At 41.9% G+C, this 492,353-nt stretch overlaps 4 protein-coding genes across 10 annotated transcripts; 2 read left to right on the top strand and 2 right to left on the bottom strand.

Moving 5' to 3' along the window:
• The first annotated feature begins 66,847 nt into the window (after positions 1 to 66,847).
• On the top strand, positions 66,848 to 113,461 carry smyd2 (SET and MYND domain containing 2). 2 transcript variants are annotated; one of them, XM_033025346.1, is made up of 12 exons: positions 66,848 to 67,275; positions 88,320 to 88,383; positions 89,054 to 89,164; positions 91,639 to 91,699; positions 94,410 to 94,534; positions 95,454 to 95,521; positions 99,689 to 99,791; positions 100,641 to 100,751; positions 102,836 to 102,956; positions 105,467 to 105,641; positions 108,748 to 108,856; positions 111,508 to 113,461. In XM_033025346.1, the coding sequence occupies exons 1-12, from the start codon at positions 67,115 to 67,117 to the stop codon at positions 111,586 to 111,588; spliced, it is 1,290 nt and encodes a 429-aa protein (XP_032881237.1). In that variant the 5' UTR covers positions 66,848 to 67,114; the 3' UTR covers positions 111,589 to 113,461. The 2 variants fall into 2 exon arrangements, with proteins under 2 accessions (XP_032881237.1, XP_032881236.1); XM_033025345.1 differs by having other exon boundaries at positions 67,042 to 67,275; positions 108,745 to 108,856.
• A 3,355-nt stretch (positions 113,462 to 116,816) lies between these two features.
• Positions 116,817 to 308,056, bottom strand: ptpn14 (protein tyrosine phosphatase non-receptor type 14). Of its 4 annotated transcripts, XM_033025348.1 has the most exons (21): positions 307,492 to 308,056; positions 298,375 to 298,503; positions 250,081 to 250,174; positions 233,176 to 233,486; positions 215,280 to 215,449; positions 173,505 to 173,602; positions 164,377 to 164,444; positions 158,002 to 158,072; positions 156,936 to 157,023; positions 154,894 to 154,982; positions 154,353 to 154,440; positions 153,446 to 153,528; positions 150,663 to 150,726; positions 147,405 to 147,483; positions 142,309 to 143,774; positions 141,498 to 141,647; positions 133,128 to 133,346; positions 131,429 to 131,557; positions 125,281 to 125,515; positions 124,451 to 124,614; positions 116,817 to 117,253 (listed from the first exon to the last, which is right to left on the bottom strand). In XM_033025348.1, the coding sequence occupies exons 4-21, from the start codon at positions 233,347 to 233,349 to the stop codon at positions 117,125 to 117,127; spliced, it is 3,564 nt and encodes a 1,187-aa protein (XP_032881239.1). In that variant the 5' UTR covers positions 233,350 to 233,486; positions 250,081 to 250,174; positions 298,375 to 298,503; positions 307,492 to 308,056; the 3' UTR covers positions 116,817 to 117,124. The 4 variants fall into 4 exon arrangements, with proteins under 4 accessions (XP_032881239.1, XP_032881241.1, XP_032881238.1 ...); XM_033025350.1 differs by lacking the exon at positions 298,375 to 298,503; XM_033025347.1 differs by lacking the exon at positions 250,081 to 250,174.
• Positions 308,057 to 319,311: 11,255 nt separating this feature from the next.
• On the top strand, positions 319,312 to 383,563 carry cenpf (centromere protein F). Of its 3 annotated transcripts, none has more exons than XM_033025354.1 (21): positions 319,312 to 319,410; positions 322,374 to 322,568; positions 329,906 to 330,102; positions 333,578 to 333,690; positions 335,022 to 335,122; positions 336,574 to 336,856; positions 339,124 to 339,326; positions 354,114 to 354,239; positions 354,772 to 354,900; positions 355,282 to 355,404; positions 357,440 to 357,575; positions 361,178 to 364,206; positions 364,270 to 365,574; positions 369,308 to 371,551; positions 372,036 to 372,185; positions 373,517 to 373,690; positions 374,263 to 374,400; positions 377,185 to 377,362; positions 378,292 to 378,855; positions 380,620 to 380,720; positions 382,252 to 383,563. In XM_033025354.1, exons 2-21 carry the CDS (start codon positions 322,407 to 322,409, stop codon positions 382,471 to 382,473), a joined length of 9,678 nt encoding a protein of 3,225 aa, XP_032881245.1. In that variant the 5' UTR covers positions 319,312 to 319,410; positions 322,374 to 322,406; the 3' UTR covers positions 382,474 to 383,563. The 3 variants fall into 3 exon arrangements, with proteins under 3 accessions (XP_032881245.1, XP_032881243.1, XP_032881242.1); XM_033025352.1 differs by having other exon boundaries at positions 361,178 to 364,098; positions 364,162 to 365,574; XM_033025351.1 differs by having other exon boundaries at positions 361,178 to 365,574.
• A 2,716-nt stretch (positions 383,564 to 386,279) lies between these two features.
• LOC116975938 (spermatogenesis-associated protein 7 homolog) lies at positions 386,280 to 461,866 on the bottom strand. Its single transcript, XM_033025355.1, has 11 exons — positions 461,791 to 461,866; positions 450,381 to 450,455; positions 441,627 to 441,719; positions 436,380 to 436,427; positions 424,029 to 424,150; positions 420,933 to 421,402; positions 419,648 to 419,672; positions 417,667 to 417,734; positions 416,384 to 416,461; positions 414,492 to 414,549; positions 386,280 to 387,099 (listed from the first exon to the last, which is right to left on the bottom strand). The coding sequence occupies exons 1-11, from the start codon at positions 461,846 to 461,848 to the stop codon at positions 387,007 to 387,009; spliced, it is 1,188 nt and encodes a 395-aa protein (XP_032881246.1). The 5' UTR covers positions 461,849 to 461,866; the 3' UTR covers positions 386,280 to 387,006.
• Between the last annotated feature and the right edge of the window lie 30,487 nt (positions 461,867 to 492,353).

Raw genomic sequence — 492,353 nt, forward strand, 5'->3', positions numbered from 1 at the left:
TGTTCACGGCACCGAATGATGTTGGGGGAACTCTACTTCGTTTCACTACAGTAGGAGGGAGAATTGTCAATGTAATCAAAAACAGCACTTAAAAAAAAAAATGAATGAATTGTTATTATGCCATGCTGAAGAAGTGATAATGACAAACTTCAAAGAAAGAAACTTAAATATCCAAAATAATTTCCTCTCAGATATGTACACAAAGATTGTTAGGCATTTGAGCGAAATATAATTAAACATTTTTGAAAATACAATTTTGAAGTATTGGCACATTTAAATGCACATTCAAGATTGACCATGGCACTAAAAAGTTATTGCATAGTTTACATACTGGTACAAACGTATAGTAATTTGAAGAGAACGAGCAAAGGGAGTTGCCATCTTAATGACTTTATGTGGATTTGTGAAGGACAACTTAATCAAGTCAAGTTTATTCGTCACATACACATACGAGATGTGCAGTGAAATGAAAAGTGGCAATGCTCGCGGACTGTGTGCAACAAACAAACAAACAACAAACTACAAACAGAATGGAACAGAATCACATATTCTTTTACATATTACATATTGTGGGAGGAAGGAAAAAGGAAAAAAACAGCAATTTAAAAAAACAAAAAAAACAGTAGAATGGTACAGTAAAGTTAGTCCCTGGTGAGGTAGGAGTTTACAGTCCTAATGGCCTCTGGGAAGAAACTCGTTCTCAACCTCTCCGTTCTCACAGTATGGCAACGGAGGCGTTTGCCTGACCGTAGCAGCTGGAACAGTCCATTGCAGGGGTGGAAGGGGTCTCCCATGATCTTATTGGCTCTGGAGTTACACCTTCTGATGTATAGATCCTGCAGGGGGGCGAGTGTAGTTCCCATAGTGCGTTCGGCCGAACACACTACTCTCTGCAGAGCCTTCTTGTCCTGGGCAGAGCAGTTCCCAAACCAAATTGTGATATTTCCGGACAAGATGCTTTCCACAGCCGCTGAGTAGAAGCACTGGAGGATCCTCAGAGACACTCTGAATTTCCTCAATTGCCTGAGGTGGTAAAGGCGCTGCCTTGCCTTACTCACGAGTGCTGCGGTGTGTGATGTCCATGTCATATCCTCAGAGATGTGGACTCCCAGGAATTTCCAATCCCCTATCACAGAAATAAATATACTAGTACAATTTAGTTCCGAGGGCTACATTGATTATTTTCACTTTGTTTTTTTTTAGAAAGGCTTGTGGTACAACATTAAAGGGCCTGTCCCACGAGCATGCGACCTACATGTGGCAAGCGCGACCAAACCGGAAGCGGGGGCCTCGCGGGGGTCGAGTGATCCCCGTACAGGGCCGGTCCCACGAGCATGCGCCTGCATGCGGCGAGCGCGACCAAACCGGAAGCGGGGGCCGCGCGGAGGTCGAGTGAGTGACGTGAAGTTCGAGTGAAGTCTGCTGGAAGTTCGCGCGTGACGTACGGTGTCGAGATGCTGCGCACGCCCGAGGCGGTGCATACAGCGTCGAGGTGGCTGCGGGCCGGCAGGCCGTTGCTGCGCGGAATTTTTGAACACGGTCAGTTTTTCAGAGCCCCGCGCGATGTCGGCACCAGCTCCGCACAACTCCATACGACTCCCGCGATCTAAGTGGGACCGGCCCCGCGAGGCCGTACGGCTCAAGCGACGTTAGGTCGCGCTTGCCGCATGGAGTCGCATGCTCGTGGGACAGGCCCTTAAGCATTTAAAATATAATTTCTTTATTTTGAATAATAACAGAATTTTATATTACATATTGTGGGAGGAAGGAAAAAGGAAAAAAACAGCAATTAAAAAAAACAAAAAAAACAGTAGAATGGTACAGTAAAGTTAGTCCCTGGTGAGGTAGGAGTTTACAGTCCTAATGGCCTCTGGGAAGAAACTCGTTCTCAACCTCTCCGTTCTCACAGTATGGCAACGGAGGCGTTTGCCTGACCGTAGCAGCTGGAACAGTCCATTGCAGGGGTGGAAGGGGTCTCTCATGATCTTATTGGCTCTGGAGTTACACCTTCTGATGTATAGATCCTGCAGGGGGGCAAGTGTAGTTCCCATAGTGCGTTCGGCCGAACGCACAACTCTCTGCAGAGCCTTCTTGTCCTGGGCAGAGCAGTTCCCAAACCAAATTGTGATATTTCCAGATAAGATGCTTTCCACAGCTGCTGAGTAGAAGCACTGGAGGATCCTCAGAGACACTCTGAATTTCCTCAATTGCCTGAGGTGGTAAAGGCGCTGCCTTGCCTTACTCACGAGTGCTGCGGTGTGTGATGTCCATGTCATATCCTCAGAGATGTGGACTCCCAGGAATTTAAAACAGCTCACCCTATCCACAGTATCCCCATTTATCCTCAATGACCTCATCTCAGCGACTACAGAAAATGCTGGTGGACTGAAGGTCAATCAGTATCTAAAGGAAGAGCTTCCAACCAAACTCATCAGTGTGATCCTGGTATCTGGGGTATTTTATTGAAACAGATATCTTCTTTTAGATGATGACTCCTGGGTGTCAGGCTTCCTCCTGGCAAGTAACCCAGCATATGTGTGATCCTGATGATCAATCATCACTACAAAGAGAAACATTGTGTTAATTAATAAATAACTCCCTCCAAGGTGTGCTCAGTTTAAATTGATATTTTCTTTCTACATGTACCAGTTTTCAAATTATTGTAGTAAGTTCCTTCAAGAGAAGAAAATATGTTCTTAATCAAAATAAATTCTGTTATTATTCAAAATAAAGAAATTATATTTTAAATACTTAAGGGCCTGTCCCACGAGCATGCGACTCCATGCGGCAAGCGCGACCTAACGTCGCTTGAGCCGTACGGCCTCGCGGGGCCGGTCCCACTTAGAACGCGGGAGTCGTATGGAGTTGTGCGGAGCTGGTGCCGACATCGCGCGGGGCTCCGAAAAACTGACCGTGTTAAAAAATTCAGTGCAGCAACGGCCTGCCGGCCCGCAGCCGCCTCGACGCTGTACGCACCGCCTCGGGCGTGCGCAGCATCTCGATGCCGTACGCAGCGTCTTGACGCCGTACGTCACGCGCGAACTTCCAGCAGAATTCGCTCGAACTTCATGTCACTCACTCGACCTCCGCGCGGCCCCCGCTTCCGGTTTGGTCGCGCTCGCCGCATGCAGGCGCATGCTCGTGGGACCGGCCCTGTACGGGGATCACTCGACCCCCGCGAGGCCCCCGCTTCCGGTTTGGTCGCGCTTGCCACATGTAGGTCGCATGCTCGTGGGACAGGCCCTTTAATGTTGTACCACAAGCCTTTCTAAAAAAAAACAAAGTGAAAATAATCAATGTAGCCCTCGGAACTAAATTGTACTAGTATATTTATTTCTGTGATAGGGGATTGGAAATGTACTTGCCAAAGAGCAAAAAGGTGATAATAACTATTTCCAGGCTATTTTGCATCTCTTAGGAAGTTTGACCTGGGTACAACATGGGTACAACATGGCAGAAATCACAATCAAGCAGCAGATGTGATTTCTGCTTCATCAGCACATCAAATTATGCAATTCCAAGTATGAAGATCTGTTTGAAGCATTGGGAGGGAAAGTGGACCATGTTGCCATGGGAGTAACCATGTTTTCATAGCACAACACCAAATGGGGATTACACTAAGTCCCATATTTGCATTTTATCTTTCAAACGCATACCTCACAGTATTCATGGAGAACAAACTGCTGACGAAACTGAACAGGCAAGGCAGCGTTTATGGAGGAAGATAGACACAAATTGCTGGAGTAACTCAGCGGGGCAGGCAGCAACTTTGGAGAGAAGGTACGAGTGACGTTTCAGGTTGAGACTCTTCTTCATGGAGGAAAATGAGCGGACAACGTTTTGGGTCAGCACTCTTTGTCAAACTGATGATCCCTTCAGTGTTGTCCAACCGGAAACATCATCTATCCATTTTCTTCCACAGATGCTGCCTGAACTTCTGAGTTCCTCCAGCAGTTTGTTGATTTTTTTCATCTTGGGGTTTTTTATCTGGGGTTAGGAGAGAGAGATGGATCAGCCATGATTGAATGGCGGAGTAGACTTGATGGGACAAGTGGCCTAATTCTACTCCTATCACTTATGATCTTATGACGTACCTGTTATTCCGATCAATATTGTCTCCACTAACAGCCTGATCATGCCCTTTAAGCCAATAATATTTTCCCAAACTACAACATGATCCCAGGACCATCTTGGAACCCAAGCCAATCCCAATCCACCAATCTCCTTACCCAACACACTGATTCCCATCAAAGACAATCAATTGAGGTCACTTACCTGAACTCTGACCTTACATCAGACCCTGGTCACTGACTCAATCCCACTACACTGAACACTTACTTACGCAGACCCTGATTGAATACCCAAACTCCAATTTCCCCTCATGCCTTCTGACACTGATCCATGCCCAGATTCCATGCACAAACTTGACTAATCCCCTCCCAGCCCAGGCCACATGATCGATTGCTAACCCAAACCCAACATATCACTGAGCCGTTACTAATTCCCACCGCCATCCTGGCCCCGACTCTGGCCACTCACCTGATCACTTACCTGGCCACTTACCTGATTTCCAATCTGACCAACACAGGTACAACAGGCTGCGCACCAATGGAATTGAAACTAATGATAGACGCAAAAAGCTGGAGTAATTCAGCAAGTTCTGGAGAAAATGGATAGGTGACGTTTTTAGGTCGGGTCCCTTTTTCAAACCGATTGTAAGTGGGGGGTCGAAGGGGAGAGACTGGAAGCAAGAAAAAGATCTGGACAACTTGGTGCCGGCAACAGATGAAGTCCAGTAGGGAGGTTCCCTGATAGGCTGATTGTTGGCTAGGGCCAGCGTGATCCCAAGAAGGATACATCATTACGAACTGAGGAATTGGTTAACCAACTTTTAGTGGAAGCAGGGGGGAAAGAAGGAGGGAAAGGGGAGGGGAGTGTTTGTGGACGTTACCTAAAATTAGAGAATTCAACATTCATACTGCTGGATTACCGAAAATGAGAGAATTCAATGTAATTCAACGATTCTGTAATCCAGCATTTTGTGTCTACCTTTGGTATAAACCAGCATCTGCATTTCCTTTTTTTTTAATTACAATTAAAGCTAAAATCAGAATGGTATGCATGATGTAAACTGAATTAAATGACATACAGACTGAAAACAGTCGGACAGGAATTGAGCAGAGATTTACCCAGCCCAGACTCATCTTCAGATTCAACGTCACCCATTCCTTCTCTCCAGAGATGCTGCCTGTTCTGCTGAGTTACTCCAGCATTTTGTGTCTAACTTCAGTGTTAACCAGTATCTGCAGTTCCTTCCTACACATATCCCTACCCAGCCCATCTTAGAAGAGCAACAGTAAAACTTGAGTTTGGTATTTTAAAAACCTGTACAAAACTATTGCAAATGTTGCCACTACATAGTCAAAATTCAATTTTACATGCACTCTAGCAGCATTATTTATTTGGCATGGTGACAGCTTGGAAACAATTTTGATCAATTCCCAGCCAGAGTCTACGACAAGAAAATATCGACATGACCGCATTCAGGGTTCCATCCGAAGAAATCCAAGAAACAGCATCTTTCATAAATTATTTTCATTAACAACAGTTTTTATTCTTTTAGGGGGCAGAATGTGTTAGATTGCAATTTAGAATGTGTTTAATCACTTTTCTCAACTTTCTTGCGAATAAGGAATAAAATGTTCTTTTTGACCTGCTGGGTATTGCAGAGTTGTCCAGTTTAAATTTCAAATGCAAATCACATAAAACAAATGGTGATCAGATACCAAATATGTTAAAATGGCAGTGACTTTCAGCAGCAATGTGAAAAAGTATGATTCACTGTATAATCTTTTTACATAGTCATGCGATGATTTTGCTACAATTCAGTAACATGCCAGTTATTTCATGTAGTGCAGTCATATGACACTGTTCTTTGTGTTTCATTTGCCCATCGATGTTGCATTAGTTACATAAAGCAGATTAAATAAACGGGGGCATGTATTAATTATTGTATTGAAGCTCACAATTATATAAGGTAGTATGATATGCTAATTTAGAGATGTTGAAGTTGAAGAAAAAGGGAAATTAATTTCTTAATATAATGAGATCAGTTTAAAACTCACTTCAATTAAATCTTTAATCTACTGTGTAATAACCTCAGTGCAATTAAGGTAAAATCTGAATCGAGTCCAGTTCTGCTATTCAAGGATTATGAGTTACCAGTGTTCCCGGGAGAAGACCAACATCCCATTGCTATCTAACTAATAAAATATATATATGTATTTATATATATGTGTGTATGTATATATATATATATATGTATGAATGCACATTGTGATAATATATGATTAAAATCTGAAGAAAAGCAATTCAGTTTTTTTCCATCAACCTGCTACCATCTCTATTACCAGCCGTACATTCCACTCCAAACTCAAATTTAAATCTAAATTGGAAAAGATCCTTGTAAACAGGGCTATTGGGTGAATTTAGTGTCACTGTCAGACACAACAGCCAGAAGCAGACAGTTTGAAACGACACCACCACTGGAACCACCTGCTTTCTAAATTTCCCTGAAATCTTTTCCACCACCACTCTCCGCAGCGCCTCATGTATGGCTGAAGAGGCATCTTTGTATTATACGAACAGTCTGCTCCATAATCAAATACCATCTGTCGCTACATCTGAACCTAGTTTTAACATCTGTGCTTTCTGGTTTTAACAAAGCTTTAAAAACCAATTCACAAGTTTCACAGTCCACTGCCCAGATACAAAATTACAAACTCAAATGTGTGTTTTCAAATATTTGACAATGTATTCTTACACTAGAGTTTGCAAATCGTTGAGATGTTCCCTCTCTGAGGTATTTGTGAGATTAAATACTATTCACCTCAGCTTGGGCAGCCAAGTGTAAAGGAACAACACTTGTTCCTGGGAGCTGCAGCAACCTTTGCCTGTGCCAACAGAATCTGCACATGCCAATTGAGAAACAGCAAATTGATCAGCACGGCAACCTTTTTACTCCAAATGAGTATAGATAGAGTGATGGTAGAGGCAGGGGGAGGGAGTGTATGGGCCGGCAGTAGAAACTGCGGTGTAACTATTGCATCTGACTGTATAAGTGAAAAAACAGCCACATAAAACCTACAGCAACTTAAAAGCCAGAGTGACTGGTAGCTGAAATATCTTTTCCTTGATCCCTATCACATGTACTATTGCAACGCTTAGCAGGTACGATGGCAACATTTAAGAAACATTTGGACAGGTACATGGATAGGACAGGTTTAGAGGGATATGGGCCAAATGAGGGTAGGTGGGATTAATGTAGATAGGACATGTTAGTTGGTATGGGCAAGTTGGGCCGAAGGGCCTGTTTCCACAAGGTATAACTAACTCTATGACTATGATTCTGATACCTGTTCAGGCAGATAGATGCTACACACGTTAACTCCCCCTCCTTCTATCCAGAGATGCTGCCTGTCCCGCTGAGTTACTCCAGCATGTTGTCGATCTTCGATTTAAACCAGCATCTGCAGTTCTTTCCTACAATAGATCAATAAACCTCTGATTGTCAGCTGGCCAGCAGGAGACAGGCAAGACGAAAATAGAAAATGATTTTAAAAGAACACAATATTTAGCGGCCCGCCCTGAGATTAAAAATCAACGGCCATTGGATGTGAGATGAGGGCAAGTTCATCTGCCTCTCTGAGTCACAGCTGAGGAGAACTTTAGTCATCAGTTTTACCCAGCCTCCTGTTAGTTATTTCCATCGGTCATACATTCTGAAACCTGCCCTTGATTTCAGGTCACATTGATTAAGTAGAAGCAGAAGGATTTCTAATTTGATTAAATAAAACCTATACATGGATTAAACAGCCATATGCTAATATTAAGGACAGACATTGTTAAAATGTGGAGGTCATATGTAAATTAAATGTGTAACTAAATTTAAGTTTCTCTTTGTCAATGAGGGTTAAGATCATTATTTAACTTAACACCATTACATTTAATTCCTAATTTCATTCTTTTTTTTGTTATGATTGGACAAAAACTTGTCTAACTGTTCCGGCTCTATTCCATTCAAGTGGCAGAATCCGAGTTCATTTACTCAGGCTACACGTTGACAATATGGATTGAAATGGTGACACTCTTTTATCCATTCATGTGCAGACTTTCGTGTTATCAATGCCACCATATTTTATATCCTGGTGTTTAGTTGAATCCAGCCTCTTTGAGCTCAATCTCATTTATTAAATAATCCATTCAAATCACTAATCCTCCCCTGTGTGTGTGTGTAAGAAAAATACTTCCTAACATCTGTCTTAAATTTCTTTCATCCATCCTACAGAAATTTCTCAGTTCACCAAAAAGACTCTTACTAAGAAATCCAGTTTTGAGCCTGAAGATTCACTTTATTTCTCCAAGCGGATCCCTTTCAACTAACTTCAATTATCTGGGCAATAAGTGGTTTAATTTATGATGATCAGAGTTGATCAGAGTAATCCGGGCATAGCTGTAGGTTGACTTGAAGAGATTTGAACACGATGCATTTGGCAACATAATCCATCATCTTGTTAGCTGTATTGAGTACTTTTGCAGACAAATCAATTAGCACCCCTTTCTTAAGCTAGTTCTGTCCTACCATACAGCACTCTATTTTAAATTCCAAAGTGGAGCACATTCTATTTCCCAATACTGAATATAGTTTCCCACTGATCATCCCAGGATGCCGACGTTACAAATGGTATTTAGTGAGAAAGGGGGAAAAAAAATCACCCAGTGATTCTTCTCCTTCCCAGCTATGCGATAATCATGATGCTACTGGAAAAAACTTCCAGGTAGACATCACTAGAGTGGAATATTGGAAGCTACCCTTAAGCTGAGCATGGGCAGTCTTTAGCAAGGCACACGCAGTACATTGCTATCAAACTCTGTCCTTATGTGTTGGAAGGAACTGCAGATGCTGGTTTAAACCGAAGACAGACACAAAATGCTGGAGTAACTCAGCGCAATAGATGTCATTTCGGGTCCAGACCCTTCTTCAAACTGAAACGTCACCCACTCTATCTCTCCAGGGAGGCTGTCTGTCCAGCTGAGTTACTCCAGCATTTTGTGTCTAAACTCTGTCCTTATCTCTTACGGTGGTCAAATGTGCACTTTTAAATAAAGGTCACTGGATGATGATCAGATGTAAGAGTGTTGCTGATTTATTCCCGGTCCAGCAATGGAGATTATTTATTGCACAACCCAGGCAGGTGCGTGCGGCACCTCAGATCTACTAATTTGGCAACGGCTGGCACCATCTGATCTGCGGGACATTGATCAATGTCTGGCTGATACAGGCATTCAGTATTTAGATGTTCAAACGAGAAGTTGCCAGTTCATTCTTCATGGTCCTCGTTACTCAGGAATGTACGCCCTGACAAAGGATCAATGAATTAAAGAAAATTGGTGAAGCAAAAGGAGGAAAAAAGATTTGCATTGGACCTGAGAATCATACTGCAACAATTAAACATAGAGGGGCACATAATATACAGTTACTTGTGCACTGTCATAAGTAGCAAGTGATCATAAGTTCTAAAGTGAGCGTTGCATCTATCTGCTTGTAATTTTTCAATATCAGCAGCATCGGCAAATCAATTTTCATTCATTCCAGTTATCATAATTATGATGTAATGGGCAAGCAATTCTGGAAGTGAAATTGTACTTAATATCCAAACTTAGTTTTGGTTTCAATTATTATGCAATATTCTGCATCACTAGAAAGGAGACCAATTTGTTGCAAGAACTGATATAATACAGTAAATAACAAGCCTCCCTATATAAATCCGTGGCATTCTCTGTGGTGGAGGCCAATTCACTGGATGTTTTCAAGAGAGAGTTAGATATAGCACTTGGGGCTAACGGAATCAAGGGATATGGGGAGAAAGCAGGAATGGAGCACTGATTTTGGATGATCAGCCATGATCATATTGAATGACGTGCTGGCTCGAAGGGCCGAATAACCTACTCCTGCAACTATTTTCTATGTTTCTAAACGGCTACAATATTGTAAATAGTTTGATATATACAGAGACGTGAGGAAATAACGTGAGGAAATAAATATTAAAAAACATATTAAATGTGTGTTGTCCGAGCTTTCGTTTAGTGGCACATAAGATGCAACAGCTGCTTTGGAATTGAGTCAGCCTTGTGGATGTCCATTGAGTGAATGAGACTGTGGAAGGCGAGAGAAAATTAATGTACAAGGACCTTTCCTAAAAGAAACATACTTCAACACTGACAGCTGGCAGTCTGTTCGGAAAAAGGTGATTGAGAAGGAAAGAAAAACAAAGAGCTGTAGGACACTAAAAGAAAAGATTTGCTAAAGCTCGGAAGTCATTAGATTAAAACTGATGTAGATGTTGGCTGCAATTAAAGTGCAGGAAACAAATAACTAGACTGAAATAAATGTTGTTAAAATATTTATTCTCTGATATCACTGAGGCTGGTCTAATTACACCAAAGCAAGCAACATCAGCAAATTGATTTGCATTAGTTCCAGTTATCATAATTAGTTTTATATTGAAAAATCACTGGCAGATGAATGCAACACCCATTTTAGAACTTAAGCTCACTTGCTACGTTTAATAGAGCACATGAGACTGTATATAATGTGTCCCTTAAGGACTTCAGCAGTTTAATTTATATCTACAAGTGCAAATCTTAATTGTCTTGATAATCCTTTATTTACCTTCCTTGACTCTGGAGTGTTTAAGGTCTCATTTTAATCTAAGCAAAATATTTGCAAGCTACTCTGATATATTTTTGTCTCCACTGGGGAGGCGTGACCTGGGAATGAAAGAGTAGTATTTTATGTGCAATGATCCTTGAAGCTGTCCTTGATTTCTGTTTACAGTACAAGTATCATTTTCCTTGTTTTCTTGAAAGGATACCGTAAGCCTATCAATTATGGCAGAGTGGAATCTGAGATTGTGTCCATAACTGTGGTGATTTAAAATGCTCTGCAACCTCTATTTTCAATACGAACAAAATACATGCATATAACAAAACTTTATCTTAAATAAGCTGGGGCCTCCATTAATGTAGTGCAAACACAAATGCCATATCAATGTATTCCAAGTCTGTATATATCTCAAATTAACTAATATCATAAATCATCATGAGACAGATTATGGTTTTCCTTTTGTCATTGATCCACAAATAGTGTGTGTTTAAAGGTATTTAATAGTATATGGATATTGTTAGCATTGCAATGACTGCAGAATTATTTCTCCATTCTTATTTTCAATTAATTAAAATAAATGGTGAAAATTAGGTCTGATTTTAATCAATTCAAACTCTCCAATTTTAAACCTGGAACCAAAATGTGAAATGACAATCTCTTCTGACCTAGCTATGCATTCTGAAATAAATTACTTTATTTGTCTAGTGTGAATAAGCAAATCAAATTAATCAAATTTGAAATAAAATTATTTTTTGTTTGGCGGTTTTAATAGATCAAAATGTGGATCTGAAACAAAATTATCAAGTCTGCAAAAGCAAAAGAATAAAAATGAGCAACATGGTCCTTAATTTATAAAATTGTTTAATCTTCTCAAATGTAGAATGATCACCAGGAAATTAAATGGGAAATAACAAAAAGTTAATGGTAATCTGGGGTATTCTAAAATAAGAAACTACCTTTTAGGTCTTCTCTTCAATATGAGTTACAGTAAACACTGAAATTAGAAAAAGGATGTAACAGACACGACAACATATCGCAGCATCTATTGTTCAGATGTGGAAAGATTTCACAGATTATATCAGCCAGTTTCACAATGAGTTATGCAACATGACTAACTCTACCATCAAGAGGAAAGATTGTATTATATAAAAAGTGCTAATCATGAACCTTGTGGTGATGATAATGTTTTTCAGATTCCTGCCTTTACTTCCAATGCATTATTGAAGGCACAATAAAATCCAAGTGCTGTGTTACGTGGAGAACAACCTTTTTTGTTTTTATAGGTCAGGAAACATAGAAAGCTCTACGTCTTGCATGAACTGCAATTAGAAACAGATGTTGCCTGCTTAAAGGTATATAGGTGACAATGTGACAGTACTGGTACAGTGAACATGCTATTTGTCAGACAACAGATGTTTTGCAGTTTCTGCACCAGAATCATAGACCTGACTTTGTCACAACCTTATGTGTGGATTAAAGGCTACTGCTAAAATTCAGCCTGTTTTTACTTCATGCAAATTTAAAGGGAGAAAGCAATTGCTGAGTTCCCCTTAATTTATTTGGAACTCATGGTCAAATATATATTTATTCTTGCTGTAATGTGAGAAAGACTTTTGTAATAACAGAATAGCTCAAAGTGCTGTGGCAGACTTTTCCTGCAAATTAAATGGTGATTGAAATGTAGGCAGGCATGAGTTTACCTTACAATGCTGACTTACAAGTGATTACTCAGTGGATATAGCTAAACATCATTTGTTTAATGCTTTCCCCCCATTGCAGCAATGATTTAGTTTTTATTGAAAATGTCCATGAGTCACTTTGGGATAGCCTAAAGTAATGAAATTCTTAATATTTCAGATTTCCTGCATTGTCAGTATTTTGCTTTATTTTGAGTACAAAAAAAATGAAGTCATTTCAGAGAACCAGCTTGTTCTAAAATGGTCCAAGAACAGAAAATGAGGAAACCATTCAGCAGGTCAGGCAACATCTACGAAAAGAAAATCAGATGCTAACATTTCAGACCGATGAACCTTCTTTAAAAGTGGATAAAACTAGTTCCAATTAAGTGTCTCTGATCTGAAATGTTAACTCTGCTTCTATTTTCCAGGATGCTGCCTGACCAGCTGAGAGTCTCCAACATGTTCTGCTTTCATTTAAGATGTTCTGCACCTGTAGGTTTTTGATTTTTTGCTGTTTTACATGGAATCTACTCCAATAATGTAAACTACAACTTAAAATAAGATTTTTTAATTGTGAAACCTAGGGACAAAGTACTACAAATATCAAACAACAGACTGAATAAATATTATTTAGATACTGATAATAAATATTCAAATTGAGGAAATCAGAAGTGCCACTTATATAAACCCACCATATGAACTGAAGGACAATTAGCAGTTAAATAACTATACCAAGCCTTGGCTTGGTTCTTATCTAGGTTTATGAACAAATAGAACTGCACAATTTCCCCAGGTTTCAGCTTGCCACAACATTTGTTGAAACACGTGAAGTTGAGAGATAAAGAGATGGCGAAAAGCTTGAACACATCCAGATACGAAGGTTTTATCCAGACTCCACTCAAATTTCCCATATCTGTCTCCAATTCCTTGCACCAAATGCATCTCAACGTATTAAAATAACTCCATCACAGGACCAATGAAGCATGCATGTAAATTTCCTGTAACTATGCAGGGTCTAAATAGATATAAAATTACCCACAATTTTAGGCATAGCTAGAAACAAAATGACTACTAATGTTTTACTGTGTATTTTTAAACATTTTGAAAACCGTACTCAATCAGAATTGCACTGTGATTTCTACTTCTCTGAATAGCCTTAGTGCAAGCTATGTTACATAATAGACACAAAATGCTGGAGTAATTCAGTGGGTCAGACATCATCCTGGAGAAAGGAATAGGTGATGTTTAGGGTCGAGACCAGAGTCAAGAGATGCTGTCTGACCCGTTGAGTTACTCCAGCTTTTAGTGTCTATCTTCAGTTTAAACAACCATCTTCATTTCCTTCCACACACCTTACATATTATACACATCTCTGATTGAATCTTCGCTCTGCCTGATGAAGAAAAGTGCCTGATATTTTCCACACTAAATGCAAGGATTTTCATGTGAGTCCCGTACTTCCTTTAGCTTTGATTGTTTGCAATGATTAAAGTTAGTTTTCAGTCAATTTTACATTCTGAAGTTGCTAGTGAGTTAGGAAAGAGATTTAGGAATCGATGAGCCTCCGTGTCTGATTTTGGCTGGAACTTCTCAGTTTACTGTCCCAAAAGTAACTCTGTCAAGAGAGATTCGACTTCACAGTAAAGACGTGCAATAATGAATAGAAAACCTCACACGCCAATGGGATCTTCTAGGGATTTGTTTATAACAACAGTTATATTTTGCATTACCACACCATAAATCCTAGAGGAGATAGTGATGGATATAAGCGGGTGTTCATTGTATTTCAGGATATTGTGGGGCGGCAGGATGCTGGTTCACAGTGATATTCCCCAGACATTGCATTCCTGATCTCAGCTGTGCTGTCAGGGAACACACCTCCCCACAGGGAGGAGAATGAATCTCTCGGGGAGATGAGCTCTCCCAGCTGCTGCCTCGAAACCAGCATCAATGGAGGCCTGGGAAACATCACCTGTCCAGCAGCTCAAACTAAAGATGGGGGGGCGTCTGGGCAGGAGAATTAGCAAAACTTCTGCTAAAAATTAGGAGAACTCTCTCACTGGTCTAAAATTTGGTGACATTTTTCACTGCGCAAAATGTTCAACTTGCCAACTGGGAGTCTCGTGTAGAGCCATGCACTCATTGTAGGGCCTTACATTGCTCGGCACAAACTACATGGCTTAGCTTTGAAACCTCTTCAAAATCAAAGAAACCGCAAAGGGACAGAACCTCCCCTTGGAAAGATCATGGGGGAAATGAAGCATGAAACATCATCCCTATTAATATGCTGAATATTTCTAAATATTTCCATTTATCTGTTTGTTCCTGAAGCAATCTTAGTGCATTTACTAGTTTTAATTGTTCCTTTTAAGTAATCACCATAAAGCCTCCTGTCATGGTGACAATGTTCAGCTGAGAGGATCATAATCCGTTATCCCTCTCAACACTAAAAGAGGCAGAGCACACTCCTAACTTTTTGCTGCCATCATGTGGTTTGTTGGGGAATTGGGATGATCTTACCAAGCAGTATCTCAACTGTTATTGTGCATCTCGTTTTTTCATCTTCGAAGGTTTATTGTTTTTCTCGCGATCTGTGTGCTAATCTTCGTTTACGCTGACAATAGTTTGGATTGCAACAAACCTTACTGAGCAATTTCTGCACAGCTTCGCATCTGCCTGTCCACTCATTGTTCATGGTGCAGATAGAATCCTGTCAATTGTCCCAGGCAAGAACGGTAGTAGTAAAGAAGATGATCCTTTTTGGATTAGACCGTTCTATCTTCCAGTATAATATACACACCGGGTGACGTGGTAATCAAAAGAATTATCCGTAACTTCTCAAGAGTGTCTGAGAAATCAAATGACAAGATCTTTTAAAGAAGAAACCACCCTGAAGACATGGATGAAGTGACCTGTAACTCCATATAGTTGGCCACCTTTTACGGATTACGGAAAAAGGATTTGCCTATAAAAGAGCGTTTGAAGCAAGAAATTACTTTCAAATTTAATCTTCCATGGTTCCAAAATTACAGGAATAGACTAAGGAACATTTTGTATGATTGCATTTTTGGTAATCATTTGGTAAACGCTCTTAGGTCGCTCGTGGTATTGCTCATGATGAGTTAGAAGTCAAACTAATTCATTATTATAACATTTAACTCTCAGAAATAATCATCCCCATTCAATGTTCTTGAGGCAAAAAAGGCACAATTTCATGCAGCTGTGTGTGTGTGTGTGTGTGTGTGTGTGTGTGTGTGTGTGTGTGTGTGTGTGTGTGTGTGGTGTGTGTGTATGTGGTGTGTGTATGTGGTGTGTGTGGTGTGTATGTGGTGTGTGTATGTGGTGTGTGTGTGGTGTGTGTGTGGTGTGTATGTGGTGTGTGTGTGTGTGTATGTGGTGTGTGTGTGTGTGTGTGTGTGTGTGTGTGTGTGTGTGTGTGTGTGTGTGTGTGTGTGTGTGTGTGTGTATGTGGTGTGTGTGTGTGTGTGTGTGTGTGTGTGTGTGTGTGTGTGTGTGTGTGTGTGTGTGTGTGTATGTCTATGTGTGAGTGCCCTCTGTGGGTCTGTTTGTGTTTGTGTTTGTGTGTACACATGTGTGTATGCATGTGTGATGCCACTCAGTATTTACCTCCTCTACTGCTGTGTCTGTGGAATTATCTGCCACAGAAGGCAGTGGAGGCCAATTCACTGGATGTTTTCAAGAGAGAGATTTAGCTCTTAGGGCTAACAGAATCAAGGGATATGGGGAAAAAGCAGGAACGGTGTACTGATTTTAGATGATCAGCCATGATCATATTAAAAGGCGGTGCTGGCTCGAAGGGCCGAATGGCCTGCTCCTGCACCTATTTTGTTATTTTTCTCTGTTTCTCACCTTCAGTAGAAGTTGTGATCACTGTCGTACACTGTGACCATTGTAAGGACTGATGATAAAGCACACACACCAAAATCCTATACTTCCAGCGGCGGAAGTCCACAGGAACTGGAGGACAGGGATGTGTGGTGCGTCCGTCACCGTTCCCGTTGGAAACCAGCGCCACTGCGTCGCTAATGTTTTCAACGATGATGAATGAATGAATTACCTTTTCCTTGGCCTGATGAAGGGCTGCCTTTCAATACATTGCTTTTGACTCAGAAATAGTTGATTCACGTCTGTTCCACTGGTTCCTGCTGCTCTTCTACCTGCCATTAGTCCTTGAGCCTTTCCCCATCATATGGACAACATATTAGTGCCATTAGATAATAGTCTGCTAAATTCAAATGTATCAGTGAAGCTCTGGCTTCTCCTTCACAGAGACGTTAATGGTTCCAGCTGCCTTCGAAGTGTTGATATCCTTCAGTGAAGAAATTCTTGTGGCACCTTCTGCTAACATGCTCAGCACCCAAATAACCCCTATCCTCCAGAGCAAGCAGGCAATATGCAATGGAGGTGCATTGCAGACTGTTTGGAAAGCACGTCGGCACAGTTGGTGCTGAGCATAAATTGCTGCTGCTCAAGAGTTTGCAAGCTGTTGGTGGCATTTTGCTCCTTTCTAACAGTTCCTCCTTCTGCTCTCAAGCTGCTGCCCCCCTCGGTTGGCATATTGGGATCTATGTTTTCATTTTGGGGAGTCAATAGAGAAAATAACAATCTCCTGATCAAATTTTAATGTAATGTCAGGATTAAGATACAATCAAATCTTTTTGGTGGCACTAAAAGCAGTCAGGGCGGAGCAGTAAAAATCTCCACAAAAGCAAACGCTCTAATATGTGGCACGGATGTTCAGGAAAAAACTTGGCAGAAATCGTGGGTAAGCATTGCACCAGGGTTTAAAGATTAATGAGTACAAATAACTTAAGGATCACATTTGTCGGCTGCGTGAGGGTTTACGAGAAGCGAGCGGTGATCTGGCTGGCTTCTGCAGCTAAGCTGGTACAGTGGGTGCTCTTTGCATGAGGAGTTTAGATAACATGAATCCTGTGGCCATATTAAAATGTCACCATTTCATTCTCCATATCTTTGCACATCAGGAAATTTGCTGCTGTGAGAATCATGTTTAAAACCAATGTGAACAGAAAATTCATAAACAATGCGCATTGTAACTCGGTAGGCAATTTAAACCTTTCCCCAGTGGAAACTGAATGCAGGTGTTAAAATTGTCCCTTTAAAAGTGTATTGTGGGGCCAAGTGAAATGGGAGCACGTCTCTGATCTGAGACCCTGGCAACGTTGGCCCCTCTGCCCCTCCTCCAATCCCTCATGCCGCAGCCTTGCCCACTTCCTGATTCCAAGATCCCTATAAGATTCCCATGAGGAAGCCTTGGCAACCAATCCATGCTGGCAGCCATGAGAGGCTTGATGTGCACCACAGAGAGAAGCAATAAAAGCTCATGATAAATTTCACACTGATATCACTTTGAAGGAAGGGAAATAAAGGCCACGGTTTGGTCGCATTCAGTATTTCAATTATTTCTTTAAATGATACAGGTGTTAGCTATGTGGCTGCAGAGATAACAACATCATTTCAAAACCCTATCAAATGGTGGTAATTAAATATAGCTAAATATTTAACTGATCACTCAGTATTTTAATAATAGGAAGCACCAATAATGTCAGTGTGAAACATATACGGCAGAAATGAGCCTGAGATTGCTCATGAGATGTTGTTCTGGACCATGTCAGTAATTATTCTGGCAAGACCCAAACCTGAGGTTTTGGAGCCTGCAGCAGAATGCTACAAAACCCACACAACGTATCTTTGTAAAATTCCTCAATAATAATTTATTTTCAATTCAGAGAAAGAATTACATATACACAGCATTTTGAGAATGTTAAAGCCACTATGTAAGTGGAAGTATTATTAAATATGTTCATCATTATTAAAAGCTCTCCGTTTGAAATCTGTTGAAACAACTGGTTAGTGTATCATATTTAGAATTCCATGAACAATTGAAGGGTCTTCAAATGTGTTTTACACCGTTATCCTAACGAACAATAGAACCCTTAAACAGTTTTGTATTAAAGATGGCATCATAAGTAATCTTTTTAAACTATGAATCATTTTCACACCTTCTCAAAGAAAATGCTGGAAATACTTATGTCAGGCAGCATATGTGATGACAGAATATTTGCGTAAATATTGCAGTTTAATGATCTTTTTCTAACTCCAGTTCATCATGAGATTGACGCTGCCTTTAAAATGTCCATGAGAAAGGTTCAGATGTTACTAGGGTCTAAAGAAGGGTCCCAACCTGAAACGTCATCTGTTTATTTTCTCCAGAGATGCTGCCTGACCCGTTGAGTTGCTCCAGCACTTTGTGTCTATCTTCAGAATCAGATGGTTACTATTTCTCTAACTGTTTCTCCCTCCTGCCCAATGATTATTCTACCCTATAAGAGCCACAGAGTGAAAAGCCATTGTGGGACATAGTGCAGATTCTTCCACTACAATATTGCATTGTGTCACTAGAGATAAAAAGCTAGAGTTTCTGCTGGATGGTGCAAAGAGAAGAAACATTCAAGGTGACTGAGAGTCATATAACGGAACATGGAATTTCCTCTCAAACAAGTTTATTGTCCGGGAATTGTTAAAACGATCGTGGATAAAAATGTAAGTATAGTCCATTATATATTTTGAAAGGGATATTACAAGTTAGTACAATGTTGTTTTTCAAGTTTAGCTGTCTATTTACAGAGCTGCCAACTGCAACTAAACATTTTTGAGAAGTCAAAGATAGACACAAAATGCTGCAGAGACTCCGTGTCAGGCTGCATCCCTGGAGAACATGGATCAGCAATGTTTCAGGTTGAAACCCTTCTTCAGTGTGATGAAGGGTTCCGTCCCAAAACGTTGCCTATCCATGTTCTCCCGGGATGCTGCCTGGCCCGGTAAGTTTGTCCAGCATTTTGTGTCTATCTTTGGTAGAAACCAGCATCTGCCATTTCTTGTTATTACATTTTGGAGAAATCACTTGGGATCGCACTGAATTCTGACCTTAAGACAAGCTACAGTTCTGCTGCAGAAGACTCAGATAAGGATTGTCATGGACACCTAACAGACGAAGGCTGGTGATTAGGCACAATGAAATGTCTGGTGCAGGCATATCAAAAAAAACCTGCACGCAATGTCAACAATGTACTGTAGCTGCTTGAAAATTGGTAAATTACAGAAGAAATCCTGAAGCAGCTGATTTAGCCACTAAATAATGCCAATCTGGTCTTCAACTTGTTTGTGTAAGATATTAACTGGAATATTGAGTAATTTAGTAGCACTGGCCCACACTCTGACTTCCATGGACTTTAGCAATGTAAGCACTGACGTCTTCACCATTAAAGCAGCTCGGACAACTCAATCTACAAGGACAGGTTTCAATGGGTATTGTGGAACAACTTCAGAAAAAATGATCAGTATCTGGGACCAATCTTAGTACTAAATCTAATCATAAACAGTTTAACATTAATATTATATCTATTTAATAACTGTTTTATTTTTTCTTTTGAAGTAAGTATTTTATTGTTCCGCTTCAGGACATATGACAATAAAACACTTTTGACGATTACAATTGAACATCAATGGGAAATGAAATCATAAGAAATAAGAAATAAGACTTTGGAGTTAATACTACATGTTGTGAACCAAGGGACACGTGGATCTGGTTTGTTTCAGGGAATAGAGACGGCTTGAGTCAAACACAACTCAGCGGGTCTGCGGAGGGAATGGACGGGTGACGTTTCAGGTCGGGACTCGTCTTCAGACTGATTGGAGTAGAGGGGAGAAAAATGGAAAACATGGAGGTGGAATAAAGCCTAGCAAGCGATAGGAGGATAGAGGTGAGAGGGGTTTGATTGGTAGATGGGTGAGTGGTAGGACTCACAGAAGGGGAGATGAGAAAGAGAGGATGTCACAGATCTCCCATCGGAGAAGGGGGAACCTTTCATGAGGAGATTTCACAGTGGAACAGTAATATGGGGACATAAGCAACGACAGATGCTGGAATCGTGAGTAATATACAAAGTGTTGGAGGAACTCAGTGGGCCAGGCAACATCTCTGGGGAGAATGTGTAGGGTTAGGAGTTATTGTGTGGTTGGCAGTTTATTGTCTAGTGGTATTGTTTTATAATAATCAGAACAATGCACTTTCAAAAGGAGAATGCACTTTATGTCCTATTGGGTAACAGTGTGAATGGGATCCAAGATATGTACATTAGAATAGAGCCGAAGATCAAGACATAGGAGCTGAATTAGGCAATTCACCCCATCGAATATGCTCTGCTATTTGATCATGACTGATCTATTTTTCCCTCTTTACCACATTCTCCTGCCTTTTCCCGTAACCTTTGATGCCTTCACTAATCAAGAACCTATCAATCTCTGCCTGCAAGATACCCAATGACGGCCTCCACAGCCATCTGTGGAAATGAATTCCACAGATTCACCACCCTCTGGCTAAAGAAATTTCGTCCTCATCTCCATTCTCCATAATAAAATCAATTGACTACTCTAATTGCTCCAAGAGCTAAATTGATTATGAATCAATTCCGTAGCTTCCCAGCTACATGCTCCCCTCTCCAGTGCAGACTGGAACCCTTCACAAGCCTGACAAAAGGAGCCTTTCAGAGTGAAACCCCAACAAGCCTGAACACTGCAACAGAACAAATAATCAGACATGAAATCTGTGCCCAGTCTAGAAGAATCAGTTCAGTCGCTGCGCGAATAAAGAAAATGGCTGCAAGTTGTGAAGAAGGATAAAATAATGTGTTAAAAGGGTAGGCGAAGAAAAATTACTTTGAAAACGTGGGCTCTGGCAGCATAATATCAATTTCAAAGAATACAGCTCCATCTAAAATAGTCTGACCCGAAAACATCACTAGAGCACACTCTAATCACAGGAGATGTACTCTGTTAATCCCACCCCTCATCAGCTGTGCTGGCCCATTGTAATGAATATGAAAATTAAATCCTTTTTAGCTTTGAGACCAAGAATATTTTCATCTTTGCCCTGAAGGGAAAGCTTCATACAGTCGTAGGATTACAAGGTGAACCCGCAGGTCACGAGGAGACCTTTCCTTTTCTCATCAAAGAATTCAATTTCAGAGCCCAAGTCTTTTAAAATAATACATTCTTGCAACTCATGAACAGTTTGTATTCATATCTGGTATGGGAAAAAAAATAAGCTTGCAGAAGACGAAAAGAGGATCAGAGGTGGGGATGGAATATTATTATAATCTGCCACACTCACACGTCAGTCTTTTACTGAGCAATCACTGATAAATTGAGGATTTACATATTTAAGAGGGGAAGAGAACCTCTGTATGAAAATTTTAATTCAAAGATCAGTTTCCAGGACTTTAACTCTTGCTATCCTGTGCATCTCAAATTATTTATCGTTAACCTGGCAAAGGGTATCTTCCTTTTCGTTGCACAATGAAATATAACTTCAATTGTTTTTTACAGAAAAGTTACATTTTTATTGTGTATTTTTCTTAATCGCTTTGACTTTTGAGAGATAAAGTGTGGAAACAGGCCCTTCGTCCCATCGAGCAGCGATCACCCCCTACACTTATGCCCCTGTCCCACTTTGGAAACCTGAACGGAAACCTCTGGAGATTTGCGCCCCACCCAAGTTTCCGTGCGGTTCCCGGATGTTGCAGGTGGTTGCCGGAGGTTGCAGGTAGTGGAAGCAGGTAGGGAGACTGACAAAAACCTCCGGGAACTGCACGGAAACCTTGGGTGGGGCGCAAAGTCTCCAGACGTTTCCGTTCAGGTTTCCTAAGTGGGACAGGGGCATAACACTAACTATCCTGCACACTAGGGACAATTTACAATTTTACCAAAGCCAATTAACCTACAAACCTGTACGTCTTTGAAGCGTGGGAGGAAACCGGAGCATCCTGACAAAACCCAAGGACACAGGGAGAATGTACAGCAACACCCGTAGTCAGAATCGAACCTGTGTGTCTGGTGCTGTAAGACCAGCACTCTACCGCTGTGCCACTGTGCAATTAACTTAGCGTTTCTACAATGATTGCCGGTTTGTCATAGAAGATATCCTAAATATTCAAATCAGCGTGCCGGATTCAGGTCAATCGATTTCGAATCAAAAGATCAGTAGCCTCTGTTCCTTTACATGTTGTGGGTGAACAACAGCATGTGGGCTGCTGCTGTGAAAGATACAGAGAGGAAAACAGAAGCAATGAGATAAATGTGATGTTAATGCAACAGTTGATTTAAGGAACAGAACATCATCAAAGGTGAACTGTAAAATCATGATACATTGGTACCAGAGACATCAAATGCTGGAGCAACTCAGCGGGACAGGCGACATCTCTGGAGAGAATGAATGGGTGAAGAAGCGTCATCCATTCCTTCTCCCCAGAGATGTTGCCTGTCCCGCTGCATCACTCCAGTATTTTGTGTCTATTCAAACCAGCATCTGCAGCTCTTTCCTTTACATTGGTAAAAGATTGCAACAATAGTACAAAGTAAGCGTGACCTTAATGACATCCTTAGCCTTATGTTGGTGATGTGGTTTTTTTATTGCATGCATTTTTATTTCTCTACTCCCATCAAACAATGTTTACATTGGTTCATACGGCAATCCTGGGAATGGCAACATTCGTATATATATATTCCTTGAAAACTTCATAATCTGTCGGGACTCAGTAAGCACAGATCATAAGTAATCTTGCGTCTTAAGGTTCCTCTTGCTATTGTTATGAAAATTAAAGTCAGAATACATTAATCCCTGATTTATGCATCGTAACTACAGCATGTTTCATAAAATGGAATTCTGTAAGCTTTACCTTTCTTAACACTACAATGTTACTGTTATCGTTAAAGATAAATTCAAACTTTATAGTAAATAGTGTGCTGGTCTGGTAAAGATAATTTATCACTGTGAAGTCTGGGAGCGGTGACTTTAGATCCTGCCCTTTATATAAAATATAGACCTACATTTACTGCGGTGAACTCTTGGAATAGCAGGTGGTTCATTCGCAGATGCTTTTACAAATGTTTTATTACAAATGTATTTCCAGCAGTGGTTTTGGTCACATCGTTGCTCCCTCCTATTTATTGCCCCACAAAACAGAGTGCAAGGCTGAAGGAGGCAGAAACATGGGGAGACCCAAAGTTTAATTGAAGGGTAGAAATTCTTCCTCAGTCTCCATATAATAGCCCCTTTCCATTAATTTCCTCTGCAAAATTCAGTTCTATGGACCTCCATTACAAAAAGGGATTACAATCTGCTGTTGTTAATTTGTTGCGCATTGAAGGTCCATGCGTGGCCCAAACTTGTTCTTCCACTGCAACTTCAACATTTTCCTCTAAGTGTGATAATGGAGGCAGTTTGGACCTGCTGAAATCTGATCGACAAACTGCACCCCCTCCACACACACCTGGATCTCCTGCCATCAGGCAAGAGATACCGTAGCATCAAAGCCCGGACTACCAGACTGCTAAACAGCTTCCTGCCACAGGCTGTGAGGCTGCTAAACAGTCACTCCACCTGATTCTGCTGCTTTGCACTGACAATTTAATAGCTCTGGTACTGGCCACTCAAATCAGCTGCCCTGGACATTTTAATTACTGTTTTTACTGTATTTTAATGTTGCTGTTTTACCTGCTTTTAATTATTTATACTGTTTCATCAGGGACTGGATTGTTTTTACTGTTATTATGTGTGAAATGTTTAAGTTTTATGTGCGATGCTCCGGTATTCCCTGGGAAATGTCTTCTCGTTTTGCACTGTACAATTGTTGCTTTGCAAGATGACAATAAAGGTTGATTGATTGATTGATTGATTGATTGATTGATTGATTGATTGATTGATTGATTGATTGATTGATTGGTTGATTGATTGATTGATTGATTGATTGATTGATTGATTGATTGATTGATTGATTGATTGATTGATTGATTGGTTGGTATCTTTGTAGCATCAAAAAATGATGCCATCATATTAGGTAAGCAGTATTTTGGTGATACTGTGCTGTGGAAGAAAAAAAATGAAGCTTGTGTTTTCCTGATTATAGGAAGGTTATCAGTACGTGGTGTCCCCATAGCAGAAGCGTCCACGTCGTGGGGCTGGAAACTGGGAGTATCCTGTGCTAAATCTGCCACCACCATCATCTATTGCAACAAGTGATGTCTCCCACTGATTGTCGCCGGAAGCTTGCATCCTTTTCAGGACAGCCCGGTCAACATTTGCTACATGGAAGATGGACAGGAAAGAAGAAGTACATGGTGCACGTATTCTGCATCAACTTTCTCTGCCATGTTCCTCCCTCATACTCTCTCCCTCCCCATACCTTTTTCACCTCACTGGGACGTTTCCATATGTATCAGGGACATTTCAGAAGCTGACCAATGTCCCAGTATTCATGAGGGAACTGCAGATGCTGGTTTATACCGAAGAGAGATACAAAATGCTGGAGTAACTCAGCGGGTCCGGCAGCATCTTTGGAGAAAAGGAATAGGTGACGTTTTGGGTCAGAACCCGGCCAACAATGGGCCATTATGGACTCCACCCTTCCTGAGGTCATCTGCTGCTCACCCAGTTTTGTTCTGATCTTTTCTCACCTCCAGTCCCCCACTCTATCTTTCAGTCTGAGGAAGAGTTCCACCCTTGCACCACTGTGCTGCCTTGTGCCACTGTGCCACCCTCAAAATATCTTGGTGCGTTTTGTTTTATCTACCTTTGGTTGGTAGCCACTACAACAGATTCAGCATTCTCATTCAGCATTAGTTTTCATTAGTCTCTCACCCTCAGCCCCCCCCCAGCCCCCCCCCCTCCCCCCCCCCCCCCCCCCCCCCTTCCCACATTGACAGACATGAGATGCTTAACCAGTGGGCCCCGCAGGTTTAGTCATAGAGCCATACAGCACAGAAATAGTCCCTTCGGCCCAACTCATCCATGCTGGCAAAAAAAAATAGACAGGCATAAAATGGAATAATCATGTGACCTACTGCTGTTTAATTTGGAAGCAGAAATTCCTGCTGATAAATCTGCAAACTCAAGGAATGAAAAACAGTAATGATGCATTGTAAATCCCATTGCGTTTTTAGGGGGAAAACGACACTGAGCATTAAAAATGTAAATATTCACCTTGTTTTCCTCAGCCTCCAAGTGGGGCAGTATTAATAGGAAGCTTCGAAAGCAACATAAATTACATGCATGACACGCAAATGAAAGCTTGCATCTGACCACACAGCATGAATTTTACATAAAGCCTGAACCGCTATGCAAAGGCTTTATTAGTATTGGGTTTCAGTGCAGAAAGATGAGCTCCAAAAGGAAATACATTTGGAGAGCATTATTGAGAACAAATTTTCTCTTGATGGAATATATACAACCCCCATAGTTAAAGGGCATTAGTTCATTTTCATTAGAATTACCAGATCTGCTCAGGAATCCTTCATTATGATATTAAACAAGATTTAATAAGTGAAAGTGACTTGTAGTGGTGATCATGAGAATTAGTCAAGCGAGCTTCTGTCACTCCCAGTGCAATATGTTCACTGGCTTCCTATAAACCTCTTTCATGTTCCGATTTCTTGAAGTGAATTCTTTTGCTGACAGTTTTCACCAAAGGATAGATATCCTATTTGAAACTTAGTTGATACATTTTCACTCGATTTCAGGCATTTTTAAATAATTCTTTTCCTGATTATGGTGTGGTCTTTTTCATATGCTGGGATCTAAATTCCACATTTGCCACACTTGTTTCACAGCCAAGAAGTAGGGAAGCTAATGAGAAATCTAGTAATGTTTTAGCCTGGAGTTAATTAGTACTCTTTCCAAGGCCAAAGCTAAGTAACTTGTCCTCTGATGGTTATTTTAGGTGGCCCTGATCTCTGCCTGAGGGGAATGCAGCATTAATTTAAATATTCATGTGATGATTACTGCTGAATAAGGGCTGTTGGCTACATTTAGGCGTCTGGCTTGTCCCATTGTCTGCTACAATGTCACATTTACCATGAATAGTCGCCTTTTGCCTGAGGATCTTCTAACATGGCAGCATTGGAACTTTCACCCTTGATCCTTTGCAAGAAAATGGCTGGCAGAAATAGACCACCGGTTCATCTTCAATGTAAAGCCCCTTTAAATTTATTGATGTGCTTGTCTGCACCCCACAACTGTGTATCTCTCAATGAGGCTGATTATTTCCTGGTTTGAGTTTATTGGAAGAGGTTGCTTTGAGGACCAAACTCAAGTCAAGTCTGAAGAAGGGTCCTGACCTGAAACCTCACCTGAGTCTGAAGAAGGGTCTCGATCCGAAATGTTACCCAGTCATTTTCGCCAGAGATGCTGCTTGATCCCCAAGTTCTCCAGCACTTTGTATCTATCTAAGGCAACCCTTATTAAGGGTGTTAATTTTAGTTTTGTTGTTTGGGGGATTTGGCCTTTGCTTGCAAGGCCAGCATTTATTCCCTTGTGGAAGTGGTAGTGAACGGCCATCTTCAACTGTTATGCTTTTTCCGGTGAAGGTACTCCCACGGAGCTCGTGGAGAGGGAGATCCTTGTGTTAGACCTCGTACCAATGAAGGCTTACAATTTGGATGGAAGACTGCAGGTGGTGGTTTTTGCCTGCACCCATTGCCCTTGCGTTCTTGGTGATAGAGGTTGTGTATTTGGGATGTGCTACTGGAATAGCTCAGGCAAATAACTGCAGTGCACTTTGGATACACTGTAATCACTATGTACCAATGATGGAAAGAATTAACACATTGGCCTATGGACAAGTTTTCAATCAAGTGGGCTGTTTTTCAATTAGTGTTGAGCTTCTTGAGCGATTTATTTTTTTTACAGCAATATGCATCCAAGCATGTGAAAGATATTTTATCACCCTCTAAATTCGTAGATAAAGGAAGGGCTTTGGGATAGCAGAAGTTGAGTCGTTGTCACTGATACCCAACCTTTAGACTTTGAACTTTGGATCTACAGTGCAGAAACAGGTCCTTCGACCCACCGTGTCTATTTCGACCAGTGATCACCCCGTACACTAGCACTATCCTGCATACCTCATACAATTTACAATTTTTACCGAAGCCAATTAACCTAAATTAAATTAAATTAAATTTCTTTATTTATATAGCACATTTTTAGTCAGCTTGCATTGACCCCAAAGTGCTTCACATAATTATATCCACACACACAGGCAAAGGTGGGTGAAGTGTCTTGCCCAAGGACACAACGACAGTATGCACTCCAAGCGGGATTCGAACCAGCTACCTTCCGGTTGCCAGCCGAACACTTAGCCCATTGTGCCATCTGTCGTCCCTACAACCTACAAAACCTATACGTCTTTGGGATGCGGGAGGAAACCGGAGCACCAGGAGAAAACCCACGCAGTCACAGGGAGAACATACAAACTCCTTATGTACCTGTCCCACTTAGGAAACCTGAATGGAAACTGCTGGAGACTTTGCGCCCCACCCAAGGTTTCCGTGCGGTTCCCGGAGGTTTTTGTCAGTCTCCCTACCTGCTTCCACTACCTGCAACCTCCGGCAACCACCTGCAACATCCGGGAACCACACGGAAACTTGGGTGGGGCGCAAATCTCCAGAGGTTTCCGTTCAGGTTTCCTAAGTGGGACAGGGCATTACAGGCAACGCCCGTCAGGATCAAACTCGGGTCTCTGGCGCTATACGACAGCAACCCTACCGCTGCACCATTGTGCCGCTCTAATCTCTGACCTGCTCCTGTAATGTAGCACTGATGTGGATGGTCCAGTTAAATTACTGATCATGATGACACTGGGGAAGTCAATGGTGTGGAATGAGCAACGGTAATGCTACAGAATGTCAAGGTAGGTGGCTAGACTCTTTCTTGGAGGGGATCATAACCTGGCTGTTTTACAGCATGAATGTTACTTGCCACTTACCAACCCCTGAGTGTTGTCTTGATATTGTTACATGCAGGCACTAATTGGTCCATTTGCTTCAGAGCAGTGAACCGTACATGGTGCAATTACCAGAGAATATCCCCACTTCTGATCTTATGTTGGATGTGGCCCTTGTGGCTAAGGGGATCAGAGGGCATGGAGAGAAGGCAGGTACGGGATACTGAGTTGGATGATCAGCCATGATCATATTGAATGGCGGTGCAGGCTCGAAGGGCCAAATGGCCTACTCCTGCACCTAATTTCTATGTTTCTATGTTTCTATGAAGGGATATTTCTGAAAATATCTACAGCATGGTTATTACTTTGATAGATCTGGAATTAATGAAGCCTAACCCTGTGTTCGTCCACAATTGCATGCTCCAGTGCTTCGCTTATTCTTTGGTGCACATCTATGAACTAACTTAGTACAGGTATCTGCCTAGCATGACACATGACTCTTTATCACCAGTTTGATTTCTCATGGTTGAGGGGAAGGGGAAGAATGCTGGACATCACCATTTAATGTCAACCAACATCTACAGTAATGCGAGGAAAGAACTGCAGATGCTGGTTTACACCTTAGACAGGCACAAATGCTGGAGTATCTCAGCGGGTCAGGCAGTATCTCTGGAAAGAAGGAATGGGTGATGTTTCAGGTCGAGACGCTTCTTTAGATTAGGGTCTTGACTCAAAATGTAACCCATTCCTTCTATCCAGAGATGCTGCCTGACCCGCTGAGTTGCTCCAGCATTTTGTGTCTATCTACAGTGATGGACCTGGATCAGGGATGCGTGTCTTCCAATAACACAACGATCGTTCGTTGTGGAATCCCACCTCTCCTCATGTATCCACAGGAAACATTATAACTGCTTCTCACTACTTACTATTCGCTTATTTACTTTCCAGCCTAGACAGACCTGGCAAACTATTAATTAAATGATGAATTAAACTTTTTTTATATTTCTTCAAAGGTCCTGAGAATCTTTGCACTCTTAGATGGCCAATAATTTGAAGTCCCCTCATGCCTTTAAAATGTATTTAATGCAAATTTTCATCCAGATGACTCCCGGCACAAGACAAAAGCTAGACAACATCAAAAGAATATATATGGGAATTTACACAAAGAAAATCGGTGGTACCATTGGACTATTATTTGGATTAATTAGATAGTCAAACCTACATTTGGTCTATTCTGAAAATTCTGATGTTGTTTCATTACTTGGGACAATAATAATGTGACAGGGTGATTAACTAAATGTTTGGAATCTTCATTTTATCACATGCAAAATATAATTTCATAACAGCATTTGGTGATGAATGTGATCTAATGAAATTAGATTTCCTCTGTATTTGTAATACAACTATACTGGTTGTATATTATTATATTTGATGCTTGTGATATTGAAATTATCTAATTTTAATTTCTTCACATAATTTTACATTTAATATTATATATGTGCATGATAGTATTAAAATGGGTCAATCAATCCTGTGACAGATGCAAGACATGTTGGCTTTCACAGCCTTACCATTGGCAACTAGCCTAGATGTTGTATTTAATTTAATGAAGTTTCCAAATGTCAAGAGTCAAGAGTGTTTATTTATCATATGCACAGGATATGAACCGGGACAATAACATTCTTACTTGCTGCAGCTTTTCAGGCACAACAACTAGAATAAATATACAAAAAATTGTGTTTTTTTCTGTTCTGTTATCAAAAATTACAGCAGAATCTTGATCAACTGGGCAAGTAGGTTGAGGAATGGGTAATGGAGTTTAATACTGATAAGTGCAAGGTTCAGTCAAACTAGAGGGGGACCTTCACAATGAATGGCAGGGCCCTGGGAGTGTTGTGGAGCAGAGTGATCTAGGAGTGCAGGTACATAGTTTCCTGATAGTGGCGTCACAGATAGATAGAGTGGTCAATAAGTTTTTTGGTATATTTAGGTGGCACAGGAGCACAGCAGAGGTTGCTGCCTTGCAGCACCAGAGACCCGGGTTCGTACGTAACTCTGGGTGCTGTCTGAATGGTGTTTATTCATTTTCCCTGTGACTGTGTGGGTTTTCTCCAGATGCTCCAGTTTCCTCCCACACTCCAAAGTCTAAAGTTCATCAGTCAGGGTATTAACTATAGAGGTTGGTATGTTACAGTTGGTCAACACGTTGGTGAGGCCGCATTTGATACATTGTGTCCATTTTAGTTACTCTGTTATAGGAAGGATGGTGTTAAGCTGAAAAGAGTACAGAAAGATTTATGGTGATGTTGCCAGGACTCAAGTGCCTGAGGTATATGGGCCTGTCCCACTTACCGCCACTTTTTCGGCAACTGCCGGCACCCGTCAAAGGTCTTTGGAGGTTGCTGAAAATGTTCAACATGTTGAAAATCCAGCTGCATCCAGAAAGATGCGACGACTCTTTGGGCGACTGAGGAGACTACTCACGACCTTACAGGTGACACCCTGGCAACAAGTCGTGGGGTGAAGCCTGTATTGGCGTGAGTAGTCACCCAAAGAGTCGTACCTTGTTCTGGTTGCTGTTGGATTTTCAACATGTTGAAAATTTTCGGCGACCTGCAATGACCTATGACGGGTGCCGGCAGTTGCCGAAAAAGTCGCGTAAGTGGGACAGGCCCATTAGGCAAAGGTTGATGTATATTGTAAATAGCTGCGGTCTCAGCACCGAGCCTTATGGTACCCCTTTAGTCACTGCCTGCCATTCTGAAAGGACCCGTTAATCCCTACTCTTTGATTCCTGCCTGCCAACCACTTCTCTATCCATGTCAGCACTCTACCCCCAATACCATGTGCCCTAATATTGCCCACTAATCTCCTATGTGGGACCTTATCAAATGCTTTCTGAAAGTCCAGGTACACTACATCCACTGGCTCTCCCTTGTCCATTTTCCTGGTTACATCTTCAAAAAATTCCAGAAGATTAGTCAAGCATGATTTCCCCTTCGTAAATCCATGCAGACTCAGACCGATCCTGTTACTGCTATCCAAATGTTCGGCTATCTCATCTTTTATAATTGACTTCAGCATCTTCCCCACCACCGATGTCAGGCTAACTGGTCTATAATAGTACGATTAAACGAGAACTTACCAGTTCGAAGTTTGATCGTTATTTTATGAGGAGTACGTTGAGGGAATACGTGAAGAACCCCGCCAGGACGCATGCGTGTCATTCTTCAAAGCAGCGGTGTGAAATCACAGATAACTGTAATGACTTAAACATAGTAAGATTAGAGAAGAAATACCAGTTGAGTATATGATCATGGGTGGGAGCGGAGGGCACGTATTCCCTCAACGTACTCCTCATAAAATAACGATCAAACTTCAAACTGGTAAGTTCTCGTTTAATCTTACTATTTTACTTCGGAGTCACGTGAGTGACTACGTGAAGATTTCAAAGCTCTGTGATTTCATGCCGTGGAAACGAGTCCATGCATCACATCTGCCTTAATGACTGTAGGAGGAATTGTGTCAACATAATTTAGACATGAATCCGACATTGAAATCCATGAAATTTATTAACACAAAATTATAGCCCCTAATTAAGTAAGTTCTTTTGAAACACGTTTAATTCGGGGTTACCTTCCGATATTCCAAAAATGATCCATTCTGCTTTTGGTACAAGTTTTTTTTTAAATAATTTTGTGAAGATTTCAAATATTTCGTTCCAAAATGTTTGGATTTTTATACAAAAAACAAAAGAGTGCGCTATGGTAGCTTCTTGTGACTGACATTTATCACAAATGGGTGAGACATTGCGGAAAAGTTTATTTATTTTAGTTTTTGAATAATATAGTCTATGTAATGTTTTATATTGAATTAGAGTATGTCATACGTTGATCGAGCATTTATGCACATATAGTAAGTGTTTATCCCAGCTCTCTTTTGAAATTTTTATAGCTAGTTCTTGTTCCCAGTCTCTTCTAATACCATCGGTTGTAGGTATTTCTATATTTAAAATAATGTTGTATAAGTATGATATTAGATTTGCTGATTCAGCCTTTGTCTTCATGGCTTCATCCAATAAGTCTGGGGACATGTTATGATAGTCTTTTGTGTATTTTTTCAGATAGTCACGGATCTGAAGATATTTAAAATATAAAACGGGCTAATAATGGGGAAAAAAGCTTATACTCAAATTTTGGAAGAATGCTCCAATACCAACAATAAAAATGTGGATTTCAAACATGTTCAAAACACTACACTTGGAAGAGATGAGACTCCTCCTATCAGGCAAAGCAGACCACTTCCAAAAGACGTGGTCTGCATTTATGGAACTATTACAAGCATAAGGTGCAATAGTAATTTAAAATATAAATGGTACCAGGATCTGGTAACGGGGGGTATAAAATAATTTTTTTTTTTTAAACACGGTTGGTATATCCTTTTTTGCGAGTTTTGTGTTACAATAGAGCGATTGTTTTTCCTTTTTTTTTCTTTTCTTTCTAGGGTCTTATTTCCTTTCTTTACTTCCTTCTCTAACTTCTTCCCTAAGGGGCTTTCTTCTCCCAACACTTTCCTGCACCTTCACGATTCTTGCTCACTTTCCTTACTTCTTTTATTTCTATCTTTTTTAAAGCTCGAAAAACGAAGTGGTACAACAAATGTAATAAGATATATCTGATGTGTATTATTGTAATTTACTGTACTTCTAATTTTAAAAAAAAATGTCTTTTAATTATAGCCCCTATTTATGGGGTAAATTAAATTACAGAACTTAAAATTGTTTCTGCAAACGTTCCAGGTTTAATGACTGGTTATGATAAAATAGTTGGAATGTTTTTTCCCCTGACCATCCTGCTGCCTTGAGGATTTGGTCCATTGGTACATCCAACTGCATAGCTGCCGATGTAGCTGCAGCCCTGGTGGAATGAGATTTAAAAATATTAGTATCCACCCCAGCCTGTATTAGAACCTGTTTCAGCCATCTTGAGATGGTCTGGGCCGTCACTCTTTTGTGTGGTTGCTTATGGCTGACTAAAAGTGCCTTCTCATTGCCTCTGATGATTTTCGTGTTCTCCATGTATAACGACAAATGTCTTACTATACAGAGACGATCATCTGTTGGGTAAGACCTAAATTCTATATTGAGGCCTGCTGATCCCTGTTTGTTCTGCTTTACTAATTCATAAATATGAAACGTAATATTTTCAGATGAAGAAGTCATGTTGTCCAGTCTTAATTTATGTAATGACTGTACCCTTTGTGCAATGACCAATGCCATTAGCATGACTGTTTTTAATGTCAGTCTATGTAGGGACAGAGCTGTTGCTGGAGACCAATTCCTGAGCATCTTCAGGACAATACTCACATCCCATATTTGAGAGTACCTGGTTCTTGGGGGATTGGTATTAAAGATTCCCCTCATAAGTTTAGTTACCAGTGGGTGAGTCCCAACAGAGTGACGCTCTGTTCCTTGCCATAGATAAGTTGATAGGGCACTTCTGGCGCAGTTGATGGCACTATAACTGAGCCCCTCATCATAATGGAGGCCTGCCAGGTATTCCAGAACAGACGGGATGTTCATATCTCTGCAGGTGATGCTGTGTTTGTGACAATACATCTCCCACTTCCTGATATAGACCAGATACTGTTTTTTGGTGGACTGTCTGTGGGCCGCCGAAATCGTGTTCACTGTTCGGTCCGTCAGTCCCAGCTGTAGAAGTGATATTTTTAAACTCTACAAATTAATAAATTCAAATAGTTATGGCATGGGTGGCTATCCCTAGTTACAGGATGAACCAATAAGTCTGGTCTATTCGGGATGGTGATACATGGTTCTAATACCATGTTCAGTATCACTGGGAACCATGGTTGAGTAGGCCAATCGGGTACTACCAAAATACCAGACGCAGAGTCTTGCTGTATTTTCCTTAATACCCGACTGATGAGGCAGAAAGGAGGGAATGCATAAATAAACAATTTCCCCCCAATGCAGCGAAAATGCATCTGTCGCCGCTGCCCCCAGGGTCTGGTTCCCACGAAACATAGTTTGATAACTGGTGATTAAGCCTGGATGCGAATAGATCGATATCTGGTGTTCCATATCGTGCTGTAATATCAGCAAATACTTTTTTATTCAACATCCATTCGGTGTTTTCATTAAATTTGCGTGACCTGGTGTCTGCCACTAAATTTAGTTTACCTGGTAGGTAAGTAGCTGATATCCAAATATCTCTCTGGATACACCACTGCCAAATTGTATTAGCCAGATTGTCACATGATGTCGATTTGTTTCCACCCATGTGGTTGATATATGCTACCACGGTGGTATTGTCAATCTGTAGTCTAAGATGCTGGTGATATGACCCAGTACAATATGACTTTAGGCCATAGAATGCACCCAACATTTCCAGGCAGTTTATGCCCAGTATTAGTAATAATGATGCCTCCTGAGCAGTCCATCTACCTCCACAGCTGGAGATGGAATTGGTGGCACCCCAACCAAGTGCACTGGCATCAGTTTGTAGCACCATAGAAGGGTTGCTGATAATGATTGGATTGAAACAAAGCCAAATGTTATCTATCCACCATTTTAGTTCCATTATAGCTTTGATTGGTAGCTTCATTGGTCTGTCAAAATGACCAACATTGATTTTGAGTGCTTGTATTTTTGCTCTCTGTAAATTTTGGTAATGTAAAGGTCCAAATTGTGTGGCTGGAAAAGCAGCCACCATTTTGCCAATTACTTTTGCTACCAATCTGATGGACGGTTTACTGATGTCAATAAGGTTATTGCAAGACTCTATTAAGTCTATAGCCTTTCCCTTTGGCAAAGTCACCGACATGTGAACTGAGTCAATGGTGAACCCCAAATAGTCCATAGTAGTGGAAGGCGTTAATTTAGATTTAACTGGATGGATAATAAACCCCAGTTTTTCAAATAACTGTTTTGTGGCTGTTACAGTTTGTTTGGCCAATTCCAAAATTTTGCCCACCAATAGTATGTCATCTAGATATGCCATGACCATGTGTTTTCGTTTCCGTAGAAACGCTAGGGCTGGTTTCAAAATTTCAGTGAACAGCCTGGGGGCTGATGTTAACACATTTGGCAGCGCTCTATACTGCCACAGCTGTCCCATCCAGTTGAATTTTAAGTAACATCTGTGGTCACCTCGTATAGGCACTGAATAGTAAGCATCTTTTAAATCGATGCTAGCCATGAAGTAACCTTTGGAAATCAATTGTTTAGCAGTAACAAAGGTTTCCATTTTTAAATGAATATATTGTACAAATGTATTCAATTTGGTCAGATCTATGATGATGCGCCAACCACCATCTTTTTTGTTTTTGGTAAAGATATTGGACACGAATTCTAGCGGTTCGTGTTGGGATTTTTCAATTACCCCTTTTGCGTAAAGCCGCTCCAGTTCAGCATGCGCTTCTGATTTTTCTTTACCGGAAAGTACGAACATTCGGTTCGGTATATGTTGAACTGGAGGGCTGTACTTGTGTATAAATTCTATTGTATATCCCTGGATACTGCTTAAAATATAAGTATCGGTAGTTAACATACTCCATGCATCCAGAAAGGAGTGTAATCTCCCCCCAACCTCCATGCTCCTGCAATTTGTAGGGAACCAGACCCACCTACCTCCATAGTTACCAGTGGCAGGTTTACTTCTTTTTGTAAATCCTTCGTTGATGTTGAGGCGTCGGTGTCTGGGTTTGTGGTTTGGTTGATGTTGGAGGTTTGCGTATCTTCCAAGAAGGCCGGTCTGGGCCATGGCCTAAAAAAGACTCATGTTCGGTGTACCGGACCTTCGAGCTTTCACCAGTCGGTCTTGTTCTACTGGTGGGTGCGTAAGGGTGCTGTCTATGGCCATAGTGGGTTTTTGATGAAGTCCCTTTTATGAGTCCCAGGGTTTTTGCTTCCTCATCGAGCTCCTTGACTTGCTTTGATAGGTTACCTCCAAATAGTAGTATTGGTGGTTTTATGTTTCCAGGTTTGCACAGACCCGCGAATTTCGGGTTTAAAGTAGGTCGGATGGCACTCTTCCTGATGCTGTTTATCTCATATTGAGTGTTGCAAAGCAGTGCCAGTGCATCCTGTTGGTCCTGGGACATGTCCTTCTCATCCACTGTGCGGGTGAAAGCTGTTATCCCCGCTGTTAGGAGTTTTAATACCTTTTGATATCCATGCCTCTAACTCCTATTCCAATATGTTTCCATATACAAGTATTTACTACAGGAACATTCAGGGATATACAGTTACCCAGTGCCAGGTGCCTTGACGTGGTGTCCAATACAGCCTGTTCTTGTAGCTGGTTAAAGGACATATAATCTATACTGGCAGCTAGCTTTTGCTCCAGGTTTTGGCCAGTCTGGTCTGGCTGTATGAAGTTGGACACCATGTCCAGTAGATTTTCACGTTCCTGCACCCCCTGCACACTTGATTTCTCTTCTGCAAACCCCTCTTCAGGATCAGCCCAGTACTGACCCCCAGTGCTCCCCTCTGATGAGGGAGAAGCACTGTGCAGCCCTACAAGAGGTGCTGCTGTGGGTTTTACATAGAGCCCACAGTGACTCGACTCCATCTCCCGGAGCCTGTCACGTTGGAGCAAATGCTCCACACACCGCTCCATCCGGCTCCAGCGCTCACAGTCGCTGGCCGCCCGCGGCTGCTCAAAGTCGGACTCATCTGAGTCCACGACTTTATTAGTTTTTTGTCTTGCCTTACCGCCTGGCCGCGGAGTGGATCTGGCCGGTGCGGAGGCGACATCGGGCACAGCTGATCCCATTATAGGTGATTCAAGTGCCGCTGGCCGCTGCTGGCTGCCCGCTACTCCGCGGTCCTCCCCCACCAACTTTGTCGCAGCCCTCGTTGCTTTCTTCGACTTGTCCATGCTCCCCACCTGTAAATCGGTATGGGAAACACAAAAAGACCGCAGAGTAACTCTTACCTGCAGGTTCCGGCTTTTAAACTGCCGCTGCGGGAGAACGTCGTTCCACCCCGCCTGACTGTTTCGCAATGCGTGTAGCGATATGACACGCATGCGTCCTGGCGGGGTTCTTCACGTAGTCACTCACGTGACTCCGAAGTAAAATTCCCTGTTTTCTCTCTACCGCCTTTCTGAAAAAGTGGGATAACATTAGCTACCCTCCAATCCACAGGAACTGATCCTGAGCCTTCAGTCCCATCAGTCTACACAACACCATTTCCTGCCTAATGTGGATTTCCTTCAGATCCTCCGTCACCCCAGATCTTCTGGCCACTACTATATCAGGAAGATTGTTTGTGTCCTCCTTTGTGAAGACGGATCCAAAGTACCTGTTCAACTCATCTGCCATTTCCTTGTCCCCCATAATAAATTCACCTTTTTCGGTCATCAAGGGCCCAACTTTGGTCTTAACTAATTTTTTCCTCCTCACATACCTAAAGAAGCTTTTACTATCCTGCTTTATATTCTTGGCTAGCTTACCTTCGTACCTCATCTTTTCTCCCCGTATTGTATTTTTGGTTATCTTCTGTTGTTCTTTAAACATCAGCGAATCCTCTTGCTTCCCGCTCATCTTTGCTATGTTGTACTTCTTCGCTTTAATCTTTATACTCTCCCTGACATCCCTTGTCAGCCATGGTCGTCCCTTTCTCCCCTTGGAATCTTTCTTCCTCCTAGGAATGAACTGATCCTGCACCTTCTGTATTATTCCTAGAAACACCTGCCATTTTTGTCCCACTGTCATCCCTGCTAGTGTATCTTTCCAGTCAACTTTGGCCAGCTCCTCCCTCATGGCCCCATAGTCCCCTTTATTCAACTGCATCACTGACACCTCCGATCTACCCTTCTCCCTCTCAAATGGCTCATTAACCTCGAGATGTGGTGTGGGGGGAAGTATTAATAGGAATCTGAGGGGCACCTTTTTCACACTGAGGATGGAGGGTATATGGAATGAGCTGGCAGATTAGGTAGTTGAGGCAGGTATAACATTAAAAGACATTTGGATAGTTACATGGATAGGAACGATTTAGAGGAATATGGGCCAACTGTGGACATATACGACTGGCGTAGATGTGACATCTTGGACAAGTTGGGCACAAGGGCCTGTTTCCATGTCGTATCACTCCATGAAGTGTTTCACTTAGCAGAGGTGTTCAAAAGCGGCGAGCATTGAATTAGAGGAATTGGGAGAAGGAGTACAGAGTGCTTTAGGAAATTCAGATTCATCCATTGGTGGCTGGGATCTGACCTTATCTGCTTGAAGAGGTGACAGAATCGGTAAGATTGATCATATTTTAGAAAATGACTGGGTACTTGAAGAGCCACATACAGTGCTGGAAGATGGAATCAGGCTGGATTCTCCTTTCACCCAGCATAGCCACAATGGACAAAGTGGCCACCTTCTGTGCTGTAGATTTCTCTGCCTCTATAGGTTGTTCTGGTATGACACTCGGCCAGGCAGGGCAGTTTCTTTTGCAATGATTGACTAGTTCCATGGCATCCCGTCATGAGATGAGCTTTCATTTCCATCCCAGCTGACATGGTGAATTTGATTCTTATCAATAGTTTGGACCTCTTACTGTTCGTCCAGTAACGCATTCACTCTGCTTTTATGTCCCTCCTGAGTCCCACCTCGTCTCTTTATTTAGCCTGCCTGCTGCCCATTGTTCAATTCCAAGCATTCACATACGTGAAGCGACTGTTGTCTTCTTTCTACCGCTTCACAGAAGACAACAGATACTTAAACCTATATCACCTGGTTGTTGATTCTCCTACTCTGTCCATTCGCCGCATCTAATCCCCTCATGACCTTATACACCTCTATAAGATCACCCCTCATTTTCCTGTTCCAAGTCCTAGCCTGCCCAACCTCTCCCGATAGCTCAGGCCCCCAAATACTTGCAACATCCTCGTAAATCCTCGCCACCAGTCTGTCCCTTCCTTTTTCGTTGCTTTTTTAAAATATGTGTTAAATGTATGTTTTTAGTGTAAAACCCCTGTCTCACGGTGCGAGTTGACCCACGATGTACCCCGAGTTTAAAACAAATTTAACTCGTGGTAACTACGTATAATTAACGTAGCGGGAACGTCGGAACTTGTGGACGCAACTTAGCGACTCGTGGCGCTAACGGCAGGTACCCGTGAAACTTGCTAACTCTTGAAAAAATTCAAACATGTTTAAACTTTTTCATGAGTAAAATGTACTGCTGAAGTTAAAAATTGAAACATTTAAACTTGTTTTAAGAACGTAGCGGCCCATGCGTTTACCTTAGTGTCTCGTGAGTCTACCGTGGGAACTCTTTAACACAGCGGGCAGGCAGCATTAGCGTTCATAGAGCGGGATGTTTTGAAGAATATCTGGGTGCGAGGATTGACCGAATCGGAAGATTTAGCGAGAGCCCAGTGCAATTAGCCATCTGGTTCGACAAGACCAGGCTTTAACCTAATGAGAAAGCTAAGCTTGCTAAAGAGTTCGTGATATATCTATTTTATCCTTTAATTTTGGACGAGGTTTGGCAAAACACGTCGCCAAGTTTGGATGACGTTTCCAGAAAGTTTGTCAAAGATATATTACATCTTCCAATTAGTGTTGGTGATGGTCTTTTGTCCGGCAGGGTTCGTAATTGGGCCTTGATATCCCTAAATTGTTCATCGTTACGATTATTAGAAAGTACTCCAGCACTCATAGTGTGGCTTCCCTGTTTCACGCTTGCAATACAAAGCCGTTTAAAGTTGCGATCGGAATCAGAGGTAAAATGTAATAAAAACTTCCTGCTCTTAGTCTAAAGTTCAAATTGAACCAAATGTTTCTCCCTCATGCGTTAGGGTGAGTTTGACTTGAGTATTATCCGTTACAATGTAATTCTTCAACCCAATTTACAGCCTTTATTTGTGTACGACGATTCCCTGTGGGTAAGTTGAAACTTTGTTTTTGTTTATTAATCTGCAGAGTACCAAGTCGCAGATAGACAACATAAGATGGAGTAACTCAGCGGGCCGGACCAGGCAGCAGCTCCGGAGAGAAGGAATAGGTGATGTTTTGGGTCGAGACCCTTCTTGTCCTTTTCTCCAGAGATGCTGTCTGTCCCGCTGAGTTACTCCGGCTTTTTCTCTCTCCTCGTGGGTTTAAACCAGCATCTGCAGTTCCTTCCCACACGCTTCAACACTACAGGAGAGCCCGGTGTGGGGACTCGACCCAGTCGAGGGAAGGCCGCTTCTTGCTCAGGCTTCAGGAAGCCGGTACAATGGAGAGGTACAAGGCTGCCATGGTCCTGGGAGCACTCGGGAATGCCATGGGCTATTATAACGTTACGGGTCACGGGTGCAACAAAGCTGGATTCAAGCTGACCGAGTCTGATTTATCAGCAGAGATAGATATAATGTTTTTAAAACATTTCAGTGGAGGGCTCCATTCGATACGCTCATGCATATGGTGACCACCGAAGCTTTGGTTTGTGGTGAGTTTTTTATCCTCGAGTCCTATTCTTTATTGTTTATGTATGACTCCAGTTTGTCCCATGGTATTGTTATCCATCTTGCTTACCTTACACACTGCCCGCCCACCAACACGCTTCATTCACACAAATACATGACACACATAAATCCTCGCGTGTTGTGAACTATGCTGGCACTAAAGTAGAAATAAACGCTTCGGGTATCAATGCTCCAGTGCTGCCCACCTCTTGCTTCGGGCGACTCTCTAACAACTTGCAGTTTTTAACATGCGACTTTATCCATCGCATTTTCCGTTTAGTTTCACAAGCTCTCGGGAACGCTCAACATTCATGAAAGCGCCATTACTAAAATGCGCAAGCTTCCCGTTTAAAACCTTGCGGTTGTTATTAAATCGAATTTCGCAACGAATTTGCCGCCCCCTCGGTCCAACTTGTTCATGCCAAGCTAGGACCTTCCTGAAGGGCTTGGGTTGCAAGAAGAAGGTGGATAGGGTTGAGGTTTTTTTTTCTTTGCAATGCAGGAGGCTGAGGGATGACCTCGTCTCACATTTGGCCTCTATCCCTCTAAACCTCTCATACCCACCAGGTTTCTGCAGAGTCTACAGTACAGCAAGGCTTGTGTTCCATTCAATATTTCCGCCACCATCTCCCACTACCGTGGTGGTTACTCAAGAGTAACTCGGGAGAGGAACTTAGTAACTCGGGAGACGAACTTGGAACATCGCAGAAAACGGCAAACTTGTCATACCCGTGGGAACTCGGTTAAACTCTTGATCATACATTTGGGATCTCGTACACAACCACGAGTCTTTCACTCGGGGTACCTCGTGGGTCAGCTCGCACCATGAGTCAGGGCTTTTAGCTTGTTTTATATGGGGGTGGGGGAAACTACTTCTAATCTCTTACCTCGACGGAGATGCGATTTATTTCCGTATCGTTTCTCTGTCCGCACTGCGGCCTACGATCGAGGAGCTGGCTGCCTCTGCTGGAGAACGGCTTTGGGAGCTCCACCGTGGGAGCCTGCAGGACTTACCATCGCGGAGCTTGCAATCCCTTTGCCAGGGATCGACCTCTGAGTTCCAACCGCGTGAGCCTGTGGACTTTAACATCGTGGAGCTCGCCGTCTCTGGTCAGAGACCGACTTCGGGAACTCCAAGTTGCGGGAGCTTCGACCGCCCCAACGCGAGAACTTCAACCTCCGGCTGCGGGAGCTTTGATCGTCACGACAGATGGTTCGACTGCCCTGGCCGCAGGAGTATGGCTGTATGGTAACTCACATATCACTGTACCTTAATCATAAAAGACCTTTGAAACCTTTGAAACCTTAAATCTACTCTGCATTCTTTCCAGATTCCCATCCTTCCTCTATCAAAACTGCATACTATACTCCAAATGCGGCCTCACCAACATCTTGTACAACTGTACCATCCCAACTTCAATACTCAATACCTTGACTAGTGAAGGCCAATGTACCAAACCACTTCTTGACCACCCTATCTACCTGTGACACCACTTTCAAGGATCTATCCACCTGCATACCTAAGTTGCTCTATTCTTTGACACTCTCCAGGGTCCTCACTGTGAAGATCCTGCCCTGGTTTGACTTCACAAAAAAAACCACCTCAAACTTATCTGCAAGAAATTCCATTAACCATTCATCAGCCCACTTGCCAGGTCAAGATCCTGCTGACATTTTGATAACCATATTCACTATCTGCAATACCACCCACTTTAGTTTCATCTGCAAACTTACTCATCATGCCTTCTACATTCTCATCCAACTCGTTGATTATAAAGAGCATATAGTGATGGGTCCATCACTACCAATCCCTGATTCACACCAATAAGTACAGGCCCGCAGTCTGACAAACACCTTCGCCCTCACCGTCTGTTTCCTGCTGTGAAGCCACTTTTCTATCCAGTCAGCTAGCTCCCTGTATCCCATGTATTCTAACCTTCCAGAGCAGCCTACCATGTGGAACTTTATCAAATGCATTGCTGAAGCCCATAAAGACAATGTCTACTGCTTTGGTCTCATCAACCTTTTCGGTTGTTTCTTCAAAAACTTGTTCAAATTCATAAGACACAATCTCCCGATGGTAGCAATAGTCACCTGTGGCGTCCCAGCTGCTTCCAACACCCTCCAGGGCTGCTGCAATGCCAATGTATGGGAAGGCAGTGTTAAGGTGGGCGACAGCTCCAGTCTCCTCACAAGCACTTCCTGAAGTGTGACCTCCACTACTGCTCCACCTCCAGAGACAGGCTTCAGTGTCAGACTGCACTGTCGCTTGCCTACAAATCATGCCTGTGCACTGGGCTTCTCATATACCTCCATAAGTTACAGGAGCAGAATTAGGCCATTTGGCCCATCAAGCCTACTTTGCCATTCAATCATGACTGTTCTATCTTTTCCTCTCAACCGGAGGCAGGCTCTCCCCATAACCCCTGACACCTGCACTAATCAAGAATCTAACTACCTCTGCCGTAACAATATCCATTAACTTGGCTCCTCAGCCTTCTATGGCAATCAATTCCACAGATTCACCACAATCTGACTAAAAAAAATCCTCCTTTTCTAAAGGTACATCCTTTTATTCTGAGGCTATGGCCTCTGGTCCTAGACTCTCCCACTAGTGGAAACATCCTGTCCGCACCCACTCTATCCAGGCCTTTCACTATTCTTCCTTCATTTCTGCCTTTCATTTCTCCCCCCGTCAGTCTCGGCTAAAGCTGCCAGTTTGTCGAGATACCTTTTGCGCCTTTCCAAAGGCTGTAGAAATTTACATCCCTCTGTTCTATAATTTCCTTTAATTATCTATATCCCTTTAAAACGCAGCTGCTCGCAATTGTCTGCCCTTGCAACAACTGTGCTCCTTCATCCATCCAAATCTGTACATGGAGCTGTGCATAATTTTGCATCTGTATTGACCCATGCAAATTGGGTTCTTCTAGCACATTCTGCCAAGATTTGTGCCAGCCCTTAACTACAGCAGATAAAAATCAGCCTCATTATGTTCCACCGAGATTTCACCATCTTTTAGTCTACTTATCTGCAAAACGCTCTCTGAGAGAGAGGAATTAATTTACAACATAAGCTGTTTTTAGCGGAGGTCTTTTCCACTCTCTCACTATTTTGTGATTAGTATGAAAAGTAAGCTGCCTTCTCGTTTTCACAGTGAGAAGTAGCGTCAAGTGCAGCACATTCAAAACAATTACCATTCATGTTGATAAGAAACCATAAGGCCTGTGACCAGAATGACATTGGAGCAGCTGTGTGACACCACAGACTCTAGAGCCATGCTAGCGTAAAATAGGCAGCTGGAAAGACCTTCTCTGCCAGTTTGATTCCAGAGGAAATACTCCAGCAATACTTCAATACTTCAATACTTCTAGCTCTGCCTTTAGACCTTTGACTTTTGAGATACAGCATGGAAACAGGCCCTTTGGCCCTCCGAGCCCGTGCCGACCAGGGATCACCCTGTACACTAGCACTATCCTACACACCAGGGACAATATACAATTTACAATTTACACCAGCTGATTAACTTACAAACCTGTACGTCTTGGAGAATGCGAGGAAACCAGTGCACCCGGAGAAAACTGACGCCGTCACATGGCGAACATGCAAACTCCGCCCAGACAGCACCCATAGTCAGGATTGAACGTTGGTCTTTGACGCTGCAAGGCAGCAACTCAACCGCTGCTCCACTGTACCGACCCTGGAATGAATGCATCTAATATTCCAAGATCTGCGCTTACACAGTAATGCCCCCGTCTCACTTAGGAAACCTGAATGGAAACCTCTGGAGACTTTGCGCCCCACCCAAGGTTTCCGTGCAGTTCCCGGAGGTTGCAGGTGGTTGCCGGAGGTTGCAGGTAGTGGAAGCAGGTAGGGAGACTGACAAAAACCTCCGGGAACCTCCGCTAACCGCACAGAAACCTTGGGTGGGGCGCAAAGTCTCCAGAGGTTTCCGTTCAGGTTTCCTAAGTGCGACAGGGGCATAACACAGCAATATTCTGGGAGTACAGATGTGTTGGCTGCGTTAACCAATGGATCAGACATTTGATTGAAAGATACAGCCTGAAAACAGGGTCTTTGGTCCACCGAGTCCACGCCGACCATCGATCATCCGTGCACACTAGTTGTGCTGTCCCATTTTCACATCCACTCCTTGCGCACTAGAGACAAATTGTGGAGGCCAATTAACCCTACAATTCCGCACATCTTTGGAATGTGGGAGGAAAGGGAAGCACTTGGAGGAATCCCACATGGACATCGAGAGAACATGCAAACTCCACAAAGACAGCATCCGAGGTCAGGATTGAATCTGGGTCTCTGGTCTGGGAGGCAGCAGCTCTACCATGATAATATGTGGTATGTTTTTTCATATGATAACAGCATACACAGGTTGTTATCCTGTAACATTGATACATTTATATTGGATTTAATGAAAGAAGATTGATCCAGTACGAGACTGGGCTAACAAGAGTATACATTTATATCATGCTACTTTATGAAGAAATATCTCAATGATTTCCACCAGTCCCTCTAAAGGGAAAGTACAAATGGTGCTAGGACTTTATGCTCATTAGAAGAGGACAGAGATGTCAGTGAAGTCGCAGTGGGGTCATGGCAGCCTTTGTAACCTTGCAACCACGGGCTTCAATTGAAATGGGGTTTATTATCAACAGTCAAACATCACAAGGGGAATTTGTGTTGTCTGATGTTCCATCTAGAACATAGAACATAGAACCGTACAGCACAGGAACAGGCCCTTTGGCCCACAATGCATGTGCTGCGCATCTGTCAAAAAACACCTCAATCAAAACCTTGTTCTTCTTGAAGGAGATAACTAATTCCAATGCACTAATCCACGTTGTTACTTTTCAACTCAACTGAAATTTATCACACGGAACGTAAGGCATTTCCCAGTCTACAGTATTTCTGGGGAAGGGCAGCGCTGTGGTGCAGCTGTAGAGTTGCTGCTTCACAGCGCCAGAGATCCGGTTTCAATCCTGACTACGGATGCTGCCCGTACAGAGTTTATACTTTCTCCCTATGACCGCATAGGTTTTCTCTGGGTGGTCTGGTTTCCTCCCTCATTCGAAAGACGTACAGGTTCATAGGATAATTGGCTTCTGTAAATCGTCCTTAGTTTAGAAAAGGCTGAACTAGTGATAGTTCATATTGATATTAATAGTTGATAGCAATAGAACTAGTGTATGGGTGATCTCAGACACGGTGGGCCGAAGAGATTGTTTCCATGCAGTGTTTCTAAACTAAACTAAACTAAACTAAACTAAACTAACCCAAACAGGATTCCCATGCAAACACAGAAGCACCAAATCTCTGCTAAATCTCTGTTGAAGTTTTGCTTTATACATTCAACTTTTGTACTCTTCTTGGACACCAATGCTGGAAAGCAGATTCTCCTAATTTCTACAGGATGACGTGTCTGATATTGCCTATCGATATGCTGCTAAATATTGAGCAGATAATAAAGATTGTATTGGTGGCATTTGAAAATAAATACAGGCATAGAATTTCTAGGCACAAGTGCCACCCACAAAAATGTCAAAAAAAGGTTCAACTGAAAGTCCTGGATAGAGTGGATGTGGAGAGAATGTTTCCACTAGTGGGAGAGTCTAGAACCAGAGGGAATAGCCTCACAATAACAGGACATATGTTTAGAAGGGAGATGAAGAGGAATTTATTTAGTCAGAGGGAGGTGAATCTGTGGAATTCATTGCCACAGACGGCTGTGGGGGCCAAATCATTGGGTAATTTTAAGACGGAGATTGACATTCTTGATTATTAAGGGTGTCAAGGGTTATGGGGAGAAGGCAGGAGAATGTGGTCGAGAGGGAAAGATAGATCAGCCATGATTGAATGATTGAGTATATCCGATGGGCTGAATGGACTAATTCTACTCCTATCACATGAACTTATGAACAGCCTACAAAATCAGGTTCCTGGCTTAGTCACTGTCAATTCCAGAAAATAAATATAAATGTTTATGAACACCTCAAACTATTGGAAATTATTCAAATTAATGAATAAAATGTGAAAAATAGATCAATCATGTTTGAATGCGGAGCAGAGTCGATGGTCAAGGCCATGTTTTGCTCCTATATCTGATTACCTTATGGATTAAAATATAAAAATCATTATTTCTTTAAAATGAAAGTAAACCAATAACATTTGAAACACACAAATAATGTAAAATATTTTTGATTATTCCTTTTAAGTGAACACAAATAATTAAAAGATAGTTAATTATGTAGCATTTGCCTTTCTAAGGGGAGTAAAATTTGCAATACCCCAGGTAAGTACCTTGTGAGAGATTTGGGCATTCTCTGTTTGCAGGTGATTCCTGTTCTTCAAAACACATGGAAGGGAAGTTCCCAGTTGTTCCATGTGGAAAATTCAGGCCTTTGAAATGTTTGCGGGTCCAGTGCCATTCTGCTGATTACCAGTAGATGGCAGTGTCAGAACACAAATCACACAACTGATTGAAACACAGTTTACTGACAAATGCAAGATAGATACAAAAAGCTGGAGTAACTCAACGGGACAGGCAGCATCTCTGGAGAAAAATAATTTGTGAAGTTTTGGGTTGAAGGAGACAAAACGTCGCCTATTGCTTTTCTCCACAGATGCTGTCTGACCCGCTGAGTCACTCCAGCTTTTTGTGTCTATCTTTGGTTTAAAACAGCCTCTGTAGTTCCTTCCTACACTTACTGACCAATGCAATCAGCCAGCAATTACAACTGTTTATAACATTAGATCTTTGGCATGAGAAGAATATTAAATTATATGGAACTTATCCCATTAACAAAGTGTGGGTGACGTTTGAGTCTAATGCACTGTGATGCTACAATATTGCTCTCTGCTCTATTCACTTGCAGAGTTTCTCGCAGCAGATACCCACAGTTCACCTCCGACAACATGCTTAGAACATTGCAATCAATCATATTGTCCAGTCATGGACCACTTTTTTTGTAAGTCTGCCTCCTATCTGGACCTTGCAGTATTGAACAATGTTAGGAAAATAAAATTCCAAGCAGGACAGATGAATAACTCTCCTTCCCCCCGACTTCTTCTCCCACCTCCCTTTTCTTTTTCTCAATTGTTAGTAATCACGTTCAATTTAACAGGTAATTTCTTTCAGCGATCTACAAGACAACAACACACCTGTTAACAACTAAACCAGAGGACAAACAGGTAATGAGTGCTACTGAAAATTATACCAACAATGATGGTTTCTTCATTGGTTTGTTAGCTTTCTTTTATATGCGCCATTTATAATACTCGCCATTACGTTTTAACTTGAAATAAAGTAGCCACCTGGAGTCAATCACGATCAATACAATTTGCTACATTTCAGAAGGAAATCCACCTTAGGGAAAAGCTTCAATGCTTTTATCACTAAGCACCTGCATCTCGACTAATGGGAGCTGAAGACTCGATGGGAAATTAAAGGGCCTGTCCCACTTACGCGATTTTTTCGGCAACTGCCGGCACCCGTCACTAATTACCGTCCACAGGGCCCACGGCTGAAGCCTCCGAAGCCTCACGTGTGTGTGTGAGTGTGCGCATGAAATTGTGTCCCCCGGTCCCCCCCGTCCCCCCCCATGTTTTGATAGCGATTTCCGTGCCTGGAACTCAGAGTATTGAGTATAGAGGTTGGGATGTTATGTTACACTTATACAAGACATTGGTGAGGCCACATTGGAGTATTGTGTTCAGTTTTAGTCAACCTGAATTTGGAAAACCGTTGTTAAACTGGAAAGAGTGCAGTGAAAATTTAGGAGGATGTTGTCAGGGCCTAAGCTAATGGTTGAGCAGGCGAAGGCTTTATACCTTGGAGTGCAAGAGGATGATGGGTGATCTTATAGAGATGTATAAGATAATAATGGGAATAGACAGAGAAGATGCACAGAGTCTTTTAGCAGGGGAATCAAGAACCAGAGGACATAGGTTTAAGGCGAGAGGGAAAAATATTAATAGGAACCTGAGGGTGCATTATAGCTTTACAGTTCCAGTGAAAAAGTCCAATATCTGCAATGAGGTAGGTTGGAAGTCAGGACAACATCCAAGCTTATGGGAGATCCATTCAATAGTCTGATCACAGTGAGGAAACCGCAGGTCCTGGCTCTTGGGGTACATGCTTTCAATACCTTCTGCCCGATAGGAGAGGGGAGAAGAGGGAATGACCGGGGTGAAAAAGATCCTTGGTTCTGTGGTTGCTTTCCCGAGGTAGAATGAAAGGTAGATAGAATCGATGATGGGGAGTCTGGTTGTGCGATGGATTGGGATACATTCACAACTCTGCCAATTCTTGCGGTCTTGGGTAGAGCAGACCCACATCCAAGCTTTGATGCAGCCCAATACTGCGCTCTCTGTGCTACACCTGCCAAAGGTGGTAAGAGTGGAAATGCAAAGAGTTGCAGATGCTGGCTTTCAAAATAAAGGCACAAAGTGCTAGAGTAGCTCAGCATGTCTGGAGAACTTGGATTGGTGACGTTTCTGGTCGGGTCAGTCTGACGCAGGGTCCTGACCTGAAGCGTCGCCTATTTATATTCTCCAGAGATGCTGCCTGACCCGCTGACTTACTCCAGCACCTTGTGTCTTTTTTTAGTTGGTAAGAATCATTGGAGACATTCCAAACTTCCTTAGTCTACTGACGTAGTAGAGATGCGGGTGTGCTTTTTTGGACGTAGATTCGATGTCATTGCTCCAGAACAGTCTCAATCATTTCCACTTTGGTACCATTGATGCTGATTGAGGCATGTACTGCACCATGCTTCCTGAAGTCAATAACTAGTTCATCATCTTGCTGACACTGAGGGAGAGGTCGTTGTCTTGACACCATGTTGCAAAGCTCTCTATCTCCTTCCTGTGCTCCATCTTATTATTGCTCGATATCTGGCCCGCCAAGGTGGTGCACTCTGCAAACCTATAAATGGAATTAGAGCAGAATTTGGAAACATAGTTGAGAGGGACTGAGAACATATCCTTGCAGGGCACTGGTGTTGAGAATCATTGTGGAGATATATCGTCATCAGTCCTCACTGATGGTGATCTGGGGGTCAGAAAATGAACGATCCAGTGGCAGAGGGGGAGCTGAATCCTCATTCCAGGCCTTTGGAGATTAGTTTTGATGGGATTATGGTGTTGATGGTGGATCTATAGACAATAAATAGGAGATAGACACAAAAAGCTGGAGTAGCTCAGCGGGACAGGCAGCATCTCTGGAGAGATGGAATGGATGACATTTCGGGTCGGGACCCTTCTTCAGACTGAAAGTCATGGGAGAGGGAAACGAGAGATATAGACGATGATGAGGAAGAGGATTTCTTGGAATGTATGCGGGATAGTTATCTAAATCAACATGTAGAGGAACCAACGAGAGAGCAGGCTATTTTAGACTGGGTATTGAGTAATGAGGAAGGGTTAGTTAGCAGTCTTGTTGTAAGTGCCCCGTTGGGCAAGAGTGACCATAATATGGTTGAGTTCTTCATTAGGATGGAGAGTGACATTGTTAATTCAGAAACAATGGTTCTGAACTTAAAGAAAGGTAACTTTGAGGGTATGAGACGTGAATTGGCCAAGATTGACTGGCAATTAATTCTAAAAGGGTTGACGGTGGATATGCAATGGAAGACATTTAAAGACTGCATGGATGAACTACAAAAATTGTTCATCCCTGTTTGGCAAAAGAATAAATCAGGGAAGGTAGTGCATCTGTGGACAACAAGGGAAATCCGGGATAGTATCAAAGCGAAGGATGATGCGCACAAATTAGCCAGAAAAAGCAGCATACCAGAGGACTGGGAGAAATTCAGAGACCAGCAGAGGAGGACAAAGGGCTTAATTAGGAAAGGAAAAATAGATTATGAAAGAAAACTGGCAGGGAACATAAAAACTGACTGCAAAAGTTTTTATAGATATGTGAAAAGAAAGAGATTAGTTAAAACAAATGTAGGTCCCTTGCAGTCAGAAACAGGTGAGTTGATCATGGGGAACAAGGATATGGCGGACCAATTGAATAACTACTTTGGTTCCGTCTTCACTAAGGAAGACATAAATAATCTGCTGGAAATAGCAGGGGACCGCGGGTCAAAGGAGTTGGAGGAATTGAGTGAAATCCAGGTTAGTCGGAAAGTGGTGTTGCGTAAATTGAATGGATTAAAGGCCGATAAATCCCCAGGGCCAGATAGGCTGCATCCCAGAGTACTTAAGGAAGTAGCTCCAGAAATAGTGGATGCATAAGTAATAATCTTTCAAAACTCTTTAGATTCGGGAATAGTTCCTGAGGATTGGCGGGAGGGAGGGAGAGAGAAAACGGGGAATTACAGACCAGTTAGTCTAACATCGGTAGTGGGAAAACTGCTAGAGTCAGTTATTAAAGATGGGATAGCAGCACATTTGGAAAGTGGTGAAATCATTGGACAAAGTCAGCATGGATTTACGAAAGGTAAATCATGTCTGACGAATCTTATAGAATTTTTCGAGGATGTAACTAGTAGCGTGGATAGGGGAGAACCAGTGGATGTGGTGTATCTGGACTTCCAGAAGGCTTTCGACAAGGTCCCACATAAGAGATTAGTATACAAACTTAAAGCACACGGTATTGGGGGTTCAGTATTGATGTGGATAGAGGACTGGCTGGCAAACAGGAAGCAGAGTAGGAGTAAACGGGTCCTTTTCACAATGGCGGGCAGTGACTAGTGGGGTACTGCAAGGCTCAGTGCTGGGACCCCAGCTATTTACAATATATATTAATGATCTGGATGAGGGAATTGAAGGCAATATCTCCAAGTTTGCGGTTGACACTAAGCTGGGGGGGCAGTGTTAGCTGTGAGGAGGATGCTAGGAGACTGCAAGGTGACTTGGATAGGCTGGGTGAGTGGGCAAATGTTTGGCAGATGCAGTATAATGTGGATAAATGTGAGGTTATCCATTTTGGTGGCAAAAACAGGAAAGCAGACTATTATCTAAATGGTGGCCGATCAGGAAAAGGGGAGATGCAGCGAGACCTGGGTGTCATGGTACACCAGTCATTGAAAGTAGGCATGCAGGTGCAGCAGGCAGTGAAGAAAGCGAATGGTATGTTAGCTTTCATAGCAAAAGGATTTGAGTATAGGAGCAGGGAGGTTCTACTGCAGTTGTACATGGTCTTGGTGAGTCCACACCTGGAGTATTGCATACAGTTTTGGTCTCCAAATCTGAGGAAGGACATTATTGCCATAGAGGGAGTGCAGAGAAGGTTCACCAGACTGATTCCTGGGATGTCAGGACTGTCTTATGAAGAAAGACTGGATAGACTTGGTTTATACTCTCTAGAATTTAGGAGATTGAGAGGGGATCTTATAGAAACTTACAAAATTCTTAAGGGGTTGGACAGGCTAGATGCAGGAAGATTGTTCCCGAAGTTGGGGAAGTCCAGGACAAGGGGTCACAGCTTAAGGATAAGGGGGAAATCCTTTAAAACCGAGATGAGAAAAACTTTTTTCACACAGAGAGTGGTGAATCTCTGGAACTCTCTGCCACAGAGGGTAGTTGAGGCCAGTTCATTGGCTATATTTAAGAGGGAGTTAGATGTGGCCCTTGTGGCTAAGGGGATCAGGGGGTATGGAGAGAAGGCAGGTACGGGATACTGAGTTGGATGATCAGCCATGATCATATTGAATGGCGGTGCAGGCTCGAAGGGCCGAATGGCCTACTCCTGCACCTAATTTCTATGTTTCTATGTAGAGAGATATGGAGCAATGAATGAAAGATATGCAAAAAAGTAACGATGATAAACTAAACAGGCTGTTTGTAGAGTGAAAACGAGAAGCTGGTGTGACTTGGGTGAGGGGAGGGATGGAAACAGAGTGAATGCCGGGGACATTAGAGAAATCAATATTCATACCACTGGGCTGTAAGCGGCCGAAGCAAAATATGGGATGCTGTTCCTCCAATTTGCGTTTAGCCTCACTCTGACAATGGAGGAGACCAAGGGCTTCACCCGATCAATAAATAGGACCCAGGCACAGGGGACCTGTTGTCTAGATGTTCCAGAGATGAGTGTAGGCCCAGGGAGATGACTGGCAAACTGCTGTTGATCAAGGCTCGTTGGGAGGCTGGAGTTAATGTTCACTATGACCAGTCTCTCAAAGCACTTCATGATGGGGGGATGTCAGAGTCACTGGACGGCAGTCATGAAGGCGCACAATCGTGCTTTTTGATGGCACCAGAAAGATTGTAGTCTTCTTAAAGCAGGTGGGAACCTCATAATGGAGTGGTGAGAGGTTAAAAATGTCTGTGAATACTCCTGCCAGTCGGTCCGTGCAGGTCTGAGGGTCTGTCCGAAGATTCCATCTGGACTAGGGGTGAGTAACATTGTTCCACCAGCCTTCTGTTCAAAGTGAGTATAGAATGCATGGAAGAGAGACACAAAAAGCAGGAGTAACTCAGCAGGACTGGCATCATCTCTGGAGAGAAGGAATGGATGACATTTTGGGTCGAGACCCTTCTTCAGATGGTCTCGACCCAAAACGTCACCCATTCCTTCTCTCCAGAGATGCTGCCTCTTCCGCTGAGTTACTCCAGCTTTTTGTGTCTATCTTCGGTTTAAACCAGCATCTGCAGTTCCTACCTACACATAGAATACATTGAGCGTGTTGGGGACTGGCATGTTGTTAACAGCGATGCTGCCCAACCACATCGTAGCCCATCATAGCACCGTTGTCAAGTGTTTGTTTTTACCCTGAGACTCTAGCTTGCTCCAGAATTCCCTCCTGGCATGCATGCTTGGTGGCTCAGCGAAGTTGGTAAATAGATTCCCTCTACCACTTGGAATATTTTTGACCTGACCACTGCAACTTTGGACTTCACCTTCACCCCATTACCTTCATAGCGTGCATTTCACTACACACTTACTGATGAAATCTGTGATTCTCAAGCAGGTTGGCCGAAGAATCCTTGAATATGGACCAGTCACGAAGGATCTAATTTGTTTGCTGAGAGCAGCACTACACGACCTGCTGTACCGGATTTCACTGTATCAGTTTTTGCTGGTAAGTATATTCTGTTGTAAGTATGTTCTGATGTAAGCATGTTCTGCTTGTAAGCATGGACCAGCCAGCTGGTCAGATTTTCCAAAATGGATTGGGGATGGAGCAATATGCATCTTTAGTTTAAATCTTTTTATTTGAATTTTGAATTTAACAGCAATTTGCATACATACAATGATAACAGACAGTGATAATCAGGACATAATTGTACAACAGTATGTAAACGACCCTCAAAACCCTTACCCTTACCCACCCTCGCCACCCGGATACAAACAACACTCACATACGTACACATCCACACAAATACGATTAAAAAAATAAAAATAAAAAAGAATAAAATAAAAAAATTTAAATAAATTTGTTAAAATTTTTATTTTTATTATTTTTTTTAATTAAAAAAATTGTGGGGAGGGAGGGGTTGAGGGGATAGCAGCTGCAATAAGACAGAGTTGTGATAGAGGGCACTCAGTCCTCTTCCGAGACGGGAAACAAGTTAAGAGAGTTAACAAGTTCCAGGAAAGGGTTCCATGTATCTAGGAATGTCTTGGTAGAGCCTTTGAGAGAGAACCTAAGTTTTTCAAGCTTTAAGTTGTAGAGCACCTCCTTGATCCAGCGGGCGTGTGTCGGGGGACAGGTAAGTCTCCAGTTAAGCAAAATCAGTCTCCGGGCTAACAGGGTTGTAAAAGCCAGGACCCGCTTCAACGCAACAGAGAGGTTGGTGTTGGGGGGGAATACCAGAAATAGCTGACAGTGGGTTTGGAGGAATAGTCTGGCCATAGGCTCTGCTTAGCACGTCGAAAGCACTCCTCCAAAAGGTTGCTAGCTTAGGGCGACCAAAACATATGACTATGGTTGGCAGGGGATTGATTGCATCTGTTGCAGGTGTCTTTAACAGCGGGGTATATTCTAGATAATCTTGCGTTTGTGTAGTGGACTTTGTGAAGGACTTTGCATTGGATTAGGCCATGACGGGCACATATGGAGGAAGAATGGATCAAATCCAAGGCAGAGTCCCATTGCTGGTCTGTTAGTTTCGTATTCAGCTCGCCCTCCCACGCAGCTTTTAATGAGGTATAAGGTTTCAATATAACCGACCCTAACAAGTTGTACAAAAAAGAGATGCATTTCTTCCGGTTGGGATCTAGAGCTAGGATGGAATCGGTCAGGGTTTCAGGGGGACGATTTGGGAAATGGGGGAATATCTTCTTCACAAAATTCCTAATCTGGAAAAAACGAAAAAGGTGGGAGTTTGGGAGGCTATAGTTGTACGAAAGCTCCGCAAAAGACGAAAAAATGCCATCCTTGTATAGGTTTTTGATACTACTGATGCCATTACTATGCCAGGTTTTGAATGCGGAGTCTGTACTTGAAGGTTTAAAGATGTGATTTTTAAGCAGTGGGGTCAAGATGGAAGGGCCTTGTAAACCGAAGTTTTTCCTAAATTGACTCCATATCTTGAGCGAGAGGGACGCAATTGGGCCTGCACCCGCAGATGTTATAGAAAGGGGGAGTTGAGAGCATAGGACAGACCGCAATGGGAGATGTGAACTCGCCTTTTCCATGTGTACCCAGGTCGGTAGGTGGTCGCAATCATCATTCATCCAGTACAGGATTTTTTGCAAGTTAGCAGCCCAGTAGTATCGACTAAAGTCAGGAAGTGCCAAACCGCCGTCACTCTTAGGAGACTGTAGTAGCGTCTTTCGAATTCCGGCCAGAGCAATATGCATCTTTGATGGTTGTGTAGCACTGAATGAGGATTTGTGGGCCTTTGATTAGACAGGAATTGTGCTGATAGTGTTTGGTAGCACACTTTTGAGGTTGGCCTGGTTATTAGAGTCATAGAATCGTACAGCGTGTAAACAGGTACTTCAGCCCAACTTGCCCATGCCGACCAACATACCCTATCTACAATAGTCCCACCTGCCAGCATTTGACCCATAGCCCTCTAAACCCATCCTGTCCAAATGTTTTTTAAACATTGTGATAGTACCTGCCTCAACTACCTCCTCTGGCAGCTTGTTCCATGATGCTATTATGAATAAAATCTGAGGATACTTTGTTTCAAGGCTTGTGACTTGTATAGTTCTTCAATTGCAAGCTTAGCATCAGCTTGGTGGATAGGATGCTGACTGCTGTCAGGATAGCCAATGTGAATTCCCGTGGCAGGGAGCAGGGACGACACTTCACTATCAGATATTCCAGGTACTTCCAAGAGCTCGCTGGGCCCAGTACATTCAAACACCACAAGGAGTTTATTAGGATGTTATTAGATCCCTCTGCCCCTGACCTTAGCTCAGGATACTGTACAGTCCATCCAGTGAAGTGAGAAGCCCTTCAATTTTACTTCGGAGTCACGTGAGTGATTACGTGAAGAAGGCCGTCCAGGCGCACGCGCGTCATCTCGTCAGACGCATTGCGCTGCGACCGCGGTAGGAGGTGTGGAACCTCCAAGCGGTGAGTAAAAGAAAACCTGAACGTAAGTATTTTTACTTTCATTTCAGGCTGCTTTTCTCTGGAGAGACTGCGTGCAGAGACACAGGCAAGTCTTATGTATGGAGAAAGGTGGGAGGAAGAATAGTAAGTGCACCGCAGTAAGGACTCAATAAGACAAAGTGTCTGAGAGTAGCGGGCGCCCGACTAAAAAGTCGATTGTAAAGAAATAACTATTTTACACGGGGGAAAAGGTCCCGTTGAAACTCCCACAGGGAGCAAGGCCATAAAGAAATAATAGGCCTGGAAGACTCGGAGGAGTCTGAACTATAAAATTTATAAACTGGAATTCCTCATGGGTAAAACAAACTCCAGAAGGAGTATAAAAAATGTGGGCTTAAAGAGCAACCGCATGGAACACCCAGAAGAGGTTCTGGGAAATGTTGGCCCAGATTTGAGCCAGCGACTGAAATGCCTGATGATAAAGATGAATATATGGGCTGACCTGACACGGAGGCAGCACCAGAAATGTCTGAAAGACAATACAGGCGTTGGTCTACAGGAGACCCAGAATATGGAGCAGCACCCAAAAGTGGGCTGCCAATATACAGCTCAATGGAAGAGCTTGATGCACCTCAAAGAGGGACAAAAAAGCGTAGGCCTATCATAGAGCCATCGCATGTAATACCTGATATGAAAATCCAGGTGAAACTCATTATGAGGAGGAATATCCAGAATACTCTGATAACGAATCAGTTGACGACCAGAGCCCAATGCAAAAAAGAAAAGTGCCAGGGCTGGCCCAAAAGTTCTCTAGTCCCACAAACAAGGGACAACCTCTACCAGAGGAGATAGCAGAGAGTATAAATTACCTGCTTTCCCATCATTTGGAAGACCAACGATGGATGAAATTGAGAACAAATATAAAATCCCGCAGAACTGTGCTCGGTTAGGAGTTCCAGCTGTTAACAAAGAAGTGTGGAATTATATGGGCACTGCAGTAAGAGCTCAAGAAATGAGGTTACAGCGGGTATTAAAATGAATGGGGTCAAGCATTTCCAGAGATCTGGAAGAAGGAAATGTGACAATGTCACAACAGGATGTGATGGGAATGATGTGTAATGCACATTTTGGAGTAAATCTGTGATAAGACCTAACATACATCCTAAGTTTGCAGGGTTTTGTAAACCATCTAATATATAATTGCCACACTTACTCTTTGGAGTGGTGCTTGCCTAAAAACTGAAGAATCAATAACCATCGGGATGATGAAGCCACTGATGTTTGGCAGCACAGCTAAGGCAATATCCATACCGAAGGGGAATTGGTGAAGGAACAAGGCGCTCGTACTCGCATACAAGATATGGGCATACAACCCCAGGACGTGGAGGACATGGTATTTCCACAAAGGGCTAGGTACGGAAAGTGACACCAGTAAACCCTGAGGTAGGTGGTTCTGGTTCTGAAAGAAACATATCAGATGTGTCCTACTTACAAATTGGGGGTAGGTTACAATTCTTTTTAAAAGAATGGAAGCTAATAACATCTGATGCATATATACTGTGCAGTATAATGGGGTTTAGAATTGAATTTTACCAAAATGAAAATCCCCCTACTCAACATACTCCAAAAAGAATACATTATTTCTCTAAAGAAGAGATTAGAATAATTCAAATAGAAATTGAGATTTTGAGTAAAAAAGGGGTAATAGGGAAAACAACATCAAAACCATCAGTTTATATCTAGTATTTTCTCTAGACCAAAAAAGGATGGGGGTAGTAGGATCATTTTGGACCTCACGTCTTAACCCTTTTGTACAGAATAAACATTTCAAAATGGAGACTTTTACTAATGCTTTGCAATTAATTTCAACAGACTGCTATATGACAAGCATAGATCTCCAAGATACACATTACTCTGTGGCCGTGCATGTTAAACATCGCAGATATTTGAAATTTGTCTGGATGAGTCAATTGTGGCAATTCAAAGCATTGCCTAATGGTTTAACTTCAGCTCCCAGATTGTTTACAAAACTGCTGAAACCAATCTTAGCATTGTTAAGAGCTCAAGGCCATTTGATAATGGCTTATTTGGATGACATTTTAATTGTGGGAGATACTGAAGCCATGGCAACAGCCTCAGTTTTAAAAGTAAAACTTACATTTCAAAAAATGGGATTTGTGATTCACCCAGAGAAATTCAGATTGACACCTAACAAAATAATTGATTACTTGGGGTTCACTATTAACTCGGGGCACATGATAGTGAGTTTACCCAAGGACAATAAGCTTCAATTGATTGAGGGTTGTAAGGAGCTAATTGCAGGCAAACAACCATCAATCAGTCAAGGAGCAAGTCTACTGGACAAGTTAATTGCTTCATTTCCAGCTGTTCATCTTGGACCACTGCATTATCAACAGCTGCAGAGAGCAAAGATTGCAGCATTGAAAAGACATGCTGGACATTTCGATAGACCTATGCAACTACCTAACACAGCAATTGAGGATATAAAATTGTGGATTAAAAATGTGGATTGCTCTTACAGGAAAATTCTGATTGAATCACCAGCTACCATTTTACAAACAGATGCAAGTGCACTGGGATGGGGAGCTGCGGATGCCATCTCAAGCTGTGGAGGTAGATGGAATGCAGAGGAAGAATCTTGGCTCGAGACACATGGCATTAATTATCTGGAATTACTAAGTGTATTGCATAGGTTGAAAACCATAATAGTAGTGGCGGCGCGGCTCTGGCTGCAGCGGCTCTCCGGCAGTCCTGTTTGTTTTGTGTTTTTTGGGTTGTTTATTTTCGTTTTGGTTAGTCTAGTTTTGGTTTTTAGTTTGTGTTTTGGGGGGGGGGGGGTTGAAACGGGGCTTGCTGTCTCTCCCTGCGGGGGAATGCGACTTTTTTGTCGTATTCCCCTTCTCTGCCTCCGTCTGCGCTGAGGCCTAGTGGCGGAGCTGGCGACCTCGAGGCTCAGGAGGCAGAGCCTGCCAGGACTCGCACTGAGCTCGCTCCCGTGAGGACGGCCCGGCTCGGGGCTGGAACAGGGCTTTCGTGAGGGGCTGTGACGCTACCGTGAGGACGGCCGGCCCGAGGAAGGAACGGTGCTCCCGTTGGAGTAGCCGAGCTCGGGGAGGTACGGCGTTCCCAGCCTGAGGGAGGAGCGGCGCCCGGTCGGGGCGGCCCAGCCTGAGGGAGAAGCGGTGCCCGGTCGGGGCGGCCCAGCCTGAGGGAGGAGCGGCGCCCGGTCGGGGCGGCCCAGCCTGAGGGAGAAGCGGTGCCCGGTCGGGGCGGCCCAGCCTGAGGGAGGAGCGGCGCCCAGTCGGGGCGGCCCAGCCTGAGGGAGGAGCGGCGCCCGGTCGGGGCGGCCTGGCGCGAGGGAGGAGCGGCGGCCTGGCGCGAGGCTGAGACGGTGGCAGTACTCACGTGAGGGCGATCCGGCTCGGGGCTGGAACGATGCTCCGGGGGCTGGGACGGCAGTTCTGGTGGCGGTGGCCTGAGACCGGGGGTTCGGCCGCGGGCCAGCGGCTGCGTCAGCAGGTCTGGTGAGCGGCAGCTTCGACTACCCCGGGCCGCGGTGTTTGAGCCGCGAGGACAGGTTTTAACATCGCCCGGGGGGTATCGCCTCAGCGCAGAAGGAGAAGAGGAGGGAAGAGACTGCAGCCCTAAGACTTTTGCCTCCATCACAGTGAGGAGATGTTGGGTGGACTCACTGTGGTGGATGTTAATATGTGTTTATTGTTGTTTTTTATTGTATTGTATTATATGTATGACTGCTTAAATTTCGTTCAGACTTCGGTCTGGATGACAAATAAAAGGAATTCAATTCAATTCAATTCAATTCATTTGCCGAAAGGTACAAAATTTGCATGTACAGGTTCAGATTGACAACACTACGGCAGTGGCATATGTCAATCACATGGGTGGAATCAAGTCAGAAGCACGTGACAGATTGACAAACATGATTTGGCACTGGTGCATTGAGAAAGATATTTGGTTTTCTGCAATTTACTTACCAGGTAAATTCAACATAATTGCAGATACTAGATCAAGAAATTTTAATGACAATAAAGAATGGATGTTAAATCGTGACATTTTTCCACAAAATTGTGAAAAAATTTGAGAAACACCAGGGGGTAGATGAGTTTACGTTAAATTGGGGTGGAATGTTTTGTATGGATTTCCTCCCTTTTGTCTCATCAATATGTGTCTACAGAAGATCAAACAAGATTATGCTTCAGGATTGTTGGTGGTTCCAGATGGGCCCACACAAACATGGTATCCATTAGGGTTAAAAATGGTGACTGAACCCATTATGGATGTCTTTAGACAAGAAAACCTACTTGTGCACCCTGTAACTGGTGAATTTCATCCTTTACATGATCGTATTGATTTGCAGATTCTTAAAAAGTACCTAGAAGCAGTACATTTCTTACATTAAGAAATGGGAACAGTTTCTTCAACACAAAATATTTCTTACCACACTGCAGACGCTTCAGATGTTGTAGAAATTTGTCAAAATTACATTTTGATGATAATTTAAGCTATAGTGCGATCAACACAGCAAGGAATGCTTTGTCGGCATACTTATCGAGACCATCGGAACATCAAGTTCTAGGATCACACCCTTTGACTTGTAGATACATGAAGGGCATCTTTAATGCTAAACCTCCCAGACCGAGATATACGGAAATCTGGAATATGAGGGATGTACTATCACTACTTAGGGATTGGGATCCCATCTCAAATTTGTCGTTAGACAAAATTACGATGAAAGTAGTCATGTTAATGGCTTTAGTATCAACTTAAAGAGTACAAACATTACACGTTAAGGATAGACAGAATGGGAATGAAAACAAAGGAAATTACATTCTATGTCCATGACCTGCTAAAACAGAGCAGACCAGGAGTCTCGGGGTGTAAATTGATTTTCAGCATATCCTGCAGATCAAAGACTTTGTGTAGTTACATATTTAAAATACTACATTGAGACTACCAAACATCTTAGAGGTGTAGAATCTGGATTATTCATCAGCCATAAAAGCCACACAAAAAAGTGACAACACAAACAATTTCAAGATGGCTGAAGAAGGTGCTATTGGATGCAGGAATTGATACTGATAAATTTAAACCTCATTCCACCAGGGCGGCGGCAACATTGGCGGCCAAGGATTTGGACGTTCCAATAGACCATATCCTTGCGGCCGCAGGTTGGGAAAATGAAAGGATGTTGCACAAGTATTATCACAAAGAAATTGCAGACCCTGGTGTATTTGGTGGTACTATTTTGAATTCAGTATTAAATGTCTCTAGAGATTAAAATGGGACACATAATGTTTTACCATAAAATAAACCATTAATTAATTAAACAAGTATGATGGTTTGCATGTTATTGACTGTTTTTCACTCATAGAGTCAAGCAAAATGCAGTGATACGCCGGAACCCAATCTACGGCCTGAAATCACAGAAGCTTTAAAATCTTCACTTAGTCACTCAAGTGACTCCGAAGTAAAATAGTAAGATTAAACGAGAACTTACCAGTTTGAAGTTTGATCATTATTTTATGAGGAGTTACGTCGAGGGACTACGTGCCCTCCGCTCCCACCCAAATAAGATCAAAGGTAAGTTAAGTTTGTATCACGTAGCTTACTATTATGCTTCGGAGTATATCATCTGTGATTTCACACCGCTGCTTTGAAGTTTGACGCGCATGCGCCTGGACGGCCTTCTTCACGTAGTCCCTTGACGTAACTCCTCATAAAATAAAGATCAAACTTCAAACTGGTAAGTTCTCGTTTAATCTTACTATTATACAGCACAGTCAGGTAAGGCAGGGTTAGAAACATAGAAACATAGAAAATAGGTGCAGGAGTAGGCCATTCGGCCCTTCGAGCCTGCACCGCCATTCAATATGATCATGGCTGATCATCCAACTCAGTATCCTGTACCTGCCTTCTCTCCATACCCCCTGATCCCTTTAGACACAAGGGCCACATCTAACTCCCTCTTAAATATAACCAATGAACTGGCCTCAACTACCTTCTGTGGCAGAGAATTCCAGAGATTCACCACTCTCTGTGTGAAAATTTTTTTCCTCATCTGGGTCCTAAAAGATTTCCCCCTTATCCTTAAACTGTGACCCCTTGTTCTGGACTTCCCCAACATCGGGAACAATCTTCCTGCATCTAGCCTGTCCAACCCCTTAAGAATTTCGGGCAGATATCTGTAAAACAAAGCACACAGAAGTCTCGAAGTTTCCTAAAGTAGGTGAACTTCAAACTTCAAAGCAGCGGTGTGAAATCACAGATGATATACTCCGAAGCATAATAGTAAGCTACGTGATACAAACTTAACTTACCTTTGATCTTATTAGGGTGGGAGCGGAGGGCACGTAGTCCCTCGACGTAACTCCTCATAAAATAATGATCAAACTTCAAACTGGTGAGTTCTCGTTTAATCTTACTATTTTACTTCGGAGTCACTTGAGTGACTAACTGAAGATTTTAAAGCTTCTGTGATTTCAGGCCGTAGATTGGGTTCCGGCGTATCACTGCATTTTGCTTGACTCTATGAGTGAAAAACAGTCAATAACATGCAAACCATCATACTTGTTTAATTAATTAATTTCAGTTCATCCAGCTTGTTTTCAGTAGCGTGGATGTTTGCCAACGATATATAACCACATAACCATATAACAATTACAGCACGGAAACAGGCCATCTCGGCCCTTCAAGTCCGTGCCGAACACTTATTTTCCCCTAGCCCCATCTACCTGCACTCAGACCATAACCCTCCATTCCTTTCCCGTCCATATACCTATCCAATTTATATTTAAATGATAAAATCGAACCTGCCTCCACCACTTCCACTGGAAGCTCATTCCACACAGCTGCTCTCTGAGTAAAGAAGTTCCCCCTCATGTTACCCCTAAACTTCTGTCCCTTAATTCTCAAGTCATGTCCTCTTGTTTGAATCTTCCCTACTCTCAATGGGAAAAGCTTATCCACGTCAACTCTGTCTATCTAGGGAGATATGCAAGGGAGGAGATACTTGACACAACATTGTTTCAGTCTCACCTGCAGTCCAGCGCGCTGCCCATGTTTTCAGACTAGGTGGCTGCTCCTGGCTGGGCTCGGGAGTTGAGGTGAGAATTTGGCACTGCCATAATGTAGGTGGGTGCCATCCAGGAACCAGGTTGAGGCATTGATGCTCTGGTAGTTTAGGCTCTTGGCCTGGTCGGTCAGGGCCTGACGTCGGGTCTCTGTGTCGGGCACTCCGAGAGTTCGAGGACCTCTATCGATCAGGCTCAGTTGTCCGATTATGGGGTTGGCAACTTTGCGAGATCAGGGCCCACGTTTGGTCAGCCCTGTGATCAGGTCACAGAGTCGCAGCTCCTTAAGATGGGAGTCCACTTTTGGTTAGTCCAGGTGGTCCAGTCGTGGGACCAGCAGCTCCGGGAAAAGGCTAGGTTCATCAGCTGAGGGCATCAGAAGACTGGTAGGTACAGGCCTCGCTGGTTGCAGTAGGCCATGTTGGTCAGGCCTGAATAGTCCAGCTGTAGTCCAGTAAGAACTTTGATAGAGGAGCTCGCAAGATTGCCAGTCCTGAAAGAAGATTCCAATAGAGGCACAAAAAAAAAATATATATATATATTTCCAGCTATAATAATCCCTACGAGAGAATGATTAGCTTTTTAAAAACAAGAACAGATTTGATGAATGTGCTTTCTTTGGAAAAACCTGAGTCAACTCCTGATAATTCCACATATGTTGCAGCTGTTTGCAAGTGACTTCATTCCTGTGACTGTTACGTGTGTTACTAGGATAATAGTGCATTTCGTAGTTGTCTTTCTTACAGTTTGGCTTTCTTCCCAACCAATTGTTCAAGCGCTTTTGATTGCAACATGCACCTTAATTTAGTTCAACAAAGAAACTGACAAGTTACTAAAGAACTTTAGATTAAAGAACAATGAGATTACCTTGAAATCATCTGCAAATTTAGTAAAAAATTTTCGAACAAGTTAAAGCAGCAGAGAGTGGATAATTGCTTATACACACATCTCGCTCTGTGTAGTTACTAGGATAATCTTAAAATACAAGGATCTGATTGTAAAAATAAGCTTCAATTATTTATCTCTTCCATTTTATCCACATAACGTTAAGATTGCTACATCGCAAGAAATTTAAATATATGCATGTATAAAGTCAAAAATGGAAACCAAGGAAGAAATACACTCCATGCCATTTTACTTTTGGGAACTCCACAAGGAATACTGTGAATTCCTAAGCTGATAACAATAAAAGCTTATTATTTTCTTACAAATATGAGGTCCAAATATGTTCTCTAATGATTCACCACTCTCCTTGTCCTGCATTAAGTGTCCATAGGCTCAGAAAGTCTTATTTCCCAAATGGAAGAAGAAACCTATGCAGAATTCCTACTTTGGTCATGGCTCTTAATGCTTCCTGCAGTGTGGATTAGTGAATTGGAATGCACATTCCTGGATGACAGCATGATATATCTTTCCTTCAGCATCATCAATGGAAAGGAACACAAACAGAATGCTGGAAGAACTCAGCAGATCAAACAGCACCTCTGCTTCTTGACCCACTGAGTTTTTGCAATGTTCATTCGTAGCTTCCAGCTATCATCAGTGGAAATGAAACCTATATGTCCAAAGGAGCAGAATTAGGCCATTCAGCTCATCGACTCTGCTCTGCCATTCTTTGCTTCTTTTGTTTAGAGATACAGCACGAAACAGGTCCTTCAGCCCGCCGGGTCCACACCGATCAGCGATCCCCGCACACTAACACTATCCTACGCACACTAGGGACTATTTACACTTATACCAAGCCAATTTACCTATATATCTGTATGACTTTGGAGTGTGGGAGGAAACCGAAGATCTCGGAGAAAACCCACGCGGTCACGGGGAGAACGTGGCTGAACTCTATTTCCCTCTCAACCCCATTTTCTTGCCTTCTCCTCGTAACCTTTGACAACTTTACTAATTAAACCTTACCTATGAATCTCCATTTTTAAAATACCCAAAGGACTTGGACTCCACTGCAGTCTGTGGCAATGAATTACACCGATTCACCACCATCTGGCTAAAGAAATTCCTCCTCATCTCCATTCTAATGATATGTCATTTTATTCTGAGGCTGTGCCCTTTGGTGTAATGCACACACATATATACACAAACAGACATATGTGTGTGCGTGCGTGCGTGTGCGTGTGTGCGTGTGTGTGTGTGTATATGACGTGCAATGACAATAAAATAAAAGATATATTATTATTATTATTATTATATTATTATACAGTGCCCTCCATAATGTTTGGGACAAAGACCCATCATTTATTTATTTGCCTCTGTACTCCACAATTTTAGATTTGTAATAGAAAAAATCACATGACATTAGTGCACATTGTCAGGTTTTATTAAAGGCCATTTTTATGCTTAAGCTGTGGGGTGTGGGTGTTTGGCTTGGAGAAGTTCAAAGTATGCGTGATTGTATGAATGGTAGGAATGACTGATAGAATTTGTGAGTGAGTAAAACTGGGGCTGCAGTCCCTGGAAGCTGTTGGTGGTGTTGATAGACTGTGACCTTCAAAGTTGCCTTCATTGACCTCAACCCCAGAGATGAGTTCATCGGCATTTTGCAGCACTATATCCTGGTTGTGATCCTGCCACTGACAACAGGTGCCATCCTTTGTGCCTTCTGGGCCTTGGTGGGGGATCAATGACAATTCACACCCTCTTCAAGGCCTCAATTAGTGAACCTCACTTCACTAATGTCATTTTCAATGCTTCCCAAGTTCTGGAATGCACCCTTTTTAAAGAATGCAGGCTGGCCTTAAATAATGCAGATAGACACAAAATGCTGGAGTAACTCAGCGGGACAGGCAGCATCTCTCCAGAGAAGGAATGAGTGACGTTTCTAGTCGAGACCCTGTTTCAGACCTAACCTCTCTGAACCCCCACCATCCCCCCATCATAATACATCTGTCGTTCCTTCCTGCTCATTTTTAACTTCAAGATTGATTTAATTGTAGAAATCAAATGCAGGTTGGGTAACCACCATACGTGGAGCACCTGCATTTAGTCCATGGGACCACCCTGAACTTCTCGTTGCCTGTCACTGTAATTCTCAATCCTACTCCGACTTATTGGTCCTCTATAACTCTGTAAAGATAGGGAATACATAATAATTTTGTATAGGAAGGAACTGCAGATGCGGGTTTAAACCAAAGATAAGGCAAAAAATGCTGGAGTAACTGAGCGGAACAGGCAGCATCTCTGAAGAGAAGCAATGGGTGACGTTTTCCCAAATTTCTTAAAAAATAAAAGTTTAGTGGCAGGTCCACGAAACGTTTCACATTGAGAACGATTTTTGTTTTTGTTTCGGACACATACGATTTCATTTATTTATAGATATTGTTTATGACACTTTATAAATATTCTTGTTTTGTTTTTTTGTATGCTGTTTCACACTCGCTTTTTATTCTTATATTCTGTTCGAAATAAATAATAAAAATTAAAATAAAAAAATAAGTTGTCAGTGAGACTTGAGGGGCTTCTTGGGAGGTTGGAGGTAGGCGGCGGGCGGGCGCTAGGACCCGGGTGAGCACAGGGCTGGTCGCGGGAGCGAGCGCGGCGGGTCGGCTCCCATTGAAGCGGATGGTGGTGCGCGGGCACGGGGGAGACGCAGCACTGGGACTGGGTCGGACGGGCGGCTGCGGGGTCCACTCGCTCGCTCGCTCGCTCACTCGCCGGAGAACAAAGTGAAGGCGGACCGGGCAGTGGCAGCGGCAGCGGCAGCTTCGCGCAGCGCAGCAACAGAACGCAGCCCAGATCAGCCCAGCCCAGCGCCTTGCGGCCGAGCCTGTCTTCCGGGGGAGGGTAAGGGGGGCTGCAGAGGCGGAAGATCTGGGCTGTGAAACATGCCAGCGGCCGCCGAGAGGTTCCTGAGCGAGGGCAAGGGGAGAGGGCTGCAGACTCGCAAGGACCTGCAGATAGGCGAGCTGCTCTTCACATGCCCAGCCTACACACACGTCCTCACCGTCAACGAGCGGGGCAACCACTGCGAGCACTGCTTCACCCGGTACGTGAGACCAACGTCTTCGCTGCAAACTTGCTCACTAACGTTGTTTTGCAGGATGACGAGATCCCATGATGATGGGTCCTTGTGTGGGTAGGAGCCGGCTCAATGGTTGCAAGGTGCCAGCGCTCAGTATCTCGGTGGTTTTCATGTTCCTAAGGGCAAGCTGCACACGGAAGGTCCAAAACACTTTATTTGAATAGCTTAATTATTTCGATAATATAATTTGTATTGGTGTGCTGGTGTCCGTTGAAAGCCAAGTTGACCACGCTTGATCCTTTCACCCTGGAAGTATTTACGGAGCGCTGTTCTTGTATGGAGTTGGAATTCCACTCATTGGAGAATTCAGTGTCATTTATAGAATGATCTATTTTAAAGAGTATAGAACAGTGCCTCACAGGAACAGGCCCCTAGGCCCGTGATATCAGTGCCTGCTTGTCACGATGCCAAACCAAGCTAATCCCAAGCGCCAGCACATGGTCTATATCCCTTCATTCCCTGTCTGTTCATATGCCTGTCAGAATGCGTCTTAAATGCTGTATCTACTTACATGACCTCCCCTGGTTTGTGTTCCAGGCGCCTAGTACTCCGTGAAAAATTAAGACCTGCCTTGCAAATCTTCTTTAAACTTTCCCCCTTTCACCTTAAACCTACGCTGTCTAGAATTTTATATTTTCACCCTGGCGAAAAAGACTTGGGCCATCTATCCTGTCAATACAATACAATACAATACCTTTTATTTGTATTGTATTGTATTGACAGGATAGATGGCCCAAGTCTTTTTCGCCAGGGTGAAAATATAAAATTCTAGACAGCGTAGGTTTAAGGTGAAAGGGGGAAAGTTTAAAGAAGATTTGCAAGGCAGGTCTATGCCTCACATAATTTTACATACTTCTATCAGCACACACCTCAGACTCCGATGTATCCAGGGAAAGCAATCTAAGTCTGTCCAACCTTTCATAGTTAATATTCTCTAATCCTGAATATCCCACCTCTTTACCCTCTCCACAGTCTCCTCCTTCCTGTAATGTGAGAACCAGAACGATGGATGGCTTACTATACAGCTGCAGCATGACTTGCCAACTTTTATACTTCATGTCCTGACTGATGCAGGCATGACATATATCTTCTTGACCACCCTATCTACTTTTGTTGTCATTTTTGGGGTGCTATGGATTTGCACTCCGATCCCTTTGTACATCAATGATCCACAAACTTCACAGTTGACATTTGACCTCCCAAAGTGCACCATTTTACACTTGTCCAGATTAAACTCCATCTGCCGTTTCTAACTGATTTACATCCTGCTGTAAACTTTGACAACCCGCACTATCCACAACTCTGCCAATTTTAGTGTGGTCTGTAGATTTGTGTTTGTGCACGCACTTGCTTGTCCGTCTGTCCCAGCATTGCTCACAGTCAGAATAACTCCCCTCCACAATTATCCTCTCCTATGACCAAGCCAATATTTCAAAAGTGCAAAGATGAGAGAGAGTCATGCCCCACTGAAGTTTGCGATCTTTAGATTTCCTTTTCTGATTTTTTAAAAACTCTTCTCTTGATTATAAACAACCTGAAGACAGTGCATAAGAACTCCCCCCCCCCCCCCCTCCTCCTCACAGCGGCCTCTCACGCCGGATCCTCCATGGTTCATTGTTCCCACCCCCCACAATCCGGGTCCTCCTTTATTCCTTCCCTGATGTGAGTGGCCCTTGATTATGTTGGCTGCTTTCCTGAGGCAACATGAAGTATAAATGTAGTTGATTGGAGGGGCTGGTTTGCCTTCATAACCTTCTGCTTAATTTCTTGTGGTCTTGGGCAGAGCAGTTGGCATACTAAGCTACAATGCATCTGGATAGGATGTTTTCTACAGTACATCTTTAGTAATCTGTAAAAGAGCGGAACAGTGGTGCAATGGTAGAGTTGCTGCCAGGGACGTGGGTTCGACCCTGACCACAGGTGTAGTCTGTATGGAGTTTGTACATTCTTCCTGTGACCGTGTGGTTTTCTCCCAAGTGTTTTGGTTTCCTCCCACACTACAAAGGTGTACAGGTTTGTAGATTAATTGGCTTCGGTAAATTGTAAAATTGTCCCTAGTCTATGTAGGATCATGTACGAGGTGATCACTTTTCAGCATGGACGCAAAGAGCCTTTCTCAATGCTGTATGTCTAAAGTCTAATTTGGTGGGAGTTATTGGACATATGCTTAATTTCCCTAACCTTTTGAGAAGTAAAGGGGTTGGTATGCCTCTTGGTCATACAGGCAATGTGTTTTTTTGCATCAGTCTTCACAGTAGAAGACACCTACAGTGTGCCTGCAATCCTAGAGAGTCAGGGGATGGAAGTTAGAGGAGTGGCGTTTACCAAGGAGAAAGTAATAGGAAAACTGAAATGTCTGAGGGTGGATAAGTCACCTGGACTGCACCCCAGGCTTCTGAAGGAGGTGACCTCAGAGATTGTGGAGGCATTCGTTGTAATATTTCAAGAGTCACTAGAGTTAGGAGTAGTTCCTGAAGATTGGAAACTTGTGAATATCACCCTGCTGTACAAGAAGGGAGCAAAGCAGAAGAATGGAAACTCTAGGCTGGTTAGCCTGACCAGTGGTTTTGTGAAGGGAAGATCTTGCCTGACGAATCTGCTGGAGTTCTTTGAGGAAGTTAATAGCAGGATGGACAGAGGCTGTAGCTCTTGTTTACCTAGATTTTCAGAAGGCCTTCGATAAGGTGCTGCACGTCAGGCTGCTACGAAAGATACCAGCATGGATAGCGAGTTGGCTGGATGGCAGAAGGCAGGGAGTTGTGATAAAAGGCGCTTTTTCAGGTTGGCTGCCAATGACTAATGGAGTTCAGCAAGGGTCAGTCCTGGGACTGCTTCTCTTCATGTTGGCTTTGTGACTTGGACAGGGTAGGAGAGTAGACAGATGAACTTCAGTACAGCAAAGTGTGGAGCCCTGCATTTTGGTAATAAGAATAAAGGCGTAGATTCTTTTCTAAATGGAGAGAGAATCCCAAAATTGGAGGCGCAGAGGGACTTGTGAGTGCTGGTGCAGGACTCCCAAAATGTTAATTTGCAAGTCGAATCAGTAAGGAAAGCAAATTCAATGCTAGCATTTATATCGTGGACTGGATTACAAAAACAGAGATGTAATGTTGAGGCACTATAAGGCGCTGGTCAGGCCACATTTGGAGTACAGCGAGTAAATTTGGGCCCCATATCTGAGGGTGGATATGCTGGCTCTGGAGAGGGTCCAGAAGAGTTTTACAAGAATGATTCCAGGAATAAGTGGGTTAGCATATGAAAAGCGTTTGACAGCCATGAGCCTCTACTCACTGGAGTTTAGAAGGTTGAGGGGGGACCTCATTGAAACTTACAGAATAATGAAAGGCATAGATAGAGTGGATGTGGAAAGGATGTTTCCGCTGGTGGGAGAGTCTAGGACCAGAGGTCATAGCCTCAGAATTAAAGGGCGCTCTTTTAAAATGTAGGTGAGGGGGAACTTCTTTAGTCAGAGGGTAGTTAATTTGTGGAACTTGTTGCCACAGAGGGCTGTGGAGACCAAGTCAGTGGATATTTTTAAGGCAGAGATAGACAAGTTCTTGATTAGAACGGGTGTCAAGGGTTATGGGGAGAAGGCAGGAAAATGGGATTAGGAGGCAGAGATCAGCCATGATTGAATGGCAGAGTAGACTTGATGGGCCGAATGGCCAAATTCTACTCCTATAACTTGTGAACACTTGCTTGTCATTAAACCTGTAGATAAGGCTGCTGCTTTGTTGGCTGGTGGACTGCCCTCTGCCTTCCACAGGCACGAAGGCAACTCTCAAACAAGACCTCGTGCATAACTCTGGACCGATCCCACCAAAGTACGTCACTCTTATGCAAACCACCACAGATCTCATTTATAGACAACATCCAATGACATGCCTTTTGCTTTCTACCTCAAATCAAGTTAGTCAGAGGGGACTGCCCCTACATAATGCTGTGCCAACTATTTGTGATGAGCCTTAGCCTTTGCAAATGTACACAAATCTTGCCCCTTAAGGTTTTCGCCAATAATTTCCTTATTATTGATGTGGGCCTCGTCAGTTTGCAATTGCCCTGTTTATCATTGCTTTCTATTCCGAACTAAAACATCAGCTATCCCTCATCACCTGCCTAATATCATTTCCTAAAATACAGTCAATCACTGCCCCATCTCTAGTTAGACTCTTTACATATTATATCGAAAAAAAATCCATGTATGCACTGAACAAATTCCATGCCATCTAATCCCATTGAACTAAGACAATCCGAGTGAATATTGGAACAGTTAAATCCCCAACTACTATAACCATTTTGCTCCTGCATCTTTCTGCGATTTTTCACTGCTTTATTTCCTCAATTCTTACTGCCCTGGTTCCTTAACCACTTACTTTTATACTTGCCATATACTTTATCATGCCAAACGTATTGTGAATTGAAATGCATTTAAATCTTCCTTTAATTTCTGTCCTCAAGTCATTCTCGCTAACTAAAGGTTCACATCCTTGGCACGATTCTTCTAAATCTCCCTTGTACTCTTTCCAACTCCTTGATATCATTTCTACCAACATGTCTGATGTAACTTGTCTATTTTTGTACATAAACTTTTCAACTTGTCCTGATACCTTGACAGATTGATGTCCACACATTCCCAAGCCGCTCCTTCCTCTATTCTATTTAACATAATAGTTCATTGTTCATAGACACAAAAAGCTGAGTAACTCAGCAGGTCAGACAACATGTTTAAGAAGGAACTGCAGATGCTGGAAAATCGAAGGTACACAAAAATGCTGGAGAAACTTAGCGGGTGCAGCAGCATCTATGGAGCGAAGGAAATAGGCAACGTTTCGGACCGAAACCCGTCTGACCTGCTGAGTTACTCCAGCCTTTTGTCTATCTTCGGTTTAAACCAGCATCTGCAGTTCCTCCTACACAATTCACTGTTCTTGTTCCCTCTGCCAAAATGGATCACCTCAAACCTACCTGCATTAAATTGTCTACTATTTACATTGTAATGTAATCAACAACGACAAGCCCTGGTTTACTGCAGAACTCAGACAGCTCCGACAGTCTAAAGAGGAAGTCTACAGGAGTGGGGATGCAGACCTCCACAGGCAGGCAAAGTACAAGCTGAGAAGAGGAATCTGAGCTGCCAAGGAAAGGTACTCTGAGAAGTTAAGCAGCAAGTTCTCAGCTAATGACTCTTCTTCAGTTTTGAAGGGCTTGCAAGAAATCACCAGCTATAAGAGGGAAGCCCCCCGCTCTTTGGACAATCGTTAGCTGACCAACGACCTGAATGAGTTCTACTGCAAGTTTGACAAGGGGAAACGTAACCCTGGTTCCCCCTTCCCCAACAAACACAGCCAGACCCCTTCTACACTCAGTCCTCCCCAATCACCACCACTTCACACTTACTTAAAGTAAGACTCCAGTCTGAAAAGACTGGACCCTTTCCCACCCCAACCAACACGTCACACCCACTCACAGCCTGACCTCCGTCTGCAAAGATTGGACCTTTCTACACCCACTCCTCCCCAATCACTACTTCACACCTACTTAAAGCAAGACTCCAGTCTGAAAAGACTGCACCCTTTCCCACCCACCCCTCTCCAATCACCCAAGTACCCATCCCCTCCGTGCTGCACAACATCACTTCTCCATCATCAACAAGAAGAATAAAGGAGGTGGAGAGGCTGTTCAGAAGACAGAAACGCCGGAAATCTCCCCCTCTACTCTCAAGCTCTGTGCCGAACAACTGGCACCGGTCTACACAGACATTTTCAACCAGTCCCTGCAAATCTGTACTGTCCCTGCCTGCTTCAAAGTCTCCATTATTGTCCCTGTACCCAAAATGGCAAGGATTACTGGTCTTAATGACTGTAGGCCTGTCGCACTGATCTCTGTAGTCATGAAGACCCTTGAAAGGCTTGTGCTGGCCAAGCTGAAAAATATCACAAATCCCCCCTTGCTGGACCCTCTGCAGTTTGCATATCGGGCCAATAGATCTGTGGATGACGCAGTCAACCTTGGCCTGCACTTCATCCTCCAGCACCTAGACCGCCAGGGGACATATGCGAGGATTTTGTTTGTTGATTTTAGCTCTGCATTCAACACCATTGTGCCAGAGCTACTACACTCCAAACTTTCCGAGTTGACTGTGCCTGAACCCCTCTGTCGGTGGATCACCAGCTTTCTGACAGACAGGAAGCAGCATGTGAGGCTGGGAAAGCACATCTCGGACCCGCACACTCTCAGCAAAGGCTACGTACTCTCCCCTCTACTCTCTCTACACCAATGACTGTACCTCCACTGACTCCTCTGTCAAACTTCGCAAGTTTGCGGACGACACAACCCTGATTGGACTGATCTAGGATGGGGAAGAATCTGCCTACAGACAGGAAGTGACATAGCTGGCGTCCTGGTGCCATCGCAACAACCTAGAGCCCAATCCTCAAAGGACAGTGGAATTGATAGTAGACTTTAGGAGAGTTCCCCCTCCCCTCACCCCACTCACAATCAACAATACCACTGTCACATCTGTGGAGCCTTTTAAGTTCCTGGGAACCATCATCTCCAAAGACCTGAAATGGGGGGCCACCATCGACTCCACAGTCAAAAAGGCACAACAGAAGATGTACTTCCTGCGGCAGCTAAGGAAGCACAATCTGCCACAGGCAATGATGGTCCAATTCTATACGGCCATCGTGGAGTCTGTCCTCACCTTCTCCATCATGGTCTGGTTTGGCTCAGCCACAAAGCACGACATCCGGAGGCTGCAGAGAATCGTCCGATCAGCTGAGATGGTTATTGGCTGCAACCTTCTCTCCATTGATGAACTGTACACTGCAAGGGCCAGGAAGCGAGCGGGTAAGATCATCTCTGACCCCTGTCACCCTGGCCACAAACTCTTTGAATCACTTCCCTCTGGAAGGCGACTCCAGACTTGCCACAGCCAGACATAAAAACAGCTTTTTTCCATGAGTAGAAGCTCTACTCTATAACCAAAAATCTGTAGCCTCCATTTGCTCTGGTATTTTATTTAATTCACATGTTTAATGAATAATGTTTTATTATTAATGTTTAATGCTTTATGTGTAATTCCTAACTGTCACTGTATGTTGTTGTCACTTGCGGGCGGAGCACCAAGGCAAATTCCTGTATGTGAATACTTGGCCAATAAACTTCATTCATTCATTCATCCTTGCTGCCATTGCCCTTTCAATTCCAAGAGCTTCATTTTGATAACAAATCTACCAAATATCTTTTAGAAAGTCTATATTATACCTCAACCTCAGCCTTCAAATACTTCATGGAAGTTATGTGGAGGGAGGGGGAAGGGAGTGGTTGTTAGTGAACAAATGCACTTGCAACTCTGTTATTAACATATGCACATATTCCATGACCTTGCCTTATAGAAAATTGCAATGTGTCTCAACTTCTTCCCCCTTTATAATACCTGTTATAATTGAATAATTCTAAAAAATAAGAAGCAAATGGTGTGATACCAGAGTTGGGAGTTTTGGTATCTTTTTTTTAACTTATTTGCGTTGAGTTAACCCAACAACTACAGATCATTTCTGAACAGGTAATTGCAGTTTCCATTGTGAAATTTTGGAACCATTCCACATCCGAGGAGAACTAGAAAATTGTGACCAGATGGTAGTTCCTTTCTGTGTTACACAATGTCGGATGGATCCCGTCAGGACCAGAGGCTTCCCTACTTTGAGATGAGCCAACGTTTTGTGTATCTCTATTAAATTCTGGTACCACTAGTTTAGTGCGTACTGAGGTACAGTGAAAAGCTTTTGTTGCATTTTTTTTAAAGCTTTCTTTTACTGTGACATTGACAGCACTGTCATCTTTATAGAAGAGAGATGCATGGCACATTTAATATCACATCTTCCATGTATTTTGGTGCCTAATTGGCCTAGTCCTTCTTCCCCATTGAGCTGTTTTTTTTCTGATAAAGATATGTGAGTATTCTTGTGTTGCCCACTCTGCAAAATGTCCAGAAATAATCTTGAGGTGCCTTAACAAAATAGACACAAAATGCTGGAGTAACTCGGGCAGCATCTCTGGAGAGAAGAAATGGGTGACGTTTTGGGTCGAGTCCCTTCTTCTGACTGATCAGATTTAATGTGGAAAATAACAGGTCATAATGTAGTAGCTAACATATTGGTGTGGGTTGAAGATTGACAGGGAACTCTCTAAGTAGACACAAATGGAACGGTTTTTCTTGGCAAGATGATGTACTATAGGAATTAATGCTGGGAGTTGCAACGTTTTTGTATGAATGCCTTGAATCCAGGTGCACAAAGCACGGCTACTAACTTTGCTGATAACTCGAAAGTAGGAAGGTAATTGCGAAGAGGATGTAAAGAGATTCAAAGAGCTAAGTTAAGTTAGTGGACAAGTGGTAAATGTGAAATTATCCTTTTTTTACGGTCCATATCATCTAAATGGTGAGATATTGCAGGGGTGGATCTAGGGTCTTTGTGTATGATTTCCAAAAAACAACAGAATGTTAGCATTTATTTCTAGGGAAATTAAATACAAAAGTAGGAAGGTTATATGGGGCACTGATGAGGTCATGTCTCAAGAACTGAGTATAGTGATGCTCTCCAAATTTAAGATTGATTATTAATGCATTGGAAGGATTTTATAGAAGATTTACTAAATTAAGTAGACACGAGGAACTGCAGATGCTGGAATCTTGAGCAAAAAAAAAATATGCTGAAGTATCTCAGCAGGTCAGGCGGCATCTCTGGAGAACATGGATAGGTGAAGATTTTGACCTGAAGAAGGGTCCCGACATGAAATGCTGTTTATCCATGTTCTCCAGAGATTGTGCCTTACCTGCTGAGTTTCTCCAGCACTTTGCCTTTAGTAAACTAATATCTGAATAGGGCAGTTTGTCATATGGGATAGAGTGTATGATTTTAAGATTATCTGATGGAGTTTAGAAGATTGAGAGACGATTTTATTGAAGTATAAGAATATGACTTGATGGGGAGAGAATGCTTCCTGTTGTGGGAGAACCTTTTCTCACTTCAAAAATACAAGGTTACAAAATTAAGGTGCTTTTTGGATCTGTTCTATAAATGGCAGTGGAAGCAGAGTCTCTTGTAGGCAGAGCTAGATAAATACTTGGTACACAAAAATGCTGGAGAAACTCAGCGGGTGCAGCAGCATCTAAGGAGCGAAGGAAATAGGTGACGTTTCGGGCCGAAACCCTTCTTCAGACTGATAAATACTTAATGAGCAAGACGGTAAAACAATGCCGTGGACATAGAGAAACCATAATCTTATAGACTGCAGAACAGGCTTGAAGGGCCGCTTTATAACAGAAGACTGTTGCCAGTCTAACTCTGGCGCCCAACTTGTATGTTCATTATTCTCCTCAGTACTTTCTGCATTCAGTTTGATTTTTTACAGCAGGGGTCGGCAACCTACGGCCCCCGGGCCGAATGCGGCCCGTGACCCGAAATCATCCGGCCCGCAGGCAAATTTTTCCCCCCATAATCATACGGCCCGCCGAGCGCCCCAAGCAGCGGCCGGGCTTCACGAGCAGTGCTCCCAGTAGCGGCCGGGTGCCCCCAGCAGCGGCGGGGCGCCCCGAGCTCTGGCTGTGCCACATCCTGTGCAATGCCGTCAGCACGGCCGCTCACCTTCTGTGAACACGTTTAAGAAAGAACTGCGGATGCTGGAAAAATCGAAGGTAGACTAAAATGCCGGAGAAACTTAGCGGGTGAGACATGCAAGGATTGCATGATGCTGCCTCACCTGCTGAGTTTCTCCAGCATTTTTGTCTACCTTCTGTGAACACGTGATTTGATGACTACCATCCGGCTCGGGATCCATGTGTACACGTGATAGATGTGGCCCACCATCCACTCACAGACATGCGTCCCGGCCCCTATGCAGAACAAGGTTGCCCACCCCTGCTTTACGGCATTATGAGCCCAACATTTACCATAAAGATTTTCCCAATGCTCATGAAAATTTACCTGGTATGCTTCCTGCTATTTTCTCTTCCCAATAATCAAAAAAAAAATTTCTTGCCAACCTTTGATTCCAGTCAACCCATTCTGGTTTGTCTGAACTTTAACTTTCTTCTAATTGTGTGTTTGCAGCTGCCTCTTTTCTATTTTAACCTAATATAGAATCAGCTAGGCATGTTGTGCTTTGTTATTAGTGATGACTGTATCAGTGCACCTGCAGTGAGTGGGAAATTGGGTCATGCTACAGAGGGTGGGAATGGATAACAATTGCAATGCTGGTTTTCTAAATTGTTCCCTTCCCTTATTTTTTTTCAACTTTGTTTTCTTTTGACAACTGCAAGGGTAATAGTATCAATTTGATGATTAACACGTAATTACATTGTATCAAGTATTGTCTCATAAAGGAAACCTGACCAACAAAGACCCTGTGTTAAAGCAAAAACTGAAAGCATGTATTTAATATAAATGCAACAATGTATTGATAGTATGTTTCTTGTTAAATGCTTCTCGATAGATGGTCAATCATCATATGCATTTGTACTGTACCTAAATGTACACTCTTTTTTAAAAGGCTTGTACCTGCCATGCAAACCCAATCGCAAACAAAGTGTAGCAGTAACTCAGCGAGTCGGGCAGTATCTTTGGAGGGCAGGAAGCAGCGATGTTTCAGCTTGGAACATTTCGTCAGACTGATTGGAGTAGGGGCGAGAAAGCAGGAAAAGAATTGGACAGGGCAAAGCCTTCCAAGTGATAGGTGGATACAGATAATGTGAGTTTGAGTGGCAAATGTGTGGACAAAGGAAGATGTAAATGACTCTATTCCTTGGAGTACAGGAGGATGAGGGGTCTTGCCCAGAGTAGGTGAATCGGGGACCAGAGGATAGAGATTTAAGGTGAAGATTTAATATCAATCTGAGGGGTGATTTTTTCACACAAAGGGTGGTGGGTGTATCAACTTCAACTTCAAAGCACTTTATTCGTCCCCGAGGGGCAATTTAAAAGGGCGCATTACAGTAGCTTTTTTTATGGAACAAGTTGCAAGAGGAGGTAGTTGTGGAATGGACTATTCCAACATTTAATTAACAATTAGACAGGTACATGGATAGAACTGGTTTGGAGGAATGTGGAACAAATGTGGGCAGGTGGGACTAGTGTAGCTGGGACATGTTGGCCGATGTGGGTGTTGGGCCAAAGGGCCTGTTTTTCCACTGTATCACTCTATGACACAAAAGGTTGTTGGATAAGAAGAGAAGTGAAATGTAAAGCCAGGTGGAAGAGGCTGGGAGTAGGGTAAAGGTAGGTGGGTGGGGGGGGGGGGGGGGGGGGGGGCTGGTGAGGGAAATGGGTGTGTACCAGGGTTTGGAGCTTAGGAAAGAGGGGGAAGGGTGAGGGGGGGGGGGGGGGAGTACTTAAAATTGGAGTATTCAATGGTCATATCATTTGGGTTGTAAGCTACCCCAGTTGAATACAAGGTGCTGGTCCTCTGGTTTGTATATGGCCTCGCTCTTATAATGGAGGAGGCCCAGAACAGAAGGGTTCATATGGGATGTGCAGTTAAAAAGATTAGCAACTGGGAGATCCAGCAGGCCTGGGCGGACTGAGTGCAAAACCAGGTGTGGATTAGGTGATTCACTGAACACTTGGAAGATGCAATAGTACAGCACAAGAACAGTATATAAAATTACCAGAGGCATGGATGCGATAGTCAGAACCTTTTCCCCCAAGATGGAAAAAATCAAATACTGGAAGGCATAGCTTTAAGGTGAGAGGAGCACATTTTAAGAGATGTGTGGGACCAGTTTCTTTTCACAGAGGGTAGTGAGTGCCTGAAACCCATTGCCGATGGTAGTGGTTGAGGCAGATACAATAGTGGCATTTAAGAGACCTCTGAATATGCACATGCATATGGAGGGATATGCATTATGTGCAGGCAGATAAGATTTGTTTTGGGCAGCATGTTTTGGCACTGACATATAGGGCCGAAGGACCTGTTCTTGTACTGTACTGTTACGTGCTCCTCGGGTTTAGATTTTATGGGTGCAGGAGACGGAGGTGTGACTGTCAACAGGAACATAACATTCTCCTGCTATATAGTGTAATGGGCCTGTCCCACGTGGGCGACCTAATCCGCGAGTCCAGAAGAGTGTCTTGGACCTTCAAGCTCGAGGGCATTCGCCTGGAAAGCCTCGAGCTGGATCAACCGGCCGTGTTGAAACCAGGAGCTGGATTGACCGAACCGCAAGCTGCATCTAGCGACCACACACACACTCACTCACTCACTCACTCACTCACTCACTCACTCACTCACTCACTCACTCACTCACTCTCTCTCTCTCTGAAGGGGAGAGAAGGAGTGGAGACACTTTTAATACGTATAATAAAGTTTAGCGGGCATTTTACTACCGGTCAGTCTTCCTAGGCGACCCCAGTCCACTGCACTACGAGTGAAAATGACCCATGCCGACCAAATTTTACTTGCGGAAACATTTTCAATATACTGAAACATTTTCCGCGACCTACCTGAGGCCGCGAGTAGGCGGGAACTTCCCTCGAACATGCAGGAGAGTTCCAGCGGCCTCATAGGACCTCCTAGGACGAGTTTGAGTCCAGGGCAAACTCGTCTAAACTTGCAGATTAGGTCGCCCAAGTGGGACAGCCCCTTAATGAGTTACCAATTATACACTTTGTGGAGTTTGATCGTCCATCGCCATTTAAGAATGTTTATATTTCAACTGTCACAGATGCCCAAAACTAATTGGCAAAAGCTGTGAGTTATCCAGTTGCAAAATATGATCAATCTAGACTCTTATGATGTTCATGTTGTAGAATAGGCCAAATCAATTGTAGTAGAAGCTTGCAGGTGTAACCCGTAAACTTTTTTGCTCTTGTTTTAATATAGTCTATGATTTTTGACCAGCAGCATTGAAGTAAAGCAAGCATGATTGCGTGATAGACTCAGTGCTGGAGTAACTCAACGGGTCTCTGATTGTCCTCATAGTTCCACTGTTCACATCCTTGAATCCCTTTGTTATCACTTCTTCCCCAGCCAACAACGAGCCATTATGGGTTCCACCCTTCCTTGATCAAGGGATCACAGTTTAAGGATAAGGGGGAAGTCTTTTAGGACCGAGATGAGAAAAACATTTTTCACACAGAGAGTGGTGAATCTGTGGAATTCTCTGCCACAGAAGGTAGTTGAGGCCAGTTCATTGGCTATATTTAAGAGGGAGTTAGATGTGGCCCTTGTGGCTAGAGGGATCAGGGGGTATGGAGAGAAGGCAGGTACAGGATACTGAGTTGGATGATCAGCCACGATCATATTGAATGGCGGTGCAGGCTCGAAGGGCTGAATGGCCTACTCCTGCACCTATTTTCTATGTTTCTGTCACCTGGTGCTGGCTCTGCTGAGAGTTGAGATGTAAGAGGAAGCACAGTGGCATCTCTTCGCTCAAGTCTGTAGTCCATATCTGGAAGGTTCTGGCCTTTTCTTACCTCCAGTTCCCTCCCCTCTACTTTCAGTCTGAAAAAGCCTGATCCCGACGTCACCCGTCCTATTTCTCCAAAGATGCTGCCCGACCCGCTGAGTTACTCCAGCACTTTGTGCCTATCTTTAGCATATACCACCATCTACAGTTTCTTTCTACACAGGGTTGCTTGACATATAGCTTTTTTTAAAGCATCCTTTTGATATTTTGCTTTCTGCATAGCCTATTCTAAATAATACTGGTTTTACAGATTATACTTAATGCCTTTTTTTCCATGTATTTTTCCAATATGATGTTTCTTACTTTTGTCCTAAAACATGAACCATCAAATGGCTGAAATTGCAATATTCTTGCCTCATGAAAGTTGTACCTTTGGGTGTTTCTCTAGGGATTTGAGAAGAAATCCAGACTGATGCTGGAGATCCAGGCTGATATATCTGAGTGTAGGTCAGTGCTGGAGATTTATTTTTCAGATAGAGACCCTTTCCCTAGCAGATCTCATTTTGCTGATTTGGAAATCATCGGAGTTCTCCCATTGACGTGGCTAATGTGTATCCAGAAACAAATATTATTTGTAACTGCAGGCCCAGGGAACTGCGGATACTGGGTTACAAAAAAGGACAGCGCTGGAGTAATTCAGTGGGTTGGGCAGCATCCCTGGAGTACATAGATAGGTGACATTTCGAGTTGGGACACTTCTTCAGACCCTGAAGAAGGCTCCCAATCTGAAACATCAACTATCTATGTCCTCCCAAGATGCTGCCTGACCCACTGAGTTACTCTAGCTCTTTGACTATTTGTTATCAGCTATAACTGTTCTGGTTATTTATCATATTTAAAAGTTCCCTATTGGCTGTTGAGTGTTTTGGGGTGTCGTGATTTTTGGACCATTTACAAGTGGAATTTTATTCGTGAAATTTAACGGGATATTAATGGCAGAAACATGCCCTTCAGCCCAACATGTCCATGCTGAGAGCACTGTCCCACGGTACGAGTTCATTCCAGGAGCTCTCCCGAGTTTAAAAAAAATCAAACTCGCAGTAAGCACGGAGAATTAACGTTGCGGGTACGTCGGAGCTCGGGGACATCTCTTAGCGGCTCTAACCACAAACGGCAGGTACTCGGGAAGACTCGCTAACGGCAGGTAAGCATGGGAAGACTCATGAAGATTTTTCAAAATATTGACAAATGTCAACGAGAGCCCCGAGTACCGACGAGTGGCCATTACCGTAAAACTCCGAGTTCGAATCGGGGCAAACTCGGGAGAGCTCTTGGAATGAACTCATACCGTGGGACAGGGCTTTGAGCAAGTTGCCTACCTAAGCTCGTTCAATTTGCCTGCATTTGGCCCCTACCCCCTCTATACCTTTCCTACCTATGACCTGTCCAGAAGACTTTTAAATCATTGTTATTATACCAACCTCAACTTCTTCCTCTGGTAGCTCATTCCATATATGTACCACCCTCTATGAAAAAAGTAACTTCTTAGGTTCCGATTAAATCTTTCCCCTCTCACCTTGTCCTCTAGTTTTAGTCTTATCTATAGGAATAATACTGTGGTTATTCCCCTTGACCATACTCATTACGTTTTTTATAGCTCTTTAAGTAGCCCAACAGCTTTCACCACATCAGGAAGAAAAGCTCCACCCTATTGTGGGCCCCAGTCTACTATACAGTTCTTGTTTCCCAGCCATTGGAAGATCATTCAATTGGAAAAGATGCAGAAAATATTCACCAGGTGTCACATGGAGCTGTGGGCTTGAGTTATGAGGAGAAGCTGGATTGGCTGGGATTTCTTCTTCAGAGCCGAGGAGGCTGAGGGGTGACATAGAAACATAGAAACATAGAAAATAGGTGCAGGAGTAGACCATTCGGCCCTTCGAGCCTGCACCACCATTCAATATGATCATGGCTGATCATCCAACTCAGTATCCCGTACCTGCCTTCTCTCCATACCCCCTGATCCCTTTAGCCACAAGGGCCACATCTAACTCCCTCTTAAATATAGCCAATGAACTGGCCTCAACTACCTTCTGTGGCAGTTCCAGAGGTTCACCACTCTCTGTGTGAAAAATGTTTTTCTCATCTCGGTCCTAAAGGATTTCCCCTTTATCCTTAAACTGTGACCCCTTGTCTTGGACTCCCCCAACATCGGGAACAATCTTCCTGCATCTAGCCTGTCCAACCCCTTAAGAATTTTGTAAGTTTCTATAAGATCCCCCCTCAATCTCCTAAATTCCAGCGAGTACAAGCCGAGTCTATCCAGTCTTTCTTCATATGAAAGTCCTGACATCCCAGGAATCAGTCTGGTGAATCTTCTCTGTACTCCCTCTATGGCAAGAATGTCTTTCCTCAGATTTGGAGACCAAAACTGTACGCAATACTCCAGGTGTGGTCTCACCAAGACCCTGTACAACTGCAGTAGAACCTCCCTGCTCCTATACTCAAATCCTTTTGCTATGAATGCTAACATACCATTCACTTTCTTCACTGCCTGCTGCACCTGCATGCCTACTTTCAATGACTGGTGTACCATGACACCCAGGTCTCGTTGCATCTCCCCTTTTCCTAATCAGCCACCATTTAGATAATAGTCTACTTTCCTGTTTTTGCCACGAAAGTGGATAACCTCACATTTATCCACATTATACTGCATCTGCCATGCATTTGCCCACTCACCCAGCCTATCCAAGTCACCTTGCAGTCTCCTAGCATCCTCCTCACAGCTAACACTGCCCCCCAGCTTCATGTCATCCGCAAACTTGGAGATGTTGCATTCAATTCCCTCTTCCAAATCATTAATATATATTGTGAATAGCTGGGGTCCCAGCACTGAGCCTTGCGGTACGCCACTAGTCACTGCCTGCCATTGTGAAAAGGACCCGTTTACTCCTATTCTCTCTTTCCTGTTTGCCAGCCAGTTCTCTATCCACATCAATACTGAACCCCCAATACCGTCTGCTTTAAGTTTGTATACTAATCTCTTATGTGGGACCTTGTCGAAAGCCTTCTGAAAGTCTAGATATAACACATCCACTGGTTCTCCCCTATCCACTCTACTAGTTACATCCTCGAAAAATTCTATAAGATTCGTCAGACATGTTTTACCTTTCGTAAATCCATGCTGACTTTGTCCAATGATTTCACCACTTTCCAAATGTGCTGCTATCAGGGCCAGATTTACATATAAGCTGGACAAGCTTAAGCTTAGGGCCCCGCCAAGGCAGGACACCTACCGTTCAACTCTGGGCGGGCCCCCCTCTCTATTTCTCTCTCCATCTCCCCCCGCTATCCGTGTCCGGGCCGCCGGGCTCCGCTCGCTCCTCATCCGCCGGCACGGCAGGCCGCCTTGCACATGCGCATTGCTGTGGCCTGCACATGCGCACAACCACGGCCAGCACATCATCGGCCGCCCTGCGCATGCGCACTGCAACGGCAACTGGTCGGCGCTGGGCACTTTCTCCCTCGCTTTGAATTGTGGGAGATTTGGCCGCCATGGCTGTCCGGTTGCTGCCTCGCCGCCAGCGCTGAAAACCAACGCGGAGGGGCCTCACAAGTGGAACAGCTTAGGGCCTCTCTTCATCTAAATCCGGCCCTGGCTGCTATCTCATCTTTAATAACTGACTTTAGTAGTTTCCCCACTACCGATGTTAGACTAACTGGTCTGTAATTCCCCGTTTTCTATCTCCCTCCCTTTTTAAAAAGTGGGGTTACATTAGCTACCCTCCAATCCTCAGGAACTACTCCAGAATCTAAAGAGTTTTGAAAAATTATCACTAATGCATCCACTATTTCTTGGGCCACTTCCTTAAGTACTCTGCGATGCAGCCTATCTGGCCCTGGGGATTTATCGGCCTTTAATCCATTCAATTTACCTAACACCACTTCCCGGCTAACCTGGATTTCACTCAGTTCCTCCATCTCATTTGACCCGCGGTCCCCGGCTATTTCCGGCAGATTTTTTATGTCTTCCTTAGTGAAGACGGAATCAAAGTAGTTATTCAATTGGTCTGCCATGTCCTTGTTCCCCATGATCAATTCACCTGTTTCTGACTGCAAAGGACCTACATTTGTTTTAACTAATCCCTTTCTCTTCATATATCTATAAAAACTTTTGCAGTCAGTTTTTATGTTCCCTGCCAGTTTTCTTTCATAATCTATTTTCCCTTTCCTAATTAAGCCCTTAGTCCTCCTCTGCTGGACTCTGAATTTCTCCCTGTCCTCTGGTAGGCTGTTTTTTCTGGCCAATTTGTACGCTTCATCTTTTGTTTTGATACTATCCCTGATTTCCCTTGTTATCCACGGATGCACTACCTTCCCTGATTTATTCTTTTGCCAAACTGGGATGAACAATTGTTGTAGTTCATCCATGCAGTCTTTAAATGCCTTCCATTGCATATCCACCGTCAACCCTTTAAGAATCAATTGCCAGTCAATATTGGCCAATTCATGTCTCATACCCTCAAAGTTACCTTTCTTTAAGTTCAGAACCCTTGTTTCTGAATTAACAATGTCACTCTCCATCCTAATGAAGAACTCAACCATATTATGGTCACTCTTGCCCAAGGGGCCACGCACAACAAGACTGCTAACTAACCCTTCCTCATTACTCAATACCCAGTCCAGAATAGCCTGCTCTCTCGTTGGTTCCTCTACATGTTGGTTTAGAAAACTATCCCACATACATTCCAGGAAATCCTCTTCCTCAGCGCCCCAGCCAATTTGATTTACCCAATCTATATGTAGATTGAAGTCACCCATTATAACTCTTTTACCTTTGTTGCACGCATTTCTAATTTCCTGTTTGATGCCATCCCCAACTCCACTACTACTGTTAGGTGGCCTGTACACAACACTCACTAGCGTTTTCTGCCCCTTAGTGTTTCGCAGCTCTACCCATATCGATTCCACATCCTCCAAGCTAATGTCCTACCTTTCCATTGCGTTAATCTCCTCTCTAACGAGCAACGCTACCCCACCTCCTTTTCCTTTCTGTCTATCCCTCCTGAATATTGAATATCCCGGAATGTTCAGCTCCCAGCCTTTTTACAATGCTCTTACCCCTTACACAATTATGTTGAAAAGTGGCCCTTTTTGATTTTTGCCCTGGATTTGTCTGCCTGCCACTTTTACTTTTCACCTTGCTACCTATTGCTTCTACCCTCATTTTACACCCCTCTGTCTCTCTGCTCACATATTTAAGAACCCCACCACTTCTTATTCGCTGTTTATTATTATTTGTTTTCTTCTTTCCCCCTACATGTTGGGTCTGAGTGCTTCCCTCCTCTGCCTCCTGTCTCACACACTGTCTACTAGCTTTCTCTATTTGAGTCCCTCCCCCCAACCGTTCTAGTTTAAAGTCTCCGCAGTAGCCTTTGCAAATCTCCCCGCCAGGATATTGGTCCCCCTCGGGTTCAAGTGCAACCCATCCATTTTGTACAGGTCACACCTTCCACAAAAGAGGTCCCAATGATCCAGAAACTTGAATCCCTGCCCTCTGCACCAGTCCTTCAGCCATGCAATTATCCTCCACCTCGCTCCATTCCTACTCTCACTGTCGCGTGGCACAGGCAGTAATCCCGAGATTGTTACCTTTGCGGTCCTTCTCCTTAACTCTCCTCCTAACTCCCTAAATTCTCCTTTGCTGAAGTATACAAAATCTAACTCCCTAAATGACCTTGCTGAAGTATACAAAATCATGACAACATCGATAAAGTGAATGTACTTTTTTTTTCCTTCCAGAGTAAATGATTCTAAAAGTAGAGGCCATAGGCTTAAACTGAGAGTTGTGAGATTTAAGAGAGAGAGAGAGAGAGAGAGAGAGCATCTGTCTTGGTATTTGTGTTGTATTTTGAGGGCATCCGAGATCTTATGATGAGTTTCTTGTCATTTCCGGGTTGACAACTGTTTACCTTCATCTTGCTACTGGAAACATGTGGAGGTGGCTCCATCTTGCACCTCTTTATTGTTTTGAAATAATCCAGTCAAGTATTATATTTCTAAATGGCTATCATTTGATGCTTTCAACCCTAGTCCACAACGTGTTCATCATTATTGTACCTCTTGCTTTCTCCGTTCAATTAATTGCCCTCCTTTATTTGAAGATCTGCATGTAAATCCTCCTACCCACAGTCATGGTTAGTGCTTCAAATTTACTGTTTCAAATGACATTTCCACCACGTTTGTAACAATTGCCAAAGTGAAGATCTCTGATTGTGATCGCCATTCTCCATTTCTCTCCATCCAAGTTCTACCTCTACACTCTTATGAGTACATCTCCAAACAGAAGCTTCAACAAATCCTTTATCAGGGAAATTGCAAATTTCCGTCTATCTGATTCATGGACAATTATTTGTTCATCATAACATTTCTGAAGTGTCAGATGAGAAGTGATGATTGACAATAACTGTAATGCCTGTGCCCCCATTCAAGACATTTGTCTTGCCCTAGTCAATGTCCCACGGCTTTGATTCCAAAAAAGGTTGGTTTGAACACCTGTTGAAGTCAACTTGATTTGGTGTGACCATTTCATGGTTATATCTACATTGAGTTGGAGCTGGCATGGAATGCTTTACTAGGTTCACATTAAACAAAGTCAATCTACATTTAAAAAAATATTATTGAAATGTTATAAGGAATTTAGCAATTTTGCTTAAAACAGGGTAATTTCTCTAGAAAAAAGGAGGCAAGCAAAACATTAGGACTTTCCATACCGGATACTCACTCTTCAGTTTATTTTAAGCTGGAAGTAGAAGTAGAGTAGAAGTAGAGCCTGGTTGTCAGATTTTCCAAAGAGCAGTTGGGAATGGATCGCCAAGCATCTTTGTTCGTGTAACAGTGGTTGAGGGTGCAACTCTTCGGTAAATACAACGTTTTTAAAATATTGTTGCAGCAGGTATGTTTTTGATAACAGAGTGAGAAAGATTACTGGTGTAGGTGGGAATATGGAGTGGTGGAACAAGCTTAAGGAGCTGAATAGCCTCCTACATCATATGCCCTCCTACTTTCTTTCAAATTGTACCATGAAATATTTAAAGTCCACTTGAGAGAATATCTGTTGAATGTCCCTTTTTAACTGGATGGAAGCATTAGTAGATTGTGATCTAGTCTCTGGAGAACAACACTTCTGACCTCATTGGCGATTCCACTGAATCATGATTCTAGTTTTTTGGGGGAGAAGAAAGGGAAAAAACGTTGACTTTGGCAGTTGAACCTTTGCATGTCGCTATGTGTAGGACTTGAGGCATAAGCCTTTTCATTTACTTTTGGACTGATGTCGTTTCTAAACATACTTGACGAAGATGGGGCGGCTCTGCTTAAATTGGTCAGATGTCGGTAGCTAATTATTTTGGCAATTTTTTTTCCGAAGGTAGTGCAATTGAATTATTTGTCCAAATCGTACCGCGCCTGGTAAATCATGCCTGGTAAACCAGGAAATGGGTGCACTGAGCTGTGAAATTGATTATTAAGCTGCTCTTGGTGATTGTGCCTAGTGGATGACTTTGTTACCCATTAATATCTTCCCTTTTTGTTTTTGCAGGAAAGAGGCTTTGGCAAAGTGTGGACGATGTAAATTAGCATTTTACTGCAATGCGACCTGTCAGGTAAGGTCCAAGTCTGTGATCTGCAGAGTTGCCAAAAAGATAAATGTCACTTTTTGCAGTTGTGGGAAGTATGCTTGTCATCCACCAACAGAAGTCGGTCTATCAGCATCTCTGGAGAACATAGATAAGTGACTTTTTGGATCAAGACCCTTCTTCATCATGGCATGAAACATCACCTAACCATGTTCTCTTGAGATGCTGCCTGACTTGCTGAGTTACTCCAGCACTTTGTGCCCTATAAATACTTACAACAGATTTGTTTTAAAGAAATGTCTGAGAGGAGTCAGCATTTGCAGATGGTTTTGTTAGATTGCGATGATTCTGTTGTATTTTGTCAAATTGCAAGGTTAGTATTCAACTTAATCCTGAACACTGTGTAGGAAAGAACTACAGATGCTGGTTTAAACCGAAGATAGACACAAGATAGATGCTAAGCGGGATAGGCAGCATCTCTGGAGAGAAGGAATCGGTGACGTTTGGGGTTGAGAAGGGTCTGAAGAAGGGTTTTGACTCAAAACGTCACCCATTCCTTCTCTCCAAAGATGCTGCCTGTACTGCTGAGTTACTCCAACATTTTGTGTTAATCCTGAACACACTGTAGTAATAATTTTAATTGTACTAATGTGGTGAGTGTATAATTAATGAGGTTTTGCATCATGTTGTCTTGCAGAAAGCTGACTGGCCAATGCACAAACTGGAATGCTCTTCATTGAGTAAATGTGGACAGAACTGGAACCCCTCTGAGACGGTCAGGCTGGTGGCAAGAATCCTGGTTAAACAGGTGAGGTGAATTGATGAACCAACAAAATGTGTTATTGATTATAGTTGGGCAGGTGCTGCAGTGGGATACTAATAGTAATACTTTAAAATCAGCTCACGGGAAGATAAGGAGGAAAGTACAAGAGTTAGAAAGTGTAATGAAAACCAAATGCTGGATATTGCCAGCAGGATCAGGCAGCATGGGCAGAGAGAAGCATTTGATGTTCAAAGTCAGGCTTCCAGAACCATGCTAAATGCTGCACTTGTGATATGGTTACTCATAAGCTGACTCTTACAAAGGGTTCAATGGACAAGCTGGAGTGAATGGCCTTTTGATTTCCTTGTGCGATGAGGGTCCATGATACTTTACAAATGAAATTAAAAGCTGAATTAATCTGTACCTGTCCTATTGACTGCTAATTCTGTCCCTGAACGAGTTTCTCAAACTATTTTGAGGTGACACAGAAAGTTCTATAGTTATTGGGCTTATCTCTAAACTCTTTAGTTTGAATAAGGTGTAACATCTGCAATTGTCCAATCCATTGAGCCATCCTTGCATCGACAGATACTTGTGTTCAAAAGGGAACTGCAGATGCTGGAATATCGAAGGTACACAAAATTGCTGGGGAAACTCAGCGGGTGCAGCAGCATCTATGGAGCGAAGGAAATAGGCGACGTTTCGGGCCGAAACCCTTCTTCCCTGAAGAAGGGTTTCGGCCCGAAACGTCGCCTATTTCCTTCGCTCCATAGATGCTGCTGCACCCGCTGAGTTTCCCCAGCAATTTTGTGTACCTTCGACAGATACTTAGCAGGTTAGAGGCTGGGCCACTGCAACTTTTACTTTTTCTTAGCAGCCAAGAGAGGTTTTTTTTGCTCAAGATTCCAGCATGTGCAGTCTCTTGTTTCTGTAGGATTGTCTTACAGTTTCTACGTGCTGCAGAATTTCACACGTCTGAGGTGCTCCACCATGCATCTTTTTAATTGACAACCAAGAGAGAATACTATTTTATTTGCTCTGGAGGAACTTTTATATTTCTTGGTTCTTTTGTTTACATGCTTGTTTGAATTTGCTAGAGCTTCAGTTTCCCACGCACACATCTGCCAATATGTGGTGACTTTCTAATGCAAGGAATCTGGAATATTGCAATGTAGCAATATCTTCCCTTTAGCTCTAGGCACGGACTTTCTCTTCTATAAGATGTTTGATGTTCGGCAGCTGTGGCAGGGCTAGCACGCCATGACTTCCCAGAAGGCAAATCCAGGTGGCAGCCAAAGCGAAGCATCAATGCACTCTACACATACTTCAAAATGAAGAATACTGTCTTCTCGAGCTCCCATAGCACCCTACGGCATTGCAATCCCAGTCTCTGCGCATCCCTTTGCAACTGGATCCTCGACTTTCTCATCAACCAACCACAATCGATACAAATTGGCACTGACACTTCCTCCTCGATAACCATCAGCACAGGGAGACACCTGAAGGCTGTGTGCTCAGGCCCCCTACTCTATTTGCTCTGTACCCATGACTGTGTAGCCGGACATGGTTCCAACTCCATCTTCAAATTCACAGATGATGCCACTGTTGTTGGACAAATTACAAATAATGCTGAGAGATTTTAGGAGGGAGGACAATCATCTGATTGGTGCCAAAACACCAACTTTGATTTCAATGTCGATAAAACCCAGGATCTGATTGTTGACTTTAGAAGAGGAAGGCCAAGAATCTAAAAACCTGTCTTCATCAGCAGGTTTGTGGTGGAGAGAGTTAACAATTCAAGTTCCTGATCGTGTATACCTCTGAAGATCTGTCTTGTGCCCAGGACTTTGATACAATCATAAACCAAGCCTATCAATGCATCCACTGGAAGATTTTCGTATGTTGATCAATGCCCTTTGAACGTTCATAGGTGTATGGTAGAGAGCATATTGGGTTGGTTTGGCAACTTGTGATGCCCAGGGACAAAGGAGATTACAATAAGTGGTAGACACTGCTTGGTCCATTATGGTCACTGATCTCCCCACCATCGAAGGGATTTATGGGAGGCACAGCCTCAAAAATACAGCCAACATCATCAAAGACCCACAGCTGCCTGGTCATGTTCTCTTGCCATTTGGAAGAAGGTATAGGAATCTGAAAACTGGTCAGGAACAGCTTTTTCCCCAACACCCAGCAGGAACTTGGGCACAACAAATACTAAGCTACGAACTGTCTTGGTTGAACAGAGGCTGCGAACTTTTGCTTTGCACTAATAATTTTTTTATTGTTTGTTTTCTATGTGTGTACTGTGTTTATAGATCTGTTACACTGTTGCAAATAAGAACTCCATTGTTCCATTTTCGGTACATATGACAATTAAACATTCTTGACTCAATTCAATTTGGAAGTTATTCATGATAGCAACTTGATATTTTGTTGCTTGGCACTTGTCGCTGTATTGAATTCATGTTAGTAACAGCCAAAGTTCTAATTTATTTTGCATTTCCTTGTAATTATAGAAAATGCACCCAGAGAAAACTCCTTCGGAAGAATTATTATCTGTTGATGAGTTTGAATCGCGTAAGTATTTATGCATCTGTTGGGTCTAAGTCAGTTGATGTACTATATTCTGCAACATCTATATTCTGCAGCATTTTAGTTTAAATGATATTCCATTCATTGTGATATAATTAATTAATTGATTGATTGATCAATTAATTAATTACTACTAGCACTTAGACTCTGCATATGTCAAAGTAATTGATTGTTTCCTGTGCACATCTTGTCTGAAACCTGAATCTGATCTTAATGATGAGATAAACATTTGCAGTTGTAGAATCTTAACTTCATCTATGATTTTTCTCTGCATCGCTAGACCATTTGAGTTGGTTTATGGAGTCTGTTAAATCAAATCTGTTCCAATAAATCTTTTCTAAAATTACTGCTCAAACATCTCCTTTTATGCCTGCTGGGACGCCAAATGGCTGCACTGGACTGTAATTTTTTTCCCCACCTTCAGTTCCAACAATTGGTGGCTCCAGGGGGGTATTGAAGAGGGCACTTTGAGACCTACTGAACATAATTGTTAAAAGAGTTTAAGAAGGAACTGCAGATGCTGGAAAATCGAAGGTAGACAAAAATGCTGGGGAAACTCAGCGGGTGAGGCAGCATCTATGGAGCGAAGGAAATGGGCAACGTTTTGGGCTGAAAGCCTTCTTCAGACTGATGTAGGGGGGGGGAGAAGAAGAGGTGGAGCTAGTGGGCTGAGGGAGAGCTGAGAAGGGGAGGAGAAAGTAAGGACTACCTGAAATTAGTGAAGTCAATGTTCATACCACTGGGGTGTAAACTGCCCAAGCAAAATATGAGGTGCTGCTCCTCCAATTTACGGTGGTCCTCACTCTGGCCATGGAGGTGGCCGAGGACAGAAAGGCCGGATTCAGAATGGGAGGGGGAGTTGAAGTGCTGAGCCACCGGGAGATCAGGTTGGTTATTGCGAACTGAGCGGAGGTGTTGGGCGAAGCGATTGCCAAGGCTACGCTTGGTCTCACCGATGTAGAGCAGCTGACACCTAGAGCAGCGGATACAATAGATGAGGTTGGAGGAGGTGCAGTTGAGCCTCTGCCGCACCTGGAAAGACTGCTTGGGTCCTTGAATGGAGTGAAGAGGGGAGGTAAAGCAACAAGTGTAGCATTTCTTGCGGTTGCAAGGGAAAATGCCAGGAGAGGGGGTAGTATGGGTGGGAAGGGAAGAATTGACCAGGGAGTTACGGAGGGAGCGGTCTCTGCAGAAAGCAGTCAGGGGAGGAGATGGGAAGATGTGGCGAGTGGTGGGGTCACGTTGGAGGTGGCGAAAATGACGGAGGGTTATTTGTTGTACGTGACGGCTAGTGGGGTGAAAGGTGAGGACAAGGGGGACTCTGCCCTTGTTATAAGTGGGGGGATGGGGAGTGAGAGTAGAGTCACAGGGTATAGAAGAGACCCTGGTGATAGCCTCATCTATGGTAGAGATGGGGAACTCCCGTTCCCTGAAGGTGGAACATTAGTGTTACTTTGCTTACAGCTCCCTCTCGCGTCCATGCAATAGTGATTTCTGCTAGGTGATTTATGGGGTGGTGCAGTGGCACAGCGGTAGAGTTGCTGGCTTACAGCACCAGAGACCAGAGACCCGAGTTCGATCCTGACTACTGGTGCTGTCTGCGCAGTTTATACATTCTCCCCATGACTTTGTGGGTTTTCTCGGAGAGCTCTGGTTTCCTCCCACATTCCAAAGACGTACAGGTTTGTAGTTTAATTGACTTTGGCCAAAAAAAATTTAAATTGTCCCTCGTGTGTAGGATAGTGTTAGTGTACAAGGATCACTGGTTGGCTGAAGGGCCTAATCTCTAAACTAATCTAAATTTGTTTGTTTTTTACTCCACTCTGCTCTAAATACTCTATTGCATTATTAATGTGAGTTTGTCAAATTCTCCTTGAGAAGATATTGAAACAGTTTGCATTGACCCTCCATATGGGTATAGAAATGCCTCATTTGAGTACTTCCTGAGCCACACATGAGTGTACATAGGCCCTGGAGATCTTGCATGAACTTTATTGACTGTTATTGTGCTGGGCTTTCTTTCACTGGGGAAATGCATCAATCACTGCACACCACGCACCACTAGGATAACCGGTGGTGTATGCTGTCAAGGCCAGCACTTTTTTTAGGGACTAGATTATTTCAGGCAGCAACTGGTAGCCTGTTGCCACTAGTAGCCACTAGTCAACATTAGTTAAGACATTGACTGACCGTTGGAGTGGAAAGCTTCCTCTTTGTCTGCTTTGAGCAAGCACAATGTCAATGAATCGGCTCTCCTGAATAAAAGAACAATGGACCTGATTGCAAAGTGAACGTTTGATGGGCCATTTTAATCAGGTGTCTAATCTGTGGAATGGTGCTGTCTTTTCTTTCAAATAATGGCAGTCGGTGGATTGACGGCTGGATTATTTTATGCAGGTCAGAGGTATTGTGAAATCCTGGGGCTTGGCTTTGGGAATGCCCATTCTGCTGCATGAGTTGTGTGCCCTTTGTCCTTGTAACCTCTCGGACAGAACACCTATTTGGGGGATTTAACAAGATAAAGCTAGCCACTTGGATTAAATCAATATTAGAGGCCACAAGATGTTCCTGCCTTTTGACCTCATGACTAATGGCACTAGAGGGCTTCTACATAAGACTGCAATCAATATTATGATTTCTTCATAACCATTATTTAGGTCCTGTTTCATTTGATTTTATTTCTGTTTTATTTCAGATCTTGATAAATTGGATAATGAAAAGAGAGAACTGATTGAGAGTGACATTGCGGCTCTTTATCATTTTTATTCTAAACACTTAGACTTTCCTGACCCGGTTACCTTGATTGAGCTGTTTGCTAAGGTTTGTAGTGGATTTAAAAACTGGTATGTTTGGGGGGGAAACGTTAGTTCACTTATTCTGTGGGTGCAACTGGGTGAATATTAGGTGGATCAAATGCATGAATTTTTATCTAGACATCAGAAGGGTTTTGTAGCCATACTTGAAGATTTAATCATGGGCGTTTAAAAAAATAAACTGAGAACTAATGCGAGAGACAGAAGGGGCATTTTAAATCTTTGTCTAACCTCCATATGGACTTCTGGAATGCCGAGGGAGGTTGGGGAGGGTGGAAATTCCTCTTGCACCCTGTAACAAAAACAGAAAATGCTAGAAGCACAAGGAAGGTCAGCCAATATCTGTGCAAGGAGAAACAGTTACATTTTCAAGGCGGGGAATTTGTGGTAAGTAGGGAAATTAAGTGGGCACACAAGAGTGAATCAGTAACAGGAGTAGTCTCTGAAATGCTGAAAGGGGAATGAAGATGGGTCTGGTCATCTAATCTCGTTGTAGATGGTGAGAAGTTGAGTAGGATGATCGATTGAATGCAGCAATGCGTGGAGTAGCAGAACTTTATACTTGTTCTATCCAAGAGGAGGAGCAGTTGGAACCGAAATGGGTGAGGAGCATCAAGGGCTCAGTCAACAGTGGTACGATTGAAGCTGATATTCACAAATAATGAAGATGCCTTAGAACTAAATGTGTGGAAAGTCATGTCATGGGAGCATATACAATGACGATGGAGGAACTGGGAGAATGGAATGGAGTCCTTGCAGGAGGTGGGTGATATTAGTAACACTTGTAACCATGCCACTGGTGGGAAACAAAGATCTTTACTTTTCTGTGAAGCTGAGAAGAATACCCATCAAAAACTCATTGTAGGGAATAGTATAGGAAGCAATTATTCATGTGAAGTATTTATTAATTTTTTTTTCTTCTTAAGGTTAATTGCAATGGATTCACAATTGAAGATGAAGAACTTTCTCATTTGGGTTCTGCCATTTTTCCAAGGTTAGGATTGCAATGTAATGTACAGATGTATTGTTGTCCAAACAGTTATTTCTTTTCATCAAGTAAACTGATATTTTCAGAATGTTTGTTAGCAGTCATGATTTTATACACTTCTATAAGATCATCCCTCATCCTTCTGCACATCAAGGAATAGAGTCCCTCTAAGCTCAAATCTCCCTGTAGATCAGACCCTCTATTCATGGAAACATCCTCGTAAATCTTCTCTGTACCCTTTTCAACTTGACAACGTCTTTCCTGTAACATGGTACCCAGAGCTGAACACAATACTCTAAATGCAGCCTCACCAACGCTTTGTATAACTACAACATGACCTCTCAACGTCTATACTCAATACTCTGACTGATGAAGGCCAATGTGCCAAAAGCATTTTCGACCATTTTTGGCGCTACCTCCAATGAATAATGTACCTGCACTCCTAGATCCCTCTGCTCTACGGCAGTTTTGGCCTCTTTCACCAGAGCCAGATGCTGAATAGTTAGATAGTGGATTATTGGAGTTATACTCTAACCATGGGTCGCTCAAGGGGAGTGGATGGTGACATTTGTGGGGAATGCTCAAACCCTGTGAGCTTGGTGTGATTTATTTTTGTAAATCAATAGTACAACTATTAGTTGGGAATTTTCTATTCAAAGTATTGCTGACAACAATGAACTGCCTGCACCTTCCACAGACATTCTTAACAATTATCAATTGGCCTGTTCTTGATTTGCTGCCTTAAACCATCTCATTCCAAAATGGCTGGACCAAGTGCAATGGAGCACAGCCATCATGTGGTTGACCAGAACAGGCCCTCGCAGCAGCACTGACCTCTCCATGTGGTGCCAGCTGTCAAGGACTTTCAATGCTTCCCATTACTCACAATATTTGGAAATATTCAATAATCATTTAAAAACCAGAACAATTCTTTTAACCAACACATTCAAACATTTAAAAAATTTAAAAGCTTTAATCAGTCAGCAAAGTTAATTAAAAAGCAAGCAGATCATGAAAATTTTGAGATTTGAAAAAAAAAAACCTCGCTAGCGACAGCCAGCAGGTTGGGGAGCCTCTGTAGAATTAAACTGTTCTGATGAAAGGACATCAACTGAAAACACCACCCATCTTGTTTCAAAGATGCTGCCTGACCTCATGAATATCTCTCTAATTTTCTATTTTCAGCTTCATTAATAGTGATATGTTGTTTACCCATTCAGAGAGACAAGATAATGCCTCTAATCTGTAGGTTGAGGAATAAACGACTGATTAGCATGGCCCAGATAATCCACCCTTCCCCCAGCCAAAAACCGTAAAAATAGCATCATTTGTAATCATGCTCAAAATCCTCAACTCTATTTGACATGAGTGCAAAGTTGCTCTGTCATATCGGAATACAACATTTAATAAACATTCAATAGCTACTTAAAAATCAAAACAATTTATGTTGCTCTGATCTGTGCTGAATAAAGATGACCGGTGCTGTTACCAAGGGCAACAAAATGTGGAGGAAGTTTAAGATTGTTTTTTGCTTGTTCTGATTTTTGGCTTATTTTTATGGCCTCTCTCCATACCTGTCTTGTGGGTTAGTGAGTCTGACAGTGAAGGGACTATAATTACATTCACAGTAGGAGTGACCTAAATGCTGAAGCTCACTTTGTTGTCTGATGAGTATTCATTTAGCTCCATTATCCTGTCTGGTGTAGAAACCCCTCCCAAGATGCTTGTGCATTGATGTTGATTGCACGGGGTATTTACTGAAACAATCAACAGCACTTGTGTATGTTTCTTCTTGCATTGTGCTGAATTGCTGGAGGTGAAACATCTTCCTGATGTTCTCTGCTAGTTCTTTGATTTTTGGATATTTGTGCTGCTGGCAGGTTATGCTTATCTATAATTAGTGTTAAAAAAACATTTCAATGAAAAATGAAAGCAATGTTGAAACTGCTCAGCACCTTATGCTGGATCTCTGGAGAAAAGAGCAGAATGCTTTGGGTAGATGACCTATCAGACCTTTTATTTTATGACCATGCTAAACTAAACTGATGTATTAAACTTGGATTCCATAAATCATGCTAAATAGTAGTTTATGGGATCCGTACTGTCATATAAATACTGATGATTTTCAGTGTTTTAACATTGAGTATAGAAGTTGGGAGGTCAATGTTGCCGTTGTATAAGATGTTGGTGAGATGCATTTAGAATATTGTGTTCAGTTCTGGGCACCAGATATAAGAAAGATATTATCAAGCTTGAAAGGGTTCAGAGAAGATTTACGAAGATGTTGCCAGGACTAGAGGGCGTGAGCTACAGGGAGAGGTTGAGTAGGCTGGGTCTCTATTCTTTGGAGTGCAGGAGGATGAGGGGAGATCTTATAAGAGGTGTACAAAATCATGAGGAATAGATCAGGTAGATGCACAGAGTAGGGGAATCTAGGAGCAGAGGACAGGTTCAAGGTGAAGGTGAAAAGATTTAATAGGAACGGGCAACTTTTTCCACACAAAGGGCGGTGGGTGTATGGAACAAGTTGCCAGACAAGGTAGTTGAGGCTGGGACTATCCCAACGTTTAATAAACAGTTAAGACAGGTACATGGATAGGACAGGTTTGGAGGGATATGGACCAAGTGCAGGCAGGTGGTACTTGTGTAGCTGGGACATGTTTGCCGGTGTGGGCAAGTTGGGCGAAGGGCCTATTTCCACACTGTTTCACTCCATGACTATGTTTGAAATTTCAATAGTTGATGGAAATATTATGGGCCTCTCCCACTTAGGCGACTTTTTAGGTGACTACAGGAGACTATGCGGTCGCCACATGTTCGTTGGTGGTTGCCGGGGAGTCACCTTCATGGTCGCGAGCATTTCCCGCATTCTCGGAACTAGTCGCGGCTTCATTCTAGTTGCCGCTAATTTTTCAACATGGAGAGTAGCGAGAATTCTCATGCCGTAGGTGCAGTGGTAGTGGGTTGCCAGGAGGTCGTAGGTTGTCGTAGGTTCTTGTAGCCGGTGCTGTGAATTTTGTTGGCTCATTGGGAAAAAAAACGTAAACAGTAGTTTTCAGAACCAAGGATAACCGACCAGTAATGTTAATGTCCGCCGAGCTTCACAGCCGTGTATCTCTGGCTTCTTAAAAGTTGTCTCCACTCCTTCTCTCCACAGCCTAAGTGGGACAGGCCTATAAGGCTCTGCTTAGTAGCAGTGGATGACTTGCTTTTTCATCAATTTAGTTTGGTTTATTGTCGCATGAACCAAGGTGCAGTGAAAAGCTTTTGTTGCGTGCTAACCAGTCAGCGGAAAGACAATACATGGTTACCACCGAGCCATCCACAGTGTACCGATACATGATAAAGGGAATAATGTGAATAACATTTAGTGCAAGATAAAGTCATGGAGTCATAGAATGACACAGTGGAAACAGGCCCTTTGGCCTAACTTGCCCACACTGACCAACATGTCCTAGCTACACTAGTCCCACCTGCCAGCATTTAGTCCATATATCCCTCCAAACCTGTCCTATCCATGTACCTGTCTAACTGTTTCTTAAATGTTGGTATAGTCCCTGCATCAACTTCCTTTGGCAGCTTGATCCATGCACCCACCAATCTGGTCTAATCAAAGACCCCAAAGAGGTAGATAGCAGCTCAACTACCCTCTAGTTGTTAGTAGGATGGTTCAATTACCTGATAACAGCTGGGATGAAACTGTCCCTGAATCTGGAGGTGTGCATTTTCACACTTCTATACCTCTTGCCTGATGGGTGACGAGGGAGTGACTGGGGTGCATCTGATCCTTGATGGGACATTCTTTGCTGGATACAAGCAATATAGCATTGTGTATTTTATCATTTGGATGCTTTAATGGACAACCTAGATTAAAAGACTCGACACGTGGGAGATGAACACTTTGGTGTCTCTCAAAACAGCCGTGTGTGTCCATTTGCCCTAACATTCGCCACCTTTTGATTGGTAAAGAGTGAGCATACAAATAAACCAAAGTTTCTATTTTCTAACATACATTTGCAGGTCTTTTCTTGTTCCATTTATTAACCATTATGTTTATTTTCACCTGAACAGAATGCTATTTGCAGTTAGGTTGCACAGATTTTTAAAATTGAACTGCGTATTTTGAAATGCTTCAAACCTTAATGTGGCTTTTGTTGTTGTTCTTTAATCCAGTGTTGCCTTGATGAATCACAGTTGTTGCCCAAATGTGATTGTAACCTACAAGGGGACAGTTGCGGAGGTCAGAGCCGTGAAGCGGATAGACCCTGGTGAAGAGGTTGGAAAGCAGGATGGCCAAACCTGTTTTTATTTTCAATAAAAATAACATTTAAAAAAAATAATGATGTACTCTTTTGCTAAATGTATGTGTATTGAAAATTAAGAATATATACATACTGAAACTTTGTTACTGTACCCTCTCTGCTTCAGAGGGAGGTTTGCAACAAATTAGCATGGGTAATGCAGATAAACTGCTACTGAGCACTAATATACCTTGCAATGTAATTGTTAAGGCAAACATTTATGGTGTTATGAATGTTGAAAATCTGTATTATCAAAGATACAGTGTGTAATGGACATTATTTTTATAAAGGTGATTGAACTCTTCAATCGGATAGGAAGAGTCTGAGTTTAATGGTTGAGCTTAGTGCAATGTCCCCCGATTCTCTCTTCCCCCCCCACATATACCATGAATTAGTTTACAAAGAATAATGATCACACTGGGAGGCCAGGTAGAGATTTGGTTTGGAAACTGACAAAGACAATTATTTCTATTGATACTTGTTCAATGATACCCTATCAACCAAAGTAATATTTGATTCTAGTCTTTTGCCTACAATCCAATCCAAATGCTCATGTCCATAGACTGCATATTCATGGGCATTACTGTTGAGACATATCCATAAGAAAAGTACCTCCACTTATAACATGGGTTTCATTATGGGAGAGGGTTTGTATCATTGAAAATTCCAACCCTTCTGTAATACTGTACTCATTGTTTAAATATTACATTTAATAATTGCAACGGCTTATCATCTGCAGGCCAATAGAATCCAAAATCAATTTTTATTTCATGGCAGGCATGAAATGGAAATCTCACTTTTTTTTCTGTCTAATAATGTTGTAGATTTTCACCAGTTACATCGATCTGCTGTATCCAACTGAAGACAGGCAAGACCGATTGAGGGATTCTTATTTCTTTACTTGCGATTGTAGAGAATGTGCAACAAAAGCTAAGGTAATGTTTTTTGAACTTCATGTCTGTTTTTCTTGCTGTCATTCATTTGGCCACAGTCCAGCCTTTACTCTGGGTTCCATCTTACATTCTTCCCAACAGTTCAGAGGATGAGGCAGTCTCCACTAGAGCAAAGTTCAGATGTGATCCATAGAAATGGATTGTTCTGGGTTAGAGGTTGCCTGAGCACAAGATACTATACATTCCAGATTTGTTTTTCCTATGTTTCAAACTGGGGAAAATGCATTGCTTCTGCATGTAGTATTCTTTTTCAAAAGTTTTGCAAATACCAATTTGTTTTAAAACTTAAAACTACAATATCACGTAATGGAAATTACTTTTTGTGACTTTGTGACGTTGATATTTTTCTAATGCTAAACGTCAATACAAGTGCTCTATAACCACTATTTAAAATGGTGTGTTTTTCCATGGTGGTAAGTCAGTGAAAATGCAGATACATTTCCCCTACATTGCACAAACCCCCCTTTAAAATTGGTATGATTTAGGGCTGAATAATAATAGAAAACATTGGAAATACTTAATTAATTAAAGTTTTTTTTTTAAAACCTTTTTCTATGGTTTGTATGGAAACTTATTATCTATTTTATGTAAAGCACTTTGGTGTCAATGCGAGTTGACTTAAAACGTGCTATATAAATAAAACTTACTTACTAATACCTAATTTTAGAGCTCTTGTGCAATGGCTATTATCATTCTAAATCTGAGTGACAGATTTTCATTAATCAAATATATTAGGAGTGCTGAGATGGGACATTGAAATATAGAAACATAGAGAATGGATATCTCTCTGAATGGTGGGAAGGACTTGTGTCTAAAATAACGTGACCATGTTTCTGTCCTCTTGCAAAGCTGAATGTTGGAGGAGGTCAATTAGAGTGAAGATCTTTATAAAACTTTTTTTTTCAGTCTGAAGAAGGGTTTCGGCCTGAAACGTTGCCCATTTCCTTCGCTCCATAGATACTGTTGCACCCGCTGATTTTCTCCAGCATTTTTGTCTACCATCTTTATAAAACTGCCACTTTTTGATGCATTTTTTTATAGATTTTGCTTCATCTTCAGTTAAAACCAAATTAAGAACAAAACTGAATTGTTGATGTCACTTTCTGGTGATCTGTTTGACCATTTATGGCCCAAGTTGAACTTGGAGTCCTGGGGACATACTGCACAGAAACAGCACTTTTTCCCCAACTCTTCCATGCCTCGTCTAGTCCTATCTACCTGTGTTTTGCTCACATATCTCTCTAAATCTTTCCTGTCCTTGTACCTGTCCAAGTGTCTTCTAAATCTTGTTGTTACCGGTCTCAACTGCATTCTCTGGCAGCTCGTTCCATATACCCACCTCCCTCTGAGTGGAAAAGGTTGCAGCTCGGGTTGTGATTAAACATTGGCCCTCTTACCTGAAACCTATGACCTCTGGTTCTTGAATTACCCTATCCCAGGAAAATGTCTCTGTGCATTCACCTTATTTATTCCCCTCATGATTTTATACACTTCTATGTGATCACCCCTCAGTATCCTGCGCTCCAAGGAATAAAGTCATAGCCTGTCCAAACGTTCCCTACAGCTTCAGCCCTTGAGTCCAGGCAACATCCTCGTAAATCTTCTTTACACTCTTACCAGCTTAATGAGATCCTTTCTATAGCAGGGTGAGCAAAGCTAACACAATACTCCAAACACAGCCTCATCAACATCTTGTACAACTGTAAGATAACGTCCCAACTTCTATACTCAGTACCCCGACGGCTGATGGCCAATGTACCAAAAGCCGCCTTTACCACCCTATCTACCCGTGATGCCACTTCCAGAACAAAGCCGCCTTGCCCCTTACCTTCGCACCTCCACGGTAACACCCTTGAGATGGCAGAATTGGAATTAAAAAGTAGCAAAGTTGCAAATTGCACTTTTTTCATGTGCTTTCCATCAAGTCTTGTGAATGAACGAGGCTTCTGAGCAACCCTAGAAGAGAATGCTTAGCCAAATGCATTCAAAGAATGCCTTAAGAAAAGTGTAGCCTTGTATCATGCATTTACTGCAATGTTTTGATTGTTTTTATGCTCTTACTGCAGGATAAAGAGAAGCTGGAAGTGACAAAATACAATGAGCCACCAAAGCCGGAGGCTGTCAAGGATATGATCAAATATGCAAGGAATATAATTGAAGAGTTCAGGAGAGCCAAGCACTACAAAAATATCCTTTATCCAGTAGAATGGTCATGGGTTGTCATTTGTTGAACGTTGAATTCTAGTTTCTTGCTGTCTTCATGCTTGGTGTTCATATAGATTTGTATGGTCTAGATGTTCAATGGAGTCGGCAAGAAAGAGACCTAGTAACACTAGGAATAATTTAGAATGGCCAATTAACCTACCGACTCGCATGTCTTTGGGACATGGGAACAGACTGGAGCACTCAAAGGAAACTTGCCTGGTCAGATGAAAAAGATGCAAGCTTCACACAGCGTCACAGGTTGGGATTGAACCTGGTTCTCTGGTATTATGAAGCAGTATCTCAACTACCTGCTCCACTCTGCCACCCCATGCTCCATGCCTTGTATATTTAGTAACAACAAGTTGGCCATCTAAATATAAAAATGATATTTAAATTTATAAATAATAGTATAGGGTGGATGGGATGTGGATAGAGGGAGATGAGAGCTGGTCAACGGGAATAAAACCAGTGAGAGATGTGGGCAAACTAAGGGGATGTGAACTTGTAAACAATTTGGAATGGGTAAATGTAACTACCAGCATAAACTGCAGAGAAAGTCACTAAAGGATATGGAGAAACAAATGTTAATACATATTCAATTCATTAATTGAAACTGTTGGTTGTGTTTTTTTTAAAGCCGCTAGAGTTTAGAGATTTGTAAAGTGGAGCATGGATCACGTGAGCCAGTCTTGTGTCTACCAAGCCAGAGGTTGAGGAGAGACCTGATTGAAGTATAATAAAGTTGAGAGGCATATAGATAAGGTAGACAGTCAGAACATATTTCCCAGGGTGGAAAAATCAAATGCCAGAGGGCATTGCTTTAGGTTGAGAGGGACAAAGTTTAAAGATATGCAGGGCAAGTGTTTGCACAAATGAATGTGAGGGCTTGGAACATGCTGCAGGGGTGGTGGTGGTGGTGGTGGAGGCAGATGCGGTTGGTGCATTTAAGAGGTTTTTGGATGGTCACGTGGATATGCAGAGAATGGAGGGGTACAGATTATATGCAGGCAGATAGAGTTGGTCTTGGCATCACATTCGGCACCGACATTGCAGGCTGAAGAGCTTGCTCCTGTGCTGTACTATTCTATGTTGACTTTGTGCAGATTTGTGTGCCTGATACAAGTAATTTAAAATTATACAATTGATTAAAAACTTATGGCATTAATGACCTGCTGTTTAAAAGAGTTCCACCCCATGCTCATAAATTCATATGATAGGAGCAGAATTAGGCTATTTGGCCCATCAAGTCTAGTCGTGGCTAATGTTTCTTTCTCTCTTAACCTAATTTTCCTGTCTTCTCCCCATAACTCTCAACACCTATACTCATCAAGAATCTATCTATCTCTGCCTTAAAAATATCCATTGACCTGGCCTCCACAGCCTTCTGTGGCAATGAATTCTACAGATTCACAAGCCTCTGCCGAAAGAAATTACTCCTAAAGGAACGTCCTTTTATTCTGATGCCATGAGTCTCCGGTCGTAGACTCTCCCACTAATGGAAACATCCTCTCCACATCCACTCTATCCAGGCCTTTCATAATTTGGCAAGTTTCAATGAGGTTCTCCCATCCTTCTAAACTCCAGCAAGTAGAGGTGCAATCCCATCAAACGTTCATCATGTATTAACCCATTCATTCATTCAGACCCTCTCCTGAGCCAGCACATCCTTCCTCAGATATGGGTCCCAAAATTGCTCACAAAACTCCAAATGCGGTCTGACCAGCGCCTAGCAAAGCCTCAGCATGCTGGTGTACTGGAGTTGCATATTGGCTAGACTAGAATGGCAGATTTATTTTCCTAATGATCATTAATAAACCAGATGGGTTACATCGAACTGAAGGGTTATACATTAGCATTATTCATGCAAGCATTTTATTACAGAATTTATTTGATTAACAATTTCAATAGCCCAGCTGCTGTGGTGGGATTTGAGCGTCGTGTTTCTGGATCATCTGTCCTGGTCTCCACATTATTAGACCAATAATTTAACCAATCCTGCATCTCATATTGCCATGGAAGTGGGAAGGGAAGGGAAGGGGTGAGGTGGGTTTGTTCGGGAAGTTTTTCCCCAGTCTAAGCTTTCCAAATCTGAGGAATCTGAAGAAATAACAGCGATTTAAAGTTCTCAGAAGGAGTAGGGAAGTTTTAAAGGTTTATAGTGTGCAATGCGTTGTGTCCTAAAGTAGTGAGCACGGTAATACTTGAGGACAATTTGGATAAATATTCAAACTAGCAAAGGGGGTAAAAAGCAAATCTGGAGATTGCGATGGCCCTTCTGAGTTCTACGATTTTATTTTGTCAAGTTTTTTGTGATGTTTCGGCTCGTTATATCATTTTATTTTCCCTTGTGACTCCAAGCACAATAGAAGACAATTTGTGCAAAGGTGTAGCCATGAAGGAGCACAAAAGAAGAATCTTTCTGTTTATTTTTCCATGCAATCAGTCCAGGTTCGACAGCTGTTTTTGCATTACAATTCTTAACCACCTGGCACCCCCTAGTGAATTGCTGGAGATCTGCGAGTTAAGTCTGGATAAGATGGGATCCGTTTTTGAGGATAACAACGTTTACATGCTGCACATGATGTACCAAGCCATGGGAGTGTGTTTGTATATGCAGGACTGGGATGGAGCACTCCGTTACGGGCAAAAAATAATCAGACCTTACAGGTAAATATAAAGTCTCATTTTATTTTCTACACAATTATAATGCAGTAATTCTCTTTGAAAATACTTTTGCTGTATGGCTGCTTTTGTCTAATAAATAAGTAACCATACTTCATCACTGTACACCATTTAGTTAGTCTAGCTTTCACATTTCATTGTCATTAAAATTATGTGATCAGGGTTTCAACTAATTCTTGTGTGTTGGTTTGTTTTGTTGCTACAGGTAATTCTTAATTTTCGAATGTTCAGTGAGTCGCTTTCTAGTGAGGGGGGGGCCTAAATTCACTACCAAAGGAGGTTGTAAACAATGGCCTACCTGGTGCCTGTTAGTTTTGAATGTTGAAGCTTGCCAATAAATACGAATGATTTTAGATAAGGATGAATCCTGCACAGAGGAATGTAAAATAATTATTTAGAATGCACAAAGAGATTTATGAGATAGGTATGGGAAGAGAGCTTGTGCTAAACCAAGCAGAAAGACCTAATGTTTAGTGACCAAGCTGTAGCCCATCTGTGTCATGGGGTGCCAAGGTGGTTGTTTTTGCATCAACCTTGGGGCGATTTTCCAATCCCGACATTGGTGACAAGATTGTTTGCTGATTTCCATTCTTTATTTTGTTTCCCCATGGCTCCCCTGGGCAGGATTGTAGTTGGCTGCGTGTTGTATCAGTCACCATTAATGCATGGTGCACGAATCTTGAAAATGAAATACAAATTATGGGCTGAACATGGAATTAATTTAACATCACATGCTCAAAGATGGAATGTCGTTTTGTCTCCCACTGTAAACAAAAGATTGTATTCCTCCGACCTCAAAACAAATTGCAGCAGGTCCGATCACACAGTATTACTGGCTTTAACTGTTTAACACTCTCGCTTCTTAACTGCTGTTATTTTCTGCAGTCAGAAATGGCACAGTGGCTGAACTGTCATGGAGAGGAATTAAGGGTCATTTACACTGAAGTGACATTCTTCAACAGGGACTGAAATCATAAACAGCTTGAGTTGATTACGAATTAAACATTTCCTTCAAGAAAAATACTTCAATATTGAGAACTGTGTAGATCATTAATTGCCATATTGTTGCATGCTAGAAGATCAGTTTCCTTTGGGGATTGTTGCCCGACTCAAAATTGGCTTGTTGATTCATGGGTTAGGAATGGGTTTTGTTCTGGGTATCTCTGCCATGTGCTATCAGAAACAATGTTGAAGAGGTAGAGCTGTAATGCAATACATCTGCACACAACGTCAATACAAGTGTCCTGTAGTCTTCAGCAGCTTCTGTGCAACTTGAAGGTATCTCCTCAAACTGGTTCCATGCCAGAATTGGGAAGATGGCTCTGTAAATTACTGTAGGTCTATGGGCGCCGTGTCCTCCATGTGCACATGTTTTTTTTATCTCTACTTACTATCTGAAGTAATTAGCAGTTCATCTCTCCATGCCAAATTCCCCTTGCATCTCCCAATGCTTCTAGCCCTGGACCTAGCTGATCCCTTTACAACTCAGCCCTTCTGTAGAGCTTGGTGCAATGTACACTGAAATCACATCATCGATGGAAACTGATGAGATGCAAGGCTGCCAGTGGCAGGAACTTTGATTTGCCAGAACTATTGTCAGAAATCCTGATTATATTCCCATTTAAAAGGACGGTTTGGGTAACTGATATGTGCCCATGATTTTCTGGCAACGTGTTGAAGAGTGAGGATCCTCACTAGAAGATGTCATTAGGTTAGCTCTCCTGAGACTGGTGTAGCACCTAGAGATTAAAATTCCTCAACTTCAAAGGTCAGACTTTATATTCAAGCTTTGAGTTGGCAGATGAAAGACTAAATTTGATTTTGAGGGATAAAAGCATGAATGTTTTTGATCCTCACTGTCTACCTAATTGCTTTTTAAAAAAACCAATTGGTTTGATAAATCTTGACAGCAGTAATTTACATCTTTCAGCTTTTAAAGCAATTGTATAAATATCCGAGAGTGACCTGTAGGCATAAAACAGCTGCTGATCCAGAACTATGTGGCAAATGCATCATCTGAGGTAGAAGGAAAGGAGCTTAGAGCGGGCAAGATGGTGACAATGTAATTTGAGGAAGTGGATGATGAGAAATCAGTAAATGTCATTATAGTGAGAGTCTGGATACTTTTTTTTAGAAAAAGAGCCGCAGGCGTTTATAAGATTGAGAGGTGGGAAACATCTATAATATTATTCGATAAGATTTTGACAGAGTAGGCACTTTAATTATTTCTTCTGTTGAAAAATCTAGAAATGAGCATCATAGCTTCAGGGTAAAGGGTTGGGTTGAGAAGGGTTGAGAAATGTCCTCATTCTGTGGGTGGTGTAATGCCTGTCTGTTTGAGGGACTATTAGACATTTTGTGTTCATCCAACTCTTCACCCACCTATACCTTCAATCTGAAGAAGAGTCCCGACCCGAAACATCACTGATTGCTTCTCCAGAGATGCTGCCTGATCTGCTGAATTACCCCGGCACTTTGTGTCTATCTTTGGTATAAAACAACATCTGCAGTTCTTTTTTTCTATAATTTAATGCCTTAGTTTAATTTAATTTAGAGATACAGCGCGGAAACAGGCCCTTCGGCCCACTAGGTCCACGCCGACCAGCGATCCCTAAGGACTATTTTTACATTTACCAAGCCAATTAACCTACAGACATGTACGTCTTTGGAGTGTGGGAGGAAACCAAAGATCTTGGAGAAAATCCACGCAGGTCACGGGGAGAATGTACAAACTCCGTACAGACAGCACCCGTAGTCGGGATCGAACCCAGGTCTCTGGCACTGCAAGGCAGCAACTCTACCGCCGTGCCACTGTGCCACCCTTGTTTTCTTCCAGTCATTTATTTTGCTGTTATGATAATAGGGACTCTAGTGATGTGTGAGTGAGATACAGTCACATTGCAAACCGCATGGCACTCCAGTGTAATTAGTGCCTCCTTAAATTTGATTTTGGTGTGCATGGTTATATTATTGTTTGAAAGCTTGCATACTTTCTAACTATGGGTGTTGCATGTAGAAAAGAAAATGAGATTTAAAAGTGGGCAAGAGAAAATTAAAGGTAAAGGCACCTTTATTTTTACTTTTAAAGCAGCAAACACTATCCTGCATATTCTCTGAACGTTGCTTCCATGTGGCTGAAACTGGGTCGATTGTATATGGGTCTGGAACATCATTCTGCTGGAGCAAAGGCATTGAGGAAGGTAAGAAATAACGTATCTTGGCCTCTTTTTTGTTATCCAGAGAGTTTATAACTAATGTGATTATTTTAGTTGTTTAAAATTTTAATTTATTGTCATGTGTACTGAGGTACAGCGAAAAGCATTTTTTTGTTGCATGCTATCCAGTCAGTGGAAAGACCATACATGATTACAGATGCAGGATAAAACGAAGAACGTTAGGTGCAAGGTATAGTCTGATTAAAGATAGTCCGAGGGACTACAATGAGGTAGATGGTAGGTCAGGACCACTCTCTAGTTGGTGATAGGATGGTTCAGTTGCCTGATAACAGCTGGCTAGAAAATGTCCCTGAATCTAGAAGTATGTTTTTTCATACTTCTGTACCTCTTGTCTTATCCTTGATTATGTGGTAGCCTTGCTGAAGCAGCATGAAAATAGATGGAATCAATGGAAGGGAGGTTGGTTTGCATGATAGTCTGGACTGCATCCACAATGCTCTGCAATTTCTTGCAGTCTTGCATGGATTTGTTAGATTAATAAGAAATATTGCAAAATGGTTCATGAGAGCCTTACCTAGTGTTCTAGCAAGAAGCAATAGACCAGTCTCTTCCTCTGCTCAGTTTTAAATTGCTTAGTGGAAGAAACAAGCTGTTCAGTTGTGCAGCATGCTGCAATTCGTTAAAGCTATAAGCTTTCTCCACCACCTTTTTAATACATTTCAAATAGTTTAAAAGTGGATCTTTTTCTGAATTTCTGTAATTGTGCCTGCTCATTATTTGTGGAGACTTGAACTAGAATTTCATCTTTGAGTTCCCCAACTACAATACATTTCCCTTGTGAATACTGATTGAAAAGTCTCCATTTCTGATATTTTCCGGCTACACACACAAATTGCATCTGTTGTCCCTAATAGGCCTTTCTCTTTTTTTGCCCTTAATATGTTTACAAAATGCCTTCAGATTTGCCTTCATATTGTCTTCTGCATTATTCTGTGACCTTCCCTTTGCCTTCGTATATTTTCCTTTTTCAGTTCCTTCCTAATTTTTTTAATTCTTGTTGCGCCTCCGCTGTGTTTGGTCGTCTGAACCTGCCATATGTGCTTTTTTTTAGTCAACGCTTCATATCTCTCTTTACCCTGGAAGGAACATGTTGGTCTGAACTTTCGCTGTTTCTTCTCTGATTGTATCTCACTGTACAGATGTAGACTTGTCTGCAAGTAGATGCTGCCAATCTACACTTTGCAGGTTCCCAATCTACACTTTGCAGGTTCCCCCCCCACAACCCAATTTTGAGTTATTTAGTCTTGGTCTACTCCTCAATACTGAAGTAATGCATTTCTTGACTAACAGTGCAATGTCACTTATTTTACAACCCCTTGCTTGTGTGAGGTAGGGATACATAATTATCAGTCTTGCCAATCTTTCAACATGTCTCAGTGATTGCAACAATATTATAGTCCCACAAGTTAGTAAATGTCCATGTAAAATGCTTGATAGACCCCCTGCCCTAAAATAAATGACATGTAGCTTTTTTCCCCCCCAGCTGCTCTGCCTCTTGGATTTAGTGACATTTTCGGCTTCAGGTGTTTGTACCTTTCTAAGTGGACATCTACGTGGAGCCCCCTTCTCCTAAACCTTCCCCAGTAGCACCAGCAAACCTCTCCACTGCATTGTTGGCCACATCCTGCTTGTTCAGGCTCCACCTTCTCCAGAAAGAGTCCTGGTCACCCATAAACCTAAAGCCCATCCTCCTGCACCATCCCTACACCCATGCATTCAATTGACCTATTCTGCTATTCCAATGTAGCTAGTTTTGGTTAGTATGTGAAAAATGATGCAGTTTATATAACAATTAGATTGTGGAAATGTAATTGGTTAACCTTTTAACTGTTGTTTTTCTTGCTTGCAAATCACTGCGGCAATATATTAAAAATATGCATTCAACTTAGTAGAATGCATTCCATGCAAACTCCATATGCATGTTTCACCTTGGTACCGGTTCACGTTCTTTTCTTTGGTGAAAGAGAAGGACCTGTACTGTGGTTTAGTTTAGAGATACAGCCTGGAAACAGGCCCTTCGGCCCACACTGACCAGCCACACACACACTCTATCTTTCCCACACTAGGGACAATTTACAATTTTACTAAAGCCAATCAGCCTACAAACCTGTACGTCTTTGGAGTGTGGGAGGAAACTGGAGCACCCACGCAGGATACAGGGAGAATGTCCAAACTCCATACAGACGATAGAACTTTATCCTTGGAGGGAAAATAAACTGCACACGTGGTCAGAATCGAACCCGGGTCACTGGCGCTGTGAGGCATCAATTCTATCGCAGCGCCACCGTGCCGCCCCTTGCTGAGATTGTTGACTCAATAAATCTTCTGCTCCTCCATTCGGATCCCACTTGGATCCTACCAGTTCTTTGCGGTGAACGTCTGGAACTGCTGCCCTGGTTATTCTTGGTCATGCCGACTCTGACCTCTCCCCTCTCCGTACATAAAGTTGCTAACGTCACTAAACTTAAGAATTTTATGTGTGCTGCAACTGGAATTACTTATTAATGCAATGTGATGTAACAAAGTAGAACAATTGCAATTCAGTTTTAAAAGTGTGCACTTTTACGGATGTTTCTTGAGGGATATTGACTGAAATTGGGCATTTTCTTTCACAGGCTTTGGCTATCATGGAAGTGGTGCATGGGAAGGATCATCCATATATTTTTGAAATTAAAAAGGAACTGGAGGAGAAATGAATGTTTTTCCTTGACCATCACTATTCCTCAAATGAAATGCGAGACTATTCCCCTGTAACAGAATAATGTGTATTCGTTTGTAACAAAGGGTCTGAAAAATAACAGCATGAATGTTAAAGGAATGCTGTTTTTATTTTTGTTTCTAATATTTAACTGAGTATGACAATAAATATAAAATTGCATCACCTCAGATTTTTGATTTTGTTTGAACTGCGGTATGTTCTCTGAACATTTGACTTGTTGCAAGCTTTTCAGTATGTGCGAGTCTCTATGTATAAGAACATAAGACATGGCCATTTGACTGCCGATGCCTGCTCTGTCATTCAGCAGGATATCTAATCTTTTACCTGTGTATCACTTTCTTACTCTCAGACCATATCCCTTGTGGTATCTAAAAATAAATCAATCTCTGTCTTGACCATACTTGGTGAGTGTGTTCATCCATGGCCATCTGAGTAGAAAATTCCAAATGTTCACAAATACATTTCTTATCACCTCTGTCCGGAAACTTTTTTTTTCCCCATTGAACACATTGTTTTCATAATTCAGTTTTTCTATAATGCAAGCTTTCTTAGGATAGTTATCATGTTAAAGCAAAACTACCTGTATTGATTAATTTTAAGACTTTATGCTATGCAATTTGTGTTGTAGTTTTAAGAATGTAATCATTAAGGACCTACTTGCTCCACTGTGATTTGGAGGAGCATAGATGCATAACCTGCAGCTTTGTGGCTCACTGGATCTTTTCTTCGGACTACCTTGATGAATGTGCGAGAAAGCCGAACCTTCACTAGATCGCTCCAACATACACCTGCAATGGAACAAATATTCTTTGGGGCTATGTAAAAATCTCATCAGGATGGCAAGGTCAGCACTAAGGAGGAATGCATCAGCGAGGTTGCAAAGAGGCAACACATTGCCAAAGTTGCAAGCTCAGTAAGGTGAAATGTGTCTCGAGTTGCCATGGATCGAGCAAAGGTCCAACAAGAATCAGGATCACCAACATGACTAGGAGCACCAGAGAACAAGAAATCAGCAAAAAAAACGAGGGAACAACCCATATCTTGGTCAATGATGAAATAGTGGAGACAACAAACAGGGAACGAGTGTCGGAGATGAACTTGAGAATGGATGTGCCAAAGACTCCATGACTAGTAAGGAGAAAATGGGTTCAATTTACATTCTGTTTAAACACCATAGAGTATACTCTCCGTTGTTCAACTGAGGGGTGCAATGTGTTCAAAATTATATGTCTGCAACCTTTGGGGTCACTTTTGCCAAGTCTTTTACTTTTTGCTGTCTTGGATAAATTGTTTTTGCGTGTTGTCCGAGTCTGTGTCTGTGGTACTGCTGTAAACAAGATTTTCATTGCTACCTGTACCTCAATGAATTTATGCATGGGTCAATGGGCAGAAGATCAAAATTATGTGGATATTGCACCTGTAAAACCACACACAAAAAGCCAAATCTGTATTCAGTCATCTTTTTATAGAAGAAAATATGGTGGTATATTAAAATGCAATGTAGGGATGATATGGATGCTGTCAACACATTTGAGAAATTGTGGCAGTTATATTGTTTCCACATCGCAATAAAAAGGATAGCAACAGTGAGATTCTTGCAAAAATGCTTTATTGTGTATATGAATGATAGAGAATTATCTTTTACAAAATGTTTGGTACATTCATGAATAAGGAAAGTCACAAAGCATATACAAAATTATTTACATGTCAGAAAAATTTGCTCTTATTTGTCTCATGAAGCAATGCTGAATGGTTCCGTATCCAAACAGAGGAAACAATAGTCAATGTAAAATACTGTCATGTTGTATCACAGTTTTGCACCAGAGAAATAATAAAACTTATACACTGAATATACATAAACCTGATGTTAAAAAGCATGCACTGTTAGTTTGAGAGGAAGAAAGGATAACCATAACATAAGACTCTTTCACTTAATGTATTAAGACCATTGTTGAATGTCATTGTGGACATGAGTCTATACACTTACATTTCTTAAAGTTGCATTTAAGGGGCCAAACCCTTTTCATGGAATTAGTATAAGAAACACTTTGTACACTTATGTTTTCCAAAACTAAAGCCTGTCCATTGTACTACTCTCCAGCTGTGAAGTTTTGCTCCATATGCTTCAACAGTAAACTTGTTTCGTAGGTGGAACATGTGCCACTGAAAAAACGGGCACGTTTACCTGCTATTTCACTGTTTCTACTTCTGCAGCTTTCTGAATATTTAAGTACTATGACAATAGAGGAGTGGCAATAAATTATACAATATAAAAATTATCAGCTCTATTAATGGAATATGAATCTTTTGCCCCGTGTTGCAATCGTGGTACACTGACCAGGGCATGTCATAATGCAGTCAATAAATTGGTAATCGCAGAAGATCTTGTATCAACTGAGATTGGAGGGATGTCTTTATAAGAGATGTCTTTAGAGAGTTGTGAATGTGTGGAATTCCCTGCCACAGAAGGTAGTGGAGGCCAAATCACAGGATGGATTTAAGAGAGAGTTAGATAGAGCTCTAGGGGCTGGTGGAGTCAAGGGATATGGGGAGAAGGCAGGCACGGGTTATTGATTGGGGACGATCAGCCATGATCACAATGAATGGCGGTGCTGGCTCGAAGGGCCGAATGGCCTCCTCCTGCACCTATTTTCTATGTTTATAATGAGCTTTTTTTTTAAATATTAAAGATGCTGCCAATAAATGGTTTTGAACAGCTGCAAGTACCAATCCATGGAAACATGCTTTAAAAAATAGTTGCATGTCATAGATTGAATGGGTAAACAATCTGGTTAAAGCCTGTGGAGCAAAGATCTGCAAGTCACGTACATTGGCATGGAGAACAAATAATATCACTACTGATTGAACATATTAAAACTAAACTCTTTTGGGGTGTCAGTAGCTAAGAATAACACTGTACTTTTCTGTCCAAAGAAACCACTTTTCCAGTATTAAAAGCCAAGGATAAAATTGTCCACGCTTGGTATTTTCTTGTCAGATGCATCAAAAATGTTGGCCTGGATCTTGCTAGTTCCAATCGAAATGACTAGCATTCGGCAGTAAGCCTAAGACTTTGGTGCATGGTGTGTCAAATGTGCAAGCCTTGACTTGCTGACAGGTGGTGATTGTCTCTTGAATTCTGCACTGGGTTAGACCAGGCACAGGATCCAAGACTTCAGTGTTTTCAATGGGAACTGTGTAGCCATGGACCATAAGGCAGTGAAAGGTAAGTTGCTTTTGCTAATCTTTTAAAATTGGTATTTATGTTACCCATTTTTAATTTTGTTTAAATGTCTCTGCCAGCTGTTAGTTTTTACAGGTGGGGAGATGACTCACTGCGGCAGTTCCCTTACTACTGCTGAAACCATATCATTGGAGTCTGGGGGGAGGAGGGAGGGTAAGGGGAGGAGTAGAGGGAAGTGGCAAGTGAAACGAGGTCAGGAAGATCTGGCTATTCTTGTACAAACAAGATGCATTTTACATTTTGGGTTGGGAGGTAAATTAAAAACTGGCCAGAATTAAGTGATATATATGGAATTGTGAAGTGAAATTGAAAAACTTAAAAATTGACTTTCTGGACTATGTCCAGCACATATTTGTGCCATTTTTTGGGGTGTTGCATGATGATAAAACAACACATATATAGTTACAATGAGGGAAGTTTCTGCAAGTAGTTCATCCTTACTTTCCCACAGATGGGAACCATTTTATTCTTGCACCAGTGGGGCAACATTGTCTTTGTGCCTTGCAATTCTATTATTGAATGATTGAAAATGTTAAGGCTATATTACAGTCTTTCAAATGAAACTAATGTAACATTTCCAGAGTTTACTTTTGGGATGAAGATTCTAATTTTTGGCAATGGTACCCAGATAACCATGCAGTCCAAACTTTCCAATTGCATTCAAATAGCCTAGAAAGTGATTGGCCTGTTGAAATCCAAGCCAACTATTTGTGCAATGGGAAAGGATTTTGGTTGCACCTCAAACCTAGAGTGATAAATGCATATATATATATAAATTATATAGTTCCTAGAACTAGCCCCAGGGAGCTTCATGGAGGAATAACATCTGTACATTTAAATGTATTTAACTGTAAAAAAAATCAGCTGCTGCTTGATCACTGATCGTAACAGATCTTAAAATCAAAACCAAACATTGCTCATCGTTATTTTTTTTAAACAAACATTCAGCATTTCCAAACAATGTAAGATGCATTGCAGCGATTCTGCTTATGGCAAACTTTTGACAATCTATATGGATCACCGTTAAACAGCATGTGACCTCCAGAATTGAGACTCGACCAATAACGAACAAACCAAAAATACTGTGACAGTACAGATATTAGCATATTAAAAATTCAGATTGGGTTTTATCCCAATCTATTAAATTATATAAATATACAGATTAAGATCAGTCAATCATATTAGTCAGTGGAAAGAGCTTGCAAAGGCACAGCAGGTCAGCCATCAAAACAAGCATGTCTGAACAGTACTTGACAGAAGTTTAAAATTAGGGAAGAGTGAATGTTTGATTTTCCCAGAACAGCATTATTTTGGACACATAGATCCGTCAAAGCCGTTAACAATATCCTGCCATAAAAATGGTCACATCTAGAATCGCCTGCTGTTAACTACACTTATAAAAATTGAAATTAAATCTCACCAGACTAAGCCCTGGATAGTATTTGGAGTTTCTGATGATAAATGTGGCAATGTTTTGCTATTAATGGCAGTTTCCAAAATGTGTTAAGGTCAAAGGCAAACTATACTAGGACATAATTCTGTGGAGGCTTTCAGTGCTGGATGACCCAGCTCATTAAGGACTGCGTGCAGGGCTCTGTATTGGTTGGAGATTGGTTTTATGGTGTGTTTACTTCAATTTGCAAATTCTATTTCTAAGATAGAGGGCATGAAAACCACTAGCAACACAAAAGCAAAATGGCTTTTAAAACAGATGTTACCTCCTCTGTATACAGGGCTGTGGAGGAAAGGGTAAGGGAAAAACTGCAGATGCTGGTTTAAATCGAAGGTAGACACAAAATGCTGGAGTAACTCAGCGGGACAGGCAGCATCTCTGGAGAGAAGGAATGGGTAACGTTTCGGGTCGAGACCCTTCTTCTGCAAGTAAGAATTGCATTGTTCCATTTTGGAACATATGACAATAAAACCACTGGACGGTGGTGGACAGTGCTCTGTTTTTTTTGACTGGAAATTATTATTCCAGTGCAGTAACTACTAAAGAAGCTTGACATTTTCCCTGCACGGTCCACTGAAAATTCTCTTTCCTGTTAGCTTATTCAATAATTCAAGATTTAAGGCAGGTTTCAATAGCTGCCTCAATCTTATTTGAAGCCAGCAAGAATTGCAACAGATCCAAAGTATGGTTTACAGAAGTCAAAGTACCCAAGGACAACAGACTTGCCACGCTGACCTGATTAATTTTAAGAAAGAGCTCGCTCCATTTCCACTGCTAAATGTTAAGGTGGTTCAAATGCAAAGTATGAATTTGCAGCTAAATTAGCCGAGAGTTCTTCAGGAACTGTATGAGGACTTGGTAGACAAACCTGTATTGGGCTATAGTCTGTACCATCAACATCCGCTGTTGACGGAGAAATCCCAACATAACAGGCACTTCCAGCTTCTAAAATGGAATTGCAGAGAAGGTGTTTTAATGCTCAAAGTGACAAACATTTGATTAATGAGATAATTCAGATACTAATAGACAACTACAAGTTTAAACACTTTAATAGTGCTAAATGTAACGAGGTTTACGACCATGAGACATTTTAAATAAATAAACCAAAATGTAAATAGACACAAAAAGCTGGAGTAACTCAGCAGGTAAGGCAGAATCTCTGGAGAAAAGGAATGGGTGATGTTTCGGGTTGAGAAACTTCTTCAGACTGGTGAGGGATAAGGGAAACGAGATATAGAAGGTGATGTGGAGAGATAAAAAGACAATGAATGAAAGATATGCAAAAAAAAGTAATGATGATAAAAGAAACAGCCATTGTTAGCTGTTTGTAGGGTGAAAATGAGAAGACAGTGCGACTTGGGTTGGGGAGGGATAGAGAGAGAGAGAGAGAGGGAATGCCGGGGCTTCCAAACCAAAATGTAGTATGGCTTTAAGTGCGTGGCCTCTTAATGGCCTGTTCTCACTATTTTTAGCTAACGTTTGACATTAGGTGTTTCTCATCTTTCGTCCAAAATGATGGCTTCGACTGGGGCCAAATGTTTCAAAGTAAAGAAGTAATTTAAGTTGAAATGAACACTTTGAAATATGGTAGTAAATAATGTCACTTTTGGGATATAATCTGAAGTGCTCCAATGGAGCAGTTGATAATGGCTAGCATTATACGATTGAAGAGAGTACAAAACACATTACTAACTTAGTCTTCATGCACACGAAGAAAACTTATGCCCAAGCTATCTGCAACCCATCCAGTTGCAAAGGAACTAAACAGATGGACGGTATATCCTTCAGGAAGCTAGACAAGATCAAACACTGATAATAAGGCTTCTCCCCTCAATCCTTACTTTGGGTAGTTGCTTTGCCTAGTTTTAGGTAGGTGCAAAAACATCCCTCCTACAGAGATTGTGGGCTATTGTTCTGAGGTGCTGGGAAGGAATTCTCAGCACCATTCCCTGAACACTATCTACAGGATATTAGCAGACAAAAGTACGTCCCCCATAACATGGTATTTGACATTTTACCTTGTTCTGGTGGAGAGTCATTGCAGCAAAATAACCTGCATCTCCCATTTAATAGACTAAATCTAAATTTCCCATTTTATACTGCATTTTATCTTTACATCTTTCAGCATCTCCGGGTTTGTCCGAAATGACGCATTGCAGACAGAACTGCAAAATGACAAATAATCCAATATCGCGGTAATAAAATGAATAGATAAGCTAGTTGTGTGTGTGTGTGTGTGTATATGTATATATAGATGTGTATATACACATATATTATATATGTTCCAGATATTAGCAAAATATGCAATGAAATACAAATGCCTGAAACTAAACATTTGTATGCAGACAGTGACCAAATAAGCCAACACAGAAGTAGTTAACCATCAGAAATAAAATGTCCTTTGTATAAATGATTGTTGCAAATTTTACTTCGGAGTCACGTGAGTGACTACGTGAAGAAGCCCGCCAGGACGCATGCGTGGCATATCGCTTTCACGCTAGCGAAACGACAGGTGGGGTGGAGCGTTCCCCCGCAGCGGTAAGTTTGAAACCGCGACCTGCAGGTAAGTGATTTACTCTGCGGTAGTTTTTGTCCCCGCGCTGTTTTTACACAGGGGGGGAAGCTGGACAAAATAGTGTCCACAAGTGCTGCAAGTGAAGCTGGCTGGGGAGGACCGCGAAGTTGCGGGAGCCAGCAGCAGCTGAAGGCACAAGCCCCGTAAGAGATCAGCTGTGCCGACTTTTGGTCCCGCGCCGGCCAGAACAGCACGGCCGGGCGGAAGACTATTCAGAATGGGGCCGTCGACTTTTGACAAGTCGAAAACGGCAGGAGTTCCCCCGTAGCGACAATTTAAACTCAGGACCTGCAGGTAAGAGCTGCGGTCTTTTTGTGTTTTCCCATGCTGATTACAGGTGGAGAAACCAACGGGCTGCGACAAAGCTGGTGGGCTAGCAGCGGCCAGCGGCACTTGAATCACCTATAATGGGATCAGCTGTGCCCGATGTCGCCTCCGCACCGGAGGGCTGCGACAAAGCTGGTGAGGGAGGACCGCGGAGCAGCGGGCAGCCAGCAGCACTCGGATCACCGATAGTGGGATCAGCTGTGCCCGATGTCGCCTCCGCACCGGCCAGATCCACGCGGCCGGGCGATAAGGCTAGACACAAAACAAACAAGGTCGTGGACTCAGAGGAGTCCGACTTTGAACAACCGTGGGCGGCCAGCGACCGAGAGCGCTGGAGCCGGATGGAGCGGTGTGTGGAGCATTTGCTCCAACGTGACAGACTCCGGGAGATGGAGTCGGGTCACTGTGGGCCCTATGATAAACCCACAGCAGTACCTCTTGATGGGCTGCACAGTGCTTCTACCTCATCAGAGGAGAGCACTGCGGGTCAGTTCTGGGCTGACCTGGAAGAGGGGTCCGCAGAAGGAAAGACATGTGTGCAAGGGGTGCAGGGAATGTGCAAACCTGGGACCACAAAACCACCAATACTATTGTTTGGAGGCAACCTATCGAAGCAAGTCAAGAAGCTCGATGAGGAAGCAAAAACCCTGGGACTAGTAAAATGGACTCCAACAAAAACCCACTACAGCCAAAGACAGCACCCCTATGCACCCACCAGCAGAACTGGTGAAAGCTCGAAGGCCCGGTACTCAAAACATGAGTCTTTTTAGGCCATGGGCCAGGCCGGCCTTCTTGGAAGATGCGGGGACCTCCAACGCCAACCAAACTGAAAATCCAGACACCAGCGCAACAACAGCAGCGAAGAACCTACAAAAAAGAAGTAAACCTGCCACTGGTAACTATGGAGGTAGGTGGGTCTGGTTCCCTACAAAATACAGGGAGCATGGAGGTTGGGGGGAGATTACACTCTTTTCTGAATGCATGGAGCATGTTAACAACCAATACTTACATCTTAAGCAGTATCCAGGGATATACAATAGAGTTTATACACAAGTACAGCCCTCCAGTTCAACATATACCGAACCGAATGTTCGTGCTTTCTGATAAAGAAAAATCAAAAGCGCAAGCTGAACTGGAGCGGCTTTACGTAAAAGGTGTAATTGAGAAAACTCAACACGAACCATTAGAATTCGTGTCCAATATATTTACCAAAAACAAAAAAGATGGTGGTTGTCGCATCATCATAGATCTGACAAAATTGAATACATTTGTACAATATATTCACTTCAAAATGGAAACCTTTGTTACTGCTAAACAATTAATTTCCAAAGGTTACTTCATGGCCAGCATCGATTTAAAAGATTCAGTGCCTATACGAGGTGACCACAGATGTTACTTAAAATTCAACTGGATGGGACAACACTGGCAGTATAAAGCACTGCCAAATGGGTTATCATCAGCCCCCAGGCTGTTCACAAAAATTTTGAAACCAGCCCTAGCGTTTCTACGGAAACGTAATGGCATATTTAGATGACATACTCATTGTGGGCAAAACTTTGGAATTGGCCAAACAAACTGTAACAGCCACAAAACAGTTATTTGAAAAACTGGGATTTATTATCCATCCAGTTAAATCTAAACTAACGCCTTCCACTACTATGGACTATTTGGGGTTCACCATTGACTCAGTTCACATGTCGGTGACTCTGCCTAAGGGAAAGGCTAGAGATTTAATAGAGGCTTGCAATAACCTCATTGACATCAGCAAACCATCCATCAGATTGGTAGCAAAAGTAATTGGCAAAATGGTGGCTGCCTTTCCAGCCACACAATTTGGACCTCTACATTACCAAAACTTACAGAGAGCAAAAATACAAGCACTCAAAATTAATGCAAGGTCACTTTGACAGACCTATGAAACTACCAATCAAAGCTAAAATGGAACTAAAATGGTGGATAGATCTGGCTTTGTTCCAATCCAATCATTGTCAGTAACCCTTCCATGGTACTACAAACTGATGCCAGTGCACTTGGGTGGGGAGCCACCAATACCATCACCAGCTGTGGAGGTAGATGGACTGCTCAGGAGGCATCATTATTACTCACACTGGGCATAAACTACCTGGAAATGTTGGGTGCATTCCATGGCCTAAAGTCATATTGTACTGGGTCATATCACCAGCATGTTAGACTACAGATAGACAATGTCACCGTAGTAGCATACATTAACCACATGGGTGGAAACAAATCGACATCATGTGACAATCTGGCTAATACAATTTGGCAATGGTGTATCCAGAGAGATATTTGGATATCAGCCACTTACCTACCAGGAAGACTAAATTTAGTGGCAGACACCAGGTCACGCAAATTTAATGAAAACACCGAATGGATGTTGAATAAAAAAGTATTTACTGATATTACAGCAAAATATGGAACACCAGATATCGATCTATTCGCGTCCAGACTTAACCACCAGTTATCAAATTATGTTTCATGGGAACCAGACCCTGGGGCAGTGGCGACAGATGCATTTTCGCTGCATTGGGAGGAAATTGTTTATTTACGCATTCCCTCCTTTCTGCCTCATCAGTCGGGTATTAAGGAAAATACAACAAGACTCTGCGTCTGGTATTTTGGTAGTACCCGATTGGCCTACTCAACCATGGTTCCCAGTGGTATTAAACATGGTATTAGAACCATGTATCACCATCCCACATAGACCAGATTTATTGCTACATCCCGTAACAAGGTATAGCCACCCATGCCATAAACATTTGAACTTATTAATTTGTAGAGTTTAAAAACACCTCTACTACAACTGGGACTGACGGACCGAACAGTGAACATGATCTCGGCGGCCCAAAGACAGTCAACCAAAAAACAGTATCTGGTCTATATCAGGAAGTGGGAGATGCATTGTCACAAAAACAACATCACCCACAGAGACATGAACATCCCGTCTGTTCTGGAATATCTGGCAGGCCTCCACTATGACGAGGGGCTCAGTTAAAGTGCCATCAACTGCGCCAGAAGTGCCCTATCGACTTACCTATGGCAGGGGACAGAGCGTTACTCTGTTGGGACTCACCCACTGGTAACAAAACGTATGAGGGGAATTTTTAATACTAATCCCCCAAGAACCAGGTACTCCCAAATATGGGATGTAAGTATTGTCCTGAAGATGCTCAGGAATTGGTCTCCAGCAACAGCTCTGTCCCTACACAGACCGACATTAAAAACAGTCATGCTAATGGCATTGGTCACGGCACAGAGGGTACAGTCACTGCATAAACTAAGACTGGACAACATGACTTCCTCAACTGAAAATATTACGTTTCATATCTATGAGTTAGTAAAGCAGAACAGACAGGGATCAGCAGGCCTCAATATACAATTTAGGTCATACCCAACAGATGACCGTCTCTGTATAGTAAGACATATGTCGTTATACATGGAGACAACGAAAATCCTAAGAGGCAATGAGAAGGCACTTTTGGTCAGCCACAAGCAACCACACAAAAGAGTGACGGTCCAGACCATCTCAAGTTGGCTGAAACAGGTGCTAACACAGGCTGGGGTGGATACTAATATTTTTAAATCTCATTCCACCAGGGCTGCAGCTACATCGGCAGCGATACAGTTGGATGTACCAATGGACCAAATCCTCAAGGCAGCAGGATGGTCTGGGGGGGGAAAAAACATTCCAATTATTTTACAACAAACCAGTAATGAAACCTGGAACGTTTGCAGAAACAATTTTAAGTTCTGTAAATTAATTTAAACCCATAAAAAGGGGTTATAATTTTGTGTTAACAAATTTTATGATTTCAATGTCGAATTCATGTCCAAATTATGTTAACACAATTCCTCCTACAGTCATCAAGGCAGACGTGATGCATGGACTCGTTTCCACGACATGAAATCACAGAGCTTTAAAATCTTCACGTAGTCACTCACTTGACTCCGAAGTAAAATAGTAAGATTAAACGAGAACTTACCAGTTTGAAGTTTGATCTGTATTTTATGAGGAGTTACGATGAGGGATTACGTGCCCTCCGCTCCCACCCTTGATCATATACTTAACTGGTATCTCTTCTCTAATCTTACTATGTTTAGTCATTACAGTTATCTGTGATTTCACACCGCTGCTTTGAAGAATGACACGCATGCGTCCTGGCGGGCTTCTTCACGTAATCCCTCATCGTAACTCCTCATAAAATACAGAACAAACTTCAAACTGGTAAGTTCTCATTTAATCTTACTATTTCTATTCATTGTGCAGTCCAAGAATAGAAACCTGCAAGGATCATTTATCCAAACAGTTCAAAAAATTCAAAAACATGATCCAACAGATTGCCTTTTCCAATTTTTCAACATAATGATCTTAACACAAATGCAACACGATTATACCACCACTTTGTTAACAAATCAAATTGAATGACTAGAAGACAAGAGTGATCAATTCACTCCCTAGAATAGCAACTTGAAAAAAATGTCAATTATCGGGACAGACAGAACTTGCCAAAAAAGCTGCCAGCATTTCTGAACTACCAGCCTTTCTCCTTGTGACCGCTGCCAAGTTCTGGATTCCTGCACCAATTTGCTGTCCATTTTTAACGGGTTTTGCCAAATGTACTCTTAGGTCTTGCTGCAAACCCCAGCACGTGATGATCAATTGTTAATATTAATGTGCTGATTAATATAAATCAGTTAAACAGAACTGAATTTACTTAGTGTTTTAAGTGAAAGAAATTATCGATTTTATACTTATCTCAACGCCCCATTAATTCCAGATCCACAAATGCAATGAACTCTTTAAGAATAAGGGGTAAGCTGTTTAGAACGGAGATGAGGAAAAACATTTTTAACCCAGAGAGTTGTGTCTGGAATTCTCTGTCTCAGAGGGCGGTGGAGGCAGGTTCTCTGGAAATTTTCAAGAAAGAGCTAGATAGGGCTCTTGATGATAGCGGAGTCAGGGGATATGGGGAGAAGGCAGGAACGGGGTACTGATTGTGGATGATCAGCCATGATCACATTGAATAGCTGGTGCTGACTCGAAGGGTCGAATGGCCTACTCCTGCCCCTATTGTCTATAAATTGCCTAAGGTGTACACGATACTTGCTGGCAATATCCACATCCCATGAATGAATTAAAACCATTAAACCACAAAAAGATACCAGGCCACTGGATCCCTAGTTCTTATTACTTATAATTGGATTAAAAGCCAAGAACTCACCTCATTATGCTCCAAGCAACCGACCATGACTTCCGTTAGTATCACCACCCCTGTCCTTCCAGCTCCTGCACTGCAATGCACGACTATTGGTGGGTTGCAGCTTTTGGTAGAGTCGAGCATGCTATTGGTGTGCCGACGAACTGACTGAATTTCTTCTAGATAAGCTGAGAAATTAAAGGAAAATGTAGTCAGCAACAAAACTAAGTCCTAACACACAGAGTACATTTTGATAATTTCCTTACTGATTACCACCACATAGCACCCATCGTACCTTGTTGGAATAGTCACATTTTGGAGCTAAATCAGCCCTGGCCTGGGTGAGGGTGTGGGGTGCAGATGAGATGGGGCAGGCAACAATAGAGGTGGAGATGTCTTTAACGGTAGCACATATAGGTGGGTGTTTCGACAGTCTCGAGTTCAACATTCAATGCCCATATGTGAATCCTTCGTCAAATACTTGCATAACACGTTATTTCTATGACTTACAAACTTCTACATGCATAATATCAGGTTGCATCGCAGCTTGGTTTGAGAATAGTTCTTCCCAAGCCAACAGACAACAGCAGAGAGTTGTGGATGTAGCCCAGTCCACCAAGATTTCATTCACAAAATGTGGACAAGACAATTGAGCCATTAATAAATATCGAGATCAAACTGTATTATGGGGCCAGACCAGCAGCTGTGCATTTTCTTTGTGACCACATCTGGACACCCACCGCTGCTCTACGACAAACCGTATGTTTGCTTAATAATACGTTTCTTCCCATTGAATTAGCAATGAATAGCAAATGATAAGATTAGTATTTAATTCCATTGGTATGCATACTTACACAGAAAACCCTGAACGTCTTCTGGACAGCCGTGGTCTGGCCAGTCTGTGTACTGCAGATGCCACACGGTCCTCTCCTGCCCGGACAACAGGTGCTTGACCTTTAAACCCGTAGTTGCATAGCAACCAGAATCTGTGCGGAATTTGGTTGTCACCTTGAATTTCCCGTACGTTGCTGAGCTGTGCTTGGAGCCCAGTTTGGGCCAGTATCGATGGGTCTTTGGTTTTCCTCCCTCCTGCACGACAAATGATGTCTCATAAGTTTAGGAAATTTAAAACATATATCTCTCTACAGTACCTTTGTCTTGAGTTATACCAAGAATAAGTCCCTCCACCACTCATGTCACACTAGCTTCTTGTTTTCACCCTACGAACAACTAACAACGGCCTGTTTCCTTTATCATCTTACTTTTTTGTTGCATATCTTTTATTCATTTGTCCTATATCTACCCACATGATCGTCTATATCTCTCGTTTCCCTTATCCCTAACCAGTCTGAAGAAGGGTCACGACCCAAAACATCACCCATTCCTTCTCTCCAGAGATGCTGCCTGTCCCGCTGAGTTACTCTAGTGTTTTACTGCAGCTTTTTGTATCTCTTGGGTTTAACTAATAGGTCACCTCCCAATTACAATGCATATCCCTGAGGCACCACAGTATTGTTCACTCTCTTCATGTCTTAAGCTACTTTTTTTATTTCTTTATTCACAGTCATTTATACATTTGACTTAAACTTACTGGGACTGCATGAACATCCAACTAAAAGATAACAGGAAAATGATGACAGCTCAAAACAGCTTAACACACAAAATGACTAAGTGATTATATTACAAAGGAACGATTAGCTGACTGGACAGGCCTAGTGATAATCAGGAAAATGAAAAGTGGCAGTGACATTGGGGGTGACCCAAACAAATGCTTCAATAAAAGGTTTAAATGCAGAGGACTATGCTCAACATTTAAAGGGAGCAATAACATGCATGTAAAAGACATGTGGATAGGTACATGGATAGAAAATGTTTAGAGGGACGTGGGCCAAATATGGGGAGGTGGGGCGAGTGTAGATGGGACACCTTGTTTGGCAGAGGCAAGTTGGGTTGAAGGGCCTGTTTCCAGGCTATATCACTAATAACATGTTTATCATTTGTTACATCCACACCCCAGACTTGTACCGTATTATCATGCACCTAGAAATTCTGTGACATAATGCATTTTCTTCAGCATGTATGAAAACAAATAAATTCTACAATTGTATGGGAGAATGACGAATTCTGGATTTAAATTTCATTGGGCACTTCCGATCGCTAATGGTGTCTGCACCAAGGTTTCCCACAGCTGGGTCGCACAGGTAGTGACATGATTCCCCATACAACATATATAGAACCATAACCACGCTGTATAGAAACAGTCCCTTCTGCCCATCATCTTCAAGCTGACCATCAAATATTTATCTATACGAACTCCATTTACTATCTCCTAACTCGTCGCGGTCTATTTATTGGTGGTTTAAGTGCTCATCTTGACCTTCTCAGGCAGTGTGTTGCAGATTCCAACCACACTCTGGGTGCAACATAACTTCCGCAGATTCCCTCGAAGCTCTTACTCCTTGCCCTCAACCCAAGTCCTCTAGTTATAGATACCTCTGCTATAGGACGTTTCCCTTTTTATAATTGGTTATAACTTATATACATCAGAAAGATAATCCCTTAGCCTCCTCTAGATCCTTTGGATGAGAACATACAAGGCAAGATTAGCAAGTTTGCTGATGAAACAAAAGTTAGTGGTTTTGCAGATAGTGAAGATGGTTGTGAAAGATTGCAGCAGGATCTGGATCGATTGGTCAGTTGGCTGGCGGAATGATTGATGGAATTTAATACAGAAAAGTGTGAGGGGTTGCATTTTGGGGCGTCGAACAGGGACAGGACCTACACAGTAGGCCTCTTGGTAGTGTTGTGGAGCAGATGGATCTACGAGTACAAGTGCATGGTTCCTTGAAGGTCGAGTTGCAGGTAGATAAGGTGGTCAAAAAGGCTTTTGGCACTTTGGCCTTCATCAGTCAGAGTATTGAGTATAGAAGTTGGGAGGTCATGTTGCAGTTGTATAAGACGTTGGTGAGTCCGCATTTAGAATATTGTGTTCAGTTCTGGGCACCATGTGATAGGAAAGATATTGTCAAGTTTGAAAGGGTTCAGAAAAGATTTACAATGATGTTGCCAGGTCTAGAGGGCGAGCTATAGTGAGAGGTTGAGTAGGGTGGGTCTCTATTCCATGGAGCGCAGGAGGATGAGGGGGCATCTTATAGAGGTACACAAAATCATGAGAGGAATAGATCGGGTAGATGCACAGTCTTTTGCCCAGAGTAGGGGAATCAAGGACCAGTGGACATAGGCTCAAGGTGAAGGGGAAAAAATTTAATAGGAATCTTTTTCACAAAAAGGGTGGTGGGTGTATGGTACAAGCTGCCAGAGGAGGTAGTTGAGGCTGGGACTATCCCATTGTTTAAGAAACAGTTAGACAGGTACATGGATAGGGCAGGTTTGGAGGGATATGGACCAGGCACAAGCAAGTGGGACCATTGTAGCTGGGATATTGTTGGCCGGTGTGGGCGAGTTGGGCCGAAGGGCCTGTTTCCACACTGTATCACTCTATGGCTCTACCCAAGGGAAACAAAACTTTCCAGTCTATCCTCATAACTGAAATTCTCCATCCCAGGAAAGATTCTGGAAAATCTCCTTCACACTCTCCAATGCTAACATATTCTTACAATGTGGGGACCAAAACTGGTCCCCACATTGGGGAAACTGTAGGCAGTATTCCAGTGGAGGTCTCACCAATGTTTCATAAAGTTGTGCCATAATTGCCATGATCTTATTCAATGCCCTGAATAATGAAAATCAAGTATCCTGTATGTTGTCTTAACCACATTAACTACCAGTGCTGTTACCTTCAGGGATCCCTGAATTGTACACCAGGCTCCCCCTTACCAGTCATGGTGTACGTCCCTTCCTTATTAAAACTTCCCAAATGCACCGTAGCATTTAATTACATCTGCCATCGGTCTGCCTATCTCCCCACTTGATCAATTTCATTGTGTAGCCCAGTTATCCTCCTCACAATTAGCGATTATGTTTGAGTCACCTGCAAACTTACTAGTCACACCTCCTATATTAATTCCAGCTGTTAGCGCAAAAAAAAAAAAAAAAACAGGCTCCCTGTGGCAGGGCATTATTCACAGGTTTCCAGCAATCCACTATCACCCTCTGTTTCCTATTACCAGGCCAATTTTGCATCCAGTTTGCAAACTGCTTTAGATCCCATGGGTTTTAATCCTTTGGATGAAATACAATCTTGTCAAAAACCTTACTGACATCCAGATAGATCACGTTAACGGCATTGGCCTTGTCACTGCACTTTGTGACTTTTTTGAAAAATTATCCCAATTGGTCAGAAAGGCTCACCCCCTAACAAATCATTCTGCCAATCTTTTATAAATCCATGCTATTCCAGGTAGGATCAATCTATCTCTGCTGCCCTTAAAAGATGGCACTATATTTGCTCTCCTCCAGGCATCTGGCACTGGGTGGTTTGGCAGGAAGACTTAAAAATCTATCAGGGTTCCAGCATTTTCTTCCCCGAAGAGCCCAAGGTACTGGGTTGTTCCTCTTGGGGTTGGGGCCCTTGGGGTTACATCATCTATAAGCTGGCTAAAGCATCCAATACCACTTTTTTCTGCGATAACATGTTTACAATTCCACTGACATCCACTTAGCCTCCCTGAAATAGCCAGCTACAGTGTCCACCTTATTGAATGCAGATGCTCATTTACATCCTCAACCAGTTGGTTCCATGGTTCCATGCAGATTGCCCATTAGATCCCTTGAAGGTTTTATTTTTTCCTTAGTTTTCTTTATGCCCTCAGCATACTTATCAAATGCTTTGGGTTTTCCTAATCTTCTGTTAAGAATATTACCATGGAATTATTTACTTGATTCTGAGGTAGACTTGATAGGTGTTATATGGTCAGCACAGATTCAGAGGGCCTGTTTGCATGCTATGTGACTGTGCATGTCAAGGCCCCAATCAGATGACCACAGTCAATCCCAAGAAATCTCTCCTAAACCTAGATGCTGATCACCATCCTTAGTCCAGCCCCCAACACTTACTGACTCCAAGACCCTAATGGGCCTGTCCCACTTAGGCAAATTTTTTTCGGCGACTGTCATAGTCGTAGCAGGTCGCCAGAAAAACAGCGACTGGACCATCTACGACAATGTCTACAACAACCTACCTTCTAGTCGACATCAAGCTACAGCAAGCTACCGACAACCGGCGACCATTAGGACGTCCATACCGACGTCTACCCGCGACAACCTACGGTAAGGTAAGACAATTCAGTCGCCGGTACCTGTCGCCGGTTGACGTAGGTTGACGTGGGTAGTTGCCAATGGAATTCACCAAAGTCAGCACCAGCGACAACCTACATCATACTGGCGACAACCTACGTCATCCTGGCGACAGCACCTACATCAGGCTACGATCGTTGGTATCAAGCCCATGGGAGCCGATTGTTGCCGAAAGGTTTTGAACATTTCAAAACGTTTTACAGGGGCACGGTGGCGCCTGTACTCAAGTACTGCATAAACACGTGGTACTCCAACTGCAACTGCTCAGACAGGAAGGCTCTGCAGAGGGTAGTGAGGGGAGCAGAGAGGATCATTGGTGTCTCCCTACCCTCGGTACAAGAACTGTTCCAGAGCCGCTGTCTGAAAAAAGCTCTGAGAATAGCTAAGGACAAACTGCACCTCCTCCACACACACCTGGATCTCCTGCCATCAGTGTATTTTAATGTTGCTGTTTTATCTACTTTTAACTATACTGTTTCATCAGGGACTGGATTGTTTTTATTGTTATTATGTGTGAAATGTTTTAAGTTTCATGTGCGATGCTCCGGTATTCCCTGGGAAACGTCTTCTCATTTTGCACTGTACAACTGTTGCTTTGCTAGATGACAATAAAGGTTGATTGATTGATTGAAAATCCAGCTTTGACCGAAGAAAAGGTACGACTCTTTGGGCGACTGAGGAGACCATACAGGTGAAACCCTGGCGACAGCCTAGTCGCCTGTAGTCGCCTAAAAAATTGCCTAGGTGGAAATTATTAAATTAGTCTTGCATCTAAACAAATCTAAAGACATATCAAGACCAGTCACTGCACTGTTTGACTGAAGAAATTATATATTTTTGTTGAAAACCATATTGATGTTCTCTGAATGGATCAGATTTCTGAATTCAGCAAAGGCAGTATGTGTTATGGCGAGATGGGCCATGTTGGTTTAACCAGAGAACATTCTTTGAAATATTAATCTTGTGTTCCTTTTGGTAAATTGGAGCATAGTAGCAGGGGAAAACTTGACATTAAATTTTACTTTTGAATCGGACTTGCTATTCCACTGTCTTCTTTCCTTGCTTGATTTCCAACCAGTCTGAAGTGGGGTCCCAACCCGAAACGTCACACATCCTTTTTCTCCAGAGATGCTGCCTGACCCGCTGAGTTCCTCCAGCACTTTGTGTCTATCTTTCTTTTCCACTTGTTATGATCTAAATGTTTCTTGTCGATACAGGTTCAAATGAGTTTATCACAATTACTGTCATTTTCCCCAAAAAGGAAATAATTTTCTCTGCATTTATCATAAATTTGAACATAGTGACAATATGTCCCCAATTTAGGTTTGTTAATGTTACCATTAGAAATCCATTTCATTAGTTTTGGTGCTTGTTGGATAAGAAATACTTTCTCGTGAGGCATCTAATGGAGAAGTACAGTAGTTTAAACTGCTGTGTGCTTTGAAATCAGAGGATGTTTTAAATGTCTTAAAAATACTACTTAATATTTAACAAAGCTGGAATACTTCCTGCTTTGAGCAGAGAAATGTAATACTGCATGGTTTTGTAAGGTAACACCAGTTTAACCAAATTGCAAAAAAAAGAGCTGTTATGTGTAACCAGAGACCTTTGTTCATTAACCTCACAAAACAACAGGAAGTCCAGTGATTTTATGGGCATAATAAACATTTGATTCAATAATCTCACTCCCAATGTTCCCGCCACGTATAAAACATCATTAAGTAAATAAAACAATACAGAACTCACCTCTTCTGCTGTAACCATGACAATAACATTCACTCCTTGCTCCCACACCATCTGCCAGAAGTCATGGCATGTATGAGGCAAGGGTCCCTGGGTAGCAATATAATGCCAGTCTTCTCCAGCCACCGTAACCTGTCAGTTAGAAGCAGCATCATAAATGGACACACTCTCCAAAATATTGCATGATTGAATATTTTGAGCTGGATCGGGCAGTACCAGCTCCCTCTAGTGTTTACTGAATTGTTCTGCATTACAATGTGTAGGAAGGAACTGCAGTTGCTGCTGGTTGAAACCGAAGATAGACACAAAATGCTGGGGTAACGCAGCAGGACAGGCATCATCACTGGAGTGAAGGAATCGGTGACGTTTTGGGTGGAGACCCTTCTTCAGACTCTGAAGAAGGGTCTCGATCCGAAACGTCACCCGTCCCTTCTCTCCAGATGCTGCCTGTCCTGCTGAGTTACTCCAGCATTTTGTGTCTATCTTCTGTTCTGCATTACATATGGAAAGAAAAACAGGATCTCTTTTTGAAACAAATACTTGGAACGACTGGCAGGGGCAACAGGTAGGTATTGGATCATGATGGCAGAGATAGGGAAAAAATGCGATTCTGAGTGTCAGGTCAGGAAAAGGCAATGGTTTAGCACGGAGTTAAGGGGCTGTCCCACGGGCGACCTAATTGGTGAGTTTAGGAGAGTTTGAAAAAATGTTATGCTGAAGACCTCCTTTGACTATGTTGAAGACTAGCTACGACTAACTTCGTGAAAATTGGACACTGAATAGTGGAGAGTGAAGCCAACCTCCTTCGATCTCCTTTGACTATGTTGAAGACTATCTATGACTAACTTCGATTACCTTTGACTACCCTCGATTACCTACGACTAACATGCCGACCTACTACGACTAAACCTACAAGTTAAAAAAGTATTGATTTTTTCCATGGCGACCTTTTTTACTCGCGGGCATTTTTCAACATGTTGAAAAATACGCCGCGACCTCGAGTACACGGGGACTACTCTCGAGCATGAAGGACAGTTACAAAGACCTCCTACGACCTCGTGTCGACCATGCTGAGAGTATGAGTCGAGGGCAAACTCGCCAGAACTCGCGGATTACGTCGCCCAAGTGGGACATGCCCTTAAGAAGATTAAAATGGAATCTGGGACAGAATGGAACTGCGTCTGAGAGAAGATAATGATGTGAAGTGTTGCTTTCCTCACTGTGGTTAGATCCTGCCGCAGTTGACCACTGTTGTTGCTGTCTCTGATTACGGGCCACTTCCCTGCATGCAAGGATCAGTGAGCATTGCTTTAGATGGTGTGGCTGTCTGTCATTGTTGAATCAGTGGGAGGATGCTTAAACTGTGGGATGTGGGTGTTTGGCTTGGAGAAGTTCAAATTGTGAGCAATTGTATGAATGGTAGGAATGACTGATAGAATTTGTGGGTGAGTAAAGCTGGGGCTGCAGTTCCTGGAAGCTGTTGGTGGTGTTGATAGGCAAATTACATTCCATACATCTCAACATTAATATGTAAACAGCTGTACAGAGAAATGGGATTAAACCTTCATAAATATTCAGCACATTTTGTAGACCAGGACGTATTATAAAAGCATTTATTCTGGAATATTTATAGCAATGCATAGAATGAAGTAATGGAGCAGCTAATGTACCCAGTGACTAAGCATCAGATGGGTCTCCTCACCTTGATGTGAGAGGCATTTACATAGCCCGTGTTATTTTCTTTGGTTGGCACAAGTTCCACCCTGTTCTGCTCATAGGGAACAACATCCCTGAAACGATTCCGTTCTGCATTTTCTGGAAGAATTGCTGTGGTGAAAACACCATCCACCATCTTCTTTGGGATCTGCTCGTACTCTGTGAACACCATGTCTTCCTCCAGCTTTCTTTCCAGCATCTTACACTGCATTTACCGAAAGGGAAAGGGAAGTTATTCAAGTTTCCTTCAACATCTCAGAAACAAGTGACAAACTGTATGATTACAACCTCAGAGAGAAGAGGTTATTATATTCGCTACAACTGGAATGGTGGAAGGATAACAGAACAAAGGCACTAATCTTGCAAGATGCCAACCCGCCCTGCAAAAATAATGTAAGGCTATTGGGTAGAACCAATTTTTATTGACAGGGTCTACCAACCTACACTGTGAATGTTGTGCTTTTTATTGATATCAAAATATAAAAAATAAAAAATATCCAATAAAAATATCACCAGGATGCAAGTTTAATTGATTCCCAACAATATGAGATTAAAAACATAAAATGCTGGAAACAGGTCATGCAGCATTTGTGGGAAAGGAAACATGAGTTGGGTCATAAACCCTTCATCAGAACTGGGGGAAAGGGAAATACCTCCAATGCAGTGAGGTCAGGGTCGCACCAATAGACAATAGGTGTAGGAGCAGGCAATTTGGCCCTTCGAGCCAGCACCACCATTCAATGTGATCATGGCTGATCATCTCCAATCAGTACCCCGTTCCTGCCTTCTCTCCATATCCCCTGACTCCGCTATTTTTAAGAGCCCTATCGAGCTCTCTCTTGAAAGCATCCAGAGAACCTGCCTCCACTGCCCTCTGAGGTAGAGAATTCCACAGACTCACCACTCTCTGTGAGAAAAAGTGTTTCCTCGTCTCCGTTCTAAATGGCTTACTCCTTATTCTCAAACTGTGGCCCCTGGTTCTGGTCTCCCCCAACATCGGGAACATATTTCCTGCCTCTAGTGTGTCCAAGCCCTTAATAATCTTATATGTTACAATGAGATACCCTCTCATCCTTCTAAACTCCAGAGTGTACAAGCCCAGCTGGTCCATTCTCTCAGCATATGACAGTCCCGCCATCCCGGGAATTAACCTTGTAAACCTACGCTGCACTCCCTCAATAGCAAGAATGTCCTTCCTCAAATTAGGGGACCAAAACTGCACACAATACTCCAGATGTGGTCTCACTAGGGCTCTGTACAACTGCAGAAGGACCTCTTTGCTCCTATATTCGATTCCTCTTGTTATAAAGGCCAACATGCCATTCGCTTTCTCCACTGCCTGCTGTACCTGCATGCTTACTTTCATAGACTGATGTACAAGGACCCCCAAATCCCGTTGTACTTCTCCTTTTCCCAACTTGACGCCATTTAGATAGTAATCTGCCTTCCTGTTTTTGCTACCAAAGTGGATAACCTCACATTTATCCGCATTTAACTTCATCTGCCATGCATCAGCCCACTCCCCCAACCTGTCCAAGTCACCCTGCATTCTCATAGCATCCTCCTCACCGTTCACACTGTTTAATTAATAGGTTGGAGAGAGTAATGAGTGAGAGGATGAACAATGGAGCATAAAAGTTATTAAATTAGCGCAGTTACAGTGAGAGACCACAAAAGAATATAACAACTGCAAAAAGAGTTGTAAGAATCGCTCAACAAGTTAGGCAATGCTAGTGAAGAAAGAAACACTCAGCCAGTTATAGATGGATTATCTGCAGCAAAGCCATCCAGTTCTGATAAGCATGGGAAGCAAGTTATCTGAAGCTGTAGAACTCTCTGCAGAAGGCTGCAATGTGCCCAGACAAAAGAGAGGTGCTACTCCTCGAGGTTACATTAGTAACATTTATAATGGTGTAAGAGACCATAGACAGGCAGATCAGAATGGCAGGGATGGATAATCGTAATGCCAAGCATAGAGCAGTTTAGAGGCAGATTGAATGCAGATGCTATGCAAAGTGTGTAGGAAGGAATTGCAGATGCTGGTTTAGAAGATAGACACAAAAAGCTGGAGTAACTCAGCAGGACAATAGGCAGCATCTCTGATGAGAGAAGGAATGGGTGACGTTTGGGGTCCATACCCTTCTTCAGACTCTGCAAAGTAGTCACTTGGTGTCTGCAGTGTGTAAAGATCACATCGTGAGCTCCAAATGCAGCACATTAAAATGGGAGAAGTGCAAATGAATCACTGTTTTATCTGGAAGAACAGTTTACGATCCTGAATGATAGGAAGAGAAGATCTAAACGGGGAGGTATTGCATCTCCTGATGTTGCCAGGGCATTGAGAAGGTAAGTGGTTATTGTAAACTGGAGAGCAGAGAGAGTCACAAAAGAAAGAGTCCCTTTAGAATGCTGAAAGGTGAGGTATGGAATCAACAATTATAGTATCCTCTTATCATTCCAGTTCCCTTCAATTGGGAAGGAGTGATGCATTTCCCCATTTAAAAAAAAAATTTGCTCAGTTATATTCACTGAAAATTAAATAAATTGTATTAGGTTAGATTTTAAAAACCCATCATAAGCACATCAATATAACCTGCTTTGTTCTCCCTGTGACCTCTGGGTTCTCCTGGTGCCTCTGTTCACCTCCCACATCCCAGAGAGGTGCAGGTTAATAGATAAATTGTCACTAAAGTGTAGTTGAGTGGTAGAATCTGGGAAAATTGATGGGAGTATGGGATTAATGAACAGTTAGCGTAAATGGATGGATGGTGGTCAGTGCAGACATAATGGGCCAAAGGTCCTATATCTGTGCAATGTCTCTCCATGACCATGGACAAGAGTTCTAGCTTATGGTTTCCACTAAAAGAAAAATCACCATATAGTGCTTTCTTAGATCACATTTTTATTTGTTCAAGAGATGTGGACACAACTAGCAAAAAAAATAAGCATTTAATGTCAGTCTCTGATTACCCCTTGGAACTCAGAAGGTAGGACAAGTCACCCACTTTGGTGGGCTAGTTACTCATGGGGCAAACGAGGCAAGGATGACAGACATCAGTGAACCACAGGGGTTTTATGACAAGGAACTGAAGGATCCCACTGGGGACAAATTACAGAAGCCAAATAATGTACAAACATCCAGAGAAAAACCATGCGGTTACAGGGAGAGCATACAAACTCGGTACAAAGAACACCCGTAGTCAGGATCGAACCCAGGTCTCTGGCACTGTAAGGCTGCTACTCTACTGCTGCACCGCTGTGCTGCCATAAGAAGATTGAGAATAATTACTTCAAACTTGAGATGGCTCACTTCGAATTTACCTTTCCTTTTTTTATTTCTCCAAAGATGTAAAAAAGTAATCCCATTTTATGTTATTTTCTGAAGATAGACACTAAATGCTGGAGTAACTCAGCAGGTCAGGCAGCATTTCGGGAGAAAATAGGTGACGTTTTACGTCGGAACTCTTCTTCAGTTATGTTTTTTACGCTTCAACACAGCATCCAACTTTGAATTTACTTGCAGACTAAGCAGCTATTTTGTTGGTTACATGATAGATACTCGATGTTCATTTCATTTCTTATTTGCATAATTAATAGATTAGAGCATAAAGATAAGCTTGTTCTGTACATTGCCGATATGAGACAGGAACATGATGCCGTCAAATTAACGACACAGCCGCATGCGACTAAATACGATTGAGTTCACCAGGCAAAGAATGAAAATGCCTTGAGTTGTCACATTACCATAGCTACAACACAGTGTTAAACACCGTGTTCAGTACAGAAATAGAAGTAGGTTCTTTAGAATAAAGCAGGCTTTTATTTTACCGCCTAATTATATGTTATCAAAAGTAAGGTCATAAGAATAAGGAAACGTTCAATTCATTCTGTCACGGTTCACCCTCTGAGCTCTGCTACATGTGACATATTAAAGTGTTCACTTTCAATCATAGATTAATTTAAACTGAAATCCTATCAATAGTTTAATTTTTAAACTATGCAATTTAATAGATATTTAACAAGATATCTGGACTTCTGCCGGGAAAACAGATGATAGAAGATGTACATCAACATTCTACATTCATCCAAATTAATGATATCTCCAACATTAAAACTCCATCAAAATATGTAGAATACATAGATATGGCCTTTAGTTGCTGACTATGGCCTTCTTGCCCCTCATCTTGCCACTCAAAACCACATACATGCCTTGCCATCTCCTAAAGTATTATAATCTTGGCTGCCTTCCCAGCCTCCAACTTTCATAAACATCAGCTGACACAAGAATGTATTGTCTGTACACCATTTCACATAAAGTCACAGTTACCCAAGGCTCAGGCTACTGATCAGAGACATAGATGGACCGAAACTCAAGGGTTCATTATGGAGACCATAAAACTATCAGATTATCGTGAAAAAAAAACTTCTCAGGAAAGGATATCCTTCATCCTTCTTTGATAAGGCTTCTGACACACCGATATGATTAACTTTGACTGCCTACTTAACATAGAAACATAGAAAATAGGTGCAGGAGTATGCCATTCGGCCCTTCGAGCCTGCACCGCCATTCAATATAATCATGGCTGATCATCCAACTCAGTATCCCGTACCTGCCTTCTCTCCATACCCCTTGATCCCCTTAGCCACAAGGGCCACATCTAACTCCCTCTTAAATATAGCCAATGAACTGGCCTCAACTACTTTCTGTGGCAGAGAATTCCAGAGATTCACCACTCTGAGTGAAAAATGTTTTTCTCATCTCGGCCCGAAAAGACTTCCCTCTTATCCTTAAACTGTGACCCCCTTGTTCTGGACTTCCCCAACATCGGGAACAATCTTCCTGCATCTAGCCTGTCCAACCCCTTAAGAATTTTGTAAGTTTCTATAAGATCTAAATTCTAGCGAGTACAAGCCGAGTCTATCCAGTCTTTCTTCATATGAAAGTCCTGCCATCCCAGGAATCAGTCTGGTGAACCTTCTCTGTACTCCCTCTATGGCAAGAATGTCTTTCCTCAGATTAGGATTAAGCCAAACCATTAAGATCAGCAGACATTTGGGGATGGATAACAAATGCGGTCTTAATTGTGATAACTCTTATTTACAGAACACTTGCTACTCCCAGCAAAAGAAAAATTGGAAGAACTCAGCATGTTCAGCAGCATCTGCAGAGGCAAAAGGGATATGTTGATGATTCAGGGACCGACACACTTGGGATCAGGACAGTAGGGGAAGAGGAAAGTTGGAATGTAAAAGTAAGATAAAGGAGTGGAAATTCTCGAACAACTTCATCCAGTCAGCCTAACCTTATTCTACCTATTTGGATTCCTTATAAAGTGACCAGGACAATATGAGAGTTTTGTCATCGGATTTTTGCTCGGGTTCTCCATCTCCAGTGAAAGAGGAAAATAAGACAGAAGGAGACAAATGAGGGGTGACCTTTTTTCAAACATACAAAATCCTAATGGGGGTTTGACATGATTGAGGTTGAGATGTTTTCACTGGTGGAAAACTCAGATAAGAGGCCAGTCATTTGAAACTGAAGTAGGTAGAAATTTCTTCTCCGAGAAGGTAGTGTATCGCTGGAATTTTCTCTACATTAAGATGCTGTAGGCCAAATCACTCCCTGCTCCTATTTATCTTCTGTTCGTAAACCACCTCCCACCTAAGGTAAATCAGAGGGTCAGCATATCAGAGTCCAACCAGTCTGTGGGTACAGGACATACAGAAAATATCCTTCTCTGGATATTTTCCATCAGGACCTTCATTGAGTTTTTTATCCAGGGCACCTGATGCACATAAAGAATGTATATGGTATGTATAAATATATATTTATATAGTTCCGATAAACCCATCATAAACCCAATTGTCGAAAACGCCTTGCGATATATTGCAATCACGTGACCGGGAGTGACATGCGGCTCACTGCCGTTGCCGAGCGTTTACCGATCGTAAAGTCGAAATATCGCAAGTCGAAGCATCGTAAATCGGGGAGCACCCATATATATAAATATATATTGTTCCTAGAAAATTGTTTGTTCAACGGACAATAACTTCAAAATAAATTGTACCAACGAGACTGTTCAAGATAATTGATAATTAGGACCAAAATACCATTACATTCAGCATGCCAAGTCAGGCCACATTAGGAATGCAACATTAGTTATGGACTTTAAGATAAATGGCACTCTCTCATTGCAGCCTCCTCCGCTCCCGTTCCTTCTGTAGGTTAGCCAATGCTAACATTTCCAACTGGAGTCACATACAGTCACATATTGGGTAAAAATGGCAGATTCCCTTCCTTGCAGCACAGAGGTAAAATGGGTTTTTGATAATGTTCTGTTTATATCAGTGGTTTAGATCTGTGGCCTTAGTCCAACAACTTAATAGTGGTAACACTGTGTCATAGTCATGGAGTTATGGACTACAACAATGGGCCCTTCGACCTACCACATCCATGCTAAACATTTTACCCATCCACACGACATAGGTTAAGGATTTCAACAAAGAGTTCACACACAGGGGCAAGTAGTGGTGGGATTTGAAATAGATTCCTGATGATAGCTTGATTGCAGACTGTGATGTTCAGCTCCGAAACAAACTAAACAGTGAATGTGTAGCTGATAGGACATAGCCCAAGCGAGTTATCAGACAGATAGAAAGTGATTTCAGAGTTAGTTCATTATTTTCTCCATGAAGCGTTGTAGGGAAATAAATAGGAAGTCCAATCAAGAACATAATGTTGGCCAAGGTCCTGTATAATAGAGGTGGTAAAAGAATAATGGATGGTGTCAGAGAGATTTTACTAGGTTGCCCTCAGTTTACATATGAAAGCCAATGGATGTTCACATGACTCAGTTACCTTGCCTTCCTTATCATTCCTCCTTACGGCAACAAGCAAGTCTTTTCCTCTGATCAGTTGACCTTAAAAGACATGTCAGATGCGGACTGGCATAATAACAGTTATGTCAAATAATGTGACATATTTACTCTCCCGAGCTCTGTCAAATAATGCTGTCGGCCATCTTACCCCAATTTAGTAGCTTCCCTCAAGGTCCAGACTTAACTCCGTAAGTTTTAAGATAGTCATGAATAAGGATGTGATCACTTGTTCCCCAAACACTGTTCACCTGAAACTACAGTTACCTGGCCAGGCTCGTTTCACTTGTACAAGTTCCAGTATGTTCCCTCCTTGAATTTGACAATCAAACTACTATTGCTGGAAATCCTCTTGGGTACACCTAACAAACTCTACCCATCGGTTCTTTCATCTGGTTTCCACCATCCCGCCACTCTGGTGTAAACTTTCCCAAGTAGCACTTGCAAAACTCCCTGCAAGGATAATGGTTCAGGTGCTGTCCCTCTTGTACAGGACACCTCTGCCCCAGAAAAGATCCCGATGGCCCCAAACTCTGAATCCCTCCCCTTACATACGGTGGCGGCACAGCGACAGTTGCTGCCTTACATCGCCAGAGACCATTTTTCTTTTTAAATTGTATAATTTTTCTTTAAAATGTTACCAACAAGTACAAGCCTGTCACAACTATGTGAGGGGAAGTTGCTATGCTGTCCTTAATGAAAATAAATTGATAATCATCAGCAAGAACAATAAAACTAAAATTGAGCACAGGTGACCAACTCCTTCATGTAAAGTTGCCCACAGTTACTCTTCTGGGGAACACCTGCATTCATATAATATATTTGACCAAGTATTTATCTTGGAACATATTAACACTATTACAAAAAATTGTATGTAATTCCTAAAAGAGGTCATTTTCAAATTCAGTTTCATGGATCATTAGTTAATGCACCAAATATATTTGTTGAAGAGTAACTAACTGGAATGAATACATGCATCGATCTTACTTAAAGTTATGTCTAAAATAACGGAATGAAAATAATTGTGTGATTGCAGCAATTGTATTGTCTTCCAATAACTTGAATGCCTTTTATTTTACACGTACAAATAAAAGTACGAGTTACAAAATAAAAACAGGCAATTTGATACAACGAATTCACATGCTGTTTACAACACTAGTCATCCTTCCACCACGTCATGGCAGCTATCCGTTTAAAATAAAATAAATTCTATTTATTTTTGATGTTCCATGCTGTTGGTATGAAATATTCCAGCCTGCTGGATTGATTGTTGCAATGCGACTTCTAAAAGTTTGGCAAGATGACTTCTGGGTTAATGTGAAGGATTATACGTATAATTTATCTTTACTTTGTGAGAAGTCTTATGAAAATAAAGTCCGCTCCTGGGTCAGTGAATTGTCAAATCGGATCTAAACAACATATAACATCTCTAAGGAAGTCTGTACTCTGAACATTGCAGAAGGCTACAAATATTGCTCACCCTTTCATCCATCGGCACCTTCGAAGTATCATCTTGACTATCCTCAGGTACTGGAACTCTGGCCATCGACAGACCATTGAGGGCAGCCCATTTGAGTGGCCCTATCTTCTGGGCTTCCGCTGCTGCTGCCAGTTTCTGCTTTTCTAAATTCTTGGGACAGAGAATTTAGAAAAGCTGATCATCGGAGCTGATTTTCAAAGAGAAAGACTTAACTGAAATCTACCCATTTTTTAAAGTCTGCTTGATACAATGAGTGAACACAGAGTCATCAGGCAGCATTCTTTTGAATGTACACTTCTAGCCACCAGACAAAAACAAAATGCTGTACACACAGTGATGCACTGTTATAAATTGTTAAACTTCAGCAAATTAAACATTAACATACTTTATCAAGATTTAAGCAAAACTATGCCGGTTCTGAACAGATGCTAATTTGGTTGACCTTACGGGAACTAAATAAATGACCACAAATGAGTAGTGACTGAAAGCAATGAAGGCAAAAGGGAGAAACATTTAAAAAATATATATATTTTCAAACCTTCAAACACAACTGGTACTGGACTAGAAGAATGTAGATTTGATTATCATATTTAAACTATGGATTGTAAATTTTTCAAGAAATTATAATTCGGCATGTTGCTGTCAAAATTCAATACATTGAGATTTTGAATGCCAGATTTTTAACACATTTTTAACTTTCAATGTATGCCATTATTATGATTCGCGACATACCAGTCCATAAATTAAAATGCACATTTTAGATATTAGCTTCTTCCTCTGTTTGAGTAGTAAATAGAAATAAAGAATTTACCCTCAGCATGATTTCTCTTTCCACAATGCTATCTTCAGTAGAAAAAAGCTCAGACACGGGTCTTTCCTTGACCGGCTCCTTTTTGACCCGCTCTTTTACACTCGTCAGGTCAGGCTCGGAAATAGATGGCCCAAGGGAAGACCCATTGAGCATCATTTGTTCATTTCTTGAGAAAGCATCATGTTCGGGACCTGGTAGTTTGGTCCTGACTATAAGTTCTGCACTTCTATCTCGTTCTTGTCTTAAAGCTCCATTGCTTATACTCTTTTTGTTTCCTGGATATTCAGGGGGGGGCTTGTTTGGTATTTTTGCCAGTGCTGCCTGCAGCTGGGCTCTGTAGCCCATAGTGTCATTAAATGCTGGGATTTGAACATCATAATCGGGAGTCTCTTCTTCATCTTCGCTCTCGCTGCTGTGAATTAGCATTGTGGCGTCGGACAGCGTCTTCTTGTGATGATACGGAGGTTGCTGCTGAACCTCCTGCACCTGGTCCTCGTGGCGGCGTTGATCACGCATGGTATTTCTCCGCTGTGGGACCGAAGCACTCAAAGTCTTCAACGCCATGGCCTCCATACCACGTACCATGCTGCTGATTACCTCCAGGCTGTGCCGTTTGTTAACGGCCGCATGGTGTTTGGCCGTTGTGAGGGGCTCGCTGACCTCTTGCAAGGACTGGTGAACCACAGGCGAACTATCCTCTTGGAAGGTCTTTACAAAGAGCTGGACTCTCCGACTGACCAAGTCAGGACTGCTCCCACTCACGTACTTGTGGCGGTGGCTGGCGAGGTCTGGCGTGCTGGTGGCGGGCCGGGGACGTGGGTACGGAGGGGGCGGTCTGCAAAAGTGGTTTCTCAACATGTGGGTGGTGCTGTAATTCTGTGTACTCTGCAATTGCATATTGGCAAGCTCGGGGGTGCTCACCGTGTGGGAGATTGCACTGTTTGCAGTCCTGCTGGGTGCAGGTTGGTGGGCACTCGGTTGGGCACATGGTGCCATAGGCTTTTTGTAACTGTGCTTTGACCCATAACGAGTGGGATACTTATCCCGGATCTCTGGCTGACTGTAAACCATAGCCTCGGGCTGGTTGTAGGCATGAGTGTTCCCAATATTAAGGTTCCTCAGTGACTGGCTTTGACAATCCATATGAATGACGCCTCGTTTCATTTGCCTCATCACAGTCTCGTAGTCAGGTGTGGGCCGATATGAGGGCACAATGATAGCACTGTGCCTATGGCTGGGGATGTAGTCTGGACGCATGATGTCACTTCCAGGGATGCTGAGATTAGAGGACATTGGAGATGCCTGGACAAAGTTTTGTGAATGATTTAACGAGTTCATACTAGGAGCACTGTACACACTGCCATTTGGCACAGTTCCATTCATGTAATTATATTCCATTGGACATCTGTCCAAGCTGGTCTGAGATCGGTAGTAGAACCCTTCCTCATTGCCATGGTAAATACTATCTATGTAAGACAAAGAAAGCAAAATTGAAATGATGAGCAATGGAAAAAATAACTGCAAGGACATGATTAATTGAAAGTTACAACATGGAAATAAGCTCTTTGACCCACCGATCCTGTACCAAGCATCAATTAGCTGCTGAAACTAGTTCTATGTTATCTCATTTTCACATCCACATTGGTCATTAACTCAAACCCGCACGTCTTTGGGATGTGGGAAGAAACCGGGGGCACCCAGAGTAAACCTATGCAGACATAGGGAGAAGGTGCAAGCTTCATACAGACAGCACTCAAGATCAGGATCGATCGGGATCTCTGGTACTGTGTGGCAGCAGCTCTACTCATGTGCCACTGTCAGAGTGACGTTTCAATTGGCAACAAAATGGTCAGATTTATTTAATCAACGATATGTCATAAAAGAGCACTCACTTCTGCTGCTTCAATTGATTTAGTGAAAGATTGAGGAATTATATATGAAATGCATTTTGCACAATGCATGCATTTCATAATTCTATTGAACTAAAAGTATGTGTTTAGATACAGTGCATTCAGAAAGTATTCAGACCCTTTCACTTTTTCCACATTTTGGTACATTGCAGCCTTATTCTAAAATTGATTAAATTCTTTTTTTTAAATCATCAATCTACACACAATACCCCATAATAAAAAAGCAAAAACAGGTATTCGGAAAATTTTGCAAAGAAATAACTGAAATATCACATTAACATAAGTATTTACTATGACACTCAAAATTGAGCTCAGCTTCATCCTGTTTATATTGACTATCTTTGAGATGTTTCTGCAACTTGTTTGGAGTCCACCAGCGGTAAATTAAATGGATTGGACATGATTTGGAAAAGCACATACCTATCTATATAAGGTCCCACAGTTGACAGTGCATGTCAGTGTAAAAAGCAAGCCATGAAGAGGAAGGAATTGTCCGTAGACCTCCGAGACAGGATTGTGTCGAGACACAGATCTGGGGAAGAGTATAACACAATTTCTGCAGTATTGCAGGTCTCGAAGAGCACAGTGGCCTCCGTCATTGTTAAATGGAAGAACTTTGGAACCACCAGGACTCTTCATAGAGCTGGCCGCCCAGCCAAACTGAGCAATCGGGGGAGAAGGGCCTTGGTCAGGGAGGTGACCAAGAATCCGATGGTCACTCTGACAGAGCTCCAGAGTTCCTCTGTGGAGATGGGAGAAACTTCCAGAAGGACAACTATATCTGCAGCACTCCACCAATCAGGCCTTTATGGTAGAGTGGCCAGACGGAAGCCATTCCTCAGTAAAAGGCAAAAGACAGCCCGCTTGGAGTTTGCCAAAAGGCAACTAAAGGACTGTCAGACCATGAACTCTTTGGAATTGAACTCTTTGGCCTGAATGCTAAGCGTCACATCTGGAGAAAACCAGGCACTGCTCATCACCTGGCCAATACCATACCTACGGTGAAGCATGGTTGTGGCAGCATCGTGCTGTGGGGATGGTTTAAGCGGCAGGAACTGGGAGACTAATCAGGATCGAGGGAAAGATGAACGGAGCAAAGTACAGAGATCCTTGATGAAAACCTGCTCCAGAGCGTTCTGGACCTCAGACTGGAGCGGAGGTTCACCTTCCAACAGGACAACTACCCTAAGCAATAGCCAAGACAATGCAGTAGTGGCTTTGTGACAAGTCTGTGAATGTCCTTGAGTGGCCCAGCCAGAGCCCGGACTTGAACCCGATCGAACATCTCTGGAGGAACCTGAAAATAGCTGTGCATCGACGCTCCCCATCCAACCTGACAGAGCTTGAGAGGATCGGCAGAGAAGAATGGGAGAAATTGCCCAAATACAGGTGTGCCAAGCTTGTAGCATCATACCCAAGAAGACCTGAGGCTGTAATCGCTGTCAAAGGTGCCTCAACAAAGTACTGAGTAAAGGGTCTGAATACTAATATTAATGTGATATTTCATTTATGTCTTTTTACTTACTTTGCAAAAATTTCTAAACACCTGTTTTTGCTTTTTTATTACGGGGTATTGTGTGTAGGTTGATGATAAAAAAAAGAATTTAATCCATTTTAGAATAAGGCTGTATCATAACAAAAGGGGTCTGAATACTTTCTGAATGCACTGTACATTACATACCTTCCAATGCAGCTAGAACATACTCAACTCAAATATGCCTTCCATTGGTTATTGAGTCGATTCAGTAATAGCTAATGAAAAACAGCTTCTCTGCTTATCCAGGATCCTTCCACCCTTTCTTCCACCCCCCTCTTCAGATGGTGTACACTAAACACTGCATAGGTGCTCGAAAAATAGTCATAATTCATAAAGCCATACAGCGTGGAAACAGGCCCTTTGGCCCAACTTGCCCACGCCGACCAACATGTCCCATCTACACTACTCCCGGGAACATGTTTCCTGCCTCTAGCGTGTCCAAACCCTTAACAATCTTATATGTTTCAATGAGATAGCCTCTCATCCTTTTAAACTCCAGAGTGTACAAACTCAGCTGCTCCATTCTCTCAGCATATGACAATCCCGCCATCCCGGGAATTAACCTTGTAAACCTACGCTGCACTCCCTCAATAGCAAGAATGTCCTTCCTCAAATTAGGGGACCAAAACTGCACACAATACTCCAGGTGTGGTCTCACTCGGGCTCTCTACAACTGCAGAAGAACCACTTTGCTCCTATATTCAATTCCTCTTGTTATAAAGGCCAACATGCCATTCGCTTTCTTCACAGCCTGCTGTACCTGCATGCTTACTTTCATAGACTGATGTACAAGGACCCCCAGATCCCGTTGTACTTCCCCTTTTCCCAACGTGACGCCATGGGCAAGAGGTTCTATGCATCTACCCAATCTATTCCTCTCATGATTTTATACGCCTCTATAAGATCACCCCTCATCCTCCTGTGCTCTAAGGAATAGTCACAGCCTTGTTCAGCCTCTCCCTATAGCTCAGATCCTCAAGTCTTGCTAACATCCTCGTAAATCTTCTCTGTATCCTTTCCAACTTGACCACATCTTTCCTATAGCATGTTGCTCATAACTGAACACAATACTCTAAATGCGGCTTCACCAACATCCTGTACCCCTGGAACATGACCTGCCAATTTCTATACTCAGTACCCTGACTGATGAAGGCCAATGTGCCAAAAACCTTTTTGACCACCCGATTTACCTGTGATGTAATCTTCAAGGAACTATGTACCTGCACTCCAAGATCCCTCTTTTCCACAACACTCCCAGAGACCTACCATTCGCTGTGTAGGTGCTGCCCACGTTAAGACTTTCCAAAATGCAACACCTCACATTTCTCTGCATTAAATTCAATCGACCATTCCTCTGCCCACCTGGCCAACCAATCAAGATAATGCTGCAATGTTTGACATCCATCTGCTCTATCTGCAATACCAACTGCAGTATCAACTGCAAACTTGCTAATCTCGCTATGCACGTTCTCATCCAAATCATTGAAATAGATGACAAACAGATTTGTGGGGGGAAAATTTGGAAACTAGAATGAGTAACTATTTATTTGCAGAAAGTATCATTTAATTCACCAGCTGACATCCACAGAACCACCTTTCCGGCAAAAATGTGGCCATGAGATATAGTAAAAACAAAATAGGAGGAATACCTTGTGATGTGTTTGTTTCAGGATAATCTCCATACTGGATGTGCATAGTTGGCAGTATAAAAGGCTGTTGTTGCCCTGACTAAAAAAAATACATTAAAAGGAGAAAACCATTGTTATATTTAATAACTGTAAATTATAATTGCATGTGAATATATATAGTTATATTTAAAACTGTAACATTATCTCTTTGCATGAGAGTTAACACTTCTGGTAATATCTCTAGAGAAGATTAAATCCATTAATAATATTACAATGTCACAGATGATCCATTGATCTGGTCCTCTCTACTTTTGTTTTGATTATATTTAATGCTTGCTTGACAAGTTGGCTATGGTTCAAAACTATTTGCCCAGGAAGCTTTTTAAAAATTCATTGTTGGACATAAAAATAAATAGCAATGATCCAGAAGCTGAGATAATTGTGCGGGTTATGTAATTCAAGAATGCCGGCCAAGAACATTCATTTAATACCTGAACAATTAAAAAGGAAAAATAGGCATTCTATTTAATGTGCATTTCCTCAGGACTCCTTAGTAGTTATAATTTTGCTGAAATTCCAATCCACAATTAAACAGATTTTACACCAAACATACTAAAGTTACAAGGGTGGAGTGAGTAAGGTCTAGAAATATACATCTAATGCGGGTAAATGAGATTAGGGTAGTGGGGCAAAACTCAAATTCCCACTTTAAGCTTGTTTGAAAATCAAAATCAGCGAGTGCAAATATTACTGGATTTAATTGGCCAATCAATTGGAAATTATAACTACTGGGAAGGCTATTGGCGATATATTCCACAGGCCATTAATTATATGGTTTTAAATAACTTCCACTATTTCCAGTTCTCATTATCTTATTAGCACATAATGTGCTATATTGTAACATAGCATAGTACGATTTTGATTACAGAATTACCATATTATCCCTATTTTACCTCTATAAAATGCAGGAATTATGCATTGGGCAGAATAGCACAGGAGAGGAAGAAAGATTACAAGGGAAGTAAGGGGCGACCGTGGCTGACAAGGGAAATCAGGGATAGTATAAAAATAAAAGAGAAGAAATACAACATAGCAAAGGTGAACAGGAAACCAGAGGATTGGGTAATGTTTAATGAGCAGCAGAAGAGAACTAAAAAGGCAATACGGGGAGAAAAGATGAGGTACGAAGATAAGCTAGCCAAGAATATAAAGGAGGATAGTAAAAGCTTCTTGAGGTATGTGAAGAGGAAAAAAATAATTAAGACCAAAGTTGGACCCTTGAAGACTGAAAAGGGTGAACTTATTATGGGGAACAAGGAAATGGCAGATGAGTTGAACAGGTACTTTGGATCCATCTTCACGAAGGAGGACACAAACAATCTCCTTGATGCACTAGTAGCCAGAGGATCTGGGGTGACGGAGGAACTCAAGGAAATCCACATTAGGCAGGAAATGGTGTTGGGTAGACTGATGGGACTAAAGGCTGATAAATCCCCAGGGACTGATGGTCTGCATCCCAGGGTACTTAATGAAGTGGCTCTAGAAATCGTGGACACATTTCGTGATAATTTTCCTATGTTCTTTGGATTCAGGATCAGTTCCTGTGGATTGGAGGGTAGCTAATGTTATCCCACTTTTTAAGAAAGGCGGCAGAGAGAAAACAGGGAATTATAGACCAGTTGGCCTGACATCGGTGATGGGGAAGATAATGGAGTCAATCATAAAAGATGAAATAGCGGCACATTTGGATAGCGATAACAGGATCAGTCCGAGTCAGCATGGATTTACGAAGGGGAAATCATGCTTGACTAATCTTTCTGGAATTTTTTGAGGATGTACCAGCGGATGGAGTGTACCTGGACTTTCAGAAAGCATTTGATAAGGTCCCACATAGGAGATTATTGGGCAAAATTAGGGCACATGGTATTCGGGGTAGAGTGCTGACATGGATAGAAAATTGGTTGGCAGTCAGGAAACAAAGAGTAGGGCAGGCAGTGACTAGTGGGGTACCGCAGCTATCTACAATATATATATTAATGATTTAGATGAAGGGATTAAAAGTAACATTAGCAAATTTGCAGATGGCACAAAGCTGGGTGGCAGTGTGAACTGTGAGGAGGATGCTATGAGAATGTAGGGTGACTTGGACAGGTTGGGTGAGTGGGCAGATGCATGGCAGATGCAGATTAATGTGGATAAATGTGAGGTTATCCACTTTGGTAGCAAAAACAGGAAGGAAGATTATTATCTAAATGGTGTCAAGTTGGGAAAAGGGGAAGTACAACGGGATCTGGGGGTCCTTGTTCATGTCAATGAAAGTAAGCATGCAGGTACAGCAGGCAGTGAAGAAAGCAAATGGCATGTTGGCCTTCATAACAAGAGGAGTTAAGTATAGGAGCAAAGATGTCCTTCTGCAGTTGTACAGGGCCCTAGTGAGACCACACCTGGAGTATTGTGTGCAGTTTTGGTCTCCAAATTTGAGGAAGGACATTCTTGCTATTGAGGGAGTGCAGCGTAGGTTCACAAGGTTAATTCCCGGGATGGCGGGATTATCATATGTTGAGAGAATGGAGCGGCCGAGCTTGGATACTCTGGAATTGAGAAGGATGAGAGGGTATCTTATTGAAACATATAAGATTATTAAGGGTTTGGACACGCTAGAGGCAGGAAACATGTTCCCGATGTTGGGGGAGTCCAGACCCAGGGGCGAAATAATAATAAGAATAAGAAGAATAAGGGGTAAGCCATTTAGAATGGAGATGAGGAAACACTTTTTCACACAGAGAGTTGTGAGTCTGTGGAATTCTCTGCCTCAGAGGGCGGTGGAGGCCTGTTCTCTGAATTCTTTAAAGACAGAGCTAGATAGGGCTCTTAAGGATAGTCAGGGGATATGGGGTGAAGGCAGGAACGGGGTACTCATTGTGGATGATCAGCCATGATCACATTGAATGGCGGTGATGGCTCGAAGGGCCGAATGGCCTACTCCTGCACCTATTGTCTATTGAAACAAACCACAATGTAGAATACATTGAGAGGTAATACTTGACATAGTCTAATAGATTTTAAACAGGTTCTAACTAAGAGAAACCAAAACCATAATTTCTGGCTAAGTCTGGTTCTGGTTGCAATCAAATGAAAACTGAGTACAGGATTGTTACGGTTCTACTAAAATACTGTACTCCACAACATAAGATGCCAAGCAGATTATTGGAAATGTAATCATGCAACTATATATATTTTAAACAATACCGTTCAATGCACATGCAAAAGCAAACGTACCAAAGATGATCTGCTCCATGTGGGTGGTCTCCTAATAGGCGTGGGGGAGCGTGACTGTGTTTGTCTGTGAGAAAACACATATACATCATCGACACAAGAATGATTACATGAAATTCCCATCAATGGAGGTGGAATATAAATCTTAGAAAAACTGCTTCAATGAACAACCACCTGAGGACGTGCTTTTAGGAAGGAGATGAGGAGGAATTTCTTTAGTCAGACATTGGTGAATCGGTAAAATTATTTGCCACAGAAGGCTGTAGAGGCCAAGTCAGTGGATATATTTAAGGTAGAGATAGATAGATTCTTGATTAGTACAGTTGTCAAAGATTATGGGGATAAACTAGGAGAATGGTGTTAAGAGGGAGAGATAGATCAGCCATGATTGAATGGCGGTGTAGACTTGATGGGCCGAATGGCCTAATTCTACTCCTAACGTTTATAATCTTATGAAATGTTTGTTAAGCAAAACACAAAATGCTGGAGGAACTCAGTGGGTCAGGCAGCATTCGTAACTCCCAAAATTGAAGTTACAACCATCTATCCCCCCCCCCCCCCCACCCCCTCCCTGCCATCCACCAAACCATTGCCATCCACTCTCCCCACACTCTGACAATCTGACAATCTGACCCCACTCCTTCCTGGTCTCTAATTACACCCTTGTACTGCAGGCCTTCTGTCCCAAAGCTGACTGCACCTCTGCCAATATTGGCCAAATAAGCGAGTTCGGTATTCCGATGAATGCAAGAAATCATGGGATTTGTCGGGGAAAAAGAGCGAACGCAGCGCTGTGTATAAATTGTTAACTATTCTACAAATGAATTGATCTAGAATTCTGTCAACTCAATAGCTTATTTTCTTGTTCTGCTGTTCACACACTACTTACACAGTCCTGGTTCTAGTTCAGCTCATTAATCTGCAATTATGAGATATTCATAAAGTTAAAGAATTTATTATTTTCATTTAATCCTTAATGCGTTTGCTACAGGAGTAAGAAAATATTACGTGTTTGAAACATTTTCTTATCTTTATTCATGATTTATGTGTAAAAATATATTTAATCTGAGGCAGGTAGCGACTGTATCAGTGTGATGTGGGCTGATGCTTTACCTACAGGAGGTGTGAATGTACCGTTAAGGCAGAGGTCGGCAACCTACCTCGCCGGGATCAGGCCCGTAACCCAAAATCATCCGGCCCGCAGGCGTATCTACCCGTGTGTGTTCTTTTGGAACTGAACTCACTGTGGAATGAATCCATTAACAGAGCCACTCTGCTGCCAGATACTAAGTTGTCCCTGCCTTCCCTCTGGAACCCTCTTCGTCCCCATCAGATGCCGAGTTCCCAGAGCCCTGGTTAAACGCGGCCGGTCATGGTTAAGTCTGCGAAACTGGCCCGATCAGAGATTGTGAGCAGGATTAACGAAAGAAAGGACCATTCCGTCTATTGTAGCGGGAGGTTATTTGTGAGGAGTGAGGGAGAGAGTGGAGGAGAGTGGGGCGAGATTTAATTTCCAACGGCATGTAAATGATGGACCCACAAGGGTTGACACTGCAACGGCAGTAGCGAGAGCAAGTCTGTTTCAACAGTTTGTTTATTTTCAGCTGAGTTTAAAAAATAAAACACAAAGCGACCTGAATGATCACCGCACTTGTCCTACATACTGCCATTGATAAAGTTACATTACTATACCGCAAGGAGTGAACAAATCCAAATATATCACAGAAAACTGTAAAAATTTGTTTGCCGAAGTTCTTACCAGGCACACCAAAAACTGCAATGAGCGTATAACTGTTATACCAGTGTCTCAAACTAACTGCTGTGTTCAGTAGACATACTATAGCTTAAAGCAATATTAAACAATAAAACACCAAAGCATAAAGCAATAAAACCAACAAAATCATCGTATTGTACAAATGTACAATAAATACACCTAGTTAATAGTTTTGAAAGCAGTATTTTGTTATCTCGAAGAAGCAAAACTGGACACTACGGATGAAACGCAGGTCTGTATACATGCAGCAGCTCAGCTGACGAGAATGTTTATCGCGAATGACCTATGACCTGGGCATGCGCAGTTGAAATACCGAACTCGCTTATTATTCCACACTTCTACTCCAGACCTTCCATTATGTTGCCTTCCAAAACGCTACTGCTCTTATCTGACTGTTCACAGTTTTCCCATCAAGTTTGACAACCAAAAAAGCTGATTCATGCTTGCAGCCAAGGCATTAGTTCCTTCAGAGGATGGTTAGGTTTCTAAAACTGATTGAGTGATTGAAAGATACAGCATGGAAACGGGTCCTTTGGCCCAGTAAATCCACACCATCTGCAGTGTAAATCCAGTGATTTATCAAACACAACACAATGCATCACCCATTTACACTTGTTCTATGCCATCATCTTTCCCATCTGCTCCCTACACACTAGCGTCAATATACAAAGGCCAATTAACCTACAACCCCGCACATCTTTGGGGTGTTGGAGGAAACTGGAGCACTTGGAGGAAACCCAATGCTTCCAAGCAGAACATGCAAACTCCACACAGACAGCACCTGAGATCAGGATCGAACCAGGTCTCTGGTACTGTGAGGCGGCAGTTCTACCAGCTGCGCCACCTTTTGTGCCTTTCTTTAATTCAAACTTAATTTAAATAATCACGTTAAGTTAATTCAGCTTTATTTCAATTTCAAAAAAGTCTGGTTGAAAATAACAATGTTATCAGGCAAGTTATTTGCTCCAACTATGTTGTATATGGAATGGAGTGCAATGCTCAAAATACTCACTCTGTGCAGATTTTGTTTTGTTTATAAAATTTGTGCCTTGCTGTGAACAACCGTGAGATATATTTTGCCATTTCCATATCATCCTGAAGCATAAAAATAAACACATTAATGTTACATAATAGCATTGTAGGAATCCATTTTGAATGCTTCAATTTGAAATGTTACCATTGCGATACATTTAACAGTTGGAACAACAAATATATTAGTAGTTTCCCATTATTAAATAAAAACTCTTGCTGGTATTTGAACACCTGAAATGTCCACTTTTCTAACCTCTCCCTGCAGCTAAACAAGCATTAAAATATTTATGTAGAATGCAGACCGTTTCTTTAGCTACCTGGTACGCCCAAGGTGTGAAGTTCCCAACCATCCCGAAAGAGGGCTGGGATGCAATGTGGACATCTCCCTGCTGCTGTCCATAAATGGTCAGGGTCTCAGAGGAACTACTTCTTCCTTGGTCCTGTCCCCACAATTGCACTAACATTTCCATCAGAGAATGTTTACATGCTTTAAACAGAAAATGTTTACATGCTTTAAACAAGGGATGGCTGCACAGTGGGAAATGGGAAACAAAGGTGGTCTACACCTAGACACCATGCCTGGCACCCAAGGTTGACTCAGGCATGGAAGGGTCTCGTCAATTTTCTGCAGTAATGTAAAATGCCGCAGGAATAAACATCATATTTTGCTTCAGGTTATCAATTTCCAATTGCATAATGCTAGAAAACTGTGTTAGAAAATGCTAGAAAACAAGGCCACAGTGCTGGAAGCTATTTTCTGAAGTTGTCCACCAGACCCAGCACGCAGTGCTAAAGTACTGCCAAAGGTCACTGAACAATTAAACTTTTAAAAATTACTGCAGTGAAAAAGATATGCAGTGCAAATCAAAATATCTCCAAATACTTACCGTGTGAAACAAAACAGTTTCTTCTTTGCTTGTTAATTCTACATTAATTGAAGACTTGTTGTGTGTAATATTTCCAACTTCATTCCATCTGTGGGTTTATAAACACTTTATATTATTGATCGTGTTAGAATTATATTCAGATGAGATTAGGTCATTGATCACAATAAACTTCTCACTCTTTTTGGACAATGCACTGGAGTGATGGGTTTTACTCCAGGTTTGCCAAGAAAGAACTTAAATCTGAAAATCACCTGTTAGAAGCAGGAGAAATAGTAGGGACAGGGACCATTGAAGGACGATTGAAGGGAGTTACATAAGCACCCAACATATGGTTTCCTGGCACATATTTCCGAGCTCTCGGAAGAATTTGATGTTGAATTATCTACCCTTCCACCTGACTAATAAATGACACAGAGTAAGAACATTGAAAAAAACAATACCATCTTCTGAGGAGGAGAAACAGAAAAGAAAAAAGTCTTTAAAGTTGCAAGCTCAATTCATACACGAAAATGCATGTCTAAGCTTTTATTCCCGAACTTACTTGTATGTTATAGTTGGTCTTCCATTCCTGTGCTTTACAAATATTCCCACAAAGGAAATGCCAATGAAAGCGTCATTTCCAATGTTGTCCTATTAAAAAAAGAGCAAGTGTTGATGAAAATCGTGAAACAGCACATTATGGCATACACTCTAAAGCAGTGGTTCCCAACCTTTTTTAGTTCATGGCCCCCTTGGGCTCTTTAATTTTTCTGTGGCCCCCCCCCCCCCCTGACATTATTAGCGGAAAAAAGTGGCCCCCTTCATTGAACCTGTGACCCCCTAAATCCCCAAATTTGTCTGTGGCCCCCCTGAAATTTGCCATGGCCCCTTTGGGACCATATGGCCCCCGGTTGGGAATCACTGCTCTAAAGTATCCTGAGCTACACTTTTGTCACGTCAGCATATTTTAATCACGTAGCTCTCTTTTAAAGATTATTAGCCATTTCGAATGAACAACTCACGGATGATGACTGGGCAGCAAGGTTTACCCAGGAAGGTAGAATATTTGAGGTGAGAGGGGTGGACTGAGAGGGATGATTGCAATTGGTGAGGTGCACTGCTCTGAGAAGCAATGGGTGGACTTTGGAACATGGAGGGGCCCAACAGTGCCTTCTTGCCTTACCAAGGAAATTGCTCTTTAAAAAATAACATGCATTCCAGGCCCTCGCAGATTACCCGACAGATTTAGCTGGATGGTGCACAATAGGCAAGTATACTACTCTTACTAAAATACCATCAACATCCCAAATCTCATCGTCAGTCTGAACCCGAAAAATCGCCAATTCCTTCTCTCCAGAGTCGCTGCCTGTCTGCTGAGTTACTCCAGCATTTTGTGTCTATCTTCATCGCAACTATATACTGGATTCTAGTTTCAGAGCCTTTTGCCGAAGTTCACCCTACTACGCCTGATCCATTGTCAAAAACAAACACGCTATAAAGGTGAAATCAGCAAAACTGTAACCCAAAGCGAACTGTCCCCATTTTTACTTTGCATACCTGATAATTGGATCAAATTTAAACTTCCCCAAAGGCTCATTTAGATGTTCTACAAAATGGTTATGGTTAGAATTACGAGTTGTGCCACACACAATTCGGTACTACTGAGACATGGTATTACAAAATTCAGATAAAAATACTTCAAAATATTTCACTAAACTTTTGAAGATTTTGCAGGGCCAGTTAATTAATTTTTCGGAATCCTGGATGGAATGCTGCTGGATGGTACTTAACATTTCAACAGACATACTTAGCATTCTTGTATTACCACAGCTATTTACAGTTGGTTCAAACAACAACTTTTGCAATGATAACTTCTCTAATCCTAACTGCCTTGGGTGATACCACATTTAAGTAAAATTATTTTCCTTAAAGCAAACCATTAATTGTAAAGTTAGGTTTCCCTCTCCCTCATCTTAACCTTGCCCCTCACCCATTACCCAGCAGCACAATTGTGCAGTAGGTAATTAGGTTCGGGGTCAGAACCAAAGAATTAATCAACATATCTTTTAAAACTACCCATAGCAGACCATAGAATACTTCCATATGTAAATGAGTCCTATTTTCATTTTTCCCATTGTTCTTTCTGTTGCAATGGAATTGCTATCTTTATAATGTGTCCACAACTCACTTCATTGAAAATATGTACAAAACCTGCATGTTGGAAATACTCAAAAGGTCGGGCAGAATCTGTGGAAAGAAAAACAGTTAACATTTCCGGTCTGAGAACCTTCATCAGAATTGAGAAAGAGGAAAAAAATGAATTAGTCTCTCTGATGAAGGGACCCCCCCGCAAATGTTAACTCTGGTTCTCTCTAGTAGATGGTGCCTTGTCTGCTGAGGGATTCCACCACATGTTCTATCTTCATATCACACTGACAAATGAATAAATTCTCCTTGATAAATTAAATTTCAGTTCAGACTGTTTATATTGCTTCAACCCCATGAGAAAGAATATTTTTAAACATATCAACAATTACGATGTACTGGTGAAATTCTTAACGATTGGTAAAATTCCTTTTGTAAATGATGTTAGTTTCTGATTACCTTGGCCGGAAAGCTTTCTTGCCCAAAGCCTTCCAGCTGTTCCACTTCCTTAATATACATCAATTCAGCTTCTGCAGGTGGCATCCCACTGAAGAATAAAACAAAGCAGCATCCCTAAATAACAATAGTCATTGTAATTCAATGTAGGAGCAGAAACCAATCAGCACGAGCTTTGTAAAAAATGAAACATTTTCTTTAGACATTAGACTTTAGCAACACAAACCAGGGACAATTTACAATTTTACCAAAGCCAATTAACCTACAAACCTGTACATCTTTGGAGTGTGGGAGGAAACCGGAGCGCCCGGAAACATCCCACATGGTCACGGGGAGAATGTACAAACTCCGTGTAGACAGCACCCGTAGTCAGGATGGAACCCGGGTCTCTGGCGCTGTGAGGTAGAAACTCTACCGCCACGCCACTGTGCCGCCCTTTCTTCTTCTCCAAGAAGAAAGAAAGGCGAGTTCATAGCTAGATATGTTTTTACTTAATCAACATCGGCAACTGATATCATTAAAATTATAATTCCCAACTGTCCTGAAAAGAAACTGCAGCTGCTGGAAATCTGAAATAAAATATAAAATGCTTGTAACATTCAGCAGGTAGAATGACATTTGTGGAAAGAGAAAAGGTGTTAAGCTTCTAAAGTTGAAAGCTCCTTGCCTCAAACTTGAAATGTTAACTCTGTTTCTCCTTCCTCACATGCTGTCTGTCATGTTGAGCATTTCCACCATATTTAGGTTTTTATCTGAACTGTGCTTCCGAGTCGCACAGAATTACACCCGTCAATCTTCTTAGGATTCAAGGTTAGGATTTTTTTTAATGTAGCTACCACTGATGATAAGATCTTTTTTAAAGTAAAGAACGATTAAAACAAAATGAAAGCTGTTATCTTGCTGAAGTGTCTCAGTAATAGGTACAAGTGGGCTAACAAACATTTAGAAATTGGTCCAGGTTGTAATGTGGCAGCAATTCTCTGATGTGAGAAGAAGGAAGATCTATAAGAAACAGAGAATTTACAAATTGTAGTAACTGGACATCTATCTTCACTTTGGATTGTCTTACCTGTAGGCCTGGTGTTGCATTGCTACCTTCCTCGTCATTTCCTCTAACATGCGTTCATCCTGAGCCCAGTCCTGTAAACATAATGCAAAAGAATAAATCTTCCACCTAACTGTACCTATTAACCACACGAGGCACACATAGCATTTAAAGATCACATCGAAGGACAGAAATTAAGTCATCATTATCGTTTGGGTCTCATCAGGCAAGAGTGCATTTGACCTCATGCTGATAATAGGTTTGACTCTATTTGCAGATAGGCCATACTTACAATAAAACTGTGAATTCCTTAGGCCTTAGAAATACACTTTAAACTACCTAACATTCCTACTTCCCACTTCTATTCAGTGGGTGTTGCTGGAAATGCAGACAAATTCATGATTGGATTTGACTTGCATGTGCTCTATTACAAAAAAAAAGTACTCTTGGTTTCCCCCAAAGATCTCAGAGCATATATACTCTTCTGCCAAGATTCCTGAGCCTTGTATTTCTAAATGCAATACAAATTTACAAACCCGATGGAAAGCAGCATATTCCAGAGTTCCAGGAAAGAATGAGAAGAATTCCTGTTTTATTGGAGGAATGCTGAATCCAAATACCAGATGAACCACATGCATCATCAGTTTCCCAATAACAAAGCACAGATTAGGAATAGGATAAGCCACTCAATTTAAAGTATGATCAACGGTATTAACATTGAATTCTCCAATTTTAGGTAACTAGCCTACAAACAACCACAGTAACTAGCCTACAGTTTTTATATCATCCCTTTCCTGTGTCCCAACTGGATTTGCATCTATTTCTCGCCTTCCCTTCACTCTATATTATTTCCTCTGGCTTCACAATTTTTACCTCTCCTATCCTTATCTCACACTTTTTGGCCAAAAATCTGCCAATCAAACACCCCTCTCCCCATCACCTGTATCCACCTATCACCTGCCAGGCTTCATCCTGTCGCCACCTCTCATACATTCATCAGTTCTGGGAGCAGAATTAGGCCATTTAGCCCATCAAGTTTACTCCGCCATTCAATCATGGCTGATCTATCTTTCCCCATTCTCCTGCCTTCTCCCCATACGCCCCTGACACCCTTACTAATCAAGAATATGCCAATCTCTGCCTTAAAAATATCCATTGACTTGGCCTCCACAGCAGTCCATGGCAATAAATTCCACAGATTCACCACCCTCTGACTAAAGAAATTCCTCCTCATCTCTTTTCTAAAGGTATGTCCTTTTATTCTGAGACTATGACATCTGGTCCTAGACTCTTCCACTAGTGGAAACATCCTCTCCACATTCACACTACCCAGGCCTTTCACTATTGGGCAACTTTTCATGCGGTCCTCCCTCACCTTTCTAAACTCCAGTGAGTACAGGCCCCGTGCCTTCAAACGCTCATCATATGTTAACCCAATCATTCCTGGGATCATTCTCTTCCAGCTTTTCCCCCCATCCCCCACCAAAATCAATCTGAAGGGTCCAACCCAAAATGTCACCAATCCGTGCTCTCCAGAGTTGCGGCCTGACCCGCTGAGTTACTCCAGCACTTTGTGTCTTTTTTTCACTAAAATCATACTATCAATTTCTTCTCAGCAAGAAACGAATGGGTACTTGGCATTAAATTATTTTCAAAAGAGCAACTTTCCTGCAATACGATGGAACTTTATTCATCCCAGGAGGGGAATTGGTCTGCCAACAGTCACAAGGCACAACAGGATACATGAAACATGAAATTAAAGTGATCAGAGGAAAGGATTGTGGGTGTGCAAAGATTGGGGAGGGGGGTGTCAGTCTACCCCACGGCAGAAGGGGGTGGTGGAGTTGCACAGTTTGATAGCCCCAGGGAAAAAGGATTTCCTGTGGTGTTCTGTACTGCATCTTGGTGGAACCAAGTCTGTAACTGAAGGGACTCCTGAGGTTGACCAGTGTTGTGGCTCTGCCCAAGACAAGACAGTGTATTGCCTTAAACAATGATGAAAAGCTTGCAGCTGTGTTGAGTTAATTATGCAACACAATTAATTCCCAGTTCAATCCTCGCAACCTTTACAAAAGGTTCTAGTCCATGGGTTACGGGGTCCACTAACTTGTTTGATAACTCAAGTGAAATAGAAAAGTTAAATATTCTCGTGAATTTGACATCAATGGCATGCACCCAATTCAGACTTGCAAATAACTTTGAAACTCATCCCCAAATATTTACATAATACGAGCAGCTCTTACAGCAAACAATTCTGGTTTAATGGTTGCAGTTGGAAAATTAACCAATCGGCTTAATTGGAAACGTGGCTTCAAATTGTTTAGATCAACTACACCTGCAAAGTCAAAAAGATGTTCTTCTGATTTAAAGGAGGAAAAAAAACCTGAAAGGAATCAAGAGTGTTTGAACTCAACACAAAAAAAACTTCAAATGAGAGGTCGTGCCTTGACATGGAAATCAGAAACAAAAGATAGCAACCTTCAGGTGTAAGGCTGCCTGCAGGCATGAAGTGCTGCCTTTGTATTATTTCTGATCAGGTTTTAGCATATTTCACTGACAGAAACAAGCATCAAAGGCAGGATCTAGAGCACTAGACTGGGGACATCAGCTGGTGTTTATCTCCTCTAACTGGCCCATAAAGTTAATGGGACATCAGAACAGAAATGTTTTATTTAGTTTTCAGTAGCTCAAGACAGTGCGCAGTCTTTAATATTACACTGATTTTGCAAGCTTTTCTTATTGATAAATCATTCTATATATACGACGGTGTTTTTTTTGCAAGAATTATACACATCTAAAGTTTCATGTGTGAAATGAGTTGCTCAGATGTTATGAATGGCAATGTATTGTGGAAAGCACTCGAGAGCAAAAATCTCTACTTTAGTTTATGACTAAAGGTGGTAGTAGTGCCAGAAAAGACATATATCTCCACCTTCAACATGGTATAATTTGTTTCCAAATAGAAAAAGAACCGTAATTAAAACACACATTTGCTGGAAAATGTGCTTGCGATTGTTTTTCCTCCATCAAACATTTTGCGAACAGTTTTGTTCACATGATACTAATAACGTTGATGGGCGCATATTGATGTATTTTTCACAATAGGAAATGGCACCATACTACATATAGCCATATCATAGTAAAGTACCATAAATGCCACAGCATACTATGCCGTCTTCAACAGGTTCATTTCAATGTTGTGCTATTCCTCTCTTGCATTAAGGTCTTCTTTGACTTGGTTCTAATGGCAAATTTACAGTGTTGTTATATGTAATGCGGAGATTAAATAAACGAAGAAAAAGGGAAACTAACTTATAAGCAATTTAAATGACACCCAGAAGATCTACTTCGACTTTAATCAAGATGAAACCTGGTCACAACACAGTTCTCTGCTCTCCCTTCCATCTCCAACCAGTCAGCAGAGGGTGCTAGTTCCATTTAGAGCAAAGGTTTGTGGAAGAAGGAACTGCAGAAGGTACACAAAATTGCTGGGGAAACTCAGCGGGTGCAGCAGCATCTATGGAGCGAAGGAAATAGGCGACGTTTCGGGCCGAAACCCTTCTTCAGACTGATGGGGGGTGGGGGGGGGGAGAAGGAAGGAAAAGGGGAGGAGGAGGAGGAGCCGAGGGCGGGCGGATGGGAGGGTGGGAGGAGACAGCTAGAGGGTTAAGGAAGGGGAGGAGACAGCAAGGGCTAGCAAAATTGGGAGAATTCAATGTTAATGCCATCCGGACGCAAGGTCCCCAGACGGAATATGAGGTGCTGTTCCTCCAATTTCCGCTGTTGCTCACTCTGGCAATGGAGGAGACCCAGGACAGAGAGGTCGGATTGGGAATGGGAGGGGGAGTTGAAGTGCTGAGCCACCGGGAGTTCAGGTAGGTTATTGCGGACTGAGCGGAGGTGTTCGGCGAAACGATCGCCCAACCTACGCTTAGTCTCCCCGATGTAAATCAGCTGACATCTAGAGCAGCAGATGCAGTAGATGAGGTTGGAGGAGATACAGGTGCAGATGCTGGTTTAAACTGAAGATAGACACAAAAAGCTGGAGTAGCTCAGGTTGCATCTCTGGAGAGAAGGAATGGGTGACGTTTTGGGTCGAGACCCTTCTTCAGTCTGAGTTACTCCAGCTTTTCTATCTAGAGCGAAGGTTTCTTCGGTTTTCTTGCTACTTATTGATCCCAGGCCGCTAACAAAAGCCAGCAACGTTGGAGAAAATTCAATAGCAAATATTTGCTGGGATTTGCAATGGTCTCTGATGGTTCTATGCAAATAGCACATAAAACCTAATTTCTTAGCGGAACAAGTGGCACAGTTGGTGGAGCTGTTGCCTCATTGCTCCAGCAACCCGGGTTCAATCCCGACCTTGGGTGCTGTCTGTATGGAGTTTGCTCGTTCTCTCTGTGACTGCATGGTTTATTCCCGAATACTCAGATTTCCTCCCATATCTCCCATATGGGTGAGAAAGTGGAATAACATAGAACTGGTGTGAACAGGTGATAGATGGCCCATGTGGACTTGGTGGGCTGCAAGGCTTGTTTCCATGCTGTATTTCTGAACTCTAAATGTTCCTTTCACCTCAATGCATCTACACAGTAAATAATGGAGTTTGTAGAGCACAGCCTGAATAGCAATGAGCATTACTGGGCACATTGGCACATGTGTGTGCGTGCTTAAAGGGTGTGGACTGGTCAAATAGACTTGTGGAAATGGGCCAGGTGGACTGAACCTTACATTTTCTTGCCCTTTTTAACTCATCAATTGCGGTCTTCCTTGGCATACTCTTCATCATCAACATTGACACCTCCACAACACATTTACAATGTCAGACATCCCTTAAACTTATGCTTCTCAAATTTCAACTCTGCAGAATCTTTAAGTCTTAAAGCTATGTAAACAAAATTTAAGAGTCATACAGTGTGGAAACAAGCCCTTCGGCCCAACTTGCCCACACTAGCCAACAATGTCCCAGCTACACTAGTCCCACTTGCCTGCGCTTGGTCCATATCCCTCCAAACTTGTCCTATCCATGTACCTGCCTAACTGTTTCTGGAACTATGGGATAGTCCCAGCCTCAACTACCTCTTCTGGCAGCTTGTTCCATACACACACAGGACACACCACTCTTTGTGTGAAAAAGTTACCCCTCGGATTCCTATTAAATCTTTTCCCCGTCACCTAGAACCTATGTCCTCTGGTCCTTGATTCCCCTACTCTGGGCAAGAGACTCTGTGCATCTACCTGATTTGTTGCTCTCATTATTTTATACACCTCTATAAGATCACCCCTCATCCTCCTGAACTCCATAGAATATAGACCCAGCCTACTCAACCTCACCCTGTAGCTCACACCCTCTAGGCCTGGCAACATCCTTGTAAAGCTTTTTTGAACCCTTTCAAGCTTGACAATATCTTTCCTCTAGCATGGTGCCCAGAACTGAACACAATATTCTAAATGCGGTCTCACCAACGTCTTATACAACTGCAACATGACCTCCCAACTTCTCTCCTCAATACTCTGACTGATGACGGCCAAAGTGCCAAAGACTTTTTGACCACCTTATCTACCTGCGACTCGACCTTCAAGGAACCATGCACCTGTACTCCTAGATCCCTCTGCTCTACAACACTACCCAGAGGCCTACCATTTACTGTGTAGGTCCTGCCCTTGTTCGACATTCCAAAATACAACACTTCACCCTTCTCTGTATTAAATTCCATCAACCATCAGTGGGGGATAGAGGGATAGGAGGGGGGTAGGGAGGGGAGAGGAGTTATGGAGGGAGGGAGGGAGTGACTGAGGGTAGGGGAAAGGAGAGCGAAGGAGAAGTGAGGGAGGGATTGGGGATGGGGAGGAGGAGAGGGGAAAGAAGAGGGAGGGTGAAGAGGAGGGGGAGGGAGTGCTCGGGGATATGGGGAAATGAGCCACGCCTGCACATGGGGGCTATGCGTGAGTGGTGCAATATTGCGTTGGGGGGACGGGTGAGTGGTGGAATATTGCATTGGAGAATGGGTTGCGTTGGGGGACCAGGCCTCCTGTGTGACAGGGACCCAACGGGTCCCACTTAGTCTAGTACATTATAAATAGTGTATCAACAGTATACTCAATAAGATCCAGATTAGAAAATGTTGATAATTCCCCAGAACCCTTTATTTACTTCATATATTGACAAGCAACATGAAGTTATGTAACAAAATCTCAGATTACGTCCAATCAGAGTTGACATTACTGTGTAAAGTGCACTGTACCATTTAAAGAGATGCACAGATTGATTCTCTGTTTAAAATGCTACTCAAGGAAAGGATTTCTAAATGCTTCTTGCATTGATCAGCACATCCAGAATTTTTGGTCAACATAACTTATCAATAACCTGGTTTATTTGGTGATTTTCACCACACTTACCATTGGGAACAAGACGTATTCCCTGAGGAATTCCTGAGACTCATGCTGCCCATAATCTCCAAAATCAGCTGTGGAGAGAGAACAGATTGGCAAAAGGTGATTCTCACAATTACTATATGCTATTGCATGAATGGTAAATGTAAAATGTATGCTAATTAAGCCACAAATATTACATAAATACCAAATGTTTCAGTGGGGGTGAAGGTGCAAGCAATATTAATAACTAACATAATAAGAACATAAGTTACTGGGACATGACGATGACTACAAAGACCAGCAGCAATTGACAGTTAGTGACGGTAGCCAAGTAGCCAAGTGCTAGATAATAAGGTGTAGGAAGGAACTGCAGACGCTGGTTTAAATCAAAGATAGACACAAAATGCTGGAATAATTCAGGGTCTGAAGAAGGGTCTCGATCCGAAATGTCACCTATTCCTTCTTTCCAGAGATGCTGCCTGTCCCGCTGAGTTACTCCAGCAATTTGTGTCTATGCTTGTTAATATGAACAGGGCCAAACAATCTGCTGAAGGCAGCCAGGGAATTTAAACTCAGATATTTAAATAATTTGGTGACCATGAAGACACTAGATAGTTGTAAAAAACATCTGGTTCACAAATATCCAGGAAAGGAAATTCGGTACCCTAATGCCCCTGTCCCACTTAGGAAACCTGAAAGGAAACCTGAACGGAACCCAAGGTTTCCGTGCGGTTCCCGGAGGTTTTTGTCAGTCTCCCCAATGGTCGAAAGTGGTTTCCGCTTCTTCTATGTTTCAGCGATTATTTCAAAAAATTCAAAACCGGCCGCGACTAAAAATAGGTTGCCGTTTTAAAAATCGGTGATTTTTTAGTCGAAGCCGGTTGCGATGCTAGTTGAAGGTGGTTGCCAGAGGTTGCAGGTAGTGGAAGGTCTTACCGATTTTTAAAACGGCAACCTATTTTTAGTCGCGGCCGGTTTTGAATTTTTAAAAATAATCGCTGGAACATAGAAGAAGCGGAAACCACTTTCGACCATTAGGGAGACTGACGAAAACCTCCGGGAACCGCACGGAAACCTTGGGTGGGGCGCAAAGTCTCCAGAGGTTTCCGTTCAGGTTTCCTAAGTGGGACAGGGGCATAACCAGTTTGGTTCATCTGTGACTCCAGACACACAGCAATATGGATAACTCTTGACGGCTTTCTGAAATACTCTTGCAAGTCACCCAGCTATACATAAATCAACTGTTAGACATAAATACAAGAACATAAAAAACTGGACCGGCTCATTGGCTGGGCAGTCCTTTCCACAGTGCATTAATTTCCAGTTACCCATCCTATACTCCTCAATAATATTTGGAATGTATTCTCAATCATACTTTTCATCCAATATACCAGAACCTATCATTATCCCTTGGCATGCAAGTCCTTGTTATTTAAATGGGACTCAAGATCCTTGACACCATGAGTCTTATAACATTAGGTGAAATGCAGGTGGTTACCACAATCCATCCTCCCTCAATGGACGATTCTATACCCTTTTATCTTGAAGAATCTTTAGAAATACTGATATACTCAGGTAGGCGGCTTCAAAATCTATCAGCAACGGACATAGTTGACAAACTGAGTCTGCAGCAGGAAGTGACAGTGATTTTGTCGTCAACAACTCACAAGAGACAACTGGGTCTTCACACTACAAGCCCTCATTACCATGGTGTAAAATGGTAACATAACTCCAGAATAGATCCAGCAGCTCAAAACCAGGCATCCTTGAGGGAATGAGAGACACCAGCAGCAGCAGGCATATATCTTATCGCAGTTTGTACCCTCAAGGCTAGGGGACTGCAGGTGCCAACTCAACAAAGCTACATTACACAGTGCTGTCCATGCTCTTTACAACAAAAGCAGCATGGAATAAATCTAAACTATATTTACTATTCAGACAAAAACTCTGCAGTCAGGCTCCGTCCTGAGCTTACTTGTGGTAGACGGCTAAATAGTGAAAAGCAAGACAAGCCCGTCTCAGAGTATGGGTTTGCAGGGTAGTGGGAGTCACAGGGTGAGTGTTTTGGTGTGAGAGTCTGGCGACAAAGAGAAAAAGATGCAGGAAGGGAGGAGGTATTTAGTTGAAATTGGTGAATTCAAAGGTCAATCCCAAAGCATTTTATAAGGATATTAAAAGCAAGAGGGTTACCAGTCCTGTGTAAGGCTACGGAGCAAGACTGAGGGAGAACTTAGGTAGGAGGGCGGCACAGTGGTGCAGCGGTAGAGTTGCTGCCTTACAGCACCAGAGACTTGGATTCAATCCTGACGATGGGTGCTGGCTTTACGTAGTACGTATGTTCTCCCTGTGATCACGTGAGTTTTCCCCGGATGCTCTAGTTTCCTCCCTCACTCCAAAGATGTATAGGTTTGTAAGTTAATTGGCTTGGGGAAAATTGTAAATTGTCCCTAGTGTGTAGGATAGTGTTAGTGCAGAGTGATCGCAGGACGGCGCGGACTCCGTGGTCCAAAAGATCCGTTTCCCCGCTGTATCACTAAAGTTTAAAGACTAATAAAGGTTGGATATACACAAGGAATGGCAGAACCTCTAGCAAATACTAAAGAAGAGAGATTTTAGGATTCTTGACTCTGACAATAGACAATAGGTGCAGGAGTAGGCCATTCGGTCCTTCGAGCCAGCACCGCCATTCACTGTGATCATGGCCGATCATCCACAATCTGTACCCCGTTCCTGCCTTCTCCCCATATCCCTTGACTCTGCTATCTTTAAGAGCTCTCTTTAAAGCATCCAGAGAATTGGCCTTCACTGCCCTCTGGCAACGTAGGCTGCCAAGGTGTTGAAGATGGCATCTGGGATACTAGCTTTCATCGGCCAAGGTATAGAATATTAGATTAGGAAGATCTTGATACATTTATAAAACATTGGTTGGATCACAGCTAGAGCATTTTGTATGGTTCTGGTTGCCGTACTATTGGAAAGACATACTGGAGAGAGTGCAGAAGAGATTCAGCAGGACATTACTTGGAAAAGAATGCTTCAGTAAGAAGGCAAGACTGGAAAAGCTGGGATTGTTTTCCCGAGAGCAGGGGAGACTGAGGGGGGGGATCTAATAGTCATACCAAATTACAGGGAGCACAGAAAGGGTAGATGGTAAGAAACCATTCTCCAGATCAGGTGTGTAAAACTCGAGAGCATGGATTTAGGATACGAAGTAAAGCTTTTCGAGGAGATCTGCGAAAGATTTTCTTTTCGACTAGGGTGTGGTTGGAATCTTGTAACGCTGCTGAGTGGGTGGTGTTGGCAGATACACAAAACATTTAAGTCATACCAAAATGGGCACTTGAATCACCAAAGGATAAAAGGCAATGGAACATGTTCTAGTAAAGGAGATTTTAATGGATAGGTATTTGATCGTTAATGTTGACAATTGACAAATGTAAATGTCAATAATTTACATTTTCATAAATGCAGTTCCATACTCAATATTCAAGTGGTGTGTGTGCTTTTGTGTTTTGTACCAAAGTTACAAACCGATCACTGTGTGGCCTTTATTTCCGTGATTAAAACTATTGACTATCTGCTACAATGGAGTGTTATATGGTGAGATTAAAACACCAATTAAAACACTATCGACTCTATGTAAAGAGACTAGGTATCATACCAGCTCAAGTAATTGGAATAACTACTTTAATACAGCAGATGAAAATAATTCTAATTGATAACGAGCGGCCTAAATAGGCAACGGTCTTGTGTCAATCAACATTCTCCATACACAGGCTAAAGTTGTCAAAAGGAGATACAAGGAACTGCAGATGCTGGTTTACAAAAAAGGACACCGTGCTGGAATAACTGAGTGGGTCAGGCAGCAACTCTGGAAAACATGGTTAGGTGATGTTTCAGGTTGGCAACCTTCCTGACTCGACTCAAAACATCACATTTTCTCCAGAGATGTAGTCTGACCTGCTGAGTTACTCTGACATTTTGTATCTATTTTTCATAACTTTAGCTTAGTTTAGATATACAGCATGGTAACAGGCCCTTCTGCCCACAGAGTCCACACTGACTATCGATCATCCATATACTAGTTCTATGTTATCCCACTTTCACCTCCGACACACTAGGGGCAATTTACAGAGGCCAATTAACCTACAAACCTGCATGTCTTTGGAATGTGGGAGGAACCTGGAGAACCTGAAAAAAACCCAGGCGGTCACAGGGAGAACATACAAACGTATTTAAGATGCGCTGTGCATGAAAAATTCAAGCCCGAATCCAAAACATGAGTTCCAAAAAAGGGAAAGAACATAAAGATTCATTTATATAATAGTCTATTCAGATTTCTGTGCTCAGGTTAGTACAACTTGCCAAAGCAATGTAACTATTGTCACTCTGGATATTTCTACCAGGCACTTGTTATAAACTTTAAATGACCATAAAACAGGTTTGCTACTCTTGTCAACATTGCATTTTAAAACAACATCAAATCTATCCTTTTAAGGAGAGTCATATAAATGACCTCAACAAACGCAGCTCTTGTTACACACTATAAACTAGATCTTGGGATTTCCTGAAGACTTAGCCCAGCTGCAGTGCATTCCTATCTCCGTTCACACCTATATGCCAATTTCACACTTTGTAGGTGCCAGGAATTCAATTCACCCTAATGGCATTTCGCTCCACAAAAGAGAGAGCATTTCTAAACTAGGAAATCCAGATTCTTCATTGCAGTCAGTAGTAAAGAAAGAGGTGTCTGCCCTTGGGACGTCTGCTATGGAGAGGAGACCGTTGCCCACATCTTTGCAGGGTGTGGATTTGCAAAGGGAGTCTGGAGAGGTCTGCAAGGGTCCCTGTCACGGTTTATTCCGAACAGCTCCATCACAGAGGACTCTGTGGTTTACGAACTGTTCCCAGGGACGCATTCAGAGACTGACATCGAGTGTTGCTGGAAGGTCATCAACTCGGTGAAAGACGCTTTTTGGTCTGCCCGAGCGTTGTTGACCACCCAGCGGAACAAGATGTCCGTCGGGGAATGTTGCCGACTGGCCCGCTGCAGAATGCAGGAGTACGTACTGAGGGACACAATGAAGCTCGGTGCAGCCAATGCCAAGGCTCGGTGGGGGAGGACCACAGTCTAGGTTCCTTCCGCTGCTGGACATGGGGGGCACGGTATGGTGGAGACGCCCCTCAAAACAAGGGAAGGGATTCCACGCCACTGGGCCACATGAGTGGCAAGGGTGTGGGGTAAAATTGTGATTTGGGGAAATTATTGAATGTCGGATGGAATTTTGTATGGATCATGCATTGTATATATTTATTTCTTGAATAAAGTAAAAATTATCTTTATACTCTTCCACTCTTTCAGGATAACTTAAAGTGCTTCACAGGCAAGGAAATGCTTATAAAGTTGAAGCACTGCTCTTACGAAGGAAGGCAGCAGACAAGATGGATCGCCAAGCCCTCATGTACCACAATGGAGTATCACATTTTCACTGTTTAGAAACATACGCAAAGACACCACAAGTAACAGCCTTGCTGATTCAGGTTAGTTTATTGCCATAAATACCAGAATACAATGAAACTCAGTTTGCATGAAACTCAGGGTAAACAGTAAACACAATAAGTATGCAATTAATACAACAATGAATGCAAACAGCAGAATGGTACAAAGACTGCAGTGCAAACTGAAGACCTATACAAAAATAGCAATGTGCAATAACAGAATGACCAAATGAGGAAAGAGTTTCATGAGGCACAGGCTGTGTGGAAGAAGCTCTTCTTTCAAACTCCTGTTTGAGCTTTCAAACTCCTGTATCTTCTCCCAGATGGTAGAAGAGAGAAAAGGAAACGACCAGGGTGACAGGCATCCTCGACGACACCTCCAGCCTCCCTGATGCAACGCATCATGAAGATGGACTGGACGGAAAGAAGTGTCTACGAAGGAACAGCAGATGCTGGTTTATACTGAAGATAGATACAAAAAGCTGGAGCAACACAGCGGGACAGGCAGCATCTCTGGAGAGAAGGAATGGGTGATGTTTCGGGTCGAGACCCTTCTTCAGACTGAAGAAGGGACCTCATTGGCAAACTTAAAGATGAAGTTGGCGCTCTACTTGGCCACACAGGGAGTAGAGCAAAGGACCGAGCGCATAATCTTGAGGAGCAAGATTGAAGGTCCGTGTGGAAGAAATTATATAATCAATTCTAACCAAACGAGATCTGGTAAGGTGTTCAAATTCTGTAAGACTGTTGGGAAACCAGAACAGGGCCTATCTCCAAGCTAATGTCCAGGCCAATGTCAGAGGATGCAGATCTCATTGCGATATATGCAAATTTACTGTGCCTAGACACACAAGCTGGAGTAACTCAGCGGGCCAGGCAGCATCAGACTGAAGAAGGGACCCTGAAGAAGAGTCTCGACCCGAAACATCACCCATTCCTTCTCTCCAGAGATGCTGCCTGTCCCACTGAGTTACTCCAGCATTTTGTGTCTATCTTCGGATGGAAAGAAGTGGCATGTTAGTGATGAACGGGGCTGAAATCACCACTCTCAGAAGTATCAAGTATTCAAGAGTAGAGCATCTGCCTTACCAGGTTGAGATGCATCCCATCTAAATGCTCTCCACTGCACAGCTATAGAAGTTAGAAAGAGAAGGAATGGGTGACGTTTCAGGTCGAGACCCTTCTTCAGACTCTGGAGAAGTCTGAAGAAGGGTCTCGACCCGAAATATCACCCATTCAATTCTTGAATGAGGAATTAAAACACTAGGGATGTAGGATGGAACTGCAGACGCTGGTTTAAACTGAAGATAGACACAAAATCCTGGAGTTAGTCAGCAGGACAGACAGGCTACCTGAGTTACACCAGCATTTTGTGTAAATCACTGGGGATAGGCACTTCTGCTCACTATCCAGCAGGTTTTGCCCCTAAATGCATGTGTTTGATCAGTTGTACAATTATACCTAATGTCACCATCCACTGATGATCATGAATAAAGATGAGCCATTTCAGTGTGAGGTATTAAAAGATCTGATCTTAGCCTGGTATTTAGAGTACATTTTTCAGAGATAATTTATAGTTTAAATAAAGAAATAGGCCTTAGTTGCAGCATTTTACAAGTAATTGATTCTATAGATAAAGGAATACATAGATAAGGCACGAAACATAATTTTATACACATTCCAATACCAATACATTCATTTTACCGGTTATAATTAGAAAACCTAGGTTATAAAACATTATTTTGCAAAACTCCCCTGCTGGTATAGAATCTCTAACTTTGAAAGTGGTTTGGAAAATTGTGCTTTCAGTTTTAATTTCATATCCCGACAGCAGTACCTTTACAGCATGAGCAAAGAAGCCAAACAAAACCATTATCGAAAATGTGATCCTTAATGAACAGATTTCTAAACTACTTTGCAACTCTTGCCATCTTCAAGTTGTGTGTAATAAAACCTGACCACGCTTTCTGTTATTCACTCTGTGTGGCTTTGGGGACAAATACGTACACATTTATGAATTAGATGCAGGAGTAGGCTATTCAATCCTTCAGGCCTGTTCTGCCATTCAATAAGGTTTTGCATGCCTGCTTGTACCTTCAATTCCACATTTCATTATTGTACTTCCCTATCTGCAACCCCTGCTTATCAAGAATCCAACTACCTCAAATGTAAAAAAACATTCCATCACACTTTGAGGAAGCAAGTTGCACAGATCCACATTTTTTTTAAAGATAAAACATTCACCTAATTTGTTTTAAATGGGTGACCCCTTATTTTTAAACAGAGATCATTAATTCTAGACTTCCCACATAAGATGAAGCATCCTGTCCACTCCTACATAATCAAGCCCCCCCTCCCTCCCCCCTCAGGATTACAATGTTTGATAACTCTTCACTAATATGCCTTGGAATGTGTGTTTTTGCAGTGTTAAAAACACTGTTGAAAGGCAAATTATCCTTGCAGCTAGATAGTCACTTAGGTGTAGTGCTGACAAAGTTACTGTTCCATCAAAGGTCCAGCCATTCGACAGAGTTGTTAAAACTAAGCCCATCTGCTCTCTGGTGGTGATATTGGATGATATTGGATGACCACATGGCACTGTTAGAAGAAGGGTCCAGATGGATGTCAGGGGACAGCGGCAGACCCCAAGTACAATCAGAGACTACAAGGCAAAATTGACGACAAATCTTTACAGATGAGCTTCATGATTTTTGTGCCCGTTTTGAACAGGCAAATTAAATTAATGTCCTCCAAATCCCCATCGTCTTTGACCCATACATCTCAGAGGCAGAAGTCAGATCTGCTTTCACAAGTGTAAACTCTCAAAAAGCTGTTGGCATGGATGGAGTCACTGGATGAGTTCTGGAAATATGCATCAATCAAATGGCCACAGTACTCATTGGCAACTTGAACCTCTCACTTCAACAGTCTACTGACGCCATTTACTTCAAGGAAATGCCCATCAATCAAATCCCCCTGGACCTGTCTCTATCACCGCCAACCAGTGACTCTAACATCAAAGCTAGGGAAACCTAGCCAGCCATCAAAACAGAATGATAGCCATAATAAACAGACAACCTTGTTATAATATCTAACCAGCAACCCGTTTCCTATGCCACATTGGAACCAGATACGAGCGGGCTTGAGGCAACTTTCAATCCCTTTAGCAAATGCTCAGTTTTTACCTTCTGACACAACCACAGCTCAACCATTCTCAGGGTTTAAAGATTCAGCCCTAAGTGTCAGTTCCACTTTTTATTAAAATAATATTTATCAACAGCTAAGTCCCCCCGCCCTCCTCTCTTCCCTTCAAAGATAATGCCGATAACTTGAAAGGGAAGTTGCAGTTCCTTCTTACACGCCTTGAAAGGGAGTTTGGTGACTACATTCCAAGATATTTGAAATAAATTAATTTGTTGCATTCATTTCTGAAAATAAGATAAACCATTTTTAGAACCAACAAAAGATGGAGTCGAGTGTTTAATTGCCATATGGACTGACAATGGAACAATAAAATTTGTACTTGCCTTACTTTAACAGACCCGTAAACGCAATACACAGTTAAATATAATCGAGCAAAATCAGTAAATCCATAACCTTAATGCCAGTGCAATGAAAAGGAAAGACTGCAATTCTTATAATCATCTACTGACCTTGCACAGCCAAACCAGCTAGCCTGATTCCTTGCTCCAGGGTACAGGGTAGACGTCCGTCGAGTACATCTTTCTTAACTTGAAGGTAATACTGATACCTGAAACATGAAAAAAAAATATCATTGTTAAGTGCTAATAAGAAATTGAAAAATAAGCCAATTATTTTAGTTATTTTGTATAGTTTTTTTAAACTATAGATCATTATATCAGAACAATAAATAAAACTAGGCAACAGAGAATAAAACAAGCAAACACATTTATTCGCCCTGTAGTACTTTCCACAGTTAATGGCAAGAAGCCTTCAAGATCTGTTAACTAAAAGTGCAAATGAAAAGATTGAGTTGAGTGTTCATTTCTCTCCACAGATGCTGCCAAACCTACTGAGTTCCTCCAGCAGTTTAGTTTAGTTGAGCTTAGTTTGGACATACAGCAAGGAAACAGACCCTTTGCCCCACCAAGTCTGCACCGACTAGTGACCCCCGCACATTACCACTATCCTACTCACTCTCGGGACAATTTACAATTTTACCAAGCCAATTAACATACAAATCTGCACATCTTTGGAGTGTGGGAAAAAAACGGAGCTCCCGGGGAAAACCCACACAGGTCACGGGGGGAACGTACAAACTCCGTACAGACAAGCATCCGTAGTAAGGATCAAACCCGGGCCTCTGGCACTGTAAGGCAACAACTCTACCGCTGCACCACCGTGCCACACATTATTTGCTTGCTTAAGATTCCAGAATCAACAGTCTCCTGTCTCAAGGTGAAGATCATGCCTTGCTCGGGCTAATGCCATAAGAATTATCATATGATCAGTTGCTAATCTCAATGTAGATCATTATCTTAACACTGAGGAAAGAGCCAGTAATGTTTATTGCATACGCATATACTGCCCAATGTTATTGACTGAACAAGGGCCCTTTTTGTCAATATATATTTACTACACAAGAGATGTTCACATGATACTGGAGAAATCCTTCTCTTACCTGTTGCTTTTCAGTGAATTATTTGCACATTTATGGTTATGCTAATGTCAGCATTCTAGGATTATATAATGACCCTAAGATAGGCGCTGGAGTAACTCAGCGGGTCAGGCAGCATCTCTGGAAAGAAGGAATGGGTGACTTTTCTGGTCAAGGCCCTTCTTCAGTCTTTCCATCTCTCCAGAGATGCTGCCTGTCCCTCTGAGTTACTCCAGCATTTTGTGTCTATCTTCGGTGTAAACCAGCATCTGCAGTTCCTTCCTACACATACAATAACCCACTGTGTTACTACAGCACGTTTACTAGGTTGTTGCTGAACAAATGCTGCCATAATGGAAATGTGCTTTCACTGTTAGTTGTTACCAAGAGTTACCACATGTACTACAGCCTGACATCAGTGCATTGACTGTTTTCTAACCACACGACACCACCATTATAAATACTGCACGCTGCAAAATATTCAGTATACGGCTGCCTTCCATTTACTGAGATCATGCAGGAAGAGATTCTTCCCAGCTAATAAAAATAAATTATATTTCTACATGGTTCAATGTAAATCTTCCATTCTATTATCTTTGTGAATCCATCTACAAATTCAATGAAAATAAGCAACACCATTGTTTCATTTCCATCTAATATCCAAATATCATAAATAAGACTGGCAAGTAATGTCTCAATTGACCTCCAATTTCATTTGTAAAATTATGTAAACCAACAGCTATGGCCCAAAAAATAACAGTTCCGTGCAATTTTAAACTGATAACATCCACAAGGATAGAGGACTGTATCTACTTATCCTCCAGTGGACAAGGATGGCGGACGTGGGAGTTTACTCACTTTCCCAAAGTGCAGGTATCCATTGGTATTAGTTTATTATTGTCATGTATATTGAAATAGCAAAATGTTCTGTTTGCGTACTATCTGGTCAAAGCGTACTATGTATCAGTACAATCAAGTACAGCAGGTTAGGCAAATGGAAAAGTACCAGAATGCAGAATATAGTGCCATATTTGTCTAGTTCAAGTTCAAGTGAGTTTATTGTCATGTGCCCCTTATAGGACAATGAAATTCTTGCTTCAGCACACAGAACATAATAGGCATTTACTACAAAACAGATCAGTGTGTCCATATACCATAATATAAATATATACACACATGAATAAATAAACTGATAAAGTGCAAATAACAGAAAATGGTTATTAATGATCAGAGTTTTGTCCGAGCCAGGTTTAATAGCCTGCTGGCTGTGGGGAAGTAGCTATTCCTGAACCTGGTTGTTGCAGTCTTCAGGCTCCTGTACCTTCTACCTGAATGTAGCAGGGAGATGAGTGTGTGGCCAGGATAGTGTGGGTCTTTGATGATACTGTCAGCCTTTTTGAGGCAGCGACTGCGATAAATGGAATCCTCGATGGAAGGGAGGTCAGAGCCGATGATGGACTGGGCAGTGTTTACTACTTTTTATAGTCTTTTCCTCTCCAGGGTGCTCAAGTTGCCGAACCAAGCCATAATGCAACCGGTCAGCATGCTCTCCACTGTGCGCCTGTAGAAGTTAGAGAGAGTCCTCCTTGACAAACCGACTCTCCGTAATCTTCTCAGGAAGTAGAGGCGCTGATGATTGCATTAGTGTTCTCGGACCAGGAAAGATCTTCAGAGATGTGCACGCACGTCTATTTATTGAGTATGTGTGTGTATGTGTATTTATACACACTGAAGTATTTTCTTTTTTTCTCCCGTTATGTACTATGTTTGCATATTCTGTTGTGCTGCAGCAAGTAAGAATTTCATTGTCCTATCTGGGACATATGACAATGTCTTGACTTGACTCTTCACAGCTTCAGAAAAGAGCAGGAATAAAATTCAGGATCTGCCATGAAGATGTTGGAAGATCAGGACCACACCCTTGCTTATGGGAGGACCATTCAGTAGTCTGATCTCAGCGCGGAAAAAGTTGTTCCTAAATCTGGTGATACACACATTCAAGCCTTTGTATCTTCTGCTCAACGGAAAAGAGAAGTGGGAATGACCAGGATAAAAAATGGTCCTTGATCACGTGGGCTGCTTTCCTGAGGCAGTGTGAAGAGTAGATGGAGTTGATGGGTGGGTTTGGGGGGGAATAATTTGTGTGAAGGGCAGGGGTACATTCCCGATTCCCTTCAATGTCTTGCTGTTTTGGGCAAAGATTTTGCCAAACCAAGCTGTGATGCACCCCGATATGATGCTTTCTACAGTGCATCTCTAGAAGCACTCGGGTAAATAATACTTCTTATGAAATATCCCTGGCAACCTCCTGCCAGGAGCAGCAACTGCTGGAGTCTCCATGGCACTCTAAAGCCCCTGTCCCACTTAGGAAACCTGAACGGAAACCTCTGGAGACTTTGCGCCCCACCCAAGGTTTCCGTGCGGTTTCCGGAGGTTGCAGGTGGTTGCCGGAGGTTGCAGGTAGTGGAAGCAGGTAGGGAGACTGACAAAAACCTCCAGGAACCACACAGAAACCTTGGTTGGGGCGCAAAGTCTCCAGAGGTTTCCGTTCAGGTTTCCTAAGTGGGACAGGGGCATTACTCAAAAAGTATGCATCCTGTGGTCACCATTTTTCCAGCAGTTGCCAAAGTGTCTGTGTCCCTCTGGGAAGACTTCCTCTCGTCATCAAAGTATTCAATCTCATAGTGGCATTATGAGTGTTGGAATTCCCCCAGTTAAGGTAAGGAACTCCAAATGCTGGAATCCTATGTAAATAATAGAATGTTTCCAGCCGACAGTATAGAATATGTCGACAGTAAAGTTTTTGCGAGCATCTGCCTTAAGTACACTGGCTTACATTTTGCTGCTTGCTAGCTGTCTCTTCATAGTCATTGAATTTGCTAATTTAGTTTGGAAATATTAGTGCCTTTTTGGTATGTACATTCTCTTGGTGTTTTGAAATGGGTTTGTTTTACAGCCAAGTGAGCACCAAGAGTTGGCAGCGTGCGGCTTGTAATCAATGTCCGTCCGTCCGTTACAAATGTAGGCCAAGTGATTGTGCAGTAACTCACACTGACATTGCAACAGTGTAGCATCAGACAGAGACATTTCACAACAGTGCTTTGGGAAATTTGCAACTGGAGATCTCAATCTTTACAGGGCTTTCAAAAAAATAGGATTGAATGACAAAGAATGATTTATTAGCGCCTATAATAAAGCATTCCAATATGTTCATGAGCCCCGTGGAAATGGTAGTATCTAAGAGATGTTAGCACATATGATGCAGCAAGATTTAGTTTAGTGTAGTTTAGTTTAGAGATACAGGTACAGTGCTCTCCATAATGTTTGTGGCAAAGACCCATCGTTTATTTATTTGCCTCTGTACTCCACAATTTGAGATTTGTAAAATAAAATAAATCACATGTGGTTAAAGTGCACATTGTAAGATTTTAATAAAGGCCATTTTTATAAATTTTGGTTTCACCATGTAGAAATTACAGCAGTGTTTATACATAGTCCCCCCATTTCAGGGCACCATAATGTTTGGGACACAGCAATGTCATGTAAATGAAAGTAGTCATGTTTAGTATTTTGTTGCATATCCTTTGCATGCAATGACTGCTTGAAATCTGCGATTCATGGACATCACCAGTTGTTGGGTGTCTTCTCTGGTGATGCTCTGCCAGGCCTGTATTGCAGCCATCTTTAGTTTATGTTTGTTTTGGGGGTTAGTCCCCTTCACCCCTTCAGAGGGTGTCTCCCGCCCATTGGTACGGAGCTTTTGCATTTTTCAGCTTGAAATTATGCAATATGGTGCGTACTGTAGCAAGTCTTTTAACTTACACTTGAATGCAATATTTATGCTTTAAATTGGATTAGGTATGAATAAGGTTAGACTAAATTACATTCCTAATTACATTCCACAGTAGAGCCCAGGCTCTGATCAACACATGCAGCACATGAATGATCTTAGTATATTCATGTATGGAAATCAGATTATAATCAAACACTTGGCCCATGTTGACCAACCTGGGTCTCACTGCACACCTGGTACTACTCCTGTCCCTGACTCCAGTTGCATACCTTCTCTCATTCCTGACGCTGAGTCCAGCATTACACCTGGTCCCAGCTTTGACTGCACACTAAGTACTATTCCAAACCTTGACTCTGGATGCACAGTTGGCCTTGCTCCTAGCCCCTTTGCACTGACAATATATCTGGCCCACACATAAAGCCCCATATCTGACCCCCTGGACTTCAACTATTACGTTCAAGTCCACAGGTGCTTATCTAATGCAGTAAACCTTTATGGGGCACTTCACAGACCAAATTATGTATTACAAAATTTGCTACATCCATTGGCTTCCTTGTTATCTAACATGCTAGTTACTTTGTCAAAGAAGTCATCAATTGGTTGAACACAATTTCTCATCCGTAAAATTATACTCACTCAGCTGTATAAGTATTCTGTTACCATTTCTTTCATTTTCCTCACAAACTGTCCTGAAGTCATTTTCACCCCCAATATTTTCAGTATTTTGCTGTCTTCCTCTCAGCTGGGACTTTTCCGAAATGCAAAGTCCAATAACTATATATTTAAGCAATATTATTCTATTAAATGTGATCTTGAGAGTACATCATACTTTCTGTGGTATTCATAACACAACAATGATAAAAAGATCTTTGTATTAATTGCACCTACCAATATTATATTACAGTTAATATGTACCGATGACAAATTTTTGTTCCAATGTTCCCCATTCCCAATTACTTTTACATTGAAGTGATTGAAATCCAAGTGAAGTTTAAATGGCATCATAAAAGTAAAACCTCCGGAATGGATGATATTCATTACGTGGTTGGTTGGGGTCAGTATCAGCACAATTACTATATTAAATTTTGAATCTTCAGATGTCCTGGTTCAAGCTAAAATTAAAGGCAAATAATAATCTCCTCACACATTCCCCTGCAAGTATCTCTCTCACTCCTTTAAAATATGCCCCTTCTTTGAACAAGCTCTTAAGTATATCGCATCAGTTTCCATCTGATTACATGCCTTGAGGATGTTCATCTACGTGTTCAATTAATAAAACAACGAGATTAGGGACATTTCTATTCAACCCGTCAAAGAAATTGGGGGGCATTTAGAAATATTCAGTGAGGTAACCAAACATAATAGTTGAGTGGCAAATTACAATGGTGCTGCCTTCCCAATATTTAACTGAAGGAAATAATGGGTTAACGGAGCTGTATGTTGTGACAGAAACCTGACACCTTGCATGTCATTTTAATATTACACTTATCCCATCCCCCTGGATGTTCCGGATAAATAAATTAAGGTTTTGTCAACTAATTACAAATCAGGCTAATTACAAATCAATACATTAGCCAACTTCGAAACATGAAGTGCTAAGCATTGGGATCCAGACATCACGGACAACTGGCCTCAGTTCCCCGCTCACATCTGGCAGTTCTCCGTCTGAACCAGGGGCCGCAGAGCGTTTTTGAAAGTGGTGAGGCTGAGCCCGGTGAGGGAGTGGAGCAACCAAGTGGGGAGAGGGTGTGGAAGTGGGGTGTTCCCCCTCCCAGGGTAGGGACTTTTTGAAATTTGATGTATTAAAATCATGTTTTAGTGCATTGTAGAAGTATGATTTCAATGTTTTTTGTATGAAGTATTTTGAAGAGGTCACTTTTTAAGGAGTAACTTTTTTCACACAAAGGGTGGTGGGTGTATGGAACAAGCTGCCAGAGGAGGTAGTTGATGCAGGGACCATCCCAACATTTAAGAAACAGTTAGACTGATACATGGATAGGACAGGTTTGGAGGTATGAAACAAAAGCAGGTAGCGTAGCTGGGACATGTTGGCGGGTGTGGGCAAATTGCACCGAAGGGCCTGTTTTCACACTGTATCACTCTATCACTACATTATACCTCCACTATGCATGAATGCTTCAAAATCAAGTGATCGAGGTTTATTGCCATATACTCAAGCATAGAAACATAGAAAACAGAAGCAGGAATAGGCCATTCGGCCCTTCGAGCCAGCACTACCATTCAATATGATCATGGCTATTCATCTAAAGTCAGTACCTCTTTCCTGTTTTTTATCCCCATATCCCTTGATTTCGTTAGCCCCAAGAACTAAATGTAACTCTCTCTTGAAAACATCCAGTGAATTGGCCTGCACTGCCTTCTGTGGCAGAGAATTCCACAGATTCACAACTCTCTGCGTGAAGAAAGTTTGTCCTCATCTCAGTCTTAAATGGCCTACCCTTTATTCTTAAACTGTGGCCCCTGGTTCTGAACTCCCCCAACATTGGGAACATTTTTCCTGCAGTTACAGTAAGTGAAAATCTAGCAGGCAAGCAGGATGCTTTCTCCAACCACCCCCATTTGAAGTCCACTATCTTCCACCGTTTCTACCCAGTGCTTGGTACTTACTTCCAGCAGCCATTGGTTGTCCTCCAGGATGCACCGAGCCGCAGCCTGATCCATGCCAGTCTCCTAGGCGAATTTGGCACAGAGTCTCTCACGGCAGCAGCGCAACGTTTCCGATGGCCCGGGACTCTTGCACTGAGGCTGCTCCATGGCCGGAGCTGCAGCGAGCCACTCGCCAGCTCTGCAAACACTTGCCAGCCCGCAAACACTCGCCAGCCCTCAAACACTCGCCAGCCCCGCAGACACTAGCCAGCCCCGCAGACACTAGCCAGCCCTGGCTCCCAGCATCTGTCCCCGCCCGCTGCTTCCATCCCTCCCTCAGCCCCGGCTCTCCAACACCTGCGGCCCATGCAGTTTATATGAGTTTTGAAATTTTCGTTGATCACAGAATTTCTCACGACAGATGCTACTACCATCAGCAGTTGTATCATCAATGACGATGTGAGCCAGTACCTTCAGCAGCCATACATGCCCAGGCCCTAACACCCCCACCACCGTGTTTCACAGATGAGGTGGTATGCTTTGGATCTTGGGTAGTTCCTTCTCTCCTCCATACTTTGCTCTTGTCATCACTCTGATATAAGTTAATCTTCATCTCATCTGTCCACAAGACCTTTTTCCAGAACTGTGGCTGCTCTTTTAAGTACTTCTTGGCAAACTGTAACCTGGCCATCCTATTTTTGCGGGTAACCAGTGTTTTGCATTTTGCAGTATAGCCTCTGCATTTCTGTTCACAAAGTCTTCTGCGGACAGTGGTCATTGACAAATCCACACCTGAAGAGTGTTTCTGATCTGTCGGAAGGTGTTTGGGGATTTTTCTTTATTATAGAGAGAATTCTTCTATCATCAGCTATGGAGGTTTTCCTTGGCCTGCCAGTCCCTTTGCAATTAGTAAGCTCACCAGTGCTCTCTTTCTTCTTAATGATGTTCCAAACAGCTGATTTTGGTAAGCCTAAGGTTTGGCTGATGTCTCTAACAGTTTTGTTTCTCAGTCTCATAATGGCTTCTTTGACTTTCATTGGCACAACTTTGGTCCTCATGTTGATAAACAGCAATACAAGTTTCCAAAGGTGATGGAAAGACTGGAGGAAATACTAGGTGCTGAGAGCTCTCTATACCTGCTTTAAGGAGACCCTTCTTGATGTTGATTCCATAGTTTAAAATATTCTGTATGAAATACCGATTATCCTAACTGATTCTTACGGATAAAGACACCCTAAAAGTAAGGTATATTACCCTACATCCTGTAGAAGCAGATTAAAATCTCTTAGCAGGCATCAGTAAAGGACTCATAAAGTCACGTAGCCAGCATTGCAGACAGTATGTAAAGAATTTAAAATGTACAATAAACATTCTCCCATACAATGCCCTGGTGTTTGAGTTGCTAATCAGAATCTTGGTTTAAGGATGATGCCCTTGGTTAATGTTTACGTACATGACTGCCGGGGTTGTGATAACATGCCTGAACAAAGCTGTAATTACAAGACTCTCTTCAAGCTCCTCATATGGCAAACAGATGAAGAGTCAACTGCTTGGAGGCTCCTCCACTCTTGTGCTGCAGGGTAAAGTGCTCTTCAGCTTTCATTATTCTGCTGATATCAGCTCTTTAATTTTATACTTCTAATAACACTTTTAAGCTATTTACTGAACATGGATTGATGTTCACAAGAATGTAACCATTTAAGGTTGCATTAGTGTTTTCTTTAATTGGATGCATTTCTTTTTTTAAATTGACTTTAGATGGTGTCACAAAGTCCTTTTATAAACCATTCAACTATTTATTAAAAGAAAGAAAGATCCTATCACTGAATTATTCGCATGGCTCTCTAAATAGCAGGCAGCACTGAAAAAAAACAAGCAGCACCCCAGAGAGGTATGGAGGCGGATTAACTTCGAACTGCAAACATGTATTTTAGCATTCAGATCAGAATCCAGAAAATAAGAGGGCAGCTGAACCTCCTGTAGTCAACAACAGTCAACTGGCATTTAAAAAATATCCTAATCTCGAGCCGATATGCCACATTGCTGTGCCATATTCTGTGTTTTTTGTCAAAGGGATCATTTAACTTTCCCCAATCATCTAATCTCCAAAACAAAGTGTCAACATTCAATGTTTCATACTTCTAAATTTAAACATTAGAATATTTAAATTATACCCATTAATTCTGCCATCCTAAAAGTGATTATCATGCATCAATAAATACTGGCAGCTAATTCAGCGTGTTAATTCAATGCAGCATTTCTGCCACATTTCATTGACTAATTAATGTCAGATAGCACAGAAACGGGCCTATCGGCCCAACGACTGTGCCAACCAAGACGCTCCATCTAAACTTGTCCCATTTGCCTGTGTTTGGCCCATACCCTCTTTTCTATCCATGTATCTGTCTAAATGTCATTCCAATATTGCTATCATACCTGCCTCAACTGCCTCCTCTGGCAGCTTTTCCCATTTACCCACCATCCTTTGTGTGAAAAAGTTGTCTATCAGGTTTCAAGTCAAGAGAGAGAGAGAGAGAGAGAGAGAGTTTATTGTCATGTGTCCCTGATAGGACAATGAAATTATTGCTTTGCTTCGGCACAACAGGACAAATCAGTAAGTCCATATACCATTATATAAATATATACACACATGAATAAATAAACTGATGAAGTGCAAATAAACAGATAATGGGCTATTAATGTTCAGAGCTTTGTCCAAGCCGAGTTTAATAGCCTGATGGCGGTGGGGAAGTAGCTATTCCTGAACCTGGTCATTGCAGTCTTCAGGCTCCTGTGCCTTCTACCTGAAGATAGCAGGGAGATGAGTGTGTGGCCAGGATGGTGTGGGTCTTTGATGATACTGCCAGCCTTTTTGAGGCAGCGAGTGCGGTAGATCCCCTCGATGGAAGGAAGGTCAGAGCCGATGATGGACTGGGCAGTGTTTACTACTTTTTGTAGTCTTTTCCGCTCCTGGGCGCTCAAGTTGCCGAACCAAGCCACGATGCAACCGGTCAGCATGCTCTCTACTGTGTACCTGTAGAAGTTAGAGAGAGTCCTCCTTGATATACCGACTCTCCACAATCTTCTCAGGAAGTAGAGACGCTGATGAGCTTTATTTATAATTGCATCAGTGTTCTTGGACCAGGAAAGATCTTCAGAGATGTGCACGCCCAGGAATTTGAAGCTCTTGACCCTTTCCACCATCGACCTGTTGATATAAACGGGACTGTGGGTCCCCATCCTACCCCTTCCAAAGTCCACAATCAGTTCCTTGGTTTTGCTGGTGTTGAGGGCCAGGTTATTATGCTGGCACTATTTGGTCAGTCGGTCAATCTCTCTTCGATACTCTGACTCGTCCCCATCAGTGATACATCCCACAACAGTGGTGTCATTAGCGAACTTGATGATGGAGTTCGCACTAGGACCGGCAATGCAGTCATGAGTATAGAGTGAATACAGCAGGGGGTTGAGCACGCAGCCTTGAGGTGCTCCCGTGCTGATTGTTATCGAGGCTGACACATTTTCACCAATATGAACAGTCTGTGAATGAGGAAGTCGAGGATCCAATTGCAGAGGGATGAGCAGAGACCCAGTTCTGCGAGTTTGGTAACCAGCTTTGAGGGGATGATTGTATTAAATGCCAAGCTGTAATCAATGAATAACAGCCTGACATGAGTTTTTGTTGTCCAAGTGGTTCAGAGCGGAGTGGAGGGCCAGCAAGATTGCATCCACCGTTGATCTGTTGTGGCGGTAGGCGAACTGCAGTGGGTCCAGATTTTTGTCGAGGTAGGAGTTCATTTGCGCCATGATCAACCTCTCAAAGCACTTCATCACCACCGACGTTAGTGCCACTGGTCGATAGTCATTGAGGCACGTCACCAAGCTCTTCTTGGGCACCAGTATAATTGATGCCCTTTTAAAGCAGGTGGGAACCTCAGACCTCAGAAGTGAGAGGTTGAAAATGTCCGTAAAAACTCCAGCCAGTTGGTCCGCACAGGTTTTTCAAACACGACCGGGTATTCCATCAGGTCTAGGCGCCTTTTGAGGGTTCACCCCTGAAGGATTTTCTGATGTCGGCCTCTGTGACTGTGACTGAAATACTATCATAGCGAATGGGGGCTCGGGAAGGCACGTCAGTGTTCTCCCTATCAAAGCGTGCGTAGAACGCATTGAGCTCGTAGGAGGTGATTGCATTCAAGCCCCGCCACAGCTGCCGAACATCTGTCTCATCCTCCAGTTTGGAGCAGGTCCCTTTTGGCCTTTTTGATGGCTTTACCAAGGTCGTATCTGGACTTCTTGTAGGCCACTGTATCATCAGACATGAATGCCCGGTGTCTGGTCTTCAGAAGAGTGTGGATCTCAAAGTTCATCCAAGGTTTCTGATTGGGAAACACTCGGAAGGTTTTTGTGGGGATGTAGTCCTCCACACATTTCTTTATGAAGTCTGTAACGACTGTGGCGTATTCGTTCAAGTCCGTTGCCTAGTCCTTGAACATTGCCCAGTCTACAGACTCCAAACAGTCCCCCCCCCCCCCCCAGCTCTGTACAGTCCTCACCTCGGGGGGTGCGCTATTCAATTGCTGCCTGTAGGCAGGAAGAAGCAACACCGCGGTATGGTCGGATTTACCGAAGTGAGGGCAAGGGATTGTGCGATAGGCATTCTTGATGGTGGTGTAGCAGTGGTCGAGGGTGTTTGGTCCTCTGGTGCAGCAGGAGACATGTTAGTGGAAGTTAGGGAGCAATTTCGTAAGGTTTGCTTTATTGAAGTCCTCAGCTATGGTGGTAAATGCCTCGGGGTAAGATGTCTGGTGTTTGTTGACCACGGCGTGCAGCTCCTCCAGTGCCAGACGGACGTCTGCTTGGGGTGGGATGTAGACCGCGGTCGGGATGATGGAGGTGAATTCCCTCGGTAGGTAGAAGGGACGGCACTTCACCGGCAGATATTCGAGGTGTGGAGAGCAGGAGTTGGAAAGGACTGCCACGTCTGAGCACCACACAGAGTTGACCATGAGGCAGACGCCCCCTCCTCTCCCTTTCTATTAAATAATTCTAAATATTAAATATTAATTCAAGGTTTCTATTAAATCTCACGCCTTTTACCATAAACCAATGTCTTCTACCTGGGAATGGTTAACAGGTATCCATTATTCTATATTAAAACCAACAAAGAACAAATCACAAAGTATTTGGTTTTATCTCTGCATTTAAAGAAAATGTATTCAAGTAACATGCCAAAAGACTGTCTACACCAGAGAATTATCAGACAACTGTCTTTTGGAATAGATAAAGAGGGGCATTTTTTGTGTCCTTGCCAAGGTTTAATCCTAAACCACAACAAAAATGTTCACTGTTCTCTGTGGGAGCAGTGTGTTCAAAACGACTGGTTAATTGCCTATAAAACAACTGCTATATTGCTTATTACTTGCTAGGCTTTGACCTGCTCCCACCTCTCTTCCACCTTTCTTCTCGCAAACTACAGCATAGCCCATTCACTCCCAGGAATCTCTGACTGCTCAAAGAGAAGAACCACTTGGAATGGTATCGAGATCCTGGAGACCATGCATTTGGAGTGCGCAGAACCTCTGTATGATCAATAGGGCTGTGCTACCTCTCAGCCACCTTCCTGTCCATTTGTGGGCAAGTCATTGCTTCTTTCATTGGCCTCAGAGCCACCTCCAAACACACAAAATTGGAGTTTAAGCAAGACCTTGATTCCGACGGACATCCTAAATACATGATGACCCATTTACAATATCAAATTACACTGAGCTGGCTGAACTTAACATGATTGTATTTGCATGCGAATGTACTATTGATGTAAATGTTAAGAATGCACATGGTCACGTGTCCATGTTAAAACTAAGGAATACTGGTGTTTTCCAAAAGAGTATAATTGGTTGACAGAAGCTTTTCCTGCTCCTGCTGCAGATTTCCTGCACGTGAAGATCTACATGCAGCTCAGGTGAGGATTAAGCCAGGTAAAATGTAATAGCAGGTAGAAAATAACCCAATGTAAATCATGGTTAATGTGGCCAACTATAGTTCTGTTTGTTTAAGGAAAGAAGAAGAATGTTTTGCTTCCTGGTTGTTTATGGGTGGAGGTGAGCGTATAGGCTCAGGAATGCATTTGCTTTTGTGCGACAACCCTTCCTTTGCTCCTGTGGAATGTGAGGAGCTTGAAAACACATTCCTATCATGAAGAACACCTCCAGATTCAGGGACAGTTTCTTTCCAGCTGTTATCAGGCAATTTATTTCATCAGAGGGTAGTTAATCTGTGGAATTTCTTTAGTCAGAGGGTGGAACATTGCCACAGAGGGCTGTGGAGGCCAAGTCAGTGGATATTTTTGACAAATTCTTGATTAGAACGTGTGTCACGGGTTATGGGGAGAAGGCAGGAAATGGGATTAGGAGGCAGAAATCAGCCATGATTGAATGGCGGAGTAGACTCAATGGGCCGAATGGCCTAATCGATACACCTATAAATTGTGAGCTTGTGAACTAAATCATCCTACCACAATCAGAGAGCAGTCCTGAACTACTATCTGACTGAACTACTGACCTGACGTGGAGCGTGAACACCTCTGCGCTGCTGAAAAAGGTCCAGCAGAGACTGCACTTCCTGAGGGTGCTCAGGAAGAATAACATCACTCAGAGACTGCTGCTGTCCTTTTATCGGTGCTCCATTGAGAGCATCCTAACATACTGTGTATGTGTATGGTACACCATAATTTTGTTGTACATGGTTCATGTTACAATGACAATAAAGAGACTATTCTATTCTATTCTATCTACCTCATTGGTGACCCTCGGACTATCCTTGATCGGACTTTGCCGGCTTTACCTTGCACTAATCGTTATTCCCTTATCATACACTGTAAATGGCTCAATTGTAATCATGTATTGTCTTTCTGCTGACTGGATAGCACGCAACAAAAGCATTTCACTGTACCTCGGTACATGTGACAATAAACTAAACTAAACGCTACATGATAGGAAGTAGTATGTGATAGGATGCAAATTTCTGTGGAAATCACATATTTTGCATATGTGTCGAATCTTTGAATTTGTAATTGCGTACAAAAGTCTATGACGGACAACTTTTGGGGTGTGGCCAAGGACAGAATAAAAGATTGCTTTGTGTCATAGGGCAAAGACAATCTCAGGTGAAAAAAACCCAATTGATTAAGAATACACATAGCCTTTGTTTTAGAAAAGGGGCATCATTCTATGTTATCCAGAACACAAACGTTCAACACATGGGAGAAAGTAACACTGCATATGAATGACAAACCAAACAATCAGGATCCAAAAGAACATTATTGGTATTGGTTTATTATTGGCATGTCCACTGAGATGCAGTAAACATTGTTTTAAAGTGCTCTCTGATCAAATCACACCATATATGAGTACAATCAAGCCCTACATACGTACAACAGGGAGTGCAAAGAGAATGATACCCAAGTGTAGAATGTAGTGTTACATCGTTATAGCATTACAGCTATAGAGAAATTGCAGAAAAGAAAAATGCATGGGTCGCAATGAGGCAGGTTGGGAGATCAGGACTACACTCACAGCTAATGAGAGGAAAGTTTGGTGGTCTGATAACAGCAGAGAAAAGCTGCCCGTGAATCTGGTGAAATGTTTTACATGCATTATGATATGTAATTGTGAGAAATTTGTGCAATGCACTGGGCTACATCTATAACTCTCTACAATCTCTTGCAGTCTTGGGCAGAGCTGTTTTCTAATCCAAGATGGGAAGCATGTTTATTAGGATGCTTTCTATAGTGTACCTACCAAATTTAGTAAGAGTTGTTGGAGAGATACCAAACTTCATTAGTCTTCCAAGGATGTAGAGGTGTGGGTTTGCTTTCTTGACCCCAAACTCAATGTGGTTGGTCCAGACACATTACTAGTGATATTTATACCATGGAACTTGAAGCTTGCTACCTCAGGCTATTGATGCAGACTGGGGCAGTTAAGACACCTTGTTTCCTGGAGTCAATAACTAACTCCTTCATCTTGCTGACATTGAGAGAGTGGTGTTGCCTTGACACTGTTTTACTTAGCTCTCTCTCTCCTAGTTAGAAGAAAAGTAGGAAGATTCAGTCAAGTTACTTGAATCAATCAGTCAAGTTACTGGAATCTACCATAGCCTTAAGGGTACATAAGGGGAAGCTGTTCCAATTATTGGATGGATCAAGGACATGAGGGCACAGGTGTAATATCTGGTTTGTTCGTTGTTGAATTTACTGAACCTGCCCCACTTTGAGCGGTTCAAACTATCATAAAAAATATCTCAGGCCTGAGTAACAGAAAGAAGGAATAAGCAGCTGAAATATCATGCCAAAAGGACACACGATCTGCCTACACTCTAATAATGAACCCAGAAGTAAGTAGCAGTAAGTTGAGATAAACCTTGATAGCAGAACACCCACTAGTGTACCTGCAATTGTAACATTCAGGTCACATGCATTTTACAAAAGATATGAGTGTTTCAGCAGAGATAAAATGATATTGGGTAGAAATACAAGTGCCAGCACAGAATGGCCCCTTCGCCCAAACCCCCTGCATTTTCAGATGTATCCATGTAGGTAGGTCCTATAGATGGAAGTGAGGAGCACTTGTGGCTCTTTGGTTGTGTGTTCCCTGTTAGTCTCATGACGAGGTATGCATATCGGAGAATGCAATCTTGCATGGATCCAGAGAGGTTAAAAAAACAACTGTTTTTGAGCAAGATGCCTTGAGCTCCACGTTTTAAGATGAGAAAGAGAAGATCGAGGCCTGGGAGAGTTTCCATGATGGACGTACAGCGTAGGAAACAACCACATACACCTGCAACACATTCCGCAAGTTTCTCATGATCTTCATGAGATGTCATTAGTGCTCGACATCTTCAAGAAACCAGAAGATGACACTTGATATATTGATAATAAAACAAAGTACTGGACGAACTCAGCAGGTCCGGCGGCATTTGTGAAGGGAAATGGACAGATGATGTTTCAGTTCGGGACCCTTCTTCAGACTGCTCTGTCTATTTCCCTCTGCAGATGCTTCTGATCTGCTGAGTTCCTTCAGAACTTTGTTTTTTGCTCAAGATTCCAGCATCTGCAGTCTGTTGTGACCTGCTTCTAAAAATATTGGTGGCTTCTGAATGGCAGTGAGAAGTCTGTTGCCATGTGAAATATTTTGACAGGCGGCACGGTGGCGCAACGGTAGAGTTGCTGCCTTACAGCGAAAGCACCGGAGACCCAGGTTCGATCCCGACCACGGGTGCTGTCTGTACGGACTTTGTACGTTCTCTCCGTGACCGCGTGGGTTTCCTCTTATGCTCCAGACATTCAGGTATGTAGGTCAATTGGCTTGGTGTATGTGTAAATTGTCCCTAGCGTGTGTAGGATAGTGTTAACGTGCGGGGATCGCTGGTCGGCGCGGACTCGGTGGGCCGAAGGGCCTGTTTCCGCGCTGTATCTTTAGGCCTTTCAAGTCTTGTTTGTGACTAATTGATCAGTCCTGAGGATAGCTATTGGCATCGCAAAGCCTGGGCCCAACATCCCCCCAACAGAAGATTGAGGGGGGATCTTATAGAAACGTACAAAATTCTTAAGGGGTTGGACAGGCGAGATGCAGGAAGATTATTCCCGATGTTGGGGAAGTCCAGAACTAGGGGTCACAGTTTAAGGATAAGAAGGAAGTCTTTTAGGACCGAGATGAGAAAATCATTTTTTACACAGAGAGTGGTAAATCTGTGGAATTCTCTGCCACAGAAGGCAGTTGAGGCCAGTTCATTGGCTATATTTAAAGGGAGTTAGATGTGGCCCTTGTGGCTAAAGGGATCAGGGGGTATGGAGAGAAGGCAGGGATGGGATACTGAGTTGGATGATCAGCCATGATCATATCGAATGGTGGTGCAGGCTCGAAGGGCCGAATGGCCTACTCCTGCACCTATTTTCTATGTTTCTATGTTTCTATCAGTGGGCTGCACGGAGGGGTTCAGATGCAATGGCAGAGAGTTGCAATAAATTTACTTCCCCAAGGTCCCTTGAAAACCAACATGTGGAGCGGCTTCAGATCAATGTCTGGCAACCCGTGCTAATGCAGGAGAGAAAAGGGTCAAGTTGGTCCCATTCAGACAGCTGCTTCACTGAGACATCAAGGCCCAAAGTACAGACGCTCTGGAGAACATTCTAACCACCAACCGTTCTGAACCATCTCAGTCATGTTGTCTCATAAAAATTGTATCCATTAACTCAGTCCAGCAAACCTAGAGGGAGATTTGGCTGGGTAGTTGCAACAAACGGTGGATACCTTTAGTAAAATGTTTTGTATAATGCTTTTAGGCATAACAAACTTTTACAGAGTTTATTTCCAAGTTGGCTTTTTAACATTTTGGACCTAGCTTTAAATAAGGATAGGAAGGATTTGATCTAAGAAATAAAATTAATTGTAATCTTTGATAGTTACAAAAGTTAGTGGGGAAAAGCCGATAAGATCAAAGTGACCTAATTCGGTGCATCAATTTTATAACCTTCCCCTCTCACAAACTGGGTGAAATTTCACCAAAGTATCTAGCCCATTACATTTAGTGCCTTGTAAAAGTACACAGCAAAGAGTCCTTTACAGTTTGGATTCCAGGATACATTATCTTTTGGCTTCAGGAGGTGGAATTACTCCACGAAAACTTCAGTATTGATATTTATTGTAAATTATGTTCTCCAGCTCATTTGAAAGTACATTCTGATTTCAATCACCACAACCACTTCCCTCAGAAAATTCTAACATTGCCACTACAAAAACACTTATTTTACTTCGGAGTCTCGTGAGTGACTACGTGAAGAACCCGCTTCCAACGCATGCGTGTCACATATCGCTACACGCATTGCACGAGTCAACAGGAGGGGGGAGGACGTCCCCCAGTAACGGGAGAAGAAAAAAGGACCAGCAAAAGGCAGGTAAGGACTCTGCATTTTTAGTTTTACACAAATGGACAGAGTAAAAAGGAAGCGGTCTGCTAAAAAGCTGCCCGAGAAACGCGTTGTAAACGTGGATGAACGGCAGAGACAGCAGCCGTCGGCTCTAGAGGCCTCGGTAGAGGAATCAGCTGGGCCAGAAATCATTCTGGCACCGACGAAACTTACTTCCCGGCCGGGAGGCAAAGTTCAAACGAAAACGCACCATCTAGAAAAGCCCGACTTGGAGCAGCAGCGGGCGACCAGCCCGTATCAATATCGGACCAGGGCTGAACGGGTGCGGGAGACGGAACAAACCCGCTATGAGTGGCTGCATACGGAGCAGCCAGGAGAAACAGCTGACCGGGAACAGACGTGGACCGACAGTCAGGACCAGTGTGGCCAGCGGCGGGACGAGGAAAGCCCGCAAACCAGCACCCGTGAGTACCGGGGACGGGAACAGCGGGGATACAGAGAAGAGCAGCACACTGCTGAAAGGCTGCAGGAATGGGAGCAGCCAAAAATAGCAAGTGCAGCTCAACATAGAGACCGTCTAAAGGAGCTGCTGGAGGAGCTCCTTTACAGTGGCAGTCCCATGAATGTGGAGACTAGCCACAGTGGGCAGGCAAGCCCCATATGGGTACCCCGTGAGGGACCCCCTGAAATCTCGACCTCTTCGGAGGAGAGTGGGCAGGACCCTGATGGGCCAGACCCTGATTACACAGCTTCCCATGATCCTGAATCTGCAGAAAAAACATACACTGCTGGACATGGTGGCTGATTACTTCAAACCAAGTCAAACAGGGGCAGACTTGGATTCCAGGATGGCAGCCATTACATGTCTGGCCATCAACTGCAACAACAAATATTCACAGAGACACTGGCCAGACATCTGCCACCTGGTAACTGTGATGCATTACAAATCCCCAGTGTCAACCAATGCATTTGGAAGCATATGGGGAGGGACATCAGGAACCAGGACCTCAAAATCCAGAAAACCTTAAAGGGGCTTACGGCAGGGATCACAGCCTACACCCGCACCCTGGACAAAACAGAGCAAACTAAAGACCACCAAGACGCACTAGCTCTGTTTTGTAATGTACAATATGAGCTGAATAGCATGCGGAAGGCTGCTATTCAGCCGACACTGGATCCCAAATACGCAACAATTTGCAAACAAAGAGCCGTTCAAACCTCAACCCTTTTGTTTGGGCAAGACTTGTCCAAACAGGTCAAGAAACTGGACGAAGAAGCCAAGACACTGGGGCTCATCAAAGCCAGCACGAAGGCTTATTTTGGATCACGGTACCAGCCACATGTAAGAGCGATAAGTGTGGCTCATGCCAGAAACCAATACAACCCGCAGCAGCCTTTTTTAGGGTATGGCCAGGGACGACCACCCTGGAAGATGCGAAAGCATCAACCTCCAGTACAACCTCGAACACACTACAGACTCGTATATTCTAAGCAGTATTCAGGGTTATCTGATAGAATTTACTCATTCCAATAACCCCCCAGTACAACATACACCAGAAAGGCATTTCGTCCTTACAAAAACCGAACAATCTAAAGCCCACATGGAGCTACAACGATTGTATACAAAAGGTGTGATTGAGCATACTACTCATGAACAATTAAAATTTGTATCAAACATATTTATTAAAAATAAAAAAGATGGGGGTTGCAGGATTATCATTGACCTTTCAACCCTAAACACATTCGTTCAATATGTTCATTTTAAGATGGATACCTTTATCACTGCTAAAGAATTAGTATCAGCTGGTTTCTATATGGCAAGCATTGACTTAAAAGATGCATACTATACAGTACCCATCAGAGGGGAACACAGACGGTAGTTAAGTGTAAATTGATACCAGAAACTAATATGGATTGTTAGGATTCACCATTAACACGGTCAATATGTTAGTAACTTTACCAATAGATAAAGCCGCAGCCCTACAGGAGGATTGCAGCGAGCTTCTTAACACCAACAGACCCTCCATTAGACGGGTAGGCCGGATAATTGGGAAGTTTGTGGCTACATTCCCGGCCACACATTTTGGGCCATTACATTATCAAAATTTGCAAAGAGCAAAAATTAGAGCACTCAAATTTAACAAAGGTCATTTTGATAGACCTATGGAGCTGCTTACGGAAGCTATAATTGAACTACAGTGGTGGGAACATAGCATTAGGTATTGCTCCAACCCCATCATTATTGACAACCCGTCTATGGTATTACAAAATGGTGTATCCAAAGAAACATTTGGATATCGGCAACATACCTACCAGGTAAGCTAAATTCAGTGGCAGACACCAGGTCACGCAAATTTAATGAAAACACGGAATGGATGTTAAATAAAAATGTATTTGCTGAAATTACAGCAAAATATGGTAGACCAGATATTGATATTTTTGCGTCCAGGTTGAATCACCAATTACCAAGGTATGTGTCCTGGGAACCAGACCCTGGGGCAGAAGCTACAGATGCTTTCTCACTGCATTGGGGGAAATGGCGTTTTTTATGCTTTTCCCCCATTCTGCCTCATCAATCGGGTACAAAGGAAAATTCAACAATATTCGGCATCTGGGATTCTCATAGTACCCGATTCGCCTACTCAACCGTGGTATTCGGTCATACAGGGGATGGTGTTAGAACCATGTTCCATTATTGGACATAGCCCGAATTTATTAATTCATCCAGTAACTGGGGGGCAGTCACCCATGCCATAAGACTATGGATTTGTTGATTTGTAGAGTCTGAAAGACCCACTACACGGCATGGGGCTGTCAGACAGGACGATGAATCTCATCACATCCACACAAAGACTGTCAACACGGAAGCAGTACCTCGGACACATCAAGAAATGGGGCATATACTGCTTTGACAACAACCTCGACCAAATGGCCAAGAACATTCCGGCCGTATTGGAATTCTTAACAAACCTCCATTATGATAAACGATTGGACTACAGTGCCATCAATAGTGCCAGAAGTGCACTCTCCAATTACCTATCACAAGGAACGGAGCGGCACACGGTGGGAACGCACCCCCTGGTAACAAAACTTATGAGGGGCATATTCAATGCAAATCCCCCTAAAACCAGGTACTCCAAAATCTGGGATGTGGGTGTCGTTTTGAACATGCTGAGGAGCTGGTCGCCCATAACAGCATTATCACTGCAGAAACTGACCATGAAGATGGTTATGCTCATGGCGTTAGTTACTGCACAACGAGTCCAGTCATTAAGCAAACTGAGCCTGGACTCCTTGATCATCTCACCAGAGAAACTGGTGTTTGTCATACATGAGTTAATAAAACAAAACAGACCAGGTTCATCGGGTCAAGCGATTGAATTTATGGCATATCCATATGACGAACGTCTGTGTATAGCAAGACATATCCAATTATACATGGAATATACTAAGAGCATTCGAGGTCAGGAAATGGCTTTGTTAATTTCTTACAAGAAACCGCACAAAAGGGTCACGACCCAAACTATCTCAAGGTGGCTCAAATGTGTCCTAAAGATGGCAGGAATAGACACTAATGTTTTAAAATCTCATTCCACCAGGGCTGCAGCAACATCCGCAGCAAAAATTCTGGAGGTACCCACGGACCAAATCCTCAGAATAGCAGGATGGTCGTCCGAAAGGACTTTCCAAAGGTTTTATAATAAACCAGTTTTGGAGCCATCATCATTTTCGGAAAGCATTTTACGTTCAATATTATTATTTGCCCGAAGGGTTACAGGGCTATGATTTCAATTAATAAATTTATTTTCTCGTTATATCACACAAGTCTTTGTATAAGTGTGTCTAAAATTGCTAATGATATTCTCTCCCAATACCCAAGGCAGTTGTGAAGCATGGACTCGTTCCACGGCATGAGGTCACAGAGCTTTGAAATCTTCACGTAGTCACTCACGTGACTCCGAAGTAAAATAGTAAGATTAAACGAGAACTTACCAGTTTGAAGTTTGATCTGTATTTTATGAGGAGGAACGTTGAGGGAATACGTGCCCTCCGCTCCCACCCTCCTATGATCATATCAAAAACTGGTATCTCTTTGATAATCTTACTATGTTAGGTCATTATAGTTTCTGTGACCTCACACCGCTGCTTTGAAGAATGACACGCATGCGTTGGAAGCGGGTTCTTCACGTATTCCCTCAACGTTCCTCCTCATAAAATACAGATCAAACATCAAACTGGTAAGTTCTCGTTTAATCTTACTATTTTCCCTATAATGCCACTGATGATTGTTCTGTTATAAACACTGGAAGCACACTTAGTGCCACACCACACTGCTGATTCATTATAGTGCTCTAGGCCCTTCAATCCCACATGGGTATGTACCACCCAACCACCTCCAACCCCAGTACCTTAAAAAAAATCTGCTCAGGCAAAATGCTGCCAAATCACAAACCCGGCAGGAATTCATGCCGTCCATGTGGCAGGAACATGCCAGCCAGGATTTGTGCCATGTTTCTGGCACATAGGGATGGAAGACATAAAGCTTGGTGAGGGAGGGGCTGCTTGTGATATGTGGTGTTGGGTGGGCTGCGGATAGCATTGTAGCTGAAATATAGAGCTTGGGACTGCACAGTGGCATGGCTAGAGCGGCCATTGCTGCGGGTGCTACTACACCTATGGGTAGACTAGTTAGAACTCAGTCTACCTCTATGCTCCTGCTTGATATGATGTAGGCATAGCTCTCCCCAGTTTGTGCACTTCTCAATGATAAACAATGACCAGTATCAAACAACAACCTCTATAAACATATTCAATAGTCACCAACCTATATATATGCATGCTTTTATTTTATGTAAGAAAGAACTGCAGATGCTGGATTAAATTGAAGGTAGACTGATCAGTCTCAAAGAGCGTCTCGACCCAAAACGTTGACACAGAGATGCTGCCTCACCCGCTGAGTTACTCCATGCTTTTATTTTGTTATGATGCCAGTTTCTTTGAAGGAAAGGAACAGTGTTGGCCTCTTTGAAGCTATATTTCAGATATTACACATATTCTATCTTGGTATATATGATGCTTTTACTGAAACATAAGTGAACCTGCAGGGAAACAGAAAAGCCCCTGTGGTCATCACCCCCTGCTTACTTCAAAAAAAATTCAGCTCTGAAACTTTAAGCTGCCACTGACAGTCAAAAAGCCTCATAAAATATTAATCAAAGAAATAACACTCCCACACAGTTTTCCAGGGAAAAAAAATCCCATTCTTCTCCTTACTCAATAAAAGTAATTGAATCTCAATTCTGTTGCAGCTGGAAGTTTCTCCAGTTAGTACAATGACTCTGACGTCCCACCTTACAGTAGAGTTGCACAGCATGGCCCTTCATGCCGACCAAGTTGCCGAACCGAGCTAGTCCCATATTCCTCCAAAGCTTTCCTATCTGTGTAGCTGTGCAAGTGTCTTAATATCCCCATTTTACCCACATTCACCAATTCCTCCGGCAGCTCATTCCACATACACACACCAACTTCTCTGTGATAAAGTTACCTTTTAAATCTTTCCACTCTCACCTTAAATTTTTGTCCTCTAACTGTAGATTTGCCTACACAAGAGAAGATATGTCACCAGTTATCATATCTACACACCTCATGAGGTCACCCCTCAGCTTCATATGCTCCAGGGAAAAAGTGTCCTAGTCTACCCAGCCTCTCCTTACAACTCAAACTCTCCAGACGTAGTGATATCCTCAAACTTTCCTGCACCCATTCCAATTTAATGACATCCTTCCTATCGCAGAGCAACCAGGAATGTACACAGTACTCCAAATGTGGCTTTATTAATAGGTACACAAAATTGCTGGGGAAACTCAGCGGGTGCAGCAGCATCTATGGAGCGAAGGAAATAGGCGACGTTTCGGGCCGAAACCCTTCTTCAGACTGATGGGGGGTGGGGGGGGGGGGAGAAGGAAGGAAAAGGGGAGGAGGAGGAGGAGCCCGAGGGCGGGCGGATGGGAGGGTGGGAGGAGACAGCTAGAGGGTTAAGGAAGGGGAGGAGACAGCAAGGGCTAGCAAAATTGGGAGAATTCAATGTTAATGCCATCCGGACGCAAGGTCCCCAGACGGAATATGAGGTGCTGTTCCTCCAATTTCCGCTGTTGCTCACTCTGGCAATGGAGGAGACCCAGGACAGAGAGGTCGGATTGGGAATGGGAGGGGGAGTTGAAGTGCTGAGCCACCGGGAGTTCAGGTAGGTTATTGCGGACTGAGCGGAGGTGTTCGGCGAAACGATCGCCCAACCTATGCTTAGTCTCCCCGATGTAAATCAGCTGACATCTAGAGCAGCGGATGCAGTAGATGAGGTTGGAGGAGATACAGGTGAACCTTTGTCGCACCTGGAACGACTGCTTGGGTCCTTGAATGGAGTCGAGGGCGGAGGTGAAGGGACAGGTGTTGCATTTCTTGCGGTTGCAACGGAAAGTGCCCGGGGAGGGGGTGGTGCGGGAGGGAAGGGAAGAATTGACGAGGGAGTTGCGGAGGGAGCGGTCTTTGCGGAAGGCAGACATGGGGGGAGATGGGAAGATGTGGCGAGTGGTGGGGTCACGTTGGAGGTGGCGGAAATGGCGGAGGATTATGTGTTGTATTTGCCGGCTGGTGGGGTGAAAGGTGAGGACCAGAGGGACTCTGCCCTTGTTGCGAGTGCGGGGATGGGGAGAGAGAGCAGTGTTACGGGGTATGGATGAGACCCTGGTGTGAGCCTCATCTATGGTGGCGGAGGGGAATCCCCGTTCCCTGAAGACCGAGGACATTTCCGATGCCCTGGTATGGAATGTCTCATCCTGGGAACAGATGCGGCGTAGGCGGAGGAATTGGGAGTAGGGGATGGAGTCTTTACAGGGGGCAGGGTGGGAAGACGTGTAGTCCAGCTTTATTAATGTTTTGCACAGTTGTAACATGATGTCCCAAAACATTTCTCAGTTCTTTGACCGATAATACTGACCACTGCCAGTAATGTTGGTTCTGTATGTGCCTTGCTCCATCCGAAAATAAGCTTTACACATTTTGAAATGTCTGGTTAGTATGTATATTTGTCAAATTTCACTTTAACATTATTAGTACTTGGGAATGCTTCTACAGGTTTTTAATAATCATAAGTTTTCATTAACAGAGGGCAACAGGTTAAATGCTTTTCTTATTTGATGGATTGGACCATGTTACTTTCTTAACATGATTCGGAGTGTAAATCGAGAAAGTATTGTAACTGTTAAATCTAAAGAGATTAAAAATAAGTGCAAACAAAGTAGTCCTTTCTCTGCGAGAAACCCTTGACCATGTGTCTCTGCACACCTGTTTCTCCCTCACTCCCCTGCAAGCTAATACAAGTGTCAGACCCTTGCTGAGGCCTGTCCAAAACACCACATTCCTTCCACAAATACAACACAAGAGATTCTATCTTCACTTCCCCATCAGTCATTGCAAATAAATGAACCTCTTGTATTCAAACAGAGAACATCTGCTGCCTTCTCACTTGTTCTCTCACAAATAGCTCACACAACATGCAAGAGTCTAACTTACAAAATGAAAGGAAGCACTTTTCCTTAAATTATTACTATTGTAATGCACCTCTTTGGTAAAGGTTCGTGAGTACCAGTGGCAGCACTATCAGTGGGTCAGGTTGACTGCATATCCTAACTTGTGGCTTTGTGTTAAATTTTGATGAGATCAACTTACACATGGTGTATCCCTAAATGTACATCTGCAATATAGCCTGTGAATAATCAAATTGTCTGTGGCTCAAAGTAATAAATGATAACTTAGTTTGGTCATCGGTCTAACTTTTCAACACTTACTGACACCTTTCTGGACTGCTCTTTGGTGCCACAGGGATAAATGAACATTATTTTCAGTAACAACCTGGGATTTGGTGGGCGGCGCGACTCTCGTTAGCAGCGGCCTCTGCAGTCCGTCTGTGTTTTTATTATTTTTTGTCTTGTTTTTATGTAGTTTTTGTTTTGTTTTTTTGTCGGGGTATGTGTGTGGGGGGGTGGGAACTTTAAAATCTTTCCCCTGCACGGGAGACCCGACCTTTTCTTTGTCGGGTCTCCGTTGTCGTTGGGGCTGCAACGTGGAGCGGCCTCCAGCAGGAATGACCTGGGGCTCCAGTTGTGGAGCTGCCGACTACTCACCGTCACAGAGCTGGCCGAGTCCGGAGCGGGTGGAGCTGTGGCGGACGCTGCTGTGACCCGACACCCGGAGATTCGGAGGCTGCAACTGCGGGTTTGGCGGACAGCGGCACCGGGAGCCCGCGGGTCCCTGCTGGGAGACCGCTTTTCGGGGCTTCCGCAACGGCGACTTCTCCCGCCCGAGTTGCGGGGTTGAAGAGCACCTGAGCGGGGCTTTACACCATCGCCCCGCGCGGCTTGGAATGGCCGTGGGACTTTGTGAGCGCCCGCCGGGGCTCTAACACCAAGAGCCCGCCGGGGGCTCCAACACCAAGACCTTGCCTTGCATCACCCGGCGTGGCTTTAATGGCCGCGGGACATTTAACATCGCCCGCCGGGGGCTTTCACTTTGACTCTGACTCTGACATCGGGGGGGAGAGTGCAGTGGAGAGAAAAGTTTTTTTTGCCTTCCATCACAGCGATGTGATGGATGTTTGTGTAAACTGTGTTGTGTCTCCGGTCTTTTTGTTTTGTAATGTATGGCTGCAGAAACGACATTTCGTTTGGACCTCAAGGGGTCCAAATGACAAATAAATTGAATTGTATTGTAATTGTATTGTATTGTATTTTATCAAAAACTCCACTAGCCAAAACATGAACATATTTTCAGTAATAATATCAATGCTAACCTCAACAAAAGTAGGAACAAAGTGCTTATGATCACTGCACATGCAATGCTAGACGTCCAAATATTTAGTCATGTAAAAGCAATCCCCGAGGCAGAATGAAACAAAAATACATCTAATTACAAAACATTTCATAACCAGCCTTTTCAACTGACTTATTTTCATAAACTGGTCTTACTGCAGAACTGCAGCTGCTTTTACATTCACAGTGAATTTGCATAATATGCAAAATTACATTGCGCTCCACTCCCATTAAACAATGCCTTAGTTTTACTGTGCTGATAGCTGGTGAATAAAGCCATCTACCATCATCATAGCAATTCTGCCTTGATCTAAAGTCCAGGACCTGATGTAAGCCATGGGGAGCAGCAAGATGGCACAGCTAGCAGAGCTGCTCCTTACAGTTCAATCTTGACATCCAATGCCATCCCCTATGGAGTTGCAAAATTATCTCTGTCCACATGGGTTTGTGTCAGTGTTTGGTGTCCTCTGGCATTTTGAGGCAGCATAGGTTAGTAGGTTAATTGGCCACTCTAAATTGTGTAGGCGAGTAGAGGAATCTGGGGAAGGAGATGATGGCAACATTGGGGAATAAAGTGGGATTAGTGTAAGGGTAGTGCAAGCAATTTCTTAGTTGATGGGGTGTACTTGGCAGGCCAAACTTGAAAATGATATTTACAGTTAAGTTAAACTATAGCTGTGATCGACTCATGCATACATTCAGTTCACCAGATCACACACCAGGAACACTTGTGTTGTATTGAGCAAGGATGTAACTTAATCCATGCTGAGTTAGCGGCAAAGAAACACACAAAAATAATCATATCATTATTCTTTCCTGCCCTCCCGTAATCCAAATCCTCCCACAATGTCTAATCACAACCATATAGCGCTTCACATTTTTAAACTATCCAATGAATAAAGAACCAGCGTTATTTTTGACACAGTATGTGATAAACCAATGGGGGAAGGAATATTACTGGACCTTGTCTTTGGGAATGTATCTGAACAAGAGGAGGGCGTGTCAGCGGTGGAGCACTTTGGAGATAGTGATCACTGATCCATACATTTTGAAGTGGTCGGGGAAGATACAGATGGATCATGAATAAAGATCTTACATTGGGGGGAGACCAATTTCATTAAAATGGCAACGGTAAACTGCATCCACAAGATGGGGAGCATTCAGAAGAGAAACAGTGAATGCTCTGGGCCATCGTGTAAGGATGAAAGCCAAGGGTAACAAATACAAAGAACCCTGGATTTTGAGGGATATTGTGGGTTGGGTCAATAGGAAAAAGAAAGATAGCTGCTATCAAGGAATAAAGATATTCAAGTATAAGAATTATGGGGAGTAATTGAAAAATGAAATTAGAAAGGCAAAGAGGGGAAATAAAATATAATTGGGAGGCAGGTTTAAGGTGATTCCAAATATGTTTTATAATCATATTGAGTGGAAAAGAATAACCAGAGAAAGAATTTAGCCCATTAGGGACAATCTGTGCCTGGAGTCAGAAAGTTTACATGATTTACTAAATTCATACCTTGCATCAATATTCACAAAGGAAATTAACTTTATACTTAGAGCAGGACGAGATTTATCCAGGCTGCCATTGGAGTCAAGGGAAGAGATTGCAAGGGGCCTGACTGAGATTATTTAAGGGGCTGTCCCACTGCGGCGATCTAATCCGCGAGTTAAGAAGAGTGTCTTCGACCTTCAAGCTCGAGGGCCTGAAGTCCCACAACAGGGTTCAGGAACCATTACCTTCCTTCAGCTATCAGGTTGCTGGACCAACTGGCACAATTGTATCTCAGCAGCAGAATACTATGCTCTACCTCTTGCACTACCATAGACGTTTTTGCACTAAAGTCCTGTTTTTTTTCCCAGAGTCTTCTATGTTTTAGACATTTTATGTATAATTTATGTACAATTAGTTTTTGTGTGTTTGGCTGAGTGTATGTGCCTGTGACGATGCTGTAAATAAAATTTTCATTGTACCCATATCACACTGTACTTATGCAAATGACAATAAACTTGACAATACTCTCAGAAAGACAACATTTTAATGATATCACTCCCCAGCCAGGCTCCTTTAATTACTACCTTAGCTTCGGGACTAACATCACCAATAGGCTCATCATATCACCTAAAATTCTCATGGCCATTGGCCTAAATACCTTCCACTGCAGACATCCTGATCCCAATTACTTCAGTCTCTGGCTTTATTCCAACACTGATCCTTTTCTCATCTCCACCTCTAATGAAGACTCCCTAACTCTGATCCACATTCAGATATCAGTTTTAACTCTGACTCCAACTACTCACTCATGCCCAGACCTGGGTACTAATACAACAACACAATATTTAGAATGGTCCATTCCTTCTTTCCTAACAGACCTCATTGTCTTTTGCCCGACCCCTTAAATATCCCCTTGGATCCTGATCTCATGGCACTTCTGGCCCCTGTTCAGCATCCAGATCAAACAAATTCAAACTTTGACCCAACTTCAGACAAGGCGCCGACCAATAGTCCTCTCTCCCTTCTGCAGGAAGTGTTGTTCCCATGTGCCTGCTACTGTTGGCTTCTTCATAATAGAAGACTAGATTGCAAGGTGTGGAGGAAGAGGCCTTGGTGATATACACTGCTGCCATGGTGGGCTTGTGAAGAAGGGAGTGACTGTATAAGGCTGTGTATTACCAGCTAATCAAATAGGCTATTCTGCGCTTATTTATTTATTTATTTATTTAATTCGTTATTTCGAGCAGAATAAAAGAATAAAAAGCAAGTGTGAAACAGCATACAAAAAAACAAAACAAGAATATTTATAAAGTGTCATAAACAATATCTATAAATAAATGAAATCATATGTGTCCGAAAAGGAGCAGGAAGAAGCCAAAGCTTATTAATTCCCACCCCTTATTCAACTGCTTATAATTATCTTATACAAATTTAGCAGCTATATGTACACCATATGTACACCAGCAGCTATATGTACACCAAATTATTTACATTTATACATTAATCAAATATTTACAATGCCATACAAAATGAGAAAAAAAGAAAAAAAGAAAAGAAAAAACCCTCATATACTATATACAAAAAAACCTCATATATACAACTCATCACCCTATAATCACCCTTCCCAATACAATCAGTATAACAAATATCCCACTCACAATCACCTATCCTCATCCCAATATCCTTTAAAAAAGTGTTTTTGTACATCTTTTTAAACTGAATTATGCTTGTGCTAAGTTTTATCTCCTGTTCGAGACCATTCCACAAATTCACCCCACAGATTGCTATGCACATACTTTTAAGAGTTGTTCTGACATTGAGTTTTTTTAAATTATGTTCCCCTCTCAAATGATACCCAATTGGTACCAAGCTTTTGGACTGTAGATGGAATGGAACTCCTCCAAGAAAGTTGAGAGTATTTTATTAAACTCCTCATTACATCTTGTGGAAGGTGAAAAGCCTCTGGGAGCCTGGAATCAAGTTACTCGCTGTAAGGTGCACAGCCTTGGACGTTCATTTGTAGCCTCAGTATTTAAGTGGCTGGTTGATCCTGACGTTTATAACACCCTGGATGTTAATCACGGCAGACCTACTGATGGTATGAAGTTTAAGGGCAGCTGCTCAGATTCTTCCTTGTAGGAAATGGTTATGGTTTTGTACATATACAGTGCAAATGTTACTGACTATTTATCAATCAGTGCAAGAATGTTGTTCCATTCTATTCAGGCATTGACTGTTTTATTATCAGAGGAGTTGTGCATACAATGAACATTTTGCTGTCAGCGAACATTCCCTTTTTTAATGGATAGAACATCATTATTGAAGCAGCCGACCTTCGACAGTGGCCTGAGGAACTTTTGCAGCCAAGGTTGAAGCAACGATGGATAATAAACACTGGCTTTACCAGCAACATCCATATCCCATAAATAAAGAAAAATAATTACCTCCAACAACTACAGCCATTTTTGTCAATCTAAGTGCAGCTCTAGCCAGTGGAATGTTTTCTACAATTCCCATTAATTTCAATTATAGAGAACATTTGTTGATGATACACCAAGTCAAATATTGTCTTGAAGTCGGGGGCAGTCAGCTTCACTATTCTCCTATTTTTTGAAGTGTGTTTTTAGAAGCTATTATAATTTACTTTTATAGTCTTGCTATTTTCATGTTTAATTGCATCCTTGTTATTCATTGCCAATTTCAAAAATACTCCCAATCCTTGTGCTTACTAATCAAATGGCCACTTCAATACTATCCCAAATTTAATGTGAGTTTAACTACTTTTAATTGAAGTCTTGTAATTTCAGGGAAGTGGACAGAAACATTATCAAACAAAACGTATGCACCATCTGGGGGCAATTCAGCAATGAAGACAGAAGATTCAAACCAAACTTGCAATTTTCAAAGGAATGGTTTAGCAAGAACCACTTGCTTCATTCAGCACCACCAACACTGCACTCTGTTGGAGTAATTATCAAACAAAATGTAATTTTGAACATACAAGAGATGATAACCAAAACTCAGTAAATTGGCAAGTTAAACTCATAGAGAGGAAAGTAGAGATTTCTTCAGGGAAGAATTCCAGAGATGCTTAACTCATCTGGTATGAACAAAGATCAAAGATATATACAAGGAGCCACTTGCAGAATCTCAAATGATCTGCTGCTTTCAGGGCTGGAGATTATTATAGAGGTAGAAGCTCATGAGATGAAGGAGGAACATAAAAACAAGAATGAGAGATATAAAATGTTGCCAGAATGAAGGCTAGCGGTGGCCAGTCAGCATGCAGGGTACCAAATTGTTGGGTTCTCTGGAGTTATTATAATATTATTATTATTATTATTATTATTATTATCTGTTCATTGGGACCAGATAAGGTCATGGGCAGTATTTTTGCATAATTTCAAGCTCTATTAATTTGTAGATATTCGTGGGACATCATTGACCTTATTGCCATCTCTCTATGCCCCTGAACTGACGTGGCAGTTAATTGTGAAACAGATTGTCAAGTCTCTAACTCACGTACTGTGCAAACTTCATCCCTTTGTTGTTTTTTGTAATGATCCAGTCACTTTACAGAAACTGTTGACAGGAATGAATACATTCCAGATTAATTGAGATATTTCAATTTAATTTCACCAACTGATATTGTGGTATTTGAATTTGCTTCTCTTCATCAACAGTCCAAAGCTCTAGCTCCTGGCCCAATAACCTAACCACTGCATTACGGTACCCCTAACAAGGATGTAACAAGAGAGGCCCACCAGGAAAACATTTTCTATTATATATTCTATTCTACATTTTCCCTGAACTTCATCCTTCATCTCTCATTTTCACACCTTATCCTTCCATATCGCGGTGTCTCCCTCTCCCCTGATGCTCAGTCTGAAGAAGGGTCTTGTCCCGAAATGGCACCCATTTCTTCTATCCAGAGATGCTGCTTCTCCCGCTGTGTTACTCCAGCATTTTGTGTCTATCTTCGGCATACACTGGCATCTACAGTTCCCTCCTAAGCATTGTTTTGTTGAGGCAGGGTTAAATACTTCAGCAAATGATGGGGGAGCTAAGGATAAGATTAACAACAGTCAAGCAATTGAAACTGGGTGAAACTTTACCATTTAATTCCCAAAATCTCAAGTAAAAATTACCGTATGGGATTTTTAACGTTTGAAGCAAAAAAAAAGTACCAAAAATTAATATTACGTAGAAAGTCATGTTGTATTATCACATCTGGTTAATATTTCCTTTTATGGTTAGTTGGATACCTCAATCGCATGGAAAACAGCCATTGTATTTAAAAAAATATTTCAAGCAATTTAATAAATTGTATAGTATCTTCAGGGTGTAGTATGTCTGCCCATGAATGGAATGAACATGAAAGCCCCACTGCTGTTTTACCTATAACTTCATCTCGATCCCTTCAAAATGGTTTCAAATTGAGTGAAATGTTACCCAAGATCCAAACAGTTGGGATATTGTTTTTGCTTCTGAGTTACTTGGATTACGAGAAAAAAATAATTATGGTGTTTGACAAGATATCTTATTTCATTAGGCCCATTATCAAATGATAACATCATTAGCTATGCATTGTAGTATTATAAAGCTTCATATAACTAGCACGATAGTTTGTCCTTTGCATAGAGCTGCTAATCAAACTGCTATTAAACCGATCAAATTCCTAATCATTCTAATCAGCAATCACATTCATGCAAACATTTCTGCAAACTGAAACAAAACTAGTTAACTTTTGTGCTATTTTCATGCTTGATATATAACTTGTCATTATTTCCTATTATAATTTGACTTCCACAAAATAATTGGAATATATCTCAGCAGAAAGTGTAGACAGATAATAGACGAGCAGTAAATGAATGAATGAATACATTTATTGGCCAAGTATATTCACATACCAGGAAATTGCCTTGGTGCTCCGCCCGCAAGTGACAACATGACATACAGTGACAGTTAGGAATGACACATAAAACATTAAACATTAATAATAAAACATTATCGATTAAACCGTCTAAGCCCAAGAATTTCAAAAGCTACTATAGTGAATTTACTGCCAAATTCCTTTAAGATTTTCAACCACTTAAGGACCTCTATACAAATGCATCTTTTACATTTCTGTACAACATTCATAATCGTGCTGACATCTTAAGGTCATAAGTGATAGGAGTAGAATTAGGTCATTCGGCCCATCAAGTCTACTCCGTCATTCATTCATGGCTGATCTAGCTCTCCCTCCTAACCCCATTCTCCTACCTTCTCCACATAACCTCTGACACCCGTATTAATCAAGAATCTATCTATCTCTGCCTTAAAAATATCCACTAACATGGCCTCCACCGCCTTCTGTGGCACAGAATTCCACAGATTCACCACTCTCTAACCAATTAAATCTAATCTAATCTGACTAATCCAATGAGAGCATCTATCGTTATAGTTGGCTAAAACTGAAATTCCCAAGATGTTGAATGGGAGCCCTCGATATTTTCTTCTCATCATGGCCAGATTAACACTTTGGGTATTAGGGTTAAGAAGGGATTAAGAATGCACAACACAAATTTCCATAGGAATTAAGCAATTTATCAAGTAGATGAGTAATCAAGTACAAGGTTATAAGGTGTAGGAAGGAAAAGCAGATGCTGGTTTAAACAGAAGACAGTCTGAGGAAGGGTCTCGAACCAAAACGTCACCCTTTCTTTCTCTCCAGAGATGTTGCCTGTCCCGCTGAGCTACTCTAGAATCTTGTGTCTATTACCAGGCTATACGATTTTAGCCTCAATCTTAGAAAGCAGTTTTCGGTAATAGGTAGTAATAATGGAATTAGATTTTAACCATATTCATAAGGGCATGTGTATGTACCATTTTTAAAAATCAGATTTGATTTCTTATCCATATCTGAAGTGCATACGAGCCTATAAGCTTCCTAATTAATATTTTTTTTTTGAACATTGAAACCCTGCAGGCAGTTAGAAGATAGTTAAGAAATAATGGCATAAACTCATATACAGTAATCTTCAAATGTTGTGTTTTCAAAACACCCTTTAGTTTACCCACAGGGTAGTTCTTTGCCTTGATGTTGAGAGAGTTTCGGTCTTGAACCACGGCGCACTTTTCTTGCAAATATAGAGAGCAATTTAACAGTGTACGTCTTCCTCAACATCTCAATTATCTTTAGTCGCAAGTTACAAATATTGTAGAGTTACAAACTACAAATATAAACTACAACTACTGTTGCAAACTACAAGCCTTAAATAATGCACACCTGAGATTCTGTATTCTTTATTACGAATAATCTCTAGGAGTGCATTATTTTAAGCCGTGTAATTGTCATTAGTTTGAGACTGAAGATAATTGAGAGGTTAAGACAAACACTATTAAAATGCCCCCTATATCTGGTATAAAAATGTCATAGTTCAAGACAGGAACTCTCTTTCAAATAAAGCGATTGGCCTCCCCTATGGGGAAACTAAAGGGTGTTGTGAAAACACAAATTCTGAAGATTACATGGATTACATGAAAACAAATAAAGTAACTGCTGTGCTTTCAGTGATTCAATACACCATTATGTAAACTATCTTATGTGCTACAATACTCACTGGGGGTGAGCAAAAATCCACGTTAGCTTCAGAAGGGAACAAGAAAACAAAAGGACGCCTCCCTCCTTCTCGTGGATAATTCTCCCCCTTTCATCAAATTTTTGTCATCATGCCTCAAGAACAGAATTCTGCTATCCAGAGATGCTGCCTGATCTGCTGAGTTACTTCAGCACTTTGTCTTTTTTTTTTGTAAACCAGCACCTGATGTTCCTTGTTTCTACAGGTTCTCTGCTCTTCCTTCATGTTCCTCCTCCATGGTAGTAAAGAAGAATATCACGGGATATGGACATCTTCGTTGGAATACAACAATTGATGTAACCCAAAGTTAAAAGCACCACTAGGTGTGCCTCGGATTTCCACATGCATTTGATTAAGTTATAAATCTTGCTGCTTGATCAGAATGATTCTCAGAACTACAAAATTGCTACAGCAACATTTTCTGCAACGACCAACATAATTTGTGTGCACTGTGCTGTTTTTGAAGGAAGGATACAGTGTGGCATATTAGATACTAATAATCCTAGTGTTTAAATATTAGAGGCATGTGTCTCGACCCGAAACGTCACCCATACCTTCCCTCCTGAGATGCTGCCCTGTCCCACTGAGTTACTCCAGCATTTTGTGTCCATCTCATGTACAGTAAAAGCAAGGAATTCCTCACTATACTACAGAGATTTGATAGTCACAAAGTGGCCATGGTTTTATAGAGTAATGGTGCAAACCCAGGCAGTTTTGGTGCAAATTTATCATTCCACTGCAAAATCTGGACCACTGTATCAACCTTGCAATAATTTAGAAAAGCATATGCAGAAAAATCAATTGATTTTATCTTACATTCATTGCTGGCAAGTGATCTGACTCATGAAATCAATATAATGTGGCAATAGCTGTTCATACTAATTTTAGAGGGAAAAAAATCGACTTTCGTAAACAGAATTATCAAACTTTTGACACAGATTACACAAAAGAAATATTGTAGGTCTTTCATCCGAAAACATAGCTGAGCATGGTTGGAATTTAAATAATATTCCCCCTCTTCTAGAAAGACCAATCACATAATATGTATTCACTCGAGTTCTAAAATATACATCAGATGTTTTCTTTTGACTTAAACCAAATTGCATTGTTGAGATGAGAGAATGTTATGCGGATTTAGTTTCGATTTTTCAGGCAATCCAATATATATTTTGGCATGCTGCCTTCTAAAATGACCAATTTTTAAATGTTTAAAACGTTATTCTCACACTTAACATATCTTTCTTTGTTTAAAAAGGGTCATATTTAACAATACCAGGTGTAGTTAAGATACATAACCTGACACTGTAAGATAACACATTTTTATAATTCTGCCACACAAGGGAGGTAGTTTAATAAAATTGCTTTGGCGCAGACAGAGGAAGTCTTAGATAGTGGAATACCAGGTGGAAAGTCATCTCCATTACACACCATTTCAATTGCTCACAATTGAAGCTCTCTTTTGCCAGGAAACTAGGTTGTGAATGGAGCGCTATTCCATATCTGCCATTCACAGGTTATTTTATACATTTGTTTATCATACAATTAAAACACCTTTGGCAAAGGCAAACATTACTCATTGCAAACATCTGGATTAGTCACATTCCAATTTCATCAATATTATCAGGAATTTGGCATTAAAAAAACACGTACAATATTTATGCCATAGGTATTATTGAGTCATTGATCACGCTACGAGAAAGATATCAGAATGAAGAACAAATTGCTGGTTCACTTTCATTGATGTTTCCGATTTGCTGACAGATATCAACCAGGTTGAATGGTGAGGATGGCATTTCATTTAACATGCCAATGTGGTGGACACTTGCAAATGCACGATATAATTCAAAAATTGGCCCGCTTTGACAAGACCTCAGGTGTTATGCTGGACTGAACAATTATAAAGCTCACAGGGATCAAGGGGGAGTAACAAAAGTGATTCAAAGCTGGCTCATGGTCAGGAAGCAAAGCACAATGGATGAGGACTGTTTGCACAAGGCTCAGAATATATTTATAATTTAGTTAAATCTAGGGAGCACAATAAAGTCTGCAGATGATGCAAAACTAATTGGTTGTGTTTGACAGGAAGGAGCGAAAAAAAATGAATACGGGTCCCACGATTAATGATCCAGCGCCTTTGGTTCCAATGCCTTGCCATATTATCCGTTTTGCCGGACCAACAGAGGTCACGTAAAAATTATACAACAAAACATCTCTGACCCACTAACTAATTTCTTTGTACTCCAGTGGTAAATAATATATCACAATCTCAGGGCTGCCAACATTGAGTGAGAGTTGGGAGTGAGAAATTGCGAGGGGGGGGGGGGGGGGGGGTATTACAGTTAATATGTATTGCAGTTATATTACAGTTAATATGTACTGAGGGCAAATTTTTTTCTTCCAATGCTCCCCATCCCCAATTATTTTTACATAGAAGTGATTGAAATCCAAGTGAAGTCTAAATGGCATCATAAACGTCAAACCTCCGGAATGGATGATATTCATCACGTGGTTGGTTGGGGTCAGTATCAGTACAATTACTATATTAAAATTTGAATCTTCAGATGTCCTGGTTCAAGCTAAAACTAAAGACAAATAATAATCTCCTCATACATTCCCCTGCAAGTATCTCTGTCACTCCTTTAAAATATTCCCCTTCTTTGAACAAGCTCATAAATATCACATCTGAATCAGTTTCCTTCTGATTACACTCCTTCAACTACACTCAAACACTCACCAGCCCCGGCTCCCCGCATCTGTCCCCGCCCGCTGCTTCTATCCCTCCCTCAGCCCCGGCTCTCCAACAACTGCGGCCCATGCAGTTTATATGAGTTTTGAAATTTTCGTTGATCACAGAATTTCTCACGACAGAGCGTGAGAAATTTGTGATCAGCGTGAAAGTGTAAGAATTTGCCCAAATGCGTGATTCTCACGCTCAAAGCGTGAGAGTTGGCAGCTCTGTAATCTAGATGTACAGACAGCCTTGCCAAAACAATGAGGAAGAAGAATGTCCCTGAAACTGCAAATATTCATCACTTGAAATTAGTTTTTCTTTAAAGACCTATAAAACAAATGTTAAGCACTGTACCCAAAACTGTACGTTTGACTCAGAACAGCACCTTGTAACAGCAGTTCAATATCAAATCTCCTTTTAATTACTTCAGACTTTTAATTGATTTTCCTCTCATTATTGCACCTGATCATGGCATTAGTAAAATCTGTATATTTGCCTTGGGTATCAACTGTGATACCAGATAAAACAAGCAATTAACACCTAATTAAAGAATCGTAAAATAGTAACAACAGAGATCTGGAAAAAATGTGCTCCTCTGACACCACGCCAGGTTCTCTAAGTGTATCCAGTGAGACCTATTCTCTGCCTTTTTCCTCCACAGCCATGCAAATATTTTCCTTGGCTAAACTCTGTTGACTCACAATAAAGAATTCAATTAGCAATACCTTCATTGTCATTAACCACTTCTAGAGTACAAGCTTGGAAGCAAATGCCGAAAAAAATTCAATGAATAACTGAACATAATAATCAGTCATGGGGTGATAAAGCATGGAAACAGGCCCTTCGGCCTAACTTGCCCACACTGGCCAACATGACCTAGCTACACTAGTCCCACCTCTGGTCCATATCCATCCAAACCTGTCCTATCCATGTGCCAGAAGGAACTGCAGATGCTGGTTTAAACCGAAGATAGACACAAAATGCTGGAGTAACTCAGCGGGACAGGTAGCATCTCTGGAGAGAAGGAATGCGTGACGTTTCGGGTCGAGACCCTTCTTCAGATACCCATGTACCTGTCTGACTGTTTCTTAATTGTTGGGATAGCCCAGGCCTCAACAACCTCCTCTGACAGCTTGTTCCATACCCCCACCATCCTTTGTGTGAAAAAGTCACCCCTCAGGTTCCTATTAAATCTTTTCCCCTTTACCTTAAACCTTTGTCCCCTGGTCCTCGATTTCCCTACTCTGAGCAAGTGACTCTTTGCATCTACCTGATCTATTCCTCTCATGATTTTATACATCTCAATAAGATCACCCATCATTCTCCTTCACTAATAATGGCACTCTTTTCTCCAGACAACAAGCTGAGAGGTGACTTAATAGGTCTTTAAAATTAGTAAAGGATTTAGAGAAATCCAAAATCAAAGAACATAAATAGAAGGCAAGAACAAATACAACAATAAGGAACTTAAGAGAATTTCTTCATCCTACCACCTAGCTGAGTGAAAGGGGGCAAGGTTGTATTCCTAGACAATGCTCTATTTCGCAAATTTCATTAATGCAAAGCTGTGTCATCAGCACATGCGTCAAGAAATAAGAGTTGAAAAAAATATTTCAATGCTTTATGTAGATCCAAAAATATATTTTTTGCGTTTATTTATTTGTCACATTTTTACTCAAATTCCATGAGAGAGAATTTAATTCCATATTTCAGATTGTGATTTGTGAATTCTGTTAGGGCAAATTTCAACCAAAATGCAGGGGTTGCCTGTTCTATGTAATTCTATTTGGATCTCATTGGATCTACAGAACGCATTGGAATTGACGCAGACTTTATGATTACTTCCAATAGTTTTTAAAAATGCTACATGCATAGGCATGTAAATAAAATCAGAAACTAAATACTTTGCTCTGCATTTAAGGAACATATTTAAACAAAATCTTTATTGTTCCGCTTTCCACGAATGCTCCCCGTCTTACATTTTCTAATCTAAAGTAATTTTTAAATGTTTTCTTTTAAGTGCCTTTAAAAGTCTGATAATACTGCATGCTTCCGACATTGGGAAACTATATTGGCAACTTTTCTGGGCAGTACAGCAATATACATATTTCTCCAGTAAACTAGGCAAGTTTAAAGGGAGGGCAAGAACCTGAGCTACAGCGAGTTCAAAGGCAGCCTTGGAACCAGGCCCAGTGGGTTGAAGTGAGAGCATGAAACTGGGCCCTGGTAAGGTTAAAGGCAGCCTGTGAATAGAACCCCAGTGGGTGCATGGAAAAGGAGCCCGGAAGATTTGAAAGGGAGTGTGGGAACTGTACTCCCAGTGAGTATAAAGGTAGCACAAGAAATAGGATCCCAGAGAGGGTTAAAGACAGCTAGGATCAGAGTCCATGTTGGTTCAAAGCGTGCACAAGAACGTGGCCTCGATGAGCTGAAAGGAAGCATGGGAAGCAGTGTCCCAGTGATGTCAAAGGGAGTCCCACAACAGGGCCGTAGAGGGATTAAAGGAGCATGGGAAAGGGGACGTGGTGTTTAAGAAGCTGCATGGAAATGAGCAACCGATGAGCCAGGTGCAGATCCATTGGGATTTTTGAACAATAGAATATTAGATCTTTAAGAAGGAACTACAGATGCTGGAAAATCGAAGGTACACAAAAATGCTGGAGAAACTCAGCGGGTGCGGCAGCATCTATGGAGCGAAGGAAATAGGCAACGTTTTGGGCCAAAACCCTTTTTCAGACTGAGAATATTAGATCATCAGTTTTCTTTTATATTAAATTGGCAAAATACAGGCTTTGAACAAATTGTTGAAATGGCATGACACAGAAGTAGTAGGAAATAAATTGTGCACAACAATCTATTGAGATTTCAGTCTGCAGCCTTGAAATTGACTACATAACCACTCAGCTTAAATGATCCAGTTTCAATGTTATCCAATGGAGCCTGCAGTGCAGAACATTTTGCGATAAAACCAATCCAGACAGAACATTAGAGAGGAGCTATCCCATGACCGATTTACAATTCTGCTGGGATCAATATGTTGGGAGCAAGATGTTCCACTTCGTAAGAGTGGTGGGACAATCTCAGCAGAAGCAGGAGCATAGCATGCCCCATCACTGTATCCGAGTCATTTAAAGAAACACTTTGCTGCTGCTGATGATGATGATATTTTAAATAATCCAGTTTCAATGTTATCTAATGGAGCCTGCAGTGGAGAACATAATTTTATGCCATTTTCAAACAGGATTTTATGGCCAATTCTGTGATTTTTTTAATTGCATGGGATCCTACATTAGCACTAAATACCGCAGTGTTGTAGCACAAGAATTGGGAACAACCTAATTTTTGTGGATGTGCTGATTTGTCACAAACATAGATACCAACACTGGAAACTAATCTTCCCAGTGTACCAATTTATTGCCTCAGTTTCAACAGCCAGCTAAAACCATATGCCTTTATATTTCACTTTGTCCAATGCCTTTGCTGTACCGTAACTACTTTACCTTATCCAATTATCTATACGTATCAGCAATATTGAAGAGATCGAGGCATCCCTCAATTAACAACAAATGGCTGAGAATCCAAAAAGCAAGAGAAAGAAATGTTGACAATTCAGCAAAAAACCTGCATCCGAGCGAAGTTGATTATTGATTGCCAAGATTTATGGGTGTCCTGTGAATTGTGTATCTTTTCTCATGAGAGGCTTGGTTAGAATTATCTTCCTGAACACATCTAAAAGGCAGTAAATAAAAATACTTTTTGGCTTTCTGTACCTTGTGACTTCTTGCTGTAGTCTTGACACACTGGGTACGTAGAACATCACTCCAAAGAAAAGGAGGGGCTCATTGGCAAATTTGTCCAGTTGTTTCTTCAGGGCCTTTTCTAGCTCCACCCATCGTCCTTGCTGAGTTTTACTGAGAAACCAAAGTCCAAAATAGTGTGTCTGGTGGAAGAAACAGAGAGACATTTAAAATATGTATATAGTATCAATGGGTGGTTCCAGATATACACAAACTAGGAATAAAAGTGCTTTATGGTCTTTTTTAACATCGGGAGGGGATTTTGCTGCTGGAAAAACAACAAAGATTTTTGTCATTTCTGATTTAAGAATAGATTCCATTCAAGGTTCCCTTTGTTCACTGATATAGAGTCATAGCATCAATACAGCACATGCCTGTTGGTGGGGCTCATGTTGTCGACCTCCCTGTGGTGAGCCCTGTCAACTGACGTCAGTCAGGCGAATGACAACAACAGAGAGCAGCAGCGCCGCTGCTTGGTTGCAACCCGGTTTTAGGGCGGGCACCTACGGATGTCGAACCGGATGGCATCACCCTGCTGCGGACATCAGCTGACTCAAAAGCAAGAAGGCGGCCTGTTGGTCCAAGATGCCCCATCAAAGCTGGTCCCGTTTACTTGTATTTGATCCATATCCCTCTAAACCTTTTCTATAAATGTCCTGTCCAAACGTCTTTTAATTGTTGATGGCATGGAATGATTCCCAACCCATGTCCCAAAAGGAGACTTTTCCTCATGGGGCACATTATTCAAACATAGGCAACACTAAAACACAAACTGATTACATTGAGGAATGTACAATTCACAAAACTGATGTACAACTCATCAGTTATTTTGATGAGCTTAACAACAAATTTCAAAGATGCTAGTACAATCTTGTGTTGAGCTGTTAAAACAAATTTCAAAGATACTAGTACAATCTTGTGGCTTTCTTTTCATATCCTTCTGCGTTTTCACATACCTTAGAACAACTTTTGTTACTGAACCGTATCTTGATATATTTGGCCTAGAATTGGATTCAATTCAAGGACAACACTCCCACCTACCCCATTAGACAGCACATGTGGTAGTCTACACATACCCCATAGCCATCACATCCCCCGGTCACATCAGGTCCTATGAAGTGGGAACGTGTCACTCTTGACCTCGAAATACTTCTGCAGAGGACACCCACCCAAATTGTAGCAACTGGTCTTTCAACCAGCTTTTCATATCTGTAATATTTTGTTGGTAAATTCAGTTCATATGGTCAATATAGCAAAATGCAAAGAAGACATCTTTAGTGCAGGGGGCTTGGGTTGGGGTGCAGGTTTAACATAGAAAAAAAGTATAATTTACCTACTGCAACAGACAGTTTATTTGAAATTATTGACTCTTTAATGCCTATTTGCATTCTACCTCAAAATAACTCAATGGGACAATGTAATCTTTTGCAAACAATTTCAGAGACAGAACTGTATCCACCAAATAATTCAAACTAATTTGTTTTTTTTTCCCAAATAGAAGTTCCGGGCCTGGCCCTTTAGTAAGCAGATTGGCCGATCTGTCGACAGGGTCATCACTTTGGGGTTTGGTGGGTCTCCAAACTCTGCACCATCTCCCTCTCCCCTAATTTTACTCCCCAGTCCTGATTCAACTTTATGTGCACACTTAACTTTTGTTGCATTGCTCATTTGTTGGCTGCCAGCTCTTCCCACCTATTTCCTGTTGCCACCTCCGCAGGCTTTCCAAACAATTTTCTTCACACAAAGTTCAAACAGTTTCTTCCCAGCTGTTATCAGGCAACTGACTCATCCCACCACAACCAGTGAGCAGTGCTGCACAACTATCTACCTCTTTGGTGACCCTCAGACTATCCTTGATCAGACTTTGCTGGTTTTACATTGTACTGAATGTTATTCCCTTAAGGGCCTGTCCCACGAGCATGCGACCTGCATGCGGCAAGCGCGACCTAAAGGGCCGGTCCCACCAGCATGCGCCTGCTTGCGGCAAGCGCGCCCAAACCAGAAGCGGGAGCCGCGCGGAGGTCGAGTGAGTGACACGGCGTCGAGGCGGCTGCGTATGCCCATCGAGGCGGTGCGTATGGCGTTAAGGCGGCTGCGGGCCGGCAGGCCGGCAGGCCGTTGCCGCGCGGAATTTTTAAACACGGTCAGTTTTTCGGAGCCCCGCGCGATGTCGGGACCAGCTCTGCACAACTCCATACGGCTTCGGCGATCGAAGTGGGATTGGCCCCGCGAGGCTGTACGGCTCAGGCGACCACGTTAGGTTGCGCTTGCCGCATGCAGAAGCATGCTGGTGGGACCGGCCCTTTAGGTCGCGCTTGCTGCATGGAGTCGCATGCTCGTGGGGCAGGCCCTTTATCATGTATCTATACACTGTAAATATATCAATTGGAATCATGTGTTGTCTTTCTGCTAACTGGTTAGCACACAACAAAAGCTTTTCATTGTACCTCGGTACACGTGACAATGAACTAAACTGAAAAGTTAGCAGCATTGCTCTCATGGTTCTAGGATATGCTTTAAAAAGTGATGCCTCCAGGAAATAGCATCTTTTTCTCCGTGGAAAACTAGATAATTAGAAGAGTTTGGCAGTCTGACACAAACAACTTGGTAAAAACTCAACCAGCCGAAGACAAGTGAGTCATCGGAAATTTTGTGTTCACTTAATAACATGTTGCATGTTTTGCGGCAATGCTAATTATATTTGGTGATATTTATAAATAACTTCTTAATGCTTCTTCTTAATGCTAAGACATCCTGCTGATATTCTGCCGGAAGTGGCCAGTTCCGATACAGACAGAAAGAGTGAGTGACCCAAAGGTGGAGAATTCAATGTTAAATCTGAAAGACTGCAACATGACTAGATGAGAAAAGAGGTGCTGTTCCTCATGACTGCATGGGGCCTTGTTGCAAGAGGTCACGGACAGAGTGAGAAACTATCAGCTCAATCTGTAGAATCTATTCTACAATTATTTATTCTACATTTTCCTAGATCTGCATTCCCTTTGTCCTGTTTTCAAACCTTACACTTCCTTATATATACACTTCCTTATCTATGTACCTCCCACTCCCGACATTAGTCTGACGAAGGGTCTCGACCCGAAACGTCACCCATTCCTTCTCTCCAGAGATACTGCCCGTCCCGCTGAGTTACTCCAGCATTTTGTGTCTATCTTCCGAGTAAAATCTTCTGTAGTCAATACTCATCCTGCTGAAAATTCTCAAGCCTTCCCTACCTACCCTGCATTACCATTCAACACAACCTTCTTCCCTCACTCATTAACACCAATTCCTCCAGAGCTTAATTTCTCCTTGCTTGTTGGATCATTCTCCCAGTTATTTCTTAACTCTGCAACCAACGCCAATTTTCAGCTTCTCTCAAAACAGAATGCAAAACCCTCACATTTTATCCAAACACATATTTACAATATTTACAGACATTTTACACTATATGCTGGTCTATAAACTCATAATTCAACTTTGGCTACTGAAAGTGTTTGCAGTGATGTCAATAAGGCTACAATGTTAAATGCCACATTATGGTAATGTTTAACTTAATAACCTTTAAAGCCAGTGTTCATGTATCCTTTCTAGGGAAGGCCCCAAGTAAGCATCACTCTGCAACTGCTTGTAAAAGCGTGGATCCTGCCTTCAGGGAAGAGCCAGGTTATCATGCTCATTTTGAAGTGCACTACCTGAAGTGTGAAGGCAGCACACTACATAAATGATATAGCCACTGAAATACATTTATGAAATGCCACTCATGAAATTCATATTCAATGTTCAAATATCCCATTATCGTGGACCGCAAGGTGGCGCAGCGGTAGAGTTGCTGCCTACAGCATCAGAGACACGGGTTAAATCCTGACTACAAGTTCGTCTATATGGAGTCTGTATTTTTTTTCCCTGTGACCTGCATGGATTTTCTCCTGGATCTCCGGTTTCCTCCCACACTCCAAACACATAGAGGTTTTTCCATTAATTGGCTTGGTATAATTGTAAATTGTGCCTGTAAGATAGTGTTAGTATACGGGGTTCATTGGTCAGCGAAGGGCCTGATTCCACATTGTATCTCTAAACTAAACTAAACTAAACTAAACTAAACTAAATTTGATGATAGACACAAAGGAGTAACTCAGCAGGACAGGCAGCATCTCTGGAGAGAAGGAATGGGTGACGTTTCAGGTTGAGACCTTTCTTAAAACTAAATTTGTTTATACTTCAACAATATATAATCAAGGGAACCTTTATCGCAATGCTACTGCATACAAATAATGTATTGTGGCATTGGTATTAATCAGCAAGCTGTTGAAGCACGTTAACTTAGAAAGTCCTAAATTCAATTCTATGCCGGCATTGAGTTGGGGCAATAGTAAAGGTACTACAATAGAGCTGAAAACTCTTGCCTAGAATGTTGTGTGCTGGCACAAATGCGAATGGTGCCTTTGTGTAATGTGCCAAGAGCCATAATGGACAGCTGCAAACGTCAGTTGCAGCTGAATTGCCTATACAAATTTTTCTTCATGCGTTGCAGTCAAATGTAAAAGTTAAATGTACCATCTGCCAAAGCTGTGCCCGAAGGGGAAGCAAGTGGCAGCAGTCAGAAGGTGTATTGGGTCTGGGAAAGAGGGGGCGGGAGAGAAGGGAGTTTGGTTCAGTGCCTCTGGCAGTGTTCTCCGTTATGGAAATCGGAAGGTCACAGCCAGGGATGATTTGGGGAGAGAGAGGGACACAAGTAACTACGTAAACTGGTCTACCCCAAAGGACAGAAGTAATAAGACTACTAGTGGAGCCCAGCCTTTTATAAACATGTCTGCCCAAGGAATGATCAATGTGTATGAAGGAACTGCAGATGCTGGTTTAACCCAAAGATAGACACAAATTGATGGAGTAACTCAGCAGGACAGGCAGCATCTCTGGAGAGAAGGAACGGGCGATGTTTCGGGTTGAGACCCTTCTTCAGACTGACATCAGAGGGGAGGGAGACAGACAGTCTCCCTCCCGTGTATTTACGTGAACACAAAACGTCACCCATTCCTTCTCTCCAGAGATGCTGCCTGTGCAAGGAAGTGTGAAGGTGTGAAAACTGGCCAAGGAATGATCAAATTTGGCTGCTCCATTGACAATGTGAAATGACCTTCCCTGCAAAACTCAGTGTTGCCTGGAAAATTATGTCATTTGATGCTTGCTTGACAGAAACCGATTTAGTTTTGCAGAAATGGTCCATACCTGCGTTTGTCCAGTTACATCTGGGAGTGACATGAAACACCATTGAAATGGTCTGCACATGTTTCTTTTCAAAACAGTGCCACTCAATTGAACTTCAAGGCAAAGGTCTGTGGAAAGGACAAATAAAGACCCCACCTGGGTTTCTGCACGGCCTCAGTGACTATCCAATGGTCCACCTACGTGCAATGCATTCCCCACCTTTTAATACTCACTGCCACTGCCATGGATTGGTAATTATATTGGCTTAGCATGCACATTCCGAATGATCATTTGGGTGAGGTACCCAGGTGAGTCAGGATATCAAACGGGATTAATTTCAAAGAAAATCGTTTCAAAAATTCAATACAAGGCAATATTTTGATACAAAAGGTGCCAGTTGCTATAGATCTACCTAGGAAAGAGTTGTGTAACATTTGGATTTTGAAACTGCTGACACGCTGCATCATTATGGAGGATATCATGCAGACGGTGTCACTATAGTTACATCCTAGGCAGCTATAAACACCCACAAACATTGTGCTACCCTCCCTTCCCCCGAGTTCTTCAAGGGATAAACATACAAGTGGAATTGATCAAATTTGATCTATCCAGCTTTCTTTAAACCATAAATAATAAAAAGATTTTGGCATAAGTTCAAAGAAGAACTGAAATATTAAAATGACAGGTTGTTCATTAGATTAACGGGGGGAGGCCAACGTCAGACAGGAATGTGTTGATGATAGGTTGTGTGCCCTGAAAGAACCTGCGCAATCTCTGCCATGGAGGAGCATAACTTTCAAATGATTAATTAATAACATTTCAGACATGTTGTTTACATCTTTTCAGGAGAAGCAGGACGACTTGCACGTTGCGACTTGTGTCTATTGCACTGCACCATGTGGAACGCAAAGGTATGGCGGAATGCAAAATTATGGTAAATGCACAACCTTAAAACGTGTTGAAAGCAGGATCAGGAACACCAGCGTGGCATTTAAAGGCACTTTTATTGCAAGGTCTACGCCAAAATAGCATTTGAACTCAGGATCCACATTCAGAACCATCATTACAAGTAAACCTATGCAGGCATTCCTGTTTTAAATGGGACATCTGCAAATGTTGATGCTGATCTGCAATCTTTTGATGGAGTCATTATTTCTAAGGAGGAGCCAATTAGCAGGAAAATTAATGACTAGGGAGAAAATTGATTACGTGAGCAAATTGACAGGAAATACCAGATCAAACTCGCAAAGGCTTATGTTGAAATATATGAAGGGAGAGCATAGGTAGGGTCTGTGTGGAACCTTGGAGAGTGAAATAGGGGATTTAACATGGGAAAACAAAGAATTGGCAGCTACTTTGCAGTCGTTTTCACAGTGGGTGACACTGATGAACATCCTAGACATCTCTATTTTAAAATGGTACTTACAACAGTCCTCAAGATGAGGGACAAAATATTGAAAACTATAAATGGGACTGACGGGCCATATTGGAGGATATGTGCCCATGTGGAATGCCTTGCTTATAGTGTTTGAACAAATGGGTCTTTTTCAAAATGAAATTAAAAAATGTCTGTCAATTGCATACTATCTACAGCAATAACTTGGAGGAGGGGTAGAGTGCAAGTATCCTGGTTGCTTGATGACACAAACGTAAGTGGAAGGGTATGCTTTTTAAAAAAAATAATGTTTTATTTATTATTTATTTAATGTTACTTGACTGTAAGGAAAATCCATTTCGTTGTCTCTTATGAGATAATGACAATGAATTGAATCCAATCCAATGCTGCAATGAATCTACTTGTCCGATGCAACATGGCAAATAAATAGGTTGGAAAAATGGGTAAAGACTAGGCAAGTGGAGTTTAATGTAAGATAATGTGAGGCCATGCACTTTGACAATAGAATCAAAAGGAAGACTGTAGCGAGGAATTCTTAATCATGAAACACAGCAAATAGATATTGGCCTTTAATGCTACACGGCTGGAGTTTAGAAATAAATAACTTTAGTTCAGTTTTCGGAACGCCTGTTGTGTTGGTGTTTAGTTTAGTTTAGTTTAAAGATACAGCGTGGAAACCGGCTCAGGCGCACCAATTCTGCGCCGACCAACGACCACCCACAGTAGTTCTATCCTACACAAGAGGGACAATTTACTCAAACCAATTAACCTGCAAACCTGCATGCCTTTGGGATGTGTGAGGAAACTGGAGCACCTGGAGAAAACCATTGTAGTGACAGTGCGATATTGCAAACTCCATGCAGGTTGTACCCGTAGCGGGGATCGAACCCAGGTCTCAGGAGCTGTAACTCTACTGCTACGCCAGTGAACTGTTACAACTCGGTGTAATGTGTGTATTTTTGGTCCCCTTATTTACAAAATAACATAATGAATTGGAGGTGGTCCAGAAGATATTCACTGGGCGAATGTCTGGCATTCACGGTCCTATCAAGGATAATGAAAAATACAAGGTCTGCTTTCTTTAGTGTTTTAGAAGTTTTAGGGTGATTTTATAGCACATTAAGACCCTGAGAAGGCTTAATAAAGATAGACAATGAGATGTTTCCACACATAGTAACAAATGTATAAGATAAGGGGGAAATGATTTAAAACCGCAGTGCTTTGGAATTTCTTCTCACAGAGGGTGGTGAATCTTTTTTTTAAATTCCCAGTGGATTGTAGAAGCTTGTTCATTGGAAGTAGTCAAAGAGGAGGCAGACTTTTTTTTAAAAATCAGGTATTTGAGGGCTTTGTGGAACCAATGCAGAAGATGAATAGGAGCCTTGGACAATTAGCTGTATTGAAAGGCAGAGGAGACTTAAGGTCATAAGGAATAGGTGTAGAATTAAGCCCTTCACTATTCTGTGTGTTTCAATGAGGTCCCACCTCATTCTTCTAAAGGGGCCGGGTAACCTATTTCTACTTATTTTTCTTCAAGTGCATTCTTGTGTTTAATCTGTCAAGTCCATCCTCTTATCCTGTTGACAAAAAACCCAGTCAATCCCATTCCCTTCTCAATCCCTATCGGCTCCCAAGTACCTAGTTAATGATCATTGATCATCTCTATGTTCCAAGTCATCGTCATCCATACCCTACTTCTTTTCCTGATCAAAATATAAAATCTGCACACTAAATCCTGTTACCACCAGCAACTGCGAACAACTCTTCATTATCTACCTTATTTAAACCACCCATAATTTTGTATAAATCTATCAAATCTTCCCTCAATGCCCGCTTCTCCAATTTAACTTTATCGTTAAGCCTATCTTGCTCATCGCCGGGTGGCACCACCAGCAGTACCTGCCTCGCCAACAGTCTGTCTGTCCTTTCTTCTTTTTGTTATTTTTAGTATGTGTTAAATAGTATGTTTTATGTATTCCTTGGTTTGTCTTATGTGGGGCATGGGGGGGGAAGACTTTTTTTCAATCTCTTACCTCAGCGGAGATGCAATTTTATCCATATAGTATCTCCGTCCCCACTGCGGCCAAACATCATGGAGTTGGCAGCCTTTCCTGGAGACCGATGGGCGCTTCAAGCCGTGGGAGTCTGCGGGACTTTAACATTGCGGAGCTTGCGATCCTTTTGCTTGGGATCAACGCTCCAACCGAGGGGCCTGTAGACTTTAACATCGTGAAGCCTGGTAAGAGACTGACTCGGGAGCTCCATGCCGCGGAGAGAGTTCCAACCGCCCCGACATGGGAGTTTCGATCACCCCGACGGGGGGCTTCGATCGTTGGCTGCGGGGTCTTTGATCGCACTGACTGCAGATGGTTTGACTGCCCCGACTACGGGGAGAACTAGAGGAAGAAGATTTAACTTTATTGGCTTCCATCAAAGTGAGGAATGTGGTTGTGTGTCTTGTTGCTTTTCCCTTAGTATGACTGTACGGTAACTCAAATTTCACTGTACCTTCATTGGTACATGTGACAATAAACTGACCTTGAAACCTTGATGTTCATTTACACCACAGGGAGAAATTGAAATGGCATGGCTACCTCATTCTTGAGGTAAACCTCATCCAATGAAGACTATGTTCCTCTTCTTGCTTATTCTTGAAGTGAAGATGTTGTGCATTAATTCTTTTAATTGCACTCCAGGTATCACAATTTTAAAAAGATGAGGTCATGGTCTAATGGTAAGAAAGCCAGCCCCTCTCTCTTCACTCTCCCACACCAATGATTATCCTCCCACTCCTCCATTTCCAGTGACGTTACTGTCCGAGGCCTGACGTCTTCCAAGGATTTTTGCAGGTGCAGTCCAAGAGTTTGTAAAAGACTGCAGCCTCTTGCCTAATGCTGACAATGTCCAATCACCAGATGTGTGGGGGGGATTGTTGGTTCGCAATACCAATTTTAATCCAGACAATGGAACCGGATGAGATTGTGATGGGGATGAGAAGGAGGACCTCCACCATGACTGGAACCCAACGCCAAACCATTAATGCAGAAGCTAGCCGATTCCTCCATTGCACAACTCAACAATTCTCAGGTACACAAAAATGCTGGAGAAACACAGCGGGTGCAGCAGCATCTATGGAGCGAAGGAGATAGGCAAAGTTTCGGGCCGAAACTCTTCCCCAGGATCAGTCTGAGGAAGGGTTTTGGCCCGAAACGTTGCTTATCTCCTTTGCTCCAGAGATGCTGCTGCACCCGCTGAGTTTCTCCAGCATTTTTGTGTACCTTCTATTTTCCAGCATCTGCAGTTCCTTCTTAAATTCATTAAAAACAATTCTCAGCATAGTTCTGAGGTTGAAATTGGGATCTTCCTTGTCAGTATTGCTGACACAACCAGCTAACAACAGACAAATTACAGGACCCACAGTAACTTAACAGGAATGAAACACTTGAGCTGGAAATAAACACATTTTTCTTCAGTGACAGAAGCAAATTGTAATCTGCAGTATATGGTACAGTAGACTGAAGTTAAAAATGATGCATTTATGCTTTCTTAGCCACACCTATATGGTCAGATTATTAAAAGCTAACTGTGGTTTCGCCAAGAGAGCTCAATGCTATTTTTAATACAAGAAAAATGTAATGGCCTACATTCAATATTTTATTGCATTATTAAACTGTTCAGATATTTACTATGTGTCCCTGTAATTTACTCAAAGAGATGCACTTTTTTTTTGCTACAAGTTACTTGCAAGATGTACAGATGAATATCATCCTATAGGGTACAATAAAGGGCCTGTCCCACTTTCACGACTTAATTCAAAACCTCTGCCGAGTTTAAAGGACCTAAAAAAAAAATCAAGATCATGGTAATCTACGAACTCCTACGACCTTCCACTACTATGTTCACGAACTCCTACGAGAGTATGTCTACAAATTCTCATGACTATTTTGATGCCCTCCTTACGAGTAAAAAGTTGCAGTTTCTTTCATCCCGCCCATTTTTTTTTACTCGTGGACGTTTTTTATCGGGGTGGATAAAACGTCCCGATTTAACCTGATGCCACAAGTACCAAAGGCTAGCATATCGAGTCGCTACAATATATCTACGAACTCCTACGGATCCGTTACAAACATTCTGCGAGTTTGAATCAAGGGGAAAACTCGGGCGAATTCGTGAATTACCTCGTGAAAGTGGGACAGGCCCTTAACAGAGTGGTGTTGAAGTAGTGAAACCATGGGTGATAGGATGTTGGGAGGAATTGGTGAAGTTGGGGAAAGGGGGAGGCAGACAGAATCAACCTCAAATGATAAAGAAGAAATGCATTTTATTTCTTGGCGTCATGAATGTCAGAGAAATATCTGCATAAATTAATTATGAATGTCTAGTTAATCTGTGCACAGAATAATTTGCCACATTGTTGTTGGAGATAGACATGGAAAGATTATCAGTCCTATTATACAGGGGGTCGCATGTTTGGATCTTTTAGAAACTAGCATAAAAATACCATAACTCAATGTCCAATCAACTTTTATTTCAGCTGAAAACTAAATTGTAACAGCAGATACTGAAAATTCAAAATAAGAAGGGAACATAATGGAAATACTTGGTTATACAGTTGCCAATGAAAGTCCAGCAACTTAAAATGTTTGGGAGGAACTGCAAATGCTGGTTAAAACCAAATATAGACACAAACGTCTGGAGTAACTCAGCGGGTCAGACAGCATCCCGACCCAAAACATCACCTATTCCTTTTCTCCAGAGATGCTGTCTGACCCGCTGAGTTACTCCAGCTTTTTGCATCTATCTCCAACTTAAAGTTCATTCTGTTTCTCTTTCCAGAGATGCTGCCTCTTCCTAATGGGGATTTCCAGCATTTTCTGTTTATAAATTCCGATTTCCAGCAGCAGGCCTGTTTTGATTTTTAGGATTTGATAGAGTCTCTTCTGGCATGAGTTTTTTTTAAATGGAAACCATCCTATCATCAAAACAATCCATTCATTGCAAGCACTAGCAAGTTACTCCACAGAGTGTAAAACTGAAATGTACAAAATGAATACGTCTGGCCTTGGGTTTATCTAGGTGTTTTTTTGGCCGCTCACAGGAGATTACATTCCTGCAGGGGACTGGGAAGAATCCAGCTATTATACTCTCGGGATTCAGACAGAGATTGGCATGATAGAGCAACTACTCTTTCTCAACAACATTTTTTTTGCTCCTGTAAAAGGGAGTTACATTTCGTGCCTTTACAAAAAGGGCAAGAGATGGAATGTTGTGTAGTATTCATAAGAAATTTCCTTCTGCCAGAAACTAAAACCAGTTTCTTTCAGTAACAAAACAGTTTGAATACTACAGAGGAGTAATATGGAATCAACAATCATCTTTAACTTACACTGTGATGCACTGTATTGATAATGATCTCACAAATATTTTAGCATCAAGCCTCACCATGGAAAAGGAAATCAAATTAAGTTTTCAGCTTAACTCTAGTTCTTCCAAGATACATATGCCCCACACTGCAATCGTCCCCTCTCTCCCCGCACCCCCCCCCCCCAAAAAAAATAAATCACATTTTGACACAGGTTAAAAAAAATTTAAATGTGACAATTTGCCATTGTGTAAATAATTTTTGACAGGCAGTATAGAGCATATATTACTGAAGGATGTTTCCTACATTACCAATGTCCACACTATTCTCACAGAATCCCTTAGGTAATATTTATTTCCATAGATTGTATGTTGCTTTTGGTAAACATCGTAGAAAATTCATCAAATGCCTGAAGAAATAGACATCAAAGTTTCAGTGGCGACTTGCCAAATCCAGTTCCAAATTGTATGCAGTGTCTATTCTTGCGTTTCCTTCTTCTTTCAATACTCACCTCCACACTGAAAGTTACTAGTTTTTATCAGAAAATGTCTTAATTGTCAGCATATCCAGTGGATTGACCAGGGAGAAAATATTAATAACCTGTATTGACTCTGCTATCAGCTAAATAAGAGTGGTTTCCTTCCAAATCAGCAAAACAAGTTGAAAATGAAAATCTTAACAATTGATGTGTACTAGAAACACAAAAGTGCATACAAACACTGGAACTATATTAGTAACACAAAAATTGATTACTTTAAACGCTGCATATCAATTTGCATTCAGGTAACAGTGCAAGACCTTTGCTCATTTTGGTTAACAAGTGTTTTGTTGTTTGATGTGTTGACCTAAAGAGAGTAAAATTAAAATGTTAATTGGCAAAAACTGCCTCTAGTGATACTGCTGAAGCACAACAATATATGAAATAATAGCAGGAGCAGGCCATTCCACCTGTCATGCCTTCTACATCATTCACGTAACTTGACCTGATGTATTAAAGTAAGCATGCAGGTACAGCCGGCAGTGAGGAAAGCAAATGGCATGTTGGCCTTCATAGCGAGAAGATTTGAGTATAGGAGCAAGGATGCCCTATTGTAGTTGTACAGGGTCCTGGTGAGACCACACCTGATGTACTGTGTACAGTTTTAGTCTTCTGATTTGAGGAAGGACATTCTTGCTATTGAGGGAGTGCAGCGTAGGTTCACCAGGTAAATTCCTAGGATGGCGGGACTGACATATGATGAAAGAATGGATTGACTGGGCTTATATTCACTGGAATTTAGAAGGATGAGAGGGTTTCTTATAGAAACATAGAAAATTCTTAAGGGATTGGACAGGCTGGATGCAGGATTTTTTTCCAGATGTTGGGGGAGTCCAGAACCAGGGGTCACAGTTGAATAAGGTAGGCCATTTAGGTCTGAGATGAGGAAAAAGTTTTTCACCCAGAGAGTTGTGAATCTGTGGAATTCTCTGCCACAGAAGGCAGTGGAGGGTAGTTCACTAGATGTTTTCAAGAGAGAGTTCGATATAGCACTTAGGGCTAACAGAATGAAGAGATATGGGGAAAAATCAGGAACGGGGTACTGATTTTTGGATGATCAGCCATGATCACATTGAATGGCGGTGCTGGCTCGAAGGGCCAAATGCCCTATTCCTGCACCTATTTTCTATGTTTCTATTGTCCAACATCCACCCTAGGTCCCTCAATATCCAAATATCTATCTACCTCGGTCCTAAATAAATATAACAACCAGAAATTTCACTACCCTTAGGATAAAGAGATTTCTGTTCACCTTTGTGCTAAATAGCCAACCCTTATTGTGAGAATATGATCCCGTTCTAGCCAGGGGATATCATCATTCCTGCATCTTTCCTGTTAAGCCTTGTTAAAAAAAGTGTCTTTCAATAAGATCACCTCAAAATCTAGACAGCATGGGCTCAGCCTGCTTAATATAATTTCATTGTACAATTTCTGCATCTCACGAAATAACCGCGTGAAACTGTTGCAATCCCGATCAAAACTATTTGAGTAAGGTAGTCATACCTGTACACACGTGCTCTCACCAAGGTCATCCTGTACCATTTCAGCAGGATGCCTTTACTTTTCCACTCAATTTCTCATCAAAATGACCAGCATGAGTTTGCCCCTCCAGCAGTCCATGATTTGTCTACAAGCTCATCCAAGTCCCTCTGAACATCAAAATCTATCAGTTTCTCATGATTTAAAATAATATTTCTTCAAAAAAAAAAGCATTTATATTTGTAAATTCAAAGTGGATGTCTTGAATTCTTCCCACAATATGTTCCAGCTCCGCTCACTTTTTCACTGTGACCATCCATAATCCTTTAAAGTATCTCTGTATTCTCCTCACAATTATCAGTCCCACTTAGCTTTGTATCATCAACAAAACTCAATATATTACTGAAACCAACCAAAGGTTGCCTTTCATAGACTGCATTTTTAAATGAACTAAAATAGAAAAAATCAAATGTGGTTAAAGTGCACATTATTAGATTTTAATAAAGACCATTTTTACACATTTTGGTTTCACCATGTGGAAATTACAGTAATGTTTATACATAGTACCCCCATTTCAGGGTACAATTTCCTACATTTCAAACAAGGGACATCACTGATCACTGGAGAAAATCACCTACTGACATGTATTACGATGCATTACGATGTAACAACTGCAAGAGATATTAGCATGTCATTACCCTGTTATAATCATGTATTATGTAGCTGCCAACTAAATTAAAAAATGAACACATTGCATGGTTCTTTACATCACCCAATTCAGGTGTTCCATTTTGCAGTAAAAGTAAAGAAATTCCACCTCAACCCATTTTATATTAATGTTGTTATTTGCCTGTGCCCGGTTCTGTGAGGAGCTGAGTGAGACAAAGGAAGCAAATCTGTAGAAACTACGTGCAAAGTGATGCCCTTAGCTTTTCTTTTGGGTCACTGTGTGCTTAAACCCTAACACAACAGGCATTCCGAAAAGCACAGCAACTCTTACTCCCATCTGTGCATCCATAGCCTGCAGACGCAGACATGCAAAAGCAGAACTACAAAGCATAGAGCAACATAATTTTCATCACTGGTTGAAGTCTTCTGCAAATTAACCACATCTTTCCCATCTGTTCTTCTGCTGGCACCCAACAACCAAACCCAAAGAACAATCCGCTCAACCTGATTGACCAATCATGCATAGCTTCCCAACTAATATAGAAGCATAGAAAATAGGTGCAGGTCATTCGGCCCTTCGAGCTAGCACCGCCATTCAAGACCATGGCAGATCATCCAAAATCAGTACCCCATTCCTGCTTTCTCCCCATATCCCTTGATTCCATTAGCCCTAAGAGCCAAATCTAACTGTCTCTTGAATACATCCAGTGAATTGACCTCCACTGCCTTCTGTGACAGAGAATTCCACATATTTGCAACTCTCTGGGTGAAAAAGTTGCACATTTGTCTGTCCAAATGTCTCTGAAACATAGTGATCGTATCGGATTCCCCCACCATCTCTGGTGGAGAGTTCCATGTATCAATTGCTTCCTGTATGTAAAAGAAATACCCTTCAGCCCCTTAAAACTACAAATCATCTCAACTTAGACCTCTGCTGTTGCTTTTGATTCCCCTACCATGGCAAGATGATTTTACCTATCTATTTAAACATGTCTCTCTAATATATCAGAAAGATTTCTTCCCAATCAGGGAATGGCCATATATAATCCATGGCTGTTGATTTATGATTTGCCTGTTTGGGTAAACTGAGAAACAAATATTTGCTTCATTTAAATAAAACCTCCAGTACTGCCTATTTTATTGTAAATTTAACATTGAGGATATTTGATGCTCAAGTACAAACTAAACATCTTCTATAAACCCCGTGTACACAGTTAAATGTGGTACTCAGCATTTCACTGGTCCAGAAGCCAACCTATTTTAGCACCACCTCACTATTATGATGGTGTGGTACTTGCTTAGTAGATACTGAGTAAACCTGCTTGAAAAACTATCCAAAAAGTCAATTCCAATGACATGACTTAATTACTTCCCATCACATCAATGATACCAAAGTCAGTTTTTACTAGTGTGGTGTCTCTAACCTTCAAATGTTAATTATTGCAAGAGATTTCATAGAACATAGAACAGTACAGCATAGGAGTGGGCCCTTCAGCAAGTGATCCATAGCCCTCCATTTCCTGCAAATCCATGTGCCTATCGAAAAGCTTCTTAAACACCACTATCGTATCTGCCTCCATCACTACCCCAGGCAATGCGTTCCAGCCCCCCGCCATGTTCTGTAAAAAAACTTGCCCTGCGCATCCCCATTATATTTTTCCTCTCTCACCTTATAACTATGCTGTCTAGTGTTGGACATTTCCACCCTGGGAAAAAGGTTGTGACTGTCTATCCTATCTTTGCCTATTATAATTTAATATACTTCTACCAAGCCTCCCCTCAACCTCTGACATTCGACAGAAACTAATCCAAGTCTATCCAACCTCTCCCAGTAGCTAAAACCCTCTGCAGTCTCTAGCCCTTTGAAACCCACTATTCCATCCATTCTGGTAAATCTCCCCTGCACACTCTCCAAAGCTTCCATATCTTTCCTGTAATGGGACAACTAGAACTACATGCAATACTCCAATTGTGACCTAACCCAAGTCCTATTACGTTGCAACAAGACTTCCTGATTCTTATATTCAATACGCCAGCAATGAAGGCAAGCATACCATATGCCAAAAACTCATACAGGCCACTGGTGTTACAGCAATTCACATTACGGAAATTTGCCTTCAATTCACAAAACACTACCCATATATTTGAGATATGGAATAAAGTTTGCTCTCATGGAATTTATGTGAAAAATATTTTTTCCAATTCACATTTCTTGCCACGTGCACATCATGCTTCTTCTCACTACGGGATACAGAAGAAAAACAGGCCAATCGGCCGACATAACCATGTTGAAAACCTGCCAAGTTAAACTAATCTCCTCTGCCTGCAAACGATCCAGATCCCTCCATTCTTGCATATCCATGTGGTGATCTAATAGCTTTTTAAATATCACGCATTTGGTCCGTTTTCTAGGAACACTAATCACTGTATCGTAGGGGTTGACTGTAAGTGAAAAGGAATTTAAAGAATCCTGCAGCGAGTATTACAACATGGTGACAGTCAACAGGTTTGTGGGACAGATGTCATTCGCAGGCTTATTACAATTATGTTGACACCAATGTAATGTCAACTGTCCAGATCATGCTCACCTTGTGAGCAATTCTATACGGAACCGTCAGCTATTTCCCCCTCACGGAGTCATAGAGTCATACAATGTTGAAACAGCTCCTTCGGCACAACTTGCCCACACTCTAGCAACCTTTTTTTCCCCACCGCTGTTTGGCCTCACCGATCTTGTTCGAATCTGCTCTGTTGAGCATCTTGTAGGTCACAATGAGATGGTCCTTTAGAAGTATGAAGAACTCAGATATGCAAATAATTGCTTGTGTATATTAAATGTTTAACAGCTTTGCCTATAGATAAAATATCATCAGAAGTACTGAAGGATGATAATAAATCAGTATTCAATACAAATCTAAGCCTACAGTAATTGCATATAATTTAAATAAAGGCAGAAAGGTATTGATCCGGCGTGAACAAATGGATAATAGAGAGGAAGAAAGTATGTAATTGCCAGCATTTCGAGTCAATATATTCACTTCTGTTCATGAGCCTCGTTCCTCTCCTAATTTTTTTCACTCAAATACTTCCACCTTGGAAAAATAAATCTTTGGCCATTCGGAAAACTACCACATTATCAATTTAAAAGAACAACACGTTATACTGTGGTATCATTATGTTCAATTGACATTTAGTGGATCGATAAATTAGGTTCACCCACCTCACGCAGTTCCAAGCGCTGAGCCACGGCTTCCAAGCATTCCTGCCCTGTGCCCTCCACAGACAGCGTGCACTCGATGACATTGTTGTCCAGCAATCTGATGCGAGTCACAAAACAGTTCTTGCTCAGGACGTTGTAGCGTCTGGTCCTCCTTAGTTTCAGCCTGAAAGGCATAGCTCACTCGCTTTGGAAGCAGAGTCCCTCAGAAATGAATCCCTTAAACAGTTTGCCAGTCGCCTCACAGCTTCTTCTCAGCACAGGGTGAAAACAGCTGTCCCTTTCCCGATGACATTTAAGAATTTTGATGCTTCCTGTGGAAAATAAAGTTGGGAGCAGTCAGAACCAGAGTGCTACATCTTTCCAAACAAAAGGATAAAATTCAAATATCTGGAAGTTTTCTTAAACCACAAGTACTTGCTTTGAAAACTTATGGAAAATATTGTTATCATGAAATATTGCTGCATGTTTTCTAAAAAGATCCACAATTCTTGAGGGTAGGTAAGCTTTTGAATGACAAGCATTTTAAAGACGATGTTATGACATTTGCGATTTATCTTAACCCGAGTTCTCATAATTTAATATATTTGGCAAAATAAATAGACGTCATGTATGATGGGACAAACTGAAATATCACTGTTACTGTTATATGGAATTAGAACAGATTCAAGAAGCCAATTCCTTCTACGTTCTCATATAAAATACTGGGCTTAAAATGTGATCTTGGCACCACCAAAGGAAGCTCTGCATCAAACTGTTCAATACTGAGACCAGCTCTGGATATCCAAAGTACAGATATCCCATTTCCCAGCCAACATCTTTTTATATTAATCTACACTGAGAATTCACTGCAAGACTCATGAAACTGGGCAGCACAGCGGTAGAGTTGCTGCCTTACAGCGTTTGCAGCACCGGAGACCCGGGTTCGATCCCAACTACGGGTGCTGTCTGTACGGAGTTTGTACGTTCTCCCCGTGACCGCGTTGGTTTTCTCTGAGATCTTGGGTTTCCTCCCACACTCCAAAGATATACAAGTTGGTAGGTTAATTGGCTTGCTGTACGTGTAAATTGTCCCTAGTGTGTGTAGGTGTGCAGGATAGTATTAATGTGCGGGGATCACTGGTCGGCGAGGACTCAGTGGGCTGAAGGGCCTGTTTCCGCACTGTATCTCTAAACTAAAACTAAACGCCAACATTCAGATGAGATGGTAAATTAAGGCTGTATCTGCCATCTTGGGTAAGTGTAATGGCCCTGTCCCACGGTACGAGTTCATTCCAAGAGCTCTCCCCAGTTTTAAAAAAAAAGCAAACTCGTGGTAAGCACGGAGAATGAACATAACGGGTACGTCGGAGCTCGGGGACGTCTCTTAGCGGCTCGTAACACTAGCGGCAGGTACTCGGGAAGATTCGCTAACGCAGGTAAGCTCGGGAAGACTCGTGAAGATCTTTCAACATGTTGAAAAATGTCCACAAGAGCCCCGAGTACCGACGAGCGGCCATTACCGTAAATCTCCGAGTTTGAATCAGGGCAAACTCGGGAGAGCTCTTGGAATAAACTCGTACCGTGGGCTATTCCTCTCTGTCTTTATTATCCCTCAGTCAACATTACAACAGGCAGAATATTATTCATTGGTACTGCAACATCTGTGGCAATTACTCTGCACAATTTAACCAGCATTTTTCCTCAACACGATGGAAATTAAATTTCCAAGATGCTTCACTGGCTGTGAAGTATTTGTGATGGTCCAGCACATCAAAGTCTCTATAAGAAGCAATCAATGTTTCTGATCACACAAATATATTACCTGTTTATCACAAAGTTAAAATGTCACTTTGGAAAACACTTTTGAGATTCTTTAACAACCCCTCGAGAGCTGCTTAATTTACTGCTGAGTACTTAATATATATTTGGGACGGGTTTAGCTCGAGTAAATGATTTACCAGAAATACTTTGCCCTATCTAAACCTCTGATGTGATGCTAGCTGGTTAGCTGCAGATCAACAATGAACAGGTGAGCTCTTCCAAAAAGTTGAACAAAAGCACGGAATGGAAACCCCCAACTAAAAGAACAAAAACATTTTTAGCCTTACAATGAAAGTTGTGGTCCTTCAGATCCAGATGAACAACACATTGATCAATGTCTGAGGGAAGGTGGGAGTGCGACTTGACCAATGGACCATTAAATATGTTTCAACTCCGATCAAAAGCTGTTTAAACTCCCACATGCAGTAAACTGGCTGTTCAGTGTTTGCATGAATAACTTAAACAAAATATGCGTTCTATACTCGAAAACTGTAAAACTTCGAAGGACTAGTCACTTATCAGCTTCTAGTCTAAAGCTTTTCATTTGATCTCCAGTCATTGTTGTATACTTAGCAAAACACTGCAAGCACGCTGTAACAACTAAAACAGGCTCAATATATGAAAAGAAACTGTTTGGAAACATAATCCTATTTGATCAAAAAGCCTTTGTTGTGGGCTTTGTGATGCAGTTCCCCCCTTAATTTAGTGCTAGTCGAAAAATGTGAAAAGTCACATGAAGAGGAACAAAGGCACTCTGGTAGTCAAACAGCCCTTACCCCGGTCAAGATTGAAAGACAAGCCATTTGAGAAATGTTATATTGCAAAGATCGGATCCTGCAAAGGCAAAAGCATAAAACAGCTCTATCCTCCTCCAATCCAACCATTATTAGAAAATGATAGAAATGTTGCAGTGTTGGAACAGGTTTATTTACTATATTAACACCAATTCATACTAAAGAAAACAACATTTATTTAGACCACAAAGCTCACAGTAGGTAGACACAAAATACTGGAGTAACTCAGCGGGACATGTCTCTGATGCGAGCTTCATGTACATTTGTCTTGGCTCTGAGGTGAGTGAGGCTGAAGAGTCTGCCATCTGATCTAATACGCAGATGGATCCCCTCTATCTGCATACTAGAAGTTGCAGTGCCGAAGGCATGTTTCAGGAGCAGAGTGAATAAATCCCAAAGAGTGTGGGAGCGAGGACGCAGCCTTGTTTGATGCCACTGCGGATATCGAAGCGCTCAGAGAAGCTGCCATAGAACTGCACTGTCCCCTTAGTGTTGATGTGGAAGGATTTTATCATGCTCTGCAGTTTTGGTGGGCAGCCGATCTTTGGCAGAGCCTTGAATAGGCCATCTCTGCTGACGAGGTTGAACGCCTTGGTGAGGTCAATGAAAGCAACATACAGGGGCATCCGCTGTTCTCTGCATTTCTCCTGGAGCTGGCGAAGGGAAAAGACCATCCAACTCGGAAGCCGCACTGTGACTTTGGGTAGACACGTTCTGCCAGCTTCTGATGATCCGAGCAAAGACCTTGCCGTCTATGTTGAGGAGGGAGATGCCTCTGTAGTTGTTGCAGTTGCTTCTCATGCCCTTGTTCTTGTAGAGGGTAATGATGGTGGCATCCCTCATGCCCTGCGGTACAGCTCCTTCTTGCCAGCACTGGCAGAGGACTTCATACAAAGGAAGCAGTAAGGTAGTCTTGCAATGCTTGATCAGGTCAGTGGGAATCCGATCGCTGCCTGGGGCACTGCCTGAGGCAAGGCTGTCAATGGCCTTGCTGAGCTCTTCCACCGTCGGCTCTGCGTCTAACAGGTCTAACATGGTCGCCAGGCACCCGATGGCATCAAGGGCTGAGGGGACACAGTGTTTTCTGTCGAGTAGAGGTCGGAGTAGTGTTCCACCCATCTCTCCATCTGCTGGTATTTGTCTGTGATTACTTCCCCAGTGGAGGATTTGAGGGGGGCTGTCTTACTCTGGACTGGTCCTAGTGCCTTCTTAATGCCATCATCCATTCCCCTGATGTTCCCTGTTATGGCAGGCGTCTGGATTTCCTCACTAAGCTGTGTCCAGTACTCATTGGCGCAATGCCTGGCAGTCTGACACACACGTGGGCCCTACCAGGGCCAATTTCTCAACAGGTACAAATGAATGGAGTAAGATCACTGGAAAACATTTTTGTTGATATCTTACCAATAAAATGTGATAATGTATCAATAATAAATGTTCCTATTAATTTAAGTGTGCTTAGCCACAACCAACAAGAGACATATTTATGTATTAATGCTTCATCAAACAGTTCAGATTTTCCTTTTTAATTCTTAAATTGAAAAGAATAGAATCTATATATTTCTGTTTAATTACACTTTCAGAAGATAATGTTCAAAAGACGAACACATTCTATGCTAGAATAACTACAATTAGAGCACCTTAGTAAAATATGCATTGCATTCACAATGTTTACATTAGCACAATGATCAGATTCAGTAAATATTGACATCACATAACGCAGGATTACAAGCTGCAATTTGACATAGGTGGGGGCGCTGCGAGTCGGCTGCCCTGCCAGCAGCATGTTCGTTATTTTGACTTTTTTTTTGGTGTATCTAATGTTAATTTAGGAGTCTTTTGGTGTGTCTTGTGTGGGGGGTGGTGGGAGGGGAAAGGGGGGGAACCGCTTTTGGTGACTTCCTCAACGGAGAGGCGACTTTTTCCATATCGCTTCCCTCGCGGCCCAACAGCATGGATTGGAGCGGCCTTTCCTGGAGTCGGTCCTGAAGCATCAGCAGCAGGCGCAGCGCGGACTTTTCCATCGCTGAGTGGGGCAAACCCTTGCCCGGGGTCGCCAGAGAAGAGTGCTTTGTTTGCTGGCCTGGTGAATTTGGCATCATGGGGCTGTGGTCTGCGGAGCTTCTAGCTGTGGGCGGGGCTTGGCCTTACCACCCGGAGTCTGGGATCCCTTGCCGGGGATTGCCAGAGAAGAGCCTGCGGTCTATAACATCCTGAAGCCGCGATCTCCAGTAGGAATGTGCCGATTCAGGACCTCCAAGCGGCGGAGTGGGTGTGATCGTCCCGACGTCAGAGTTTTGATCATCCCAACGAGAGGACCTGTTCATCGGGCCATCCGTAGTGGCGACTACGGAGGGTTTATGGCCTCGACCAAGGGTGAACAAAGGAGGAGGACTGGCTGAACTTTGTTGCCTTCCACCACTGTGAAGAAGGCTGTGGTGGATGTTTGTGTTAAATCTTATTTTGTATTGTGTGTTCTTTTTAAGTGTACCGCTGCTGGCAAATTCATTTCACTGCACCTTCGGTTAAACAAATAAAATTGACTTTGACTTTGAGGATACTTTCTGAAGGATGGTCTCAGGAGTCACAATTAGATAGTGCAGGAGTCACAATTTAATAATGACATGTGCTGATTTATTTGATTCAGCATTATGTATCTAAGTGTTGCTGAAACCAATGATTTGTCAAAGCCATTTTCTATCTGTTGTTACAACAAACTTCAAACAGCTAATAAAATGTACCTGCTTTTGGTGTTGGTTAACAGGAGTAACAGAAGGTACAGAAGTTTGAGAGTGTGCACCACCAGAATCAAGAACAACCTCTTCCCCAGTGTAATCAGGTCTCTGAATGGTCCATAAGCTTGGCCACTGTCCGATCCATCTCAACCCCATGCAGGACATTGGACCTTGCCCATGGAACTGATGCGCCACAATGCTGAGAACCATTTGCACTATCTATCGTACTTGAGTTTGACTTGATTATATTTATGTATGGTATATCTGATCTGTTTGGATAGAAAGCAAAACAAAGCTTTTCACTGTCCCTCAGTACATGTGACAATAATAAACCAAAACTTTGCTCTGTCATGAGAACTACCTCCTTTACTTGTCTATTAAAATAGATGGGCATCACAATTTGTCAATCTCATCGAAAAGATCAGTTTAACTTCTTGGGCTCCTTGTTGTGACAATATTGGATTTTTTTTTCAATATTGTGAACCTATTCCAGCAACTTTTTCCCTTGGATCTACATCCGGACATTCTGTTTCCAACAGTGGCATAGGGGCTCACAAATGAATTGCAGTGGTTCAGGGTGTCAATTTACCATCAACCTCTCAAGGGCAAGCGAGGATGGGTTTTACTTGCCATACTCATCCTGAGATGAGTACATTTGAGAAAATCCTGAGAAAATGAGTAAGTACATTTAAAATATATGTTTTTTTTATATACATATATATATTATGATATTTATAAAATATTCAGCTGGTGAACACTTGTACAGATGCAAAATGCATGAAATGTTCACATTTAAAAGACTAGGTGAAACTTAAAACTCATAATACTGTTTCATTACTATTTTACCCACCAGGTAATTAGCTAACCTCAGGCTAAGTTTACTTCCAGCAATTTAACTTTCAAGCCGAAAAGAAAAGAAAGCCACCTTCTACACCAGCTCTAACTAGACTGTACACCTAGTACAATAACTCAACTGACTCATATGACTCAGCTTACCAAGAGCAACACTACAGAAGATGCCACATTATTAATATGTAAACAACTCACATTTACTATTTCATGCTTCAAAAGTCAAGAGTATTTGTCATATGCACCAGATATAAACCAGAACAATTACATTCCTACTTGCTGCAACTTTACAGGCTTAATAGATCTATCAACAGTTGCATAGATCTTAGTAGATCTATGTAACAGATCCATCAGCTCCAATTGTCTTGGTACCCTTGCCATTGGAATTAGTTGATTGATTTGTGAAGGACTGTGTGCTTCTTGGAGTGCAACATCACACACCCAGGCGTCTTCGTCTTCAATCAATGCGCAAACTATTTCAAATATTTTCTTTGTTTCCATTTGCCTTCTAAGGGGCTACACACGCGTTAATTAAAATGCTAAAAACACAATTAACATACAGTAAAGATGTTGAAAAACGCACGTTATATCTTCATTCCATTCTAACCAAAGATTTCCACTTCTTCAGACTTTGAGCTGATAATCTACCCTTGTCAAGGTGAAATGAGCCGTCCCACTGTGACGTACAGAGCAAATGCATAGCAGAGAAATCTCTGGAATGATACTAATCAACAGAGCTTTAGCTTATTTTTCGGTTTACGATAACGCATTTTTATTAAAATTCAATACCCACTCTACAACAGGGGATACAACAATTAATAAAATTTCTTTATATGCAGATGATGTTTTGATTTATATTACAAAACCGGAAATTAGTATTCCCAACCTGCTAAACATTATAACTAAGTTTGGTGCATTTTCTGGGTATAGGATTAATTGGGATAAAAGCGAGATTATGCCAATAACAGGAATAAATCTTAATACATTACAACAATACCCATTAAAAGTAGTTACAGACAAACTTAAATATTTAGGGATTAACGTAACTAAAACTCATAACTCATTAATAAAATCCAACTATCCTCAACTATTAGATAAACTTAGAAAAAATATTTTATATTGGAAAACACTGCCTATATCCATGATTGGTAGAATAAGTGCCATAAAGATGGTATTTCTACCGCAGTTGTTATATTTGTTTCAGGCTATTCCTTTTTTTCTTCCGAAAACTTTTTTTAAAAAAAATTGATAATATTGTCAATAGCTTTATTTGGGATTATAAAAATCACAGAATAAATAAAAAACATCTATGCAAAGCTAAGATAAATGGAGGATTAGCACTTCCAAACTTTTTATATTATTTTTGGGCTGTTCAGATTAAGAATATGAATTTCTGGTGGGTAAATATGGATCATGAACCGACATGGTTAAATATAGAAAAGGAGGACTGTCTACCTTTCAATGTAGGTTCGATAATTTTTGCACCAACGGAAGTACAAAAAAAATATTATAAAGACAACCTAATAATATATAATAATAGACGTATTTGGAAACAAATAGTTAAGACTCTACACTTGGATAATCTCTCATTTAGATTACCAATTATGAATAATCCATCGTTTAAACCTGCTATATTAGATGGGGGGTTTAAACAATGGGATGATTTAGGAATTACAAGGATAGAACATCTGTATAGAAAAGGAAAATTTCTTTTATTCCAGGAGTTACAAGATATTTATGGATTGTCTCCACAACATTTGTTTAGGTATTTACAAATTAGAGATTATATTAAATCCAATACACAAGATTATAAAAATAAAGAAGCAGGATTGTTAGATGAACTGTTTAATTTATATCCAAATACAGAAAAATTAATAGCCTATATATATAACATCATTTTGGATAAGGAGAATCCAATAACGGAAGTATATCGTCAAGCATGGGAAAATGAAATGGGATTGGCTATAACAAAAGAAAACTGGGAAGAAAGTCTACAACGAATACACCGGTGTTCATTAAACGCCAGACATATACTGATACAATTTAAAGTATTATATAGGTTACATTATTCGAAAACTAAATTAAATAGTATTTTTCCGAATCTCTCCGCTATTTGTGATAAGTGCAAGAAAGCAGAGGCAAATTTAATACATAGTTTCGTTACATGTCCTAAATTGAATTATTACTGGACAGAAATCTTTAAAGTTATTTCTGAAGTCATCAAAGTTAAATTGGACCCTAACCCAAAGCTAATAATATTTGGAATTCCGGATTTACATCTATCACTTACAGTAAATCAAAGAAATTTCTTTGATTACTGTTTAATAATTGGAAAAAAAATCATATTGAAATTTTGGAAGGGAACATTATCCCCCACAACCAAAATGTGGGCAACAGAGATGATGGAGACGTTACATCTGGAAAGAATTAGATTTGTCCTATTGGACAAGTATAATTCTTTTGAACAGATATGGTCTCCATATATACAGTATTTAGAGAAGTAGCTGTTCTTGGCAACACAGCTCGACGTGCACCCTGCGGGATTTGGTGAGAATAATTCATTTTTATATTGGAATTACATATATGTCTTTATTGATACTATCACTTGTAGTAGTGTTATTAATAATACATATTGTGGTTACTAAAAATGTTTTTTTTTTTTCTTTTTTTTTTTTCGTTTCTCTTTTCTTTCTTATATATAATCAAATTATTATTTAATCACTCTCTTAATGATTTATTCTTTCTCTATTCTTTCTCTATCATTATTTCTAAAAAAACAGTAGATAAGTATTACTAGTGTTTTACTTAATTCAAATTGAATTAATTTGATATAAAGTTGTTTGAAGCATTGTAATTGATTACCTTTAATAAAAAAATATATTACGAAAATTCAATACCCACTCTACAGCCTCACTCATCCATCTCATACAAACTTGGAAATGTAATTCACGAAGATTTGTCACAAATCCTTCAGTGCACAATATACCGCCAGTGCCCAACTCAAGGAAGAATCTGCTCTCTCTCTTAGCAATGTAAACTTCAAAATAATTAGAATTGTCGTATCGTCCCAAGCAAACACAGAAAAATGCTCCCTTTTTAAATGACATTATCATCAGCAGAATGCCCATCAGATGATCAGATGGCATGAACATGTGCACTGCAAACTGAGCTCCTCTGAGAATCCGAGCATACGATACAACAACCACATTTAACGATTACGTGGCAGGCCAAACATTCTAGTTTAAACTGCAATCCATCTTGCTGAGGTTCCCAGACTTCCAAGACTTTCAATGATAATTCACTGCCACAAAGACATATTTTGATCCTTAATACTTCACATTTGCTAGTCTGTGTTCTGTTCAAACACTAGACAAGGGCTGATTCCTGCATGCTCTACATTTTCTTTCCTGTTGCCTTTGGAATTTCAAAATTACCACCTACAAGAGCATCTGCACTGATTATTAATAACTAGATGAGGAAGGTACAGCCAGAATGGAGAAGAAAATATACTGTAGAAACAAGGAACTGCAAATGATGATTTACAAAAAAGACGCAGAGTATCTCAGCAAATCAAGCAGTATCTCTGGAGAACATGGATAGATAACATTTCGGAACCAGACTCTTCCTCAGACAAGAGATACTGGTCAGTTTCTTCAAGGAAATGTGAAAGGAAAATTACAAATTCAAATGGCCTCCTCTGCATTGGAGAAGCCAAACGCAGATTGAGTGATTGTTTTGCGAGCATCTGTGCACAATCTTCAGGGGAGATCATAAGTCAAACATGCCCAACCATCATGCTAACCAAGTTAGCCAACTGAGCTATTCCCACATGCCACATCACCTTGTAATTTCTGGACAGTCACCAAAGTAAAAAATGATACCACAACTGCATTTGGAATTAGGCTATCTACCTACTTCAAAGAATACTTTTGTCTAATGTATCCATGGCATATTTAAAGTAGGAATGCTTCATTTAAAATCTCATACTTTTCTAGAACAGTGCAACAATATTTTTCTTGTGATAGTGAATAATTGGACTTAATCATCATTACTTATGACAGAAGACATGATTGTTTGGCTGATCAGTCCTTTTGCTTCTTAACTTTCCTAAAGGGTCATTTAAGGAACCAAGTAATTTACCAGCATATATATGGGTCACAGGAGGAAAGTGAAGCAGCCTGCAGACACAGTGAGAGTGTGCAATCTCCAGATAGACAGTGCCCATGGTCAGGATCAACTCTGGGTGCCTGGAACTAGCTGAATCACTACCTTGATCTTCTGAGTCTCCTCTTAGGAGGAGGTCAGCAAAAGGACAATACTGCAAGCTTAAAGAGGGGTCTTCACGAAGATCTACATTACCAAAATGAGATGTCAAGGCAAGAGATTCAATTATCTCACAAGTGCAGCATGTAAATTATCATCCTTCATTCGCACAACTCCTGCTGACCTTTTGTTCTCACAATCAGCGAAACCATCTTCTCAATGTTTCCATATGATAACAAGCAGAACGTCACAAGTTCCTTCTCATTTGCCGCGATTCGCTTCATTACCATTGCTGCCCAGAATGGCTGGAAGACCAAGATTTTCCCTGTCGAAGTGGGATGCAGGGAATTTGTTGCTACATCTACCACCAGGCTATTAAAAAAAATGGGGGTGGAGGGGTCGCTCCCACCAACAAGCAATCAAGTCATTATCAAATTCTGCAGAAAAAGGCAGCAATTGGCTTGGATCAAAAAGAAAGATAACAATTGGGCTGCAAGATGAAGACAGGAGGGTATGGAATTGAGGGAGGTGTAACTGGGACACCAGGTATCACCGTTGAGCCCTCTGGAGATGTTGTGGGCTTATTAATGAAACGTCAAAGAAGGAGGGTTCCCACCTGATGACCCCGATGACGTACCTACCCTACCTTTCACCACTGCTATCCCACTGCCAATAGCAAGAGTGCCAACTTACTACAGGGATTGAAACATCAAGTCCTATTAGCTCTACCCATCACATATCAAATTCCTGTTAGGTCCTCCTGCCTCACTTCTCCTTCTACACCTTTTCTTCACACTGACCACCGCTCAATTCTCATTCCAACTTGCACCTTTTGTGCTTAGTTGATGCAATCGTATAGAAACCAGGAAGGTCATTTTAAAAACGGATTTCAGTATTACTTATGCAAGATCCTTCCTCTGAGCCATGTATCTCATTGGATCTCATTTAACCATATATAACCATATAACAATTACAGCACGGAAACAGGCCATCTCGGCCCTTCTAGTCCGTGCCGAACACTTATTCTCCCCTAGTCCCATCTACCTGCACTCAGACCATAACCCTCCATTCCTTTCCCGTCTATATACCTATCCAATTTATTTTTAAATTATAATATCGAACCTGCCTCCACCCACTGGCAGCTCATTCCACACAGCTACCACTCTCTGAGTAAAGAAGTTCCCCCTCATGTTACCCCTAAACTTCTGTCTCTTAATTCTCAAATCATGTCCTCTTGTTTGAATCTTCCCTACTCTCAATGGAAAAAGCTTATCTACGTCAACTCTGTCTATCCCTCTCATCATTTTAAAGACCTCTATCAAGTCCCTCCTTAAAGTCTCTTTTGAAATATCTTCTTCAATCAATAGTTTTATATGGAGTTTCTCGCTTCTTAACAGATTGGAACCAGTGTACAATAGACAATAGGTGCAGGAGAAGGCCATTCGGCACTTTGCGCCAGCACCACCATTCAATGTGATCATGGCTGATCATCCCCAATCAGTACCCTGTTCCTGCCTTCTCCCCATATCCCCTGACTATTTTTAAGAGCCCTATCTAGCTCTCTCTTGAAAGCATCCAGAGAACCTGCCTCCACCGCCCTCTGAGGCAGAGAATTCCACAGACTTACCACTCTGTGAGAAAAAGGGTTTCCTCGTCTCCGTTCTAAATGGCTTACTCCTTATTCTTAAACTGTGGCCCCTGGTTCTGGACTCCCCCAATATCGGGAACATGTTTCCTGCCTCTAGCATGTCCAAGCCCTTAACAATCTTATATGTTTCAATGAGATCTCCTCTCATCCTTCTAAACTCCAGATTGTACAAGCCCAGCTGCTCCATTCTCTCAGCGTATGACAGTCCCGCCATCCCGGGAATTAACCTTGTAAAGCTACGCTGCATTCCCTCAATAGGAAGAATGTCGTTTCTCAAATTAGGGGACCAAAACTGCACACAATACTCCAGGTGTGGTCTCACTAGGGCTCTGTACAACTGCAGAAGGACCTCTTTGCTCCTATATTCGATTCCTCTTGTTATAAAGGCCAACATGCCATTAGCTTTCTTCACTGCCTGCTGTACCTGCATGCTTACAGTTCCCCCCCCCAGCTTACATAAGCTCAATTTATGGACAGCCCATACATACAAGCGAGCATTAGGAAGGCCGGCAGGATGGATTTGCAGGCTGCTGGGGAGGGGGGGGGGGGGGGGGGGGGGGAGAGCGGGGGGGCAGGTATCTTCTGCCATGTGGATGCTTAGTTCATGGCCATAATTGCACCTTGTGAACTTTTCAGGTTATGAACAGTTCTCAGGAACAGAACTCTGACTTAACCTGGGGAGGTCCTATCGTGAGCCCAAATGTACCAAAGATACGTGTAATACTGAATGTCCAAGTCTTCCAGTTTGCTAGAAGGGGTGGCATGGTTGTGCAGTGGTAAAGCTGCTGCCTTGCAGCGCCACGGACCCGGGTTCAATCCTGACTACAGGTGCTGTCTGTACGGAATATATACGTTCTCCCCATGACCTGCGTGGGGTTTCTCCAGGATCTCCCACATTCGAAAGACGTACCGGTTTGTAGGTTAATTGGCTTCGGTAAAATTGTAAATATTCTCTAGTGGGTGCGGGGATCGCTAGTGGGCCGGAGTGTCTGTTTCCGCGCTATATATCTCTAAACTAAATGATATCGAAGTACATGGGAGTATAATTTGATGACATTTCTCATTTTGTTTTCAACATTCATTCCTTCTTTTTTTCCTGATTTACAGAAAGTATGTTTGATACAAGATTTTTCTTTTACATCCGTCTGAATTTGATCATTTATTCTATTTTCTAAAGTTTGGAAATAGTACTGTAAAGGTGAAAAGTGTGTCATAATTTAGGCTGCAGGTACCTGAGCTAACTGGAGGTTTATATACGTTAACTGTTAAAGCCTCAAAAGGTAACAAACTAATTCATGTCAGACAAAGCACCCTGTGGACTTCCAGGAGAGAGTGTTTAAAATCCCAATCCAAGATGTGGTGGAATTTACTGGTTTAAATTCCTACTAGATATCTGGCCCTCAAAAGGGACCATAACCCTTCAAACAGATCAATATTCTGAATCAGTGATTGCTGCTCTAAAAGCAGCTGAGATCGGCGCTGGGATACAAACATTTAATGGCAATCTAAACATTCAATGCCAGACAAGAAATTTTCCCAACTGCTTTGGGGCTCAAATAAATTCCTTTATTTCAACTTCTGTAACTGATTGGCAAAATTCTACAAACGACTTCAAAGCGCAATGGAATGCAAAGCTGAAACAATTAATCACACCGCCAGGTCACCATTCTAGTTCAGCCACTGAGATAATAATAATAATAATCTACCTGCTACTAATCCAATTGCTGGTCTAGTAAATCAACAGAGCTGGAGAGAATGCATGTTCAAGAACCATCTTCTGCAGTTATGGAAATAACTGTTACAACTAACTGAGTTAATAGTAATATTCAAGAAAACCCACGTGCCAACAGTTTTAAACGAACACAGCTGATGACTTAATTAACTCACATCCATCAGGCTAACAAGAAAAAAATAATTGGCATATTGGATCATTGGTTTTAATCAACATAGAACATAACAGCACAGCACTGGAAAAGGCCCTTCAGCCCACAATGTCCAACAGGATTCTAAGTTAAACTAATTATCTCTGCCTGCCATATCCATATCCATAATCCTTTATTCCCTGCATATTTATCTGGCTATCTAAAAGCCACTTAAATGCCATTATCATACCTGTCTCCACCGCCACCCCAGGCAAAGTATTCCACTCTGTGTGTAAAAATACTTGTCCCAAACATCTCCTTTACACTTTACCCCTCTCACCTTAAAATTATGCTCTCTTGACTTTGCTATTTCCACACTGGAAAAAGGTTCTGATTGTCTACACTATCCACCCCTCTCATAATTTTATATACTTCTCTCAGGTCTTTCCTCAAACTCTGATCTTCCAGACAAAACAATCCAAGTTTGGCCACTCACCTTATAACTAATCTCTAACTCTCTAATCCACACAACTTTCAGCAAGACTTCTTCTGTGCACTCTCCAAAGCCTACAATATTTCAAATGTGGCCCAAACCAAAGACCTTTAAAGCTGCCATATGACATCCTCATTCTTATACTCAATGCCCCGACCAATGAAGGTGAGCCAACCTTACTAGATTTTGTATTGGAATTCAGGCAATTGAATTCTCATCGCCACAGTAAAAATTTTGACAGAGCTATGTGGAGATTCCAAGAAAAACTGTTGTATATATTAGCCTGAAATAGGGTGGGGCACAGTGGCGCAGCTAGTTCAATCCTGACATCTGGTGCTGTTTGTGTGTAGTTTTCCCATTCTCCCCGTGACCGCGTGGCTTTCCTGCGGTTTCATCCCACGTCCCAAAGACATGCCGGTTTTTAGGTTAACCGGTTTCTATAAAATTTCCCCAAGAGTTTCGGGAGTGGATGCAAAAGTAGGATAACAGAACTAGCGTGAATGGGCGATTGATTTTCAGCGTGGACTCGAAAGGCTGAAGGGCCTATTTCCATGCTGTATCTTTCAATCAATCAGTAAAATCTTCTGAAATGTGTATGAATATGTTCAATAAGTGCACCGTTGTAGTGGAAGATTTTGTTTTTTTTAATTCCATGCCAAAACCATACAGAAGCATCACAATATCACCAGGGCATCTGCTCTATATCTCAAACACTTCTCAAATTAAGCACATGGATATGATTGGGATTGCTCAGTATTTAATAGTACATAGAAACATAGAAAACTACTTTATTCTACTGAGTATCCTCTTAGGAGGTCAGCAAAAAGACAATACTGCAAGCTTAAAGAGCGGTCTTCACGAAGATCTGCATTACCAAAATGAGATGTCAAGGTAAGAGATTCAATTATCTCACAAGTACAGCATGCAAATTATCATCTTTCCTTCGCATAACGCCTGCTGACCTTTTTGTCCTCACAATCAGCGAAACCATCTTAGAAACATAGAAAATAGTTGCAGGAGTAGGCCATTCGGCCCTTCGAGCCTTCACCGCCATTCAATATGATCATGGCTGATCATCCAACTCAGTATCCCGTACCTACCTTCTCTCCATGCCCCCTAATCCCTTTAGCCACAAGGGCCACATCTAACTCCCTCTTAAATATAGCCAATGAACTGGCCTCAACTACCTTCTGTGGCAGAGAATTCCAGAGATTCACCACTCTCTCTGTGAAAAAAAAAATTCTCATCTCGGTCCTAAAAGATTTCCCCTTATCCTTAAACTGTGACCCCTTGTTCTGGACTTCCCCAACATCGGGAACAATCTTCCTGCATCTAGCCTGTCCAACCCCTTAAGAATTTTGTAAGTTTCTATAAGATCCCCCCTCAATCTTCTAAATTCTAGCGAGTACAAGCCGAGTCTATCCCGTCTTTCTTCATATGAAAGTCCTGACATCCCAGAAATCAGTCTGGGGAACCTTCTCTGTACTCCCTCTATGGCAAGAAATGTAATTTTACATGTAAATTTAATACTTACAGCATTGGTGATTCTAGTAATACTCTTGATTGAGTCATTGGAAACTACAGTACATCGCTTGCAGAGAAAGGCCTTACATTTAACTAGGACCTTGTGAAACAGAATCTGTACAGATGTCTATGATGCAGGGCTCGAAATTAGCGGTTGCCCGGGTGCCATTGACCACCCAAAGTGCCTCCAGGCAACCTAAACGCCGACTCATTTTGCCCGGCTTGGAAAGCAGATACTGGTTTATACCGATAGACACAAAAAACTGGAGTAACTCCGCGGGTCAGGCAGCATCTCTGGAGAATAGGAACGTGACGTTTTGTGTCAGCGACGGCTGTAATGCATGGCAAAGATACTAGGTGCGTGGTGACGAAGGGTCGGAGCGAATGACAGGCCCCGAACAGCGGCAACAGCGGCTGCGACAGCGGCTCCACCACCTCCTCTTCCTGCACCTCGCCCAGCAGAAGGAGGCCTCCCTCTCACTCTCTGCTCCTGGCCTCAGCGTGCGAGAGGGGTTGTTTTGATTTACAATTTATAATTTCCTTCTATTTAAAAATTGGCATTTTTGTTGCAGTACTTCAGTTTCTACCTATTGAACAAATCAATTGTGCAGTTACCCCAAAAGGCTATTCTACTCAGATACACAACATAAATCAGAGGTAAAATGGGCTCCACGCCAAATAAATCAACAATTTAAGCTCATACACAAGGACCTCACATGAGGTAGCAGATCAGAAATACGTCAACCTGATGCCAAGACTAAGACATCCTGTAACAAACAATGTCAATAGCTCTTTAGGGGTGTGGACCAGCTGCCTATACAATCATACAATTCCAGAGCCGGAAGACCTTTAGCAAGCTGCAGCAAAGTCAATTGTTAATACATTAATATGAGTGTAGCGGCAGATCAGATATGCCAAAGAAAAGTGGATGCCTCACCAAAAAACACCAATGCCTAACTTTCTTGGCCTTGACTGATGGCAGTTTAGTTCTTGCTTGTTACCACAAGCTGCAGATTTACAATTTCTCTTTCCTAGGGGGAAGAAAACAAACTATTTCAGATATCATGTCTGTTCTTGTTATACCTTCTGCTCATGGAATGTTGCTCTGGATGCAATCCAGCATTCCATTTAAGGAAAAACAAACAAAGCAGCAACTGAAGGTAATGTGTAATCCTAAACCAGATAATTTGGAAAGGCAAACTGTGGACTAAGTCTAAACAGTCAGAGAGATATGTGTGTTGTGCGCATTGCAGCCTCCAGAATTTCTTCTCTCAAATGACAGGGCAGCAAAGATTGACACCAACTAAACCAGAGGATATACTCATCGTTCTGAAAGGGCGATTTTGAACGAATTAACGAGATGGAAGACACTACAATTTCGCCCCTAAGGTCATTTCATGGCCAAATAAACATCCCCATAAATTATTCATGTTCAAATATACAAACTATATTTTCTCTCTCTCATCACTGAAATATTACCACTGCTGCAATAGGCAGTTAACGAATGCTTTCTTATGATCGCATATAAAAATGCAGTTCTCCTCCCTTCACCAAACCACTTTTTTTAATCAATTCATCAAGAATGCTACCGATTGTTAACCAGTTTTACTCAATGGAGACCCAAGTTTTTGTCCTCCCATGCAAACGATGTGATAAATTACTGTTTAACGCCGGTATCATAAAGCAAGTAACACCGAGTGGGTGATGGTTTTATTGTGGATAAAAACTTATAGAACAACAATGGCCCCAAGTTGGGAAAATCTCCACATAAATAGCTGGAATCTCTTCAACATATAGACAGTTGGAAAGCTGCCCATTCCGGATTCCTAGAGAGTTGATTATATCATATTCTGACTCCATGTATCCAATCATGGAACATCGGCAAATGTGAAAATCAACTAATTACCACGCAGAAATTTCCCCGGCACCTTCACCATCCACGACCTTCACTTTCCTCCACCCCAAGGCCCTCTAACGGTTGACAGTCTTTGCAGAAACCTAGCAGCGGTTGTAGGAGCAATTCCACATAAGATCATGAGAGATAGGAGTAGAATTAGGCCATTAGGCCCATCAAGTCTACGCCATTCAATCATGGCTGATCTATCTCTCCCTCCTTACCCCATTCTCCTGCCTTCTCCCCATAACTTCTGACATCCATACTAATCAAGAATATCTATCTCTGCCTTAAATATATCCACTGACTTTTCCTCAATAGCCTTCTGTGGCAAAGAGTTCCACTGATTCACCACCCTCTGACTAAAGAAATTCCTCCTCATCTCCTTGCGAGAAGAATGTCATTTAATTCTGAGGCTTTGACCTCTAGTCCTAGGCTCTCCCACAAGTGGAAACATTCTCTCCACGTCCCCTCTATCCAAGCCTTTCACTATTCTGTACATCTCAATGTGGTCCCCCCTCATTCTTCTAAACGTCAATGAATATAGGCCTAGTGCCATCAAACATGGCAGGAACCAGTTGAAGAGATCAGAAGATGGGAGAAGAATGTGAAGGAATGAACTGAGGCCAAGGCAGGGTCAGCGCAAGAGGACGGAGGTAAAAAGATCACCTGTTTCATTATTGCAATCTAATTATTTTTTTTGCACTACTTCAGATTAATTTATTATTGTGTCATCCCTTGTATTTATCATTACCATGTATACAGTTTACTCCAGGAGCTTCATGCAAACAAAGAATTTCATAGCTCTGTAGTGCAGCTGACAATAAATAATCTGGCATTGATTCTGAATAATGCACTGAAACTTACCAATGACCAATTGCAATGCCAGGAACACTCAGATTTCCCTCATTATAAACTCAGCGATTGTATATATGGGCATTACACATATTTCTAACTGTTACTACTAATTATTCCATATCGTGGTAGCATTTAAAGTAACCTCATCTTCGTGCCAGGAAGAGGAAATACTCTGAGTTTCCTTTCAATATGGTTGCAATTGATTAGTTCAACAGTAATTCAAATTGAGGCACTACTAATCCAAATAGCTGAAACCCATGAAGTTCTATTGTTTCACCAAATAAGCCATCTGGGGAGTCTAGCATTTTAGAAAGAGTGAAGGTTCTGGGAACAGCGCCGTTTGGCAGTCGGGTGTCAGATCACACGTGCAGTTCCACACGGGATGCATTCCTTGTCTATTGTGGCCAAAATGTATGGCAGTAGATAGATACTCCAATGCACTTTTACTCTTCCTTATAACAAGCACAACTACACAAGATGCAGACTTCAAAAGAGACCATCTAGCCATCCATGTGTTCAAAAGATAATGAAAACATAAAGTGGTAAAAGAATTAAAATTTAGCACGGGATTTACCAGCATTAAAATGACACAAAGCTTCACAACAGGTACCACAATCTATCAATAAAAACTTTAGTGAAAGGGTTCTACTATTACAGCTCTCCCTTGCAAAACATCCTGCACTCTTGGCACTTGAATATCCTACACATAATTTGAGTCAATCAATGGCCTTAATGACTCATACAGTGGGGAGAAAGCACAAAGTAAATAATACCCTCTTAAATAAAGGTAACAAGGACAGCTTGAGACATTGCTCATTTACAGTGGAAACGTGTCATTATTTAACACCAGCTATGTGACCACCTATCAGTAGCTCAGTTTTAATGCTGGAGAAGTTGAAAAGTAGTCGCAAAGCTAGGACAATGACATTCTTTTATTAATATATAACCTCTGATTGCTACAACTGGATGATAAAATGGAGCGTTAGAGCAATCGTTCAACAGCAAAAGCAAGATATTTTATTTAAACAGCAGCTTTAATAAAATAAAACTTTCAAAGCATTTGAAGGAATGTCTTAAAATAAAATTTAAAACACAAGCCATGATCTGTTAGTGCAATGTCCCAAAACCTGGATAAAGATGTGGGTTTAAGATGCGTCTAAAAAGGAGGAAAACGAGGTGGAAACACAGAGGTTCAGGACAGGAATTCCAGTGTTTATGGCCTTAGCAGCCGATGACATGAATGCCAACAATGGAGTGATTTAGAGGCAGTTGAATTCCAAGGCTGTTTTTGTCTGGGGGGGGGGGGGGGGTTGGGTTGAGTGGAAAAAAGATACATATTTTGGTAGGAAAATTTAAAGGCCTTGAAGCTTACAGATGAAGTATTCCATAATAATTCATGGGTGCGTAGTATTATGTAACAGTAAGTAGTCTTTGAACTGAAAGCGCATAATTACGAACTAACTTGCATGTTTCAACAGAGATGCAGCTAACAGGGATTTAACTTTGGTGCAAGTTGGGCCAAAGAGCCGGTTTCTGTGCTGTGTGAATCTATGACACATGACATCACCTCATTGATGCAATTACCGCCATGAATAATCGTGTATTTTAAACAGGGAACCTGGAACACAAGCAGCATTCCACAAAAAACTTGGATGAAATTCCATCATGTACCACACAAAAATATTATGGTACACTAAAGACCTTTCAGAGATTTTGTGCTGCATCTCCTGTAATGCTTTGCTGGAACAATACAAACTGACCCCCTTGCACTGATCTTTTCCCACTGTCCCTTTAAATAGACAACAACCTTCTTGTGCAAAACATTTTATGGTCCAATATTTCTCCATATTAATAAAGCTCTTATTCTCTCTCCAAATTTGTACAGACTACTTTACATTGGCAATTCTTCAGTTTTGATCAAACCTAAAAATAAGATTCTCTTATCACTGGCAAAATTTATCATAAAAATCATCTGGTTCTTTGGAAAAAACTCCAAGCAGTTCTGCTCGTAATAGTTCTTGAAGCATTTTGCTGCAAGTCTGTTGCACATTCTGATTTTCATTTGCTTTTTTAGGTAGATACTTAAAAACTGCACACAGTATTTAAACTGTAGAACATGTTGCAATATACCTTAATAATGACCTCTAAATTCCGTTACTATGAAGCCCCCTTTGGCTTTTGTTGTGAATCATTTATACAAATACTCAAATCTTCAGGAAATAATGTCAGGTATTAAAAAAAACCTGAAAATGCTGGAAATCTGAAACAAAGGAAAAATCGTATAAAAAGCAGTATAGTGGTGCAGAGCAGCTGCATTACAGTGCAAGAGACCTGGGTTCAATCCTGACTTCAGGTGCTGTCTGTACAACGCTCTCCCTGTGGTGGTGTGGGTTTTCTTCGTGTGCTCTCGTTTTCTCCCACATTCCAAAGACATGCAGGTTTGCAAGTTAATTAGTTGATGTAAATTGTTTCTAGTGTGCAGGATGGAACTAGTGTCAAAGTGATCGTTGGTCGGCGTGGATCGCCTGCTTCGATGTTCTATCTCTAAACTAAACTAATTCAGTAAGGCACTCATCATCTGTGGAAAGAGACACATAACATTTGCCAAAATACCATTTAATAAAGATTGACTTCATGCTGTCTTTTCATCAACTCCTGCTTGATGCAAGGCAGCATTTATAAATACGCTCATTGTTTTGTAAATATATTCACAGATCTTCTGCGGACACTTTAGGTTGATTGACTTCTGTAAATTGTCCTTAGTGTATAGGATAGAACTAGTGCATGGGTGATTGTTGGATGCTCGGCATGGATTCAGTGGGCCGAAGAGCCTGTTTCCACGCTGTAACTTTAAAACCTAAAACAAAAGCTTTCTGCAAATACAAATTCCATAAATTGACATTTTTTAAAATATCAATAATTGTAATATTACTCCTCTTGCGTATTGCTGATTAGTTCAAAGTATTGAAAAACTAAAACATTTATGAGTCTGTACATACATATATCAGAGCTCAAAATGCTTGTAAATCCAGTATCCATTTCAATAGCACTCCAGTGTCTGTCTGAAAGGCATCAACTTGATGCACACAAATATGCAATAAAAAAAACTACTGTGCAAGAATTCACAGTCAAACTTCCTATGCCTCACTGGAATATAATAATAATATTTTCAAATTTGACTTCAAAATCTAGTCTGTCTTAAAGTCTATGAAAGGTAAACTGTTGCGTGCATTCTGAATGTTAATATGTTATTTTCTGCTGGAATTTCCTGCAATGTACGATGTTTCTATCAGAAATTGACTGCTTGTTTGCCCTTGGACTTCACAACAGTATTTAATTTTTCCTCATCCAGAAAACAAAAGAAAAGGGAGACCAAAAAAAAATCTCATAACTTAACAATGTTTTTATTCGTGTTCACGTGTTTATGTGTTTATTCATTATTCATGTTCAATTGTGTCAAAGACTTTCAATGAAAAGAGCTACACATCTGGAGAACAACTAATTTGCCCATTTGGTTACATTAATCTTTAATGGCTAAAATTTTAAAGCATACATTCTGCCCAATTTAATGAGCTGCTGTCTGAAAGTAAAATGTGCATACTGAGCATATGTAGACACCTTTATTCTCACTACCAGCAATTAAAGAAAGGTATTGTGATCCGAAGAGACTCGGCACATGTGGAATTACTTTCTCCTGCACCTTGAAGTGGGTTAAACGTCTTGGCTTCAGGCAATTTCCAACGGGGTTGACTTCACTGATGTATAAATGGAAGCATTGTATTCCCTCCCCCACACAGGAACTGCTCCTCAGCAGATGTTCTCCGAGCTCCTATCGTTCCTTTTATACAAACAAAAAACTAGAAGGCACAGAGAGTAATACTGGAGCATCCCAAGAAACGGTGGTTTTCATTTTCCAGCAGCCAGTCTACCTGTAACCCATTAACTCCCAATAAAATCGTATAAACATTCTCCTCCCATTCAGATTGCCAAGCTCAAAATAATGCTTACGTGTGACGAAAATATGAGTGAAGGAATCCTGCTGAATCGGGAGTTGCAATACATTTATGCAAACTCAGTCTGAGTTATTTAGAACAGAAACATGTCCATCCAAGTCCATAGCAACCAACATGCTAGTCTCATTTGCCCATCTTTAGCTCACTTCACTCTATACCTTTCCTATCCAGTATTACGTGTCCAAACATCTTTTAAACATTGCAATTGAACCTACCTCCGCCACTTCCTCTGCCAGCTCCTTCCAAGTATCCTATGCAAAAATCTAGTCACCACATGTCCTTTTAAATCTTTCCTCTCTCAAACTTCTGTCCCCTAGTTTTAGACTCCCTTACCCTGGGTATAAATACCAAGAACATGCATCTTATGATTTTATAAAGTCTCTCCATTTGATTTAAACCGCAGTTCCAGCAACATCATTGTGAATCTTTGTATACCCTCTCTGACTTAATCCTTCTTATAGAAGGGTGACCAGAACAGCACACAATATTCCAGGCAATGTGTCATCCAAACCCTTGCACTCAATGCTCTGACCGATGAAGGCAAGCATGCCATAATCTTTCTTCACCACCTTGTCTACCTGCATCTCTACCTTTAGAGAACAATGCACTTGGAGCCCAGGTCTCCCTGCACCACATGACCCTGTGATTCATTGTGTAAGTCCTGCCACCGTTGAATTTACCAAAATACATGATTTCACAAGTCCAAATGAAGTTCCATCTCCCATTCGTTTGCCCATTTTCCAGTTGATCTAGGTCTTGTTGTAACCTCAGGCAACCTTCTTCACAGTCAACCATGTCACCAATTTTGGTGTCATTTGCAAACATTAATCCCACCATCTAATTTTGCATCCAAATTGTAAATAACAGCACTAATCACTATTCACAGGCTTCCAATCTGGAAATCAACCTTCCACCACCACTCTCTAATTCCTTCCACTGAGCCAATTTTATAACCAATTGGCCAGCTCGCCCTGGATCCCATGTGATTTAAACTTCTGGACCAGCCTACCATGCAGTACTGATTTAGTTATTAATTGTACTCCGGCATTGCTAATACTCCTCAAGGGATTTGTTTGATTATTAGTCCACCCCCACTCCATAGGTACTGCCTGGCCTGCTGAGTTCCTGCAGCACTTTGTTTTTTTGCCTGACATTTACCTCTTTCTTTTTCCTGACCAGAGCCTCAATATTACTCATTAACTAGGGTTTCCCAATCCTACCCTTTACTTCAAGTTGGCCCCAAACTCTTGCTATCTCACTTTTAATAAGCTCCCACTTGCTAGACGTCCCTTTATGTGGTAACAGCCTCTTTTAATTAATCTTTGCAAGTTCCTGTCAAATGCCCCCAAAATTAGCCTTGCCCCAATTTGGGAGTTTAACTTGTGGATCAATGCGATGTTTTTCCATAACTATTTAAAATTATGGTCACTGGTCCCAAAATATTCCTCCACTGACATGTCAGTCCTGCCTCATTTCCCAAGAAAAGGTCAAGTGTTGTTCTCTCTCTCCAGTAGAGCCATCTATATATTGCTTGAGAAAACATTCTTGGACACTATCCACCATTTAGATAGGAACAGACTGATTAGGAATAGTCAGCATGGTTTCGTGCGCTGGAAATCCTGTCTCACAAATCTGAAGAGGTCACCAAGAGGACAGAAGAGGGCAGGACAGTGCGTGTCCTTTAACATGGCTCCGCTTGGTAGGCTACTCTCGAAGATTAGGTCACATGGAATCCAGGGTGAGATGGCCAAAATGGGATTCAAAATTAGCTTGGACGAAAGAGTCAAGCGTAATTGTAGAGGGTCGATTTCCTGATTGGAGACGTGTAATCAGTGGAGTACCGCAGGGGTTGATGCTGGGTCTGCTGCTGTTTGTTATGTACATTAATGATTTGGCTGACAATGTATTTAACATTGATGTCAACTGCAAATTTACCACCAAAGTAGGCGTTTAAAAGTACACAATGAAGAAGGTTACAACAAGACCTAGATGAGATAGGAAGGTGGGCCAAGGAATGTCAATGGAATTTAACTCTAACAACTGTGATGTGTTGCATTTTGGTATTTCAAAGTTAGTCAGGACTTACTGAGGATTTTTTAAATTTTTTTTAAAAATTGGAAATGGTGCTGAAGTGATTCACCAGGATGTTAAACGTGCTGGTGGGCTTGAGTTACAGGGAGTGGATAAGCTAGGGCTTTTTTCTTTGGAGCGTAGGAGGCTGAGGGCTGACCTTATTGAGGTGAACAAAATCATGAGGGGCACAGATAAAGTAAACGTGCACAGCCTTTGTCCCAGGGTAGAGGATTCTAAAACTAGAGGGCATAGGGAAAGATTTGAGAGAGACCTCAGGAGCAACTTTTTCCACCCTAATGGGAATGAACTGCCAGAGGAAGTTAAAAATTATATACAATTACATTTTATAAATACATTTGGGCAGATATATGAATCGGAAGGAATTAGAGGGGTATGGGCCAAATGGATGCAAATGGAACTCGTCCAATATGCCAACTTAATTGTCTTGGATGAAGGTAGGCTGAAGGATCTGTTCCAACACTGTATATCTCTATGACTCCCCAGGTACAGTTAACAAATGTTGCCCCATCTGACCCTGGAGCACTGTGGCAATCACAGTCCATATTAGGGAGGGATGGCATGGTTAGGTGAGAAGGAAAGAATTGAGGTAGAGGGGATAGAGAAGAGGAGGATTAGAGAACAGTGCACCACTGGAACAGGCCCTTTGGCCTATGACACCTGTGTTGAACATGATGCCAAATTGCACAAATCCTTTCTGCCTGCACAAAATCCTTCTATTCCCTGCATATTCATGTGTCTATCTAAAAGCCTGTTAAACGCCACTATCGTGCCAAAGTTTCATCCTCATCCAAGTGATCCTGTACCCCAGGAGAGTTTGCATTTTTTTTAAATCACAAAATTCCCAGCCATAAACAAACTAAATTATTCTTGATTCAACAGCCACCAGGTGTGTGGATCTCCTGAAAGAATCACTGAACTCAAGTGAGGCGGGAATATAAAGAAGTGTACCGACCCATAACATCACCCATCCTTTTTCTTCAGAGATTCTGCCTGACACAGAGTTATTCCAACACTTTGTGTCCATTTTTGGTATAAACTAGCATCTGTAGATCTTGGGTGTTCAAGAAGGAACTGCAGATGCTGGAAGATCGAAGGTACACAAAAATGCTGGAGAAACTCAGCGGGTGCAGCAGCATCTATGGAGCGAAGGAAATAGGCGACGTTTCGGGCCGAAACCCTTCTTCAGACTGATGGGGGGTGGGGGGGGGGGGAGAAGGAAGGAAAAAGGGAGGAGGAGGAGCACGAGGGCGGGGGGATGGGAGGGTGGGAGGAGACAGCTCGAGGGTTAAGGAAGGGGAGGAGACAGCAAGGGCTAGCAAAACTGGAAGAATTCAACGTTCATGCCATCCGGACGCAAGCAACCCTGGCGGAATATGAGGTGCTGTTCCTCCAATTTCCGGTGTTGCTCACTCTGGCAATGGAGGAGACCCAGGACAGAGAGATCGGATTGGGAATGGGAGGGGGAGTTGAAGTGCTGAGCCACTGGAAGTTCAGGTAGGTTATTGCGGACTGAGCGGAGGTGTTCGGCGAAATGATCGCCCAACCTCCGCTTAGTCTCCCCGATGTAAATCAGCTGACATCTAGAGCAGCGGTTGCAGTAGATGAGGTTGGAGGAGATACAGGTGAACCTTTGTCGCACCTGGAACGACTGCTTGGGTCCTTGAATGGAGTCGAGGGGGGAGGTGAAGGGACAGGTGTTGCATTTCTTGCGGTTGCAACGGAAAGTGCCCGGGGAGGGGGTGGTGCGGGAGGGAAGGGAAGAATTGACGAGGGAGTTGCGGAGGGAGCGGTCTTTGCGGAAGGCAGACATAGGGGGAGATGGGAAGATGTGGCGAGTGGTGGGGTCACGTTGGAGGTGGCGGAAATGGCGGAGGATTATTTGTTGTATTTGCCGGCTGGTGGGGTGAAAGGTGAGGACTAGGGGGACTGCCCTTGTTGCGAGTGCGGGGATGGGGAGAGAGAGCAGTGTTGCGGGGTATGGATGAGACCCTGGTGCGAGCCTCATCTATGGTGGCGGAGGGGAATCCCCGTTCCCTGAAGAACGAGGACATTTCCGATGCCCTGGTGTGGAACGTCTCATCCTGGGAACAGATGCGGCGTAGGCGGAGGAATTGGGAGTAGGGGATGGAGTCTTTACAGGGGGCAGGGTGGGAAGACGTGTAGTCCAGATAGCCATGTGAGTCAGTTGGTTTGTAGTGTATGTCGGTCAGAAGTCTGTCCCCTGCGATGGAGATGGTGAGGTCAAGGAATGGTAGGGAAGTGTCGGAAATGGTCCAGGTGTATTGGAGTGCCGGATGGAAGTTGGTGGTGAAGTGGATGAAGTCAGTCAGTTGTGTGTGGGTGCAGGAGGTGGCCCCAAAGCAGTCGTCAATGTAACGGAGGTAGAGGTCGGGGATGGGGCCCTGGTACGTATTGAACAAGGATTGTTCAACGTACCCAACAAAGAGGCAGGCGTAGCTGGGGCCCATGCGTGTGCCCATAGCTACGCCTTGTGTTTGGAGGAAATGGGAGGAGTCAAATGTAAAGTTATTGAGGGTGAGGACCAACTCCGCTAGGCGGAGGAGGGTGTCAGTGGCTGGGTATAGGTTGCTCCTCTGGTCGATGAAGAACCGGAGGGCTTTGAGGCCATCCTGGTGGGGGATGGAGGTGTAGAGTGACTGGACATCCATGGTGAAGATGAGGGGGTGAGGGCCTAGAGAGTGGAATGCGCGGAGACGGTGGAGAGTGTCTGAGGTGTCTAGAACATAGGTGGGAAGGGATTTGACCAAGGGGGATAGTATGGAGTCAAGGTATGTGGAGATGAGTTCGGTGGGGCACGAACAAGCAGAGACAATGGGTCTGCCGGGAGAGCCGGGTTTGTGGATTTTGGGGAGAAGGTAAAAACGGGCCGTGCGGGGCTGGGGAACGATGAGGTTGGAAGCTTGGTCGGGCAGGGCGTGGGAATTGATGAAGTCGGTGATGGTGCTAGATATGGTGGCCTGGTGCTCGTCAGTGGGGTCATGGTCCAAGGGTAAGTAGGAGGAGGTGTCCGAGAGTTGGCGCGTGGCCTCAGCTTTGTAGAGATCGACGCGCCAGACTACCACGGCACCTCCCTTGTCGGCTGGTTTGATAACCCAATCTGGGTTTTTGCGGAGTGATTCAATGGCAGTGCGTTCAGGGAGGGAGAGATTGGAGTGAGACAGGGGAGTCGAGAAGTTGAGGCGGTTGACGTCGCGGCGGCAGTTCCGGATAAAGAGTTCCAGAGCCGGGACGTTACGAGAGGGGTTCCACGAGGAGGGGGTGCGTTGGAGACAGGAAAAAGGGTCACCATTGGGGGGCGAGGACTCCTTCCCATGGAAGTGCGCTGTGAGGCGGAGGCGACGGTAGAAGCGCTCCAAGTCATGGTGGCCGCGGAACTCATTGAGATGGGGACGGAGGGGGACAAAGGTAAGACCTCTGCTGAGGACAGACCGTTGGGTGTGGGAGAGGGGGAGGTCGGGGGGGATGGTGAACACCCGGCAGGGATGGGAGTTGGGGCCAGAGGAAGCCAGGTGGGTGGACTGCGGACGGGGCGATGTGTAGGGGGTGGGGGGGTTGTAGGTGTTGGAGGGGTGGTGGGTGGTCAGGGGGTGGGGGGGTGAGAGGGCTGTAATGTGGGTGGGGAAGAGCGGGGGTGACATAGTTGGAGGGGGATGGGGGAAGAGTCAGTGGAACAGCCAATGAGGTTAGCAAGGCTGGGCAGACGGGCACTAGGACCCAGTGGAGTTAAGCCCAGGAGAGTGGGAGTGAGCAGCGTGGAGGCTCCAGGTCCAGTGCAGAGTCCAGGCTCCAGGTAAGGCGACGGCTGTGGGTAGTTGGAGGGGGGTGGAGTGGCGCGGGTCATTGGACCCGATGGTGGGAGTTCAGTGGCGCGGGTCACCGGAACCGGTGGTCGGAGTCCAGTGGCGCGGGTCACCGGACCCGATGGTCGGAGTCCCGTCGCAGTTGAGTCGGGGTCCGCGGGCGATGTGTGGGAGGTCCCAGTGGGTGGATAGTCGGCGGGGCGGCGCGGGTCGGCCATAGCGGTGGGGCGGCGAGATGAGTCGGATGCGTTGCGGCGGCCATGTTGGGGGAGCCCGGGTCCGGCGGCGATGCCGGGTAGGTCGGGTCCAGCGGCGATGCCGGGTAGGTCGGGTCCGGCGGCGATGCCGGGTAGGTCGGGTCCGGCAGCGATGTTGGGTAGGTCAGGTCCGGCGGCGATGCCGGGTAGGTCGGGTCCGGCGGCGATGCCGGGTAGGTCGGGTCCGGTTGGCGATGCCGGGTAGGTCGGGTCCGGCGGCGATGCCGGGTAGGTCGGGTCCGGCGGCGATGCCGGGTAGGTCGGGTCCGGTTGGCGATGCCGGGTAGGTCGGGTCCGGCGGCGATGCCGGGTAGGTCGGGTCTGGCGGCGATGCCGGGTAGGTCGGGTCCGGCGGCGATGCCGGGTAGGTCGGGTCCGGCGGCGATGTTGGGTAGGTCGGGTCCGGCGGCGATGTTAGGCGGGCCCAATGCGGCGGCGATGTTAGGCGGGCCCAATGCGGCGGCGATGTTCAGTGGGCCCGGTCCGGTGCGGCGATGAGGCTGGGCGGTCCCGGAGATGCGGCGAGGGTCGGAGGAATCAGCGATGGGGAGGGGGTCCAAGTTACTGTAGAAGCGGCGCGGCTGGGCGTCATCGGTAGGCAGGTGAGGGTCGGCGGCGGCATCGATGTGGAGGTCGGTGAAGGCGGCGTCCTGGTGAGTATTGAAGGCGCTCCTCGTGGCCAAGATGGCGTCGCGGGACTCGGGCAGGCGATGCAGGCCAGAGTTGGGGCCTGGAGTCTGTGGGTGGTCGAGTCGGGGGGCGTCTTTATTTCTTTATTTCTACTGAGAGAATATCTTCTGCTTGCTTTTTACTTTATAAAATAACGCAAATGTACCAACCACATTATTGACAATGCTACAGACTGAGAGGAGCTGACCAAGGATTAAACTTGCAGTCTTCATCGCTCGGTATCTTGCAGGATTCACTGATGACATCAGAAGCTTTAATGCACAACCCGTCAAGGTATTACTGAAATACACCCTTAAGAATCAAAGGAACTAAATGTTGTTTATAAGCCTTGCGTGGACTCTTACAGAGTTAATGTGGCATGTTGATGCATGCTGGAAAGCACAAGGTATAGCAGCTTGATACGGTCTATGTTGCGCGACAAACTATCCAAAAAGAAAGCCACTCAAGATAATACGAAGGAACAAACTAACAGAAACAACAAATATAGACAAAAAGACTGGTAACTGAAAGGACTGAAGAGGGGATCGAGGAAAGGGATTAAGAAAAATTGAAAGGTAATATCTTAAAGGAAATAGTGAAGTATGGAGAACAAGACTCAAAAATCTGCTGAGTGAACTCCATTCTCAAGACTTGCTTTTAGTGAGGTCTGGGATTTTCTGTCAGTGTTAGGAATAAAAGGGGGAATACAGCTCAAAGAAATGGGGTCAAGGAAAGAGCGTTCACATCGCGGCCCTGTTTCCACTAATTTTTCCACCGCCACGCACAAGAAGCGACAAGACAGACACCATTGTATGCAGATGCCGAGAGGTGTATTCAGCTCTGGCTGAACAACTTCTAATCTTGTATGTGGACTCGACAAGAAGAAGAAGCTCAAAGAAATGGCTGCCACCAATGGAAATGCAAAGCAGTTTTGCAGGGCTGTTATGATGGATAACTACCTTATAATTTTAATCAAAGTCTCTCAGGAAACACCTATAATTAAGACATTGTTTTGACATTACCCTTATTTTTCCACATTATGAGCCCAGCAGCTGAATTCAAAATAATCCTGTCATACACCAAAAATAAATATTATTTATATCAGCACTTATGGCTGCAGTTCAATTCACATCGATGCTCAGCCCCTTCCATTTATATTCCAACAACTAAAATTGTAGGAAGGGAAGGCAGATGCTGGTTTACACAAAATGCTGGAGTAACTCAGCGGGACAGGCAGAATCTCTGGAGAAAAGCAATAGGTGACGTTTTGGATCGAGACTTTTCTTCAGACTGTGTCAGGGGAGAGGGAACCGAGAGATAGAACAAATTAATGAAAGATATGCAAAAAGACAGATCAAAGCCATTGTTGGCTGTAGGTAAGGTGATAACGAGTATTACAAAGAATGGAACTCAGCAGGGCGACAGTGAAATGATTACGACCACTAGGTTGGGGAAGGGACGGAGAGAGAGGGGATGCAAGGGTTACTTGAAGTTAGAGAAATCAACAGTCATACCGCTGGGTTATAAGCTGCCCAAGCGAAATATGAGGTGCTGGTCCTCCAATTTGCATTTGGCCTCACTCTGACAGTGGAGGAGGCCCTGGACAGAAAGGTCAGTGTGGGAATTCAATTCAATTCAATTCAACTTTAATGTCATTGCACAAATACTAAGTATGGGTACAACGAAATGCAGTTTTGCGTCAGTCCGTAGTAGTAGTGCATATAGAAATTTTAAAAAAAGAAGATACAGAATAATCAAAAATACAGAATAATTAAACAATGGGGACGGAGGGACCGGAGAAATCTATCGGCGGGACTTCGAGTTCAGCAATGTGATGGTATAATTGTAGAAGCTGTTCCTCATCCTACTGGTACGAGCCCTGAGCCTCCCTGATGGGAGGAGGGCAAACAGTCCATGGTTGGGGTGGGAGGGGTCTTTAATGATCTTCCCAGCCCGTCTCAGACACCGTTTTCGGTGGAGGGCATCCATGGCAGGGAGCGGGGCACCGATGATGTGCTGCGCGGTTTTCACCACCCGTTGTAGTGCTTTCCTGTCCACAACAGTGCAGCTGCTGTACCATACCGTGAAGCAGGTGGTCAGGATGCTCTCGATGGTACAGCGGGTACAATGGTACAATGGGAGGCCTTTCCTATCATGATCCAAATGAAACAAAGTCTAGGCAAAACCAATATCTGAGACAATATCCCATCTCCAATGAAAGCCGATTTGTAATCCATTCTTACTTAAATGAAAAAAAATACTACATCCCCCAGCGCACCCACTGAGAGCCATACTCTGCACTTCCTACAGAATGGTTAAAAAGGCACTGGCCAGCACGTACCACATTATTAGCGTGGAACTGGTCACCAACTAAGAATGCTCTTTCCTTGTTCAAGACACCAGCAAGTTCTAGCATGTCACTGTACTTTCTTTCGATCCTCACGTCCTGTCATGCACCAAGCAACACTCGCCTAGTTCATGAAAAATAATATATTTAACCTACATCAGAATGATTAGGAAAGTTGAGTTCTTCTGACTGGGACCATTCCATTTAACCGCTTTCAACTGTACTATTATTATCCGAACAGGTGCTCTGCAATGTGTGTGGTTTGATGAATGAATGTTTTTTTTACAAGCCTCAGCAAATTCCTCTAAGTTATTGGCTGCGGTTAGTACAGATTTTAGGAAAGACAGAAATGTATTAAAATTTGCAATGGACATAACAAGGGATGCATTGACATTGTGCAAATCTGAAAATAAGGAATGTTCCCTTTGTTAGCTCGAGTGGTGCATGCAACTGACCCACTGAAAAGCTTTTTCTCACTTGCATGTAGAAACTAAAAGTGAGTTGCTCAGATTACCCTTTAAAATAAAACTAATGGTGACACAAGGAACCTCAGATGCTGGAATCTCGAGTAAAACACAAAGCAATGGAGTAATTCAGCAGGCCAGGCAGCATCTCTGGAGGATATGGATAGGTGAAATTTTGGGTTGGGTCCCTTCATCTGACTGGCTTCCATTTCACCAATTCATTAGCAAGGTTAATAATAAACATATTTTTTGTATCTATGAACACTATTTAGTACTACAGCTTATTGTGCAACAGAGGCACACACTTAAAAATCAGACAGCAATAGCAAGACATGTCTATGTGAAAAAAAGCAGGTAATGCTAAAAAAAACAGGTGGTCAGCCAGCATCTGTGGAAAGACAAAATCAGGTTGAAGCTCTGTCCTCTGATGAAACATTATGCTGACACAAGGAACTGCAGATGGTGGTTTACAAAAAAGACACAAAGTGCTGGAGTACTGTTTTTCTCTCTTCAAATGTAGCCTGATTTTTTCAAACATTTCTGCGTTTGTTTCAGATTTCCAGCATCTGTAGTAATTGGCTTTTTGGGCACTGCACACCTTTTGATTATTTACTCATCCTAAATTTTAAATAATCTCTCTAAACCCACATTTTTTCACCCTGCTTGCACGTTTGTTTGTTAATTTATTTAATTCTTTATTTCGAACAGAATAAAAGAATAAAAAGCAAGTGTGAAACAGCATACAAAAAACAAAACAAGAATATTTATAAAAAGTGTCATAAACAGTATCTATAAATAAATGAAATCGTATGTGTCCGAAAAGGAGCAGGAAGAAGCCAAAGCTTATTAATTCCCACCCCTTATTCAACTGCTTATAATTATCTTATACAAATTTAGCAGCTATATGTACACCACATGTACACCAGCAACTATATGTACAGCAAATTATTTACATTTATACACTAATCATTTACAAAGCCATACAAAAAAGAGAGAAAAAAAGAAAAAACCCTCATATACTATACAGTATCTCTTAGTCATATATACAACCCATCACCCTATAACCACCCTTCCCAATACAATCAGTATAACAAATATCCCACTCACAATCACCTATCCTCATCCTAGTATCCTTTAAAAAAAGTGTTTTTGTACATCTTTTTAAACTGAATTATGTTTGTGCTAGGTTTTATCTCCTGTTCCAGACCATTCCACAAATTCACCCCACAGATTGCTATGCACATACTTTTAAGAGTTGTTCTGACATTGAGTTTTTTTTAAAATTATGTTCATGTTAACATGCACATTAATATTGGTTATTTTTCCAATATCAAATTTGACTCTAGGAAAGTGTTATACTTTAGCTCTCTCCAACGCCATGTTCTCCTACATTTATTTGGGCATACAAAGTCTTATTTCTCAATTTATGTAAGTGATGAGTTTCTTGATCTTTATATCTGTTTCTTAAAATAAATGAACCCAACTTTCCTCACTATCTTAAGTCCACTTGTGTCATATAAATTCCCCAAAGCAAAATATGTTCACATTTTAAATTACTGCCTATATTCAGTCATATTTGAGTGAAAAATCATTGCCATAAGCTCAACAATTTAGAAATACTACCATGGCCGATGAAAGGGTTAAATAAATGGTTTCGTTGAGCTGCAGAAGCTGAATCAAAAAATTCACGGAAACCACAAGCATTGGCATTTTTGTTGGTTTCAGTTTTCTCACAAAGTTAAAATAACACAGAAATTCCACAAGAACAGCCACAATTGTAGGGATGGGTGAAAAATTTGGATCTGGATTGCAATTCTTTTGAAGCTGTTGCTTTGATGAATTTGCCCCTTTTTTAAAAAAAAACGAACAGTAACTTTACTGAGACACCACCATTTTTACTTTCGAGAACTGAACTCTTTAAACATCAAACACAAAAGCATCAAAAGAACAATGTCCTTGAAGGAGAAGTGTACCGTAACCCTCGGGGAAGATTTGAAGGCAATAGAATCGCCAATGTGAGTTGCCTGTTAGAAATCTGCCTAGTGTGCTTGCTAAAAAGTTAATGAAAAGCAGTCAGAAATTCTTGCCACCACCAAAGACACTGATTTAACACGCAGATAGACACAAAAATCTGGAGTAGCTCTGCGGGACAGGCAGCATCTCTGGAGAGAAGGAATGGGTGACGTTTCGGGTTGACACCCTTCTTCAAACAATCCCTATTCCAGGCATACACCGGCCCTATCCCCGAACTCTATCTCCGTTACATTGTCAACTGCATCGATGCTACATCTTGCGCCCATGCAGAACTCATGGACTTCATCAACTTCACCACCAATTTCCATCCTGCACTCAAAATGTTTTACATCTGCAGTTCCTTCCTACAAATTTTAAAATGCAACTTGCGGCCTGCTTTGGATTCCTACAGCCATCTATTTAGATTTCATCTCTCACTCTTTCTACCTCACACAAAAAAGCACATCATAACATCCCAAAGGATGCAACATTTGGGACAGAATGCGATATTCAGCCCTTTATTGATGTGGTAGCAAACAAATAAATTCCAATTTTCAAAAACACGCCACAATTCTTAATGCTGGAATTAAATATAAATCATTTTATTCCAACGTATTTTAATAATGAAATTCCATAACCCAGTATATTTTTATGTAATGTCAACACTGCTATTTCATTGTCCAATCCCTCAACTGGGTAGCTCGCTAATCCCTTTAAGAAAATAGCTAATGGGTAAACTCCATTGCTAAAAATCCAGAGACACATAAGGACATCAGTGAACAAGGTGGATTTTTAATGAGTTACAATTATAAATTATTGCGTTAAATTCAGATAATGAATTTGGAATTAAAATCTCCCCAGTTCCGATGTGGAATTCCAACTCAAAGTTCCCTTGATCAACATCAGGATACAATTCCAGCTAATTTAAACACTTGGCCCATACATTCAGAAATACCACCCAAAAAAAGGCAAAATTCATACACTGTAAATGTAAATTTTGTCTTAATGACGTCTTGATACCACAAATCGAAAAGAGTAAGCCAAACACTTCTTCTCACAAAAGACTGAAAAAGAGAAAATATAAAAACAGGGACCCCCATTCTCCTGCCCCGGTGGTGAGATGGCTCTTTATTGGCAACATGATTTGATCTATAATAGTCCAGAGAACGCAAATTAAAAACAGCAGGGCAGAACACATATTCAATTTAAAATAACATCTGGAAATGAAGGAATAATATTGATTACAGTATCAATAGGGCTGTCAGATTGCCTTAAAAGCTATATGGGACATTAATGTGTACGAAGGAACTGCGGATGCTGATTTAAACCAAAGATAGACACAAAAAGCTGGAGTAACTCAGCTGGACAGACAGCGCCTCTGGAGAGAAGGAATGGGTGACATTTTGGATCGAGAAGTCTGAAGAAGGGTCTCGACCCGAATGTCACCCATTTCTTCTCTCCAGAGATGTTGTCTGTCCCGCTGAGTTACTCCAGCTCTTTGTGTCTATAATGGGTCATTAATGTTCTTCAGAGAAGGAAATATGCTATCCTTCATCTAAAGCATCACTGTACTGCTCATCTCAAGTAGGACAATTCAGGACAGTTTTCCCATACCCAGAGTTTTACCGTTAGTGTGTCGTGTTTTCGAGGAGATGTGAAACGCACACGAACATCGCACAATACACACACATCCAAGATCAGAGTTTATAAGTATAAAGATATCCCACATAAAACAATGAAATAACTTACTTGCAGCAGTATAACAGAATATGTAAACATTCAATTCAAAAAGTGCAAGCCGTTGGATTTTTGGAAGCCAAACCAGGCTTTCACAGCAAAAAGTAAGGACCTGGGAGGTTATGTAGAACAGAGGAACTAGAGTAGAAGTACATAGTTCCCTAGAAGTAGCATCCCAGGTAGACTGGATAGTGAAAAAAGGATATGCTGGCCTTCATCGATCAGTCAGGAGTTGGGATGTTATTTTACTGTTGTACCGGACATCGTTGGTGAAGCAAGGCTTGGCATATTGTGTACAGTTTTGGTTATCCTCTCGTAGAAAAGATGTCAGAATACTGGAAAGAGTACAAAGTGGATTTATGAGAAACTTGCTCAGACTCAAGTGCCTAAGTTGTAGAGAGAGGTTGGGCAGGTAAGATCTTTATTGCTTGGAGCATAGGAGTTTGACAAGCAAATTCAAAGGGGCATATCATATCATGAGGGACATACATATTGTGAATGCACGCAGTCATTTTCCCAGGGTAGGCAAGTCAAAAGTTAGAAGGCATAGTTTTAAGGTGAGAGAGGAAAAATGTAACAGGAACCTGAGGCGTAACATTTTCACAGAGATGGTGGTGGGTATATGAAACGAGTCGCCAGAGGAAGGGGTTGAGGCAGGTACATAAACAATTGAAAATTAATTGGACAAGTACATGGATAGGAAAGGTTTAAAGGGGTGTGGTTCAACATGGGCAAACGGGGCTAGCATAGATTGTCATATTGCTCAGCATGGACACGTTGGTCGAAGGGCCTGACTCCATTCTGACTCTTTCCTGGTGTTTGCTGATAACAATAACAAAACAAAACTGTTTCCGACTGCTTTTCCTGACCAGGGCCTCAATATTTCTTGTCTCCCAGGTTCCATGAGCTTGCCAGCCTTGCTCTTCACCCTATCAGGAACATGCTGGCCCTGAATTCTTGCTATCATACTTTAAAAAACTCCCACTTGGCAGCAAACAGACTCTCCCAATCGACCACAGCAAGTTCCTCCCTAATGTCTTCAAAACTGGCATTGCCACAACTTAGGACTTAGTCTTATGGACCAGTCTTATCTGTTTGCATAACTATCTTAAAACCTACAGAATTATGGCCTCAGGTCCCAAATTGCTTCCCCACCAACTCTGCAGTCACTTGCCCTACCTTGTTCCCTAAGAGGTCCAGTGTTGTACCCTGTCTAATAGGACCCTCTATAAATGGATTAAGAAAGCTTTCTTGGACACATTTGATAAATCCCACCCCACTCAGTGTGGATGACCCAGTCAATTTAAGGGAAGCTAAAATCTCCCCATATACTACCGTATTAATCTCCTTAGGCATGTGCTCTTCTAATTCCCACCAACTAGTGGGAGGCCTGTAATACAATGTGAACATCCACTCTTGTTTCAACCCATATAGCTTCTCTGGACGATTCCCCCAAGGATTTCCTCCAAGGACTGTTTGTGTTCTCCTTCATCAAACATGCACCCTCTGCCCCCAATCTTCACTTACATAAAAAGTCTTCTCACCCACCACTCCACCTCCAGGCCCCTCAGATCGGCCGACTTGGTGTTGCTGAATATCCCACGGTCTAGGCGTAAGCTCAGGGGTGACCGCGCCTTTGCGGTTGCAGCCCCTAGACTGTGGAACAGCATCCCCTTTCCAATCAGAACTGCCCCCTCCATCGACTCTTTTAAGTCAAGACTAAAGACTTATCTATACTTCCAAGCCTTTCCTGACGTCCTCTGAGTGAGGGCTACATGTATATATGTATGTAGTTTGTTTTGTTGTGCTATTCTTATAACAAATGTAAAGCACTTTAGCCAACGAGAGTTGTTTTTTAAATGTGCTATATAAATAAATGTGACTTGACTTGACTTGACACTTACCTGTATCTCCATCACCTCTGTAGTATCTGTACCCTGGAACAATGAGCTGGTGGTCCTGGGCTCATCTCAGCCTTATCTTTACAATGGCTGGAGTATCCCAGTCCCCTGAGCCATACCATGCCTCTGGTTTAGAGGAGTCTGTACACATTAAATATGAAAGGCCACATTGGATACAGCGCAGCCGTAATGGACAACAGCACATGGCAATGTAGGTGAAGGAGGGTCTGTCTGCTGCCCATACAAAAAGAGGCCAAATTTACAACTTCAAAATAGGAAGAAGGGTCGCGTTTGATGTGACAGAGCCGCCTTTCATTACACCAGAGACAGGCTGCTTCAAAGAGCTCTCGTCTGTCAACTGCTCTTTTATTCCTTTTCTGTTTTCTAACATATATGGCTTGACGATTGAACAAAGTATCTTTTTTTATCAGAAATAGATTAACATTTTAAGGTGGAAAAATTGGACATTAGCTCACACCAGAACCAGCTCCCTGCCACTTCTTGATATGCAGCCCATAAATTCCAAGACAACAAGATCTTGGAGTCCACCACCAGATTTGGTCGAACTTCAAGTCATGTTGAGTTTACTGCATTATGCAAAGGTACAATAAAGTACAGGTACAACGAAAATCTTGCTCTGGCTTTGAAAGTCCTCAACATTCAAGATTTCATGGATTCTCTAACGAGAAAAGTAAGGATGGCATGGAACATCTGCAAGATTGACTGCTGGATCAAAGAATTATCGTGGCCTAGTACATCAATGCAATAACAAAGAAAGCTCATCAATGCCTCTACTTCGTTAGAAGATTAAGGAGGTTTGTTATGTTGACAAATAGTCCATCAAAGTTCTACAGGTGTACGGCAGAGAGCTTTGTGACTGATTGCATCACAGTCTGGTTCGTTAATATGAACACTCAGAAAAGAGACTATAGGGAGTACTAGACTTTGACCAAACCATCAGAGGTAATGACCAAAGATCCTATAGCAAGATAGACCACTCCTTCTAAATGCAATGGTCTGACGTGTAGTACGCAACGGAGCGGAAAGTGGGCCTTTTTTTCATCCATTTCCGTAACCCGACCCGACCCACAGTGTAATCTGCAATATAATATAATTCTGAAAATGAGGAGAAGATTTTTCCCAAATAACTTTGATTTTTACGAGGATGTTTCCGTAACCGGCTTCCGTCTCCGCACTAGTATCTTTGCTCTGCTATGGGATCTTTGGTGCGGAGTTGAAAGCCGGTTACGGGAAGCGGCTGAAAATTACCCATGAATCTGCCCATGACTGTACTACGTCTTTGGGATGTGGGAGGAAATCGGAGGACCGGGAGAAAACCCATGTCACAAGGAGAACGTACAAACGCCATCCAGAAAGCACCCATAGTCAGAATCGAACCCGGGTCTCTGACGCTATATTTCAGCAACTCTACTACTATGCCACTGTGCCGCCCCCTAAATCTTCTACGAACTGTCTTTGGATGCACTATAAGCTTGGACTACCAGTATTGAACTATCATGATCACCAGTGTTATCTATATAATTAAAAGTCTCATCTTGACCACTTCCTGTTTGCGCTGTATATTGTTTATAGAAAAAACGCTATCATATATCGCTATGATTTTTGGACATCTTACTCACAGTCCTCCTCCACTGAGCAGGCCCCAAGGATTTTTCGCATCAATGAAAAATAAAAAAGTTATGTGTGTTTAAAAAACCTTGAGGTCCTCTCCCTGTCAATCACCGCAATGAAGGTAACGGCCCTTCCGGGGGGGGGAGGGTGTGGGGTGCAGGATTATAAAATCCCGGATGCCTGGAAGTCACTCAGTCACTCTGCAAGATCGCGAGGGAGAGACCACGACTCTCATTCTAAGCTGTGAATCAACTGACCTGTGTACTTGCAATAAATAATTTGTTAGCCCTTAATGGCAATGCCATGAGTTGTTTGGCCTGCTGCCCTGCCTGTGCTTGAAACTGCAATGCTTTATTAGGTCCCACTCATTTCCTGACTTCCACTTAGTGGACAGGTTGCGCTGATTGCGTAATTTCCGGAGAGTGCAGAGGTCACGCTGATTGCGGAAGTGCCGCTGACTGCGGAAGCCCCAAAGCAGAGAGGCCGCGCTCAGCCGTGTGAGTATTCAAGAAAGTTTACTGCTATATTTATGGTGTGTGAGTCAGTGAGTGTGTGTGTATGTGTGTGTGAGTGTGTGTCTGTGTGAGTGTGGTCTCAGTGACTGATCTGCCAGCCCAAGAACCCATTCGGCCCACAATGTCCCTACTAGCCCTCTGGAAACCAGTCCCTTCGGCCCACAACACCACACTAGTGTTCCAGAAAGCCCCCCCCCCCCCCCCCAGACCGAAGGGTCCCACTTAGTCTAGTAGTTTATTATATCATTATCTGTGTGTTATTGTATTAATGGGCCAGTAAACTGCAGCAAGTGAGAAATTAATTGAACAGTCGTCAGTAAATATGACAATTAAACACATTTGACTCCTGAACTTTGTCTCCCTGATCTGCAAGTGCCCTTTTCTCTGCCGTACATCCTAAATGCTGGTTAATATGCCACACAGGATTCCCTTTAAAAATGTGATTTCAGCAATTAACCCCCACACTCCCCCTCTAGGAATTATTGTATTGTTTGCTGAGATGTGAGGTTTCTACTGTCTGCTTACACAGCCTGCATTTTCAATAGCAGCTGCGGAAATCCTAAGCAGACTGGGTTCAAGCCAGGCAGCTCTCCTGGATTCCTCTCTCTGCTTGCCTCTCTGGGTGCAGCTCAAGGTTTGCCAAATTATTTTGATGTTCTTAACAGATTCCACATTATTTTTTGTATTTCATCAGCCAGTGGTTTTGTCTGGCTTCAAGGAGTTGGCTCGACCCAAGATGACCTTATCAGCTTGCTGTCAACCTGAGAAGTAGGACAAGCTGTCTTCTATCCTGCCCTATTGCCACTATTTTACCTGTTCTATAATATAACTACGTTTACATGCCTCTGCTGAATTAAATAATGATCACGCAATTTCAAATCATTATCTGCATAAACAAAATTGGTTTCATTTATAGGGAATTCATAGGTTCACTTGCACCTCCTCCAACCTCATCTACTGTTCTACTGTATCTGCTGTTCCAGGTGTGGACTCCTGCATATGGCGAGACCAAGCGCAGGATCGCAAGCTCCAGAGATGCCGCCAAGTTGCTTAAGCACTTTGTGTCTACTTCCCTTGAGTTTTGTACTCCGTCTGGTCCACCCTGCTCCTTTGGTTCCTTGGTAGTTTTTAGTAATAATATTGGAATCTTTCATCTTCCGAGTACCCAACAATTTATAAAATTGAAATCAAAATACACTGTAATGTATATTTACATCTATTAAATCTATTTTGAATTTGCATAATTTTTAAACGAATCCTACAAATTCTATTGCAAAGCACCGTGTTTGTGTGCTGTATCATAGAGATAGAAGGAAGGCAAATGTTTATGACAGAAATGGCTTCTATCATCTAGACTCAAAATCTAGACTTCAGTTATGCCAGTATGCGTCCAGACCTACGTAATACCTACAGTGCACATGATAATGTTTATACCTCTGTCTTTGACTGAGTGTGCGTTACCCGTGAATCGTGGGGGCCATACTACAGGTAGGCCTTACAACAAAAGAAAGACACAAATTCTCTGGAAAACATGGATAGGTGATGTTTTGGTTTGTGACCCTTCTTCAGATTCTGGTCGGGGTGGGGGGGGTGGATAAACTGGAATAGAGAGGAGGGGCAGGACAAGGACTGGTGACTGATACCTGGATACAGATGAGGGGTATGGTTTGAGGGAAAGGAAGGAAAAAAGGTTGTTTGTAGGTTAGTTACTAAATAAGTCTGGAGAAGAATGGTCCCGACCGAAACATCAACTATCTATGTTCTCCAGAAATGCTGCATGATCTGCTGACTTACTTGATCTCACAGGTGGATGGAGCATGTTTGCAATGCAGTAATTGGCAATTACTTCCAGAGACTCAATATCTGCTCCATCACTTTGTGTCATTTTTTGTAAACCAGCATCTGTTCTTCCTTGTACCTCCTTAAGGCTTTGCAACAAAGGTAAACACCCTGCCTGAGCAGAATAAATAACCTGATGGCTACTGAGCAAATCTGAAGAAGTGCCTGGACCCGAAACATCACCCATTCCTTCTCTCCAGAGATGCTGCCTGTCCCGCTTCGTTACTCCAGCTTTTTATGTCTATCTTCGGTTTAAACCAGCATCTGCAGTTCCTTCTTACACATAATTTATACTGTACCAGTTTAATTCAGGAACCAAAGGTGGACAGAATCAGACTGTGGTTTTTCATGCTAGCGAATTTATGTAAAGGAGCCATTAATGAACTTGCTGAATAGACATGTGATTGAAAAATGAATAGCAACGACATTACGTAAAACATAACATTTTAATAGAAAAAAATGACTATGATCTAATTGGAAAAAGGCACAAATCTCTTGAGGAATGGACTAACAAACATTTTGTTTTATAAATGCATTGAATCCTGATGACACTGTACCCAAAATGGAGGAGATAGCTTTTTCCAGTTTTTTTTTCTCAGATGTGGTCATTGTTAATAATTCTGACATTGACCATTTTGCCTGTGAACTGGGAAGGTAACCACATTGGCGAATTTGGAGTCATATACTGGCCAAGGTCAGTAGAGTTGCCTCCCCAAAAGGGAATTAGTAAATCAGATGGGATTTTTGCAAAAGTAGTTTCAAAGTCAGCAAAATAATATTAGCTTCTAATTCCAGCATCATTTAGTTACTTGAATTTAAACACCCCAATTTCTCTAGGGATTCATTAAATGAATCTGGAATTAGAAGCTGGTATTATTTTTCTGACTGGAAGAATCACATCTTTGGATCCATGGTCCAGACCTCTTGCTGCTTATCTAGTCATCTAATCACTTCACCATTCAACCCTTTAGTCCTATATTAATATTAAAAGGATTAGAGGCACTGCAAAAAGACCAAAAGTGATTCTCTGGAAAGGCTGTGCAACCTAATCTCCTTTTATTGGAAGAGAGATGAAAGGATGATCTAGTAATATCTTTAAAATTACAAAGGAGATTGATAGGATGAACACGAAGAATAGCAGGAACATGAAACTCACTACCAGGTGCAAAATACACAGAAAATGACATGGACAGTTTTAAGAGGTTACTAGCTAAACGTGAGAAAGGCTAATTATTCCATGGGATTCACTGTTCACACTTCATTTACCATATAACACTTCAATCTGCATAAATAAGCAAATGAGGCTCCACAGGTTAGTCACCAAGGAGTATCACGCACCAGTTCAAGCAGCTTTCTGTCACCATTAACTTTTATTATGAATCACCAACAATCTTATCACCTTCCCCGGTCGGCCACCACTCTTGTACAGTAAGTGCCTTATCAGAATGGATTTTTAAAATCATACAAATGTACACCAAATGTCCTTTATCTGTCTATGAAAGAGCTGTAAAAACTCACTATTAAGTGTTTTTTTTCTTTCTTGATGGAATATTGAGTCTCTGGAAGTAATTGCCAATTACTGCATTGCAAACATGCTCCATCCACCTGTGAGATAAAACTGGTCTGGTTCTTGACTTCAGGCAGAGATTGGAGCACATCGAAGTTATGCTGTGTTATCTTCTGGATTAGATGCGATTCCCTGGAGGGACTCACAAGGAGACTTTAACAAATAGTTTTACTCATAATGGTGCCAGATTTTTTTTTCTTGTTTTTGCAGCACTGACAAGATCAAAAATAACTGATGATAGATCAATGGGAAACACTGGTGAGGATAACGGCAGCCATGATGACCTTGCCAACATGTTGTAGGGCAGGTTCAAAGGACCAGGCTGTCTTCTACCTTTTTATACATCCACAAAACATTATAGTTTAGCTGATGAAATTGGATTTAAAATATATCAGGAATGTTAATTATCTACCAACATTTTTACATAGGCTCAGATACAACGTTTTAAACTTGACCAAGTTAACAGAATCAATGGAGGGCTTGTCCAGAAACAAACTCTGCATTCAGGAATAAGGGATAAAGCATAAAAACATTTCAACATCACAACTTCGTAGGCCAATTGTGTACTAGCAGCTGCTGAATTACAATAAAAGTGGCCTTCACATTACAGGTGGTTAGCTTCCCAAGAAAACAATCCATTACACAAAGCCGTATTATCTGTATTTTATTCTGTATCTCAAATTTTTGGGTAGTGTTTTGTGATCTCTGTGTGGATGATTTCCGTAATCCGAAGATAGATGCAAAAAGCTGGAGTAAGTCAGCGGGACAGGCAGCATAGAAACATAGAAATTAGGTGCAGGAGTAGGCCATTCGGCCCTTCGGGCCTGCACCGCCATTCAATATGATCATGGCTGATCATCCAACTCAGTATCCCGTACCTGCCTTCTCTCCATACCCTCTGATCCCCTTAGCCACAAGGGCCACATCTAACCCCCTCTTAAATATAGCCAATGAACTGGCCTCAACTACCCTCTGTGGCAGAGAGTTCCAGAGATTCACCACTGTGTGAAAAAAGTTTTTCTCATCTCTGTTTTAAAGGATTTCTCCCTTATCCTTAAGCTGTGACCCCTTGTCCTGGACTTCCCCAACATCGGGAACAATCTTCCTGCATCTAGCCTGTCCAACCCCTTAAGAATTTTGTAAGTTTCTATAAGATCCCCTCTCAATCTCCTAAATTCTAGAGAGTATAAACCAAGTCTATCCAGTCTTTCTTCATAAGACAGTCCTGACATCCCAGGAATCAGTCTGGTGAACCTTCTCTGCACTTCCTCTATGGCAATAAAGTCCTTCCTCAGATTTGGAGACCAAAACTGTATGCAATACTCCAGGTGTGGTCTCACCAAGACCCTGTACAACTGCAGTAGAACCTCCCTGCTCCTATACTCAAATCCTTTTGCTATGAAAGCTAACATACCATTCGCTTTCTTCACTGCCTGCTGCACCTGCATGCCTACTTTCAATGACTGGTGTACCATGACACCCAGGTCTCGCTGCATCTCCCCTTTTCCTAATCGGCCACCATTTAGATAATAGTCTGCTTTCCTGTTTTTGTCACCAAAATGGATAACCTCACATTTATCCACATTATACTGCATCTGCCAAACATTTGCCCACTCACCCAGCCTATCCAAGTCACCTTGCAGTCTCCTAGCATCCTCCTCACAGCTAACACTGTCCCTCAGCTTAGTGTCATCCGCAAACTTGGAGATATTGCCTTCAATTCCCTCATCCAGATCATTAATATATATTGTAAATAGCTGGGGTCCCAGCACTGAGCCTTGCGGTACCCATCTGTCAAGGGACGACAGATGGCACAATGGGCTAAGTGTTCGGCTGGCAACCGGAAGGTAGGCGGTTCGAATCCCGCTTGGAGTGCATACTGTCGTTGTGTCCTTGGGCAAGACACTTCACCCACCTTTGCCTGTGTGTGAATGTGTGTGAATGTGTGTGAGTGATTGGTGGTGGTCGGAGGGGCCGTAGGCGCAGAATGGCAGCCACGCTTCCGTCAGTCTGCCCCAGGGCAGCTGTGGCTACAGAAGTAGCTTACCACCACCGAGTGTGACTGAGGAGTGAAGGAATAATGCGATGTAAAGCGCCTTGAGTATTAGAAAGGCGCTATATAAATCCCATCCATTATTATTATTACCCCACTAGTCACTGCCCGCCATTGTGAAAAGGACCCGTTTACTCCTACTCTTTGCTACACAAAAAGCTGGAGTAACTCAACAGGACAGGCAGCATCTCTGGAGAGAAGGAATGGATGATGTTTCGGGTCGAGACTCTTCTTCAGGCATTCCCATATTCAAAATGGCCATAACGCAAAAGGGTCTCGACCCGAAATGTCACCCATTCCTTCTCTCCAGAGATGCTGCCTGTCCTGTTGAGTTACTCCAGCTTTTTGTGTCTATCTTTGGCCATAACGCAGGGTTGGCAGTACTGAAGGAAAAGTATGATTACATCTTACACAACATGGCTACTCACCGATTGACATCACCCACCCCAGATAGCAAACAATAATGTTCCTCTTAATAGCCTGAGCTTAGTAAGTGAATGCAGAAGACTTGGAAATATAAATTTAATTTTTGTACACAAATAACATAGGTTTTATTACCTTAATGAACCAGCACTAAACCTGCATTTCCTTTCGTGAATAGTTAAACGATTCCCTGGCTTTCAAACTGTTAAACAAGCACACACTATTTTCACTCAGATTCTCTTGGTTTTAAATTTCCTCTGACTTAAATAAAGTGCATCAACCCTATTCTTAGATGGTTTTACACTGATAGGTCATCATAGTTTTTTAATAATGTAGTATGTAATCCCAACAAGCAATTGTTTATATAAAACTACTTACATCACTGACCAGGTTGAAAGTAAACGGGAAGTAAAGCTTAAAATAGCCACCATCATACCAACAGAAATGATGAACGTTACTGAATAAGATTCATAATGCAGTTTATATGCAGATCTAGATATCTCCCACATATCTTATTCTTACTATGCTCATCAAATAGTCCAGTTCAAGGGTCAACACTAAGTTCTACAATTATTCATCAAACCTGTTCAGTAGGAGAAATTTCCCAGCCTAAACCCTGCATCATAACTACTTCATGTATTTAATTAGTTACGTCTAGCCAATTGCATAAACTAGACAAGGAATTCATTACCATTAGTTTCAGTTGGGAGACAATGCTTAAACACACAATAAAGATATTCAGTTTTCAGACACACAAGAGAATTTTTTAAATGCTTACTCCAAAAGAGAATTTTGCATAATAATCACATTGGTAAGAACACAAAAATATGGATCTGTGCAACTATTTTACCACACGACAAGAAAGACAACTTGCTTTTGTATGTTACACTTGCCACCTTAATTTTAGACATGAATGAATATTTTCATACTTTATTATTGAAAATCAAATCTTTGATTCTCAGGTACAGATAAAGAAATGAGAATCATTTTTCCTCATCAATCAGCAGACGTCCCTTCCACCTTGACAACTGACTCAAATGTCAATCTGAACACTTTCTGCTGTCCCATCATACAAATAAAATGCAAAACACAAAGTATTCAGAATCAGCCTGAAGAAGGGTCCCGACCCGAAATGTCACGGATCCATTCCCTCCACAAATGCTGCCTGATCCACCAAGTTATTCCAGCACTTAAGTGTTTTGGTCACGATTCCAGCTTCTGCAGTTGCATGTAAATCCTATTGTAAAGGTCTCATAAAAGCTATGACACAGAAATATTTAATTTAGGAAAATTTAGAAAACCAATCCCAAAAGAATGCATTCTTTCATTGGCAGGAACTATGGTAAAATATACAGCAATTCATTCCAGCACATATTCAAATCTGGTTCATTTCCAGCAAAATCTTAAATGGGTAATGACATGCTTGGAAAAAAATAGATGAGATATAATTTTACTAAATATGACTTGCACAAAACAGTGTTGATGATGGGATATCATAAGATGTTGCATAGAGGTTCCATTGCATCCATTAATGTCAAAGCACTGGAACTATATTTCTATCTGTCCCATTACATGGTTTTCTTTGCAGCAAAGGTTTGATTCAAAGAATGAATACAGCCTGAAAAACGCTCCATCCCACCCAATCTGTAATAGCCATCAAGCACCTATTTGCGCAAATCCATTTTGTTCAACCCACATTCGCAACAACTTGTCCAGATTCTACTACTCGCCTTCACTCCAGGAGCAATTTACAGTGGTAATCCACCCAAGTTTTTGGGATACGAGAGGAAATCAGAGCACCCAGAGGAAACCCGCACAGTCACAGGGAGAACATGCAAACGCCACAGAGAAATGGCTGCAGGTTTACTTCAGGGCCAATTCGATTTTCACCCCCATGACACTATTTACTAAGCACATAAGGGGTATTTCCAATTTCAGTTCCAAATGGAACCAAATGTCAAACATAATTTTTGGAAATAAACAGCACACAAATACTGCTATGCTGCACATTTGGTGCAAGCGTCCAAGGATGGACTTTTATCAATCATTGTTAACGATTTTTCCAAAAGTGCTTTTGTAGTTCTGCCTCCCATCAGCTCCATTCCAAGATGGAGATGCTTCAAAGATGTTATCACAAAGTCAGAACTGGGAATAGATCACGGGAAATACTGAAGCCCCCGTTATCACATTTACACAAATAAACCTATAGGCTAACAGGCAAAGACCAGTCCACAAACATCTGACAATAAAAAACAAGTAGTAGCCTAAACCAACAGTTCCTCAAGATACAGAAATAAACTAGTTAACTAGAAGGAAAAAATGGGTATAAAATGGTTACAAAACATGATTATGGTTAATAACACATCTTATAAGTTAAAGGGAGCTTTAAACATTGCTTTAAGGATTGATCAGGAGGGCTAAGAAAAGCGAGCCGCTGGCGTGCAATGAAGCTTGCAGTTTTTGTGCTTCAAAATGAAGAAAACATGGTCCAATCAGTTCTTGTTTAATAGAAAATGCCATTATTATATATGCCATCTCAACTTAAAAGCTTGAAATGTAATCAGCATTGAATCTTGCCAGGCAATATTTCCTGATACTTTTATCCATGACAAGTGAAAAACAAAGAACAAGTGCAGGTACGTCAGGTCATGACCCACAAAAGCAATTCGAAAATCCCCTCCAGCTATGCTTTTAAAACATGAAACACTGCAACTTGAAGATATCAGTGATTGGGATGATGATATCATAAATAATCACACTCGAAAACACTGAGAGGAGAGAGGTGCAGTGGGAGAGAAGTGCTAGGAGAGGGACAGAGATTGAACAGAATAAATGAGAGAATCAAACGGGACAAGTGTGAAAAAGTGGGATTGTGAAGAAATTGAAAGAGAGAAACATGAAAAAAAAATAAACGAGCAAATTAATCATTCTATCTTATTCATGCAACAAATATATATTCCTCCTGAATTTCTTTTACCTAAGGTACAAATTAAATTCCAGATATACAATTTTCTTTCTCCAACCTTTCAAATTTTACAATGAAAGTGCAGCCAATAATCCCGTTTCTTTCACTTGTCTCGGCATTTCCTTTTTTGCACTACTCGTCCCATTCATCCCTTGTGAAGTACATCGGACAATTTGGCCACATTTAGCCCAAATAAATAAACTGTTTTTGTTTGTTCAACATCACCAGTAGACCTCATAAACCATGCAACACATGAATTTCCCTGAAGAGGTTTGAAATTGTCTTATGCATCGCTTAACTCAGTTACACTTAGCAAGATAAATGATCCTAACGCGATGTAAAAATCAAACAACATGCATGCCAGACAACCAAAGTGCGAATGAAATTAGCAGTACATTTAAACTTCCAGTGTTCAAATGCATCTTAGCACCTCTAATTGGGCACACGGCAACAAGCAGCAGAATGTAGAACTGATTCTTGACACTTGAATAACAATTCTTGACATTTGACCAAAGAATCACAATCTTTGCTATTTCTTCGGAGCAACTGTATATAAAATTTCCTCGGAGTGAAATGTATTTTTATTTGATATTTCCCAGAAAAAGCATGCTATGCTAAAAAATCTCAGTGTCTCAGCTTCCAATCCCAGTTTATTTGTTGCACTGCAATTTAAACTCCTTTGTTTGTCATGAAATGTTTTGGGCCTCGATGAATCATATAAAATTTGCACTAATTTATTTCACAGGACACAAACCAAAAAGTGTGTCTCTGACATCAAGGGACATAAATCATGTAACAGGGAAACTGGCTGCGCATGTTTGGAAATAAACTGTAATATGACCAGATGTTCCACTGAACAAATCTTCAAGCAAAATCTTCAGCTGAAGTCTCAGATTTGCCAATTGTTTTAAAAAACCATAGTTTATTAGGAGGGAGGTTAGTGAAAATACTATTCCTCAACATAACATAGTCACCCGTGCTGAGGCTCAGTGATCTTTCCATTTCCCGCTTGGTCTCCAATTTTCCTACTGACAAAGCCATGGCAATGGAGAAGCAATTAGGGCATTTGGGGATGGGCATTATGAAGACTACAGGTTAATGGTGATGACTAACTGTATAAAGCAATGTGTCTAGAAACACCGTGCCACATATTCCAACACAGGGATACCAGTCTGTTAAGAAGGGTTTTGGCCCGAAACGTTGCCCATCTCCTTCGCTCCATAGATGCTGCTGCACCCGCTGAGTTTCTCCAGCATTTTTGTGTACCTTCCAGTCTGTTAAATATTTGATGCCTGATTTAAAGATGTTTTTGCGTGCTGAATAGAGTTTGATTAAACAGCTCTTTTTTATACGACATGTTCAAAATTTACAATGTAAATCAGAAACAAATATGCACTTTGAATAAAAGAATATGAACAATGGACAAGCAGCACTTGATTTTTTAACGATTGCGTGCACCTCACGTGGGTTTGGTTGAGGCAAACATTCTTCCACGTCAAGAAAGGCATGTGAAACTGGTGTTGTACTGCAGGCTAGCACATGATCTTGCTTTTGTACATATCCAATGACTGATCCTCCATAATCCTAGAGAATTCAGAATATTCACCAATCTCCCAGTGAGTAAATATCTTCCTTTCTGCATCCTGAAGGGGCAACGCATTATATTGAGTCCATGACCCAGGTTTTAGAGTTATTATCGTCACGTGTGCAGAGGTACTGTGCAAAATTTTGTTTTTGTATGCTATTCAATCAAATCAGATATAACTATACATAAATACTATCAAGCCAAACTCAAGTACAATATGTAGAGCAAAGGAGAAGGTAATTGTATGCAATGCACTGTAATGCATTGTAATGCACCATTTCCACAAAGTACAAAGTCCATAATGGTGAATTGGACAGTACCCAGACCTATGAAAGGATTGTTCAGAAGCCTGATAACAGAGGGGAACAAGCTGTTCCTGAGATAGACGCAAAAAGCTAGAGTAACTCAGTGGGACAGGCAGCATCTCTGGAGAAAAGGAATAGGTGATGTTACGGATTGAGACCCTTCTTGAGCAGAAGGCAGGACAGGCAGCATCTCTGGAGAAAAGGAATCTGTCACGTTTCGGGTCGAGACCATTCTTCTCAAGAAGGGTCTCAATCTGAAACGTCACCCATTCCTTTTCTCCAGAGTTGCTGCCTGTCCTGCTGAGTTACTCCAGCTTTTTGTGTCTATCTTCGGTTTAAACCAGCATTGCAGTTCCTTCTTACACAAGCTGCTCCTGAGTCTGGTGGTACAGACTTTCAAGCTTCTGTATCTTCTACCCAACGGGAGCAGGAAGAAGAAGGAATGACAAGGGTGGGATAAATATTTGATTATGAAGAAGGCTCCTGACCCGAAACGTCACCTGTACCTGTCTCCAGAGATGCAACCTGACTCGCTGAGTTACTCACAAGGTGTGTCTTATTTTGTAAACTAGCATCTGCAGTTCCTTGTATCACCTTTGATTATGTTGGCTGCTTTTCCGAGGCAGTATGGTGCCGATGGGGTATATGGTGGGGAGTCTGGGTTATGTGATGGGCTGGGCTACATCTGCAACTCTAGACATCCCAGCTGGGGGAAGCATTATCCTCCCATCAACCCTGTCAAGCTCCAGATTTATTCTGTACATTTCACTGAGATCACCCCTCAAGAGAGTACAGACCCAGTCTGCTGTATCTCTGAATGCAACAAATCAAGAATCAGTCCGGTGGATCTTTGTAACATTTGCTCGATCACGAGAATATTCATCCATAGGTTAGAGATGAAACAAAATATTTCCACCTGGGTACTGTGTAATCAGAGAACCTTATATAACTCGAGCAAGTCATCTCTTCTACTTAAATCTTCCAATAAATGGCAACATACCACACAACAAGATGCATCTGAACACATGTTGACACCAAGAGAGGCAACTATACACCTGCATGTCAGGCACCCAACAATAATTTGCCCTGTTACACAAAACACAAATTACTTTCATAATATCAATGACATAGGAACAGAATTAGGCCACTCCACCATTCAATCATGGCTCCGTTTGCTGATCAATTTCTATTGCCTACTGTCCAATAGTTTGCTTCTGCAGGAGCAAACTACTCAAACATGACTGACTATCCCTGCACTGACACATGAACATGAATGATCATCCCAGATGGTCCTGCGGAAACCATTGTTCATGGCCGAGACCGTTCTTGGGTTGCGTAGCAGTCACACAGAGGAACCAAGAATAAAATCTACCCTATTTGCATTTACTTTTTATTTTTCATTGAAAATTAATCATGTGATACATTGAAGGATTACAATTACTCAGGAAAACAATATGCTTTTATAACAAGAATACGGTCTTTCTTAACTATTAGAAATACAACTCAAACCCTTTTTTTAAATTATCGCTAAGCAACATGGAATCACCAGCAAGACTACAAGTCTCTGTTCCCAGTTTACTTGGTTTGGTGCTGCTGCTCACGGGATACACACTTACAAGCATCGGTATCTGCCTAACAACTTATCTATGTGCTTACCCTTCACATGAGACCCCAGAGATGAACGGCAATGACTACTTGACTGCGAGGGTCATCACAGCTTGACTAAAATTGTGTCTTCAGCAGCATTTGCTACTTTTAAGCAAAATGTCTGCATCAATCAAAAATTAAATCCAGGTTAATTTTTTTCCACGCTGCTCATGGAACTTAGGATGTGGTTTCAACAGCAAATCAAAGCAACGTGAAATTCTAAACAACGTCCAATTTTAAAATCATGGTTGCCAAAGCTCCTTTTTGGAACAGTAGAGGTGGCAGAACAAATACATCACAGGAGTGACAGGCAGAATAGAAGAGGATATAGCAAGTGCATGGTGGAAACATACCTAGATTTGAAAGAGCAAAAGAACACACCAGCTTAGATAGCTAACATCTTCTCGACAAGAGGTTAAAAAGCAAAGAACTGAGCTACACAAAAAGTAGCTGACAATAGTTTTTGACATGTGTGCATGCAACTTCAGCAATAAGGTCAATTCCTCAGCAATCTAAACAATTACAACGATGTATATTTGTTAATATCTTTAAGAGAATATTCCCAGGCACAGGTACAAGGAAAAGACGATAAGTGAGCATTTTTGCGTTGAAGGTTTACACAACTGAATTTAGTTTTACTTGGCAAAAACAAAAAGAGCAAGCCCCACATTTTGGAGATTCCACCCAAACTGAAACAGATAGATGAATTAATGATTACTTGGTGCCAAGTTGAAGGGAGTTCAAAAATCCTGCAGTTTTGTTGTTCTGTTTAAGAATTTTATGGTAAGAATGTTTTGCAATGAATTGTAGCTTTCTGCACAGAGTGAATAGGGGAAAAAAGTGACATAACCTGTGGAATACGCAACTAACATTACAAATGGTTGTAGCAATGGGAAAAAGAGGCGAGATAACAAGTTAGAGGTGAGAGAAACCTCATCAGGTCTGGTTTGCAATAGACAATAGGATCATGGCTGATCATCCACAATCAGTACCCCGTTCCTGCCTTCTCCCCATGTCCCCTGACTCATCTATCTTCAAGAGCCCTATCTAGCTCTCTCTTGAAAGTATCCAGAGAACCGGCCTCTGAGGTAGAGAATTCACAACTCTCACAACTCTCTGTGTGAAAAAGTGTTTCGTCATCTCTGTTCTAAATGCCTTACCCCTTATTCTTAAACCGTGGCCCCTGGTTCTGGACTCCCCCAACATCAGCAACAAGTTTCCTGCCTCTGGTGTGTCCAAACATTAATAATCTTATATGTTTCAATAAGATTCCCTCTCATCCTTCTAAATTCCAGAGTGTACAAGCCCAGCCACTCCATCCTCTCAGCACATTACAGTCCCACCATCCTGGGAATAAAGGGCCTGTCCCACTTGGGCGACCTAATCCGCGAGTTCTGGCGAGTTTGCCCTCGACTCATACTCGCAGCATGGTCAACATGGGGTTAAAGAAGGTCTTTGTAACTCTCCTTTATGCTCGAGAGTGGTCTCCGCGTACTCGAGGCCTCAGCTAGGTTGCGGCGTTTTTTTCAATATGTTAAAAAAATGCCCGCGAGTAAAAAATGGTCATAGGAGGAGCCATCTTGGGGAACGGCTGCTAACCAGCAGCCGTCCGTTTAATTCATTTTTGTTTCAGTTTTTAGTTAGTTTTGTTCGTCGTTTTTTCGGAGAAATGGACTTCTTATTGTGGGGGAAAGGAGGTAACCTTACTTCTAGGTCCCTACCTGGTCGGTGAGGCAGCTTTTTCTCTGGGCTGCCCGTCGACCCGTCCTCGTGGCCTACCAGCGGGCTTGGAGCACCATTTCCTGGTGGGGACCGCCCAGCGGTGGCCTTAATAGGCCTGACTTTTGGGAGAACTGGGGTTGGGGACTGGACTTTTGTGCCTTCCCCCGATGATTTTTCTGTGTGTAAGGTACTTTGTTAGTCTGTGTCCAAGATGGCTGTCGGAAGAGAGAGTGGACGCTGGCGCGCTTTAGCTGCCGCTGCTCTCTCTTCACATTGTGTTTTTTTTGATTTTTTGATTTTGTGTCTTTGAAGCGATTTCTATCTTTAATTTGTGTATTGATGATGTCCTTATTATTTATTTTTCTCCGACTATATGTTTTTTTTCTCTTCTGTTTAATCTTTGTAAGGTGACCTTGAGATTTGAAAGGCGCCCGAAAATAAAATTTATTATTATTATTATTACTATGGAAAAAATCGATACTTTTTTTACTCGTAGGTTTAGTCGTAGTAGGTCACCATGTTAGTCGTAGGTAATCGAGGGTAGTCGAAGGTAGTCTTCAACATAGTCGAGGGGAGGTCGAAGGAGATCGAAGGAGGTCGTCTTCACTCTCCACTATTCGGTGTCCAATTTTCCCGAAGTTAGTCGTAGCTAGTAGTAGCTGGTCTTCAACATAGTCGAAGAAAGTCTTCAAAATGTCATTTTTTTAAATTAGGTCGCCCAAGTGGGACAGCCCCTTCAACCTTGTGAACCTATGCTGCACTCACTCAATAGCAAGAATGTTCTTCCTCAAATTTGGAGATCAAAACTGCACACAATTCTCCAGGTGTGGTCTCACTAGGGCCCTGTACAACTGCAGAAGGACCTCTTTGCTCCTAAACTCAACTTCTCTTGTTATGAAGGCCAACATGTCATTCGCTTTCTTCACTGCCTGCTGTACCTGCATACTTACTGTCACCTTTCTTGAGTACCAAAGAGGTGTTTAACAGCCTGAAGATGACTTGAAATAAATCTCATGTTACAATGGTTTACTTGAAAGCCAAGAAACATGCATAAACATTCAGTGGGCTGTCCATATCAATACAATTACCACCTAAATTTTATTTTCAAAGGTGAACAAACAAGGATCTGCAGATGCTAATTTACAAATAAGGACACAAACTGCTGAAGTGACTCAGCGGGTCAAACAGCGTCCCCGGAGAACATGGATAGGTGATATTTTGGGTTGGGTCTCCTTCAAAGTGTGCATATTTAACAATAGTCTTTTGTAGGTAATGGCCAGAAAGATCAGAAATGAGGAAAAAAGTTGTGCAGCACTCATGCATGAGTTGGAAACAGATTCATATGCTAATAGAGTTAAAGTTCAGGTAAGGTATCCTTTGGTTCCGACTTTTATTTCAATGCTCCTTTACACTCAGAATGCAAGACACCTGAATCCATGTATGTATGTATAGGGTAACTGATTTATTCTTTCTCAGATAAGGCAGAAACCAGTAACTGCTGGGTGCATTGCAAGAATGTTGACCATATAAATCTAACTTGTATCATAAATTGAGTCCATAAGCAGAGCCAGCTGGGGAAATGCCCATAGTTATACAGCTCTTATTGTTGCAACAGAGGTCCCATAGAGTAAAATATTCCCACTCTTTGAGAAGGTAGCTGCACTACTACCGTCAAAACAAACAGGCATGCTTCAAAGATGTTTCAAAGCCTCTTAGTACAAGGGAGTCCCTGGTCAAAGACAACTCCCTGGTCCAAGACAGCTCAACTTTAAAATATAGCTTTTAAAAGCCACTGAGCACATAGAGACAGTAACGAGAGCACATGGAAACCAAGCACAAATGGTGGAAGGAGCCAATAACAGGTTGATTTCCCATCTGCCAAGTTTTGTATTTGGTCTATGAGTAAACACGTGTGCCTGAGACACAGAACTAGTACAAAATGACAATCCAAAATACTGAATGGTTAAAATTGCTGAAGAAAACATTAAGATTAAAAATTTTTCCCAGTTAAGATAGTTTGTGATTTTTTTTCATTGATCAGGAAAGTGGGAAGAGAATAGAGACTAAAAGCAAATGACAGAAAATAAATATTGAAGTTGGAGTTAAGAGAAATGCAGAATAACAGATCATTGATAGATTCTTAGAGAGATATGTAATGCTGGGAATAAAGAGCAAAAGAAAGAAGGCAAATAAACAAATGACAAGATTGCAATACATTCATATTCAAAGCCATTTAAATATACAGTTCTATTGATGGTTTAAAATTGTGCAATTTAAATGTTTGGGCATTTGGCCTCATACAAGTTCTCCATATATCTTGACCCATGAAGGAGTGAGCATCTTGACCTGGGATACTGTTAAGCCAACAATCTATTCAATTATAGGACACTGACTCCATGTTCCAAAGATGCCCTGGTGAAGATTACCATTCAAATCATGCAGAGATTTCAGTGTCAGTTCCTAAGCAAAGCTCACAACTGCAGCTTTTAATTTCCCATGTTTTCTGTAACATACCTCAGATGATTAAAGAGCTGATAGCAAAGCAACAGACATACATTGGGAGCCAATTCTAATGTCTTTCTTCCTTCCACTTCCCCCTTTAAAATGGATAATGAACATTTCCTGGTGCTTCCGAAACTGCCGATTTTAATCTACTTAGTAATATGAAGTACTACAAGCTAGGAGACAATCGGAGACAAAATTCTGATAAATAACAAATGTATATAATTAAAAATAAGCTAAAGTAGACATTTGCTCTTTGCTATAGTCACTGGTGAACAGTCCATTAAATGCACAAAGCATTAAAGAAATTAGATGCTGCACAAGACTTTTGACATAAACTCATATCAACTATACAGTCAAGAGAGGTATGTACCTTAATCATCTATGATGGAGCGTAATAAACAAAAAAATCCTTTCAAATAGAATCCAAACACAAAGAACTAACATCAAAGCATCATGATACCATAAAAGCAGTGGACCAAATACTATAACTGGGGAATTTATGTCAGTTACCAGAACTTCAATTACTATGTTCAAAGGGAATTAGAAAGGATCAAGTTTCGGAAGACTTGATATTTAAATATATGTTAAAATGTCTTTTGTGTGTTTTGTTGCTTTTTATTGGCATGACTGTATGGCAAATAAAATCAATTGTATGTTGCAAAACATACTTAGCTAATAAAGTATGATTATAAATTAGAAAAAGTTAAAAGTTGTAAATAGTAACAAAACATCAGAAGGGAATGAATAATAACTTCAAAAATAAAGTTCTGGTTAATGATATCTATAATTCTTAAAGATGGTTGTATCAACAAAGTTGCATCTTTTTCAACCAATTGTCATCTGGGAATGTATCATGAAAGTATATAAATTCATATAATCTAAACACTGGTAAAATGAAAGAAAAAAAATGATGCTCACTCACACGAGGATTTGCAAGAGAAATTGACGATATGATTACTGTAAAATGCATTCCTATTGCCACTGAAAGTTACTTTTAAATCGCTATTATGCTCATTGCAGAATAGCATCTCAAATAATGAAATTAATTGCCTTGCCAAAAGAAAAGAATGAAAACATCCAAGACCGCAAACTAGTAAAGAGTCAACAGTGGTTATTCATCATATTTCCCAGACAGAACAATGGAATTCTTACTTGCAACAGCATACCAGAATATGTAAACATAGTACCTGTACTCGGGAAACGATATAATGAACAAAAACAAAAGTTCATATATCTACATACCCACATACACGTAAAAACAAACCAAACAATAATAGTGCAAAAAGACAAAGCCAATGCCCCTGTCTATGTAGTTCAGAGCTCACTTGGAGGTTGTAGTGTTTAATAGCCTAATGGCTTCAGGGAAGAAGAAGCTGTTCCTGAACCTGGACGTAACAATTTTCAGGCTCCCATATCTTCCTCCCGATGGCAAGAGTGAAATGTGTGTGTGCCCAGGGTGGTGTGCATCTCTGATGATGCAGCGACCTGTAAATCCCTTCAACAGTAGGGAGGTCGGTACCCGTGATGGACTGGGCAGGGTTCACCACTTTTTGCAGTCTTCATCGCACCTGGGCATTAAAGTTGCTGAACCAGGCTGCAATGCAACCAGTCAATATGCTCTCTACTGTACACCTGTAGAGGTTCAAGAGAGTCTTCTCTGTCATACTGAATCTATGTAATCATCTCAGGAAGTAGAAGCGTTGATGAGCTCTTTTTATAATTTCATCAGCTTGATAGGTCCAGGAAAGATCTTCAGAGATATGCACACGCAGGAATTTGAAGCTTTTGACTCTCCAACATCATCCCGTCAATATACAGGTTTGTTGGTCCTCATCTTTCCTCTTCCAAAGTCCACAATTGGTTCCTTAGTCTTACTGACATTGAGAGCCAGGTTGTTGGGCTGGCACCATTTCATCAGTCGATCGTTCTCACTTCTATACTCTGACCCATCACCACCCGTAATTCGTTCAACAGCAGAGGTGTCGTCGGCGAACTTGAAGATGGAGTTCGCACTGTGTCCGGCTACACAGTCGTGAGTATAGAGTGAGTAGAGCAGTGGGTTGAGCACACAGCCTTGAGGTGCTCCCGTACTGATGGTTATCGGTGTGGTTGTCAGTACGTACAGCAACTAGTCTGTTAATGGGGAAGTCACGGATCCAGTTGCAGAAAGATGTGCAGAGACCCAGTTCCGTGAGCTTGATAACCAGCTTGGAGGGGATGATAGGATGCGACGCTGAGCTCTAGTCTATAAACAACAGCCTGACATATGTGTTTTTATTGTCCAAGTGGTCCAGTGCAAAGTGGAGACCCAGTGAGATCCCATCCGTTGACTTGTTATGTCGGTAGGCAAATTATAATGAGTCGAGATTCATGTTGAGGTAGGAGTTGATATGCGCCATAACCAACCTCTCAAAGCACTTCATCATCATGAACGTTAGTGCTACGTTAGTGCTACTGGTCGATATTCATTGAGGCATGTCACCATACTTTTCTTGGGCATCGGTATTATTGATGCCCTCTTAAAGCAGGTGGGAACCTCAAACTTCATAAATGAGAGGTTGAAGGTGTCCACAAAAACTCCAGCCAGTTGGTCTACACAGGTTTTCAGATTAACTGCATATATTAATCTTCAGATCTCTCAACTTTGAAGAAGCCTTTCATTCTATTTACAACTACACAGAATTTAAAAAATTCTAACAGAAACTTCACACAACAAAAACCTTGAATCGCTTTTGAGATGAACAGCTTGTTTTTACATTCAACAGTGTAATACCCAATTGAGTAATAAAATGGTGATTCCCCGAGGACAACTCACAATAGGTTGTAGATACAGGAGACGGCCGATGCTAGAATCTTGAGCGAAACACAAAAGAAACTCAGCGGATCAGGGAGCATTACCTGTCCAATCCCTCCCCAGACGCTGTCTGGCCTGCTGAGTTCCTCTAGAAGTTTTTGTTTTTTCCTGAAAATAGGTTGTGTTTTATTTACCTGCTGAGATAGAATTACACCTCAGTTTGCAGTCTGCTTATGTACAAAATGCACAACCTGATCTGTTCAACACCATAAGTAAACCACCACAATATAAAGTTTATCCAAGCCTGTCCAAACATAAATGTACTCTCTGATAAATTCCACTGTTCTTAGAATCAGAAAAAAATCATTAAACTAATCTGAACTAATTGGGAAACTAGTTTTCAAATTCTTGGCTTTGTAATATTTAGCCTACTACAATGCATTTGAATTTCCAGTGAGCGGTACAGTATATAAAACACCACTGCAAAGATCTTATTTCATTTGTCATTTCAGTGGAATGTTAAATGATGGAAATTGTGGCACCGCTGTCATATCTGAAGTTAAAGCAGAGTGTTTCAGGCTTGACTGGTATTCTTGTTGTAGGGGATCTCCCATGCAATGACTTTCAGGTCAGCACATATGAAAGACCGATAGCTTTGTAGAGTGTTTGGGGATCCCCAACATGATAATGAATGACTTAAGGAAAACTTTTGCAGTAAGTTAATGGGAATTCTCTCTGGCCCATGCAGGTCTTAAGGCCCTGGTATGTGAATGACACAGTAAGTGGAAAACTAACAAACATGTTCAATTCTCACCGCCTAATCCCAGTATCTGATGATGAGTCTTCACACTGAAAGTTAGCTCTGCCTCTCTTCCCATGGATGCAGTCTGACTTGCTGAGTATATAAAGCATTTTCTGTTTTTATTTTACGTTCAGCATGTATACATGTTGCTTTTTTATCCAGATACTGATTAAGAAATGTTGATCTATCAAGGCACAAAACTGTCAAGTGTGTCTTTGAGTGAACTTCCAGCCAAAGTTAGTGAATTAGAATCAACAGCGCTAACTTTACAATCAACTAAAATTTAAGGACAGAGATGTAATCAACAAACCATGTTAGACCAAGGGCTGAAACCCAAGAATTTGCCACAAGGTGTAATCATACATTAACTATTCCAAGGTTCGCAAAACAGATCGTATTTATATTCCTGGTGTTTTTCAAAAATGGTTTCTCAAATAAATGGGCATCTGACAATCCAACAATCCCATTTACGAATTGGAGCCAAGTTCCTAAGGAACGCCCGATACAAAATGCAAGTTCACTTGAAAACAATGCACCTGATTTACACAATGCTGCATGTTAAAGCTAAGGTGAAATAGCTAAGATTTGGGGACCATACTTAGTGTGAGGAGACATTGCTGAAGTTTACACCATACATTGGGAAACTTCCCACAGTTCAATCAAGCATGGCCGTTCTATCGATTTGTACATTTGCTTTGCAGGGCGATTGGAAATGAAGGAATTTAATTTATTTTTGTTGACTAGCTGCTCAAGCCATTAAACAAGAGTGTTCTCAATTGGACTAGTTAAGGTATTGAATTACAAAGCCCACCGCAGATGGTTGACTTAATCCTGAACTCATAGATGCAAGCATGCCATTTTGGAGTGAAAGACTAGTTACCTGACACGACCCCACCAGAATTCCACTGAAGTGTTGAGTTTGGATCAGGTATCAAAAATGTTGCCCTTGGGTTCAGTTCAGATCAGACTGGGCCGATTCTTTATTGAAAGGATGCACAATGGCTCGGTACTGGGGGATGTGAAAGTAGCCAGGATTGTGCAAGTAGCACAGGAAGTGGTTTCCATTTCCCTATTCATTACAGATCCTGGTTACCTGATCCAAACTTGACCAGATCCACCATCAGGTCGAGGAGAGCAACAAAAGCAGAACAATTGCTCAGCCTCAGGTCAGATCCAGATTAGCTGTACTCAGATCAGGTTCTGGTCAGTTTTTTATTTTATACCCAAGCAAACCTTTACATGAAGCCCCTTCCCTGTGAACTGAAGAACCCACTTGTAGAGTCAGTGATTCAGGCCTGTGTCAAAAATTGAGGTTAGAACTTTTTGAATGTAAAAGATAGCTGAAGGAATACAAGAGCAAGTTGGGTGAATGCAATTAGAACAATTTAGACTTTAAAGATACAGCGTGGAAACAAGCCCTTTGGCCTACCGAGTCTGCACTGACCAGCGATCACGCCGATAGATTAGCATTATCCTACACACCAGGGACAATTTACAATTTTACTAAAGCCATTAACCTGCAAACCTGTACGTCTTTGAAGTGTGAGAGAAACCAGAGCACCCAGAGAAAACCCACGTGGCCACAATAGCATACAAACTTTGTGCAGACAGCACTCATATCTACACCCAAAATAATGCAGTTCAGCGTGCAAGTGCCAAAGGCAAGACTGGTGCATTTTTCAAACATGTTCGACTGAAGCAGGCAAATAAATGAACTATTCCTCCTAAGCACCCATCATCAGTCTTCAGCAAATTCTATTCAATCTATATGTTATCACAAAATGGCTGAAGGCATTAGATATGTCAATTGTTCTTCAGAATTGTGCTGCAGAACAACCAGCAGCTTCAGCCAAGTTGTTCCAATGTTGTTGCAAAATTGTCATCTTTCAGATAATGCGGAAAATTAGCCAGGTGCATCCTGTCCACCAAAAACAGATCAAATTAAATCCTGCAAATTATCATCTCAGTTCTTTATTCACAATAGTAATGAAGATGATGTTGTTAACTGGAAAAATAGCACTCAATCATCAATAACCTTAGTGCTTAGATTGGCTATTGGCCAGTAAAACCTGGTGCCAGATCTCCTTGGTCATAAATAGATAAAATAACTGAATTCCAGGGTTGAACTGAGAATGATTTGCCTTTGACAAAGGCAGCATTCACATATTTAATGCTGGGAAAGAACTCTGGTAAAATTAAACAATAAAAGTGCTGGGGAAAACCCACCATTGGTTTGAGTCACAACTTGCGCAGAGGAAAATGGTTCTAGTTGGAGGTCAAACATCCCATTCCCAGCATGTTGCTGTAAGAAGCTGCTTCATCAATTACCTTCCTTCCTTCCAGGTCAGAATGTGAATGTTTAATTCTGATTGCATTGTATTCAATTCAATTTGCAATCCCGAAAAAATGAAGCAGTTCATGCTTGCATGCAACACGCGGGCATAAGCTGATAAAGAGCAAGTAATTGTTCTTTTTAAGAGCAATGTCAAATCAAACATCAGATTAACCTTCAAAGTAGTGATAGGGCTTAACAGTACTATTCTCCAAATGTTGTTTCTGTTATCATTACATCGAGCGCACAGTAAATTGGAGGCTTTTCAGACGAATTGTAACTCTCCACAAAACCATATCGATACCATATAAAGGCTATAATTATAGTTCAGTGAATGAACTTTTCCACCAAAATATTCCACAAAATAGCTGTCTGAAATGGTAACTAATAAAAAAAAAAGGAATTCATCCAATTGCACAGATTCTTGAGTTTTAAACAGTCCTCTTCAAAATCTGATAATGAAGAGATGTGTATATAAATTAAATGTCAATACAAAGTACACCACTGATTTTAAACAGACTAAAATGTAACTTTATCCTACATGCAATTATTTATTATAATACGTGGACTGCAAACTAATAGACTAAAATGTAACTTTATATTAGACCATTTAGTCAATTTTATAATAGACTAAAATGAAACTTTATCTTACATGCAATTGTTTAATATAATGTGTGGATTGCAAACGTTGGACAATCCAACAAATGAGAAAAAGACAAAATGCTGAGGTAACACAGTGGGTCAGTCAGCAGCTCAGGAGAACGCAGAGAGGTGATGTTTTGGATCGGAGCCCCTTCTTCAGACTGAGTCACCTATCCACATCCTCCAGAAATGCAGGTCAGGACCTGCTGAGTTACTCCAGCACTGTGGGTTTTTTTTTGTAAACCAGCACCTGCCGTTCTTTGTGCCTTCAACAAATGAAAAGCTAGTATCTCAGACAATTATAGGTGGATAGTACTTCAGTTTGGAAACTTTAAAACACGGGACGGACAATGTCAAAATATTGTTACATAATGGACTGTGAATCTGCGGGGGACAGTGAAATATTCTTACCTGCGCGACATGCAAAAAATCCAATGCATTAAGTGGTGAAGTTCCCAGATTCTTAGTACAATTACAAACAACAACCACGCTTAATTCCAAGGACATCTGGAAGCTCAAATGGCTCAACAACCTAGTGCCATGGTGGGAGTACTTAAGACAACTGTTGGCAATGGGAATGGCTTCTGCAAGTAGTAGGCCCAAATCAGATGACCTACTGCCTGACGTGGGCGAGATGGGAATGCATTAGGCATTTGGGTTCTTCGACAGACAATCCGATACTAAAACATAGGAGAACACCAAGGGCAGAATCAGAACTTTCAGATTCCTCCTCAATGAAACACATGGAGACATTTGGTCCATCCAAGAAGATTCCACAAGCACCTTCAGTGAAGTGCTTTGCAACACCAATTCATGCAAAGATATTTTAACTCCTGCTCAAGTAAACCTTCGACTCTCCTATTAACACCTATATTTTTCTGTGCGAGGTCGACGTTACTTCTGCAACATTTATGCAAATGTCATCGTTACAGCATACACATTATGCCCACATAAATCTCTGCTACACAAAAGCACTGTCTGTGCATTGGTGTTTTATATACACAAAGGCAGGCAAGTCAGTCTCACATTGTATATTTACTAATGCATTCACTCATGTACACCAGAAAAATCATATTAGACCGTCATATTACTTCCTTACCATCCAAAGTAGAACTGCCACAGTCAGCATCAAAGAAATGAAAATAACAAATAATCAATGTTAAGCATGTTAAATATTAACCAAATAAAATGTAAAAGATGAAGTAATTAAATAAAAAGATTTACATTTTAAAGTGTGTATTAAAGCAAGTCTTTACTTAAATTTCAACAGAAAAAGTTATTTCTCTTTTGACAATCAAATAACTCATTTTAAAAATCCTATAGATTTCCTCTCTGGAGCCATCTCTGAAGCAAAACATTTCCTGTTCATAAGCTATGGCATTAATCATTGGTAAGACAAAGTAGGTTGCAACTTACTCTGAAACCTTGTACATTTTCACCAGTGTTACTACTTTGACTACTTTTTTAAGATCACAATCTACATTGGACTACTTTTTTAAGATCACAATTAGTGGGAATCTGCATTATTCAATGTATTGAAAGATGGAAAATGAAAACACACAAGATCATCCGGAGCACATCGCTGAAAGTACTGAGGATTTTATGAGCGTTGGCTCCTCTATCTAAAATCTCTCCAGCACCATTATCCACAATTGTTCTGCTCACATATCAAGAACAGCATGTGCAAAAACAACAATACAAATTAACATGGTACTTCAAAGCTCCCTTATAAAAAACATGTAATCCCAGTAGGTAGACTTCCCAAATGAATCAAAACCTCAATATCAATCAATCTTTAAGTATGGCGGTGAGAACTCAAACTAGCATATGCTCACCTCCAGATAGTCAACAATGAAAAGGTTCCAACTTCAAATATCAATTCAGAACCAGCCTTGTTAGAGGCCCTCTTAAGATGGTGAACAAAGCTTGTGTTGAATGTAGCAACAGCTGGCGTTTATTTATACCTGTTAAAACAAGCAGGCTCTGTATTAATTTCAAATTCAGCAATCTGCGGAGATTAACATTGTAGATGCTGCCATTGGGATACAAATGCATGCTGTTTGTTACCGCCAAACAAGTGTGATATGCTGTGGAGCATTCTGTGACCATTAATCTCCAACTCATGCTGGGTCTAGTCTACAAAGGTGCACCTGGTTGTGTGGAGCACTGAGGAGATGCGCTGATTGAACAAATGTTCTTCAAACAGCCAATGCTGCAGGCAAAAGCAGGGCAAAGGCAAGTAAAAAAAAGTTACAGTAATATTTAAGAATGGATATTATTAATGTATAGGAAAGAACTGCAGATGCTGGTTTAAACCGGAGATAGACACAAAATGCTGGAGTAACTCAGCGAGACAGGCAGCATCGCTGAAGAGAAGGAATGACGTTTCGGGTCGAGACCCATCTTCTGGGTTTCGACCCAAAACGTCACCCATTCCTCTCCAGAGATGCTGCCTGTCTCGCTGAACTACTCCAGCATTTTGTGTTATTAAATGTAGAATTGATTTGTGAACCAGATTTAACTGCTGCTATCATAAACTAACAGATCAAGACATCCATTCAGTTCCACTGACTTCATATATTTGGTAGGCAAAGACATCAAACATGCTATCTAAAGTTAATGAAATTAATTTTCACAAGGGTGGCACAACACACGGCCAATATCATATGGTGTATAACAAACATGAAAACGGGAACGAATTTCCATCCATGCCAACACCATTTCTCTGAGAGTTAAGCAGAGCAAATATATGCCTGTTTTCCTTTCTTATCACATTGGACTTGAGGAAAGTCAGGGAAACAGGTTTCCATCAGTTCCTGTCCAATTTAAATGGCAGGACGTGATAAGCACTTTTGTTTTAACTCACTAATTTCCAGCTGAAGCCAGCAAAAATGAAAGGCTGGCTGGCTAACCTGTCAGTCGGTTAGGCCCCCAGGTCACATCCAAAAGCTGGAGTAATCAGAAAGCAGGGAAGGTTAGTGTATCTGAATGAAATTGCCAGTCTGTCTGATGAGTGTGTCTGCCCACTCTGCATACCTCCTCCATTAAAATTGGAAATATGCACTTAGAAGGGAAGTGTTGGTATCCAGGATTTTCACATTCCCAGTCACCTACACAATTTTAGGTGAGAGCTGCTCATATCCAAGTATAAATTTTAATTGTAAAGTTGCGGTGTTCTTATGTCAACCCCAGCAGTAATTAATGAACTGAAGCTTCAATTTTGGGGATTTAAATCATTTCATTGTAATAAAACTCACTTATAATCTCAATAACAAATTCAATTTAAAATATACAATTAGGAAGACAATACATAAAGTATTGAATGTAATTGTTTCTCTTCCAAATGACTTATTTTTGGATTTATTTCCATTCAACTAAAACAGTGATAATTTTAAAACATTGGTTAGTTTTTGAATTTGCAATCTTAAGGTAAAAAAATTGCTAAAACAGGTTATTTGTTCACATAGTTGAATAGAATTTCAGAATCGTTACAACAATAAACAAGATCACAGGGTAATGATGTGGGCTCAGAGCTCTCAGTTAACCTGCACCCACTGAACTTTATTGTGGACCAACATAATAAAATTGTGCCTATGAGAGTCATGCAACTCAAAAACACTCTTCGGCCTACTGAGTCTGCACTGACTATAGGCCACCCATTTATACTAATCCCATTTTATTATCCTCATATTTCCATCTACTCCCTCCAGATTCTACCACTTACCCACACACTATTGGAAAGTTACAGTGCCCAATTAACTTATGGGCCTGTCCCACTTGGCGATTTTTTAGGCAACTGCCGACGACTGTCATAGTCGTAACAGGTCACCGAAAAACCGGCGACAACCTACATCATCCTGGCGACAACATAGAACAGCACCTACGTCAGGAGAAGTCAAGCTACGCTCATTGACGTCAAACTCATTGTCGCCGAAAAATGTTCAACATGTTGAAAATTTAGCGGCGACCAGAAAGACACTACAACGTTTTGCGCGACTGAGGAGACTACTCCCGGCGACCACCGGCGAACATGTGGCGACAAACTAGTCGCCTGTAGTTGCTTAAAAAATCGCCTAAGTGGGACAGGCCCATTAACAACCCCGTCTTTGAGATGTGGGTCAACTGCACACACAGTACACCTTCGGTCAGAATTGAGCAAGGGTCTCCTTTCTCTGTGTGAACTGCCATTTTCTGTTTCTTTGCTCATACCTTCCCTGGAAACAGCCTGATCCTTTGCGACATATTTGCAGTTTGAAAACGCTCTGAATCCATGTCAGGTTCTGCATGAACTTATAGGAGAGCCAGGTTTCCGCTACAATCAACTCTCAGCGCAGTCGCCTGGAAAACTGAACTTAAGCCAAGCAATTTTGTCTGCCAAAACATATAAAGGAAACGAACATTCCTATCCTATATATATATATATTTTTTTTAAATCAGATTGTTTATATCGACCATGGAGAATAGCACAAATTAACAAATATAATGGTGCACAGCTTGGTTGCAACAAACCTAGACACAATTTAGGGAAGTGCTGGTCTGTGTCCACACTTTGTTCACTCTTTAGCACATTATGCAGTAATTATTGATTGAAGGAATCTGATCTGCGAATGGCTTGGTCACCCGTGATCACCAGGAGCTCTGCAGAATGTTGCTCCTTATTTCACCAACACTTCCTTACAATGAGCCAAAAGTAATGTCAATACAAAGCTGGAACTATGTGCCCAAGTCAGTTGCATATTAAACGCTGGCTCCTTTCTGGTGCCAGTTTTATCTGCTCACTATCACTCTACTGTTTGTGGAATGTTGTCATGCACAAACCGCCTCCCACACTTCCTGCAAAACAACAATGACTACACTTCAGAAGTACTCTGTAGGCCATGTAGTTCTCTGGGACATTTCGAGGTCACGAAAGGGGGCTACATAAAGGCTCTTTCTTTAAAAAAGGCCGCGGGTCTATTGCACCTGATATGGACAAAACATGATGGCATTATAATGCAAAGTAAACTGTTTAGTGTAAGTAGACACCAAAACAGTATTTCCCTGTACTCCAAAACAAAACGTAAAAAATTTAAACAAAACTGTATATCATGTATATCAAGAGCAGTAACAAGTTATTTGTGGGAGTATCTTCACCTCCAAAGAGTGCACATCTCATTTTACGGTAACTATGGTACAATTTTTTAAAAATGGAGCTGCTTAACATTACCCGAGTCCCATAAGCAAGAACATGCAACTATATTGTGCTTTGCGCTGTTGGTGCATCCTGATGTTTAACTGCCAAATTTTGTACTTAAGATCTTTTACATCTGCTTGATAGGACAGACTAAGCATTGGTTTGATATTCATTAAAAAAAAGAAATTGGGGCACTGCAGCTCCTTCATGACACAGCACTGAAGTCAGAGTCTATGTTACATGTGCATACCATCCAACCCAGAAGCAAGTGTGCTTTCACAGGGCTATTGTTGCTGATGGCTAAACGCCTGAGACTCCAAATCTGATCTGCACTGAGCAGGAGGTGATGAGCTTATATCACATATCTCCTCATCACAGTAGGAGAGAGGAATAATCTGACAGGAGATTCCCAAGTGGTGGTCTCTGAAGCCATTGATAGCTGATTATAAGGACATTAGTAATGGCATAGGAACAGATTGTGCTTTTAGCCTCATTTGCAAGCATACGGTTAGGTAGATGAAAATAAAAACAATGTTAAAAGAAACATCCAAATTGACAATCTGGTCTTTATCACCCTGCTGGTTGGAGGTGATTGTGGTGTATATGGTGGTCACGATTTGTTACATAACAGTGACAACATTATGGAATTCATTGACAGTTAACCCAATTTAGGATAATATAAAATGATGAAAAGGAGCTTTATCACCCATTCACACTAGTTCTGTGTTATCCCACTTTCTCATCCACTCCCTACACATAGGGGCAATTTACAGAGGTTGATTCACCTACAAACCCACACGTCTTTGGGGTGGGTCACCGGCGAGCACCGTACAGCCGCGCTGGCGCAGACCCAGCCCACAGTCGACACAGACAAGAATGAGCCCGGCAGCCGAAGTGACCGCCGAGAACGAGGACAGGCCGGACAAGTACAGACAAAGACCGCATAAGGAACAAGGACAGATTCGCCAGCCAACGAGAACAAAAACCCTAAGATAGACACAAAATGCTGGAGTAACTCAGCGGGACAGGCAGCATCTCTGGATCGAAGGAATGGGCGATGTTTCGGGTCAGGACCTTTCTTCAGACTCTGAAGAAGGGTCTTGACCCAAAACATCATCCATCCTTCTCAGAGATGCTGCCTGTCCAGCTGAAATACTCCAGCATTTTGTGTCCATCTTCAGTTTAAACCAGCATCTGCAATTCTTTCTGAGAACAAAGACCCGCCGGCCCCTAAGAACGAAGACCAACGGCCACGTGCAACAGTAGCTGGGAAGCCACGAAGACCAGAGGAGGGAGCTGGGAAGCCACGAAGAGTGGAGGAGGGAGCCGCTGGTGGTGATGGAGGCAAGTGGACCGCCCGGTAGGAGAGGGTACTACGTCCAGTGCCTTCAAGGTCGTCTGCAGGAGATGCCCCCCACAGGACACAGAAGTGATTGGCAGAGGAGTGGGACATTGGGTCGCAGGCCCACAGGCTTCCTGGATTGGAGGCACTCCAGGACAGGCAATCCAAGAAAACATGAAGGTGTCCTGTTGAAGTTTAAAACCAGAACAGATCCATTTTTGCATGGAATGTTAAGGCTCTGGCACAGTCAGGGTTAATTACCCACCCCGAAGTGCCCTTGTGGTGGACACTGTGAACTGCTGTCTTGAATTGCTGCAGTCTCTGGCATTTTGGGGTAGGATTTATACATAGTAATACATTTTTATGTCAGAATCATCAGTGAACTGGAAGGGAACCTGCTGATGCTGCTTCACGAGTGGTACAAGTGTCCATTGTCAGAGGCCACTTCTCATATTTTACTTGGACAGTTTATACCCCAGTGGTATGAATATTGACTTCTCTAACTTCAAGTAAACCTTGCTCCCCATCCCCCCCCCCCCTCCTCATTGCTCAGTTCTCCGACCAGTCTGACTGTTCTCAATTACGTTTTATCTCTGTTTTCTTTGTTGTTGCCTTCTCCTAGCCAACAATGATCTATTCTACATTTTCCTTGATCTCCATCAGATTTGTCTCGTTTTCACACCTTACGCTTCCTTATCTCAGTATCTCCCTCCCCTGACAGTCTGAAGGAGGATCTTGACCTGAAACGTCACCCATTCCTCCTATCCAGAGATGCTGCCTGTCCTGCTGAGTATCCTCCAGTATTTTGTGTCTATCTTCGGATTAAACCAGCATCTGCAGTTCCTTCCTACACAGGTCCTGGGTTTAGGAGGGACTGATGGGGTGACCTGCATGAGTAAATACAGGGTATTTTGCAAGATGGTAGGCATGCCTACTGAAGGCATGCTAAGCCTATTAGGAAGGCAATTAATGGTTATGGGGGTGAATGAATTATTAATCAAGCAGGTGCTCTGTTCTGAATGGAGTAGAGCTTTTTGAGGCCTTTTGTGCTGCCTTCCCAGTTGATGCAGTGCATTCCTCAAGCCTGACTATTTTTAATTACAGAAGGCAGGCATCCTTGACAAGGCCAGCATTCATCGCCCATCCCCGATTGCTTGATGAAATCATGGCAAAACGACTTCTTGAGTTGCTGCAGTCCTCTTAGCCTGCCGTGCTGTCATGCAAGGAATCCCAGGATTTGGAAAACTCCAATAATCCAGAATCCAATTGTTCAGCAATCCTGAACGATCAGCATCTGGTTTACTCATCAATCCAGATGTGAGCTGGGGGCCAGAGTACAAGCAGGGTGTGTGGCCAGAGTCAGTCTAGACTGCAGGCTGGCTGTGTGTCTGGAGCCAGGGCTGGGATCAAACAGTAAGGGGTCATATACATGTGTATGTTTGTAGCCAGAGCCAAGGTCAGGGCTACTTCTTTACTTCCTGCTCCTTTTAAGCTCACCAGCTTTACTTGAAATTTTATTATACTCTTGTGAAACATGTAAGAAATGTGAAATTAAAGTGTCTGGGAGTATTAATATGAGAAACACCCAATAGTCTAAAAAAATGGTCATCTGGCACAACTAAAATACCAGGGGTGCTGAATTACCTGCCTTTTATCTCATTTCTATGCTAAGTGTGTTATTTCAAGGGGTGTGTTTCCTAGGTGGTGTCCCCATTGCACTACTGTACTTGTCCTTCTTGGTAGAGGTCATGGGTTGGGAGGTGCTGTCAGAGCAATGCAGGTAAAAAAAATGCCATGAAATTTTTACTCAATATACACAGAGCAGGGTGGTGAAACAGTGAGCTGCAACTGCACTCATTCAGAGAAAACCACAGCACTCCTGAACTGTGCCCTTTTCAATGGCAGAAAAAAAATATTTGGTGCATCACTTGCTACTAGATACCATGCCTCCGACTTGCTCCTGCAATCATAGCATTTATGGAACTGATCCTATCAAGTTATTGGTCAATGGTCGTCCGACAATGGTGAAGCATTTATTGCCAATATTACATGGTTAGCCTCTATCTTGGTGGCAGTGGTCTTGTAACACTAATGGTATAAATTTCATTGCCATTTATTAACCCATAATAACTGAATTCTGCCTAGTTCTTGAAGCACACAGAGTCTGTTCCATTTACTGAGGAGTTGTTAATGGAACTGAACATTGGATAATCATCATGCATTGTCGATAGTGTAAAGGCTTTGAGGAAAATAAGGAGTCAGGTTTCTCGCCTCAGAATACATAGCCTTTGACCTCTTTTTGTTCCTGTAATACCCAAGATGTTGACTTGTTTATTGTGAATATGAAAAAGATGAAAAAGATAACACTCAGATAGATAATGAAGCTATCAAAATACAAAGTCATCTTGAAGTCAGAGTCATAGTGATACATTGTGGGAACAGGCCCTTCGGCCCAACTTGCCCACACCGGCCAACATGCCCCAGCTACACTAGTCCCATCTGCCTGTGCTTGGTCCATTTCCCTCCAAATTTGTACTATCCATGTACCTGTCTAACTATTTCTTAAACTTTGGGATAGTCCTAGCCCCAACTACCTCCTCTGGCAGCTTGTTCCATACACCCACCACCCTCAGATTCCTATTAAATATTTTCCCCTTCATCTTAAACCTATGTCCTCTGGTCCTCGAATCCCCTTCTCTGGGCGAGAGACTCTGTGCATCTTACCCGATCTATTTCTCCCATGATCTTATGATTGCAAAGTGCATTAAATTTATAAGTGCATAAAAAAGTGCATAACTTATTCGTTGTGTTTAATAGCCAACTAATTCCCCACAGCCATCAGGCTATTAAACACAACGAATAAGCTATGAGCTCTGAACTGCAAAAGACTATATTATTATTTGTTATTTGTACTATATTTGTTATTTATTGAACTTTTTTCGCCCCGTTATATACAATGTTTACATATTCACATATTCTGTTGTGCTGCAGCAAGTAAGAATGTCATTGTCCCGTCCGGGACATATGACAATAAAAACACTCTTGACTCTTGAAAAATGTCCTGTTTCATAGATTTTTGGTAAAAGTGCCTGTGATAACAGATCTTATGTACAAAACATTATTCTAATGTGCAAGCAACAAATGGATTGTCCATTGTGTTTGATCTTATTTCTCCCAAATTTCTAACTTTCAAATAACTCAGGTGCCATCTTCCAAGTCAATGATTTCTGCAACCGGTGGACCACCTTTGAAAATGTGACAGCATTAACCTAAGGTTAATTTAATCTCGTGCTTGTATCACACATTACCTCAGAATTTGAACCCAGACATGCCCACAGGTCATATGTTTCAAATTGCATTTCCATTACAGTTAATTACTACACAGAGTGGATCAGAACATAAGTAGTAATTCAGATCAGATTGCTTACACTGTGACCAAATGTGATGAATGCCACATATCCCTTTTAAAAGTTTTAGCAAGCACAAGGATGTTTATGAAATTAACAAATTGAATAAAATGTAAGCATAATGTGACATTAATGGAAACACTGTGGATGAATGTTTTATTCCAGATATTTAACGTTTATATAATGATTATATCTATGATGTTTTCAAAAAATATTGTGAAAATGCTGTTTGTGTCCTAAGAGGCAGTCATCCCAAAGTCAACAATATCCTTTGTTTCAATACTTCTATTGGAAAAACCAAGGCACGGGAAGTCAAATTATAAACATTTCAAACTGAATCTTTCTTCAGCGAAACAGACTGAATTTGGAGAGTTTGTGCAACTTACTAGAACTATATTTTATACTATCGTTTCAAGTTTTGCTTTGTGATATCATCTAATTCATCCGGCAAGCTAACTCCTTTGATTGTTTATTCACAATCTTGGGGGCCTAAGCAGTCATGTTCATTTGTGTTCTGGTTTTAAATTTTAAAAATGTTCAACTATTTAACATGTTCAAGTAAACACCTTTGCCACTAAGGTAACGATTAAAGGAAATTGTCTCTGACTGCACAGCATCCTGTCCTTTATTCCACTACCAAGATTCCCCATCGAGAAGGTCTCTTTAAACACGTTGCAACAAAGCACGGGCCAAAGCAGGCACCTTCCCAGTCCAAGCACTTCACAAAGTTGAACAGACACACGTTAGAATAGAAGGCTGCGACGTCTTGGTCTGATAGCTCCCCATCCCGAAAGCCTAAAACAAGGGAAGTGCAGGAAAGATCAAGCAGCCGGGGACCGCTGGCAGTGGAGCCGCAGAGGGAGGCAAGTCTGACCAAAGATCTTTGAGTCTGACTGACTGCCTCTTATAAAACACTCAGAGACGAGTGCATAGGGATCAAGCAAAGGCTCACTTCTCACCTTCTTCTTTACCTTCCCCCACCCACACCTATTCTAATTAAAAGAGACAAGCTGCGAGAGTGCCCTCTTACCTGTTTACGTGTCCTTTATTATTGAGTCCGGCCAGTCCATTAAATCCACAAGCAGCGCGTGCGCTCCCTCCAAAGGACTTTCCAAAATGTGTGTTTCCTTTCCTTGTGTATATATATTGTTGTTTTTTTTAAAGGAGAGGAGTTTCCAAAAGTGGGCACGGGGCCGGTAGCACCGTCCCGGACAAGGGATCCACGCTGTGCGTGCACTGGCCCGGGGAAGCCGCTCGCCTGGCGTTGTCCCGGGAGCGCGGCTCAGTCAGCGCTCTCGACAACTACTTTCACCCGGGGTAGGGTGAGGGTGGGAGGGGGGGGGGAGAGAGCTCGGCCGCCGGGGCAGCGCTCCCCTTCCCGCTTCCAGCTCGTCCGATCTCTCCGTCCCTTTCCTCGCCTCTCCCTTTCTCCTCTTTCTTTCCCCCCCCACCCCACTTTGCAAGCGAGACTATTTTCGATGGAATAACATGGTCAGAGTTTGTGGGTTTGGGGGGGAAAAATCTACGCCTCGTGACATCAGAAAGGTGGAATGCCAGGAATGCGAGCTGCTGCAGGGCTGAGATGTCGTTCCTTCTTAATGGTCACACAGCGAAAACACGCCCAGCCAGCGTCGATTCAAAGCTGGCCTGCAACAGTTTAACCTTTCCTTTAATGCGATTATATATATTTTTTCATTGCACGCATTGTTTTAGAGTAATCAATGGGGAGTTTGTTCAGCTAACTATGTGAGCCGACGTGGTTGGGTGCATTCACGCCAAAAAAGTGCATTCTTTCAACCATATTGATACATTTAGACAGTAAAATATTATGAAACGAATGCACTTTCTTCCCCAAGGAATGTATGTCGTCTGCAACTCAGATTATTATATTTTGCGATTGTAGAGGCGAGCAATGTTGCCAACTGCTGAAAAGCTGTCTCGTGGGTGACACCGTGTGGCGGAGATTTTTGTATTTAAGTATTACGGCCGCTTCATGCATTTCATTTGACATTCCAACCGCTCTGATCCCTATAAACCCAGCACTATTGTTTTGATTGCCTTCTTCCACTCACAATCTCTTGACCATTGCGCTGGCATCTGAGAGCCCATCTGACCCCCGATTTCTACTTTACACCAAAGATACTAGAGGTATCTGTGTTTTACACTACTTGGGATTCATCTAACGAATTCGGATGAGAAATGTTCGGCCCAGAAGTTTTATTATTTACAAGAATTCCTCAAAATAGTAAAATGTGCTGATCAACATATGGCCAAAAAGTTACATTTTAAGGATTGTCTTAAAGGAAGATAAAGTGGAGAGATTTAATAAGTTGCCGAGGCATCAAATGATAGAATTTACCTGGAGAGGCACAGAAATCGTTACGTGATCTAGGACTGGAGGAATTATCAAAAATAGGACGACTCAAATCATCAGATGGATTTGAAAATGTTAAAGAATGTTTTGAAGCAGTAGATTCCAGACTGCAAATGTTGCTGACCAATGAGTGCGGATGTGAGGGGGATGCAAGTCAGGATTCATACACTAGAGGATAGACAAAATGCTGGAGTAACTCAGCGGGACAGGCAGCATCTCTGGAGAGAAAGAATGGGTGACGGTTCGGGTCGAGACCCTTCTTCAGACTGATGTCAGGGGAGTGGGCGGGAGAGAGATAGAATGTATTCAGAGACTGTAACGACTGGTGGGAGCACTGGGAAGGGGGAGGGGATGTAGAGAGAGGTAAAGCAAGGGCTATTTCACTCTATTTCCCTCAAGGGCTATACAACGAGATCTGGGGGGGGGGGGGGGGGGGGTCCTTGTGCAACTCGCTCCATAGATGCTGCTGCACCCGCTGAGTTCCTCCAGCAATTTTGTGTACCTTCGATATTCCAGCATCTGCAGTTCCCTTTTGAACACTGAAAGTAAGTATGCAGGTACAGCAGGCAGTGAAGAAAGCGAATGGCATGTTGGCCTTCATAACACGAGGAGTTGAGTATAGGAGCAAAGAGGTCCTTCTGCAGTTGTACAGGGCCCTAGTGAGACCACACTTGGAGTATTGTGTGCAGTTTTGGTCTCCACATTTGAGGAAACGTTCGTGTTATTGAGGGAGTGCAGCGTAGGTTCACAAAGTTAATTCCCGGGATGGCGGGATTGTCATATGCTGATAGAATGGAGAGGCTGGGTTTGTGTACTTTGGAATTTAGGATGAGAGGATATCTTTTTGAAATATATAAGATTATTAAGGGTTTGGACTCGCTAGAGGCAGGAAACACGTTCCTGATGTTGGGGGAGTCCAGAACCAGAGGCCACACTTTGATAATAAGGGGTAAGCCATTTAGAATGGAGATGTGGAAAAACTTTTTAACACAGAGGGTTGTGAATCTGTGGAATTCTCTGCCTCAGAAGGCAGTAGAGGCCATTTCTCTGGATGCTTTCAAGAGAGATTTAGATAGAGCTCTTAAAGATAGTGGAGTCAGGGGATATGGGGAGAAGGCAGGAACTGGGTACTGATGGTGGATGATCAGCCATGATCACATTGAATGGCGGTGCTGGCTCGAAGGGCCGAATGGCCTACTGCACCTATTGTCTTTTTGAAGTTAGAGAAATCAATGTTCATACCACTGGAGTGTAAGCTACCCAAGCGAAATATGAGGTGCTGTTCCTCCAATTTGCGCTGGGCCTAACTCTGACAATGGAGGAGTGCCAGGACAGAAAGGTCAGATTGGGAATGGGAGGGGGAGATAAAGTGCTGAGCAACCGGGGGATCAGGTAGATTAAGGCCCACTGAGCCGAGGTGTTCAGTGAAGCGATCGCCGAGCCTGCGCTTGGTTTCGCCAATGTACGGAGTTGACACCTGGAACAGCAGATACAGTAGATGAGGTTAGAGGAGGTGCAAGTAAACCTCTGCTCACCTGAAAAGACTGTCGAGGAGGTTCACTTTCACCTCCTCCAACCTCATCTACTGTATCGACTTTTCCAGGTGCTCCTACCTACCCCTTGACCATGATCCCACAAACACCAGCCGATCATCTCCCAGACCATTACCGATCTCATTACCTCTGGTGATCATCTCGCCACAGTCTCCAACCTTATACTTCTGTAGCACACGCTGTATTGCCTGCTTCTGTCGCCATTCCAAAATTCACAAACAGAACTTCTCTGGCAGATCCATTGTTTCTGCCTGATCTTGCACCACAGAACTCATCTCCAAATGTCTTGATTCCGTCTTAACCCCCTTGCTGTCTGTATGGAGTTTCTACGTTCTCCCCGTGGCCAGTGTGGGTTTTCTCCGAGAACTTTGGTTTCCTCCCACACTCCAGACGTACAGGATCGTAGGTAAATTGGCTTGGCATATATGTAAAAATTGTTCCTAGTGTGCGTAGATAGTGTTAATGGGCAGGGATCGCTGGCCGGTGCAGACTCAGTGGGACGAAGGGTCTGTTTCCACACTATATCTCTAAACTAAACGCCATCTCCTAATCTTAATTTGTCCAAGTCCGTCACAACTGCTCCCAAGAAGAGGCTTTATATTCTAGGACATCTGAGATACCCTTTGTTTCGTAAATGTTGTTTTTCCCCTGCTGTGCAGATGGATCTCTGTCTCAACTATGCCTCCTCTGTGTCCCACAGTTCTGCTCTTGCTCCCCCTCCCCCCAGGTGGAACAAGGTAGCGACCACTGGTCCCTACCTTTAACCCCTTCAGCCTCCACATCCAACACATCATCCTCTGACATTTCCACGCCCTTCGCCGTGATCCCTGCACTGGTTACATTTTCTCATCTCCACATCATTCCACTTTCTGCAAAGACTGTTCCTCCGCAACTCTTTGGTTCACACATCCCTTTTCACCCAAGCCACCCCCTACCCAGGTACTTTCCCCTGGAATCATAGATGTTATACCTCTTCTTACACATACAACCAGAGTCCCAAGCACTCCTTCCAGGTGAGACAAAAGTTAATGTGCACCTCCACTAACCTCATCTATTGCATTTGGTGTTTCCAATGTTGCCTACTTTACATCGGAGAGATCAAGCAAAGACCAGGCAAAGCAACTGTTTCACGTGCTTAACCTCTGCGAAGGCCTGTTGGATCTCCTGTTTGTTAACCATTTTAACTCCCCTTCCCTTTTTTCCCACTCTCTTCCCTGTGCCCCACCTAGATGTGTACCCATTTCTCCCTTTTCCCTTCCCCTTCCACCTATATTCCTTTCTCTGGCTTCACATTTTGTGCCTCTACTATCCTTATCTCACACTTCTTATCGTTTCATCTCTAGACTTTGTTCAACCATTTGCCAACCAACTCCCTTACCTACATCCATCTATTTACCACTTGCCACCCCAACCACTCTTCCAGCTTTCATCCCCCTACTACAATCAGACTGAAGAAGGTCCCTGGCCCGAAACATCACCTACAGTATCCAAGTTCTCCTGAGATGCTGCTTGACCCACTGAGTAACTCAATGACTTTATGTCTACTTTCCTTGGGTTGTATATTGTGTTATACCAGTGCCCCTTGACAACATACAGTAAATAAAGCTCATTTTACCTGTTATTTTAGCAATCGATTTATTGTACCAACCCAGACACTCATTTGAACTACATATTTCTTTAGGAAAATTACAAAAGAAAATTAGGTGTAGATATAAATGGTTAAGTAAATGTAATTCATCACAGCTATGTGGTTTATCATTAATGTCTTATTATTAATGTTTAGTGTTTTCTTGGTCATTCGTAACTGTCACTGTATGTCATGTTACTTGTGGGCGGAGCACCAAGGCAAATTCCTTGTATGTGAACACTTGCCCATAAACTTACTTACTTACTATGCTATGATGCAATGAAACAAGAATCAAACCTTTAAATATCAAGATTTCTTCTGTGGTTGTTAAATGTTCTTTGTATTTTATTTCTGTGTAGTTGACACACAAATGAACCTCATGCCTTCCATGTGATCTTGAGCATTTTGAATTTTTTCCACTTTGGCTAAAGCAAGTTGAACCTTGTTGATTAGGTGCTTTCATTTTAACAACACGCTATGGCATGGTTAGAACTAGTTAATACTTGTGGGTACAATCATATATCGGTGCCAGGATGATGACCCGTGGAATTTTGTGGCCGCCCGCCCACATGATGTTCTGAGAAAATAACAATCCACAAATATACTTCTCAGATGAAAAACACAGATGATAATTCCAATTTTTATCAATCGGTTAAGTTCAAGTTTTTGAAAAACTTATTTTTTAACTTTAAAATTCCTTAATCCTTTCACCTCAAAAATAAACATGTCCCAATGTTTTAAGCACAAATTGATGCAATAAATTAAATGAACACTCTTGGTTTCATTGTTATGTCAGCTGAGTGAAGAAGGCATAAACTTTGTAATGTTTTAAATAAAATAAACATCTAAATACCACAATTCTAAACATCACAAATAAAATAAAATATTGATTTGCTCTGTACTGTTAAAAATAGATATGTGTCGATAATTGATTTTGAAATATTAATCAACAGAAGTTTTTTACTTTTTGGTTTTAGAGATACAGCATGGAAAAAGGCCCTTCTGCCTACCATGCGCTCCGGCCAAAGAACACGCGTGCATTAGTTTAATCTAACGCACCAGGGACAATTTAACCTACAAACCTGCAAGTCTATGGAATGTGGGAGGAGACCAGAGTACCTGGAGAAAACCCACATGGTCACTGTGAGAATGTTCATACTCCGTGCAGCCAGCATCTGCAGTCGGGATTGAACCCGGGTCCCTGGCACTGTAAGGCAGCAACTCTGCCTATGCGCCATTGTGCACGTTAATAATAAATAATATTTTTGAAAGTACGTAATGCTTATAATTATAAACTGTTTCATACCTACTTGTAAAATAAATATTTATGAAACATCTGAGATGATGTAGGTAATGTTATCAATGTCAAGTTATCACCATGAAAGGAAAATGACAAACTGTCATAAAATCAGAGTTGCTAACCTAGTTTATTTAACTGTGATAGTTTATATTCAATAATTTTTGTGCACTTCCAAACTATGGAATTTCCCATTCATAATTTTGAGCCTAGACAAATGATAACACAATACTGTTATGTCACACATTCTCCCCTGGGAACGTTCCGATCCCCATCACCACAAACAATGCCTGGCTGCTGGAAAACACCAGCACTCCGGGCTAAGCTGAGGCCTCAACCAAACAAGCCTCAGCTGAGCCCTATTAATGGCTATTGGCTCAAATCGTCTGCACCTCATCAGCCCCTCTCAATTCAGTTCAGTTCAGTTTATCGTCACAAAAAGCTGAAGTAACTCAGCAGGACAGACAGCATCTCTGGAGAGAAGGGATGGGTGTTGTTTTGGGTCGAGACCCTTCTTCAGACTAATTGTAAATATGAGGGAGTGGGGGCTCGTAAACCGAAAGTCATTAAAGATATGAAGGGCGTTTGAGGTATCTTGGACATAGGGCGGGAGAAATTGGACCGAGGGGGATAGGATGGAGTCGAGGTACGTGGAAATCATTTCAGTGGGACAGGAGCAGGCAGAAACAATGGGTCAGTTGTGTTTATGGATTTTGGGGAGAAGGTAAAACCAGGCCGTGCGGGGGCTGGGAAATGTTATGGTTGGAGGCTGTGGAGGGCAGACAGCCAGAAGTGATAAAATCAGAAATGGTCTGTGAGATTATGGTCTAGTGCTCAGCTGTGGGATGATGGTCCATGATCTAGCGCCTGGCCTCAGTGCAGTAGAGGTCAGCTCAACAGACTACCACAGTACCTCCCTTGTTGGCGGGTTTGATGATAATGTCAGGGTTATTGTAGCGTGAGTGGAGGGCTATACGTTCAGAGGGGGTTAGATTCGAGTAGGGGAGTGGAGTCTGAAGAAGGGTCTCGACCCGAAACATCATCCACTCCTTCTCTCCAAAGATGCTGCCTGTCCCGCTGAGAGTTACTCTAGCTTTTTGTGTCAATCTTTGGCTTAAACCATCATCTGCAGTTCCTTCCTACACATTTAGTTTATTGTCACGTGTGCTAAGGTACAGTGAAAAGCTTTTGTTGCGCCTATCCAGTTAGCGGAAAGACAATACATGATTACAATCAAGCCATTCAGTGTACTTTTACATGATAAGGTTGATTAGTAGGACTGGATATTACAATCCCTAAGGTTTTTCACTACAATTGACATTTGGTATTCTTGGGGATGACCACTAGGTGATTTTGCTACCAATCAGACACATCTTCAGTTGTGTACCTCTACGTCACTGGGTGTTTTGGCCTTTTATCACAAGACACTCAGTCGCGGCAGGCCCACTGCAGGATGATCAGACCTGGGTGTGTGTCTTATGGTTAGCCTCTAGATGGTCACGTGGCAGACCAGACAGCATCTTTTCTCTTCAGCCACAGCCAGTGACTGCTTCATTCGGCTTTTTTCCTTCCATCTTCCTCTCTACCACTGACTGTGGCTGGTTGGGCTCTGGACTCGTGTCCATTGGTGGTACTGTACTTGGTTGAGCTTCGCCTGGGGTGCTGATACCCTGTGGATTGTGGTGGGTAACCTGCCACTGGGCTTCACTCGACTGATTTGGCTACCTCTTAGAAAGTAATGGTCATATAACCTGGTGCAAGATGAAGCCAGTAAAGTCCAATCAAAAATAATGTGGGACAAAGACCCATCATTTATTTATTTGCCTCTGTACTCCACAATTTGAGATTTGTAATAGAAAAACAATCACATGTGATTAAAATGCACATTGTCAGATTTTATTAAAGGGTATTTTTATACATTTTGATTTCATCATGTAGACATTACAGCTGTGTTTATACATAGTCCTCCTATTTCAGGGCACCATAATGTTTGGGACACATGGCTTCACAGGTGTTTATAATTGCACAGGTGTGTTTAATTGCCTCCCTCATGCAGGTATGAGAGCTCTCAGCACCTAGTCTTTCATCCAGTCTTTCCCTCACCTTTGGAAACTTGCTGTTTATCAACATGGGGACCAAAGTTGTGCCAATGAAAGTCAAAGAAGCCATTATGAGACTGAGAAACAAGAATAAAACTGTTAGACACATCAGCCAAACCTTAGGCTTACCAAAATCAACAGTTTAGAACATAATTAAGAAGAAAGAGAGCACTGGTGAGCTTAGTAATCGCAAAGGGACTGGCAGGCTAAGGAAAACCTCCACAGCTGATGACAGAAGAATTCTCTATAATAAAGAAAAATCCCCAAACACCTGTCCGACAGATCAGAAACACTCTTCAGGAGTCAGGTGTGGATTTGTCAATAACCACTGTCCGCAGAAGACTTCATGAACAGAAATACAGAGGATACACTGCAAGATGCAAACCACTGGTCAGCTGCAAAAATAGGATGGCCGGGTTACAGTTTGCCAAGAAGTACTTTAAAGAACATCCACAATTCTGGAAAAAGGTCTTGTGGACAGGTAAGACGAAGATTAACATATCAGAGTAATGGCAAGAGCAAAGTATGGAGGAGAGAAGGAACTGTCCAAGATCCAAAGCACACCACTCATCTGTGAAACACAGAGGTGGGGGTGTTAGGGTCTGGGCATGTATGGCTGCTGAAGGTACTGGCTCACTTACCGTCATTGATGATGCAACTGCTGATGGTAGTAGCATATGAATTCTGAAGTGAATAGACACATCCTATCTGCTCAAGTTCAAACAAATGCCTCAAAACTCATTGGCCGGCGGTTCATTCTACAGCAAGACAATGATCCCAAACATACTGCTAAAGCAACAAAGGAGTTTTTCAAAGCTAAAAAATGGTAAATTCTTGAGTGGACAAGTCAATCACCCGATCTGAACCCAGTTAAGCATGCCTTTTACATGCTGACGAGAAAACTGAAGGGGACTAGCCCCACAAACAAGCATAAGCTAAAGATGGCTGCAATACAGGCCTGGCAGAGCATCACCAGAGAAGACACCCAGCAACTGGTGATGTCCATGAATTGCAGACTCAAGCAGTCAATGCATGCAAAGGATATGCAACAAAATACTAAACATGACTACTTTCATTTACATTACATTGCTGTGTCCCAAACATTATGGTGCCCTGAAATGGGGGGATTATGTATAAACACAACTGTAATTTCTACATGGTGAAACCAAAATGTATAAAAATGGCCTTTATTAAAATCTTACAATGTGCACTTTAATCACGTGTGATTTTTTCTATTACAAATCTCAAATTGTGGAGTACAGAGGCAAATAAATAAATGATGGGTCTTCGGCCCAAACATTATGGAGGGCACTGAATATCTATTGCCACCAAGCAGCACAGTTGGTCGATCACTGTAAGTGTGGTTAAGGAACTCCCAGTCCCACTCCTCGTTGGTGTGACTGAGGAAAAAGGATCAGGATTATCAATGTAAACTCCTTTCTCACAGCATGGGCTGAGAATTCAAAAGACGTAAAGGCTCTGTAGTCAATCACCATTGGGGACCAGCTCTCTCGCTACCAGCGACAACATGCAGTCAAACTTGTCGATCAGTTGAAGGACATCTTCTTTCAGATCCCCGCGAGGACATCTTTCATATCCCATGAGAAACCCGGAGTGATTGCTCCCCCTCCCCTTGGCCAGTGGGAGTGATAAGGAAGCTGCTGGGATGATTCTGGAAGCTCTTGTTTGTCATTGGAAACAAAGCCCTTTGGGTGAGTTCACCTTGCTGTGTGTGCCAGTGTGTTCATGTGCCAGTGTGTTCATTGTTGATCTGGTGTCATGACACCCAGCCCACAGCTAACAATAAATACAAAAACCTGTAGTAACTCAGCAGAACAGGCAGCATCTCTGGAGAAAACAAATAGGTGACGTTTCGGGTCGAGGCCGTTTTTCAGACAGAGTTAGGGGAGAGGGAAACACAGAGAAAAGGAAGTGTTAGGTGTGAGAATGAGACATCAAAGGGGATGAGGTTCAATGAAAACATTGATTATTGTTTGCTAGAAAGTCTACTCTACATTTATGCTGCATTTTCTTTGATCTTCATCCCCTTTGATATCTCGTTCTCACATCTTACACGCGCCGTGGCAGACTCCTCCCGGCAGGCCACGGTCGAGGCCGGAGCCTCACGGGTCGGAGCCTACGGCCGACGGGGAGCCTGCAGTTGAGGGAGCTTGTGGCCGATGCACGATGCCTGGGTCGACGGAATCCCGTGGGTCAGAGCCCGCGGAGAAGCCGAGGCCGGAGCCTCGCAGGTCGGAGCCCATGGCTGGGGCTTGGGAAGGTATCACGGTGAGGACCCGGCAGAGATACTGGAGAGGTCGGTGAGGCAGTCGACGATGGCGCCGAACGTGAGAGCGAGGACAGCGAGAGAAGGAGCAATGGGGAGTGGCGTGGGGGTACCCCCGTGATGGAGGGGTAATTGCAGAGGGGGACCTGGCGCGGGAGGACTTTGTAACTGTGTAAGCGCCCTCGATGTGGCGACTATTTGGATACCTTGGGTATACAGGCAAAGAATATTACTGTGACTTGTCACATGTGACAAAAACGATTCATTCATAAAGTATTAATTAATTAATTAATATGCTTCCTTATCTCTGTCTCCCCTTCCCTGACTCTTGGCCTGGAACGTTACTCATCCCTTCTCTCCAGAGATACTGCCTGTCTCGCTGAGTTACTCCAGCATTTTGTGGCTATCTGAGGAACTTTTGATTAAGAAGCTTGGGGGGAGGGGTGGAAGACTAGCGTTTGAGGGGATTTTAGGAGACGGAAGTCTGCAGGACTCGGGGAGAGTGGAAGTGGAAGAGCCACATACAATGTAGAAACCCTTCTTCAGATCCGGTGTCCCGACCTGAAACATCACCTGTCCATGTTCTCCAGAGATGCCGCTTGTCCCACTGAGTTACTCCAGCACTTTGTTTATCTCTGGTGTAAACCTGCACCTGCAGTTCCCTCTGCACTGGGCTTGTGCTCGCTGGAGTTTAGAAGAATGAGGGGGGGGGGGGGGACCTCATTGAAACATACAGAATAGTGAAAGGCTTGGATAGAGTGGTCGTGGAGAGGATGTTTCCACTAGTGGCACAGTCTAAGATAGTCATGGCCTCAGAATTAAAGGACGTTGTCGTAGGAAGGAGATGAGGAGGAATTTCTTTGGGCTTGTGGAATTCTTTGCCACAGAAGGCTGTGGAGGCCAAGTCAGTGGATATTTTTAAGGCAGAGATAGATAGATTCTTGAGTAGTGCAGGTGTCAGAAGTTATGGGGAGAAGGCAGGAGAATGGGGTTAGGAGGGAAAGATAGATCAGCCATGATTTAATTGACTTGATGGACCGAATGCCCAGATTCTGCTCCTATTCCTTATAACTCGGGGATAGTGGAGGAGGAAGAGCACAGATGGTGTAGAAACCTTTGATAGACACAAAAAGCTGGAGTAACTCAACGGGAAGCAGCAGTTGCATCTCTGGAGAGAAGGAATAGGTGACGTTTCGGGTCGAGACCCTTCATCAGACTGGTTATGGATAAGGGAAACGAGAGATATAGACCTTTGTTGAGAGCCGGTGTGGCGACCTGGAGCGTATCACCTGTCCATGTCTCTCCAGAGCCGCCGCCGCCGCTGGTCCCGCTCAGTTACTCCAGCACTTTGTGTTTGTCTCCGGTGTAAACCCGCGCCTGCAGTTCCCCCCCCCCAGCAGCCAGCGCGAGGCTGCCGTTGGAACGCGGGGCGTGGCCAATCGGACGCCGGCTGCCAGCGGCTCGGGAATTGGCCAATGGCAGAGAAGGGCGGCCGGGAACCGAACCAATGGGATCGCTCGATAGATCGGCGGCTGTCGTCATTGGAGCGGCGCGCAGTTTGAACTCGGGGCGGCGGCATTCGAAATTCCAAATTCGAAATTCCAAATCCGTTGGTGCGGGGTCGCGGGCTGGGGGTGCGCATCGGCATTGTCCCGATCCGCGGACAGACGGGCACTAGGTCTGCAGGCTGTCCACCAGGGGCCAGTGATCAGGTAAAGCCGGCGTGTTGCAGATTTCCTGCACCGGTCATGGGATAAACCTGCGGGTGGGTTGCAGACTCCAGCACCAGCGATGGGGTAAAGCTGCGGGTGCAATTGCATTCCCCACCAGGTGCCAGTGATGGGGGTGAATCTGGGGGGTGCTGATTGCATTCTCCTGCACCGGTGATCGGGATAAACGCGGGTGTGTTGCAAATTCCTGCACCGATGCTGGGCAAAAACTGCGAGTGCATTACATTCTCCACCAGGGGCCAGTGATGGAGTAAATTTGCGGGAGTGTTGCAGATTCCAATCACCAGTGATGATTTAAACTTGTGGGTGTATTGCATTCTCCACCAGCAACCGAGTGTGTTGTGGATTCCACCAGTGGTGGGGGTAAACCGGGAGTGTTGCAGGCTCCAGCACCAACGAAGGGGGAAAACCCGCGGCTGTTGTAGACTCGTTTTAATTTAATTTCAAAATAAACTTTATTCAAGTAATAAATATCAGGAACCGCAAGATTCATCCGACATTCTCGGAGGCTATACATTCAATACTGTGTACACACATGGCACAAATGTATCCCCCGCCCTTGCCACTCATGTGGCCCACTGGCATGGAATCCCTTCCATTATTTTGAGGGGTGTCCCCACCACACCTTGCCGTCCATGTCCAGCAGCGCAAGGACTCTAGACTGTGGTCCTCCACCACTAATGTGAACGCGTCCCTGGGAACAGTCCGTAAATCACAGTGTCCTCTGAGACTGAGCTGTTCGGAATAAATCGTGCCAGGGATCCTTGCAAACCTCTCCAGACTCTCTTTGCGAATCCACACTCTGCACAGAGGTGGGCGACCTAGACAATAGGTGCAGGAGTAGGCCATTTGGCCCTTCGAGCCAGCACCGCCATTCAATGTGATCATGGCTGATCATCCCCAATCACTGATTGAATCAGTATCCCGTTCCTGCCTTCCCCCCCCCCCATATCCCCTGACTCCGCTATTTTTAAGAGCCCTATCTAGCTCTCTCTTGAAAGCATCTAGAGAACCTGCCTCCGCCACCCTCTGAGGCAGAGAATTCCACAGACTCACCACTCTCTGTGAGAAAAAGCAGCCGTCCCGAAGGCAGTGTGCGTTGGTAATGAGGCTCCGACACTGCAGGAAGGATCTGACCGGGAGGGCTCCCCTCACCGCCAGCCAAGCCAGGTTTTGGTGCTTGTTGGTGAGTTCTGGCGATGAGGCATTTCACCAGACAAGCTGGTCAGTCTGCTGTGGGAACCATGCCACAGGATCCATGGAGTCATTTCCCTGCAGGCCGATCCGTGCTGACTACTGCCCGATGGACGTGGTCAAAGGTGTTGGTCCGGAAAAACCTTTCCACGAGCGACAGATGGTGCGACCATGTCCAACTGACTGGCACATTGCGTGGCATCTGCGCCAAGCCCGACTCATCACCCATACCAAATCCTGGCATCACATCACTCCAGTCCTCAAACAACTTCACTGGCTTCCCATCTCCCACCGGATCACCTACAAAATCCTGATCCTCACCTACAAAGCCCACCATCTGGCCCCCCCATCTCTCATTGACCTCCTCTCCCCCTACCAACCCTCACGGTCCCTCAGATCCACATCAGCCGGTCTCCTCTCCATCCACAAGTCCGAACCTCCACAGTTTTGGGGACAGAGCCTTCTCCAGGGCAGCTCCCAGGCTCTGGAACTCCCTCCCCCAACTGATCCGCAATTCCGTGTCCCTCACCATCTTCCAGTCCCGCCTCAAGACCCATCTCTTCACCTCTGCCTATCCTTAGCCCCACGTCCCCGTCCTTTTTCATCTGTGCATTAATTGCCTCATACTGTGTTTTGTATTGAATTCTGTCTTTACTTTGTGTACTAGTCATGTCTCTACTATTTATTTCATTCCCCTTACATGTTTTTCCTCTACATGCTCAATTTTTGTAAGGTGTCCTTGAGACTCTTGAAAGGCGCCCATAAATAAAATTTATTATTATTATTATTATCTTTCGTTACACCGGGGACAGGTAGAACCTCAGCAGGTAGTGACACTTGGTGCCCACATGCTTAGGCTCTAAACTCCGCCTGATTCAGCCACACACGAAGGTGGCCATCAGGGTGACGTTGGGCACGCTTTTACCCCTGTTGTCTGCCGACTTGTGCATTGTGGCCCGTCGCACCCAGTCCATCCTCGACCCCCAGATGAACTGGAAGAGGGCCCGGGTGATCCCTGTGGCATTGGAGGGAGGGACAGGCCACACGCGCCAAGTACAGCAGCCCCGAGAGTACCTCACACCCGATTACCGACTTTTTTCCCGTTATAGAGAGGGAGCCCTGTTTCCACAGCTCTGGGTTCTTCCCCACCTTGGCTATCCGCTCCAGCCAATTCTTATCACACGCAGACTCGTTCATGTGTGATCGGGGTAAATCTATGGATGTGTTGAACACTCCTCTAGTGACCAGTGGTCAGCAGTAATCATTCAATGCAAACCTGTTGAGCCAGGGTGTATCAGTGTTAAATAGTTTAATCTTGGGCTCACATATATTTAGTGCAAACCATTTAAACCGAGAGCACTGAATGTAATGTGAATGATCGCATTCAAGTTGTATTGCTCCAGTTATTATGTTTCACCATGTCGCTGTTCCAGAGTAAAGGAGGCTGGATATACCGAAATAGCAGACCCGGGTGGTTGAATCCTTTCTCTTGCTAAACCCAAGGTCATCTTCACCTATAAGTCATCCGGCGTTACCTGCTTTGCTTTGGCCGTGACTGTCAGCAAGATCTATATATTTTGCTTTCCATGAGCAGTAAGGTCATGCAAGTGTTGACGTCCTATTTCCAGTTGCAGGAGTGAAGTGTCTGCTAATATAAATATAGAAGGCAATCCTTTTAAATTACTATGCCACTTTGATTCCACAATACCTGTTGCGATGTAATTTAGATTTTTCCCCATTCTTTCCCGAAGGATATACTTTTCTAAAAACAAAATTTATGGAAAATGAGTTGGGTAGTGGAAGAGTGGAAAGAAGGACTTTCAACAAAAGTTCTGCAGAAAATCCAGGAAATCGAACTTCAACGGGATAAACTCAAAAAGGAACGTCAGCAGCGACAGTTTCAGGTTGAAACCCTAGAAGCTGCTCTGCTAAAACAAAAACAAAAGGTGATTATTTTTCACTTGCTTACTAATATTTTAATTGTTTTGAGGTATCAAATTGTATATTAGATGTTTGTTTGCTAAACTAAGTCTGAGGATTGTAAGCGTGACAGTGACTTTGAGAAAGTGCAAGCTTTGCCATCACTGTACACTGTTAAAATTGTTGTTGTACAAATGGAATATTGTATATTAATAAATATTACATTGGTATTCATGTTGCCTAATTTTGTGCCCCGAACAAGGATCAATACAGCTCATCTTGTTCTTCATTTATTTCTATTAATTTGCCTTTGCCAAAATATCTAACAGCAGAGTAAAGTGAGATGAGTCTGCTTATATTTTTTACAGCAGGGATTTTTTAAATGCTATCTTGCTTATAGTGTAGTATAATGGCATTTTGTTAAGGAGTAAGAATTGAATGCATGCCGTGGTTTAATGATTCACAATTTAATTACAAAAATAATACAATTGCATTGAAAAATTGGACTTGCTGACATTTTGGTGATCCAGGTTTCTTTCCAAAGTCCACTGTGTGACATATATAAAATCCCAGCGAAACACGAGCAGTGACATTTAATGTTGGATTAAGTTCAGGTTTATTATTGTCACATATACTGAGATGCAATGAAAATCTATGTTTTGCATGCAATCCAATCAGATCGGACAGTACTATACATAAATGCAATTGTCAAACTTGAATATAATATGGAGAGCAAAGGGGAAGATACAAAGTGCAGCAAAGAGTTCTCAACATTGTAGTACATCAGCTCCATAGACAATGTTTAAAGTCTGCATTGGGGTAAAGGTGAATCGGACAGTATCCTAACTTAAGGAAGGACCATTCAGAAGCCTGATAATAGAGGAGAAGAAGCTGTTCCCGAGTCTGGTAGTGCACACTTTCAAACTTCTGTACATTTTGCCTGATGGGAGAAGAAGAGATGACTGGGATGGGAGAAGTCTTTGATGACGTTGGCTGCTTTTTTGAGGCAGCATGAAGTGTGGCTGGAGTCAATGCAGGGAGTCTAGTCTGTGATGGATTGGGCTGCATCTACAACTCTGCAATTTATTGCAGAGTTATTCCCCAAAAAAGCTGTGATGTAGCCCGAATGTATGCTTTCAATGGTGCATTTGTAGAAGTTTGTATACATGTTGAAGCCTCCTAAGGAAGTAGAGGTGTTGGTGTGCCTTCTAGGCTGTTGCATCAATGTGGTTGGGCTACCATTTCCACTTTTGCACCATTGGTGTTGATGGGGGCATGTACTCCACCACTGTATCCTGAAGTCAATAACCAAGTCCTTTATCTAGCAGGGATTGAGGTCGAAGTTATGTTTTTATGACTTTGGCCTTCAGGTCAGTTGTGTGGAAATCTTGTTATGTATATTAGTTGCTATATTTCCCACAGAACAACTCGTGCTGCATTTCAAAATATTTTATTGATTTTGAAGACTTTGGGAGACTGAAATGTGCAAAAATGAGATTATTTATATATAAATATTATCAAATGAAGTATTATTTTATAAATCTTGGAGCATTGGACCACATACAAGTATTATTTTTCTGTCTTTGTTTTTGATCAACTGTAGAGGTGAACTATTTACCTGTAGTGATGCAGAAGATAAATGTGCTTATGATCTTGGTCTCTGGGTTTTATAGACTCATGGAACACTTTTGATTAATCTTTTAATGCTATCCAAACGGGTCAGATGCACCATACATAAATACAATCTGGGGTCAAACTGAAGTAGAATAGATGGAGCAAAGGGGAAGATACAGAGTGAAGAATATAGTTCTGAGTATTGCATTATATCAATTCCATACACAATGTCCACAATGGGGTACTGGTGAATTGGATAGATCTTAAGCATGGGAGTAGAATTAGGCTATTCGGTCCTTTGGGTCTGCTCTGCCATTCAATCATGGCTGATCTTTTTTTTCTCCTCTCAACCCCATTCTCCTGCCTTCTCCCTATAACCTTTGGCACCCTTACTAATCAAATAACTATCAATCACTGCCTTTAAAATACCCAATGACGGTCTCCACCACTGTCCATGACAATCTTCTTCTTGCATCATCTTTTTAGTCGGTGGGGGCGCTGCAAGTCTGCTGCCCTGTCAGCAGCGGGTCTGTTATTAGACTTTTTGGTTTGTCTAAGTGTTTGTTTTGGGTGTTTCTCGGTGTGTCTTGTGTGGGGGGGAGGGGGAAACCGTTCTTCAGTCACCCTCGACGGTGAGGCGACTTTTTCCATGTCGCTTCTCTGCTTCCCCTCTCGCGGCTTAACAGCTTGGATTGGAGTGGCTTTTCCCGGAGTGGGGCCCGGATCATCAGCAGCTGGGGCAGCGTGGACTTTTTCCATCGTGGAGCAGGCGAACCCTTGCCAGGGGACGACAGAGAGGAGTGCTCCGATCGTTGGCCCGCGGACTATGACATCCTGAAGCCGCGGTCTGCGGAGCTTCTATCCACGGGTGCGGTGTGGACTTTCCATCGCGGAGCCTGGGATACCCCGCCGGAGAACGGCTCCGACCACCGGCCTGCGGCCTATAACATCCTGATGCCACGGTCTGCCGGGCTTCTAGCCGGGGGCGGGGCGTGGACTTACCTTCCGATGCGGTGTGGACTTTCCATCGCGGAGCCTGGGATACCCCGCCGGAGAACGGCTCCGACCACCGGCCTGCGGCCTATAACATTCTGAAGCCGCGGACTCCGGTAGGAAAGTGCCAATTCGGGCACTCCAAGCCGCGGAATGTGTTCGACCGTTCATGTTCCCGACCACGGGTGAACAAGGGAGGAGGACTGGCTGAACTTTGTGCCTTCCACCACAGTGAAGAATGCTGTGGTGAATGTTTGTGTTAAATCTTATTGTGTATTATGTGTTCTTTTTAAGTGTATCGCTGCTGGCAAAATCATTTTACTGCACCTTTGGGTGTATGTGCTGAATAAAATTGCCTTTGACTGACATATTGCGTGCTCAGCCTAAAGTTGTAGGACAACTTGTTCTTTTTGATTTTATTTGATTGTGCACGCCAAGTTGATTGCATTCGTTGACAATGAATTCCATAGATTCACCACCCTCTCGCAAAATAAATTCCTCCTCATTTCTATTATAAAGGTACATTCTTTTATCCTGAGGTTGTGCCCTCTGGTCATAGACTCTTCGACCTACTAGAAACATCCTCTCCATCCTCCATCTAGGTCTTCCATTATTTGGTAGGTTTCAATGAGATTCCTCCCACCCCAAAGTACAAGTACCTTGTATCTGGCTTGTAGGTAAATTGGCCTCTGTAAAATTGATATGGAGGGAGTGGTCGTGAAAGTGCGATCACAAAACTAGTGTGAATGGATGATCAGTGGTTGCTGTGGCCTCTGTGCTCTGAAGGGCATGCTTCCATGCTGTATTTCTTTCTACCAAGCAACATTGGTTACATTTTTCAGTGAGCAATTTGCATTTCAACAGAGAGCTGAAAAGGGACGTGTGAAAAAGGAGTGTGATAATAATAAATTTTCCAGTGGGCCGGGTGCATTTAAAGGAGTGTGGGAATAGTATGGGAAATGATGTCCAGTTTGCTTAAAGGAAGCACGGTAAACAACCAGCAATGTTTAAGTAGCTGAATCAATGGAATTTCTGAACACTAGGGTTTCCAAACAATAAGCTAATAAGTTATCAATTTTACTATATAACATTAGCAAGTAGATTTAACAAACATAGGTGAAAATGTATATATTGTAAACGTTTATCAAATTGCAGAGAGTTGTACATGCAACCCATTACACAGACCAGGTTTTCCATCATTGACTCCATCTATTCATGCTGCCTCAGAAAAGCAGTCAATATACTGTAACACTGTGCAATTCACCTTTACCCCATTATGGACATTGGACTTTGTCTGTGGAATTGATGCGCCACAATGCTGAGAACTATATTCTGCATGTTGTCTCTTCCCTTTTGTTCTATCTATTGTTTTTGAGTTTGACCTCATTGTGTTTATATAACCATATAACAATTACAGCACGGAAACAGGAAATCTCGGCCCTACAAGTCCGTGCCGAACACTTATTTTCCCCTAGTCCCTACTGTTATGTACAGTATATTTAATCTGTTTGGATACCAAGCAAAACAAGGATTTTTACTGCACCTCGTACACATGACAAACATTCATAGTGAAGATATTACCTAAAACAACACTAAAATTTAGAGAAAATATGGATTTGTGTCATGCAATATAACTGAAATATGCAAATGTCCTTGTGAAAAATGTGCAGAATTTTTTTTTTCTGCCCCCATATTCCTGTTACTCCAATTAATCTCTCAAGGCCTTCAACATTTATGACCACGGCTCCCATTAACTTTCTGGCTGGCAAGAAAATGTCTCAAGTCGCAATATATTAGATACTTTCGCAATGTTTAAGAAACATTAAACAAGTACATGGATATTATAGGTTCAGAGAGATATTCAAAGGTTCTTTATTAGTCACATACACCAATTGGTGTAGTGAAATGCGTATTGCCATTGCAGCACATAAAAAAAGAATACAACATAACAGTAATAAAGAAATGTAAACATAAAAAACATCCCCCCACAATGGTTCCTATTGTGAAGGAAGGCACAAAGTCCAGTCCCCATCCCCATATCCACCCATAGTCAGGCCTATTTGGATATGGATTAAACCCAGGCAGGTTGTACCAAAGATTATAGAGCAGAGCAAGATAGACCACTCCTCCTAAATTATAGAGCAGAGCAAGATAGACCACTCCTCCAATGGGCTGACGTGTAGTACGTAACGGAACGTCACGGCCGCCATTTGTTTATGCCAAACGCGACATCTTTGGTAGCGGGGACGGGTTCCACAGTTATACAATCTGCTCTTACATCAGGTCGCAGGGAAAAGCAAAGATACTAGAGGCTCCTCTAGTATCTTTGGGGGAAGAGGACATTTCCTCCACTCCTGAGTTGATCCAGGACTGATTCTCGGTCCCCCCCGATACCAGATGAAGTTGGCCGGCGGGAGAGCCTGAAGCGCCTGCCCGCGGTCGGCGTTCCCGAGGCAGCGGGCAATGCTCCTCTAGTATCTTTGGTGTAATCCGTTCCAAAGATTGATCCGCTCTATCATCTTTGGTGTAATCAGTGTTGGAGGGAACAGTGTATTATAGAGCATCGATCACTTCACATATTTAGTTAATATTATTGTAAATTTTATTAATATTATTGTAAATTGCTGCTCAATAAAATGGTGTCATGTCATACTACGCTTTTTTCGCAGAGTGGCGCATCTTGCTGTATAATCTTTGGGTAGTACTACTGCAGATGGGGCATGTTCGTCGGCATATGTAAATTGGGCTGAAGGGCCTGTTTCCATGAATTCTGATTATGCAATTTGACTGATAGGTAATGCCCTTTCTCAAATTCAGTTTCACCTTAGATATGGGTAAGTGCACCCTCCTCCTGCAGCATCTTTCTGCCATCATTTAGATTGGTCGGTCCATTAATTCTGCTTTCGTATTTGTTTGACTGATGGTAACCACGATAAAACTCCCTGTACTTCTGGTATCTCTCAAGGGTATATCCTTGCTCCATCGACGGATCATTCTCAAGCTTTTGCAATATTATTGGGAAATAGTATTATATTTTACCTTCCATTGGCAACACCAATCTCTACTTCATTGTTACCTCCCTTGATTCTTGCATTATCCATGGAAAATTTCTCACTAAATATTTAGTTCAGAGATACAGCGTGGAAACAGAAATAATAAAGCTATTGTTTTCAGTTCCTACACCCAGCCCTGGTTGTCATGAGTTTCCTCTCTGGAACTGAAGCATACTTGCTGTAATCTTGTTTTCATGTATCTTGTTTTCCATGTTATTTGGACCATGAAACCATGGCTTTGCTAATACCACTTCTTCCACCTCAACGCTTGCATCAGCTCATCTGCTGAACATCTTCTTTGCTGTATTGACTATCTCAGTGCATACTTTGTCATAAAATCATGAGAGGAATAGGTTTAAGGTGAAGGAGAAAAGATTTAATAGGAATCTGAAGGGTAACATTTTCCACGCAAAGGGTGGTGGGTGTATGGAATGAGCTGCCAGAGGAGGTAGTTGAGGCAGGGACTATCCTGACATTTAAAAACGGTTAGACGGGTATATGGTTTGGAGGGATGTGGGCCAAACAAGGGCAGGTGAACACAATTTTCTTTTCTGGCAACCTTTACAAGAGGAATTGGGATTATATAAATCCTGAAGTCTTCTGGTTCAAATGTGGGTGCAATCAACCATTAAGTAGACAACTGTGAATTCACTTTATCGGAATAGCATTATTCTAAGTTTTTTTAGCTTTATTGCTCCCGTTAGCTATATTGCTCCAGAGGCGGCGCGACCGACGTCGCAGCGGCCTCTGCAGTCTGTCTGTCTTTTCTTTATTTTTTTTGTCCCGTTGAGGGTATAGTTTGTAGTGGGTTTTTAAATGTGTATGTGTGGTGGGTGGGGGAAACTTTTAAATCTTCCCTGCACGGGGACCCGACCTTTTCCCTGTCGTGTCTCCGTTGTCGTTGGGGCCTAGCACCGCGGCCTCCAACCGGAACGACCTGGGGGCTCAAGTCACGGAGCCTGCGGAGCTGCGGACCTACCATCGTGGAGTTGGCCAGCTTCGGAGCGTGGAGAGTTCGGAGTGTGGAGAGCTGCGGTGGCGCGCGGCTGCGTCCCGACTCCGGTGGATTGTGACACCAATAGCTCGCGGGTCCCCGGTGGAAGACGGCTTTACGGTGCACCGGCAACGGCGACTTCTCCCGCCCGAATTGCGGGGTTGAAAGTGACCTGCAGCAGGGCCTTACATCGCCCGGCGCGGCTTTAAATGGCCGCGGACTTGCTAGCGCCCGCCGGGGGCTTTGACTTTGACATCGGGAGAAGAATGGAGAGCAGGGGAGAGACAAGACTTTGCCTTCCATCACAGTGAGGAGGAGATTCACTGTGATGGATGTTTGTGTAAATTGTGTTGGTGTGTGTCTTGGTTCTTTTCTTGTATGACTGCAGAAGCCAAATTTCGTTTGAACCTCACGTGAGGTTCAAATGACAAATAAATGGTATTGTATTGTATTATAAAATAAACTGTTTACATTGAAGATAAACACGAAATGCTGGAGTAACAGCAGGACAGGCAGCAGCTCTGGATAGGAATGGGTGACACTACATTGTCCAAGTGGAAATTAATCATAAGCCACTTTTAGAGCACTGTGATTATGGAATTATAGCCCTTCAAACCCCTAGAGGGGAAGATTATGATTGGAGGATATCCCTAAGTATGGCAGCTAGTTTTGACGATTAACTCGTATTTAATTACTCCTTGTAAAACAGGTGGAGAATGAAAAATCGGAAGCAAGTGCTCTGAAGCGGGAGTGTCAGACTCTAAATGACTCTTGTGATAATCTTGAGAAAACTAAGCAGAAGATTTCTCATGAACTGCAGCTGAAGGAATCACAAATGAATTACCTGAAAAGTCAACTTGTATCAAGCAAAAAACACGTGGAGAATCTTGAGCAAGAGAACAAAAGGTTAAAGTTATAATTTTTGCTGTGCTAATTAAATGACGAAGATATTGTGGCCCATAGGCAGAACTGCTTGGTATCATGAAACAAGGGACCATTTGATTGGGGGGGAAAAAAGGTTTGAATATTGATTGAAGGAGAGTAGTGTGCATTGTCACAATAAGTTCAGAAGTGGACTCTGTTCACTTCAGTTTTCAACTTCTAAGCACAAAAGGGTTCAGACATTGGCTGAGTGATAGATATGAAGCAACCTTCGCACCAGCATATTTCCAGGCAACGTCCACCTCCAAAGAGTGAGAGCAAAAGAAAATCTAACCACCCATTCTTGATATTAAATGCTAAATGCTCATAATAAACGTTTTTGCCATTACCAATCATATATCAAACCTATCATATATATAATATGGCTGCAAGAGCGCGCCAGAGGGTGGGTATCCCAAGTAAATAATTCTCCACTTGACATCCAAAGCTACAAGGCACAGGTCTGGAGTATGATGGAGCTCCAGGTCCTCTCAAGACTGTCAACAATATCCTTCTTACTTGTTTGGTACCTCCTCCATCACCAATACAACAAGCCCACCATGACCCTTAGCTACTGACTGCTCCTTAAATATTTAACTTTTACCAGCAAAATTAGGACTAGGCACATGTCATCACCTGCAGATTTTTGTCAAAATCAACTGAATTCCAACTTGGTAATACTGGCAATCCCTGATTTAAGGGTTATGTTCTGTAAATATTTGCTTAAGTCAGAGTTTAGCAAGTTGGAATCACCTTAAAACTAGGTTTAAAAACCCCCCACAAGCTGTAGACGCTGGTTAATACACAAAATGACACCAAGTGTTGGAAGTAACTCTGCATGTCAGGCAGCATCCCTGGAGAACATGGATAAGTGATGTTTTGGGTCCTGATCTGAAACATCTCTTATCCATGTTCTCCAGAGATGCTGCCTGACCTGCTGAGTTACTTCCAACCCTTTGTATCGTTTCAACTTAGAACTAGGTGCCGATGGTCTGCACGAGCGAGCCTTTCTTCACCAGATGCCGCACCATCCAGTTGACGCGGATGCTATTGCTGCTTGCGTTGTAGCCCCTGGCTGATATCACTTTCTTCACGTTGTTGCCACGCTCAGTCACCATGGGATTCCCTCCTCCTCCTCCTGTCGCTTTGTCCACTCTGCTGCTCCCCCCTTCACTGCTGCCTCCTCCTCCTCCCCCCAAAGTCACCAACATCAAGGTGGATGACAGGGAGCAGCAGCTAGTGGGGGTGGGGAGCCAGGTTATTCAGGAAACGGGACCACCTATAGTGAACTGTGTATGCAAGTGCAAGTTTACGCACGTCACCTATTGCATGTAGGGAAGTACTTGTATAGTGCTGCTCCTTCATTGTTGCTGCTTCTCTGCTCTTTCACTCTCTTTCCAACCACATTGTGGAACGGCCTTTACTTGAAGGACTGCAGCAGTTCATGGTGCCAGCACAAGAGCAATTAGTGATGGGCAATAATAGCAGGTGATCCCAAGAAGAAAGTACAATAAAACTCATGTCATTCATTTTCCAACTGTTTCAAAACACATGATGGTTACTCATCTGAATTAATCGTTACAATTTTATCTATGGATTTGCCATCCTCTTGCTCACAGATTGCCCATGTGGCACTGGGCATGCGTGTGATTGCAGGCAAGATCAGGAACACTGGAGATCGAGGTCTGAAACATACAAGCTGACTATTGCAGCCTGAAACTCACCGGGGGCTCTTTCCCACTACCTTTAATTCATTGGGATCACTCAAATGCATTATATTATATTTTAATATGGCAAGAAATGAATTGGATGGGTGGTGGGTATTCGTCCAACAGTGCAGAAACTCTGCTGGTCATGGCACGACCAAAGTCCCATGGCTGCCAGAAATAAAAGAAGAAGAACCTTAGTCCTACCACCAGGTGGTGCCATTTAAATTCACTTAGCAGTTTGAATTCAGTTGAAACTTGAATCATTTCTTGGATTAACAGTACAGTTATTGGGTCATACCACATAGAAACATACCCTTTGCCCCTCCATGTCTAGGCTGACCATCGTACCCTTCATTACTAGTCTCGTTCACCAGCACTTCTTCTGGAAACTTCAATGCCTTGGTGATTCAAGTACTGATCTAGTTACTTTTAAATGTTGTGATCATTTAAAGATATTGTCACCACCTTACATGAGACATGGCAGCAGCATTAGGCCATTCGGACAACAGAGCCTGCTTTGCTATTCAAACGTGGCTGATCTATTTTTCCCTCTCAACCCCATTCTCCTGCCTTCTGCTTGTAACCTTCAATACCTTTACTAATCAAGAACCGATCAATCTCCGCATTAAAAATACCCAGTTTCACAGATTCCCCACCCTCTGGCTGAAGAAATTTCATGTGCACGCAATACGTTCCAGATTGCATATGTCTTTCTGTGTGAAAAATAATTCATCAGTTCTCCTCTAAACCTTTTACTCATCTTAACCCTATGCACTCAGGTTTTGGATATCTTCTTTATGTGGAAAAGTGTCTTGCAATCCACTCTACCTATATCCCCACCATTATGTTGTATAACTATCTGTGCCTCCTTCAGCCTTCTCTCCTCAAAGGAAACAACCCCAATGTAGATGTTTTAACGTTTCTGATTTCCTTTTATTTCTTCAATGTAAATTAGCACTTAAACATAACTGGTTATTTTGGTAAATGTAAAGACCTGGAACTCAATGATATCCAATGGTAGGATGGGTACTACACTTCAGTTCCTCTGCTGTAATGTGAGGAAAAATCATCAAGCTTACAAGGGCTAATCAGTATTCAGTAACTCCTATTAAGGTGCATCATATGGAATTCATGTTGAATTCATGTATGTCAAGGAAACCTATGGACTTTCTATTTCTTTTGAACACAAAATGCAGCCATTTCGGATATCAGAGTTCATTTGGAACTGTATCTCAGCAAGGAGTTGTTGTATTCAGATTAAAGAAAGGGGGGGAAATGACTGAAGAAGAAAATGGTCTCTATCGTCATAATGATGTGACTTTTGTTGTCTTTCCCATTTTATTTTTTCTCCTTATGTAGTAGAATGTATGTGGTGAATGGATATATATACTCTTTTTGACGTAGGCTACACTCAACAATCAATTCATAAGTAATGAGATTATAAACAGCCATTTGTGAGTCTTTAAATGAAATTAGTAACTACATATTTTGCAATTGCTCTCTTTGAAAGCCAGGAAATTAATATTAACAAAATATTGTATAAATGTATTACTAAGCAAGAAAAATTAAGGGATCCATATTTGTTCAACTTATTTTTATTAAGTAGCTTAATTATTTAGCTGAACTGCATTTAAGAATTTTGTTTTATCCTTCAATTACAATTGAAATGAATAAGAATTATTACAGGTCGTGTAAATGGAAAGACAGTTAGATCTTACTGCCATCTAACACATGCGCTCTTGATTTTATAGATACAGATCTGAATTCGAGAGATGCCAAACAAATGCAGTGCCTGCAGATGTATCATTTGGAACACCAGAAAAAAAACTTTCTGTGTCCCCAACCCCCAAAAAAATTGTATCTGGTATGCTTGGTTATATTTCAATATTGTAAAGATTTTAACGTAAAAAATCAAAGTGAGTCACTCGTAAACAGTGTGTCGAATAAGCCCAGTGAGACAAGGCCTTTGTGTCTGCATTTTAAAACATCAATTCAGTATGAAAATACATTAACATTCAGAATGTGAATTAATGGAATGCGCAAAAAGTTAGTTCATGTTTTACGAATCAGATTTATAACTTTTTTGAGTGCATATGGATTTCCAAATGCTGTTTGATCGTGCCTTTATCAAAGGCTTGTCAGAACTACTGGAAACAAAAGAGGCATAGAATAGGTTTGGGATACAAAGGAGATTTGTGGTGAATGGTTGCTTCATTCACTAGAGGAAGGCGATTGCGCTTCCTGGAGCTTGGTCCTGAGACATGGATAAATGGCAAATTCAACTGTGCAGGGGGAAAAAATGATGATATAGAGATCACACAAAATTTGAAAGTAGTGTGAAAAATTAGGGAAATGGTGTTTGACTTCAAACGGTCGCAATGTTGACAAAATGGCAGATTGCCAGATGAAACTTAATACCAGAGGACATAGGTTCAAGGTGAAAGGGAAAAGATTTAATAGGAATCCGAGGGGTAACTTTTTCACACAAATGGTGGTGGGTGTATGGAACCATCTGCCAGAGAAGGTAGTTGAGGCTAGGACTATCCCATAGTTTAAGAGACAGTTAGACAGGTACATGGATAGGACAGGTTTGGAGGGATATGGACCAAGCACAGGCAAGTGGGATAAGTGAAGCTGGGACATTGTTGGCTGGTGTGGGCAAGTTGGGCCGAAGGGCATGTTTCCACGCTGTATCACTATGACTAATACAGGGGCGTGTGAAATGATACATTTTGGTAGGATGCTTGAGAAGAGGCAATACATTTATAGAGATTATACTTTAAATATTATAAAATGTAGATTATAGGCATAAACATGATGTGAAGGATGGCCTGGTTTTTACTTTCTTTGAATCTATGTGTTATTATCGGGTTATAAATAGAGCCCGTGCTTCTGAGACAATTAGTTGATGAACATGTATTCTAGGCAGTCTTTCAGCAGATTGCAAGATAATTATAAAGTCTTTGTTGTGCTCTGTCTAATACCTGCTGTTCTTGTGCTACCACAACTTTTTGAAAAGGAAATCAAGTGGTACGTTTTTAACCACAATAAAATCCACAATTGTACTGCTATTGCATAATGTGGTAACTACTGATCTTGCATGCTACACTCAAAGGCTTTAATACTATTGTGTCGTTTTGAGAAGAAAAGTTGAAAAAGCTTGATTTGTTCTTAATTAATTTGTTTTCACAATAGGTTTACCAGACTCAAAATATAGGGAACTACAGGAAAAATATAATAAGGAAGTGGAAGAGAGAAGCCGATTGGAAAGACAACTGGACACAATTCAGGCAAAGGTAAGATAAGTCATTGTCCATGAAAGAGAATTTGCTGACAATGCAGTAAAGGGTGGAGGGCGGGCTCTACTTGGAACATGAATGATTCCACATTACACTTTTTTTCCATACCCTATCAGTTAAAGGGAAAGGACAAAAAGAACTGAGCTCAATATGTGCTTGCTCTCAATAGCCTCAATTGAATCTGTCTCCACGAGCCTGTCAGTGCGTTCCAGGTGATTTGTTAGCTGTATACAAGGCAAGCTACTCTTCAACACAGATTGCAGCAGTGACCATTTGCATTTACATAGCTTCTTATCCATAGCACAATGCCCCCAAGATGTTTAATAAGACCCACATCAATGTGAACTCCCAAGAATTTCATTACATTTGTTCCCAATTTCCACCTTGGTCTCACTTTCGCCTGTTCCAACTTTAACACCTCCTTTTTTTCCCCGGCATCTCCATTTCATGGGATAAGTTAACAACTAATATCATCTCCAAGTCAACGTATTCTCTTGGAAACCTTCTCTACACTTTTTTCCACTCTGCTACCTGCAAGAACTCTTCCATTCTCTCAGTTCCTCTGTCTTTGTCACCTTTAACGCCAATTATTTTCATTTCCACAGACTTGGTTAACCCTCTCCCCGAGTTGACTGGGTTCTCATGATCATTCTCAACCATCAGACTGACATTCTGTTCCCTCGGTGTCTTTCCCACGAAACCACTGAAGTTACCCTCCAGGAGAAGGACTTTCTCAATTTAGGCTTATAGCACTGTAAAGGGTCAAGAGTAGGCTCAAGGACCGTTCTCATCCTGGTCACTCCCTCTTCTCCTTGCTTACATCAGACACGAGGTTCAGAAGTTTGAAAAGGCATGCTTCCAGATTCAGGAAGAGTTTCTAAAGGGTCCACTAAAGCAGAAAGATATATCAATATTACTCTACTCAGGAACACTGATGTTCAACTGCACGGCGTCATTATTTTGGAGTTGTGTAAAGGAGGTCCTCAGTCTTACTGTAATGGATAGGATAGGCTTAGAAGGATATCTGCCAAATGTAGGCAGGTGGGACTAGTGCAGCTGGGGCATGTTGGTCGGTGAGGGCAAGTTGGGCCGAAGTTGTCTTTCAAAGCTGTATGACTAGTTTCTTCCCAGCTATTTTCAGGCAACTGAATGGTCGGTCCTCATTGTGTAGAGGGCAGTCCTGACCACCCATCTACCCTATTAGACACTTTTGAATTATATTATTGGACCTCAATGTGAAATCTTGCACTAAATGTTGTACTCTATCTTCTTTATTTGTACACTGGATGGCTCGATTGTACACGTTTATATATTTTCTTCGACTGGATAGCACGCAAACAAAAGCGTTTCACTGTACCTCAGTACACGTGACAACAATAAACTAAACTAAACATTGTTGTAGTAGAGCATTTCTGAAATAAAATGTATTATTGTTTTCAATTTTGCAGTTGGTCAACCAACCTCAACCTCAAAACTCCATTAGCCAGCGGAATGTTGCGCGGCATCCGTCTACTTCTGCTGTGTTTCCATGGCAACAAGATCAAACTCCAAGTCAGCATTCACTGAAGACCCCGTTAAAGGGCGTTGCCATGAATTTTCAGTGGGAACAGGAAGAAACTCCTTTCAAGCACCATCCCAAGTCTTTGGAAATGGGCACCCATTCTACAGGAAGGTTTAGCAATACCACAGACAGTTCAAAGCAGGTGGAGCAGCTGAAATTACAAAATCAAGGTATTGTAGTAACCAGCAAAGACAATTTTCTAATAACTGCTCATTAGGGAATTCTCAAGTAATAAGGGAAGCTGCTTCCTGTAGCTTTTTTTAAAATGCAGACTCGATGCACATAAATAGGAATTGCTGAGAGGGATATGGGTCAAACCCAGGAAAATAGGACTAGCAGAGATGGGCGTCTTGATTGACACAAAGGTAGACCAAAATGCTTGAGAAACTCCGTGAGTGAGGCAGCATCTATGGAGCGAAGGAATAGGTGATGTTTCGGGTGGAGACCCTTCTTCAGACTGTTGGGGGGGGGGGGGGGGGGGTCGGGAAGAAGAAAGGAAGAGGCGGAGACAGTAGGCTGTGGGAGAGCTGGGAAGGAGGGGGAAAGCAAGGACTACCTGAAATTGGAGAAGTCAATGTTCATACCACTGGGGTGTAAACTGCCCAAGCGAAATATGAGGTGCTGCACCTCCAATTTGCAGTGGGACTTAACTTTGGCCATGGAGGAGGCCCAGGACAGAAAGGTCGGATTCGGAATTGGGGGGGGGGGGGGGGGGAGGAGAGTTGGAGTGCTGAGCCACCAGGAGATCAGGTTGGTTAATGCGAACCGAGCGGTGGTGTTGGGCGAAACGATCGCCAAGCCTGCACTTGGTCTCACCGATGTAGAGCAGTTGACACCTAGAACAGCGGATGCAATAGATGAGGTTGGAGGAGGTGCAGGTGAACCTCTGCCTCACCTGGAAAGACTGCTTGGGTCCTTGGATGGAGTCGAGGGGGGAGGTACAGCGGCAAGTGTAGCATTTCCTGCAGTTGCAAGGGTAAGTACCAGGGGAGGGGGTGGTTTGTGTGGGAAGGGACGAATTGACCAGGAAGTTACGGAGGGAGTGGTCTCTGCAGAAAGCCGAAAGGGGGGGAGATGGGAAGATGTGGCCAGTGATGGGATTCCGTTGGAGGTGGCGAAAACTGTTGACTGACACAGATGAGTTGGGTTGAAGTGTTTCTTTCTCTGCTGTAAACCCATACGAAACTACAGTAAAACTTTGATGTTCATAAGTGATAGGAGCAGAATTAGGCCATTCGGCCCTTCCAGTCTACTCTGCCATTTAATCATGGCTGATCTATCTTCCCCTCTTAACCCCATACTCCTGCCTTCTCCCCATAACCCCTGACACCCGCACTAATCAAGAATCTATATCTCTGCCATAAAAAATATCCATTAACTTGGCCTCTACAGCCTTCTGAGGCAATGAATTCCACAGATTCACTACCTTCTGACTAAATAAATTCTTCCTCCATCTCCTTCCTAAAGGAATGTCCTTTTATTCTGAGGCTATGACCTTTGGTCCTAGACTCTCCCACTAGTGGAAACGTCCTCTCGATATCCACTCTACCCAGGCCTTTCATTATTCAGTAACGTCCTCCCTCATCCTTCTAAACTCCGTCAAACACTCACCATCTGTTAACCCATTCATTCCTGGGATCATTCTCGTAAGCCTACGCTGGACCATCCATTGCTCCCAATACTCCAAATGTGGTCTGATAACGCGGTATTCAATTTATTTAAATTAAAAAAAAATCCCAGTGGTTCACTCATGAAGCTGGAGTGTAAGCAGGTCATGCAATTCAATCCAGCGGGGTCTGGACTGTGGGCCGGATGTGATGATCTGTTGATAACAAGCAGATAAATTCATTGTAATCCAGCCAGTTGCAGAACTATTCTGATGCTCCGATATATGTTGAGTCCTGCTTTATAAGAAATGTTTATCTTACACGCTATCAATATATTGGTAATTGGAACACAACTGGCGGGGCAGGGGTACAGGGTTGCAGCTGGTAGAGCTGCTGTCTCACAGCAACAGAGTGCCTCACAGAGACCCAGGTTCGATCCTGACCTTGTGTGCTGTCAATATGGAGTTTGCACGTTCTCCCTGTGACAGCTTGGATTTCCTCTGGGTGGTCCCCATATTTTCCAGCTTTCATTTAAAATATCACTCATGCTAGTAACAAAAATTGAGTTGATCTTATGATATTAAACTGGGTTAACTATGAACAATCCAAGGTTTTCCTCAAATTGCCCTTCTCCCTTCTCTTAAACATGGTATAATGTACTGTAAATGGGTATTTTTTACCAATGAATCAAGGTGGATAAATTAGCATTGGTCAAGCTCCGTGGTGAAATATACTGCACTTTCTCCCCAATATTAGCCATTCCGTTTTCTCTTTGTGTGATAGTATCTAATATACAATATTGATGGACGGCTTTGTTTTTTCAATTGAAGAACTGCAAACTAAAGTTTTGGATCTGGAATCTCGATTTGAAGCTAAGCAAAAAGAAGTGAAAAATCATCTGAGCAAGCTTGTTGAAATTCAATTTCAATTTGAGAAAACTAAATCTGATCTTTTCGAGAAAGAACGCAAACTCTCAAAATGCCATGAAGAATTGGCCAAGATGACTGGACAGTGTGAGCAGAGCAATAGCAAGGTATGATAGGCTGAATTAATTCACTCTCATAAGTTTCTAATTTATAAACCTTTCGACTTGGATACATATATTCTGTGAATGCGATAACGTTGAGATAATTTATTCCATTTTTACTTTCCATTCAGCATGTACTCTTGGAATTACTTTGTACAATATTGTGATACACTTTCCGTATGATGCCCTGTGTTTAAATTTGATAAGTGATCCATATCCCTCAATTCCCTGCAAATCCATGTGCCAATCTTAAAGCTTAAATGTCACTATTGTATCTGCCTCCACCACCACCCCAATGGCAATGTGTTCCAGGCACCCACCACCCTCTGTGTGTAAAAATCCTTTGTATACTATTTTGGGTACTGCACTTGCTTAAGGTTGTCCTGGCCTTCAGAGAGTGCAAAAAAAGATTCATAAGAATCGTAACAGCAATAACGAACCAAGTGTGTGCAGAAACAGGAGTTATCCTGCAGAGCAGAGAATGTTAAATTGGGTTTCAATTATCGGTGTTCAAAATCACAAATAGGTTTGGTAAATTACATATAAGAAAATTACTTCCTTGGAATAAAAGTCAGTAACGGGAAAAATGAACTTGAGACAATATGAGGAAAAATATATTTCCTTTTTGCTGTGAGATGTAACGAAATATATGTAGGATTTACAGATTTGGACCAATTAATGGATAAAGCACACGCTGAAGAGCACAAATAACTATTTATTAAAGCAAAATACATAAAACAGAAAAAAATATCAATAAAGTAACAATACAAAATAACTGGTCTCGTACACCTCTGAGTAATCGATTCTTCTGTCTGGCTGTCACCGCACACACCACGGTCCAATCTCTCTCTCCCTCTCAGTGAAGTTCTCTTCAATCTCTCCCAAAAGGTGAAGCTCTGTTCTAATGGGAGAAGCATACACTTATATAATAACTTTTATCTCTATAAGAATAGCAGGTGAAACCTGTCAAACTAGCTATCCTCCTTGGTACCATAATGGTGTGCGTTATGTGTCCTATCAGACGTCAAGCCAGTCTCGGATGTCTCTCGGAAGACAAAGCTTATCTTAGCGACCTTGCAGGTGGCCTCATGATGTACTGGTCCCTTGGAGTTAGCCTAAGCATTTTTCAAAAACATCTACCTGTTTTCCTGAGCAGGGTTTGAAATGTGGTGCTGCTAATTTAGCTGTCAACTCAATTTTAGCTGACATAGTCTGTTTAACCATTGCATTACATTCCACCCCTTGGAGTTGTAATGTAATTAGCACCCATCTAACTGCATGTTACTGAGTATACAAGTAGAAACAATAATAGTCAGTAGTTCATTATAAAATCATCAGTTCCAGAAAAACATTGTCAATTCCAGAAGATTGATATCCTACAGGTTCTGATTGTCTCTCTTCATCAGTTTCATGATAACCCCTTCTAGATTCAATCATCTGGTACAGTTATTGGAACCGAACAGTCACCATCACGTGCTGATCACAAACAAGTGCACGGTCCGACAGCCATGTTATCTGAAAGCCAAAGTAATACCGGCTTTTATTTCCAGTAAAATATCTTATTTGCTCTGCGTAGTTTTTCCTGAATCTAAACAAACCACCACTGGCTATCCTTGTGTTAATACCCAAATTACATTACCTTGCCCATCCGCAAGAAGGGTTATTTAGGTATTGTCTCCATACCATCCTAGCCCACCCCCCTGACATTTTGGAAGCTGGAGCATGAGTGGGAGTAGGCATGAAGTTGGTGCAGTTAGAATTCATCGTGCTCTGCATTGGTGAGCCACTCATCAAGGGACAATTGTTCAAGTTATACAAACCTTGAGGCAAAACAGACAAACCATCTTTTCTGGGTATGGGTAGGCGTAAGAATCATAAATCTGTTTCTTAAGCAGGCCATTCATCCGCTCATTCATGCCTGACGCTTGAGGGTTGTGAGGAATGTGTAACAACCAATGTACACCACTGTCAGATGCCCATCCTTGTACTGTCTGTCCTGAAAAATGGGATCCATTGTCAGACTGTATTTCAAGACGGTCTCCTTAATAGGATATGAGCTGCTGAAGGCCATGGAGGCTATTATCCTGATCAGCTTGACAGAAGTCATTGCCATCAAAAGGCCAGAGTATGTGTCAACCATTGTTAAAATATATTGGTATCTTTGTTGCTTGGGAAGTGGACCAACATGGCCGACTTGCTAAATCTGAGCATGGCTGCTCCCTCGCTTAATGTGTGCCACTTAAATAATGGATGTTTTTAAACTCTTTGGCAGACTTCGCACTGAGACCCACACTCTCTAACTTTGTCAAAGGAGAGCGACAAAAGTCTCTGTTTAGCCCACTGCACAGTTCCTTGATTCCTAAATGTCCAGAAGTCTCATATGCCCATACACACAGAGGGCACTGTTCTTCCTCAATGGTTTCTACTGATTTTACTTGCACAATCTGATCCATGATGTTATTGTGCAAAGTCACGTCAGAGTAATTGTTCATGTGTGTGCTCACATGACGGACAGTGATGGGCATGCAATCAGGCTTTCTCCCTAATATCTTGCCAGATGGTCTTGCCCTAAAGAGGCTTTCCTGCAATGTTCTAATACTTCTCCTTCTACTTCGATAACCATGCAGCCATGCTATTGACGACAGCCCAGGAGTCAGTGTATATATCAGCTTCCTTGTCTTCTTCCTCCAGTACCAAGTGGACTGTGACCAATTCTGCATATTGGCTGGAACCTTCAGAGCCTTGTTGCTGTAAAATAGTCTGTGTATCAGGGTTAAAAGCTGCTGCCTTCCAGCATCACTCTCTGTTTCTCCATACTGCAGACCCTCTGTGAATCATGCATTTCGTTGCTGACCATATGGATAGTTCGCTCAGTGGTGCCCACCATTTAATTGGTGAGTCTGGCAAGCAAGGGACTGTGGCCAGGTCAGGATCTGCAGACTGAGGGGTTTCAGCAACTTGCTCGTGTAAATTGCTGACACCATCCACCCCTTTGGCAGCTCTTTCAGCAATGTACCATTTCCATTTGACAATTGAACTGCAGCTTCCAAATGGATGGGTGGGGGTCTCGGAAAGAATTATGATAGGAAGGTCCGGTCATAGGAGGGCCTTGCCATCCCCTGTCTGTCCTTCATTTTCTACCAGTGCACAGTCGGACAGTGCACAGCAGTTGTTTTTCAAAAAGTGTGCAAGGAGTGGCTGCATTTGGCAGCTTGCGTGACCTGGGGCACTGTCCGACTTTTCTGTTGCTGCCAAATAACAAAGTCTGAATTTACTGAGGCTTGCAATTCAAATGGAGCATCTATCACTCGTGGAGGAAGTGGCAGGGCCTGGGCGATGGCTTCCATAGCAGTATCAAAAGCCCGCTGCTGTATGTGGTGCCATTCAAAACAAGCTTTCTTTCGAGTGACGGCGTGCAAAGGTTGTAATAGGATTGTCAAATGTGGTATGTGATGCTTCCAGTAGCCGAGTAGCCCGATAAATCGCTGAGCTTCCTGCTTATTCATGGGAGTCGCTATATTAAGGATTTTGTCCTTGATCTTGTCTGGCATTATGCGATCCCCTTTAACCCCCTGAATGGCCAGAAACTGAACAGTTTGACTTGGTCCCTGTATCTTGGAAGGGTTAATCTCCCATCCCGCGAGTTCGCACATGTTCTACTAAAGTGGCAAGGGCTTCTGCAACATCTTTCTCCGTAGGTCCTTGCAATAATATATCATCAACATACCACTTTAATGTCAGGGGCAGAGAACATCTGTCCAGAACTCTGGCCCCTATGCTGTGACACAGTGTGGGGTTGTGCACATACTCCTTTTACTTGCAGTAAACGCCAAAAAGTGTACTGTCTCCCTTCCTGAGTAAAGGCAAACTGATCTTGGGATTTTTCAGCAATGGGAATAGAGAAAAAGGTTGGGTCAATTACTGCATAGCACGAGTCAGTCCTCGATGAAAGGCTCTTGAGCAATGTCACAACATCTAGCACTGCAGCAGTTAAAGGGGATGCGTGTTTATTTAATTGCCGGTAGCCGATTGTCATTCACCAGTTACCGGCAGCTTTCTTGACTGGGCTATTGTAGCCAGACACTGCAGGTCGGATAACCCCCACCTGTAAAAGTCCAACTCTAGTCTCTCCAATTTCTTCCTGGCCACAACATACAGTATTGCTTTAAACACACAACATGGGTGGGTGTCGGGATCAGGACAGGTTCCCGTTTAGCATAGCCCACCACCACTGTCATTCTCTGTATTCCTTTTTTTTAATTTTAATTTTTTATTTTATTGTTATTAGAAGTACAGTAAATTACAGTAATACACATCACATAAATCTTATTACATTTTGTTATACCACTTCGTTTTTCGAGCTTTAAAAAAGGTAGAAATAAAAGAAGTAAGGAAAGTGAGCAAGAATCGTGAAGGTGCAGGAAAGTGTTGGGAGAAGAAAGCCCCTTGGGGAAGAAATTAGAGAAGGAAGTAAAGAAAGGAAATAAGACCCTAGAAAGAAGAAAAAAAAAGGAAAGACAATCGCTCTATTGTAACACAAAACTCTGCAAAAAAGGATATAGCAACCGTGTTTTAAATTTTTTTTATTTTATACCCCCCGTTACCAGATCCTGGTACCATTTATATTTTAAATTACTATTGCACCTTATGCTTGTAATAGTTCTGTAAATGCAGACCACGTCTTTTGGAAGTGGTCTGCTTTGCCTGCTAGGAGGAGTCTCATCACTTCCAAGTGTAGTGTTTCGAACACGTTTGAAATCCACATTTTTATTGTTGGTATTGGAGCATTTTTCCAAAATTTGAGTATAAGCTTTTTTCCCATTATTAGCCCGTAATTAAGTAAGTTCTTTTGAAACACATTTAATTCGGGGTTACCTTCCGATATTCAAAAAATGATCCATTCTGCTTTTGGTACAAGTTTTATTTTAAATAACTTTGTGAAGATTTAAAATATTTCGTTCCAGAATTTTTGAATTTTTATACAGAAAACAAAAGAGTGCGCTATGTTAGCTTCTTGTGACTGACATTTATCACAAATGGGTGAGACATTGGGGAAAAGTTTATTTATTTTAGTTTTTGAATAATATAGTCTATGTTATGTTTTATATTGAATTAGAGTATGTCGTACGTTGATTGAGCATTTATGCACATATAGTAAGTGTTTATCCCAGCTCTCTTTTGAAATTTTTATAGCTAGTTCTTGTTCCCAGTCTCTTCTAATACCATCGGTTGTAGGTATTTCTATATTTAAAATAATGTTGTATAAGTATGATATTAGATTTGCTGATTCAGCCTTTGTCTTCATGGCTTCATCCAATAAGTCTGGGGGCATGTTATGATAGTCTTTTGTGTATTTTTTCAGATAGTCACAGATTTGAAGATATTTAAAATATTGATTATTTTTCAAATTATATTTCAGTTGTAATTGTTGAAATGATAATAATTTTCCTAATTCATACAAGTCTCCGAGCATTTTGATTCCCATTCTTTCCCATTGTGTAAATGATTTATCTATAATTGAGGGTTTAAACGACGGGTTATTGACTATTGGCATTAAAAGAGATAGATTTCTTAATTTTAGATTCTGTTTTATTTGTTTCCAAGTTCTAATTGTGCTATGTATCATTGGATTTTTATTATAATTTTTGTTATTCAGATTCATTGGTGAGAGGAGAGTCGCTCCTGTATTACACGGAGAGCAGTCCTCTCGCTCCATTACAATCCAATCCACCTGCTGGGCAAAGTTGTCCAGCAGGTGAATCATATTTTTAATATTTACTGCCCAATTATAGTACATAAAGTATTCTGTGGGATTTGTAATCCCATATAAAATTTGTAATGTCTGAGTCTAGTTTTTTGAAAAACTTTTTTGGAAGATATATTGGAATTGATTGAAATAAATATAGGATTTGTGGTAAAAAGATCATTTTTATAGCATTTATTCGACCTATTAAAGACATCGGAAGCCTTTTCCAGAATTTAATTAGATTATTTAGTTTCTTAAGTAAGGGGCTATAATTGGCATTAAACATAGCGTGATAATTTCTAGTGATTTCGATTCCTAAATATTTAAATTTTTCTGTGGCTATTTTAAAGGGGAATTTCAAGAGATGTGTTGAGTCTTTTGGTTTTATCGACATAATTTCACTTTTGTTCCAGTTTATTCTGTATCCTGAGAAAGATCCAAAGTCCTCAATTAGATTTAATATGTTTGGTATACTGATTTGGGGTTTTGTGATATACAGTAATACATCGTCTGCGTATAAGAATATTTTGTTATTTGAATATTTTGTATTATAACCGTAAATATCCGGGTGTGTTATAATTTTTTCAGCTAAAGGTTCAATTACCAGAGCAAATAACAGCGGTGATAATGAACATCCTTGTCTATTGCCCCTTGTTAATTGGAATTTCATAGATAGTATATTATTAGTTAATATTCTAGCCGTGGGTTTGTTATATAATAATTTTATCCATGCGATGAAGCTCTCTCCCATTTGACATTTTTGCAATACTTTAATCATATAATCCCATTCTACTTGATCAAACGCTTTTTCTGCGTCCAATGAAATGATAGATAACTCTTGTTCTTGAGGTTTGTGAGAGTGCATTATGTTAAACAGAAGTCTCAGGTTATAGAAACATAGAAACATAGAAATTAGGTGCAGGAGTAGGCCATTCGGCCCTTCGAGCCTGCACCGCCATTCAATATGATCATGGCTGATCATCGAACTCAAAGGAGGTTATTAAATGAATGTCTCTTAGGTATAAATCACGTTTGATCCTCATTTATTAATTTACTAACATATTGACTTAGTCTTCTAGCTAGTGTTTTCGCTAATATTTTTTGATCCGTATTTAACAAAGCAATAGCTCTATATGAGCCTGGTTCTTCTATATCTTTATCTTTTTAAAGTATTAATGTGATAGTTGATTCTGCTAGTGTTTCAGGTAAGATTTGTTCTTTAAAAGCGTATGTATACATTTTCTGTAGACGTGGTGTAACTATGTCGTAAAAACATTTATGAAATTCATTACCGAATCCGTCTGGTCCTGGTGTTTTTCCATTCTTAAGTGTGTTTATTGTGTCTTCTATTTCCTTAGCTGTAATTTGTGCTCCCAGTTCCTCTTGTTCCTTCAATACTAGTTTTGGAAGGTTACAATTGTCCAAAAATTCGGAAACTTTATTATTGTCTATTAGCGTTTTCGATGTGTATAAATTCTTGTAATATTGAGCAAATCTTTTATTGATATCATTAGGTAGTGTTAATAAATCCCCTCTATCTGATTTAATCTTTAAAATTGAATGATCTTTTTCCCGTTTTTTCAGTAGGCGTGCCAAAAGTTTATGGGATTTATTCCCAAATTCGAAATGTTCTTGTTTTGTAATTTGGAATAATCTTATAATCTTCTCTGATAATAATTTATTTAGCTTAAATTTCAGTATTAAAATTTTATTATGTTTATCCATAGTTGGGTCTTTAGCATTATCTATATATAGTTGTCTGATTTGTTCTTCTAATTGTCTTTGTTCATTCTTATTCTTTTTGTTTTGAAAAGCTTGATACGAGATAATGACTCCTCTAATAAATGCTTTGAAGGATTCCCATAATAAAGTGGGCGATATATCTGGTGTATCATTTGTCTCAAAAAATAGGTCCATCTGTTTTTTTAGATATACTCCCTTGTGGGTCTTTCAGAATTTGCGAGTTAAACCTCCAGAACGATTTGTTCGTAGACATTCCTTCCAATTTTAAAACGAAAGTTAGCGGGGAGTGATCTGAAATCGTATTGGTGTGATATTTAGAGTTCATAGTATAAGGGATTAGTTTTGTATCCACTAGGAAGTAGTCTATACGTGAGTATGTTTTATGTACCATTGAATAAAACGAGTATTCCCTTCCAGTCGGATTCGCGATCCTCCAGACGTCTGCTATATTTGTATTTTTTATATATGTATTTAAGAGTTCACTAGTTTTAGATTTCATATTACCTCTTTGTTTTTGCATCGATTTATCTAAGTACGGATCTAAAGCACAGTTGAAGTCTCCTCCAATTATAACATTTTGGTGGTTAAATTCTGCGATTGTATTCAGGATTTTATTAAAAAATTGAGGATTATCAAAATTGGGCGCATATATGTTTACCAAAGTGATTGGCGTAGCATGGATCTCTCCTGAAACTATAAGATATCTCCCTTCCTTATCTGATATAATATTCTTTGATTTGAATGGTATTCCTTTGCGAATAATAATTGCGGTGGCTCTCTGGATTTCGAAGTATATGAGGAATGAAATGTTTGGCCTATCCAATTCGCCCTCAATCTCATCTGATCTTGATGTTTAAGGTGCGTTTCTTGTAGAAAAGTAATGTCCGTGTTATATGATTTCAACTGAGCTAGTATTTTGCCCCTTTTAATTGGTTCATTAATACCCCTTATATTCCAGCTACACAATGTGATTCCTCCCATTTTCCTTTGTTTATCATCTTGCATTTTCTCTGATTTTAATACCCTTATTTATTACGGTGCATCCATACCTCAGGACTGTATATTTGGGGGGCATTTATATTATTAACTTCCTTGGTAGATCCCTTTTGCGATTTTCCTTGAAAAAAAAAACACATAGTAGTGACATATTGTGATTAAAAAAAAATTGAACAAGTAAAATTACAGTGTCTGAAGTATTCGACACTGTAGTGCGTGTCCCACACGTCTGTGGAATTCGACATCTATTCGACTTCCGAAGTTGATGTTGTACAATTAGCACCGCTCCTTTTATTACTCTAAACCTAAGAAGGCGGTGCCATTTCAAAATCAATTATATTTCACCCAATTACATTATATATATATATATATATATTTCATTCAGACTTATCAGATCTGTGTTCAGCTACTGTGAAATTTATTTATCTAACACTTTCATCTACTAATTATTTATAATTAGTTAACCCTTACAGCTAACAGCTTACTATTATCAAAGATATAATTATTTATAATTAGTTATATCTTTGATAATAGTAAGCTGTTAGCTGTAAGGGTTAACCAGAAACAGGCTCCTGGAATTATGCCAGGTGCCTGAGTCTCCTCCCTTCTCCACACGAACTAATAACACTTAACCTTTCAGTATTATCTACTTTAATTCTAAAATTTGTTATCTCTATATACAAGCTAGTCAGTCTTATTAGCAGATTATTACATTTTGCCCATTATATAGTTCAGGTTAGTTTCCATTTATATTTCTATATTAGTATTGTTAATTATTATTAATTCTCTATATTTTGTAAAGCTGTTTTAAGATCTTAAACCGCCATTTGTCCTTGTGTTTTCCACATTCGGCTCTGCTGTTCATCTCTGCGTTGCTTATCAGTCATTCCTTCATTTTGAACAAAGAATGTCCTTGAGTTGAATTCCAAAGCGTCCAAAGGAGATAAGGTGTCTAGACCATCGCACGTGGAAATTCTCTTCCATTTTAAACTTTTAGTGAATGGTGTTTCTTCCCTTATCTTCAGGTGTTCTCTGTGAAGTAATAAAAGGAAAGAAACTGTCCATATCGTCCCGCTGCCGTGATTAATCTTCTGTTTCTGCCACAATCTCTTGGGCATATTTATAAGATGCGTCCGAATTAGTGAAAGTTTTCTCTTTTCCCTTGAAAGTAATGCGCATCCTGGCCGGATAAAAAACGCCACATCTGACATCTTTAACTCCATGGAGAATCTGTCTTGTCTGTTCGAACTTTCATCTCTTTTGCACGATCTCATAGGGATAATCCCGGAGGAGTTTGATAGTGTCGTTTCCAAAGGTCATCTTCACTCCATATTTGATTTTTTTCATCAGCTCTTCAAGTGCTGAAATGTCCCGAAGTTTGACTATGATCTGTCGTGGGTGGACTGGATCTGCTTGTGATCTTGGCTTAAATCTAGGTATTCGATGTGCCACTTCAATTTCCGGTTCCACAGGTAAATTGAGCACATGTTTGATTAAGTTGGCAGTGAACTCACGGGCGTTGTTCCCCTCTGCCCCTTCTGTTACTCCCAGTATTCGTAAATTTTGGCGTCGTGAGCGAGCTTCGAGATCAAGACATTTATCTGAAACTTTCGCCAGTTGACTCTTGAGGCTGTCTAGTTCTAGCTTCATTCCCTGCATATCTTCAGCCATTTGATCAACAATTGTCTTTTATTTCAGTTACATGTGAAGAAACAATTACATGCACAGCCTCAAACTTCTTCTTAGTTTCTACTTCCCCTTTATTAATTCTCCCCATTAGCTCTTCATGCACATCCTCAATTCGTTTTTGTATAATGCCAATGCAGTCAATAACTTTTTGATTACCAGCATTGATGTTCGACATATTTTCCATCAATTTAACATTAATATTTTCCATCATTTTTGAGTTTCCAGCCTCAATATCCTTTCTCAGTTCTCTTACCGAGTTCTTTATCTCCTCCATTTCATTTTTCTCCTTAGTAGCCATCTCAGTCTTGGATCTTGTAGCCATTCCAGAATCCACTTCAGAGGTCTGTTCTTCAATTTTCTGTGTTTTCAGCAGTTTTGAGATTGTTCTCTGAGGGCTCTGAGCTGAAGACAGTTTTTTCATTTAAAATCCTTTATCCTCCGTTTTAAATCACAGCGCTTACTGATGACATCATCAGCGCGACGTCCCGGGGCTCCGGTGAGTTTTTGAATTGGTCCCGACCTCCAGACCCGGTTTTAACGCAAAAAATCGCGATTTTACAGCAGCGGAGCTAAAAGTTGTGACTGCTAGTCCAGCATGGCGCCACCGGAAGTTGATTCTCTGTATTCCATACAAAAATCTTCCCAAAGGGGTCTGTATAGTGAATACCTTTTACAGATCCATGCCCAGTATATTTACACATACATTTGATATTAAAACAGAGACAGTCTGTGGTGCACCATTACCAATCGACAATTTATTACAGAGCTTACTGTGGGAGTAACCGCATCCCTGACCAACACTCTCCCGCCCGTCAGGATTACCATGAATTAGAGTGGCTTCTGCACCGGTATCCACCAGAGCCATTTTCCTCTGCATATCTCCCCCTCTCCACCATAAGGTTATCGGAACGTGTGGCCTCAGGTCTCCAGGTGATACACCAATGGTTGCTCGCACTTGAGCACTGGAACCCCGGCCCCACCCCTAGTCCAAGGAGTGGCTGAGATGCCACAACCAGAGGAGAGCTGTGGCACAGAAGGTTCAGAGGGCTTCACTGACTCCTCCTCCTTCCTGATTGTGTCTGGCCTTTTTCACAATACTGTCTCCAAAGATCATACAGTACTGCAGGCTGAAGACCATCAATCTTATCCCTTTCCATCCCGGCTTTTAACAACGATATAAACATCTCCTTCTGATCTGTCAACATAATTCCTTTATTTTCTGTTCTTTGACCCAGATTTACCTTGGCTGCATTTGTTTTAACCTGCTCCACTCCTGCTTCCTCCAGCTCTGCAAGCCTATTAACAATCTCTGCCTAAGGACTCCCTACCACCGGCCCCAACATAACGAACAAAATTCCACGCAGATGGGCAGGGCCTGCTCTTGTCTTCGAAAACAACTACTTGTTTTCCCAAGCAGGGTTTGAAATGTGGTGTTGCTAATTTATCTGACAACTCCAGTTTAGCTGACGTAGTCTGTTTAACCCTTGCATTACAGGTGTTGGAATATTTATGGTACAGCTTAAAAAATGGTGGAAGCAAATTCAATGAAAGCACTTAAAAGCAAACTGAGTATATATTACTTACAGGGATGTAATATGCAGAGCTAAGCAGGGCTCTCGCTTAACTTTTTTTCCCTGTTGCCAGCCGGGCAACCTTGGCAGCTTTTTAGGTTGCCAAATTACATTTTAGGTGGTCATTTAAGATGGCTTGCATGACGCGTGCTCGGACGAAGTGCGCAGTTACCAGTCGGAATTATGCATTCACATATTATTTCTGCTTCAAATAAAGTCACGAACTAACATATTCACCAATCAAGACATGATATATACCACAATGACATGCAGCAAAATTATAATACGGTATCTCAACTCTTTTTACACATTGCAATTAATGCAATTTTTATTATTTCTTTCCATTTCCAAACTAAAATGTGGTTGGATTATTCAGCGTATGATCAACCTGTGTCAATAAATCCTGGACCTTGATAACATATATGCTTAACCATGCACACTACAAGCATGTTTTCTGTGAAGGACCGAACATTATCATGACATGGCCATAGCATGGGTCGTTATTGCTATTGGTACAGAAACACTCGCTTCCCACATAATTTATCCACAACAAAATATACAGGTTGCAAGGAATTTTCTAAAGGCATTTTATGATAATAGCTGACAAAACTGACTATACCCATCTGACATTACACTAACTAACAAGAGATGGCCAAAGGACATAAATGCAGCAAATGTTTGGTAATATATTTAAAGGTGTCAAGACGCCACATTACCAGACATTCAGATTAGATGTATGTGGCAATGAAGATACCCAGTTTGTAAGCACCATTTAAAAAAAATTTGTTGATAAACGCTTTTTCCATCAGTCCCACTTCAGAATTAACGTTAAAATTTCAACTGAAATATCCCGACCAAATTTGTGATGTATGTGACTGACTGTAGAAGTAAAACCTGGATAAATCCAATGTATAGTTGTGAATGTTGCTCATTAAATAACTACAGTACTGATACTCCATATTAACAGCATTGATTTCCCATTAAAATGAATTCTGTAATAACGTGTCAGTGACAATCGAACTCTGCGGTTTTAATGTTTCACGTGTTCAAAATTTAATTAATCCATCTTTATGAATTAAAACAAATAATAACATTGGGAATTAAAACATATTTGATTGCATTCCGTTATCAAACATAGTCAATGTTAGCTCTGAAGACATTTCCAGCACAATAGGGTCGGGGGGGGGGGGGGGGGTATGAATCGGTGTGGATTGGATGGATTGAGGCAGGGGAATTAGTGAGTGTTGGTTGGAGTAGGTAAAATTATGAGGGGAGAGCGCGGGGGATGTCAGTGGGGTTGAATGGGGGGGATCTGTGCAGGATGGATGGGGGGGGGAGCAGTGCAGGATGAAGGGGTGAGCAGTGCAGGATGGATGGGAAGGGGGTCAGTACAGGATGAATTGGGGGACCAGTGTAGGATTGATGGGAAGTGGCAGGAGAATCAATGCGAGATGGCTAGGGAGATCAGTGCAGGATAAATAGATGGGGGGGGGGAGGGAGTGGGGAGCACAGGGGATGTCAGTGAGGACTGAATAGAGACAGGAATGGGGATCAGTGCGGGATGAAGAGGAGGGCTCTCAGGATAAGGGGAGTGGAGGGGGGGCGTATGTGAGAGAGAGAGAGAGAGAGAGGAGGTGGGAAGGAAGGCCAGCGCTCCTCGTACAACACATGTCAGGCACAGAAATTGCAACCAAAATATGGAGGGGACCGCGGACAGAATATCTTGGCGGCCGCGCGCTCATGCGCGAGGCTTCTGTGAACGGTAATTTCAGCTCAATCCAGCGCTAAATGCATCTCAGCTGCCTGTCTCAATCCAGACATGGCTGCTGGTTAACCTGGCGGGACAGGCAGAGCTGAGCTGGATTTTGCGCTGGCTGGGGGCGCCGCACCCGTCTGACTCCCGACGCCTCTGGCCATCCCTGGGCGTGTGGAGGCTCTCGGGTGGGGACGGGGATGGTCCAGCGATTGCAGCGCCGGAGACCGGGATCGATCCTGGCTGTGGTGCAGGTCTGCCGAGAGTGTTTTGGTTTGTCTCCCTCCTCCAATCACCCCCTCCCCCCTACCCCTACTCTACTTCCGCCTCTGACCGACACCTCCCTCCTCCAAGGGTCTGTTTTGAAAGAGCCGTTGGCGGAGTGGCAGCAGCTGCCGCTAACACGCCGGGCGGGGGAGGAGGAGATGGAGCCGTCGCCGTCGTCGCTGCTGCCCGTCTTTAGCTCCAACCCTCCGTCACGCCACACTTAGCATCTTTCCCACAACCGTCGCCGACACAAAACGTCACGTTCCTTTTCTCCAGAGATGCTGCCGGACCCGCGGAGTTACTCCAGTTTTTGTGTGTATCTTCGGTATAAACCAAGTTGCCAAGCCGGGTAAAATGACTCGCCGTTTAGGTTGCCCGGCGGCAGTTTGAGTGGTCATTGGCACCCGGGCAACCGTGAATTTCGAGCCCTGCTAAGTGTTTTTGTCTGGGTGAATAATTCTATCCAAAGACTGGTCAATGCAAGTCCAATGGAGCAAATGGCTTCCACTTGCATTATGGGGAATCTACAAGCACTGTAACATTCAGAGTTGAAGGAAGTTCTGTTCAGTTCTCTCCAGTCTTCAATTCAAGGTGGATGATTCATTTTACCAGTGGTTCAACCATATTTATGTCCAGATTCATACGTAGTAGCAGCAAATTTGACCATCAAGGTGACAAAAATTAAGAGTGGCATAGCTAGTAGAGCTGCTGCCTCATGGCGTCAGAGGCCTAGGTTTGTAGGCTAATTGGCCTCTAAATTAATTTGCCCCAAATGTATCAGGATTTGATGCAAAATTAAGGATAACATAGAAGTATTGTGTACGGGGTGATGAATGGTCAGTGTGGACCTGAAGGGCCTGTTTCCATGCTGTATCTCTAAACTAAACTAAATCTTGATTCAATCGTTTGAAGCTGTACATGAATTTAAATGTTGAAATAGTTTGCTCCCTGTGCATTATAAACAATGATATTTGAGAGAATAAAGGGAGAAATAACATAAATATCTATGTTTCTCTATTTTATTTTAGTGTGCAATGGTTGAAAAAAGATTAAAGCACGTGTCAGATGAACTGAACTGCTGTAGGCAAAATGCTGAGAGCACACGATGCAATGTTGAGCAGAAGTTGAAAGACAAGGAAAAGGAATTACAAGAGGTGATCAACATGCAATTACAATACTGTGACATTGGTTTCAATTGTGCACAAAGTGCACAAGTAAAAATGTGTTACAATTTCATATGAACATAGTTGCTACTGGTTGGATAAGATGGGTGTAGGGATGGGGGGTGTTGCATAAATAGTTCTGTAGCATTGGGCAAATAATTCGGTGAACAGAATGGAAGATGATTCTTCCAACGTAATTTTGAGACAATTGTCATGCAGTTTATGTAGATTATGATGTAGAATTGATATTCCTATTCTAGTCAATTGGTGGTGCTTTAAATTCTCAACTGCAGCAAGTAGTGTGGATCTCTTTCCAGAGTCTTTCACTACATGTGACAATAAAGTATGTATGAGTTCTTAGGAAAATTGAAGAGTCGGCATAATGACGTGTGGGGAAATTCGGAATGTTTTCTGCAAATTGTTATTTATTGTTTAATTTGTGTTATCAGTAGTGTTTGAATCTGTGACCCTGCATTACTCTGATGTTCAGCATTTTAAATTGCAAATATATCTCCTACTGCAGGAAGTTTCTCATCATCAACACAACCTGCAAAGTGCAGATCAACAGATGATGCAAACAAAAAATAAACTGAATCAGGAATTACAACAAGCGAAAAAAGAATACAATGTTCTTCAGTTAGACGTTGATCGAGTACGTATTTTTGCATTTAAAATTAATGGATTCAGTTCTCATTAATGAGTGCAAATTAAATTGTTGAATAAATTACAGACTCTACTGCCAATTAATAGAATACTAAGCTTTCCTGACTTCTATAAGCTAAATTATTGTGGTTGGACAATAAAATAATTGTGAACTATTATTAACGTAATAGTTAAACTCCAGACCTTAAATACATGATGCATGATGCACTAGAATGAGGAAACCTATGAACTATTTATTTCTAAATCGACATACAATCATTACTTTTGTTGTTGGGAAACGACAAACTAACTATAAAATATTTGTGCTTTGCCTTTGTACATCAAGAGATCAAAGGATATGTCACATTTTAATATATTTTTTTGGTTACAGTTATCAGCATGCAAACAGAAATTGGAAAAAGAAATGGATGAAGTTAGGCAACAATTGCACCATTCTGACCAATTGCTGAAGGCAAAAGAATCAAAGGAAAACAATCAGAAGAAAAAACTTGAAGTGAGTTTTAATAAATAATTTAGATTGTATTTTGGAAGGTCTACTGTACATTTTTTAACCTCAAATTCTCCAAATGCTAATCATTTTTTCATGATTTAAATGGCTATTTGTATAGAGAGGCAAAACTATTTTACAAGAAGACAAGGAAGGCTCAATTAATGATATTTTAATGACTCTTCTGTCTCAACAATAGGTTGCGTTTGAATAGATATTTTAATGTAGAAGACATCTTCCATGGTGCGTGAAGGAAACATTTTCTGTGAAAGCAGATTAGAAAGTACAAGGAGAAAATGGTTCAGCAGTTGATTTAGGGATTGTGAAATCTAGTCAGAAGGGTGGACAAGTTCATGAAGAGATTTCTAGAGCAGCGGACGTCAGTGGCTGCAATACTGGGAAACAGAAAATGGATGCTCAAGAGCTTATGTGGACAGTGTTTATTTGCGCAAGTGTCTGGGACTGGTAGGGAGAGTTTGCGATTTTTAGAAGAAAAGTGCAATTCTGTGAAAAGATCTTTTTTAATTTTGCTAAAGGCTGAAGAGAACTGGTTGGTGTCATTAATCACATAGTTTAAAGATGAAAATTAAATGAGCAATGGATAAGTAAATGAAAGATGGGAGATAAAGATTACTAAACATAATCAAAAACAAATTGCTGGAAGTATTCATTACATCAGAAGGCATCATTGGAATGAGAAACAGTCAAGCTTTTTAAGTCGAGGACCTTTTCAATAACACTGGAAAAAAAAGTTAAAATAAGCGTATTCTTTCCCTTTGTGCATACACACACACACACACAGTCATATGGTATGATGGAATAGTAGAATTAGGCCATTCGGCCCATCAAGTCTACCACATTCAATCATGGGTGATCTATCTCTCCTAACCCCATTCTCCTGCCTTCTCCTCATAACCTCTGACACCCTTTCTAGTCAAGAATCTATCTATCGCTGTCTTAAAAATATCCACTGACGGCCTCCGCATCCTTATGGGGCAAAGAATTCCACGGATTCACCACCTTCTGACTAAAGAAATGTATCCTCGTCTCCTTCCTAAAAGAATGACCTTTAATTCTGAGGCCTCCAGTCCTAGCCTCCTCTGGACCCTCTCCAGAGCCAGCACATCCTTCACAGATATGGTGCCCAAAATTTCTCACAATATTCCAAATGTGGCCTTACCAGTGCCTTATAGAGCCTCAATATTATATCCCTGTTTTTGGATACAAGCCCTCTTGAAATAAATGGCAGCATTAAGTTTGCTTTCTTTACTATTGTTTTAACTTGCAGATTAACTTTTTGGGAATCCTGCACAGCACACCCAAGTCCCTTTGCACCTCCGATTTCTGGATTCTCACCCCATTTAGAAAATAGTCTACACATTTATTTCTACTAGCAAAATGCATGACTCCACGCTTTGCTACACTATATTCCATTTGCCACTTCTTTGCCCACTTTCCCAACCTGTCCAAGTCCTTCTGCAGAGTCCCTGCTTTCTCTACACAAGCTGCCCCTCCACCTATTTTCGTATCATCCGCAAACTTTGCCACAATCCCTTCAACCCCCTCGTCCAAATCATTAATACACAACGTGAAGAGTGACGGTCCCGACCCTTGTGGAACTGTCTGCAAATTAACATTCTTGCATTTACCCTGTGCTGATGAAGGGATCTTGACCAGAACCATTGACTCAGTTTTTCACTCCACTGATACTGCTTGGCAAGCTGAGTTCTTCTAGCTAAAAGTTCTTCTAAATTGCTAGAAGATTTTGTTTTGAATTTGCAGTACCTGCTGTTTTAGGCTCCAAATGAAAAGGTCTATTCTGCAGGTGGCAGAGATGAAATATAAAACTCTTAATACGGGATGGATGAATGTAAAGCAGAGCTTGGTGGCATTAGGAATTTTTCAATTGCGTCTTTTATTGATTCTTGTCTGCAATCAGTTATTGAATATGATTTCATTCTATTTTATCCAGTTTTATTTGTTCAGATTTAAAAATAAATTTTGAATTAGAAATAAGCTTTTATAAATTGTTTTCTGTCAGGATGTCCAGGAAGAACGGAACAGTCTTAGAAGTCAGCTTCTCCAGAATTCTACCAACATTTGCAAACTGAAAAATGAACTACAAACAGTGAAGCAGGATTTTACCCGTACATCCAATTGTGGGGAAGATATGAAAAGTAAGTCTTTTACCTTTTTACTCATTGGCTATGTAAAATGTAAGGAGTAAGAAAAGTAATCGGCTTAATCTTTTCTGCTTGCTGATTTTATGAAGAATTGTTTTAAATTTGCAATTTGTAAAAGTTGTCTCAAACAATTGTTCTTGGAGAACAACTGCTTTAAATCCGCACAAATCAGATGTGGGATTACGACTGGTTAAATGACGACCAGCAGTCTATCCTTGCATTGTTAGCTGTTGATTGGTTTCCAGGGCCGAGAACAATTTACTATGATTACAAGTGGAGCTGACTGCTATAATTTCATGGCCAACAGCCGAATCTTCTGACATATGGAAGTCTAAAATGGTAGATTTCTGTTGGTGGTGGGAATAAAATTAGAAATCCAAATCACCAGCAGAGAAACAGATTTTTGAGGTGTGATTGTGATTGCCTAAGTGTTATTTGAAGAAGTTCTATCCACCTCCCCCTTGCATTTCAACATGAAAAAAATCAAAAAGCATATTTCATTCACATTTAACCAATTGATTTCAATGTGGTGATGCTTTAATTAGATTAGAATTGATAACGATAAATGCTATTCACTTGGTATTAATAATTCAAATAATATGAAATGAAAACTGAAGTTACTTGAGTTATTTCTAATGTGTATTCGAGACCATTATAATGGGACATTACGGTAATAAAGCTCAAGTTTTTCTAAACTAAAACACCCCTTCAATTCCTCAATTCACACTAAAGACTAAGATAGCCAACTTGTAATAGAATGCCCGCACTTCATCTTGTTATCCTTAGCTGAGTTTGGTGCCAACTAAGCTACAGAGAAAGGTTGAACAAGTTAGGGCTTTATTCTTTGGAGCGCAGAAGGTTAAGGGGGGACTTGATAGAGGTTTTTTAAATGATGAGAGGGATAGACAGAGTTGACGTGGAAAAGCTTTTCCCACTGAGAGTAGGGAAGATTCAAACAAGGGGACATGACTTGAGAATTAAGGGACTGAAGTTTAGGGGTAACATGAGGGGGAACTTCTTTACTCAGAGAGTGGTAGCTGTGTGGAATGAGCTTCCAGTGAAGGTGATGGAGGCAGGTTCGTTTTTATCATTTAAAAATAAATTGGATAGTTATATGGATGGGAAAGGAATGGAGGGTTATGGTCTGAGCGCAGGTATATGGGACTAGGGGAGATTATGTGTTCGGCACGGACTAGAAGGGTCGAGATGGCCTGTTTCCGTGCTGTAATTGTTATATGGTTAATGAGACCCAAGTATTCTCCAAAAACAAAAGGAGGAAAATCTGTGCAATTAATCCTTCATTTCCCAAAGTGAATGATAAAGTGGTTACCTTAGAGTTGGTTTCCAACGCTAAACTTTATCAAATAAAAATATATTGTTACTTTTTTTTCAATTAACATTTTTTCACTATATTCTCTAATATTGAAATTTATAATTGTTCCAATTTTAACTCCCTGGAATATCTTTAGATTCTAAACATAAAAATGTGAGCATCTTAAAAGATACATATTAATAACTTAGAACCAAGTTGGTCTTGTGGACAGTGGCAAAGCAATTGTGCAAGCCAAAGGTGCACATAAAAATCGGGTTATATCCCTGTTTAGGACTCTTCTTTTTTTGATTCCCACAACAAAGTTGTATTGGAAAAGTGCAGCTTTTAGTTATTTTCCAAAAACATTTTGCACTTAAAATATATTAAAATTTAAAAGAAAAAGCCATCAGATTTGAAAATATCTATTTGGGTAAATATAAGCAATAGTTGTTTTACTGCTTTTGAAGAAGTTAAGCTGTAAAAAAAGGCTTAAAATGCCAATTAAAAAACTTGCACAGGCTTCCTGTCAAAAATGATAAGATTATCAAAGTATTTTTAATTTCTTCATCTGATTTACTTTGAATACAGTACAAAGTCTCTGAAATAGTACAGTCCTGAGGAGAACTGAGTCACTGGCAGCAACGTGGGGAGCTGTATGATAAATTGCAGGTGCACTGAATTCCAAAATTGCTGTCGGCCTCTGAATGCTCTGATGACAAAATTGGTCGATTTGCTAGAATTTCAACTATAAAATATGAAAAAGAGTTAGCTTCGGGTAGTTTTGATTATGCAGTCATATTACATGCTGATTCAACCGGATGCCACAATCAATGTTAGGGTGAATGTTATTCCTATGCAATAATACTCTTAATTACGTGTGAAATAAAGGCCAAAAAAAGGTACAGGTGCACAACCTTTTATCCGAAAGCCTTGGGACCAGACACTTCTCGGATTTCGGAATTTTTCGGATTTCCGAATGGAAGATTTTTAGCGTAGATTAGGTAGGTAGCGCGGGCGGCTTGAAAAGTCTGGAGCGGCTGCCTCCTCCCCGGAGACCGGGGAATCATTGTAAATCATTGCTTAAATGTTAGTCAGTTAGTTTGGAGGGATTTTATGTGGTGGGGGGGGGGGTGAAGGGGGAAACTTTAATTCTTAGTCCCCTACCTGGTCGGAGAGGCGGGGAACAGGCAATGCCTTACCGGGTCGCCGTGCAGTAAGCTCCGGAGCGCTGTGGCCGCCGACTCCCAACATCACGGAGCTGGGGGCCGCGGGCGGCGCCGGTTGGAGCTCCGACCCTGGCAACTCTACCCCTGGCTGCGCGGGGCTCCAAATCCAGCACCGCCTGCGGCCGGACGCCTGCAGCCCCAGCTCCGCGATGTTGGGATTCGGCGACGTCGCAGCGCTGGGATACCAGCGGGGAGCGGGCAATGCCTTACCAGGTTGCCGTGCGGTAAGCTCCGGAGCGCTGTGGCCGCCGACACACAACATCGCGGAGCTGGGGCTGCGGGCGTCCGGCCGCGGGCCGCGCTGGATTTGGAGCGCCGCGCAGCCAGGGATAGAGTTGCCGAAGTCGGAGCTACAACCGGCGACGCCCGCAGCCCCAGCTCCGCGATGTTGGGAGTCGGTGGCCACAGCGCTCCGGAGCTTACTGCACGGCGACCCGGTAAGGCATTACCTGCTCCCCGCCTCTCCCACCAGGTAGGGGACTAAGATTTAAAGTTTCCCCCTTCACCCCCCCCCCCCCCCCCCCTTCACATAAAAGCCCTCCAAACTAACTGACTAACATTTAAGCAATGATTTACAGATGTTTAAGTGTCTCCCCGGTCTCCGGGGAGGAGGCAGCCGCTACAGTAGTACAGACCTGGGTTGACCGTGGGTCGTTTCGGGTCAAGTTTGGTGCCAAACGCGAGCTTTGGTGTGCAGATGACATCCTGGAAAAATGTCCGGTTTTCGGAGATTTTCGGTTTCCGGAACTCCGGATAAAAGGTTGTGCACCTGTATGAGGTGGGTTTAAAAAAACATGGTGTTTCTGTAAACCTATTTTTAACATATAAAATAAAACTAAAGTTTCATTTAACTTGAGGAGAATTTCCTTTGGTGAAACACTGTGTAGAAGGAGCAATTTGTTTACATTCAGTGTACAGATTAAATCTTCCCTTTCCAAGGCCTTTTGAATGTTAATTTAGTATTTGCAAAACTAGTGTTCATTTTTGTTTAAACCTAAATTTAATTTGCAGAGATTTGTGGCTTTTTGATTTCTGTACTATGACTTTCATATTTCTAGATAAGAACATTGCTCTGGACAATGAGCTGAAAGGTCTTCGACAACAGAGGGATGAACAAAGCAAATCATCGTGTATGATTATGGAAAACCTTAAAATACAAATTGCACATCTGAAAAAGGAGCAAGAGCAAGTTCAAAAATTCATGAAAGAGAAAGATAGGAACATCGAACAGTTGAACACCCAAATTGCTACAATGGAAAATAAGTCTGAAGACCTACAAAAACAATTGCAGTTAAAGGAAAAGACATGTCATGAACTGAAGCAGGAAAACAGTTCTCTGGCTCAGTGGAAGGCAAAAAATACCCAAGCTTTGGACGGTGTTAACCAGAAAACAGAAGGGATGGAGAACAAAATTAAAGAATTGGAGCAGAGTCTTGAGCTTTCTTTCAATAAAAATGGAGAGCATGAACAGTATCTCGAGATATATCGATGTAAGATTGAAAAACAATCTGAGACACTGAATTTACTTGAGGATGAAAAGGAGACTTTGCGAAGACAGACTGATGAACTAAAACAAATGCTGGACAGTAAAACTTTGGAGTTGGAAAAACAAGAAAAGGCCTTTGATGAATTCAAGAAAATGGCAAAGCAAGATGAACATGAAGTAGAAAAGCTTAACGTGAACATCTCTCAACTTACATCACAGATAGCTGAACTGGACAAAATATTGCAACAAGAAACCAACAAAGTGGTAAAACTGGAAGAGTCTCAATGTGTATTCAAGGCTGAATATGAGAATGTCAGTAACGTGGCCAAATCAAAAGATTGTTTGATTGAGCTAAAAGAAACTGAGATTTTGAATTTAACGGACAAAATATCACAGATCACACACAATTTTGAAGAGCAGCTTGTCGGGGTTAATGCAGAGAAAACACATTTGATGGAAGATCATGAAAAGAGCATGCTTGACAAAGTTGAAGTTGAGATAGCAAAATCAGCACTAGAAAATGAAATTGTTGGCTTGAAGGAGCAAATAACTTCTCAAGATTCCTTACTGAAACTTGAAACTCGTGTTCAATCTGAGTTGCAGAATAAATATGATGTTCTAATAAAAATTAAGAAAGAATTAGAAGAAAAAATTATGGAAGCTGGAAAGAAAGGTGAGAACTTAAGAGCTGGGATGGAGGAAGAAATTAATAAGCTGAAAATGCAACATGTAGTACTCCAGGCTGCTATGGATGAAAAAGACATATCCATACAAAATTTTGCACAAGAACTTGAGAGTAACATGACTAATTTGAAATGTTTGCAAATAACCAACAAAGAGCTAGAAACAAAGTTGGAATGTCATCTTCTGCTGGAGAAGAGCCTTCAAGAAAAAGAAGAGTTGATTTGTTCAAAGGGAGAAGCATTGGGACAGCTTTCTGAGGAAAATGATGAATTGAAGACTTCCATTAATAATTTACTGCAGGAAAATGTAGAACTGAACCAAAAAAATTCTAGTTTTGATAATATAATGAAAGTACAGGAAGAAATGGTTGAAGAGCTTGCAAAATGCAAGCAAGAAACTGCTATCATGGAGAACATAGTTAAAAGTCTTAACACCCTGTGTGAAGAACTAACGGATAAACAGAGATTGCTGGAAAGTACAGTAGAAGACAAAGAAAATGAAACAAAACAATTATTGGGTAAGGTGAATGAGAGGGAAGGTAGGGTAAAAGAACTGGAGCATGAGTGCATGTTGATAGACAAACAACTAAAGGATCTTCAAGGCAAGTGTACTGCTACAGAAGAAACCAAGAATTTCCTGGAAGAGCAATTAAATGAGAGAGCACATGCATTATTGATAAAAAATGCAGAAGTTGAGGATTTGGAGAAAAAGTGCACAGAGGATTCTAATCAATATAATGACAAAATTGTGGGCTATGAGGAAAAAATTACGACATTAGTTGAAGAAATAGGAGACTTGCTGTCACAGCTGGAGAAAACAAAAGAAGTTGATCACTTAAAAAAAGAACTTGCTGAGTCCATGGCAATTCAAAACAAAGTACTGGAGGATTATAATCAATTACTTAGGGATAAAGAGGAATTGACACACCTGGTACAAGCTCAAGGTGAAAAAGAAAATGCATTTGCAGCAAGAATAGAAAACCTTGAAAATGATTTGGTAAAAGAACAGTCTGAAATTGTCAATAATAAGAAGTTAATTGAAGAGAAAAATATTGTTTCAGACCAGTTAAGAGATACAATTAAAACGAAAGAAATTGAACTTCAGAGGATTCAAGCCCAACTTCAGCTTCTTCAGATGGATCTTGAAGATAAAGAGGCATCCTCAGAGACTTGCGTGTCTCAATTGGAACAACTGCAGACTGACACAAGCATTCTGGAAAGCAAGTTCCAGAGTAGTGAGGAAGAGAGGGATCTTCTGGAGATGAAAGTGAGTACAATGCAGGAAGAAATGGAAACTATGCGTTTAAGAATTAGTGAGAGCAGTAACAAAGAAGAATCTTTGCTGGGAGAAATATGCCAGCAGAGGCAAACCATTGAAGAATTGAAAAGGAAATTTGAGAAACAAGAAAAAGATTTACATTTCTTGGAAAGTCAGCTATATGAAAGTCAGATGCAATGTCACCTAAAAGAGGGGGAAATTTTAGAGCTTCAAGAGAAAGTGTCTAGTTCTGAAACCTACATAATTGAGTTAATGAATCAAAAGAGTAATATTGAATTTCAACTGCAGGAGTTGACTGTACAAATGCATTCTGATTTGAGCAATGTCAAGAACACGCTCCAACAAAGTGAGGAACAAAGAGTTATTTTGCAACAGAATTTGAGCAAGGTACAGTCTGACCTGCAAAGGAGTGACGAGCAAAGCATTTCTGTGCGACAAGAGTTGGCGAAGGTGCAATCTGAGTTGCAACAGAGTGATGAGCATAGAGTTATTTTGCAACATAACATCAGTAAGGTGCAATCTGAGCTGCAACACAGTGAGGAGAAAAAGGTTATTTTGCAACAAGACCTGAATGTGGCGCAGTCTGAGCTGCAGCAGAGTGCAGAACAAAGAATTTGTGCGCAACAAGACTTGCGTAAGGTGCAATCTGAGCTACAACAGAATGAGGAGCAAAGAGTTATTTTGCAACAAAACTTCAGCAAGGTGCAATCTGAGCTGCAACACAGTGAGGAGCAAAGAGTTATTTTGCAACATGACCTGAGTGTGACGCAGTCTGAGCTGCACCAGAATGAGGAGCAAAAAGTTATTTTGCAACAGGACTTGAGTGTGGTACATTCTGAGCTGCAACACAGTGAGGAGCAAAGAGTTATTTTGCAACAAGACCTGAGTGTGGCGCAGTCTGAGCTGCAACAGAGTGCAGAACAAAGAATTTGTGCGCAACAAGACTTGCGTAAGGTGCAATCTAAGCTACAACAGAATGAGGAGCAAAGAGTTATTTTGCAACAAAACTTCAGCAAGGTGCAGTCTGAGCTGCAATACAGTGAGGAGCAAAGAGTTATTTTGCAGCAGGACTTGAACAAGGTGCAGTCTGAGCTGCAACAGAATGAGGAGGAAATAGTTATTTTGCAACAGGACTTGAACAAGGTGCGTTCAGAGCAATCAAACAAGCATTTGGATCTCACTGAATCTTCACCACAAATGTTAATAAGTGGATGTGAGAAGAGTATGCAATTAGAAAATAAGGTTATGGCAACAGTTGACTGTCAAAAGGGTACTGTTCTGCAGGCGTCTTCATTATGTCAAATTGACAGAGAAAATCTTAAGCCTTATGTTGAACAGATGGACAAAAAATACACAGAAATGAAGGAAGGATTGCCCCTTTTGCAGAGTAACTTGATTGAAGCTCAAGCTGCCTTATCAGGAGCAAACATAGATAAAGAGGCACTACAGTCTCAGTTGAGTATGCTTGAATCCTCGTTAGAAAGTGCTCATCTTCTTGCATCTGAACAGAAAGAACAGATGCAGCAGCTAGAGAAGATGATTCAGGACAAAGATAATGAACAAATCTTACTCCATGAGAAATTAGCCAACACGATTGTAAAGGATCAGGATGCTTCCTCTGAAGACACTGACTCGAAGATGAAAAGTTTGGAACTGGGAATTTGTACCGAGACATCTGAGCAGTCTGTTGCACAGCTCCAGGAACAACTTCAGAAGCTGCAAGCTGATGCAAATGCAGAAATTCTAGAATTGCAACATACTATAACTACAACATGGCAAGCACTTGAATCTCTAAAGGAACAACATTCGTCTGAATTAACACAGTGGCAGTTGAAATTTTCCAATTTGACCACCGAGATGGAAGACAAACTGGCTGCACAGAAACAACAGACAGAGATGCTATCTGCAGAGTTGGAGGGTGCAAGGGTCCAACTCCAGTCTCTGGACCTCAGTTCCCAATCATTGCTGAATGCAAGCCACCTTTCAGAAGAGAATACGCCACAAAAGGTATGTAACAAAGTAAATGAATATAGTAGTCAGCAACTTGCAAAAGGTGTTTCATGTGTTCAAAGGAGGACTGTAAATTATATTACATTTGTTAATTCAGCATTAGTAATAAAGCATTTTCTTTCCTGGAATTATTAGCAAATGTCAGAAACTGCATTTAAGCTTCAGAATTTTTCATTCTCATATAGTATGTTTCATTACCAAGGCCCCATCTGTCAGGTCTGAGATTACTGAGAAATAACCTAAACCAATGGTCTTGTGGCTGTTTAATTTAAGATATGTGTCAATGAGAAAGGTTGACATTTTTTAATACATTTTTAAAATAAATTATGGGATGATATGGAGTAGTAGCAGAATTAGAAATACTGTAACTAACCTTCTCTCATCGACAACACATATCAACAATGGGATAGACTGGGGATTAGGAAAGTAGGGGATATGTATGAATTGGGTAAACTGTTATCATTTCAACAATTAAAATTTAATTTAAATTGAAGGATAATCAATATTTTAAATATATACAGGTATGTGACTTTATGAAGAAATATACACATAGATTTCAAACTATATTTTTAGACCCTTTAGAAGAATAGAATAGAATAGAATAGAATAGCCTTTTATTGTCATCCAGACCGAAGTCTGAACGAAATTTAAGCAGTCATACATATAATACAATACAATAAAAAACAACAATAAACACATATTAACATCCACCACAGTGAGTCCACCCAACATCTCCTCACTGTGATGGAGGCAAAAGTCTTAGGGCTGCAGTCTCTTCCCTCCTCTTCTCCTTCTGCGCTGAGGCGATACCCCCCGGGCGATGTTAAAACCTGTCCTCGCGGCTCAAACACCGCGGCCCGGGGTAGTCGAAGCTGCCGCTCACCAGACCTGCTGACGCAGCCGCTGGCCCGCGGCCGAACCCCCGGTCTCAGGCCACCGCCACCAGAACTGCCGTCCCAGCCCCCGGAGCATCGTTCCAGCCCCGAGCCGGATCGCCCTCACGTGAGTACTGCCACCGTCTCAGCCTCGCGCCAGGCCGCCGCTCCTCCCTCGGGCCAGGCCGCCCCGACCGGGCACCGCTCCTCCCTCGCGCCAGGCCGCCCTGACCGGGCACCGCTCCTCCCTCAGGCTGGGCCGCCCCGACCGGGCACTGCTCCTCCCTCAGGCTGGGCCGCCCTGACTGGGCGCCGCTCCTCCCTCAGGCTGGGCCGCCCCGACCGGGCACCGCTCCTCCCTCAGGCTGGGCCGCCCCGACCGGGCACCGCTCCTCCCTCAGGCTGGGCCGCCCCGACCGTGCACCGCTCCTCCCTCAGGCTGGGAACGCCGTACCTCCCCGAGCTCGGCTACTCCGACGGGAGCACCGTTCCTTCCTCGGGCCGGCCGTCACAGCCCCTCACGAAAGCCCTGTTCCAGCCCCGAGCCGGGCCGTCCTCACGGGAGCGAGCTCAGTGTGAGTCCTGGCGGGCTCTGAATATTAAGGCTGATTCACAAAAATTAATATCATACTTTTATAATAATATATTATATAGAGAATCACCCTCAACAGAAGCACTAAGGGAAGATTGGGAACATGAGCTAATGATAAAGATCTCGAAGGATAGATGGGAAAAGTATTTGATGAATACACATAACTGTTCTATTAATACAAGACATAATTTAATTCAATTCAAATTATTACATAGACTATATTATTCAAAAACGAGGTTGAATAAATTTTATCCAAACGTCTCCCCCAGATGCGATAAATGTTTGTTTCAAAACGCTAATATAACACATTCATTTGTAGGATGCACAAAGTTGAATAAATTTTGGAGTGATATATTTGATATATTTACAAAGCTCTTCAAGTCAAGAATAGAACCCAAAATGGAATGGATTATATTTGGAATAATAGGAGAAGATACCAATTTAAATAAAGACCAAAATGTTTTTTTTAATTATGGGTTAATAATTGGAAAGAAATTGATACTTAAATTTTGGGAAAATACAGCCATACCAACTGTTAAAATGTGGATTAGGAACATGATGGACATAGCACGCCTGGAAGAAATGAGACTCCGACTAATAGATAAATATGACCAATTCTTAAGGAGTTGGTCTCCTTTCATCGACTTTTTGGAATCATGTGATGCAGCGGTACCATAAGGATTGCTGATTTCAGTTCATGACGTGGATAGATCTACATCTCCGAATATAGATTTGAAAAATTCTCTTTTAAGGGGCCTTCTCTTCTATTTCTACTTTCCACCTTTTCTTTTTTATTTTATTTTTTTATTTTTATTTTTTATATACACACTTCACATTTTTCTACTTTCTACCATCTATTTTTCCACTCTTTCCCCTTTCTATTGTTTTTTTTTTCTTGTCTTCCTTACTTCCTTCTCATAACATAAAACTAGAGGTTGTACATAGAATGGATTACGGTATGACATAGTTGGCACCTAAAATTAGCTGCCACTGTATTGTTTTGTATTGTATTAACTTCTAATAAAATAAACAAATTTAAAAAAAAAAAAAAAAAAAAAAAAAAAATACTGTGACTAAGTTAGAAATAACTAAGTGAAAGGCTTGGATAGAGTGGATGTGGAGAGGATGTTTCCACTAGTGGGAGAGTCTAGGGCCAGAGGTCATAGTTGCAGAATTAAAAGATGTTCCTTTAGGATGGAGATGAGGAGGAATTTCTTTAGTCAGAGGGTGGTGAATATGGAATTATTTGCCACAGAAGGCCGTGGAGGCCAAGTCAGTGGATGTTTTTAAGGCAGAGATAGATTCTTGATTAGTACGGATGTCGGGGCTTATGGGGGAGAAGCCATGAGAATATCGTTAGGAGGGAGAGAGAGATCAGCTATGATTGAATGGCGGAATAGTCTTGATAAGTAGAATGGCAAAATTCTGCTCCTATCACATAACCTTCTGACCTATTTGTCGCTCCCAGTATTGCAGATCTGGAGGAAATGAACCTCGGGCAAAAGGATGAAGGGACTATCCTATAGCCTAATTTGCTTTCCAGTATAAAATGAGTTGGCAAATTCTGAGGAGAACAAAAGAAACTGGAATGGAGATGCATATACTTTATGGCAAGATAGGCAAGAAGTTGGCAGAGAGGAAGAAATTTGGGAAAATGTTGAGAACAAAAAAGCAAATTGTTTAAATGGAATGAGACGACAAAATGTTCTGATTGAACAGTCTGAATACAAACTGAAAATATTTCAATTGTAATCATGTACTGTCTTTCCGCTGATTGGATAGCACACAACAAATGCTTTTCACTGTACCTTGGTACACGTGACAATAAACGAAACTGAACTGAAATGCAACATGAAGGTAGAAATCATTCGGAAATCCTTTATTTGTTAAAAGTATTGCGTATACATGGAAGGAAGTTGTGACCATTGTGTCATGAGGATATCAAAATGTTGTAAGTACTACAAAATGTTGAAACAGTTTGGGTTTTCTCAAACTGCTTATCGATGTGCATTGAAAAGGCCTTCAATAAACTGATTTGTGTGATCAGTTATCTCAAGTAGAAGAAGATCTGTAGACTCATCACTGGTCTACGAGCTATTTTATTTATTGTCTGCTTATCTGAGTAAAGTCAGTTATAGGGTGCGGATATAGACATAAAATTCCCTCCTACAAATACTACGTTTGTTACATATAAACAGCCAATTATAAACAAAGGGGCTGAAGAGATTGGCGTTTTTTAATTACAACCACTTTTGTTTTCCAGCTGATGCACAGCAGTTCAGAAAAGCCAAAAGAGATGTATGCAGTTGAAGATAAATTGGAATGCATGAACCTTCCACCTGTGACTATTGACAGTGATGTGCAAAGGCAGGAGAAGACTGCTTTGCAGCTTGACCCTATAGCGGAAAGGCACGTAATGTCCTGTGATGGCGCCAATTCTTTTGACAATGCCAGGAACCCAGATACTGATGAATTAAATGAAGATAATGCAGACCACCAGGGCATTGCTGAACTGGCACCTTCAGATGAAGTGAGATTTAGTGCCCCAATGGACCTATCTGACAAGGTGCCAAGTAACTCTCAAGTACAATTGAGAGAGGAAAAGAAAGAAAACACTGAAATTTTACTCGGTGAAATGGAAGGTTTGCATTCTGATCAGCAAAAGGAGCTGTTTCTCACTGCCGCTGCAGTCACTGACTTGGAAAGTAAAGTGTCACTGCTTGAAGAAGAGAAAAACGATTTATCTAATGAACTGAAGTCCTTTGCTCTTGTAAACCAGAACCTTTCTGACAGAGCAAAAACAATGGAAGCAGAGCTCAATGATGTGACAACACAATTGCAGGTGGATAAAGGTAAAATGTTTGAAATGGCCAAGATCCTCGAGAGCCTAGAGGTGGATAAAAGGGACAGGAATGAACAGGTCCTTGAACTTGAAATGCAACTGAAACAAACAAAGTCAAATAAAGCTAATTTAGAAAATCACATCCTAGAAATGGAAGTTGATCTGAACAAACTTCAGACCGAGAAGGATACTTTGGAAAAGGAACTTGAATCGGGTCAACAATCTATCCACACTCAGACAGAAAAGCTGGCAGAGTTTGAGGCAATAAACAACAAATTTATTCAGGATCTTGACATAGCAGCTGAAACAAATGATAAACTAGAGCGAACCAATAACATTTTAAAGACCAAGATGCAAGAGTTTGAAGCAGAGAAAATCTACAATGCTATTGCAAATGGGGAGTTTGAAGCTGAAATAAAGAAACTAACCAACCAGCTGCAAACTGTTGTGGAACAAACGGAGCAAGTTTCAACAGAAAAGGAAGACTTGATCCAACGACTCCAATATTTGGAAAAGGATGTTAAGTTGGGCACAGAAGGCGAGGAGGAATTCCAAAAGCAATTGAATCAGTTGAAGGAAGAAAACTTATCCATGAGTAAGCAGATTGAAGATTTGGAAAACACTATTAATATAGTGAGGATGGAAAAATCGAACATACTCCAATCTTTGGAATCTTCTTTATTGGAAAGAAGTGAAGTTGCAGCAAGGTTGAACTCCACCAAGATAGAGCTAGCGGAAATGCGGCATACTATTGAGAAGCTTAAAGTACGCATTGAAGCAGACCAGAAGAAAAGCCAAGACATGGCTGAAAAACACAAAGCAGTTGACCGAAAGGCAGACTTCCTTCAAGATAAGATTGAAGCACTTGAACGAGAGCTTCAGGCATCTGAGGAAATTGCAGAGGACTTAATATTGCAAGCTGAAACTGCGAAAGAACAGGCTGAAGTAATGGAGGAAGAGAAAAAAGTTATTACTGACAAACTGGAGCTATTGACTAAGGATATCAATTCCTTGTCCCGTGATAAACAAGATCTAGAAAAGCAACTACAGAAAAATCAGGAGTTGGAAAATCGTTGCTCAGATTTATTAAGAAGCTCAGAAGCTGCTAAAAATGAAAACCTCAAAATGGCAGCAGACTATGAGGGTTCTATTAATGAACTGCAGACCAAACTCAGCCATTTAAATGAAAACGTGAAGAATTGCAACGAGGAATTGGAAACACTTAGAGTAAATGAGAAAAATTACTTCAATCAAAATTCCTGTTTGGAACGTGAAACGGTTCAACTGGCCAACAAACTTCAGGAAGTTGATGCCTTAAATGTGGAACTGCAATCTGCAAATGTCGTTCTAAATAAAGATCTTCAAAGATTTCAGCAGAAGTTGGACGAGCACAAAGAGGAGAAAGAGAAGCTTCAGCAACAAATTACCGATCTAGAGAAACTGAAGCAAAACAACTCAACGGATTTGTGCAGTTTGAAGACTGAGGTGGAAAACTTGAAGAAGGAAAGATATATGTTACAGAAGGCAGCAGCGGAATCACAGCAGGAAATACAGGATCTGTCAGCTAAGCATAACGCAATGCTAATCACTAAGGAAACTTCTGAGAAGCAACTGCAGAAGGAACTACGGGCTGCCCAGTTACAGGCTTCTGCACTTCTTGATCAGGTATAATATTATCATATAATAACGTCACCAAGACTATTTCAATCTCCATGTTTTAGGCAATTAAGTTATTGAGCAAAATTCCTATTCGATACACTTGCCCAAATTTGATTTTTTTTTTTTAAACTAAGAATAATTAGAATCAATGCCGTCGTTCTAGTAATTTTAAATAATATGTTTCTGCTTTCCTATTTCTTGTAGTTACATTTTTGAATGGTAGGTGATTTGGCTCAGTGTCTGCATTCCAGTTGATTTACATAATCTGCTTTACTGTAACCTGGATGAGATTAAGAAATTATCATTCCTGCTCCCATTTAAAAACCAAAACAACAATAATGTGTTGCATTATATCAAAAATATTAATAGGCTGTTTTTCCAAGTGAATCTTTTGTGTACTTTCATATGTTTGTGATATCAGGATGTGGGGAAATAACCAAATATTGTAGCATCTTGCTTTAATAACTAACCATTATTATTATATTTTTAGGTAAAAGATCTGACTGGGAATAACACTAAACTGCAGAGTGATTTGTCCGTTGCCAATGGAAAGATTCTGGAAATACAAGACGTTTATACTGAGAAGAATTCAATTTCAGCACAATTTGAAGCATTCAGAAGTCAGGCAGAAAGCTTTAAGGTACAGAATAAAATAAATTAAACAATTTTATACTTTAGAAAGATTAATACTTTAATTTTGTTAGATCAGGAGAGAGCTGTGAGACCTAGTGCAGTAACAAATATCCACCCCACCTGTGGCAGGTCCTCTTTCTTTTTGGGGAAAGCCCACTCTCTCATAATAATTAAGTATGAAGATAGACACAAACTGCTGGTGTAACTCAGGCAGTAAGCAGGCAGCATCACTGGGGAGAAGGAATGGGTGATGTTTTGGGTCGAGACCCTTCTTCAGTATGGTAGCTTTCTTTGCTGCCCAATCCTTTAACTCTTCCTCCCAATACTTAGGAGGTCCCCATTCGCTTAACATATTGGCCAAACTACCACAACCTTCAGAATTATCTCCCCATCCCTGGACTTGAAAGGTCTTGGGTTCTGCATCTTCAACCCTCTTTCTCCCTATTTTGTTTGAAATGGCCAAAATTGGCTTCATGATGGTTGTTTTTCAGACTGGAGGCCTGTGACTAGTTGTATGCCTCGGGGTTCGGTGCTGGTGCCATTGCTATTTGTCATCTATATCAATGTTTGGATGAGAATGTACAAGGCATGATTAGTAAGTTTACAGATGACCCTAAAGTGATGGTATTGTAGATAGCGAAGATGGTGGTAGACAAGTATTGATGGGGCATGGTTGGCGTGGGCAAGTTGAGCCGAAAGGCTGTATGACTATGATTGTATTCCATCATGGATTGTACTGTATTTGGAAAGGTTCATTTAAACATTGAAAGTAGTGCACGTAATTCTTCTTAATTTAGTAGAGTTGTCCTTGTCTACTGCCGCCATCTAGCGGTCACTCCGTCCACTATAACCAAAATCCGTTATAAAGATGTCGTGGACTGTATTTATGAGAGTATGGTGTATTCAAGTTAGATATAGCTCTTAGGGCTAATGGAATCAAGAGATATGGGGAGAAAGCAGGAACAGGGTACTGATTTTGGATGATTAGCCATGATCATATTGAATGGCTCTAAGGGTCAAATGGCCTATTCCTGCTCCCATTTTCTATGTTCTGTAAGTAGTCATTATTTTAGAGGTTCATAGACAATATTTTTGTAACGGGATGGGAAATCATTTTGGGGTAATATGAAATTAATTATAACTGTCATCTTGGATATAACAAGAACATTATTATTTTTGCTACATTGATGGATATGGGAGAAAAATAATTCCTTTTAGTTATAAAGTAAATTAAGCTATTATGTATATGATGATGGAACTCAAAAATCATTATTGAAAATAATGTTTCAGATGAGCATCTTAAAAATTTCCATTCTAAAAATTCCTTTCTGTTTCTAGATGCAATTAGAATTTTCTCAATCGGAAAATTGCACGCTGAAAAAGGACCTTGAATACTTACAGAATGAATTGCAAGTCACTTGTATTCTGAAAAAACAAGTTGAAGATTATAAACAGTGCATAAGTTGTATTCAAAAAGATCACCAATCTATGCTTAATGATGCAGAAGTGAAGGTAAGTTATTTCCCCAGATTAGTGATCACCAAAGCTGCACCAATTACACAAACAAGTTTATTTATAGCAATGGACATTTTACAGTATAAAGGAAATATCAAAAGCTCCAGGTCCCATTATTTTAGTGCACTGGAGAGTGAATTGTTCTTGGACAAAGTTTTACTAGGATAAACACGAAAAGCATTCAACACAGGCAAATTTCTCAAAACTGGAATGTGTGGCTAGTTCAAAATATAGTTATGTATAAATGAGCTTCCCTCACATCACCCAAATAAATTCAACATGGCAAAAAGCTATTTGTTCTCATCTTTCATGAATATTACTTAGAATATTGGGTAATATCTATGACTTAGTGGTGGCAGTCTTAGCCGAGCAGCAATTACAACCAACATTTTATTGGTTTCAAATTCGCTGAATGGGTTAAGTTTTTAATTAAGTGCTAGATTATTATTTTTGTACTATTTTGCTTTATCAAATTTTGCTTGCTTTATGACAAGGACTTTGTGCATATTCACAAAAATTAATTTTGAAGAATTCCCATCCATTTGTAAATACCACATTTATTTTGTTAGCATGAAGCTCAGTTGAAGACATATCAAGAGCAAATGGCTGGAATGAAACAACAGCTTACTGCAAAAGAAGTGGAAATCAACAATCTAAAGAATGCGAAAGAAGCAGAAAATAATGCATTGAAAGGTGACAATGGCAAGGTAAAATTTGGATTTTCTTCGTATTCCCACGGGTAATACTTGTCTTACTATAAATTGACACTGTTTGAATGTGTCAATTGGGCAAGAGAAATTATGTTGCACTATCTGATAATTTCTCTCTGCTAACAAGCTTAATTGCCACCGATGGGTTGGGAGGACATCAGCCAAATTAAGAGATGAGGGTAAAACAGCTTAATGTCCATCACAACCAGAAGATTGTGACGAGAAAAAACACGGAATCCAAGTCAAGTGTTTTATTGTCATATGTCCCAGATAGAGCAGTGAAATTCTTACTTGCAGCAGCACATAAGAATATGTAAACATAATGCACTGTAAACAATATAATAAACGAGAGAGAAAAAAGTTCAGTGTGTGTATATATTCACACGCACACACACAAAAAACAAAAATAGTGCAATAATAATCTGTAGTTCAGAGTTTATTTGAGATTGTAGTGTTTAATAGCCAAATGGCCGAATGGGAAGAAGCTGTTCCTGAACTTGAACAGTACAGTTTTCAGGCTCCTGTACCTTTTTCCCGATGGCAGGAGTGAAATGAGTTTGGCCAGTGTGGTGTGGTTCTCTGATGATACTTGCTGCCTTTATGAGGCAGCAATTCCACTAAATCCCTTCAATGGTGGGGTGGTCAGAGCTGGTGATGGTCAAGCAGTTTAGCTTACATTGCACCACCTCCACAGCAATGGTCTGTACTTGCACCTCAGTCTCACACCAGACAACGGTCAGCTTCTCCACAACAAGCCACCATGCAGCCAGATGAAGAGTCGGGAGGAGAGCAGATTCAAATAGAGAAAGTAAAAAATTCAGAACATGTACAAGCCTGTAAAGAAAAGGCTAGTTTCTAATTTTAGAACCCCATTGATGCTAAGAAGCATGCTGAACATAATAAAGCAAATAAATAGTGAAGACAGAAAATGATCCTCTCAACACAGCAAAAAACCTGGAGGAATATAGAAGTTAAAACAGAATTCAGGAAGGCAAAAAGAGCATATTGCATAATGTTGACAGGTAAATCGATGAAAACCCTGTGATGGTCTATAATAGATGAAGGATTGGAAAATAAAGTGTAGTGCTCATAAGAATCAAAGCAACAAACTGACTGTTGAGGTGGAAGGTACTGTATGTGTTAAGCTTTGATTGAATACTTGGCACCTGTCTCTGGAAAAGGCGTTGATTTAGGTGTTGACATTAAAAATGAGTACTATGAGAATTGGAAAAGACAAACGGTGGTATATTAAGAGAGCCCATATCTTTTGAAAGAGACAAGGGAGGAAATGGGATAGCCTGGAAGGTATAATCATTCATTGCTCTTTGACTGTAGGGCTGCCATGGCATCATGTTTTAAAATGTAGGAAATGGATAGATCAATAAACTATAAGTTAGTCAGCCAACTTCACTAGGAGGGCAAATTATTGGAGAAGTTTGGAGCCATGGCACGCATCGTCTAGGAGAATCAGTGCTTGGATTGTTGAGGGAAGTAGATAGACACAAAATGCTGGAGTTACTCGGCGGGACAGGCAGCATCTCTGGACTGAAGGAATGGGCGACGTTTTAGGTCGAGACCCTTCTTATTGGGGATCTAGAAACCAGTACCTAAAAATGGTATTGGAGTCAGAAAATCTCAGCATACTTAAAACACACCGGGGTAGCTTCTTGAACAATCGAGATCTGTCAACAGACGAACCAAGAATGGAAAGTGGGATTAATCCACAACTTCTGTACTAATCTCTATGCTGTTTTATCTCCTGCTTCAGTGGCTTCTGCGAGCATTACATTCCACATGCCGTATGATCTTTCACTTTTGTCTTTGTCTTCTGATTCACAGAATTCTGCAGTATGGAGCTCAATCTAATTTAATGACTTCATTTATAAAACACTCCTGATTCAATTTTGCAAAGCATCTTTAGATATTGACTGTTGAACCCAGTCTAAACACAAATACTGTAATCACAATTTAGTTCCTTATTCTTTTTGGTTTGCACAATAATCACAAGGGCTGTTAAATACATTGAGCACAGATTTCTTTCCAATGATTGTTTAATTAGTGTAGAGTAGTACTGCAGATGCTGGTTTAAATCAAAGATAGACACAAAATGCTGGAGTGTTTTTATTACTGTCAGATTGCACTATTAATAGGTAATTTGCAGGAATGATTTTAATGCATATAAGACATTTGAAAATGACTTCAGTCCTATTGATTTATATCTTCTTATCGAGTCCACACACCAGATTGGAAGTTGTTCAGCCAGAGCTGAACACACTTCGTGGCATCTGCATGCAATGGTGTCTGTCATACGCTTCTTGTGCGTGGTGGCGGAAAGATTGGTGAAATCAGGGCCGCGATGTGAACACTCTTTCCTTGACCCCATTAATTTAAATGGAAAAGTCTGATTGAAGACTGCAAGACTTTCTGTTCTAAACCTCCCTTTTTTTTATTCCTCTTGTTTTCTATCCATTGATCTGATCTCTTTAAAATAAATCTTTGGGGACTCAGAATTCCCTTGGTCTTGTTCTGAAAGCAGGTGAACACTATCTGCCGAATACGTATTGAATTCTAAGTAGGACACACACTTTAGAGCAAGTATATCTGACGCAGAATTATCATGCTGTATATGTGGGTATCATGGTCAAGGACTTTGAGGTTTGGGAAGAAAGTTTTCTAAACTGAGTTGTTAAAGTTGTGTAAATAGTGGAGAGTTTCTTTGGGAATGAATGAGATTCTAATGTGAGGATTAATGGTCGTTTACCAATGGCATCTTTCTCTTAGGTGGAGGAATTGCAAATATCAGTTGCCAAGCTAAAGAGAGACAAGGATTGTGCTCAGAGTAAACTGCTGCTTTGGAGGAAAAACTGTAAGAAACTTGAGCACGAGAAGGAATCACTGAAGAGACACATTCAACAACAAGAAGAACAGCTCACAAAGCTGCAGAATAGTCAGAAAACAGGTAAAGGGGGAGAATAAATGAATCCTGTCTTTGAATTGGAGAGAAAAAATGTTCAAAATGTCTATTACCCTTAAAGTAATATACTTCCTGCTCCAAACTTATTTTTCTTCCCTTGGTTTGGTGAACAATGCCATTCATATTGTTGAAAAGTTCAATGAGTTCACTTTGAAGTCTACACTGATATTTTATTGAGCATTTTACCAGGAATTACTTATTATTTGAGTTGTTTGCTTTGGTACATAGAAAATATTGCACTGCCTGTCTGAAATGTGTACATGAAAAACACATGGTTTCTGATATATGCTACACCTCTATGTGACACCTCGAACGTTTGAAAAACTGCATTGTATGTTTGTTTTTCAACTTTCCACAACTTTGAATGTCCCGTCACTACTTTTATCTGGATGTCAAAGTGCGTCAAATTTAGCATGGTTGTGCTTTGCTGACCACGTCTAATGCCAAAGGGAACCTAAAGCTCTTCTGCTAACAGAAGAAACATATATATTGTAGGACCAGTGGGGCTGAGCACAAAGAATAGCTAAGTCCTTTTCAAGCATTCGTTTCTTCAATAAGTTTTTAGAAGCTAATTATTTTTTTACTTTCCTGTCTTTTTACATTTGATTTGTGTTTTTCTTGTGCAGGTGCTTTTCCCTGTACAATTCTTCAAAGCTAAGCTGCTAAATATATTTATTTTTGGGCCATCAGATTTATTTATTCAGGACAATGCTAAATCATTGAAATTTTGCTTTAAATTATTATCAACTGTTTACTGGATGATGGTGAGAATAATAAAATGCAACAAAGCTACTTTAAAAAGAATTAGTAAAACAGAAATATATTTTAATAAATCTAAATTAACCTAGCCTATTTCTAAGATTTCAGAGGTTCATATATTATTTTTAATGCCTTGATCTTTATTACATTATTAGGTTTAAATTCAGAGCTAGCAGAATTAAGTGCTGAAATGAAGGAACTAAAAGAGACGGAGGAAAAAACAAAAGAAACTGATGTCAATATGGATAAATATTACAACCTGATCAAATGCACATACAAATTGGAGGAAGAAAATGAAATGTTGAAGGGCAGGATTGCCTTGCTCAACAATGAATTGCAAAAGGCAGATTCTGGCAATGTAATATGTGTGGCAGAACAGACTTTGGAGGTTACATCAAAAGAAGCTGCACATAAAAAGGATGAAAATAAATCCCCTGGTCGGCTGAACAGTCGACAAACACATCTGAAACCTCTGGAAATGGGCGGCATTTTAGGACTGTCCTGCGATGCCCCAATGAAATTGGATGCGAGCAAAAGTCAGAAAAGGTGTCCAGATGCCCAATTTAAGCGAAACACTAAGAGATTGAGAGGAGCCGAGTCCGAGGAGGCAGAAGATGAACCAGAAGTTGCACAGAATTATTTGAAGCAGAGCAGAACTGGCAAAGCACAAAAGAAAACTTCATATGAACCAGAGAGTCTTCCAGAAAAAAATAAGAAGGGTGAGTTTTGTGGACTAATATCACAAGATAAAAATACAAATTTCATGGTGGGAAAAATGGAATCAGTAGAGAAGGTGAATCTTTAAAACATAGTTGGAACATGTTATTCTATTTAATTAACCATCTTTGCATCAGAATTATTATTTACATTTGAAGAGCACAGTTTAACTAACAGATCAGAGCTGGTGAGACACAAGTCATGGACAGCATGGATGCTCAAGTGCATAATGCTTTTTTTTTTTTTTGCAGCATGGTGCAATTTAAATTTAAGTTCACTCTCTCTGAGTGAAATAATATTCATCTGTTTCCTGTGCTACTTACCCTTTAGAGCAATGCAGGAAAACACAACCACTTGGTCTTTGGAGAATCCATCTTTGGGCATTCACAGACCTTCTCAGCCTCGCACCAGATTGAATGCTGGTCAGATATGGCTATAACTTGCCTTTATGCTCCCACATCACAGGCTCCACTTAACCATTATGCATCCAGCCTCTGAGCTCAATTTTGATGCTGACAATGTGCAAAGTGGTTTTGAGGGTGATATTTCTTTGCATTGGGGCCCATTTAATATATCCATGAGCTATGCTTAGTCAGAGAAGTTTTTAAAATGATACAAGCCAAGAAGGGTCTCATCCCGAAACGTCACCAAAGAAACTTGGGTACATGAATTGGAACGGTTTAGAGAGATATGGGCCAAACGCAGGGGCATCATGGTCAGCAGCGATATGTTGGACTGAAAGGCCTGTTTCTGTGCTGTCATATTTTATGCCATGATTGAAACTGGGGGGTGGGAGATTGCAACCATCACGTGGTCCGCCCTGTTTCGACGAATGAAATCAACCCGGTGTGCACAATCAAATAAGATCAAATAGAACAAGTAGTCCTACAACTTTAGGCTGTGCACGCCATACGCAAGAAGAAGAAGATTGAAACTGGCAAAAAAGAAAGCTCAAACCTGTCATTGTTAAGGTAAAAGACAGGAGAGAAAAAATTATTAAGCTGCAAGGAAAAAGGGATTGATAATGGGATATGACACCAGGGTATATAAAAGAGATAAATGAGAATATCAGAACCATTTTCTGAAATTGCTGAATACAGAAGTGTGAACGTGGTTAATTGCAAGTCAAGCTGCTTTTCTTTGAGGTTGAGTTTATTTGGAATGATGTATGAGGTTAAGGAGTTGGGGATAGATTGGGTAGACCCACAGATTCTCTTGCCCAGAGTTGGGGAATCACAAACCAGAGGTCTTGGGTTTAAGGTGAAGGGGCAAAGATTTAATAGGAACCTGAGGGGTCACTTTTTCACACAAAGGGTGGTGGGTGTATGGAATGAGCTGCCGGAGGAGGGTGTTGAGGCAGGTATTATCGCAACGTTTAAGAAACATTTAGACAGGTACATGGATGGGACAGGCTTAGAGGTATATGGGCCAAATGTAGGCAAAGGGGACTGGTGCAGATGGGACATGTTGGCTGTTGTGGGGAAGTTGGACTGATGGGCCTGTTTCCACGCTGTAAGTATGACTTTATGAGTGTGCTGAGGACACTCTGAGAGTAGAGTTGTGGCATCAACTGAGACTTTCAAAAACAACGCTGATTTCTGGAAAATGAAACACATGTGTCCAATTCAATATTATATTTTAATCAAGGTTCCATCTATTGAGGCCATGTCTTCTTTCAGGTGTTGTGGAAGTTCCTACCATATCAACTAGTCCGTACTCATTGCGTAGGACCACCTTACTCACCACAGTTACTTTCAATCTTGCAGCTCAGACCAGGGTATCTCCACGGAGAAAGACGCCACAAAAGGAAGTGGTACAAACTTGTAATGTGTCAAAGATGGCAGCAGAAGACGGTCACATATACCAGGTAATATTTATTGATCAATAATAAATATCATATACTTTATGGACTTTATAAGTAGCACATTGATGTGGAAATATTAATCCATTGATATCATATGCTGATATAACCATTATCATTTTATATTCCATTAACCATTTTATATTCAACTTCATTCTCCTCATGGATCACACCTATCTGCCTTCTACCCTCTTTGGTCCAAATTATTTCCAACTGCTGACCTCTGCCGTGCTGAGACCAGGTCCCAGTTCTCTGACATCTTCTCATGCCTACCCCTTGGCCATGACCCCACATCTGAACACCAGGCCTTCATCTTCCAAACTATTTCCAACGTCGTCACCTCTGACGATCTCCCTCCCACGTCCTCCAACCGCATCAATCCCCGTATCCACACTCGCAGCTGTTAGCTCCATCCTAAAATCTACAAATAGGACTGTCCTGGCAGACCCACTGTTTCTGTCTGCTCCTGTCCCACAGAACTCATCTACATACTTTGATTCCATCTTAACCCCTTTGTCCAGTTCCTTCCGACCTACATTCAAGACACCTCACATTGCCTACAACTCTTGAATAACTTTTAATTTCTATGCCCCCATTGCCTCATCTTTACCATGGATGTCCGGTCCCTTTTACACCTCCATCCACCAGCAAAAGGTCTCGAGGCCCTTTGGTTCTTCCCAATGACCCAATCAATTTCCCTATACAAACACTTTTCTCTGCCTGGCGGAACTTGTCCTCGCCGTCAACAATTTCTCTTTTAATGCCTTTCACTTTCTTCAATTTAAAGGTGTGGCCATGGGTATCCCATCTGGACTTGCACCTATTTTTCCCCCTCTCCCATCCCACCTACATTCTCTCCTCTAGCTTCAGCAATTCACAACTCTTTAATCCTTGTGTCTCACACCTTCTGCACTCTCTTCTCTGGCCTCTGTCCACCATCTGCGTATCAAAAGAACACTCACCTGTAATCTCATGTTATTTGCCAGTTTTTGTTCTTTCCCTTGTTTCTTCCAGCTTTCTTCACCCCTCAACAATCAGTCTGAGGAAGGATCCCAACCCTAAATGTTACCCATCAATTTTCTCCAAAGATGTTGCCTGACACACTGAGTTACTCCAACACTGTGTGTCTTTTTTTTGTAAACCCGCATATGCAGTTCCTTGTTTCTTCATTGCTCTTTAATTTAGCATGGAAATCAAAATGATTAATTGATTATTATATTTATCATTTTTGGTAATCTTCACTCATGGAGATTAAGATGGTCCCTACACATTAAATTCTTCCCTTAAACTGCATTTGTAATTTGTTAAATTCCTTGCAGAAGATTACAACCATTAATTCCAATTATAAATATGGGACCTGTTTGTTTTCCTGCCATTGGTCTGTCCCTAAACCTGTATGGTGTCTTTGCCCTTTTGTTTTATCTATTTGTTTGAAGCCCCTCCCAATAGCTAGTCTGTTTAGAATTGCCTGTTTAGATTCTGGGACTTAAACCGATCTACTAACATGAATTATTTTTGTTTTCCTCAACATTCAAAGGATTCCACACGTTCATCTCCAAAGTTACTTCCATGCCCCATGGCACCGATGCCGCTAATATCTGCAACAAACAGTGTAAAGAAGAAGGGTGTTGAAAATCATGATGGGGAACAATCACAAGCCGGATCCACACCAAACATGAAGAAATCTGTAGAAAAAAATATACAACCTGCAGAGCAAACTGCAGTGAAAGATGGGAATGAAAACTGCAAAGTACAATGATGGGTATCATACCTGAACAGTACTTGCATGTGTTATCAACACCCAGCAGCAGGACTCTACATTTGCTGGAGAGACAAAAATGTAAAGTACGTAAACTGACTAAAATGTGCGGAGGCATGTTAGTAGGGTCGGCTTGGACCTTACCACGTCCCTAGGAACTTGGAGGAACAGCAACAACTGACATTTATATTACAACTTTATTATGGAGAAACATTTGACGATTGGAGTCACAACAAAACTATCAGGATAAGAAGATTCTCATAAGGAATGGGGGGAGGGGGAGGGGGAACTTCTGTATATTATGACCTAGAAATTGGATTGCACAGTGTAATGTTTTTGTGCACCACATGATTCCATTTAAATTTTAAAAAATAAAGTGAAATCATGGATCTATTCTGCATTCCATAAAGTCTTCAATATCCTTTCTGGATCCATCCTGCATCTGATGCATTGGCATATAAAGGAACACAAATGTGCGTTGTGATGATGAATGGTGTGCACTGCATTACTGGGCATCAATTCCGTCATTTTGATGAGGTTCATGTCAACATAATTATCCAGAGCTCCAACTCCCTGGACTGAATGCCACCAAACCCATAACTCACCAACTTCCAGGCTGTACACCCACCTGCACTCGACCCATGACTACATGTTATGAGATCATAAGTGAGAGGAGCAGAATTAGGCCATTCAGCCCATCAAGTCTACTCCGTCATTCAATCATGGCTCCTCCTAACCCCATTCTCCTGCCTTCTCCCCATAACCTCTTATTCGTGGTACATTCCCCAGTGCTGGAGAATACAAAGGAAAGGCATTTCAACTCATGCTGGCAAAATGCCCATTCTGTAGTGTGTGACTTGGTAATGTGGAACTTCGGACTTCCCACTGTAAAACTTGAAGACCGTTGGTTTACCATCTGTAGTCTGTTGCATTTCCAGGCACTGTGGAACTTCTAAACCTACTTTTGTAAACTGTCTAGTAACTATATTTGTGTTAAATGTTTTTGTTGTAATTTTTTCTGTATCCTGTCTACTGATATGGGGGGGGGGGGGGGGGATGAGCAGGAGTTTTTGGCATGTAAAGCAGTTGCTAAAAGATATATAGAATTTGATAAATGTTTTGTGATTCTTGTAGGATGTTGGTTTTCCTCATAGATATTTGTGTTGTCAATTGGCGCAGTATTCATTCACATTAGTAATCGCCCAGAGAGTTGTGAATCTGTGGAATTCTCTGCCACAGAAGGAAGTGGAGGCCAATTCACTGGATGATTTCAAGAGAGAGTTAGATTTAGCTCCTCGGGCTAAAGGAATGAAGGGATATGGGGGAAAAACTGGAACGCGGTACTGATTTTGGATGATCAGCCATGATCATTTTGAATGCTGGTGCTGGCTCGATGGGCCGAATGGCTTACTCCTGCACCTATTTTCTATGTTAATCATCTTTCAGTATAAAGTGTTAATTTGCCACTTTTTCTAATACTGGATTTACTTGTAGAAGCCAAGTTATTTGTGTTTTTGTTGCTACAATACTCTGAAGTAAAATAATAGCTGCACATTTTTTTCATATTCTAATATTTGTATACAATTTGTACAAAATTGAATTAAAACATCTATTTGAAATTGTATTCAAATCAATTTATTTCATTAAATGTCAATCTTTTTCTAGTGATGGGTTAACACCTACAAATTTATTTAATTGTTACCAACATGCAATAAAATTTATATCTTGCAATACATTTATTGGTAAGATGCCATTCATATAAAGTCATAACACTTCACAGGCAATGAACCAAGAAGTAAATGGGAGAGAAGTCATGTGAGTGCTCAAAAGCATATTTAGCACAGTTCAGAGTGTACACTGAATTCCTGATCATTTGAGTGGGAAATACAACAATCATTTTAGCTTGGATTTTCAGCATGGAAATCGGCCATTCGGCCCACTGACTATGTTGACCATCGATCCATTCACACTAGTTATTTCACTTTCTTGGTCACTCCCTACACACTCGGGACAAATCACAGAGACAAATAAACCTACAAACTGCACACCTTTGGGATGTGTGAGGAGACCTCTTGAGGTCGCAGGGAGATTCCATGCAGACAGCACCCAAGGTCTGGATTGAACCTGTGTCTCTGGTGCTGTGAGGAAGCAGCTCTACCAGCCTAAAATTATCAACTAAATTTGGGTACAACTTTTAACAAAATTAATGAAACTAACTCCACTTAAGAACAAGAATACCTTAAATTATGTCATGGGTTAGCTCTCAGTGATTGCAGAAATTACTTTTAGCCTTAAACTCTTTTAGTTAACTTGTTTCTCGGAATGAATCCGATGAGCTTTTTCTTGTTTGATGAATCAGTTTTCAGTCTAAAGTTCTTTTTTAAGAGGATATATCACCGTATGATATACGTAAGTTCCAAATCCGATCCACTCCTAACACGTTTAAAATGTTATATATATTAGACTGTTCTCAGTTTTAAGGATATTATTTCCTTTTGAAATAGTGATTTTCTTTTGAAGATATGGATCAATTAAATAATGATCTGGCTTTTTGTTGGATAATGATAGCAAAACGCAGTATTCACCTTCATGCAGCAGTTTTTGAATTTTGCTGTGCAGGATCATGTATAGAAATCTTGACATTGCTGTGACCGAGTTCAGGGAAGAAGCAATAAATTTCAGTGGTTCCCTACCTCACTGAGGATAGACACAAAATGCTAGTAACTCAGCGGGCCAGGCAGCATCTCTGGAGAGAAGGAATGGGTGACGTTTCAGGTTTAGCAAAATGTCATCCATTCCTTCTCTCCAGAGATGCTGCCTGCCCTGCTGAGTTACTCCAGCATTTTGTGTCTATCTTTGGTTTAAACCAGCATCTGCAGTTCCTTCCTACACTTACTGAGGGTGTTCCACTCAAAATCATTACATGTGAGATGAAGTATAGGCATTGCATATCCACTGTATTAAATGGATATGATTGTGCAGGACAGACACATTTTCAGAAAAATAATATTTTCTTTCTACAGGTATTAGTTGTTTTCCAAGTGCCCTGCAGGAACAGACAGATCTAGAATTCGAAGCACAGACCGCAAGCTCGGAGTGGTTGAGATGGAGACCAGACGTGCACAGAGGGACTCAAGATAAATATTGACCAATTTAGACAGTTTCACCATTGTTTAAAATGGTTGAAATGTTTTTAGGTTTTTACATTTTTTGAAAAACAGAAGCAAATGCATCCTAAAAAAATGTGAAAAATTGAGACATTTAGACGCTAGCAACTTGTACTAAATCTGGTTCTGGAAATTAACCTGCTGTTAGGATCTTTTGTTTCCTGAGCAATGCTCACTTTGAGCACTGATGTGAGAATATTCTTACATCCGTGGGTTAATGCATCAAGGATTCTAGTAGCTTTCCCTGTACGTTCCTACAGCAAACATTATTGAAAGCAAGCCTGTATTTTTCTTAAATCAAAGTCAGTAATGTAGGTGTGTTGCTGACTGCAATATCTTGTGCAATACTTTCACACCTCGCCAAGCAATTGGCATGATTCAAAGCTTGTAGCAACTGCTTGTTTTTTGGATTAAGGTGAGAAATATCTGGTATTTATGTATTTAAAAAAATGGCAGGTTAAAAATGTGTATTCTTTACTTTCCTTACTTCTATCTTTTTCTTAAAGCTTTAAAAAAAAAAAAAAATGAAGCGGTACAAAAAATGTATTAAGATATATGTGTTGTGTGTTATTGTAATTTACCGTACTTCTAATAAAAATAAAATAAAAAATAAAAAAAATGTGTATTCTTCTGACTAAAGTATTACACAAAATGCTGGAGTAACTCAGTGGGTACTAAAGTATTACTTGCCTTCTGACCTTTGGGATGGACAAATAAATTGAAGAGAACACGTCTGTTTTGTATTCTGAGGAGATTCTGTTTTTGCATGCATAGGTTGCACTGTTCTATCCAGATATTGAGCAGCAGAATGCATAGTGATACTAATTGCAACCACATTTGCTGATACACAGAAAATATTGGGGTTTGGCTTGAGATTTGACCAACTGTAGTTTGTCAATTGTATGCTTGTAAGAGTTTGGTAGAAACATACACAATAGCCTGTACTTTGTGGGGAAATGCAACACTTTCTGCATTAAGATGCTGGTAATTCCTTCTAAGCATCTACAATAAGGTTCGGGATTCCTATTTATGTCTGCAAAACTATATTCCGATGTCAGGGTTCAGTGACAGGGCACAAAGTTGTTGGTATTTCCCAGCATCTACATTGTCGTTTCTTCCTAAAATGAAGCAAATCGGAAACGGCAACTCCATACATTTGAAAGGAGACGAATGGCTGGGGCATTAGGATGGGCCATTAAATTAAGTGGTTTGCTTATTTGAATTGAGTGTTTAGTTGAATGTATTTGAGTGTTTGTCCAAATGTTAATATTTTTTAATGGCAGGAATAGTTGCTTGAATTGCACTGCATTCAATTTTAGTTAAGCCCAGGTTCTCATTCTGTATTCACATTTTTCTCCAAACATCTTCAAAGAGGATTGAATCCTTGTTCTGAAGAGCTGATGGTTGGATCTGCTTGCAGTTCATCTCTCAGGTTTTGGAGAATGTTGTTCAGCTTATCCTACAAAAAGTTAAAGAAATGTTTGGTTTAGTTTTCACTCCATTTTTGCAAACAATACAATTGCATGCCATCAATAGTGAGGACGATGATGCATATCAATTTTAATTAAGTTTCTCTAAATTAACTGCAGGATGTCTCTCAGCTTCCAGTAGACACTTCAGTGATCCTGATATGAATGATTTTTGACAGTTTTCCAATAGCCCTCTCCAGGTATTCTCAAAAGCATTGTATTTTGGGAAGTCAATAGTTACAATTCTATTGTGTTGATAAACCTAATCAGGTTATTGTATTGCAGTCAGTAGATAAATATCCAGAATGCTTTCAGCTTGCTTATATTTGTGCCAAAAAGTTCTATAAAAAGCATTGCAACTGACAGCATCATTCAATTAGTGCGAGCAGAGACATTTGATTTAATTGTTTCTGAAAGCACTCAATTATTGACAAAGCAAAAAAGCAGCTACTTCAGGTCTTGGTTGTTTCTCATTATGTCCCTCACAGGTTAAGCATGAACGTAACTGAGTTGGAAATATGAATTTTATTTGATGTTTTACAATAAATAACTTCATTATTTTAGCAAGCAAGGAAATCAATTGGGAGATTAACTGACTGCCTCGCTTCAGAGTACAAAAGCGACCTCGTGTTCTTGTTTGCTTGGCATTTCAATTCATCACGTTACTTTCTTTCTGACCTCTGCCGATGGCTACTTATACTGATTCATTGAACACCCAAGAACCACAGTCTTGTCTTAAAATTTGGCATTTAGGGTCAATAACAAGATTCAATTTGCAATCTTTTTTTTTTTTAAAGGAGAAATGTGAGAATGTGGCTGTTGGATTATTTAATGCACCAAATTATAGATCTGGTCCCAAATCTCCCCTCTGTTATCCAAGCAACAACCACTACTCAGCCCACCAGCATCACCTGTATGTCTGCACATGCTCAGTTATATTTAATTACAGTTATGATGAAGGCTCAGACTAATAATTTTAGATTTCGGGTCTGGCTGTGAATTGGTTTCCTCATTAACAATTATGCTAAATACAGTAAAACTATTTATTCTTACTGACAAATTACTTTTAACTAGCATCTCAGCCCAGTTTTAAGAACATTTCGAATGATTCATTTCGAAAATGAGGGTCTAGAGTGTTTTATTGTCATATGTCCCAGATTGAAAAATATGTTCACTGCGCGCGCACACACAAACACACACACACACACACACACTACTAGTGCAATAATAATAGTCTATTGTAATTCAGAACTTAATTGAGGTTGAAGTTCATTCAAATTTATTTGTCACATGCACCTTATGATGAAATGAATTTATCATGCAGCGTTACAATTAAAAAAGGACATAATATACAACATAATTCAACACAGACACCCACCACAGCATTCTTCACTGTGGTGGAAGGCAATACAGTCCTCCTCCTCCTCCTCCCTCGATTACCCGTGATCGGGGCCCTGACCCTCCGTAGTCGCCGCTACGGACAGCCCGATGTTCAAGCCATCTGGTCCGGATGGTCGGAACAGTGATGCCGGGAAAGGTCGAGCACACCCCGCGCTCCCAGTCAGCCACCTCCTTACCGGAGACCGCGTCTTCCAGATGTAGTAGGCCACAGGCCGGCGGTCAGAGCTCTTCTCCGGTGACCCCCGGCGAGGGATCGCCTGCTCCACGATGGAAGATCCGCTCCACACCTGCTGCCAGAAACTCTACAGACCGAGGCTCCGAGATGTTGTAGGCTGGCGGTTGGGGCACTTCTACGGCGACCCCCGGAAAGGAGTCGCCCTGCTCCGCAGCATTAAAGTCTCCGCTGTGCCGCCGCTGAAGCTCTAGGCCCGACTCCGGCAAAAGGCTCTGGCACAAGACATACTGAGAAACACTAAAACATATTTCTGGACATACTAGAAAAAAGTTAAAACAACGACCCCACTGCAGGCGAGGCAGCCGACTCACAGCGCCACCGGATCCGGAAGTGTAGTGTTTAAGAGCCTGATGGCTGTAGGGAAGAAGCTGTTCCTGAAACTGGACGTTTCCGTTTTCAGGGTCCTGTACCTCCTTCCCGATGGCAGTGGTGAAATGAGTGTGTGGCCAGGATGGTGTGGGTCTCTGATGATGCTGGCTGCATTTTTGAGGCAGCGACTCCGATCAATCCCTTCGATGGTGGGGAGGTCAGAGCCGGTGATGGACTGGGCAGTGGTCACAACTTTTGGGTTTCCTGTCTCATTTTTGTAACTTGAAAATGGCAGAAAGTTGGGCAGTTTGATTCTCTAATTATATTGCAATTTCAGGGATCTTGCTAGCTCTGAACGTTTACCCTAGCGACATTATTTCAACCGTCTAGATAGATTGGAAAGGTTTATATTCAAATTACCAGAAGAATAGGGTTTTTTTTAAACTTTCTGAGCATCAAATATCATTCACATAGACAAAATAGTTTAGCTAAAATAACTCAATGCTTATAATAGTAGTAGATGTAAACAGGAAAAACAAAACAGGAAAAACAAAAGGAATTTAAGCATAAGAGTGACTATTGCAAACTTGAAGACTGAGCCAGTTTTGGGCCAATTTAGGTTTGTAAGAAGTGATTTAGTTTGGTGGACAGACAGCAGAGGTTTGAAATGGTTTAAAGTTTATCAAAAATTGAGAATGAAAGGTTGAACTGTACAACAGATACTGTAAATCTAGTGATGCCTGTGGCATTGTGTTTTTCAGTATTAATCGTGATATGGTGGAGACAGCAGTGGAAGTAGGTTGCCATGTAGTACAGTGGGAATGGGATCAGAAACTTCACTCAAGATATAAGTTTAATAGGATACCAAAGTTGTGGCTGCCTTATTCAGACTAACACATAGATGACAAGGGGGGGGTTTATCTTCCTGTGTCTCATGGGATGAACTTTCAGAATTGATATTGGATAACAAAACAGAGGCAGTAGAATAGTAATACGTGCCATCAATGTGCATGTGGAAATTAGCTGTGTATTAGGATAACAATGCAGAGTTGTTGAAGAGAAAAGGGACACAAATGGATTTTATGGGAACGTTATGTGTCGAGCTGGGAAAGTAGAACATTATAGGAAATTGTCTTTTTAGGCTCGTTAAGAGTGAAAGGAAGTAAGAACTGTGGACTAATCTGGATAATAGGAGAGAGTGGACACAAAGCACACATTCAGGAGGAATTGATTACAAAATTAATCCTTAAAGGGCTTGTCCCACTTGAGCATCATTTGCGCGTCACGCAGATGGCGCGCGAAGATTTGTACATCCCCAAATCCTGGGGCTCCGCATGCGACCGCGTGTCACTGCCTACATCGCCACGCACCATGCGCACATCACGTGTGCGTCGTGACACGTAAATGATGTTGCGTAAATGACGCGCAAATGATGCCCAAGTGGGACAGGCCCTTAAGGCTTTGGGCATTGGTGGGATCACATTATGAGTACTATGTTGAGTTGGATGATCAGCCATGATCATATTGAATGGCGGTGCAGGCTCGAAGGGCCGAATGGCCTACTCCTGCACCTATTTTCTATGTTTCTGGTCTCCTTATTGAAGGAAGGATTAAGGGCTTCAAGAACAGATTGGAGGTGGTTTACTAGACTGATAACTAGATTGGCCATATGTCTTACCAGGAAAGGTTGATCATGCTGGGCTTGTATCCGTTAAGGTTTTATGCCTGTGAAATATGTATTTGATTTTTAAAACTAGTATTTCAAAGCTTTCAACAGAATGGTCCAATTCAGCCACAATCTAAAAAAGTTGGTTGTCTGAAATTGCTGAATGCTGTGATGCACGTATTTGTAAAATGAGATGCTATTCCATGTTGGTTGAGTTTCATTGGGATAGTGCATGAGATCATAGACTGCTTGAGTGAGATTTAAAATAATAGGCAACCAGAAGTTCAGGGTTATCCTTGCAGACTGGATGATAGTGTGTTTCTCCAGTGTAGAGGAGACCCTATCATAAGCACAAAAGTGCATAATATCAAGTCGGATGGTTTACAGTAAAGAATGTTTGGGTTGCTGGAGAGTGGTAAAGGAAATGATAAAAGTGGCATGAGCTGGGCAATTCCACAATTTCAGTACATTAAAGATCATCAAACACAACATTAACTCAATGGATATTTCTAGTATTTTTGTAGAACCAAGGAACTGCAGATGCTGATTAATACGCAATGGGACACAAAGTGCTGGAGTAACTTAGCAGGTCAGCCAGCATCTACGGAGAATATGGATAGGTGATGTTTAGGGTCGAGACCCTTCTTCAGACTACAGACTGAAATATTTACTCCAGCACTTTGTGCCCTTTCTAGTATTCTCTTTCATTTTAGATTTCCAGCAACTGTAGTTTAAGTTTTTTACCTTGCCTGCCCTTTATCATTTGTCTTCTAGTCAAACCACATCCAGGCAGATCAGTTGAGATTAACAAGCTTATACCATCACATTTGTCAATGTCTTTTAATATCCACCATGAAATCTTCTCAATCTAGAGTCATAGAGTAATTCAGTTATTTCAAAGTCAGCTAATACGTGTTTCAATTCCAGATTTATTTAATTATAGAGCCATAGACGCATACAACATGAAACAGACCTATCGGCCCTTGTTCACACTGACCAAGACGTCTGCCTGAAATGATCCCATTTAGCCCATATTCCTCTAAACCTAACCTCTCAATGTACCCACTTGTCTATAAGTCTTTAAAACAGTTTTCCTCCAGCAGCTTGTTCCATATATCAGTGAGAAAAGGTTGCCTCACTGGGTCCTTTAAAATGTTCCCTCTTGTCTTAAATCTATGCCCTCTAGTTTTAGACTTTCCTACCATGGGAAAAAGACTGGGACGTTCATCTTGTCTATATCCCTCATGGTTTTCTATATCTCCATAAGGTCACCCCTCAACCTTCACGCTATAAGAAAAAAAATTCAACTTATTCTGTGCTTTTACCCAAGCCCTCCAGGTCTGGTGACATCCTCATGAATTGTTTCTGCACCTTTTCCACCTTAGTGACACCCTTCCTATAGGTGGGTCAATGAGAACCTAGTTGTAGTCCTACCAATGTCCTTAACAAGTTAATTGTCAGTTGTAACCTAACGTCCCAACTCCTGTACTCATGTCTTAACAAGCTTATACCATCACATTTGTCAATGTATTTTGATATCCACCCTGTCTTAACCAATGAAGGCAAGCATACTAAATGTCATTTTCACCACCTTGTTTACTTTGCTGCAACTTTCAGGGAACTACTTGCCTTCTACCCTTCGGTCTCTACCTTCTTCAACACTATCCAGGGCCTTACCATTTACTCTGCAAGCTCCACTCTGGTTTAACTTAATAAAATGCAACATCGCAGTGTTTTAAGTTAAATTCCATCTTCCATTTCTTGGCTCATTTCACCAGTTCATCTAGATCCTGTTGTGATCTTGTATAACTTTCTTCCATATTATTCTCTATATCAGTGGTTCTCAAATGGGGGTACGCGTACCCCTGGGGGTACGTGAAGGCACTCCAGGGGATACGTGAGATTTTAAAATATAATAAAATATATTAAATATATAAAATATATAAAATATAATAAATATAAATGTTTGCGCTGGTTAGGGGGTACTTGGCTGAAAAAATATTTCACAGGGGGTACATCACTGAAAAAAGGTTGAGAACCACTGCTCTATATCATCAAAATTGTCATTCCAAATTGTTAATATTAATGACAAACAACAGTGGATTCAGCAACGATCACTGTGGCACACCCACCACAAGTTCACAGGATTCCCATTTGAAAAATAACCATCTGCTACGACCCTCTGACCCCTAGCACAAAGCCATCTTTGCCATTTGTCCATTATTTCTGCAAGTTGAAATGTTTAATTTCCGAGTTGTTCTGGTGAAAAATCAGCACTGTTTTTCACTATCCAAAGATGCTATCTAGCCTGTTAATTATTTCCAGCATTTAATAGTTTAATTTCTGTATTATTTTGCTTTTGATAATTGATTTTAAGCATTTAATTATCTTAGACTTATGGACATTTAAAATCTATTAAAACTGAAGTGAACCATTGAGAAATGCCCTGTAATCTGCATTGAAATCTACAGAGGTAGGAACCAGGTATAATCTAGCACAGAATGGAAAGGTGTTTCCTCTATACTCCACAAAAACTTCATGTTTTAAATGGCTGAATGCTGACAATTGAGATTGGTGATTGTGGGCACAATTCAGCCCAATGTAATTGGAAAAATGGAGGAAAATTAGAGACCGTGTTGGTAGCACAGTGTTAATAGACATACTAGCTGCTTCTGTGTTGTAATTTCCATTTTTCTTTGTCTCGCATAAATAAGCAGATAAGCAAATAAGCAGTTCTGTTCGACATGCTTTCCCAAATTTGTCTTTAATGTTTAAAAACAACTGCATGTAGAATAAACATTTTTTATCCAAGGCGAACTAACAAAGCCAGAAGAAATACTACTTTGTTGCTTTTCATTTTAGTGAACATCAATTTTCTGGAACTAATTCAAATCTGCCTCTTATTGGAAAATCCCTCTATTTGAATTTCAGAGCAGGTTTGAGGGGCCTTGAGGTCTGCTTGGCTCCTTTTTATATTCTTATCTCTTCTCAATAAATAAATGATTCATGCCCCAAATAGCCCAAATGAATTCTATATTTCTCCAAACGTAATCTTCGTAAATAATCTGGTTGCAAATTATAATCTTCTGATCATAAAATAACTTGGATGTTATAACGACAAAGAAATATTGAATGAGTTATTAAGTTAATATGGAAGCCAAATGTTTTAGCATAAAACTATGGATTTATGTATGTTTTTATGTTGTATAAATTGCACTTACATTTAGCCCGTCCCCTGTGACTGGTAACTCTACTAAAGCTGGCTGGCATTCTCCTGTCATTTGATGTTCTGAACCCACTCACTGGCCATCATTCCTCTCTTCCCTCCATCCTGTTCCTGGTTAAAATAGGGGCTTAAGTTTCTTTTACTAAATGCAATCATTTTGTGTCAGAGAGGGATCTTGGGGACATTTTCCAAGATCATCCTTTTCTATTCGGTATCATAAAAGGTTTTATGGTGTACATGCAGAGCTTAGTGAATGGGGGTCATGTCATTAATGATGGATGGTATCCTCGAGTACTTGACCATTATGTAATTTCAATTCTATCAATGTAAGGGAAAGATACACACAGACAATTGATCTACTTTTTAAAACTGTTGTTCACATTCAAAACCAATGTCAAGATGAGCTAACTAAACATTTAAAAAAACCCTACAGTCATATTTAAATTGAATTTACAGAGAATCAGAGAGGTTCTTAATTAATTGAATTCCAATGAGATGAGGTTCAACGTGTACCTTAACAGGATGCTTTGAATCATTGTAATATTTTTTGAATGGTACAAAAGACTGAAATAGGAAAGTGCACATCAGAGTTGGAATCTAGGATTCATGCATTTCTCTAAGTAATAGAACTCTCATCAATTTACTTCAAATTGTTCTCAATAAATGTGAATTCAGATGGCAAACTCAAAATTAATTTGTACTAGACTAAGTGGGACCCGTTGGGTCCATGTCACATTGGAGGTCTGGTCCCCCAACGCAACCCGTTCCTCCCAATGCAATATTCCACCACACCCATAGCCCCCAACTGCGCAGGCGCGGCTCATTCCCCTCATCCCCAGCATTCTCTCCCCCTCCTCTTCACCCTCCCTCTTCTCTCCCCTCCCTCCCCCCTCCTATCCCTCTATCCCCCACTCCTCACCTCCCTTATCCCCCCCCACTATCCCCTCTCCTCCACTCCGCACTGCCCTCATCTCCCTCTATTTTCCACTACCTCCCCACACCTCTCCCTCTATTCCCCCTCCTCTCCACTCTCCCTCCTCACCTCCTCCCTCTTCTTTCCCCTCTCCAACCCTCCGGCCAATCCCGCCCTCACCTCTCCTTTCCCCTACCCTCAGTCACTTCCTCCCTCCATAACTCCTCTCCCCTCCCTACCCCCCTCCTTTCCCTCTATCCCCCTCCTCCCCAACTCTCCCTCCTCACTTCCCCCACTTTCCCTTCCCTCTCCCTCCCTACCCCTCATCTCCCTCAATCCCCCCAGTCTCCCTCCTCACCTCCCCCATTTCCTCCCTCTCCCTCCCTACCCCCTCCTCTCCCTCAACTCCCCCATTCTCTCTCCTCACCCCAGGATCTCGAGGTTGCCACTCCTCTGACCGGAGGTTGGCTTGACCAGAGACTACGCCAACCGGAGGCAGGCAGGTGCTGGTGACTGACAGCGGACGCGGCCAATCAGTGCAGCGATGGTGCAGGAAGGGGCGTCGCTGTCCCAGCGGTGACTGACAGGAGAGACCAATCTGTGCATGCATGATTTTTATGATTTTTAAACCTTAATAAAATATACCACTGATCGAAACAAAACTTGTTGCACTGGCAGCACAGGAGAATGGCGAGTAAGGTGGCGAAGCATCGTAGCGCTATCTTGTACCGTTTTTGCGCAAATGTAAAAACCACGCAAACTGGAAGATAACAAGATGAAAGTTTTAGTTATGTACTAAGTGGGAAAGATAGAGAGATAGATAGATGAGTACAGCCCAAGAATTGCTGAGTTTTATGCAGATAGTTTCAGATTACATCCAACCTTTGCATTACAATACACAAATGATTTGTCAATGCATGTATTGACTTTCTGTTAATGCAAAGGAACATGTCTTTAACATTTGCACAATTAATTAATTGTGAGAGTGAAAATAAGTGATAATATATAAGTAGTTGTTGAATGTACAGGCTTTGTATGGAAAAAATATTGCAGATGTTTAAAATCCAAAATACAACTATTTCTAATTTCGTATTCAGAAGTAGGACTAGCAGAGATATAATTTAAAAAGTTGATAACGAAACAATGATTGCAAGATTGCCTGGTATTTTCAAGATTATGTTCCAGAATTAAAATCTAACCTGAATGAGAGCATCAGTGATAGTCACACAAAGATGGAGTAACTCAGCAGATCAGACAGCATCTCTGGGGAGGAAGATTGCAACCTTCATGTGGTCCGCCCTGTTTCGACGAATGCAATCAATCTGGCGTGCACAATCAAGTAAGATCAAATAGAACAAGTTGTCCTACAACTTTAGGCTGTGCACGCCATATGCAAGAAGAAGAAGAAGACAGCATCTCTGGATGAAACGAATAGGAGACGTTTTGGATCGGGACCCTTCTTCAGACATCATCACCAATGATTGTCGCACTGTGATCAGTGATCGGCATCAATAAAATTTGTTGTAATTTCAACAAAAGATTTTGGGACAAGCGGCCAGAGGAGGTAAAGGAGGTAGTAGTGGCATATACTATCACATTTAAAAGGTATCTGGCCAGGTTATTGGACCAGAAGGGAGTAGGAGGTAGAAGCCTAATACAGGCAAATGGGATTAACATAGAAAACCATTTCAGTTAACATGGGCAAGGTCCTTTTCTCGTTTTTGGTTTTTATGAGTCCATGAAATCGATTCAACTTAAATGTGCCACATCAGATATCCAAGATGAGAATGTTTGCTCCCAGTTTAAAAGGTTCATTACATTTATCAAAAAACGGTTGTTCATCTGTTCCAGTTACGGGAAATCAATTCTAAATGCAAACATCTGTGTGACATACTTTGTCACAAATGTTGCTTTCTTGTACTGCCCGATTCCCACAGGATGGTTCTTTTATTTGTTTAGTATGAAAGCCAACATCTGCAGTTCAATGTTTACTCGGGCTGGCTATAGAAGGAGTGGAGGGATAATCACAATTAGGACATGTACCTTCACTGCCTTTCTGTCACATCCTGACATTAGCCTATTTCTTTGTGTCGGCATGTGAAGGTACAATGAGTAAATAGGCAGCAAACGTTTCCCCTGTGGCCAATGCCCTCTGTAACAAATATACCCCCGCACTCGCAACAAGGGCAGAGTCCCTCTGGTCCTCACCTTTCACCCCACCAGCCGGCAAATACAACACATAATCCTCCGCCATTTCCGCCACCTCCAACGTGACCCCACCACTCCGCAAAGACCGCTCCCTCCGCAACTCCCTCGTCAATTCTTCCCTTCCCTCCCGCACCACCCCTCCCCGGGCACTTTCCGTTGCAACCGTAAGAAATGCAACACCTGTCCCTTCACCTCCCCCCTCGACTCCATTCAAGGACCCAAGCAGTCGTTCCAGGTGCGACAAAGGTTCACCTGTATCTCCTCCAACCTCATCTACTGCATCCGCTGCTCTAGATGTCAGCTGATTTACATCGGGGAGACTAAGCGTAGGTTGGGCGATCGTTTCGCCGAACACCTCTGCTCAGTCCGCAATAACCTACCTGAACTCCCGGTGGCTCAGCACTTCAACTCCCCCTCCCATTCCCAATCCGACCTCTCTGTCCTGGGTCTCCTCCATTGCCAGAGTGAGCAACAGCGGAAATTGGAGGAACAGCACCTCATATTCCGTCTGGGGACCTTGCGTCCGGATGGCATTAACATTGAATTCTCCCAATTTTGCTAGCCCTTGCTGTCTCCTCCCCTTCCTTAACCCTCTAGCTGTCTCCTCCCACCCTCTCATCCGCCCGCACTCGGGCTCCTCCTCCTCCTCCCCTTTTCCTTCCTTCTCCCCCCCCCCCACCCCCCATCAGTCTGAAGAAGGGTTTCGGCCCGAAACGTCGCCTATTTCCTTCGCTCCATAGATGCTGCTGCACCCGCTGAGTTTCCCCAGAAATTTTGTGTACCCTCTTTGGATACTGTTGTGGATGGATGACCTATCAAAGGGCAGCAGGATCAACCAGGTCTATGGCACCAGGACTGTCTAAAGCTCAATGGGGAAGGGTGGGATGAGACACAGCAATATTAATTATACTCAAGAGTCAGGGGCCAAACAAGAAATTTTGTGCACATAAATGAGACGACAGGGAGTGGGTAATGTACAGTTATTTAAGAAGTGTAGCAAAGAGAAGCTAGGGTCGTAGAGAATGGTAATCCTGAAAACAATGATGAATAAGTTACAGAGGGGATTCTGAGGGACAGGATCTACTAACATCTTGTTTAAGAAGGAACTGCAGATGTTGAAAAATCAAAGGTACACAAAAATGCTGGAGAAACTCAGCGGGTGCAGCAGCATCTATGGAGCGAAGGAAATATGCAACGTTTCGGGCCGAAACCCTTCGGTTTCGAAACCGAAACGTTGCCTATTTCCTTCGCTCCATAGATGCTGCTGCACCTGCTGAGTTTCTCCAGCATTTTTGTGTACCTTCTACTAACATCTTGTTCAGCAGAGATTGATTGAGGATAGTTAGCATATCTTTGTGTGTGTGAAATCATGTCTAACAAAACTGTTAGATTTTTTTTTAAATAACACAAAGTGCTGGGGGAACTTGTGTGGTTGGGTAACATCTCTGGAAGACATGGCTAGGTGACATTGTGGGTTTGGACTTTCTTTTTGAAGAGATAACCAAAAGGATTGATGAGATAATGTCAATTTTGACTTTAGCAAGCCTTTGGTGAGTTCCTGCATGGTAGGCTTAACTGGAAGATCACATGGTATCCAAGGGGAGCTAGCTTTCTGGATACATAATTAACTTGATGGCAGGAATCAGAGGATGCGGGTGGAATCTGTTTTTGAATTGGAGGCCTCTGACTACTTGTGTGCCACAGGGATTAATGCTAGACCCATTGTTCACCATTTATCCATTAAGTATAAGAGTTGGGACGTTATGTTGCAGTTGTACAAGACATTGATAAGGCTGTACTCGGTATATTGTGTACAATTTTGATTGCCCTGTATGGAAAATACATCATTATGTTGGAAAGAGTGCAACGAAGATTCATGAGGATGTTGCCAGGACTTGAGGGCCTGACTTAAAGGGAAAGGTTAAGTAGGCTAGGACTTTATTCCTTGGAGCATTGGTGACTGAGCGATGATCTTACGGAGGTATATAAAATCATGAGGGGCAGAGATAATGTGAATGCTTATATTCCTTTTTCCCCATGTTCAGGGAATCAAAACCTAGAAGCCATATGTTTAAGATGAAAGGAAAAAGATTTAATAGGAATCTGACAGGCAACAAAGGGCAGTGTACATATGGAACTAGCTAGCAGAGAATGTATCTAAGGCAGGGAAAATAAATTTAGAGGCCATTTGGTTAGGTACATGGATAGGTAGGGTGTAGAGGGATATGAGCCATATGCAGGCAAATTTGAAGACCATCTTGATCAACATGAACAGATTGGGCTGAAGGGTCTGTTTCCATGCTGTATTACTGTTCATCTGTTGTTACAACCTCTTCAAGAAAGGTATTATTCATCTGTGGTCAAAATGTAATCATGTGTGCACACAACTTCTAATGCTAATATCAAAACCATAAAAGGATATGAGAGGAATGAAATGTATATCCTTAGTTACAATGATAGGACTGAATAACAGCTATTATCTACATAATTTGAAATTAATTAAAGGGCGTCTTCAGGTTTTCTTCCATAGTTTGTGATGCCAGTTCAAACCTTACTGTTTTTTTCTACTTTATAACACTATTATCTTATGCCTACTTCGCTCCCCTTTAACATTAAATTTCTTTCCCAACAATATGGTTTATCTAGAGATCATACCTTTAAAAAAACATTGGTGTGCACAAAAGTATTGTCTGCAGCTACTGAAATTGAAAATGTTATGTATGTCTTTATAACACATCTGACTGGCTATTTCTAATTATGCAGTCACATGCTAGCCATACTGCTGATTTTAGATCCAAGAAAAAGTGGTTGTCAGAAAGATTTATCACGTTAGACAAACAAATTTAGCTCAAAGAAAATTAATTTGGCTCAAGGATCATAAATGCCATCTGGTAGCTACATTAGCAATTGTTAATTTGACTTGGAATTAAAAGCAGTTTTATATGATGTTTGTCTGGTTTTATGACTGATTTACTGGGGAATTATTTTGAGAATAGAAAGTGCAGTACTACTTGATAATACAAAATAAATGTTATTTTATGCAGATATTATGCATTATGCATGCAGTTAAATGATTGATAAATATTTGGTAACTGTATAATTATGGTTTAAAATGACCAAGAAAAGAGATGGATTATTTTATTACAAATAAAATTGTAAATTGTATAGTTATTTATTTTCTTCCCTGTCCTTTACTTTGTCTCTCAGTGATGCAAAATAATTGATTAAAAGACTAAGTTACAGCCACTGGCAATGTTTTTATTGTAACTGCTTAGGTTCTCCTCTGGCTGTGCTCCTGATTTATTTACTGCTTTTATTATCGACTTATTACTGATTAAAGTTTAAAAAAATCAAAATACTTTGAATTTAAAACGACCAGCTTCAACTGATGACATCAGAATGGCTCAGCTAGCAGTGATCAGCTTCACTGAAGATTTCATCCTATATTTCACAAGTTATTCGCGATTAAAGCTTTAAAAATGCCAACTTTCACTAGATTTTTACTGTTAAAATCATTCCTGCCGGCTTCCAACACACTTTGATACAATGTTGCGACACAGGAACACTCTGAACCTTTCACCTCACAGGAGGGGGAGGGTGAATTGCTATTGCAACTGCTGAGGGAGGCAGGGGAGTGCCGGAATCTTACTTTCGGGAACGGCTTGACTTGGAGGACCATGCCTCCCATGGGGGCTACGGGTAGGGAACAGGTGTGTTGGGGGAGCAGACCCAACAGCTCTGCACTGGTCTAGTTACAAATAAAATTGTAAATTGTATAGTTATTTATTTTCTTCCCTGTCCTTTACTTTGTCTCTCAGTGATGCAAAAGACTTGTTTAAAAGGCTAGGTTACAGCCACTGGCAATGTTTGTATTGTAACTGCTGAGGTTCCCCTCTGGCGGTGCTCCTGATTTATTTACTGCTTTTATTACCGCTCTGACCTATTTTTGCCTTGCATTATAATTCATTTTAACATTTTATCATTTTTGCCTTCCATCCATTCAAAGATTTTTCCCTTTGGTCCCCCCATTACCCCTAGCTCTGCTCATGCTTAAAAACTGTTACATTTCTAGCGACATATTTTTACAAACAATGTGAAATACAGGACCCAATATCTACATGGTGAAGATGACATAGCATTCGAGCTCAATCATTTTGGGGGAAGACAATGGTGAAGGTGAGAAGACAGCCTAATATTTGGAAATTTCCAAAACCCAAACGGTGTAAGTCCTCCTACACAATCATTTTTGGTCTTTGGTGCATTTTATTTTGTTATTCAATGTGTTGTGCTCATATCAGCTCATTCATTGAACTATTTCATTAATACTAATTTCCTGAGCTTCCCCCCCCCCCCCCCCCCCCCCCCCCCCCCCCCCCCCCCCCCCCCGCCACCTAATATTGTAAAATCAACCCGTAGTTATCCAATTCTTCTCTTAATATTTGAAATCTTCTGCATCAAACATCCTTGAATGTAATGTGTTTCAGATCAAGACAATGTAACATGCTGAGAACATTTCACATGTCGTACAGTCATAGAGCGTGAAGGCAGGCCCTCAGCTCATGAGTCTGCTCTGACCATCTACACTCAACCCATTATAATTCCCCCCATATTCTACAACACAGTTATACTCCAGGGGCTATTTGTAGGGAACAATAAACCTACCTGCCTAGAGTCACTGAATGCACAACTTGCTAATGCCGACCAAGATACCACTTCTACACTAGTTCCACCTGTCTACGTTTGGCCCATATCTCTCTAAACCCTTCCTATCCATGACATGCCCAAATGTCTTTTAAATGTTGTTATAGTACCTGCCTCAACTACCTATTTTGGGAGTTAGTTCCATATACCCACCACCCTCTGTGTGGAAAACATTGCCCCTCAGGTTCCTATTAAATCTTTTCCCTCTGACCTTAAACCTATGCCTTCTTATTCTTGATTCCCCTATTCTGGGTACTAGACCCTGTGAATTCACCCTATGTGATCTTATACATCTTTATAAGATCACCCCTCATCCTCCTACGTTCCTAGGAATGTTGTTCTAGCCCGTCCAACCTCTCCCTATAGCTCAGGCCCTCAACTCCTGGCAATATCCTCGCAAATCTTCTCGGCACTATTTCCAGCTTAATAACATCCTTCCTAGAGCAGGGTGACCAAAAATGAACAAAATGGTCCTAAAGTAGCTTCACCAATGTCTTGTACAATTGTAACATAACAACCCAACTTCTATACTTTGATGAAAAGCAATGTACTGAAAGCTTTCTTGACCACACTATCCATCTGTGACACAGCTTTCAAGGAACAATGTACCTGCAATGATCACTGTTTTACCAGGTTTAAGATATTTTATGCAGAGAGACAGGAAGGGCTTACAAGTTAACATTCTAAATTGGGGCTAGGCCAACTTTGAAGGTACAGTGGCTTGCAAAAGTTTTCATACCCTTTAAACTTTTCCACATTTTGTCACGTTACAACCACAAACGTAAATGTATTTTATTGGGATTTTATGTGATAGACCAACACAAAGTGGCGCATAATTGTGAAGTGGAAAGAAAATGATACATGGTTTTCACATTTTTTTACAAATAAAAAACTGAAAAGTGTGGCGTGCAAAAGTATTCAGCCCCCTTTACTCTGATACCCCTAAATAAAATCCAGTGCAACCAATTGTCTTCAGAAGTCACCTAATTAGTAAATAGAGTCCACTTGTGTGTAATCTAATCTCAGTATAAATACAGCTGTTCTGTGAAGGCCTCAGAGGTTTGTTAGAGAACATTAGTGAACAAACAGCATCATGAAGCCCAAGGAACACACCGACAGGTCAGGGATAAAGTTGTGGAGAAGTTTAAAGCAGGGTTAGGTTATAAAAAAATATCCCAAGCTTTGAACATCTCACGGAGCACTGTTCAATCCATCATCCGAAAATGGAAAGAGTATGGCACAACTGCAAACCTACCAAGACATGGCCGCCTACCAAAACTGACAGGCCGGGCAAGGAGAGCATTGATCAGAGATGCAGCCAAGAGGCCCATGGTAACTCTGGAGGAGCTGCAGAGATCCACAGCTCAGATGGGAGAATCTGTCCACAGGACAACTATTAGTCGTGCACTCCACAAATCGGGCCTTTATGGAAGAGTGGCAAGAAGAAAGCCATTGTTGAAAAAAAGCCATAAGAAGTCCCGTTTGCAGTTTGCCACAAGCCATGTGGGGGACACAGCAAACATGTGGAGGAAGGTGCTCTGGTCAGATGAGACCAAAATTGAAGTTTTTGGCCTAAATGCAAAACGCTATGTGTGGCAGAAAACTAACACTGCACATCACCCTGAACACACCATCCCCACTGTGAAACATGGTGGTGGCAGCATCATGCTGTGGGGATGCTTTTCTTCAGCAGGGACAGGGAAGCTGGTCAGAGTTGATGGGAAGATGGATGGAGCCAAATACAGGGCAATCTTGGAAGAAAACCTGTTAGAGTCTGCAAAAGACTTGAGACTGGGGCGGAGGTTCACCTTCCAGCAGGACAACGACCCTAAACATACAGCCAGAGCTACAATGGAATGGTTTAGATCAAAGCATATTCATGTGTTAGAATGGCCCAGTCAAAGTCCAGACCTAAATCCAATTGAGAATCTCTGGCAAGACTTGAAAAATGCTGTTCACAGACGCTCTCCATCCAATCTGACTGAGCTTGAGCTATTTTGCAAAGAAGAATGGGCAAAAATTTCAGTCTCTAGATGTGCAAAGCTGGTAGAGACATGCCCCCAAAAGACTTGCAGCTGTAATTGCAGCGAAAGGTGGTTCTACAAAGTATTGACTCAGTGGGGCTGAATACTTTTGCACGCCACACTTTTCAGTTTTTTATTTGTAAAAAAATTTGAAAACCATGTATCATTTTCCTTCCACTTCACAATTATGCACCACTTTGTGTTGGTCTATCACATAAAATCCCAATAAAATACATTTATGTTTGTGGTTGTAACATGACAAAATGTGGAAAAGTTCAAGGGGTATGAAAACGTTTACAAGCCACTGTATTAGATAGGAACTTGCTCAGTTTGATTGGAGCAGGTTATTTGAAGGGAATGAAAGTGGGATGTTTTTAAAAGTGTGATGACAAGAGTCTAGGGCCTGCATGTTCCTGGTAGAGTGAAGGGCAAAGCAGGTGGGCATAAGGAAGCTTGGATGATGAGTGAAATTAAGGTTCTGGCCAAGAATAAAATGGAGGCATGGGGCAGGTATAGACAGGTGGGATCATGTATCCCTGGAGGAATTTTGGGAACTGAGTAGCAAGCTAAAAAAGGAGATAGCTCTGGCAGATATTAAGGATAATCTAAAGAGATGTTATACATACATTAATGGCCCCTCAGGAATCATGAGACCAACTCTGTGTGGAGCCACAGGACATGGGCAAGGTCCTAAATGAGTATCTCTGCTCTGTTTTTTATCATGGAGAAAGACATAAGGACTAGGGAACTTGGGGCAGTCAGTATCACGATTGAGGAGGAACTGAGCATCATAACACATATGAAGGTAGACAAATCTCCTGGGCCTGATCAGATATATCCGAGGACACTGAGGGAAGCTAGAGAAGAAATTGCAGGTTTACTGGCTGAGATTTACGAGTGATCATTAAATGCGGGTATGGTGTCAGAAGACTGCAGAATGCCAAGTATTGTTCCTCTATTTAAGAAGGGCCACAGGGAAAAGCCTGGGAACTACAGGCCAGTGAGTCTAACATCGGTGGTCGGAATGTTACTAGAGAGTATTCTGAGGGATAAGATATACATGCATTTAGAGGGACAGGGATGATTAGGGATAGTCAACACGATTGAGTATGTTGTGAGTATGTGTGTGTATATATATACACACAGAGCTTTTCTTTTCTCTCTCTCGTTTGTCATATCATACTATGTTTGCATAATCTGTTGCGCTGCAGCAAGTAAGAATTTCATTGTTCTATCTGGGACATATGACAATAAAACACTCTTGACTCTTGACTTGGTTTTGTACGTGAAAGATAGTGTCTCACAAGTTTTTTGAAGATGGGATGAAAAAGGTTAATGAGGGCAGAGCTGCAGATGTTGTATATATGGATTTCAGCCAGGCATTTGACAAGGTTCGGCATGGTGGGCTGCTCTGGAAGGTTAGAACCTTTCTGACTGGATAGAAAATTGGCTTCATGGAAAGAAGGAAAGGATGATGGTGGATGGTTTTTCGTGGAGGCATGTGACTAGTGGTGAGCCTCATTACATTACATTATTGTTTGATTATACTCGTGTATTATAATTTGATTTGACAAGACAGCATGTGTTAAAAAAAACATTTCACTTTATCTCTGTACATTTGACAATAATAAAGCATTATTAATACCAAGCTCGTATAGCTCCCAGTGCAACCATGCTCCTCTGTTTAAATCTTCATGTACTTAACACAGGAGATTTTAATGGGATGAAGCAACTCCATACAGAAGTGTAATGACAAGGTTTGCTTATTGAGTTGAATTAATGTTAATTATATTCTCATGATTTGTTTTATTTCCCAATCTTAACATCTTTGCTTGTTTGTGAATTCAGAGACATTCAATCACTTTGACAGCTCTGACAGCAGATAAGCCAGTGGTTTGATTTGACCAGCTTTCAGTGCACATCTGGAAGGGGACCCTATAGTTTTCATTAGAAAAGTCACTTTACTATTTTGGACTTCACTGGTCAGCGGGCAGCAGCTTCCAGCAGGAAGGTTACGGCAGAGACCATGTCCAGGTAAGAGCAAGCTTCAAAAGGCAATCAACTCGTCAAAGATAGACACAAAATGCTGGAGTAACTTTCATGGGGCAGGCAGCAATCTGGAGAGATGGAAAGGGTGACGTTTTGGGTTGAGACCGTTATTCAGACTAATCAACTAGTCAACTCAGGCAGTTCACTGGTCAGTGGAAGATCTGACCTTTTTTCAGCTGAGCCCTAACTGGTATTTTATAAACATTTAACACTATTTATTTCCGTTGTTCTTTATTCTACTTTCAATAACGCCAATATTCCTCCAAACTATTTTCATTGCCTCAACAACTTGTCCTGCCTTCAAAAATTAATGTACTTAGATTTGCATCTCTGCTCATATGCATCATTTGAAATTGTACAATTTATTTTTAATACCTCAACTCATTAGTTCTATGAATATGTAAAACTTCACATGTGTCATGTGCTTGCCTGTTTTATTGATGTAGTGATGTGGTCCTGAAATCCATTACAGGTGACCTTCAAGGGCCTGTCCCACTTGGCTGTCATTTGCGAGTCACGCAGGTGGCGCACGAAGATTTTGTGAATACCAAAATCCTGGGGCACCCAGCGCGACCGTGCGTCACTGCCTACGTCACCACGCACCATGCGTGCGTACTGCATGCCATGCACGCGTAATGCACGCCATGCACGCGTAATGCACGCGCGTCGTGATGCATAAATTATGTCGCGTAATTTATTAAGCCAAAGCTGACATGTCAAGTGTGACTTTGGTACATTTTTTATATTATCAGATGACAAGATTACTCAGAAACTTGATTAACAGTAAATCGAGGTCTACAGTATGGAATTCAGAAAGACAATTAGGTCACAAAGAGAATGAGATGATTCTCCACAAATTAACAGTAGATCCAAATTTCTATTACAATGATGGGTGCACACATAATCAATAAAATTCCTGTTCGGCTTTGTCTGTGATTTCCTGTCACCACATTAGCACTTTCCACATCCATATTGAATTATTACACCTCACTAGTGCTTACCCTACAATAATCACAAATAATGAATTCCGTAAGGGAAAATTTCTGAAAACCCAAATGGCCTTAAAGTGGGGCTCACATGCACTAAGCTTTTCATTGTTTATTACATTCTCAAGTTTTGTATGATTTGTAAACATCATCCCTGTCTACATATAAAGATCAGAATGCATCAAAAAAGATGGCAGCTCCTGATATCAGTCTCTGGGAAACACCACAATATACAGTAGGTAATTAACCAAACTGCCCATTACTTCTCTCCAGAGATGCTGCCTGTCCCGCTGAGTTACTCCAGCATTTTATGTCTATCAAGCAGATTGAATGTCAGACCAGCTGTTAAACAGAAAAGCCAATGAATGCTTGACTGATTGCAGCACAGAGAGATCATGATCACCAAGTTTGAAAGGATGTTATTGCATTTTCCCTCCTCCTGTTTTATCTTTATGATATGGCTGCTTCCAAGACACAATTCATCTGACTTACCAGCAGAAACTTAAATCAAGCTCACAACTGCACTGTGGGAGTTTGATGAAAACATTATAATGTTCTGCTTCTCTATGACAGACTGATGTACACTAGGCAATCAACAACTAAATATCTCAATAGGTGTCTATGCAACTAGTTGGGACTGTGATTTGTGTTCTTAACTTTTCTCGACCTGTAGTCACTGATTTGTTGTTTTTTTGCAGTGGTGGGGAGATGAGATTAGTAAGGAAAAATTTGGTTCCTGATATATTGAGTGCTACCAGCTTTTTCTGTTGTTAATATAATGGCAGAGAACTGAGGTCCCCGTAATGCAAAAGCATCTAAACACGCCAAAATTATGATTTAATTGAATATAACTACAATATGAGGAGATAGAGAAATGCATGTATGATCCTTCTGAACCGAGGAATTACTTAATACGCATTCTAACATACCTGTACATAGATGCATAGCTGAGAAACAGTAATTTCTTATGGAAATGGATTACTTCTCAAATAGTTTCTTAACATGTCATTCTTTTATTCTGTGAACTATGTAAAACGTATTTATAGATATTCCTTGAAGATGGATCCACAAGAGACGGTCATGATTTATTCATGGCAGTCTGCTATGGTCTCCATATTTGAGTTAATCATGCCAAATCAAAGTTTAATTGTTGCTGTTGTGTAACACTCTATATATAACATATAAAGGAAAATAAAGCATGACGGCTATTGTTTATGTATTCAACACCTGTTGTGAGTTTAATCTTGTAAATTGGTTCGGAATAAGCAGAGCTTTATTTGATATCTACTTCCGTCCTACTGAAGTTCTGAAGTGGAGTTCATGAAGCACAGTTTAGTTTAGTCTATTATTGTCACGTGTGCCAAGGGACAGAGAAAAACTTTTTTTGTTGCGTGCTATCCAGTCAGTGACAAGACTGCATGATTACAATCAAGCTATCCACAGGGTACAGATATAGGATAAAATGAATCATGTTTAGTTCAAGTTGAAGTCCAGCAAAGTCTGATTAAAGATAGCTAAAGGTCTCCAATGAGGTGAATGGTAGTTGGTGAAGGATGGATTCAGTTGCCTGATCACAGCTGGGAAGAAACTATCTCTGAATCTGGAGGCCTGCATTTTCACACTTCTGTACCTCTTGCCTGCTGAGAGAAGGGAGAAGAGGTCGTGGCCAGGGTGAGACTGGCCCTTGATTATGCTGGTGGCCTTGTCGAGACAGCGTGAAATGTGGATTGAGTCAACGGAAGGGAGGTTGGTTTGCATGATGATCTCAGCTACGTCCACAACTCTGCAATTTCTTGCGGTCTAGGATGGAGCTGCTCCCAAACCATGCTGTGATGCAACCCGATAAAATGCTTTCTATGCGCTTATGCTCTGATATTGCGGTTTTAGCAATGTTTAATCAATGATTAACTTCTACATCAATGTGTTGAATTGCTTTCCCCATCTCCAAATGAGAATTGGTGGCAGGCAGGAGCAGCAGAGGGAAATGAGGGGTGAGCAATGGATGGGGCAGGGATCCAGGGGGAGGAATGTGCGGTGATAGGGGGCTGGAGGGAAAGGTGGGAAGAAGGGAGTGAGTGAGAGAACCAGGGTAGATGGAGCCATACACAGTGGAAAAGGCCCTTCGGCCCAACTTGTCCACACCAGCTGACCAGATAGGAGAAAAAAGGGACAGAGGGGATGTGAGTTAACTGAACTTGGAGAATTCAATGTTTATGCCATCGGGTTATAGATTACCCATGCAGAGTATGAGGTGCTGTTCCTCTAGTTTGCAGTTGGCCTCATGCTGGCAATGGAAGTGGCCGAGGATGGGCACATTCCAAGCCCAAGGCCTTTTGTGCTTTGTTCGAACAATGCTAAGGAATACTCCAGGATTATTCATAAATAATTATTTCTCGGAACCAACAGGATAGTAAAGTGAGCAGTGAGCAGAGAATCCATTGGCATTGTTTAAACGTTGTTAAGTTACTGTCACTTTGGTTAATAGCCACAGGTGCCAGATGTCAACCTTCAGCTGGTAATGAATGGCAGTAGTTAGAAGGTAATGAAGGTAGTGAAGCAGTGGAAAGGAAGAAGACAGGAAACAGGGCACACTGAATTACAACATCTGAGTAACATGTATCACTTCATCGAATGACAACTCTCCAGCAGGGAAACAGCCTATTGATGAGGTCAAAAGTACAGTCTCATGCAGTGCTGAGTCTGAACAAATGAGATAAATGCCGGGTTAACAATTTTTGGAAGCTTTAATGAACGAAGCACAACAGATGTGCAGATCTTTAAAGCTTTAAGTTATTCAATACCATGTGCTAATGAACCAAAGTGTACAGCAAGCATTTGAGCATGATAATATAGACAGCTTGACCCGCAACATGTCCAACAACTAAGAGGGAGACAAATTAAATAGTTAGCTCCAGTGAGCATCAAGAATGCTTGTATCTTCTCACATTCCTACCCATTGTAATTTAAACATGTAACATAAAATGCATGAAAAATGTTTGCATTATTAAACACATAAGCTGCATTATTAAATGAATACATGAATGAAAATGCTTCAGGATAGCAGTTGATTTTCTAATCTAATTGTCTGGAAATTCATCTTCAGCTGCAAATACTTTTCTTATCATCATGCACAAAAATTCAAAGGCAGTGTACGGAAACTGACATATTGTGTAGCAATTGAAATGCTACCTTCAGGGGATGCATTTCTTAATATGGTATTCTTAATTGGTATCTTTGCCTCACTGTGTCCGGCTGACAAATTTCTAGAATGGCTGGGTGGACAGGGGGGGTGGAGAGGGTTTGCTTGAGAGTTGTGGAATGCTAATACCCAAAGATGGACTCACCAATCTGATTATGGAATGGAATACTTTAATGTCAATGTACGCCAGTTCCTCCTTTGTTCTCTCCCCCCCCCTCCTACTCCACATCGGTTTCCCCACACAGGGACCTCCATTGCACTTCCCCCACCCCCCCATCCTCACAGCGGTCCCCCCATGCCCTCATTGACTGTCAACCCACAATCTGATGTGTCTGCAGGTTGTGGATTTGACTCATTCTGTTCCTGCTTGTCCAGCGAGGACCGGAGAACCAGAGAGGAGGGTGGAGGGAGCCGGCGTTGGTGGACGCAAGAGCAATGGGCCGGTAAGAGAGTGAACCAGGGTCTTACCCTGAAGGTTGGCTGCGGGAGGCATTGCAGCAGGGGTGCAGAAGCTGAAGGTGGCCGGGTGAGGAGAGGGACGACGGTTCGCTAGACAATCCAGACGGAGAGGCCGGCTAGAGGTCTGGGGCTCACCTGGTTCGGGCGCTGCTCCAGAAGACTGAGCCCACTCCAGAGGACTGGACGGGGCTGGACTTTGAAAATGGTGCCAAAACCTGGTGATTCCTGCTATCGGTCTCAGTGGACTACTTCTATACACTTTGGTCTAATCTTGGGATTGTATGGGGATTAGATATGGCAATACTTTACTGAACTGTATGCAAAGAAACAATTCCACTGTACGTCTGTACATGTGATAATAAACACCCACTGAACCAATGCTACACTCCAATGGTAGAGTGGAACAGTGATAGCAGTAATATTATTTCATGCTTCGGGACTGCAACATCAACCTCCCCTCCCCACCCACTTTTCCCACAACATCTCCTCCCTCCTCAGTATCAACCCCCTCCCCTACCAGCATCACCCCGCCCCCAACACAGCATCACTCCTCAACAGCACCGCACACCCTGCAGCCCCCACAGCATCACCCCCACCCCAACGCCCACAACATCCTCTCCCGCCCAGCATCACACTCCCCAGCCCCACCCAGCAACAAAGCCCCCCCCCCTCCTTCCACTTCAAAGGATTATTAAGGATCTAACTATGACATTCCTACATATCACTTGTGCCCCTGCAATTTCTCCGCTATGGCCGTTTAATCTGCACATCAATTTATTAAAGTTGATAATAACACATGCATTATATAATCTATGGATATCATAAAACAAAATGTGTATTGAGAGCAGAGTAGGCCACAGTCTCTGAAACCATTTAATAAGATGACGATTGAGACCATAAAAAGATTACGAGTTGTTTAGAATGGTGAATTGAAGTGATAAGTACCACCTGGGGGGCGCGGCACGATTGGCAGCCCCGCCAACATTGTGCCTCTTTTCGTCTTTTAAATTTTTTTTTAGTGTGTTTAAAAATTTGGTGTAAATGTTCTACGGTTTGTTTTATGTGTGGGTAGTGGGAGGGGGAGAGGGTCGGTGAAAACTTTTTTTCCAATCTCTTACCCTGCCGGAGATGCAATTGTTTTCCGGATCGTATCTCCGGTCGTTCTGCGACCTAACATCCTCTTCGGACTGACCTTGGGGCCCCACCGCGGGGCATGGACTTAACATCGGAGCCGATCCCTTGCCTGTGGACTTTACGTTGAGAGCTTGCAGTCCCTGGAGAGGCCGAGTCGGGAGCTCCAACGACGCAGAGGTTCGACCAGCCCCGACCCGAGGTCCGATCGCCCGGCGCGGGGGAGCTGACATCCCCCCCGATGTGGGAGCTGATCGCCCCGACGTGTAGGGCCCAAATGCTGCCGGCTACGGGAGTCATGATCGTCCGGTCAACGGAAGGCTCGAGGCCCCCGACCGCGGGAGAACAAAGAAGGGGATTGAACTTTTTTTCGCCTTACATCTCAATGAGGAATGTGGAGGAGTCACTGTGGTGGATGATCATGTTAAAATGTATTTTGTGTGTTCCATTGCTTTTTATATGTATGACTGACTTGGCAAATAAAATTCCGCATTTATTGCAAAACATACTTGGCTAATAAAGTATTATTGTATAGTATTGTATAAACAGTTGGATGTTTAAGGTTGTCTCTGCAAATTCAACAGATCTGATGGGCAGGAGGCAAGGCCAATGAGAAACATCTCATGCTTTCTGAATAAAAGAGTCTGATTGCCTGGCACCTTAAAACATTTACTCTCTTCAAAGCTGGAACGTCACAGCCATAGTTTATACCATCTACAAGATACACTATTGCACTTCACTAAAAAAGCTCAATAATAGAATGCACAGGAACAAACCCCTTCAGCCCACTGAGTCTATGTTAATCATCAAGCATCCATTTACTTCAATCTTGATCCTCCAGATGGGTCATGACCCAAAACGTCGCCTATCCTTGTTCTCTAGAGATGCTGCCTCAGTTACTCTAGCACATTTCCCCAAACATTACTTCTTTTAACCCGAGGGACTAGAGTAGGAGTTACCAACATACTTAATTTCCCATCCCAGCCTGATTTGGTTCCTTAATCTACACTAGATTAAAATCTTGAAACTGCAAATTTGAGTAAGTGTTGTGCAACCACATTCTCAAGGACAATTACATCTGGTCAAGGAATGCTGGCAAGTTGCTGTGAGGCAATAATTAAAGGTAACTACTCTCAGCCTTGGAGCTCTGTGAACAGAAGTGGGATCAAAGGAAAGAATTTACAGTCAGCTATGCACAAATATCCCAGGCAAACAGCAAATACCTTACTTCCAGGGCAACTCATTATATAAAGTTGCCATGAATGTGACCAATTGAAATGAGGGGGCAATTGAATATGTAGCTCTGACCAATGCATAACAACTGAAAATGGTCATGATGGCCATGAACGCAGAAATCACACCTCCCGGATTATTTATGTGCATTCAGTACTAAAAGGATTTACACTCCATCAGCATGCTTTGCTGCAAGAACTTTCTGCAGGTGTGTTAATAATTCTCCACAGTTGCCAAGATGCACTCATTGTGCGGTCGTCTACCTTGCCACAGACAAGTGGACACAACGCTTGTCTATTCAGAGACAAAGGTTAATACTTTACATCTGTCAGGGTTAGCTCTGCACTGCGGGGATTATGATATAATCCTGACCTCTGGTGTCTGTGTGGAGTTTGCACATTCTCTCTGTCACAGTGGGGCTCCCCTCCAAAGATAGACACAACATGCTGGAGTAACTGAGCGGGACAGGCAGCATCTCTGGAGAGAGGGAACGGGTGACGTTTCGGGTCGAAACCCTTCTTCAGACTGAGTCAGACTCTCTGTCTGAAGATAGGTTTGGACCTGACACGTCACCCATTCCTTGGCAACCCATTTACTGGTAGGTAAATATCTACTATATTTTACTGCTTAGTGTAGACTAATGAGAAAAAATAATTAAAGGTCATGTATGAGGTGGAATAATTTCAAGACCAAAGGGAAATATGAAGAGTAATCGGACTAATGAACCTTTACTGCATGTGGTCAGCTGTTTTTTTCAATACACATGGACATATATTCCTTTAAGTATTTTCCACAATTTTACATGCCATGATATATTACACACTTTTTCTGCCTTCCCAACTACCTTTACATTTAGCAGCTTCCCTTTTATGCCTCATGCCAACTATGCTTCTCGATAACTAGGTGGTCTGGATTTTGGAGTTAGCTGAAGGAGGGTCAGAAGAAGGGTCCCGATCAAAAACGTCACCAGTCCATTCCCTCCCCAGATGCCGTCTGACCTGCTGAGTTCCTCCAGCACTTTGTGTTTTGCTCAAGATTCCACCATCTGCAGTTCCTTATGTCTCCTTTGGGAAGTAACCAGGTTTTCTTACAAAGAACACATTTGCTCTGCACTCTATGTCTTCCTTGAACATCTTCCATTGGTCTGGCACTGACTTGCCTACAAGGAACTGCTTACAGTCCGCATTGGTGGAGTAATTTCTCAGAATGACCTATCGTTACCCTTTTCCAAAACTACTGCAAATTGAATTATTAGACTAGTTGAAATTTCCCATTATTTGTTTTTGGACATAGAAAATTGTCTGCACATTTCCTCTTCTAGCCCCTCAGGCTGACAGTGCAAATGTTATAGTGCCTTTATTGCTGTTTCTTTTGGCCTAGACAATCTCACTGGTTCCCTAACATTTGGGCTCTCATGTATTCATCCAACATCAGGAAAAGGGGGGGGGAGAACAAAAGGAGGAGCCGGCGTATTTTGGAACGTTGCCAGCGACGTATGTGGCCGCTATTTGTATACGGTGGGTATACAAGCAAAGAATCTCACTGTGCCGAGTCAAATGTGACAATAAATTATCTTATTCCATCCCACCCCATCTATTAAATTAATTTTACATCTTCCTAGGGCAGTTCAACAGTAGTTTACCTCATTAAGGTGGTATTTGTTTCTTTCAATGTGTCTTTTGAAAACATTTTCCAGGATCCTGTAAAAGTATGGAGAAAAAAAAAGAGAGATTTAATTTAATTTTAACTACAATTGCACAATTATTATTGTGTTGTTGGGGCCTATTAAGATGCAGCGAGTAAGATGTTCATTGTTCATTTGCTGGTACATATGATAATTAAACACACTTGACTCCTGACTCTACATTAAGTAAAAGACAAAGTGCTGGAGGAATTCAGCATCTGTGGAGGGAAATAGACAGATGTCATCTAGGGTTGGGAATCTTCTTTAGACTGATGGAGTGGAGGGGAGAACGCTGGTAGGGGTGAGGCAAAAAGCCACCCCTTCTCCTTGCTCCTCTTTACCAGTTTTTTTTAAAGGCAAGGCAAGGCAAGGCAACTTTATTTATATAGCACATTTCATACACGAGGCAGACTCAAAGTGCTTCACATAAAAACATGTCATACAATAAATGAAATAATAAAATGAAATAAAATAGAGGAACTAAAAGAAAAGAAAAGCAAAATTAAAAATGCATTATAAAAAGTGCAAAAGTTAAAAGTGCAATGTAGTTAAGATTTAGCTGAAAGCTAAAGTAAACATAAAAGTTTTCAGTCTTATTTTAAAAGTGGTCAAAGTTGAGGCAAGTCTTAAATCTTCAGGAAGTTTATTCCAGCTATTTGATGCATAGTAACTAAATCCTGCTTTCCCATGTTTTGTATTTACTCTGGGAATCACTAGCAGATTGGTTTCAGAAGATCTTAGCGGTCTAGAAGGCTTATATAATGGAAGCATGTCAGTGATATACTTTGGCCCTAAACCATGTAGTGATTTATAGGTGAGCAGCAGGATTTTAAAATCAATTCTCTGACATACAGGGAGCCAATGTAAGGATTTAAGAATTGGTGTAATGTGTTCAAATTTTTTGGTCTTTGTTAGAACTCTAGCAACAGCGTTCTGAACAAGCTGTAGCTGCCTGGAATTCCTCCAGTACTTTGTTTCTTACTCAATATACCGGCATTTGTAATCTCTTGTGTCTTCTTTGCACTTTACATTGCTCTCTTTGTGTTAAAGGCATAGAGGCAATTTTGTTGGTAAAAATGTTGTTAATATGATGTTAATAAAGTTGTTAATATTATCTATGTAAAGGTTTTCAAAACACCCAAACCTACAATTAGCAAGAAGATCACGAGCAAAGGACACATTGGGACACGACCACTACTAAATGCAAGTTGTCACTGCAAACTATCCTAAATTGGTAGTGATGATAATGAAAGAACAGCAATCTCTATCTAAATTCAGGAACTCTCACACCAACAGAACCATTGACTACATGGACTGCAGGTGTTCAGGAAAGAGCTACACTTGCGGACAACTTACGAGAGAACTTTCCTGGGATGCTCACTTTCTGTGAATCAAAAAGGTGGAGCAAGTCCAGTTGAATTGATGCTCCATAGATTTTAGGACCAAATAACACAGATAAATGGTCATCTGCTGAAGTACCAGTGGTGTACCTACCACCACATTCAAATCAGTACAAAGAAAACGCTGAGTAAGTATATTTTGTGTGTTATACTTTACCAAAAGTTAAAATTAGCATGCATGATGAAATACTCAGATTGACAGAAACAGATGAGCATTCAATGTTTAAAAAAAAAAAAATCTTCTTGGGAGACAACCGTGTCCACCAATGCATATCATCTGTGGAGGAAACAAGTGTGCATGTGTTTGGACTAAAGATTGTCCTATTTGGTGCATGGCAGTCCATGTCTTTAATTCATAGCTGGAAGATTACTCCTCTGGAACGTAGTTACATTTGTAGCTGAAAATTACAATTGTAAAATTGTAGCTGGAAGGAAATTATATTAACTTACTTGTTGGAATGATAACCTCTGATCAATATATCATCTGTTACTTCTCTGAGAAACTGTAAATATTTCAGTTCGTTATCCCTGAATAAAAGCATGATATAAAAAAAGCATTATTAATCTGCGCAACAGTTGATCAAACTGACATGGTTTGGTCAGATCCTGTTTAAATACTGTATCCAGTATGTGCACTACACCTCAAAAAGGAAAGACTTGTAGATTCTCCAGATATAATACCAGGCTAAAAAAATGTTGACCAGCCTTCCCCTGTTCTGATATCATTTACTCTGGCGATTTGAAAAAGCTGAATCCAATGTTTTTTGCAGTATCCTGCCACCCATATTGATTTAATGTAAATGTTCACACTGCAGTGTTCAAACATTGTCTTTGAAAAACAGAAGAATCAGAGGAATATTTATGTGGAGGAAGTGACATCCTGTCATATCCTTGGTGAAACTCCATGAAAAAAATACAGCCCGCGATGTCTTTCCTGAAGAGGTTCCTAATATTCCTCGTGTGCTAAGTAATTCAAAAGCAAAGCAGAGCAGATTCTAGAAAATGTAAATGGTGGAACAAATACAAGAAAAGCACAGCATCTGTGAAAAGATGAAGAGACCAACAGAATTAACATTTCAGACTGATGATCTTTTGAAAGGATTAACCAACTAACCAACCTGATCTGCCGGTGGCCCAGCACTTCAACTCCCCCTCCCATTCCGAATCCGACCTTTCTCCAAGGCCAGAGTGAGTCCCACCGCAAATTGGAGGAGCAGCACCTTATATTTCGCTTGGGCAGTTTACACCCCAGCGGTATGAACATCGACTTCTCCAATTTCAGGTTGTCCTTGCTTTCTCCCTCCTTCCGCTCCCCTTCCCAGCTCTCCCTCAGCCTGCTGTCACCGCCTCTTCCTTTCTTCTTCCCGCCCCCCCCCCCCCACCTCCACATCAGTCTGAAGAAGGGTCTCGACCTGAAATGTCACCTATCCCTTCGCTCCATAGATGCTGCCTCACCCGCTGAGTTTCTCCAGCATTTTTGTCTAACTTCGATTTTTCCAGCATCTGCAGTTCTTTCTCAAACAAATCTTTTGAAAGGAAGTAATTTAACTTTGAAACATTAACTGTGTAGGTGGGCCATAATTCCTCAATCCTAGTGGTGCTTGCAGGCAGTACTGGTTTACAAATTCTGGTGTTAACATGCTTGGTTTTACAATCTATTATATGGCCAATTGGGAAGTCATTATACATTCTGTATTTATTGTACAAACGTGAGATTTAAAAATCTGCCTTACCATGCCAACATTGATTTTGCTAAAGGTGATCTTTGCATTTTCTTAGCCAGTCTTGTAGGACTGCATTGCTGCATTTATAAACAAAAAAAAAATCACAAATAATATAATCCATTAAAATAATCCCATTAACTTTACCCTGTGGAAATTTAAAGAGTTTCTTCAGTAATTAAGTTAAAAAGAGCCTAATTTAATAATCATAAAAATGGCTGGTTAAAGTATTTTTTACCTTGTGGGAAAATTATGCTAATCATTACATGAAATATCATCCGGACACTGCAGGTGGGAGTTCTCCAGCACAGTATAAGCATCTTGTTCTACTGCGCCTGCATCCTTTAACCTACAGCTTTACTGTAAAAGAGGTCACTCAATATTAATTGTTTTTTAATTGTACACTAGGGTTGGTTGCAGTGTATGTAGAATGAATATAATTTTGATAATGATAAACTCTACCAGGTAGAAATCTATCTTCTTCATTTCACATCTCCACCCACTACAAGAAACATGCCAAAGTACTGCAAGAAGTGTCAAACTTGCAGCAGAAGCTGTAACAACAGTTATCAAGACTGGAAAGCAGAAGTATTGTTATGTTTGCTCGTTAAATCTAGATGGTAATTTGGTAAATGTACGAGCATTGTTACGAATGCCACTCTCTCAGATGCTGCGGTTAAACCTCAACTCAGAGAAAATGCCCAAAGAATTAAACAACCATTTGAGATTTTACTAATATAGAAGTGTTGAATAGCATAAAACAGGAAGAGAACATTTGATGAATCTTTCAGAGAATGATACATTTGGTCCTACCTCTCTGGTCTTTCTCTCAATCCTTCTCATTTTCATTCCTCGAAGTACTGGTCCAATTCTCTTCTGAAGGCTATCACTGAATCTGTATCCTGAGATTGTTCCTTCATAGATTGACTCCAAATTCTGCGTTAAAGAGCATCTCCTTACTGCATTCGTTGCTCCTACTATCTCAGTTAGAATCCTCTTAAACTGCTGATTCAAGCAAGTCCTTCATTTTCTGCAGTGGTACGAGATGCGCTGAACCATGCATCTTATCATTTGTTGCCAAGTGATTTGCTGCGGTTCTCTGCTCCCATGGGAAATGAATAACTGTGGAGATTGCCTCAATTGGTCTATGGCATGGACAAACACTGAGAATTTTCTTTGAGGTATAGATTCTTGAATCAGTTCTCACAGATTCTCACGACTGCAATATCAACATTAACAAAAGCTGACCATAACATGAAAGAGACAGCAATGGTTTTAGAGCTTATTTGTTGCTCTATTAGCTGAATGTAGCCTTGCCATCTAGCAATAGCACCCTGTCCTCCATCACTCTCATTAAATGTATTCATCTAAAGGTGATTGGAACACTGAGTCCTTGCCAACTCTCAGAGCCAGCCCATTAATTCAATTTACAAATGTATTTCCCTGTTCTCTCTCTCTCACAGACCTCCAGTCTACTCATATCCACCTACCATCGACCTGCAACAGGGTAGAAGCGAGAGGAAAATGGAGCACCCAAGGAAGACTTGCACAGTCACAGGGAGAACGTGCACACTCCACATTGACTGCAACAGAGGCAAGAGTGAATCCTGGCTTAGTGAAGCTGTGATGCAACAGCACTACTTGCTGCACCACTATTCCGACTTTGTCATTCGTTTTTCAGTAAACTTTCAGCTTTTTTACTTTCTTTTCTCTGTGGCATGTAAAACTTTGGCAATTTAATCGTCGGCGATGTTGTTTATCAGACAAAAAATTGCCATTTCCCCCCTCGCTAAATGCACAATTTGCTGGTATGTGCAGCATTGTACTGCTTTTTCAAAAACAATTTTAATAGGTTTCAATCGTACCAAATTTGGAAGTGAAGTACATCGAGTGTGCAACCAAGGATGAATTGTGCAGTCATGTTACAGATAAAACATCAGAATGTCAGAACTTGTAGTTGATATTGTTTGCCACTGTCTACATCCAGATTTACCTGAACAGGGGCTTTGTCTGTATTCCTGTGGAGAAAAATATAAGTTATTAGAAAGATGAATTTGAATGTTTGCATATTGGGATACAATTTCATGATGCTTAGCTCCAGCTACAAATTTGAAAGACATAACAACTTGCCTTAAATGTTTCCCAGTCCCATGTAGATCCAATAAATTTCCCCTGCCTTGCCTTTGCTTATTAGCGATTCCTTGACTTGACATGGTTCACTAATCTTCCCTAGCAATGATCTGATCTTGTGATCCTTAGCTGTACATGCCTTGGTCTTATTAGTCTTCACAGTCTCCACCACAGCGATCAGAGTCCCTTACACCTTATTAACCTTTGCTGGCCCTATCCTCCACCCTCGTCCTCCCTTGCTCTAACCTGACCTTTCAGCCTTACTAGGACTAGTCCACCAGCCTTTGCTGAACCACAATGCCCACTAACATTTCCCTGGCCTTACTTACCTCAAAGGTCACCTCTGACCTTCATTTGCCTCACTAGCTTTTTGATTTGGCAATACTAGCCTTCCTTCACCCCTGATTGATCCTGTTGATCTTTCCTGGTTACTGTCTGGCTCGAACAGCTTTCCCTTACCTTGACTTCCCCCACAAGTTATCACTAACCTTCATCTGAGAAGATAATTTATTTAAAAGTAGAATGCGCCTCCACAATTTGTGTGAAACCCTCATTTCTTTAACCCATAACATGTTAAACATTTTGGTAAGCTCCTTGTTGCTGAACTGAAGAGCGTGCTGGGTTAAGGATCTTGAATTTTTTTTTTAAATCACCCTTTTCGGAAAAGGTAATATTCCATTGCTGCATTAATAAAGCAAGCATACTTGGTACCTTTGAAGATTTATTAATAAGGCAGATCAATGAAATCACTTCAAAGTACTTGCTGAAAATACTTTCCACTACCTTCAAATCTTATTTTCCTCAAATATCTGAGGACACATTAATTATTCTAAAAAATGTCATCATCCTGTCAGCCAGCATGATTTTTCAAGCATCTTAAATGCACAAGAAGCATGCCCCTGAGGCTGGCGGATAACATGGGCTTGTCTAAACACTAGCAGTGGCTGGATACAATGGGTATCATTATGGGGTAAATGTGCACCATGCCAAAGATTAGAATGGGCAGTCTGCAAGTCCAAGAGAATTGTCTTAGAAACTGCACACTCTGTGCATTGGCTTCAGATTCCTACAGACTATCTGAACATTTAAAGAACCTGTCAATGCCACCTTAAAGGGAGCTCTTATTGCACATCGTAGTTACAACTTGCCTCTTTTTGGGCGCTTTATAATAGCGGTACTTTGAAAGGAACGACTTTGATGCTTTCTTCAAAATTCTTGGAGTAAAACACTGATTTTCTTCCGTAAACCAATTGGAATGTTTAACAAGGATGTCTCCGCAGAATGTTTTCTTTTGAGGATCTTCAAATGATCTGTTTGTCAAGTGTTTGTCAATGAACCTGACTGATTGGTTGCAAGGAATTATAGATCTTCCATGGCTACTCATTCTGTAGTCTATAAGATGCGATGCACCTGAAGTGATAACATCTTGAATGGTTTCACTTGGTCTGGTATTGACTGAAGAAACTGGCTTTGAGATTTTTAGAGGAAATATATTTGAGAGATTTATTTCTTGTCCATTAATTTGTTCTGATGATAGGTTGCCGTGGAAGATATTTGTAGATTTTTCTGGATTGCCTTTAAATATCTTCATTGAAGTAAGTCCTTTTACAGAAGGTATCTGGTCAATGAAAACAAATGAAAATAAATTAAAAGGGAATAATATTTCATTGAAGTAATGTTATATTTACATTAAACATTACCAAGAAGCGCTCCTACGTTCCACCTAAGTTTGTTAAATGCTTTCTATTAAATCCTTTTAAAACACATTAATACCCAATGATTACAGTATTACCCTTGTGACATTGAATTCTCCAAGTTTAGGTAACACTTCCCTCTTCCCTGTGCTTCACCCTGTTGGGCACCCATTTTTTCCACTATCCTGCCTCCCCTTTCCCTTTCCCCCACTATTCCTCCCTCTCGCTTCACATTTAATTCCTCTTTCCTTATCATATACCCCTTTGTCTCCTATTTCATCTTTAGCCATCTGCTAATCAAACACAGAGCTGTCACAGAGCTGTAATTTAACATCAAATATCCTTAAAAAGTGTCAAATTGAAAAGGAAAAGAGATAATCCTGTTCGTAAAGAATAAAATGAAAGCTATAGAAAGGGAGGATCTCAGCTTAGAAAATTAAAAGTTAGAATCTGTTATGGAGAACGTAAAAAATGGGAAAGGGCAGCAACCATTTGTGTGAGTCGTGTACATGGCCCCCAGACAGTAGTGGGAAGGTAGAGTATAAATCAGAAAAGTAAACACACACTCCTTACAATGGTGACAGAAGGAACTGCAATTGCTGGTTTACCACAAAAAACCCCACAAAATGCTGGAGTAACTCAGCACGTCAGGCAGCTTCACTGGAGAATACAGATAGGCAATGCTTTGGGACAAGACCATTATTCAGACTAATAGTAGTGAGGAGAGGGGAGATAGCTGGAAAACAGGTGGGCGCAGGACAAAGCCTGATGAGTGATAGGTGGATACAAGGAATGAGTAGGTTAACCTATGATGATTGTTTGCCGGCACTGGGCCTGTACTCGCTGGAATTTAGATGAATGAGGGGGGACCTATTTGAAACATACAAAATAGTGAAAGGCTTGGATAGAGTGGATGTGAAGAGAATGTTTCCACTACTGGGTCAGCCTAGGACTAGAGATCATAGCCTCAGAATTAAAGGACATTCTTTTAGGAAGGAATTGAGGAGGAATTTCTTTAGTCAGAGAGTGGTGAATTTGTGGAATTATTTGCCACAGAAGGCTGTGGAGGCCAAGTCAATTGATATTTTTAAGGCAGTGATAGATTCTTGATTAGGGCAGGTGTCAGAGGTTATGGGGAGTAGGCAGGAGAATGGGGTTAGGAGGGAGAGATAGATTAACCATGGTTGAATGGCGGAGTAAACTTGATTGGGCCGAATAGCCTAATTCTGCTCCTATCACCTATGGCCTTATTACAACAATGAATCCACTAAAAAGAATGCTTTCTGTAAAGTGCTTTGTGGTTATACAAGGTGCTGCACAAGTGCATGTGTTTCTCTTTAACAATGTATACAAGAAAGAATGAAGCCAAAAGCTTAAACATTGGAAATTACTGAGATTCTGCAACCTTTGAACGAGACAATAATTACTTTATTTAACAAATCCTAATGGTTCTCATCTGGCACTGAGTTGGCGGATGCAGCAGATGTTCCCGAGAGAAGGAATGAAAAAGAGGTAAATAGTGATGGATGTCTTGAGGTTGGCTGATCAAACATATTTGTGCACGTGAATTGCAGAAGATTGTTTCTTTCATTGCCTCGTGGGAAATCTGAGTAAAAGTGTGTCAGATTTTAAAGATCTAGGCAAATGGTGATTTATGTTAGTAGCACAATCTATAAAGAACAAGAAACTCAATTTTCCAGATCTGAAACATTCACTGTTCTCTTTCCATAGATGTTGTCTGGTCTGTTGAGTTTTTATCAGCATTTTCTTTTTTTAATTTTATATAAGGTACAATAAGCAATCAAGGATGGACTCCATGTTACCTGAAGACCACTACAGCTCCCCAGTTACACCAAATATTTCCCCCCTTTCAAGGTTATGCCTCCCAAGATCAGCTGAGCGTGCTTTGGAATAGTTATGTCCAGAGGTAATAAATGAACCAGAAGTGGGTGAACTGAGACAGGGACAGAGACAGTTAATGTTAGAGGAAAGTTTAGCTGGAAATTAATGATGGAATGGGAATATGGTCATCAATCTAGCTTATCAATCTACTTTCAGACTGGTGAAGAGATCGCCTGTATTGTCAGCAGGCTTAGGTAGACAAAAATGCTGGAGAAACTCAGCGGGTGCAGCAGCATCTATGGAGCGAAGGAAACAGGCAATGTTTCGGGCCGAAACCCGCTTGTTGGACGTGGATCAAGTGACAATTATAGTGTTTAGGAGAGTCAATTTCATTTACTTCCAAGTTAAATGGTAGCAACTGCAGAATTAATACAATGGACTGTTGTATTTTACAAAGAGCAAAGCAATCTTAGCAAATATCAATATACAGTATGTGGTCATTTGGAGAGATAGAAACAACATTATTAACAGATCTGAAGAAAGGTGTTGATCCGAAACGACACCCATTCCTTCTCTCCAGAGATGCAGGCTGTCCCATTGAGTTACTCCAACATTTTGTTTCTATCTTCATTATTAACAGATTTCCAGAGAAAAAAACACATTAAAAACCATAGTAAACATATTACAATTATATTGAGTGTTACTTACTCTGCATGTTGGTGGTGAGACAGACGTGGTGTTCATTTGAGGTGATGAATGAAGGCGTAGAATTTGCTTCTGATACTTTTTTACTGCTTTTTTAAGCTTCTCCCTTTTCTGCTGATCACTGTCTATAAAATCAGAATAATTTCATTCTAATCTTGTTCCTCACCAAACATTGGCAGCAGCTTAATAAATGAATTAAATAAACCGCTGCGTTTTACAACGTGCAAGTAATCCCTGATGTCACCTCAAATATCAAAGAAACAGGAAATGCTGGGTCTGAAATTAAAACAGGAAATTATGGAAACTCTCGGCAGGTCAGGCAGAATCTGTGGTAAGAGAAAGTCTGCACTGATTCTTTGTAGATAATTAAAATTAAGAATATACCACGGCAACAGAACCCAGGGGACCAGCTCCTGCCTTACGACGGGTGTGCTATCTGTTTATGTTTTGTACTATTGTCTTGTTTTCTACACACTTTTTCTTTTTACTGCCTTGGACAATGAATATGTAATTTATGTATAACTTACATCAATTCACATGATGTCTGAGCCCATGTATCTGTGAAGCTGCTGCAAGTAAGATTGTCTTTATAGCTTTGTACCTCAATGTACTTGTGCATATGACAATATTTGACTTGGCTTGTTTTGAAAATACTGTGGACCATGAAGTTAATTAAATATGCAATGTTTTGATTTTGCAAGGATGTGTAATTGTTGCTCCAGTAAGTCTACGGTAGAACATTTATATAATGTTGTTCATGGCCTTAGAACATTCCCAAACAGCTTTTAATATAAAGTTTTTGTAGCCACTATTATAATCTACAGAACACAGCACAACGGATCTAACCCTCCACAAAATGCAAAGCTTGGTCAATCTTTTCAGGGTGGAGTAGGGAACGGGTGGCACTCAGAGTTCAGAGAAGGAAGGCAGATACCTGGTATAAGAAGTCAGGAGAATTTATATCTAAAATTGCACAGGAATTTCCCATTCCCCTTAAATCTATCTACCATTATTATTGCCCTTCACATACACGTGGATTGTGATCTTCTGTTTAATGCAAAGAATAATAATGATAAATCTGTGCATTGATTGAATGCGTGAGCACCAACTGAGATCATGCAATGTGCCCTATCTCCATTTCTGTGAGAGAATCATAGGACTTGCATTTCAGAGAACCCTGCTACAATGAACACCATGTTCCTTATCCAGCTAATGTCATCTTTCACAGAAAAGGTGCTTGACTTATAAGCATCATGTTGAACACTGCAGTCAGAGAAATTTAACTTGGCAGTGGCTTGACGGGATCAGTTGAAGTAAAGGTTTACTACCATGTAATCTCAATGCTTTAAAAGCCATTCCTATCAAAGGTGTTATTTTAAGATCATTGTGCAACAGACTGCATATCTGAGACTGCCCTTCTTCTCAAATAGTGGTGGCTGAGCTAGGTATCAACAAAAATACAAAGGGCATTCTATAATGTATGACACTAGAGAATATGATCAACAATACATTTGTCAGTCTGAAGAAGGGTTTCTGCCCGAAACGTTACCTATTTCCTTCGCTCCATAGATGCTGCTGCACCCGCTGAGTTTCTCCAGCATTTTTGTGTACATTCGTCTAGTTTGGTTTTAATTTAGTTTAGAGATACAGCGTGGAAACAGGGCCTTCAGCCCACCGAGTCAGCGCTGACCAACAATCACTCCTACACTACATTCTTGTTATCCCAGTTTCACTTCTAGGGGCAATTTACTGAAGCCAATTAACCTACAAACCTGCACATCTTTGGAATGTGGGAGGAAACCAGAGCACCCGGAGCAAACCCATTCGGTCACTGGGAGAACATACAAACACCGTACAGACTGCACCCGTAGTCAGGATCGAACCCGTGTTTCTGGCACAAAGGCAGCAACTCTACCACTGCATCACTGTGCCATCCTTCAAGTTATGTAAAAACATTTCGGCATCATTGCATTAACCTTTGTTGCTTCCATATACGTAAATCTTATTCACCTCATTTATGTTATAATATTAACACCTTCTGAAAAGTTCTGATCCTTGTAATTTTATTGGTTGGTACAAATACCAACAGGAATTGATAATAGGAAATCAAATTATTGGGGGGAATATATTGGGAGAACATTAAATAAAAAGATCCAGTGTTTGTGGCAAACACAACATTACATAAATGGAAAGACAAAATAGAAATGAGAGCTAGTAAGATGGATGTCGCTAAACCAGGCCCATCTTTGAAGAAGTTCTCCCCATATCCCAGAACTGATACCTGAGGACTTTGCTTGCCCGCCTTCACTGACCTGGCCGTGAAGTGAAGCAGAGAGCAATCTTGATGATGAACAGGAATTATTCAGTGCCCCTGGCAGGCTTCGACAGAATGTAAACTTAGAGAGAGCCTATCCTAATGTCAAATCCTGTAAAGCTTCTGCTCTTAAATTTTCAATATGTGTCTTGCATTTGGGGGTATTCAAAAACCCATTTTAAAGTGTTGCAAGTAGTTAAAAGTGATTAAAATTAGTTAAAAACAAAACTCAAATCAACACAGTGGCGCAGCGATAGAGTTGCATTTGCAGCGCTGGAGTCCGGGGTTCGATCCCAACTACAGGTGCTGTCTGTATGGAGTTTGTACATTCTTCCCATGACCTGCGTGGGTCTTCTTCAGTTTCATCCCACACTCCAAAGAAGTACAGGTTTGTATGTTAATTGGCTTGGTAAATGTAAAAATTGTCCCCAGTGTGTGTAGGATAGTGTTAATGTGCGGGGCCCGCTGGTCGGCCTGGACCCGGTGGGCCGAAGGGCCTGTTTCCATGCTGTATCTCTAAACTAAACTAAACTAAACTAAACAAAAATATTAAAGTAAAGGATTTCTTTGAAAACTACATTTAGCTTCCCAAAGGTTCAGGTTGATCCACCACTTTTGAAGTGAGTGATACTTCGGGTTCTATGCCACGTCTGACAATAGGGATTTCAGCGATTAAGCAAAATGGCAGATGCAATGCCGTCTATTATTCAGTAAATCTTGATATATGCCCGTTATTTGTTTGCATGGGAACTTCGGAACACCTTGGTAACGTTATGTACCACTGATTACAGGCGGCTTGATTCAGCCCATTATGATTTTACCATGAGTTAAAATTACTTTTAGAACTTTATCCATAGTAACATCTTGTACAGAACCACATCTAATAGCTGCAAACAGTAACAGTAACAAAAACTGGCTTCGGCTGCACAAAGACTAGAAACGAAAAGCATAGTTTACGAAAAAGAATCTATATTTCATTTTACTATTACTAAAAAAAATTGATTACAGATTTTTCAATTAATATGTGGCAGGGAAGCATAGTCGAATCTGTGATTTATGTATAATTGAAAAAGAAAGTTGACTGCATTAGTGAACAAAATGTTCTAGCTGGAACTAAATAAACAACATGAACCTGTCAACAGTCGCTATGGTTACTCCACAACTTGCACTTATAAACAGAAAGAAACAGTTTCAGCATTCTGCAACAGCAGAACTCAACCATGATGCTATTGAACATTTCCAGATAGCAATTCATTACAACTGAGCTGCAGCATCTTTGTTGGCTAAACAATGTTTCGTGACTGTTCATTTAGTTATAAATACTTGCATCGGATTGAATGGTTTGTTTCTAACACACAAATAAAGTGAAAACACTTTGGAACTAAATGTGGTAAATTAGAAATGGCCTTGTATAATGTCTCCAATGGTTATGAATAGCTGATGTTTCTCTTTTCCCTCTTTAACAAGTTTTCCTCTGTTTTCCTCCTAATTTTCTTAAGAACATTATTTTTAAATGGTCAAGATAAACCCTGTGTAAGAAGGAACTGCAGATGCTGATTGAAACCGGAGATGGACACAAAATGTTGGAGTAACTCAGCGGGACAGGCAGCATTTCTGGAGAAAAGGAATGGGTGAGGTTTCGGGTCGAAACCCTTCTTCAGAACCTGCTTCAGTTTATATAAGATAAACCCTGTGCCCTGCTAGGTTTGTGGGAAGGGTGGGGAGGAAGTCAAAATAATGTTCACTCACACCTTTTGGTGGGCAAATGCTAGAAGATTAGGATGCATGGGATTCACAGTGGCTTGGTTGTATGGATTCTGAAATGGCTTACTGATAGAAGACAGAGGACTGTGGCAGAGGAAGGTCAATATTCAGGCTGGAGGATTTCTACAGGGTTCTGCTCTGTGAACTCTGTTGGTTGTGATATATATAAATGACTATGGCGTAAATTTAGATGGGGGGGGGGGGGGGGGAAGGGTATTTGTTTACCTAAATTCCTCCATTGCCAGAGTGAGGCCAATATGCAAACTGGAGGAACAGCACCCCATATTCTGCTAAGGTAGCTTATAACTCAGCAGTATGAATGTAGAATTTTTAAGTTTTAGGACTCCTTCCTCCCCTTTCTCCCCCTCTTTTCCCTATGCCTCAATTAAGATATGCGCCCATTTTTTCTTTTCCCCAGTCTCCTTCCACCTAACCACCCTGGCCACACGCTCATTTCACTCCGGCCTTCAATAGGAAGGTATAGGAGCCTGAAAACAGTAACAGCCAGGTTCAGGAGCTGCTTCTTTCCTACAACTATCAGGCTATTAACCACAACAACCTCCACAAAAAACTCTGAACTACATGGATTGAGGTATTGTTTTTGTCTTATTGCAATATTATTGCTTGTTTGTTTTTTGCATATACATAACTGAATTTTGTTGTTGTTTATTATGGTATTTAAAGAGTATTATGTTAACATATCTGTTGTGCTGCTGTAAGTAATAATTTAATTGTTCCGTTTTGGGACATATGACAAAACTCTTGACTATATCCCTTCCTCTGGCTTCACATGTTATGCCTCTTCTATCCTTATCTCCTTCTTTTTGACTTTTTTTATCTCTGGTCTCTGTCCAACCATCTGACAATCAAACGTCCCCTCACATGTATCCACCTATCACTTGCTAGGCTTTGTCCAGCAACCACCTCCCCTCCACCACCACCTCTTCTTCCAGTATTCTCCCCCCTACGACAATCAGTCTGAGGAAGAGTCCCGAGCAGAAATGTTGCCTCTCCATGTTCTCCAGAGAAGCTGAGCCGCTGAGTTACTTTGGCACTTAGATGGGGCATCTTGGTCAAATTGGGCTGAAGGGGCTGTTTCTGTGCTGTATTACTCTGTTAAAATGATTTTAAAAATCATTGTACCAGTGGCAACAGTAGTGAAAACATCTAGTCCTCATCCAATACGCTTAAGAAAGTGCATTGTTGTAGAGAAAGAGTGGGTCTTGCAGATGGAAGGACTAGAATCAAAGACTGAATTACTTCCTTTTTAGTCATTACCATTTCATTCTCTGTTTCACAAAAGGGTAAAATGAATCCTTCAGGGAATTTTTGGGTTCATTTTTTTCTTAAAATGGTTTAGAAATAGTTCTGAACAGGTGGTGTGTACAGGAATGGCCTGTGTCTTTCCTAGAAAGTTGATTTGATAGATAATGGTGCAGATTTGACAGGAAGCTTTAAGATGCAGTTCTGGTCACCCCATTACAGGAAAGATGTGGAGGTTTTGGAAAGGGTGCAAAGGTGGTTTACCAGACGATGCCTGGATTAAGGGGATATTAGCTCCAGGTAGAGGTTGGACAGACTAGGATTGTTTTCTCTGGAAGGCTGGAGTTTGCAGGAAGATGCAGAGAAATGAGGAATCTGGACTATGTGCACGCAGATAAGAGTTGGTCTTGGCATCATGTTTCGCACAGATCGTGGACAAAAGGGCCTCTTTTATGCTGTATTAACATTTTCAGGTTTTCTAACACAGACTTTCTGGTAATTTTAGTCTTTCTGCTATGTTTGTTAAAATATGCTGGATAGAGACAGTTAGGTCAGGCCCAATAAACATTTAAATATTGTTTCTTTCTGTTTTAATATGAGATGTATTTGAGATTAGTTGTATTATGTGAACTAACTTTGGCCAATTTAGTGAGGTTTCTAACTTCCACTCTCATCCACCTGATCCTTCCACAATGGGAGAAATATCGAGTAAATTACTTTTTGACATGTGTGCTGAGCATATTCTCTTTACCAGACAGACAGCTAATCAATGACTGTAGAAGCAAATAATTGTAATACAATTGGGGTCCGAGACCTCAGTGCTAATGCAATAAGCTCAGCTTTCTTCACAGTGAGTTTTGACATTATTCCTGCACTTGAATGAAAATGGACAGAATTCCAATACTTTAAAAAGGGGTGGGCCGTGCGTGGCAAGCAGGTCCAGGTGAGGCATGACCATATCGCCACAGCAGGCCTGGCTCGCTGAACCCGCCTGGAGTGTGAGCCGCGTCCGAGACACATCCCCTGCTCAACCCCTAGGATCGGTAACTGGTGAGGATGGTAGAGAGAGTCGGCAACGGAAGCTGGACAAAGGCCCGATTTCAAGATGCCGGTGGATGGAGGAGAAGATCGGTGAGCAGACTATGGGCTCGCCTCCCGCACCCTTAGAGATGCTGTGGAGGTTCCAGGGTCGGCTAGGGAGCCGCCCTGGACACGGAGGCTGAGCCATGGTCGCGGGAGGTGAATGGATGGTGCATTCTGCAGGTGGAGGTGTCGGTGAAGTGGGCCGCTAGAGGCTCTGCAGCCACTGGGGAATCGTGTGGATTCGGCACCGCTTGAGGCCCCGCTGAGATGGAACGAGTGAATCAGACGCGGCCTGCAGCAGCTCGGAAAGGCAATGAAGGACACCAACAACATCGCCAGGCCAGTTCAACCCCTGCAACACTGACCCACTGCCATGGCCAGGCCACATGGGCCTTTAAGGCCAAGGCAAGACTCTGTACTATTAAGAACTTTGAAACTTGAAGGGCACAAGTTGGTGCCAGAAAAATGACAACTCTTTGCGTACTGCTTCGATGAAGTCTTCTGTTCTTACACTACAATTGTTGCACTTTTGTACTTATCTATTATTGTACTTATTTGATGTTACCTGATTGTATGCAAAACAATTAATTTCACTGTAGCTAAGTGCATGTGACAATAAAGTATCATTGAATCATCATTGAACAAGTACCTTGGACTCCATTTGCCATGGTATATGAAGGATGTAGTTAATCTGGAGAGAGTGCAGAGGAGACTCACAAGAATGCAAACTAGTTTGGAGAATTTGAGTTATGGGGAAAGTTTGAATAGGCTGGCTTGGTTTTAATTGCAGCAAATAAGGTTGAGGGGTGACACAATAGTGGTATATAAAATTACAAGAGGCATTGAAGCAGGAGATACTCAGAATCTTTTCCCCCATGGTCAAGATAGAGACACAAGAGCATGCAGGGTACAGATCTGGAACTGATGGAAGGACTCAGCAGGACAAACAGCATTTGTGGAGATGAAGAGATATTCATTTTTATTATGTCAAGACTTTGCATAAGCATTCAAGAAGAGGACATACAGTGGCTTGCAAAAGTATTCATACCCCTTGAATTTTTCCACATTTTGTCACGTTACAACCACAAACGTAAATGTATTTTATTGGGATTTTATGTGATAGACCAACACAAAGTGGCGCATAATTGTGAAGTGGAAAGAAAATGATACATGGTTTTCAAATTTTTTTACAAATAAAAAACTGAAAAGTGTGGCGTGCAAAAGTATTCAGCCCCCCTGAGTCAATACTTTGTAGAACCACCTTTCGCTGCAATTACAGCTGCAAGTCTTTTGGGGTATGTCTCTACCAGCTTTGCACATCTAGAGACTGAAATTTATGCCCATTCTTCTTTGCAAAATAGCTCAAGCTCAGTCAGATTGGATGGAGAGCGTCTGTGAACAGCAATTTTCAAGTCTTGCCAGAGATTCTCAATTGGATTTAGGTCTGGACTTTGACTGGGCCATTCTAACACATGAATATACTTTGATCTAAACCATTCCATTGTAGCTCTGGCTGTATGTTTAGGGTCGTTGTCCTGCTGGAAGGTGAAGCTCTGCCCCAGTCTCAAGTCTTTTGCAGACTCTAACAGGTTTTCTTCCAAGATTGCCCTGTATTTGGCTCCATCCATCTTCCCATCAACTCTGACCAGCTTCCCTGTCCCTGCTGAAGAAAAGCATCCCCACAGCATGATGCTGCCACCACCATGTTTCACAGTGGGGATGGTGTGTTCAGGGTGATGTGCAGTGTTAGTTTTCCTGCCACACATAGCGTTTTGCATTTAGGCCAAAAACTTCAATTTTGGTCTCATCTGACCAGAGCACCTTCCTCCACATGTTTGCTGTGTCCCCCACATGGCTTGTGGCAAACTGCAAACGGGACTTCTTATGGCTTTTTTTCAACAATGGCTTTCTTCTTGCCACTCTTCCATAAAGGCCCGATTTGTGGAGTGCACGACTAATAGTTGTCCTGTGGACAGATTCTCCCACCTGAGCTGTAGATCTCTGCAGCTCCTCCAGAGTTACCATGGCTGCTTCTCTGATCAATGCTCTCCTTGCCCGGCCTGTCAGTTTAGGTGGACGGCCATGTCTTGGTAGGTTTGCAGTTGCGCCATTTTCGGATGATGGATTGAACAGTGCTCCGTGAGATGTTCAAAGCTTGGGATATTTTTTTATAACCTAACCCTGCTTTAAACTTCTCCACAACTTTATCCCTGACCTGTCTGGTGTGTTCCTTGGGCTTCATGATGCTGTTTGTTCACTAATGTTCTCTAACAAACCTCTGAGGCCTTCACAGAACAGCTGTATTTATACTGAGATTAGATTACACACAAGTGGACTCTATTTACTAATTAGGTGACTTCTGAAGGCAATTGGTTGCACTGGATTTTATTTAGGGGTATCAGAGTAAAGGCGGCTGAAGACTTTTGCACGCCACACTTTTCAGTTTTTTATTTGTAAAAAAATTTGAAAACCATGTATCATTTTCCTTCCACTTCACAATTATGCGCCACTTTGTGTTGGTCTATCACATAAAATCCCAATAAAATACATTTACATGGGCGACGCTCCTCCCTCGGGCTGGGCCGCCCCGACATGGGCGCCGTACCTCACTCGGGCTGTGCTGCCCCAACATGGGCGCCGCTCCTCCCTCGGGCTGGGCCGCCCGACATGGGCGCCATACCTCCCTCGGGCTGTGCTGCCCCGACATGGGCACCGCTCCTCCCTCGGGCTGGGCCGCCCCGACATGGGCACCGTACCTCCCTCGGGCTGGGCCGCCCCGACATGGGCGCCGTACCTCCCTCGGGCTGGGCCGCCCCGACATGGGCGCCGCTCCTCCCTCGGGCTGGGCCGCCCCGACATGGGCGCCGTACCTCCCTCGGGCTGGGCCGCCCCGACATGGGCGCCGCTCCTCCCTCGGGCTGGGAACGCCGTACCTCCCCGAGCTCGGCCACTCCGACGGAAGCACCGTTCCTTCCTCGGGCCAGGCCGCCCTCCCGGGAGCGTCACAGCCCCTCACGGAAGCACTGTTCCAGCCCCGAGCCGGGCCACCCTCACGGGAGCGAGCTCAGGGCGAGTCCTGGCGGGCTCTGCCTCCTGAGCCTCGAGGTCACCAGCTCCGCCATTAGGCCTCAGCGCAGACGGAGGCAGAGAAGGGGAATACGACAAAAAAGTCGCATTCCCCCGCAGGGAGAGACAGCAAGCCCCGTTTATTGTTGTTTTTTTATTGTATTGTATTGTATGTTTGACTGCTGCAATTTTATTCAGACTTCGGTCTGAATGACAATAAAGGCTATCTAATCTAATCTAATCTAATCTAATCTAATTTACGTTTGTGGTTGTAACGTGACAAAATGTGGAAAAGTTCAAGGGGTATGAATGCTTTTGCAAGCCACTGTATACTTAACATGAGAGAAAGGAGTTATAAAGCAGATTTGAGGGTATTTTTTAACACACAATGTGGTTGATATCTAAATAACACCGCCAGAGGAGGTGGTGGAATTTAATAAAATCATTGTAATAGATATTTAGAGAGGAACTTAAGTAGGCAAGGCGTAGAAAGAAACCAACCTAATGCAAGCAAATGTTGGATGTGTTGAGCCAAAAAACGTTGTCTTCTGTTATTTATAAGAAACATGACTGAAATTAATCACAATAATATTTCGCTGTGTTATGCTGGTAGTAGCAGATTTAATTGCTAACAATTCTCGTTACTCTTTCCGTAATTGAATATTGATGGAGGTGTTCCTCATTGAATACAAATCAGCATCAATTTCAGCATCAAATCAGCACAAATGTTGTGGCAATGGACTCTTCAGAAAATGTATTTAAGATTTAGTGGTTGGATTTTTCATTTAAATAGCAGAAATATGGTTTTGTGTCCATTAAATTAGAGGTTTGTCATGGATAATTTGCAAATCATTTACCAATCACTTTAGACACACACAAAATGCTGGAGTAACTCAGTGGGACAGGCAGCATCTCTGGAGAGAGGAATGGGTGATGTTTCTGGTTGAGACCCTTCATCAGACTGAGTCAGGGGAGAGGGAGACTAAAGATATGGAAGGGTATGAGTGTGAAAATGACAGATCAAAGCAGATAATGCTCAAGCAAATGTAAAAATGTTTATTGTTGGTGGAGGTGGTGACAACGAGGCATGCAATCAGTAAAATTATTGAGGACCATAAAATACGGTAAAGAAAAACCATAATACTAGGTAACCATAATAGTGCAAGAAGTAAAGTCCATAGTGCAACCAAAGACACACAGTCCATAGAAGATTATAGTTGCTGAGTCATAGAGTGATACAGTGTGGAAACAGGCCCTTCGGACCAACTTGCCCATACAGTAGTCCCACCTATGTCCCAGCTACACTAGTCCCACCTGTCCATATTCCTCCAAACGCCCTATCCAGTTACCTGTCTGTTTCTTAAATGCTGGGATAGTCCCAGCCTCAATTATCTCATCTGGCAGCTTGTTCCATACACCCACCATCCTTTGTGTGAAAAGGTTACCCCTCGGATTCCTATTAAATCTTTTCCCCTTCACCTTGAACCTGTCCTCTGGTCCTCTATTCCCCTACTCTGGGCAAGAGATTCTGTGCATCTACCCGATCTATTCCTCTCATGATTTTATACACCTCTATAAGATTGCCCCTCATCCTCCTGCTCTCCAAGGAATAGAGATCCAGCCTACTCATCCTCTCCCTATAGCTCAGACCCTCGAGCCCTGGCAACATCCTCGTAAATCTTTTCTGAACTCTTTCAAACTTGACAATATCTTTCCTGGAACATGGTGCACAGAACTGAACACAATATTCTAAATGCAGTCTCACCAACATCTTATACACTATTGCTGAGGTTAGTGTTTTGAATTGATTGAAAGAAACAGAATGGAAACAGGGCTTTCGATCCACTGGGGCATGCCGACCATCAATCTGCTGTTCACACTATTCTAAATTGTCCCACTTTCACAATCACTCCTTACACACCAGGGGAAATTTACAGAGCCTGATTAACCTACAACCGGCATATCTTTGGGATGAGGGAGGATACCAGAGCACTCCGAGGAATCCCACGCAGTCATAGTGAGAACGTGCGTGCAAACTCCACATGGAGAGCACCCAAGGTCAGGATCAAACCCAAGTCTCTAAACTCTACCAGCTATGCCTCTGTGCTGCCCTGCTGTGTAGTGTTTAAGTGCTTTTCTTGAACCTGGTGGTCATGGTTTTTCAGGCTCCTGTACCTTCGTCTCGACAGTGGTAACAAAATGAGAGGTTGACAGTTCAGAAGTGGTGACTTGTAATGGAAGGAAAATGCCTTGGCTCCATTTGGAATTCCCTTGGTGGCACTTGCCCCAGCACAGCCCTAGTTGGTACCAGATGATATAGTGGGTTTAGATGGTAGAGGCTGTGACTGGTTTGTTAAATGCTCAATGGTGTTCACGGTCAACAAGGTTGAAATATGGTCAATGGAAATTCAGCAGAGTTATACATCCCACGTTGTAGTCTTTGAGGAGCACTCCCACACTCCAAATATGCACAGGTTTGTGGTTAATTGGATTGGTATAAATGTAAATTGGCCCTTGTGTGCGTAGGATAATGTTAATGTACGGGGATCGCTGGTTGGTGCAGTCTCGGTGGGCTGAAGAGCCTGTTTCTGAACTGTATATCTAAACTAAACTTAACTAAACAATCTGTGCTGCTATTAGAGCTCTGCTGCCATTATAACTCTGGGTACAACTCTTCAGAGGGGACAGGTATTGGGTCTTATGTTGAAACTGAGAGTTCAGTTTGAGACTGAATGGTTTCTCATTACATTGTATTACCACCTGGATTGCTTACATAAATGTGATGTTATTTCTCTCAAGGCTGATTAAATCTTTTCCTACAATAACTGAATTTTGATTGAGATAGCTAATAAATAAGTACTTACACTTAATACTTGTCGACATGGTTTTTGGCATAGACGTGTCAACAGCAGCTGAAATGTAAACAAACAGGAAATGAATTAAGGTTATAGGATCTAGGCTATGATAGGAAACAATTTTTTAATGATCTACATTAATGGAACATGCATTCTACTTTGCCCAAACACTTAAAACTGCCCCAGACTATACACAGCACTAATACCAACTGTTAAAATGTGGATTAGGAATATGATGGACATAGCACGCCTTGAAGAAATGAGACTCCGACTAATAGATAAATATGACCAATTCTTAAGGAGTTGGTCTCCTTTCATCGACTTTTTGGAATCATGTGATGCAGCGGTACCATAAGGATTGCTGATTTCAGTTCATGCCGCGGATAGATCTACATCTCCGAATAAAGATTTGAAAATTTCTCTTTTAAGGGGCCTTCTCTCCTATTTCTACTTTCTACTTTTTCTTTTTTTTATATACACACTTCACGTTTTTCTATTCTCTACCATCTATTTTTCCTCTTTTTCCCCTTTCTATTGTTTTCTTTTTCTTGTCTTGCTTACTTCCTTCTCAAAACATAAAAGTAGAGGTTGTACATAGAATGGATTACGGTATGACATAGTTGGCACCTAAAATTAGGTTCCACTGTACTGTTTTGTACTGTATTAACTTCTAATAAAATAAACAAAAACAAAAAAACAAAAAAAAGGAAACAATTTTTTTATGATATACATTAATGGAACATGCATTCTACTTTGCCCAAACACTTGAAACTGCCCCAGACTATACACAGCACTAATGTGTCGGGAGGAAATGCAGAATCTGGTTAACACCGACAAAATGCTGGAGTAACTCAGTGGGTCAGGCAGCATCTCTGAAGAAAATGAATAGGTGATGCTTCGACCAGAAACGTCCCCTATTACTTTTCTCTAGAGATGCTACCTGACCTGCTGTATTAGTCAAGCATTTTGTGTCTATCTTTGGTATACACAGCACACGATGCTGTAATATAAAGTTGCTTAATTTTATGAAATAATGCTTCAAGTAACCATATCTGGAAAACATACATTTTTAGAAATACATTATCACCAATGAGATATTGTCATAGTGCACTGAGGATTTTCACAATAATCGTATAACCATCACAACCTCCAAGTAATTCTATATGGTTTAATATTCCAAGTATAAATCATTGCATCTAATTTCATAGCCTTCATTTAGATCAATTCAAAGACATTAACCAACACTGCACACATTCTGTGTCAGATACAGTAAGATGGCTGAAGTAACCGAAAGCCTGTTCTAACTCGCTGGGCAGAAACATAGAAAATAGGTGCAGGAGGAGGCCATTCGGCCCTTCGAGCCAGCACCGCCATTCATTGCGATCATGGCTGATCGTCCCCAATCAATAACCCGTGCCTGCCTTCTCCCCATATCCCTTGATTCCACTAGCCCCTAGAGCTCTATCTAACTCTCTTAAATCCATCCAGTGATTTGGCCTCCACTGCCCTCTGTGGCAGGGAATTCCACAAATTCACAACTCTCTGGGTGAAACAGTTTTTTCTCACCTCAGTCTTAAATGGCCTCCCCTTTATTCTAATACTGTGGCCCCTGGTTCTGGACTCGCCCAACATTGGGAACATTTTTCCTGCATCTAGCTTGTCCAGTCCTTTTATAATTTTAATTGTTTCTATAAGATCCCCCTCATCCTTCTGAACTCCAGTGAATACAAGCCTAGTCTTTTCAATCTTTCCTCATATGACAGTCCCGCCATCCCAGGGATCAATCTCGTGAACCTACGCTGCACTGCCTCAATCACAAGGATGTCCTTCATCAAATTAGGAGACCAAAACTGTATGCAATACTCCAGATGTGGTCTTACCAGAGCCCTATACAACTGCAGAAGAACCTCTTTACTCCTGTACTGAAATCCTCTTGTTATGAAGGCCAACATTCCATTAGCTTTCTTCACTGCCTGCTGTACCTGCACGCCAACTTTCAGTGACTGGTGTACAAGGACACCCAGGTCTCGCTGTACCTCCTCTTTACCTTACCCAACCCCATTGAGATAATAATCTGCCCCCTTGTTTTTGCCACCAAAGTGGATAACCTCACATTTATCTATATTATACTGCATCTGCCACGCATCTGCCCACTCACTCAACCTGTCCAGGTCACCCTGCAACCTCCTAACATCCTCTTCACAGTTCACACTGCCACCCAGCTTTGTGTCATCCGCAAACTTGCTAGTGTTGCTCCTAATTCCCTGTTCCAAATCATTAATATATATGGTAAACAGTTGCGACCCCAACACCGAGCCTTGCGGCACTCCACTCGCCACTGCCTGCCATTCTGAAAAGGACCCGTTCACTCCTACTCTTTGCTTCCTGTCTGCCAACCAATTTTCTATCCACGTCAACACCCTATCCCCAATACCATGTGCTCTAATTTTAGTCACCAGTCTCCCGTGCGGGACCTTATCAAAGACATTCTGAAAGTCTAGATACACTACATCCACTGACTCCCCTTCATCCATTTTACTTGTCGCATCCTCAAAAGATTCCAGTAGATTAGTCAAGCATGATTTCCCTTTCATAAATCCATGCTGACTTGGACTAATCCTTTTACTGCTATCCAAATGCCCCATTATTACCTCTTTAATAATTGACTCCAGCATCTTTCCCACCACCGAAGTCAGGCTAACTGGTCTGTAATTCCCCGTTTTCTCTCTCGCTCCTTCTTGAAAAGTGGGATAACATTAGCTATCCTCCAGTCCACAGGAACTGATCCTCAATCTATTGAACATTGGAAAATGATCACCGATGCATCCACTATTTCTAGAGCCACCTCCCTGAGGACCCTGGGATGCAGACCATCAGGCCCCGGGGATTTATCATCCTTCAGTCCCATTAGCCTACCCAATACTATTTCTCGCCTAATGAAAAATTATTTCAGTTCCTCTACCCCCTTAGATCCTCTGTCCTCCAGTACTTCTGGGAGATTGTTTAGGTCTTCCTTAGTGAAGACAGATCCGAAGTACCTGTTCAACTCTTCTGCCATTTCCTTGTTGCCCATAATAATTTCACCCGTGTCTGCCTTCAAGGGACCCACATTTGACTTTGCTACTCTTTTTCCCTTAACATATCTAAAGAAGCTTTAACTGTCCTTCTTTATATTCCTGGCCAGCTTCCCTTCTTTTCAGCCCGTATTGCCCATTTTGTTTCCTTCTGTTGTCCTATGAAAGTTTCCCAATCCTCAGGCTTCCGGCTACTCTTTGCTGTGTTATACATCTTTTCTTTTAGTTTTATTCTATCCCTAACTTCTCTTGTCAGCCACGGTTGCCTCCTATTCCCCTAGAATCTTTCTTCCTTTTTGGAATGAAATGATCCTGCGTCTTCCGGATTATGCCCAGAAATTCCTGCCATTGCTGTTCCACCGTCATTCCTGCTAGTATCCCTTTCCAGTCTACCTTGGCCAGCTCCTCTCTCATGCCTTCGTTATCCCCTTTGTTCAGCTGCATCACTTCTGATTTAACCTTCTCCTTCTCAAATTGCAGATTAAAACTAATCATATTATGATCACTACCTCCAAGCGGTTCCTTTACCTCGAGTCTCTTATCAAATTTGGTTCATTGGACAACACTAAATCCAGAATTGCCTTTTCTCTGGTCGGCTCCATTACAAGCTGCTCTAAGAATCCATCTCGGAGACACTCTACAAACTCTCTTTCTTGGGGTCCTGAACCAACCTAATTTTCCCAGTCTACCTGCATATTGAAATCCCCCATCACCACAGTTGCATTACCTTTGTTACTTGCCAGTTTTAACTCCTGCTGCAACTTACACCCTACATTCGGGCTACTATTTGGAGGTCTGTAGATAACACCAATTAGTGTCTTCTTGCCTTTACAATTCCTCAATTCAATCCACAGTGACTCTACCTCGTCAATCCCTATGTCTTCCCTTAAAAGGGACTGAATTCCATTCCTCACCAGAAGAGCTAACCCCCCCTCCTCTGCCCACCTGCCTGTCCTTTCTATAGGATGTATACCCCTGAATATTAAGTTCCCAGACCCGATCCTCCTGCAGCCACGTCTCGGTAATCCCCACAATGTCATATCTACCAACCTCTATCCGAGCCTCAAGCTCATCTACTTTACTTGTTATATTTCGCACATTCAAATACAGTTAATTCCTTACGCATCTCACCATTCATATCGATCCCTACTACACTTGACCATACTCTCCTATCCCTTTGTGAGCTTTCTTTCCCATTAATTCTGGGGTAATTAACTATCCCTTTACTACCTTTCCCTTTAACTCTGTCCTTGACTATCCCATTTGACCACCCCCCCCCCCCCCTTATTTAGTTTAAAGCCACCTGTGTCACAGTGGCAAACCTGCCTGCTAGAATGCCATTAGTTATGAGTGACCATCACTGGAACAACTGCCATAGATAATATGACTTGTGGGATTGATGATGAATTAAAGAGGACGGCGTGCTTCTAACTAATATCCTTCTTACATTCTACATCCCCCTCAACACACACTCTCTGATGTACAAGCTGCGGATTGTGTATTCCCTCAATGCACGCAAATGTTTTGCTTTTGTGCCTTCTTTGGCAGAAGTTACAGATTTGTCAGATGCTGTCAAAAAAGCCTCAGGAAGCCACTGCAGCAAATTGTAGCTGGTAAACTCTGCAATCACATTGCACTGAAGGAAGACACTCGTTTTTTTGTGTATTAATATCAGTCAAGTAGATTCTTTGTTCCGAGGGTTTGAGAGATATCAGAACCGTACTCCTCAAAGCAATTGCCGACAATTATATCACAGCTTTAATTAATGACTTGTAAGTACTCACATTGTTGAATGGGCAGTTTCTTTAAGTACATAATCATTATTATAATAAATAAAGAGTTAAAAATGAGAAAGAATGAGCAACATTAAGGTAATGTGTAAAGTTTTGAGATTAGTACATTTGGACTGTTAAATTACACATCCAATCATTCCATTTTCACTGTTCCTATTATCTTATGTTCATATCTTTTTTATCTCAGCAGCTCATTAAAAAATGCTTTTAAAAGAATTGCCCTTTTCAGCTATTTCAGTGCTAATTTGGATTTATGGCCTCCAAAATGAAAACATTTGCACAATATTGGCAAGATTAAAAAGCATATTTGCCCACAACATATTATACTTCTTTTAATATGTAACCACAAATAACAGTGAAATACCTCTATGGTATACAGGTATGCATACCTTTGGTTGAAAGTAGATTTTTGTAATGTACAGCCATATGATCTTGGATTATAAACTGTGTGGACAATTTGCTGGATGATCCCAAACAAAATACTGGAAATAAACACAATTATTGATTATCCTACAGATGAAAGACACTCTCCATAGCTGATCTGATTGTACTACATACAAATTTTAAAAAAACTCTTATTTTCCTTCAGGTTCAGGAAACACTATTCAACATGTGGTCACAATGGCAGTGAAACATAACCTACCTTTTCACCAAAATGACACCATCAGTAAAATCAGAAGTAATTTCCCACAGAGATAATTCATTAAAGTGTTTATGGTAACAATTTTATACAAATTAATAACATGGGCGCAGACAGCTTAATTGGAGAGGGCCTTTAATGTAGTCAAAATTGTGAAAGTATTTGTTACAGGAATAAAATTCCATTGTGAATCAGTCCAGTATTTACCACAGTGAATTCTCTTTTGGGACAGCATGGCTGAAAAGATAAATAAAATAATGTCCAATGGGGAATTGAAAATTGGTCACTGTTCAAATTCTTTCTGAAAATGTTTGTTGTATTTCCTTTATCTAGACATATTTCAATTCACATAATTAAACTGTTTGGTTTCCATTCATTATTAAAGTTTTTCCATTCGTTATTAAGCCTGTTGGGTTGTCTGCTAATTTCATCCCTAAGCATGGAAATGTTCTGTTTACAAAGTAATTTAGTTCATTTTAGTTTAGAGATCCAGCATGGAAACAGGCCCTTTGGCCCACCGATTCCAAGTTGACCCTCGATCAACTCTTCACACTAGTTCTCTGTTACTCACTTTCTCATCCAATGCCTGCACACTGGGGGTAATTTTACAGGGGCCAATTAACCTACAAACCTGCACATCTTTGGGATGTTGGAGGAAACAAGTGGAAACCCACGCACTCACAGAGAGATGTGCAAACTCCACACAGGCAGTACTTGGGGTCAGGATCGAAAGCAGGTCGCTGACACTGTGAGGCAGCAGCTCTACCAGCTGATCCACTGAGCCAAATCTGATCTGATGGACTGACATTTTCTCACATATTCTTTTATCTCATTTGCTAGAATTGTGTAGCTTTCACCATTATCCACTGAAGAATTTTTACCTAAAATTCAACCATCCCATCATTTTTTAAGATTGTTCCTTTAATTATTCATCTCCAAGAGGAAGTCTTCTGCACCTACCTCCTAAAGTCCATTTCCTTTCTGTCAGCTTCTCTGTTAAAAGGGAATACATAAAGTACTTAACAAACTCCTCTGCCTTTTGTATCACACCTGTTCATTGACAGTTATCTATGTAATTTATGTATTTCTACTTGTTCTTGATTTGAATAACAGTGCTTTGATTACATTTACTAGTCATGTCATGTTGCCTTGCGATGGTGGGCAATCTCCTGGGTTATCTTCTTGTACTTAATTGCATTAAAGACAGTGAACAGATGGGTTTACTCAACTGTGGCTAAAAAAAGCCAAAGCTGTCTCTTCAGTGCTTTGTATTCATTTTCACTGAGAAGTTTCTTCTGAGGCAGTCCCTCAGCATCGAGGCTGACGGTTCCACCAGTTCTGTGGGTTTTGAGGTAGCTGATGAAGCCAATGTGGGACCTTCAGATTGCCAGAGGAGCCATTTAACAAGGCAGGGAAGGTAATGCTTCCTTGTGCCATTATGCCATTACTCCTAATGAAGGGCCCACGGTATTCAGTGCCATTATGAATCATAGAAAACATAGAAACATAGAAAACAGGTGCAGGAGTAAGCCATTCTGCCCTTCGAGCCAGCACTGCCATTCAATATGATCATGGCTGATCATCCAAAATCAGTATCCTGTTCCTGCTCTTTCCCCATATCCCTTGATTCTGTTAGCCCTAAGAGCTAAATCTAATTCTCTTTCGAAAACATCCAGTGAATTGGCCTCCACTGCCTTCTGTGACAGAGAATTCCACAGGTTCACAACTCTTTGGGTGAAAAAGTATTTCCTCGTCTCAGTCCTAAATTCCAGTGAATACAAGCGCAGTCGACCCATTCTTTGATCAGATGTCAGTCCCGCCATCCCTGGAATTAACTGGTGAACCTACGCTGCACTCCCTCAATACCAAGAATGTCCATCAAATTAGGAGATCAAAACTGCACACAATACTCCAGGTGTGGTCTCACCAGGGCCCCGTACAACTACAGTAGGGCCTCCTTGCTCCTAAACTCAAATCCTCTCACAATGAAGGCCAACATGCCAATGGCTTTCTTCACTGCCTGCTGTAACTACATGCTTACTTTCAGTGGCTGGTGTACAAGCACACCCAGGTCTCGTTGCACCTCCCTTTTTTCCTAATCTGACACAATTCAGATAATAATCTGCCTTCCTGTTCTTACCACCAAAGTGGATAACCTCACATTTATCTACATTATACTGCATCTGCCATGCATCTGCCCACTCACCCAACCTATCCTTCACCCTGCAGCCTCATAGCATCCTCATCGCAGCTCACTCTGCCATCCAGCTTTGTGTCATTAGCAAACTTGGAGATGTTACACTTAATTCCCTTGTCTAAATCGTTAATATATATTGTAAATAACTGGGGTACCAGTTCTGAGCCTTGCAGCACCCCACTAGTCACTGCCTGCCATTCTGAAAAGGACCCGTTAATTCCCACTCTTTGCTTCCTGTCTGCCAACGAGTTCTCTATCCATGTTAATACCCACCGCCAATACCATGTGCTCTAATTTTGCACACTAATCTCTTGTGTGGGACCTTGTCAAAGGCTTTTTGAAAGTCCAGATACACCACATCCAATGGCTCTCCCTTATTCATTCTACTTGTTATATCCTCAAAAAATTCCAGGATTAGTTAAGCATGATTTCCCCTTCATAAATACATGCTGGTTTTGACCGATCCTGCCACTGCTTTCCAAATGTGCTGCTATTACATCTTCAATAATCGAATCAAGCATCTTCCCCACTAACTGGTCTATAATTCCCTGTTTTCTCCCTCCCTTCTTTCTTAAAGAGTTGGGTTACATTGGCTACCCTCCAGTCCACAGGAACTGATCCAGAGTCGAGAGAACATTGGAAAATGATCACAAATACATCCACGATTTCGAGGGCCACCTCCTTGAGTATTCTGGGATGCAGACCATCAGGCCATGGGGATTTATCTGCCTTCAGTCCCAACAGTTTACCTAACACCATTTCCGGACTAATGTGCATTCCCTTCAGTTCCCCCCTCCCACTAGATCCTTGGTCCCCTAGATTTTCAGGGAGATTGTTTGTGCTTTCTTTTGTGAAGACAGAACCAAAGTACTCGTTTAACTGGTCTGCCATTTCCATGTTTGCCATTATTAATTCACCTGTTTCTGACTGTAAGCGACCTACATTTGTCTTCACTAATCTTTTCCTTTCTACATATCTAAAGAAGCTTTTACAGTCAGTTTTTATATTCCCCGCAAGCTTTCTTTCATGCTCTTTTCCCAGTCCTCTGGTTTTCTGCTTCCTCTGGTCAATTTACATCCCTTGGATTTGCCACTATCCTTAATTTCTCTCGTTAGCCAAGGTTCAGCCGCCTTCTCCCTTTTATTTTTTCGCCAGACAGGCTTGAAGAATGTTTGTAGTTCATCCATGCGATCCTTAAATCCTTGCCATTGCATCTCCTCCATCAACCTTTTAAGTATAATTTGCCAGTCTACTCTAGCCAATTCCCGTCTCATACCATCAAAGTCTCCTTTCTTTAAGTTCAGGACCTTAGTCTCTGAATTAACCGTGACTCTCCATCTTAATGCAGAATTCCACCATATTATGGTCACTGTTGCCCAAGGGGCTTTGAACAACAAGATTGCTAACTAATCCTTTCTCATTACACAATACCCAGTCTAGGATGGCCTGCCCTCTAGTTGGTTCCTCTACATATTGGCTTAGAAAACCATCCCGTATACATTACAGGAAATCTTCCTCCTCGGTGTTGTTACCAATTTGGTTGGTCCAATCTATATGTAGATTAAAGTCACTCATGATAACTGCTGTACCTTTGCTACACTCATCCCTAATTTCCTGCTTGATGCTATCCCCAACCTCCCTACTGCTGATTGGTGGTGTGTATACAACTCCAACAAGCGTTTTCCGCCCTTGGCTATTTCGCAGTTCTACCTATATCGATTCTACAGCATCCAAGCTAATGTCTCTCCTTACTTTTGCTCCTCTTTAATCAGCAATGCCACCCCACGTCCTCCTCCTTTCTGTCTATCCTTCCTGAATACTGAGTACACCTGCATATTGACCTTCCCACCGTGGAGAATCCTTCTCCTCCTCTATTTTAAGTGGTCATGGGCCAGGAATTATCACGTTAATTTTGGAAAAGAAGCTTTGAAAATATTCTTGGATTATTTTCTCTGGCGATCTGGTAGATTAGTTTAGTTTAGTTTAGAGATACAGCATGGAAACATTGCAGCATGGGCCTTCAGCCCACCAAGTCCATGCCGACTAGTAGTCCTACAAACTAGGGACAATTTACAGAAGCCAATGAAACTACAAACCTGCACGTCTTTGGGATGTAGGAGGAAACTGGAACACCTGGAAAGCCAACGCGGTCCCGGGGAGAACGTACAGACTCTTTACAGATGTGGTAGATCTCTTTCTGAGATTGAGATCAAATTAGAGTGCCTGTTGTGAAAGTCAGGTTTTGGGCATACAAATAACGCGGTCTTGTCCATCAGAGCCAGCCAATTTTAATCAGGGTTTCAGTTCTGTGGATGCTGACCTGGGGAAGGCCATTGTCATTGGTATGCTTTGATATGCCAGTGAATTTGGAGGATTTCAAAGTAACATTAGTGGCACATTTCCAATGCAGAAGCCTGTAGAATCATTGCTGTTCTGAATGCTGAACACTTTGTGTAACGTTTGAGATTTTAATCTTGAAAATGTTATTTTCTGCAGTTGGCCAAACTCTGGCACATGAAAGGAGAAGTTGAAAGTCTGCATTTGATGAGAGTGGCTCATGAGATATTTAAAATGGTCGATGTTTCTGGAGCAAAATGTGTAGGAAAGAACTGCAGATGTTGGTTTACACCGAAGATAGACACAAAATGCTGGTGTGACATCATGATTTTGTGATAACCTCAAACTTGCATTGCTGCCTCACATGGAGGCGAACATTCCAGAAGGATTTGGAAGCCCAGGACGCAAGCCTATCAAGAGTGTAAGACGTCGCACATAACCGAACAGAATGGCAAAAGCTTGCTGCCCAATGTACTCAACAGTGTGTGAGGAACTAAGTCTAAGTAAGTTTATACATGTTAACCTGCTACCCCTTTGCAAATCAAGTAGATATCTACCTCTACTTGCACTGTCCTTTGAGGAAGAGTGAGATGGAAATCCCATGAGAGAAATAAATTGGGTGGAAGCACAGAGTCTCTTGCCCAGAGTAGGAGAATCGAGCACCAGACGACGTAAGTTTAAGGTGAAGGGGAAAAGATTTAATAGGAATCTGAGGGGTAACTTTTTCACACAAAGGTGGTGGATGTATGGACAAGCTTCCAAAGGAGGCAGTTGAGGCAAGGACTATTCCAACATTAAAGAAACAATTGGACAGATACATGGATAGGACAGGTTTGGGGGGATATGGACCAAATGCTGGCAGGTGGGACTAATGTAGCTGCGACATGTTGGCTTGTGTGGGCAAGTTGGACTGAAGGGCCTGTTTCCACACTGTATCACTCTATGAATCTAAGTGTTCCAACCTTTTGAAAGATAAATTTCTGCTTTAAATGGGAAACCCCTTGCTTTTAAATAGTGATCTCTCGTTCCAGATCCATTCACAAGAGGAAACATTATTTACACTGTCACCCTGTCAAGACCACGCAGGATTTTATGTTTTGATTGAATCACCTTCACTTTTTCAGGCTCCAGAGGGAGTTAGTCAACCCTGCCAATCTTTCCTAACAAGTCAAGCCTTGTAAATCTTTTCCGAGCAGCTTCCCATGTACATGCACTCTTAGATGCATTGTGCCTGGCATTCTACATATGGCCTCAGTAAAGCCTTCTATATCTTACTCAAAACTTGTGTGAAGTCAAGAAATGCCATGGGTAATGGTAGCAAAGAATTTCACTGTGGCTTGTCACAGAATTAAATTAAAGTATTCAATTCAGTTCAATTCAATTCAATTCAAGCCATGTTCATTCTGCATTTTTTTTGGAGATGACATGCAGTGAATATAATGTCCGTTGTGCTTCTGGATATGGAAATCCACAATGACATTCAGGGAACATCACTTTAGCCATTAGGAGGATGCAGCTGAGGATGATCCTCATGATGTGTCTTCTGTGCAACACCACTGGAAGACTTTTATGCAGTTACCCGCAATCATATTTACCTGTAACATTCTTGAAAATGCTCACGATTACACCATCCTTGAAGTCACTGAGCATGCCCTCAGCCTCCAGGAGTCTACTTTCAATTGCGACCTCAGCATTTCAAAATTTACTACCAATTTTTGTGGACTTTGAATGAGTTAAACCCACTCATGGGAATAACCCATTATGAATGATCGCTTGGATAATCAACAGGAAATTAATTTGAATTAAAATGTTAATGAATATGCAAAATCATAAAACAGGTAGCATATATCTTAATATTAGCAACAGCTTGCAAATCATAAAACAGATCAGTTTGAGAGATCAGCATACGCTTGCAAATGATGTAACACCTGCCATATTGCTCATCAAACATATTTATCTCCGTAAAACTCCAGAGCTTTAAACATTTATAGGGGGTAGTAGGAAACAAATAAAAATCCTACTATTCCTGGTTGCTTCCATTTAAGAAATCCATAGGGTGAATGTAAACAAATGAAAACATTCAACATTAGTATCTCAATAGAAAAATATTTTTATACTAAATAATACTTATACACTGCAAATTCAAACCCAATGTTTGATATAAAATTATTTTTTCTATGATCATTACACTATAATACATCATTTTCTGGAAATAGGATAATTTTGAAATTACGGGTATGAGGGGTTATGGAGAGAAGGCAGGAGAATGGGGTTAGGAGGGAGAGATACTCCGGCGGAGTAGACTTGATGGGCCGAATGGCTTAATTCTGCTCCCATCACATATGACCTTATGACCAGGCAAACTTTGCACAACTGTCTTGATATCTTAGGGGAGGAATTTAAAAATTGTTTCTGTAATATTTATATGAAGGATATAAGTGATCATTATGTTATATGCTGAAGAGATGTGTGAATAGTAGGGTAGTGTTAGGAGGGAGGATAAAGTGTGCTCACTGAAAGGATTCACTGGCAGTGTCTTAGAGAAGTTGATAGAACAGGTAACCCACAGGAAAGAGGGAAGTGTGAACATGAATCAAGACTGTCCCGGGCTAGAGACAAGTGCTCCCAGCAGGAGACTGCTCAGGGAATTGCTCAAATGAACTCTGCCTTTGATTGAATCACCTTGGTTTCTCCCACCTTCCCCTCCCCTTTCCAGCTCTCCCACAGTCTACTGTCTCCGCCTCTTCCTTTCTTCTTCTTCCCCCCCCCCCCGCACCACACATCAGTCTGAAGAAGGGTCTCGACCCGAAATGTCACATATTCCTTTGCTCCAGATGCTGCCTCACCCGCTGAGTTTCTCCAGCATTTTTGTCTACCTTCTGCCTTTGATTGAGTCAGCTTCACTCTACCATACTCTAGAGGATATATGTCTAGCCTGCCAATCTTTCACCCAATGTCATCCTCAGTTGTGTCCTCCTAAAGGTTAACGATACGTTCCCTGAGTTGTATTCCGTGTTTCTCAATCCCGAAGCACAATGTACATGATATTCATTGCATATCATCTCCAAAGGCAATGCAGGGTGACCATGGCTATCACTACACATGGCTTTCCTTGACTGTGCAAAAGCTTTGAGTAAGTTATGTAATGCTTTACTGAAGGTTAGACCCCCATGCACGCATTGTTTATAAGTGCCTGCAACAAATGGATCAGACATGCAAGGCTTCCCTTCCAAATATATGGAACTGAAAATTGTCATTGGTACCCTTTAGCTAGTGTGAGATACTTAATAAAATACTTAATGAGAAATATATTTAATTAATCTTCCACCAGTTTCACATGCTGTGTGTTGTTTTCCATTCACACTCTCTTGGTTAAAATTAATGGAAAATTAGGTAGCATGGGCCTAACATTCCTGATTAACGCTATTTTTGAGGATTGCATGACTGAAGAGAATCAGTAAGCAGCATGCACCCCAAACAGGAGGTCTGAGGCTCACTTGAAACTTGTTCCAGGGTATCAAACTTAACATTTTATTGCTGGCCTATCATATGCTCCTTAAGACAAACTTCAGTTGATTGCCTAAATGGAAGTTTGCCCTGAGTAAAACCTGTGAAGAATGAGGTAATGAGGTGAACATCTAAGGTTGATGACAGACTTTGAAGTGCTCTGGAACCAGGTAAAACACACCTGCTTGCTCCACACAAAGCTATAAAAAAGTTTAGATGTTTACTATTATGTTAATGGTTGTTACTTAGCTGCAGAAATTGCTAATGGTCATTGGATACAACACAGGCAGAACAAGGACAATTTGTTTCTAGTATATGAATGATGGAAATATCTGGTTTATTTCGCAAATGCAGGTATACAAGACTGTAGATGGATAACCTGCTGATATGTAAACTTAGTTTCCGGGTCCTATTTAACAACTCAGGCTTTACATCTTGTATGTAATTTATCTTGATACTTACTGCTGCTTTTTGTGCCCATGTGTCCTTTAAATGGATGCATCAGGGAATACTTTGGGATCACGGTTAATTGAATTCCTAAGGAGCAGAAAAAAAAATGACAAGCAGGTACAAATTGTGGCAAACAACATTACATTGAAGCTAGGTACACAAAAATGCTGAAGAAACTCAGCGGGTGCAGCAGCATCTATGGAGCAAAGGAAATAGGCAACGTTTCAGGCCGAAACGTTGCCTATTTCCTTCGCTCCATAGATGCTGCTGCACCCGCTGAGTTTCTCCAGCATTTTTGTGTACCTTCGATTTTCCAGCATCTGCAGTTCCTTCTTAAACAATTAATTACATTGAGGCTAAACAGTTCCAGCAACGACAACAAGAAACACGCTCATACATCATTGGCAAGTTTCCTGTTAAAGTTGTCAAGTTACTTATCTGAAGTATCTTTTCATATTTTGGAGACGGAGTCTTTCCATGGATAGCACACAATTTTTTTCTATTAACAGTGAATTCTGCCATAAGAATGCAAATCTTTCACAAATTTATTGTCGACGTGGAATATTTCTTTGATTTACCTGTTACCGTGTCATTTTTCTGACACCTATACTGAAGCAGTAAAGTATGTTTCCAGTAGAAATTGCACTACCCAATTATATTTGACAATATTTCAGCTCCAACAACATTTCCTTGATCAGGAACTCTCTACTGTTAAAGCTACCATTTTAAATGTAGTAACAATCCATTGACTCAGATAAAGATTCTGTGATCATATTTTCAGTCCAGTGAATACTCCCATGTTGGGAGTGCAAGATTCATAATATCATGAAGATCACCATGGATCACATCTAAATAATAATATTTACAATTTGTCACGGGCGGCATGGTGGCGTGGCGGTAGAGTTGCTGCCTTACAATGCCAGAGACCTGGGTATGACAATAAACTCTCTTGAATCTTGAATTACAATGCCAGAGACCTGGGTACGATCCTGACTACGGGTGCCGTCTGTATCTTCTCGCATGTATGATCTCCCCGTGACCGCATGGGTTTTCCCCGGATGCTCTGGTTTCCTCCCACACTCCAAAGGTGTACAGATTTGTAGGTTAGTTAGCTTCGGTAAAAATTGTAAATTGTCCCTAGTGTGTAGGATAGTGTTAGTGTATGGGGATTAGAATATTACAATTAAGAAACCAGACTAGTGGGAGAACTAGACCAGGTGCAAGTTAGGATGGGGACAATAATAATAATAATAATAATAATAATAATAATAATAATAATAATAATATATTTTATTGTCTTTGCACATAGGTGCAACGAGATTTGGTATGCAGCTTCCATCCGATGTCATAACTTAATCAACTAAAAATTTAGATACCCAGAAAAACAAGATTTATTTTTTTTAAAACAGTAAAACAGTAAAACGGTCTAAAGTGCAAATGTGTCTGTGTCGGGTCGATGTGCGACGTGACCATCCGAGGGAGACAGTTCATGGGGGGGGGGGGGGGCACTCAGCAGGGCCGGTTCAGAGCAGCCTATAGCTCTGGGGATGAAGCAGTTCCTAAGTCTGGAGGTGCGGGCGTAGAAGGTCTTTAACGTCTGCCGGAAGGTAGAAGTTCGAACAGACTATTGCAAGGGTGTGAGGAGTCTTTGTGAATGTTGACGACCTTCCTGAGGCACCGTGGATAGTAGATGCTGGTAGCTGTGTCCCAATTATCTACTGCGCTCTGTGGACGATGCGCTGAAAAGCTCTCCTCTCCGTCTCCGTGCAGCTGAGATACCACACAGAGATGCCATATGTTAGTATGCTCTCTGTGGTGCAGCGGTAGAAGGTTGTTAGCAGCAGTTGGGGCAGACCAGTTTTTTTCAGTGTTCTCAGGAAGAACAGTCGTTGCTGTGCCTTCTTGACCAGCGCAGCGGTGTTGGTGGACCATGTGAGGTCCTCTGAAGAAGGGTTTCGGCCCGAAACGTTGCCTATGTCCTTCGCTCCATAGATGCTGCTGCACCTGCTGAGTTTCTCCAGCATTTTTGTGTACCTGAGGTCCTCTGAAATTTGTGTGCCCAGAAACCTAAAGCTGGACACTCCACACTGTCCCCATTGATAGAGATTAGAGCATATTCTCCATTATGTGTCCTTCTGATAATCAGCTCCTTGGTCTTAGAGGTGTTTAGGGACAGGTTGTTCTCTGAGCACCAGTCCGCCAGGTTCTGCACCTCCGCTCTGTAGTTTGTTTCATCACCGTTGGTGATCAGCCCGATCACCGTTGTGTCGTCTGCAAACTTGACGATGGTGTTGGTGTCGAATGCAGGAACACAGTCGTGTTTGAAAAATCGTGTGTGAAATACTTTTGAATGACCTTAACTTAATGGAGGGTGGAAGGCAGGAAGCCTGCTGTGAAAGGTGGGAATAGTCAAATGTAAAGTAACAAAGGTACTGATAAAGATGGAGTTATTAGTCATATAATTGCTTTTCCATGCTTTGATGATTAAGGCAGACAATTCGATTTGCCAATTATTGGGTACCTTAGAACTTCTCCAATGTTGACCCACCTGGTGTTGACATGGTTTCACATTGTAGGTGATTCTTTCTACTGTGTGACCTGGTGGCACACATCCTCTCTCTAGGTGTTGGTGTCCATTGGACTGCAGGACCTCTGAAAGGCTTTCTCAATACCCTCCTCAATCAAATTCAGTCTTTAGTTTTAGGGGGCGGCACAATGGTGCAGTGGTAGAGTTGCTACCTCACAGTGCCAGAGACCCAGGTTCGATCCTGACTACGGGTGTTGTCTGTACGGAGTTTGTATGTTCACCCTGTGACCTGCTGGGTTTTCTCCGGGTGCTCCGGTTTCTTCCCATACTCTAAAGACGTGCAAATTTGTAGGTTAGTTGGATTTGGTAACATTGTAAATTGTCAGTAGTGTGTTGGATAAATCACCATGGATCTAATGTTCAGATGATCGCAGTCGGCGCAGACTCGGTGGGCCAAATGGTCTATTTCCGCACTGTATCTCTAAACTAAACTAAACTCAAGTTTAGAGATACAGCTCAGAAACAGGCCCATCGACCCACAAAGTCCACGCCGACCAGCGATCACCCCGTACACTGGCATTATCCTACACACTAGTTACAATTTACAGAAGATAATTAACCTACAAGCCTGTACGTCTTTGGAGTGTGGGAGGAAACCAGAGCACCCGGAGAATATCCACATGGTCACATAGAGAACGTACAAACTCCAAATAGACAGCACCCGTAGTCAGTATCAAACCCGGGTCTCTGGCACTGTAAGGCAACAGCTCTACCGCTGCATCACTGTGCCACCCAATAATTTATCAGAGGGCTCACCAGAACAGTTGCTAGATATGACAACACATGAATAGAATGTAAAAAAGAAATGTAAAAGGATATTGCCACACAGCAATGCCAAATACAAGATACTGAGCTTCGACAGCCTCATGATCCTTATTAGTTGCTTAGAAAATTGCTACATGTTTGTAACAAGTTGACCCACCATAAAACTATTTAAAATTGAGTTACAAGCTGCAGAGTTGTGACAGGAAGATATAAATTTAAAATACCTGGAGTTAAAAAAAAGAGGAAATTAATGTAATTTTCCACACGGCTTGTTAAGATTTGCAAAACATAGCCTGACCCGAGTTAATTAAAAAGTAACTTACAAAAGGGAATAGGAACAATGATTTTTAAAGAAGCTTAAATAGAAGTGAGTAAAAGGGTGGAACAAATTAGAAATCTCTTTCAAAGAGCTGGCATCAATAATGTTAAATTGTCTTTTCCCGTGCTGTAGAATTCGACAATTACCTCCTATGCACTTCAATTCAGCGGTTCACTCTTTAAAATTATATCTTTAAAACATTTTGATAGATATTGGTTGCATTGTTCTGCTAATAATGAACATGTAAATACTATGTGGGTCAGCTTTCCTATATAATGAAAATATCCAGCTGTTTCAAGAGCATCATTACTCTGAATTCTGATTAGTTCCAAGAGACTGTTTGATTTTGTCATCTATTTTATTGATGTTTTAAATATGTATGATTCTTCTAACAATCATCTCACATGAATCAACTTCAGGGAATTATTCCATCACCATTGTTAAATTCAATTAACACTGGAAGGTACAGTCCTTAGTTCATAATGTCTCATGAAATGAAATCAGTTTAGCACACTGAACTCAATTTACAAAAAAAAGGATAAATCTAAAATGAAGAATAGTGTGATCGTTAGCCAAAATGCAAATAAACATGGGGTCAATGCCAAAGGTGGGAGCAGGAAGCCAACTTCTCTGTTTCTCAGACAATTTTAGAACTGACAAAATCAGGAGGCAATAAACGTTGAGAGGGAGGCCTTCAGGATGGAGCTTCTAGCAGAAGGATCGGCGAGAACAAAGGGAGACCCGGCATGGGCGGGGGGGGGGGGGGGGGCTGAGAATAAAGGGGGATCCGGCATGAGGGCAAAGAAGGGATGAATACTTTTTGTAATTTTGTCAATGCCTTTGAGGTGACTTTTGTGTACTTTGTATGCAAAAACAAAGAATGTCACTGCACCTAGCTAGGTACAAGCGACAATGAAGTATCATCATCATCATCATCTTCATCATCATCATCAATTTCACTTTATAAAGTTAACTGTTTGTGGTCTTTGGAGGTATACATTCTGTTTATTTTCCTACATTTGTCACATGGTCCATAGAGTCACACAGTGTGGAAACACTTGCCCACGCTAACCAACATGCCCCATCTACACTGGTCCCACCTGCCTGTGTTTGTCCAGAACCCTCTAAATCTACCCTGCCCATGTACCTGTCCAAATATTTCTTAAACATTATAATTCTGAGTGACTGAGTCAAATATTTATTTGACTGAGTGTTGTACTATGTGCTCTGGTTACAACTCGATGGACATCAAAAGGAATATACTGAAAGGGAAAGGCCACACAATAGCGCAATGGTAGAGTTCAATCCTGACTATAGGCGCTGTCTGGGGGTGGCACGGTGGCGCAGCGGTAGAGTTGCTGCCTCACAGCGATTACAGTCCAGAGACCCGGGTTCGATCTACGGTCGTCTGTATGGAATTTGGCTTGATATAAATGTTTTTAAAAATTGTCCCTAATGCGTGTAGGATAGTGCAAATGTGTGGCGATTGATGGTCGGGGCGGATTTGGTGGGCCAAAGGGCTTGTTTCCATGCTGTATTGCTAAACTGAACTAAACTGTACATTGTCGCTAATGTGTAGGAGAAATAGAAACATAGAAAATAGGTGCAGGAGGAGGCCATTCGGCCCTTCGAGCCAGCACCGCCATTCATTGTGATCATGGCTGATCGTCCCCTATCAATAACCCGTGCCCGTCTTCTCCCCATATCCCTTGTCTCCACTAGCCCCTAGAGCTCTATTTAACTCTCTCTTAAATCCATCCAGTGACTTGGTATATGGGTATATGGGAAATCTGGTATTATGGGTGATTGCTGGTCAGCACAGACCCGGTGGGTTAAAGGGCCTGTTTCCACGCTGTATCTCTAAACTAAACTAAACTAAAACGACACTAAAACTAAACTAAACTCCAGTTCTTGGTGCCATACGTTACACAAAAAAAGATAATTATGGTCATTAAATGTTAATTGCCCAGGCATGATGGCGTACTCTCCACTTGTCTGGATAACTGCATCATCATCACTGCTTTAGAGGCATGACATTATCCTGGCCAAAGCAGCCCAGATGATTGCCACACCACCAACCAAACTAAACTATTGCTCTTCCCATCACTGGCTGCAGCGTATACAAAATGTCATGCAGTTACTTGTCCAGGATACTCTGTTAGCACCACTAAAAACTGAGACCTACCAGTAAGAAGAACAAAGGTGTCAGGTATACGGGACAGCGCCATTTGCAGGTTCTCCTCCTAGTTGCAACATAATGACCTATAAGTATATTGCCAATTCTACATTATTTTTGTTTAAGTCCTGCAACCCTCTACCCAGCAAATCTGTGGGATGCCTTTACCAGAACGGCAGTGATCCAAAAAAGTGACTGGCCACCACCTTCTGAACAGCAGTTACGGTAATGAATGCTAGTTTTGCCAGTGAAACCCAGGTCCCCAAAAATGAATGAAAAGAGATACTGAGACACTCCACTATTAAACTAGTAATTATTACAGGCCGCCGTACCTCAATGACTACTTAAATAATACGTACGAATGAACAAAGGTAGCAGAGAAGAGGATAAAGAATGGTAGCAAAAATAATGGGGGAGGGGTCTTGGAGAAGGGCAGCCACACCCATAGATAGTAAGTTTGAGAAGCATCATGATTTGATAAGAAAAAAGACATGGAAGAATCATTCAATGTTCTCCACAATTTGTAGCAATATTCTGTGATTTTGTTTATAATATATCACTCATTTCCAAACTTGAAAAATTCAGTGGAGATCATTAACAAATAATTGGCAATTGGGTCCCAACATATAATATGCAATTGTTTTTTTTTTAATGTTTTATTTATCACAACTCTTAATATGCCAAATGATATATAAAATTCTCATTGATAGAAAGTACAGAAAGTTTGAATCAATTGTAAACTATGCTGAACTGGTGTCCCAAAGGAATCACTCCCAACCTATTACTATATTCTCTGCATACTCATATTTGTGCCATTAAAATTTGTTCTAACTCCATTTACAAGTTTGCAGATGACACCAATGTTCTGGGCCAGATCTCAAACAATGGCGAGATAGAGTACAGGAATGAAATAGAGAGCTTTGTAACACTGGTGTCAAGACAACAACCTCACCCTCATAGATAGACACAAAATGCTGGAGTAACTCAGTGGGATAGGCAGCATCTCTGAAGAGAAGGAATAGATGATGTTTCGGGTCGAGATCCTTCTTCAGATTCTGGAAGCATACTATCGGGATGCCTCACAACTTGGTTTTGCCAACAGCTCTGCCCAAGACCCCAGGAAATTGCAGAGTTGTGTATGTAGTCCGGTCCATCACACAAACAAGCCTTTCCCCATCAACTCTATCCACAGTTCACAGTAACTAGGGAAAGTAGACAACATAATCAAGGACCATTTTCACCCCGGTCATTCCCTCTTCTCTGCTCTCCTGTCAGGCAGAAGATACAAAATCTTGAAAGCACACACCACCAGATTCAAGATCACTTTCTTCACTGCTGTTATCTGACTACTGAAAGGTTTTCCCAAAAGTTACAGTGTAGTCCCAACCTTACGACCAATCTCATTGCAGAACTAGTAGTTTTTCTCCGTAACTGTAACACCATAATGCTGTAACATTATTTTCTTCACACTGGGATTTTCCTCTTTGCATTACCAGCTGTACTTGTCAATGGCTTGGTTGATTCCTATGATTTAACTGGATAGCATGCATACTAACCTTATCACTCCATCTCGGTACACGTGACAATAATAAATCAATACCAATACCAAATAAAATATTTTGTTCACTCATTTATTTGACTTTCATTTTATTGAATCTTTCATAATTCTTTTGTCAGAGTTTGTCAGAAGGCCAGGTATTCGACATATTTGTGAATTTTGAATTTGCTGCTTCACTAGAAGGATTGAAAATGTAATATATTGACACTCAGATTCACGCACGTAAAATGAAATGTAAAATGCACTGCCCCATGAGGTGAGGCATGTCACACAATGACTGCTGTGTTTAAATTAAGGATACTTAGATTGTACCACCAGTAAAAATTAAAAAATAACATTAAACTATAGGGAAATTGCGATGACACCAACTACACATTAAATTTCCTATTTGATTTCAGTCATTAAATTGAGTAACAAACAACAAAGAAAAGAACAGGTGGTGTTGATAGGACATGGTACCTTTCTTTCAGACTTCTTTGTGACCTAATTATACAGTAGATGAAGTGGTTTGATTTTATAAATGTGTGATGCTGTAGAAAGATAGTATTGTGCTCCACACAAACTTGTAATAAAGCCGTGTCATTGTAGCATGCATATTGTATATTCATAAAATGTGGCAAAAAATTTAAACATCTTGAACTGTGCCTTATTTGAGATTTCCACAGTTCTTCCACCAATACAATAGAGGACCAATCAGATGAAAAATTAGTAGAAATTATCTGTGGTTGTGTAAAGAATTGAAAGTTATCATGGATATTTTCCTGCATCACCAGCATTCACACGGCAATGAACTCAGGAGAACGAGTTTAAAGGTTACATTTTGGCACAGCAGTTAGCTTTGTTACCTCACCGTTCCGAAGACCCCAGGTCAATCCTGACCTCAGGTGCTAACTGTGTGGAGTTTGCATGGTCTCCTTATAACAGTGTGAGCTGTTTGCTGGGTGTTCAGGTTTCTTCCCAAACCTCAAAGATTTGCTGATTGATTGAATCTGAAGAAGGGTCTTGAACTGAATCTGAAGAAGGGACCTGTCACCTATCTATTTTCTGGATGCTGCCTGACCCACTGAGTTACTCCAGCATTTTGTGTCCATTTATTACTGGTCACTTAAAAAGAAGCAAAAGACTGGGGTTGGGTGAGTGAGACTAACTTCCAAGGCTAAGGGAGCATGGAACTGATGGGATGGCACTGTTTTCGGGCTGACATAGAAATATAGAAACATAAAAAATAGGTGGAGGAATAGGCCATTCGGGCCATCGAGCCAGCACCGCCATTCAATGGCTGATCATCCAAAATCAGTATCCTCCCTTTCCTGCTTTTTCCCCATATCCCTTGATTCCTTTAGCCCTGAGAGCTAAATCTAACTCTCCCTTGAAAACATCCAGTGAATTGGCCTCCACTGCCCTCTGTGGCAGAGGATTCCACAGATTCACAACTCTCTGGGTGAAAAAGTTTCATGGATTTGGCCATGGATAAGACTGTCCTGAGGGACTGCCAAAAATAAATTCCCCTCTGTTGAAGAATTTGTAGTACCTACCATTCATATGCGAGGATCCTGTTTGTTGATTTTAACTCTGCATTCAACACCATTGTGCCAGAGCTACTACACTCCAAACTTTCCGAGCTGACTGTGCCTGAACCCTTCCGTCGGTGGATCACCAGCTTCCTGACTGACAGGAAGCAGCATGTTAGGCTGGGAAAGCACATCTCGGACCCGCAAACTCTCAGTATAGGAGCACCGCAAGGCTGCGAACTCTCTCCTCTCCTCTGCTCTCTCTACACCAATGACTGTACCTCCACAGACACCTGTCAAGCTTCGAAAGTTTGCGGACGACACAACCCTGATTGGACTGAACCAGGATGGGGAGCAATCTGCCTACAGACAGGAAGTGTCACAGCTGGTACCCTGGTGCCATTGCAACAACCTGGAGCTCAATGCTCTTAAGACAGTGGAATTGATTGTAGACTTTAGGAGAGCTCCTCCTCCCCTCACCCCACTCACCATCAACAACACCACAGTCACATCTGTGGAGTCGTTTAAGTACCCTGGAACCATCATCTCCAAGGACCTTAAGTGGGGGGCTACCATCGACTCCACAGTCAAAAAGGCACAACAGAGGATGTACTTCCTATGGCAGATGAGAAAGCACAATCTGCCACAGGCAATGATGGTTCAATTCTACACGGCCATCGTAGAGTCTGTTCTCACCTTTTCTATCATGGTCTGGTTTGGCTCAGCCATCAAGCACGACACCTGGAGGCTGCAGTGAATGCAGCAGAGAAGGTTATTGGTTGCAACCTTCCCTCCATTGATGAACTGTACACTGCAAGGGCCAGGAAGCGAGTGGGCAAGATCATCTCTGACCCCTCTCACCCTGGCCACAAACTCTTTGAATCACTTCCCTCTGGAAGGCCACTCTGGACTGTCAAAGCTGCCACAGCCAGACATAAAAAGTTTTTATCCACAAGTAGTTGCTCTACTCAACAGCCCAAAATCTGTAGCTTCCCTTTGATCTGGTATATTGTTGGTTCACATGCTTGATCAATGGTGTTTTATCATTAATGTTTTATTATTATTAATGTTTAGTGTTTTCTGAGCCATTCGTAACTGTCACTGTATGTCATGTTGTTACGTGGGCGGAGCATCAAGGCAAATTCCTTGTATGTGAATACTTGGCCAATAAACTTACTTACTTAATTTACTTACTTACTTACTTATAATTGTCACTGACCGGGAGAGGGAAGCAGTTAGGAGAATGTTTCCATAAATTTATTCTTGGTAGAGCATGGGATAATGCATCAAATCGGATGACTGGGGAAGTGCGCTGACACGAGAAAAACTGGTAAACATTTAAAGCTTTAAAAATGAATCACCTGAGAAGCCAGCAACACTGAGGGATTAATTGATGATCAATTTTGCAATGACATATGAAGCCACAGAACACCAGGATGGGCTTGATGCATTGCATAAAAGTGAAACAGCTTCTAAAAATAAAACACCAAAAGGTGTGGACGATATAATGATATGAATATATGATTCAAATCACACAATGCCCTCCCTCTACAAATAAAAGCATGTGTTAGAAATCCGGGGCCGATTGAGCACACACTTCCCAATGTATGTCTAATGATGGATGAAATGATGACTTTCCTGAAGAACGGTCTCGACCCGAAACATCAACTAGTCCTTTTCTCCAGAGATGCTCAGTTTAGTTTATTGTTGCGTACACTGAGGTACAGTGAAAAACTTTTGTTGCGTGCCAGCCAGTCAGCAGACAGACAATACATGATTACAATCAAGCCATTTACAGTGTAGATAGACACAAAATGCTGGAGTAACTCAGCGGGACAGGCATCATCTCTGGAGAGAGGGAATGAGAGACGTTTCTGGTCGGTTTCCACCTAGCTACAGCTGACAATGACCAGTTTCCTTTATCATTGTTACTTTTTTTTGCATATATCACATTTATTTGTTCTATATCTCTCCACATCATCGTCTAAATCTCTCGTTTCCCTCTCCCCTGACATTCAGTTTGAAGAAGGGTCTCGACCCGAAACGTCACCCATTTCTTCTCTCCAGAGATGCTGCCTGCCCCTCTAAGTTGCTCCAGCTTTTTGTGTCTATCTTCGGTTTAAACCAGCATCTGCAGTTCCTTCCTACACATTTACAGTGTACATGATAAGGGAGTAACGTTTAGTGCAAGGTAAAGCCAGCAAAGCCCTATCAAGGATAGTCCAATGGTCACCCAAGAGGTAGATAGTAGTTCAGCATTGTACTCTGGTTGCTGCCTGTCCCGCTGAGTGACTCCAGCATTGTGTCTATCTTTGGTTTAAAGCAGCATCTGCAGCTCTTTCCGACACATGACTTCCCTCAACCCCAAGGTGTGGAAACTCTATCTATCACAGGCATGAACTTTTATCAGCAACAAATCCTCAAGCCGGGAATTTGAAAACACCAGAGAGAATGACCAGGAAGTTAAGTCATATTTGCCTTTAGATATAAAAGATGTCTCCCTTACCCTTTTGCGTGTAATTTTCTCCAGCCTCTTTTTTAATGAACAAACACTGCAGTTCCATTCGCGTTGCAGGAGGACTCGTGATGGACAGCACGGGAAACCAATCAGTGAAGGGATTAAGCCTTGACGATGACGTAGGACGGGATTAGGACCAATCAGAGCGCAGTGTGGGCGGGACTTCGCGTGTTTTAAGAGGGCGCATTGCTATGCCAACAGCAAGTTGCTATTACTCATCTGCTGGGTCAGTGTAAATGTAATGTACAATTACAAACGTTAATGTCATAATCTTGATGTAAAGGGCAGTACGGATATTACAACGTTATTTGTCGTAAGAGGTCTTTTTTTCTGGGTTTCTTTTAGTCATATTTGTAAAGATAAGGTTAAATCTCCAACCAAATGTATCATTTATGCCCATTCCTTCTCTCCAGAGAGGCTGCCTGACCCACTGAATTACTTCAGCATTTTGTGTCTATCTTCGGTGTAAACCAGCATCTACAGTTCCTTCCTCCTCCTCGTCTCATTTATTCTGATTTGTATTGTCACTTTCCAACGTTGCAACAGTTCTTAATCCTGCTGCTGTTGTAGAGTATGTGAGCTGGTACGTGGCAGAAACAGAGGCTGTGGAGAGGATCTCCTTGGGGTTTCTGCTATTGCACCGCCATTATTTTGTTGGGCATAATACCATCACTAGTATAGTTCTGATGTGTTAGTGGGACTTCGTAGCGTCATCAGCCCTGTGTCAGGAAATATTGGGTTCAAGACTCTCCAGACACCTGGGCACAAAGATTCAAGTTGACATCCCAATATAGAACTGAAGGAGAGATATGCTGCTGGATGTGTTGTTGGTAGTTTGAATGAAACAGTAGATTCTGTCCATACTCTTCTTTGCACAATTTCGAAATTAGCGCATGCAACAACTTATCCTGGGCATTCTAGCCTACAATCAACAAACCAATAATCAAGAAATAGTATTGCTACTCGAGGTAGCTTGCTCTCCACACACAGTGTGCAAATTATCGCTGAGTTTCCTACAAAACTGGGAGAGTGACAGTAACAGTGTTATAAAAAGACTTGAGATGTCCTTAAAGTGCTGCGAAAGTGTCATATGACTCCAAGTCTTTGAATTATTGAAGAAATGCAATTTATATATGAAAATGAATTCCTACTGCTCTTTCAATTGTTAGGCACAGAGGGACTGAGAAAATGCAGAAACAGTATGGACATTTAAGAATAAAATGCAAAGGACCATTGAACCATTGAGATGTTTGAAGGATTTAAGGGATTTGGGAATTGGATGGATTTATGTGATTAGGATTAATACTTTTGCAGAAGACTGTGCCTAAATAGAAATACAACTAATCTCAATCATTCTATCTCAGCATAGTCTTCATGTAACTAAATTGTCCTAATTACTAAATTCCCAAATCATTTCACAAATCATTGTCTCTGTCTAACCTAAGCACTAAACCTAGAAATAAATTCGGAAGTGGCGGCGCTGTGATACGGCTGTGTATACGGCGCTGTGATACGGCGCTGTGATACGGCTGCGGCTCGCCTGCAGTCTGTCTGTTTTTACTTTTTTGTGTTGTTTTTTTTGTCTAGTTTAGTACATTTTTTGGTTATTAGGTGGTGTTATGTGTGTGTGGGGGGGGGGTGAAACAGGGCTTTCTGTCTCTCCCTTCGGGGGAATGCGACTTTTTTGTCGTATCCCCCTTCTCTTCCCCCGTCTGCGCTGAGGCCTAATGGCGGGGCTGGCGGCCTCCAACCTGCGACCGACCTCGAGGGTCCGGAGGTAGAGCCAGCCAGGACTCACCAACGTGAGGCTGGCCGTCTTCGAGCTGTGGCGACGTCCGGGCAGCGGCACGACTCGGCGCTCCCGTGAGGGCGGACGACGCGGGGCTGAGACACTCCCGTGCGGGCGGCACGGCTACCGGCTGGAAGGCTCTCCCGTGTGAGCGGCACGGCTACCGGCTGGAAGGCGCTCCCGTGTGAGCGGCCTGGGTCCCGGCTGGAAGGCGCTCCCGTGGGGGCAGCCCGGTGCGGGGCTGAGACGCTGCCGTGTGGGCGGCCTGGTGCAGGGCAGAGACGGTGCTCCGGCGGCTGAGGCGGCGTTCTGGCGGCGGCGACCTGGATCCGGGGCTCGGCCGCGGGCCAGTGGATGACAATGTCGGGAGCTCGCAGGTCACAGGCTGGTGCCTGTTTTCCGGAGCTCCCGTTGCAACAGCTGCGTCCGCTGGACTGGAGGGCGGCAGCTTCGACCACCCCCGGGCCGCGGAGCTTGAACCGCGGGACTGATACCATCGCCCGGTGGGGTATCGTCTCGGCGCAGAGGGAGAAGAGGAGGGAAGAGACAGTAACTCTAAGACTTTTGCCTCCATCACAGTGAGGAGGTGTTTGGTGAACTCACTGTTGTGGATGTTAATTTGTGTTTATTGTGTGTTGTTATTATTACATGTATGGCTGCAGGCAACAGCATTTCGTTCAGACCAAAAGGTCTGAATGACAATAAAGGAAATCTAATCTAATCTAATCTAATCTAAAATTCCTCAGCATCACAGCTCTTTGAGTATGAAAGTTACTCACCTCACGATATTTATCTTGCATCTGCAACATATTTATTCTTGGCAGGACAGCTAAACAATTTACTGCTATTATTTTATAATTTAAACACTTGTTATATCATTCCAGTGTTTCCATTATTTTATAAGAAAATCTTCATTTTTTATTTCATTTTCATATTTGTCTTTTATATACTAGAACGTCACACCCCACTGATTCTATTCTGTACTTTCTATACTTTCTCTAATACCACTTTCCCCCCACAATCTAGAACTTAGTTATTATGGATTTATTGTTATTTTTGGCTTTTGTATTCTCAGCCAATTGCAATGTCAGCTATAATAAAATAAAATAAAATTATGACCTAATCAACTTGAAGAGCTGTATTTATTTTCCTGTGACTTGTACCAAGTTTCAATCTTACTTGCACCAGAATACATTGGCTTAAATAAAATAACATTAAATTCCATTCACCACTATTAAGATTTTTTATTGACATTTTATTTCTGCTTTCCTCTGATATTTTGTAGATAAGAATTAAAAGCATGAGTACACCATTGGGCCTCAAAAATCTGTTGCAATCTTCATCAAGATTTTGTAGAGTTACATTTCCCCCATATTTAAGTATCCTCTGTAAATGTTACCATGACAGGTATACAAAAATGATTGGTAAGCACTATAAAGTTATTTGGTCCAGAAATTAATCCTGTTGCGACATCAGTAGCAATTTCCAAGTTACATTGAAAAAAATCACCATTAAATCTTTTTGACCATTTCTCCTCATCCAATCCATTTTAATTAATACCAGCTTCAACTTATATCCTTAACTGTTAATCTTCTGTAATAAGCTCTCAAGTGGTATCTTGTCAAAGGTTTTTCCTAAATTCCATTTATAACATACCTGCTTAATTTCATTATAGTCACTCTTAGCTTCCTTTAACCTAATCTTAATTTTATAGTTTTCCTACTTAAAATATATTGTAGTAGCTGCCGCTCGGCGGTTTCTTCCCTGGCTCCCCGAAGATCTAATTTTCTTGCATCCATTACAACAATGGTTAATCTCTCTGATATCTTTTATAGTAGAGACTGGTGTAAAATTCCATCCCTCTGATGTAAAATAACAGTTCTCCCCTCTTGAATGTCCTACTTCATATTTATCTATATATTTTTATTGTTATACTTGTAAAACACTTCTGTATTGATGTTTTATTTGTTTTTTTCTCCTCAAATACTGTCCTTGCGCTTTGCTTGTTTCTTTCATGTATCTTCTTTTAATATTTTACATTTTCATTTATTTTTTATAATAGTCATAGAGTGATACAGCGTGGAAACAGGCCCTTCGGCCCAATTTGCCCACACCGGCCGACATGTCCCAGCTACGCTAGTCCCACCTGCCCGAGTTTGGCCCACATCCCCCCAAACCTGTCCTATCCATGTACCTGTCTAACTAATATCTGATAACTAATAACTAATATGGCATAAATATTCACTATTTTTTTACTGGGGGGGACAGTGAGTGGAGCATCATCCATGGAGGGAAATGGGCAGTTGATGATTCAGGTCAAGACCCTTCATTTGGTCAGTAAGAGTAGAGGGGAGATAGCCAGTAAAAAGAGGTGAGAGGGAGGGTGGGGCAAAAGCTGGATCTACGTGAGGAAAGCATACCGTGGCTGATGGAGTCAAGTGGGAGAGAGAAGAGTGAAATATTGACAAATGATGAGGATAAATAGATGGAGGAAATAAAGAGCTACAGATGATGGAATCTAAATGGAAAAGAAGGTGAAGCATGGAACCAAATAAAGGAGGTAGGATGGGCAGATGGGAACGGTTCTGGGGCATGCCAGTGTGGGAATAGGAAGAGGAACTAGAATAGTTTGCAACTGGGAGCTTGAGATGATTTTGGTGGACAGAGTGCACGTGCACGGCATGTATCTCTTTCTTTAATCATAACTCATCCATATGGTGGAAAATAATCCCGTGGTTCCACCATTGAGTTTTATTTCAAAACATGTATCCCGAGATAAAAGTGGCCATATGTTGTTTGCATTAGTGGATAAGTGTTGCACATTTAACTCCATTTACTTCAACAAAGGCATGTTACTGAGCACAATGCAGAGGTGCTATATAGATGAACATTTAGTACAAGTGACTGAACCTATATTTCCAGTCAACGTCCAAAGTTTATTTTGCAGCATGTCACTCCAACCTTCAATTCACTTAGGCTCTGGATTTCTGCAGCACTCCTATCTCCATTGACTATATACCTTTAAGTAAAGGTGGTCCTTGTCGTTGAACTTTGTGTTGTCCATTGATACAACTGATGGTCTTGTAAAAGACAACATGTTGCTGAAGAACTGGAGTAATATACAGATCCAACAGAAGAACAGTAGGTTTTATTCCTTACAGATAGCTAGTAACCCAATTGTTGTTTGATAATTCAACAGCTAATTAGGTATTTTAATGACACCAGTTATTATTTAGGTAGAATTTCATATTCTCAAAGTGGAATCTAAATTGTCTTATTATTATTAATCCTAATTCCAAACCTACCCCTTCATATTACATCCATTAACCCCTAATGGTTATGGAATATACCAATTTGCTCTCCCTTCCCTGACATGCTTTGAAGTTTATGTGATAGATGGCTCTTGGACAGTTCCTTCAGCACAGCCTTTACATCCCAGAGCACTTCATAATTAAAAAATGTTTGTATAACAGAGGAGAATGCAGCAGCACATTAAAGTCCAACAGATTGTGTTTAGAAAATGATGAGATAATCTATTTTAATGATGTTGATTTTGGATAAATGTTGCCCTGAAGCTGCATATTTCTTGCTCCTTTATCAAATATTGAAATAGGACCTTTTACATCTATGCAAAAGGATGTAAGCGTTATTAATTTAACATCTTATCAACAATATCAAACTTCCTCAGCGCTGTACTAGAAGATAAGCCTTCGTAATGAGTTTGAGCCACTGAAGAAGGGCTTGAGCTAACAACTTTATCCCTTAGATGAAGAGCATTAGCATTGAGCTGACAACCAATATCTTCCTGATTCTAATATCTTGGTGTCTCAGGTGGTCAGGATACCAATAAGTCATTCGGACTCTGAAATTCTTATCATGGTTCAATTTTTTGATCCTATATTCTTATTTGTTCTAGACATTTATATTAATTTGACAACACTGCATGATTTTGGTGATTTTCTTAAGGGAAGATGAAGCTTAATGACCTGAACCATCTCATTTATTGTTATGGAGAATAAAGTATGGAGAGTAATGATCCCTTGGTCAGCACAATAGTCTCAAAGAAATTCCTCAATGGAGGCAATTAAAATTGGACAATTTCCTATGATTAATTTTTATTCTGTTTTTTCCTTTTCTGTCACCTGAAAGTTAACAAAAGATCCTTCAGTGTGCAGTTCCATGGTTAGATCAGTTGTGAAATTGCAGCAAATAAATTCCTGTGATACATTTGTACGACAATATGTTTTCTGTTAGCTTTGTAGACTTGGTGGTTGCAGGTAGTGAAGGTAGCTCAGAAATCATAGCTTAAACTGTTACCATAGCAACTGAGTCAATGCAATCATGGTACAGTAACAACTGCAATGATTTGTACATCTGCTTACACCCATCTTCTTGATTCAACCTCGATGAGAAAGACTTTGAGACTTTCATTGTGAATATGACTACAGATTCCATTACAGGAATAACGGATCATGGGGGGGGGGGGGGGGAATGGTGTCGTTATTGCCAATTATCCATTGTAACCATAATTACCAAGCAATAGAGTATCATTACACAAGTAGTAGAAACAAAGAACTGCAGATGCCAGTTAATAAACAAATGGACATAAAGTGCTGGAGTAACTCAGCAGGTCAGATGGCATCAATGGAGACCATGGATAGGTGACGTTTCGGGTCGGAACCCTTCTTCATACTCTCGTTCTGGAAATTGGTCTGGAGTCCAGGTGAGTTGACGGCCATGGCGTGTTGGCAGAAAGGGGAGAGGCGAGGATCAACAGAGTCAATGGTCGTGGTCCGCGAGTGGCCAGAGTGTAGGTCATAGGCCATTCTCACGTTACGAGCTGACACAAGAGGTAACCCGAGTGAAGGGGTCGTGGTTGAGCACGATATAACAAGTGAAAGATCAAGAGGTTAACCGAGTTCCCACGGGTAGACGGCAGTTTCCCGTTTACTTGTCATTTCTGCGATGTTCCCAGTTCGTCTCCCGAGTTACTGAGCCAATCCTGATTGAAGTTTTGTTTTAATAAGCAACAGTGTTATGTTTTAATAAGCAACAGTGTTAAAGAAGACCTCTTCATCCTGTGGCTTTGTTTTAAAGATATAATTCAGAGCGGCCGCATCTATTGATGTGACCTACAAAGGGAAAATGCGCACCATCCAGTGCCAGAGCAGTTATACTTATGATTTGTTTGAAACTCACAGGTTTGATATGTTTTAATTGAATTTACTGCCATGTCTACACACTGCGGGTAGTCGGGAGATTAAATCTTTGAATGTGGACGGATGTGCACATCAGATTGTTGTGAGACGGAGCTCAAGGTTCGCCTCCTGAGTTGCTTTGGTGCACAGGCGTGAGTTGAGGTGGAGAGAGGTTGGGGGGGGGGGGGGCGTCATTAATCTGTCTGGGGTGACATGGCTCTTGGGTTAGGCTGGGATCATTCTCTGCAGGGTGATCTTAGTGCGGGAGACAAGTGTAGGAGAGGTGTACTGACTGTGTGGGCAGAACTTTGGAAGTGATTGCCCACCAGTCTCAAAAGCCGCTGTGTCTCCCTGTCCCTGGGATAGCAGGGGGCGATAAAACAGCACAATACCCCCCTCCCCCTCCAACTCCAGAGGAATCCGCGCCCTGATGGGCCGCTACAGCGACAAGTGGCAGTTCGCCCACAGCCCGAGCTGCGCCCCCTCATCCGCCACCCCAAGAACAAGACGTACCTTGCACACCATCAGCTTCTGCCCCTACGGGGAGCGTGTTCCTCTGGAGTTGGAGCGGGTCTGGGCTGGAGTTGCTGCTGGCTGTGGGTCTCTGGGATCTCCGTGCTTGCAGTGGGCCTGGGCGTCGGTGTCCCATTGGTCCTGACGTCTCCGGCCACCCCCCTGGACAGGAGCTGAGACTGGGAACTGTACCGCCTTTGCCCCCTCCCTCTGCAACTGCAAACAACCACACTCTCCTGCTCACCTGCAAGGGCGGTACAGTTCCCAGTCTCAGCTCCTGTCCAGGGGGGTGGCCAGAGACGTCAGGACCAACAGGAACCCGCTCCCCGATGGGCCGCTACGGCGACAAGTGGCAGTTCGCCCACAGCCCGAGATGCGCCCCCTCATCCGCAACCCGGGTTCCTCTGGAGTTGGAGCGGGGCTGGGCTGGAGTTGCTGTTGGCTGTGGGTCTCTGGGTTCTCCGTGCTTGCAGTGGGCCTGGTGGGCCTGGTGGGCCTGGGGGTCGATGTCCCATTGGTCCTGACGTCTCCGGTGACTGGCATGGACCTGCTGGCATCGCCGACGTGAAGACAGTGCAAAGCCCCCGCGCCGGTGCAATGGGCGGGGAGCTGGAGAGGGGAGGGAAGGGGTCACACACATGGCCGGGAAGCAGAGGGGTGTAGGTGGGGGTGGTGACAGATGGGGCCAACAATGAGTGGAGAAAGACAGAAACACTGACGTGCAAAGGAGACCTACAACAGTGCGTGATCTCTCTCCCGTGGCAGGTGATTGTCGCTGGGAAACTGAAGGGAGTGACAATCTGCTGCTGCCTGCCCGATGAGTTAAAGAGTTCCCACGGTAGACTCACGATACACTAAGGTAAACGCACGGGCCACTACGTTCTTAAATCGAGTTAAAATGTTTCAATTATTAGCCACAAGAGTAAAATTGACTCGTGGAAAATTTCAAACATGTTTGATTTTTTGCAGGAGCAGACAAGTTACACGAGAACCTGCCGTTAGCGCTACGATGCACTACGTTGCGTCCACGAATGCTGTACGTTAATCGTTCGTTATTACCACGAGGTTTAACTCGGGTTACCTCTTGTGTCAGCTCGTAACGTGAGAATGGCCTTTAAGTGTCGGCGGTGGCAGAGGCAGCAGCAGGCTCAGCCTGGAGGTGGCTGAGGAATCAATGTGGGTCGGTGTTGGCGGCAGTAGGTCTGGCTTGGAAGCAGCCGGGGAGAAGGTGCGGCCAGAATCGGCAGCCCGGCCCTGTGGTGAAGGTCGATAGGTCGAACCTGGAAGTGGCCAGGGAGACAGTACACACCAGGGCCCGGTGTGGTGTCAACAGCCTGGCTTGGCAGTGAAGGTCGGTAGATCTAGACTGGATGCGGCCAGGGTGGTGGTGCAGATCGGCAGCAACTTCGGTGGTCTTGGCTTCATAGAGAGCGGGAAGGCGATGAACATTGGCACTGAGTCTGCTGGTGTCGTGGCGGTACTCAGCCTTGTAGCGGTCGGGTGGACTGCGCAATCCAGCGGTGCGACTCGACCCAAAACTTCACCTCTCCATGCACTCTAGAGGTGCTGCCTGACCTGCTGAGTTACTCCAGCATGTTGTGTTCTTCATCATTGCACAAGTGTTGATCGAAGCAATTGCTTGTCAATTTCAATAGCCACTGCACTGTAGCAAGCAGTGTGTGTTCCTAAAGGGACAGTGATGTCTAATTACTGTGGATCGCTCCTCCTGCTACAACCAAAATCCGTTATAAAGAGGTCCGTAATAACAAGCGTCAACTATATCTAAAACTAATAAAACTCATGAAATGGAATGATCTAGGCACTTAATATTAACTCCACCTGCATGTAAAAAAGAACTGCAACTCCGCGTCAGTCTTTTGTCTATCTGAACTATGTACCTGTTTACAAAATAAATGTAAAGTGTTATTTTTGGTGACACTGAGCCTTTGTAAGGAAGAGATCAAAATAGTGCATTAGAGTGGCACTTAGCATATGCAATGACTCTCAATCCTCAGCAAAGTGATGAAAGCTGTCATTGACACAGCTATCAAACAGCATTCACTTGCAGGTAGCTCACTCACCAAGACCCAGTTTGGGGTTTGGCAACACCAATCCAACCCAGACCGCATCCCAGTCTTTCTTGGTCCAAACATAGTTCAAAGAAGTGAACTCCAGAAGTGAAGTGAATGGGCATCATAGGGAAGCATTTTGGAGGTTGTGCTTGTTAACCATTCTAGTCCCTGGGTGTCACTTCAGGTGATCCTTAAGGCAGGGCCTAACCATCTTTAATTGCTTCCTTTCATCACAATGACAGAAATTGGGATGTTCATTGAGAATCACACAATATTTAAGTCTATAGGGTGATTTCACGAAAGGTCACTGGAGCGTAAATCCCCATTCACGTGACCGAAAAATTTAACTGGGGGACAAGCGTCACTTCCGGTACATGTTAGTGGATGGGAAAACACGCACTTTCACACCCGTTAAAAACATCGAAAACGGCCAGTTTTTGAGCTGCAATTAACTGTGCCAGTCGGGGTGACCGTGAGGAACAGCTACCTAAATTTACAGTCCAAAGAAAAGATAGAAACTAAGGTAAATACAAGAGGGAGCTGAAGGGGCCGAAAAGGCGGAAGTTGATAGCGGACATTTTTCGTGGAGATTTAAAGATCCAAAATATCGTGAATTATCGCGTTTGCTCGCTGCATTTCATCAAAAGTGGCATTATTGACTTTGTTATCTTTATTCAATTGTTAGATGAAAAGTATTAAAAGTTAGAAATCCGTCAGTAAAATTGCAAAATCGCCCATTGTTCTCGGGTGGGTTTTAACATGCAAAATGAACACGCTTCTGAAGCTCCATTTACCATTTAAATAATCGTAAACTCTCAATGCGTTTGGAAATCAATTGGAAATCAACTATCCTGCTCACAGTGGGTGCCCAATCAGGATTGTTGACATCATTCCATGCTGCAGGCTTGTCTGTTATTAGATGTAAAATAAATAAGTAGTTTGGGTGATTGTGCAGGCTTTAAACAAGAAACATTGAGAAATATATTCTGGCAAATAATAAAATCTCCTGATTTTGTCCAATTAACAGCTGAGAATGATCCCATTCCTTAGCTTGCATCTGAGTAAAATTGATTTCCAAACGCATTGATAGTTTACGATTATTTAAATGGTAAATGGAGCTTCAGAAGCGTGTTCATTTTGCATGTTAAAACCCACCTAGAACAATGGGCGATTTTGCAATTTTACTGACGGATTTCTAACTTTTAATACTTTTCATCTAACAAATGAATAAAGATAACAAAGTCAATAATGCCTTACTTTTGATGAAATGCATCGAGCAAACGCGATAATTCCCGATATTTTGGATCTTTAAATCTCCACGAAAAATGTCCGCAATCAACCTCCGCCTTTTCGGCCCCTTCAGCTCCCTCTTGAATTTACCTTAGTTTCTATCTTTTTTTTGGACGGTAAATTTAGGTAGCTGTTCCTCACGGTCACCCCGACTGGCACAGTTAATTGCAGCTCAAAAACTGGCCGTTTTCGATGTTTTTAACGGGTGTGAAAGTGCGTGTTTTCCCATCCACTAACATGTACCGGAAGTGACGCTTGTCCCCCAATTAAAATTTTCGGTCACGTGAATGGGGATTTACGCACCAGTGACCTTTCGTGAAATCACCCTATTTGCAACTGCACAGCAAATGAAATAGGCTATGCCGAGATGCAGCAAGTACTGGACATGCATGGGTTGATAATCGGCAAGTAACAATCCCACCATGAATGTAAGATAGACACAAAAAGCTGAAGTAACTCAGCAGCGTTCCAGCAGCGTTTCTAGCAGCATTTCTACACCAGGTTAGACCTGCACCTGATTCTGCAACTCCATTTATTTCAATGGTAAGGAACAAATTTGAGGATAACTGGTGCGATGGCATAAAATTTTTTTTTTTTCAATTATTGGGAACAAAATTTGATTGCTATTAAAGCATTTTCAAGTGTTTTATGTTTTTTATGTTCAAGAAGGAACTGCAGATGCTGGAAAATCGAAGGTAGCCAAAATTGCTGGAGAAACTCAGCGGGAGCGGCAGCATCTATGGAGCGAAGGAAAAACTTTTATGTTTTTTTAATCGTACTTAATGTTTAAAATCATTTTCTAATATTTATGATCATCAAAATATAAAACGTATTATCCTGAGAGGACAGGAGATTCGCACCATGAAGCCACTGCCTCTTCCACAAGGCAGCATGTCAGCCAATGATTGTGTTTTAATGAGGGCAGATTGCTGGGGGGCTGTGATAACCTCAAAGTTTCTTTAAACAGACGTACCCAGAGCCATAATTGTAACAGCTTGAGCCTCCATTGCAGGGGCTCTGACATTGTAAGACATGTGCGACTGAAGTGGAAACTGATATATTGTCCAATGATGCTACATTATTACTGGGCCTTCAGCTGTTGAAATAACACTCTTTTGCTGGTCTGTGCAAGTTTGCTTGCAAGTTTGGACTGGGACTGGACTCTCTCTTGGCTGTTATCATTTAGAAACATAGAAACATAGAAAATAGGTGCAGGAGTAGGCCATTCGGCCCTTCGAGCCTGCACCGCCAACTCAGTATCCTGTACCTACCTTCTCTCCATACCCCCTGATCCCTTTAGCCACAAGGGCCACATCTAACTCCCTCTTAAATATAGCCAATGAACTGGCCTCAACTACCTTCTGTGGCAGTGAATTCCAGAGATTCACCACTCTCTGTGTGAAAAATGTTTTTCTAATCTCGGTCCTAAATGATTTCCCCCTTATCCTTAAACTGTGACCCCTTGTTCAGGACTTCCCCAACATCGGGAACAATCTTCCTGAATCTAGCCTGTCCAAATCCTTAAGAATTTTGTAAGTCTCTATAAGATCCCCCCTCAATCTTCTAAATTCTAGCGAGTACAAGCCGAGTCTATCCAGTCTTTCTTCATATGAAAGTCCTGACATCCCAGGAATCAGTCTGGTGAACCTTCTCTGTACTCCCTCTATGGCAAGACTCCCAACCATTTCTTTCTGCAGACCCATCCTACTTTTCCTCTCCGCTCAAAATCTTCATCTGTGTCATCTGCATTGGATCTCATTTGAACGTTGTCACAAGGGATTTGGCAGCTAGGTTAACCTTTCTCTCCTCTCTCCAGCTGTAAATCCTTTTTTCCAAGCTACCCTCTACTTCACACATAGTGTTAGTATCTGAGCATGTCAGTTTGAGTAACAGAATAATGGGTACCTTTTCCATCATTGCCTCAGCTTGGGGGGAAGGCTTGATTATTTGAAAGGAGAATAGCACAATAATTGTGTGAGGGAATGGTGAAGGGAGCGAGTGGGAGGCAGAGAAACACACTTTCACCATCAGTGTCGTATTTTGGATGAGATTATGGGAAAAGGAGGCTGAAATGTGAAAAGATATAGACATGTACATATTAGCATCTTCATTGTTTTTTTAAATGCTTCTATTGTTCACAGATTCAGTTTAGTTTAGTTCACTTTATTGTCACGTGTACTGAGGTACAGTGAAATGTTTTTGTTGCATGCTAACCAGTCCGCAGAAAGACAAAATATGTATACAATCGATCCATTTACAGTGTATGGATACATGATAAGGGAATAGCATTTTAGTGCAAGGTAAAGCCAGCAAAGTCCGATCAAGGATAGTCCAAGGGTTACCAAAGAGGTAGATAGTAGTTCAACACTGCTCTCTGGTTGTGGTGGGATGATTCAGTTGCCTGATAACAGCTGGGAAGAAACTACCCCCGAATCCCATAATCTCATAACAACCCATAGTTTCTACTGCAGCGAGTGAGCCTTTGAAGCCATGGTCGCCCCCAAGCATTTTGCTGTTCTCAGTAACATGGAAGCAAGAGGAAAATGTGCCTTTTATTATGGTGATGGGTTGATGTGCCTGGCCCTGTATGAAGCTGCAAAAAGTGGTTGCGGCACTTAGTACACTGGTAAATGTGTAGGTGTAGTTACTGTAGTAGGACATTTAAATGTTAAATCTCAATCTAGATAGACATTGATGGCAACAGAATGATGAGATGTATTGTAATATAAATGTATTCATTCATTTTTCAGGAATCAGGAGCTGTTTACAAGGCAGTTTATGCCCATTGCTGCCTTACAATGCCATAGTCCCAGGCTCGATCCTGACTACAGGTGGTGTCTGCGGAGTTTGTACATTCTCTGTGTGACCACGTGAGTTTACTCGGGGTGCTCCTATTTCCTACCGCATTCCAAAGGCGTACAGGTTTGTGGGTTAATTGGCTTCTATAAGACGCGGAGGTCAGATAAGATAGAAGTAGTATAAGGGGGATCGATGGTCAGCGTGGACTTGGTGGGCCGCAGAGCCTGTTTCATTGCTGCATCTCTAACACTAAAAACTAAAAACAAAACTTGTCTTGCAAATCTACTTTAAATGGTCGCCTTATCGCCCTAAGCCTATGACTGAGCGATTGTTTCGCTGAACACCTTCGCTCAGTTTGAACCTACCTGATCTCCCAGTTGCTAAACACTTTAATTCTCCTTCCCATTCCTACACAGACCTTTAAGTTCTAGGTCTCCTCCATTGTCAGAGTGAGGCTAAATGCAAATTGGAGGAACAGCAACCAGTGACTTATTTCCTTTATCATCATTACCTTTTTGCATATCTTTCAATCATTGTCCTTTATCTCTCTGCATCATCGTCTATACCTCTCGTTTCCCTTATCCCTACCCAGTCTGAAGAAGGGTCTTGACCCGAAACAGCACCCATTCCATCTCTTCAGAGATGCTGCCTGTCCCGCTGAGTTGCTCTAGCTTTTTATGTTTTATGGTTTAAACCAGCATCTGCAGTTCCTTCCTACCCATTATAATTTCCACTCTGGGATAAAGACTCTCGCTATCTAACCTGTCTCAGCCTCTTATAATTTCTATCTGGTCATTCCTCAGCTTCCAATGTTTGAGAGAATACAATCCCAGTTTATCCAACACTTCCTTATAGCTAATATACTCCAATCCAGACAACATTCTGATGAGCCTGTACTAAGTTGTGCAACACCTCCACTCTATGAGTCCATTTATTACAACAAAGAAGCAGACACTCAACCCATGCAGTCTATGTCAGCAGAGCGACCTGACAGTCCAATTTGCCTTCAGCCTCGAAATGTATTCACTCCCACATGCACGCAAAACTTTCATTTTGGGATAATTCACAGGATTCAATTAACCTTTCCACACAGACTTGGGATGTTGCAGGACACCAAAGTGTCAGGAGGAAATCCAAGTGTTCACAGGGATAATGTGTAAGCTTCATACCATCAGCACCAGGGGTTAAGATCGGACCTTGATTACTGGAACTGTGAGGCAGCAGCACTCACTGCTCTGCCTCTGTGTAAATGTCTATAATGCTTGTGGTCTACAAATCAGAATTGAATTGAAATAGTCTTACTTGAAAAAAAGAATATAAAATAACCTCTGCCAGTTGTATGATTATGCCATATGGACATTCAACTTTACATTAGCTAGGCAGCATTAGTGAATAAAAGACAAAAGGCTCCATCACGGTGAATGTACTACCGAGAGGAAGTATTTATTTTTAGCTTATCAAAGCCTTTGTTGAAAAGAAGTTCTATAATTCTAATGAGATGAGTAAACATCATAATTGTTTAGAAAAATGTTTATTCTTACTAGAATGGCAGCTGTATTATTCTTGCATGAGATTGCTTGTTATTCAGTCAATTCACTTTGCAAAAAACTTCCAGCTTCTGGCTTTGGCATGTAATCCACATATGGTCTGCCCGAAGGCTATACTTTGTATATCAAAATGTTACATCTAATTGATGCTAAATAGCTCAAATAAGTACCTGAAAATACAAAAGCCAGATGCTGGTTCTCAATGTACGACAAAAAAATGTTTTCTGAATTCTAAAATTGGATACAAATTTAGTAAAACTGTTTGTTTGCTTTGAGTCTGATAATCTCTTTCAGATTGTTGAATAACACTTGCCTAAGGTAAGCAAATCACTACAAAACGATTTAAATGCATTGGACGAAAAGATTTATCCTTTTATAGAACATCTCAATGGAACCTTTTGGTTTCAAAATAGCAGTATTTCAAAATAACTATTATTTACAGGAAATAGTCCATATAAAATTGTAATTTGAGTTGCAACGTTAGCTTTGCAGTCTGGCTTACAATTGGCATGCTTTAAATGTGTTGACGTTGATGAATATTGTATGCTAGATTTGAACTGAATTTACCAAGGAGAATTCTGCCATCTTACATGAAGTTTATGTACACTTTAATGATGTTAACAAACTATTGTAAACTGAACTCCCTGACGTTGAATATTACTTCCTTTGAATTAAATGTATCTGATATAAGCTTTGCTGGTCAATGCAGCCCTTCGGAAGATAATCATCAGTTGTCTTTTCATTCTCTGCAGTCTGTGAAGAAGTGTTGGGTATCGATTTCCATGATATGGACTCAATGACAATAAAGGAACAGCAAGATATTTTCGAGTCTGGATAATGTTTGATGATGATAAACTTACACAAAATAGCTTTCATGTGTCCCCCCCCATTTTTCTTCTTGGTGCTCAATTCATTGTTCCTTTCCTCGCTTTTTTTTTCTTAATCGGATTTGCCATTGATAAGTTACATTTCCTGCCCGACCTTGACATTATTTATTTCATAATCCTCTAATGAATTGGTCAAGTTGTTGCCCTATTTACTCTGATTTCACTTTGTTTCACTTTGAATTTGCACTTAAAAATGCAAGGACCAGAGCAACATATGATTATCTACTTAAAGATCTGTGCCATTTGTTCTTCTGGATATGTGTGAAAATATTGTCTCACCATCATAACTCTGAAGTTCTATAAGAATGCAGTCCGGTTCTATATCAGGATACAGCTGCATCAACTTAGAATGTTAGACTTTGTTCTTGTTTCCAAATTAGGTTGATAGTTAGAACTGGGTGAAGTGGGGAGTCGCTGGGATCAGCAGATGGGAAAGCCCATCAGATCTTTGCTGCTGAAAGAAGACAACCCATGACTTTAAATAAAGAATTTGAACAGGGAAGAATAATTTACCAAGCACAGAGACTTGACGGAGAGAGTTTGATGATTTCAGCCCTCTCAGTAAAATACTTGACTAATTCAGTGCTTGAAGAGAAACAAAATGGTAAAGCGATAATATATTCATCATTTGATTAATCATATACATTTTTTTCCAGCACACTTCTGCAGATCTAAACACGGGATTTTGATGGACTCAAAACCTATTCCTTGGATGAAAAAGGTCTAGATTCTTCATGGGGGGCCTATGGTTCTTTACATTCATGGACAACCAACATCCCAGTGGCCAAGATGCTATCTGTTCCTCACTGAATCTAAAGTAGATGAAATCATTTATTTGCTGATAGATTGGAAAGCAGGATAAATATCTGTAATGGCTGTTTAGAAAGATCTCTGACAAGAAAATTGCACATCAACATGACCTTGCACAGGGTGAGGGAAGTCTGGCTACAAGAGCATGGTCAAATGTCTTCCTGTAGAAAATCACACAGCTCGGCGAAAGCAGCCCTAGAAGCAAGCAGCCTGCATATGGGTGCATTACTCATCAGAGAAGGATAGGAATGCTGCAGTTTCTGTGAAAACCCGTTGGGAGATATTTTTGTTTGTTGCCCTGAGGATCCTGACCCATGCTAATTATTGCCAATGGGCAGAACAATGCCTTCAGTAATGAAGTACTGCCAGTGGGATTACTAATATGGCACAAATGGAACGAGTACCTCAAAATGCGGAAGCTTGGGAGAGGCTTCCATTGTCCACAGAAGCATGGTCGCCAAGTTGTTCTCCAAGTAAGCAGGAAGTTTTAGGGACCCTCCCCCCTCCTCTTGACCATTCTCCAATTCCTTTATGGGGAAAGGAGAGAGGTATGTGGGATCTGCCTGATGGTAAACTTTTCGTGGTACTTGGATATGGTGGTCCTGTCCAACTCCTCCATCATCACGAGTGCAGTCTACATTCCCACCCAGTAGATGTGCCACTATTATTTGAGGAATCGTACATGCCGCGGTCAATAAACATCAGTCGGCATATCCCTATGCTTTCTTCACAATTGACAAGGTCTTCAACAAGGTCAGCTTGAAGAAGGCACCTCCAAACTACCATCAGCACATTCCCTGCAATAATAGAGATCCATAAACCTCTGACCGCTGCTACTCCTCCATTAAATATGTCTATTGTTCCTCCCGCACTCTCACATTGGGAAATGTGAATATTTGGCTATAGTCTTTCTTCCTGCATATAGATGGTGACAGAAGATTGTAGCTTCAGTGTGAAGGATTATACAGAGCTGGTTAGGTGAGGCAGAGGAGAAACTACAGTACATGACTGCTTGGAGTCGGTAGATTGGCCAATGTTCAAGGACTCGGCAACAGTACAACAAATACGTGACTTCACGTATTCATGTTAGTGACTTTATAACGAAAATTGTGGGGGAGTGCATTCCTGCTGAGACCATCTGAATGTTCACTAATCAGACCCTTGGATGAACTAGGAGATCCACAATCTACTGAGAATCAAATCTGAGTCATTTGAGTTAGGCATTCCAATGTTATACAAGATGTCCAGGTACGACCTCCAGAAGGCCATTGTGAACACAATGTAGACACTTGTGGATTAAACTGGAGGGTCAGGTGGACATTTTACAACTGTGGAAGGGCTTGCATGTCATCACTTCCAACACATACTACAAGGTAAAACTGAGTAATGCAAATGACAATGATGCATTGCCAGGACAGTGATGGAGAGTCAACAGGTTGAAGTATCTGCGCACACACACCCTGGATCCAGCATATTGATGCAGTCACCAATGTCTTTCCTTTCTCAGAGGTTTGTGGAGAATCCGCGTGTTGCGAATGTGCTGTTGAACGTCCACAGGTGTATGGGGGACTATGGGAGTGTCTGGTTGCATCATATCCGGGTTCAGTTATGCTCAAGCTGAAAGAATCAGCAGAAAGTAGTGGACAACCCATCACTAGCACTGACATCCACACCATCAAAGGAATCCCCAGGAAACACCTCCTCAAAAAGATAGTTAATATCATCAAAGCCCTACGCCATCCAGGCCATGCTCTTGTCTCACTTCTACCATCAGGAAGCAGATACGGGATGCTGAGAACTGTTACCTCCAGGTTTCAGACCAGATCAGCAACAATCAGATTCTTGAATAACCCTACACATCCCTCACTATAACCCTACTTCAGAACTGCTATACACTTTCCACCCATACGGTCACCCTACCATGTTGGATTTTTACGCAATCATTGTCTGGTTTACCTAGAATATCTGATAATTTACTACACATTTATTACTGGTGTTGCTGGGTCAAATATGACTATAAAGCTGCAGCAAGTGAGAATTTCATTTTCTGGCTCATATTTAGTGCAAAGGACAAATAAACACTGTTGAACTCTTGGGAAGCTAAATGCTAGAGAAAACACTCAGCCTAAGCACAATCTGTGGACAATTTGTGAATAGGTGCTCAAGCAAACAACACTGATTTCTGAAGCCACCCAGGTTCAGGTCCATTAATGCCCCTGTCCCACTTAGGAAACCTGAACGGAAACCTCTGGAGACTTTGCGCCCCACCCAAGGTTTCCGTGCGGTTCCCGGAGGTTTTTGTCAGTCTCCCTACCTGCTTCCACTACCTGCAACCTCCGGCAACCACCTGCAACCTCCGGCAACCGCACGGAAACCTTGGGTGGGGCGCAAAGTCTCCAGAGGTTTCCATTCAGGTTTCCTAAGTGGGACAGGGGCATGTCAGCAGAGTGTTCCTTTAAATATTGGAAAAGCAATAAACTGGATTGATGTGTTCTCACTTGAATGGGACTGTTACTGTGGATCGTACTATGATTGTATTGTGGAATTGTGCTATTTACAGCCAGAATTACTCATTACTTGAATATTAACTGAAAGCACTACCAGAGGGTACCCGTTGGTTGCTGGGAGAGATCAGGTGCGCTAACGTGGTCTGTGCTTGAAGTTTCCAGTACAATTTTGTGTTTTGTTTAAATTCACCCAGAAATAAATGCAATCTACTCCTGGTAAAAAATATTTTGTTTTCTGCACAGCATCTTAAAAAGGGATTCTGTTTGAATCCGTTAATAGGCCACGCTACATCATCCAATACGTACCATTCAACTAAGTAAGAGAAGGAAAAGATAGCAATGCCTTTACAAAATCTGCAAGGATAGTAGAAAGGCAGTCATGGAATATTTTAATCCTTAAGTAATTGAAGAAAACTCCTACAATTACACCGTGGGCTATAAATATGCAGCTGCTTACTATTTTGTATCTATATAGATATTCTAGTTTTGAAAAACAAGGCTTGATTGTTCCTCTAAAATAGGAATAGGGCTTTTGAGCAACTGTTTTCAAATATTAATATGTCATCCTTTAACTTTCTTGTTTTTTACGGTTTGCTTTTGTGGAAGACAGTCGGTAGTTTTTGGGATTTAATCTTATATAATGATACGGGTTTGTTATAGTCTAAGGCTCATCAGGATTATGATGGTTCTTAAATAATGCCAAAAAGGCATGGACTTGAAGAGAACAACAAACTTTGTGGGAATACAAAATAGGTTAAAATAGTTTATTGCAATACAATTATGGTTGCAAGGTCCACGGAAGAAAGTCATTCATAGAATTGTTAGTAATTCATTTCAACCAAATGAAAAAGATTAAAGGGCTGCAATTAATTAGGCATATAAACATCAAAACACACAAAATAATTCAGTAAACAGGAAAGACAGATGCATTGAAAACATTAAAGTATGAAAAGGACGAGAAATAAAAAACATTGAAGTGAAAATCTCAATCAACTTTAAACACATCTTTAAATATGTACATTGTAAGCATCTTGAAAGGGAAAGTAAAATGGCAATGGATAGCTGGCATGTAAGTTGAAAAAGGGAACAGAAACAGCTGATTAGTCAATTTATTTTTATCCAGAAAGAAAGAGTAAACCAAACTAAATGAAATACCTCAGTCAGAAGAAAAGACCCAACCTGAAATGTAGTCCAACGATTTCCTCCATAGATGCTGCCGGACCCACTGCACTTCGGTTTTTGCTCAATAAAGTACCAATTGACTATGCACAAAAGTTGAACAGCAAGAGTGCAAGAGGGTTCATATGTTCATAAGTTCTCGGAGCTGAATTAGGCCATTCGGCCCATCATGTCTACTCCGCCATTCAATCATGGCTGATCTGTCTCTCCCTCCTCACCCCATTCTCCTGCCTTCTCCCCATAATCCCTGACACCCGTACTAATAAGGAATCTGTCAAACTCCATCTTAAAATATCCATTGACTTGGCCTCCACACCTCTGGTCCTAGACTCTCCCTCATAGTGGAAACATCCTCTCCACTTTCATTCTATCCAGGCCTTTCACTCTTCGGTAAGTTTCAATGAGGTCCCCCACTCATCCTTCTAAACTCCAGCGAGTACAGGCCAAGTTCCATCAAATACTCATCATATGTTAACCCAATCATTCCTGGGATCATTCTCGTAAGCCTCCTCTGGACTCTCTCCACGCCAGCCCATCCATCCTTAAATATGGGCCCCAAAACTGCTCATGGTACTCCAAATGCAGTCTGACCGGTGCCTTATAAAGCTCCGCATTACATCCCTGTTTTTGGATTCTAGCTCTCTCAAAATAAATCCTCCGACTCACCGAAAAGAGCTATCGGGATCCTTGGATTGAAGTGAGAGAGGTGTAGGGACAGGTGGCACATCTCCTGTGCTGCAGGTAAAAGTGCCTGTGGAGTGAGCAGGTTGGGTGTCAAATGGGTGAGAAGCAAGGTGTTGCGGAGAGAGTGTTTTTTATGGAAAGCAGAAAGGAGTGGGGATGGGAAGATGTGACTGGTGGTGGTGTCACGTTGAAGGTGGCAGAAATATTGGAGAATGATATGTTGGATGGGGTGGCTGGTGGTGTGAAAGATGACGGCCATCTATCCTTGTTCTACCTGGGGAGAGTGGGAGTGAGATCAGAACTTCAGGAAACAGAGATGAAGGTACCATCCACAACAGCAGGGTGGAAACTATGTTTACTGAAGAAAGGGGACATCTTAGATCTTAGCTGTCCTCGAGTGATAAGCCTCATTTTAGGAGCAGCTGCTGCAGAGAAGGAGATATTCAGTGTAAGGGAAGGTGTCCTTACAAGAGTCAAGGTGGGAGGACGTGTAATCAAGTTTTTCTTTGAATTTGAGGACAGGGGGAAAGTCGTCCATCGATTCCCTCCAACGAGTTCTGCACGGGTGCAGGAGGCAGCCCCAATGTTTCAATACAATAAATAAATCAATTGAATTAAGCTTCCCACAAATGATCAGTCCCTTTTAACATCTTCAGAGGTTCCTTGCATGTCATATGAATGAGCAAGTAGATTTGCTAAACAATTTACTACTTTAGCTCCATTTTCAACCTTTAATCTATACCACATAATCATCACCAATTCCCAAGTTTATACTTAGAGGGGATTGTGTTGTATTATTTTGCCTGCATTCTGCCTCTTGAGTAAACGTCTAGATAGAGCAAGAAATATTTGTTGGCTTTTTTGCAATGAGCAACTATCTCTTCCATCCTCAGATATTCAGATGGAGGATCTACTTTGGATTTTTTTACTATCAATGGCTCAGAAAGATAATGGGAGAAGTATGCCAATTGCTGGCTGATGACCTGCAGGCCAGTTTCACCAGAAAAGTGTTTTCCAAATCCGTCAAGGTCATGACCATCTTGAATTTATTTACATCTGGAGCCCGCCACACAACATCTGTTAACCTTTTCCATCATTAATTATGGGCAATCAACTTTAAACGTTATTTATATTTGTACTTTATGGTTGCTGTAATTTTATTACTTAAATGTCACTCAATGCAAATGAATTAATTGTGCGTCCTGCCTTGCAATGTTATAAACATTGCTTTACATTTTGTTTGTAAAAAAAAGGTTTGAGAATAAATATTGGGATCAATGCTTGCCTGTGTTAGACCATTAACATCCTATAAATGCAACAGGAAGCTGCCTGTCTATATGCACAGAATTAAACTACTGTTTCCACAATATTTGCTAGTTATGAAAAATCGAATTATTGTTCCTGAGGATTTGAAGAAAAACCATCAATTTACATAAAAGTTTTGTTGTGGTATTAAAATGGTACATTTTAAAAGACTAACTGTCCTAATGTGGCTTGTAAAATTCTAAGCCGGAAGCTGTAATGATGTGTTCGCCTCTAGATGGGCACCAGTGGGTGTATTCTCTCTTCAAATGCATTAGGTCCAAACACTTCTATTTGAATTCTATGTGCCACATTTCTTCCACCTGCCCCCCCATTGATGACCTTGCACCTTCTTGCCCTGGAGGCTGCCCATCATAGTACACATCTTCCATTCTTCTACATCTTCCACATGATGGGAGAAAGGGGGCGCATCATACTCAACATCCTTATCAATATTTGCTTCAACTTCTAGAAACAGTTTCTCTTTCTATATTGTGATATTACAAAGTGTGACTGCAGACATGGATTGCTTTATTGCACACACCAGCAGTTTTATCCAAAATTAGACCTGAAAATGCCTAAATTCTGCACTATGCCATTTCTTACAGTTACATATTATCTTGCTCCCACTGGTAATTTAAACAGGTCTCTATACCCCCTGATATACACTTCTGAGTCACTAACGTTGATCCTGTAGATTACCGCAAGGTAAAAACATCATTACAGCTTCCAAGTATCAGGCACTACCATGTTGGATGAGATAGTTGACACCTCCCCTGGCTGCAATCTAATCAAATGAAAAGTCCCACTTTTCATAAAGCTGAGGAAAATTGAATGCCAATTATCCCGCCAGCATCCCCTACAATTGTGGTAATAATCGGTGTTTGGTTTCTGTCTCTTTCATTCCATTTACGTTTTCATCCCCTTTGGCTGACATATAAAGTTAATGCCTATGAACGTTATGTCTCCTGAAACTGATGGATGAATGTAGAATGACAATGAGCGAATAACTCACACCACTGAGTGACACGGTGAACACGTTACAGCACTGAGTTCTGAGTATTCAGTACAATGATTTTTGTGCTGTTCTCTGGCTGCACTCAACAGTAGGGTCCTGCTGTCATTTAATTAGCGTCAGCTTTTGGCTTTTAACAACAGTTCTCCCCTGTGGTTGTAGCAAATGCAAGAAATCACTCTGCAAGTGAATCCAACTTGGAAAAAAGACCTGTGTTTGAGAGAGAGAGAGAAAGGTTGTGACTTTCTCAGCTCCAGTGGCTGAGAAGTTTTGAAGCACCCTTTCAAGGTTTTTGTTGATGGAAGAGGGACAGAAGCAGCGAGATTTCAAAGTTTGACTTAACGTTGGACTGTTGAAACTTTCCTTTGTTGAAGGATTTCTCCATTTAGTGAGGAATTCCCGAGTACTTCTGGACCGCCGTGAGAGAAGCTGTGGCTGGCGGATTGCCAAGAGTGCCTGGAGATCGAGGGTAGGAAAGACTTCGGTGTCTTTGACGTTTCTAGCACCGATTCTCTGCCACAAAACCATTTTGCACAGTGCAGCTGCCTGAGCTTAATGTGAAGAAGGTACTTTTCGCTTCCAGCAGTTTCCGGAGACTTCGGAAGGGCTTTAAAGAGCCGCCCAAAAGCTGCTCTCGATGTGGAATTGAGAGTGGGGACTTTCCTTACTTCAGCTGGAGGGAACTGCTTCTGCTGCTTATCCGGACTGTGACTGTCTCTGAGCGCTTTTGAGCTGAGTCTGTCCCTGATGCTGGTTTGTGCCACTGTCAAGATGGTGTGGGCCCGGTCATGGGCTCAGAGTTATGCAGCTGTGGCTTCGACCGCGGTTTCGGGGCCATTTGAGGATGAGCCTTATGTTGACTTGGATGGCGATATATATGGGATCTCGGTCCAAACCGGGTTCCTGTGGAGCAGGCGTGCAATAGCCAAGGGCATGCATGACCTTTTTAAGAGGGATGTTATTGCCTCTTCCGAGATTGCAGGAAGGAAGGTTGGGATGATATTAAATTCCCGGGAGGATGTGGTCCTAGCATTGGAGAGGGGGCTCACAGTGGAGGGGGTCTGTATACCGGTGGAACCGTGGGTGTCCACTGTGAAACCGGTTCTCCTGCGGAATTGTCCCACGTTTCTCCGGGATGCAAAAATTCTTCCACACTTGGGAAAGATTGGGGAGGTGGGGTCTAAGCTTACTAGGCTTATGCACCCTGGGAATGACCCGTATGAAAAAGGAGTCTTGAGTTTCAAGAGGCGGGTTCTTATGAAGGTAGAAGAGGGGTTGGGCGCTGAGGGGAACTTCCTTGCGGAGCATAAGGCTTATAGGTATGTTGCAAAGCCTACCTGAAGCGTCTTTGAAAATCTGCCGCTGCGGGTGTGCGCGATTTTGGCGCCGTTTAGAGGGGGGCGGGTTTAAAACGCGATTTTCTCTAGGCTGTTCAAATCGAAGATGTTCAGCCTAGTTAATTATTAACGAAAAATCGCTGGAAGACCCCGTCGCAAAAGCTATTATTAGGTTTAAAGGCCTTGAATAATAGTTATAGTAGTTTAAAAATCAATCTCTAAACCCACGACCGCCAGCAACCGCAGGGTCTCATAAAGCAAACCATAGAAGGTAGGTTGTATATTTTTACATTAAAAAGGGCTTCTAAAGATCCCTTTATACAAAGTTTAATATTGCGAGTAGCTCATTTTGGCCCCATTATATCGCGCAGTATTTTTCTGGGCATTTGGGGCACAAATCTACCGCAATGTGAACGTTCTAAACCAGCGCGTTCCACAGGGACCCACTGGAAAGCTGATTTAAATGGGCATTTATTTACAGCAATTGAACACTGAATTCCTTCCATTTGGCCTATAAATTAATGTAAATGAGATTTAAAAATCATGTTTTATTGTGAATTATTTGTGAATATTATTTGGACATTTAGGCTATTTAAAAATGTTAATCATTTATTAAGAAATGGATAGATGTTTAGATCTAGTAATTGAAGTCTGAAATTAGCTACAATTAGGTAACTAACTAATTATATGCTTTAATTTCAGGTCATCCAAGTAAGATTATTTTATATTTGTTTCAGAATGCTTCAATCTATGATAACTGAAAATTTCATTCAGTTCTCTTAATTTTTAAGAAAGTTATGGGCTTTTGACTGTTCACGATCACAACTTTTTTGTTATGTCCATAGAAAATCAATAGGGAACAAGATGCTCATTTCCGAGTATGAAAATGGCCATAACTTTTTAAATACTTGAGATATGAAAGTGAATTAGGTGTCAAATTAAACTTATTTTTATGCTTTATCTGATGGGATAAATTACAGACTTGATTTTTAAAATCTCAAAATTTTGTAACATTGCTACATAAGGGTGCCCCCAACTGCGTGTATTGGAGTTGGGGAGAGGCACGGTGTCATGCGTGCAGAGAGTTTGGACATCTCCGCAGGGATTGTCACAATCGCCAGGCCGCTGCTAGAATTCTAGTGCAGCGGCCCATGATTGCATTGCTGGCCCGTCCGGGGTGGTCTGTTGTGCCTCAGTGACCCGGGGTGGTACTGATGACTCGGCTGGGGCTGCCAGCTCCACCTTGGCAACCCAGGGCAGTGATGGCTCCCGCCCCCTAAGTCCTGAGCCTGTGGTGGTGGTTGATGGCGAGGCGCAGGGGAAGGGCAAAGGGGGGGAAGGGGGGTTGGGTGGTGCAGAAGAGGAAGAAGAGATCTAAGAGGAAGAACAAGCTCCTCCAAGTGAGTCAAACGCAAGCGGATGGGCCCATGCCTAGACCAAGGGGTGCCTGTTGGCTCCAGTGAGGTCCAGGATGCAGCTGGTGTGGCTCAGCAAGGATCTGAGGTGGTTCAGATGGGGGCGGGGGAGGTAAAACTTGGGGGTGGAAAAGAGGCAGCGGGTAGTGTGGAGGCAGAGGACCCTTCCTTTATGGAGGTCACCGGACCACCGAATACCAGCGGGACTAAAAGAAGGCACGTGCTCGGCGAGGGAGAGCAGGGTCGTGGATCCAAGGCAAGGGGGACGCCTATTTCGAGACCTTCCACCCCTGATGAGGATGGTGGACACAAACTGGTGTCTTCTGGGCCGGAGGTTGGGCCTCTGTTTCAGGAACCTTTTTGCGGGTGTTACCAGACCAGTCACTGGGGTTGACTCCCCTGGAATTGTGACCTCTGGGCCGGTGGTTGTCCCCTCGTCTCAGGGGCCTTCCGAGGGAGTTATCTCACCGGGAATGGAGGTTAACTTCCCTGGGAGTGTGTCCTCTGGGTCGGAGAAGGTCCCCTCATTTCAGAGGCCTTCTGAGGGTGCTGGCACGCCAGTTGTTGGGGTTGGCTCCCCTGGAAATGTGTCTCCTGGGATGGGGGATGAGCAGAGTCAGCCTGAAGGAGGAGGCTCGGGAGTACCAATGTTCCAGTCTGTGCTCCTTATTAGAGCCAGTGGAGGTGCTGTGGAGTGTGCTGCCTCACCGGCTGAGGTAGTAGGGGAGACTCCAAAATCACCAGCTCTTTCAGTGGGTCTTGGTGAGGTTGCTCCCCTGGTGGTGGAGGGTGGAGACTCTCTGGGTGTTGCCGGTGGAGCGGGTACACTGGGTGCTGTGGGGGTGGGGGCTGTTCGGGTTGTGACCCTCTTTCGGATTCTGGGGGTGCCTGTGCACCACGGACCCTGGGGGTGCCTCTTGTTTTTTCTTCCCCAGGCCCAGACGTGGGGGGAGGTGGGAGAGTGCAGGGGTCTGGCCTTTCACCGGACAGCTCATTGCTGACAGGGGTATTGGGACCCTCCCTCAGCATTGATCCTGGGGGTGTTGACATGCCGGAGGAGGGGGAGAGTGATGGGGCCGGCTTGTGCAGTGGGTTGAGTGAGCTTTCAGCGAGCTGTAGTCCTTCGAACTCTGACAATGACCTTGAGCGCAGTACAGGGGAGGATGCTGCTCCAGGTGTGAGTTGGTTAGCGGGATGCCTGGATTCCAGGGCTGTGTCTAGAATGGTCGTTATCTGTGAGATTCGGGACTTTCTAAAAATAAACAGGTGTGCTAGGACTAAAATTGAAGCAGCGCGGAGGCGGTGGACAGATCTGTCGGGATTTATTAAGACTCTTGATATTATCCTTGGCAGCAAAGACAGTGATCTTCCTGAGTCAGTTTGGGGACTTTTTGAAGTTCCTCGGAGAGAAAGTATCCGAGTCCACGAGGAGTGTGAGGGACACATTCTAGTGTGTTTGCACATTCATTGTTGCTACTTTAAATTTAAATGGTGGAAGAGGGGGCTTTCGTAGATTTAATCATCTATCAGTCCTCAGAGAGGGGAAATATGCAGTGAGTTTTCTGCAAGATGCATACTGTTGTCAGTGATGAACCCACCTGGCGACTGGAGTGGGAAGGGGGGTCTACATGAGCCACATCAGCACGAATTTGAGTGGGGTGGCTTTTCTGTTGGCCCCGACATTTCAGCCAGAGATCCTGAAGGTGCTGGAAGTTGTGCCAGGTCGTTTGCTCTATCTGGCCATGAGCCTGGATGGCATGCCGTTGTATTGCATTAACATGTATGCCCCCAGCACCGGCACAATGCAGGCCTGCCTACTTCAGGAGGTGACTGCTCTGTTGAGCATTATTGATAGCGGAGAGTGTGTCTTCCTAGGGGGGGATTTCAATTGCACACTTGAGGTGCAAGATCGTTCTGGTACTCAGTGAGCCCTTGCTGTAGTGAAGCTGAGAGGTTTGATTGATTCCTTTGAGTTGGTTGATGCGTGGCGGAACCTACATCCTGATTCCAGTGCTTTTTCGTGGAGGTCTGAGGGCGGTGGTTCCCGCATCAATCGCATGTACATCTCCGGTGCATTTGTCTCCCGTGTCTCAGCGGCCTCGATGCGGCTGGTGCCGTGCTCGTACCACTGTCTGGTGCATGTGGACTTTAATCCAGCGCCCACGCGGGCTGGATCCGCGTACTGGCATTTTAATAACCGGCAGCTGGAGGATTGGTGTTTCCGTGAGTCATTCAGTCGGTTTTGGGTGAAGTGGAGAGAGAGGCAGAGGAGCTTCTCTTCCCTTAGCCAGTGGTGGGATGTGGGGATAGCTCACATCCGTCTCTTTTGTAAGGAATACACGTGGGGGTCGACCGGAAGGTGGGTCTCAGCGGTCAAGAGGCTCGAGAGGAAGCTACTCGACGCAGAGTCTCGCCTGGGTCAGATTGGTGAGAACTCCTGTGAATGGGGAGAGTTTCAGGAGATGAAGGAAACCTTGAGGAACCTGCTGTTGAGCAGTCTCGAGGCGCTTACGTGAGGTCGCGGGTCCAGATGCTGCACGATCTGGACCGCGCTTCACTTTTCTTTTTCTCTCTGGAAAAAGGGCGAGGAGCCTGCGGGGAGCTCATAGAGATGCTCGCAGATGATGGCTCCTCTGTCACAGATCCACAGAGGATAGAAACATAGAAACATAGAAAGTAGGTGCGAGAGTAGACCACCAGGTCCGTCGAGCCCGCACCGCCATTCGCTCATGGCTGAACACTAAACAGACACACTTACCCACAAACAGTAGACACAAGACACAGAACACAAGACACTACCCTCCCCTTTATACCGCTATCACCCCTCTCCACCCCAAGAACCTCGTGATCTCCTGGGGGAGGCAAAAAACCGGATAAAAACCCAGGTCCAATTCGGGAAAAAAATCCGGGAAATTCCTCTCCGACCCCAATCCAGGCGATCGACACTTGTCCAGGAGATCACTCAGGTCTTACTATACTAACCATACCTAGGTCCATATCCCTGCCCTCTCCCCGTAGCCCCTTATCCCCTTGGCAGCTAAAAAACCATCTATTTTAGTCTTAAATATATTTAAAGTTTCTGCTTCCACTGCTCCCTGGGGCAGTGAATTCCATAAATTAACCACCCTCTGGGTGAAGAAGTTCTTCCTCATCTCAGTTTTAAAAGAGCCCCCCCTTATTCTGCAACTATGTCCTCTAGTTCTATAAGTTCTATAAGGTTCTAATAAAAAACCATCTATTTTAGTCTTAAATATATTTAAAGTTTCTGCTTCCACTGCTCCCTGGGGCAGTGAATTCCATAAATTAACCACCCTCTGGGTGAAGAAGTTCTTCCTCATCTCAGTTTTAAAAGAGCCCCCCCTTATTCTGCAACTATGTCCTCTAGTTCTATAAGTTCTATAAGGATCAGTGCTTTAGTCCGGTCCTTTTATGGGTCCCTGTTCTCTGCAGGTGGATTCAGCGGGGAGGCTCAGCGGGTCCTGTGGGAGGGTCTACCGACTGTAGATAGGGAGGTGTCCGATCTTCTTGATGACCCCTTATCATTGGAGGAGTTGACTCGTGCCCTGCACCAGCTCAGGAGGGGCAAGTCCACTGAGCTGGATGGGTTGATGGTAGAGTTTGTTGGAGCCTTCTGGGTTATCTGGGGGGTGATTACATGAAGGTTCTGGGGGAGACCCTGATGGGAGATGCCCCTCTCGTGGCGTAGGGCTGTCATTGTCCTGCTGCCCAAGAAGGACGAACTCCGCATGTTGAAGAACTGGCGCCCAGTCTCTCTCCTCTGTACAGAGTATAAAGTTTTTGCACGGGTGATGGCAAATCGCCTGGGCTCCGTGCTGTCTCAACTGATCCACCCTGACCAGTCCTATACAGTCCCTGGCCGGTCCATTCAGGATAACATCCACCTGGTTAGGGACCTGATTCATCTATCTCAGGGTACTGGTCAGTCAGCTGCTTTTCTGTCCCTTGATCAGGAGAAGGCTTTTGACAGGGTAGAGCATGACTACCTCTACAGGATGTTGCAGGCGTACGGATTTGGACCACATTTTGTACCCAGGGTCCAGTTTTTGTACGCTGCAGTGGAGTGTCTTGTGAAGGTTAATGGTGTGTTGTTGGCTCCCATTCATTTTAGGAGGGGGGTACATCAGAGGTGCCCCATGTCGGGTCAGTCGTACTCGGTCTGTGTGGAGCCGTTCCTGTGTCTTCTTCG

The sequence above is a fragment of the Amblyraja radiata genome, chromosome 8 (genome assembly GCF_010909765.2).
Source record: "Amblyraja radiata isolate CabotCenter1 chromosome 8, sAmbRad1.1.pri, whole genome shotgun sequence".
NCBI classification, from domain to species: Eukaryota; Metazoa; Chordata; class Chondrichthyes; order Rajiformes; family Rajidae; genus Amblyraja; species Amblyraja radiata.

Coding starts and splice junctions, on each gene's coding strand:
- smyd2 (XM_033025345.1), top strand. CDS start 67,115: ATGCCAGCGGCCGCCGAGAGGTTCCTGAGCGAGGGCAAGGGGAGAGGG. Junction 91,700..94,409: donor TGTTGATGAGTTTGAATCGC/GTAAGTATTTAT, acceptor GTTTTATTTCAG/ATCTTGATAAATTGGATAAT. Junction 95,522..99,688: donor GGTTCTGCCATTTTTCCAAG/GTTAGGATTGCA, acceptor TCTTTAATCCAG/TGTTGCCTTGATGAATCACA.
- ptpn14 (XM_033025349.1), bottom strand. CDS start 233,349: ATGCCTTTCAGGCTGAAACTAAGGAGGACCAGACGCTACAACGTCCTG. Junction 153,529..154,352: donor AAACTGTTTTGTTTCACACG/GTAAGTATTTGG, acceptor TTTATGCTTCAG/GATGATATGGAAATGGCAAA. Junction 147,484..150,662: donor CATGGAGCAGATCATCTTTG/GTACGTTTGCTT, acceptor TATTTTTTTTAG/TCAGGGCAACAACAGCCTTT.
- cenpf (XM_033025351.1), top strand. CDS start 322,407: ATGAGTTGGGTAGTGGAAGAGTGGAAAGAAGGACTTTCAACAAAAGTT. Junction 335,123..336,573: donor TGGACACAATTCAGGCAAAG/GTAAGATAAGTC, acceptor TCAATTTTGCAG/TTGGTCAACCAACCTCAACC. Junction 357,576..361,177: donor TTGTGGGGAAGATATGAAAA/GTAAGTCTTTTA, acceptor TCATATTTCTAG/ATAAGAACATTGCTCTGGAC.
- LOC116975938 (XM_033025355.1), bottom strand. CDS start 461,848: ATGGAACTGCAGTGTTTGTTCATTAAAAAAGAGGCTGGAGAAAATTAC. Junction 421,403..424,028: donor TCTCACCACCAACATGCAGA/GTAAGTAACACT, acceptor TTCATTGACCAG/ATACCTTCTGTAAAAGGACT. Junction 387,100..414,491: donor ACAAATACCACCTTAATGAG/GTAAACTACTGT, acceptor AACTTTTTGTAG/GATAAGCTGAACAACATTCT.